The sequence below is a fragment of the Rattus norvegicus genome, chromosome 1, assembly GCF_021556685.1.
Source record: "Rattus norvegicus strain SHRSP/BbbUtx chromosome 1, alternate assembly SHRSP_T2T, whole genome shotgun sequence".
In the NCBI taxonomy this organism is placed as follows: domain Eukaryota; kingdom Metazoa; phylum Chordata; class Mammalia; order Rodentia; family Muridae; genus Rattus; species Rattus norvegicus.
The window spans coordinates 238,681,804-239,258,519 of NC_141534.1; the positions used below are offsets into that span (position 1 = coordinate 238,681,804).

Sequence of the window (576,716 nt, forward strand, 5' to 3'; positions counted from 1 at the left end):
TCCTGACCCTCTGTATGTCATCCCAGTCTACTCCCATATCTGGTTCTGCCCCCTTTTCCCCCCTCCCCATCCTCTCTTCCTCCCACCGTCTGCATCCTGTATTTTGTTCCCCCTTCTAAGAAGGACTGAAGTATCCACACTTTGGTTTTCATTCTTCTTGAGCTTCATATGGTCTGTGAGTTGTATCATGGGTATTCCCAGCTTTTTGCCTAATATCAACTTATCAGTGAGTGCATACCATGTGTGTTCCTTTGTGACTGGGTTACCTCACTCAGGATATTTTCTAGTTCCATCCATTTACATGCAAATTTCATTACTTACGTCATTGTTTTTAATAGCTGAGTAATTCCATTGTGTAATATACCACATTTTCTGTATCCATTCCTCTGTTGAAGGACATCTGGGTTCTTTCCAGCTTCTGGCTATTGTAAATAAGGCTGCTATGAACACAGTGGAGCATGGGTGCTTGTTGTATGTTGGAGCATCTTTTGGGTATATGCCCAGGAGTGGTATAGCTGGGTCCTCCTCAGGTAGTACTATGTCCAATTTTTTGAGGAACCTCCAGACTGATTTCCAAAGTGGTTGTACCAGCTTGCAATACCATCAACGGTGAAGGAGTGTTTCTCTTTTTCCACATCCTTGCTAACATCTGTTGTCAACTGAGTTTTTGATCTTAGCCATTCTGACTGGTATGAGGTGGAATCTCAGGGTTGTTTTGATTTGCATTTCCCTGATGACTGAGGATATTGAACATTTCTTTAGGTGCTTCATGGCCATTCAATATTCCTCATTGAGAATTCTTGTTTAGCTCTGTAGCCCAGTTTTTAATAGGGTTATTTGGATCTCTGGAGTCTAACTTTTTAAGGTCTTTGTGTATATTGGAAATTAACCCTCTATCAGATGTAGGATTGATAAAGAACTCTTCCCAATTTCTTGGTTGCTGTTTTGTCCTAATGACAGAGTCTTTTACCTTACAGAAGTATTTCAATTCTATGAGGTCTCAGTTTTGATTGTTGATCTTAGAGCGTAAGCCATTGGTGTTCTTGGGAAAATTTTCCCCTCACTTTCTCTTCTATTACATTCAGTGTATATCATTTTACGTGGAAGTCCTTAATCCACTTGTACTTGTGCTTTGTACAAGAAGATACGAATGGATCAATTTGCATTCTTCTACATGCTGACATCCAGTTGCACCAGCACCATTTGTTAAAAATGAAGGGCATTTAAGACAAATATGAGACACATGCTTACTTGTCTACTATCGGTAGTGGCATATTTCCTTCAAGTTGAGTTTGATGTCTACAAGATCAATTTGACTAGCTCAGCATCACAAACATAGTCATAGACATGGCTCGGACTCCACCCACAAATACTTTGTAGTAATGTATATCAATCTATAAACATGGTCATTATTAGAAACATCTTTTACAATGTAGAAATAGTTAAGCAATTCCTAATATATTTAAAAATAACAACCACTAAATTCCATATTTAATGTTTCATGGAGGGCAAGAGCACAGTCTTGGTTATGATGTGATAGTCACCTCAAAATCCCCTGAAAGGTTTTACCCAGCCCATTTTTCTCTGCCTATGCATTTCTAATGTGAAATGCCTTGAGATTTTCATGTTACTGGCTCTCTTTGGGGTCAGTGCAACAGGACAAGAGTCCTATTGCCAAACACACTACACACAGGTACTCCAAATTGATTGCATAAGTGCAAGCCACTGTATGGTTTTATTTGTCAATTCAGCTATGTGATCTGTTCACTCAGAAAACGAGTGCAGTTAGCCTTCTCTACCTTCAATCCCAGATCTGCAAATTCAGTCCACTGAGGATAGAAAATACTGGTTTCCTTTTAAATTTGTACCGAAATGCACAAACTTGTCATCATTTCCTAAATAATATAGCATGCAAACTATTCCTATAGCATTGACATTGGAAGAGATATTAAAGAAGTGCAGAGATAATAGAAAGCATGCAGGAGGATATGTGTAGGTTGTGTGCAAATCCAATATCATCTCACATGAGGGATGAGGACATCCTGGTATCTTTTTACCCTGAACCCAATCTCCCATGAACACCTAGGGATGGAAATTGTCTGACAGCCAACTCTGTACCAATTTCAATTCTTAGTGCCTTCACCCATGGCAAGAAAAGCACAATGACGTAGGTTTACTGGGGATGCACAGTGGGTAAAGAGAACACACAAGGCATTTGGAACTTTTGACCTTCTCAGAGAAGATGCAATGGAGCATTGTGTATGTGCCTGGCAAGTCTCCTTAGGGAATGAAGGGAGACAGCTGTGTGACTGGGGCAGAGACAAATATGAGCTCATCTTGGTTTGGCAAAGAGTTATGTCTGATGAGATTATTTAAATCGTAATGATACAATTATGTGAGCATTTATTATGTGCCTGATAGATGTTACCATGCAAGAGATTTCTTTTATCACTGGATTTTCCCTTGTATGATGGCTATTGAAACACTTATTCTTTCAATGGGAAATCAGTCTAAGACAGGATGTGATTCACTGTAGTCCAAGAGGCTGATAGATGGCAGTGTTGGGAATAGAATCCAATTCTGCCTTTAGAGGCTGGGCTCTCTCCAGTCTACAGCACCATCCTCACAATGGCATGAGAAACAGATTAGTTAATTAAAAATATGTCTTTACCTAAAACGTAGCCATTTAAAAATGCCTAAACAGTAGTGAGAACATACTAAGGCAGGGTGTGTGTGTATGTGTGTGGGTCTCTTCCTGGCACCCTCATGAGTTTTGTTTTCTGAAGAAAACTAAGGAGACACACCAACCGGTTACTCAACAAATGTTTGGGGAATGAATAGCTCTGTAATTAAGCAGTTGGAAGTCATGCAACTTTTTATAACACGTAAAACACAAGAAGATGTCTCAATTCCTTTCCGAGAGTCATTTCCCATTAAATTCCAATTTTCCACTTGATGAGCTGCAGACCCTCCCAATATCAACAGAGATTAGGCAGCGTTTCTGTGCCAGCCTAAGCTTCTCCTTCGCTCGCTGTTGAGCAGCAAACTATAACACATTGCAGATGAACTGACTACAGAATCCACAAATGAGCTAACTTCACTAGGTGACCTTCTGGCTTCCCTGGCTTGCCCCGTTCTCTGGAAATTTAAAACAGGGCAGAGCAGGTGACCCATATGTTTCAGGAAGTCCTTATCCCTTTCTTGGAACAACCCAATAAGGTTAGTTCCCATGGATGGCCTGATCTTCTTCATGATACATGGTCAGGCCAAGAGCCATAAGAATTAGTAGGTCTATAGGCAAGTGTTCGGGAAACCAAAATTCACTAGGATCTCCCCCAACCCCCACATCGTAGGAAAAGAAAAAATAAAAAAGATGTCTAGACTCATTGCTTCTGCAGATGTGGCTGCTCCTAACCCAATGTTTGTTTCCAGGATATGTCTGACGTAACTCAGGATTAAATGTCAAATCAGTGGAAAAGCAACAGGATACAGAGAGGGAGGGAAGGAGGGAGAGTGGGACAGAAATACAGAGTGAAACAGTAAAAGCCTTCCCAATCCAGAGGCTAACAAAGTCCCAGATCTTACTTACTTTTCTATTGCTGTGAAGATTCTGCAATAGGGTTAGAGTTCATGACCACCATGGTAGGGAATATGGCAGCAGGCAGGTAGGCACAGCACCGGAGCAGTAACTAAGAGCTTATATCTGACCTACAGGTGGCAGGCAGAGAAAACAAGAAAATGAGACTTGCTTTTGTTGCTTTTTCTTTTTAATATTTCTTTATTTATTATGTATACATCATACAGCTTTCTGTCTGCATGTATGCCTGCAGGCCAGAAGAGGGCACCAGATCTCATTACAGGTGAGCCACCAAATGGTCACTGGGAATTGAACTCAGGACCTTTGGAAGAGTAAACAGTGCTCTTAACCTCTGAGCCACCTCAGTTTGCTTTTGTAACAATCTCAACTCCACCACTGACCTATGAACTGACACACATCCTCCAACAAGGCCCACCTCCTGATCCTTCTCAAACAGTTCTACCAACTGCTAATCAAACATTCAAATATATGAGCCTTTGGAGGCCATTCTTACTCAAACCATCACATTCCATTCCCTGGCCCCCATAGTTCCATGGTCATATTCTAATGAATATAGTTCACTGGAGTGACCAAGGATCCTTATTCCCATTTCCTGCTTAACACTATAGATCCAGATTCCATCCAGTAATCTGGGTCTCCTGACCCCCGTGACTCATCCTTCCAGCCTTAAAAGCAATGGGAATTCCTGTTCTTACTAAGTCTTGGGTTGTCTCAGGATCACATCTGGCTTCTCAGCTTCTCCGCCACTTCTGAACGTGTGTAACCAATCCTCTTATGGGGTCCTTCTGTTGTCAACTCTGAGCGTGGCTTCCTTATCAGGCTTCAATGCCCATGACTTCTTTTCTTTATTGACACAGCATTACTCAGAAAATTAGTTAATTAAATACAATCTCTCTTTAAAGTCAACACTAACCCTGCCCCACCTGGCTGCCCGCTAGACTACAGACTCGTATTGATAGCGTGAGGAAACAGGCTCATATTGATAGTGTGAGGAAACAGAATTGTGCCAGAGGCAACTCAAGAAATATCTGCTGAACAAACAACTCTCTGTGCCTCTCTGGCTGTCTCTATGTCTCTGTGTCTCTCTGATTCTCTCTGTCTCTCTCTGTCTCTGTCTCTCTCTGTCTCTGTCTCTCTCTGTCTCTCTCTCTCTCTCTCTCTCTCTGTGTGTGTGTGTGTGTGTGTGTTTCAAGATAGGGCTTTTCTATATAGATCTGGTTGTCTTGGGACTCTTTGTGGAGTCAGATGTGCTACCATTCTGCAATGAAGCCACACTTGGGACTCCTTTCTGTGGACCAAGCTGCCTACAAACTCAGACATCTGCCTGTCTTTGTCTCCCAAGAGCTGGGAAACAGGCATTTCTTGCAGGGTATAATATCTAAGGCTTCTCTGTCCTTGGAGGTAAATCTTACCTCAGAGCTCTAGCCACCTCTGAGACCTGAGGTACTGACTGGTGTACTGGTAAATTACTCTACAAATAAATGTTACACTAGGACATGTGTGCTATAGGCTGGATATGTTAATAGTGCTAGAACAGAAATGATCTAACCACAGTGTCGTAGAGGTGGGACCTTCAGGAAGTGACTAGGATCAGACAATGTCATCAGGGTGGAGGCCCTATGATCAGACTCTGAGCTGCCTCCCGCCTGCTCCATGATGCTCTGTGCCACCCAAAACTCTACCAGCCAGAGCCCATAGATGCTGCCCCCCCAGAATCATGAGCTGCTCTTCGGTATTCTAATATAGTAACAAGAAACAAAACAAACCCAGCTTAAGAAAACATGTCAAAATACTATTAGAACAAATTATACAAACCCAATCAAATTAATTTAGCAACAATTAAGTGACTCCTGTGACCCAAAAGCACAGAGGTATTGTAGTGTGCACTTTGGACACAACTGCATCTGAAAACTCAAACAAGAGCTTCTTTCCCATCACTCCCTGCTCTCCTCTCTGCTGGCTTTATTCACAAACTAGTCACTGTGATCTCTAAAGGGTGGCAATAGGATGATAAAAATGTTGGTCTCGGTGGTACAGTGAGTTTCAGGGTGTGTGTTAGCACCCTTTAAGAAAAGACTTGGAAGGTGCTGTTTAGGATGTAGCCACTCCTGGACCAATCATTCTGTCCTTGGGGGTGAGGCTTTGAGAGACCATTCCAAGTAAATGACCCCACTCCTCAGCTACCTACAGGAGGGTAGCTAAGTAGCTCTTGATAGAAACAAAAGGGATTGAGGTCCTGGGAGGGTGACAGGAATTGTGGAATGCCATGAGGCCACTAGGTCCGAAGACGTAGAAGCTGGGAGCAGGATGGCCTGACACTGAGTCTTCAGTGCATTTCCAGCTCATGGTGGACCCAGGCAAAGTGGTCACCCCTCCCAGCCTTTTATTTTTCGCTCTTGAAAAGTGGGCAGAGCAGCCTTACAAAAAGCAGTTTCTTACAATAATTTTAAAGTCATTTTTAACTGTGGACCTCTCCAAGTAATGGCTTATGTAAAACAGAGTCTCACCAAAGCTGCTTCAAGAGATGCTGAAGATCCCACTTTGTGGGACTTCTTGAAACTTCCACACACCCCATCCTTGAAAACTGCCGGGGATTCTGAGAATACAGTTTTAAAAAGCTTGATAGCTGATCTCTGGGCCTTCTCCAGCTTGAACTTTGGATAATTCTGGGTAGATTGTCCAACCCTCTTTAATCTAATTTTTCTCACTTTCCTTCTATTTATTTTTTTGGCCAAACTCATGGACTTTGGCTATGTGTGAGAGGCCACTTAGGAAAAATAATAACTAATTCAAATCCCTAGGCAATTTCCTCTGGCCTATTTGGAGCTTGCTTCTCCTGACAGAAAGAGAATACATTTCCCAAATTCACTCTTCAAGCTGGGATTAGAAAAGGTGAGATGCGCACAAGTGAAGATGCGTAGGAGACGGAAGTTGCCAAAGCTGGACTGAACCGGAAGCTGTACATGCAAACAATCTCCACCTGCCTTCCAGTCCATTTCCCTACTTGGCACCCGGGGCCTAGCACTTGCTCTGAAGTGGATAGCAAGGGAGGGTACTGTGGGTACCCTCTTGGCTATGCAGCTTGTGAAAACTTGATCTTATGGAGAGATGCCTTCAGCTCCGGCATGAAAAGAGGAAGGGGTGGGTGAGAAATTGATTTAAGGAGGTCTAGGAGGCTGTGGGACCTCCATATTTATTTTTCATATGACCGTTTCCCCAGACAATATCCAAAAAGGGGCAGCAGTTGACAGGTACTCTTTGGAGAGCATGGGCATAAACGATGGTGGGCTCTGGCCTATGGAACTGTAGGATCATCAAATAGAGGAGGCGGGCAAATCAACAAACAAGACCGTGTGAAGCCTGACACCCAGCTGATATTCACAGGCTGGTGGGTGGTCGCCAGTGTCTCTTCTGATTGGTCAGCGTCTAGCCTATCCAGGTAGCTATCTATTTTAATATCACTCCGTTCCGTATGTGTGAGCAGGACATCTGGTTTTATGGTCACCCCACAGCAGTAGAGACCACCACCATAACAACAACGAGTAACTAGACGGGTAGAAAAGGATTTATGGAAGTGGAAGCCTTTGGTCTGCATCCCAAATAAACAGTAGGACATTATTGAGAAGTGGGAGAGAGGAGTGGTATTCTGTAGGAGCTAGGAGTGGGTCCTGAGGTCTAATTAAAGCCACCATTTATGGAGAGTTTAGTCTGTGCTGAGCCTTTATACTAGGTCTTCTCTCTGGAAATCCTCCAAGTGCTCCTGGCTCTACTCACTGATCAAGGCTTCAGGAAGGGGCCAAGCCATTCCACGGGGAAACCAGAAAGAACCAGAATGGACAGGGGAAAGGGACATCTAGTGAGTGTCACCTCTGCCTGGTTCCAGAAAATCTATGAGACAGGTAAACATGACAGGTAATTGTCATAGTCTGCACCCTGGCTCTGGACAGCTGTACTGTTCAAGTTGTTTAGGCCCCACATTTTGTACACTGAAACTCCTCTCACACCCCCAGAGGATCCACCAGGAAATCATGTTGGCACTCAAGGCTCAAAGGCTAACTAGAAACTAGAATCCTAACATCAGCCCTTCCACACCTTTCTTCTGGAGTCTGCTGTGGCTTAAGACAAGATATCCTGTCTCTATCCTGCCTCCCACAGGCCTCCGATGGACCATCCTCCTCCATAACGAGGCCTGGCTGGATTACCTACAGCCAGTGCTCAAAGTCCTTTACCGACCCTCCTGCCAACCATCGAAGTTCTTAATTTGCTCTAATGACCAGCTTAATCCTACCCTCCAGTTCTCCTCTCTTTACCCCTCCACTAGTGAGGGTACTTGGACCACCTCTCCTCTTGACTCCATCACCTCACCAATCACGTTCCTGCCTGGGGACCTGCATCACTCTAGTTCATCCCGAGTCTGGTACTCACATCCTTTCTCCAGGAGCTCCTTGTGTAACTCGCTTATCTTCACTTTTTTTTTCTTTTTTGCTCATGAAGGCTGCACATGCAACTTTTTACAGTTTGAAACCAGAACCCATCACACCACAAAGCACTCCCCTTTGACCTAATCAATGCTTTTTTATCACATTGCATCAATCACTTTCTGATGCAGTCCAGGTCTTCTTACTACTCCATGCGCTTATTATCTCTTATTGCTGGAGTCTGAAGTCCATGACGGAGGACATTCTTGTCTGTCTTACTAATGCTAATAGCTCAGATAAGAGCTGCTCGGAAAGTAGACAGCACATAGCGGCTGGTAGGAGATGGGCATTTAGTCGATTATGTAAATAACTGGTAAAGGCAACAGTTTGACTAAGGTTTCCCTGACGCTCACTCTTGCTTCTTGCTCCCACAGGTGAGTGGAACTGGGGACTGAAGTCTTGGTGGGTAACAGCCCTCATGGTGGGATTTTTTTTACACCAGTCATGCCAGCCCAGAACGACATGAATGGCATTGGCTGCAGTGGAGGAGCAAGTGAGCTTTTCTTGTTTGGCTTCATTGGTGTGAGTTTGTTTTTATATTGAACAACAAAAAGGTAGATACAAAGACTTTTGGCTTGTGCTTGTACATGCATGAGTGTGAGAAAGAATAAATGCCTGTGAGCACATATATTAGCAGCTGCTTGTGCATATATGTGAGGGTGTGTACCTGTGGTGTGTGTGTGTGTGTGTGTGTGCGCGCGCGCGCGCGCGGCACTGGCCTTCATCCTAAAGCATTACCTCATTCAACAGGCATTTAACAGAACAGCCTTGCTGAATGGGAACTAATTATTTGGCAACAGAGGGAGAGGCAGGAGATAGACGATGTAGAGCGCACCCGAGAGGACGACGTGCTGGTCCACATGGATGTCTTTAAGACAGAATGAAGCCTGGAGAAACGCCATTTCTTTCACTGTCATTAAACCTGGAGGGCAGGCTGATTTTACAGGAAAGAACTGAGACCAGCCTAGCTGTTTCTCTACATTCCAGGCTTCTCTGGTCCATATAGAACTTTGGCTAGTTTTGAGAGACCACCTCTGGCACAGGCACACATTTAGAAGGATGACTGAACTGGGAGGAGAGAAGGGAGAGTCCTCTACCTCAAAGGTACTCAAGACCAATGCTTAATCTCCTGCTTATTGTTAAGGTTGCGATATAAAGGGCTCATAAGTTAGTGACTTGGTTAGTTTGCCTTTGGGGAACTAATTTGAACATGAATCTACATGATCTGACTATCAGACGGTCATAATTTAATGGCATGATTGGAAGGTACTGAAATCAGAAGGCGGGGTCAAATTAGAGAAAGTAGCTCACCGTGGGCACGCCCTGGAAGCATAATGTTTCCCTTGATCCTCTTCCTTATTTTCCTTTGTTTCCCATGAGGGGAGTAGCTTTGATCCTCCACGTCCCTCTGTTGTGATGCCTGCATCAGCAGAGGCCCTGAAACAGCGGAGCCAACCTAGCCTGAAACCTTGATGTGCTGGCTAGTTTTACATCAACTCGACCGAAGCTAAAGTCATCAGAGAAGAGGGAGCTGCCATTGAGAAAATTGCTACATAAAATTGGGCCATAGGCAAGCTTATATGGCATTTTCTTAATTAGTGATTGATGTGGGAGGGCCTAGTCCATTGCAGGTGGGGTCATGCATGGGCTGGTGGTCCTGGGTTCTATAAGAAAACAGGCTGAGCAAACCAGGCAGAGCAATCCAGTAAGTATCCCTTCATGGCCTCTGCCTCGGCTCCTGCTACCAAGTTCCTGCCCTGTTTGAGTTCCTGCCCTCCCTTCCAGCAATGATGAACTGTGATGTGGAAGTATAAGCCAGATAACCCTTTCCTCCCCAAGTTACTTTGGTCATGGCATTTCATAGCAGTCACTAAGACACTCCATCCATTCCTCTGCTAGAAGGATTTCCCTCAGATATTCTGTTGCAGGGACAAAAAACGATAACAAACTCACACTGAAGGAGAAGGCTCAGATGTTATGAGGTAAGGCTGGATCTGCTAAGCATAGGGGCCCTCCTGGTGCTCTCCTCAGGAATGGACCACACCTCCTAAGTGCTGTGCTGTGTCAAATGAATGGGGCAAATACATATGCCATGCTTGGAAGACTTGATGAGGAGTTTCTTCCAAATGATGTTCAAGACACAGAATAGTGCTGTTGGATAAGTGGCCAGTGCACAAGATGGAGGAGGGTTTTGGCTAAGAACTCCACTGATCATCTCCTTCTCCTAACTTTCAAACATACTAGATTAAACACCACAAAGAAAAGAAAGAAAAATGTGATCATCAAGGAGATTGTTTATTTTAATAAATCATTTGACAATGATTTCTTCTTCCTGAGTAGAAACATCAAACCCTGGCTTGGCCCTCTTCCCTACATCCGCACCCCTACACCCCTATCTCCTCTATCCCCACACACCCCATTTGCCTCAACTGCCCCCGTCCCTTGGTGTTGGTTGAGCACAGAGATCCGTTGATTCTCCAGCTAGTTCTGGTCCCCATGTTTGTCAAAGGTCACACTGACTAGCTACAGCACTCACACATCACACGCTCTGTGTCATAAAGCATAGCCTGTACCCTATGCTTTCAGAATTCCTTCCCTACGCATGTGACAGTTCTTCAGCCTGCAATGACTTTGACATCCTTCATATCAACTATTTTCGTCACCTCAGTTGGATCACTAACCCCTTGTTGGGTAGGCTAAAGTAAGTATCACAAGGCCTCACCTCAAGTTCCAAATCCAGTTCTAGTCAGCTAAGGAAATGCTGCCTGGATCATTTATCTCAGGCCTCTCACAAAACATTTATCTCCCTTGCCACTATTAGATGTAAAAGTCAGGGTTAGGGATTTAGCTCAGTGGTGGAGCGCTTGCCTAGCAAGCACAAGGTCCTGGGGTCGGTCCTCAGCTCCGAAAAAAAAATATGCAATATGTAAAAGTCACTGCTGGGTAGGGCAGAACCTGCAACTTGAAAATTTGCCAGCAAGGTTGTCCTGGGTAAGAGAAATAGTGACTATCCTCTCCCTGGGGCCTCAAGAACTTAAAAAGTTTTTCCCCAAGTCTGAAAACAAAACAAAACAAAACAAAACAAAACAACAACAAAAAATCCCCAATGCTTTTTCTAAGTGCTATTTTAGTTCTGTGGAGTTTTTAATTATTCCGTCATGTAAACAAGCACATGTACAAAGCCATTAGACAGAACAAAGCAGAGCGGTGGCTGAGCCCAACCCCCATGCCCTGAGTCCAAACAATAACACAGGCAGAGCCTACAAAAGAAAATTTGTTTATTTTTTTTCTAAAATTAGAAAAATTTCTAAAAATAGAAAACAAAAATCTTTCTTTCTGATTCAGCATCCAAACATAAGGATTCTTCTAAAGGACTTGGGCTTCTCAGAGAGCTCAGCTGGAGGCAAAACTTAGATTGGAACTTCAAACATCTTTCCAGGAAGGTGGCTGCAGACTATTCTAGTTGGCCGAACTGTGTCCTGGGTAAGTCATCACTGACCGTGAAAACTTGCCTCCTTGCTGAAGAGCTGGGCTTGTTCGTGTTACTGAGCTAAGTAAGTCATCACTATTTATGTGTTCTGGGAATGGCAGGAGGAAGGCCTGGGGGTAAAGGTTAGGTGACAAGTAGCAAAGCTTATCAAAATGTGATGGGTTATACAGAAAGATAAGGAAGGCATAGGGGGTGCAAGAGAATTCTCCAGACTTCTGATTCCTCCCCAACCAGCATTCTCTCTCCCTCCATCCCCATCGCGCCCCTGTGTGTCCACCTGGCTTCAGTCTCTCTGCGAAGAGCAGAGATCCACAGTTGGAGGAAGACAGCCATCCATCAAAGGACTGACTCCTGCCTTCTGATTCTTTTGTGATTTAAATCATTATGTCCATCTTCACCCTGGGACAAATCCCAGGGGGAAAAGAAATCCACAGAGGAAGCAGGATGCAGAGGGAACTCAGCAGAGCACCCACTGCCACCCAAACCAGAGCAGGATGGAGCTCCCGGGAGGAGACAACCTTCTGTCAAATCCAAGGCCACTGAGGCGTCAATGAATGAATGAAGTATTCCTGCTGAAGCTTGCAACCCCTCAGGTTAATGTTTTCTTCACTTCTGCACCATTTTACATGGGTGTACAAATCAATATATTATAGTGATTTTGAACTATTGGCATCTTAGAGCACATTGATTTTGACAACTGCCTACAAGGGTTTGGTTCTATGTATATACAGGCAATTTTACCTAACAATAAAATATCAATTAACATAAAAATAAGCCTTGACAGAGAACTCATGAATGAAATTTAGGTGATGCAAGAAGGGCCATGATAGGTCCAGCTTGGGTCACACACTTCTCTTCCCTCTTCTCTACTCATCAGATAGGGGTCTACGATAATGTAATTGTGTGGCCCATGTCATGTCATGGCCATCACTGTGTAAGGAACTGAGAACTAAGGCTGCTAACCCTACCTAGATTATATAATTGGGGGTGAGTAGACACTGTGTTTTCGGGAAGAGGAGGAGGAAGATGTGAAGACACCAAGATCAGCAGTTATGGGAGTCTGGGAGAGTGTAAAGCCCCAGTGATGCAGTAACTGTGATTATTAGCTATTAATATCAAAACTCAGTTTGCACTGACTCTGTGTCCCACCTGTGTGAGGCTGCTTAGAGATGAGTGGTACCGCATGCCAACCTTGCAGAGTTCAAGTCACTGATGGATAGACAGATGTGGAAATAAATTAGGCACCATGGGATAAGTACTACTAAGGGTGAGTATCCCTCATCCCCAACACTTGGAGACAGAAATGTTTAGATTTGGGCTTTTTGAATAACTGCAGCTACGTAATGAGTTGTCTTGGGGATGAGGCCCAAGCCTAAGTATGAAATTTGCTTATTTTTCATGTATTTTATACATGTAGCCTGAAGATAATTTTACATGAGTGTTTGTTAGTGTATCTGGATTTTGATTGATTATAACCTGTCACATGAAGTCTCGTGGAATTTCCCACTTGTACCATCATATCAATGGTCAAAACACTTCTGATTTTGAAGCACTTCAGAATTTGGATTTTTTGTTTGTTTGTTTGTCTGTTTAGGAATGCTTGACTAACTCTTAGAAGACTTTGAAACATCCTGAGGGAAGACAGAGAGAAGAGGATGAGTTCCGCACCAACAAGGACTTCCTGGGTAAGGGAACTTTGATGGGGCTTGAACGAGGCATAGGGTATTCGCAGGAAGACCAGATGGATTCCAACTTCCTCACTACTGAGCTTGGAGTTCAGACATTCATACTGGATTGGAGAGTGGTAAGTGATGATCCGAACATGGGCTAGACCAGAAATGGACAGGCAACAGCAGGTAGGCTCAGTGTTTAAGCAGAACTAGAGTGGCCTCCCATATGACAATGTGGTCTGGACAGAAGTGTCATCACCTTCCCAGACAAAAGCCCATTGGAGGAATGCAGACAAAGCACCATGCCATTGTCACGGCTTATGGGAAAAAGCACCCTCTCCTCTAAGTTGCAACACAACACCTAGTCATCCCTAAGACAAGATGAGTGGTGACTACCATTAAAAACAAGGAGGACAGTTTCCAGGCATGGTGGAATGCATCTTTAATCCCAGTATGCGAGAGACAGAGGCAGATGGAACTCTGTGAGTTCCAGGTCAGCAGGTCTACATAGCAAGTTCTGGGCTAGCCAGGACTATATAATGGGACCCTCTCTCAAAAAATATTGAAAATAATAATAAAACAGAGATGAAAATAAAGAGGAAGAAACTCAAAGGAGCTGAAAAACAAAATGGAAAATGAGTTGCCACCCTGCAATGGGACCAAACTCCAAATTGCCATGGCGATGGGAAATTCACACAGAATCTGTGCATTTTACCTCATGCAAAATAATTCACCTATGCAAGGATTTTGTCAGCCTCGTAGGGAGGCATTTTAAGTAATTTGTATGCTCCATGGCATGGGTATGGTTTTGATATCTATGGGGGTTTGTTGTTGTTTATTTGATTTTGTTTTATTCTATAGACTGACTTTCCCGATTAGAACCCAGACTCTTCTGTTGCATGGTGTTGGCCAAGTTACCTTGCCTCTGGGAAACACAACTTATGTTTCCAGGAAGTGAGGGTTACAGGAGACAGCACACACAGACCACTGCACACAGCACTCAAACACAGCAGGCCCAAATGCCAGCTCTTCTGTTATTCTGTGTTGCTAAATCACAGTTTGTCCTTGAGCTGGGAACCGCTCAGAGTAGATGTGGTTCTTGAAAGAACAGAATTTTTTCATCACTGTAGGATGTGGTCACTCTTCAGTTTAAGATTGCTTTTTGTAATTATGTTGATATTGCTCAGGTCGTATGCTAGTAACATACCAACATGCAATAGGTGGTGGTCCATGTGTGCCGCATCCATGTCATGTCCAGAGGATAGCATATCACAGTGTCCTCTCCGCATCCAGCTCTTGTATTCTCTCCACTCATTTCTATGATTTCCCTGATCCCAGGGATGAGGGCCATGCTGGTGTCTCATGTATAGCAAAGTCCTCATTGTTGCTTACTCTTAGCACTTTGAAGAGTAATATGAATCTTTTTCTATGAAGTAGGGAGGGGTTCCAGAGGTCCTACCCTCAGCTGAGGAGCTATGACAATTGATGGCTCTTAGGGGAGTGGGAGTCACTTTTCTTTAGAGATATGGTCATTATAGGTAAATTCCTAATGTACCAGTGGATGGTCTCCCACCCATGCAACTAGAGACAGCACTTAAGGGTCTCAGATTAAAAAATAACAAGAAGATATCAAATTGAGAGGTAGATAGGATGGGGTCAGGGTTCCTACAGGGGGTTGACAATGAAATTTAAATGAGGGAGTCAGTTAAGACAAATTTTATACTTGTATTGAAATTAATAGTTAATAATAAGAATAAATAGATTATTGTTAAAAAGTTGATCGCCTTATAGGTTTCTGTCAAAGATGAAGGCTATTCTTTGTTGTCAACTTGACTATATCTGGAATGAACTACAATCCAGATGTTGGGGGCATATGAGAGATTTTTTTGCATAATTTGAAATAGGTGAATCCACTTTTAGTCCGAACCTTTGAGGTAAGAACACATACCTCTGCTCTGGATCTTGATGGGAAAAGACAACTCCTTTGATCTAGACCTTGAGGTGGGAAGGCACACCTTTACTCTAGGCCACATCTACTGCTGGAAGATATCAAAGTGAGAGGTAGATAGGATGCTGCTGGAAGCCTGTATAAGAACTTGGAAGAGAGAAGGCTTTGCTCTTGGGCCTACCTTGCTAGCACACCCACTCCTTCACTAGTATTAGAGCCTACTTCAGTAGAGCCAACATCTACTGAAGACCAACTGATATACCCAGCCCCTTGGGACTGAGCAGCTATGGAGTCTTAGGCTTCCCATTCATAGCTGGCTATTGTTGAATTAGTTCAACTGCAGCCTGTAAGCCATTCCAGTAAATTTCATGTGTGTGTGTGTGTGTGTGTGTGTGTGTGTGTGTCTGTGTGTGTGTGTGTATACATACATATAAATACATACATACAGAGAGAGAGAGAGAGAGAGAGAGAGAGAGAGAGAGAAGTTCTGTGGCTCTAGAGAACCTAATACAGATAGTGAGAACCCTGCGGGCTTTCTGGGGCTGGAAATGCATATTTGATTCTAGAACACACAAAGACCTTTGTTTAATACAGAAAGGCAAAAAAGACCTAATGATGCTGGTAAGTTTCAGAGGCTTCAATCTCAACTTTGTCTGTACCTAGGGCCTTAAACTTGCAGGGCCAGGGCCAGGGCCAGGGGCCAGTTTCAGTCAGCAGAGTGCTCACCTCACAACTTGAAGACCTGAACTCAGATATGTTATCCACATACACACTTAGGTGAGCCGCCCAGATTAGCTTACTTAACACAATTGCCAGCCAATGAGAGATTCTGCCTCACAAAACAAAACAAAACAAAGAAAGAAACAAAAAACTGTGGGAGGTGCCTGAGGAATGATACCTGAAGTTGTCCTCTAATACCCCCATGCACACATACAAACATGCATGCACACTCATGTGCATTCACATATACCAAGAAAGAAAATGCAGAATCTGAAAGCCAATATGATAAACAATTTAATGGGAAAGGACTGTTTCAGTATTTAAAATTACTACACTTGCAGAAAATGCTTGGGTGAAATCCTCCTTGACCTTGACTTGGCCAAAGCATAACACATAAACTGAAAAAAATCAATATCTTTTTATTCCATCAAAATTAAAAATATGTATATCTGCAAAGCACCCCTAAAAAAATAGAGAGGTCAACCACAGTGTGAAAGACAACATTCACAAGTCATCTATCAGACTTGGAAAATAACGATGGCTACAGAAAATAGTACCCACATCTCACTTGTTTAAAAATATGCAAATATCTTTTACTAATAACTGCAAATACAATGGAAAGGTGGAAGAAGATTTGAAAAGAAATTGCCTCTCAAGAAGATAAAAATTGGCTACTATGCACTTGGAAAAATGTTCAGTATCAGTCATTATGGAAATAGAAATTAATAAATACTACAACACCATATCGCCCCACAGTGTTACTTAAAGTCCTTAAAAGTGACAAATGTGTTGACAAGGATAAGGAGAAAATAGAATGTTAAAATATTGTTTGTGTTATATACAGCCACCAGACTAGATAAGATGGATGAAGCAAAGAAGTGCAGACTGACAGGAACCGAATGTAGATCCCTCCTGAGAGACACAGCCAGAATACGGCAAATACATAGGCGAATGCCAGCAGCAAACCACTGAACTGAGAATGGGATCCCCGTTGAAGGATTCAGAGAAAGGACTGGAAGAGCTTGAAGGGGCTTGAGACCCCATATGAACAACAATGCCAAGCAACCAGAGCTTCCAGGGACTAAGCCACTACCCAAAGACTATACATGGACTGACCCTGGGCTCCGACCTCATAAGTAGCAATGAATATCCTAGTGGGAGCACCAGTGGAAGGGGAAGTCCCTGGTCCTGCCAAGACTGAACCCCCAGTGAACGTGATTTGGGGGGAGGGTGGTAATGGGGGGGATGTGGAGGGGAACACCGATATAGAAGGGGAGGGGGAGGGGCTAGGGGGATGTTGGCCTGGAAACCTGGAAAGGGAATAACAATTGAAATGTAAATAAGAAATACCCAATTTAATAAAGATGGAGGAAATAATATTGTTGGTGTTAAAGGTACACATTGGAAAACTGTTCAGCTTTTCTTTAAAAGTTATAAAATATTGTTTAAACTTGAAATTTTCTCTTAGCACTATATACACAAGGCTTTATGCATTCATCGATGCTTGTCTTAGTTAGGGTTTTACTGATGTGAACAGACACCATGACCAATGCAAGTCTTATAAAGGACAACATGTAATTGGGGCTGGCTTATAGGTTCAGAGGTTCAGTTCATTATCATCAAGGCAGGAACATGGCAGCATCCAGGCAGGCCTGGTGCAGGAGGAGCTGAGAGCTCTACATCTTCATCTGGAGGCTGCTAGCAGAATATTGACTTCTAGGCAGCTAGGATGAGGGTCTTAAAGCTCACACCCACAGTAATACACTCCCTCCAAGTGGGCCACACCTACTTCAACAGGGTCATACCTTTTAGTAGTGCCACTTCCTGGACTGAGCATGTATAAACTATTACAATGCTCACAGCAAGATTGTCCACAAGATCCTAAAACAAAGAACCCAGATGCCCTTCAGCAGAGGAATGGATTCAGAAAATGTAGTACATCTACACAATGGAGTACTACTCAGCTATCAAAAACAATGACTTCATGAAATTTATAGGCAAATGTATTGAATTAGAAAATATCATCCTGAGTGAGGTAACCCAATCACAGAAAAACACACATGGTATGCACTCACTGATAAGTGGATATTAGGCCAAAAGCTCAAATTACCCAAGATGCAATCTACAGACCACATGAAGCTCAAGAAGGATGACCAAAATGCAGATGCTTCACTCCTTCTTAAAAGGGGGAACAAAAATATCCATAAAAGGGATATGGAGGCAAAGCTTAGAGCAGAGAGTGAAGGAACGGCCACACAGAGCCTGCCCCATATCTCCACACATGTGGCCCATATCTCCAACAAAACTAGATAAGATTGATGAAGCTAAGAAGTGCATGCTGATAGGAACTGGATATAGATCTCTCCTGAGAGACACAACCAGAGCTTGTCAAATACAGAGGTGAATGCTAGCAGCAAACCACTGAAATGAGAACAGGATCCCCATTGGAGGAATTAGAGAAAGGATTGAAAGGGCTGAAAGGGCTTGCAACCCCCTAAGAACAACAATGCCAACCAACCAGAGCTTCCAGGGACTAAACCACTATACAAATGCTATACACGGACTGACCCAGGGCTCCAACTGCATATATAGCAGAGCATAGCCTTGTTGGGGCACCAGTGGAAGGGGAAGTCCTTGGTCCTGCCAAGGTTGGACCCCCAGTGCAGGGGAATGTCAGGGTGGTGGTGGTAAGGGAGGTGGATCACCCTTATGGGGGAGGGAGAAGAGGAGGGGATAGGGAGTTTATGGACAAGAAACTGGGAAAGGGAATAACATTTGAAATGTAAATAAAGAAATATATCCAATAAAAAAACCCATGTTGTAACATTTGACAAATCTCAAGGATAACATGAAAAGAGAAATAAACCAGACTGTGTATGATATGAATATATCTGTTTAATTATCTACTGTGGAAAAAAAATGACAGAGATAGAAAATAGACCAGTGACATACGTGGGTTAGAGTTAGATGCAAGGATTGACGGAAACTTGCCAAGAAAGAGTTTTCTGTGTTGATGGAAATATAGAAAACCTAATATATCAGTGACTCATGTAGAGCTGTGATCAAAACACCCAAGGGAAAAAGTTCTAGGAAGAAGAATTCATTCCGCTTCACAGTGGTGGACTGTGCAGTCCACACTGCTTGTCCTCCTAAACTTGTTTGGGACATTGTCATAGTGGGAGCATGAGGCAGAAGAGTTTCCTCACCTCAGGACAGACAAGAAGTGATGAGTGGAGAGAATCTGCAACAGCCATAACCACTATATGTATACCCACTCCTCAGAATTTTACTTCCTACAGCTTGGCCCTAGCTCTTTAAGTTTCTACCATCTACTGAAATAGTCCTACCCTGTGGGGGCCAAGTAGCTATCAGATTAGTCTGCTGAGGAACATTTCATGATAAATACTAACACCTCATTTGAGGTAATGTCTATATAATTCTTTAGCTTTCTTTCCTATTTTAACTAAGTGCATTTTCAACTCTAAAGGTGGAGTTTTATACTAAACAATTAAACCTCAGTGAAGCTGTTTTTAAGATCTTTGTGGCCAAACTTCCCTCCAGATTGACTGCATTTGATTCTTTATGATAGGAGGCTTTGGGGGTAGGAGGCTATCCCCCAAAATAACCAAATGCCGTACACTAGATATGCAAGGGGCACCAAAGAAATCCACTGAAGTAGATTCGGATTGCAACGCCAAACTCACAGCTGGGCGATTTGTTATTCAATCTTTCCTAAAGTTATTTCCTTTGTTTATATGGTAAATAACATCTACCTCTTCCATTTCTGTGAAGGCTGCAATAGGCTATTACTCTAGAAGATTGTATGTAATGTCAATTGTTAGAGTCTCTGGGACTAGCACACTCTGGAGAGACATGACATCATATGCTAGCACATAAGTCTGAGATCTGGAAGCTACAAGTTTGTGGAGAGACCCCGAGTGCCAGATTTTTCTTATACCAGGGAACAGTATACATCTAACTTTATAAGATTAAGTGATTCCAGAAAATGTTATTATCTTCCAGAGGATATTACAATGAGACCAGTTTTTTTGTTTGTTTGTTTCACTAGCAGGCAGCCATCCATTTAAAAGTTTTCCTTGGATTAAGAGCCCACATGTCTGGCTGGTGCGGTGGTTCAGCAGGTAAAGATGCTTCCTACCAAGTCTGAAGTTTGAGTCCCAGAACCCACCTGGGAGAAGTTGAGACCTGAGTGTCGCAGATCTCCAAACATGTCATGTGCTCTGTCATACACAAACTTCCTCCGAATAAATAATTGCCACTAAAAATCAAAATCTTGGGCTTACACAGCCAGAAATAAGCTTATGTAATTAAGGTCTGGAAACTTCAAAACCTTTACTCAGCTTCTCTCAGATGCTGTAAGGATGCTCAAACTTTTTAAAAAATAGCATTTCTGGGGTTGGGGATTTAGCTCAGTGGTAGAGCGCTTGCCTAGTAAGAGCAAGGCCCTGGGTTTGGTCCCCAGCTCTGGAAAAAAAAAAAAGAAAAAGAAAAAAATAGCATTTCTTTGGATGCAACCAAGAATACCTAATGTTCAGTGTCTTAAATGGGGTTTTGCTCCTATTTTAAAGATAATTTGGACATGAGCATCCAGTTTGCTCTGGAAGTCAGTGCTGTTTGCTGTATCGAGACTATTGTATTCTTGAAATTTGTCATTTCATTGGACAACAGCTCTCCTCACACTCAAAAAATAGCTACCAGAGCTCCAAGCAACTGGTCCTTTATATGACAGCACCTGAACGGAACAACGGGAGCAGCTATAAGGAAGGCTTGGTTTTCTTAGGTGCTTTACTCCTACTGGAAAGGAAGGAAAACTCTTAAGGAGAAGTACCAAGAAGTCCTTTCATTCTGTATTGCCTTAGCTGAAATTAGGGATGTTGAGTCAACATTCACCTACCAACAACGAAAAGGGAAACAGGAAAGAATCTAAGTGCATATGTATGGCTTCTTACTTATCTGCATGGTGATCACTGAACATATATGTGGTAGGCACTGTTCTTCATTACTGAGGAAAGAAAATTTCCAGGTTAATTTTCCCAGAAACTGACTCTATTCATGTGATTTTGTATAATTCATTCAGAGTTGTTAGGATGTCTAAATGAGGTTAAGTTTCCAGAAAGAGTCTGAAACCATGTTTGAAATGGTCAGAGTAGGGTTGATGAGATTGTCACCAAGCCTAGCTACCTGAGTTTGATCAGAGGGACCCACGTGGAGGAAGGAGAGAACCAAGCCTCACAAGTTGTCCTCTCCCAGTGCCTGCCCCCCAGTGCCTGTCCCCGCCACTGCACACGAATGTAATTAAAACCTGTTTTTGAGATGAAAACCATAAGAATAAAGACCCAACTTCCACCTGTCACCACAGTCACATATCTAGCTAGCTTTCTCATAAGAACATTTCATCTGTTAAAGATTTACTTTAGGTGGCTAGGTGTTCTGCCTATGTGCATTTGTGCACTATGTGCCTGCAGTACCCATGGAAATAAGAAAAGGGCATCAAGTCCCCTGGAACTGGAGTTATTCATAGCTGTTAGCTTCAATGTGGTGCTGGAGACAGAATCTGGATCATCTGTAAAAGCAACAAGTGCTCTTTAATAGCTGAGAACCACCTCTCCAGGCACGTAATCCAGTCTATTACATAGAGACAGTATGCTCTCTGGGTCAAGTGCTCCGTGAATATTTCTAATTGGTGAAGGTCACATGAATTTTTTTATGGTTGCAAAGAAGTCTGGAATGGTACGTTGCTGCTATCCTTTGCCAGCTCTTCTGTGCATGCACGCTTTTGTGTGCATGCGTGCGTGAGTGCGTGCGTGCGTGCGTGTGATGTTTCTACCACAGTGTGTATATGGAAGTTAGAGAAGAACCCTAAGGTGTGGGTCCTTACCTTCCTACTTGTTTGAGATGGTTTCTTTTGTTGACTGTTGCATATGTTTCCAACTACTCTGTCCCACCATCACATCTTCCAGAGAATGGCACTGGGGTTCCAGGTGAGAGTGCTCCAGCATTCCTCTTTTTCAGCATTTATATGGGTTCTGAGGGTCCACACTCAGGTTGTCAGGCTGGAAGAGCAAACAGTTTATCCACTGGGCCATCCTCTAGCCTCTGCTTTGCTACTCCTTGTAGGAGGAAGTCTTTGTTGACAATAAAATCTCACCAAGGGGAAAACTTCCAGCAGATGTTTAGAATAACAGCGTCCCACGATATTAAGTATCTCATTTAATTCTCAGTCTGCTGCAAGCTCTCCTCATTATAGAGAGAAGGAAAACTTCAGTTCAGGGATACTTTATCCTGTCCAAAGGTCTAAACGCCACAGAAATACTCAAAGTAGTGATCAGAGACAGATGTCCGAGGAAGCTCATTGTTCCTGGCTAGCGCAACACGGCTGAAAACAATTAGGATTCCCATCATTGGGTATTTTAAAGAGAAATCCATCTATTTAAAGTGGAACACTATATAAAATTTAGATAATGAGGGAGACTTACATGTGCTGGGATAAAATGAGCTATTATTGAATGAGAAGTTAGACGTAATTTCTAAAATGACATGTATAATGTAACTTCATAACAAGAAATCATGGGTTTGTATGTATGTACTATACAGGTCCTGTGTCTATAGACACCGTTCATCCTTATCTGTTGGTCTCGTTTCCAAGTTTCCAACTAACTTTATTTCAAAAATATGTGAAGAAAAATTACAAATGTACTAAATGTGGACAGACATTTTGGTCAGTATTCCCTAAGCAATGCTGCATGGTGAGTATCCTGGTTCACACTGTATTCCGTATCAGAAGTTACCTGGTTCCTGCAAAGATGATGAAGAGCAAATGCAAACTCTGCACATTTCTCTGCAGGATTTAGCCATCTGCGAATTCTGTTTTCTGCATGGGGTTCTAGAGACTGCTCCCCACGGAGCAGAGACGACTCTCTGTGAACTGACATACACCCAGATCCCTTCACTTACCAGGGGGTTAATGGTGGGTTTCTCCTGGAGCTGGGAATAAGAATCTACTCTTCTTTTGCATAACATTTTCAAACTTTAAGTTCTTCACATCAAACATGGATGTTGTTATAAACAGCACGGCATTCAGCAAACGAAGTTCATCTGTGAATCATTCATAGTCCATCCATGTAGCTCATTCATAAGCTACCCACTAAGGCAATGGTCGGAGGAGTTGTTAGAGCGAGAGGTGGGTGTGAGTGCTTGTCATGGCCATACAGAACCATTGAGGCCTTACCTCTGGGAAAGAGAAATTTGAAATAAAAACTCTAATCAATGGGAGGGTAAAATGTTGAGAGCTCGGAAAGCCTGGGCCAGGAGCCATTAGTACCTGAGGGAGCTCCTGAGGGAGCTCCTTCATGGAAGCTTGAGGGAGTTGGTAGAATAGTAAGAGAGTTGCAGGCATATGAGAGTCAGGAGCAAATGGTCTCCAATGGGGATGGTTAGAAGACTGGAAACACTCAAGAGTGAGCGAAACCAGTGTCATGGATCAAACAAGCCAGACATGTTAAGGATCAGACAGCAAGAAGGCTGGCAAGAGAAACCTATGAGGCAAAAATAGGCCAGGTTACAGGTAGCACAAGGCTTTCTTCTCAGGTGCCAGTACCACTGCTTGCTTTGGTAGGCAACTGCAAAAAGTTTTCTTTTTGTTTTAACACTAGTACCCCAGCTTTGGAATTCCATTATTCCATGAGCACAAAAGGGTCCTATACATAGAAAGACTGAATGAAAGGCAGGGTGGCCAAGTGGTCTTGGGTTTGGTGTTTCAGATGGTACCCAGTTGACCCTGGATGATTCTAGAGGGGAGTTTCTCGCTAAAGGACCAGCTTGGTCTGAGGGAACTTCTCACTGGGAGAGCCGACTTAATCATTGATGGGATTGTTCAAACACGGATCCACTCTAACTTTTGGATAGTCAGGGGTTCAGCAGCAGGAGTTGGGGAGGGGGTGTAGAATCCATCCTGCACTATCTCTCAAGTTCCCAGGCCTTTGTTATAGAACAAAGCATGCATGCAATTCGGCAGTCTCATTTGTGCTGTAAGCCCTGCTGCTGTGTAGGAATGGAGACCGTCACATAGGTGACACAGCTCGTTATCAAGACAGAATGCCTGACTCAGACCGAACATAGGAAGACAACTGAGGAAGGAGAACTGGCTGAAGGGTTCGCCACGCAGTCATCTTCCCTTTGTTTAAGACAAGGATGCCTGAGGTTGGCAGCTCACTCCACACTCTCTTCCGCACGTCTGGTATCTGTCAATGCTGTTCGCATAATACAGGCTGAAGAGCTGAGGCTGCAGAGACAGAGTTCTGAAAAGACCGTTTGAGCCAATTAAAGAGTGCATTTCCACTGGAGTGACCCTCCGGCAGCCATGTGGATTTTCGGCTGTCCCCTTGGTCAGTCCCCAGGCTAAAGACACCACTTTGTTGTATAGCTTGCAAAACAACATCACATCTCCCACATATGTTGTTGTTGTTTTTTTCTCTCCCCTTTTGTTTAGCTTTGCTTTCTAATATCAAAGCAACTCTAAGCCACTAGACATAGCTTCTCCGAAGGCTTCAGATGAATGCGTTCCAGATGTGCTATTTGTAGTCTGTACAAAGTATCACAGTGGTAGAGCAAAGATGTCACCAATCCCTTGAGGCATTATAGCATAACACTAGATCAGAGGCCCGCAGCCTGGCACCGAATCTTCACTCCACCGCTGAGCAAGCTCTTGAATTCCTTTGCAACTCAAGTTTTCTCATCTGTGGAATAGTAGTGATCATATTACCTGTGTCAGAAGGAGGCTAGAAGGATCAAACTTATGTATCTCTTTAATACTAAAAATATGTGTCAACTCATCCCTGACATATAGGAAGTACTTTATATGTAATTATCATTTTATTCAAGAATTCTATCATTTCCTTTCAGAGGCTGAAGCTGGCTGAAGGCATCGTGACCCCTGCTACCAGGCAACAGGCTCTGCTTTGCAGATAGAGAGATTCTCCTTAATGCAAACATGGTTTACATGCCCCAAGGGATTATTCTTTACAAAGGATACACACATTAATGCAGAATTTTTTGTCCTACCATCAATGAATTCAATTATAGGGCATTTAAAAGAGACCAGAGGGCCACTAGAAAATCATGCTAGATTGTTGGTGTGTCCGTCTTTGGTATGGAAATTCACAGGGGAAATCAGGTTATCCTTCAACACTTGCTCAGCAAGAAACACGAATGAACACAGCTGTGTCCTTCCACGGTATCAGAATTTATTGAAAGCTAATTGGTGGTGGCATATGCCTTTTTATCCGAGTACTCAGGAGGCAGAGGCAGTGAGATCTCTGTGAGTTCAAGGCCAGCGTGGTTTACAGAGTGAGTTTCAGGACAGCCAAGCCTACACACAGAAATCCTCTCTCCAAAAACCAAAAGAATATTGAATAACAATACATTCACAAAGGTGGTTTCCCTGGTAGCAGTTTACCAGAAACATTCTCACTTTCCTTGATAGCTTGCCAAAGGCAAACACAAGTTCTTTTATCCCATTCTTAATTGCTAATATTCATCTTAATTACTAATATTAACTGAGATCATTCATTACACACACACACGCACAGAGTAACTTTGTGTGTGTGTGTGTGTGTGTGTGTGTGTGTGTGTGTGTGTGTGTGTGTGCGTGTTACAGAATATATAATAAAGGGTTGAAAGGCCACAATAGACTTTAGGGGACCCCAGAGCCTGAGAGACTAAGAAGCTAATGGAGAGGTGAGTTGTCTTTCTGTGAGGGGAAGGATGGGAGAGACTAACAGAGCTGGTGGTATGTGTGAGAAGCTGCCACAGCTGCAGGCTGAGGTCCTCTTCTGGCCTTCCCAAGACCTTGAACATATGTGGCAGACAATCATACACAGACAGACAATAGACATACATACAAAGACAAATAAATCTTTCTTAAGTTAGACTCCAGAGAATCAAATGATCCTTTTTAAAAAGTGGGCTACAAGGAATTCTCAACTGGGAAATATCAAATGGCAGAGAAGCACCTAAAGAAATGTTCAATATCCTCAGTCATCAGGAAAATGCAAATCAAAACAACTCTGAGATCCACCTCACACCAGTCAGAGTGGCTTAAGATAAAAAACTCAGGTGACAGCAGATGCTGGTGAGGATGTGGAGAAAGAGAAACACTCCCTCATTGTTGGTAAGATTGCAAGCTGGTACAACCACTCTGGAAATCAGTCAGGAAGTTCCTCAGAACAATAGACATAGTACTACCTGAGGACCTGGCTATACTATTCCTGGGCATATACCCAAAAGATACTCCAACATACAACAAAGACACATGCTCCACTATGTTCATAGAAGCCTTATTTATAATATCCAGAAGCTGGAAAGAACTCAGATGCCCTTCAACAGAGGAATGGATATAGAAAATGTGGTACGTTTACACAATGGAGTACTACTCAGCTAGCAAAAACAATGACTTCCTGAAATTCGTAGGCAAATGGATGGGGCTTGAAAATATTATTCTGAGTGAGGTAACACAGCCACAAAAGAACACATATGGTATGCACTCACTATTAAGTGGATATTAGCCCAAAAGCTCAGAATACCCAAGATACAATCTACAGACCACAAGAAGCTCAAGAAGAAGGAAGATCTAATTATGGATGTTCTAGACCTTCTTAGAAAGGAGAACAAAAATACTCATAGGAGAAAACACAGAGACGAAGTTTGGAGCAGAGACTGAAAGGCCATCCATAAACTGCCCCACATGGATATGAATCCCATATACAGCCACCAAACCCAGGCAACATTGCTGATGCCAAGAAGTGCATGCTGACAAGAGCTTGATATAGCTGTCTTCTGAGAAGCTCTGCCAGAGCCTGATAACTACAGAGGTGGATGTTTGCAGCCAACCATTGGACTAAGAACAGGGTCCCCAATAGAGGAGTTAGAGAAAGGACTGAAGTAGCGAAGGGGTTGGCAACCCCATAAGAACAACATCAATAATCCAGACCCCCCAGAGCTCCCAAAGACTAAACCACCATCCCAAGAGAACACAGGGATGGATCTATGGCTCCATCTGCATGTGTAGCAGGGGACGGCCTTGTTGGGCACCAATGGGAGGAGAAGCCCTTGGTTCTGTCTAGGCTGGATGCCTCAGTGTAGGGGAATGTCAGGGCGGGGATGTGGGAGGCGGTAGGTGGGTGAATGAGGGAGCACCCTCATAGAAACAGGGGGTGTGGGAGTGGGATAGCAGGTTTCTGAAGTGGAAACCGGGAGATGGGATAACATTTAACATGTAAATTAAAAAATGCAATTGAAAGTATGAAAGAGAAACTGCCCGTAAAATGGCATCTTTAGGGACAAGACACTGTCTGAAGAAAAATCACTGTTTTACACAACGTGGAATAACTCGGGAAAGCACGCAGCATTGTTCACCACACCAGAGCCTAGAAGAGACTGCCATGGATGTGGAGTTCCCAAGAAATAATGAGGCTCAACATGCTCTCTTCCTTGAGGACCCCAGAGGGTCTTCTCTCCTGAGGAAGTACTTGGTCTTCAGCATCCTCTTCCTTCCTCCCCACCCACTCCCACCCCCACAAACCCCCTTTCTCACTTGGCTGTACAACAGGTGAACTCAAGGGCCCATGAGCTTCAGCTTTCTACTATATGAAACTTGAGGCAATGCTTAGAAACAAAGCAGGTACAGACAGACTCTTCCCGCCTGCTTCTGATCCAAACTTTAAACTAGAAAGACAGAAGGGAGCCAGCCACGCCCGTGTGCTTTGTTTTGTTTCTAGGGGAGAAGAGTAGGTAAGGATCCATAGAGAGCCAGATGATAGCAACGGTAAAAGGGCTGGCCTCTCTGGTTTAGCGCCTGCCTCAGCACTCTTCCGTGCTCTGTCACAACCAGCTCCGAGAACACAGGCACCTTTAATGCCTCACTTTCTCCACAACTGGTACTCTTCTCTGGGCAGTTACAGATGACAGTTATGTATGGCTTTAATTTCTAGATCATTTCTCTGCCAACCATCCTTCTTCAGCAGAAATAAGGCCAATTCTTTTGAGTAAAATCCCTACCACCCGCTCCTCCTCTCCCTCCCCCTTCTCTTCTTCCTTCTTGTCTCTCTGCAGTAGATATTTGCCCTATCGGGCTACATAGACCCTAAACATGAATTTATTTAGAAGAAATCCCGCCACAGCCCTTGCTGCCCCCAGAGGAGTTGGGGGCTCTCGAGTCCCTGGGCAGGGGAAGGGATGACTCAGCCTCTGGCAGAGCAGACCAAGCTGCAGAGCCAGCTGTCTTTCGAGACTTTTGGGCTCTTGCAGTGCCAACACCTCAGCTTCTTGGGGGATATGGCCCCAATTTGAGCCCGTTCTCCACCCTTCCCAGTAATTTTGCAAGCTAAGCTAATAGCTTTCCCATAAGTTCTTTTAAATTAATTAATTAATAAAGTTCATTGGAATTAGTTTTCACTATTTCAGACATGACCTTGGAATGATACATGATGTCTCAACGGTCTTAAGTCCTCCTCCCTCCCTCCCTTCCTGCCTCCCTACCTTCCTCCCTGTGTTTCCCCATCTCTACCCATTTTCTCAAATACACATCCGCAACAACAAATAGATGAGCAAGTCATTGACAAGGGCGAACTTCTGAAGAGAGATGGATAAAATTCATGTGCCACACTCCTAGGCCTTTTGCAACAGTTGGGTATCAATCTTGAATTGAAGCTTCTTAGTAGTCAAAGAAAGCAATGGTCAGACATGCTTTGGTCTGTGATTTTGTACTCTAAGAAGAAACGAGTTAGTCCCCCACCCCCCCAGGAGGGCATAGCTGATGTTCATACCAAAAAAAAAAAAAATCAAAGAAAAAAAACAATAACAAACTGTCTTCCATGGCATGTTGTGAAGAGGTAGTTGCTACCTATGCAGATAAATAGAATATAGTTTCTAAATGTTCAGTGTAGCCCTTCAACAAATACCAGTCAATGTGAATGTGTCACTTGTTCATTGCTAAGCTCCACGAAACCCAGCCAATACAGGGCTATATTGAGAGAATAGACCTCCACGCAGCCCTCACATAACAAACATGGTTTTCAGTGGTCTTTGAGGGTACTGAGGTGCATTAAATAGTAGGTCTTTTCTCTCCCAATTATCTAGTGTACAGTTACTTGATGTTTTAGGTTGATTTTGTTGTTCTTTATTTCTAATTCATATGCTTCTACAGCTGACCAACTGACAGCTTATGTGAGATAATAAGAACCCAAGGAGGTGACATACTTGAAGGGGAAAATCAAGCTAGCTATCGTCAGAGCTGGATCAACAGAGTCTTGAATCTCTGGCCTATGAACTGTGCTGAATCTTTTTCTTAAGTAGCAAATGAGACTGTCCAGCCTTATATGGTCATGAAAGACCAGAAGCAAATAAAGTGTCCCTTGACCAGGCAACTAAAAATTGTGTTATATACATTGAGTGCTATGAAGGAGGAGGAGGGGAGAGGAGGACGATGATGACAAGAAGGAAGAAAGAGAAGGTGAAGAAGAAAACAGACAGTCAGAAAGAAAGAGAGAAAGAAAGAAAGAAAGAAAGAAAGAAAGAAAGAAAGAAGGAAAGAAGGAAGAAGGAAGGAAGGAAAGGAAGGGAAGGGAAGGGAAGGGAAGGGAAGGGAAGGGAAGGGAAGAGAAGGGAAGGGAAGGGAAGGGAAGGGAAGGGAAGGGAAGGGAAGGGAAGGGAAGGGAAGAGAAATTCTGGCAGTTGCTGTAACAGATATACCTTGAGGATCTTATCACCCAAAACCACCCAGTTATAAGACAAATATTGTATGGCCCCTTCCTCCATGAGGATCCTAGACTAGTCAGATTTAGCAAGATGGAGAGGTGGTTGCCAGGTCTGGGGGAGGAGAGACGAAAGAACCAATGTATTAGGGGGCTTGGAAAGTTCTGGGGATAGGTCATGATCCTTGAAAAATGCCATGGCACTGGGCACCAGGCAGACATGGTTAAAGTGGTCAGCTCCTTGGTGCATGTTTCATCACATTAAAACGTGCGAGAAGAAGGAAACTAGGAACACTTCCTCCAAATGGATGAACAGCTCTAAAGTTGAACACTCTAATGCCAGCCTAAAATAATTTTAATTAGAAACCTGTAAAAGTAAGAACTGCCAAACGCCCACCTTGGCCATAAAAAACAAAATCCCAATAAATCTCCCAGGTTTTGAATGTCTAATTTTTAGCAATAAAATTTCCTGGTGAGCCTTCCAAGATAAACTGGTTCCAAATCACACATTTGGGTAAATGAACTTACTGGCCTATTGCCTCAGGGTGTTCATGACAGCCACTGGGAACATTATCTGATTAATCACTATTAGTAAGCTTGGGTCAGGTCAGTTTTGCAGATGAGCAAACCAAGACTCAGAAAGATCAGACAGTTTTCAGGCGGTATAGTTAATACGTAGTAGATTTCCCACTGCCACCAGACTTCTGCAGTCCCAAAGGGGTCCATAGAGGTGGGCTCCATTTTTTTATTTTATATTCTATTATAAGAATCCTTAAAGCAAAGACCACCTGGCCATACCTTCACTGTGTTTTACAAGGTTTGTAGCTCTAGCATGAAATACTAGAAAGGCTTTTAATTTAGCCAAAGTTATCAAACCCTGTCCTTGGCTCATTGCCCCACAGCTGGTGCAGGTGATGAAGATGAACAGGAAGTTTGTGAGTGGGTTTCTTTCAACACTTCATTTCTTCTTATTTCCTCATTAGCAAACATTACTGAAAATCCGCCATGAGTCAGAATGTCCTGAGAACTAAGGGTGTAAAATAATTCACAGTAAAAACGTTTGGGAAAACACCAAGAAAAATCGCCCTTGAGTTTCTGATCTCCGTCCTTGAGCTTTTGAACACAGAGCCCGAGGCCAACAGGGTTCAGAGGCATCCTCAACAGGCCTCCTCCCTCAGCAGGCCTCCTCCCACAACGGCCACTCAAGCAGGCCAGCTCTGCGTTCTGCCTTTTACCCTCTGGTCCCTTCTTAATTGCTCCTAATTAAGTACTCCAACAACTGCCCCCTCTGAGGTGTGCATCAGGAAAACACACGTATTTTGTTCTTTGCAGCAGAAGCAGTGCTGGGACCTCTTCCCAGCTTCCAAAAGGGCCTTTTCCTCATTTGTGTTTTTAGTTCCTCTACTCAGGGTTTCTGTTCAGACAGCAAACTTCATCAGGAGCAGCCATTCCGGGTTGGAAGAGAAGAGCCCCCGTATCTTGGCAGCCTGAAGGAGTGCTTGCTGAGTATGTGAGAAGCCCAATTTATGCAGCTTTCTCCTTTCTCCTTCAGTGCAAGCTGTACTTTTACAAAGGCCAATTGACATTTTTCAAAGTAGAAAATAAGCACACTTTCTATATTCCTTCTATGGGTAATTTGAGCACCTCTGATTTTTTTTTTAAAAACAATCTCTTCTGCCCTATCCATGCAGACTATGTTTATCAACAAACTCCAAGTTCACCTGTTGCTGACTTTTTAAAAAGTTGATTTCTTTTGTTGGGTGGTTGGGGGAGCACTAGAGTTGATTTTCCACTGGAGCCCGACTTCTGGAGTCCAAATAGGGGTCCACGGAGATGAGAGCTCCATTATTTTCGACAGTATCATCTCTTATACGAGTACTTAAACTAAGCAAAGGCTACCTTTGTGGTAAGATGTGCCCCGCCTAAGTGAGATGTGTCCACATCTCTTTCTGGTCCTGTCTTCCTTAGAGTCTTCATGGACCTAGTGGTCTAGCCATTTCTTGTCTTGCAGAGAGGGCCTTTGCTGGATCAGATCTGGCAGAGGAAGGCCCAGATGTGCTCTGTCTGGCTTTGCAGCATATGGTATGTTAAGAACATTGGTGAAAAGATAGCAACTCAGCGCTCAAGCTGTTTCCCCCAACAGTACTCTTGAGCACCTCCCATCCCTGCTCTGTACCTCTGTGCCATCTCTAAACTGATCAGGCCTTGCCAGGTAACCTCAAGCCCTCGCGCTGTCTCAATCACGTGTTTCCGTCCTGTTACGGTGATTGGGACGATTTTGACGTATGAAATGAAGAAAGTTAGACTTAGTCTTTATTTAGCCTTGATTTTCTTTCAACAAAGAGTTGCCTGGAATCATCTACTTTGACTCAGCCAATTTCTTCCTGTGGAGAACCAACGAAGAGTCCTTTGAGCTCCACCTGGATCTGTGACTTTCCCTCCTGTGGTACACTTCCTGCCTCTGGGCCATTGCCCTTAACCCTGGAAGGACTGCTGTCCACCTTTCCCAGTGTGGAAATTCGACTTAGTACTTCTTCCAAGGTAATCTTACTCTCCTTAATGGCAAAAACTCGTCCAAGTTTCTCTGAAAGATCTTTACTATTTAGAGAGTAGATGTAAAGATAAAACTTGGAGTAAACTTATGAGCACTTGACATTACTCGATATTAATCACATGAGTCCAGAAATAGACTCTCCCTGGAAGGAACGAGGTACCTGCTATAATTGCACCACTTGCCTTGGCTTGGAGGTTGCCATTTTGGATGGCAATGCGAGTTTCCTTTCCTCCTCTCTCCTGCTTATGTGAATGAGGAAATGCCAGAGACCTTCCCACCCCCTCAGCCAGCCCAGCACTCTCTGCTCAGGTGTTCTTGCCAACTAATTAACGCCTCCTTTGCAAGTTGTAAATTGGACGGCAGATGCGTACAAATGCAGAGCCCAGCGGGGCGTCTCGTGCTCTCTCTACATTATATTTCATGAGAGGCAGGAAGTGAAACCAAGTAGGCTGATGGGAAATACAATTTTGCCAAAATGGCCACCTCCAGGTTCTTAAATAAATTTATAGACTTTTAAGGCAAAACAAACTTCTCCTGTTTTTTTTTTTTTTTTTTTATATTCTTCACATTTACCTGAACCCATTAACTATAATCTCTGAAATCTTGCAAAGATCTGGGCCTTGATGATCGAGTCTAGCTCATACAGTTTAGGTTTGTTTGCTTGCTTGCTTGCTTGCTTGCTTGCTTGTTTTGTTAGCTTGACACATGCTAAAGTCATCTTGGAAGAGGGAACCTCCATGGGGAAGGAAAAGTCTCCCTCAGATCAGCCCTTAGGCAAGTCTACAGGACAGTTTGTTGAGCAATGATTGACATGGGAGGTGGGAGGTGCCTGGGCAAGTGGTCCTGGTATAAGAAAGAAGCTGACCCTGAGCCTGAGCCTGACCAGAGAGCATGTCAGTGAACAGCGTTCTCCAGGGACTCTGCCTCAGTTCTTGCCTTCAGGTTTCTATCTTCAGTTCCTGACCTCCTTCCCCTTAATGGCAGACAGTAAGCTCTAAAATGAAATAGACTCCTTCCTCCATAAGCTTCTCGTGGTCCTCATCGCAGCACTAGGAAAGAAAGTAGAACAGTACCTCTGCTCTCAGTCTGCTTTCCTGTGGCTTCCAGTGCTTGTCCAGACAACATCGTATCACTTTAGAGGACTACAACACGAGTTTTCTTTTCTCCTTTCTCCTGCTTATGTGAATGAGAAAACACCAGAGACCTTCCCACTCCCTCAGCCAGCAGTCGTGGAACATATTTTAATGATTTTTCTGTGGGTTCATGGTCTCTCAAATTCTATCTCCTGCATTCCATTCTCTAAGACCCACCCACCTCATCCATATCACCCAGACACTTCCCCAGACAGGTGATCATCCACTATTCCAGATCTACTCCTGTCTCATTCTTATCCCGAAGCCACTACTCCCACATTCTCTAAAGAGTAAGGAAGCAGTTTTTATTGGCCTGCAGTTCATTTGAGTTCAGTTTAATTCATCAAAGCCTACTGAATACCTTTTCTGTTCCAAACTCTGGGGTGTACTCAGAACATAAAACATAAGAGAAGGGGGCTGGGGATTTAGCTCAGTGGTAGAGCGCTTACCTAGGAAGCGCAAGGCCCTGGGTTCGGTCCCCAGCTCCGAAAAAAAGAACCAAAAAAAAAAAAAAAATAAGAGAAGTTATCAAGGTTCCCTGAGGAATGCTCAAGATAGTAATAGAGGGACGATAGCAAGTAGCTATAATTCCCAAGGGTGGTGGTGGATGTCCAAAGATTGGTGGCAGAATGACTTATGTTGAGACCAGAGTGGTGGAAACAACTGTACTGATCAAAGATTTCACAAGGGAGGGGAATGTTGGAATAGGTCTGGATTGTCTGTCTTCTCTTTTTACTTTAGGTTCCCAAATCTAGATCTTTGATGTGCAGCTGTCCGCCCAAACAAAAGGAAGGCAATGCAGACATGGGTAGACCAAACCACACAGGATGGGTACAGAATGCTAAGGCTCTGTTCCAGATCTATTCCTGTCTAACTCTTATCCCAGGTATCACTCCTACTGTCTCTAAAGAGTATGGAAATCATTGTTGACCTGTAGTCAATTCAGTTCAGCTCAAATACCTTTTCTGATCCAAGCACTGGGATGTGCTCAGGACATGAACTTTCACACAGCTATTAAGTAAATGAGAATGGAAGGGTATGTGACTATTGAAATAGATAAAAAAACAACCTCCATGTTATGTCATAAACTGGTGAATTTCCCTTTTTCTTAAGAAGGCAAAATTTCTACTTTCTCTTGGTGTATGTATACATTAATATCTAGAGAGATTACTAAGATCTTCTGATGTATGTTGAAACAAAAGTAGAAGGATTTTCAAGCTATTATGGGTCTGAACTAATTCCAGAACATTTTGGACTGTGAGTAATGAATGCAGCAGATGGTAGCTAACATGAGAGAGTACACACTTGTCTCCATGTCCTCCTTATTAAGAAGCAAGTGATGGTCTTAGCTGGAGACCTGAGGAGGTAATTTTTATGTGGTTGTGGTATAAATATCTCTGTACCTCATGCAGGTCAGGCTGACCCATCTTTATCCAATGGAATTTGTCCTTGCCTTTGTTTCTAACCTGGTGTGGGAGCAAATTAGCAACTTGACCATTATACTGAATATTTCAGGAGTGCAGATTAAGAGACCCTTCCCCACACCTCATGAACAGGAAGTACATCTCTCAGAGCCATGTTTAACTGAAGAGCACATTAAAGCTTCCTAACCACTCAGACACCTTATTCAGACTTCATGCCCATTCAAAAGTCAAATCTTGACCTCTGGCTTCAAGACCACCAGAGTTTCCGATCAAATCGCTTACAGTGAGCCTCTGTGTGTGCAGAGCAGAAAGGCTAAGGGAGGTGCCCCAGATTGTAGTTAGTTGTGCTTCCTCCCCCATCACATATGTGCAGCACACACATTTTGAGAAATTAATCAGTAGAAAATGTTTTCCCCCATTAAAATTTCTTTCCCTGGCTCTTTCCCAACACAGATACACACACACACACACACACACACACACACACACACACAATTTGTTCCCAACTTTTAAATAGCAGTTATTAAATAGAGATTGAAAAGGGCATTTGTCAGAGAGGGCGACGTGTTGCCCTGGAGGGATAATGTACAAGTTAAATGACTTTCTGTGAATCCTAGTGAGGAGAAAAGCCTCTGTAGCCTTCTCTCCTGCTTCATTTTAGCTCTTAACCTACCAGTGGACAATAATTGCCAAAGTACTTTCTCCTGAGAAAAAGAAAGAAGTGGAAGAAAGGCCAGCAGCAAACTAACACATTCTCCTCTAGTCCAGTGAAGATTCTCCACCCCATGTAGAGGAGGTGACACAGATCGCACATATCCTAATGTGCTGGGAGCAAAGTTTCCAACTCTCTCAAAATATCTCCCTAGCTTCTCTTCTTAAGGCAGTTCATCACATGTTCCTTGGAAACGGAGGAGGAACAGAACAAATGCCCAGAGAAGGGGACTAGAGATGTGCTCAGGGGCTGCCTGCTGTAGGCACTCAGCACAAATGGGGGCCTTTGCTAAAATGGCTGCACTGCTGTGCCCTGTAGGAATCCTAAACTGAATGCTCACTCTACCCCAACCGATGACAGTCCTCCCACTATCTTTGGAGGAAGGAAGCCTGACTGAACTGCTGCCACCAAAATATAGAACAGAGTGTTCTAAATGGAGCAGTAGGCTATGGCATTATGCGAACAAAGCCAGGATTTCTCGAGCTCTTTGAGGAAACTACAAACTTCCTCTAAGATCTTCAAATGAAGGGCAGGAGATCTAGTTTAGTAGTAGAGCATTTATATGGCATCTGTGAGGTCTGGGTTCAACCCCAGCACTGTAAAGGAACACCAAAAAGTCTTCAGATAAAGGCTGATTTCTTAGCAATTTTACTTTGCATAATGGCATAGGCAACAGGCAGCAACTAAATCAAAGAAGGGACATTACAGCATGGCCAAGTCCACAGGACTCCAAAAATACAGGGTTGGCTCCCCAGGGAGGCTATCCTCAGGGTTCCCTGACAGAGAAGCCGCTAGCTTCGTAGTTAGGGGAAGGTGAGACATAAGTGTATCCTCTTTGTTATTTGCTGCCTTGTTTGTCTAAGGGTTGGTTTCTTAGCATCATCACAGGCTGTAGACACATCCTTAAAAAGCCCATTCCCTTGTTGACACAAACTCCAAAGTCAAAGAACCCTGTTGGAGATTATACAGAGATATGTGGCCCCGTGTGAATCTCATCTAAACCAGTCTTCTGAGACCCATGCTGCGACAATGAAGTGTCTATCCTTCCCCACCGACATATATATGCCTGAAGGAAGTTCACTTTTATGTGGCCATGTTTACATACATGATCTTTGACTTGAACTTTTCCAAACCATAGGAATCTATGTTTCATCACCGTTGTCATCATCGTCGTCATCATCATCGCCGTCGTCGTCGTCGTTATCGTCGTCCATCACCACCACCACTACCACCACCACCACCACCACCACCACCACCACCACCACCAACAACAACAACAACAACAATAACAACAACAACACACCTGATGAAAACATGTTGCAATGTGCAAGTTTGCTAATAAGCCATTGACGGTTTCAGGGAAGGAATGTAGCAGACAGGAAGCAGAAGCAAAGGCTGAAGTGTAGAGTGTGCCGCTCTACAGAGGTCTTGCAGTAGAAAAGGAGAAGGCAGAGGAAGCGATGATGTGTGTGACGAGGTGTGGATGTTGAGCATAGCCAGGGGCAAGAGGCTTCTCAGAAAGCAGAAGTAACCACACTCAGACCACCCAGGGTGTGTTACGTGGGGAGAACTGAGATGGGGGGGGCACCATGGGCAACACAACCCTACTGCATGCAGAGAGCGAGGACATCTGCTAGACAGTTGCGCCCCACTCCACTTAGTTTGGGATGACCAGGCACTTGGCAGTATAGCGGAGACTGCACAACTGAGAATTTAAACTGCAAACGGCCCAGGCAAAGCTGAGAAACTGTCCCAAACAGAACTGTCTCTACTAGGGAATATTAACAGTATACTCCAGCAAAGATCTTTCTCCTTGGTGCCATATTGAAAATACTCTCTCTCTCTTTTTTTTAACTGAATCTAAACCTTTTAAAGTATACGTATTAAGTACATATACTGACACTACCACTAATCCTCTTCTCTATCATTCGACTCACAGAGATAAAACATTCCCAGTATTTCCTTTTGTAGTATCTTAGATTCCCTGTATTCTTTTTCATCTTTAACATGTAAATTACTTAGATTTTATTTTTTCCACACCACTCTCCTTGAGTGGGATTATTATGAGAATTGTCTTTGACTTGCTTTTTTTTTTTTTTTTTTTTTGGTTCTTTTTTTCGGAGCTGGGGACCGAACCCAGGGCCTTGCGCTTGCTAGGCAAGTGCTCTACCACTGAGCTAAATCCCCAACCCCTTGACTTGCTTTTTAAAAAGTCAGTACATCCCTGAGAATTATTTCTGCCGCATTCGGCCATAGCTCACACCCTACTATTTTGTAGGGTTCCTCTGTGTGAATAGTTCATACGTGCTATAATCCACGACTTGTTTCTCATGCTTTCAGTCCTGGTGATGTTGCCCTGAATCCACTGACTTTTGGTCACATGTGAGAATTGCTCCAGAGTACAAAGTGAGGGGAGTCACTGAGTGGCTGGGTGTATGCACGTTAACTTTGTAGGTAATTTGTACCTATGTACATTCCTGCTAACAAAGTAGAAGTGTTCTGGTTGGCCTGTCTCTCACCAGCTTGATAATAGTGGCCTTTGAAATGCTTCGTCCACAGGCTGTAGTTGAAATCCTCTCAGGATGATGTACTTTTGCAATTGTTTGATTCATAATTATCCCAAAGAGCTTTCTAGAAGGCCACTGTCCATTTGAGTTTCTTCTAGGTGTCAATTAAAAATTTTGCCAGACCCTAACATGTAATTGTTTGCTTTCTTAGGTTTTATTCATTCTAAACACTATCATTTTTGTGAGCCTCAAATTCTGTGAATAATTTCTTCATATTTATAGTTTCTCTCTTTATTTTCTTCAGGAATCTGGAATATGTATATTATTAAATTGAATGAACATCTTCTATGGTTTGCAGTATCTGGTTTTGTTTCCATATAGTTCTGTGTTACAAGGTTATTCCTATAATAAAGTTTCTTGTTTCATACACAACTCCTGCTGAGATTTATAGTTTTGTTTTGTGGTATAAGAACAATTGGCTTTTTATATTACCAATAAAGAGGTCATAAAGTCCTTCCCAACCACAATAGCCTCATATATACACATAACCTAACCAAGGCAGTGAAAGGCCTTGTAAAAGAACTATAAATCTCTAGGGAAAGAGAATGAAGAAGAAGGCACTCAAACATGGAACCTTCCATGTTCATGGGTTGGTAGAATTAACACTGTGAAAATGACTATCAATATCAATTTACAGATGCAATGAAATCCCAATTAAAAAAATCCCATTTCATTCTTCATAGAAATAGAAAAACGTCCTAAAAGTCATATTGAAGCACAAAGGTTCCCAGATAACCAAAGGCATCCTTAGCTAAAAGAAGAATGCTAGGAGAGGGATACATCCAGATTTCAAGCTATATTGTAGAGCTATAATAATAAAAACAGAATAGTACTGCCACAAAAAACAGACAAAGAAGAGATGTGTAGGTTGGGGGAATAAAATAGAAGACCCAACCTGACCTCCTCCTCCTGTTCCTCCTGCCCCCCCCCCTCCTCCTGCTCCTTCCCACTTCTCCTTTCCCTTTTCTCCTTCTTTCAAGACTATATTTGCATTGTGGGAGTCAATGCAGCAACTTCCCCTCCTATATCCATCCACCTAGAAGACTTGTGGAGATTTTAAAAGACAGATTGTATTAAAGATAGAGATCAAGGTTGTGATTTCCAAGTCTTCTAACCCATGAGATGTGGCATTTGTTTTCATTTATTTAACTTTTTAGTCACTTGGAAGAAAATTATAACATTTCTCCATTCAAATCTTTCCACACTGAGTCAAATGGATTCCTGGGGTCCTCATGGTGCTTAAAAATATCAATAATCCTTTCTGAAATATTTTCGCCTATGTGCTGGCTAGTAAAATGTAACAGAGCTATTTACAGAGATTGTTATTGGGGAACTATGAAACACCTACTCATTCTAATAATTTCTAATAATTTAAATTCTAATCATTTTTTGTATTCTTTTAGGCTCTCTCTGAAGTCAGCAATATCATTTCAAAATAACAAAACTCATTCTTTTCTAAGCTAAGTTCTATACCTTAAAACAACTACCTTCATCCACTGTCAGAGAGCAGAGTAAACTATGTTCTCTTGTTTTTAGCACACTTTATTATTGACCTTCTGGTCTTTCCTTAATTGATTTATGCATTCTTGTCTACATACTCTATTTTCCTTTATCTTACGAACACCCAACGTAATGTGTCTGACATGTGCATGCATTTCCTAGGTGTATATTTTTATATTAATATAAATGGCTTACATTTACTTGTCTTCTTTATTCAGAATTTTTTAACCAGAGACTCTATTTTGCTATGTGAATGTTTTGACCTACTTCATTGAATTGTCACTGGTAGAAACTGCTGCTGTCACTGGTATCAGGCTTTTCAGTAAATTCAATTATCCTGCTGTCCCAGCTGTTTTTCCCACCACTCTGGTCAAATGCCTGATAGATACTGCTTAAGGAAGGAAGGAAGGGTTTATTTTGGCTCATGGTTTCAGATGATGTCAGTCCATGTGTTGGGGAGGGGGTGACAACGCCAGCAGATCAGTTCACATTGTGGTATCCAAAAAATAGAGAAAAGACATGGGAGGGCCAAGGCAAAGCAGATCTCCAAGGCTACCTCCTCTGTGACTCGCTTCCTCCATCTATGCCCTGTCTTCTCTCTCTCACCACCTCCCATTAGAGTGATCATCTGTGAATCCATGAAGAAATTAATCATCTGTAAGGTCATAGCTCTCCTAATCTAACCGTTAGCACAGACAACCCCACTGCTATTCATTACTAACCTGGGAATATCTTAATCTAACCCATCATATACCCACCTCTTTTTTTTTTTTTTTCGGAGCTGGGGACCGAACCCAGGGCCTTGCGCTTCCTAGGCAAGCGCTCTACCACTGAGCTAAATCCCCAACCCCATATACCCACCTCTTAAGTTACACTGCTGTTAACTCTTTAGGCAATGGTATGGTATTATGAGACTGTCACTTCCAGATGAAACTGTGGAGAAGGACAAGCACAATACTTTCTTCAGTGATGACCATTGTAAAAGAATTTGTGATAGGTTTCCATTGATTTAAGGCATCCTGAATATGCCAAGCCAATTGGCTACCATCAGGGCTCACATTTATAGATCTCCTCTGTATGATGCTAGACAAACAGTTCTATTTTTGTATGCCACATCATCTTGGGTGTGCCAGCACAAGTTCACCTATTATAATGCAACTTTGATCAATATTTCATGTTTTCTGCTCCGTCTATCTATTTTGGTTTCTGAAAGTGGAATCCTTTATTTTTTTATCAGATATTTTATTTATTTACATTTCAAATGTTATCCCATTTCCCAGTTTCCCCTCCACAAAACCCCTATCCCATTCTCCCTCCCACTCCTGCTTTTATGAGGGTACACCCCCCACCCACCCATTCACTCCTGCCTCCCCGCTCTGGTGTTCCCCTACACTGGGGCATTGAACCTTCATAGGAACCTCTCCTCCTATTGATGCCAGACAAAGCCATACTCTGCTACATAAGCAGCTGGAGCTATAGGTCCCCAAGGTATACTTTTTGTTTGGTGGTTTAGTCCCTGGGAGCTTTGGTAGAGTTTGGTTTGTTGAATTGTTGTTCTTCCTATGTGGTTGCAAACCCCTTCGACTCCTTCAGTCTTCTCTCTGCTTCCCCATTGTGGTCCCCATGCTCAGGCCAATGATTGGCTGTGAGAATCCACATCTGTATTTGTCAAGCTCTGGCACAGCCTCTCCAGAGACAGCTTTATCAGACTCCTGTCAGCAAGCATTTCTTGGCATCCTCAATAGTGTCTGGGTTTGGTGTCTGTATATGGGATGGTTCCCCAGGCGGGGCAGTCTCTGGATGGCCTTTCCTTCAGTCTCTGCTCCACACTTTGCCTCTGTATTTCCTTTAGAGAGGAGCAATTCTAGATTAAAAATTTGGAGATGAGTGTGTGGACCCATCCCCCAACAGGGGCCTTATCTAACATCTGGATATGGTCTCTCCAGGTTCTCCCTCCCCTTTGTTGGGCATTTCAGCTAATCTCATCCTCACTGGGTCTTGGGAGACTCTTGCTTTCCTGGCATTTGGGACTTCCTGGTGGCTACCTTCAGTTCCCCATACCCCATTGCTACACACCTCTGTTTAAAGTCCTGACCCTCTGTATATCATCTCAGTCTCCTCCCATACCTGATCCTGCCCCTCTTTTAGCCCCCTTTCCTCCTCTCTTCCGCCATCTTGCCAAAAGCAATCTACATCAAAATTCAAAATCAATTCTTCATAGAGTTAGAAAGAGCAATTTGCAAATTCACTTGGAATAACAAACAACCCAAAATAGCAAAAACTATTCTCAACAATAAAATAACTTCTGGAGGAATCACCATCCTCAAGTTGTATTACAGAGCAATAGTGATAAAAACTGCATGGTATTGGTATAGAGACAGGAAGGTAGATCAATGAAATAGAATTGAATACCCAGAAAAGAACCCATACCCCTGGTCACTTGAGCTTTGACAAAGGATCTAAAATCATCCAGTGGGGGAAAAAACAGCATTTTCAACAAATGGTATTGGTTCAACTGGAGGTCAGCATGTAGAAGAATGCCAATTGGTCCATTTTTATCACCTTGTACACAGCTCAAGTCCAAGTGGATCAAGGACCTTCACATAAAACCAGATACACTGAAACTAATTGAAGAGAAAGTGGGGAAGAACCTTGAATACATGGGCACAGGGGAAAATTTCCTGAAGAGTACACCAATGGCTTATACTCTAAGATCAAGAATCGACAAGTGAGACCTCATAAAATTGCAAAACTTCTGTAAAGCAAAGGACACTGTGGTTAGGACAAAACAACGACCAACAGATTGGGAAAAGATCTTTCCCAATCCAACATCAAATAGAGGACTAATATCCAATATATACAAAGAACTCAAGAAGTTAGACTCTGGAGAATCAAATAACCCTATTTAAAAATGGGGTACAGAGCTAAACAAAGAATTCTCAACTGAGGAATATGTTTTTATGTTCAGTGATTTCATTGAGTTTCATACAGTGGAAACATCTTTTAATTAATCCTTTCTGAGAGTCTCTGCCTTTGAAGTGGTGGATTTAACACATTTATACCTATTGTAATAATTGTTATTTAAGAACACATTCTGTCAGTTTTCTTAATATTTTCCAGTTATTATAACTTCCTCTATGCCTTTTTGTTTCTCTTTCTTCTTTCCCAATCTCCTTCACTGTGTGAGGCCTCTGTGTTGGTCCTCTCATCTCCAGAAGGCTGAGATCATTTTGATGTTCATCTGTGACTAAGATTATTTTTTAAAAATATACTTTTATTATTTTTAGTTGTATGTATGTGTGCGTGTCTGTTTGTTGTTACATGAACATAAGTGCACGTGTCCATGGAGGCTAGATTGGAGGTGTTAGATTCTTTGAAGCTGGAATTAAAGGTGTTTATGAGTCACTTAACATGGGTGCTGGGAACTCCCACAAGAGCAGTACATTCCCCTAACAGCTGAACCATCTCTCCAGCCCTGAGCTGGCCTTTCTGTCTAGAAACTTGAGGGGGGGAGTTGGTTGCTTTAAATTTCACCGTATTAACGTATTTTCTTCATTACCTATTTTGACAGAATATACATTTTTAATATTTAAAGTCTTCTCATTTTACTCAATCCTGAGAAAACCATCTCCATTATTTCCTTCAGGTGTTTGTCTTAATGTTCTTTTCATCTCCTTCCTAATGCTGTAACCCTTTATATGGTTCTCCATGTTCTGGTAATCCAAGTCCCCAACCGTAAAATTATTTTCATTGCTACTCATAAACTGTAATTTAGCTACTGTTATGATTTTATAATGTAAATATCTATGTTTTCCAATGATCTTAGGTGACCTCTGCAAAAAATGTTGTTTGATGCCGCCCCTCAAGGGGATCATAACCCACAATTTGAAACCATTATTTTAGATTATCTAGATTGTGCATATTGGTGTTTTTATTGTTAGAACCCAATTATTTCATATATTTTTACATTTTGAGTTCTCAATGTAATCTTCAATGTTTTAAATTTATTTATTTTATACATGAGTGCAAGAGTAACTGTCTTCAGATACAGCAGAGGAGGGCATCAGATCCCATTATTGATGGCTGTGAACCACCATGTGGTTATTGGGAATTGAACCCAGGACCTCTGGAAGAGCATTCAGTGTTCTGACTGAGTCATCTCTCCAGCCCATAATCTTCAATTTTATTAACTAATTTTTCTGACTCCGTGCATCTTTCTGTCTTTTGTCAAGTATGACATTTTCCGTAGCTACTGTGTTCACTTCATTAATTTCATTAGTTCTGGGTTACTGTTCCACGGGGCAAATTCTTTCCTCATTTCCTTATATATCTTACCAGTTTTGTGTAAAAATTTGTTTTCCATGTTCTAATATTCACTTCAAATGATGTATGTTAGCTTGTGGTATATATAGGGGTCTGGTTCTTTTTCTCCCAAGACAGTTCCTGCCCCTATTTAGGGGCCATTGACTATTCAGCAATGACCACCTGGGTCTACATCAGAAGAGAAAAAGAACAAGGGGGATTGAGTTTGCAAACAAAACCACAGCTCTTCTATTGACTTACGGTTCTTTTCCATTTCACCAAACAATCTTCTCAAGAGTTTTAACTTTAAATCTTTAGGCCAAAACAGTACCAAAATAGGTAACATCCATGCCCTGTGTTTAGCCTCCCTAGGCTGCCCTGAGGATGATTAGGTAGAAGTAGGGTATAGATATGAAAAACTATGGTCATCCAATGTTTCCCCTGAGTAGTCTGCACCAACTGTCATCCTAACAGGACTGCTCTATCCTGTATCTGTGAGCTAGCCATGGAGAATTACAATTAGCAGCTGGTTTCTGAATGACAAGATAGGCAAGCTTGGCCCTAGAGCAATGCAAAGTGACAAGCAACAGCCACCCTCATCATACGTAGGGATCCTTCTTCGGGGCCTTGGTAACCTTCCTCCCACAAAGCTCACATTCCATATGCTGCTGGTTTGACACCAACTACAAAACCCTCCAGAGTTCCTTGGGGTCTCAGATGGTTTTGCTATTTCTATAATCCACCTTTATAAAATCCTTTGATTTTAATTTTCTATTGATTTGCTTTTGATATGACGACCCAGCATAGTTGCCTATGCAGGGAGCTTTTGTTTCCTCTGCTGTGACCCCAGCCTGCCGTCTAGTATTGCCAGCACTGCATCAAACAGAAGCATTGATACTTTTCTTGTCACTGCGTTAAGGTAGAGCAGTCATTCTCAACCTTCCTGGCACCGCAACCCTTTAATACAGTTCCTCATGTTGTGGTGACCTCCACGCATAAAATTATTTTTGTTGCCATTTCATAACTGTAATTTTGCTACTGTTACAAATTGTAATGTAAATGTCTGATATGTAGAATATCTAATATGTGACCCCAAAGTGTCACAGGTTAAGAACTATTGAGTAGATAAGAATTTGTTCTGGCTTATTCTATTATAGGAATATTTTATAATGTGATTTTAATAAAGATTAAGGAGACAATGTGTCTCCGAACAGACCTAAGAACTTGTGGGAATCATCTGAGTAAAATTTTAGAATGACACCATATATTCTCAGAAATAAAGATCAGCTTAATGGAATGCCGTTGGATGCAATGAATTTGATGGATGGGAATTTAAGTGCCCATTGGAAGGGCCATGTAGAATTCCTGAGATGTTAATAAGTGGGAAAAGCAGTGGGGGCATGGATAGTTATCTAGCCGGAAATATTTATAACAAATTATAGGTAATAGAAATGGGAAAATGCAAATAATGCCATATGTGCTGCTCTCGCCCTGGACACTCGGAGCAGTATCAGCTCTGTCCTGATGCACCCCAGTGCGACAGTCCTCTGAAAATAATGCAACGGCATTGAAGCCATGCCAAATGTGAGCTGCTGCACTGTGCAGGCGGCCTTTGGGGAAATCTCACAGATAGTGACTCAGGTCTGAGTTGGCGCCTCTCCTGACAGCATAAAGTCGGCAAAATAAGGATGAGGACTCAGGAGCAAGTTTTCAATGATGGCTCAGGCAAATCGGGTTTTGATGAGTCTTACTGGCTAGGTCATTATCCCTCTATCATATGTGGTATATGGCCATCTTAGATCCATAGGGAATCATGATTCTGACTCTCTGAGTGTCCCCATTCACAAGGCCACCGTAGATACCCTTAGGATACATTCCACGCTTATAGACACCATGAATTGTTCTTTCTTACTCACTGTGGGAAACCCTGTTACTAAGTTCTGGGGGGTGGTTAGACTCTGGCTGATGACCTGGGCCAAGTCAGGTGCCTCAGAACCCTTTGTGGTTTTGAAGTCCAGATGAATGTGATGCCTACTTAAATATATGTCTTTGTCTGCATCTCCATGTATGCATCTATTTCTACAGATGTGTATCCACATATACAGAGAACAGCTGGCTGGCTGTCTCTTCTTTTATATTAGTTAAGCCTGGGGGCATAGATGGTCACATAGATCAGAGTAAAGGGGAGGTAAGTCTGTGAGGAGACAAGACTAGAAGCAGGCCAATGAAAGAAGAGATGGCGGCAAACACCAGTTGGTTTTTGTGTCTTAGGATCCAGAGCTGCTTTTAGTTTTATGTGCCGAATTTCTCTCTCATATTCTGACAGCTTTGGCTCTTCCCCTAATACTCCACTTTCTATACTGCCCAGAGGTCATGTGACTGGGAGGGTATGCCTGGCCACTGTCCCAGGTGGCTGTAGGCTCTCTTGCTTGAAGGACTGTCGTGGCTCTTATGCTTAGGAGTAGCATGTCTTCTGATCTCAGAGTTCTCCAGCTGCCTGAGAGAGCAATACAAAGGGCAAGCTGTTCAGTGGCAGGCTGCTTACGTCAATTTGGTGCGTCAGAGGACTGACTGATGGATTAACTGATTCCGGAAACAAAGTTTCTTATAGCTAGGAAAGGTGAGTAGCACATTTCCCACAAGCCCTTCAGTGGAAACAACTGGACTGAAGAGGAAAAAGGTTCAGAGGGGAAATAAATCATGGATCCTAGAGAAAATGGTACCACAAATACTTGTCTGGACAGCACGAAACTTCTACCTCGACTCCTTGCATTTTTCAATTGTGGAGGGAGAGTCCATATTAACTAAGAAGCAACCATGAGGAAAGTATAGAGCTCCCTAAGAATGTCTGTAAGAATATTTCACTGAGTAGAGTGCCTGGGTTGCTGGATGGATACATACTTTGCTTATGTGGAGAAGGATAAATTCTGAGACCATCTCACTCTGGAGCTGAAGCTTCTGTCACAAATGGCCAGATGACAATCACCTAACTAAAGGCCCATCTCTGGCGTCCCAGACCAGTGCTCTCCACGTCATACAATACTGCCCCATCCTGGTGCAGTTTCTGTGGTGTAAAGGCAGTGATCTTAGACCAGTGGGTCAGGGCCCAGCCAGGTCACCTAAGCTCTGCCAAATGGAGGAAGGAAGCAACAAGTCTTGCCTTCAGCAGAAGCTGTGAGCAAGTGTTTGCAATGATAACTCACTGGGGCCACGTTTTAATAAAGGCTAAGTTCCCAGAAGGAACAGGTCTAAAGAAAATGACCCACAAATGTGTCACATAGCCATCACTGTGAATAAGCCACTATCATTTCAGTCACACTGTGATATTCAAGGTGGTACGCAGATTGTACACTGTACAGCAACTGAGCTCTAAATTTCTCAGAAAGTCACAGGGGCTCAGAGCACAAATGCTTCTCATACACCATGGATTCTTGGTCTCACACATAAACTGTCTGGGGATGAGAATCTGGCCCTTTGAAAATGCCCATAGAAGATGCCATAAGAATTGCAAAAGAGAAATGATTTGAAGTTGATGACCGAAGGCCCAGCTGTGTGGCTGAGTCACACAAATGTGTCCCACAGAATCCCAGCTAGCTTACTGTGTCATGCCATGCCCATTTGCAATAGGGGAAGGGACATTCCAGAAAAGAACTCTGCAGTTTCATGGTTGTGCTAGATACACAGATAACAAAAAGTCTGAGCTGTGCACAAGTGGTGGTGCTCTGTACAAGAATGTGGTTTGCAGATGTTCACTGCTGACGGTAGACTACCACTAAACCAGGAAGCCCTTGAACTACAAATAACAATCCATGTTTTATCTGAAGAACTATTAGACTACTGCAAATGTTCACGGTGCACCATTGGCTGTCTGGCTACTGTCAAGGCATTTGAGCTCTGTGACAATTTTTTATTGAAGTTTAGTGGACTTTAGCATCTGTACCAAATGTCTTTTCTCCTACTACTGGTAGTTATTGACTCTAAGTCCCCAAGGCTCTATCCCAAGCTTGCTAGTATTTAGAAAACATGGGGTAAGTTTGCAGATGAAAAAAAAATAAACCAAACTATACAAACTTATTAAGTGAAATTACATTTAATATTAATAAATATATTTTACAAACACCTTGTAAAGTTAGCGTTCCATCTCTGTGAGAAACACCTGACAGAATCATGTTAAAGAGAAAATCTTGACCTATATCTTGACCTATAATTTCCATGGTTTCAGGGTTCACTGTTTAGGGGCCTTTGGTGAAGCAGAACACTGTGTGTGTGTGTGCGCGCGCGCGCTCGCGCGCGTGTGTGTGTGTGTGTGTGTGTGTGTGTGTGTAACAAAGTTGATCACTTTAAAGTGGCAGGGAGCAAAGAGAAAGGAGCTAGAACTTTGGTTTCTACTGCTGCGATTAGATACCATGACCAAAGTAACTTGGGGGTGGGGGAAGGGCTTATGTAGCTTATACATTTACACTGTGGTCAATCACTGGAGGAAATCAGGACATAAACTCAAACATCTCACTTTCTTATAGAACCCAGGACAACCAGCTCATGGGAGGCTCCATCTAGCTCCCTGCTCCCCCCATTAATCACTAATTAAGAAAATGCCTTACCAATTCCAAGGAAGTCTCCAAATAATGAGGAAGCTTCCACTACTGGCACTGGGTTACAACCATTTCAGTTGTTGGCAAAAGGGGTCTCATGGAAAGCCAGAAACAACTCAGGCATTGAAAATAGGCTGCTGACCACAACTGACAGCAAGGCCACAATGCTTAAGACCCACATCCACACAACTCATTAGTAGGGAAAGGTAGAGTTGGTGCATATAGAGAACCTTCACCACCATGTTCTTTGTACTCTGTGGGCTACCAAAAGAGAAACATGAACAATCACCCAGACACAAAACCTTTGACCTAAATTTTGCCCTAGCTGCAAAATATGCTAAGGCAATAATGGTATGAAGGGTTGTTCATCCCTGACACTGCTTGGATGAACAAAATACAGAGACTAGACTAGATAGCCCAGAGACCTAGAATAAAACCAAACACTAGATATAAAATAAAGTAACAATAAAATGACCCCTAATGATATGCTGCTATACTCATAGATTGGTGTCTGACTCAGCCAACATTAGAGAGGTTTCCTCCTTCAGCAGATGGGAAACAAATACAGAGACCCATAGTCAGACATTATGCTGAGACAGAGAAAGGGGGTGGGGAGATTGGAATACACAGTTTTAAATGATATGTCTCCATCAAAGCCCTTTCCTCAGAGCTCATGGGGACCCTGTGGAGGAGGAAGCAGAAGGAATGTGGGAGACAGAGGGGAGAGAGGTCTTCAGGAGAATAAAGTCCTCTGAATCAACTGAACAAGGCTATTGTGAACTCACGGAGACTGAAGCAGCAAGCATAAGGTCAACATGGGCCTGTACCAGATCGAGAGGGCCATCTGGTTTATTACTCTGAGTCAAAATAACCATCTACAAAGATCTATAGAGAAGAACCAATCATTAGGCTTATTTGGACACTTGAAGAAAATGTTTTACTTTAATGATCATCTGAAGAAGACAAAAAGCCTTACAGACTTGCCTACAGCCTGATCATCTGGGGACATTTTCTCAACAGAGGTTCCCTTCTCTCTAGTGACTCTAGCCCATATCAAATCAACATACAACTACCCAGCACAATGGACCCCTTGTCACCTTGACACACAAACACATCATAACCTTTCTTTTCTTGTTTATCCCCAAGATCACACAATTATAGGAGTTCACAATATAAAATACTTTATCAAGTAAAAAGTCCCATAGCCTTTAAGAGTTCAGCCTGTTCAAAATATCAAGGGTTGTTTAAAACCCAAAGACTTAAAATCTAGTGTATCTCAACTGCAGGCTCCTATAACACAAAATAACAAGTTAAATAGTTTTTTGTTTCATGAAGGAAGAAAGGACAGTCACAATCAAATTAAAGCAAAATCACTCCAACTGTATAAATACCTCAATGCCCAGTGTCTGGGATCTACTCACCGTCTGTAGACTCCCCCAAAGCTCCTGGGTCAAGTGTCTCTCTGTTAGACCCTCTATAACACACGTAGCTTGCCTTTTAAGCTCAGTACAGCTCCCTCAATGACTGCTGTGATCTTGGTGGTGCTCCCATGGTACTGGCACTTGCAAGATGCTGGGGTCTTCTGCTGCAACTGGGCTGCACTTTCACTGACAGCCTCTTCTGTCCTCCCGTCTGAACTTCAGCTTTCTCCATGACCCCATCAATCTTGGGCCATCAACTGCTACTGAGGATTCACCTTCACCAATGGCCTTTCCTGATCTCTCACAGTGCCCAGTCCCAGCTGCTCTTTGTGACCTTCAGGCTTTCAAAACCAGTCCCATGTAGGTGACTCTCACATTATCAATTTCCGCTGCCAAAGTGAGGTAGAGCCTTACCCACCACAGCTTCTGTTATTTCACCTCAGTGTCAATGATGTTAGTCTGTTTTTAATCTCCACTAATTTCTCAGTTCTCGGTGACCAGCATCTCTTGTCTTGGCAAAGCAAGTTTCACTTTAGTTTCTCTTGTCTCTTATTAACTACGAGCAATCCATCAGCTGCAGCTGACCAGACACCTGAGATTTTTCACAAAGATGCTCACATCGAGTCTCTACTTTCCTCTGAAACTTGATAAGCCAGGCCTCCATAATCCATACGCTGCCCTCAACATTCTTCTCTTCCAAGATCCCATGGAACAACTCACGAAGCGTCAAACACTCAATGGCTTTTCTGGCCCAAAATTCCAAGGCACTTCCACAATGCTCCCACAGACAACGTGATGAGGTCTGTCATACCCCACCATCCTGGTGACAATTTTTGTCCCAGTTAGGGTTTCTATTACTATGATAAAATAGCATGACCAAAGTCCTTAGGAAAGAAAGGGCTTATTTGTCTTATATCTCTACAGCATCAAGGAGGGAAGTCAGAACAGGAACTCAAACAGGGCAGGAACCTGGAGGCAAGAGAGGATGCAGTGATTGTGTGTGTGTATGTGTGTGTGTGTGTGTGTGTGTGTGTGTGTGTGTGTGTGTGTGTGTGGTACTATTTGCTGGCTTGCTCAACCCTCTGTCTTATAAAACCCAGGACCACCCCAAGGGTGGCCCCATGTACAATGGGCTTAGTCCTCCCACATTAATCACTAATTAAGACGTTGCCTTTATAAGCTTGCCTACAGCCTGATCTTATGGAGAAATTTGTATCAACTGAGGCTCCCTCCTCTCATAACATATATCATACAATTAGCCAGCCTAGGTCCCTCTTTTTTTTTTTTTTTTTTGGTTCTTTTTTTTGGAGCTGGGGACCGAACCCAGGGCCTTGCGCTTCCTAGGTAAGCGCTCTACCACTGAGCTAAATCCCCAGCCCCAGGTCCCTCTTTTTTGAGGGTACCCAACCCATGACTTAACTTTTATCTAACAGGCCCTACCTACTAAGGTTCCATTGTTTTCTAGCAGTGCCACAGTCTGGGGAGCAAGCCTTCAAGAACAGGCTCCCAACATGGAGTACCAAGTTTTCTTTTGCACAATGATGATGGCTTCCTTAAAACTCAATACTAGAACATAAAGGCATCATTGAGGATCAGAACCAGGCCTCTTGCATGTACCCATCATCCTTGTCTTCAAACAATGGGCCATGTGCAACCATGAAGACATTTTATTCACTGTGGCCAATCCACACCTATGGCATCCATCCTTGATATCATACCTAACCACTTCCTGGCAGGTCCTTGGGCCACAGAATGTGTATGCTGAGTACATTCACTCCGGAGAGGAAGGATTTGAGAATGAAGCCAGCTCTGGCCTGGGAAATAGCATAGGACCATTTGGACAGGGATTTCTCAGGACCCAGAGTGATTCCAGAAGGGAAAGGAAAATAGGTTTTCTATCCTTTTGACCATGTGAAGTCTCCCTATAAAGGGTGAAGTGGAAGATGGCCCTAGTGGAGCCCAGTGACACTCAGAAGGGACCTTTTTGCTATTCCTAAAGGTGCTGCCACACTGTTTCAATGGCACAATGGAGCTGAAGTGTGCCACAAGGTGAGGGGAGCCTTTGTGAGCTTTATAGGTGTCAGCCTTGCAGGACTGTGTGTCAGAGCACTCAGTCAGATCATTTCCCAAATACTTCTGAGCCTGGACATCAGAAGGATGTTCCTTATCAGCGTCTCCTCATAAGGGATCACTCCATTTAGGTTGTAGGATCTGTGACTTTAAGAGTTCAGCAACCCTTTAGAGAGCGTTTGATGAACTTACCTCATAGCAGGTGAGATGAACCAAGCCATCTGAAGAAGAAATGGGTTCATATCAGTGTAATATAAGAGCTACATGGGGCTGCAAAAATATAGAGGCAGCAGCCTGGCACCCAAGCTGGTACCCTTTCTAGATGCCTCCCAGATCCTGAAATCCCACGGACGGTGAGTGTGCCCACAAAGTGGGACAATAGAGAGAGGACAGGAGGAGCTGAGGTGGGAATAACCTCCAGTGTGTGCTGAGGGCTGGGGATGAGGCTCAGTGGCAAGCAGTCTACCTTTGGTTACACAGAGATCAGTTGAGTCTACGTGATGCTGCTTGAACTGTCCCTAGTTTTCCAGCTGCTCCTCAGCTCCTGCAGTACCCAGTTCTCTCCTTGCTGCCCTCCATCCTCTCAGTACCTAAAGATCCAGCACAAGCACAACAACGCTCCATTGTGTGGTCCGCCGGAACCATTCTTCCCATTGCTTCTTCAGCTTTGTGTCCTACTCTTCGGAAAGCCACGGGCCACTTACGGCAAACACTGTCCCCTATCAGGAGTGGCTACTGCTCTAGCCTGGACTCAACACCTGCCCACTCCCGAGTGGGAGATTTTCCAAAGAGCATCCCAAGAACACTGGCCAAACAAAGTGCTTTTACAATCTTACGGTCTGCTGGCATCCTGAGAAGTGCTCTGCCTATGCGACCATTGCATTTGAGTGACAAGATGCACATAACATCAATTTAGCACGTTCAGTACACAGTTCAGTAGGTACACATTCGTAACACTGTGCACCGTACATTATCCACCCACAGAACAGCTTTATTTTCTGAAATACAAATTCTGCACATATTGAGTTGTAGCTCTCCATTGCCCTCCCACCCTCATGCCTAGGAAGATCGTGCCAGGTGCCTCTCCTAACACATCTCCGCTGTGTCTGAATTCTTTCACTTAGTATAGCATCTCTGAGGTGAGATCATGGTTTAATGTGTATCCTAATATCCTTCCATTTTAAGGCTGCACGGTCTTCCATTTTATGTATATAACATGCTTCATTTATCCGTCTGTTGTTAGGTGTCTTAACTGATTTTACCTTTTGTTTCTTTTGAATAAAGCTACAATGAACATTAGTACAAATACAGTCAAGCACCACTAATGACAACGACGGGCTCTGGGAACTGAAGTTGGGGAATTCGTCCTTGTGGCAGCGTTTAACAGAGTGCATTTGCACAGACCTAGATGGTTAAGGTCAGTCACTCCACTGTCAGAGCAACAAGAGATGTATTGTCAAACTTAAAATAAGTACACAGCATCCGCTCTCAAATAATAGGAATATAGCAAATACATAAATAAACAAATCAGTCATTCATTATCAAGTATAATTTGTATTACCATAATATGTGCTTTGCTTTTATTTGATGGGTTTACTTACATTAGCATCACCACAAGCATTTGGGTTACTCTTGGTAACCCAATGGTCTCAACTGGCCCCAGCACACCAGGCAATAGGAGGCTGGGAGTGTCATTTGAACCTCCTGGGATGTCCTTTGGGCACGAGGCCCACCGTTGATCAGACAGACCATCCTATCATGACTGCATGACTGCATCGGAGTCTCTGATTTCAATCTTTTTGAATGACAAGTTGGACTCTTCAAAGGAAGCACTAGACTGTTTCCATAGTATTAACAAGCTGCTTTCTGGGTGTGTGGGTGTGTGGGTGTGTGGGGAGTTGCTTTCTTGGTTTATAAAATGTACTCTCCCTCGGAGAGTCTCAGTGCACATTTAATGTGGTGAAGGCTTTGAGTGGTCCTGAAGACAGGTCAAGGTGACCTTAACCTATCTTCTCCAAAGTAATTCCATAGTGACGCTGCTGTGTTTAGTGACTAGGAACCTGCCACCTGCTGCTGTTAGAGGGGCAGTGCCCTGAATCCTGCAGGCCTGTGTGGAAAGGGCTGTAGCTCTTGGCCAGCGGTCATGGAAGAATCACCCTGAGCAGAGAGGGAGCCATCTCCATGCCTTCGGTTAGTATGCTGGGTGACTTCACTTGCCAACTGGAGGGCTATTCACCCTTCAGGACTAGTTCCCACACCCCTACCTCTCAAAGCAATTCTGACTCCACCTCTTCCTTCTCTAGGCAGGGACTTGGGGCCCCTCTTCTGTGAGCTTTGCACGGTTTCTTAATTACCCAGCATCCACTGAGTCAAAGGCAATCAATGGTAGCTGGGTGCCCCTTCTTACTGGAATTTCCCCTCAGCTCTGCTCTATGCACTTGGTGCTTCTAAATTATGCATTTGACCTATTACTTGAAAGATTGCATTGCTATCTTTTTAGTGAATTTGCTTGTGTGGCGGAGGGCCACACTTTACCTGTGGAGGTCTGGTAGTAACCCTCCTCTTCTTTCTAGCATGTTCATCCAGGGCACTGACTGCAGCCATGAGTCATGCTGGTCCCATAAAAAAATGCATGTTAAAAAAACCCTGGTGCTCGCTTCGGCAGCATGTATACTAAAATCAGAATGATACAGAGAAGATGAGCATGGCCCCTGTGCAAGGTTGACACACAAATTTGTGAAGTGTTACATATGTTTTAAAAATTTTTTATTTAGATATATTTTTTACTTACATTTCAAATGGTATTTTCCCTTCCTGGTTTCCTATCCATAAGCCCCCATCCCTTCCCCTCTCCCTTCTCCATACAGGTATTGTCCCCATACATCCACCTACTGCCCCCCTCATATTCCTCTGCACTGGGGGTCCAACCTTGGCAGGACCAAGGGCTTCCCCTTCCACTAAGGCCCCAACAAGGCTATTCTCTGCTACCTATGCAGTTGGAGCCCTGGATCAGTCCATGTATAGTCTTTGGGTAGTGGTTTAGTCCCTGGAAGCTCTGGTTGGTTGGCATGTTGTTCAATGTCCTTCAACTCTTTTAATCCTTTCTCTAATTCCCCCCAAGGGGGTCCTGTTCTCAGTTCAGTGGTTTGCTGCTAGCATTGACCTCTGTATTAGACATGCTCTGGATGTGTCTCTCAGAAGAGATCTATATCTGGTCCCTTTCCTCATGCAATTTTTAGCTTCATCAATCTTATCTAGTTTTGGTAGCTGTATATATATGGGCCACATGTGGGGCAGGCTCTGAATGGCCATTCCTTGAGTTGCTGCTCTAAACTTTGCTTCCATATCCCCTCCTATGGATATTTTCCCCCTTTTAAGAAGGAGTGGGAGCATCTGCATTTTGGTCATCCTTCTTCTTGAGCTTCCTGTGGCCTGTGGATTGCATCTTGTGTAATTTGAGCTTTTTGGCTAATGTCCACTTATCAATGAGTGCATACCAAATGTGTTTTTCTGTGATTGAGTAACCTCACTCAGGATGATATTTTCTAGTTCATTCCATTTGCCTATGAATTTCATAAAGTCATTGTTTTTGATAGCTGAGTACTCCATTGTGTAGATGTACCACATTTTTTGAACCCATTCCTCTGATGAAGGGCATCTGGGTTCTTTCCAGCTTCTGGCTATTATAAATGAGGCTGCTATAAACATAGTGGAGCACGTGTCTTTGTTGTATGTTGGGGCATCTTTTGGGTATATGCCCAGGAGAGGTATAGCTGGGTCCTCAGGTAGTGGAATGTCCAATTATCTGAGGAACCTCCAGACTGATTTCCAGAATGGTTGTACCAGTCTGCAATCCCATCAACAATGGAGGAGTGTTCCTCTTTCTCCACATCCTTGCCAGCATCTGCTGTCACCTGAGTTTTTGATCTTAGCCATTCTGACTGGTGTGAGGTGGAATCTTAGGGTTGTTTTGATTTGCATTTCCCTGATGACTAAGGATGTTGAACATTTCTTTAGGTGCTTTTTGGTCATTCGATAATCCTCAGCTGAGGATGTTTTGTTTAGCTCTGTACCCCATTTTTAATAGGGCTATTTGGCTCTCTGGAGTCTAGCTTTGTTCCGTATTTTTAAGGATTGAAGGAGCTGAAGGGGTTTGCAACCCCATAAGAACAACAATACCAACCAACCAGAGAACCCAGGGACGAAACCACCATCCAAAGAGTATGCATGGACAGAACCATGGCTCCAGCTGCATATGTAGCAGAGGATGGCCTTGTTGGGTACCAATGGGAGGAGAAGCCCTTGGTCCTGCCAAGGCTGGACCCCCCAGCTTAGGGGAATGTCATGGCAGGGAGTCAGGAAGGGGTGGGTGGTTGGGTGGGGGAGCACCCTCATAGAAGCAGGGGGAGGGGAATGGGATGGAGGTTTATGGATGGGAAACTGGGAAAGAGGATAACATTTGAAATGTAAATTTAAAAAATATCCAATAAAGAAAAATAAAAAAAATCCTGGGTGGTACTTTCTATGGCTGAGTCTTATAATCTTTAGTTCTTTGAAGATGAGTCATGTCATTTTATTTTATATACAGTTGATATACAATAAATGTCGCATGTAAAAATGAATGAACACATTAATGACTGAGAGGAAATAACCCGTTTCCTGCATCAAAGAAGCCGACTGGCAGTTCTTTTAGGCTTTCTCTGATCACATTTCTCACTCAACAATAAAAGCTGAGCTATTTTGCCCCAAATACCCCAAATATTTTGCTCTCAACACCATATGATCCACAAACTCAAGCCCACGAAACTATCTGAAGCTAGCAGGAAGACCTGCTAATGAGGACTTAGTATTAACTAAGCAAATGACTCTGGATTTGAGAAAATCCAGTTTTGTAAAGTTCTGGTTTTGCCACAGGCTAGAGATACAAGGAGAAATGTCCACATTTGCCTGGGTAAATTTACTGCAAATTGTCAGTATGTTCTGGAATTAGGAAGCTAGGCATTATGGGAAAACAGAGGGCTTTGGGGCCAGAAGTGAGGGATAGGTGGTGGTGGTGGTGAGGAATTCATATGCGAGGTCTGTCTACCTGGAACTCCCCAGTGGTTAGTAATTCTCTGACTTTGCTACCATGGCTTTCTACTGCTGGAAGGGAGGGTCTTGTTCAGAGCATGCGCTCTACCACTGGGCTGCATCTCCCTCCCTCACAGGCACCTATTGCTCTTCCGCCTGCGGGTTTTGAGGCAGTTCCAGTTTCTCATAAGCACCGTGGCCTGAGTAAAATGAAGGAATCCATTACTTACAACATCCCAGCATCTCAGAGGGGAAAGGATGGCTATGGCTGCCAACATCCAGCAAATGTTTGGTTAGCTTGAAAAGAATGGGCACTCATTTCCCAGTTCTCACACAGTTCTGTACGCCCAGATTCTTTTATTAAAAATGTTAAATCCAGAGATCAAGTTGAAAGGCTCCCCGGCTCTCAGCGTTCATCTGTCTCCCAGGAGAGCAGAACCCGAGATCCAAACAAAGAAAAGCTCAATCAATAGAAGTCCTAGATTCCTTCTAGGAACAGGACCCTAGGTACCAGAGGACTAAGCTGCCGCATTCTTTGGATATTTATGGGACAGGCTGCAGATTCTCTCTCAGTTGAGGACACTGTGGCCCACAGGTCAAATCCTGCTACCTGCCTCCACCCCTCTCCTCCTCTCCCTCCCCTTCTGTTTCCCACTTTCACTCCCTCCCTCCCTTTTTTAGGTACAACGTGTGAATTATGAGTACTTAAAAAAAAAACCTTTGAAATGGTTGGACTCTTTTTCTTTAATGATGCCGTCTAAAAATGAGGGGGAAGTTTCAGATTTGCATCCAGCAATAAAGTTTCATAGGAAAGCAGCCACGCCTGTGCGCCTGGGCCTCGTCTCCAGTCGCTTTGAACTACGATGGTGGAGTAGGTGAGACAGACCAGGTAGCCCTCCACATATAAAATATACACCACCCAGCTCTTGGCAGAAGCAGGTTACAGACCCCAGGGGTAGGGGATGAAAGGCTTGGTGTTTGCTGATAGCTGAAGTAAAAACTGTAAAATATATATGCACAGTAAAATAATTATAAAGCCAACACCTGGGGACCCTAGCACTTGGGCAGAGAGATGAAGCACGGTCCCCAAGCAGCTCTGTGTCCCCAAAGCCCTTCCCAGAGTCACGAAATGTTTTCCTTGCTGTTCTTTGTAGCAGGCACTGCCACCTAAACTGTGTAATTGAAATAAGTTTTGTTCGCTTTAAAGCAGCTGTTCTGATAAAGTCGTCCTCAGCGGCCATTTTTGCATTTTTTTCTTCATCAAGTTTGGGAGGCTTCTGTGTGTGACTTTGATCCTGTCCCCACCTTTGTAGAGTGTCATTAAAAACATCATTCAGGCCAGGTTTATTAGTTCATTTCACTCTTCAGTGGGTAAGTTGGTCATTTCTAGTTTGGGACAATGTGAGTAATGTACTGTTATAGATATTTTGCATCCGAGACATCCTTGACTTCAGACTCTTGGCAGAGGAAGGTCATCACTGGGATACAGGACCTACGTACCCCCAACTCTCCCTCCTACTGCCAAACTGTCCTCTTGGGGGTTGGAACAAGTCCCATCCGCAGCAGCTGCTGTTTAGGGAAGCTGAGGCAACCCTTCATCCTGTCACGTGCTTGCTCTCTGACCTCAAGGGACCCAGCAAGGTACTCAGCCATTGTCTAGCTTCCTTAAAATCATCTTAAGTGGCGATTGAGTCAGCTCTGTACAAAGGCTTCTCTCGGAAAGAGCATTTCCTTTTAAGACAGCGTCTAACTATGTAGCCCAGGATGGCCCCAAACTCACAACCATGACTCTGCCTCCCAAGTGTTTGAACTGCAGGCAGGTGCTAATCCTCTCTGTTGACATGGTGACTCTAAGTTCCTGTGCTTGGCTACTAGGCTACTAGTGGGGGTCAAACCATACTGACCACCATCCCTGATGCAATGGGTATGGATCAGCGGTCCCCAACCTTCCTAAGGCTGCGAGCCTTTAACGCAGTTCCTCATGTTGTGGTGACCCCACCACCCATGACAGTACTTCATCGCTACTTCATAATGGCAATTCTGCTACCGTTATGAATCATAAGTGTCTGAGACACAGGATATTGCCCCAGAGGTTGAGGACTATGGTGTGGAGGCGGCACAGTGTAGCAAGGTCCTGGGTAGCCTCCTAAAAGCAGGGCACCAGGGCAGCAACCACTGTTCCCACAGGGCATCAGGGATTCTGCCGTGTCTTTCTCCAAAGGCTTTTATGAAAATGGACCTGAAAACCCGCCGCTCCCACCGCAACCACGCAGAAAGCCCTGCACCTGGGGTAGCAAGCGCCAGAGGCATTACTGGCGCGTGATGTGGCGCTGCACTGAGCGCGCACAAATAAGCCCCCAGTCCTCGCACACATTTATCCAGTTTGTGAAGTGGATTAATAGAATAACCAATAAAACATGTATAAAAGCTTTAATTAAATGTGATGAAATAAAACTTCATGTTTTATTTATGGGCACTCCCAACATGTAAAGGATTCGGGGAGACATTCATTTTTACTGCCATTTCGTCCTCATATCTATAATTAAATCCAGGCTTCAGTTCTGGCCCAGAGCGATGCGGCATTTTAAAGCTGGCCTTGGACACCCCCTCCCATTTGCTTTTAATTATAATCACCATCCCCAATCCAGAGGAGGCTGGTGACAGAACAGTAAGACAAACAAACAAACAACGCTGGTTACCATTGTTTTAAACCAGCGCCGAAGGAGCGCTTCAGGCGGGAGGGGCAGGCTCTAGTTCCAGTTTTATTCTTTGCCAAGTACACAATCCCTTCATTTTACTTTTGACATTAAAAAAAAAAGGACTTCATGAAACAAGACAAAATAACTTATGATTATATGAAACATAACTGTGACAAATCGTAAAACTATACATATTAATAGAAAAAAGTGTACCTAATTCCTTAAAAGATTTACGACAATAAGCACCACATGTGCCCCTACAGTCAAACCGGCCCCGTATCCAGTATGATCGATGCAGCTCGTTTCTCTACATGAGTGTATATAACAATGTACGAGGGCCTACGTGATTTATAGAAAACAGATTTCCGCTCTCCCCTCCCCCCAAAGTGCTCTATGTCAGCAACATTACAGAGGACGCTCCTCTGTCTGTACACAATAAATCTCTTCATTTTAACACGCGCCATTTTCTCCAATGAGTTTGGTTTTCTCTGTCTCTGTTACTCTATCCACGGCAATAACAACATTGATCTAAACAGTCAGATCAAATCAAACACCAAATAATAAAACTGAACATTGTCAATACTTCCAGGCAATAAAGGGGACGGGATGGGGGCACGAGTTCTGGGACAGGGAGACAGGTTAGCCCTGTTCTAAGCGTGCATGAGTACATTTAGCAGATGGTCACTTGAGGACACTGAATGTGACCAACACTCTTGTCAGGAGACTTTCTGCTGTGGTCAACCAAATACCTTGTTTTTCACTTAAGAATCACCTGGGCCATGTGGTGGAGACCCATGTAAGGGACCATATCTCACTTGGCCAGGGAACGCTTAAACAGTATTTAAGGGCTGATCATAGGGTACATTACAAGTGACACTTTGAAGCAATCCCTTTAGGGAATTATGACGATGGATGAAGTCATACTGACCCTTTTTTATGGAATAAAACAATTAACTTTGTGTTGTGTGTGTTTTCAGGAGCTCTGGTTCTTACTGTTGTGTGTGTTTTTGTTTTTAAAACAGAATGACAGTTTGCATTTGGATGTTTATGAAGATGGCTACCCCTGAGGACTAAGAGGGCGAGGAATGGCAGGGAATAATTCTGTTTTCAATGTTTTAAAACACAGACGGAACTTCATGTGAAGGCCAACGCAAGCGAAGAACGCGCTTCAAGCTGAGGGGACATTCTGGAGCCTAAGGACAGCCAGCTTGCACAATCTGAAGGACCCAGTATGTGTCATGACTCTACCCCAGAGCAGTGGCTATTCAGAAATATATTAAGAGGGTCTTTGAGGGGTTGCACAGGGCCTAGCTCCACTCACTTTCTGACAGCAAGAACATCCCTCTGGAGCTGGATCTGGGGCTGGCCTAGAGATCTGACCTAGTAAGAAGGCCCCGATGACATCAGGTTCTCTGTGGATCCCTCCTACCTAGGTGACCCAGGAAAGGCAATGTCACTTGGAAAGCTACCATGAGTCCAGAGCCTGGCTCCCAGGTCTCATGTCTCCACTGCAGGGAGAGAAGTCATGCATGGCCTGTGGCCCCATTCCTTGCTATGCCATCCATAAGCCAGAGTAGAGAGGACTGGCTGTAAGAACCATGGTGCCTCTCCCGTTCCTTCCTCATCATCTGTACGGAATGTGGTGGGAGTGCCTTGTAAAAGCTTCAGGGTTTAAGAATGGATAGACTCCTCCCTCAAGAGTGTGGTCTCTTTCCTTTCTAGAGTGTGACAAAGGTCAAATGAGGGTTGCTATCGAATAAGCCAGTGTCAGAGTACGTGTGACCAAGTGTGACAACACACAAGCTCTAGAAGGGTGGTAGTTTCTAGCAGCCTAAGAGCTCACCTGCAGAGGAAGCTCAATACAGGGGCTCCTTCCTCAAATCTCAGACTAACAAAGAGAATCTGAAGTCTTTTGACTTAGATGCTTGCCTAAGTTTCCTCAAGAACATGGCCTCTTCAGTAACTCCAGGCCAACCAATGTGCTGCAAAAAAACCAAACCAAACCAAAAAACACCAAAAAGGGAAAGAACTCCCCTCTTGGGTTCTTTATCTGCCCCATTCAATGCCACCTTGGAATGAAGCAGGGCATGAGGTGGAGCCCTTCTGATTTGGGGCCAGGCTCACAGGACTGTCTATGAGGAAACAAGCAGTTGCAAGACCCACATCTGACACCGAGCTGTTTAACTGTCTCATTGAAAGTGATAATGAGCCCAGTTTCAGGAAGAATTTTGTTTTAGTACTATTTAAAACATTTTTAAAGAGAAAAAAAAATCTAAAATGTGTGTGAACCAGAATGTTGGAACTGACCAGGTCCTTCCACCCCCCCGAGTCTGGCCTATTTGTGTATCCTTCTCCTTAGGACACAGGGCCTTTTGAAGTGTTTTTCTAAAAATGTCACTAGAAAATTATGTCTTACTTAGGCTTATCACAGTTTTATGCTCTGTGAAAAAAATGCCAGGCCTTCGAAGCAGAGTTCCAAAACACTGCCTGCCTTCTTTGAACCTTCCCAGGAGTTGGTAGCATTTGGTGGGTCGTCAGCGTGTCTGACCACAGTCAGGAAAAAGGGAGCGAGGATGTATAAATGGAGCAGAGCAGTGTAGAAGACAGGCTGATGACTGGATCACCTTAGGGAAGTGGGCAAAAGCACAAGGAATGACCAACAAAAAGAGGTGCCCTGAGTTTGGCTTTCTGAACAAGCACACATGTGACTCAGCGTGTCCTACTGTTGTCCCAGGCAGAGCAATGGAGCAAAGGCCGTGCATGATCCCTTCAAATGAAAAGGCTTCCAAGTAGAACCACTGAGCAATCATACATGAGAGGGGGTTTTTCTTCAGACAAGGTTTTACTATCTACCCCTGACTGGACTGGAACTTACTGTGTAGGCCAGGCTAGCTTCAACTCAGAGTACCTTCTACATGCTGGTATTACAGATGCATGCCCCTATACCCAGCATATGAGGATTCTTGCAATAATCCTGGAGGCAGGCGTGTGTGTGTGTGTGTGGGTGGGTGTGTGGGTGTGCGTGCGCGCGCGAACTATTCTGTTTCCCTCAGATAACCTTTACTGAACCGTAAAGCTAGGCCACCAAGAGCTGCATCTGTGGTAAAAATACATGTAGCCAGAGGTGATTAAACTGGTAATAACGTCTATCAAAAGAATAAACCTTTAAATATTTTTCCTTTAAAAGTAGATGTAAATAGCAAGTCTTTAAAGTTCAAAAACAAAGAAGGTTACAGAATATAAAACCTTATTTTGCCATTGGAGAAGCCACTGAGAAGCAACTAGTTAGCACAGGCTATGTAAGACAAATAGTAAAGCCAGAGTTTGAGAGAGTCCGAGGCACACCGGGTGTTGGACATGGATTTCCCCCTCCGTGGTTCATGGCTGTGCATCAGTCTCATGAGAAAACACGGGCAAGGCAGCACATTTTGCCTCTGGTACCTAGGCTGTCTTCTCCTCTGAGAGTCTTTAGCAAGGGGCATCCCATTCATGCATATTCATTGGTGTCTTTTGAGAGCTGGAAGTAACAGGCATCCTTAAAAGTGAGACTCTAGATTCCCTTTGAAAAGAAATTCCTGCTGGTCACCTGGCCCAGCAAACTGAGGGAAGTTGGTAGAGATGCGAGCATTTCTGAAAAGCCAGGTCTGACCGTCCAGTCCTGCCTTCCATAGTCCTAGTGACCCTACTGGCTCTATGGATTTGGTTGACGTTCTTCACACGGCTTGCGAGAGTATGAAAATAAGAGGTGACAAGTCACTTAAAGGTCCCAAATGTGCAGGAGAAGCCTGGGAGCTTTCAGCCTTCGGTATACACAGAGGAGAGCTGGCTAGGACAGCGGTCCACAGCGCTGAGCTGCAAGAACGTGGGATCTTCGGGGCCACTGCGAAGAGATTCACCAAAGAGGCTCGAGGAAGCTGAAGGCAAATCGTACACTGGAAGAGAAAGAACACAGACAGTGAGTTCCGCACTCTGCATCCTCCGCGGCTAGCCGGCAAGGTGCTGCTGGGAGCTAGAGAGGAACTGTGGCTCGGTTCTTCTAGGTGTGTCCTTAGGGAACAAAATGGGAGAAGAGGCTAGCTTGCATGGAGTGGGCTAAAGTGTGCCTTAACACAAAATAGGCCTTTCGCAGAAGAAAAAGTGTTTCAGGGAGAGAATGGGATTCACAGACAGTAAAGAATATTCCCGAAGAGGGAAACAGAGCAAAGGCAAAAAGAAAGGAAGACAGGTGAGATCAGAGAGTGAGTTTACACCAGGGTAAGGGTAAATATAGGGAAGATATGTGTAGGCAGCGTGGAGACCCTGACTAGGAAAAGTCATGTGAGCCTCGATGTCCCATCTGTGCGGTTGATGAGACTGCACACCATTAAGATATTGTAGCAAGAAAGTGGCACAATTCATCACGTGGGCTAGCAAGCAGTACCAGAAGAAGGCACACTGGGAGGCTTATGGGAGGAACTGTGGCAGCCTAAGGGAGAACTGATGCCCCCTGAGCAGACTGGGAAAAGGTGAGAGTCAGGGAGCAAGGTACAGATGGGAGGCAGGCATCTCAGGGGCAGTTCGAGTGGATTCCATATGGTCCCTGCCAGACCCAGGAAAAGCAGCCAGCCCCTCATCTTGTTGGTTATGGCACAGACACCCACCTGTGATGCCTGAGTGTGTTGAGAGGGCTCTGTGGAAAACATCAAAACCAGCTTGACCCATGGACGTGGGGACCAGACAGTCCTCAAAGGAAGGCACCATACTGCAGGAGCTGCTGGATGGCACCGATCTTTGGGAATCAGGGTAATTCGGGGGGCAGAATGTCTGCAACTGGCCATAGAATCCTGAAAATATAAACGTGGCGATGAGCTATTTAAGGGCAGAAACCATCCCTACCCAGAGAGTATGCCAAAGCTAAACAATTTGTCAAAATGTCCTTGCACTTTGGAGCACATGAGAAGTCTTCTAAGTGTGTGTTTGGACGGGCTGCATTCAAGGCTTGCCGGCTTGTGACTATTTTCAAAAGAAATGCTCGCATCTTCATCCCTCCCACTGGGATGTACACGCATCTTAACTTCCTCTTCTTGCATTTCAGTCCATCCTGGTGTTTGACACAGCCCCCTAGAATGCCCTCAGTCATGCCCGGCACAAATACAAAGCCCAGCATAGACCGATCTATCCACCTTTCCAGCACTTTAATCTCCTCGTGGTTCTAAATAGGTTCATAGCCTGCCACAGCTATATGTACTGGAACCCACTTCACTATTACTGCTGCTGCTCCTTGCAGAGAAAAGGGAAACCTTCTGGAAGGGAATAAATAATACGACACTAAATGAGGAGAGACATCCCAATGCTGAAGACCCCACCAACCCTCTGATAACCGTGCTGCATCTCCCTTCGTCTGCTCTGGGTGTCAGTGATGCTTTTCCTGCATCCCCACCTGCTCCTTGTCTATAATTCTCTACGTCCTCCCCAAGTCTGTCCCTTTCCCTTCTCTCTCTTGGCTCCACGACAGTGTGCATCAATGGATTATTTCCTGAGCGTGTAATATGCTTTTGAAAATGTAGTAATGCAATCTTCGTTCCACACTCCGCTGACGGGGAGTTGAGGTTCTGCTGATTTCCAAAGCTGTTTACCATTGTGCTTCTCAGCTGTGAAGGTGAATGTCATTGTCTGCACGGGGCTATTGCGCACACTGACTGAATCCCCAGATAAGGAAGTTCGTTGGTGATGTTTTAAAGTGCTTCAGAAATGTCAGTCATTATTGACATTATGATTCTGTTTTTAAAGAAGACAAGGGGATTGGTAGAGGAAATGCCTTACGGTTTGTTCTGGAGATACTACCTAATATAGAACATAGAACCACTTCACATGACTTTGGAAACCTGGTGTCTTCCACCATTAGAGGCATCTTTTCTTACAACTGGAAAGATTTGGTTGAGACCTTCTCAGTGGGGAAAGGTGGTGCTCCCTGGTTCTTAGCCCACTTCAAACCATGGGAACTGGGTACATGTGCCCTGGTATAGACACACTCTTCTCTGTTCATCTGGAACCTTAAGCTACCATGGTTTACCTTGGCCAACTCTATGGCTGTTGTAAAGATTACTTAAAATATGCTCAACTGTCATCCAGTAAGACACAGACCTCATCCTCTTGGAGCTTATGATATAAGACAGAGACAACACACTAAAGTACAGCCCTTTATACGTGTACATTTTATATAGAATCCATAGAAAATATTAACAAGAGGTTTGGGGGAAGGTAATTCATCACAGCTTAGACTAAGGCTGTGTCTATGGAAATTTCGCATCAAAGCACAGAGGAACATAGGTAGTGGCTGCTGTTTTTGACTCCCTGTGGCTTTTACATGTTGTTAAATGAGATAGGCAGAGACCCAAACAGATCATTCTTAAGCAACTGACAGAAGTAAAGGAAGTCAATCTTTAAGCTAACCAAGAAACGGACATTAAAACAACAGTAACATTTCACAGTCTATGCATTCTACTGGCAAAGACTTCTCCTTGGGGCTAAAGTGAGGCTGGAGAAGGAAGCACTCTGCTTAATTTTGTAGACATTAAGAAAAGAAGATTTCATTTTCCAGATCCTCAAGCAAGTGCCTGACTATCTTCAACTAGAAGGAAGTATACCCATGGATTTTTACCTCTTTGACAGAGAAGTAATCCTGAAAGACTTTGCTGAAGTACATATTTTGTCAAGATTGTCATTACAGTATGAATGATGAGAACACCAGAGGCCAAATGTCCAAGCATCAGAGAAGGGGAGAGCACAGAACACTGTATTACCCTGGTACTCACCAAGCATCCTAACGATACCGGCATCGTCTCTTTTTGAAGGCGAGACACAAAAGGAAGATCTGCTTGTGAAGTCTAAGGACAGGCTAGAGATAGCAAAACATTTTATCTTTGGTTTTCTTTTTGTTCTACTTCTGGCAAGATGTGAATGATGGTGAAAACTGCCTGGGTTCAAATCCTCACAGAAATAGATACCAAATGCATAGTCTTAATCTCTGTGTCTTAACCTGTAAAGTAAGTTAGTGGTAGTGACGTCACACTGAAGTATAAAAGTTGCAGAAGTTAACATTTATATAACATCCAATTATGTTCTCTATAGTTTAATAATATAATTTTATATGTACTTGAAAAATAGATAAAATTTCAAGTGCAATCACTTTGCCATGAAAATACAGTTCTCAAACAAGATAAATTTGGTTATAGAGTTAAATTTTGAAAAAGGCAAGGTGTCCTTCAACCAACAAATGTAAGAATGGATGTAACCACAGGCAGTAAATGCTAGTAGGGAATTAAGACTGAATTATTGTAATTTTAAAAGCATATCATGCACTGAAGAAAATGGAACATTATGGGCTCGTAGGTTCCCAGACATTTCATGAAGTAACATGTACCATGATGTCTTTGTTCCCCTCAGTGGGACCCCGAACAACAAGTCTAAGAGGTTTGAAAGAACCAGAAATTGAATCTGTCAGCCTGGGTCATCCCTTTGACAGATCTTGACTCTGGGTCCCTCTAGTCAGGCACATGAAAAAGCACCACGGGTACATCAAGAAGAAATAATTACCATGGCCTATTGGAATGTAATGTCTCCTTACTGAGCACAACAGACATTTACTATCTATAGCTCCATACTAGTTCTGTTCAAATTTGTCACCCATAAATCCCCTTGTATCACTCCTTAGTGTAACATTACCCTTCCATGAAGAGAAGGCATTTTTCACTGAACTCCCACAGCTCTCCAAACAGAAACATCAATCATTCAGGTGCATCGACAGAGACACTCACTGGCCTTTTACGAAAACTAATTCATTCTTTTTTCCTATCTTCCTTCCTGTCTCTGAGAGGGAGCAGAAATGTCATGTGCTTCAATCTGTATTCTGATATTGTGATGTGTATAAGTTTAAAAGGTTTGTGATACAGCAAAATATAGCCAGTGATAATAGCCCGTAGGATTCTGGGCTTTATCTTCCACTTGGGACCTAAGGAAGGAGCGAGCAAAGAAGACTATGATTCCTGCCTGGGGACCGTGATCGACTTGAGAACCCATCAAAACCCAGAATGTCCCTACCAGCATGTTTAACTACTTTAATAGGTGACCCAGGAAAGGAGGTGCCCCTTCATTAACCGCGGCTCACTCCCCTCAGGTAGCCAGAACAGAGACATCAAATACACTGCTGTGGGGGGCTGTGGTCAGTCAACTCAGTTCTCTTCCCGGTGCTACATCCATAAAAGTAACAAGTTAAAGAGAACAGTTCCATTAGGATCTTTGTCACGGTCCGAACCTAGAGACGGCCCAGCTCATTTTCCAACGAATGCTCCCTGTATTCCAGTTGGATGGGTTTCCAACAGCAAATTTGGAAAGCACCCGCCTTCTCAGACCCAAAGCAAAACCAGGCAAGATTTCAACACGTTGAGAGTATAAAACCTAGGAGTGATGGCAAGGTCAGCCAATCTGTCAGTCAGTCAGCCAGTCAGTAATGCTCATCAAGTGCTGGGTCAGGTACTGGAGGAGAGACCAAAGGAATAGAAGACAGCAGCTGTCCTTGAGGACCACAAACAGAGCTGGAACAGAGACACACAAACCAACCTAAGCTGGTAAGGGACACTAGCTGTCACAGGTACAAACGCCACCTCTCCCTTTCACAAGTCACTTCACTTCCATGAATGGGAGGGGCAGATGTAGAATTCGTCTCCTTTTACCTAAATTGAAGCTCCTAAAAGGTCAAGGAGGCTCATTCCTCACCTTAGTCTCAATTTTGGCAAGTTTATTTTTCTTTTTAATTGTAGTAAGATTTGGGGCTAATTCTAACAGTGTAGGCTGGCATAAACAATGAATAAAAGAAATTACCTTTATTTACATAGTTGACAAGTGGCCAGATATATGCCTTTATAACTGTGATTACACGCACACACACACACACACACACACACACACACACACACACGAGTGAGTTAGAGGTATGGGGGCATATATATACACACACACACACATGTATATGTATATATGTATATTTATATATATGTGATATATGTGTGTGTGTATATACATGTATATGTATATATGTATATTTATATATGTGTATATATACACATACATACATATCATAATGAAATAAATTAATTTGCAAGATGGCTAAAATTAATTACATTTTTTATATATTATGACTTATTTTATTGCCTGTGAATTTCTTCATGCATCACTACAATCCATGCTAAAAGCCTTCTTCTGTACTTTGTCATGGAGGGTCCCACGGAGGAAGGGATTTCTAGGGCAGTGCTGCCTACCAGGACTTTCCTTTGGGGATGGCACTGTTTGTCTGCACTGCCTAACACCGTAGTTACATGCGGTTATCAAGCTCTGTACTGAATTTTAATGAACTCACACTTAAACAGTCACACATGGTTCACAGTACTACACAAGGCAGAGTAACTCTAGAACAATCCAGATTCCCAGGCTTAACCAGCAATGTTCCCAATTAAATTCTTGAAAAGAAAGAAAGAAAAAACTAAAGCCAGAGTCATCTAAGGGTTGAAATAAAAACCAGATAAATTATATTAGTCTCTTGGCCTTCAAGACAGTAAGTATATTAGACTGTTACACCTAGCTGTTTCTTACACATTTCTCACTTCAGGCTTGTGGGAAGGAACCAAAGCACAAACACACGAGTAAGTAAGAGATAGTCACTCCACTCCCTCTCCTCAGGAAGCAAAGTACTGCTATAGGCTAAACGACCAGGGTGCTCACCCTTTCTGTGGAGACCCTTTCCATTCTGTACAGCAAGAGCAGCAGAGGGCAGCTTGTGTGCAGTATACTCTGGACTCACCCGCCATGCACACAGGAGTGGCAACACCACAGGTAGGTATCAAGTCTTTGAACCACGTGATGATGAAGCAGCTATAGAAAAGGCCCCACCTTGCTATGCACACGTGTGGACTGTGCACTCTTTATCCACACGTGTGCATAGCAAGGTGGGGCCTTCTCTATAGCTACCTCACCATCACGTGGTTCAAAGACTTGATACCTACTTGTGGTGCTGCCACTCCTGTGTGCATGGGGGTTGAGTCCAGAGTATACTACTCATAGACTATAATTTTGTGGATTACTTTAGGTAGTGCCGAATTTTTGCCCTTAGTTATATGAAGGGATATGGATGAAGCCAAGTGATAGGCTGTGGGAGGAGTCCTATCAGCATACACAGAGGAAATAGATTTTCCTTCGCACCTGCGATTTATTTTTCTCCAGTACTCCAAGGGCTCTTTGTAGACTGCCCTGGAGATCTTTGACCTTCTGCCCTTGAGAAGTATTCAAATATCTCCCTACCAGCCAAGTCCCAGGAGAGGAAAGGGATTAACCTAAGCACAAAACTTTGCTGTCAATCTAAAACTGCCTTGAGAAACAGTTTCAAAAAATGATACATGCATGCATTTCTATTATCATCTCTACTTCACACACTTTCCTCCAAACAAAACAAAACCATGTTCCATGAAGACAGGGACCTCATCCAACTTGTCACTGTTCACAGAACAATTCTAAAACAACCACCGTATAGTGGTCTCTCAATGAACTTTTGTGTGGCAGGACATCTGTGTTACTTTAACCATGGAGTGATGGACAGAGTTCTACCATCCATTTCTCCTAAAATCACTTAGTAGACACTTGGCGGCCCTCCCCTCTGCATGTGAGGAAGCCTCATCTCTGTGGATGCCTTAACTACTGTGCGGTCTTCAGTTTCACTCAGCATTGGGCTACAAGAGTGAGATAGAACAGAGGAGGGGTTGCTGTACCCAGAGATGTCGAGCATGGGAAAGACAAAAAAAGGCCACCGAAAGTGAAGGAGTCCCGCTGAAACAGCCCTCTCTGCACTCTGGAGATGAGGGCCAACCTTCAGTCAAGCGGGTCCTACTCAAGTTAAAGCTCATGGTCACTAATAGCAGACTGGGAGTCTGCACATGCGTCCACGGTAAAAACACATTCTAGCTACTTTTCTGTTTGTGTGGTAAACAAAAACAACATGGAGAAGGAAGGGAGTATTTCTTCTTCCTCTCCCAGGTACTTCATCACTGAGGAAATCAGGGCTGGACATCAAGGTAGGGACTGAAGTAGAGACCACATAGGACCTCTGCTTGCTTGCCTGCTCTCTCTGGCTTGCTTGTCTACCTTCCTTTATATATACCCCAGGGCCAGTGACCCAGGGATAGCACTGCCCACAGTGGACTATCCATTAGCAATCAATGAAGAAAATTCGCCACTGGTCATTCTGATGCAGGGAATTCCTCAATTGAGTTTCCTCTTCCCAGGTGTCTCAAGTTTTTGTCAGGTTGACAATAACTAGCTCAGAAAATACTCTCTCTGAAAATAGACATTTTAATGGAAAACAAGAGAAAGGGTGGGAGAACAAGACAGACAGACAGAGGGTCCACATCACAGCTCTAATTCTCTTAGAAGTGAGACCTTCCTCCTTTGAATCCCCTTACATTACAGAGGCCAATGCAAAGAGAGGATTAATAGGCAAGCAGCCCGTAAACCACCATCGGTTTATAGACTGGAGGCAAAGCGTTATCATACTGATTCTACACACTCCAGACAGCTTTGCTCAGACAGCTGCCTGGGGGACTACACATTTGCTCTTTGCCAGATACCTTAATGTCAAGACACTCTAAAGAGCCCTAGCTAAAACAAATGGCAGGGCAGCAGAAGACAGCTTAAGACTTTCTAACTGGTATTCTGTTCACTTGATACCAGGGGAATGAAAGAGGAAACTCATCCAACTATACTAGTATGTCTAAAGAGCCAGACATTTGGAATTATTTACTAGTCTAGCCTTACCTTAATGCAAATCAGCGACTGAACTAAAACAGGCATTACACAACTGTCTACTAAGTCCAGGGCTCTTGTGGCAGTTCCTACACACAGAAATTTCCAGAGAATAGTTTGCTTAGTGCTATACCATCCACTTGATTCAGAGCCAAGCACCGACCTAGGGGTTTTACACAGGCAATCTTCATACTGACCACAGTGTTTCAAATAAGTCGTATTGTCCCTAGCTTACTAAGAAAGAAACAGCCACGTTAGAATAATTTATGCCGACCTTCAGCATCACCAAGTTTCAGAACCAAGAGTCTAATCTTGGTCTATTTGCTGATGTAGTTCATGAAAAATGCTGGCACCAGAGCACAGACCATGTCTGCCCATGGTTGTCAGTCTCTTTCTCCTAAGGCCCATAAACACTGCTGACTTAGTGGTACCCAGACCTTCAGCAGTACAAGAGAAGGAAGAATGAAGGTTTAATTAATTTTTGTTTCTCTCTTTGCACAAAGGCCATTCTAGCTCTCTATAGCACTTGGGCCATGCTGCATGCATGGAGCCTCTCAGGACAGAAAGCAAGAAAGAAGATGGAAACTGTCAGGCACAGACGAACCCTTCTGCCTTGGCTGGGAGGCATAGTAAGGGAACCCCTGAAGAATGAGGCCGGAGCGTCTCAGAGTGGATGCTATAAGTACTAAGCTCCACCTAGGCATAATTCACATGTTCCTGGGTGCTGAGAAGACCCAGCAAAGCAGGGCTGCTAGGTAAAGACCTGGAAACCAGCACTTAGGCATCTCACACATTTAGAAAGCTCTAAGACCACCACGAAATGAGTTTTCAAAACATTTGAGATCACAGTAGTCTCAAGGGCCCGGATTCCACTTGAAATGGGAAAAGGGAATTCTTCAGCGGGGCATCGTCTCTCCTTGAGCCAGACCATGTTTTCTGTTGGACCTGGGGTCAGAGAGTGACCTTGAATTACATCACCAGCAGGCATCAGTCAGAGGATTTGCCTGGCTCCTTCCTCCAGTGCCTTCTGCGAGTTAGTTTTGGACACAGTGAAAGTATGGGATCTTATTAGAATGAGGCAGAGTCTTCTTCCGACTGCTGTCTCCAGAATAATCCTGTGACTTAGATTCCTATCCTCGCGCCGCAAACACAGCCCTGAATTACACCTGCTATACTAACAAGATGACTTATTTCTCTGAATCCCAATCTGTGGTTACAAAATCTCCAGCACTCCAATCTAAGAGTAAATGGAATCTTGGCTCAGGGTAAAGAGCACAGAAAACTGTCTCTGTGTGTCTTGGGTGAGCGAGCAACAGTCCTTCTGAAACCTCACTAATGTCCCTGGATCCCAGGATCCTTCTCATCTTCTTCTACTGGCCACCAGAGAATTTGACTCTGTGTACTCTCAAAACCCATGGACACCGACTGCCAGTGTGCATGACCCAACTTGACATCTACCATCCCTGATCCACCTTTTGTTCTGAGTCAACATCTTCCCACTGCCACTTTGGGGAGTCATCTCTGATGACAGCATTCAGTTGACAGAGACCTTCCTCTCTTACTTACTCCCATCCAACTGCACATCAAACTTTTTATACGTAAGCTTGCAATATGCATCTTGAAATGTATAATGCCCTACAAGGAACAAAAAGACTATATCATTCTGTGGGAAGAAAATTTTCTCTATTGAACTCAAAGTCTGTCTAAATTGTCAAGGGACACACTTATTAACACACTTACATTATTAATATAATGTATACAGTATGATATAATATATAACATACCCCTTAGATAAATATAAACTCAAAAGCCATGGACTTTTGTGCTTTTTCCTCCCTTCCCATTAAAAGGGGTTTAGGGCCTGCTACATAGCAGGAAATGACTGTGTGAACACAATGAGTGAACGAGACCACAGTGGTAGCCTTTTGGGAAAATACTGACGGTAAGACAGAACTGAGATCAAGGATTAGGGATCAGGATCCTTGCTCCTGATGGTATGTAAGTTTGAGGAAATATAATGACTTCCCTTGCTAGTAGGGACTTCCCCTTAAATGGGGAAAGTTCAACTAATGTGATGAAAAATACTATGGGCTTTGGTCTAGTTTGAGTCCTGTTGGGATCAAACGCTCTGACCAAATCAACTTGGGGAGGCAAGAGTTTATTTGGTTATGCTTCCTGGCCACAGTTTAGGGGAGTCAAAGAAAGAACCTAAGTGGGTTCCCACACTACTCCAGTCCTGGGGAACAAACTCATGGTCAAGGAAGAACAGCAGAGACCATGGGGATTGGTTCTCCTTGGCACACTTGCAGGCTTACATGTAGCTAGCTTTCAGACATAGCCCAAGATCACCCGCCTAGGAGTTGTGCTACCCTACATGTAGGAGAGTGTGGCTCTCCTACATTAATCAACAATTGAGACAGACATCCCACAGACATGCCCACAGGAAAATCTCATATGGACAATCCTTTAGCTGAGACTCCCTTCTTGGGTGACTGTCAGCTGTGTCAGGCTGATAGTTAAAGCTAACTAGGATGGGCTCTACCCAGAAATCCTGGATTGTTTTACTGTTCTGAATCACTATTTGTCACTGGATGCCAGGTAGACTATTAAACCAGAAGACAGAAAGAAGAGTGAGTAGAACTGAGGGTTAATATGTGATTTCAATGAAGAATGCTGTCTATGTGATTGACGGCAATCTGACAATGATGTCTATAAGAGTAAGATTTAAGCATATACGTTAATATAAATGTCTGTATTCCTGCACTCTCTTGCACAGAAATTGCTGCATCAGACATGATCTATAGCTGCAAAAGGCCATGGGTAATTAGGGGACTGATTCTGAACTCCAGAGCCATGTTGCCATGATGAGACACCTGAAAACTTGCTTGGGGATGTGTGCTATGAGGTTGGGTTCGATGAAGAAATGCAGAAAGGAAGGAGCTGGTGGTTACACTCAAATGAGCTAGAAGACATGTCTCAATGTTTCCACGTCACCAAAATTGTGACTTCTGAGGTATAGTTCTTGAAGGCCTTGCAAAAGAATGGAATAGAGGGTTTAGTCAGAACAATTTGGTTAGATTAGAGAAGAATTCCTGCAACCCCAAAGAGCTACCAATTGTAAGAAAACCAACGAGAAATTGTACAGCAACTGGGATGGTTTTGAAACACAGTGCAGAGCAGACACAAGCCAAATTGGGGGTGGCGGTGGTGAACATGCCACTTACAGGGCTAAAGTGCTCGATCTATTTCATCAACACAGTGACCTCACTACCAGTAACTCGGATTCCTGATGTGTGTTTTCTCATCTGTCAACTTTAAGGGCTCTCTAGCCATAGCGTCTCACATGTTTACTCTAAACTATGAATTGTTTGTCCCACAGACAAAAAGAAAATTCCAGCTAAAATTCAAGTCTCCCAGCCTGCCATTAGCACGCCCATCCTCGTGGGAGCTCAGCAGTGCCCTTAGAATGGAGTTGTGAGGAAAAATATTTCTTCTCCTTTTCCTCTTCAAAATTCAATTCACGAGAGACCAGATTTCGTGAGTTTCAAGTATAAGAAAGGATATTTCCTTCTGAAAACCTGTTATTACTTCCTTCAAATAATGAAAAACAACTTTATCTAGAACATTTACCACAGGCACTTTGAAATTTTGTGATGGGTACGTCACAATAGCCAATGAAACGGAAAAAAATTCGAGGCATTTCCTTCTCTTCAATAAACTTCTGAGATTCTTGAAACTCAATTTCCAATAAGACACACACACACACACACACACACACACACACACACACACACACACACACAACCAAAGTGCTTCGCTGCAAATGATACAGCGTGACAGTTGGGTAACTGGGCAGGCAGGCAGCTGATCAGGCACAGGAGCCCAAGTCACCTTTTCTGTTATCAATTCCCCATTATTAAAACTTCCCTTAGTGATCAGCAGTGACGTGAAAAGATGTGCAGTCATGCTGCTAAGTAAAGGAAGAATTAAAGCAACTTGCCTAGCTTTGCCATTCAGTCAGACAACCATTAAAATAACATCTCTTGGTGAGCAACGGGACTGTGACATCTGTTGGTTGGGATGCAAACTTGGGAGAGCCTTAGGAAGCCATCCATGCCAACACCCATCTACCTCCAGCACATTTACACAGTAGTCCAGAAAGTTCTCTCCAGAAACATTTCCTGAGAAAGTCTGTAAGGAGACAGTGTACTGTTCAAGCCTGTATGTACATACATTAAGGGAACATGCCAGAGAAGCAGGTCTAAAAGGAATATTAATAGGAGAATAAGTTCAAAAGATGGCACATAGACTGTGTTTGACTATCATAAGGTTGAATGTTGAAGTACAAGTTTGCCAAGGCTATCTCCTCCAATCCCCTCCTCCTCTTCCTCTCTTACTATTCATTTGTATTTATTAAATAACATTTGTTAAGCACTTACTCTACAAAATGAACCATGGGAAGATAAACTTTCTGCCTTGTATAAACTTGATCGAATTTAGTGATGTAGTTACTTATTGGCCAAATACAGTATGTTAATCTGGTAGGTTTAATCTATGTGGTCAGGTGTGTGCTCATACACACTCTGTGTGCCAGTGCTTCAAGTATTCATGTCACAGACGAAGGCTGTTTTATAATCCATCAGTCAGGCAGCAATTCTGACTCAAGATGACCACCTTATATACTCCCCTACCCACCCTGAAATCTGTGATGTTGTAACACTGACTAAAGCCACACATACATACATACCTAAATTTAACTTTTGTTTTTGTAGAATTAGCACGCTATGAGAATTTATCAAGTGCCACTTATGTAAAACTGTGCTTGGAGTAACTGTATAGTAATTAAGTATAGAAGAGTAGTTAAGGATTTCTGTGACTCTAATTATCCATCCTTAGTACTCTACAGGCCTTCAGAGTACCAGAGCTGATGCTGAAGGACTCCTGATTATGGCTGCTGGTAACCTCAGAATAGCATTAAGGAGACTCACAAGGTCATTTCTTTTGTGGATATGTCACAGGTTTCTCAGTGAAGTTGATGACATTTGATTTCTAATCATTTACATGTGTCTTCCTAGGATGTCGGAGTTGTGACATGCTCATACTCAACTTAGGCAATACGTTTCTAGACTTTATTCTTTTGCAACCTCACAAATGCAGTTGTGACTTTCCCATGGTGGTGGTGGGGGGGAGTATGTTTACTTGTCTTTTAAAAAATGTCTTGAAAGTTAACCTTAAATGCCCAGCAATGAGATCAGTCATGGCACTAAAGCAAGGAACCCTTCGTGTGGGAGGCACCACTGTGCAGTCAGTTATCAGCCAAGAAAGAGAGGTGCATTGAACTCCTACCTGCATTGTCATTTACATAGAGAACCAGGATTTCTAGAGCTGCAAAGATATTGGTTAGAACAATCCATTCACAATGTGTTTTGTTCTTTGAGGCCTGTCGGTAGCTGGACACCCTTTGTTCCCCATGCACTCAATCTGAACCGGGGTTGACAGGCTTATAGCTTCATACTGAGATAGGAAAATGCCACCGTTGTCTGGACACTGTCTGGCTTGCTTCTTTGGGGGCCCATAGACAGGGCATATTTTAATTTATGAAAAAGATAGCTCCTAAACCCCAGGGGCTGTGACCAAAAGCGAAGGCCCCTACTTCCCACTGCTACGGTGCTGGCATCAAATAGCCTCATGGTGTTTTTCTAATGAAACCAAATAACTGGACCATGGATGATGGGATGCTGGCAACTGGAAACTCAAAGGAGCGAAAGATAAGAGGGAGCAGAGGAGGCCTGAGAGGCATCCAAGAGATTGGAGGAGATGGGCAAGAATCATCTGGGGAGAGCCCTTAAAATAGGGACTGCTTTCCAAGAGCCGGAATAAATTTATCTGTGTGCCAGCTAGGCAGAACTGCCCATTTTACAGATTAGAAAAGCATCGGAGAGGATGTGTGGCAGATTCTGAGAGAGAGAGAGAGAGAGAGAGAGAGAGAGAGAGAGAGAGAGAGAGAGAGAGGGAGGGAGGGAGAGGGAGAGAGGGAGAGGGAGAGGGAGAGGGAGAGGGAGAGGGAGAGAATGAGAATGAATGAGAATTAATGACTATGACAAACTCAGCTTGGCCTATATTTATTTTCTGTCTTCTTCTCTTCCTGAAGCTAGCACAAGATGTGTAGAACATGGGCATTCTTGAGGAGATCAGTATGATGGGGGAGGCCCCTTTCAAGGTGACAAAGCAGAAGATGGTACAAGAAGACCCTTTTGGCTCAACTAAGCTGTCCTGTCCCTTTCCCCAGCATGTTATGCAGAGGCCATATTGTCACATAAGAATGGTGAACCTGTGCCCAGCTGTTGCTACTATACCACTATTAATAAACTCTGGAAGCTCCTACTCTGTACAAAGTCTTATGTGAAACAGCTGGTCTTCAGGGAACCAGTTCTGACCACCATAATGCAAATCTAGGAACCAGTGGTAACACGCCATAAAAGAGGAAGTTGTGTGGCCGGTTTGGTGTGACTGTAGGCTTCTGAGTGGTTATCAAAATCCACAAAACACAGGCAGAGTATATAGCTCATTTGGTAAAATATTTGCAATAAAAGTATGAGTATCGAAATGCAGATTCCTGGTATCCACATTAAATAAAAATACAGGTGCTGCTGTGCGCATCTGTAACCAGATGTGTTGTGGGTTATAAAAGCAGTTGGATCCCCAGAAATGATCAGTTGGCTGGCCTAGACAATTGTGAGCGCTGGGTCTTGTGAGATGCCCTGTCATAAAAGGTAGTGTGAAAAGTAGTCCTCTAGCTTCTGTGTATGCATGTACCCACAAACACATGTGCACATACCCATAGGAACATAGCCACGTAAATACATGCACACGCAGGCACAGGCATGTGCCCCCCCCCACACAAACACACAAAGGAGTATGACACAGCCTGCAGGAACTCTGTGTCTGATGTATGAGAGGGAGAGCCAGAAGCTGAGGCCCATGCAAGGCTAGGTGTGCACTTTTCTTGAGGTGGGAACTCCTGGGGTTGTGCTCATCTCTAATTTTATTAAAAGAGCACAGAGGGCTCCAGCGTGCTGCAGCACCTACTCTTGTGTGTCCTTCCATTTCTTCTTTGTGATTCCATCCTTCTCTTCAGAACCATTATAAACCCCAACAATTCAACATGAATTCTGTCATTCCTCTAATTTCCCAATTGTATCGGAGAGATAAGAAGTCCCTTCCAGTCACTTGTTTGAGTGACCCAAACAGTGCCATCTAGTCCTGATAGTGAGGAGCTTAAGTTTTCTGCCTATCTTTGGCTATCCTCTGCACAAGGTGACAGCGCTGGACACACTTTTCTTTTCTGAGCTCACCTTGTTCTCCTGAACCCTCTTCTCTATTTTGGACTTAACCTGTGCAGCCAGCAGGATGCCACCTCCCAGTGTTTCTCTTCTCTGCATGCTCCACCCTGACATTTATGTCCTTTCTTGTGCCCTCCTCAGGAGGGAATGGCATTCCCCCCAAACCTGCCCTGTGAACTCCTCGCCTTCAAACGCCTTTTCAGGTACAATCTCTACATATCCTTTGATGAACATCTTTCCTATAATGCATGACGCTCCTTTTCTCCCTTTCAGCCACTGCAGTATGACAGCCATTAAAAGGCATTCTCGTTGCCTAGTACTCAGAGAGTGACCAACAAACACCCAATGAACTGGACTTGGCCTCTTGGTGATGCATCCAGAAGCAGGAAGACTGTGAAATTGCTCTTCTAGGAATTCCCATGGCATTTGAACAAGGAGCAGTGAATAGGGCATTTAAAAAGAAATTATCCATTAGCACCATAACAAAATGTACAAATATCAACTCTCAGGCAACTAATCCAGGCAAAATTCTGAAGCTTGCCTGGGCAAGAGAATTCATCTAACAAGAGAAAAGAACAGGCATACATGATTGGAAAGAGTGTCCTTATGTTGACATCTAAAAGAAAAGCTCGAATGTCCTGAGAAGTTGCCTTAGAGATATCTCCCAAACAGAGACTGGAAAATTCTATCAACATTCAAACATTAAGAAGAAAGGACACCTTATCCTCTTTATGAATAAAGGCAATCTGAATGGATAGAGTGGATGCTCAATCAATAAAACCCTGGTGAAGAAAGATGAAAGGCTGTTGGCATTAATCCTTACAAGGTGTATACTTTACCTCTAACAAAAGACCAAGTTCAGCACGTAATGTCTAAGTTCAGTACCAATTAGTGGATGATTGACAAAGCTCAGAGGACCTTCTTTTGCTGCTTTATCAGCAAGACCAAAGCTCTCCTGATTTCTGACCTTCCAAGTTTCACGTAAGACAATTACACTAAGGAGTTCAACTGCATCCCTCAAGGAGAGCTGTAAACTCCTGCTCCTTTTGGTGTACCTTTGACCCGGAATCACACTGTGTATGAATTCAGTTTGGAGACGTGGACCTCTCGAGAAGCCCACGTAGCTTGCCAAGACAGCGATGCCCAGACATTTCATACTCTTTCATGTCTCAGTTCCCATCTGTATAGATGCAGGAATAACACCTCCCCCTGACCGCTACACTTACTGCAGGTCCGACAGAGGAGGTGGGCTAATGATTCTCTTTAAAGCCATGAACGAAGGCCATAAAGTTGTGGCCACTGGGTTAGAAACTCTAAAAGTTTGTGGCTTTTAAAAAATGGTGTTTATTATAGAGGATGGAGTTTGTGTCAGTGAGATATCATGCAACTCCATCCAGTAAATTTGAAACACAAACAGGGATAGCTTTGTCTCATAAATACACCCAGGTAAGAAGGTTTGGTCTCCTTTTAACAACAGCAGATACATTTTGGCCTTCTCTAAGGACTGGTTGGTCAGAAATTCTTGGACTGAAAAGTTTCTAAGATTCTTTTCTCTCTGAGAAACCTGCTCAGAGAATGAATAGGCTTCATGGTGTCCCTACCCCTCCATGGGTGGCTGAAACATGGACAGTTTCTTTAAAGTCTCATCACAGTAGGTACTTAGCCATCTTCCTGGAGCACCTCATGAATTCTCGTGTTCTAGCTTATGGCTCTCGTGAACCTAATTTATGGTTGATAATAGCTGTTCCTCACTGGCTATAGAAGTTTTTAACAATTAAGAAAGTAGAAGTTGGGGCTGGGGATTTAGCTCAGTGGTAGAGCACTTACCTAGGAAGCGCAAGGCCCTGTGTTCGGTCCCCAGCTCCGAAAAAAAAGAACCAAAAAAAAGAAAGAAAGTAGAAGTTTTCTGTTTTAAAGCCCAACGTTTTCAAGCTGAAAATATACTCCTTATTTCCCTTTCAAAGGAGAAATGTAGAGAAAGGGTATTTTGACAAAGTAGCATGGAGGATATCCTCTGACTTCTCTTGCTGTATTATTTATTTGCTGAATGAGAAGGTGCCAATTACTTACCCAGTGAATACCTATTTGATGCCTCCTTTGCATCAAACACTATGCTTAGCCTGGAGTTACAAACACGATCCCTGTTCTCACAGCCTAACAACGAAAGGGAGAGGAGAAGGCAGCAAGGGAAGAAGGCTCACATGCCTGCCTGTGCCTGTTGTCTTATCACACTTGTCACAGTGATGAAAGGCCAGAGATGTCCACAGCAGAGACTGTGATCCCAGGCGTAAAACCCTGCACATGTACATACAGCTAGGAGTCCACAGGACTCCCACACCAACTGGCCTCCTTCATAACCCTCTTGTAAAATTATGTTTACAAAGTAAGGTTCATGGAGGCAAGTCTTAGCCCAATTAAAAACAATCAGCATTTTAACTAAATTTCTTTCTGGTTAGTTTTCACACATACGTTAAGTTGTAATGTTCTAAAGATTTTTAAAAATTTTTCATAGTTATAAGTAAAACAGGATATACTACATTTGAGTGGACCTATGCTAGGGCTCACTGTGAATTGCCCCATTAGTCTATATGGCACCGGAAGGAAAGATCGGTGCCACTACAGGATGTCACTGACTGAGAAATACGCCCAGGTTTCAGCCACATTAAAATTTGGGCATTAAAACCACATTTCATGAAGGTGACCTACTCTGACTACCCTGACTTTTACAGGGCCATGGCCAGGCTGCCAAACCTCCCTTCCAGAGGGGTGCTAGTAGCTTTCCAGAACACAGTCTTGGGTCTCCCTTCATCAGAGAAGCTTCGTGACTGACCAGGAAGAGAACTCCTTTTTCTGGTTTTATAGACCCCACCCTATGCACTTGTAGCGGGCACTTAAAAAAACATTTCCTGATATAATAGGTGTGTGAGAAGATGCTTATAAGAGGAAAGTAAAAAATCCCACTGAACTGAAGATGTCTAAGCTTTGCTGGGAAGCAGTAGACAACAAGCAGGAAAGGGGGAGACGGAAGGAGTTTTTGCCAGCGCTAGTGACCCTGGATTTCCAATGTCCACCATGGCTACAGATGAGCACTATCATTTTCCTGCCCCCTTCCTGCTGCTCAGGACTCTGCTTCCAACCTCTTGATCAAGTTCAGTACAATACTATTGGGGTCTACTATCTAGGGCCCTTGTTTACACTCACAGTAAACACTGTCTTGGGACACTGTTCATTAATTCCAAGTGATAACCCATATAAATATATGGTATTAATGAGAGGAGGGAGATGACTCACTTCTAGAATCATCTGGACTCTCAATGTACAGTATCATGTCTGCTTACATAGGATTCTGACATCAGGAAGCAAAACATTTGGCAGTTGGAGTCTGTATGACTTGGCGTTTGAGTTTTCTATGGAGGTCCACTAGGATATGTGCTTGAACTGGCAAAAGGAGTTTGATTAAAGAAAAGAAACTGAAGCAGACTCAGTCCTCAAAGCATGACCCTTTCTGAACATAAGGCTGACACAGAATGTAAGCCACTGTGATTTCTCTTTTCCTTATGTTCTCTCTTCCTGTATGAATATGCAGTCATTACAGGGCATGAAGAAATGAGCTGGGTTCCCTAAGAGATACGATGGCGAGTCAGACAACTCTGGTCTCAGAAGCTAGCTTATACGTTAATAAAGATGATAAGTTTCATTCAGATGAGGTACAAGATGGAGAGAATGAAAGTTCTACCCAAGACGCACAGATAGAATGCATGAAGTTTGGGGCTGGGGAGATGTCACACAGGGGAACCATGGAAGACTTGGACCTGGCTTATGGGAAGGAGTCAGCAGCCATGAACGGTGGTACTCCAGGGGCTTTCTTTTGCGTAGTCTCCTGATCATTCAACCTATTCTTGAGGTTTCACAACACGGGAACACCAATGATTGCCTTGGTTTGGTAACTATGGGTGTCATAAATCAGGTCAGCTGAGAAAAAGACTACAGATTTCATGCCAGAAAAGGGTGCTGTTTACATCTTAGGTCTGATGTAAAACAGAACATCTGGAACCCACATCTGGTCCCTAGGACACCTGACCGAAGGCAAGGGCAAAACACTGCCTTCAAAACTCCAAGGGCTGCCAGCTCCTGCTTACCGTGGACATGGATACCATTTGACTGAAAAGAAGAGTTGGTTTCTGGCTGGTAGGGCTTCAGGAGTGAGCCTGGTGGCTGCTGGGTGTGGGGAGCTTGTGCTCTCTGTAGCAGTGACTGAGGAGCTGGAACTCTTCCCGGGCTGATGTGGTGAGGAGATGGAGTCGGAGGTGCAAACCTGGGAAAAACGATTACAACAGGCAGCATGACCAACTCTTCAAAGCCTTCTGAGTCCCCGTTCTGGCCCTAAACAAGTATGACAATGTGCTCTTTCTAAAACCCTTTAGGACCCTCCTCTCTCTCGTCCAACCACTGACTGCTTCTCTGACACATAGAGGGAAGAAAAGACACCAACAAAGGAAACCTTAGTCACAGTTTGGGTTTGTCAGGCTTCTTAAACTGTATTTCAAACCCTCTGGGTTTTGTGAAATTCAAAGCACATCTTGTGCCAGGCCCTTTTCCTGCTAATTTTAAAACCCGTTCACATTTTAGGGGAAATTCGATTCATATGTTTCTGAGTCATTTACACTTAGCTCATAAACATTTTGTTTTGTAAGGCATATCTGAGGTCCAAGAAGTGTTATGGGTCCTTATTATGACCCCCTCTAACCAGAGTCTCCTTAAACAATACATTTTCTCTTGCCAAGAGTAAAATAACTTTAAACCTCAAAGGTCAAATATGCTTGAAACACAGAACCTGAGAGGTCGGCCTGGGTTCTGTGCTGGGTAAAGAGCATTCCTGCTGGTGTAGAAGGAATGTACTGTGGCATTTTTGTAGTAACGTGTAACAATCACAAGGTTGTTGGGTCTTTTGGTTTTGTTGAATGCAATTCCTTGCATATGCCAGGCAAGCACTCCACCATCGAGTGCTATCCCCAGCCTCAGCCTCAGAGTACGGCTTTCTGAAAGGAGATATACTGGTAATTTAAACAAGGAGAAATTACCAAGGAACCTTGGACAACTGTCTATTTATCTTCTCGTTCTGAGGGGAGACTGGCAGGTTCTGAGTCATGAGATTTAGAATAGCATTTACTGTCTAACGGCGAAGGACAGGAGACTTGAGAGAACAGACTTGCAGTTGGAAATGGTCACAGAGAAATTAAGAGGACGCTTACTTTGTTGGTTCAGCATGGGACAGTGATACTCATGGCAGAGAAGGAGGTAAGGGTCTTTCAATGTCGTGAGAATAAGCAGCAACGTAAGTCTTGATAAAAATATACTAGCAATGAAGCAAGTAACCTCCCCATAGTTCATCAACAGGAAAGCCTTTAGTTAGTTCCTGTTTAGACTATGTGGAAGAAAGGCTTCATTTTGAACTAGCAAATGCAGGTCATCATTGGTGACATCACTTATTTTATAGAAACAACTGAGTCCACAAGGCTGGGCTCTTGTGTAAGGACATAGCTGAGAAAAGGGGAAGGTGCATTAGACACATTTCCGAAGTTCATCCTAAAGGTCCTGAAGCAAAGTAATCTCGTAAATGGCAGCTTCAACATTTATGTGAAGGGAGTGAGAGCCTGGGAGACAATGCTGTGTTCACTTTGCGTTTCACTTGGGAAGTATGCTGATGCTATCTAAGAAGGCTGCAAAGGAACTAAGAGGAAGATGAGGGACTTAAGGCAAAGAGGTCAGAGTATATCAGCAAACCAGTTGTGATCAGATGCCTATCATCTGGTCACTTAGGTTTTTATTCTATGGGAGGAGAAGAGCAGCTGTGTGTCCTGTGCCGGTACATCTGCACTTCTCAAAACACTGCCTCTTAATTGGGCTTAACCCGAAAGGCAATGCTGAGTGGCCCCAGGAGAAAACAAATCCTGGCACTACCCTGAGAACATCTAGTAAAACACACAAGCCAGGATTCCCCATATGGAGGCTATTTTCTGGAGAACACGTCCTTATTGTGTCTCCAAAGTAGCTCTGAGCTTGTAGGAGAGGAATGAGAAGTTATGAAATCAGAGAGTCTGAAGAGATAGAGTCTGCACTGGCATCCAATCCTAAATGGGGCCTGTTCTTCTGCTCCTCTGGGCCGAAGGGAGAAAGGATTTGAGTAGCAAGGTCACCTATGTCATTATCACACAATCATACTGATGTTTCAACTTTGGGAGACAACGTCATTAAGACCCAATGGCTCTCTTGTTTCACTTCTTTATTTGAGAGTAAAAGACACAAGGAGCTAGAGGGCCTTCTGGTCTACCCTTCTGGTATATCTGCTATCTTCTGTCAGTCTATGACCAAAGAACAAAGTGATGAGGGGACAGACAAGTTGGGACTATCTGGGGAACCCAGTACAATCTGAGGACATAACCTACCCCAAACAACAAGATACATCTGACTCACATAAGATGAACTAGTAAGGAGTAGAGATGATGATGGACAAAGAATACGGAATCTAAGGCTCTCTCCTCAGAGTGAGGCCCTAATGCTTTTATCATTTGCACCAGTATGGTCAAAGTTAATTATGATCACTAACAAGGAAATGGAGACTACAAGGATACAAGAGTATAACTTATTAAAATAGTTTGCCATCTACAGCATAGATTGTATTACTCTAGATATAGATTCTGTATGTGCATGCTATTATAGAATTATGAGCTCATTCCAAATTATTCTTATTTAAGTTCTGGGCTATTACATATTATTCAATACACCAAAAGGGGTAAATAAAGGGAAAACCGTGGCAGGCACATACAAAGGTTTTGGCATTATTTCACGGCCCAGGACACTAAAGTAGTATGCCTTCCACTCAACTTACACTTGCTTTTTGCTAAGTCAGAGGTGTCCTCTGTATTCTTAACACAGATGAGATTACAGAGCATGGAGGTAACACATTTGAAGACAGAGATCTCGTCTCACATAAAATATTAATAAGAATTTAAATACAAGTTCTAAGTGGACTACACCTCCATAAAGTAGTCTTTTGTTTAAAAGGAAGTACCATGAAGTTCTGACTTTTGCATCTACAGAGAATGTACTTTTGATGAGAAGTGACCATATTTGTCAGATAACTACCAGGAATAAGGAAACAAGAATCCATAGCTTAAAATTTTAGCACAAGAAATCTCTTCATAACTAGGAATGGTTTTAAAGCACGGATTCAATTTATACAAATTTACAAGAATCAGTTAAAAATTTTTTTTATTTTTATTCATCAATTTTTAGAATTAGTTTTACTTCTGACTAAAAATGCCAAGTAGTATTTAACAAAAAAAGCCACGGCCTCTCTGTGAATTTGTATATATTCAGTTTGTTTTTAACCTGTTCATGGTGGAGAACAGCTAATTAAGATTAGAGGTTACTGGGGCTGGGGATTTAGCTCAGTGGTAGAGCGCTTACCTAGGAAGCACAAGGCCCTGGGTTCGGTCCCCAGCTCCAAAAAAAAGAACCAGAAAAAAAAAAAAAGATCAGAGGTTACAGCAGAAGATGAGTATGAAGGTGAAGACAGAGCCTACAGTTAGAGGTGAGGGCCCAGACACAGTTGAACACAAATTTAACTCAAGAATCATGGAACCCAAGAGACCCAGCAGTTTAAGACCACTTCATGCAAGAGAAAACAGCAGAGGGGCGGAGAGAATGCCAAAGTCTGTGAGCTGCACCACCTTTCTGGCTGCAGGGAAGGGAGGCCTTCCTAACTTCTCTTCTAAATGTCTGCAGCTATTTTCCAACCCTGCATCTCGGCTTGTATCAAAATGAGTGTGTTCTGAGTGTTTTGCCCAGAATAGCCTGAGGGATGTATTTATGTAATGATTGGTGATGATGGTGATGGTGATGGTGATGATGATGGTGATGATGATGATATAGAAAGTTTCTAGGTGCTAAAATAAAAAGTCCAATGCCAATGACAGGTTATAGTCATTTTTCATTCTACAGAGTATTTCATCCCTCAAATATGTTAGGTCAAGGCAGCATCATTGCTAATTCTGTGTTACACTGTATCCAAGAGGCATAAGAAAGATCTTCTGTATAGCAAACAAGGATTAACAATGGTCATTTCAGAGACTTTCTTCCAGTTAGGCTGCTAGTGTCTGCTTCTGCTTTTCACAGGACCTCAAAAGAGATGACGGATGTATAAATAGGCCCACAACAGACTAGGGGGAGGGGGGAGGATCCCTGCTTACCAGAAACAGAACACACAAAAGTAAGCCCAAACTGAGTCAACCATTTCCACTCCCTTGGTGGGGAGTTGGTGTGACCTTTTAATGAGCAATGGTTTGCTAAGAAGGAGGCAAGGGGAGGCTTTGAACCCATGTAAATGATCCTTTTTGCAGAAGGAGGACTTCAAAGGTTCTTGTAAACACTCATTCATGCACACCTCAGTTAACAGCTGATTGCTTGACCATGCTCCTTCCATTCAGCACCTCCCTTTCCTGCCTTCTCTGCCCTACTTCCACTAACATCAGGCTCCCCATGTGGCAGCGGGCAGGCCAGCACAAAGAGCTCACCCTCCTTCCTCAAGATGTAGCACGGAATCCCAGACTATCACAAGACAGTAGGTCCCAAGTGGGTCAAGCTCAGTTAAAGTTCACAAACAGGAACCTGGGAAGGGGTACAGAAAGAGGGGATGCAGGAAGTCAGACGGGTCAGAAGCACAGAGGCTTGGACTCTGGTGCTCTCTCTTACTGGATAAGTAAGTCTGAATAAATCCTCTGCTCCCCCAGCTTCTACAGCAAAGATAAGATAGTCCAATTTCCCTCGGAATTGCAAAGTGTGAGATAATTCTGATTTTTTTCATTCAAAAGATATAAACTAGGCACTGGCCAACTGCGTGTGCAGCTGGTATAAGCACAGAAGGCGGGGCAATTGAAGACCCATTTCTCTGTATTCCCGGGGCTTAATGAAAACAAGCAAGCAAGTATATCTAAGAGTAAGTGAAAAAAAGGGTACTGCACTAGCAAGAGAGTGTAACAGAAAAAAAAAAAACCAACAGTAGTTATGGCACATTGTGCAGAAGTTTACATCTGGAAATCAGGGGTATCAAAGAACTTATGACGGAATGTCTGACAACTTTCAGGTGATCAGTGTCTGCTTAGGGAATGGAGGACTAATCTAAATAGAGTGGCCATGGAAGGTAGCAATTCTCAACCTGTGGGTCGTGATCCCCTCTGGGGTCATCTAAGACCATTGGAAAAGCCAGATATTTATAGTATGACATATACCAGATACAGAATATAATGTAACATAACAGCAGCAAAATTACAGTTATAAAATAGCAATGAAATAGTTTTATGGTTGAGGCCATCACGTCATGAAGAACTGTATTAAGTAAGGGATCATAGCCTTAGGAAGGTTGAGAATGCCAATGTTGGGCATCCCCCGCATGTGTTTTTGGGGAGTCAGAGCCTAAACACTGCCCAAGATTATGGTCCTGGTGTTACGTTAGAATGCTTAGGGAAGGCTCAGAACATAAAGAAATCCGAGCAAACCCTTTGTGTCTTGACAACTCCGGTACGGAAGCTGACACTGACTCCCCTGGTTCATTTTCTGGGACCAGTGAGTCTTGGGGGTCTCCAAGGGTCTAACTTCTTGGTACTGACATAATATATCAATACTATCATGGGCCATTCCAGGTGGAGGGGAGCTGGCACGTTTTCTGGATGAGAGCAGAGGAGGTCAGAAATGGTGAAGATACCTCCCTACCATGGCAATCTACTTCACACAGTAGACTTTCTTATAGAAAGTCATGACAGTGGTCTCCTGGGATTCAAACAAGCCAGTGGGGTTTGGTTTGTCCTCTTTGTCTTACGCTGGAGCAATAAACCTACCAAGGAAAGGAGAATGCATGTGAACAGCTCGTTTCATTGTCCTCACACAAAAATATTATTGATTTGCTGCCTGGGCGCAGAATTAATGGATACAAACTGCCATGATGGAACTGTACGAGGGACTTTTGCTTTTTCCTTAAAGGAGCTGTTGAATATCATCGGTGGGGATTTTAAAATTCATCTGTGAAAACTAATCAATGAAAAAACGGCTTGCTGTTGTCCACTGCAGGGGTTGGGGGGTGGGGGGAGAGGTCCTTTTAAAACCTAAAAAGAAAAGCATAGTTTTAAGGATTTCACATCTGATTTAACATCTTTTTTTAAACAGCCCAATAATAATACCACACTTTGTATAGCCAGACAGCTCTCCATTTTAGTAGACTTTAGTGGTCTTTATAATGGTTTATGAATCACTTCATGAATTCCTGGCTGATTCATCTGGGTGACTATAGTATCTACTTATACTTCCCTTCTGTCTCACAAAAGAGACACTTGGACTCAGTTCAATCCAGATTTGTCCCCAAATGAATCACTGCACGTTACTGGGGGAACTGCAGATTGAATTTGGCTTCTGGGACAATTGGGGGCAGCTTTCAGTAATGAAGAAATGGCTGCTGAGAGGTCTGGGTAATTGCAAAACTGTCCATCTGGGCAGGACCAAGGCTGGCCAAGAGCTGTGTGTCCATCCAAGGAGTTGGTCTTCAGTCAAAGAGCCAAATCGGTGCCCTGGAAAGGAGTGGGGCTTCTGTCTCCCCATAAACAGCTGGGTCAATAATTACTACAAACAATTCACCTAACCAAAGGAGTTCACGACCTAAAAATGATCCCCATGCCTCGGGGTAACATGATTTGAGGACTGTGGGTGACACAATCATAGAGCCTTAAATGGTGATCAAATTATATATTAAATAATGGGCATTTGTGTAAATTGGATAGCCAATGTGACCTGCAGGACAGTTATACCACTTGGGTACAGGGAACAGGCTGTAAAGTCAAGGAACTACTCAGTGCCAAAGGCTCAGATTTATACATAAATATATATTTTTTTCTGGTAAACTCTGAAGTGATGCCAAGGATATAGCTGCTTTCCTTTGTGGAAAAGAAAATGGAGGAGAAATGATCTATGGCATACAAGTGTAGTGAATCCTGAAAAAACAGGAGCTGGGATTTCTGAGATATTTGGACTCCAGGGCTGGCTGTGACTCAGTCACTCTTTCTCTTTCAGAATCTCTTGTGAATGGAAGGAAAAGAAAAGTCCGACTCTGCCAAGTTCTCCTTTCACAGGAGTACTAATCAAAAGAAAATTCTGCCTAGGGTAGCCTTGGACCTGTGATTTAAAAATATGTTCTGAAAAGGGCATTTCTGCAGTGATGTGACTCTTCTTAGGTCATTGTGAATGCACTCAACGAAGTGGGTTAACTCACTGTCCTACAGCAAGGGAAGTGTCCCTCGCTCATCAGCATGGCAGCCCTGTTCAATGTGCTTTCTGACAGAATACATTATGCAAGAGTAGCGTCCAGAAGAGGCTGTAATGAGAATACTAGACAAGAAAAACATGGTTTTCCTAAACGTGAGAAAGGGAGGCACAAGAGCATTGTTACCCAGACTATCCTAAGCCTTTCTTCACGGCTTCAAAATGCAGTTTCTTTCAAGTCTATGGAACTTTGAGGATCAAATTTAAATGTGACTTCTACAAGATATGGCTAGATGCATTTGCAAGCCAGTGCTAATTGAGACAACACAGTCAGTCTGTGAATCTTCAGAAACTATCAGAGAGGTGGTTTGTTCAGTAATTGACATGTGCTGTTTGGAATGTAGTTTCTTTCCATCTTTGAAATATCACACAACTATGGAGGAGTATTTACTACCTTCTTATGAAAGTGAGGCTCTCCTGAGAGACACAGCCAGAATCCAGCAAATACAGAGGCGAATGCCAGCAGCAAACCACTGAACTGAGAACGGGACCCCCGTTGAAGGAATCAGAGAAAGAACTGGAAGAGCTTGAAGGGGCTCGAGTCCCCATATGAACAACAATGCCAAGCAACCAGAGCTTCCAGGGACTAAGCCACTACCTAAAGACTATACATGGACTGACCCTGGACTCTGACCTCATAGGTAGCAATGAATATCCTAGTAAGAGCACCAGTGGAAGGGGAAGCCCTGGGTCCTGCTAAGACTGAACCCCCAGTGAACGTGATTGTTGGGGGGAGGGCAGCAATGGGGGGAGGGTAGGGAGAGGAACACCCATAAAGAAGGGGAGGGGGAGGGATTAGGGGGATGTTTGCCTGGAAACCGGAAAAGGAATAACATTCGAAATGTAAATAAGAAATACTCAAGTTAATAAAAAGAAAAAAGAAAATGAGGTAAGAGGAAGAAAGTAGGGAGGAAGGGAATGGAAGGAAATGGTAAGAAGAAATAAAAGAAAGAAAGAAAAAAAATGAAAGTGAGGCTCAATACTGATTACAAAAGTGAATGCTTCAAAGGCCACAATCAACCAGAAAAGGGTAGACAGAGAGTAACTCCTCAGCCACTTATTTTCAATTTGCATCGGGAGCACCCTCACCTGACAGTATACAAGGACAAGTACTTAGCAAATGCTGGTCATTGTTACCAAAGGACTACTTAGTAGAACTTCCCATTGCTTCCAGAGCTGCCCACTTGGTGTCAATTCCTGGCCTCAGGTAGATGAGTCATCTGCTCAACTGAAACACATCTCTTTGGATATTGCATTTGTTTCTGAGTCTGAAGGAAACATATATTTTAGAAGAGAATATCTATCTAATGTCTCTAACCATTTGCTATAAAATGTGGATTTTTTTCTTCTTGTGTCTAACTAATAGAAAAGTGATCAAAGGTATATTTTCCCTATAAAAATAAAAGCCAAAAAGGACTCATCTAAAAAACATTGTGTCTTAAGTGTTTATTCACTTTGATAGTCTCCTTCCTGACCAACAAACAGATAGACTACCTCTCACTTGCAAAAAGATAGGTGTCTCTGAGCAGCCTGCCCTCACTTAGAGAGAGAAATGACTTCATGCATCTAGATCACATTGCCAGGTCAGGAAATGGAAGCGCTCTCCAGAGTGAGCTGTTCCCGTCAGAGGAGGAACTTAGTACTCTGTGAGCACAACTCAGGCTAGAAGACTGCTGAGTCTCACCCTGGAGACTCAGGCTCCGTACAATCTGCTAAAGAGAGCACACTGACAAGTTCGAACAATACCACAGCCTAGCAACAGTACCACAGTTCTGTTGCTTTGTGTGTTAAAGAAGGGGGTGGCAAAAAGGATTTCTATCTTACTTCAAGTCGTCTTTCTTATAGTTATGACTCTCTTTCCTGACAGGAAATCCCAGGGGACTAAGAAAACATCATTTTGGCCTTCACAGGAGGTGGATTTGTTTGGAATATGGGAACAAAATAAAGATGTCTGACTTGGCTTCTAGAGTCCAAGTGACTTCCTTGACATTAAAAAAAAAATAGTAACTTTTGTGGACATCTTAATACTTGATTTTGATTTGTGGTTATGCTTAAGCTAAAATGATAAAATAGTGTTTCAGAAATTAAAAAAAAAAACATGGAAAATAACCTAATGTGTCCAAGTATTGGGACTAGAAGGAAGCTGTTTGCTTGGTAAGTGCATGTGGAGTCCCACAGCAAGGTCTTTAGCAGGGACTGAAGTGACTCGAAGAAGGAGGTGGCAGAAGGACAGACAGCAAAAGCATGTGCTCAGGTTATTGTTAAATTGTCCAGAAGTAGGAAAGCCATCACACACACAGAGTGGCTATAAATCTATGATGAAATCAGGCCATGTGCTGGTGAAAGGAAACAGCATAGACAAGCAACACAGTGAAGCTAGACAGGGAAAGCTTCTCTTAAGCCAACATCCAGGCTCATACCTGTCATCCCAGCACACAGGGAACAGAGGCAGGAGAATCACTGTGAGTCTGGGGCCTAATTTACCTATCAAGTTCTAGACAATCCAGGGGTAAAAGAGAGTTCATCACAAACCAACCAACCCACCCACCCACCCACGCTCTCAAATAAACTAACAAAGGCTCACCAAAGAAATGAGTCTAAAATGACAGTTTGAGCAGACACTGGATAAAAAGGCGTCTTGATGCCAAACATCATCATGATGATCTAGTGTCTCAGGATCAGTATATGAAAAGGCCTGAAGGCAAGGTAAGGCAGTCCTTTCTAGGAAGGCTGCTAAGGCTTCAGCCTATTAAACAAGGGTAGCCATGAAAGGACACTAGGCTAGAGTCTGACCACAGAGGACCATCACATCTTGGTATGATTTGGGAGGGTGTAGAGAGGAACAAATGATTTTAAAGGACAAGTCTTGAGGTACAGAGAAAAGGCTGATGAGATGGGGAAGGAGGACTGCTGTGGACAGCAAAGCCACAGACAGAGCAACTGCTGTATTTAAGATGGCAGGTCAGGTGGGGACCCAGGATGGACTGGAAGAATGGTGCTGACTAAGAAGTCCACTGACAGATTCATGAGTTGATCAGCTGTGAAAGAGAAAGGGAAAAGATCAGAGGTGAATCCTAGGCTTTTTAGGTCTTTAATGTAAGTTAAAGATAGAGGTAGAGTTAATCTTAATTACATTATAACGAAACATACTAAAGCCTGAGAATTTGATGGAAATCTGAATCAGAGATAGGTCAGGGAAGACTACAAAGCCAGTCTAGCCATGGGTTTTACTCAACCCACCCATTCATATTTTTATGATTGCTCAGTAATTCTTGAAGTGTGTGTGGTGTGTGTGTGTGTGTGTGTGTGTGTGTGTTTGTGTGTGTGTGTGTGTGCGCACATGCACACATATGGGCACATTGGGAGAGGAGGGTGGTTATAGACTCTTCCTCTCTTAATCTCAGATGCCCAGGGATGTCATCTTTCTAGAAAGCATCAGACACCCTCAGTGGATACTGAGTGAAAATAACGTCTTGACTCCTACTGTAACTCTGATGTTGGCATCCCCACCATCCAGTTGTAGAGTCCGCTGCTCTGGTGCTCATTCTGTGCCACATGATCATGAGAATCAAGATTGATGGACGTTGGTTATTGTCTGTGTTTATTGGTTGCCCTCTGGGTTAGAAATGTGTCTGCATTCATGACCAAGTATCTGACAGACACATCAGGGATCGCACAGTGATGAACACTGAGCAAATTGTAGTTTTGTGAGGATGCACACAGTCGTGTGGAGAACTCGTGGCAGGAAGTCAACTCTCCTCTAATATAATAAACAAGCAAGGCCAGCAAGAGCTTCTGCATCCCAGACCTTTGCTACTCTCTCTAACATAGAAATAATTTTCAATTTTTTTGACATTTGGGGACTCTTCAAAGACCTGAAAAGCCATAACTATGCTCGGAATGGTGAAGAACAAGATGATTCTTTCAAGTTGTACTGGAAGGTAAAACAGTATCACCTCCAGTCTAAGTGTTCCAAAGGACAGCCTTTGTCTGACTGAGGGCCAAATGAAACACTCTCCCATACCTTGTCATTTCTTCTGGAAGATACTCTGTGTTCTCTGTAGGTGAAGATCAGGCACATTTAGGATGAATGCTATAATCACCATGGTTTCCTACTGGCCAAATAAACTCTTGTTCACAAGCTCAAACTACTTAGTGTGGCTAACACTGGGTAACTCTGGGTTACGTGCTCTGCCATAGTCATGCTTGTTACTGTCCCTCTTGACGTTTGCACACACCCTTGCTACAACAGACCATTGACTTTGAGGGGTGATATTGCTTCCTTTATTGCTTCCACCCCCATTTTGAGAACAGACGTTCTTGCTCTGTGCCTCCAAAGCTACCACCCTTTCTTCAGTCTTGTAATTCATCACAGCCTATTGGCTTGGCTGTCCCCCATGGTGTATTCAATGTCTACCACATCTCATGCTTCATAATTACCACCCCAGCGATGGACTCAATGGACCAAACAGCCCCGAGGCCTAGAGTAGATCCTGATAAGCTTTAACATCTTGTTACATTTTTATGAGTACTGAACACACACTAGGACATTCAGAAGACAGAGGCTATGAAGAGGCTTGTAGACGAAGATACTAAGATACACGTTTGCTCAAGAGCAGGGCTAGGAAAGCAACAGGCATAGTCGAGAGGTATTCTGAAGGTACATATGCAGGCCACAGGAAAGCGCCACACTCAACAGTGTGTGTGTGCCTAAATGTGTGGACTGGTACCTAGGAACTGCATCAAAGTATGTGGGGGGTATAAGAAGCATTTAAAATCCAGACCGATGTCCTTCTGATCAAAAGAGAAAACAAAAGAACAAACAAACAGAGAATGGGTACCCTCCACAGGGCGGTGGGTTCTTGTTCTCAAAGCTTTTTATCTCTTGTTAAAGCTTCCTCTGTTCATGGCATAGAACTCAGAGCATAGCTCTGAAGCTTATGAGGAAACCAGGCTTCTGTCCTCCCAAATCGAACTCCACTCTAGCTGGAAGATCTATGAAACAGATCTTAAGAACCAATGAGTTCCCCCAGGGTATGTGCTTCTGACCCAAAAGAGGGGTTGGTTTCCGGGTCGAGGACCAAGCTGAGCACTGAAGGCTGCATAGAACAGTCAGAAAGGCTGAGTCAAGGCACAGCAACAAGTGAGTTACGTTGAGAAGAGTGAACAGCTCAGCTTGTCTGGAACAGAGAGCTTCACTGACTGAGAAAACAGTGAGGAGAAATGGTGACTCTCTGACCTTCAGCATCCAGGCGGATGGTACCAAGTTTCCAGGGGTGAGTTAGAACTTGGCCCCGCTGAGCATTAGCTTTGCTTGGTCAGAGACAGACAAGCCCTAGGTTTCAGTAGGGACTTGAGAAACTAGCAGTCTATATTCAATAAAGGCGGTTTGACTACTTTTCCCAAAATGAGGATTCCTAACATTTTTCTGGTCTTAATTCTTGTGCCAGACTATACATTTGGTAAAGTGACACAATCCTCCCTTTTCCTTTAATCCTCCGTGTCTTAGAAGCCTCAGAAATGGGGCTCAGGAAAGCCTCCATTCCGGAAAGCCCACCTCCTGTCACTGATACTACAGACTGCGCCATGCTATGGCCTTCAGAAGGAAGAGGCGCAGCTTACGTTCTCTTGCAAAAATGAGTGGCATAGACTGAGGTGACTTATCACTGGGGCAACTAAGAATTCTCCAGTTCAAAATGGCCACCCGTAAGTATTTTTTGTATTTGTTAGTGTATCGGTCACACTATAAAGCCCAGTGATTTAACATTTCCAGAGACACTGAGTTCCCCTCAAGGAAAGCCACTGTATAGACATCAAGTCCTGGTGGCTCACCCAACATGACATAGTAAAACAGTACTTCCCATAAGAAGTGCACATCAACATCAGAGGATGGGCTGTGGCACTGCCCAAATCCCTGAAATTACGTGTCATTCAGTTAGTACTTAGAAATAAAAATAGACTCTCATCAAGTTGAGAAAACTTACATTTCTTTTATGGTGGCGGTTAGGATGAAAGGACCTGATGTTAGATGGGCAGCTGTGGTGGGCCCTTTCTAACTTCTGACAGTGACTCAGCCCACTTTATTAATGAGCTAAAGCTAAGTAAACGATGAATCAATGCCGGCAAAGCAGGAAAAGACGCCAGCGTCCCACTAAAATCGCAAAGTGTGATCAACCTGTTTCCATTAAGAAAACTGCTGGAGTTTTTACTGGGGGATTTCCCAGGCAAACAGCAAAGATGTAGAAACCCGGAGCGGAAGGTAAACCCATTTCCTGTCCATGTTTTCATCCTGGTCCCTAGTGCAAACACAGTGAATAATTCAGGGTTTCTTCACGGCATCCTCTTCTCTACCCTGACTGGAAGAGATAACCCATAGTTCACATTTGCCAGGTCTCAGTCAGGTGTGGGCTCAGGATACACACCCTGCGGCAAGGGCATTCAGCGTCATAAATCCATGAAAATACAAGCATGTCTTCACTCATTCCCACGGAGCTACTGTGTCTTCCCATCCTCCTCCTCCTGTCTCCTACCATGGTAACTTTCATTACTGATCACTGTGCACTCCGTAGATTCCAACTGTTACCTGTCAGGCACATGAAGGTGCCACGTGGTCTCAGAAGCCATGTGTGGCCTACTGTATGCTATGGCAAGCACTGTTTTTAGTCCACCTGCAAACTGTACAAAAGCTAAAAGGGATTAGCTCCTCTCAGAAGGACAGTCCCCATGTCGCCAGCAAGTATAGACGTAATAAGTGATCACTAAGATGGTGCTACGTTTCACCAGGCACTGCTAAAATAATTCGTATCTTCTGATTCACATTTCTAATGTTCCCATACAACCATATGGATCTTTTATCACCTCAAAACAGTGAACTCGGAAACTCATTTTCATATTCCTTCTATCCACCCTTCTCCCCAAAGTTTATTAAAAGGCATAGTTTCTAGAGAGAAACTGGGTATTGGTTTGGCTCCTTTTCTCTGTTCTTCAGCAAGTTTGCCTCCTAATGAAGGTCTTGAGTGAATTCTCTCTTCTCTACTTCCAGGCACCATGGTGTTCACAAGGAACCTAAGACAGCTTCATTCTCTAACCTCTCCCAGCTCCCACTCCCACCGCAAATGCCTTTCCAATGCAGACTCCTCCCTCTCTAATGCTAATCTGATTGTGTGTTTCTCCTAACAACGGTTATCTGCTTCCAGGAAGAGAGGACCAACTCCTCAGGTTTTTGTTTTGTTTTGTTTTTTTGTTCTTTTTTTTTTGGAGCTGGGGACCGAACCCAGGGCCTTGCGCTTCCTAGGCAAGCGCTCTACCACTGAGCTAAATCCCCAACCCCCGCAACTCCTCAGTTTAAAAACACAAGGTGCCACTGAAGCCAGTCCACTATCACCCAACCATCATCCACGTGTTTGCCCATGCTGCTACCCCGAAGGACCAAGACCTATGTGCTTGCTGTGTGACCTCATCTCCTCCGTATCTGGCAGGGGTCCTTACTGCCCTAGGTGCTGTTCGCCTATACCTGTGTGGAGAAAAATTCCTTTTCTCTCAATGCCTCCACCGCCATTCCTTTTGATTGCTGCGAAACTGTGGGTTTGTGGTTGACAGAAACAGATGCATTCTCGGAGCAGAGGCACGAGAACCCACCCTTAGACCCTAACCTCGAAAGCCACTGGAGAATTCAGAAGTAAAAATAACATGGAACACAGAGTTCTTTAGGGATTCTTTTCCCACAGAAATTCCTTATGAGGGTGATACCAACAAAAGGCACCGAGTGAACAGTCGCTTTCTGATTGGCCATATGGCATCTTCTGTCACCTTCTAGTCTTTTCCCATGGTGCTGCAGGGTGATGGACAACTGCCTGTGGCCTGAGTGCTGAGGCATTGCCCTGGCACTGCCCTGTCATGCTCCTCAGAAAGGAGCTGGAGCTCTGAGGAAGTGAGGCCTAGTGGAAGGGTGTTAGGTTGCGGGGCCATTGAGAATGTTGCCCTTTACTGTCTCTTCAGGAGGCACCAGGAGGTGAAGAGACCCCCCCTCTGCTACATATTTCCACCCTGATGGGCCCAGCGCAGGACCCGGTGACCATGGGCTGAGTTCTCCGAAACCATGAGCCAAGACCAACTTACCTGCTCCTCTCTTTCTTGGTTCCCAGTCATTAACAGAAACCTGCCTAGCACACAAACTTGCATCGCTATCTATGCGACTATGGTACCATTCGTATCCAGAGAGCTCCTCAACTCACTGGAAACTGAGTCCCAAAACAAGATGTGGAGAGGCGGTGAGGTTAGGCGGATCCTTGTGTTACATCTTCCAGCTCCTGACACCTGAGCTGTCCAACGCCAGTTATCATTTTGTTTGTTATACATATAAAAGAAAGTAGCAGATAATGAGATATTTGGTCCGCATACTTGGTGTATGTTACTTTTAAAATGTCACCCCTGGGTAACTCAACCCACCAACAGATTATTAATAAAATTCAGCAACTGTCAGAGCTCTTCTCGGTAGAGGGAGGTTTGGCGGCGACACCTATTATGAGAGAGAGACAGATGGCCTTACCTCTCAGTGCCTGCGTCCACAGCTGTGAGTGGAGGTAAATGGGAGGAGGGGTTGTGGGGGCTCCCCTGTACATTATGTCCCGGAGAAGGGTGACTGACAGGATGTGGGGGTGGCACGGCCCCAGCAGCTGTTCCACTTCGGGTTGAATGATTGCTGGCGAAAATGGGAGCTGAAATCAAGAGAGAAGCAGCGTGAGACAGTGCCCTGAAGGAGGCCCACATTTTAAACACCGAAGCTGACAGCAAGCATATTTCAGGGCCTTGTTTGTTTTTCTCTGAGTGCCTTTTAGGGAGCAGTTCTCCCCTTCCTGGATACACACAGCTTCTGTTTCTATGGCAGAACAGGTTCCCTGCCTCTTGTGCCATCACCAGCATCTCAGGAACTCTGCCTGAACTTGCTCCAGGCTCACCTTGGCTTCTGAAGTGCTGGGGTGCCCTGCCAGTGCCATATCTGGCTATTACAATCAATCTTGTGCTGTTTGCTTCCATTCAGAGGGTTCTGGGTCTGTGCTTTTCAATCACAGAGGATGACTGGTGCATAAGGACATGCTCAGTCAGCTGACTGCAAGCTCAGCATGGGCCTTCTACCTCTTCTCACTGTGCAGCAAGATGCTGTGAGCCAGGCCTCTGCTCTCTCTGCCATTGCCACACTTCAGCACTAAGACAACAGAGCGCACCTGACTGCAGTTCCAACATAGGGTCCTACCCTCTGAGCTAAGAGCCTGACAGACTGCTGACATTTCCACGATAGCATGATGAATCCTCTTGTTCTCATTCCAAAGAGGCCCTTATCAAGATGAGAAAGTAAGTAAATGTAGTCCCCCACATACACAGCTCTGGGGCTGTCCCCATCACCGCCAATCACACACTGAGGGTGAGTCAGAGCCTCCTTCTTGGGTCAGCCTCACCTTTGAGAACCGTAAAGGACCTCAAACTTGCCTATGTGGCCATTTATATCAGCTAATTGGTAAGATGCTGCCTGATAACCAGGGCTTGTCACTTTCAAAGCCTATCAGAGAGGAAGGACTTTAGTGTGTGGGACCTACTCGGCAGACATCTCATTAGGCTGTAATCAGGCGACATCATTACCAACTCTCCTTCACTTCCTTCTCGGTGTATAGCTCCCTTCCATGCCCATTTCTGCCCCTTTTTGAACTTTACTAATATCAAAGAACAAATGGATTTTTTTAATTAAAAAATCAAGTTCAGGATTAAGAAAGTCATATCATCAAAAAGATTTGAAGGTTTAAAAGTTCAAGGAGTTGTTATTTTTAGACCAATATCACTTTCATACAACCTCACCAGGATAGAATTAAGACCCCGGATGACCCAGCCCCCAAAAGACTAATCCAATGGCATAGGAGTTCAAGGACTCACAGGAGCATGTGAAGAGGCAGAATTACCATCTTCCCGCTCAAAAAGCTTCTGACATGGGTGTGATCTGATTTGAAGGGTTTATTTCTGGTAAATCAGCATTCTGTCAGATGCACTCCTATCCTCAGAAACCTTCACCCTTGCACAGTCCTCTAAGTCCTGAGGTGGCGGCGAGGCCAGGAAGTGCTTACCAGTTCAAAAAGTCAAGCCCGGCTTCGCTTGTGCCTGTCAGCTCCCATGAAAGTTATACGTCTGCAAACTCACTGGAGTCACCTTATGAATCACTGCCCTCATTTGTGCCCTGCTGGCTCAGGGGAGCACAGTCCTGCCTCTGTCCCCAAGGGAGAGGGCTGCTAGGATTGACCGTGGCAATAGTTTCAACAGTGGTGTTTCTCAGCATGAACCTTGGGTTTTATACACTGCTCTAAAAAACAAACGGAATAATAGGTCACAGAAACACTGTGCAACACACTACCTTTAAAAAAAAATACACTGCTTTAGGCATAGAGACAACAGCTCTTTTTCATTTCGTAATTGTTGATAAATGTACCAAATCGCTTATTCACGCCCAGAGATATTTTTGTTTGTATATATTTATGTTTATTACAAGGGAAGTGCTGCCCTCACTGTTGTCAACCTTGTGGGCAACAGGGAAACTTGGTTGCACATGCTAAGCTCTACAATATGGTTCAGTGGAAAATAGGGTGCTCCCCAAAGGTCTACAGCAACTGCTCTAGTTGGATTTGACATCAGATACAATTAAATAGCTAGACAAGTTGGTGTCATTTGTAGCTTGTCACTGAAAGCGAGGACTTGCTGAAGGACTCTGCGTTCTCCCAGCCAAGTCACAACCAACACCTATCACTCATTCGTCCATCATCTATACATCCATCCAACATTATTTTAAATGGTATGGCTAGTATTAATGGTATTTGGCTAGTCTACCGTTTGTGTGTTTCTGTCCTTGGCAGGGGTTTCAGCTTGAAGATAAAGGAGCACATGCATGCATTAATTTTACCAAAATACCAAGATTTACCAATGCGGACCTCTTAACAGTGTTCCAACACTTTAACGCACTTTGTGGCTCTACCCAAGCCAGATGAGCAATCACATCTGGAATTTATTCCACACTACCTTTAAAAAAAATACACTGCTTTAGGCATAGAGACAACAGCTCTTTTTCATTTCGTAATTGTTGATAAATGTACCAAATCGCTTATTCATGCCCAGAGGTATTTTTGTTTGTATATGTTTATGTTTATTACAAGGGAAGTGCTGCCCTCACTGTTGGTACCTCTACTTTGGTACTTTTGCCATGACTTCTACCTTTTGACATACATAGATTGGCATTTTCGCCTTCTTCTCCTCTGCTGAGGACCGAACCCAGAACACGATTCACATTAAGAAAGTGAGCTGTTCTTCAGTTACAGTTATAGTGACTTCTTATACTTCTCTAAGGAGCTGATCATCCCACAAATATTTGTGGGATAGCTACCATATGGCAGACACAAAACTAGGTACTGGAATAAACTATAAAACAAGGCATATCTGTTATTACCAACTGCATTAATTCATGTTTGCTTTTTGAATGAATAAAGACAAATAGTCTAAATGCCAATAAAATCTATCTCGGGACTCTAATATTGAAGTAGAAACCAGAGAACAATTTCTATTCCCTTCTGATCAAAGACTGCCCTAGGGTAGTATTAATTCTCTCAGATTTGTAAGCAGACACATGTCTTAACCTCAGGGCATCCAAGAATCTGGATCAGAAAGCCATGGGTATGTATGTGGTGCAGTTGAGGAAAGGTCTTTCCAAGCTTCATGGAAGTACACTACAAAGGCCAGGAGGAGGTGGTGGAGAAGACGTGTGGGGTAAGCTCTCTGAGGTAACTGGCATGGAGCTGAAGGCTGAGGGTAGGGTCTTCAAGAGCTATTGGATCACACACATGTCCACAGCCCTTTCCTTCATAACTATAGCTGATCCCTCCTCTACAAGGGACCCCTTGAGAAGATGAAAGGGAGGGCTTCAGGCTTCAGTTTAAAGTCTGAATTTGAAGGTATCTCAACAGCTTCTTATATAGGGCACAGTCGATCACCTTTTCTGTAATGGAAAGCAAACCACTTGTTTCTATGTGGTGGGAAGTGGGAGGTATTAAGAAGTATAGAGAGATTATGACTGAGTTGAAAGAAGCTTATTAATCATTGTCTATAGAGAACAGTCTGCCTGCAGCATCCAGGGTATAATCACTAGTTGTATCCATTACCTCTGACCAAAATAATGAAATGAAATTGAGGAGTAATGAAGACCAGCCTGTCTCTCTAATCTCCATCTAAAGGACAGCTCTCTGGAGTCAGCTAGCTATGGCTCAGGTAGGACTATCCTTGCATTTTATCGAAGAAACTGTTATCACAGCTCAAGAAAATGTCTTTGCAATCTACACAGAAACACCTAACCTCATCCAGACATACGTCTAGAATATACTTTTAAGTAGCATAGTCTCCAAGCATTATCTCTTCATTCATTTGGACACAACATTCCACTGTTTTCTTTGCACAAGGCAGGTACTGATCTTTAACTAATGTTTTCAGTCTGAGTACCTTCCGGCTTCTCACAGACCTGACTGCTCCCACATCTACTTACTGACAGGCGTTACCTAGGTACTTCCAATCTTAGGAAGAGAGTGTCCATGTTGGAGTGGAACTGTGAGGTTAGTCACAAAAGGAAAAAAAAATTCTTTCTGTACTTACTCAAAAATTATTTCCACAGTTCAACTAGTGGAGTGTACAATGTGGCCCACCGATCAAAGCCTAAAGAAAACAGATCCCTCCAGAACTCAGACAATATTAACAAAACGGTGGTGACCACATCAACCGGACACAGACTGCCCCTGGGGGCAGCTTTCATTGTCCTGTTACCTTGGGGGTCAGTGCTGTCTCCAAAGCTTGAAGGGGGCTTTTCTGTGAACTTCCAGACATGGCTGGTGATTGACAGCTGGAACAACTGATTAGGCACAGCAAAGAACAAACTAGAAAACGCTTATTGCTTTTGTGATTAAGTGGTGGCGAACTCCCCAAGGAAATAAAGCCTAGTGAAGCAATGAATGCATGAACTCTGCCTGCTGCCCAGAGCCAGAAGCCCTCTTCCCTACTGCTGCGGACTTTTTCATGGGGTCTGGCTTATGGCTGACCTCAACCTTGTCTCCTCTAGTAACAGGCAGAGGTGGCTCTGTGATCCATGTGACTCTCAGGCCCTCAGGGCTGGTGAAGTCTAAGCTTCCACCTTAAACTATTTCAGTTAATCAGGGTCAATCAGCACCTTTATGTCCAAATAATGACTATTAATCTATTATTCCTAATAGACAGGACACCTCTGGGGATATTTCACCTGTGAGGTATTTACCACACAAACAGAGGATGCAAAGAGTACTTTAGGAAACCCAAATAAAGACTACTTGCCCTGGGCCATTCTGAGGTTACTACCCACATCACTTCCTGACGATGTTCATCATTCAGAGGGTGGGCACAAAGACTTTCCTGTCAGTCTGAGGCATACAGAATTAGCAAGCATAGACAGGCCTCGTGCAGTATAAGCCTGTAATCCTAGCTGATAGGGAGAATGAAGTAAGAGATCTCAAGTTCAAGGCTTGCCTGGGCAGTTTAGGGAGACTATCTGAAACAAAAATCAAAAGAGGAGGTCGTGGATATAGCTCGGTGGGCAAGTCTTTGCCTGGCAACACAGAAACAGGTAAAACTCACAGTGCAGCAAAGAACAGCCAGCATGTTTCCTTGTTCAAAATGATGGGAAGCTACCCTTGTTCTCTGAATATCTGATAACCCAAGAGTTAAGGAAGTAGACATACTGATTCACTAGATCTTGGGCTGAGGCATGTTGAGATTCTAAATGTCTAGGACTCTCAAAGTGGACCAGGTGTATCCATGATGTAGCAGGGCTACACTAGGTCTCAGGACCATTCTGTCTGCCTCCTTCTCCATATTGGGGGACTCGCAGTTATGACTGATTGGATAGTTATCATGTGCCAAGGACTCACAAACATTTGCCCTTCACTGATTAGGCTCGGGCCCTAATCTGGTTCCTGGTTCGGTGACTTGGCTACGGTCCCCTGGAAAGTAAATAGTGAAGGTGATATTCAAACCAGGAAGTAAGATTTCAGGTCACAAGTCCCTAACCACCATCTTGCATTGCCTCTCAAGTACCAGGCGGATCAGAAACAAGGTGCAACCAAGTCTAGCATTGTGCTTGAAAGGCCTCTTAGAGTAGAAACACTCCGGTGGCTACCACACGCTCAGTGAGAATGTCAAAAATAACACTCTATGTGTCTGTCCATTCTCAGCCCTTGATGAGGGAAATTTTCCAGCTCTGAAATTTAATTCAGTAAAGAAATTAACTGAATTGTTTAGTTTGGAATACAAATAGCTGGTAAGAAATGTGCTTTTTTTTCCCAAGTAAAGATTTCAGATCCATGTCAGAGGCATATTGATCCACAGGTACGGAAAGGAGAGAGGCTTGCAGGGTGATTGGTGAGCAATCAGCCGTACGTGCCCTTTACTGCGGCAAGCAGGTTCTCCTGGCCGTGGATAACGTGCCACCAGAAGATTTACTGTGTCTGTAGAGACTTCTGACTCCCTTGTAAGCCTGTGCTTGGGGGGCATACATGACCTCTGAAAAGCCCCTAGCACGGCTCTGGCCTGTCCTCACCAGAAGGGCATCAACCTTATCCCAAGATGGTGATGCTCACTTGTAATGAATGTCAGAGCCATGTTGGGCTCCTGAGAAATGGCATTAATTGCTTGGTGACTAGCACAAGGGGAGGGAGTCTGGGCTGACCATTCATCTCTTGGGCAGAATTTCAAGGGTCAAGGCACAGAGGAACAGACTAATCGATGAGACCAAGGCAAATTGGTTCTCAAAGAGACATTAACAAGAATTAGAGGGTCTATATGAAAGGTGAGCTTAATCTTGTCTATTTCTCACTCCCAAGAGGACAAATTTAGAGCTGGGGGGAGTTCGATAAGCCATTTAACTGCAATGGAAATTTTGGCTCTTTTGGCCTCATCAGAAAGCAAGCACTCAAGACAGATGGTGTCAGCATGGTGCAGGAGACCGTGCACACAATGGGAGTCACATGGACCTGGATTTGAAGTTTAGCCTTAGAGATTGCCAGGTGTTTCTTTATCTCAAAAAGAATAATACTCCACAGGACTACATGGAGAAATTTAAAAGGCCGAGTACTGGCTGGAGAGATGGCTCAGCAGATAGCATAACATTCTGGCGCTCTTGAAGAAGGCCCAGGTTTAGTTCCTAGAACCCACACCGGAACCAGGAAATGTCTGCAACTCCAGTTCTAGGGGATCAACATTCTCTTCCTGCTTCTGGGAACAACGCACATCGGCACACAGTCATACAAACATACATGCAGTTGGAACACTGATGTATAGAAAATAAAATGAGATTAAAAGCACATAGCACGAAGGCTGAATTATGGGTATATGCTTACAGAACGTTCTTCATCATTTGACTATATTACTGCCATTAATCCAATCTTAACAGCATTGTGGAATCACAAAGACATGCACTGCTCCAAACAGTAACTATCTAATAAAGCTTTCCTTTCTAAACCCAGGTGGAGAGAACTGCACATAAACGGTATACTGGAGTCCTTCACAATGGAGGAGTTTATGCAGCCTCTTTAATCAGCTTTTTACTGTTCAATATTTTTATGTATGCACTATAAAATGTTTGGGTCCCAGAACAAGTCCTGATAGGGTTAAAATGTGCTTTACTTTGAAGGGGTAACATACACCTTTGCAATAAAACCCATAATACATTTCAGCTTAGAAGATAACAAGTCATTTTCATGCATGACTGCACTTCGTTAAGGAGCGAAAATGGGCTGTTACTAAAATGTCAACACAATTGTCCCTCTTGAAGCTTAGTTTATCTGGAAGTATTTTACATTTCCAGTGCTTCTTTTTGTTTGTTTTTCCTCTCCAGGAGCATAAAGATCCAGCCTTAGTTAATTTTCAGAATTCAAAGGAAGACTTCCCTTTAGACATGCTGGGGAAAACAGCCAATATTAAGAGTGTTCAGATATCTGGTCCCCAAGAGTGAAAATTTAAGTCCAATACCATCTGCCGTTCTTCACTACACCTCAAAGCAATTTAATTGCAGCGTCATCCGATGGAAACCGCCCTCCTGACCTAAATTCACACACCAGAAAGAGTTTTCTAGCAGGGAAAATGCCTGCCAGGGTAATTTGCTGGGAAGGCTGTGTTTGATTCTAAAGTTAATTGGAGAACGGGAGAGACCTCAGTTTATGCTAATCCTTGTTGCAGATGAGAAGGGGCGTTTCCTTTTTTCCTTTTCCCCTAATGTCAGGGCACTGTCCCCTCTGCCTCTCTCATCAAGAAGGGCGTCATCCTGCAGCCACATTCCACCTGTGTCAGGAGAAAGCCGCTTCTTAAGACTTTGCACATTCATCCCTCTAATCTTCCCCTTCTCCCTGCAGCATGAATAATTTTAATATTGCCAATCACTAAAAAAAAATCTATTCTTCCTGCCTGTCTCTCTCCCCGCTCTACTTTGCAGTGTGGAGTGTCATTATCCAGCAGCCCTGATAAGAGCACAATGAAACAATCCCTTCTCAACCGAGTTGGGTGACTGTCACACTTAAGTGACACCACCCGTACTTCCCTGACATACTACCCTCAGCTAATTGATGGCAAACAATGACAACTGTCTCCAGTGCTCTAAGACAAAGGAAACCCACACGTGTCACCTGACGGGCGGGCGAGCTACCAGGTAATGGATAAACAGATGTGTTAGGGGGCTGCTGGATTTAGGTAAGCGGTGGCAGAGCTCTGAAGAATGTACCTATTAGCTTTGTGCTTAAGAGCACTGCTGTTCGCTGGGGAACAGGAATAAATAAGGTGAAATGAGAATTTATTGATGTCTGGACACTTACATGAATATTCAGCTTCCCTTACAAACAGGTATTCTCCCAAGAGCTCCAAACTTCAGTGTAGGCAGCCCAATTACCTTTCTAGCTGGTGCAGCTAGATTTACCACCAGGAAAGAAGTTATTAGTGTTTGGTAGAGTATACATGCTTACAAGTCTTTCTGGAGTATACCATGATATGGCTGACGTCATTCACACGAATGCCAATGATTACCATTAGGCCTTCTGAAATACAGGTGTAATTAGCTTCTGTTCATGAAAGCTCCCGAAAACATCTGCACTTCAGAACAAAAACATTCTTTTCGACTCGAATGGCACTCCGCTGGAGCCAACATTTCAGGCAGCCTTCTCAGATCTCTCCAGACAATGCATGACACGTCAAACCTCAAATTACAGACTATGTTTCTACCAAGTATCACCCCTCTCCTACTTAGTCACCCCACATTACTCAGAAAAGTCAGTAGCACAGTGTGAACATGCAAACCATGCAGCCTTCCCTTCCGGCATCTGCATTTCCTCTCTGCCTGTGTGCTAGATTTTCACCCCCTTTCAGGTCAGAGTGGAAAAGCAGAAAGCAGGAAGGTGAAGCCGGCATGGCTAACTGTTCCTTTTGGTAATTAAAAAGTCCCCATCTCTGTATATGTAGTAAAGCTGGACTTATTCATAACTAATAATAACCACTTTAGGAAAACCTATCTGATCTCCTCACCCATCGCTATGCAATACCAAAGGTGGGGTCATGGAGACCAATTTGATTTTGATTGTTTCTTCTACCCAAATAAACTGCTAATCTATGGACTCTTTGAGGAAGCCCCTCTTTCCTGGATGCATAGAAATTAGTAACAACAGTCCTCTACAGATGCTGCTGCTCTCTCTCTTCAATTATTACTAGCCTAAGGCAAAACTACACAATGGAGTCGGTTTTGTTTGTGGCTGTTTCTTCCTTTTCCATGCCTTGTTCTCAAAGACTTTCTTTACCTTCTAGTTTACTTGACTCCCAAGCAGACATTAATTTTTTTTAATCATGAATTTACATTCACAACAAGATTTTGGGAAGAATTTTGGTTTAGTAATTTTTCTTATCTGGGACCAGACACTTACACCGACTGTCTATTGTGAGTCCTAATATATTCTGAGGAAGCAGGTATCTTTGCTGTTGGAATAGGACCAAGTGGGTCCCTCAAGTGTGTTGTTTCAATTTCTTGCTTTATTCCTGGGAATAAAGATGTGGACATCTAAGAGGGGCTTTAATTTTAAGAAACAGTCTGAGGTACTCTAGGGTCTAAAACACCTCCCCTTCCAGGAAGAACAAACGTTGACAGAGTAAAACTAAGCTGACTCCCAGATCTCACTGCCTAGAACCCAGACCTTCTCACATGTCGGCCACAGCATCCCTGCCAGCACACCCCTCAGATATTCTTCTACCTGATGACTTCAGGGATTACTCTGTCTGAGGGCCTCTACTCTCAGATTTCCAGAGACCATCCCACAAAAGATAAAGAATAAACTTGGTTTGCATCCCTTCAAGGCAGATGGCTTTGCTACCTACCATCTACCTCCATTGTTGAGCCTCATAAAGCTCTCTGCAAAGCCATGGGCTGGGAGACATCTGACGTAGCCACTAAATCTAAAAGATCATAGGGCCAGCCAAATTTCCACGCGTTCTGTGTTCTTACATCTAAATCCTCTTACAATGCATCTCCTCTGTAATTAATTTATTTCAGTAAATGCGTTTTATGGCTTCCCTCATTTCATTTGGTCATTGACAAATGTTCCAGATGTAAGTCTGAAGGTGAGGTCAATAAACCTGTTTTGCAAAGGACCAGAGAGTAAATGTGTTAGTTCTACAGACTAAGTGCGATGCCCTCAATTCTGTCTGCAGCTGTTCTCATCCAAAAATGTACTTTTGTTTGCATTTACCTTTAAAATTCTTAAAATCGCCTTTAGTTCTCTGGCTATGCAGGAACGAGAGGCAGGCCAGATGTGGCCTGTGGGCTGTTGGCTGATCTCCGGTGTAAAGAATTACCCATTGTATAGCAACTACAGAGAAAACACCCTTCACAGTATGATTAGAAAAAATAAGAATTATAAAAACTAAATTTGAGGTAAGAAAATAGCCAGAAATAATTTTATAGATGCTGCGGACTAAGTTTTGAGGTAAGTGACAGAGCCTGGAAGAGGGGATTTACAAAAGGCATCAGGAGAGACCAAGGCATCAATGGCAAAGCAATGGCTTGTGAAACTGCATTGGTCCAGCCATCAGTACGATTGTCTCTTTTCTGTACCTGCTTCCCCTTGCAGGTTCAGTGTTCATTAAGTCCACTCTTTTTCAAGCATGCATGGTGTTGGAACTCTGGACAGTCAGTCTAACCAGACTTAAACTCTGAGGCAATGGGACACCGTCTAATGCATAGATTTGAAAGTGGGACTTAGGATGATCTTCAAACTCCGTGGTCAAATCTTGTCTAGGCTTCTTGGAAGAAACTCTGTCTCTAAACTTTAGTGCTACCCAGAATACAAAGAGAGGCTAGAAGGGATGCTGGTGTCTGTCACAGAGGCCAACATGGCCTATCAACCTTTCTTTTAGCTTTTTAGCAAAGAGGGAGGGAGGGAGGGAGGGAGGGAGGGCGGGCGGGCAGGCAGGCCACTGAGAGCTTACAAGTTGCCAGCAAGCACTCTTTTATGCCTTTCATTCTCACAGAAGGCCTATGGAGTCAGGATTCTTAGTGCCACCTACCTACAAAAGGAAAGTCAACTGCTCTAAACACAATACCCAGCGGAGAGCCAGGAAGGGGCTTTAGCTTCAGTCCTACAGTCTTTCTGCATGACACGTGGTCTTCAAAGCAAAAGCAACCAAAGCACCGTTTTTTTTGTGCTCAAACCCTAGTAGCTGTCAAAACAAAATTTTGACGTTGTGTGTTTGGGGTTACCACCACCTAAGCGGTGATGAGTTTCTGGCTCCAATCTGTTTACCTTTAGAGCACCACAGTGCAGGCCCTCTGGGCAAAGGACTGAAATAGAACATTTAAGAATTCTGTTTTACTTTTCTCTTATTGTACTAAATGATACTGATTAAAATTTTAATTTCTCGAGGCTTTCTCCCCCCCACCCCATTTCTAAAAACAATGATGGCAAGTCATTTTTGTGCACCTGCTCCCTGTGCTTTTGTTCAGAACTGTAATACACACTTCCTAGTATTTGAGTACAGCCACAATTAGCACTAACTGATGGCGAGCACTTGCTGCCTCCTGAGAACTCCTAATGTCTTTAAGTTTAATCTCTGTAAGGGGAAAGTCTCTGTTGGAGGCAAGGAAGTGTTTCCACTTGTAAATGTTGTGCTTGAGCAGATTAGCTTCATGGACAGTAAGAGAGGTGTGTGTAAAACATGGTCAGTAATGGCATACGTTTGACTTTAAGAAGGAGACAGGGAATATTACCCACCCTTCGTGTTTGTAAAGGTATACCTCAAAGATGCCTGAAAATCCAAGCACAGAGAACCTGAGGACACTTCTCTCCCACTGACACTGGCCAACAGGTTAAAAAAGTTCTCATTCCTTAGATATGCTTGACATAAAGTCAGGCATTATGGTATGTATCTAGAATTATCTAAACTGGTGAGGCAGAGGAAGGAGGATTGCTGTAAGTTCAATGCTAGCCTGGTCTATATAATGAGTTTTAAGCTGGCCACAGTTACACAGCAAGACACTATTTTTTAAGGGGAGGGGAGTGTGGCACAAGATAAAAAAGTTAAAAAGTTTGGTATGAACCAACTTGGGTAAGAAATTCCTATGCAAGCTGATGATACCTTGTCCCCTTTAATAGTGACCAGCCACTTTCTATAGCTGTTCATTCCTAAAAGGTAGAAGAGATCACTCTGTTAACACTTTCAGAGGAAAGGATCCAGTGACACAAAACCTGTCACGTCATAGGATATGATAGCGCATTCACAGAAACACCAGGGTTAGACTCAACTCTGTAGTTCAAAGCTGACAGAGTGATAAATGATACGTAGGTAGATAGAAGACAGGCAGATGATAGGTAGATGATGGAAAGACAGATGGACAGACAGACACAGAGAAGGCAGACCTGAGCCATGAGCAGCCAAGTTCACCAAGGAACTGGGCTAGTGTACGAGGAGAGGGACAGGGTCTAGCTAGAAACAGTCCTGAAAGTGAGGCAAGTACAGCCTCAACTCAGCAGAAAGACCAAGACTCCAGAGAGGTACGCCTAACGTCCATTAGTGTGGTTGGAAGGGTAGCCGTGGTTTAAGGCATGGTTGGGGCAATGACCATAGCAAGGGAGACACTGTAAGGGCCAACCCCAGAGACAGAGCCTTGGGTTAACATGGAATGGATACACATCACCATACGTAATCTTGCTTCGACACTGTAATTACTGAAAAGTATCTCAAGCTGCAGGTGAGTTAATTCAATAATGTCCTTCAGTTTAGAGGCCCATGCTATCCTTAACCTTTCCTTACAGTGTCCATGCAACAGTAAAAAGGGGTTCTCACTGTGTCTACAAACACCAAAACTATGTAGTTCTTAAGAAAAGAAAACCCTTGGGGCTGGGGATTTAGCTCAGTGGTAGAGCGCTTACCTAGGAAGCGCAAGGCCCTGGGTTCGGTCCCCAGCTCCGAAAAAAAGAACCAAAAAAAAAAAAAGAAAAGAAAAGAAAACCCTTTATGCTTCAGACAGAAGAGACTCGCTTACTCTTTCTTTCTTTCTTTCCTTAGAGGCTAAATCGAATTGAACTAGTGAGTCAGAACTTTGGACCCCTTTTTGGCTCACAGTCACAGCCACAAAAGGTGTAAAGTCTTTCCCATTTTTAATTCTGGCCTGGATTTCATCTTGCCATCCATCTGTTCTTTCAGACCTCCTTGATACTGACTGCAAAGCAGAAATAAATAAATGGCCCTTATCACATTCGACCTGATGACAAAATAATATTAAACCAGTAGTGGCATCAGGGGGATAAATGATAACACAAAGACAAGCAAGACCGTCCCCGGTGGGGACAAGGCCACAAGTGGTGAGCCTTACTTCTCTGTCTCCTCTTCCAGAAGGTGTGGTATGCTTATATAAAAACGAGGCATATACTTTTAAAGTCTGCCCTTCATCCTCAGTCATGGCCACACTGTCTACCATGAGCTGAGTAGACTTCTCTTTCACCTGTGCCACTGCCACTGTCATGATCTGCTCCAATCCAAGGACTTAAGTGGTTATGGACCAAATGTTCTGAAACAGTGGGCTGGAATAAGTCCCTCGTCCTTTGACTGTCCTCTCATAGGTATCCTGATGACAGCGATGTAAAAGTAACCAACACCGCACTTTCTTATTGAAGGAAATCAGGAGCATTTTTCTAACTTCTAGCTCTTAGGAATTAAACTGCTTGTTCATGTGCAAAAACATGTTTTTACAGCAAAGACCTGTGCATGTTGGATAACTTGAGTGATTCAGTTTAATCTTGCATGAAAAACCAGCAAGAACACAAGGGAATATGTGACAAAAAAAAAAAAAAAAAAAAAAAAAAACTAACCCCGAAGCACCCAATTTAGCAGTTTGCAAACATATAAGGGTAGTAACAGCTGTAACAGTTCCATACATGTCAGAGTGACCTATGCTGCCTGGAAACCAACATTTTAATTTTCTTTAATGGAGTGTGTATAATAAAAGCTCACACTTTTTTTTATTAAATTGAGTATTTCTTATTTACATTTTGAATATTATTCCCTTTCCTGGTTTCTGGGCCAACATCCCCCTAGCCCCTCCCCCTCCCCTAATAAATGGGTGTTCCCCTCCCCATCCTCCCCCCATTACCGCCCTCCCCCCAACAATCACGTTCACTGGGGGTTCAGTCTTAGCAGGACCAAGGGCTTCCCCTTCTACTGGTGCTCTTACTAGGATATTCATTGCTACCTATGAGGTCAGAGTCCAGGGTCAGTCCCTGTATAGTCTTTAGGTAGTGGCTTAGTCCCTGGAAGCTCTGGTTGCTTGGCATTGTTGTACATATGGGGTCTTGAGCCCCTTCAAGCTCTTCCAGTTCTTTCTCTGATTCCTTCAACGGGGTCCTGTTCTCAGTTCAGTGGTTTGCTGCTGGTATTCGCCTCTGTATTTGCTGTATTCTGGCTGTGTCTCTCAGGAGAGATCTACATCCGGCTCCTGTCGGTCTGCACTTCTTTCCTTCATCCATCTTGTCTAATTGGGTGGCTGTATATGTATGGGCCACATGTGGGGCAGGCTCTGAATGGGTGTTCCTTCTGTGTCTGTTTTAATCTTTGCCTCTCTCTTCCCTGCCAAGGGTATTCTTGTTCCCCTTTTAAAGAAGGAGTGAAGCATTCACATTTTGATCATCTGTCTTGAGTTTCATTTGCTCTAGGCATCTAGGGTATTTCAAGCATTTGGGCTAATAGCCACTTATCAATGAGTGCATACCATGTGTGTTTTTCTGTGATTGGGTTACCTCACTCAGGATGATATTTTCCAGATCCAACCATTTGCCTACATGAATTTCATAAAGGCATTGTTTTTGATAGCTGAGTAATAGTCCACTGTGTAGATGTACCACATTTTCTGTATCCATTCCTCTGTTGAAGGGCATCTGGGTTCTTTCCAGCTTCTGGCTATTATAAATAAGGCTGCTATGAACATAGTGGAGCATGTGTCTTTGTTATATGTTGGGGCATCTTTTGGGTATATGCCCAAGAGAGGTATACTGGGTCCTCAGGCAGTTCAATGTCCAATTTTCTGAGGAACCTCCAGACTGATTTCCAGAATGGTTGTACCAGTCTGCAATACCACCAATAATGGAGGAGTGTTCCTCTTTCTCCACATCCTCGACAGCATCTGCTGTCACCTGAGTTCTTGATCTTAGCCATTCTCACTGGTGTGAGGTGAAATCTCAGGGTTGTTTTGATTTTCATTTCCCTTATGACTAAAGATGTTGAACATTTCTTTAGGTGTTTCTCAGCCATTCGGCATTCCTCAGCTGTGAATTCTTTGTTTAGCTCTGAACCCCATTTTTAATAGGGTTATTTGTCTCCCTGCAGTCTAACTTCTTGAGTTCTTTGTATATTTTGGATATAAGCCCTCTATCTGTTGTAGGATTGGTAAAGATCTTTTCCCAATCTGTTGGTTGCTGTTTTGTCCTAACCAGTGTCCTTTGCCTTACAGAAGCTTTGCAGTTTAATGAGATCCCATTTGTTGATTCTTGATCTTAGAGCATAAGCCATTGGTGTTTTATTCAGGAAATTTTCTCCAGTGCCCATGTGTTCACGATGCTTCCCCACTTTTTCTTCTATTAGTTTGAGTGTATCTGGTTTGATGTGGAGGTCCTTGATCCACTTGGACTTAAGCTTTGTACAGGGTGATAAGCATGGATCGATCTGCATTCTTCTACATGTTGCCCTCCAGTTGAACCAGCACCATTTGCTGAAAATGCTATCTTTTTTCCATTGGATGGTTTTGGCTCCTTTGTCGAAAATCAAGTGACCATAGGTGTGTGGGTTCATTTCTGGGTCTTCAATTCTATTCCATTGGTCTATCTGTCTGTCTCTGTACCAATACCATGCAGTTTTTATCACTATTGTAAAAGCTCATTCTTAACAACAACAGCAACAAACCAAAAAGCAAAGAATCAAATGAGCCTTTTAAAGGATTCCACAGTGAGCAACCCACGTGCCCTACAAACTCATACTCTAATTGCCCTCTACAAATTCAAATTGGGTTGTTGAAAGAACTCATACATTGTGAGTCAAGACAATGGATTTCAAAGTGAGCAACTGGACAGAACCCCACATAGCCTTGGAACTTGTTAGAATAATCTAGCAGAGACTGAAAAACGTTGGGTTTGTTCCGAACTATGGAATTGGAAATTCCAGGGATGTATTCAGAAAACTGCATTTTCACAAGGCCTTCTGCTGTCCTTATACACACTAGTGGACCACCTCAGGTTTAAGGAGGATGGAACTCTACATCAGGGGCATTAAAACCCATCGAGGACATGAGGTTTGCTCCTATGGTCACAATCACAGATAGCAGATGTTCTATATCAGAGGTTCTCAACCTTCGTAATGCTGTGATCCTTTAATACAGTTCTTCATACTGTGGTGACCCCCTCCCAACCATAAAGTTATTCTCATGGCTACTTCATAAGTATAATTTTGGTATTGTTATGAATCATAATGCAAATATCCAACATGCAGGGTGGTATGTGGTATGTGACCCCTATGAAAAGTTCCTTCAATCTCCAGAGGTGTCAGGACCCTCAGGTTGATAAGGTGTTATGGATTCAGATGACAACCTGAGAAGCCATCAGGAGAGGCATCATGAAAGCACTGTCAGATATTTCCTTCATATTCCTTTTGTCTCCATTCCCTTCTGTCCACCCCATTCCAAAGTTTCTTCCCTTTGTAAATTACAAGCATAACAGTGCTTCCAAAGATAATGCAAGATACAGTTGTGTGTTTTACAATGCTCTGTGTCTTTCTGAAGACTTTAATGGAGGTTACATTCATCTTTCCCAGCTCTTTCCTATAAAGTTTAACCTACTGGGAAATTTGTGTGTCAGTTTAGAACCCTCTAATGAACACCCTTGTAAATTAACAACCATTTTTTTTTCTGAAAAGAGACCATGGGAGGCTCTTTTACAGAAAATTATGCCTAACATTTACAACTTTCTAAGAAGCTATCCAAAGACAGCCAATATACTCAATCTAAGAATGTAGAAAGTATATTAAAACATGTAACACGAGATTATACTAAAATGAAACACTATTCATAAAGCATGTTAACACAGTGCTATTTATTACAGAAACTGATATCATTGCAGAGGAAAAGCTTCCTTCTCCTAGCAATATAAAACTTTATAAATTAACTTCCTATGTTTCCTTCTTTATGCTTATATATTATTGGTATCAGAACAAAGGGGGAGCTTTTGTCCCCCTGAAAAGCTTAAAGTAACACTAAAATATGAATATTCAATAGGGCTTATTAGCTCTAAACATAAGGATTACTTTATAACCCAACGGAGTCAGTACCATTCTTGAATCTCTTCGGTTTCTGCCACAATAGCTTTCCATTTCACAGTAGTTTCTGTGGGATGTGACTCTCTCAACCATCTCGTCAAAGGCCTGTAGTGTCAGGAGCATGTCCTGCATGGCCATCTCTCCATATAACAAGCAGGCCTCATCTCCTCTGTGTCCCCTGACTGCATTCATTTGTAACTTTAGCCCCACTGATCAGTAGCTCTGAGCCAGTCCCAAGGATTTGGGTTTCTGGTGGATGATTCTAATGTCTAACACCAAGGCTATGACTAAAGTCATAGGTTCACCAAAATCAGCTCATACTGAGGCCAGATAGTTACAGCTGGGCTTTAGAGGGAGCCAGTACTTTTGTGGCCACATGGGTCAGATCATTTACCTGTGGCATTCTTTGTTTGTACAAACCCAAACCCTCGGCTAAATCAGCACAGGACTCTTGGTCCATGCTGCTGTAAACCCATGACATTTAGACTTTCCTCCTTCGTTAGTGCATTTATAGGAGCTGGGCTTTATATGGGTCCTAACGCGATGAACAGGGCATCACACTTGGACCAGCTAGGAAACCTCCTAACAGATTCTCAAAAAAATTTTCGAGATTGACCTAGGCCATAGTCTCTGAAAAACAAAATAGAAATGATCCACTCTTCAGGGCTTTCTCACCACTGCCCCTGCCCCCGGGGCCAGCTCAGCAATAGGCCTGGGGAGCCCAGGAATTTTCCAAGAGTGAGAAAGTAAACGGCACAATTTTAAATCATCCTCACAGCATGCGCTCAAGTCTATTTCATCCTTTTAAACAAAACACTGTTTTCTCTGACAAAGATAAGTTTTCTTAGGCAATCCATTCTGATCAGCCAGTCTTGTCAATCTGAGAAGTCTGCTTCAATAAAGGAAGTAGATACTTCAGGATATACTGGATTTCTGTGTATCAGAACTGCCATTTTCCCTGTACATCTTAATCCCATACACATGAATCCTGTGACATCTGAGGGATGACGGAGCTCAAAGCGGTAGTTAAGTTAAGGGCTTCCTCTCCTACACCCGCACACACTCAACAGGTTTCCATAAACATACTTTATGCTAAATCACTTCTCTAGCAACTAAAGGCATACATAACCATTAAGCAAGTACTTTCTTGACTTGCTGCAGCTCCCTGATTTTTATTAACAGAATCTGAAGAGACCATCCAAGTACTTTGTGAAGAGCTGGTGATAAAAACCCAAGGTCTTACACATGCTAGACAAGCTCTCCACCATTGAACCATACCCTGGCCATCTCAAAGTATTTCTACCACGAAGCCAAGTGTTGAGTCCATCAAGTAGACCTAACAATTCTGGTTTCACGTCTAACTAATTGAGGAACAGTGCCCCGCATGCCTTTGGCACATGCCATGGGTTGGTATGCGTCTGCAGAGCTTTAACCCATGTGCAGCTGGCATACACATGCACTCTTCACTGTGCATGTCTAGAGCTTAACAAAGAAGGCATGGGAGGTTGCTTTTATAGTTTTTCTCCCTGTCTGGTTTTGCCTCTCGGTTTGTCGCCTATTCAGCAACTCGAAAGACATAATCAATTATTTAAAAATAATTCAGAAGCCAAGAAAGTACACTAGCACCTACAGAAAGTACGGAGAATAAACTTTGACACGTATGAGCTACCTGGGGAGGTAAACTCGCAGGGAAATGCCGGAAGGGTGGTGCCTACCTACTTCAAGTGTTCTCAGGGGCAGAAAATTTGCCAACTGCAGAACGCAGCACTGATGGCCACGGCAACACACACCTCCTGGTCTGGTGTTACCTCTCTTCACTACGGCTGGAGGCTCAAAAGCAAGAGCTCACCATCTTCATGAGAACCAAAGATAGAAAAGTATCCCGGATGACAAAGCCATTTCAAACTAAAACTAAACCTGAAAAAGTTGAAGATTCTAAAACTTTAAAAATAGTACCAGGCATGTAAAAACATACATCCAGTCCAACATGAGAGCTGAAAATGAACTGTATGCTAGATGCATACAACATAGACGTTTTCCATAGTGGCAGGTGTCATAGCAGCCAAAATATGGGACAAGACTGACCAATCGCCACGAAGTGTTGCTATTATATGTGGGTTCTCAGTCCCTTCTGATTTACCTTTGACCTTAACTTCTGAGTTCCAGATCTTTAGCAAGGAATCGTCATTGGCTGAAAAAGGACAGGGATGGTGATGGTTTGTTTTAACTATATTACTGATTCGTTTAATGGGTTAGAATAAATGTTCATGTGCCAGCAATATGTGAATCAAAAGCCCCTATGTAAACAAAAGCTAGTCATATCTTTTCACTTATGTCTTATACAAAGGTTTTCAGTATGTATTGGTGGTGTCCTGCAGCAGACACATATATTTGATGAGGTATCTTTGCATCTTTTAAGTCCTTCACATAAGGTTTAATCAATTTCTCTGGATCTGAAAAAGATGAGGCGATGTTGTTTCAAAGAAAAAGTCCCTAAGCAACTGTTGAAGGTACCTTGATGCTAGCCCACTACGATTAATGACCATCTTGATGACTGATGCTCTTGAGTGACTGCCTACCGCCCTTTTCTTCTGCACTGGATCGTCTTGAGAACTGTCAAGCTTTACAAACCTACACAGGTATGTCTTTCTCCTATTCCACTGTATTGCACCAGGAAATTCTTCATTCTCTGTGGCTTATTAGTACTTCTCAAAAGGAAAAGAAGACAGCCAGCATGCTGCCAACCTGGCTATGGATTGAGATACAGATGGGAAGAAATAAGATTTGTGAGTCACTGAAAATGGAGAGTCTCATTGTCTACAGTGTGTTGCAAAAGCTACTCGATTTCTGATGGCTTGCAGCAAGAGTTTTCTGCATGTAAAGTAATAAGACTAATTATGTTTGCTCAAGTACCCCACCAGCAGGGTCTAGAAAATGCACTCAAACTGCAAGCTAAGGCAATCAAAGAAAAACAGTGCGTTTTGTTACTGCATTAAAATAATCTTTCCCTTTTTGTTGCAAGCTGCAATTGTTTTTTCTTTTTTCTCTTTTTCGGAGCTGGGGACCGAACCCAGGGCCCTGCACTTGTTAGGCAAGTGCTCTACCGCTGAGCTAAATCCCCAACCCGGCAACCTGCAATTTTATGAATATAGGGTCACCTACAATTCAAACCTAGGCAGAAGAGCAGAGATCGAAAGTGTCTTCCCTTCCTCTCCCATTGGTTGGGAGACTTTTACAAGTAGATTGGTTTGCTAATGTCCAAGTTTTTATATCAACTTGGGAATTCCATTCAAAATGGAGAAGTAATGAATACAGTTCCATTTAGAATCCGCGGTACCATTTAGGACGCAGTCTGCTGCTTGCTTCAAGACCAACCATTTCTTCTGAGTCTAAATAAGTAGGGCTTAAACTTCCTGGGAGGGGTGGGTGCTCCTACCTTCCGGCAGAAGTCCAGAACTAGATGAACTAATGTGTTATTCAACCTTGTTCTTTATGAAGGAAAAGAAGAGCTACTTTGCCAATCTGGCACAAGTCAGTAACTACAGGCCACGGACACAACCGAGTGCCGATGACTCTCAGGTGAACGGGACTCACTGTTGCATTCTTACCTGAATAGAGTTCAGGCCCAGGCCCTGGGGAGTGTCCCACGGTGCGATCAGCAGCATCTCTGGGGGAAGTGGCTGGCTGCAGAGGCTGCACAGCGAGGCAGTCTGTGAGGAGATCTGGATGGAGCTCAGTGCTGGACCGTAGCTGAAAGGAGAAAAGAGAGAGAAATAGAGAAAGCTGATCCTTAGAACACCTGTCTGTAAATGCTGTATCCTCTAAGCATTTGTGCAATTCGAGCCACAAATATGCATCAAGCATCCATGGAGAGACAGGCAGGAGTGAGTGGAACACAAAGTCAACAGAAGGGTCAGTTCTGCAGCCCTAGAACACCTGACAGGTGCTTTAGGAAACAGACCTTGATAGGTGCACTTCTGGGAGCCCGGCTTCCTGTTCTATTCTCATTTATGTTTGCTTAGTATCCACTCAAAAGTTATAATGATGCCAAAAACAAGCTCAAACAGGCTCTGCCCACACTACAAAGTACTTTTAAGGACAGAGATGCTGGCTCAAAAATATCCAGAAATCTCTACTGGATTTGACCCTTTAAATTTTACACAAGAGAAAAACACCCCAGCTAAAATTGAAATATACAGAAAGAATAAACAAAACCATTAATATCATCATCATCATCAACAACAGCAACAAACCCTGATACTTAGTGACATGAAAAAAAGAGGACTTTACATTTTCATTTAGTCACCTACAACAAAATCAATTTTATACAAGATTCACATGTAAAAATTAAACCAAAATGGAGTTATAATGTAGTATAGGTAAAAATTTACTTGATTCATTTTATAATGTGTGGGTGCTCATTTGTACAAGTGCTTATGCTTGTATGTCTGTGAGTGTGTGTGTGTGTGTATGTGTGAGTATGCATCTATGTGCCTGTGTGCATGTATCTATATGTGGAGTGATTTTGTGTGTTTACGTGTGAATGTGTACTTGTGTGTTAATGTGTACGTGTGTGTGCATCTGTGTGTACATGCACCTGTGTGTGTGTGTGTGTGTGTGTGTCTGTTTGCATGTGAATGTTTTTATACATGTGTGTAGACTGAAAAGAAGTCCTGGAATCCTCAGGTTACTGCCTACTTCTCTAACAGGGCTCAGAGGCTTGCAGTTCACCAGTCAGACCGCACTGACAACCAGTGACGTGCAGGGATTCTCCTGGAACCAACATTCCTGGGCTGGGATGACAAGCATGTACCATCACACCTGATTTTTTACATGGGTTCTAGGGGGTGAATTCAAGTCCTGCACACTGGTATAGCAATCAGTTTAAGAACTGAGACATCCACATCCCCAGTATCTTTACAAACACAAATTTTGTAAATAAAGCTTCGATGAAAAATTCAATGGAACATTTGGTGACATAAAAACACTAACCTAATTGTGTTAAAACATAGTGTTTAACAATCTAAAAACTGTGTTTGTTTAGAAATATCACAAGTGGTTATCTTCAGTATTCAAAAACTATATACAAACTGATTTCATAAAGGTAACACAAAGCCTTTAGACATAGGGTTGGAGTCTTCTTATTTCTCTGACAAATGCCTCTCTCGACTGTGGGAGCATTCACTGTCTTTATAAACTTTGATTCTTTCTGGGAAGACAAGGAACAACGAGAACAATTATAAAAAGGAGACGGCGCTAAATGCCAGAGAAAGTGACTTAGAGAAGAGCGGTCTTGAGGACATATGTGGGGGCTACTTGGGACTAATGCAGGGAACACATCCTCAGTTTAAAATTGGTAACACATTTGAGAAGAAGTGAAGCAAGGTGCCCCAGAGACTGGGTGTTGGCGGCTGGGGGAGCCTGCTTGCTTTGACATGTTCTAAACGATCCGTGGAGTGGTGAGGCGGGCACTGAGCAAGTCCGGGGAACAGAGAAAGACTATGTTAAGGGGAATGGGACAAAGGAGTGTACAAAGGGAAACTGTTACACACTGGGGCTTCTTCCTCTATAAATAGGTTGAAAAGAAGAACTCAAAGGGGTGATGTATATGCCACAATAATTACAGAAGTGGAGGTTGTGAATTCCAGGGGGCTGTGAAGAAGAAAGACATGGGAGAAGTTCGTGGTGGACATGATACAAGTATAGTATACATGTATGAACTTCTCATGTCTAAAAATGACAACACACATAAAATGAGTGCTTGGCATTATAACGGTACAGTGGTGTTAACCAACAGCTCTCTAGTTGGACTTAAGGCCCTCTCAAGAGGGATACCATGGGTAATACAGGAAACTCAAGTGCCAGTGAAGTCACAGATGTCGGAGAAGAACCTATGACCATCAGTTTACTAACCCGGCATAATCCCTACAACAGTGTAAGCATATGTCTTTGTACCCTCGTGTCTCATCAAAGAAACTTCTCTGCGCAATAGACAGACAATCAGAGAAAACCACAACCAATCAAAACAGAGAATAGTGGAGCCCAGTCCCATTGGCTGCCCTGCTAAAACAGTTTCACATCTAAGGCTCAGGAAACATTGCAGAAGAGGGGGCTGAGAGATTGCGAGGATCAGAGAGTTTGCTGTGAGACTGTTTCCTAATAAAATTGGTTGTTATAGCCATCAAGTCTCACCAATATGCCTGCCTAAAGATGAGCTGAACAATGACATCACCAATAAACACGCTCAGTGGATGGGGTAATCCCCTGAGGTCTCAACTCTCACACAGAACTACAGGCAACTAAGGACAGTGGAGAGGGGGAGAAACCGTCTTCTCCAGGGAAGGCGCACTAATTAGGTATCCAATAACGAATGATCGGCCCTGAAAACATACATGTAACATTATACTAAGCATGGTACATTTAGAAATATAAATGTATGTTATACATGCTATAGCAATTAATGAAAACGAGAGACCATACATTAGAAAAAGAGCAAGGAAGTACATGGGAAGGTTTGGAGGGATGAAAAAGAAGAAGAAATGATGCAATTATAACTTCAAAAATAGATTTTGGAAATGTCTTCATAAAAGCAATTCAGCTTTTGTTATGTATTTTATTTTTCCATTAACACATGTATAGTATTTTTAAAAATTCACTACACTTGCCAAGAAAGACCTTAATAGTGATTTATCAGGTGCAGATGTATGGCTCTCTGGCTAACAGCACTTGTTACTCCAACAGAGGACTTGGTTTTAGTTCCCAGCACCACACATGGTGGTTCCCAAGTATCTGTAACTCCAATCCCAAGGGATCTGACACCCTCTTCTGACCTCTGTGAGCACCAAGCACATACACAGTACACATACACACATACAGACAAAACATTCATACACATTCTCTGTCTCTGTCTCTCTCTGTCTCTCTGTCTCTCTCTCTCTGTCTCTCTCTGTCTCTCTCTCTCTCTCTCACACACACACACACACACTAGTAGATGAGTATGTTGGCACAAAATTTCTAGAGGGCATTAGTGAATATATTTTAAAACCCATAATCAAAATAATTTGGTTCTTCAACCTGTCCTAAGGAAATATCCAGAAATATGAAGGACAATGTTCACCCAAAGAAATATGTATACATTCTCCTAATGATATATAGTATGATTTAAAGCAATACCCAAAACTGGAAAATGTTTTTTTTTTTTTTTTTTTTTTTTTTATTAACTTGAGTATTTCTTATATACATTTCGAGTGTTATTCCCTTTCCCGGTTTCCGGGCAAACATCCCCCTCCCCCCTCCCCTTCCTTATGGGTGTTCCCCTCCCAACCCTCCCACCATTGCCGCCCTCCCCCCATAGACTAGTTCACTGGGGGTTCAGTCTTAGCAGGACCCAGGGCTTCCCCTTCCACTGGTGCTCTTACTAGGATATTCATTGCTACCTATGGGGTCAGAGTCCAAGGTCAGTCCATGTATAGTCTTTAGGTAGTGGCTTAGTCCCTGGAAGCTCTGGTTGCTTGGCATTGTTGTACTTGGAAAATGTTTTTTAATGTCCACAATCAGGACAACTAAAAAACAAAAATCACTCATTAAGTCACTGAACTACTACTTTGTTCATAAATCAAGATTTTGTATGCAAAATGGTAATAATAACATCCAACCCAAACAGAATCAGAAATGTAATTATTGAGCTCAGATTTACTTATAGCCATAACATTATGAATTTATTTATTCTACTTCTGACAATCTTCTCCTGTCTTCTAATTCTCCACATTGCAATGGTGGACTAGAGTCATTGTGCCAATTCAAGAGTGTCTGTGTGTGCGTCTTTCCCACAGCCTGATGATGTCAAACACATAGCTTGAAACTGGTCATGGTGAAAATATTTGCAATACAGAAGTTGGCAACTGCTCCACACTATGGCTTTCTCGTTAGTAGTGCTAACTGATCAATATCACCAGAACACTAATAAAGACTTTGACCTGAACTCTGAACACACATGAGCACAGACTGCTACCGGTGGATTCCTTTTCGTCTGAGTTCAGAGCTAGCTAGGTTCCTGGTGTGAAATGGAGGGAAGCTGGAGGGAGCATTCAGAGGTAGAGCTTAGCGGGAGTTCATTAGGCCTGGGATGGTGTTGTTCTCATAGATTGAGGTAGATCCTGTGGGACCCCAATTTATTTCTCAAGAAAGTAAGAGAAAGCCGAACCCTGAGTCGGTCTATGTTTTGTTTATCCTTTGAACATATGCTCCCCACTCTGAAACCACTTCCCATGTGACAGCCCAAGGGGCCCTCAGTTGGCCACCATGGCATCTGACTATTAAGGTCTCAAAAATGGTGAGCTACATGGACCTCTTTTACTAGAATTTTTTTTTATATCAATGAAAAGTAAGGTCAGACAGAGAAGACATGCATACACACACACATAAAATGGTACTTCTTAGATCTCAGTTGAGAGCAAATCTCTACCCAGACCATTGAGTATTAATACACGAGTATTAAGGCAACCCGAGGGGCAAGGTCATAAAGAAGGAGCATTTAGCTCACACAGCAATGAGATCAACACAACATCCTTAGCGTTGGCTATGGAACTTTTTGATCAGGACTGCCTATGTTAATGCCTAACCCTCTTAGGACCTTTAGAAGATATGTTTGTTATTTTCTTATGAACCTAACACATGCTGGGAAAAAAAACTGGAAAAAAATCAAGGCTTAGAATGAGTTCTGGTCATCACTTTTAATTTATCTTCCATCATTAAAATGTGATCTGGGGTGCACATGTTCTACTAAGGGCAGAAATGAATGCTTTCTGCTTTCGATTACCCACTACTCACTCCAGGGTTTTCCAGTTATCAGTACCAGTGAGATCTTTCCAAGGAATTTCATAGCCATGGGAATCCTGGCATGGAACACAGGCAATCTTCCTTAGCTTCAACAGCACTCGTGTTTTCTGGCAGCGTGATTCCACACGACTTCGTGGTGAGAGTTAAGTTAGTTTTCTCTAGGATTAGGCATGGTTCTAAAAAGTGCTTCTTAAATTAAACAGGCCTCAGAACATCAGGCAGGATTTCCAAAGGAAAGGTGCATGTGAATAGTGAGTCGTGAGAAGAAGTTGTATATCCAGTCCAGTTCCCAGTCTAGGAAAGGATCTTCCAGGTTGAAATGAAAGAGAAGGAAGACAGAGTCGAATCTCCTGAAGGGGTGTCCTCCAACCTAACGCAGTTTTATGTGGAAAGGAAAATTTCAAGTACTCATAAAAAATAATGTCCTAGTGTTCGCATCAACAACCTCTAAGCTTCTAGGGTTATATGGAAAAGAAACAGGGCACAGCTTAATTACGTCAGGATCATCGGTGAATATACGTCTCTGGATGGGCACAGGTCAGAGATTCCCTCGGGGCATTCCCGAGTTCCTACGTGGGAATGGTGCTGCGGCCCAAGGATGAGCCTTTAAAATTGCTCAAGAATCCTAATGAGCAGAGCTAGAAGTTTATTTGCTATAGAAAGAGGAAATGCTTTGTGGAGATGGGCTGATAAAAATGTAATATTCCTTTCATGTAGACGTTAAAAAATCACCATATCTTCTGTGTTTAGCTATGATGTTAAAGCATTTTTTTTCCATTGAAGCACAAGCTTCAGACCTCTAATTAGCAGGTTTCAGGAAAGGTCAAGGGAGGAGAAGATACAGACAAAGATGGGGAATGTTTTCCAGTCACTGGATAGACAGATGCTGCAAAAATAATTCAGTCAACATGGGGAGACCGTCGTGCCTTGTATCTTATGAAACACCTTGACAGATTCATGAGAATTCTTCTTGAGACCTTTGGACACTAGAAGTTTGGTGTTATCCACAGGGGAAAGCAATCATTAATCCCAGCATCATAAGTACTAATTATCATAAAAGATTCTTAAGTTCCCTATGTACTCATCTGTCTCTGTGAAACTCACAAAGATAAATGGCTGCGTGACGTTCAATTCTTGAAAACAATTTAGATTCCTATTCTTTTACGTGAATGAAAAAGAAATTTAAAATTTCCTACAAAGCTTCTTGTTGTTCTTAGGAAACAGCAAAGAGCTGACCAACCCCTGCCCCCACCCCGACTTCAGGGTCTTTACTGCTGCTTTGGATAGAGGAGAGATTTGAAGCTACTGATCATTAATTCTCCCCTTCAAAAGACCATGTGAGTGGTCCCCTGGAACCACTGCTTCAGCTGCCCTCACAAGACAACATGGCTCTACAATCCCACCTTTCCGTACCCTTCTCCTTCACTATGCAGTCCTTTCTTGGGCTTCCACAGGATTCAAGTGCCAGGTTAGGTTCTGGAGCCACAACAACCATCAGAACGAAGACACTCGCCTAAGGGTTTGCACTCTAGATTAGGAAGTTAAATAAATAGTAAACTCAAAATAAATTGTAGAGAAGGTAGTAAGTACTCTGGAAGGAAACGGAGAAAGGATGCCAGTGCGGATGGGCTGGGTACTTGGGAGAAACGGGAAGGTCTGAGGATGTTCTGGGACTTGCTTAGCCATAAAGGGCCTCGCAAACCTCTCCAAGGAGTGACGTTTCCATCACAGTACAATAAAGTGTCTTGCAGGGTTTCTGCCATCTTGTCCCAAGGAACTTAGCTCAACGTCTGTTTTTTGCTTGTTTGTTTTTGCCTTTTATTTTTAAAAGTCTAGAGTCTCCAAAGCTTTTCTTTGGGAGCTCACAGGTCCTCTGAAGCAGGGGTCCACAACAGCCAGTGCTGCATGCCAACTTGATTTGGCTATAGCCCTAGTTTTTCCATCAGACATGGGTCTAGATGATCCTGTGAAGGAACTGTGCATGGACTGTGGTCCATGTCCACTGATGGATGACCTTCAAGAGAGGGATTATCTTCTGCAAGTTGAGTAGGCCATGTCCAGTCAATGAAAGAGCAAAAGTAACCAGGTTTTACTAAAGAAGAGGAAGAGGAGAAGAAGGGGGAGGAGGAAGTAGAGGATGAGGAGGACTCATAATCTAAAGAGTCGGCACTCTGTCACAGGACTGTAGCATCCACTTCTGTCTGTGAACAACCGTCCTGCCAGCCTTCCTTCCTAACTCCTCACCTGCCAGAATGCACACTCAATTGAACCAGGTCTTAGTGTCTTCTTCTCTACAAACTGTAGACATACACCTCTCCCTACCTCTTGTGATTCTCTTCTAGTTTATCCAGGAGGTCATTAGCAGATTGTGATGCAAGGTATTCTAACAATGTCCTGGACACATTTTCTCACAGCTGTATATTTCTGACATCTGCCCCATAGGGAAAAGGATGTTCCTTTGGACTGGAGAAAGAGGTAATAAATGGAATGGACCACTTCTGCTCAGGTGTCCTGGTCTCGTTCCCTGCTTTGGCTGTGGTCTAATAACATGAGTGTGGTGAAGCCTGGCATTCACCATCCTAAGTACATGCACAGTGGTCCTTCCAAAGGCACCAAGTCTGCTCCTCCTGGATGAGAACCCCTGGTTCTTGGCACAGGTTCGCAATTACCTTGACATTCTGATCTTGAGATAAGATGACTTTGACCCAGGGGTGTCCTTAGAATGTCTCCTTTCTGTGTCCTCTGTTGCTCTCCTGCTCTTCTTCCTCCTTCCATAGCTTTCCTTCAGCTCCGGGGAACCTCCCCAAGTTAATAGGGATAACGTGTTTGTGTTTTTCTATGGCATTTTCTAGTGAGGAGGCCAAGGAAGCCTTCTGAAAGGCAGGGTTATGATGAACAGAGTCCTGAATGAAGTAAGAGAGCCAGATGTACACCTGAATATTCATGAAGAGGGAAGAAGTTGACAGGCCTGAAAACAGCTCTGAGAGGAGTGAGTAAAAAAACAAGAGGAGGATGTGGCACATACCCAGAGAAATGGCCAGGATTCAAGTGGACATGGGCCTTCAGAAACATAAAAAATTAGCGTTTGATTTGTGTGACTGCAAGACTATGGGAGAGGGCAAGCAGGAAGGCTAGATGTACTGTGAATACTGTGAAAACTGTATGGAAAACACACAGAACTGCTAAGGGAGTAGCTTTTACACGCTCCTGCTAAGGGGGTACCTGTTACACCATCTAAATGAGTTTTTGCTGCAGTAGGAGGTGTGGAAAGTGGTCAGCTTCTATCTGGAAGGTGAAGCTGAATGTAATACAGTGTAAGAGGGAAATCCAGGCTAGGTCATGTGATGGTTAAGCGTGACTCTTAACCTGATTAGGCGAGAAATCAACTAAGAGACATGCTTTTGGGCAGGCCTGTGAGGACATTTCCTAGAAGAATTAACTGAAGAGCTAAGACCTTCCCTCAGAGTGGATGGCACCTCCTACCAAAGCACAGAGTAATAAAAGGTCTGAGGAGAAAGCAGTGCCTTGACAAGTGTTGCTTAGGAAGCATCTCTGTTGCCATCAAACTGCAGCTTGATTGATTCCAATGTGGAATGAAGACCAATGGCTCTTCAAGAACCTTTTAGATCTTCAGGTTGGAACTTCTGAGGCATCCAACTCCATTAAATAAGCAATTATGTGGTTCTGAGCTTCTACTGTACACAAATGAATACTGTTAAGATGACTCTTTCCTTAAGCACCCAGGGGACAGGGAGGGCTGTGGCATCTGTCCATAATCCTGTGACTGGGTTGTATATTGGGTTTTTCTGTCTTGTTGTGAACAGAGTTTGCAACTGAGTCTCCAGATGGTCTGCCTCAAAGCTTTCTAAACCCACAGCACAGGACAATATGTCATTAGCATTGTGAAAATCAGCCACTGACTGTCAACTGGATCTGTGAGCATGAGCCTCAGTACTGTATCTAAAGGAAGTGACTACCTCTACTGGTTTGTGATGTAAATATACAATGAGATCATCTCTTATTTTACCCTCCAAATAGAAAGTTTCCAAAGATTTGCATGAAACTAAACATTTTGGGGAGATTTCTGACAATCTCCTCAAATCCCCTGGGCGTGGCAATGTGCTGCTTCCCACCCCTGCTGTGATGTAATCATCTCCCAGCTTCCATACTTTGTACCAACAGCCAGCAACTAGCACAGGTCTGCACCTCTTCACCTTGACATGGCACAAAACCTGAGATGTAATTTATAGTCCATATCTCCTTAAGGTTGAGGAGGCCTTCTCCATCAGGACCCTCCCTCTAGCTTCCTCCCTTTCTCTCTCCTGAACTGTAGGAGGCACTTGAGTTCTTGGCTCATAGCAGATTTCTGGGAATCATGTTAGGAAACATTGAGAACTCAGTGTTGTCTCACTCAGGACTTCCCAGAAACACTCAGACGTACCTAAAAGAATGTGTGGATTCATTTCTCTTCTGTACCTGTTCTTCCCATACACCAAGAATATGTGTGTTAATTGTCCGTTACCTTAAGGATTGGTAAGAAATCAAGGCAAATGTTCTAAGAAGGGAGAGCCCATTCTATTGTTTAAGGCCCCTAGAGAGGGCAGCACAGATAGCCAGGAGTACACAGGGAACAAATGGCTTACCTATTTCTCTAGGAAGCAGAGAAGCATGCAGATCCAGGAACCCGCCCACCCCTTTCCCTTCAGTCCTAAGGGTCTCCCTAGGCTGCCTGCTCACTGTTTCCCTGCCTTCCAAATGGCAACTTTAACATGGATGAGCCTTTGGGACCTTTCAAGCCCTAATCTATTATCTCAAGAACTGGGAAAGTTGCCTGCATTCTGCTACTTGTAAACTTGGTGTCATGCTCAGGGACATATAGGACAGCTGAGTCTATCAGGCCTATCTGTGAGTCGGTGTTTTTAAAAGATAGTGTGAGTATCATTTAGGGTTTACTTTTTTATTTATCCTGTACAAGAAAACACAATGTCTCTTTAGCTTCTGTACAGCTTCACATTATGAGGTCCTTGTTTCAAATGATTGTTTTTCAGTTTTAATAATGAAGTCACCTGTCACAGCTTGACATGCTTCCTGTGTGTGGGAACTTGAGCTGTTTCCCTTATAACAGAGTAACTCTTCCTAGTACAGAAAAACAAGGCGCTGTCAGAGGTGACTTGAATTTGTTGGTATGTTCGAGACTATTCTGCTGATGTTCATAACTCTTCAAATGGGACAGAAACTCTACCCCCGTCATTTCTTTTGTTTGTTTCAGACGTGATTGAATAATCACCCAAGATTAAGTGAATCAAGTGGAAATAATCAGGACAGGGAAAAGGCCAGATTCTGCCATTTGCAGTTCCATTACGTTTTATCCCAAGAGCAAAGGCATTCTGGGAGTCTGAGGCAGATATACTTCCAAAGAAAACCAGGCACAATCAAAGGCTTTTGTGTTCTCTTTTTCCGGTGAGCAGAGTCCACTTGAGCTAGGCATATTTATGCATCACCTTGTCAGGATTCCTTTGTTCTCCAGAAATCAAATGCCACCAAAATATGTTTCTGAAGAAACCCAGCCAGAAGGAAAGACAAATAGTTTTGCTTTTTTCTAGAGGCTTAAGGTTTATTACCAGAACACTCTTATCAAGTGTTCTCTGTGACACTCTGAGCAATGTGGATCTCAGGGAATTAGCTCATTGCCAAAAGGCTTAAAAAATAATTACAATGAATTAACCTATTATATTAATTACAATTAATTTTCAGTTGAATGTAAGAATTCCATCTCTAGGGGATTCCTCAGCACTGACATTTATGAAGTGGCTCTGCATATCATAGGTAATTAATTTCCAACAATCTGCTATCAAATTTGTTTCCTTTGGGGATGACCAATTTGCAAGGAGAAAAAGAAGTATAAGTGAATGAAGTTTAGGAAATGGCTCTGGAAGAAACAGAAGTGCCCAGTCAGGAAGCCTAAGCTCCGGTTGGCAATGACTACTGAGGCCCAAAATTATACCTATCAATGATAGACAGCATACAATAGGAATATGCCTTAATAGTGCCATGAAAAAACATTTCCAATATGCACACAAATACAGTTTAAATATTGGTTGACTGGAACCATACACAGAAACACAGAATTTCAGAGTACATCTCTGTAGGGTCTCATAATCCTGCCTGTTAGCTCGGTACTGGTGAGTAGACTGCCTCACTGGCATCTACTGTCCCAATGTGAGCAGTACAACCGAGAAACTGATCCTTTGATAATTGAAACTAAATATCACTTATAGTACTAATTTGCAAAGTTCTACTGCCTCCCAAGGCATCAGTCACTTTAGCCTCTACCTAAATCCTTCTAATGGAAGGGAACTCCCTTACTGCTCAACATCCTCTACTGATCAGTGGGCATAGTCATTAGAAGTTAGTTAGTGTGTGTGTGTGTGTGTGTGTGTGTGTGTGTGTGTGTGTGTGTGTGTGTTAGAAAGGGGATCATGAGAAAGGATGAACCGACCCTTAAGGGAGGGAAAAAAGACAGAAATGAAATGTATCTAAAATAAAAGCAGAAGTGAGAGCCATTCATGAGAAGGGGATGAGAAGGGGGGGAGACACAAACTAGGGGGGAGACACTGGGAAAGGGAAAGGGGGAGGAGGATAATTAGAGCAGAGGATGGTACATGGAAATATCTCAACAAAACACATGCACTTTGTAAACTACATTAAAATTACAGGGAGGGAAGGAGGGAGAGAATGAGAATAAGTGAATGGATGAATTTTACTTGACGTTGAGCTATTATTTATCCACTGGGGCTTATTCCTTCCCCTGGCCCCCGGACCACACAGAATGACTGCCCACAGTCATCTTTTACACTTCTAGTATTTGAGACGCTTCAAAAAATGCTATAGGATGGCAGGGTTCTAGTCCTGACATATGTGCTCACGCTTCAACGTCAGCCTGTACCACGGTACTTCTTCTATAGGCTGAGCATGACTTGTTTTTAAATATTGATGAAAGGAGGCTTAGGTAGGCACTGGTATAGCAACATACACCATGCAGGCATATTCACTGAATGCCGATGCCCCTGGCTGCCATGCTTGCTTTAAGAATTGAGCTAGACACAAAAAGTGCTTAATACCATGTGTGGCGTGCAAACGTTGGTACAGGTTCCTTACCTGTACCTGTACCTGTTCCTTACCTGTAGTTTATTTATCCCATTCACCACCCTAAATCCCCAACCCCCACCCTAACTCTTCTTAAAACTGGGTCTCTCTGTTCAAACAATACCAACAGGTAACAATGAACTGGCCATCAGCCTAGCAGAGGCTCAAGAGAGTCAGTGGAACCCTTGTTCTTGACTTTCTACGGTTCCTAGTTCCTCTATTAAAACCACCTGAACAGCCAACACCTTTTAACATGTTTTGCTATGCATCTGTCCCTTCATTCCTCAGCTTTTCAGTTGGTCCTTCACTTGTACCTAAGGCTATGCTGGGGCTAAGAGTTAAGATGCACATAACCTCAGCCAGTTCCCTGCCCTTGCTGAACTTCTGATGTAGTGTAAGCAAAATGTCCAGTGAACCCCTCCGACCTTTTCTGGTATGCGGTGGTCTCTGTTTTTGAGCATTACTTATATTAGCAAGTAAACCTGCTAATGCTCCATTGCTGTCTGCTGACGTGGAGTATCAGTTGTGTTCCATTTAACTCAACAGCCTACCAGCCGGCCCCTCTCCTTCCACTGCTGTTTGTAGAATACATTTATTTTCTTGGTCTCTGACCAAGACCTGAATCATCTACAAAAAACAAATAGACCAAAAACAAGGACAAAACTCCCTATGCCCAGTGAACAATATGTTACCATCAATAACTATTCAAATAAACATAATTCCATTCTATCAACTATAAATGAGAATGTGGGGTCTGGACTCAGATTTGGACCCAGATCGAACTTTTATCTTCTTTCTTAGGAAATGTCGGACAATTGTGAAAAGATTTTTGAGTATCTCTTAAGGCTAGTTTCCTCTATATGATGTGGACAGTCAGGAAACATGATAGTTATGTGTTATGAGTCATGTGCCACAGGACGCCTGTGGAGGTCAGAGGACAATGCTATGAAGCAGGTTCTCTATGTCCAGCATGGGAGCTCGGAGATGAAACTCAGTTATCCTGATTTGGGAGTGCGCACCTGGACCTTGACCTGCCCCACAAGCCCAAGACTGAGCCTATAAACTTGTTGCAAGGGGCAAAACCAATTCACAAGATATAATCACGTGGCAACTGCTATTTCAATTAAGCCTTAGGTTTACATTAACATTTCCTGTGAGACACTGTTAAGATCCTAACACATGCTCTCATTTTTTTCTCCCTCGTTTAGTTTTTGAATCTCTTCCTCTGTCTGTTTATCAATTTTTTCTTTTCTGACAATGTAGTGCCACGATAAAGAAAAATAACAGAAACTTTAGGAGAAACAAATCCAAGTTAAAATCTTACCTCTGCCCACCTTTGGCTAGATACTTGACCTGTCAGTTCAGGACTTTCCTCTGAACATGGGGGCGGTGACACTGATTCTGAAGGATTATTACAGTGTGGCTGAAGAAACCTTCATATAACTGCCAGAGTTGTTTATAGCTACAGTTTTTGCTTAGAAAGAAGCAGCGACAGCAGCAGCTGTTAGGACGGTTAAGGGTAATACTTGTGTTTCTAAACAGTGGGGTCTCAGCCTCAGACCCTGCCCAAGGTCAAAGACTGTCCAATCAAGCTGTGAGTGCTGTTTCTGAGGATCAATGTCACTCCGGATGATTCTGTCTAAGGGAATGTGGCTAGTCTTCACTCTCTTAGAAGATATTAAGAAATATATGAAAAACTAGATTTGGTTAACACATCTATTCCAGAACATTCGAGGGATGTTAACATCTTTGACTTGCACCCTATTTTATAAAAATGTATGCACTATCTACTTCTATTCTGCATTGAGGTTCAGAAAGATGTTTCAAACACAAAAGCATGGATCTGTGGACTTTTCCCTGCATTGCTACATCTGTAAATACATTTCCTCTTGAGCTACTCACAAATGGGTACAGTCCAAAGTATGTCTCATAATCTGAGTCAAACTTCACCATGAGACATATCTCAAATACAGGACACAGAGCTGAAAGTTGCTAGATTCTTTATTATATAAACAGGGAAGTATTAATACAGAATTTGTTAATGCAACATCCTCCTACAGCCCTTGGGCCTGGGCATGGAGTTGCGAAGACTCTAAGGAAGAGTAGGGATTGCTTCCGCCACAGCTTTATACATCCTTCCCACATTGGCTTACCACACTAATGTGGCCACACACATTCTCCCTTCTCTGCTCAAGTGTAGTGTTTTCTTTCCCTTCAAGTATTCTTGGAGCTTAATTAAAGCAGCCAGGACCTAGTAATTACTTCCCCTGTCCATCTTTCCAGCTCCGTATTGTTTTCCCTTGAATTGATTTCTGACTACAGCCCTGTCTGAGCTAGTTTAGGAAGTGTGGGGAGGGAATAGCTACAAAGATCCTAGGATCTTGGGTATTTTTCCCCTCCTCCTTTCATGTAATAAAAATGGAATGGCTGCAAAGGATCTGAGGCTGATTTATACTGCACATGAGTGTCTGGGCAATTTTCAAATGCCTACTTCTTAAAATTGAAGGCTGTCATTTCAGTGGAAAGGGCATACTTTTCAGCCTTCCATCTCTCCCACACTCAAGTCAGCTTAAATCTCCCCAGCACCGATAACTCCCTTAGTGGATTTTTCTGCCAAACATTAGCTACCACCCAAACTCATGGGCTCCGGTGAGCAGCTCTCCCTACTGATGCGGCCTCCTGTCTCGTGATCCGGGTCAAACAGAATGAAGACACTCTTCTCTATGATCCTGCTCACTCTGATTTGGGGATCATTACTTCCAGTCACACACACTTCCCTAGTGTATAGCCCCCTTTTTGTGTGTGCTGCTTTGCATATTCCCAAGTTAGATAAGAGCCTCTTCAGTTCACTTAGAGATGCCATGCCTCGGCTCTCTTTTAGTCTTTCTGGATCTTTCCATTCTACAATCATCTTTTTTTTCCACTTATGCATCACAGAAGGAAAGAGAAGCTACTGTAAGCTGAGTCTCTTGGTGCTTTACGATTTTACTTTATCTTTTTCTAGAAGAACCTAGAAGAAATATGTAAATAACGAGTGTACAGCACATCAGTAAATAGCTGTTAAGAGTTCATTAATCTCTGCTGGTTCTTTAGGGCCAGCCTTAAAGGCAGACTAAACCATGTGTTTGTATAGCCCAAATGGAAGAACAGGGCAAGGCAGTGCTAAGATCCTTCAATAATCAATTGAGAATAAATCAGGCAATAACTAAATGAAATCCTAACAGAGATTTTTAAAAATCCAAATATTTGGGGAGTTGATTCTCGTTATTAGTTTTCATTCGTGCTAGATTTCACTAAGTCACGTTCTATCTGTGAAATCATCTAAATTCCCTAGATGATTTGACTACTCCAATCTATATGTTGCCTCTCAGATTGTGCAAATGAGCAATCCTTCCATCGGGAAATGCTAAATCATTCCATTCACACGTGTATTTCATATCTCATTCATCTGGAGGGGCTGAAAGCAAATCCAATTTTCTACCTTGCCATTAAAGATTCAGTGTCTAGCAAGCATTTGAGAAGCAGAACACAGGAATTTCAAGGCAAGGGAGCACCAAACTCTAAATCTGAGCCCCCTTTCTGACAATCGACTCAGATGAGCATCTGCCTCTGAATAAGGTGACTGGGCCATAACCCTGGCAGTTAGACTCCACAGTTAGCCTTTAAAATGTGCCACTTATTTCACTGCCACTCTGGAGGTCATGCTGCCAAGGTCACGCCAAGGGAAGTGCACCAATGATGTTATTTCTGAGAATGGATAGACAAATTCTGCTAAAAATACCCATGTATGCTCACCAAGCACTGTAGAGCTCACAACACACTGAGCTCACAACATTTGGGTGCTGTGTCAAACGAAGCTCTTTTTCTGGACCATCTGAAAGGAGGCCTGACACAGAGAGTGATGTCTGCTCGAACCCAGGCAGGTTCTTCTCTAGAGACTTCCTCTGGTCTAGGAGGTCCCTGCCAAGCCATCTTCATGTTGAGAATCTTATTTTTCTTTGGGAGAAGGTGATAGCTTTTTGCCTTTCATTTTTTATCATTCACCCACCACTTGCAATTAGCTTGATCTCTTCTTGGAGAAAATCAATGCACCCCAAAGATGCTAATTAAATAAGCAAGAGTTCTAGGGCAGGATGGGAAGGAGGATGAGGACTGCACATGGCTATGTGGAGGGTGAGGACAGCATCCCAGAAGCAATGTCTTAGGCAACAATGGCCTCACTTACTGAGCAACACAGCTAGAAAGAAGTCCCAATGAAGAAAGGGAGGCAGAAACAACTGTCAGCAACCCCTCCCAGGTTTACTACTCTGGAGAATGAGATTCAGTTTCCTTCCATACCACATGCCCTGGGCCAGGCAGGTTTTACCACGTGTGCTTTAGTTCTCAAGGGCTACAAGGAACTCTAAACTCAGAGGTCTGTGTGTCTAACTCCACTCTCCAGTGCTCCTGGCTTCATGTTGCTTGTCTGTCATAATTACCAGCACCCCTTGGGAAGATGCTATTATTGGAAGTAATTTCACATTCTGACACCACAGGAAGCTAGCTCAAGTTATAGCTACTTCAGATCTCTGCAAAGAGCCCTGTGTGATGGAAACTTTCAGTTTGCAAGAAATATATGTATCAAGGAAAAAAGAAATATATATACATATGTATATGTGTATGTGTATATATATATATTTATATATATATATATTTGAAAATATTCACTTTGTACTTTCCCAGTAATCCCACAATGTAGAAGGGAGGAAGAATGAGGAGTCAAAAAACCAACATTTCAAGTCAGTGTGAAAGCCATAGTTTTGAATTTGGCTTTAAAAAGTAAAAAGAAAGAAAATAAAAATTTTTTGTTTGTTTTTTTCAAATCAGAAAAAAAGAAGTACATGTCTTTTAGATTGTTTAGAAGACAACATTAAAATCAGGGACAGAGACAATTGGGCAGGGAAGATGACTCATTAGTGTTGGAGCTTGCTGCTAAGCCTGATTATCAACAGTTCAATCCCGGGACCCACACATGGCAAGATTCAATTCTGAATTCTGAATTCCATATGTGTGTCATGTTGTGGTATGTATGTGCATACACACACATCCAAACACATCTAAACACACATGCAAATACACACTTTTTTAAAAAGTAGAGACAGCTAAGAACTAATACACTATCCGTGTGAGGACCCTGTTTTCTTTCCAAGGAAACACAAGCGTGAGCTTTTCAGTGGAACTCCAAGTCTGCAGACAATGAAAGGTCTAGGCCTTTGCAAAAAACATACCAAGGAAGCATCAAGGAACAGTAGCATGTGAACACAAGCAACTTAATTTTTTCCCTCAGATCATGAAGATCAAAAGAATCTTTCTATTCTATATTCTATTGGGGAGACTCCCCAGCCTTCTCCCTCCCTTCTGCAGGAAAGAAGCAAATTCCTCAGTCTCTCATGTCATTACCACCGCTGAAATGGGGTGTCCCTCTGTGCCAACTCTCTAATCAGTTTCAAAGTCTGTTTTGTTGGTTCTCATTGACGCCACTCAAAGGAACCGGTCACTCGTGGTCTCAAAAGTTTTACAACAAATTGTATGATTAAACTCCTTAAACATGTCTGTCCATTACTAATCCTCTTCTGCCAACATCCCTTTCACAGAGAAATTGCAGTGCTGCATGGTGCCTGATTTATATTTCATTTTGAGAACAGGAAGTAAAGGGATTAAAGTTAAGGATTAAAACACTTACTCTCCACTGCTCCCCCACCCCCTTGTCCCAAATGACTTCTTGGTTGTCATGGTTACTGTTCACTGGTCCTTAGCCCTGAATTCACGCCTCTTTGCATTAATAAAATATTTTAAATGAGTCCTCATGAAAAACAATAAGGTATTGCTAAGTTCAATAGCCCTTAAAAGAATTTTCTTTTTTTAAAAAAAAATCTATTTTTTTCATTTGTCCTTTTATTGGTACGTTTAAGAGGGAAACTCAAATTAAAAGACAGTGGAGGGACAATCTAAAGAGGAACAATGCAAACTCAAAATTAGTCATCAGGGGCACAGAGAAATACTCTGCAATAATAAGTTGGTTCTTTACTTATAAACCAGTGTTTGAAGGAAGATTAAGTGTCTCTGGGAATTTCTCAACTGTTGCAACACCATGTAAACAGCAAAGCTGCACGTAAATGCAGTGTTGCCATTCCAAATTGCAAATACCAGGCAGGAAATGAAGGGCTGAGGTTTTCATTGCCACAGTTAATTTAATCAAACCAACATAAATATCCAAGTCCTGATACTTCGGTGTCAGCAGCTCACAGGAGTGAAGCCAAAAGGTAGTACCAATGAGAGCACGCTGTCAGGTAGGAGATGCCTTCCTGAGCAGGGTATGTGGCATAAGCCTAGGAAGGAATCCAGAAGAAAGCATGGCACTGCCAAGCGGGAGAACATAAGCTATCTGAGCTGTTCTTTCACAAACACTCCACTGACATTCCGTTTAGAATGTGATGCCTGCATTCCTTTAAAAGGCCAAAGAAAACTGAGGACTTGAAACATGATACGAGTCCTATTAATGTCTATTTGCTTTTCTTTTAATGCGTATGAGTGCTTGCCTGCATGCATGTGTGTCTGATGACAATGGAGGCCAGCAGGTGGCACTAAATCCTGAAGAACTGGAGTTACAGATGTTTGTGAGCTCTCAGGTGGGTGCTGGGAACTAAACCCAGCTCTTCTCCAAAAGAAGGTGCTGTTCCTAGTAGGTGAAACATCTTTCTGGCCCTGGCTAGGGAAGAATCAGTGTGTGTCTGTCCCTGTATATTTGAAAGAGGGACCCACTGAAAAGAGGCAATTCTTCAGGGGTATCTTAAGTCTTTTTATGTTCTTGGGAGCAGACAGCTGTGGAAAACCAGGAAACTGTCTCTGTCTTAATCAAAAGGAACAAGTGGAGAGATAGGGGTAAATCACTTGGTAAAATGGAAGGACCTGAATGAGACCCCCAGAGACTATATTTCTTTGTTTTTGTTTTTTTAAGGCCAAGTATAATGGCACAGCTGTAATCTCAATCTTGGGAAGTGGGAGATAAGATTCTGGCCTACCTGAAAAATGACACAATGGTGGCACACCATGTCTAAAAACCCAAGGTGGATGGCACCTGCGGAACAACACCCATGGTTGTCCACCATACACGCTTTTGGAAGTAGAGCCTGCTTATGGAGTCCCAGGCTATTCCATAATGTGTATCATAGATCACAGTGGCAATTACACAGTTCTGGGGAAGGTGTTTCCAAAACATAGGGTTACTGCACTATTTATAAAAAACAAGCTATGTCAGAATATGTGGGAGTTATCATTGTGTCAAGAAATTGTTGGTAAGTGACAAACTGTCTGTGTTGAGGGAGCAAAGTAGCCACAGACAGAATGGCAAAAAAATCAAAGGAACACTATGTATGTGAGTGGGGTCAGAAGAGCTCGGCTGGAGGCTGCCCCCTGGGCTCAGCATCTACCTGATGAAGCCATACACCTTCTCTGAAGCTCAGGTCTCCCGTCTGCACAACAGAACGTAAAGGGACCAAGGAGGCCCATCTGGATGCCACTACTGGTCCGACTCCTAGGAAAGTACACAGGGCTCTACTGCCTTCTCCAAGGCCACGCTAACATCGCATTAATCCTGCAAAACTGCTGTGCTGCTTTAAGAAGTCAGCAGGCATGACAATGCCAAGGTAGACACAGTGCTTGGTGGTAATTATTCTTCTTCACTTCTGAAGCAGTACACCATACGGGAAGTGGGAAAATGGATTCTTGTGGCACTGCTGACGGCTTCATCCGGAGCTCCCCCTTGCTTCCACTAATGGTTCCAAGTTTGTGTTCATTATGTTGAGCCCTCTGATCAACTTCAAGTTTTATGGTCTGGGTGGAAGAAGATGGTACCTGGGGTAAAGGTGAGACATGGGACAGTCCTAGGGGTAATTAGGCCCCTCGCCTATTTATGCCAGGATATATTTGCAATTTAAAGTCGCGTTTTGCAAAGCAAATGGAGTAGATGTCTCCGATGACTCTGAGAAAAACCAAACCTGATTTTCTGCTTTCACTTCTGCACAGATGAGGGGATATGAAAGGAGTTTTTTACACTACCATCTCAAAATCCACCGTATATGAGGGCAGACAGCAAGACTTGTGTACCGGGATGGACCAGACACTGAGGGACAGCTCTTGACTGTCACTCCTCATCAGCTCTCTAATCAGTCAGAGCCTAGTAAAGACCTTACCATTGTAGACAGAAATGACTACTCATGGTGGCAATCTGTATTTTTTAATCATCAAAAATTAGTGGTCCAAGGGAGAAGCCCTGAGGGTTTATGTAGCATGTCCCAAAATTCTGAAAAGAAATTGGTGCCGGTGTACTATACAGAGTGAAGTGCACGCCACTCTTTCGAGATGAATGTGGAGGTCAATCCTAACTTGCAATGAGCGCATCAATTGAGGAGAGCCAATGTTTTATTTAGAGCCATTAAAATAAGGGAGTCTTTGTATTCAACAAAGGTGCCAAGGGGGAAGGAGGAAACACTCCCATACTCCAGAGTTCAAGATGGTTACTAAGTCCATGCAGGTGCATGATCTCCTTTGATCACACAATAGCTCAGGGCTGGGGAGATAGGTTCTTTAAGGTGAGCGTGAAGATCAGCAGACAGAAAGGATTTCCCTAGGGTCAGAGATGGGATTCAGACTCAGTTCCAAGGCCTTTCTTGTGCTTTCGTGAGAACTGAGTCAAGGTGATGACAGGCAGAGGGGAAGGCTTAATGAAAGCAGTTAGAGTTTAATCAACAAGGGGGACAGGCAAGTGGCCTCTGTAAGCTCGATGTCAAATCTGAAACCTTACAAAGAGGCAAAATGTGAAACCACCACTCTATAAAATGATGCATCTGTAGGAAAATATCTATGAGTAAAGTCCACATGGCAAATCGAGTTTAGAAAATGGCAAGCCACTAAAAACATCTGTAATACATGCAATGATGTAGTTAATAGCCATTAGTTACTTGAAATCAATATAAAACTCTCCATAGAAAGTTGGAAAAGCTCAGTGACAATTCATGAAAAGGAAACACAAATGGCTAGTGACATGGAAAAAAGGTTGAATTTCAGAAACCCGGGGTGTATCACTTGCATAATAACAGCCAGTAGTACCCATCAAATTCTGTCTCCTTCCTCATATTTGTGAACTATAAGAAAAATTGGTTACATATAGTGCTAACAGGAGTACGTTATTACATATTTCTGTATAGTCGTGTCAATAATATGTTGTTACGAATTTTTATTCAACATACACTAAGATCTCTACATCATCAGATGTAGTGTATAACTGTTCATAATAGTAAAACATTAAAACAACCTAAATGTCTCAACAGGGAAGACTGTTTAAGACGAAAGTGCAGCAAGTAAGGGCCTCACGACCAGGGTGGAAGACGTGGCTCACAGCAGGCCTACGAGCACTCGTCGCTCTGCCAAGACTGGAGTTCAGTTCCCAGAACCTGCATGGTGACTCTCAAGCCTAACTTCAGCTGAAGAAGACCTGATGCCCTCTTCTGACTTCTGCAGGCACCAGATGTGCCTGTGTTATACAAAACAGGTAAAACAAGCACACATGTAAATAAAAATAAATAAATCTTTACGAAGACACTGATATGGTACTATAATTCTTATGTATTAATTCATTATATATATATATATATATATATATATATATATATGCTTGTTTTGTTTTTGTTTTTGAAATAGGGTCTCTCTATGTAGCCCTGGCTATCTTGGAACTGCCTATGTAGAACAGGCTAGCCTCAAAATGATATGTCGCCTTTGCCTTGTCGTTGCTAGAATTAAAGATCTGCACCACAATATCCAGCAAATAGATGGACAGATACAGATGGTAGGTAGGTAGGTAGGTAGGTAGGTAGGCAGACAGACAGACAGACAAGACAGACAGAAAGCATACATGGAGAGATACACACCAGTACTAAGTTACACGATTCATTTATTCCAGTACATATTTTAACATCCCTGAAACCAAGGAATGTTATTTCCAGTGGCATCTTCCTTTCGATGAAAGCGTACATATTTACAAATCTGTGTGAGTTACAGAATTTTAAACTGAGGATGTATTGGACACCAAGCATGATAAATTATATTTCTCTCCTTCCCTTTTCCCAGTGCTGAGGATTGAACGCAGGGCCTTAGACACACTCTGTACTGGGCATGATAAAGCATGTAGGAACTCTGTTACTATGTGTCAGGTTAAGTCTTCATAGAGGTGCGTGTTAAAGAAGCAAAACTCCCAAGGGAAGAGTAGTAAACGAGCAGAAAGACCAGGAGAAGAAAGCGAAAGCTCTGGCTAGGACCTAAACTACAGACTCGTCTATGAAAAGTGCGTGCAAACGTGAGGGTGAAAGTGTATGCTTTGAAAAAGCACACAGAGCTAGGAAATGGAGAGAGAGAGGTAGCCATACCCATATGTCAGTAAAACAAAAAAGACCAAACTAGGAAATGTAACAGACAACCAGAAAGTTGAAGCTTCATACTTGGAAAGACTCTAAAAACCCACAGGCTGGTGAGCCACAAGGAAGGAAATAATCAGAACCTGGGATACAGTCACAGAAAACACCTGGAGAATTACTCTCTACTTACATGATGGTGAGGGAAAACTACGTTTACAATGAGCCAGTCTCAGTAAGACACTTAGCACTGTCTCATGACAGCATTTGGAAGATGGAGAAAGCTAGAATTGAGGGTAGCACAGCTGGATGTAGGCACGGTTGGAGGAACCACAGCACCAGAAGAAGGTTGATTAATGAAAACTTGTCAAGCTATCTAACTGCCTGTCTCTTTCCACCCCGAATCACTAACTCATTCCCACCTTCACACCATGACTATCTCCCTGAATCGTAGACCTGACCACAGTCTATTCTTACCATCTTAGATGGGCAGAACAAGACCCTTCAACGTAAGTTCCCTTGCAAACCTTCGCCCCTCAATGCTCGCCTCAGTAACTTTCATGTGCCTATTGACGAAACTCTTTCCTCCAGTGCCAGGAAAATGGAGACAAAAGACTTCCATGTGATCACTTTGCCAAATAACTTAGAATGGATGTGGTCACAAAAAGAGTTGGAACCGGGAATATTAAAGCTGCATTTCTATGTGTACCAGCAAGGTCATGCTCAGAACCAAAAAAAGCTCCCGTGGAAACAGAACTAAAAATGGAATGGGTATGTAGGCTTATAGCTCTCTAGTATAAGGAATGTGTGGTCAGGCTAAACCTGACAGTAGTCCAACAAAGATATCCCCTGGAAGTCAGAAAACTTCAGATTACTTGGATTTCTGAATATTTGTTATGAGGAGTGGGGGAGGGAGGGCATGTGTGCACACATATGTGTGCCTCCTCTGTCACATGTCTGCCTGTGTGTCCATGTATGTATGTGTAGAGATCAGAGATCAACTCTGGGTATCCTCTTTGTCTCCTCCACCTTAGTTTGTGAGACAGGACCTCTCACTGGTCCCAGAACTCACGATTTGAGCTTGAGAGCTCCACCTATCTCTGTGTTCCCAACACTGACTCACAGGCCTAACTACAATGCTTGGATTTTATATGCGTGTTTGCTGGTCTGAGTTCAGGTCCTCGGGCTCGCACAGTGAACACTTCACTCACTGACATCTTCCCAGCCCATTCTGGAGTTTTCTGAATGTGATTCCCTGCATAGGGTGCAGGGTAGAGGTGATACTTAAGGCTGTAATGTTACCGAACATTCCACCATCGGCTGCCCTGCCACCGTGGGCGGTCTGTGCAGTTCGGATGCAGAAAGTTCCCATCCTCAAAAGCCACTTAGACAAAAGAGCTTTCTATTCTGGTTAAAAGAATAAATAGCTTCAGAGAGGCAGCTACTATCTGTAATCCTTCAACAGCTAACTCGAGCTACTCAACCAGCAGAGGAAACAGTGAGCATTTCAAACATCGCATGACACCTCGCCAGCATTTGTAAAGCAAACTCTGGATTGCCAAGTGGGAGAAAATTCTTTCGCCAAAACATTTAGAGAAATGCCAAGCTTGCAAACAGCATGTCAAGACTTAATGGATGGCTTTGCATTAGGCAGCATTAACTAACTCTGGCACAAATTCTGTAGGCCTCTTGGCTCAAAGGAAAACGGCATACCATCTCTGCCATCACACTTGGCTCCCTTCCTCCTCCTAAGCCGTTAGCGTCTCAGAAACACACTAGAGATTAGACATGGTAATAAAAAATTCATCTTGAGTCTAAAGGCCAAAGACACGAAATAAGGTAATATATACATTCACGATGGCTCGGAAAGGTGGAAGCGTCAGAGGCAGGAACCCGAGCCCTTTCTTAATATCACTATTTCCATGATTGCAGTTGAAGTCTCCCGAATCACAGGGGCTGGGTTTCACCTCATCTTTAAATGGCAGCTGTGGAGGGGCCTCAAGATCAGCTACGTGACTTCTTAAGCAAATTAAAACTCAATAGGTCAAGAAAAATGTTCTTTTCCCCTTAGAAAATACTTGCTTTCTCTTACTTTTACCTTTTGATGGCTTTAAAAACTCTTACGTGTGTAGATGCTCCACCTACACGGATACATGTGCACCATAAGTCTTCAGTGCCCACAGTGGCCAAAAGAGGACTTTGGACAACCTAAAGCTGGAGTTAAAGATGGCTGCGAGTCATCATGTGGGTGCCAGGAATCGGGCAAAGCAACCAGTGCTCACATGCTGATCTATCTCTCTAGCTCCTCACTCTGGCCTCTTCTTCCGTTTATCAAAGCCAGTTTCCTCAACAGAAATGGAACAAGTGAAGCACTGTACATTGACATGCCCCACACTGACCCATGCTGTCACCACCCTCAGAAGACCTTGACCCCTCTCAGTAAAGGACAGCAACAATCGCCATGCGTGGACTTTCTCACTGCTCACTCTGACAGTCTGAGGAAACAGTTCATACAAGCCTGAGTTTACAGATGTGCAGCTCACGTCCTGAGACACTGAGCAACTGATCAAAGGTTCCACCATTAAAGTTGGTGATGGGAAGATCTGAATCCAGGCCCTTACTCAGTCCTTATCAAAAAGATAATCCAATTTGGAAATAGAATGGGTAATAAATATAAAAGTAAGCAAACTGCTAAGTTTGTGAATTTAGGTAAGGTCAACTCAGCATATAGTTAGCCTCTACAAAGGCCAGAAGGTAAATCCCTTCAATATGCAAACAAGAACCAAGCACCGTCCCTCTACACAGCAGTAGTTATGGATGGTCTGGAGTTAGGCGGCCATTCTCAAGCTAAAGACAAAATAGGCAGGTCACACTTGTCTGGCAGAGATTTCCAAAACTCTTCTTTTTAAAAAAAAAGTCATGAGATTGTGTGTGTGTGTGGGGGGGGGGCGCGCGGTAGAGTAGATAGATTATCAATTTTTAATCACATAATCTCTTTTCATTAATTATTTTTAAGCAGCTAAGATCACTTTAAGGGGAAAATTAATTAATGAAAGTACCTGAAGCAGATTGTTCTTAGCTTGCTGAAGTTTCAAGGATCTCTTGGCATTCTCTCTGAATCCTGTGTATTGGGTAGCACATCACCCTTGGAGAATACCTAGCTTGGATGGGGATATTCACTATGTCACATACCATGCTCCGGGTTTTATTGCCATCATCTCAATATGACATGGACACTGCATTAACAACATTATAAAGTTGACAAAAACCACTGCTTTGTAAGTTTAACATCATAATAATGTTGTGCAACTGCATAAATTCCAGCATCAAATGTGATATATAAGTTAAAAACTCAGCATTGACCGGCTTTCTTAAAGAAGAATAGTCTGTTCTCTCAGCACTATGTTTCTAAATTAACTAACCTGAACATATTTACTCTGAACAGTCAATGCTATAATGAAAGACAGTAGGACCAGACACATCTGATAATTAATTCTTTCCTCTGTTCTTAATGAATAATCAATTAGCACCAGTGTAAGGGACATTTAGAAGTTCATGATGCCTCAGTCTGACACAGCTAGTCTTATCTTTAAATAAAGAAACCACAGTGAAAATTCATCATAAAGGACTTAGTGATGGTCAGTTTTATGTCTCATCTTGGCTAGCTTACAATCCACCCCAGTCAATAAAACATTCACAATTTAAATATTGCTGTGAAGACATTATGTGAATGTGACTAGAATCTGCAGTCAGTTGACTCCATTATCTGATAATTGCTGTGGGTCTGATGTAATCAATCTTAAAGATTTAAGAACTCAAGCTTCCCGGAGGAGGCTTTAGCCCATGGAGTATGGTTCCTACCCCTGGCTAATCAACCCAAAAGAGCAGAACTCTGCTGTTTTCTTAAGTTGTCCCTTTCCATTACCACTCATATTCAGTCCATCCTACTTCCTATGCTCTCATTTCAATCCAGATTGTTTCCTTCCAATCCTCTAGAAGTACATTAAATCCTGACTCTGGTCATTGCTTACAGTCTAATTCCATTCTCCAATTAACGAGAAAAATAACTAGTCCTTATTTTGTTAAAATCTAGCTTGAGTATCTACACTGTCTATGTCAACTTAACACAAGTTAGACTCATTTTGGAAGAGGGAGTGTCAATTAAAAAAAAATTCCCCTTCTGATTGGTCTACGACTATGCCGGTGGTGCACTGTCTAGATTTATGATTGATATGGGAGGGTCCAGCTCACTGTTGGCAGTGTCATCTCTGGGTAGGTGCTCTCGGATTATATTGGAAGGCAAGCTGATCAAGCCAAGAAGAGCAAGGCAGTAAGCAGCACATGGCCTCTATTTCAGCTCCTGCCTCTAGGTTCCTGCCTTGTGTTCAGGTCTTTTAACGGTGACCTGAAAGTTGCAAGCAGGAATAAGCATTTTCTTCTACACATTGCTTTTGGTCATGGAGTTCTATCACAGACTAGAAGCCATAACTAAGACTGCCTCTCTGTCTCCCAGGAGAGGATCTTACCATGTCATATACCCAAACACGTAACAAAATCTCAGGCACACAAAAATGTGGTGAAAATACTTGTAGAATAACTTGAGTATTTTAAAATTCTATGTTGGGGTGTCAATATTCAAGAGAAAATAAGGCAAAATATTCTTAACAGGACAATGTCTTAGGGGACGGTAGTTAAAACCAAAGTCATATAAGTAAGGCAGTCATTCACTAGGTGTATTGCTTTTGCCTTAGAATCTTAATTTCTTAATGTCAATGAAGTTCATGGAACCTTTCTAAAGAAAAACAATTTGTGTTGCATGTCTTTGGGGAAATGTCGTTGGGCTTCCTCAAACTACGCATCTCCATCCATCCCACGGAAGTTCAGGTACTAACCCTTGGACGCAATCAAGCATCATGGGTTTAAACTTTAATTCCCTCCGGTTTGGGTCCATTTCCTTCCCGTTTTATGAGCCATCTTTGCAGCAGCCATATGTTCCTGAAAGACAGGCTGCAGCAATCGCTGAGAGATGGCTCCTCCAAGAATACTCAGTTCTCAAGGAGTAAAGTTTCCAAGGACATTGTTCATCTGCTGTCAGTCACAATGGGCTGCCAGGGAATGCTGGTACGTGACACAACAATGCTTTCCTCCTGAAACAGCTTCTCTTTCACCTCTGGGGCCCAATGTTTGCCTTTCAAACTAGCTGCAAAGACGGGAAAGTGGAAAAACTGGGGGAATGTAACTTGTTAAGTCACGATGCAACCCTAGGCACGGTGTAAAAGAAGCCAGTACCTCCTGGTGTCCAATCTAAACGTGGCAGGGACAAGGCCACCTGCCCAGGATCTGCCATGAAAAGGTTTTGCATCAGACATATCCAAGCCCTTGTGTGAAATCACCCTGAAAATAAATCCTCCCAGCTCAGAGGGCCAAGGTACGAACAATGTGAAAGTATTTCCCAGGGAGAGAGAAGACAGAGTTCAGCTGAAGCAGGTGAGAGAAGACAGGCACCAACAAGCAGAGGGAACAGAAACCATGAAAAGAGGCTCGGGCGCTTTGGAAGCGGAGACAAAGAGGGAGGACACCTGGGAAGGGCAGTGTGGCCCTGCCTCTTGGTAGCTTCGGCACAGTATTGAGACTACAAAGACTCTGTGGTAAATGCTTTCTTTTCCAAATCGTTTTCATCATAATCATGAGAAAGAATGAGAAATGCAGGAGCTTCTGTCTCTCAATCAATTAGAAAAGCAATTGTTGCTATAAGGTAATGGTGCCTGGGCACCGGACTGCCCCAAACTGCCCATTAAAGCACCTCAGAGGATCCGCATTCTTCATGTGGTTTGCCAGACTGACAGGAGACACCCAGCACTTTTGTTTTTATATCCTGGGGTTTGGTTTTATATCCTCAGTAGAAATAAAAATGAAATGACCTTACTGCATATGACAAAGTTTTGTGACGAATCAACAACAGTGGCTTCAAGGACTACAAGACTTCACTCCTTAACAGCCTTTGACATTTGTAAAGACACTCCGTGTACCATGTCACATGTATAGGCAGGACACATCACACTCATCACTTCTGCCCTGAAAGCACAAGTCTCCATTAGATCGGGCATCTTAGTGCAGAGACAGCCTCGCTTCGCTCAAATTTTCAGGACCAGCCAAGGCCTCACCTGCAAATCAGGCTTAAAGACTCCCACATGATGACCTCCTGAGCCATGCTTTGTGGCTGGATGTAGAAGTTATGAGTCTTGATGACCAGAACCTGTCACTTTCATGCCACCCCAACTAAGAAGGGCAGCCCAAAGAAAGAGGTGATTAATCTAAGGCTAAAGTGGTGGCATGCCTATGCTCCCCGAACTGAGGGTGCTAAAGCAGTAGGATCGCAAGCTCAAGGCTACCCTGAGCTACACAGTGGTACCCTGTCTCAAAAACAAAGAACTAAACATACAAATAAATCCCCTAGATGATCCAGACATTCAAAACGTGTTATCAATTCTGGATTCTTTGAAAGTCAGCTCAAACAGGATACTATGATATTTGGGCTGAAATCAATGGTTTTCATAGAATACTACAACCAGTGTACTTTCCCCCTCATTTCTAAAGGGATAGTGTCTGAGCCCTTCTGCTCAGCTCCTGGACCATCTCACCTCACACTCCTCCTGTTACCAGCCTTTCCTTGTCTCCCTCATTTGCACTGTGTGCTCACCTTAGCAGAATGCCAGTCTAAGAGAGCAGGAAACACATCTCCTCCATGTGTTTGTTCCCGTGGTTCTAACACGTGCCCAGCACACAGAAGGTAACTAATAACTACCTACAAAATGTAACAAATGAAACCTTGGGGACACTTGTAAAATATCTACTTGAAAAGTTGCTTCATGAGGTGCTGTGAATGAAATGGTCCTTCTGAATGCCAACTTCCCTAAGGGACATTAGTGCATTTGTTGCTCCTGCAGAGGACGTGGGTTCAGTTCTCGTTCCCCACATGGTGGCTCACAAAGAACCTTAAACTCCAGTCCAGTGAGCCCAGTGTCCTTTTCTGACCTCCAAAGCAGGAAAGAAGATGCCGTCATACACGCAGCCCAAAGCACTCATGCGGCAAAAGCACTCATGCGCACAAACCAAAATAAATAAATAAAAAAAACAAAACAAAACAAGAACACTACCACCTATCAAATAATAAAAGCTATCCAATAACATGCCCAAGAAACGTGTTTCAGGAGCAGAGCATGGGCACCAGCTTTCATCACTGTGAAGGCCCTGGGCCATCATCCCAGGGATGACAGCACCTATTTTCCTGTGAAGCTGAATGCTGCTCTTCTGACGGCATGAAGAACACATACTCATTCCAGTCACTGGTCTTTCCGACCAAAGACAGCCTCCTTCAAGTCCCCGCCCCCCGTCAACTCCCAGAAGTATGGACTGTTCCAGCAGCCCCAATCACCATGCAGGAGCAGCATGCTTCAGAAATAAAAGCTGTATTATGGTGGGCCAGGTTATCATCGAAGCTGCCAGGCAACTTGTGCCAAGGAGCAATCATGGTCGATAGATGTTAGAATTCGTGATGATGTGTAAGGTTGTTCTCCATTAAAACACAAGCACATATTCTCATCACTATTTTCACCAAACATTTTTCTTGCAAGAGCATCTCCCAGAATCTTTCTTGAAATTGAGCTCCTCTCAGCTGAGGGGGATGGGGCTCCAGATGTGTCTCACCACCCATCATTCTGAGGTGTGAAGTTAGTCGTTTATCACCAGTGGGATAATGCACAGATGTTTGTGAGCTGTTAAAGAAGGCAGCTTTCCACTGCTTGAATATCATCCCGATAACAGAATCGTCCTCACACGCATCCACTACAGACACATTACCAAAGCATGGCAGAGGGAATGGACTCGTTTTCCTAAGGCCAAACTGTGGTAAGGCTAACTCCTAACACTGTATTAGTGATTTTAACTGATTCCTGTTGAGGAACACAGGAGATAATGAAAAGGAACTATGAAATCTGGGAAGGTCTTGGACATACACCACGCCTACCAAGACCCCAACCCACAGACTAAAGCAACCAATGAGTAAAGCAAGCTTCATTCGTCATTTTGCTGCAAACACCAATTTACAAGAAAGTATTATTTCCATCTATCTGTTCATGGTTCCAAGAACTACACAGTGCAAGGTGAGCCATGGGCTCCCCCATGAAGTTTATAGTTTTGGGGAGATTCAGGGGAAAGGTGTTGGCTTTACAGTCTAAAGAATCATGTTTCACTTGAAGAAAACTGCATTAAGTAAGCTGCCCTTGCATAGCCAGAATACAGATCTAACTCTAAGTCTGAAATGCAAACATATGTAATTGCAAAAGCTTATTTTGAGGTCGAGGAAGTGAACATCATTGACGTTCAGCCAATCTAAGGTCAATGTCTAACAAACATTAACAACTTACATGAAGTTCAGAATCTTTATTGGATGAAGATTCGTGTCACCTCTAACTTTGGGCCAGGCATTGCTTGTATTCATTTTTCTTTAAGTCCATTTTGACAATGGCTAGAGTTGAAAGAAACCATGTTCATGGTACTTCCAAGGTGAAAATGAAAAATTCTGATAAACTCACAGCCTTGAGAAGAATTTCAAGTGGCTCATTTGCCTTAGTCCTCTCTTATTTCACTCACGCGTCGGGAAGAATTGAAGGACAGATTCTGTGCCTTTTGCTCTGGAGGCTAAATTCTATTCTCGATGGAGACCTTTTCTGGTGGATTGAATGCTTGGCTACTCATTGTATCGCTGTGCCCCGTTTCAATGGACTCAGGAACTGCAACGCACATCAGGTGTGCAAGTCTGGGTGCATGTTGGCTGAGCAGTGTGTGTGTGCTTTTTGCAAAGAGAGAAACTGCTCTCTGGATGTGATAAGCAGGTCTCTGCTCCCCTGTTCTTTTCCTTCTTCTTCTTTCTTTAAACATCTTGAATAATGTTTAGCTAAGATTCCAGGTCCATCTTATTTTCGGATGGAATGTGTCCTGTGTCCGGAGGGACCGGATGGCTACAGTCAGGGCACCACTCAGGAGCAACCTGTGTCTCCGTATATACATTATTTTATGGGTGTTTGTTACTGAGCCCGATTTCAGAACTGGGCCTCATAAAACTGGCTAGGTTAACACCAAAATAATGTCATTTAGCATCTGGGGGGAGGTTAAAGAGAGGATTAGAGGGAGGAGGGCAGGCAGGGTATATTAAGCAGGCCCATGACTAACAGGGTGTGACAGCAAAGAGTTTTATTCTTTTCAGCAAAACAATTCCCTACGGCTGGGACCATTACTCCACAGTGCCTTTATCACCTTGGAATTTTTATGGTTATTTTTGATGAATTCACATTTTTGTAAAGCCCTTTTTGAAATCATGCCAGTTTTCCAATTTTTAATTAAAGTCGTAAATAATCTTAATTCTGCCTTAAAAGGTTTATTGTTTCTTTTTTTTTCAAAACTATTGAGGCCAGGAAATATTTCAAATACCAAGTCCTGATGTGAGTGAGCAATTAGAAGCCCTCAAAGGTCTAGTGACAACACTGGACCGTGTAAATGTAACACACTGGGATATTGGCATGCGATTTAAATAGCACGGAAGGGCTGATTTGGGGGTTTATCAGCAGCTGCCTCTCTTGGGAGTGACACAGGGTCTCTCTTTGTTAGATGAAGCAACTTTCATTATTTTGATGTCATGAATTAGCCATCACAGATGTAGAGAGGATTTTTGAAAAGCAAACACTGGACATTTGTCACTGAGGATGGAGCCAAAATGTAAAGAGAAAGTCAAGCAAGTCTGATCCAACCATTTGCACAAAATGCAAACATTTTCTGCAAAGCAAAGCCATGAGAGAGGGAATACATTACTGCCCTAAAGTCAGAGCTAAGGAAGGGCTGCAGTGTATGATAGGAGAGCATCAGACTGCTCAAAGGCCCACTGTTCTTACCTAGACTGCCTGCTGAAGGCTGCAGGAGAACTATAAATACAATCGTACCTTACAGTCTCAAGGTCTGCTTACTCTCCCTTTATAGGAGGCTAAAACACACTGTTGTTACAGCGAATGTATTTAACAATCTCGAAACACCCCGTGTGTTCTACACGTGTGAGCCTCAAAAGTGTGGTCTCTATGGGTGACAAATACTCTCCCATGCCTCCTAGTAGGCTCTGTGAAGGAGCGTTCATTTTACCAATAAGCTTGATGTTATTAATAAAACCCACCTATTAGGGACACATTAGAGGTAGGAATTGGTCAGATTTAGAAATGAAAACCCTCTTCTGCTAAATAAATAATTTATCCCTTCGAATTTTATAAGCTACAGACAATGACAAAGCCAATAGACAACGTCTCTACACAAGGATCCAACTGGGAAAATCCCTTACTTTAAGACAAGACGTTGTTGTTCAATTTTATTTGCATTAAATAAAAGCTCTTTGTCTTTCTAACCTCATGCCAAATGATTCTGGATAACGATTTATTTTACAAAGAGATTTAAATCTAATTCTAGAGAAAAAATATTTTAGCATTTGATTTATTAGATTGGTTTAAAAGTTGGTATCTGTGTTTTTCTTTCTCAAAAGGAAGACTTGGTTTAAGAACTTTCTGTATATAAGCCCTCAACTGGTACTCAAACTAGTACTTTCAGACAGAAAAACTTAAATGTGTAAAAAAAAAAAAAAAAACTATAGAAGATTTCCCAACACCAAATGTCAAGTGCCCATCCCCCAAACAACAGTCAATGAAAAAAGTGCACAATTAAGAAGCCACAGTGACCCAAATACCCTTGAACCAAAAAACCGCAAGTTAACCGCTTCTTCCATGCACAGGACATCCTACTAAATGTTCAAACATTTAAAAGCTTGGGTGCTGGATAGAGCCCAGTGAGTGAGGTGTTTGTTGTTTAAGCATGAGGACCAGAGATCAGTCTGAGTAATAAGGCATCTATGGTGGCACATGCTTGTTCATTCACTGCCTGAGAGGTGGATGTGAAAGCAAGTGGACAGCTCCTGAGGAACGACAGCTCTCTCCATAGGTGTGTACACGTGTGTGTCCACTCACACAAACACATGCATATGCACCCACACCCTCAAATCCCAACAAAGCCCATAGAAACTCAGTCATGAAATTACTTAAAAGATAGTAAATTCCCTGTCTCAAAAGTTCTAGAAGGCCAGTCTGGCCAGCCAATTGAGGTACAGTGTGAAATGGTTGGATGACCTTAGACATTTATTCCAAACCTGTAACAAGGTAATATTTGCAGATTTTCGAAGCTGCAAACCTGTCACTGATGTCAAAGCCAATTTAAGTTCAGTACTTTGTCCCTCCACCCCTGGTTTCATACATATTACCTCTCAACGAGCTTCCCTCAAAGCCAACCATGGGAAACAGTCTCTTTCGATCCAAGATGCTCACCCAAGTTCTTCATGAGAGTGGAAATTATTTGAGCTAGCTGGTACTTTTATGAAAAAGTCTTTCTCTCCAGAAAGAGCTTCCAGAACTTTCCATAAAAGCTTTTTGTTATTAACATTTCCTGGGGTTGGTGGCTGGCATTAATTTTCCCCAATTCTCATATACAAGCTTCCACAGAAATTTTTTACATGACTGTATTAGCCAACTACATACAGCCTTGCTGAAACCTCAGAGAAGACCTCTCTCCTCAGTATCCAGCATAGGACATCTTCAAACTCAAAGGATTCCAACGCCACACAGAAGCTCTGCATACTGCAAGAATAATTCAAACATGCTTTTCCTGGCCGGAAAGCTCTCTTTGAAGTTTACCTTTTTCCTTGCTTGTTGCTCTTTGGAAGAATGTGCCTTCACGTGCTTTCTTAGGGAGCTTGGATCTGTGTAGCGTTTTGTGCATCCTGGAATTTGACAGGCATAAGGTTTCTGAACGAGAAAAAGAAGAAGAAAGAGCGAGCTGGGGTTAAACTGCAAAGGTAACAGGTCAGGCTTTCTTCACACTGCTCAGAGCAAGAACTGTTACGAAATGACAGGTATCAAGTGCTGGGTAATATTCATGCATTTTAATTGAACACCCAGGAAATTTGAGAAATAAAGATGAGAAGAGAAAACTTTAAAAATGCCCCATAGAGAAGCCCTAGCCTTGATTTTTAAAGAGATTACCTTGCATTGCGGTGGAAACATAAAAATCTCTCGTAGAATGTTTTAATGTGGAAGTTAATATTTACATACTTACAATTGTGTCTCCCTGAGAAAATCTTTGGTACTGTCAGAAATAGTAAACAGATTCTTTAAGGGCTCAGGTAAAGAAGCTGTAGAAAAGTCCAGAAAAGACTGGGTACGATTCAGAGGGTAGGTACCTGATTCAGAAAGAGAGGGAAAGAATTAAGAAGGAAAAAAATTAGTGTAAAATGAGCAAGAAATAGTAAGTCTCAAACAACAGACAAATTCACACTTGGGCAGAGGAACAGTCATCTTAGTAGTCACAGAGAAGTGAAGCCTTAGGGATGTGAATGAGCCCTTGGCTGGAGGACAAGGGTGAAAATTTGCCCTTCCCAGTTCCCTGTGGCAGCAGAATAGCGTATGAAAATGTGAGGTGAGACTGAGGGCACAGGGTGAGACCAACTCAAGTCCATCCTGACACCAACATTGGCACATAGTACTGATAACGTCCTTGTCAAAGCTTTGGAGACAAATGTCTTGGGGTGCAAACTAACCCCAAATCTCCCGGCTATTGCAAGAAATTAAAAAACAGAACCAAAACAGGATTGATTGTATATATGAGGTGAATTACCATTTACCATGAGAACCGAGACCTGGTCCTGTATGGTATGAGAAAGATCTGAATTCTTCTCTGGATGGTAGGATTCTTGCTCTGGAAGCCTGCTGTACCACAGACAAAAGTGGGCCACGCCTACCCTTACTCTGTGAGGCTCGTTTTCATGTGGTTATCGTCTTCTGAGAAGACACATGCATGTTCCTATTTGCTTACTGGAAGCAATATTTAGAATCCACTAGCATTTGGCATTTTCCCCCACTTCAAGAACAAGACAGAATCATGGTATATCCTTTAATTTAAAACCCCCGATTTGAACATTGGATGTGATTACTCACGGATTGCTCTCAACTGATTGTGATTGATTGATTGATGATTGATTGATTACCTAAGGATAGGTAATCAATAAGCCCACGGAAGTGGGAAGCTTCATAAAGCAAAATTGTCTTAAGAAATTGTTCCAGCTAACCAGTTCCCTGTAGTCTCAGAACTTACAGAATGTTCTGCCCCCTGTATTAAATTCTAAGAGACTTAACAATAAATGTTGGAAGAAGAGGAACGATGCCCTTCACCTTTTTAAAAAGTGAGCAGTTATTGGTGAAAGCCACCTACTAAGAGGTTTCCATGGGGGAACAAAGACTTTGTTTTAACTTGGGAATCTTTTCTGGGCTCACCTGGCTTTCTTGAACAACCCTTCCCTACTCTGCTTTGACCTCAAAGCAGCAAGCAGCCAACATCCATCCTCATTAGGAGCTTCAACATGAGCACACACACTCATGTCTCTGACCAGGATAGCTTGCTTCAGGGAAGAAGAGTTATGAACATTGGTGTGCTCTAGAAATCTATGGTGCTCCAAATAGGGCTGTGGTTCTATTTTACATTTGATTTGAGGTACTTTTGGGGAAAGCTTGAATATAACCAGCCCTCACAACTGGCCTTGAGTCCTCCCCCTTGTGCCTGTTATCTGGGACCAGGAGGCCCAAACAGCTCTCAGGCTCGGGTGTGAATAGCAGTGGTATTCCTTCCCATAATTTTATCTCTGATTATCCAAGCTTAAAATGGCATGCTGTATGCCATCGGAAAAGGTATTTCATTCTTTTCCTGCTGTCCTGAGTAATTACTCCCCTTATTTAGATTTAAGATGCTAATAGAGAAATTGTATTAAGAAAAATTTCAGGGTTATTATAATGAACCCAATAATCTTTGTGGGAAAATCATTTTCCTGAATAAAGAATCTGTTTAGTTGAAAAGATATTTTAATCCAAAAATCCTGACAGCTTTTGTCTAAGGAATGAACCTGAATTTAAGTTATAAATTCTTCAACCAGCTACAGTTTGCTTTGGAAAACAAGCGATTGACTTCAAAATGCTCTTTAAAGTTTAACAATTTACTAAAGGGAATAAACATTTAAATAGGAGATACCTTGGATCTTAGAGAAAAATTATAGCTTGAACAAGTGTCATAGAGAAAATCTTTTCAAAAAGATAAAAAAGACTTGGGTTCTGATGTACTGAATTCAAGTCAAAATCATTATCGTAGGCAGCTTTATCTAGAAGGTTTTTTAAGGACTATATATTTTTAATGTTTTAATTACTATTTAAAATGCTTTGTGCGATTAACTAAGATTAGCACCAAAGAAGGGTATTGTAGAACACTGGGTTTCCTCAAGGGCAGCTCTGAGACTACAGGGAACGGGTTAGCTGGGACAATTTCTTTAGACAATTTTGCTTTATGAAGCTTCCCACTTCCATGACATGATCCAATGGCAAACTGGAAAATATGCTGGATTAGACCGGGACCATTTTTGATGAAACAAAATCAGACACTATATCATAATTTTTCTTATGTTTATATGTCGAAATTTTTAAAAAATTTTCATGTACTTATTTAATATTGTATCTAATAGTCCGGAACAGATCAATAAATTCAACTTGGCTCAAGCAGAAAGGGTCTATCTTCTTTTCTGGTATTTTGCTAACTGTGTTTCAGGTATTTACCAGACGAACCATCACATTCATACATATATATTAGGAGATAATTCTGTTTAGAAAGGTTATATGACACACAAAGCTAAAATGACTTCAACAAATATGACTAATAGAGACTAATATAAGAAAGGTAATAAATATGTCAACTATAACATCAGAGGAATCTTAAATATGTATGAGAAGGTGTGTGGAAATAATAGTATCTTTTCAAAATTCAAACTCTGGTGTAGTTTAATAATAGACATCAGAACGTTAACACAGAGGAAGTACTGTCATGAATACATTATGTGCGGGAACGTGGGATAAGAGATCGGCGATGTGTATAATACATTTATCCCAACGGCTTTGTTAAGTGAACTGGAATTACACAGCATCTACCTGGCCTCCTGTAAAGAAAATGGCTTCAAAGCTCGGGGAGGCAGAGGAGTGCGATCAACATAATGGGAGGAAATAAAAAGACAAAAGTTACATAGACAGCATTCGCAAGGAGCGAAACGTAGTGGCATTAAGGGAGTTAAGGGTGTGAAAATAAAAACTCAATTGTTCTCATAAGGTTGGTATAAAAGGATGTGTGACTATTAGCACAGAAAAAGGCATGTATGAAATGAACTCGGGGAAAGATCTGGTCTGTCTCTTTAGATGAATTGCAGGTGAAAATAACAGATGGTTTCTAAAGCAAAAGACTGGATTCATGCTCAACACCATGCTGGCTGAAAAGCTAGGTCCAGAGGAAAAGAACAGGGTCAATGCATAAACATTGTACTTCATATTCTTCCCAACTGCATACATTGTCTATTTTGGTACAGCCTGATATATAGATAACCGCTTTAATTATCTCTGGTAGCCATTCTGTGTGCCAACATCTACTGCACGATAGTCCCTGAACTTTCTACAGAGCAGGGACTAAATAACCCCTTGGTCCTAGAAAGTTCTGATATGTAGCATAATTCACAACGACAAAGTAAAAAAAAAAAAAAACTAAAATTAAAGCAGCCATACAGGGCAGGCCTGGCGAACACTTCACTGTGTTTTGCTGCTGTGCTTGGCACTGCCCACCGTGACTTGAAGAGTAGCAAGCAAACACCTGCACCATCCTACCATCAGAGGGGCCCGTTGGCACACACAGCTGAGGCTGGAAGGTGGCCAGTCCCTGCCATCCTTACAGTGTCAAGATGTGTCCTCTGGTGCTTGGCACGGTCACTGGAGTTGCTGAAAGCCTTCTGGCAGCCTGGGTGCTGGCACAGGTACGGCTTCTCACCCGTGTGGCTCCGCAAGTGAATCTTGAGGTTCTCGAGCCTGGAAAAGGCCTTCTTGCAACCTTCAAACTGCAAAAAGAAAACAAGTTTTAGTTATTGAGCAGGACCCAAATGCTTGAGGCGAGGGAAGAAAAACAACCATTAGCTTGTACTTAGCTAACAGTAAGACGAAATTAAATCCAAACAGTAACAAATATTGCTTCTAAAAATACCCCTGTGTTTATGTGAATTGCATCTTTCTCATAGCACATACATGCCACATTCCATACCAGATTTTGGTCCCAAACTGATTTCTGTGATTACTTATGTCAGAGAATATTCACTGTGAGCCATCTGGCTCAAGCAATAGAAATATAGTAGTAAGTATCTTGAAGGTTTATTAAAAAGTTAACACACTTTTTCTATTTCAAAACTGGTCTACACTGAAGAAAGCAGGAAGGAAGAAAGTTTACAACAACAACAACAACAACAACAACAACAACAGAAACCGAACTTAAAATTAAAGTGATCTATGACAAAAAAAGAAGGCAGGAAAGGTCTAAGACTATAGGATAGGGAAGGCAGGTGCCCACTAGGCTCTGGTCAATCAGACAGGCCCTTGAATGTTTTCTAGGTTTCTCAACTTCCAAATGGGTGGCCATTGCCAACAAGTAGGTTGATGCCAAGCAGTGTTCAAAATGCTTTTTTAAAGACAACTAGGAGACAGAGAAGTCACTTAGCGCTACTTCATTTCAAATAAAGAAACTTCTATTTACTATTCTTGCTGTCATTAAATGTATTATTGTTGTTTATTTTAAACATTTACATTACCTAGATATGAATAAGAGAAAGATAAAAGGTTAATTTAAAAAAATGTGTTTGTAGTTTGCTAATAAACACCATTAATTTAATGAATTCTTCAGGGAAATTATCAGCTTTTATTATAAGATCAAAGTTATGTTAACATTTAAAGAAACCATAGGAAAATGGATCAGGAAAGCCTATAAGTGACAATTTTTTTTGAGGGACATAGCGGGAATGGGGCAGGCAGACATGGATCCAAGTAGGACTGTGTGAGGATGGCTGTTTCCATTCAAAATCAATCGTCATTATGGACGTGCTGCAAGGACCTCGTAAAAAGCCTTGCGTCCCTCACTGACGAGGGCTATGGTCCGGAAGGTTTTAGTAGCTGAAAATTTCATCCTGAAGTAAAGGATGAACTAATAAGTAGAGCGAATGTCACAGAACTCCATCTATTTAAGTTGATCACATTCTGCATGCTGAAGTATTTTAAGAAATTTATGAAAGTTGCACTTATTTTTGATTGAGAGTTATACATGTCTCACGGACATATGTTGGTTTATTTCAATTTCGATATTTTGCTTAAAATAATTTTCGGTGTTTTCCTGATTTCTATTTCACATAAAAAAATAAATTTAGCCTGAAAGAAGGAAGAATGCTGACAAAGCTGACGACTTTATCACAGCCAAGTGTATAATAATGCCGCATTGCTGGTGGGGGGGGGGGTTTCTGGAATTTATGGGGCCTTGTTTCTGCAAATTTTCAAATAGATCTCAAGTTTAAGGATCAAAGAGTTCTAAATTAACTCCTAATTCATAGCTAAGAGGTCTCTGCCAAGCACACGTCTGCTTTTAAGGTTCACTCTGAATGAAGAATCAGAGCAAAGACTTGGAGCCCAGTTTATTTTGCTTGGAATCACCTGGCAGAGTGCACTTAGGTCTGAAATGAGCTTGTGGTTTTGGCCATGCTGAGCCTGTAGCCTCATTCCTAGCAAGGCTCTTTTGTAGGGCAGATGTCTTTCTGGGGCTAGTTCCAGTGAGATATACCCAGAATTAGTTGGGCCCCTATCTCTCATCCCTTTTACAGTCACCTCAACCCTTACGGAGAAAGCAACATTGTTTGGGCATCAACGTGAGAGTAGAGACCAGTGACAGCTTAATTAACAGGCTTTCTATGGGTGCCAGATATGTATGACACTTCCCCCGTGTCATGAGAAACCCAGCTATGTGCTGGTGCGATTTAAACTGTCCATGTGCTCACATGTAAGGTACTCGAATCTACCAATTCTTGTTCCTTTCTATTAAATGTCCATTTAAATGTCTGCTTAGAATTGAACTGACCGCCAGCACCACCAATGATGATGACGATGATGAAGAAGATGAAGAAGGAGGAAGAGGAGGAGAAGAGGAAAAGGAAGAGGAAGACAAAGAGGAAGAGGAGGAGGCGGAGGCGGCGGCGGAGGCGGCGGCGGAGGCGGCGGCGGAGGCGGCGGCGGAGGCGGCGGCGGCAGCAATGGCGACAGGTCTGGCATTCCAAGGTACCAAGTGAGAATCGGCCAGAACACCCTAACTACATGAAGAGACAAAGCTGAAAGACAGCAAAGGCATCCACACAGAATGTGTCAGCAAAAAAGACAATCTGAAAAATAATGAAAATCCAGGTGATGTCAGAGGTTCCCTCTGTAACACGGTGGGCCAGAAGGGAGGATAGCAATATCTTCAGAAGAAACGACTAAAGACAGGGTGTGAGGCCATCCTCAGAAGGCAATTTCATGGATGCAGGAGCTCCTAGTAGAAAAAAAACCACACACACACACACACACACACACACACACACACTCTCTTTGCAAAAGCATCTTTGAAGAATCTCTAGACCCACGTCTTCAAGGACTGGCAGATGGCTGGGTAGAGGCCCTAAAACCCAATGGGTCAGAGTCACCTCAATGAACTTTTGAGAGGATTCTCTAAAGAGGAAGGAGCTGCCGTGCCATTTGCTTCTCTAATAGCATCTGGATGGAACTTGAAAATGAACAATTTTATAATGAAATGTTATCATCCATTATGGGAATGGCCCTGCAATTCAATACAAGAATTCCCTCTCCCTCGGGCAGTTTCACCCCTACATTTACAAGTTCAGTTAAAGGCAAATGCTTTAAAAATAAGCCAACATTCAGGCAGGATAACAAGAAATAATTTCCCAAATAGCTAAAAGTGGATTCCTTAAGAGTTCGGAGAAATAGTTTCCTCTTCACCTTGTTATCTTTCGTGACCTTGACATAGCTATCAGAGGTGCTGAACCTTGCAGATGAACACCTGAATACAGGGAAGTCAGAAGCATGAGGACTATTTCCTGGGTTTGAGTCACAGGCTTTCTCTGTGTGGTTCCCACAGTTCAAGCTATACCCGGAGAGCTAAGATACACACTGCCAGTGAGCTGCTCTATCCCTGCTGTGGTTCGACGCCTGCAAAACTTCAATGCTCTGGCTCAGGTCTTCTCCCTCCTGAATCAGCGCTTAAGTCTTGGAGCCAAAGACTAGTAACTCATAACTGAATCACATGTCCTGGATGCCCTTAAATCAAAAGCAGATAGAATACAGGAAGATGAAGAAAACCAAACCATAGTCACACTCTTTTCTTTTCTTTTTTTTTTTTTTTTTTTCCGGAGCTGGGGACCGAACCCAGGGCCTTGTGCTTGCTAGGCAAGCGCTCTACCACTGAGCTAAATCCCCAGCCCCGCAGTCACACTTAAAGAGTTCAAAATGGAAGGAGGAATGAACTTAAGACTTAAAAAAACACACAAACTTTTCTTTAAAAGAAAACACAAACAAGCAGTGGCAGGGCTGGGAGAGTGGACATGGGATCTGGTATCCACTAAATACTTGGTCCATGCTAAACATTTTCTCTTTGTTATGAATTTGATCGAGATAGCATCTGCCCCCTGAACAAACCCTATGATCGCGGTCCACAGAAGTTAGGAGGCAAACAGGAATACAACCCAGTGTTTACTTATGCGAAGACGATGGGAGCTGAAGAGGGTATGTATGTCTGGGCAGGTTATACATGAGAAGGTTACACACCGGGACAGCTACTGTCTGAGCAAAGGCCCTCAAAGCCATGATGCCCAGACTAGAATCAGCATCCTCAGGATAACTGCTGGAAAAATGGATTTTCTGACCCTACCCCAGAACCTAAACTCTAGGGCCCATCTTCATGAGTGGGAACCAGTGCTCTAGATATGATATCATTCTCCACTGCCTTATGCAAATCACATGACAGGAAGTGTTTTCAGAATTCACTGTTTCTACTTCAGGCCCAGTCATCTGAACTTGTAGAACAGCATCTACCCTAGGACTCAAAAGGGACATCCTCTGCAAGGCAGGCTAGGGTAGCATCATTCACAAGCATATGAAACCAAACTCCCAGAATGCCACACTCTCATTAGAGATTCTTTAAACCTACAGCTTCCATATCTGCCGCCAGGTAGATGTCTGGTTCTAAAACAGGGACGCCCACCAGCTCTTACCATGGCTCCTGACCAGTGAAACACCTCACACTGTGACTGCCCATGACAGTCTCCTGCTGAGGAAAAGCACTGGGAGGGAGCCACATCTTACATCTTCGAGAATTGGTGAAATTGTAGCTGTGTAGGAGAATAGAGCTTGAAACTCTCCAAGACAGAACTTTAAAATCTCATGGGCCTTGAAAATACTTCATGGTATTGAAGCCTCATTCTAAGAAAAATCTCCTTGATGCTGGTTTTAAGTAACAACTTTAATTAGACATTTTCAAGTTCCCTCAGACCTAAGGAACCTTAGCTTGCATCGTTTTGCTAATTTAGAAAATTATTTCATATTTAAAGAATCAGACCGGACTGCAATCATCATTACTATATTACTGGCTTGATTACAGATTGTTGACATTCAGTAACATTCAGATGACCTTTGAAATATTACTTTCTCTTTCTATTAGAAGCTTTTGTGTAAGGTTCTAGAAATGAAAGGCTCATTAGACACGATTAAAATGGGATTTATTCCATATGTGTAACCAATAATCAAGTCGGATATTATCCCCTCCCATAATCAGCTACTTGGAGTGCCAAGAAGTACAAGTTTGTATTCAAAGCAGTAATAACAGCGAACCTTCTTTATCAGGTTTCTATACCATTGCTAATATCAACAAAACCCAAACAGAAAGAAGTCTACGATGCTGGAGAACTTTTTAAAAATATACATTTGATTTTAATTAAGGCTTGGTGTTTATGACCCTTGGCGGTACATACTTTTACAATTCCACCAGTCAAGACCAATTAATCCCATTAGTGTTGGTTGCCACTGTGAGATTGGAGTAGAATTGGCTGATGGATTAGGTGCTAGCTTATGTCTCAGCGCACTACTCCAAGACAACAGAGATGACAGGCTTCCATGGAGAAGTCAGTAAACATTTCTGATGCCCTGGCTACAGTCATGGTGACTCCCATAGTAAGTCTAGGAGGTCAAGTTCCCTTGCATTAATTGCTTCCTTCAAAGGGTGTAAGGTTTCTTCTGTGACTCTGAAAGGGTCCAAGGGTGTGAAGCAGTCCAACAATTGAGAATTCTGATGAATGCACTCAGGTAACAGTTGACTTCCAGAGATCCTTCTCAACTTTATGTGCACGTGAGTTCATGCAGGTCTTAAGATGAAGTCCTAGGTCTTCCAGCGGAGAGTGGGCACCTGGGTAATGCCAGCAGATGCCCAACACTCAGAGTTTACACTTGGAGATGCAGGATCCTGGGGACGCTTCATGATCCTCATCATTAAAGTGTAGAGGGTGGTGGAGTTTAGAAAAAGGGAAAGAAACATTAGAACTAAAGAAAAGAATAAAGACAAAGCCTTTGTTTAAATGAACCAAAAAGAATCATCTATCTTTTCGAACAGTGCAATCTGATTGTAATTAATGTAGAAGGGAGAAGAAGGAAAGTCAGTTTAAAAAACAAAAGGATGAAATGCAAACAGGAAAGACTTGAGAAGCACACTGCAATCACTAGGGTTGAATTCCCTTCAGTCACTCTCCATCTGGGAACATTCTAACTTTGTGTCATTCAACTCAGTTTCTGTTTCCAGGCTGTTCTAAACAGCGCCGAATGCTCCTCCAGCAAGCCTTGATACTTAACACATCAATCTACAGGAAGTGCCACATAAGCCCATGTCTGGTTCACCAGGTGACACAGAGTTCCTGTCTGCTCCCTGTTCCGTTCAGCTTGGTAAGTGTGCATGGATGACAAAGAATGGGTCTCTGCATATTCTCACTCCTGTTCCCAGCCCAGTCGCCCTCACGTTCCCAGCACCGTGCTCACGGAGGTCTGCCTGACCTTCCAAGTGATAAGAGGGAAGATCTGATTTTGTACTTTGAAGTTTTGTACAGAGTAACAATGGCCTCGTTAGAAGAAGACAAAAGGTCACAACGAACACTGTTTTTGCCTCAAAGAAACTCAAACTGAGCCCCTGAAGGGTCATGGTATCCAAAGAGAGCTGCGCTTGCCTTGTTTATGACAACCTTTAAGGTCCGGCTAAGGGCATCAGGGGAGAAAAAAAGAGCTCTACGGCATGGTTCCAGTAAGTGGCAGATTCAGTTTGTGCCTCTCATCTGCATCCCTAAGTGGTCCACTGTTCATATTTATCCAGATTATCTGGAACTATTAAGACGTTGCAGAATGACTATAAAACCCATTCAGCAATGTTTTCCTAAACAGCACTAGGTTCCAGTCATTGTTCCTTCCCTGTTATTCTGGTGTGCAAAATGAATCCACTACCCAGCTCATAAAGCCTTTCCTGGCTTGTTGGACTTCTTGTTTCTTGATTAGTAAGCAACGTGTATAAATAAAGCAAAGGTCACCCGATTGGGGTCCATATATGATCTTTATTGGTTTAAGGTGATTCATTGCTTTTGACCACTCTGGGCTGTGGGACACAGCTGCACTCTAAATGAGGCAGTAAAAGACGTAAAACGAAGCTGGGAAATGATTCTGCAGGGGCTTCGTGACAATGTGGGGGAAAGCACGCTACTTCTGTGCCAGCAACTGAACCATACTGGATTTTTATGGAAATTATCAAGTGTCTGGATCTTAACAATGGAACGGAACCAGGGTTAAATGGGACGTCATTGTCGGCATTATATTCACAGCTACAAAAGGAGTCTGTTGAAGTAGACCCGATCTATGTAAAATGGATGAAGAAGTCCTTTTCAGACACCCACCAAATATTAGTATTTTGATATACATATAAGATAAATGTGTATATTGCCATGTTGTATCAATACATGTAGTAAACTTAGAACCTCGAGAAAATTACTATTCCTTTGACCAAGTAAAACAATGAAACACTGGTTGTGTGAAGATTTTATTCACTACCACCGACCTCACGCAATCTGTGACTGCCCACAGGATCTTATAGTCTTCAGGGGCTGACAAGATCACAAAGAATGCATATTGGCTATATGCCAGTAGAACAAATAGGAGTGTGAAACTAGTTGAGTATAAAATTATTTAAAAGCAACTAAATTCTTTAATTTTCTTTGTAGGCATCACTGAGTAACACTTAGCTAGGCATAATTTTGACCCTTAATGTATACATACTGTATATATTATATGAATTCAAACTAAGAAACAGCAAAAAATATGTTTATAAAACCTCCAGGCACCCAATTTTTTATTATTTCCATGCAATCACAGACATCATGGCTTTCATGAAATTCGTCTCCTAACATTGTATTGATGCATGCATATGTGATACTTTATATGTGTTCAAGGTTCCATTTTGCCTGCTCCCTACACATGGTATTAGGCGCAATGCTTCTGTGAAATATATAACAGTAAACAAATAAAAGCAACAGTCAAATGGTTTGCATCTCTATGGTAAAGGTGCTTTCCAACCTTAACCTAAAAGTCAATAGTGACCAACTACTGTGGACATACAATCAAAAGTGACCAGCGCCTGCTCCCTAAATGGGCCTGGCCTTACTGGGCTTCTGAACATCCAGCATGTCCCTAGGCTCTGTGGATGGCACAGGGGGAAACATTAGGCTCAATCTTGCCTTACCAATGCTTCTAGGATACTCCATGAGATTGGCACAAGCCAAGTCAGCTTTAACACTTTCTTATGATTTTCTGTGTGCCAAAGATCAGAGCTGAAGGATGGGGATACTTTAGGCAATAAATATTACATTTTCTCTGCAAGTGTGCCTCAGAAATATGTTTTGAACATTTATTTAAAGGACATATAAGGATGAATGAATAAGAAAGAACTAATAAAAATTAAAAGAAACGAGGGGGAGGGAGAGCGAGTGAGAGAGAGAGAGAGAGAGAGAGAGAGAGAGAGAGGCAGAGAGAGAAGGAAGGAGGGAGAAAGGGAGAGAGAAGGGGAAGGAGAGACAGAGAGACAAAGAGACAGAGAGAGAAGAAAAGAGAGAGAATGAGAGAGAGAGAGAGAGAGAGAGAGAGAGAGAGAGAGAGAGAGAGATTGATTTTGACTCTGCAGGTCAAAGAAAGGAAGGGGCAAGGGATGCAGTGAAGCTTAAACCTTTACATTTGGTCCCAGGGCCCTTCTCTCTTTCCTAAACCCACACCCCTGCCTGGTTCTAGTGTGACCCAGATACCCAACCCTTTTTGAGATCTAAGTTCTTTTGCTTCCTGCTTTGTTCCTGTGCAGTGCCCTCTGCTGGTAGACCCACAGAGCCAGTTCCTTTGGGAGGCTCTCCTTTTGGCTTTACCAGGACACTTTGGATCTCTCCCACACATGCCCGCCACTCTGCTTATTTCCAGGAGCACACAGAGGCATACTGATTGGATGGTTTGTTTCTCTCATTGGGCTATGAGCTTTATGAGGACAAGGAACTGAGTCTTGCTAATCTTTTTTATTGCCAACACTAGGTACGGTTCTTGGCATATACTCAAAGTGATCATACATTATTTGCTAAATAAATGTTAAAATGAAATGGAGAGCTGAACCCTTGTAAGAGAGCATATTGATTTCCTAGACTTCCTTGTGTAGTGAACTCATTAGGGCCTTTTAATTAGGGAGTAAGCCAGTTACTACTTGCAATGACATCAAAAGCTAACCTCTTAGAAACTATAAAATACATTTATAGGGTCTCAGTATTGGATTTTAATGTTCTATAGAACTACTGCAAAAATGTGTATTTAATTAAATTAATAACTATACAAGAGGAGTAAATATTAATTACAACACATGGCTCTATTTGACTGCATATGTGTGTGCTGGATTAACTCCTTTATTCATGTTCTCAGGACTTGTCAGCAATACTATTGAAGTGAACGGACTGTTTTCGTACCACACCCTTCCCCAAAGTTGAACTAAGCATACACTAACACATAGGAAACATGTTATTACCAATAATTCAAGGCATATAAATATCTGCCTTCCTCATGCATAAAGGAAAAGAAACTGTTTTAAATTGCCCTTTTAAAACCGAGCTAATATGTTCTAAAATATGCCAGGAAACAGCCACTCATCAGTTTCTCATGAGGAAAAATGCTTCAGAACTTTGCTCTGAATTGCCCTGACTCAAGAATCCCCAACGAGCAGGTCCAACAATTTCCCATGGTGCCATGCCTCTGCCAACCAACCAACAACTATCCTGTGTAGAGGGGAGACAGCAGTTCAGACCCTGGGCTGCAGGTCCTAACCACATGATAGCTAGAGACTGGGTTTGGGTACAGTGTTTGTCACAAGGCCTTCATGCCAGCTTTCTCACTGGCAGTGGACCTGGGTACCCAGTAATTAATAGTCCTTGATTGTCATGACGAGAGATGTCACAGCTTGGCTTCAGCTTCATTAAAAATTGGCACGCTTGGTTTAACAATGCTAAGCAATATATTTATTTAGTACGGTGTTTCCCAAAATGTCTGCTGAGTTCTGTCAACTCCTGACTGAGAAACTGTCTGCGGGTTCAAACAGAATGTACGCTAACATACAATCCGTAACACGAGCCTCCGAGACAAACTGTTTAAGTCAATTTGCTCACCATATAGGCCCATAGATGCAAATATGCACATATGTACTTGTGGATGCAGTCATGTCACACACTGAAACACTTGCACACATATTCTATGCAGACCCTACAGAGCGTGTGTGTGTGTGTGTGTGTGTGTGTGTGTGTGTGTGTGTGTGTGTGCGCGCGCGCACGCGCCCACTCGCAGGGGTGTAGAAGCAAGCAGAAAATTGCCAAGAGAGAAGAGGAAATTCACACACAGAGAAGAGAATAATTTACCATAAATTGGCCCACACTAAGCGTATTCCAAAAATCTGAGTGCAATATGCCAAATTTTTAATGGTTCTTGCTATTCCAGATCTGCTCCTGACAAGCTTTGGAAGAAATGCAAGTGGGCAGGAAAGATGGGATTAAAAATTATGTCTTAAGCCTTTTCACTTTCAAATGCAAACTCTCCACCACTGGGATAGGAGGATTGAGGACCAGAGAGGCAGGGAAGTTTGCCTGACACTGATTTTCTCCAAGTCACTGATTTCCGTTATGTATTGCTTAAAAAGAAATACCCTATCTCTTATAAAAGCCACCTGGTTAGTCACTTAAGTGGCAACAGACACAGAAAAGATGGTCTCAGAATCCTGCCTTGGTCCTGGTGGCATGACAAAGGGAAAACCTCAGAGCGATGTGCATGTGTGCAGGTGTGCATGTTTATGTGTATCTCCATCCGGTGGCCCCACAGCCCTGGAACTGGGACCCTCGTGACAATCCAGACTGGTTCATGATAACCTTTCACTCAGTTGCCTCCCACTGTGTATCCCCTTTGTTTCATTCAAGGCTGAGCTGTCCTATGCACACCTGACTGGCACATGACAAACAAAAAGCTTTTCAAGTCTCCTACCTGAGGTGCCTCCTCTTTCTGATTTTAAATGACTCTAGGACTGTACTCAGTATCTGAAGCTTTCCTTTCTTGGTCAAAGAGGGAGTTGCTGTCACATCCTGTCCCTTCTCTCATTATGTCTTGTTTTTTTATGTTTTTTTTTCATGTATTAAAAAACCCAACCAGCAGGGAATAGGAAGGCGAAGTTTAGAACAGAGGCAGAAGGAACACCCATTCAGAGCCTGCCCCACATGTGGCCCATACATATACAGCCACCAAACTAGATAAGATGGATGAAGCAAAGAAGTGCAGGCTGACAGGAACCAGATGTAGATCTCTCCTGAGAGACACACGCAGAATTCAGCAAATAAATAGGCGAATGCCATCATTAAACCACTGAACTGAGAACAGGACCCCCGTTGAAGGAATCAGAGAAAGGACTGAAAGAGCTTGAAGGGGCTCGAGACCCCATGTGAACAACAATGCCAAGCAACCAGAGCTTCCAGGGACTAAGCCACTACCCAAAGACTATACATGGACTGACCCTGGACTCTGACCTCATACGTAGCAATGAATAGCCTAGTAAGAGCACCAGTGGAAGGGGAAGCCTTTGGTCCTGCCAAGACTGAACCCCCAGTGAACGGGACTGTTGGGAGGAGGGTGGTAATGGGGGGAGGATGGGGAGGGGAAGCCCATATAGAAGGGGAGGGATAGGGGTTGGGGGATGTTGGCCCAGAAACTGGGAAGGGGAATAATAATCGAAATGTAAATAAGAAATACTCAAGTTAATAAAGAAAATAAAAAAACCCAACCAACTAACCAACCAACCAACCAATCAAACAAACAAAATATCTCTGGATCTATTAAATCCTTTCAGTGTTGACCTCTGAGGTACTGAGACTGTGCTGTACTCAGTCACTGCTATGCAGGCAACAAAGTTTGATCCCTACAACTCTGAGGTAGAAATGAGGACCTCACCCTTCTAGACCACGGCAATTAAGGCATCTTCCAGTTCCTCCCCATGGAACTGAAGCCACTTATCGGAACAGTTAGGTAAAACCTGGCCCCTGGCTGTCACGTTTGAGATGTCTGTGACCATCCCATCACTTAGGACACTTTGAATTTGATAGAATATGCAGCTGACCACTTAGGACAGCCAACTGCTGCATTCATCCTTGTTTCTCATGTTTCCAAAAAGTAAAAGGAACACAGTGAGTTATTTTCAAGATGTTTTCTCTTCTGTTATTTTACCTCATTGCCAGACTTGACTGTGACCTTGTCACCAAGAACCTAGCATAAAAGTACTTAGCACATAAACTCATGATATGACATCTTCACCATCCATTGTGGGCCAAATTATCTGGCATGTGTTGTCCTTGTTTAAGTGAGGGCATGTATCAGTTACTTTCTTGTTGCTCTAATAAGACACCATAAGATGATAGAACTTCTTTTGGCTAAAGGTTCTAAAGAGGTTGTCCACAATGGCCAGGGAGAGACACAGCGGCAAATGGCTGGAGGAGGAAACTGGATGACCACACTCACATCTAAAACAGGAGGAGATGAGAGTGGACTGGAAGTGAGACAAAGCTATAAACTCTCCAGCCTGCCCCCAAGGAACCTCCTCCAGCAAATCTATACCTCTTAGAAGTTCTGCTATCTCCTCCTAACAGTGAGACCACCAGGAGACCAAGGATTCAAATACATAAGCCTACAGGGACAATCTAGAGGTGTAGTTAGTTATGTGCCAAGACTAGTTATGTGCTGTCCGGCTAAAAGACAGCAAGCACCACTCCAAGTAGAACCATGATCTCAGACTACTGCTTCCAAAGAAGAATGCAAATTTCCCAGTGGAAAATGATACCGTTTAAAAAGTGTACTTGGGAACTCCAATAACCAACTCCACTTTTTCATTTTTTTCTTTACATAATACAAAATATTAGGGATTTAAATTCACAAGGACTAGCGCTCCTAAATTATACCAAGCTCTCTTACCAATGTCTAAGCACAGAGTTAAGCCATCAACAACGACTAGAAAGTACCGGGAGCCGTATGTTCCTGGCATAATCCTGGCATAATCTTTCTTTTAACTAACTATAGTTCTCGAATTTGGGGAAAATATGTGGTATGCATCTGTGAGCCACTCGGAATCATAGGCTGCTAAGAAACAAGTGCAATGTGAGAAGAATCAATAGGATGATTCTAGAAGGGCTTCAGGTTGTACCTTCAGCCGGACAAAGAAGAGCTTTTAGCATGGAGACTAAAGAAATTAAGCAAGTAAGCAAGCACACATGCACGCATGCACACAAATACATACACCTTGAAATTGCTTCTGATTCATCCATAGACTTTGCTTCTCCAACACAAACTACAAAGTAACTGTAAATATCTTAAACAGAGAAAAGAAAGGTATTTCTGTCACTCCCACAGTCTAGTGAGAGCCAGGGACCTACTAAGGTGCTCTACACACTGTTTTAATCAAATACTTAGGTATTTGTTGTAGCACTTCTAACTCAACTTAAGACAAAGCTTCTTGCACTGTTTCCCACTGCTGCACAAAGAAGCACATGTGTATGACATCCTAATCCTCATGGCTACCTACAATTCACAGTGGTGTAGACCCTCACCTCCACCCCCATGAGCTCCAGGCCGACCATTTATTTAATGTTTCTTTTCCAATAGCACCTAAGAGGACAAACTATGAACCTCAGCAAGGGCTTGCCCTCACCCTGAGTTCTCACTCCTACAAGAGCCCCCTGCCAGCTCCTTCTCCAACCCACCCATATTTCATTTCAAATCCTCAAGACTCTCACACACATGAACACCCCTCTGTCTTCATCTGGACTTCTGAGGTTGGCCACCCTCCAGCATTCCTTTATGTTTCTCTTGTCTTCCTGATGCACTCACTCTATTATCTAGTAACCATGCTTCTAGTGAAGCAGTTTCAGGAAAAGAAACAAAATAAAGCCCAATGGGGCTCTCTTCTATGCCAAATTCCCCCAAAGGATTCTTGAAGCTAGAACCCTTAAACCTTACCATGGATCCCAAGGCCCTACCCGATGCTCTTTGCTTTTCTCCAGGAGGACCTACATCATCCCTCCTCTCTGAACTCTGCAGCTCTAGCTTCTCAAAAGGCACTATGGCTCTTTCAAGCCTCCAGGCAATGCATAAGCTGACTGTCTCCTTTCATTACTGGGAAAATGGCTTCTCCTTCTTCTTCTTTGGTTGCTTAAACTCCATGCATTTTTTTAGATACTAGCTAAAATGCTTCTTTTATAGGAAAGCATTCTTTGTCCCCACAGTGAAGTTCAGTCACCCACATGCGTAAGGCTCTAACATCATCATGGGGCTATCCTATAGAACCATCAAGCCTGAATAAGAGGCCCACGCTTGTATTTTTCATGATGCAGCAGTATGTATTGTATGTATAACACAATAAGAAAACGTCACGTTACCTCACCCCACCCCCCTACTTCCCTCCCTCCTTCCTTCCCCATGTCCAGGACTTAAAATCTACTCAGAGTAACTACACATTCTGCCAAACAGTGATTGTTCTAATAATATAGGGAATTATCAAAGACGGAACAACTCAAAGATCACACCCTAAGGTCTAGAAACAAACGCTGTTTGTGGAGCCCTCTATAATTTCTAAGTGTTATATGAAATGCGTAGTTTCCTAAATTCCCAGCTCACACACAGAAATATCTCAACTAGCTTTGACAAAGTTGTCCACCAGGGAGATGAATAAATGGCCTCAATAAATAGTATGCCGCAATTACATCAAGCAGTAAGTGACATAGGTCTTGCTTTATAGTGATCTAAAAATTCAAAGCCCAATTATTTCAGCGGCTCAGTAAATAACACTGAAAGGATGTGGCAGTAAAGCAATATAGGAACACACGGTATTAGCGAATGCTAATGATCCCTTTAAGATCCACAGAGCCACAGAGCCACTTCTGTTTCTTCTGCAGGAAAAAAGACTTTTTTTTTTCTTAACAAATTAAGGGGAAAAAATGAAGAAAGCCGTCCATGAGCTACAGCCAAGAACAAAATGAAAGCAGGGAGAACTCCTTTTGATCTTTCAAGAGCGGTATTTAGTTAAAGAATGTACGCTGGACTACAGACAAACAGGATCAGAAACATGAGTCTTTGCGAGCCAAGAAAATACTCACCAGTAGCTCGTCTTCCAAAGATACATTTGTAAGAAGAGAGGAGACAGAAAAAGACAAGTAATAGGTAGATGATAGATACATGATAGATAACAGATAAATAGATAGACAGGTAGATGATTGATAGATGATAGATAGATGTCAGATGGATACATAGATACATTGATAGATATGTAGATATGAAACGTAGGTAAGTAGGTAGATAGACAGATAGAAGGAAATGTGAGACAGGCAGAAAGAAAAAGATGGAGGAGATAGAGACACAAATAACAGGTTGATGACAGATGATAGATAGATAGATAGATAGATAGATAGATAGATAGATAGATGCATCATGCATGCATGCATGCATACATACATACATACATACATACATTCTACTACAAATATATGATAAGTAGGTAGGTAGACAGAACGATACATGGAAATCAGAGACAAGAAGGCAGGCAGGCAGGGAGAAAGAGACAGAGAGACAGAGACAGAGACAGAGACAGAGACAGAGATGAGAATGAGACTTAGGATAAGAAAGGAAAAGCAGTTCTCTACAGCTCCACACAGGAGAGACTGACACTAACTTTAAGGAGAAGGGTCAGTTTTGTGACTTCGTTTTAGAAAACAGAAGCACCGTAAGTAATTGGTATAATTAGCAGTTTAGATATGCAAATCTAAGTCAAACTGGAAATGTCTAAGAAAGGTAATCACAACTGGAAAGGGGGATGGAAGGATAGAGAAGAGCCACCAAAAACAAACAAACAAACAAAAAACAAAACAAAACAAACAAAAAACCAAGCTAAGAGAATGGAAATCCACCTGTCCTTTCTGAATAAGAATTTTCCTGAAGGCCTAGGGAGATGAACAATCTGACAGCTTTGAAGACAGGGAAACCTGATAGCTGTCTAGTCACAGGTCCACCCAGATCAAGGGAACCTAGAGAGCAAGAGCTCACAAGGTAGACCTAGAGATGCTCCCTAGAATCATGCTGTTGTTTCTCTAACGATGAGCAAATCCTTTGGGCTCTCTCTCTGGTCCCCAAACGAAATCACATGTGAGCAATAAATTAGTTCATCCAGGAGGTAAACCTTGGGTTGTTTGGGTTACTTCCTACTGGGAGACAGCAGAGAAGCTCACGGCTCTTATACATACCTGCTGCCATCTGAATCAAGAGCCCTGTCAAGAACAACTTGGGTCTGGGGGACACATACTGACACACTGATCCTCTAGACAAGGCTCAACCCGCTGACCATACTTTCTCTGCTGAGAGTTTTCTGTCCTAAAAATCAGCTGAATGTCTCGCCTCTGAGTTCTGAATCTGTCGTGTTTATTCCTGGTGGACACAGTTTTCCAGAATCTGCCAGGTGTTCAACACATAACATCTGCGATATCTGTTATTAATAAGGAGCAATGGGTCAGACTGTCTAAATCCTAAGACTATTCTCTGTTCATCATTTATTCTATGATCACTAGTGAAGTGCTGAAAAGTTTATATAGCATTTGTTGTGTGGTGATGGCACAGAGAACTGAGGGATCCTGGGGCACTGACTGGGTTTCTATCTCCATAAAGCTCCGGCACTGATTCAGTAGGTTGGGTGATGCCCAGAGTCTGCATCTCTTAAAGCTTTCCCCAAGCAAAGTAATTCCACCTGTTCTAGAGCCACAGTCTGTCACAGTGAGGTTCCAGAAGATCTACCTGAACAAAACTCAGATGGTTCCCATTAAAACAATTACAGAGTGATTGCTCCCTAAGTGAATTCTGGCTCAGCTATCCTTAGCTGGGGATAAAGGTTCGCCATTCCTTGGTGGTCTTGGGACCCAGTGATCTCAACTAAATAATTCTCTGATGAACTGGACTTCTCATTACAAGGTTTAGCTATGTCTCTATTACTCCACAGAAAGATGCAGTTGCTCCAAGAGACCTTGACCAATAAAACTACATAAAACTGGTAGATTGAACTAGATTGAAACTGGTGGGATCAAAAGATAAAGCTTTTTGAGAACCTGGAACAACTGACTATGCTTCCGTTGACAACCAGTGCCTGTGTGGCACTTGGGGCTTTGTAATATGTGATGGTCGTTCCTTATCAGGACTTCTCTTTCTTTCCACAGATCCTTTGTTTTCAACGACTTCGAAGCTTCCACTGTGGAGAGTCTAAAATAGGATGATCAATACTGCTGCTTTTGGAATTTTTATGTTGGTTTCCACACCTCTTAATAATTCAGTAATGCCTCTGTAAAGAGACATGTTCTGTTGCTTTCTAAAACAATGGCACAATTACACAGATGATGTCTGCAGACAATATCTAATATCTTGTCACATAAGGGATCTCGCCTCATATTGCAGAGCAAAGAGTGGATACATGTTTAATGGTGTTTTCATGGATTTAAAAAGTGCCTCAAAGTATCTTTTGGATAACAATTCTTTCTTTAGTTCTCTTTGTTGGCTCTCCTGGAGGAATAATGCCAATGGTAATTACATTTGCTTATTATATATGTCCATCTTCTACTCCACACAGACACATACACACTTGCTGAGAAATGTCAACATGTTGCTTTATGTCTACAGTACACTAATCAACATATCAAAATCCAAATTTAGAAGCCTAATTCACAATACCGCTCCCCCCCACAACTTGGAGTAAATGAAATTCAGCCTTTGTTGGAAGGAAATGTAAAATGTGTTTCACACATATATTTAACACTAATCTGTTCTCTTTACCTTAATTATGCTTTGCATGTCTGTGGAATCTTATATTCCAGGGACTGAATTTACTTTTATAAATATTCATTGATTCTTTTGCATCTCCAGTTAAACTACTGCTAAACACTGCCTCTCATTTTGCATTTAGAGAAACTGAGGCACCAGGGGGAGCAACCTACGGGTTGCCACTTATCACACCTGCAGAGACAGAAAAGGTGGCTTGGCTTGGCAACCCCTGGGATGAGGAAGCAAGGCTCTCAGAAATAAGGGTACGATCCAAGCGACGCCAGGAGCAGCCTGCACAAGCTGTAGGTGCAATTACATTCCTTACTCTGTCCTTTCCTCAGCAGAGCAAACACCAACAGAATAGCTGCCCTGTGGCCAAGGAGAAATGATTACAGAAAAGAACAGCTGGAGAAAACAGGGCAGAGTACTTGGACTTTAGTCGGTGGGAGGCCATCACAGAAACTAATGGGCTGACAATGTTTCTTTTTCTTTCCACCAAGTAATCCATATGCAAATTTCCTGCGCATTCAATATGCACCTCCGAGCTCAGTAAATGTTTTATATTCTTTTCTGCTTAGCTCTCTCAGCTTTTTCCAATTAGTCCCTGTTTATTTAGAAAAGAAGAAAAGAAAAATGTCTAAAGCAAGGATTAAGCTGTGTATCTTACGGAGAAAGGACGAATATTAGACATTCTTTCAGGACCTAGAGGATGCATTCTTCCCCATCCTCCCTGCCGGGATGGGTAATGAGAAGAAAGTCGAAAGGAGCTGAAGCTATTCTGTTCTTTTGGATTGTTCAGTTCAAACCATGCCTTTGACAATCTGGAATTGAGTCCAAAATTCATGACAGTTCAGACAATGGTGCACAGGGAATATGCCAGTGAGACAAAGGAATAAATAAAAGGGACAGAATGCTCTAAAGGACCCACCTGGCACACGCAAGCTCTGCAGCAGCAAGAGAAGCCAGGAATCAGGGGGAACAGCTAGTGGGGACAGAGAAAGCACTTGGGCTGAGGTGAGCAGCTTTGTCCTGGGAAGGTAACCCAGATGCTATTGGGAAATGCCCCACAAGTGGAGAGGATGTGGGGTGAGAGCCAGGTACTGCCACCATCAATCACAGGAAAAGGGAAGAGAATCCCACCAAGTCCCATTAGATTCCTTATTCACTCAGAGAAAAACACAGAACCTTGAACCCAAATTCCCTGGAGGACAGACGGTGGTGCCCTGGTACCCAAGAAAGAAATCTCTGGTGCCAAGAATGGCCTGCCTCAGAGGCCGCTAGGAAACCCAAAGAAATAATCCATGATATTTACCAATAGGATAGGATCATACCCATGAAAACGGGTTGAAAAGAGTGATTAGGGCTGGCACCGGGTCAAAGAGCAAGAAATATCCAAGATGTTTCCAGGACTGCAGAACAAATCCTTACCTAAATAAGGCTGTGAGAAGTCAAGCAAAAATACCAAAATGACAGACGAGTATTCCTCTCCCAGAATTTAGGAATCCGAAAGCCACAGGGAAAAAATTAGCATATTATAATTTCAAAACAGACCTGGGGATTCAGTAACTTATTAAGCTCTGCAGAAATCTTCATGTGGGCTCTTGCCAGGGAAGAGTCACAGCTGGCAGAGGGAAACCTAGAAGAAAGCTGAGGGATGCCACACTCAGCACAGAGAAGTTTCCCTTCGTGCTGCTGAGAAAGAGGGGGTGATGTTTACTGATGTACATACACTCGAGCAATTGATGAGGACCGTACCACATTTAACAATCCGCCCCTGAATATTTCTCACCACAAAGGACATTATATTTAAAGAAAGGAAGAAAGGAGAGGTGTTCAAAGAGGAGAGGAGAGAGAGGAGAGGAGAGGAGAGGAGAGGAGAGGAGAGGAGAGGAGAGGAGAGGAGAGGAGAAGGAAGGGGAGGGGAAGAAGAGGAGGAAGAGGAAGGGGAAGAGGAAGAGGACGGAAGGGAAGGGAAGGGAAGGGAAGGGAAGAGAAGAGAAGAGAAGAGAAGAGAAGAGAAGAGAAGAGAAGAGAAGAGAAGAGAAGAGAAGGGAGGAGAAGGGAGGAGAAGAGAGGAGAAGGGAAGGGAAAAAAATAACAAAGAGTAAGGGAAGACAGGACTTCTTAACTTCAAACCACCTGCTTACATCATATGTGAAAACAAGTGCTCATAGTTCCATTGCCCAGTGGTCATTTATAAATGCTAAATTCCATTCTTCAGTGCACCAGTTGAGAAGAAGAAAAAAAAAACCCATATCTCTGGTAGCATTTCTGATTCTAAGTTCCAAGACACAGTAATGCTCTCAAATTTCAATTCCTTGAGCTTCAAGCTTACAGGAAAATCAACTAAACAAAAGCCTGCCAAAAATCCGGGCTGGCTATTAAAATGTTACAGGCAAAAGCCGTGGATTTGAGACTATAGATGGTATCCAGATCAACAGAAATGTCCTGGCTGGAAGCCTGCAGATCACCAGGAGTGCGCTTGGAGGCCCTTTGTCTAATTCAGTGAAGAACCAACCCTCAAGCAGAATATTTTTGGCCTGACAAATAAAAGCCATTCCCAGAGAGCCTACAATCTTTGGAGACATCACTTGGAATCTCAGCCCATTCTTTAGCACACTACACATGATCAGACTTCTAGCTTTAGGATGACCCTGAAGACACTGAATGAATGGTGGTTTCCACCTCGCTCCCAAGGACCACTTAGACTCCTTCCTCTTTTCATTACCCAAGTACCTTCTACCTTGAGCCAACTCTGCAAAAGTCCTAAACAGTAACTCTATTACAGAACAGCCCTGGCCACTAGACAAGGGCCTAAGCTGGGACTCCGGCGATTCAGACTTTATTTGGCTCCTCCTTCTGCAACTTCACTGAAACTTCTGAGCTCCCTGCAAAGAGGAAGTTTGAGTCTCAAGGTACACGAATACCAGCAGCATTGAGAAGCAGGCAGGATCTGATTAAACGCCACACCTTTCCCTGGCTAACCTGGCAGGACTCTATCACCCAGACCTTGCATGCAACTCAGAGCATGGCAGAGGGGTGGAAGCTGAGTCCTGAAGATCTTTAACTGGCTGTCTAAGCTCTCTGCTTCTCACAGCACCAGGGAAGAAAGAAGGAAGTCTCAAAGCAGCCACCCATCTGTGTCATTCCGTCTTTGAAGGTGTGGCCTAGGCATCTCAGAAGGAAAAACTGCATGAAATGATCATCAGGCTAACGGTATGCCTGGAACCCTTTCTCAGAGAGTTTTACTCAGCCTATGGCCTATACATTAAACCACCCCTTGTTTACGCAGTACTCAATGTATGTGGATGGAATAACACTTCCCCCACTTGCCTGTGTAACCAATGAATGCCTTTGTTTTCACCTTTAAAATTAGTGCATTGAAAAGATTTTAAAAAGTTGCTTTGGAGTTACTGAGGCTAAGGCAGGCATAGAGGGGGTGTGTGCAGGAGAACAAAGACTCACACTACAGGGAATTGCAAGAAGAACCAGGAGATGGAATTTACATATTGCAGACAAGTCAACCAAGGGACTTTATCAAACAGCCCCAAGGACATACCGCCAGGACAGTATTGACATTGAAAATTAGACCCTGACTCCTGCAGCAACACTGTACCGGGGGATTTAACTAAAAGACCTATTTACATCATTACTAGTCCACATATCATCTGCATATCATGAATCTGAAAAACAAAAAATAAAAATCTCAGTACCAACAGGCCGACATTTTGGTGAGGTTTCTTTAATTTTCATTCCAGATTCAGATGAGAAGCAAAGGGGGAAGAAATTCTGATTTTTTTCCTTTTGTCATAAAAATTAAGGGTTTAAATTATTTGTCCGAGTCCATATAAAACTCACACCATAGATGTTGCAAGACTGAAGATTGTTCTGCATGCAATACCCTTGGTGCAAATCAGGCAGCCTCTTGGGAATGATCCCAAACAAAGGGATTATGGTAGTTAATGAGTCAGACCTTCAGTATTGGAAATTCTGTGGAGCGAATCGTTGGAATCTCCCTGTAAATCTTTGAACGCACCCTGGTAACAGAAAGCCACGATTCCTCTCAGCAGCACGACTGCCCATCTTCTACCATAATGTCACGATACTGCCATGTGTCCTCTCAGCTCCCTGGAAACATATTTCTGAGGTAAATACCACACAACTGCCCAGCTCTGAAATGAACAACTGTTCACTTGAGACTCTTCATGAATGGTTATGTGCCCAACCCATGTGTAAATAAGGAGGCATTCTGAAGAAAAGGGAAAGAGAAAGGGTCATTTTATTAAATCTCTAGTATGTGCCAGATCATAGAATATGATATATTCATAAGAGTTTCCTAAGCTATTTTTTTTTCAGTTATGAATGACTAAGGCCCCCTGTATCAGGGAGGGCATGCAGACGGAAGTGATTTCTAGAAGCAGTGATAGCTGGGACTTGAGGAAGACTGATGGGTCCCAAAGTCTCTCATTCCTCCTTCTCTACCGTTAAGTCACTGAAGTTCCTAATAGGTTTCTCTTTTAAGTTCAAGATCTTGTCTGATGCTCATTTAGTCAATCGTTTAACAAACATGAGTTGGGCTTGATGGTGAGTGGGTTCAGCTAATGAAGGCTAATGAATGGGATAGATAACATGTAAGGGGTAACTCTGGAGGTGAGTGTCAGAATATGAATAGAAACTCTTGTGTACCTGGGAGATGCTAAGAGAAAACTAGTAAAAACAAAAAACACAACAAAACAAAAATAACGCCTAAGAATCGCCAAGGTCTAAAGGCTAGAAAAATGGGAGCAAGCTGCAAGAAAGTCCAGTAGTCTATGGTGAAGAGCTACAAGATCAGAGGTCTGCACTGGGCTGCAGGAGGCGGTATCTGCGCCTTGGATCCTATTCTGCATTGATGAACCTCTGTGTTGTCAGCCAGCAAAGGGAAGTTGGTAAGGTCTGTACTGTGCGCTGATGAGATGTGGCATTCTCATATTCTTATGTTGAGTGGTAGAGTTATCAGGGACCTTCAGAAATTTATGGAATCAGGAGAGTTTTACTCTTATGATTGGACGTAGTGACCTCATAACAGGGGTCCTAGAGAACTACCTGGCCTTTGCTCCATGAGGACACAGGAAGAAGGCAATGATAAACAACCTTCCTCTCCAGATAATAAATCTCCTGCTGGCTCGGTCTTGATACTCCCAATCTCTAGAATGAGAAATGTACAGGCTTCCATTGTTTAGGAGCCAGTCAGTCTAGTATGTTTTGTTACTGCAGCTAGCAAGTAGAAAAACAGCTTCAAAATTAAAGTCATACCACATAGGCCCTCTGAATAAAATGCATCCCCAGGCTTCCAGTAATACAATGAGCAACTCCATTCCCAAATGCACATTTATCTACGGCTTTGCTTCTGTGTTTTCAGGTTCTGTGATGTGAAATATTTTAACTTATTGCACACACAGTTAATAAATTTCAGAGTACATATCAGTCTGAATACATGGGAGAAATCCCTCATCCCTGTGTGGCCCTCTTAGGACATCAGTTGTTAACCAGTCATCTACACTGTATATTCTACCTTCTCTAGTAATTTACTAGTTCTCTTAAGTTGACCATTGAGACATTTAGTGATGACTCTAACAGGCAAGAACACTGGGATTTGCCAAACAGACACCATGGAGTAGCTGCTTTCTCTAAATAAAAATAGGAAAGTGTCTGACTTCAGAGGGAAAAAGCGTGAATGTAAGATCACATGCTGCATAGAACCCACTGCCGATGCTCAGATTAAAAACCAACTTTTCTGCACAGTTCGCCAACAAGACTGACATGACTAGTCTCTCTTCCTCACACAGTCCTTGTGGGACATGATGTTTAGAACTTCTAGAACAGTGGTTCTCAACCAGTGGGTTCTCACCCCTTTGTATCAGGTAGTCTGCATATCAGATATTTATACTATGATTCATAAAAGTAGCAAGATTCCAGTTATGAAGTAGCAATGAAATAATTTTATGGCTGGGGGGGTCATCACAACATGAGGAACTATGTTAAAGGGTCACAGCATTAGGAAAGGGAGAACCACTACCTAGAGACCCTCATGGAGGGAAGATGATGCAGAAATAAGGAACACCGTGGATATCTGATATGAAGACATCTATCCACAAGATTAAGAAGATAGCAGAAGACAGACCCTTTCCCTCAGCTGTCCTCAGAGGAATCCTGCCCCGCTGACACCTACAAACTAGAAGTAGCCTTTGTGCTGGCAGGCATTAGCTCACTGCGTTGTGACTTGCAGTGATGCTAACACTCACCCACAGTACGGTAATGAGAGCACTGTGTTTTGATGGGTTAGCGGCTGATAATCATTTATTTACCACGCACTCTAATGAGGTGTACTTGGTTGTAGGATTTACCACCCTGGGGACCCGATGGAAAACATGCCCTTGGTACGCCAATGAAATCTGCCAATAGTGGGCTGAGCGCTGTCCACTGGAGCCTCTCAGAACTTGTCGTTTTGTTCTTCGTCCAAGTTCTTCATAGGAACATAGTTTGAAAGATCCAGTTGTTTCTTTCAATGTCCCGATGTCCCGCCAAAGCAAATTCAATTGACTGAAATATAGCCTGCTGATGCTTTTGTAGGGCCGAAGAAGCGCATGGCAACCTTCCACCCCTTTGCTGAATGGTGTAATTGGCCTGCCATAGAGAATTGGGAAATTTTAACACATTCCCCATTTGGCTGAGCTTACCAATTATTCCCCAGTTGCTATCAGAGCTGCAGACTTTTCTTTTTGGGGGTCATTAAGCTTGTCAAAACTAATTTGTCACCACCACCGCTGACCCTCATTGCCCTGACAGCAGTACAAGGATCACCCTAAATAGACTCCTGCATTTCAAGAAAGCAAATGGCTTGTCAGGACCTGCTCTGCTCTTGCTATAACGGCTAATAGTGGCCTTCTGCCCTCGGAAGACGTGGAAACAGTATCCCTTAAGTGACAAGGGTCACAAAGCCCATGTACTAATCATTTTGCTGTTGCAAAAGAAATAAACATGTAAAGCGAATAAGCCTGGAATCCGGACTGAACCTGATATGTGACAAAAACATGCTGTTCTCCAACTATGACAAAATCTGAATATATTACACCATCTCTCCATGCAACCACCCAATGGAAGTCAGGTGGAATTAAACACGCCATAAATCATGGGTCCTTAATAAGCCAGTCAGAAGAACATTCTTTGAAAGTTTCTTGATTGTAAATGCAAAAATATTCCAAAGTCAAGGTTGCCAACATTCAAAAGGAAGGAGGAAAGTTGCTCTGAGGAAACAGCATCCCACTCTGAAACCGTACTTTGTGCGCTCACTCATGCTGAGAACACATACCAACCATTTGCTCCAGTTGGCAGTTTTAGGCAGCCTGCACACAAGGCTCTGCATAGGCAGACAAAGCAGGGATTGGGATTATCATTTTCACATCTACAAGGAGCTCTTTCGTGACTGCCATTCCGATATGACAAAAAGCTGCATTAAGTCCTTCAAGGTCCAGGTGTCCATTTAATACACGAACTAATGAAAATTACTCCAATTAAAAAAGATGAACTATGATCCCAAGGCATCTTCATATAAACATGGACGAAGAAAACACTCAAAGCATGTTCAGTTTTTTTTATCCCAAAATATATTAGAAACCAAAGCAGAAGTAATGGGCCCCGAACCTCTTCTCTTAGCGGCACTACAGATTCAATACGACAATCACTTTCGTAAAGAAGGAAGCCTGTTCTCATGCCTCACTAGATTCTCCCCAAGTAACCTTAATTTCTTTCCTATTAAGAGGGTTACCAGGTCTCTAATGGAAATTAACACTGTTGGTGGGTAAGTGGCCACAGGGTATGGATGGCTTTAGAAAGACCCAGGCTTTAGCTGTTTACTTCCATTTGTACAAACAAATCTGTAAGCTGAGAGCTGGCCACTGATATCCTGCCTCTGAGCAGTTGTGTGCTCACTTCTCATCTGAGAGGAGATCGCAGGACAGCTGGGGAGCAGCACAGAGGGGAAGACTACCAGAGTGGGGGAGGGGAAAGCCGGCATGCCTTTGGAGTCACAGATGCAGCTGAATTCTAATGATGTCACTTGGTTTTCTCTCTGGCAATGGTGATCCCACTGCCCCCCCCACACACACACCCAAGCCCTGCACTTTCGGTGGGGAGTAAGCTAAAATCTTGGCAAGGCACAGAGTAACAACGTCCTGAACTGGCAGCCAAGATCTGGATGTGAATTTTAAGTTGTTTTCTCCCCCAAATGTCCAACAAGATCTGTTATAATTTCATAAGGGGGAAAATAGATTTATTGATGGCTAAAAAGCCACATTTCAGAGTTGCCAGTGCTAATCAATAACTGGAATTTGACAAAAGACCATGTTCCACTCAATACTGAAAAGGACACCCATATAAAGGCAAGTATAATTACATGGTATAAATAAGGGAGAAGGTGCCAGAGACTGCGCGCTGCCAAGTGCCTCAAATATGCATGTTCTTTGAAAGACTTATTTTTGTGTCTATGGAGGATGAATAAACCTCACAAGGAAAAAAAAAGGCTCTTCCCAAACCTTTGCTCATTTCTGGAATTGAACTCTTTCTGCAGGTTCTGAAATGGCTGGCTTGGTTTTCCATTAATTTGACATGTTCATACATCTGTACTTAGAGAGCTAAGGGGAAAAATCTTACAGTGAAAGAATAACAGGGTGTGGCAAAAGGACTGTTACCCCCAGGACATCTCTGTTACTTGTTCCTACATGGGCTCAAACGCTATAGCCCTGTTGATCTGAGTGACCAGAGAAAACTGTTCGGGTACTCAGCCAAGAGAAACCCTCATCTTCAAGGCTGCTCTCTGCATCATGGCCCCCTCCTCTCACATTGAGATCCTCAAACCCTAGTTTAACACCTACAGGCAGAGGGCACTTAAGAGCTGGCATGTGTTGGGTAGTTCAACTCCAAGAAGAGAAGGGAGACCATGTTGGATGTCTTCACTAAAACAGGTGATCTTACTGTGAAGCCAGAGCAGGGTCAGGACTTCCCAGGACACCACAGACAATGGTGTCCAACACATCAAGTACAAAAAAGGGTAATTCTTGTTGTCAACAGTGAAAGGAAAGACCTTCTATATCCCTTAAGCCAGCTTGCAGTTTTACTTCTGAACTGGATTTGTCACGAAGCTGCTATGAAAACGACATTACATACCACCAGTAAATTGGAAGCTTTCTTCAGTCTGGGAAGGTGCATGGGTTGCTTCAGACTGTCCGGCACATTTTAAATCAACAACTACATCAGTACATTGAAGGGTAGAAGCTCCTGACAGATCTATCTACTTTCCAAGTAGACACACACAGAGAGTGTTGGGAGGCAAAGTATCAGGGCTAGCCCGGCATTATCTCTGTGGAGAGGATGTATTATATCTCCCATAGATTGATGGTACTAATTTAGAAAACCATCAGTAGATGCTATATATCTTCTCAGTCTCTCACATAGCCTTTTGTAGACAGAAAGATAAATCTGAAGCTAAGAGTGAGCTCATTTAATTTTCACCTGACAACCAGTAATAACAGAAGCATCTTACAAAGGTTACGTTTCAATGAAAAAGTCCATTACTGGGCATACAAACCATGTTGGCATTAATTACATTTCTTTGCACTGCATTTGACAAAAGGTCAAGAACTGGACCCCACCCCCATATACACATACAGACTACCATCACCAAAAGGGGGTAACATGTGAACAGAATTCTGCTTGTTACTTCCAAATTTCTCTTTCTAACATGGCCAGAAGTCAATCAAACACTGCACTTTAGTTACTACATGTAATTAAGTGGGATGTTTTGAAATGAATTGCCAAAAATTATCATCAGGCATCTAACAAGGGTCAAGTGTTCTCTACCAGATGACTTTTCTATATTTTAAATATTTCCTGATCTGGAACAAACCTCACTCTTCCTGCTGGAAAAGTTAGAAGAACAAGAGATGAGAAGAGACCCATTTCAAGGGCTGTCATAACAACAGTTACCAGCTGAAATGACTAAGAACAATGTCCAAACCACAGTATGTTCAGTGTCCAGGAGGCCATGATGTGAGCTGCATATGTAGCAGAGGATGGCCTTGTTGGGTACCAATGGGAGGAGAAGCCCTTGGTCCTGCCAAGGTGTGATGCCCCAATGTAGGGGAAAGTCAGACAAGAAGGCGGAAAGGGGGGTGGATGGATGGGGGAACACCCTCACAGAAGCAGGGAAAGGAGGAATGGGATAAGGGGTTTAGGGAGGGGAAACCAGGAAAGGGGATAACATTTGAAATGTAAATTTAAAAAAAGTATCCAATAAAAGAATTTTTAAAAAAAGGATACTGTAGTGCTTTGCCTTTAAAGGTGCCTTAAAAAAATCCTACTTTATTAAGAAACACCATGCAAGTCACAGAGTTAAGAGTCTTGCTGCCTCTCTGAAATCAAATATAAAGAATTCTTAATGCAGCTCCGCTAATGAACAATTGGGCCATCAACAAAACAAAATCCTCTCGTGGCCACAAGTTTCATACTTGCCAATAAAAACAATAAATCTGTATCGAGGTTTCTATTGTGTTTGCAGGAGGCATGAAAAATTTTAAAAAAAAAAAAAAAAAAGGAAAGCTGACTGCCTTAGCCCTGCCTCTTTACTGATTATATTAGAATCCATCAAGTTCTCTGAGTCACACCCTATGTCTTAATCTTCAGAACACAGGAGATGTGTTAAGATTTGCAGGAAAAGTTACACTCTCTATTGTTGAAGCAAACGTGTGGATGGAGAAGAGGGGCAGTGGAAGGAGCGGCCTGGGAATTTGGTTTCCTCTAAAACCTGCCATGTTCTCAGTCTTAGCCTGAGAAGCAAGCCTGTCTCTCTCATCCAGTGAAGACAAACTCCTGATGTACAAGGTGACGGTCAGGAGCTCCTGGTATAACATGAGTGCTGCTTCTTCACCCGTACCAGTCTTTTCAATCCCAGGAAATGGAGGGAGCTAGAAAATACAAAATGTCTGAATAAAAAACACCCTCATTTAACCATGGCCACTGTAGATGTGCACGCTGCCAAAAATCCATCAGATCATAATGGAGTCCAACGCCTCGATGGGAGGAGCATCAGCCTCACCAGGGCCCAGGGCTCCTGAACACACACTTGCATTTTAACAGAAACTCCCACTGTTACACTTCACTTTCTCCTTCCAGGATAAAACAGTCACAAGGCAAGCTTGGAGGAAAATATGTCTTGCCTCCTATGGATCATGCATCCTACAGGTCAGTTCGTCATGAAGGGAACCAGGGCAGGGGTTCAAGTTGAAATCTGGAGCAAGGATCTGAAGCAGAGGTTGTGGAGGAAAGTTGTTGCCTGGCTTGCTTCTAGGCTCAAGGTCAGACACCTTTCTTTTACCAAACCAGACAACCCAGCAGGATACAGTAAGGTCCAGATCCTCTTTTATCAATTAGCAATGAAGAAAAGGCCCCACAAACATCTCCACAAGCCAATTTTGCTGAACACGATTTATCGACAGAAGTTCACTCTCCTCAGGTGTGCCAGTTGACTACTCATGCTAAGTGCAGTGCCGATGAAATAGCGGTTCCATCTCCTTCCTGACACTTTAAGGTAAAACCCAGCTCTAAGAGGACAGGATGCTTCCCCTCCCCTGGATGCTAATCTGTCTGTGGTGAACACAGCACAACCTGGAACAGACCGAGGACTTCCTTCGTCAATGAACAACTGAACAGGGTTGAGAAAATCCATCACTTTTGCTATGAAGAAATGGCTTCCTTGGATGCTCTCTGAGAAATGACTGTTGTAATTGGCAGAAGCCAAGAAAGGCTTATAAAATTAAAAGCAGAAAATATTTATTGAGCAAATTCCAAGAATTCTAAGACTGTAATAAATCAAACAGGTGTTGGTGGGCTGAAATTGACTCCACTGAAGCAAAGCTTTTTCGCAGATGATGCTAATTGATGATATAAAAAAAAATGTCACACTAACGGCTTCAAAATTTTACCAGTCTAGGCAACTTTGGTATGGTGTGATTTATATACTGTAAAAATCCATCTGATTTAAAAGTGAAATTCATATTTTTTAGTATGCTTACTGAGGTGTTCAACTCTTATCATAATTCAGTTTAGAACATTACTATCATCCCGATGGGAGTCCTTGTGCTCACTTACAGTGCGGTCTCTGCTTCTGCCTTCAACTACAAATGTCCTCTGGTCTATCTTTTCAGGGGGAACCCTCAAAACAAATATAGGACCACTAGATCAAATATATGACCAAAATAGCTCCTCAGTAAATTTTTGATGTTTACTAATGGTCAGTAAGGACACATGTGAGTGACTGTAGCTAGATCATTTGTAATATATACATACATATATGTGTGTGTGTATGTATGTATTTGCAAATGTTCCTTTAAAGCTAATTCTCTACAACATGTCTCTACCCCACTGAAATGTCCCTGTCAGTATTTACGAAAGCTACAGTGCATATTTATTGCTTCATTTGTTAAAAAGCAGAAATAGAAGCCAAGACTCAGTCTTTGGTATTGAAGGTTGGGACACAATTATTAAAGTCAATGTTGTAGAAGAAGCTTAACCTTGCATGCCATTGCTTTTAGAACGTGTGTGTCTACACACTTTTAAGTATATATGCATAGTGATATATATTAACTGATCATAAGCTATTATATATCCCTGTGTTGCTTTCAAACATCCTTGGCCTACAAGAGCCACAGACTAACAAACCTCCCAGTGCCAGGCACTGGAAGACTTCTTTTTAGTTGTTGGTCAAGGAATCCAAGAGATTCCCAAAACTATATAGGCTGTTACTCTTGGCTGCCTTTCAGAACTTGAAGGTGGGATCCTATTGCTGAGGTCACAATAGACATCAGACACAAGACCGGAAGAAACTGAGCTGGATCTGGCTGGAAGTCTTCTCCCTAAGGTCTAGCTCTCACCATATTAAATGCTGCTAGCCAAGCTTCCTAGGGAGAAAGGCAACAAAGAGTTTCCAAAGCCATGAACCAGAAGAATGGGCAGCTCAGCAAGATGTCTGGAAGGGTGTAATGGTGGCACTTATATCTTGGGGCTAACCAAGAGCTTTCTAATTGTAATTAATGCCTGCTAAAAAGGAGAGAATTCATACATGGTAATATAAACTTAGCTACCAGTGGCTGCTCCTCACTGCATTCCAAATATTTATGTGTATACCTACAGATTAACTATAGCTCTCAGCCTTCATCAAAGAAGCTTTTTGTAGCAGAAACAATTTCAGAGAGTGATCAACATACAGAAAACAAGTGGCTGGGAGATGCCCAACCACAAATGATGGAGCTACAATGAACCCAGATGCCTAAGGCTCAGGGAACATGGAGGAAGAAGAAGTAGAAATATTGAAAGAGAATTGGGAAGTCTGTTGAAAGACAGTGCCATCTACCCCCCTCTCTCTCGAACATACACAGAGAGAAACACACACTAACACACACATCGTGTGTGTGTGTGTGTGTGTGTGTGTGTGTGAGACAGAGTAGCACTCATGAAATCTCAATAATAATTGCTTAAACAAGACCTACACAATGAAAACAACAGTGGACAGTCCAACATGAAGGTGGGTGATTTCACAAGGCTCCACACCTAAAGGAAGAGCTCTAAGTAATCAATAGTTGCTAAGAGAGAGGTGATTCGTCTTCTCTGGAGATGAGCCCCACAGTAAGTTATCCAATTCCCAGGCTTTGAACACATATGCACAGGAGCAAGACTAAATGGACTTAATGTGTCATAGTATATAAGTATGAATATATGTATATATGTATGGAGCTTATACACACAAATATAGTCATATATGTCATAAATTTAAGGGATGTTTGGTGTGGAAACAAAAAACAGGAGGAGTTGGAAATGGGAAAAGGAGGGTAGAAAGATATAAGTACAGTATTCTTTTATGAAATTTTCTATAATATTTAAAGCTACAAATAAATGTGTTGGAGCTACATGACCTGACCCAGAAAAGGTGTCCGTTTTATGCTACCAAGGAGAAAAGCACTGTCCTGGGAAATATGAGTCGTCTGATCAGGACAAAGTCCTGTCTGTGTGCACACTTACATGTGTCTACAACCAGAAAGACTGCAGATAACACACTGATGTCTTCACACTTGCAGTCTTAAATGAGAGTTGGACAGGGGCAAGAGGTGAGGAGAACACTTTGTAGAGTAGGGTATGCAAATCCTCCTTGGTTTTATTTTTTTACTATAAATTATATCTTTTAAGACTGTAGTTCTATTTTCCATTTTCCTTTGACTCAGATTATCTTCCTTACCCCTGCCTCCTCACCATAAATCTCAATCTGGGTGTCCTAAAGCAGGAAGTGGATTCTTGCGCTGTCTGGGTAGCAATAACGATCTTGAAATTGGCTTTCAAATCCACCTTTACTGGCAAGGTGAGGAGGACCTGGACATCATGGCTCTTATAAGGCTCAGGATGAAGTCTGGCTTTTATTGGCTTCCAGCTTATTTCCTGAGTGCGGCCGTGAGATACGGCACCGGGTTTGATTCACATGCTGGTACAGTAGGTCCAGCAGTGTTGTCTCAAGACCCAGTGTAATTCACATAAGACAAAAACTATCAGCACAACAACAAAGGATATTTTTAAAGGAGTTTCCATGATTGATAGCACCAAATAATTATCGAATGTACGAAAAACCACGCTATTTGTTAGCCAAGGCCACCTTTAACCATCATCGACAAAAGATGTAGACTGCAAAGATTTTGATTAAAATATGCAAACGGCACCTGGAATCTCAACAAGACTGTGTGATTCTACTTTTCGTCATTAAGTTGTTTTTTTTTTCCCCTGCTTTACAAAGTTTTGTCAATTATTTTCCATTTCAACATTATTCTTTTGAAAGTAAATCTTTTCCCATTAGTATTAAAATCTAGGAAATCAGACAAATGATGGGAGGTGGGGCAATTCAGTTAATTATTGCAAATTGGACACAGTGTGGTAACCAGGACAGATCAAGAAATTGAAATGTTTCATCATTAGTCCCGAGCTAATCCAACCTTTAGTTACAGGGGAGAGCATCTGAATTAGCAATTATGTTTGGTGCATTTAGACAGTCGCTCCATCCATAGGGGTTCAGACCAGGGTGTCTGGATGAAATTTAAATGTGATCGAGGGAACAGGCTTAAACCTGACTCCACAGAGTCTAGAGGCAAACCAACCCTTGGAAAGAGTGTTCAGCTCCATCCAGAGGCCTAGCAGCCTCTCCACGGTGCCACAGGCTGCAAGTCAGGACCCATGACTTCTGCATGCTTGAGTCACAGTAAGGAAACCAAACTCTTGAGTCATCTCGAGGTTCACTTTCACCCCTAGATTTCCTTTGTCATAAAGATGTCATGCAACGAAAGTCATACGATCTGGAAAACCTGACAATGAGCCTCGCTGTTCAGAGAGGTTAAAACGGGTGATTAATTTGTCAGTGCAAAGTGAAGACTCGGGTTGAAATACTGATCTCGCTCTCACCCTTGTTCTCACCCTGAACAAGAGGGTGCATACAATTCCCATTCGGTTAGCACTGCAACTCAAAGGTGAGCTGACTTGGCACTGTTCTTCCTTACCCTGGCAGCATCATCTCCAGAGAAAAAGAGGTCTGGGGACAAGGTCTGAAACTGATCAAAGTCTCTACCCATGGGAGATCATCTCGTCTTGCACTACCCAGGTGCTCCACCCTTTATAGGCTTCACCAAAATTGATGGACAATAGTCAGGACCAGTTCCTGGGAAGCAGAAGTCTCAGGACCATTAATAACATTGTCCCTGATAGTCAATTATTGTTACACTGCCATCTCCAAAAGCCTTGACAACTATTAGATCCTTCTAGAAAGTTGCCCTTCCCAAGAAAGAGGACTGAAACACTGTTTCCTATGTATTAATTAACCAAAAATAACATGGCTGGGTGTAGTGGTGTATGCCTTTAATCCCAGCACTTGGGAGGCACAGTCAGATGGAATTCTGTGAGTTCAAAACCCAGCATATGGTTTTACATAGTGAGTCCCAAGCCAGCCAGGGTTACATAATGAAACCTTGTCTCAAAAATCCAGAGTGTAAAAATAAAAAGAACCCCAGTCTCTTGTTTCTGAATCTGAGGCCAGTCTCCTTAGGAGCCCCACAAATGGTCACACTCTGAATGACCTCAGGACTGAAAATGTAGGTAATTCAGCCCCACTGATTAGAAATTGAATAAAACTTAAAACTTAAAAAAAAAAAAAGCATGTGGGCGGGGCAAGAGCACACACATTTTCCCAGTGAGCTCTCAGTTGAGAAAGCTGGGCAATGAACTTCACATAGATTCAGGGATAATTTGGAGTCTTTACAGTAGACACTAGCGAGCAGATAGAATACCTCATTTGCAAATGCACAGCTGTTTTGTATTGCAAATGAATAATATGCCCAGCACCCACACAGAACCAGGAAGTTGGAATTTTGTTTCAGTTTTCATCCCCACCTAAATGCAAAAGGGCGGCACGGAGGTCATGGGAAAACAATTATTACAGGTGGTTCACAGGGCTGCATAATCAAACAGTGACTGCTACTGAGCACAGACCTTCTGGTTAACTCAAACATCTCCACAGAGGAAGGAAGAAGACCCCTGCTATTTTACCAAAATGGGTGAGACTTAGGATTAACTACTAACACGGAGAATCCTCTAACTAGAAAGAAAAACCCCAAGGTAATTGAATCGTAAAGGCTTCCTATTGTGAGAAGGGTAATTTTGTCCGGTTGGTTGGGTTTTATTTATAATAAACTCTCACACATTGGGACAAAATCCAAAATATAAATTTTTTTTGTTCAATTTCATTTAGGCAAGCAAATCTATGATTTGGGGAAAACTTATTTTCACCCTAAGAACTCAACGTAGTTGTCTCCCTTGTAATATTCCGAGAGGAAATAGGATCAGTTTGCCATATTTTAACACTAACTCCAAACCAAGGTGACTGTGCCTCTCCCCAACCCAAAGAGACTTCATCGGTATCTGACAGTTTAGACTGTCACCAGTGAGCATGACTGTGTACTGGAGTTAAGACTACTGCCATTGAGCAAACTGCTAAACAGTCTTTGTACACAGGACAGTCCCCACCCACCAATCTGTGCTGAGGGACAGAAGCCTGCTCCCAACAATGAACCGTGAGGGTATTTGTGGGAGCAGAAACAGAGGACCCCTCAACAGTACAAAATCCCCAGTCCAGACTGTACACTTCTGTTTGCTATGAGCTTCTATTTGTCAAGTGAGTGTCTTATGACAGCCTAGCCACTGGGATGGTGGGAAGGGATGAGGGGAACACAAACATTCCTCCAAATTAACTTTGAGTTTCAAAGTAGGTTCCAAGGTAGAAACAGCCTTACTTCCCCTTGCTATCTGATCTTGGCCTTCTAAGTAGAATAGACAGGGTTTGAAAGGGAGAAGTAGGGAAGAAAGGAGCTTATGGTCGCAACCACCATCAGAATGTGGCACCGTGGAATGCACCTGATGCTCTCATTCTCAAAACGAAGAAATTTGGAGGCTCAATCCAGACTCTCCTTTCTCTAGGAAAACACTGACCACTTTTTGACTGATGTGACACATTAGAAGCTCAAATGTTCTTTCAAAGACTGGGAGTTATAGAGGGTGAATTTGAAAACTATACATCATTTCAGGACACATAAATAAGATATTAAGATGTGAAATTTTTATTACATTACTTTTGTAAAAAAAAATACTTACCCATGTTACTGAAAGTTAAACACGGTTTTCACTGTAGCCAATTGTATGCCTCACAGACCTGTATGAAATTTCTGAAGAGGAAATTCTCACACGATCAACAATTTATGAGCTCAAATTGCTTGATTCCTCTAAGTGCGAAAAAATAAGTGGACATATGGTACAAATTCTCACTCATTTCTACTTTATTTTGCAAGCGAGATGTGTAAAGCTCTCTGAGACCTTCCCGCCACACATGAGAACAGAGTAAAAGTTCTGGATTTACACCTCCTTCCCCCTTTCCCAACATACAATTTTTATGAATTACATACATTGGCAGGTCAAGAATTGGATGTCAATAACATAGTCAATGGATTCTACTGGAAATGACAAATTCAATGAAAGTGGACAGAGTATGACTTCCCATGGTATTTCTTCACCTTTCTTAATTAAGCTCTGGGTACAGAACCAGAGTTTTGTACGTCTGAGGCCCGAGGATGTCCTTCTTCAAATAGTAGCTGCTAGAGTCCCTCATCCAACTCATAAAGCAATAGGGTCCACAAAGTCCTATGTAAAATCTCAATTTCTTAAGTAATGCAGCTTAGCCTGAGTGAAAGGTAAACTATATACTATACATATGTACAGGTGGCTATTCTGGTTTCTGAGTCCATCAATACCCTTACAGAGAAAAGCAACAGCCACGCAAAAATGCAGGGGCAGAGGGAGATTCCAGTGAAGTAAGTGTGTGAGTGTGTGTGTCTGTGTCTGTGTCTGTGTGTGTGAGAGAGTATGTGTGTGTGCGCGCGGGCGCCTAGAAAATGCTAAAGACTCGGGATTGTAGTGTGTCTGTGAAGCTGAAAAAGAAATGAACTGAAATATAAAAGCTTGTCCTTAACTCAGGCAATTTCATTTTTTATTGTCCTTTAATGTCCTCAGCTAGAGAAAAGGGAATAAACAGTCAGGCTCAAAGGGCTCCAGAAATGCTGACATTAAAACAAAGACAGAACGTGGAAAGAGAGAAGTGATAAAACTGGAAAATGTGCTAGCACCATGGAGGATGTGCAGAATGTGGGAGAGAAGTTTCCAGAACCAGAAATTCTCAGTGCGATTTGGGAGATTAGGTAGTCCCGGAGCTACAGAGTATTTTGAAAGGGGGCATTAAATATTATAGTCTTATGTTCTGAATACAGAGAAACAGCTCTTTTTTGTGATAGAAACCTTGGTGACTCCAGCTCTAGGAAACCTTCTGGGCTGATAAAGCCAAACCCTACTCTGAAGGAACAGCCAAGGAGACTCTCCTGGGGAAACATGGAACAGTACACAGTACATAAGAGCCCCAGAGGACGCAGACACAGACACGAGGACTGAGGATTTGCTCATCCAAAAAGGGCATTAGAGTGCTAAAGATTGAAAAACTTGTGTTCAAATCATCTGAAAACCAGTTCTTATACAGAAGTCAGGACCTAATTCTAGGAAAGCCATTATTGCTCTATGAGGAATCGTGGGGAGGGGCGGTGGCAATTGAATTTCAGAACACCTCTTTCTAAAGCCATGCCAACATCTGTGCAGGGCATTCCATTTTGGCCTTGCACGTATGCTATCTGTCTCTTTCCATGTCTCTGTGTATCATTTGTGCTGCAGACTCTGAGAGGCTCAAAGGATTTCATGAGTGACTTCCTCCTCCTTCTTTTCTGTCTGTTATTTTGTTGTTGTTATTGTTTTTGGCTTTTTTGGGTTTTGTTTGTTTGTTTTGAGATAAGGTTTCTCTGTGCCCTGAATGTCCTGGAAATGGATTTGTAAACCAGGCTGACCTCGAACTCACAGAGATCTGCCTGCCTCTGTCTCCTGAGTGCTGGGATTAAAAGTATGTGTCACCGTGCCAGGACAAATGACTATTTCTTAAACTCTCCAATGAGATGCTTAAAATAAACTAGAACCCACGATGCTTAAAGTTTCACCTGGACTCATGTAAGTCAACATATTTAACTCTTTTTTTAATGTCACTGGTCATTGTCTGTCTTGAATATTCTCATGGATTCACTTGTGGAAAAGATGAAGCTATCATCATATAAAGGCCTCACCAAAGACCAGATTTAAAACCACTGCCACAGCCCTCATTAAAAAATTGCACCTGCCAGCAACGCATAGCTATATTCGGTGACTGTAAGTGAAAACCGCTAAGGTAAATTAGTTACTTAGACATGGATATTAAACACCACGTAGGTGAAACACCACACTGCTGCTGTCTCATCAGTTCAAGAGCCAATCAGGTCTTGACAGGCCATATGTGTATTTATAAATATATCTGCTAATGTAAAGGTCGTGCTGCTCACTGCTCAGGGAAAACTGGGCACATTTGGAACCGTCCCTAGAAGATTTGGGTTCCTTAAAAAAATATTTTGACACTTTGTGACGAATGCAATCCTGCCCCCATATGCTTCGTACTATTTAAAGGGAAATGACACTTGGTCGCCGTCCCAGCAACACTTGAATTTTTTTTTCACTTTTAATAATGAAGGTAGGAGATGGCAGGTGGGGGAGGTTACCTACCCCACGTATTTGAATTCTGGAAATATCTTCCCAAACTTTGTATGAACCTAGAGGTCTGGGTCTCAAAAGTTACGCTATTCCGCATGATACCAAAAGTCACAGAATAAGCTTTACTTCCAGACAGGAAGAGAAAGGAAATGAAGGAGCGTGAGGGAAACTGAAGTGAGCAGAAGCTTCTTGCACAGTGCTGTTCTCGGCCTATGATCTGTTCTTGTTCTCTCCAGTGGGGACTCCTTGGGAAACGTGGAAAAGAAAGGGCTCTGCTGGACTATTCCCTTCTAGGAGAATCCACTGTAAGTCTCTGTAGAAATCTCTCACGGACTCAAGTGAGATTGACTCCAAGAGGAATGAGAATGACGTGACAAAACAGAAAGATCCAGAAGACCAGAACAAACTCTAAATACCACACACCCCTTTAATTACATTTCACTCCATTCTCTTCTACCAAACACACAAGAAAGTTTTTCTCTATGACAAGGAGGACAAAAACTTTCCAGAAAAATAAAAACAAATCAACAAAACACAAAAGCATACTCTGAAAAAAAAAATAAAGACCCAAACAACCAACTCTCTTGTGACGAGAAGGGAAGGTATGAAAATATTTTGAGAGAACTTGTTTAATTGCCCGGCAATGCCTTCCATTCAATTTAGTCCTCAGATCGGAATAACCATGACAGATGGCTCCAGCTAGTTAGGGAGAAAATTAGCTAAATTTTCAGATAATGCAGCCTTCTGTTATGTTCTCCTACTCTGAGCCCGAGAGCTCGTTTAGTAGGCTCTAAACTGCAGGCTGCTAGCTGGTGACCAGCTCTCACTTACTAGCTGCAGAACTCACACCCCGTGACACCGTATGCTCAGCAGTTCAAGTGGTGAGAGATTGTCAGTTCAAATCACAAAAGCCCTGGCTAGATCGCTTGTTCCCACCCATGTCAGGCCCCCTGCTTTACACGCGAAGCCGTGTTTCAAACGTAGGGATGGAGAGAAGAGCCTTAGGCTCTCTAGCAGGCCGCCATCTCGTTGTAGCAGAATAAACTCATATCTGATGCTATAATTACAACCCTAATGGACACAGTTAATTTATTTTGGAGAAGTAAGTTGATATCCACTTGTGCTATTATTAAGAAGACTAATGAGACCTGCTCAGGAAGAAGAGAAAGGATTTATTGAATTCCTTTTGGCACCCAGCACAGCTTGGTAATTTTGAGAGCCCATCAAAACAGCAGATATATACCCTGCTCAGATGTGCTGCACGGGATGTGAGCTGGGTTTCAGATTTTCAATAACAAATCTGTCACTCCGATTTTAATTAGACGGCTTAAAGCAGCTACATCAATAACGGCAGAATGACGGCTCAGTTCAAAGATCATAGAGATGTTACTCTACTTTAATAGTTCTTTTATACAAGTACGGATTTCAGAAGTTTGCAAGGCATTCATCTTGACTACCCCTTTCACCAAAGAAGAGAGGAAAAAATATCCCTAATTGAATTGAACCAAGAACACAGGCAGTCATCACTGTTGCTACAGCAGGCTGTTGTACCCAGCTGGGTAGGAGGTCTGATTTCACACTACGCAGCAATGAAATGCTGCTAACTTTTGTTTGTGAGTGTAAAACAGTAATATTTCATGACACCAAAAGGCCAGTCGACGCCACAGGGTGCACCCTCCTTGGATCTAAACTTCAGACACAAACTGGAGGTCTCAGCTGAGCCCTGACAAACAGAGCTTTCTCATGAAAAGCTCACAGAGCAGAGAGGCTTCAAGCAGGGAGAAAGGTTCAAGCCCTCCCTGAGGAAGTTCACAAGCAACCGTGAGTGTCTCCGTCTGGGAGTTCCAGAAAGTATGAGGCAACCTTGGTGAAAGGAGGTGCTGTGGCTGAAGGTCTCACCGTTGCAGGGTCAGGCATGGGAACGGTGACTGTGTTTTCACTGATTCTTTTAACATGAATAGAAACTTACCGGTTTATTATCCATATCATGTATAAAGGAATATCCATTTCAGTAAACACTCTTCAATAGACATAGGTCTGTACATTGATGAACACGTAAGTCCATGAGTGTGCATAGCTGTGTGTCATATGACGTTCAGTCCATGCTGTATCATACATACGTAATGGTGGTTCCATGGTCAGGGCAACAGTATGTTCAACGCACCATGCACATGTTTGGAACTACTGATGTGAAGAAACCAAGGGTGGTACTAGCGGTAAAAGCACAGAGGATCGGCTACGAACAGTGCCTTACATTTGATCATAGTGATAAAGGACTATTGGGGTCTGGGCATGCAGCTCAGGGGTGGGGCACTTGCATGGCCCGAGCAGACTCGGCTTCTCTTACCTAGCATGACAATGTAAATTAGAAAGAGAGTATACAGGATACTCCAGCAGCATCTGAAACTCAGGTCATGTAACTGACCTATACTATCTGAGTCTTTACAAACATGCTCACCACTGTCAGACAAAGATAAAATTGGCCCTCAGTATGCATTTGTCAGGGCTGCAGTGTACGACAACCTCAAACACTGTAGGACTATATACTTTCTTTAAAAGTTTTACTTATTCTATATATATTATAAGGTATTTGCTTAACTGTAGGAAGCAGCAGAGGTTTGGAGTGTATAACATCATGAGTTTATGTGTATTGTTTGATAAGGGCACAGCCATGTCAAGGAACCCAATGCTTCAGCCCTGTGGGGAAAAACAAAGCCATCCCTCCTGGCCAATGTGAATACTGAGATTGAGTGCAAATGTGCCTCTTATCTTCCCCCCTCTGGATGTTTATTTCCTGACAGCTATTCCCTACCAAGTCAAGCCTGCCTCCTCGTACACCTGTTCATGATGGACACGCTGAGCTTCCTGGCTGCTGCCACATCTCCATCAGAGAGCCCAGTCCACCCAATCCCAGCTTTTCTGTGTGTCCATGTGTCTGCCTTTCGTCACTTTCTTGTCGACCCAGACAGGTCAGTCCCTGGAGCTGTGCGAGGAATCTGCATTTGATAATCTGTGGTTACTATACTTTCATATAAATAAACATTTCAAAGCCATTATAACAAGTAATATTTCATTGTATGGATAATTAATAAATTATATAATCATTCAACACCAGATGGATATTTACTTTCAAATTATTTTGTAATATGTTTACATGTAAATAAGTTAGTATTATATATGTATATGTATATATATATACGCACATATATATACATATATCTAATCTTATTATAATAAACCATCTTAGGCTATATTCTGAATTGGAACTCCTGAATCTAAAGTCACTGTCTAAGGAGAAAAGTTTCTGTTTATGTCAATCCAGTGTTTAAATGCCTAAGCATGGAGTGAGATTTTAGAAGCATCTTGCCCTCCGAGTGATGCTGACAGAACGCCTGGACCAGCACTTTCACAGAACTTTGCAGCTTCATCTCCCCTTCCCGTGATATGCCACTCAGCACCTTGAAGAATGCTGTGGACACTCTCTGGACCCAACCTGCCCATTACCCTGTTCTCAAAGGGAGGCTGAGGCCAGAAGCTTTCCTTTGGGGCAGTAACTTACCCTCTATGCCCCCGTGCTCCAGAAATTCTCTTAGCACCTCTCGGACTTTGTCTCCCCATAACAGTCCTTGCTTTCCTAGCACAAAATCTACTTAGCACACAGTGTGAAGGGTTGGTTGGTTACCTCCTCTGCCCCACAACGAGCTTCCAGAATAGGACCCACGTCCATCAGCTAGTCATTAACAAAGATATCACCAAGCACACACTTCATTTTTACTTAGCATGCTAATTGTACAAAGTAAAAAGTTTTTAATGATGCACATATTTTGACCCTTCTATCCCCCATGTCATCCTTTTCTCTCCTCGCCCCATTCTTCCCTTTCCTCTTCTACATCCCTAATTGACTTCCTATGTCCTCTTCCGTGTAAGAGAGAAAAACAGGAGAAACTTGTCCTTGTGAACACAATCATCTCTGGTTTCATCCATTTTCCCCGAAAACCATGTAATTTCCGTCTTCCTTACACTGACCACCTACACTGAAAAGTCCCAGATGATCTTGTAGACAACACATGGGATACAGCAAAGCACAGCACAGATTGTTTCTTACTCTCATGTGGTGTGCATTCCCATGTGGAATGGCAGTCCAATAGCTAGACACGTCCACATATAGCAATAGTACTGGCTATGAAGTCAGAGCTAGAGAGGCTGGGCAAGGGAAGTCTCGGGAGGTCTCTCTGACATGGGAAGACTTTGGTTGGCACCTAGAGTGAGCTCAGGCTAGTCTCAATTCAAATGGCTGGGTCCCTCCTATTAATTTCACACACTCCCTAAATAATACTTAAATAAAGGGGTCTACTGTTTTAAACAATGAGATTTTGGAAATATAACCCTCATGGATCTCACTTTGTGCTGAGCACAAAATAGTGTTCCGTTTCCACCCCTACTGGTGCTTGTCACTGAAGCCTGCGGTTGTCTTGCTTATGAAGCAGTAAGGTGACTTTTAAATCAGTCTGATTCCCCAAGCAGTAAAAGCTTCTAGTAGAAATGAAGTCCTCAAGTGTCAGGAGCACTGGTGTGCCAGTCAGACCACATGCACAGCACAGGTACATGGCCACACTAGAATTATATTCCTTGCTTCAACCTCTAGGCTCCACATCTCTGGGTCGCCATGAGAGTCAAGATCACCAGCAGACACTAACCAGTTAGGATTCCAGTTTGACAGAGCTGCCCAGTCTTAGTGTGGCTGGCATGTCCTTCCCACGCAATTAGTGATTCTGCCAGCCCCGGCCATGCTGTACATAAAGTCAAGGTGAAGCTCCCTGGTGTTTCTATATCTGCACGAAGGGACAACTCTTTAAAATTCAAAGACACGTTAATGGAGATTTCTTCTCAGAAAAGACAGTTAACTATACTTGATGTAGAAGGTCAGTATTTCTTAAAGATGTGGCAAGAAAATTCACAGGTCTTCATCTGTGCACAGCTGAGCTAGACGCTCTCCTCCTTCCCACCACTACCTCTGCTTCTGCCACTGCCTCCTTCCCCTCCTCTTTCCTGCCTCCCTCCCAATCTCTCCCCTCTCCACCTTGCTTCTATCCTTCCAGCTGCCAGCAAGTCAGATAATTAAATGCCAAACTGGTGGCACTTGGCATTTCAATGAACGCTCTGTATTATGGTGGCCCCTCTCGGCTGCCCTCTTGCTCGGCACACATGCAGCCTGATGCTTTGCTGAACTGAAGCCGTTCTTTGTTGCAAAGCTGGACTAACCAGAGAAAAGATGAGCAAAGGCTGGCACAGGCCTAGCTGAAAGGAGAGTCAGCAGATTCTCTCATTGCTTTCCTTGCCAACTCTCAGAGTTTATGTCCTCAACTGAATGAAACAAGCACTTGAGCAAACCTCAGGCCTCTTGTGGGACCCTTTGAAAATGATTTGCATGAATGGGAACCATAACCCATCTCCTCACTTTAACCAGGTACTATGAAAATACTGCACTCTGCATGATGGAGAAGCTATTCCAGCTTTTCAGTTCAGTAAGTCTTACATAACAGTTATTAGCCAGAACAGAAACACATAAATGTCTATCTTCCAAGACAGAAGTTAGGCCATTACAAGCAGGATATCCCATAAATTGTGCCCCTTCACTAAGTGTCTGGTGTTCGGGCTATGGATTAGACAGTACCTCCTGCTGGAAGTTCTCCACCAGTTGGAGTCAATGGTAAATGCTTCCTGTTGAGTTCTGAGTTAGCTGGTGTTTTGCACAACCTTAAGGACCTCTGCGACCCTCACTGCCACTGTCCCACTGCCCAGCATGGTGCTCAAAGCACAGGGTTTCAAAAGAAACTCCAATCGAATTGCGTTACATGTGAGATGGCAACATATTTTCATACCCTTTCATGCAGTATTGCAGTAAATATGCTACTAATGATCAATGTGACTGCTTTGGTCATTCATTTTAGCAACCCATTTGTTCAATACTTACTACTTTCTAGGCATTGCCCAACAGACTGAGAGTCAAATGATCTCTGACTTCCTTCTGTATGAGCCTCTACTGTTTCCTCTCAAGAAGACAATTCTTGGCTCTGGGGTGATGGCTCTGGGGTTAGGAGTAGAGTATTTGTTGCCCTTTGCTCTTACAGAGCGGTCCTGGGTTCAATTCCCAGTACCCATATGGCATCTCACAACCACCGATATCCCGTTTGGGGGGATCCAACAGAGATGCACATAGTACATGTATATACATATATGTTGGCAGAATCTTCATAAAGTAAAATAAATCTTAAAAAATCATGAATCACATCCAAGATCTTGGAGGAATTTCTAATCAATGATCACATCATGGTCAGTCAAAGGCAGGACCCATGTCCCTGCTATTTATTTCACAAACCTCACAACATATAAGGAGTTTAATCGATACTCAGTGATCATGAAGGAATATGCAGCTCTAAACATGTTGGACACCACATTTCTAAAATGAAAGGGCATCAAGCTATGTGGTATAATTCACTTAATACATTTTGGGGAGTGGTAAGACAGAAATTGACAGCTAATAAGAAACTTACAGTAAGAAGCTGAGTCTTACAGAACTATCACAGTTCACCCTGTTACCTCCTACACAAGGAATATATTTCTTCTTCTTTGTGTCAACATGGAATAATGCTCTGCTCTCAACCACACACCACAACACAGGAAGACAGTGTTTGTCAGAAATACTGGGCCTCAGGAATGAGAGAACAGAGATCTCTAAAGAACACTGGAAATAAAGTGAGGTCTACTTCAGACCCTCTGCATGCATCGAAGAAGTCTTAAGTCATCAAAAAAGGAGGAAGAAGCCAGGAAGAACACAGCAGATGCCAAAGTTAGAGAAACAAAGCAAGGGCTTACACATTAAGGCAGCTAGAAAACAGCAAGCCGAGGAAAAGCCCAGAGGGAAAGACTTGCAGATCTCCCCTTATAGTTTTCACCAGGGACCTAATTACTACATACATAGTATGTAAACTAACACATAAACTTAATATCTTGTTAGCACCTTCTTACTGTTGGGTGAATGCCTAAAAATATTCTAGTATTTGCTCTGGGGTGTAGGTAAATTAAGACACTTTGATCCTTGTGGTTCTTGGCTTTAATAATCATCAACATGTACAAATAAACAAGAGGTGTCTCTTGGTAGGTGAATGGATAAAGCAAAATCCATTAATGTCATGGACAATTACTCTGTGCTAGAAGAAATAAACTCACGTACAGGAAGACATGGAGGAACCTGAGGTGGTCATTGCTAAGTGCAAGGAGCCAATGTGAAAGCTACGAGCCCCAACATCCTTCTATGTGGCATGCTGAAGAAGGTGACAATAAAGTGCAGTGTCCGACAGAGCCATGGCATGAGGAAGGAAAAAGTTGGAGTGTGAAAGTCCTTGGCAAGAGCCATGAAGATGGATGGATGCTACTAGACATTTAGCCACCATCAGGACCAAAACATCATATAACCTATAGGCTTGGGGAAATTTTTAATGTCAATATAGGTATATTAATTTAAAATTAATGCAGCATGATGATCTTGGGGAAGCTAGGAGACTAGAAGTAGTCCATATATAGCCCTACAGTCCGTGTGTGTGTGTGTGTGTGTGTGTGTGTGTGTGTGTGTGTGTGTGTGTGTGTGTGTATGTGTAAATTTTTTGGTAAAGCTCAAAGTTTTCCCCATATATTCACAAAGTAAAGGTCTAGATGACAATTCAAAGAAAAACCAAACTTCTAGACAGTAAAATACCCACCTTTAAGTAGGAAAACTATACAGCAGTAAGATATTAAGAGTAGGGCTGTCAGGGAGGAAGCGAAGTTTAGCAATGATGATAAATAAGTGAGACAGCATCTGCCCAAAGCCTCATGGAGGGCAGAGTTTTCAGAGATGGGCAGAACCAGTGAGCCAAGCCAGGTGCACGTGGCTTCAGAGTCTCGATATTTTCTGCCCTGTCATGATATCCTAGATACACAGGGTCAGTAACTCCTGACTGGCCGAGAGGGCTACTCAGGATAGCAGTTACTGTAGAGCTCCAAGGCAGGAAGCTTGTGGTAATATGGGATTGATGGATGTATTCATGCCCTTCTCTGTGTATATATGAGATCTACACTGACCTACAAAAAATGAGTGGGTGGTGTTTCCTGAGGTCTTGGCTTCATGCACATGGCTGTGGCTGAAAACATGGAGAAACAGGGAGAGCTATGAAGGGAAAGAGCACAGTTTTACACAATAATCCTTGTAAAATCCCAGTAAGTTCCAAAATTACTCTGTGCATACAACTGTATCCCAGGCCATCTGAAAACCCAGCATCTAATTAAATATACAATAAACTTTTACTATGTTAACAGTCCCTCACAAAATTCTTTTCCCATGAAAACAGTCTACATTAATACACAAATTAGCTCAAAGACGTCCCTTCTCTCTTTCTCTGTCTGTCCATCTGTCTATCTGTCTGTCTCTCTCCCTCCATCCCTCCTTTCCTTTCCTTTTTTCTTAAAAGAAAACATGCTTTGCTCCCTGTCTCCTCTTCAAGACAATGTGGCAGTCCTGTGACCCAGGGTGTGGGCAGAGAAGCAGTCCAGTTGCTGGCACCAGACACTTGGCACAGACTCCATCATCATCAACTCATTCACTTGTTGTTAAACTGAGGGATGACCTTGAATACCCACATCATGAACCCCATGGCCAGGAGGGACAGCAGCAGATTATCAGTCTCCCATGGTCATTCCCCCTTCCTTATTCACCCCAACTCCTTAGAGAATGGGGTCTCTACAGTTTGAATGCAGGGTAAACCCAGGAGCTGGCCATGCTCAGGAGAGATCCAGGTAGTCAATGATACTCATATATTGCATTTTGAATATTTCGATTGTGAAAGAACTAGAAGACTGTTCATCACATGCAAAGTCTGCTGAACCCAAATCACTTCCTCACTAACTCTGAACTACAGCTTGGTCTGTTTCCATCCCAAGCATGATACTCAAGTGTCCCATCAATCTTATGAGGTCCTGACACCCATAGTGGTTACTTTACCTTTGCAGCAGTGTTAGTAACAGTCCTCCTACGGGCACAAAGGAAAAGAGCTAATGCATACAATGGGCTAGAAACAGTACCTACAACACAACAAATTCGTAATGCTAACAACCGTAAATAGTGATAACAGCACTATTATTCTGGCCACTATTAGTTGTTAATTTCACACCCCTCAAGAGGGAGATTAGACACACAGCACAAAATTATCTAGGATCACGCACTACATTACATGTTAAGGCTATAATTTATCCATACCATGTAAGACAACTTACGTTGGAAATGGTTGACTTATAAAGAGAGTCATTCCTCCATGCCACTGTTGAGATTACAAGATTCTGCAGACACTTCACCCCTAAAGAAGCATGCAGAGCTCTGTGGATATATGTGTGCACAAGTACCTCTGGACTTGGTGCAACACCAGAAAGAGTGCTTCACTGAACACCCAAGGCTCTTCATCAAAGATGAAGGCCATTGTCCAAAGGGCTTCTGGAAAAAGAGCAGAGTACCTTTAGCCCTTCAGAAATTCCAGGATAGAATCTGTAACAGCAATTACTCTTAGGCTAGGTGCTGCTCAGAGGAAACTTGGAACTTTCTCACCATTCAAGAACCTTTGAGATCCTGAAACCAACATGGGCCAGTGGCTCAACTAAGGGCTTCTTGGTGGAGATACGATGTCAATTGTGGTTGTGGGTTGAAACATCAGCTATGAAGGGGAGGAGACCATGATGATTTTCGTCTTCACCCTACCATAAGTGGCCACTTCAGGAGTCTCTTGTGAGAGGCGGCATTTCTAATGTTGCAATTCCTCCTGTATTAAGGTCCTTCGGGCATCCAAGGGTAGCATTACAGTATAGATAAAGGGAGAAGCAGGGCATAATGAAATTATGGGCCAGCTATCAACACAGAGTTGGAAGTAGATCTCATTTGGGATTTAAAATGCTCTTACTTTTGCACATAAAATCACAGAAATCTCATGATAGAGGACCAGGGCTCTGCAGCTCTCAAACCCTGCTCAACTCTTCCTACTTCAGGCTCTTTATCTGCCAAGTAAGACATTCAGGAAGGGTACTTACAGTTCCTTCAGCCCTACCGTTCTGAAAATTAGTAGGAAAAAACCGACAATTTTCTATATAAAAGGCTGAACATTTTTCTCAATGTCAGTCACACTTGCCAGGCCTAAACTATCACAAAATCAAAACTAATGAGTTTGTACAGCATGAAAACTCTTCAGCAGAGGCCCCTCCTCTGCCCACAGCCCTAACAGTTGAACAGAATGCTAGCCCTCGCCAACTGACACCAAAGTGCAAGTTTCAAAAAATGACAGGGAGGTGAAAATGAGGATCATGTGATACATCCTAAATGATCACTAAATGTGTGTGTGTGTGTGTGTGTGTGTGTGTGAGAGAGAGAGAGAGAGAGAGAGAGAGAGAGAGAGAGAGAGAGAGGATGAAATCAAAGGTTCACATAAATAAAACTGAGCTAGCTCATTGTATAAATAATGCCTACGAATGAATCTTAGAGTAATTCAATGAGTCCCATTCCCTTTCCATATTAAAAATGCGAATAATGTCACCATCACTACATATTTAAAAAAAAAAAAACCACCAAGGAGATGGAGAATGGGAGAACATGAGAGACAAATCTGGGGACCCGACTACATCTTCTGAGGCTGCATTGTTTCTTTACACACTCTTCCTTGGAGTTAGCTTTGGTGTCTGCACTACTCCATACCCCACCTATCAGTGACTTCAGTCATGTATCAAGTCCCAATGTTTGCTCCAAGACCTTCCCAAATCTGCCACCTTGGAAACACCTAGAAAACAGCCCTTACCAGCTAATTGGCCTTGCTATTGTCCTCTAGTTAGAACTCTTAAAAAGTCTGACAGGGCTCCCACATACAGCAAGGGGTTCATTCAAAACGAACACGTGACAAGTGACGGTTCAAATTTCATGTAAAAGGGCTCCCTGGACTTTATCAATCATTATCAAACGTGAAGTTCCTACTGCTGCTGAGATTCCTTCAATGGCTAAGGCCTTAAGCCATTACTGAAAGCTAAAAATATGATCTTTGCCTTTAAGAAGCTCATAGTCCAATGAAGGTCAACGAGATGGAAATTCGCTGGCTGCAGCACCTGAAAGGGACAGATAGGTTAAAGGAGGATTCTCCAGAGATGTGTAATATCTGGAACAGGAGTATGGGGGGAAGTAGGGAGTTAGACCTTGTTAGTCAGTTTCGTTGACTAACAAGGTACAGAAGAAGAGAGAATTGGGGAGTTGGCACTTTCCTGGTTCCTTGTTTCAGGGTTAAGAACAGAATGTTGGCATCATCGGTAATGGAATAAAGTAGAAGAGAGAAGTGTAAGGAGACGCAGATGCTGGCACCTTCTCCTTTGTATGGGGAAAACGGAGATGATTTCTACCAGGCAGTGTGTGGAGGGAAGGAGAGGATGATGGACAGAGAGTCTGTCATGAAACTTGCATGTTAAAACTTTTGGGTGAGGGGCTGGAGAGATGGCTCAGCGGTTAAGAGCACCCGACTGCTCTTCCAGAGGTCATGAGTTCAATTCCCAGCAACCACATGGTGGCTCACAACCATCTGTAAAGAGATCTGATGCCCTCTTCTGGTGTATCTGAAGACAGCTACAGTGTACTTATATATAATAAATAAATCTTTATAAAAAAAAAAAACTTTTGGGTGAACCCCCTGGCCTCTTAGACAAATTTCTCTCATTTGCACAATGGAAACCTTTCTAGGACACTAGTGAATTGTTTGTGGTAAGGATTCGGATAACAAATCAAGCAGAGTGCGTATGTTTAACAGAATGTAGCTCTACATACATGATCAACCTTCAGTCAGCTTGCCCACTGCCCACCATGGAGTTTAAGAGAAGACTCTAGGTTCCAGGTTCTGGGGGCTCAACTCATGAGTCACAGTTGATTACATGGATGCAATAGTTCTCAGTGTCTGGCTTGCCACTATCAGTGTGCCATGTCTCTCTCCAGAATTTTCTTCCCACACTCCCATACCTAACCCATGTGGCTCTTCATTCTTTCCTCTCCATCTTTCTTCACTGTCACGTGAGGTATCACAGCTTTGCCACTATAACAAAATGCCTAAGACGATCAACTTATGAGGGAAAAAAGGTTTATTTTCTCCCACCTCTTTAAAGAAGGTTGCAGACAATGGTCAAGCAGATTCATTACTTTTAGGTATTTGTTCAATCATATTACTTGTAGGTACCTTTTGGGGTGAGGAGAGGAGCACGTGGTAGAGCAAACCCACTTACCTTACTCAGGAAGCAAAAGTTCCATTCAAGTGAATTACCACAAGAATGTAAAACCTTCCAACTAGGCTCCATATCTTACCGGTTCCATCACCCCCCTTAAGTTCTAAGGAACCAAGTCCTTAACACGAGAAAGCAAGAGCCTTTGATTGATATTCAAGATCCAAACTATAGCACAAGGCCTTGGGTTTTCAGATCTTGCCCTTCCCTACCACTGGCTTCATATCTCATACTACCCTTGATTTCTGTACTTGCCAACAAAATTCTCTGAAAAACAAGATTGTGTCCGTCTATGTTCACAAGCATACCACAGCTTCACTAATTTCAAGAGAATATCATGAGGGCAGCAAAGGAAGGTGTAAAATATCTTCTCATCTCTTGGTGCCTCAACCTTTCTGTGGGCTCCTCTGTTTGCTGGTTCCTGTGCATGCTGGACTGCTATGCCAGCTCATAGACTTCTACAAAGACTGCTCTAGGCATGATCCAGATTCTCAGAAATTAGCTTCAATGCCACCTCCAAGTGAAGGTACCTCCCCTGGCTTGCAGCATAACCAAAGCCTACTGCCTCCAGTCCTCATAAAGGTTCTGATTTAGAGCCCGAGTTCATTACCACCTATGCCAGATCCAGGTTTCAGCTACTCATCAAAGAAGGACTTAAGAAAGTCTTGTTCCCCTTAACCTTAGATCTCCAAATGCCTGGAGCTTAGCTGCATGAAAATAGTTTCCTCTTTGTATAGAGAAAACTGGGACTGGGCTTATGAATGAGCTATCAGTGATTTTCAGGAAAGGGCAACATATCATTTCTTGCCTTGAGCTTGCCTATGTGTGTAATCATGCACAAAATCAAATTGCCTTGATTGCCAATGAGAGCTAATCAACTCTGTTGGAGCCTTGGTTGGTTTGTCCTCAGCTCCAACTTAGCTGCATAAAAGGCTGACTTCTTACAGATCTCTGTTCTCCACATTCTTCAGGTTAGTATTCTCTGGGGTTTCATATGTAAGTAGTGTTATTCTGAAGTATATGTCTCAACCCTTTCAGGTTTGTATTTCTGTACCATGAATCGCCAAAATAGCTTTAAGTCTCACTGAATTCTTAAAAACTGGACCCCATAGACCCACCATTAAACACAAAATATTTTAACAATCTATACTTGGGAGTAGTATTGAGGTACTAAAAACATCCCATCTGATCATCACCATTCCTAAACTATGAGTGAAATCATAGAATTAAGACTCTTCATCCATTATCACCATCTATTTCCATAGCCAAGAAGTTTCCACATGACACCAGTTGGCCAGAGAAGTACCTCTGGACTCAAGGGAGGCAATTCTGCTTTGTGTCTTGGCTCACTCAGAATGCTTGTGCTAACACTGCCACAGGCATATTAACTACCAGAATCCCCTGCTGGACTGAAAAAGATGCCACAGAATGGTGTGGCTTCAGTGTGGTCATAGCCTTCCATTGGTGTGAGATGCTTCTGGGAAGCAGGCTGTGTTAAAGATGATGCTTGACAAGCTGACATAAAAGAGGCTATAAATATGCCTTTGGTTCCTGGTGCTGGAAAATTCTTCCTGACATGAGAATGGTGTTGCTCAGTGCTGTTGAACAAAGGCATTTCAGGACCTCTGAGGGAGTAGCTTAGGAGTAGCTCCCCCCCCCCCATTTACATGTTCTAGTCTCCTGAAGGGGCTTGAATGTTCTGTGAGGCAGGGACCCTGTCTGTGCTGTTCAAGTTTTCCTCTCAGGTTGCCAACAGAGTTCCTGGTATGGGATGAAGCATTCTGCAACAATGCCCTGGTTTCCTTCTCAAAAGCTTCCTGCATTTTCTCTATCATCTCCTCTCTCTTCACTTCATGGATGCAAAGCAAAAGGCACCAGGGCATCTACTTCTGCTCTCAGGACTGAGAAATGCAACCAGAATTCTGAGCTGTGTGGACAGTCTTAACATAAAAGAAGCAGAGTTCCATTTTCATAGGACAGTCGAGAGAGTGTGGGGCATGCCGGCCATATTCATAGCATTTGTAGTTTAATAGAAAAATGCATCTGAAAAGCTTTAATAATTACTTGACAAAGCAGAAATGGGGGCCTTCTCAAGAAGATGGAAATGTAAGAGATATGCAAATCACTACTCTAGGTATATCTTATTAAACACTGCTTGCTTTAAAGTCGTTTTGCATTATTTTACATTTTGATGCTTTAAACAAATCAAAAATGATTATGATCAGTAGATGGGTAAGGTACAATTCCACTATTAATGTTAAATCTCTTGGCGTTCCGTGTGATGTACACAAGTTTCAATACTTCTTAAAACCAACTCTCCTCATTTCCTTCAAGGCCATGCATTTGTTTGAATCTTTCTCATCCCCCCAACACCCTTGTTGGAACTAAGCCCTACTGCGAAATGAGGGTCTCGAAATACACTCCAGCCCATGCCATATACCTTCTTGTCCTCGTGAATGAGGTATGGGTAGGACTTGGAGATGTAGACCCATTCTCCTCTATTCTGTTATCACTCAAGTACAGAGCATTGCTACCTTCTGGAGACATTCAGTGTACAATCTTGCATGGAGAGATCAAGCCCACAGTGGACACGGAACCTGACAGCACCTTTATCTTTGATTTCCTAGCTTTGAGAACAGTGAGGAATGAGTTTTTGCTTTTTATGGCATAATCCTCAGACTTTATATCCTAACAGTTTTTTTTAAAGGACTAGGATGGAGAGATGAGGCCAAGTCTACAGCTTTGATCGCCTTCTTCATCTACACAGAGGCCCTTTTGGAGCTGTGAGGCAGTTTACTTCACAGCTACATAGTCAATAATCTAATTTATATACAACTAGTTTCTGTGACCTAAACAGCTATGCTCCAACAGTGGGGGATCTCATAGAAGGTTAACCACAAATAGTAAGCACAATGTGAGTATTCCATAGGTATGCCTTTTGCTCATTTTACAAAATGTTTTAAATGGCAAATATATTACTGTTCAGTACCCATGGGGGATAGACCCAGATTCTCTTTCAGGTGTCTAAATCCATAGATATTCAAGTCCTTTACATAAAGTGACACCATGTTAGCATATAAACCACACATCTTCTACTTTAAACTGACTCTAAATTACTTTAATACCGTGCACAATGTGAGCGATACAAAAATAGTAGTAATGGTTGACTATTCATAGAATAACAACAAGAAGTTCAGAACAGATGCAGTTTTTCCCAAATATTTTATATATAAGGTTGGTTGAGATCACAGAAGTAGAAGCTATGCATGGGATATTAATCACTCAACTCCTGCAGTTTTGTTAACTTTTTAAATTTAAATTTTTAAAAAGGACTGTAAAGACATCATTCCTATTTTCAGACAACTTAACAAGTTACTGGGAAGATGAGATTAAGAGCACTGTGGTGGATCAATCACTCAAACGGTGAGAGAAGTGAGGCTGGGAGAGGACGTTAAAGCTGTGGAAAGGAGAGAGAGGAGATGGACTAGTAGCCTAGCAATGTCACAAAGCAGGAGGAGGGATGGGATAGCTTTCCATAACGGGGAATAAAAAATGAAGGTCCTCTCCATTGGGAAGGAGACCCTGAAGCAGATGAGGATCTGTAGGTGTGTGGAACATAGAAGCAGTGAGAAAGGGAGGTTGTCTTCTCTATGTAGAAGAAAAGACAGAGATGGGTGGGTATCAGGAGTAGAGTCACCATCTACATTCTACATAAAAGACTCTGCAGTCCTCAGCAGCAGCAGCAACAACAACCAACATTCAACTATGGAATTATTTTGGCAAGGAAGGCTCTCTTCCTGTCTCTTAGGTCTTGACTTTCATCAACACAGGAACCCATGCACATGAAATGCCTAAGAATGAATCAAGAAGAGTCAGTGGTTTAAGGAAGTGGGGGACAAATTAAACTGATAATGAACAAGGAGAAGGGGGAGGAATTCAAACCCAGAGGAATCCTCAGAGCAGTGGGGCAATATATAGACAGGTTCAACTTTGAAGACCTCATATCACTCAAGTTTGCTCCCTATGGTCAGGATAAAGCTGAGTGGAACCAGAGGCCTTCTGTCAGGCATCTCTGAGTGGCATCGTTTCCCAACATGACTAACAGGGCTGCTGTCAACTTTCCGACTAGTTAAGACACTTATTTTGCCACTTTATCAATCTATCTTCCATTCTAGAAGTCAGGAAGTTCTGAGAAACTCACTTTTGTTCTGCTGAAAATGGGTCTTAGTAGTAATGAATAGTTAGGTAGAACATTTTTAGGGTAAATTGATCTATTTCTTAGAGAATTAACCAGACTTGAAACGGAAAGGATGAAAACAATGAAAACTCACAAGCTGTAGTAATGCTCTTGTGACTGAATGGAGTGGTACACTGTGAATAAATGTACAGTTCGAATCCCACTGGGTGGATGGAAGGATGCTGGGTGATGGAAGGATGCTGGGTGATGGATGCTTGATGAAAGGACACTCTGTAGGAGATGGGTGAGGATGGGTAAAGTCACCACATCCATCTCTTTTTTTGTTATTATTTTCCCTTTTCTTGAAGACTTTCTAAAAAAGAGATTCCATAAAAGAATGCTGCAATCGGAGTTTACAGAAAGCAGAAATGCAACCTAAAAACGTTTCTGGATTTTGGTCACGGGGTGATATCCACTTTTCTGTGACAGTGAACTACAGACTTCGTGTATTATAAAATATTACCATGCAGATCCAGATATCTAGGGTCTCCTAAGGAAATGCCTAGATTTTTTTCCTTTGATGGAAGGATGTCCATCCACTCAGGATGTGATCAAAGGTTTCTAAGTATTTTTCAAAGGCTCTAAAGCATCATACCTGGCTCTAGAAAGAGAAAGTCACACAACTCTAATCTTACCCTACCTTCAAAGTAAATGCTTACACTTTTTAATTTCCTGTATTGCCCTCACCAATTTTATTACACCTTTCCAGAATTCCACATTTTAGTTTATTTGTTATTCCCTTGAAGTGCTTGTCCTAATGTGGTGGTTTCAATATGTTTGGTCCAGGGAGTGACACTGTTAGTTAGGAGTTGTGGCCTTGTTGGAGGAAGTGTGTCACTGTGAGGGTGGGCTTTGAGAGAACTTCCCTCCTAGCTGCCTAGAAGCCAGTCTTCTGTTTGCCTTCGAAATGAGATGTAGACCTCTCAGATCCTCCAGGGCTAGACCTGCCTGGATACTGCCATGCTTCCTGTCATGATGATAGTGAACTGAACCTCCGAACCTGTAAGCTGGCTGCAATTAAATGTTGTTCTTTTAAGAGTTGCCTTGGTCATGGTGTCCCTTCACAGCAATGGAAACCCTAAAGGATACACCTGGTTAGAATTTCTATGGCAATGACAAAGCACAATGATAAAATGCCACTTGGGGAGAAAAGGGTTTATTTCATCTTACCATTTCCTGTCCAACAGGTAATGAAGTCAGACCAGAAACTCAAGGCAGGATCCTGGAGGCAAAAGTAAATGGAGAGGCCATGGAGGAGTGCTCCTGAGTGCTTTGTTCTTCGTGACTTGCTTGACCTGCTTCCTTATAGCACAAAGACCACCAACTCAGGGGTGGCATCACCCCCAGTGAGCTGGGACCTCTCACATCAATCATCAATCAAGAAGACATGCCACAGGATTTCCCTCAGGCAAACCTTGCGGAGGCATTTTCTCAATCGAGCTTACCTCTTCCTAAATGACTCTGGTTTGTGTCACGTTGACATAAAACCAACCAGCACAGTACTCAAGTGTTTAGTTGCTGATGAAGAGACAGAAAAGAACATGAGAGGACAGAATATTCTTCTCCATAATTTGCCTTCTTCAAGAAGCATAAAGTATCTTTTCTCCAGAGAAAGAGACAGACAGACAGACAGTTTTGACAGACTGATTTACACAGCTGCATAATAAAAACAAAAGCCACCTAAGTATTGCCTCTTTCAAAAAAATTTCTTGTCTCTTTTTTTAAATATCACCTTATGAAGAGCAGCTCCTATTTAGAGCATCCTGGTATGGAGACTCCATCTCTCGTGTATGTACTCTGGTCCAGCGTCTGACATAAGTCTCTGGACAGCAAGCTACAAATGTAGTCCTTCCCACTTTTCAAACTTAGCTCCTTTGTTGCATGCGTACTACAGTGTTCCTCTCTCACCCCTAAGGCATCAGAGTGACACGATGAGTTACCATATTCTACCCTAACAAGTGGAGCATGGCATAAAAACAAAAGATTCCGTGTTCATGCTGCTAATAAAAGCCGAGACCCTTATAAAAATGTAGACATGAGGCTCTTAAGTTTAAAAGAGAGATACATGAAAAATTAATTTTAAAAAACCAAACATTCTTTCTACATCAGCTGTTTAGAAGAATCAAGACAAGTAAGGAAATATAGATAAACTGAACTGTTTTTAGGCAATTGGTACTTTCCACCAAAAATGTCTTCAGAAACAGAAAATTAGCATTTCAATTTCTCGTATGTTTCCTTACTCCCACTATACAATAAAAAAGATTTCTAGCAGTTAGGCTAAAGGAAGGAAGGAGAATAAAGTCCTCAGTCACCAGTGGGTCACTGTATCTTGAAGAGAAAGAAAACTTATGTAGACTCCAAAGGTCACTAAATGAGAAGATACTGGAGTTATAGTCACGGTAAAGTCCAACAACCACACTGATTTCCACGCTCACTATACAGAGAAATTCTTTCATGAGGAAACTCTTTCTCTCATCATTAAAATTTAGATATCAGTGTTAATACAAGGGAAAACCCACACCTTTGGGGATTTCTACTCTTAAAGCATTGATTCTTGATACAAGAAATTAGGGTCAAAAGGCAAACATGTTCCTTTTAAAAATATCCTCTTCTCCAAAAGGCTGTGTGGTCATCAACAACTACTACTAGATCGATTATTATTCTTAAGAAAAAAAGTCATTGAGTAATCACAAAGAGCTCTCAAAGAGTAGATAAATTTAGCAAAGACAGTAAGTTTGGTTGCATGAGAGAAACACAAGGTTACTCAAGAAAGTGAAAGGTCTGATGACCTGCCAGCACTCAGGGGAAGCAGGCTTGACTACGGAAGGGGCAATATCCTCATGGCCAAGTGACTTACAGTTGTAATAATCTAATTCTGTAAAAAATTATTTCTTCATGTTTCCCTCTAGTTTCTGTCCTTCCCAATTTCAATTAAAACTTCATATTATTGCTAAAGTATAAACTGTGTAGTTTGTTCTGCCCACATTATACATTCATTTGTGGGGAAAAAAAGAAGAGAATTCAATCAGTCATGGTAATTTAAAAAATTAAGCAAGGAACTGTCAAGAATGACTTCCCTGAAGGAAAAGGAAGTCTTCTTTAGTTAAATTACAGAATAATTTGTAGAAAATTAAAAGTAGCAAATGGATTCTCAATACCTTGGGGCCACATGGCCTAGAGAACGATGGATGCACTGTGTATTTCTTCACTGGAAGTGTCTCTCTCCTCTGAAATGATACACTCTGCCTTCAGCTAACACCACAAGTGATCTGAGCAGAGGTCCAGATGCTGGCTCAGCACTTCACAAGTTCCCTCATGGCTGGGACTTGGTGATGCTGCAAATTATTTTACTCTGGGCCAAATGTTAAATATGAACAGAATTCCACTCCGTATTCACCTCTGCCAGGCTCACCGTTCGAGCAGAGCTACATACACTCCATGTAAGTACTACCACACATAGCCTTCCCCTTCTCTCCTCCTAGTTCCACATATATCTGTGAATGTTCAAGCAATACAAGACTGGACAAGTAAATACTAAGTATCTTGAGATCATACCCAATAGTTAATAAAAACACTGTCCATTGCAGGAATGAAGCATTCACAGACCAAGAAAGAACACCAGGTTGGGAGTTAATTTGTTTGCATGAGGTGACCCAAGTGAAAAGAATGAGCACTTCACACCAGATGCTCTGAGCAGTGCCGAGGGCCTCACAGACGACAGAGAAGGTTAAGCTGTGAGCAAGCAGGATGTGCTGATTAGACTTTACTCACAGTCTGACCCAATCAACAACCACTTAGGACAATGGAACGTCAACTGAAGGCTTGCCTCGGCCAGCTTCTCCAGGGGTCATGTCTGCATCAACTATATCTACTGAGGACTGATGTCGGCAAGCACAGATCACCTGGGCATTACCTCCTCTGGACAGGTGGCCTGGTTTGTATAAGGAAGCTATGTGAGCATAAGCCAGAGAACAGTCAGTAAGCAGTGTTCCTTCATGACTTCTGCTTCAGTTCCTATTTGATTTGTTGGCCTGATTTCCCTCAATGACGGATTGTAATAAGGAAGTATGAACTAAAGTAAACCCTTTCCTCCCCAAGTTGCTTTAGAACGGTGTTAGCAGCAGAATGGCCTCAGAACACAAGACCAGATGGAATGGCAATACTAAGATGCACAATGGAGAGGGGTTAGCAGGGACATAAACCAACATGGATGAGGTCTTTTAAGCTGAACGCCACTTACTCAAACCAAATGCAACAGATAAATTGGAGCTTCTGCCTGGCTAAAGAGGATGGAATGAGGCTCAGACACAGTACATAATTGAGAACAACAGAGAGTAGGGCTATACCTTTAACTTTGTCTACTCAGACTAGGCAAACAGAATCATGGAGAGGGCCCAGATTCATCAGGTGACTCAGTCTTGGGATCCTCTTTGTCTCCAAGAGCCTGATATTTTTCTCCTGCTAGGGTACACTAAGAAAAGAACCCTATGACAGGAGTCCTCTACTGAGAACCCTTCAGGGACCAACTCCTAGAATTCCCTTCTCATTTCAAATAGCACCAGCAGGGGAACCTCTAGACATTACATATACCAAACCATATGAGAAGTTCCACAAGGTCTCTTAACAGCTACATTGCCACTGCCAATGAAACATGCAAAGACTCACGCACTAAACCTCAACAGGGAACTCCCCCCAAAGGGAGGGTTGAAATAAAAATCAGCATTGCAGATACAACAGACAAAACTTCAAGATAAAACTGAAATTCACTCATTAACCATAAACCAAGAAAACCACCAACATGTGTGTGTGTTCATACATACAAAACCACCTAATGCCATTATCAAAATAAATGTAATAACTTAGATGACAGAAGTATCTAAAAAGACTTTTAAAGGCATCTGTCATAAAAATGCTTCAGTGATCAATGACAAGTTCTCCCGAAAAAAAAAAAAAACAAAGACTCAAATAGAAAAATGAAAGCTATAAACAAACAAACAAACAAACAAACAAACCTAAAATGATGCTATAAACTAGAAAATGATAGAAACTTTCAAATTTCTCTAATGTGCTCAATGGGGAGATGACCAAGGGGGGAAAAATCAGTGGAGTTGAGTGTAGAGTTGACCAATCTCAACCAAACAGTAAATGTATGAAGACAAATACTTAACCGACTGTAGATCAAAAATGAAAGATCCACTATTTTTTATTATCAGATTTCAGGGAAAGGAATGGAAGTAAATTAATGTTTCAGCAATTACGGTTAAAACATCCCTATGAAGTATACAAACCTATAATTTAAAAATATTCAACCAATCCAAACAGAAAGATTTAATCTCCCTTACGACACAATGTGATAGGGCAAGATGGGGCAGAGGTTCCTTGATCTTGTATTCTTACTACGGCCATTTTAAGTTTAACTAGAGTTTGATCTCCTTGGTGGGAAGCCCCACACAATATTACCCAACTCTATTCTAGGAACCCAAGGTCAAGGTTCCCCCAGATGAATTAGCCTCTGTTAAATAGTTTGCCTGCTTCAAACCTCCCCTGCCACTTCCAAGAAAGATACCAGGATTTAAAAAAAAAAAAAACTATTGTAAACACTCAGCAGTGCCCTTGTGTCCCAAATACCTGAGCATGGCCCTAGCCAGCTGGAATAAACACTTTCAATTGGCTACAAACTGTGTCTGGGTGGTCATCCTCGGTGGAACTCTTCATAACAACTTCACAATTAAAATTTCCAGACGAAAGACAAAGAAACATGCCTTGGTGGGATACAGAGAAAAGACTATGTTGTTTATGGGAATACAAAGCCAAATCAGTGAGATTTCACCCCAACTTTACTGAGCTGTAGCTAAAGATGCTGTTTCTAGTATACAATTCAATGGGCTAATACTTGGATTCATCAGAACTAACTGATTGTAGTTACAATTACTGTTACTGATGATGATGATGATGATGATGATGATGATGGTGGTGGTGGTGGTGGTGGTGGTGGTGGTGGTGGTGGTGGTGGTGGTGGTTGGTGGGGGGGAGGAGGAAGATGGAAGAAGGAAGGAAGAAAAAGAAGAGGAGGAAGAGGAGGAGGAGGAAGAAGAGGAAGAGGAGGAGGTAGAGGAAGAAGAGGAGGAAGAGGGGGAGGAGGAGGAGGAGGAGGAGGAGGAGGAGGAGACCATGTCAGGAATGGAGTATTCTGAATAGCTGAAACAGAAAGTCCTATTGATAGCAACTGTTAGATGTAGAGAAATTATTCTGCTAGAATAAAAGGAAGTTTTCTTTGTTCTTTTGTATGTTCATAAAAAAACATACCAAAGAATTTAGTTTTAGGGTACTTACCTTTAAAGCTTGTTAGTGAAGGTCTTGAAACAGAAATAAAACATTATAAGAAATAATTCTATATCAGCAGAAAGGAAAAAGATAAACCAAAAAAGCAGATACTTCACTACATGCAATAGATCATAATTTTCCTCATGAGTTGATGATTAAATTTAAAACACCATCTGATATTCAAGATGATATTTAAAAGTGGCAAAGGTAAACACACTTAAATAGAAATTTTCTCTCCTTTACAGAAATGTAGTTGGAAAGACACGGGCCCTAGAACAGTTAAAATAGTCACAAAAAAAGAATAAAAGTGAGAGAATCTTAGTACTTAATATTACGGTATTAGTCACTAATTGCTATTAGTCACTAATTAGTTCCAGTAATTAGAGCAATGTAATGTTAATGAAGACACAGAACAGCTGAACAAAACAGAGAGCTGCAAAGTAGGTCCTGATAGATACCCAGGACTGGCATGTGAGAGTGCTCAGACCAGTTCTATGAAGGAAGGCTCGCCTTTAAAACAAATGAGACTAGACACCGAGCAAAAATAATCAGCCAACAAAGTAAAAATATTAACTTTTCTCAGAATGTGGACCTCCCAGACTTAACTGAAAGTGGACCATGGGCTTCACTGCAGGGCAGAAAGCTATGCACTTGTAGAAAAACTAAAAATAAATTTTTGTGACCCCAAATTAAGAGTTGTTTCATGGGGTATTAAGTTATGATTCACAAAATACTGATGTTTGTCCTCATCCAAAATAAAACTTTCTTGACCAAATTTCACAGGAAGAGGATGAAAGGCAGAGAGACTAGGTAAAGGAGTTTACAAATCACTGATCCACCTGGGACAAGGATATAGACAATAAAGAATAATCAAGCCAACTATCTGATCAGAAAATGTAAAGGCACAAACAGCAATTTTACTCAAAATTATGGATGGAAAATGGAAAGATCTTCGGCATAATTGATTGAACGTTAACGTGAAGAGGACGCAAGTCAAAATGACGGAAAGAGAGCTTTTTGTACCCATGGGAATGGCTAAAACATGAAGTGATAAGGATGTGAATTTGCTGGACTACTCATAAACTGATGTCAGGGACATAAAAAATAAAAATAAAAAATAGAGCCAGCCTCAAAAAAAAGTTTTCTTAAAAAATAAACATGAAATTACAACATGACCTAGAAATCACATATTAAGGGTTCACCCACGGAAATGGAAATTTATGACCACACATAAAAACCTGTATACAAAGGCTCATAGCAGTTTCTGTGTGTAACAGGCCAAACTGGAATCAGCCCAGGCGTCCTTCACCAGCATAGTGGCCAAACTAGCAAACTGTGGAAAACATACACTGCATACCATCTCGCAGGCATCAAAACTAAAGTGTATATACAGAGAACAGATTGGATGGATTTCCGGCAAATTGTATTGAGTGCAAAGCCAGTCATAAGAGGTTATACACCTCTTATGGTTCTGTCCATGCTGTATTTTTGGAATGAAAGCATTTTAACGAGGACAGATTTATTGGCCTAGAGAAAATGAAGGTCAGTGTGGCAGGAGAACAGGTGGCTGGGGTTATAACAGGGAAAGGAAGGACACTGGTGGTCTGAGAAATACTCAGCATCTTCTACCCACTACAAAACCTCCATGGTGACACTGTACACATATGCACACACGCACACACGCACACACACACACACACACACACACACACACACACGCCCATGCCCACACCCATGCAGACACATACTCCAAGGGCAAAATGCAGGTATTTTTATTTTTCAAAATAATGAGGGAATAATCAAATTATACTAATGTTCTTTGTTTCTTTCAAATGGATATGAATCTACAATGATCTCAATAAAAATCTAAAGTCACTGAATTATGAATCTAGATGACACTTCTTCCATGAAGTTTAAGTATGGCATGTGTAAGAGACAGAGAGAAGGGATGGCTCATTCATTCATTCATTCATTCACTTACTCACTCACTTATTCATTCATTCATTCATTCATTCACAGCATCAGAATCTCCAAAGAGAAGGCATATTGGAAACATCACACCAATCCATTAGTAAATACCAATAACCCGCAGGTCTTAACTTCCAGAGGAATACATCCACCAAGGGCTGGTCTGCATTTGGCACAATACTGACTTATGGTGGGATTTGAACTGAGTGACTTGATGTGTGAGGAGCAAAATTTGCCCCTAATAACTAAGCTGTCTTGCTGACTGTGAGTTTACAATACTTGTGTAAGCATACGTCTCTTCATTCGGAACAGTCTTCTTCAACTGCACAGAAGTCTGGAATAGAACCGGACTGCCAAAGAGCCAACGATATCACTGATCTGAAGCCCTGAGGTTGACTTTCATTATCAAGTAGCCACGCATGTCCATGCTTATGGCAGAAAGGCATACTGCCTCTCACAAAATTTAGCTTCATAGAAATTGAATGACAGAGCTAAGCTTCCCACACCCACTGACAAAAACCAGGTTCATTCCTGCCAAGAAAAGCTGTTCTCAAATTTGAAGAACAGGCCTAATCAACAGGGGTTCTTTGTTTCAAAGTGGGACAGTTTTGCTTAGCAAGAAAGCAGATTGATATTTTGGGTACAAAATTCAGGGCTGAAGACCGTGACACGAATCTTTTGACGATGGTTCCTCAAGCAAAAATCACTTCCCAGTATGTCAGGGAAAATGCTCAGCTGTGGCAACATTTGAGTTATGTGTTAACGGCAAAGAGGGAGCAGTGAAGCAGCAGACATCTTGAACGAGAAGCTCTCAAAGGTCCATCCCCAAGACATTCTAGAGACGACATGCGAACCGGCGAGCCAGGAGGCATCCTTCCGGTCAGTGTTCTTCCTGGCTTTTAGTTTTTTTCCTTCCCCCTCCAAGGCTCGTTGATGAAGATACCAAGAGGAGAATTATTGGATGTCACTAGGCACTTTCTCAAGAGTGTTTAGAGAGAGCTCCGATAGTAGAAATAAAACAAGGTGAATAAAGTAATAAAAAAAATTAAAGTCAACCTGGATGCAACAGACGAAACTGGGACATAATTTCAAAGTTTATTACACTAGGGTATGGTAATGTTTATGAAATTATAAAAGGATCTCATCTCTGTGGCTGTATCTTCATTTCTGGTGTTTTACATGGTGCTCAACTGAATTCCTGACACTTTCATTCTTGTTTTAATTATATTTTGAGGTCTTAACTGTTGCTTAGCTTGGGCACTGCCAATATTTTCCACAATTATTTTAAGTGGGCTGAAATTTTAAGTGAGACTTCATATAACATCTTAATGCCAATTACTTTGAGAGAAACTACAATCAGAGTTTAGAATATATAGCCAATGGAAAAACAGGACTCTTCTTTCACTTAAGGCAGATTTGTCTGCATGCATCCCCAAAGTAATTTTAGGGATAGGAAGTAAATTTTTATCTTAACAATTTAAAATGTAGAAGTTAAAATGAAAGGGAATGAATTAGTGAAAAATAAGTGGTCTAATTATTCTGATGATTATAGTTTTTGGGGGGAGAAGTGACAACAAAGAAATTAGTTTCCTTCTTCAAGGTGTGGCTGGAAAAAGTTCAAAGAAAGAAAATTGCCTTTGGTTTTCCTAAACCAAATACCTGACAAGAAGAGATTCTGGAAAACCGCAGTTGGTAAGGGTATTAGCCTATGGGCTCATCAGAAATAAAAAAACTTGTTCCTACTACTAAGCGATCAATCGGTGTAACTCTTGTAGTTTTTATCTTTGTGAATTCCTTAAATAAAGTTTTTTTTTAATAAAAAAAAACCTATTAACAGTGCATCCACTGCCTCAGTAAAGCACTGTGCTCTAGTGTATACGCTTTCATTTATACAGTGAGCACCAAGGGTAAACATCGCTCCCTCCAGCAGTCTTGGCGTTGACCAATTCTGATAAGGTCAAGTATTTTGATCCCATAGGAGGAGGCCCGAGAAAAATCTCTCTTGTTTAGTACAATGTGTGTGAACATTTTTCTACTTGGGAAAAAAAAAATCCTTTGCTAAACTCTTGCAGTGTTTTCCCCGTGTGACACTCAGCCAGCAGCTCCATCCCTCAGCAAGGACAGCTGCCAGGGTAAACCATATCTTTCCTGGCTTCACACGTGAGGCAGATGTTGGGGATTTTCTGGCCCACAAGATCGTGGAGGAAAGGGCTTTTGCATTTCCTGTGTTCTCACGCCATCTCTCAAACTTTGAAGATTTATAACTAGTCAACAGTACCATAAACCTGCCTGAAATTATCCCCTGAGAAGGACCCACTGACCATGTGGCTGGGTACCATTTGCCAGATCAGGATGTCTCTGTGCAACTTCCTTCCTCCCTCCGCCCCCTGGCCACTCTGAGGAAAGTCGGCCTGGCAGGTGTGACCATTCATCTTCTGAAACCTGCGGCACAAGCACGGCTTCGCTTCTACTTCAAACGCAGTTTATTTTCAATTGACAGATATGAAATCAGCTTGTTCCTCATAGCTGTCTGAGAGAAACATAGAAGACTGAATGTATACTCACTTAATATATGTATATGTACCCATAAAAGCCTGTAAAACTCCACTCTCATTAAGAACCAGCACAGTTTTCACATATTTCCAGAGTAAAGAATTTGAGTGTCTATAAATGTCACTATAAGCACGTGTGCTTGTACATACACTTAGGCCTTCTAAATATCACTTTTTTGATAATTAAGTATTCTTAAATAGTTTTTCTTGCTATAGAATTATATAAAAATGTTTGGATCATAATTAATTTTACAACTTGCCTAACAGTAAACACTTAAGTAATCTCTGAATTTTGTTTAGCTTTTGTGTTGGGGATTAAGCAATGCACGGTCTCACCATAGACTTCAGATTGACCTAGAGCTCTTTACATAGCCAACGCTGGCCTTAAACTTGAAATCCCCACCTTGCTAAGTGCTGGGATCACGTATGCAAGCCATGAACCAACTAGGATCACATCAATAGCCTCAAGGTTGCCGGACAGACACCAAACCACTGAGCCACACTGCAGCCCAATTTTCTTCCTACTACAAATAATACTGTTTTCTACGGAACACCTTACAAATAGTTTGACAAACTAAATACTGAGTTATCTTTTATCTACTCTTGCCTGCAGTTTCCAAACTCAAACATACAAGCCAAATTAACCAGCAAGCCAAACACAGGGATTTCTAGACCCTACCCCTGGATTCCCTTCATTGAAAAGGTCAGGACATGAGAATTTGACTTTCAAGCGGGTTCATGGAGTCAAGCACACTTTGTGAACCTTGGAGACATCAGCTTTGGGTTTGTGAAACTGACACCTTGAAGGCTTCCCCACTGTGGATTACGGAGACTGAAGCTGTGAAGGCTTCCCCACTGCGGCTTAAGAGACTGACCACAGTGGAGTGTTTCCCTTTTGTCTTCTCTTTGAGAAATGAAAAGCTGCTTCAGTTCACAGCATTCAGCACCACTGTGGCCCAAATGATGCTCAGGGACCTGGGATGCCAAAAACGTTTAGCACTTTCACGAAAGTTTATGATTGTGATGCTTAACTCTTGACTTAGAATTCATACTTCTTATTTATAGGGCAGCAGGAATATAAAGCCATACCATAAAATTATGAGTTTATGCAACATATCTCCATTTTGTGTGAATAAATTACAAAAATTAATTGTGACCTCAACATTTTATGAAACTGTATAGCAAGCAAGACTATTCGATTTTTATCATATTTAACGTCTCCTTCAAGATGGTCTATAATCTATTCACTATACACTAACATTATCTTACTGAAGTTCAAAACCCATTCCTACTTATCTCCCCTACAATATAGTGGATGGAATATTCAGGAACATCCTTGCTGATACAGAACATCTAAGGCTGGCTGACATGTTTTCCAAAGGAATGTAATCTGGTAAAAGAGTGAGAGAACAGTGTAAGAGCCACAGAGAAATTCCCTATCAAAGCGAGTAAACAAGAACCTGTGAGACAGCCTCACTGTTCTTGCTAGAGTTTGACTTCCGGGATACCGGAGTGGAGGAACACACTATGGCTCAGTCCGGATTTGCGTCCTGAGAGACTTAAAAGCTTGAAGCAAAAATTTTCGAACAATAAAGGCAAATGCAGTAGAAAACAAAACAACTGGGCCTACTCTGAGGAGTCTGTCTCACCCCTGCCCCTGCCTCAGGAAAAGCTGTCTTGGCAATCTGTGAAAGGTTGAGGGGAAAGAACCCTTGAGAGTCTTTGAAAGACCCCTTCAAATTTTCTAAAAATTGCTAAAACTTCTAAAACATGAGTTTGTGTTCTGAACTCAAGTCCCTTTGGAGGTTTAGAGCAGGACTGCAAAGAAGCTTTAAAGTGATCCAACTCCCCAAGCTTCTGTAGGTGTCCGGGAATGAGAACATGCAAATGGAGGCCTCGAAGAATCCCCCTGACACAACTGTAAAGAACAAGAGTTTACAGGAGGGGTTGGGGATTTAGCTCAGTGGTAGAGCGCTTGCCTAGAAACCGCAAGGCTCTGGGTTCGGTCCCCAGCTCCGGAAAAAAAAAGGAAAAAAAAGGGTTTACAGGAAATCTCACTACTCTGTGTGACAGTCAACAGAAACTATACTGCACAATGCTGCTGAAGCATCCACGTGCAATTCTTACAGAGAACTGAGTAAAAACAACACTAGCCAAAGGGGAGACGTGATTAACGTTACTTTTTCATAAGTTAAAGCTACCTATTAGTATGTAAACACTTTCGAGATTCATCGAAGGCAGATTTTAAGGGGAAATAGATAGTGACATGATGTTTGTGTCAATAAATGATGAATTATTAAGGATTAAGGAAAAACGCCTTTGTATCTTTAAACAGTAAGAGGAAAAATAAGAAAAAGAAAATAAACTTTAAAAGCATATACACAGAGTTGAAGTCCCAAACTAGTTGTTTTATTATAATACTAAATTTGGTTAGCTTCTGACAATGACAAGCAAAGAAAAGAATGGGAAGACTCAATATTTATATGAGTGCATTATAAACTGAGAAGAAAAGGATGGACACCTAGAGAAAGAGAAGTAACCATGAGAAATAAACAAAGAACACCCTGCCCCGAGAAACTGTAAAACGAGACACAAAGCATTAGAAAAATGTTCTGAAATTTAGTCAACCATTTTGCTTACTTCCTGGATTATCCTCCTATAATTCTTTTTTTTTTTTTTTTTTTTTTTTTTTTTTTTATTAACTTGAGTATTTCTTATATACATTTCGAGTGTTATTCCCTTTCCCGGTTTCCGGGCAAACATCCCCCTCCCCCCTCCCCTTCCTTATGGGTGTTCCCCTCCCAACCCTCCCCCCATTGCCGCCCTCCCCCCATAGACTAGTTCACTGTGGGTTCAGTCTTAGCAGGACCCAGGGCTTCCCCTTCCACTGGTGCTCTTACTAGGATATTCATTGCTACCTATGGGGTCAGAGTCCAGGGTCAGTCCATGTATAGTCTTTAGGTAGTGGCTTAGTCCCTGGAAGCTCTGGTTGCTTGGCATTGTTGTACTTTTGGGGTCTCGAGCCCCTTCAAGCTCTTCCAGTTCTTTCTCTGATTCCTTCAATAGGGGACCTATACTCAGTTCAGTGGTTTGCTGCTGGCATTCGCCTCTATATTTGCTGTATTCTGGCTGTGTCTCTCAGGAGCGATCTACATCCGGCTCCTGTCGGTCTGCACTTCTTTGCTTCATCCATCTTGTCTAATTGGGTGGCTGTATATGTCCTCCTATAATTCTTATTGCCAATAATTCTTAAGCCAATAAGCAAGCGCGCGTACACTCACAGACATAGACACACACACACACACACACACACACACACACACACACATTTTTCTTACTTTCTAAAGCAAACAGTTGCATGCTGTATACACACACAATGCATATGTAACAATTATCTTGGCTATCAAATCAGACCTGTTTATAGAACTATCCTTCATGCTTCTCCATGTCAGAGTACTAAACTGCTTTGCTATGCCACAGTCACTGAACCCATCTCCAGAACTGCAGTTCCGGTTTCCAGTATTTTACTACTGCAACAAATACCACGAGACACAATTGGTCCTGATAAAGTGTTTCGGACATGCGGAAGCGTAAATTGCTTCCTCTATGTACAAGCATTTTACTGAGCTGAAACTTCAGGAGCGGGATAGTTTCTCTGAAGGACAAATAAACATGTAAGCTTATGGGTAGAGCTCCTCCATGGATGCTGCCCTCGTTCAGTATTTTCTTTAGCAATGAACCAGAAAGTTGTTTTTCTAGAGTCTCTAGGAGTGCTTTTCCTAGCAAAGTTTAAATTCTATGCATGAGAAATCATGAGTTTGCAATGTAAATTTTTGAAAGCTGTCATTTATAACACAAATACAGAAACATACAATATGCCTAAGTGGGAAGACAAGAGCGAAAGACATGAGAGGTCCAGTTAGAAGCCTAAGAGGGCTCACTGGCAGATCGTAGGAAGAGGAGAACAAGATGAGAAAGGAGGAAAACTTATGGAAGAAAGGATTCCCACTGCGAGCATCCTGATGATTTTATACTAGAGATCAAATTTCAATTAAAGGCTAATCAAAGGCCCAACGGGTTTTTCAAGAATGTTGATTACCTTATCCCGTAATGTAAAGGAAGAACTGACAGCCAAGAACAGCCAAGAACAACTCAGAATTTTTTAATAAATGACAGAATGTGTTTCTACATCATGTGATGGTCAAGACTGAAGACTGGAGAAGAGCAACAATAAAGGACAGGGAATCCAAGAGGGGAACACTCAGGAGGAACAGGGTGGGCAGCAGTGTCCAGGCTGTCAGAGGAAGTGTAGGGACCTTTAAAATACTTCGAAGAAAACTGATCATTCAGAAAAAAATAATAAAAACAGATTCTAATGCCTCAGCATTCATTTAAAAAACTGAGAAAAAATGAAAAAATGTTAATACAGATGAGGCTAGCACATTTGTATTTTTTTTAAAAAAATGCAAACAAGCATAAAATGAACAACATTAGAATTTTCTGAAGACTCTAAGGTAGAAAAGGCAAGTTAGAGCCAAAAAAAGGCATAAATCACATTAAGAAAAAAATTAAGACTGTTCATCCAAGACATTAAAGCAATGAACTAGATGATAACCTCTTAAAGATACTACCCCGAGGCTACTCAAAAAGAAACGCACAGTTCCATGTAAAATGGTAATACATAAAGATTCGAGGGACTTACCTAATGGAATTTCTAAAGGAAAGACCTGTATTTCAAAGCAAAATACAGATGGATGGCCAATGAACATAGGAAAAGAGGCTCATGCTGTACTCATGAGACTATAGGAAAAACTCAAATTAAAAGACCTAGTGTGGGTCAAGTATAGTAGTTATACATCCTTAATCCCAGTACTTGGGAGGCAGAGGCAGGCAGATTTCTGGAAGCTTAAGAGTTCCCAGCTTGCTTGAGGGTTCCCAGACAGCCAAGGGGACAAAGTCTACAGTGATATTTTGTTTCCAGCATAGGTGCCAATATTAAAATGCCTGACAATATCAAGAAGCAAGCAACGGGGTGGGGACACACACACACACACACACACACACACACACACACACACACACTACTCTACCGAATTGTGGGCATGTAAACTAATGCATGCTTCTAAGAAAAAGATATAAAACTTGAACAAGCAGACATCTCATGTTCTAGTACTTTTTCTCTTAAAGCTCCTGGGTATCTTGATGCCTTCCATAAACAATATAAAAAAGTGTTTAATGTAGTCAACAAGTACAAAAAAATATCAGTATGTTCCTAATCAGAACAGGAAAACTTCAAATAATCCCAGCACATGATAGTACTCCAAATGATTGATAAAAATCACCTAATACATGTTTCATGAGTGTGAAATTTAATCACCCACATATCAACCAGGAAATAATTCTGAAAACAAAAATCACCAAAGAATGCATCTGGTTTCATTCTTTTATAAACAGTTGAAGAACAAGCAATGTCTCTTTAGGAACATATACCTGTGCTCAAAAAAAAAAAAAAAAGGTCTGAGGAGAAAAAGAAATTTAAGAGAGTTTTATCGACACAAAATAAAAATTACAGTAGCAACTTCTCCAGATGGAATCTATGCAGAAAGAAAGGGGGTTGCTCTGAGTCTAACATCCATCTGTTTCCTATACTATATGTATGGTCAAGTGTTACTTATTTACAAAAGATGTACATGAACATGCATTTGTACACCGTATCTCTGGTAGATCTAATGAATTTCACAATTCTCCCAGGTTTAGTAAGAAGACAGGGGGTGTTGTTCTTAGTTCTTTATGTTACAATGTCTACTAGCTTCCTCTTGTCTACAAGATAAAATTGAAACTCCAGACAAGGAAAAGTAGATGTTTCTTTCCCCATAGAGCCCTTAGCCACCTGTGACCATTTCTCTCCCATCACCACCTGCCACTCTGGTGACACGTGTCACAAACCCAAGTCATCACGGCTTCACCACTCACTCCACGTGGCAATCGCTCCAACTCTCTCAACCTGTCCAGTTCCTTTATTTCTAACCTCAGTAGATGCCAGAGAAATCTTCTCTGACAGTTCTGATGTTTCCTCCTTCCTCTGTACTTGCACAAAATTTTCTGAAGTCCCTTCTATCTTGATATACGAAGCAATGATTTTAGGGCAGTTCAGACAACACCTTCTGTATGGTCATGTCATGTCACTGTGCCAAGTGCTTCCTAGACTCAGAAATCCTGCAATTTGGCTGTCTTTGTCTCCATTTTCTTTATGTGGCATGCTGGTCACATAGGAGATTCATTCCTAAGTTATGTCTGATGAATCAATGGATGAACGAATGAATAAATACTGTGCCTTTATTACTAAAATAAATAACAACCCTCAAACAAAATAAACTCAAAAATGTGTCACATGAAATATACTTTTAATCCATGACTTTTGAAGATTAAATGCACATACTGGTCAAAGACTCAAGCATACCAGGAGAGAGGCTATGAGGAGTGCGGAGTATGGTCGTATGTTTAAATTATCTTCACAGAATTTCCAGGAAAGATTTTATTTAGTCAATTAACAAAAATCCAATGCATTCTCTATCAGGATACCAGACAATCAGAGAAAGTTGGGTTCACGGGAAATGCTAATGAAACTCTTCCTTTCTGAGCTCTCCTGTGTAAAACTGTTTAAAAACATGTGCACAGGGGCTCATTTTCATCAAAAAGAAATTTCAAAGAAAGCCTTCAAATTAGTCTCCTTTTAATTTTTTAAAACTTCTAGATAACTTGAAACATTCAAATAAGAGCCAGTCCTCGTATCTGCCATTTTTGATTATTGCATGCCAAGTGACACTTTTTACAGATATCATCTTTCAACAAACCAAGCCTAAGAATTCAGTGTGGGGTCACTTACACAACAAGGTTATGCCTTCTGAGTCCGATTTCATTCTTCTCCAATTGGGGTCTACTCAATAGTGGGACAAACGTCCTACTTGCTCCTGTGATCATCTTACTCTGGCCTTTTGCGGTAGTTCTCCTTAGTTTCTACTGGGACAGGCATGGCAAGACCCAGGTCCTATCCCCCAGAACTGTGAATAAATCATCACGGTACATGCTGAAAGAGACTTGGCACCAATGGTTACACTCTGACCGATTTGAGGCTAAGACCTTAAACTTAGCCTAATGAACTAGGCCATTCAGGTTTATCACAGGAGCGCTCCAAGAAGAAGTAGAGAAGACCTGTCTGTCGTAGTAGAGCTATAATGAAAGCAGGGTTCTGGATTGGTATGAAAAGATAGGCACAACCATAGGAAGGCAGGAGCACTGTGGAAACTCAGGAAAGCAAGAGGATACTCTCCAGAGGAGCTGGGCTTAAGTCCAGGAAGACTCTTTCTCTTTTGATCTTTCCCATGTGAGACCGGAAGCACACATGCTTCACGTGAGCATCCTGACTTCCAGATGGGTAAGATAATAAATCTCTGCTATGTGAAATTACAAAGTTTATCTTAATTCGCTACAGCCACAATGGAAAACCAAGGCCTCCAGTGTTTTAGGAAAGCGAATGGGAGGGACTATCAACTAGCCATGTAGTTTCAGAAAACACTGAAAATAGAGACTAGCATTCATGGACAAGATGCTGTATGACTCTTGGATGTACTAGGTCAGGCACCACTTCTATCCACCCCGTCAGGAAGCTATTTGTAATGTCATCTTAATAACTGTAGAACAAGCGTTTTAAATATTTTTAATGTCTGGATCTATCATGTGTCACTTCTATGATGGCATGAATTTAAAATGTGATTTGATGAAGACATAAGGTTAGGTGTCCACCACACAGAAGCAAAGGGAAAGAAGAATCAAAGCCGAACTCTCCGGAGTCACCAGCAATGGGTCAGCCCCATGATCATGCTGGTCCCAGTGCTGATTCCTCCAAGCTATTCTGAGCTGTCCGCAAAAACACTCAGGCTGCAGCTCCTACCTTCACACATTCTGTCATTTCTATATTCTCTATAGCAGCTAATGCTGAAAATATGTCTCAAAATAACTGCTGTAAAAGAGCAGTAATTCTATTATGGGGATGGTTTGACAAAACTCATCAAAATTTCAAACACACAACCTTTACCTAACCCACTGGCAAGAATCTAAACTATTGCTATACAGAAAGAATGTCCTGGGCTGGAGAGAGACGGCTCCACGGTTAAAATCACTAGTCGATCTTGTGAAAGACTGGGGTTTGGTTTGCATCACACATGTGGCAGCTCACGAGCCCCCTGTAACTCTAGTCTCACAGACAGAATGCCCTACATATGCACCAGGCACACACATGGAGCACACATATATGTGCAGTCAAAATAGTCATAGGCATGAAAATAAGGAAATAAGTAACAGAGGAATAGCCTGCCACTCACGTATTTACCCATGTACACATATGTATATATAGATATATACAAGGTGCTTATGTTCACAAACATCCATATTTGTCATATACATATACATATACACATACATATACACAGAGACACAAACACAGACACACGCACACACACAGACACACACACACAAACCCCAACCCCAAAAGGCTAATAGGAGACAGAATAGCTCAGAATCTAAAAGCTCAGGAACTAAGTTCTGAAGGCCCATTCCCATGTCTATGCCCTACTTGACCTGAGGTTGCTTGAGTATCTGTGTTTCAGGTTTTCACCAGCAAAGTAGAGTTAGCAATATTACCAACTTCACTGAACTGTTGAAAGGGTGGAAACCAATACAGCTGGAAAGGTCCTAGGCCAGGAAGCATCAAGGACTACACACTGATGAGCTGTGTCACTGTGAGTCCCAATCACTGAATCAGCAAAGGGTTCTAGAAACAGTAGAATCTGAAGGTAACATATCCACCAAAAGGCAGTATAAACTGTAAAGGTATCGTCGTATAAAAGAAAATGCTATTATCGTCAGAGACTTTACTGTGTCCATATCGGTTGACTGTCCGACAGAGAAAAGGCATGTGTACACTAGGCATCTACTCTGGGATACATGGGGTTTTTTTCTTCCTTTTTTTGCTATGGACTTGGTGAGTTCATCTAGCACTATTATAATCTTCAGTCCTTCAAGAAGGGCAGCTATAGGAGACAACACGAAGATCATTTAACATTGGTCATGTGTCTCAGGAAAGACAACACAACTGTGCCGCCTTTCTGGATCCTATGTAGCCGTCCGAACACAATTTCTGAAAATAAAAACAAAGTGTGTCAGGAAGCCAAGGAGAACACAATTTAGCTGGAAGCCAGGTGGTAAAGATGAGTGACTACTTAATTCCTCTCATGCTTCAAGCATATCACCAAGGTGAGGAACATCCGAGGACGTGAGCTGGCCAGAGGGTAATAGAAAGGACTGGACAGCCGTGGTCCTTGATCACTGTCGTAATCAGAATTCTTTCTGCTAACAAAAACTCAACCTCATCAAAAGCAACTTAGGGAAGAGAGGGTTTGTTTCAGCACAGAACTCTGAGGTTGTACTCCATCACAGAAGCAAGGCAGGGTAGGAACTCAGTGTAAGAACTGAAACAGAGAACATGGCGGACCATTACCTGCTTGCTCCCCACTGCTTGCTCCCCACCGATTGCTCAACCTGTTTTCTCATGCAGCCCAGGACACCCGCCCAAGCACTGCACCCACCCACAGTGGGCTGGGCCCTCTCGAGTCAATCATTAATCAAAACAATGCTGCACAGAATAACCCACAGGCCAGTCTTATGGAGGTGTCTTTACACTCATGGTTTCCTCCTCCGAGAGAGGCTTGTGTCAAGTTGACAGAGACTAACCAGTACAACTACCAAATGCCTAGCCCTTTATGTACATTAAGTATTTAAACCAGCAACTATTGTCATCTCTATGTTGTGGATAAATGTGCTAAAGTACGTGGTTCTTAAAAGACTCGCCCAAGTTTTATTTAGTAGCCAATTCTTTGTCAACATGATACAAACTGAAAATACAGAAAAAGAGGAAAACTTCAATTGAGAAACTGCCTTCATCGCACTGGACAGCAGGTATGCCTTTAGGGTCTGTGTGTGGAGGGTTGATTTATTGATTAATGTCGCAGGGCCCAGCCAAGTGTAGGCAGTACCACTCCTAGGCACCGAGTCCTGGCTCCTGTAGGAACGGTTGCTGAGCAACCTTTTCAGCACTGTCTGTGATGAGTTCCTGCCTCCTGCTTGATTTTATGCTCTGTCTGCTTCCCTTTGATGATGGACTGTGATGTAGAAGTGTAAGTCAAATAAACCCATTCTACCCTAAGTTGCTTTTATTCAAAATGTTTTATCAGAAGGGAAAAAACAAACTAGACCAGTAGTTCGATAGTGCTGGTATGTCATACTTCACCCCACTGATTCTAGAGTGACCATGTTCTTTCCCTAAAACACCGTATTTCTAGGGAAGTGTTGACGAGTTAGTAAGGAATGATGATGTAAGCAAAAAGTAAAGGGGGGCAGACAGGCCTATCGAACAACCCCAGAGTACTGTGACAAGGTGATAAAGGTTTCATGAAGTTCATCTAGACCGAGATGTCCAGGAAACAGCAGTCATAATTAAAGCCCGATATTTCCCAGGCAAATACTCTTTTTGTTGAAAAACTTAAGGCAGAGGTGAGTGTTTGTGAGAGAAATCCTGAAGAGCATGAGTTCGACCCATCTTCTAGAAGAAGAGTTAAGCAAGAGAAAAGCCCCCAAATTCAAGTGTAGATGCGAATCCACTGCAAGTCACGGCACTTGTTCCAGCTCTCTCTGGACTCCTGGGTGCTGCCCTGTGTCAGGGGCTCCTAAAACAGATGGGCACCCAGAACTAGAATGAGCAAAACACCTTCGCTTCTGTTTTTATGATTCAACCATAATAAAGTCCAAACTACCCCCAGTAAGCTTTTGATAGTGGGAGCCCAGCTCTCTCAGTCCCTGCACCAGCCTATTGATAAGGGACATCCGGGATTCTCCGTGTCCTGGATCTCTTCCTGAGTCAAGGTCCTATTCCTTCTCTCAGTACAACTTTCTCTCTGGACACCGTCTTCCTAATTCTTTGTCACAGTAAGAACTGACTCTGTTAGGAGGGCAATTACATAAGTGTGCTATATATACTCCACAAAATAGTCAAAAGTCTCCTAAGAGATCATCAGGAATTTAAGCAAAAACCTAAAGAAGCTAAAGGAATGCACATATGGAGGAAGAATATTCTTCATACTATAAAAAAATCATTAATGACCACACAACTCCTTTTCTGACAACAAGAACACACATGCACATAGAAGAACTATATAAAGGACAGCACACCTCTATAAGTACAAAGGAAAGTATACGGAAAGACATAAATCAGGAAGTAAGTATGGAATCTCTTGCTTTGGAGGTAATAAGGCTTTAACAGTGGTGATAGTTTTAAATGTCAACTTTCCATGTTCAAATCACCTGTCAAGAGAGAGCAAATGAAGAATTACCTGGCTCAGGCAGACCTGTGAGTGTGTCTGTGAGGGGACTCTCTTGATTGTTTACTGAGTTTGAAAGAGCCAGCCTGAGCGTGGGTTCTACTATTTCATAGACAGGCCCTAAATGCTGTAAAACTGAAGAAATCTAGCTGAGCAGAAGCAAGCAGGCCACGTAGGTACACTCCTTGCTTATTGCTGCTCTTGCCTGTCTGATGTGACCTCTCAAGTTCTTGTCTTGATTCCCTGGCTCTAATGGACTATAACTTGAAATGGTTAGTCAAAAGAACTCTTTCCTGCCCTAAGTTGCTTTTGCTAAGTGTGTTTTATCACAGCCACAGAACCAGACTAGGGCAGAGCAAGCACAGATGTTCCTAAGGTTACTGGCTTTCCTTTCCATGCCCTTGGAGGGCCAATCCAGCCTTCCACAAAACAAGAGCCCCCAAAACTGAAGGTTGATTTTCTGTTCTTGGGTATCAGTGACTATCAGGCTGCTTATCCACCTTCTCCTTTAAACTCACTCTCCAAAGAAAGCCTGCATTCTGCAGCTCTTAAGTTCTCTATATCAAAACATAACTTCCAGTCCTTGGAAAGCTTTTTGACTATAAAATATTAAAAAAAAAAAAAGACAAGGGTAGCTGAGAGAGGGTTTGGCCTACTTGATGATATGACTCAAAAGGGAGGGTATGAGAAGTCTGAGGAGCATTTCCATACGCTCTGCATGAAGCATAGAACATAATGATTGCAAGATTCTAAGTCCCAGGATGAACACTGAGCCTAGTACAGTGGCTGGTCCCTGCCCTGCCCTCACCCAGTAGAGAGAGCACAAAGATGTCGGGTCAAAATGCTCCCGGTGTACATTTAAAAGTCCCAAGACTTCTAAGTAAGAGATGCAGAGCTAGGGGAATTCTGTGTGAGCTCAATACCTTTAAGTATGCCTTTGCCCGCAGCTTGACATCTTGTAACAACAAGTGCAAGGGCAAGGCCAGTAGATGACTCTCAGAGGACTCTGTGCTTTTCTTCTCCCTACTCAGTCTGCGAGAAACTCCAACATGACATGCTCGATTGTCTGCTGACAGAGATTGTGAGACACGAAAAGGTCTTCTGAGAATCTGGAGACTTCTAGTGCCAGTGTTAACACTGCAGTCTAAATCCAGAGTCACTTCAAGCTGAAATAACCTTCCAGGGTGACAATACACTGCAGTGACTACTGGTGCAGACATGACCAGACCTTAAGTCCGATAGGAGGTAGGCCTCTCGACACACCTGTGAATAATTATGTTGGTTAGATTAACTGATGTGGTAGGGCTGTCATCTGGGAGTTCACTGACTATCAAAAAAAAAATAGAGAGAATGAGCTGAGCCCACATTCAGTTTCCAGTTCCTAAATGTGGGTATGGTGTGACAATCTCTTTCAAATTCCTGCCATTTTGACTTGCCCTGCTGTGATGGACTGTACCCTTCAACTGTGAGTGAGAATAGAGCCTTTCTCCCTTAAGTTGCATTTGTCTTGATACTTTATCACCACACTAGGAAGAGTAACTAAGACACCTCAGACACAAGGAGAAGCGAAACGACTTAGTTAACCATTGTATTGGGGCTTGTGTGTGAAGCATCTATGGTTATGAGACCTTCAGGAATGTGAAGTCTTGTTGAAGGAAGTGGGTCACTCTGGGCCAGCCTCACTTCCTGTCTGTTCTCTATGTTGGGAATGGGGACACGATATAATCACAAACTCTGCCACCACTGTGCTTTTCTGACATGATGAACTGTATCCCGTCTTGAACTGTACACCAAGGCAAACACTTCCCTTGTGAATCTGCTTTGGTCATGTCAGTGAGTTGAGTAACTAACACACATGCTCAGGTCTTCAGAGCTAGAATGCAAGTAAGTCTCTACCTCGGAGCCCAGAGCTCTGTCCACTGCAGCATGTGTTTTCCATGAGGAAGTAACATGCATTCCTGTACCCCAGCCACAAAACCCACTCACCCATTAACCCTCTGATATTTATTTTCCTTTTTATACACAAGAAAATGGACAAATCTAAAGATGAATCTCATAGCATCTAAGTCAAAACAGTGAGTCAGTTTCTCTTTTCCTTTCCTTCCAGAGCTGTTCCAGAGCACCATGTGCGAGAGAAAACAACAGAATGGAAATTGCTCATACGGTGCATGAGGAGGCTGCCCACCTCCCTCGCACAGCCCGTGTGCAAAGACAGCCCCTCAGCTGTGCCGCAGACACAAGGTGGTTCGTGTTCATTGTTTACCATGGCAGCTGAGAAGCCAGCTGGCACTGATCACTCCTCTCTTCCAACACAAACGCCACTAGGACATGTGTGACAGGCACCAGCTGCCACTCAGTATGATGGGTGGTATCCCTGCTGGCCAGAAAGGTGCAGCCCATGGCCCATTCCTTGAGACTGAAGCCTCTGACGAGACTTTTGGCAGAGAAGAAATGGTACCAGTCTCATGCTGAAGTTGGTGGGCAAGGGGCAGCACTCATGTTGGCCAGGGTGTTGGCCATAGGTCTGTGTTAACATCTGGCAGAGAAATAGTCGTTCCAGACAGAGCAAGAAGAAGAAACAAGAGGCAAAGTGTTGCGTCTGGAAAATATGCCAGGAGCCACCAGAGATGTTGGGTTGAACATTTAGGGATCTGGCAATCTCAGGCTCAAGAGGAGCTGCCATTTCTCCACCCTAGCCAGATCCACCTCCATTCACTACAAATGCAGATTCAGCCCCTGGTGAGGACAAGGATGATTGGGACCACGATTGCGGAGGTCATAGGAAACACTGAAGGTCTTTAGATATTGTCCAAAGGGGACAAGCCACCTCTACTTCCATATCTCCCTCTGCCACCCCTCTGTTCAAACTTTAAACTCCACTTCCGAAGTGCTGGGATCTTGCGTCAGATATACCTTGGAAGCTTTCTCTGGGTTATGTGTTTGGTATCACTCCAGTTATCCACCATTAGGCTCTGGTAGTACACCCTCTCCTCATCTTAGATGAACCAGACATGCCTCTGTAGGTGACGAAATGGAATCATTCTAAATTAGGAACACTGGTGTAGCAGTCAAGGATACGGGCTTTGATCTCCACACTGCCCAGACTTATAATCCCATCACTGCCACTTTTATGTACAAGTCAACATGTATTTGGTCAACATATTTGCTCTTTGTGACTTAATGTGTTTGAGTATAAAATGGGAGAACATAACCCATCTAATACAGCTGCTGTTGCCAATGTCACTGAACTCTTATTGCCAACATGTCAATAGTCTTAGTTATTACTCTGTTGTGACGAAACACTATGACCACGGCAATTTTTAAAAGGAAGCTCTTCACTGGGGCTTCCATACAGTTTCCAAGGGGGAGGAGGAGGGGGAGGAGGAGAAGGGGGAGGAGGAGAAGGGGGAGGAGGAGGAGGAGGAAAAAGAGGAGGAGGAGTTCTTCTTCATCATCATCGTGTGTGTGTGTGTGTGTGTGTGTGTGTGTGTGTGTGTAAGAGAGAGGGGGAGGGTGATGGAGACAGACTACAGAGACAAACACATATACACACAAGACACACACACACACACACACACACACACACACACACACCCAGGCATATATGTCTCTACCTGACAGGTTTTTGAAACCCCAAAGCACACACACAGTAACAACTCCCTCAACAAGGCTACACATGCTCCAACAAGGCCACACTTAGTGTGGATTCTAATCCCAAATAGTTCCACTAACTGGGAACCAGATGCTGAAACACGAAGTCTGTAAGAGCCATTCTCATTCAAACATCCACATCCTCCAAGCAGTGTCTGGCCATCATAAGCATTTCTCTTCCACAAAGAAACTCCACTGTTCAGATCTCTTGCTAGCAAGGATCCAAGCTAATATAACACCAAGAGGAATCTAGGCATCACCTGGAAAATAGAGAAGGACAAGCAACGACTTCCTGCACTACCAGCTATCAGGTCCTGGGAAAATGTAGTTATGGATTTGTTAAAATTCCAAACTCTCCTTGGCAAGTCGTCTGCTTCTGTGATCTAAATGGTTGCAACCACAGATCCTTATGCCATTTGCTTTCCACAGCATCTTCAGAAAGACGCGATTTTCTCTTATCCTTCCTCCAAATGCTTCTATAAAATGTAATATTATCAAATGCTTTCATGTTTCAAATTTCCGCAGTGGTTCCTATGTTCCAGATCAAATTCAGACCTAAGAGCACATTAGATTGATGAGACTACTAAGATACTAGTTTGTATATACAAGGCAGAGTATATGATTCCAAAGAAAACCCACAGTTGTAAAGCAGGCACATATTCTCCAGAGCGTGAGTGTGGAAGGAAAAGGAGTGCCTAATCTAGTTCACTCTTGCTTGCACTTTCCCTACACCCAGAGAAGTTTGAACCTTTGAAAAGATTCATTGCAAATCTTACATTATAAGACAAGATTCTCTCTCTCTCTCTCTCTCTCTCTTTCTCTCTCTCTCTGTGTCTGTGTGTGTGTGTGTGTGTGTGTGTGTGTGTGTGTGAAGACATATAAAGTGCTATACAAACAAGTGTAAACAAACTGTCTCTAGACCACAAAGAAGGAAGAAGGTCACTGCTGATGATTGCTGCTACAGGATCTGGTTATTTAAGAGTACTCAACCAAGGCCCAAGAAAATAAAGAAGTTAATAAGGACCAAGTCTCTGACACACCCAGGTGGTCACAGATAAATGACAAATGAAAACCAAAACAACAATCCAGAAAGCAAAACCAAGGGTGTAGTTATATCTTGGTGGGAAAATAATGGCATCCAGTGTGTATCTAGTGTCTGTTGTCTCACCACCAAGGCCTTTGGAAATAGATGCTGTGCCATGTAGTGCACAGTTAGGGAACTGGTTCATGAACAGACAACCAGACCTCTCACCAAATTTTAGAAACAAAATTGCACAACAATGGAGAGACCCCCGAGCCCCAGCCTCCTGGCTGCCTAGTGAGTCTGTGGCATGTCTAGGTCCACTGATCTTACAGACTAAGGAGAAAGTGTTCCCAGATGATGCCTATTTCCTAATTGATGGCTTTTCCCTAGTCAGCCATGTTCTCATGCCTCATTTTCATTGGCTATGACTTTTATGAAGCTCTGGATATTTGTGGGAATGGGCTTATCTGATTCTAACTTTCCTTTGTTTTGACACACCCGCCAAGAGATTGAACTATTCGGCACAGCTTTCTTTCTTTTCTTTTTTTCTTTTCTTTTTTTCGGAGCTGGGGACCGAACCACTGAGCTAAATCCCCAACCCCCCCCCCCCCCGGCACAGCTTTCTAATGTCAATTTTTTTTATGGCTGAGGATTCTCATTAAAAATAATTACTTTTGGCAGCAGAAGTCAGGAAGGTGACAAGAGAGAGGGAAGAATTGGAGGCATTTATATTTTTTTTTTGTTTTTTGTTTTTAATTTCATCCATTTGTGAGAAAGCTTCCTGTAAAACAAACACCATGCAGGGAGTGAAAGAAGTGTAAAAGTGTGAGAGAAAGCCCTCCCAGCCTCTATAGGTGCCATGCAAAGCAACTCCGTAAGTGTAAGAGCAAAGCCACTTCCCCCTTCTGACTTTAGACATTGCTCACTCTGCTACAAACACCAGGATCCAGGAAGCATTTTTTACAGGGATGTAGCTACCCCAGATACCACAAGCCTAATATACAGAGTTCACAAGAAAACATCACTGCACATAAAGGATGCGGTGAGTAGTAATGAGAATGTAAGCACTCACAGTGCATGTTAGAACCCCAAGGTAGAGCTGAGAAATCTGGGAAAAATAAATTTTTACGACTTTGCTTTTATGCTTTTACATGCCAGTGGCACAAAATGACATGGAAGGAAGGGAGGTGTTGATGACCATTCTTAACTGGCACTTGACAATTCTCTAATGAAACATGTGTATATAAACCCTTGATGCTTTTACTTCAATATGAATGCAATCACTTAAAGGCTGTGGAATGTATACTTTTGTTCAGCTCAAAAAGAACAGTAGACCAACTTCCTTAGGTGTTCATAAGATTTACTGCCAGAATGCAGAAGCAGTCAGAATGGTAGGGCCTCGCACACTATGGTCGCCATCTTTCCTGGGCTTTTTCACCCACCAGTTGTGGCCACATGGTAACTCTCCATACATCTCTGGTTCTAGCATAGGAATGCAGTAAAGGAGGAAGATGTGCTGTGGGACACTTCATCCAGTAACAGGTTGGTACTGTATTTATGAACTATATTTATGAGCTGTATTATGAACACAGAATTTATGAGCTGACTGGATCATCTGGTGGTCCAAGATCTCCACCTCTCTATCCCTTCTTTTACCATTTCCTTTAAAAGAGGGAAGGTAACTCTAGTTCACACCAATTATATCTAGAATAGACTATGAGTTTTAACTCCCATAACCACCTCCACTTCTCCCTTGTATATTTTCTCTTTGAAGATTTTTTTGACATTATATATCCAATATAACATAAAGTGATAAGGAGAATCAGTGTACCCATTCTTGTGATTTAATCAAATTTCTGCCCTTGGAGAAAAAAAAATGTTTCTTTCTACCCAACTACAATGTTTAAATATGTTAATGTAACTAATCTGTGTACATGTGCACACATTTTCAACTTGTATTCAGGGTCTGGTTTATAACGGGACTTCAGCAAATGTTCCTTTGGCTTCCGTGCAGAAGAGTTCAGAGAAATGATATCCTGAAGACCTACGCTTCTAATTTTCTTTCTGGGCCTAAAGTTTTAGGCCATTTTCCTAGCATATGATTAAACTCTTTTGGTGCAAATAAAAGCCTCAAGTTAAACTTTAAAAATAAAAAGTCTGAGATCCATAAATACTCTAAGACAGTAGTCCTGATTGGGTTGCATATGAGATGCCGTGCATATCAGATATTTACATCATGACTCATAACAATAGCAAAACCCAAGTTCTGAAGTAACAGTAAGGAAAATTTTATGTTTGGGGGTAATGTCAACACAAGGAACTGCATTAAAGGGTCACAACATTAGGAAGGTTGAGAACCACTGCTATAAGAATTAAGCTAGACAGAGGGCAATCTGGGTAGAGAGATAAGTCCTGATGACTCAGTAGAAGGGGACCTAGTAGGTGACAGATGTCCAAGCAGCACTCCTCAGGAGTTTGGAGAGGCCAGTGGCTTACTTAGGTGGACAGACTTCTCACTCAATACTCAGTACATGGCCAGAGATAACATGAAGGAAGCTGAATTTCCAACATGATTAATTTTCTATGAGAGACAAAGAGATGAGAGAGGAGAGAGAGAGAGAGAGAGAGAAAGAGAGAGAGAGAGAGAGAGAGAGAGAGAGAGAGAGAGAGAGAGAGAGAGATATTTTGACTTACTTATGGACTCTTCAGAATCTTTAGAAGACAAGGACAATGGAAAGGATATGAAGTCGAGGAAATACTGCACTGTAGTCCAGGACTTGCATTTGGACCCTGCACATCCTCCCAGGCAGCAAGCTTTGATACATGCCCTATTGGCAGCTGGGTACAAACTCCCTCATCTCCTGTCAATGGAACCTCCAGAGTTTCTAAACTCTACATGTGAAGAATGCGGATATAAATCTCAAAGGTGAGAATGACATCAGGTAATGTCAGAGAACTGAGTTGCGTTGCATTAAACAGGACTCACAAATCCATGTCTGCCTGAGACCTCAGACTCAGATATTACTTGGAAAATGAATCTCATCTTCTACAAACATGACTTCACCTGCTAAGATGATGCCATACTGGATTGGGACTGTCTCTAGGTATAAAATTACTGCTCTCAATACACAAAAGGAGACGACCATGCAAAACAAGCTAATTGGACATCTGTCACTATGTGCTAGGAACTGATACAACCTTCAGGAAGAGGCATAGAAGGATGAGCTACCACAGGGAGCATAGGCCTTTGGATGGTGTTAAGCCATTACGTTTGTGGCCCTTGACTTATGGAAGCTTTGCTATACAGACTTAGAAATCATCTAGCCTACTTGCCTTCCAAATACAGATATGCACTCTGGGACCAAGATGGTTGGTGGAAGCTCAGCATACTATGCTGGACCCTAAAGGATCTGGGCAATGCAACCATTCGCTCGTTTGCGCATCTTTTCCTTCCCCAAACATCCACAGAGAATGAACTTCCACTTCAGAGAACTGCTAGGATGCTCGAGGTGGGAGATAATGAAGCAATACTTACATAATCGGTTATTTACTAACCAGAAGGGTGAAAGCCACAGAGAGAAGCATGGTGTTTAATTAACATATGGAGCAGGATTTGAATGTGACATGGGGATCTGATTAAGTGTCTCTGAGGAACTGTCATTTTAAAGGAAATCTAAAAGCTAATTTAGCTGCCTGACAACAGAAGCTGTGTACAGACCTGTGGTGAAGTGGAGTCTTTGAGGGAGAATCTTAAAAATACACCTGATAAAGAGTCTGACTTTCTCTTCAACCTTCTATCACACTGTATTTCTTAAAAACTCGTATCCAATCAGATCATTGTCACTGTCCTTTCGAGTTATATTAATGAAACATTGACCATAAAATGTTAATAATATTTTAAAATTGAAATAGAATATTCACAGAACTATCCATGTCTACCATTAAAATATTATGAACATCTATCTGCAATATTTTACCTATTATGAATCCGAGAAGAGACTTGCTCTAATTTAACTTCCAGTTCTGTCTTTCCTGTCTGTGAAGTTGCTCGAAGACCGCCACAGTCTTTATCCACCATGAACTGCATAAATAGCCCAACCCTGATAAGCTAAAATCATAAGAGTAATACTGCACTGCTGACACACCCTGTCCCAAGAGCGCATGCCTGCCAAATTCACAGGCGTTACTAGGAGAGCACGGCTAAATTACAGCCTGGTTTCACATAGTATCTTCTCCGGTTAAGGCGCTCAATGCTAATTCAAAGACAGGACGTATTTTCCACTTCAAGCTCATTGCATGCAAAGTACACTGAGTGGAACAAATGGCCATCTAACACACACTCAGAAAGTCAGGAGTCAGAGAGCACTGTCATCAGATAGAACGCCTGCATGACTGAAGCGACTTCCTAAGCCAAGCACGAACTCGGGAAGAGCCCAAAACGACCGACCGAAATTCCTATTATGTCTGAGAACAAGGTTCCGGCCAAGTTGACATGTTTCCTTTACGTAGCGGGGCCGTTGTTCTGTGAGTCTTCTGCTTTCCATTTTCACTTCACAATGAGTAAACAATAAACATATACTCAAGAGCGGAGCAAAGGGCTGCAGTGGCCAGTAGAGTACATCAGGATGGAAATGTCGATGGGAGATCTTAGAGGGCTGAGAATCAAGAATCAGAGAGGTTCCCCAATACTAGAGTCATGCAGTCTCTCTGCCCAGGATTTCTGAGTCCGTCTGCAGTAACTGACTTTGCCCAGCCACCCCATCTCGTCCAGGGGTGAAGTCTTGCCACACTGGATCTGCTCTGACACTGACATGAAGAATTCTTCTATGTGACTATGTGATGCCCGTACTCATCCAACATTGACTGAGACACCTTAGGATTCAGAGACTTATCTCTGTCATGTTTTCTCAGGCCTTTGTGCTCCACGGTTCTGCAAAGCCACTACGATCCCATCACCAGTTGGCATTTGCTCCCACGACTAAGGTGAACACACATTCAAAAAGCACAAGCAACTACTGATGTCTCAGAGATTTTCTGATACCCGATCCCCACGCGGAACAATCACCCTGCAGAAAGCTCTCAATATTGAGGACAGCCATTCAGTATGCTCTCATGTGCTTGTCATCTGGTCTTGTGTGCGTCTCAAAAGATGCCACTTGGCCTTTATTCTTCTCTGAAAACCTTTTCTCTTTCAGAAACCACGAAGCTAGATGCTTGTCAGGATCAGGTGTTATTAGGGACACATGGGTACATGTTCCTGTACAATGGCTAGGCATTTCCTCAGACAGAAAAAGGAAGATTCTGGTTTAGTTCTAGAGCAGACACTACAAGCAGCTGCAACAACTGTTTAACTATTCCTTGAGACACCATAACTGCAGCAGCAAAGACAAGGCACCAGGCTCCTCTCCAACAAATAAGCGTAAGAAGTATCAAAAGAGACAGAAAGTAAAATTTCCCTATGTTCAAGAAGACAGTGATTGACTTGTAAGGTTATGTACAAATACACACTTACACATGTGCACACACAACAATGCACTTGTAATACAAGGCTGTATATAAGGGGGCATATGAAGGGTAGGAACAGGGTGAGGACAGTCATCTGGAGAAGCAGGTATTCCTTTCCACACAGGGATCTCTCAGTGTGTTTCCAGGGTGGAGATGATTAGAGCATCTGTGACAGGTGGCTGGGCCTGAGATTTACAGATTGAAGGCTCTGGAACTCCCAGGAGGCAAGGTGTCACAGCAAAGACAAAATACTCAGGGTGAAGAATATGGTGTCAGAAAGAGGCATGGGAGAAGACAGAGTGCAGAGAAAGAAGCCCCCTTCAGAAAACAAGCTCCCTGTGACGACATTACAGCAACAGTTAAAGCCGGGTAATGAGACTGCTGGAAGGGATCCAGCAGAAGGCAATGATGGTCAAGGGTGATCCCCTCCCTATGCAATGAGAACCATGTTACATGATGTCTATCTCTTTCTAATTTGCCCCTCCCTCACCAACCAATGGGGCATGTCTGTTTCTGCCAGCTGAGCTCCAGATGTCAGGAACCAGCTGCTAACACAACTACCATGAGAATCTTCATAAACATGTACTAGAATCAAAAGCTTAGACTTAAAGAGACATAAGACTCTTCCTCTAGAGGAAAAGGCTTCTTCTCACATCTAGAAAGGAAGAGTCTGTATATATGATAACAGCTAAGTGGCTAAGAGATAAATTCTAATGCTCTACATCACTTCGTAGGTGACACAGAGCTAGCTCTGGCTGCCCTGGGGAAATCCACAGATCTGACCCCAGACCCCACAGCTGAACTTAAGAGTCACCAAGGAAGAAAGTGAGTTGAATCTCTACTCCTAACAAACGTTCTTCTGTAAACCAGAGGAATACTTGAGACGCACGTATATAATCAATACAGCTGCCTTCCGGTTCTCAGACGTATTTGAGACCTTGATTGGGGTTAGTGGACTCAGAGAGAGGGAGAGCTGAGGGGGGAGACTTGAAGACTAATGTTCCAATGTGAAGTGCAGTAGCTCTCAAATTCCCTTCGACCTAAACTCTAAGATCTAAGGGTCCCTTGCTAGCAGCTTGGCAATGTGGCCTGCCCCATGGGAAGCAAGTACACAAACGTGCAAAAGAACTGCCCCAGAGGTTGTGATACATGGCTCTGGGCATTCACTGTGCTAAGAACAGATACAAGTACAGACATTAAAGACACCGGTTTTCTCTGAGTAGAGAGAAAGATACTGTATTCCCAGTTACACAAAGAAGCATAGACAGTTTTTTAACAAGAGACACTGCAGTTTACATGCCAGTTCTTGGAGGTCCAGGTTCCGAAATGAAGTGACAGTAGTTACCTCATGAAGGGGAGGGGAAGAGTCAGGAGGTGAACTAAGCAAAGCCCCAGGCAGCGTCATTTACCAGGAACATGGGGAAGCATTAAGTTTAAGCATTAGGTGAAAATAAAAATTTTTGGACAATTAAAAGAATAGGAGTTTGTATAGGGCAGGGTTACTAAGCCCACACTGTACTTCTGTGTTGGTGACTTATTTTTCCCTCACCATCTTTCCCACTGAGACTGTCAGAAGACAAAAGTGACCTCACAGCTACCCAAAGGATATGGAAGAAAGGGCAGACCTCAGGGGCATCACTCTTTGATTACATCATATACATTTATTATCTGACTGCTCTGCCACTCAGTAGGGATGTTCTTTCCAATGCTTACCACATCCAGTGAATTCACCAAGTATAAAGTACCTACTATGTACTGCTTGAGTCCATCAGCAAACAGTACCACAAAGGCTTCTCCCTGAAGAGGAATGGGGAGAAACAGCAGAGAACTCTGATCGTAACAGAAAATGAGACCGAGAAGCACACCAGGGCCAGGGATGGGATGACAGAAACGAGACTAAAAGTAAGAGGGATTGGTAATGTGGGAGCCAGGGAAGGTCTTGGTTGTAGTTTAATGAGGCAGTAGAATAATGCCGTGCAGATCACATCTGAGCCAAATATTGAAAGAGGCGAGAGAGCTGTCCATAGACAATGTTGGTCAAGATATACAGAAGAGCCTGTGTGAGGATGGGGGTTAGAAGTGTGCCCGGTGGGCAGGTGGAAGTGCCAAGACACCTGAGGCCAATGTGCCAAAGGCAGGGCACAAAGGACACTGTGAGTCACACTACAGTTCCATCCATGCAAGAATCAGGGTTGTCAAGGTCCTTCTCAAATAGAGTATGCCATTCTGCTTATTCTAGTACCCTAACAGAACAGCTGGTCACCCTGAGAAAGGTTCACAGATCCTTTTGTTCAGTATTAGAAAAAGATGTTTTTTAGAAAACCCATGGAAATTTTATTTCCCATCTTTGAAAACAATCAGGCTGCCTTTATGCATAGTCCAAGAGCCCAAACCAACCACTTAGCAATTTGGATTCTGCCACCCCTTTCCACACTGGCTTCAGACTTGAGAATGACTTTTGCAATGAAACACCTTTTAGACTTTTCCCTAGTTATTTAAATAGTGACAGATTATAAATGTCTGATATTATATGAATTAGTGCCGAGCTGTGAGAACAAAGCAAATGATTAGCAGCCACACACATGGTGGGTTCTATTTCAGATTTTCTCTCACTGTCTGCCTGATCTAAGCAAATGATACTGGTCGTGCAACCCTTGGTCACAGCCACAGTGACACCAAAAATCAAATCCCACCTGCTTAAAGTTCCAAAAATACAGCAGCACTGTGATTTTTCTTGTAGAAAGTAGAAGGTTCTGATACTGAATGGAGCACTGAAGGCGGAGTTTACTTGAGAGCAATGGGAAACTAACATTGACTCCCAGACGAGACCCCAGAATAGTCTGAATGTCTCCCGAGATTGTCACCTAACCCTTTACCGTATACACATCGCATCACACAATGCTATCCTATACGACTTAAAAATGAACCAGCGGGGTGGTTTTGACGAGTAAACCCAACGTGCTCATTTACACCAGCTTTAAATGATTTGACGTGCGGTTTTGGTCCAACAGAATAAAAGTTTCTCACTGTCCTTGGTAAAACTTATCCTACTCAAACTTATCTGACAAAATCCCACCATAGTGAGCTAATGTCACTCTCTAGGAAAGGACAGCAGCATCCTATGCACACCCACTGGAGTCACGAAGACTTTCAGATTTGGGTTTATGTCCCATTCTCTCTCTCCTCTCTCCCTCTCTCCCTCTCTCCCTCTCTCTCTCTCTCTCTCTCTCTCTCTCTCTCTCTCTCTCTCTCTCTCTCTCTCTCTCTGTGTGGTGCGTGCGTGCGTGCGTGCGTGAGTGAGAGAGAGAGAGAGAGAGAGAGAGAGAGAGAGAAAGAGAGAGATTTACAAATGCAAGCATCTATTATTATCCCCTAGTTGAATTTCCTGTTTAACACCAGTAGGATCTTTTTTCAATTACAAGAATACATATAATTGGGCACTGCATTTAGCAAAAGGAGGCATTACCATACTTTCAATAGTCCTAACAACAGTCCTCAGGGCCTGTATGGTGTCCTTGAAAGAGCCTGAAGAATCTGGGTTTTGTTTTTACTGATTTCCCCCCTAAACTAAGCATGCATCAACTGAACTTCAACTGGGCAATTCACAAAACAATTCAGAGTTTTTGGTTTATCTGAAACATTGTGCATCGACAATTGAAACCTCTCAAAGGATATATCTTGGTACACTCTATTGCCAAAGTGTAGGAATGTATGTATACAATCACAAAGAAAAGTTAATGGCTGACAAGTCAGGTCACTCTTTCTCTGAGGCACCTTCCCCACATCTCAGACCGTTTCATTAAAATTCCTCACCAGGACCACCAGGGTCAAAGCAAGCTGGGTATGGGTGCTGACGAGAAGGCTGTGAAAGCTAAGTTCAATCCCTGGAACCCGCATGGTGGAAAGAGAGAACCAACTCACGTAAGCTTCCCTCTGAAATTCACCCATAGTATAAAGGCTGTGTGCAAAGATGTGTGCAAAGATGTGTGCAAAGATGTGTGCATGTCACGCACGCACGCACAAACCTATGCCTTTCCATAAGCACAACTGGTGTTCATTCCTGAAGAAAACTTTCCAATGTACATGTACTAGTGTCTAATATTAACAAAACTGCCCCATTCGAATCCCTTGAAATGTGAAATATACACCTTCTGTGTGACCTCATTGCCTCCCTCCTTGGAACTGCCCAGGAGAGAATACATATAACTATGTATGCTGAGACATATAAATTTTCATAATAGTCAAATGCCTGAACTGGTGTCTCAGAATAGAGGAGAAACAAACTCGACAGGATGCAGTACCACTCAGGCACACCAACGCTTGACTTTTGACACACAAGACCAGCACAGGAGTCTCAAGGTAAGGAAGGATATCACACATACCCCAGTCTATATGGTATGATGTCATTTACCTGAAATTCTAAAATGTGCAAAGTAATTGACTGTGATGATGGATCCCTGGCACCGGGGTCTGAGAGAAGAATGAACCACAAAGAGGTCAGGAAACTTGTAGAAGCAATGAATATGTTTTCTGTTACTGCTTGTGGCAATGACCTCATGAGTGGACACAGCTGTGAAATATATGAATTTGCTCTTTAAAAACTATAACCCATTATATACAGATGATATATTAGTGAATTAAAAACTACTTTTGTGGGCTTATGAAAAGATTTGAATATTGAACTCTCCCTAGCAAATCTTTACTTTTTTAAAAAATACTTCAAATACTTTTGAAAATGGGCAATCTTTTGTACTGTTACACAGAGTTTGGGCTACCGCACTATTTATTTCTGATTCTAAGTTTCTAGTAGTTAGAAACAAAGGCTTTCTCAAGCCCTATTAGGACCCAAGAGGGTGTAACAACAGTGTAAGTATTCAGAAATTTTTCTCTCAATAGTTCTGTTTTCTTTGTATTTCAAACAAATTCTGGGTTGAGAACTGGCAGCCACCTGATAGTGACCCAATGGATCCTTAAGTGTCAGCAATGAACTGCTCATTGTTTTTTAACCCTAACATACAAATTGTGGGATTTGGGTTAATAAAAAATACATGTATGTCTTAGACTTCTCTAAATCCTTTTTAAGAAAATGTTAGGTCCCATGGGTCCCTGAAAGGTGACTACTTCTTCTGAAAGCTAAAGGCAAACCTGGGCTTGAAATTTCCTATTTCTCTATCATAGTCACCAGAATAAAGAAGACAACAATACTGTCGTCCCCGCAAAAGGGGGTCAGAGGTTGGGTCATCAGCTCCAGGGGAGATAGGACCATTAGTACTGAAACTATCAGAAAAGGTTCCAGAAGCTGCCTTTGATGGAACCTCCCTAGAAAAAGTCCAAAACACAGGATGAATAGAAGTTTCTGCTAAACAGAGGTCAGAGTCACACTTTGACACCCCTGCTACTGAGAGACTCAAGCCCAGAACCAGGGGCAAGCCAGAGTCAGTGTTGTCAAACACAGACCACATGTTCAGTCCTGTAGAGTGGGTTCATGTTTCATTCACAGTGGATTAAAATACTGAGAGAAAAATCACTCGGTCTCTTCTGCAGATGGTTTGAGAAGCATCACTACACAGTACTGCTTACTCTGTGAAAGTAAATTTTCCCCAAAGCGATGATGGTGGGTGCTATTCTCTAGGATCCAGTCAAATCCCCCAGCCTGTGAAAACCCCAGTCTGTCTCCAGGTGTTCAGACTGAGACCGTAAAGTGAACTAAATAAACCTTCTCTAAAAGGGAAATTTATCAAAAGTGCTGTTTCCATTCTAATTAGCATCACGGCTGTACAAGCTGCAAATATGGCTGTCATCACATCAAGAGTCAAAATGAAAGTCATGGTAATAACTGTGAGGATCGAATTAATTAATTTTCTTTTCTTTCCCCCACCCCCTTTGCATGCCTATAGGAATGCACTTACTCTTGACTCAGCTGCAACACCTTCCTGCCCAGCAATGGTAGAAGACATGGATGGGGCGGTTGCATGTGGCCACTGCTTAAATCCAATGAAGGAGAAGCAAATGTGGCCCCAGAAACTGCTGTGTCTTGTTTCTGCTAACATTCCACAAAGCTGAGCTGGTGGGGAACTCAAGGGTGTGGGATGGCCAGGATGCTCCCGATTATGGGAGCATGTGGGAGGAAGTCTACCACCCTGATTACAACCAGACCTCTACATAGTCAACCCTGCAAAAACGGGGGCCAGGACTTGATTGTGTGAGCTGGATTTGCTGAATGTTTATTCTCTCTGCAGACTGGCTCAATGGATGAAGTCTTCCCCGATTAGGTTATTCCCCCCCGCACCTGGTTAACCACAAAAACTCTACATTCGTTTTGTTGTTTCTTAGCAATTACCAATGTCTTCTACCTACCACCAGCCCAAGTAGCTTCATCACACAGCTGCATCCACACCCTTCATCACTGGAGCCCAGAACTGGAGCAGAATGAGCAGCAGCCTGGGCTACATAAGCATTTGCTCCAACAACACGGGAGTGAATGGACAGGTGGCCAATCAAAGTCTATAGATATCAGAATGGGCTTAGGGTCCATATATTTAGCTGAATAGACATAATCATGAGTCTTTAATAATTGTAAAAAAATTTTAAAATGAAGAAAAATGTCTATTAACATTTTTGGTTTGTTTGCCTGTTTCTGTATTTGTTTACAGTGCTGGAAATCAAACCCAGGCCCTCAACACTAAAGCATTGTAACACTGAACTATATCGCAAGCCACTCACAGAGACCCCAAAGAAAATAAAAGTATTAAAACAACTATGTGACTTAAATTTCTCTAGTGTCTTCCATTTGCCCCAAAAAAATAAAATGAAAATGTACCAAAAGGAGGAATGGATATATCATATATATCATATATAAATATGTATACACAAGTGAGAGAAATGTAAAAAAAAAACACATTTAACTACATAAGATGTTTCAAGTAAAATAACAAGTTTTTTTTGTAGCGAATAATACACTTTAAAGACTAGAAACCTCCAACTAGGAGTTATTTTAATGGTTATTTCTAATGCTATTAAACGCTATTGTTATTTCATTCTGTATGTATAAATATGCATTCACTATCCGTATAATGGGGCTATATGGCAGTGTTCAGATGCCCCTGCATGACTGTAAAGACCTGAATTTAATTTCAGGAGTCATCTCCCATGGCTCTCCGCCTTATCTCAGAGGCAGTGTCTCATAATAGGTGCTGCCTCCTCGCTTGCCCTCAGGATGCAGCCTCAGCCTATGAGGCTGGCAGGCATTATAGGTAATCTGTCACTCTCACCCAGCATTCATGTGGGATCTGAGGAGTCTGAGCTCCAATTCTCGTTGCTACAGGAAACATCTTAACCACTGAGCCATCCATCTCCCTAGGCCAAGGCTATTTATAAAGGCCAAATTGTTACACAATCTAAAGAGAAATCAGAGCACACATTACTTCAAAGTTTGTGTTAAAGCACCTTTATCAGTCTGGGTCTTTTTTCCTCCTGTTCAAGTTACCAGAGGAAAACAAGGTGAATGACAGAAATAACATCTGTTGACCACGCACTATGAATATCATCTCAATTTAATCCTCCCACACTCTCTTCAAGATAAGCCTTATAACTCTTCCATAAAAAAGAGAGTTGTTATACAGCTGGGAAGAACGAGGCCTAGATTCAAGCATGGGTCTATCTGACTCTGAGCTCTGTGAGTTCTCAAGATTGGAGGACAGAATCAATCAAAATCAATCTCTCTCTCTCTCTCTCTCTCTCTCTCTCAGGTGGGGGTGCTCAGTATCCTTGAAATTTCAAGCCTGTCCCATGTCCAAACAGTAAAGATGAGCCAAACCTTTGGACAGACACTGCTAGCTCCACCCCACCTCCAATCAGAATAGTCGTTTCAGAATACATTTTACTAACTGGCTGAAGGCCATGTCTACTTAATGGAATAACCCTTAGTTATTTCTAAATCCGAAAAATACTATTCCATATTTCTGAAAGATCTGTCCAAACAAGTGTTTAAGTCACACACACACGCACACACGCACGCACGCACGCACAGGCTTACAGTAATTAATGTAACCCAACAGCAGTGTAATTCCACAGTGGTTCCTTCACGGCAGTTCTACCAAGATCCTTCACAATCGAATCCACTAGAACACCCTTCACAGGTCTCCTTGGTAAAGGACAATCGGTTCCCTTGGGGATTGATACATTTTTCAAAATGCACCGTAAAATTAGACATATTCATTCTTTTATCCAGGCTTGAGAATCTTCTTGTCCCTTGAATCCATTGTTCAGTTAATCTGTGCACACACACACCAGAATATTCTAATTTACATCTGAGCCTGGGACATGCTATATTTTGTTCCAAGCTGCAGGGGTGTCAATGCCATAAATAGCATGCAGTGTGCTTGTGCTCCACTCCTCAGCAGTCTGATAAGCTCATACTGAAATCATTTCAGCAATCACATTTGACAGCTCACTAGAATCCTGTTCCACCCAGCCTCCAAACCAGACCATTATTCCTGCCAGTTTTAAGCCGGGGAGGCATTCAGACACTCCGCTCTAAATGAGAACAGCCTTGTGGAACCTCGCAGGACAGCCACAGTCAGGCTAACAGGCCGTCAATCTGTCAGGAGCTCTTATGATCCCCTGTCCTTGTCCAACCGAAGACCAGCTCACAGCATCTAGGAAGAGGAAGCCCAGCCCTTCGGATGAGGGTCCTGTCACCTCTGCTTCAACGGCCACATCTACAAAGACATGCCAGGCAAAAACAGCACAACCTAGAGCTGCCAGAGCAGCAGCAAGGCTCACTGCCTCCTCTAATTAACTCATGCACCATTTAACAAATAGTCATTGAATGTCAGCTGGGTGAAGAAAGCACCCAGTCAGTACCACAGAGCGCTCTGAGTGGCCGGGGCGGGGGGGGGGGCATTTTCTGACTCCATTACACCTGGAGCTATGAACCTTGACTATTTCCAGTTTGTTAGCCTCAGTTTCTCTGTTTACAAGATAGCGATAACACATCATTACACAGGACTGCTGTGGAGACTGAATGCATTTATGCAAACTTCCTTAAAAGATGTTCAACTAGTATCAGTCCCCTGTTTGCCTTCTCCAGGTATCAAGATCAAAGCTTCCCCCATCTTCTGATAGCAGGAAGGTTTTACAGTAAGATGAGACCATATAAGGTACTGAGAATGAAGCACGACGCTCTCTTTCCCTTTTTCGTTCGGATATTTACTGAAGAATGGCGTTATCTCTAAAACATAGTATAAACTGTGAGCACAAACTTCACAGAGAGTCTCTTCAAAGCAGCACAAGTATTTGACTTGGGGAAGGAAAGAGTGAATGCAACTCTCCATGCCCAGGTCCCGCCACCGTCTCTCTGCAACGTCAACACCAACACCTGCTTTTGAATCAGAGATGATATTAACATTTTAATAACATGTACCGAAGACGAGTGGAAGGAAGCTCAGGCTAATGACAGGGATGAGCTACTCAAAGGGACAGTCGATTATCCGGCCACAAACACACTCTCAGCACCGGTGTCAGGCACAGCCAAGGCTGCTTGCTTCTCGAGTCCAGGTCCTTCGCTTCATTGTGTGCCTCTAGTAAGCCAAGGATTCGTAGGAAATGGTCACTTGCAGCTCAGGCTACTCCCTGTCAGTTCCCACGAAGTATGCTTCTCTGACAGGAGCAGGCTGCACTTCAGCTGCACCCACGTTCCTTCTTCCTCGGCTTCCTTCTATTCTGATCATTTTCCTTCACCTATTTCAGGAAGCGACTCAGCTCTTAGCATGCTTAATATGCTCAACACACAGAGTAATTCTCTTGGCAAGAATCTTACCTTTCACTTGCTTGTTTATAACAATTCTAACAGCACGCGGAGTGACACTCTAGACTCTTCCAGCTTTGCCATGGCAACATTCATGGGGCATTCCTTTCTGAACAGCACCCATTCCCTTGGTATCTACAGTATCACTCTTCCTCTACAACTGCACGCATGTGACTACCAGAAAGACTCCATGTTCTCTAAAAGCTCTAGAGAACATGCACCAGGTGTCTCCCCTCCCTCGCTCTGTTTGTGCTTGTCTTTTGGCAAATTACTGGAAGATGGCAGCCTTAGCAAAAAGCTCTCTCCTCCTTTTCCCCATTATGCAAATACTACAGAGCAAAGGCAGCAGGACTTGCTCTGTGTCAAGGTCTTGTGGCATCTGACCTAAAGAGGAACACCATTGTAATATATAAGACAAGGTATGTTTTGTAAAAACATAAACAGATTTAATAATTTCCACTGCATAAATCTAAAATACAGTGGCTACTTTCCTGCCAAAGGAAGTCTTTAACCTTCTTGATACTTCTCCATCTTTGAATTGTCTTTGAAATTCTTGGGATACGTGAAAAACGTCAAGCCACAGAAGCTCTGCACAAGTTAACTGCCTTCTGGATTACAAATCCCACCCAATGCGGGGCCAGCGAGATGCTTCAGCAAGTAAAAATGCATGTCCCAAGATTCCTGAGACACACAAAGAAAAAGGAAAGAAATGAACCCTACACAGTGACCTCTGAGTGCCACATGCATACACTATTACCTGCACACAAGTGTGCGTGTGCACCCGTTCTCCCTCACCCCCTCTCTCTCCAAAAGACCTTGTCACCCCATCAGTCCATTCTGTTGTGGATTTTCAAGTATCCCAGTACAGAACCTATATAGTCATGTGACGACGTCATGTAATATCACCACCCCAACAGTGCTCATAGCGATGCCCACGTCATTAGTCATTAGAAAGTGTAATCCCACAGAGAACTGGCATGAGTGTGAAGAAACTATATCACATGTGTTGCCGATAGGCAACAGGAACACAGTATGCAGTCGTCACCATAGGAAATCCCTGGCAGTACCTCAGAAAGTGAAAGCAGCATGACAGCATGACCCAGCAATTTCACTCCCAGAAATGTGGCTCATAAGTATTTGTACTCCGTGTGTGTGTGGTGTGTGTGTGTGTGTGTGTGTGTGTGTGTGTGTGTGTGGGTACACATATACGTATACGTGTATGTATATATGACCACAGAGGTACTATCTACACCAGGTAATACTGGAACAAACCAAAGAATGAGTAATCAAAATGTGTTACACTACTGCACTCACATGACTTCTCATCTTAAAGCACTGGGTCACCTAGAAAAGACATTGGCTCACAGTCAAAGGGATGAAATGGACAGAATAGTGCAGCAAATAGTGAGGTCTAGAGTGACTGATGTGGGGCTACTGACAGTCCTTGGAGGAGAAGAAACACCATGCCCTTGCCTGAGACTCTAGTCTTCATGGCCGTGCATTATGCTACATTTCCTAAGAGGTAAATCATGAGTGAAGGTGGGCCTTTTCCAGTCCGGCTGCCCCTGAGTTACCCACATTTTTTAAGTACCCCAAATATGATGATTTATTTGCTAACTGGGCTAATGAGGTCTGTTGGAACCTCATGCATTAATTAAACATGTCATTTATGTACCTCTGGAATGTTGTTGACAGACCACCCAACAGGATATTATTCATCCATTAGCAAATCATTAAAATATCAATATAGACTCTACCTTGGCTGAACCTCAGGAACTATGCCAAGTGAGAAAGCCACGCCCTCAGAAGTCATTTGCTTTTGACTTTATTTTTATCAAACTTTCAAAACAAATAAATTCATAGGCACAAAGTGAGTAATAGTTGTCAGGGACTGAGTGGTGGAAGGAGGCAGAGGTTCGATGTGGGTTTCTTTAGAGGTGACCAACAAGTTTTCAAACCTCCCCCAGGAAATGACTGCCCCATTCTTTCGTGAATATACTGGACACTGCAGATCTTTAGATTAGATGATTTCATGTCAGGAGTTCCGCGTTCAGTATGAAAATGTTCCAGAAATGAACAGGAATAATTGCAGAAAAACAAAATAAACAATCAATGAGACACCACTCATAGTTATCAAAGAAATCCTGTAGCCGAGGATCTATTGTGACCGTCCGTGACAACAGAGGACTCATCTGTATCCTAGCCGGGGAAAGGCAAGGGACCCAGAAGCCCCGAAGTGGTGAATCCTGCCCACATATCTATGTTAAAATGAGCCACAAAGCTGGGGAAAAAAACTGGAACATATAAACACCCTCCCCCCAAAATAACTTTATTAATTCTGTCAGGGCACCATACCACCAGAAAACAGCTTAGAATCAGAAAAAAATTGGCACTATAATTAAGAACAGGATTCCACAAACTAATTAATATAATTTCAATTAAAAGAGTTATCATCAGTATATTTTTCCACTGTTTCCAGAATTAGCACAGACCTATGAGCTGTCCAGAGAACAGCCATGTTAATTAGAGAGAGAATTTCCCAACAAAAACCCCCAGAACATAGCAGATGATAATTAGGGGTGTTGTAATAACTCACTGACCCTTCAGGGTTCCTACCTTCCCTGGTGTCTGTCCTCAGGGATTCCCAGAGCCACATCAGGGTTTCTCCCAGTTATCAATTTACTGCTGCCTTTGCAAACTGTCACATTTCCAAGTCATCAGGAATCAGTTCGGGAAGCTGCATGACACTAGACTGGCCTGCCCAGTAAGTAACTTTCTATTTGGTTTTGCTTAAGGGTCCTTTAACCATAGTCTGGCTACTTATTAGCCGAGCCCTTGAACCATGGACTCTCTTGCACCATAGGCTATGGAATCTGTGCTTCAGAACATACAGACTGTCCTCCCTTGATGGAGAGGAGAGGAACAGTGGCCATACATGACTGTGGGAAGGCTTCTTTCACGAACTCTAGTACAGCTGCTGTGGGTAGAGTATTCAGGCAAGGCAAGTTCTGAGCATATTCTGAGAGACCCACAGACTGCAGAGGAGACAATGAAACAAATGAAAGCACCAGGAGTAGAAATGGCCTCAGAGAATGTGGCTCATAGCCACCTGCAACTCCAGCTCCAGGGGTCAGGAGTCCCTCTTATGACCTGTGCAGGCATCCTCACACATGTGTGTACGTACCTGTACACACACACACACACACACACACACACACACACACACACACCAATAAAAATGAAATAAAAAATGACCTCTGAAGTTGCTTACCGTAAACTGTCCCTGAGCTCAGCACTTACTATCAGGCATGTACTTCTGTACTCTTCCCAACTCTCATTAGAATATCACACAAGAAAACATGAACTCCAATGCCTATGAGAAGACAAGCCATGCTAACATTAACGTTCTTCACTGGTGTGTTATACTTTAGCAAAGCTACAAGACCCCAATGGTTCCATCCCTGCATACTTGACACCTTTACTCTAGCCCAGAGCTCTTGTTTATCTCCTTTGTCACCTCTTACTTGTCCCTTAGGTACTTCCGGATCTGGCTAGGTGACTGGGTGGTTTGAATTTCAGGATGCAGAGTCCCCTTTGCTCTCCTTTTTATTCTGCTGGCTCTGGCCAGTTTTCTTGTTAGTACAACAGTGTCCTGCCCTAACTGGTCTCTTCCATGGAGCTCCTTGCCTCAGTCCCATATCCTTTACTTGGTATCAGAATAAGTTTCCTTCAACGTGGGCCAGAGAATAGGCCTTCCGCAGACACCACAGTCTCCCAAACGCCATTTTCACACTCCCCCTTGTCTTGCATTCTCCTACATGTGTCCCAAAATACTGCACGTCTGCCTCACCCCCAGTACAAGCCCACACTCTAACCATCTATTCTCTGGCACCGAAGGCTCATCTCTCGGTTCCCTAGTCAGGGTCTACCCTTTCTAGACACCCACTAGCACCTTCCTGCTGGATCTGCCTTCTTTCGGCCTGCCCAGGTGTCTCTGTCAGAATGAATGCTATTTCCCCCAACTCTCCTGCGAAGGCTTGTCCTTGAGCTACATTTATTGTGTTCTATAAGTATTAATTTTCCCGATTCCCTACTGGGTAGAAAGACCCAAGGTCATCTTTACAATCATAATACCTATACGCTTTTCACAAGAATTACCATCTGAAAGGAGACCCACGTGAGAATTTTCTTTTAGTGTGGGAAGCCTTGTTTCTTCTTCCTCATCAACAAAAATCCAGACCTGACAACAGCTCACATTTGCTTCTGTGGTTTTTGTTTTGCTCCCTAGATAAAAAACTAAAAATCAAGTCTCTTTTCTCCTCTCGGGTCCTGAACTCTTCTAATTTCTTTTTTTTCCGATCTTTATTTTCTACTTTTACTTGATTTTTTTTTTTTACTATTTTACGTTTCCTTTAATTTACCTCGACTTCTGTGCGACAAGATGGGCTATAAATAAACAGATGTATAAATAAAGAGTAGGTTTTGAGAAATGATTGACAACTTGAATCGAAAGCAAGATTCCTACTGGGAAAGAAGTGGAGAACATCGACCAATTTGGTTCCAGTTTCTATCAATAGCTAAAGATGATCTGAGACTCAAACAAGCAAGCAGTTTGCTCCCTGAAATGCGCTGCATGCCGGAGACGAGGTGGGGGAGTCCAACTTGATAGATCGACCACCTTACGCTCAGGGCAGACAGGTGCCTGATTGGTGAGGCCATCTTCAGAGCATCTTTTTTTCTTGATGGGTTCATCACTACCAGAGTTTTTGGTAGTTGTTCTTGGGGGCAGGAGGTGAAGAAAAACAGTGAAAAGCTCAGAAAAGAAGAATGAAAGCTCATGTCTTAAGGTCCATCCCTGAGGGCAGATCCCTCCGGACCCCTTACACCCTGCACACTTCACAACCTTCAATGAAATGAAACCCAGGAGGAGGGCTGAGAATGAGAGGGGAGGCAAGCGCTATATTCTTACTGAGATTCAGCTCCCTACCACCACCCTGCAGCTGTGGCAAACAGGAAGCCAGAGAGAAGACTGAGAGTGTCCTAGTCACTATGGATTGCCCAGTGACTTAATAATGTGACCTGATAAAAAATAATAATAATGTGACTTGATTTTGAGTGTGTGTGGATGGTGCACTCTGCCAAACCTGCTTGCTCCCTTCTAAACTGGCAACTAAATGGGAATGGCTAAACCCTCCTCATCGGGTGTTTGGTAACCAAATAAACTGACAGGAACTTGCGTTACAAACTTATCGTAAATGACCTCATAACTTCCAATTCCACAAGACTGTATCAAGAAAAGAGGCTACCGAAGTATAGAGCACAGATTCCGAAACCACACAGCCCAGGGCTTGAATTTGGATTCTCTCATTACTAACTTTGCAGTCACAAAAGTGGTAGAAGGTATGTGCCTCAAAAAACCCTCAATCTACCAAGGGTATGAAGATAAAATGGCAGTTGTTTGAGCTGGAGGATTCTCTTGGCATAAAATGTCACTTGTTTCTCAGATACATTACTTAGGACTATCCCAGAAACCGAGTACGAAGTCACATGGCTCTGTTGCTCCTGGGCTGCCTGACTCCTACCTGAACTGCCCTGTCTGAAAAGAGAGGCTACGGCATTTCCAAATTCTACAGTGAACTCTTCAGGACTGGGTAAATTGGTTACGTCACCATACACTGAAATTCTCCATGTCAAACTTCAGATAGATCTTGTGGTCACTTAATTAACTGGCAGTATCTCTCTCAACATTTTTCTTAATTTGCCTATGCTCACCAAATGTTCAAACGGTTGGCTTTGTCAACACACCATTCATTTAATATGACGCTATTATTATGATAGCTGTGGAAAAACTCTACTTGGGTGTCTTCCTGAAGAATGTACTGCTGCCCATGTTCAAGGGAGACTCAAAATCTAGCAAAATCTAGCAAGGTGAAAAAAAAACTTTTTAAATCACTAGGCAAAACATATAATGACCTCAGTCGGTTTTGTGAGCTCATAAGTTTGGGGGAGGGGGAACTTGTTTGTTTTAAGGAGAGTATTAATGAAGATGGAGAGGTGGCCCTTCCCCATCCTGTTCACCTTGCTTGGAGGAGGCCACCTGCTAAAGCTTCAATGAGGCCCAAGAAAGTGTTGTCACTTATGCATGCATTCATTGTAATTAATCAAGCAGTTTCTTTTCAGACGATTAGCGGCCAGCCATATTCAAGTTTTGAAATTCTAAAAATATTACCCACTGATTGACTACTTCTTTTGAAAAGCAGCAGAGAAGTTGTCCAACTTGTTACCAAGCTCCAAAAAGCCTCTATTGACACAGAAGGAAGCCTTTAATTACATGAGTCACTGTAGTTTTACGACTGAATAAATTGTTAATTAAATTGGAAAAACTGTCATCCAGATGATAAAGGCCATTCTGGAACTACAAGCCAAGGCACTCCCAACTTGTAGCTCTTTAGATAACAGTTCTAAGAACTGACTTCTGGGGATTTAAGTGTGAAACCCAACATGTTTTCCCTGGACTCTACAGGTTGGGTTAGTCTGATTACAAGGGAAAAATAATTCTAGGGCATGTCCTTTTAACGTTTTGTTTTACTTTTACAGGTCAGCATGAAATTCCATTCTGTAATATCTAATATTAATCTCATGCAGGATGAAGGAGACTTGGTTATAACATAGTCAGATAGAACACTTAACTCTCCTAGAAGCTTTTGTTCATTACATTTCAAAGTTCGCATTTCCACAACTTCTTTACTCCTGATTTCTTAATGTACAGATTTAGCCTTTAAGTACATTAAACACCGGGCATACAGATGTCCCTGCCCAGAGACAGATCGAGGCAGTAACACTCAAGGCTCCCTCACGATGGATCAATTGCTTTGCACTGTCTCTGATCACAATGCTGGCATAACTCTCACAGCGGAAGAACTGTGTGGGAATCCATCCCATGTCCTCTCTCACTGTCAGACACTGGGTGTGGCTGCCATCCTACCACACCAGCAATCATCCATCCTTTTGAAACCTCGGGGAGAAATACAAAATGGAACAATGAAAAGGTGCGGAAACCAGACGTGGCTTTATCCTCTCTGCGTGTAAGATGAGACACTATTCTACAGCTAGGACAGTTACACGCTACTGATTTCATATGGAACCTAGCAGGCCACCGGCTGTCCTCCTGAGGTTCACGTATGTGGATTTCTGCATGTATTCAAATGCTTTCTGAAGAGCAACTTCAAAGGGCCTTACTGAAGAAAGAATTCACGTGTGTCCCCTACCTGCCTAGTGCTGCCTCTCACCACTGAAGGACAACTAGGAAAAGCCAACGGAAGTTCTCTACTGGCATCTAAGACTAGTCTTTCTTTCACAGGCCTTCAATCCCTACCCCCAGGGTTCACAACTACATACTACAGGCACAGGAGAGCAGGCCTGGAAGAAACCAAGACTTGTTCATCTCCCCACCTCTGCAAAGATTAGGTAGGTAGGTGATACAGCGTATCCAATATCATAGACTCTGCTGAGGATGCGAAAATTTTCTAAGAGTTTCTGGGTGTTTTTCAAGGACTGTCACAGTTACAGAGTGACAAGACAGGTTAGCCAGGATGCTCAGGTTAGGAATCAATGGAATCTAAGTGTCACTTTGGGTTCATCACAGTGCGAAGTGGAAGCCCAGTGAATGGTAGGGTACATGCCAAGTCCGAGGTCAGTTTTTCTCCAACATAGACTCAAACTGGATTGTCTGAATGTGAAAAGGACTAAGAGATCTTCCTCGACTGATTCTAATAAGAGAGAACTGAGACCATTTGTCAAAACAAACCCTTTGGGTGTCCTGCAGAAGACTGCCCTTTAGTCTTGGAACTTAAGTAATTGGTTGGCTTATTAATCATTCCTTTATTGCTTGGATGGTGATTTTAAATAGGGACACTCGTCAAAGTCTTGGTCTTTAAGGAGCCTGCAGATTTCAGTCCTGACAACTGTCTTCCAGTAACTTTAAAAATATGAATCACTATACCTCTCATAAAACTCAAAGGAGCAAAAATACTGTTAAATCAACCTACAATTCAAGATTTTCTGTCTGAATTAATTCATTATTTAAAAACAACAAAACTGTGGTTGAGATTGCCAAGTTACTTCTCAAAGCCCATTTCAGTAAGAAGGCCTTATGAATGTGATCCTGACATGAGAACTGGATAGCCCCTGGTGTTATGTAACCAAATAAGGACATTAAATAAACCAAATAAAATCTTTTCCTAAAATCTTTAATGTAAGCGAAGGGAGAAAACCAAATTTGGCAGACAGTTGTGAAAAATGTGAAAGCTATAGACAGAGATTCTGTACGTTTCTGAGCACTTTCAAGGCAGATGACAATCAAGAGTGCCATCAACAGAACTAAGTTAGAAAACATGGAGGGGGAAAAAAATACTTTGAGAAGACGGAAGGTATGAAGCGCTGTAGTTTCAGAGTGGATACAATGTGCGTGTACGCATGCGTGCGTGCGTGTGCCTGTGTGCGTGTACGTGTGTGTGTGGGGGTGTGTGGTTTATGTCTGAAATAATTGCATCCCTGTCCTCTGGCAAGAGTTATGCTGTTCATCTCCGGGCTTGTCAAGCCTGCTTCCTGGTCTCACAGCATCAGCAGCAACTGAGAACTTGCTTAGAGACACAAAGCATGGAGACTCATCCCAGACTCAGAGCCCAGAAAGCTCTTTGGATGCCCAGTCCTTTATCCTAGTTTTAATTATGTGTCTGTGGAGAAAGTATACAGGCATACAACTATGGGTGCCCACAGAGGCCATATGTGTTGGATTCCCAAGAGGCTGGAGTTACCAGCATTTGTGAGCCACTGGATATGGATGCTGAAAACTGAACTTAGGTCCTCTACATGAGAGGCACACACTTTTAACCTCTGAGCCATCTCTCCAGAATCCTGATTTTTTTTTTTAATTGAGGTGATAGGCTTATCCAGCTCATCAGGATTTAACTCTTCCCGGGTGATTATTTTCATGTGTAATGATTAGAAATTTTTTATGAATTTCAAATATACTCTTCAATCAACTAAAAAGATCAGTATTCCAGAGCCTTTTAGTGGTTTCTTGAAAAAGTCTTGTATTTAATCTGACGTCTCACTGGGACACTCAAATCAGTTAATAATCTGCTGCTATATTTAGGAGGAAGAGTTCGTAACCAGGGGCCATTCCTTTAAGGGGATTTTGGCAGCACCTGAGCACATTAGTTGTTCAGAAGGTGAGCATGGAAAAGATTCATTAAGAACCTCGGTGGGTAGGGGCCTGGGAATGGCTGAACTTCCTCAAGGGCACAGAGCAAGCCCTAGATCAAGAGCTCGTGGTGAGTTACTGAATCTGCTCTGCAATATCTGTCAGTCCACATCTTGGATGTGGTGGAAAAGGGCAGGCCTGCTGCACAGGCCACAGCAGTGCACCTGAGGTAGCCCCTTCTGCATGGCTCCCGGTGGGGTGGCCAGAACTGTGCTCAGCTAGTAACAAAAACGTGCTTCATTTCCTTCTCAAATATGGTTTCTACCCCCAGAAGGAAGAATGGGTAAACAAAAGGTTTGGGTAGCCTAAATCTCACTGTGACAGAGTAGTTCCTATCGTCCCTTGTCTTTTCAAGTACTTGCGCTTTTAAAATGATCAAGTCCAAACACACCAAACAAATGGGGATTAAAAGTAAAAGTCAACCAAACAGACATAAATCAAACCTACCTTCATTCAAACGGTCTGGGACACCTAGGGGTTAACCTGTACATACATAGGACACCCTTCTGCTGCTAAGAAAGATTATATCTTGGGAGCAAGGCAGTTTCTTGTCTGTTTTAACTCTGCTTCGAAAATAGGGAGGAATTTAAAGAAGAAGAAAAAAAATACTTTCCTGTACAGTTTCACCTCAAGTTCTTCCCTTCCACTGTTCTGAAGATTTCCACAGGGATTCTAAGCAGTTTCAGTCGGCCCAGGTGTTCCCAAGTCCCAGGTTGCAACATTTGGTTAATTAACATCGTGCAGCAAACACTCAAAATCACTTCAGCTGCTGCTGGAACAAAACAAAACTCCCCCAAACAAAAACTGTGGGGAAATATAAGCAAACGGCAGTGTTCAGTGGAAAACAATGTATGATTTGGGGGACAATAAGAGCAGCCAGGACTTCCTTGAATTAAGGCTGTGCTCCTTTAAAACATTATTTTCTAAAAGGAATTACACTGAGTTGGAGCAAAGGCTTGAATGTACACGTATTTATACAGAAGGCAGCTATGTGCCCGGATGCCAAATGATTAGCTTGAAAGAAGAAAAGTACAGGGGCAAAAGCACTGGGAACCCCAAGAGCGGCAATTTGGGGAATATTAAAAGAATCGGCCATTCTTCTATTGAGAATACCAAATGGCTTTTCTCCCCTAGCGCAGAGCCACACTGCTATCAGCCACCACTCTACACTCTCAGACTTTCCAGCCCCCACCCCTTCCCACAAACTCACTCAAGGTCTCAATTTAACTCTGCATTTTAATCCTTTTAAACACCCATTTGTTCCTTTCTTTCCAATCACTTTCAGTAAAACTTCATGTCTTTGGAAAGGGGCCAGAGGCAGCTCTGTCAAAATTAATGTTTTAAAAGGTATGAACTGTAGAATGTTGGGAAAGAAACCTGGTTTTACTTCTGCAGTGGGAGAACAGGTTAGACACACAGGGCTCTTGGTGTACTTTCTTTTGCAAGTACTAAGTGGGGATTGGTGGGGTGGGGGTAGGGTAAGGAGCAGCTTTGCTTTGAGGCTTGGTTTCCTGGACGGGACTCAGATATGGCTAGTCTGAAGTAACCATAGACCCAATGCTCCACACAGTGAGGAGTCTTTTATACACCATTCTAAGAGAAGGACAAACCCACACGTCTGCACACATACAATGCCTCGGTCAGAGGTGGGTGGGGATGAAGGTGTGTTTTTGAGGACTGTAGTTTGTCTATATGACTCATCTTTTTCCCAAGAAGGCTTTCCAAAATTCCCAGCATTTTTGAACTTGTGAATAGAGCCTGAAAAAAACATAACCATGAGACCTGGTTTTCAGTCATCTCTGACCTACTGGGAACCGACACAGGCATTCTTTAGGATAATGGAATCAAGTCACATGAATGGGAGAACAGAGTCTCATTTTGGGACAAGAAGGAGATGAAATTCACTTGTAGTTCTGGAAATCACAGGGAGAGCTCCCAGGTCCAGCAATGGCTACCAGGCCCTCAGGGATCTTCCATCTCTGTCTCCCTAGTCTAAGATAAGCTTCTGATAACACCACCAAAGGGCCAGTACCTTCCTAGGCAGGAAAAGGTCTACACACTGCAAGTGAACGAGCAGAGTCACCTACATGGGGCAGGAGTGGTCCTTGAACTGCCTCTGTTAAGTGCAAAGGCCAGATGACCCCAAACTACCTGGGGGGGAGGGCTGCTCTAAGTCCTCATGATTCTTGACTCAGTTCTGTGGCTATAAGGTGATTTTCTTGATGGGTTTTATGTTTACTTGTTTTGATTTGGGGGGTATTACTTGTGGGGGGGCTCCTTATTTCCATTTATATTCTTAAAAGAAAGCCTACTGTTTAAGGAACCTCTCCAACATCCACAGACGGGGCTCTACGCCGCTCGCACTGGAACTTGTACTACAAAAAAAAAATTATTTCTTTTCTTTCACACATACAGTGTGAAAACTTAGGGGAGAAATTAGGTCTGGCCCCAACACCCAAGGCCTAGAAAGAATCAGACAATAGACTTAAGGTGAAATTAAATACAGCCTCAGAATCACAACCAGAGACATCGTAAGCCCCTGCTACAGCAAACACTAACGCTCCAGCCGTGTCAGGCGGCTCTGGAGAAGTCATGGAAAAGTGAAGATGTGCCAAAAGACGGGGGGCTGGCAAATGTCATTCAACTGTTCACGTGGAGGAGCTGGTTCTAAAAGCTAGAGAGAGGTCACCTTGGAGGAAATCATAAGTGGTTTATTAGGCTGTTCCTGAGCAGCCAGGAAAGGAAAATGTAATCCCCAGGAGGCAGCAAATTATACTCAGAATTGGTCAGGTCAGTTTAAGCACATGTCTCCCTTAGGTCATAGCATTGCAGCAAAAGATGGACATCAACAGACACCTTCCTGGGTCTCTTACAGTGCTCTTACCCATGATGACGGAGGGTCGAAAACTTGTTAAAATCCATATTCTTGTATCCAGATAAGCAATTACATAAGGCTAGAGATACAGCGGTAGCAGAGGAAAGTTATCTTTTTCCTCAGCAGAAAAGCGAACTCAGGTCTGGACAGGCTGGTGAGATTAAGCTGCCTTTCATAGACATGTGGCTTTAGAGTGATGAGCCCGTTCTGCTCTAGGACCATGCCTTTGCTGCACCATACAGAGTTCAGCTAGCAGGTCAGTACGACATACAGGGAGCAGATGAGGGGGCTGTGTCCTTTTACTGGCAGACAGACTAAGGGATGGGAAACTACTTCTTCAAATAAATAGAAGGTGATCACATGCAAAAAAAAAAAAAAGCAACATTTCATCTAGGTATCTCCATGAAACAAAATTAGAGATGAAAGCTACACAGGATATTTTAGCTCACTGTGAAAAGAGAACAGGTCTTGGCAGATGTCCAAAGTCCCAACTAGCACTAATGGGAAAATTACAGGAGAGCGTAGGCTTTAAGACAAGACATCGGGTTGGGTATTCCTTTGAGGTCCTTCTAAATCTTAAGAGTCTGTGCTTTTTCTATTACGGTGATTTTATATTCCAGTCCTGACTCCGTCATTTCAGTTGTCTCAAAGCCCTGTCATTGCCTCCAATTAAGAACGAATTTTAAACCTACACCTTTCATCTACCATTTTAAAGAGCCCTGCAGTTTGCTTATTTGCTTATCATTTTATTTCCCAAATATTTGTGGAGTATACCTGTGACACCATGCTGTGACCTGGGAACACAGAAGTGACTTATCCACAGACATTGCTACCAACAATATAATTAGATCTAGGAGGGAAATTTCAATAGAGTCATGAGGCCATAGGAAGAGACAGTGGACCCAGTGTGCCACGTGACGTGACTCTCACAGAAAGCTTGAAGGCATGCTTGAACCCATGTGTCCCAATGAACCAGGCCCAGCATTCCGGACCTTTCTATGTGACCTTGTTGTCTGGAGGAGTCGTTCCAGAGAGCATAGACGAGGCCAGTGAACTTCTGCAAGGTGAACCCTAAGGAGAGGAAAGGTTCTTCTCCTCTTCACCATCTCCTTTGTCCGGAAGAGACTTCCAAGCCTGCCGAAGGAGACAGCTGGGCAGTATATGTTTTCTGGTCTTTCTGCCATTCCCCAGAGGAAGGCAGAGCCAGATACTAAGTACACTGCCAGCCCTAGACCCCAGTAATATTACATCCCTGTCCTGCCCCAGTAAGTGTCTACCTGGTCGACACTATAGAGATCTTGATCTCCAGTTCCAATTTCTCCAAGGATCTCTGGGCGATGTGTGGACATAACTCGAAACCACAGTTAAGGAATGGGCCTCAAGGTGCCCCCAATGCAAACCATGACCAACGAGACCCAAATTAAAGCGCTGCTCTACCCACTCACTCCAATTTTGAATGTGTGTGCCCTTAGCAAGAAGAGGGATATTATCAGACCCAACGGTGAGCCTTCAGCAAGCCTTATGATGGGAGAGCTAGAGTTAAACATAATTCACACTGAAATCAACCGTGGAGAGCACACAGAGGTTTTTCAGTTCACAGAGATGCTTATGAGGATCAAGAGACGAAAACACATTTAGTGGGATACGCACAGCTATGCACCTGGCTGTGAGCCGGTGCAGGCTCTGAACACTTCCCACCCTGCTGATCTATTTGAACAACCCACCTTACATGCTGATATTATATGAGGCCACTACACAGTCATGTCATGGCTCGGTATGTATATAATATAAGTTATGCTCTAAATAGACAGAAAGTTAGCATGCACAGTCAGAAACAACTTGTTTCTCCACATTATGGTAGTTAACTGTGTGCTTATTTTTAAATTGCACTAAATTGCTCTGGAGGCAATGACCTGATGAGGAGAAAACACAGAAGTATCTTAAGCATCCTTTAAGACCACAGTCCGAGTCCCTTCAGAGACTGCAAATTCTTCAGTAATGTTTATTCCTCCAAATTGCTGTCTTCCTAGCCACCCACTGGGAAGCCAGGCCCTTGCTTGCTGTGCACCCTTAAAATTCTCTGCACATCTCACTACCCACCCTCCTGCTACTTCTGACAACTTACCCTTTGCTGAAGGTAGGAAATGCAGTTCCTAGCAACCATCTCTGGATGGTGGAATCACTTTCACTTTGAAACGGCCTCCAAAATGGAGTAAGACAGCACTCAATATACTTTTGAGTTCTAAATTAGTTGGTAGGCTAAAATGTGCACGGGCCATTCACTCCGGCATTCTGCTCATAGGACAAAGTTTAGCAAGATAAGGGTTCCCACGAGCACTGCGGAGGTCTCAGCAAGCCATTCATTTCAAAGCAAACCATTTCAGAAATAAACACTCTTCTAACTCTAACCACTGCCACCAACTGCCAGAAGCTGACGTGAACATTAAACTGGGTTCTTTCTTGACAGGAAGTACCCAGAAGCCTAAGATGCAGAGATTTTCCTGAAATGTGGCTGCTTGCTGAAATATCCACATAGTGAACAACCCCTGTCCAGTCCTTAAGATCCCACCCACTTTCCTAAATACTTAGGTATCGTCTCCTCTCTCCCTACAGTATAACTGCTAAATGGCAAAAGACAGGTACACAAGTGGCCACCTCAGTGATGGTTTGTATACACTTGGCCCAGGGAGTGGCACTTTTTGGAGGTGTGGTCCAGTTGGAGTAGGTGTGTCACTGTGGAAGTGGGCTTTAAGACTTGCCTGGATGCTGCCATGTTCCTGCCTTGATGATAATTGGACTGAACCTCTAAACCTCTAACCCAACCCCAATTAAATGTCGTCCTTATAAGAGTTGCCTCAGTCATGGTGTCTGTTCACAGCAGGAAAACCCTAACTAAGACATCATCTAGGACCTTCCTCCATCACTCTGGGTCCATTCTGACTCCAGTCCCTGTGTTCACCATGCCAGCTCTTAAAGGCTATGATGTCACCAGCCCAAGGATCCTGACACAGTGCCCCATGCTCTGCTTGCCCATACAGTGCTTCTTTCCTTCCCTCTTTCTCTTATCAGACCTAGCCCTACCTCCAGCATGCTTATGTACATACATGAATGTGCTTCCCCTAAGGATTGCCTCTTCTTGGGAATTAATCTGTCTCTCCACAAAAGAAGCGGTGCTGTTGGGGGTCTGCCCTTTATCGCATACTTGTCTTGTGGGCTCTGAAGAGTCGGCATTCCCTCCACTCCATCTTCAAATGCCAGAGGCCACTCTACTACTGCTCTCAGAGCTTGGACTGGTGCAAGAATACATTAAAACGTGTAAGCTTTCACACTTGTAGGAGACATGCAAAACCTGCAGCCAGGGCCCGTGTACTAGAAAGGAATGGAAAGTTTCACAATAAACTGTTGAGACGTAATCCTTCCAGGTGAAGAACTATATACGTCTGGTAAGGAAAGGAGCTCAGGCACGTTAATTCATATCACTTGTCACATGAGGTACACATGTCAGGCAATCTCAAAAGCATCCACTGATCATCTCCTGTGACGACAAAGGGTCTCCTTCTCCTCCAGAAGTTCACCATCCTGATGCTGTGACCCTTTAATACAGTCCCTCCTGTGGTAGTGACCCCAAACAAAGAATTATTTTGTGGCTACTTTATAACTGTAATTTTGCTACTATTATGAATCATAATATAAATATCTGATATGCAAAATATTTGACCACCAAAGAGTTGTGAACCACAGGTTGAGAACCAATCTTGTCCCTAAAGACACTGGATCCAAATAAAGGTTGGTGATGGGATCCAAACAGAAAGTACTGGCTTCTCTTGTCTCGTTTAGGTACTTTTGTTATGAAATTTAAACATCCCATAAGGAATGCACTGTAATCTTCATTTCTAACGTAACTGAAGATTAAGAGAAAAGAGAAAGGAGAGGGCTTACTGCTTACAAGTTGTGGACCATTCTGGACCATTGGAAATTGTCAGTCTCAGAATTTTCTTCTAAATATTTGAAAACATAGCCCTCCCAAAACAGGCTTAAACATGCTTCTCCTTCCGAGGACTGTACAGTTCAGAAGAGTTGAAAGCAGCAGCAAGGAGACTGAGCTAACACTGCCTTACATCACCTGGAGAGATAAAACCCAAGACACCAAGAGCATATCTCTTCAGAGCTATTCCCTTTAAGACTACAATGATCATTCTTACCAGTGGTTTAAAAACTTTCCCTATGTCCCTGATAATGTGTCTGGCCTGCACAATGTTACCTGTTTCTCCCATCCTAAGAGAACCACTTGAAAGTCATCTAAGAAGTGCCACCTGACTGCAAGAGGTAAGACTCTAATTTTTGGTCAAAAGTAGTCATTTTCACTTGGATTTATTGTGCGAATAAATTTACATATATATATATATATATGTATATGTATATATGTATACATATACGTGTGGGGGGGGGACCTGTGTGCAACATCCTAGGACCACAAAAAAGAAATAAATTAATAGCAGGTGAGGTCAGGACTAAAACCAGATCCTATTTCTGGCCACTGTCCTTCTCCTGCCTCTGGGCTGCACTCATCCACAATCACACTCAGCAAGTCTTTCAACTCTCCTGTTCCCCTCCAACCACCCTCATTACTGCTGAGGTCCATGGCTGATGATCTCAACAAAGCTGATCACCCTCCCACACCCGCTCCCACCCTGCTGCCTCCTCCTTCCACCGGGACACCAGACAGAGGCAATAAACTCCCAAATGAGAATTCTGCTTGTCTCTAGAAGGTTGAATTATCACACACACACAAAAAGAGGCCAGATCTGTCGAAAGGCTCAAGTGTACGTGTATAAAATGCATCCCATTTATTTATAACTAATTGAACTGAGTACCCCTTTCAGATGATGGAAATCTAAGTAAGTGACAAATAACGTACCTTGTCATGGACCCCGAGATAAAGGATCAAATTAGACCTCATAAAACTATGAACTCATGGATCCTGAAATAAACAACCAAATCAAACCTCATAAAACTATGGACAATGTTTCTCACCATGGAATGATATCAATCATTATCATAGTTATTTTATTGCTATTTAAGACATCTGTACTAAGGCAATTTATAGAAGAAAGAGTTTTTTGGGAGTTTACACTCTCATATAGTTACACTCCATGACCATCATGGGAAGGTGGGCAGGCGGGCGGGCGGGCGGGCATCATCGAGGCAGTGGCTGAGAGCTTACATCTTGAGACACCACAGGGAAGCAGAGAATATTAATTAGGCTTTTGAAACCTCAAACCTGACACTGGTGACACAACAAGATCACACTTCCCAATCTTTCCAAACATTTCCACCAACTAGAGACCAAGTGTTCAAAAACAATGAGCCTGGGGGTGGGGTGGGATAGAGTGGGGGACATTCTCATTAAAATCACCACAAATGCGTACTTGGGCTTAAATTTTGTGTGCAGTAAAATAAATAAAGCATTTGCCACCTTAATGAGAGAGATACGTTTTAATTAAAAAACGAAATGTATTCACGATCTTTATAACCACCTCTACTCTCTGCTTCTCTCATGTTTTTATGACCTAAAAGGAACTCTGAGAGCCACAGTCTAGACCCTTTCCCCACTCAACCTCTTGACAGCTGCTGATATGTTTTCTGTCTACGTGGGTTTGCATATTCTGAAAACACCACCAAGTGGTATGTCCTTTTGTATCTAACTTCTTTTCTGAGAGTGACTTGGCAGTTCGTCTACATGGCAGCCTGCATTGGAGAGCATCTCACCAGTTCATAGCTGAGTAATAGTTCATGGTGTAGATGTACCACTCTGTTTAACCATTCACCTATCGGAAGACATCTAAATCATTTCCAATTTTTGGACTCGTGCACAGTGCCACTTTATGCATTCATTTTCCACTTTCCATCTGAACATTAGATTTTAATTCTTTTATGCATGTAACTGAGGGGGAGGGTTGAATGGGTTGCACTGTATTTTATATTTAGTGAGGAACTGAGAAAGTGTCCTCTACAGCTGCGGCCACGTCTTACAGCCACGTCTGTGCTGTTACCGTTGTTTGTTTTGCTTTGCTTCATTTTGTTGAGATAAAGTCTCATGTAGCCAAGGCTAGCCATGTGTAGCCAAGGCTGACTCTGACCTCCGGACCTTTGTGTCTCCTCCTCCCATGTGCTGGGATTACCGCTAGGCACCCCTGGCCTCGTGTTAAACTACTAACTAGCATTAAACAGCCTGAGGGCCAGTGCGGGAACAGGCAATGGCTGCTCTGAGTCTTCGCTCAGAGCTCTTTCTCAGAAGCTTTGGCCACCCACACCAGCCCTGCTGACCTGTAGCACTCTACTGCCCTCACTGTGACTGACTCTTTTCACAACACTTTAGGGTCTCTAAAATTATTTCTGTGCACCAAGGAAATGGCATCATGGGGAAAGCGTTTGCTATGCAAGGCTGATATCCCCAAAACCACACAAAGGTGGACAGAAGAACAAACTGCAAGAAGTTAGCCTACAACCTCCACACACAAACACCCATGCATGCAATAATACTACAGGTTTTAAAGTTAATTCCTACTAGTTTAGCTGTTAACCATCGATTTGATTTCCCTTCCCTCCCCTAGAACAGAAGTCCGCTGTTTATGTCTAGGAGCACCTGCAAATCTTTCTTTACTGGATAAATCCCTTAAGCAGGCAAAAAAGAGTAGGCCAGAAGAGTTCACTCCTGATTCCTTTTCTAATCTCATAAAGGAAAACAATATGGATGGTAACCAACTCTAAAGACCCAAGAGGGAAAAGGAATATGGAATATGGCCCCATGTCCACGGAATGAATTAATGATCTCCTTGACCAACTGCTTAGATTTCAATGTGCATTTCAATCTCTGTCTGTCCTTGGCCATACAGACCATCAAACACAGGCTGGCTCGTGTTGTTCCTGCGGTAAAGATAAAGGAGGGTTACTAAAGGTCTTTAGGTAAGTTGGCTGCAGACTTTGATGCTATTTTCTTCTGTTTTGTTCATCAAATAAAAGCCTCCAAGTACTTTCTCGAAGGTCAATGCAAAAGTCAAGCTCCTCCAGAAGATCCTTCAAGAGCACACTTTACCCTCCAGTCTAAGAATAATCAGACTCTTACTATTTGCATGAGCCAAAGGAACAAAGAGAAAACACAGTTGAAGTTCATGCGTCAGAAGGTCTGCTGCCTCTAAAGGAGAGGCTCTGGATGAGGAGGATGCAGAGAGCTCGCTCAGTCACAGGGTTCCCTGGCAGCCCATCCGGAAGCACCACCTGCTTGTACACTAGCTCGACAAGAGCAAAGACCCTGTCCTCCAAGATCACTGCTGATTGACAGTAGGTCAGAGGAAAGCCTGCAAACAATGCATATTCCACACATTTCTGTGACCTCAGTGGATCCCCCCGGAGCTAAGTTTTCAAAGACACAGAGCAAATAAATATACCCCAGGTGATAAGGAAATAAGCTGAGGTGTGGACAGTAAATCTCTTGGTGAGTCAGGGATGTACGTGCACTGCAGTAAACTCAGGGCACACGATCTCTGCGTCTAGAGATGGAGCTTGCTCTGCCTGTGGAGAGAGGAGGCGAAGATGGACTTCACAAGCCCAGTCACAGAGCACTACTGGCCTCAAGATTATTCTTACCAAACTGATTTTTTTCCTCAATCAAAAGAAAGAAAAAAAAGAAGGAAAAAAAGGGGAGGGAGAGAGATGAGGAGGGAGGAAAGCAAGGTTATTATAGAAACACAAACTAAGACGTTATAAAAAAGAATTTTTTCATATTTTTTGTTGTTCTAGGTTTGTGTGTATGATTGATATATCTAGGGGGGAAAAAAGAGAAAGTTTTCTACATCTTGCTAATTGTACCATGATAAGCTTTCAATATTTACAAGATTCAACTCTGTAAAATCAAAATACTGGTGGAAAAAATATTTTTCCCCATAGGAGCCACAAACGATTTCTGGGACTTCTCAAAGATCTGCCAATTGTTGTTATCTAAGGCTGACTTAATGTTTCTATTGCTGTGAAGTGACACAAGGACCACAGTAACTCTTATAAAGGAAAGTATTTAATTGGGCTGGCTTAAAATTTAAGGTTTAGGCCATTATCATCATAGCTGGAAGCGTGGCGATGTGCAGGCAGGCATGGTGCTTGAGAAGTTGCTTAGAGTTCTACATCAGTGTAGTCAGGCAGGAGGGAGGGAGAGAGGGAGGGAGGGAGGGAGGGACAGAGATATACACACTAGGTTTGGCTTGAGCATTTGAAACCTTAAGGTCCACCCCCAATGACACACTTCCTACAACATGGCCACACTTCCTAATTGTGCCTCTCCCTATGAGTCTACGGAGGGGCAGTTTTATTCAAACCACTGCAAGGGCTTTAAACAATACTCATTACAATAATTATTTTTTTATTCTCCATTCTTCACCTCCTATTCTGGAACTAGAGACGGCAATGCGGGGATGTTCCTCTCTCCCTTCCACTGCTGTGCAGCCTAGAGCAAGAATAGAAAGGGCAGCTGGAACTCCCTGCTTTCAGTGTATGGAATCATAATCCTTGGCATCAACAGGCTTGCCAAGAGTCTCTGTTTTCTCCTTCCTGGGCTATTCTGAGATACGAATGTGGCTACAGATGTTACGTGTGACTAAGCAGAGGCTGGACTCAGATTCTGTCTACAGTCTGGACACAATTAACTCAAGGTTGCCTCTGCGTGTCCTCCTTCCCAGGGCTGTTCAGATAGCTCCCCAGCATTAGCAAGGTCTTTCACTCAATACCCTCCACGTGACAAGTTCAGGGGCCGACAAGGAACTCCCAAAGGTGATGAAGACAGAGGAGCTGCCTCTCAAGTATTTTCCCTCCTGGGACACATGGAAGCTGAAACAGCAACATTACAGTATAGAGGATGTAGGCTGGTGAACCTGTTAAGAAATCTCATGGGACCTTCCTGCTTCAATGTTGAAACGGGAGTGGTATCACGGGGTATGCCTGCCGGCCTTCAGCAGAGGACAGACATGTAATATTGGCACTGGCACAGTCCCATAGCAATATCAGAGTCACAAATGGCCACCCTGCATCCTTGGGAGTGTAAGGAACCTCACATAGTCCAGTTTTCACCGTGTGGTTTTTTTCTCCTTCCTTTTAACATTTAACAGGTAAAATTCCATTAAAAGAAACATTTGGGAGTGCCATTAATAAAAGAGCAAAGTTTTGTTTTGTTTTGCGGTCTGAACAGCCAATCGAGACAATGAAACCTTTATTCTTCCCTTGGTTATGTGTCAGGTGAGGGTTTGACAGGGTGGTGTGTAGTTAATGTATCCTGTTGAGATGCACGTGCCAACAACATCCACTCCTACCACTGTCCATGTCCAGCACCAGGTTGGCTCTGATTCTACTGACGTTCCTCAAGGCTCTGTAGAACTGGAGAACCACAATGGCATCTCACATGTGCAGAGCAGAAGGTCCAACAGCATGAGTCCTGTGAGGGGGAACTATTACCACACGCCTAAGACCTCTTCTCCAGCTCAGAAAAGCTGAGTCTGAGGGCTAATCAGGAAGGTTGGGGAATCCATCTGTCCCACTGGGGATGTTATTCTTCCCTTACTGTCATGGGCTAGAATGTGCCATGTGTGCTCCTTCAGAAACAGCACTGACTCTTAGGTACTAGCGTTAAGGATGACTGAGACGGCACCAGCTGCTGACAGGTTGCCTTTTCAGTCACTAAAACACCTCCCTTTGCCATCTGTAATTGAAGGTTTCAAACAAAACACTCCAGGGGAAAAGAGACAAAAATGAAAGGGAATTCCACTGAGACTCAAATGTCAGCTTCCTCAGGGGACCATCTATGAAGGTGAGTATTTGGAAGCAGAAGAGAAGAGAAGTGAAGGCAGAAGAGGGAAGAGAAAACACAAAGGCAAGAAACCAGAAAGGAAAAGGAGAAACAGGAAAGGCATACACAGGAACGTGGGCACATGCATCCTCCCCTCCCACCCCTCCCCCTCTCCCTCTCCCTCTCCCTCTCCCTCTCCCTCTCCCTCTACCTGTCCCTCTCCCTCTCCCTCTCCCTCTCCCTCCCTCTCTCTCACACACACACATACACACACCCCAAAGCCTGTAAAATACTTAAACTAAAGAGAATGGAATAAGGACTAGAAAGAGAATTTGTAAACTCACTGTTACCTAAGATCAATTTTGTGTTATTAACAAAAACCAATATCCCCAAAGACGATACTGCCAGCTGACAGGGCAAAAGGCCACAATAAGCATGTAAGTCTGCAATGGCCAAGAACATGGTGTGCTATCCCTAGAATGGTGCAGTATGTAACTCTTATGGCCTGCCATGCATCACACACAGCAACAGGTACCCCTAAAGGTTATTACGCTGAAATACCTACTAGTTCCGTGACAATTCAAGAATACCACAACAGACCAGAGGCGTGGACAATCCTAACTCCAGAGCTGTAGGACCCCTTACAGTCACAGGGGCCTGTCCCAGAGAAGGGCTCCACACTTGATTTAATACTCCATTGCCTTATTAAAATTCATAATGGTTTCTGAGCCAGTGGCTCTGCAGATACTCTTTGCCCTTGCCTCAAATTCTGAAGCAGGTCCTGACTAATTTGAAAGTGCATTTATCTCTGGTTGGGCCCATTTCTAAGCAATCCATGCACTAAAGATATCATAGCGCTTAAAAGAGCTGAACAGGAAGGCACAGAGGCAGAGGTAACAATGAGCAGTTTAAGAATGGATAATCACGCACACAAAAGCCACACTGCCCCCCTCCCGGAAAAGGCTGGAGTTCAGCAGGCATTTGGGGCCCGTTTCAGACTCATTATTTGTCCTTGACTGAAAGGCATGATGTAAAGTCACATTTTGTGTGAACCAGATCACTCCTCTTCAAATGAAAGAAAATTGAAAAATAAATAAAAAAGTAAGAAAGGTCAAATCGACTTCCTAGGGAACAATAGAATGCAGCCTAGAGAAAAAAAATAGTTTACTCAACTTTTCAATGATACCAAAAGGACCTTTTGACACTTCTTGGCAAAGACATGACAGTACTTTTAATGCTAGAAGGAAAAAAAGTGGTCTTCTCTGAGAAAACTTGAGAAGGGAGACCTTGACGATGAGCTTATGCAAAAATCACATGTCCCTTGCTATGAACCTTGATCTTCCTTCCATGTAAAAGGGGAAAAGAAATAAAACCCTAACGGTAAAGAAAATACAATACTCTAAAAATACCCATAGGTGTGTATCTCTATTCTGGGCTTGGCGCTCAGACATTCCTTCTGGTGCGCCTGCCCTTTTGAATGAGTGATCTCTCCAAACAAAGGCAGGGACTGAAGACAAAGAGAGCAGCATCACTTGAGGCACACATACATTGTACAAAAAAATGTCACCAGCGCCTCAACTTCCTAGCCAGAGAAAAGAAAGTGACTTGGGATCAGAAAGGCCTCTGATATTTCCTCCCCCGGAGATGTCCACAGGCCTCTCTTTTCTTTTCACTCATCTGCTTTATTTAAGCTCATTTTTGTTATTTTGCAATTAACGGCTGGGAGCCCACGACACAGTGAGAACCAGGAAAGTATGGGAGAGTACTGGAGGCTGGATGGACTACAGAAACCAGCTTCCTAATCAATGGTGTCTTCCTTTGTTCCCTGATACCTTTGACTTCCTGAGGGTCCCAGAACATACTTCTCAGGCCCTACCTTAAAACAAAAACAAAAACAAAAACAAACAAACAAACAGAAATAGTCACACCTCTCCACTGGAATTCCGCATTCCTTTTCACATTACTCTCCAGTTTTTATCACTGAATCCTTAATTATCTTCAGCAAATGCCTTTAAAACCTAGGCAGTACTTTGACACCAAAGTCATCTGTGTCTTGTTCTACAGAGCACTTCCCTTGGTTAACAGTCATATCTGCTTATGTCTTCTTGCTCTATGTGCCTTACTTTTCATGAGATATATCAATTAAGGTTTGGTAGAGGCTGAGTTAACAGTATCTGTCCACAGAAAGCACTTGTCCCCTCTGCTAGACCACTCACTGAAGAGTGGGCACTGGGTTATCAGTGATTTGAGCTGGACCTGGCATTCCCGAAGCTTCCGTCATTGACCATTTATCTTTAGCGGTTGGGTTTGATGGTACATGGCTATAATCACAGCACTTTTAAGACAGAGGCAGGAGGATCAGGTACTCAAGGCAATCGTCATCTACAAAGAAGTTTGAGGCAGCCTTTCATTTAAAAAGAGAACGAGCAAAAGGAATTGAAAGAAGAACCACCGGCCTCAGAATTTTGAGGATGACATCAGAACCCTCGATTTTCTGAATCAAAGGATCCAGGCACTGGGAACATTCCAGAGCTTTCTCCGTTTACAATTATATCACTTTTCTAAATGGAAAGATGCCTCATGTTTCTAAAGCCTGAAATCTTGCCTCAGAGTCACTAAGAACTTTTTACTATTCATGATGGCCCCTACCTGTCCACACCTCTAGAAACCACTGTGCCCAGACCTTGAACATTAAGTAGCAACACCAGGTCAGATATCCTGCGGCTCTGCTCTGTCACCACAGTCTGCATGACATTGTCTTGCTCTTGAGAAAAGCCAAGTGTTCCTTATTGGGGGATTCTATCAGCTTCTCTGCCGACCTCAGTCTTCTGCCCCCCACCATGCACCTGGGGAAGGCCAAGGAAATGACATGGAGAGGTGTGTCCTTGATAGAGAGCCTCAGGTAGATAAAAGCAGTCAAGCCAGGAACCAGTCAGTTCAGTGAGACTTAATGATCCTGTCCGATTCCTCCCCTCACACCACTCCACCACCAAGAACCAAAGCAGCCCTGGGGCTGTCTTTCATTAAGGCTCACACATTCCTGGAGTTGCACTTATTTATGGCACAAGCTTTGTGGCTGATTCAAAGGCATTATCGTTGTTCTTGATGGTGTCGGTGGTGCGACTATCTTCATCTGAATGTCAACTTTCTACATCTGAATCCCTTCACTCCTCAGGAAGATTCCTGGGCAACATGACCAGCTCACAGGATGGAATCTGTCAGCTTCTCTGCATAAAGCAGGAATCTCAATGAGAGATGCTATACTAAACACCAGGGTACCCAGGATGGAAATATAGGCTTCCCCTAAACAACTCACACACTGGAAGCTTCATACCACACTTTCTTGTTCTCTTGGTTATCCAGGAGTAATTCCCTTTAATTAGTCTCCAGTTCCTGTGCTCACTTCACCTCTTTGATCCAACCAGCTTAGATTGTCCTCCCCCAAGCCAATGCTTCCTCACCACCGTGGATGTCAGACCCTTCCTAGGGGATCTATGTCTTGTACTCTTCCACTCTCTTCTTTCATTGATGGGTCATATTCAGAAAACACTTCCCCTTTGTCTCTTTGGACAGTCTCTTCCAAGATCAGAGGTTCACTCCTAATCACAGGTGCCACTCTTAAGGTGTGGCTACCCCCACCCATTCCCCACCTACGGATCTTCTAGTCTCTGAGCTGCCTTCTGCCTTCTAAGTCTTTCTTTCTGTCCTGTTCCATAGAGATTTCAAACAAAGTTGCTCCTCTCTCCCAATCCCGTGTGTGTGTGTGTGTGTGTGTGTGTGTGTGTGTGTGTGTAGTGTTGTTGTTGTTGTTGTTGTTGTTGTCTGAATGTATGTGCAGATATGCACTGTAAAGATATCAAGTATCCCCCTGTACCACCCTTCTACCATATTTTTTGGCCCATGCTGCCCTGCTCAGTTCTGTATTTGCACTGAAGGTCTGACCTCAGGCACTCATGCTTGGACAGCAAACATTGTTCCTACTGAAACATCTCCCTAAACTTAACATTTTTTTCTACATTCTTCTGATTCCTTTTTATCTATATGTCTCCCAGCTTTACTGTGGATGCTGCTTAATTAACACTGCAACAGAACCACAGGCAACATAAGGAAAAAGGAAAAGAAAGGATTTCTATTCAGGCTCAAGAATATCATGCAAACAGTCACAAAATGGTTTAATTGGACATTTGCAATGACTGAACTACACCGGGCATATACTAAGCAAAGTTTGGTGTGAGAAAAATGAGATATTGATTCTTCTTTAAGGATTCTTTTTTTAAGAAATGAAATGTCAGTTCTTTTTAAAGTCTCAAAAAATGCACGACTGTCCAAACAAATATTTGAATTAGCGAAGGCATCACGAAGGCCAACATCATGACAGTCTGAAATGTGTCTTTAAAAAAAACCCTCAACAGGCTGATTTTACCCAGGCTCCTGCTGCACATGTCCTAAAGGATTTTTCCTCAGTGCCACAGAGAGATGTAGGAACTGTCACTGTACATTTCATGTTGCTTTTCTTGCTTGGTCCCAAGAAAATCTCTTCTAAACAGCATAGCTTCTTTCTATCAGGTGTCATGATGAGGCACTGTGCAGAGAGGCATGACAGAGGTCCTCACTTCCTCTGTCCTCCTCACTTCTCTGTACTCAAAGGTCCGGGTTTCCCACCATCACAGCCTGTACCCAACACATTATGATTCACAAGCTTTGGAGACTGACTACCTCATTCCACACTCACACTAAGAAAGTTCATTCAGGGAGAGCAAACTGGGTTCCATTTTTCTATGAAGGAAAGACTGGTTTCTCAGTTAATACCATCTCAGGCTCACCTAGAAATGTGATGTATTTCACAGTATTCTAGGGAGTAAAAGGTGCACAGCATGCCCCCTTCTCTTTACTCATTAATTATACATTGTTTTTTGTTCCTCACTTTGTGAAATTCAATCTTGTAAAGAACATGTAATATTAGTATCTCAGCATGGAAGAGGCATTGAAAGCATAAAACAAATTATACTAAAGAAGGAGCAACATGCATAGCTTGCTGGCATCCTAGAAACTGAAAGCCAAGTTCTACTAAGTTCTACTACCCAAGAACAGCCTAGCCAGGGAGTGAATGAGTATCAAACGTCTAAATCTTTTCATATATTCCAGTACATTAACAGAAGAAAAAGCATGGGTATAGACAGAGGCTTTAAAAGCTCCTCAAGTATGTCTGTTGGACATATATGAATATGTGTGTGAACATGTATGTGTGTTTGCTCATGTGTGTCATGTGTTTACATGTACATGCACGCACGCGCACACACACACACACACACACACACACACACACACACACACACACTGAACATATATAACAGCCAGCCTACAAATCAAACTTGACCATACAAATGACTGAATAGAGCAAATACACTATATATACACATGGAATATTCTTGAACAATAAGGAAATATGAGATACACATCGTTAATGACAACTTGAAAGGGACTAGGAAGAAATAATTAAATGAAGTAAGCAGGACCCAGGAAGGCAAACATCACATGATTTCACTCCTGTGGAGTCCAAAATAGCTAATCTCTGAAAAATAGAGAACAAAGAAATGGCCAGCAGAGGCTGGGAAGGAATAGAGAAAGGAGCAAACTGCTTGACAAGTACAAAGTCACAACTAGTTTGGGGGGATTCAGGGGATCCATTCTTGTGTTCTGTTGCAGAGAAGGGAATTATACTTAACACTATATAGTACTTGCTATGTTTCAAAAGGACTTAGAAGACAGCATTCCAAGTGTTCTCATCACAAAGAATGAGAAATGCACAAGATAAAGGATAAATCAGAAATCCCAGTTTAATCACTGCAGTTTATAGCTACACCAAAAACCACTATGCCCTATAAATATGTATCACTAATATAAGTACACTACATATTTAAAAATAGTTTTCCCTACACAGAAAACCCATTAAAAGTATCAGCTCTAATTCCCTATTTTAACTAAAAAATCCTAAGCGTGGAATATTTAAAAGCATATCCACTGTAATCAGAACCAAGAGAGAGATGTTTGGCATTACTTCACCATCAGAGCACAGCAATGGGCTGAAGGTCCTACTATCTGGTAAGAAAGCCATCAAACAAGAAATAAAAACAGCATAAATGACCTAGCACAGTGGTTTTCAACCTTCTTAATGCTGTGACCCTTTAATTCAATTCTCCATATGGTGACCCTGCCAACCATAAAATCACATATTCTAATTTTGCTACAGCTATGAATCATAATGTAAGTATCTGACATGCAGGATACCTGATATGTGAAGCCTGTGAAAGGACCATCCAACTCTCTAGGTTGAGAACTTTTGAGCAAGCAAATCAAGGTTGCAGGGATACGACGCCAGCATAGCCAAAAACTTTTCAGTAAAATAATTAAAGTGAAGATAAAATGAAAGCTTAGCCCAGAGAGAAAGAGAGAGAGCAAGAGAGAGGGCACGTGTGCACAAAAGAGAGAGAGAGAGAGAGAGAGAGAGAGAGAGAGAGAGAGAGAAGAGAGATCGCATGCACAAAATAGTGAGAGCTCAGTATTCCCTAACAAGCAGTGAAATAAATAAGATCATAAAATAACAACTTTTATGAGACAGGGTATGTCCTGAACTAAGCATCAGACATATAAGCTAAAAGACATGTTTTGTTTTTCCAAAACTGAAATGCAGAGACTCACTGACAATGAAATCGCCAACACCACAAAAAAAAATGAAAAATGTATGTCAAAAATTAGAAAATAGTGTATGATGACATATTATGCGTGTTATCTCGGTAAGAAAAGGGTAGGTGCTATTTAATGGTGCTAAGAAAACCAACATTTAGTGAAGGAAAGAAAACCTAGATTCATACCTTGCATTATACATGAAAATAAATTCTACAGGGGAAAAGGCAAATGTCAAGGGAAAATTATAAAAAAATGTTAAGAAAACACTGGAGGATATATCTTTTGGTATTAAAATAAAGAAAACATTCTTAAATAAGATAAAAGTCCACAAGTAATAAAAGTGATTGATGAATATGACTACCAAAAAATTAAAGCTTTTACACATCAGAAATAAGATTCTACCTCATAAGACTGGCACGTTGGTTCAAGATTGCCCTGCTCAGAAAGGTGTGCAAAACGAACCAATGTCATCAGTGCCCTGTCCCTTTTCATCTAGGACGTGGGCTTCAGACTGCAAAATGGAGAGCTGATTCGGAAGGGGAAAGGATGCTGCACAGGTAGGTCCCATAGTCCTGGCACAGATGAATACTGGGTCCCCAGTGACATTAGAGCAATGGTTCTCAGACTTCCTAAGGCTGCGACCCTTTAATACAGTTCCTCATGTTGGGGTGACCATAAATTATTTTCATTGCCACTTCCTAACTCTTCACTTTGCGACTGTTACGAGTTGTAATATAAAGAGTTTTGGAGACAGATGCTTTCCAAAGAGGTTGCGACCCACGGGTTGAGAACTACTGCTCTAGCTTGTTGTAGATATTAACAAAAGACAACCGGCCATTACCCGGGACATACTAGAAAGGCCAGGACATTAAACCTGAACTCCCCCTCAGGATTCAGAAAGGGAAGAAGAAATTGCATTTTTGAATAGTACATAAGGCCAACATATCTCACCCCATTCCTGCTCAAAATGGGGGAGCTTGGCTAGTTTTTTCTGGGTATTTACTTTGTTCACAGACTTCACAAACTAGCCCTTCATGGATACATAGCTCTGGACCCTTTTCTGGTACTCCCTGACTCACCCCTGCCTAGGTCCTTGTGGTGCCACCAACCAAGTCCAAGCAGAAATATGAATAGCAGTGACCTCAAACAAAGGATGATTCAAGGACAAACGGAATGGGTTATGTTTTTAAAAAAAAAATACTACGGTATTTATTTTATTTTCACACATTGTGTAAGTCATTCAGTTTTTATTTTTCCTCTTTTGAGTCTTTTTATACCAACATTAAAGCAGGCAAAGTGAGAAATTTTCTGTCGTTTTTCAAGATTTAATATCAAGCTTGTTTGTTTTATACAAATTCCCGTCTTCTGTCTTAATATACTAAATAGCATGCATGCCATGCTCTACCAATTAATAAACAGGCTTGCTAAATAGAGAGCTCTGATCGAGCCACGTTTAGTTCCTTCAGGACAGAAATAAAAGTAGAAAATCCAAATGCTTCTAAAACGACAAACCAGTGTGATATTAATTAACTCAACTGACAAGCACAGAAGACGGTTGTGGAAAGGTCTGTTGAAGATGCCTGGGTCTGCGTGCACTATATGCATACATAGCATCTTTTAAAAATTCTACATGCAGTGTATCTAGCCAGAGTTGGTGTCGGAGAGCTCTCATTTCAATTAGAAAGGGCAAGAGAAACAAAGACTTAAAACGGTAGACTTCTAAAAATAAGATTAAAAAACTTGTCAAGAAACATTTATGCCACACTGAAACCTACAATACTCCCTGGGGGGCAAAAACAGTTGTCTAAACATACCTGTAATTCTGTCTTCTCATTAAAATGAGCAAATCTTAGAAGCAATCCCCAACCCCCTGCCCCTCAAGGAAGTTAGAAAGAGAAATTTCACACACTGTTGTAAACTAGAATTCCTAGAAAGAAGATGTGTCTGCAAAAAACTGATTTGCTGATTCAAACACCACTGTGGAATCACTGAAACCTGCAAGTCCAGAAGATCACTACAGTATCTTGACTAACTTTAACTCCTTGAATAGCCATTCCTAACCCACCTCTGTCTGAGAACTAACATCTTGTGACTAACATATTAAAAACCCTTTGAAAACAACTGACTCAGCAAACTGCTTGACCAACTCCAAAACCAAGAATGCTACCAGATAGCATCTGCGACCTAGAGAAAATCTTCCCCATTTTGCTGTAACTACCTCTAACCAGGTACCCACCAATATATTTTAGATGTACCTCAGTGTATGGCTTTGTTCTGTACAAAACATCATTTAATTGCTTCTACATTGGTGCATGGAACTCAGTTGAGGATAATCTAAATCTGTATTCCTAACCCACAGATACTCTAAATGGCTCCAGAATGAACAACCGCTTATTTCCTTTAAGGTGAGAGCTGGTTTTGTTATTGTTGTTGTTGTTGGAGGTTGTGGTGGTAGTGGGTTTTTTTCTTCACCCTATGAATGTTAAGTCATTTCTGTTTAATAACATATGGACCATAACTTTACGTTTCAAAATTCCTTTGTCCATCCTGCTCTTACGATACTAGAGTTTGTCTCTACAAATGTGACTTCAGCAGCACCTGTAGAGATAGCAAGTCTGGGGCTGGAGAGGTGACTCAGTGGTCTAGATCATTGACTGCTCTTTCACAGGTCCTGAGTTCAATGCCCAGCAACCACAGGGTGGCTCACAACCATCTATAAGTGATTCAATGTCCTCTTCTGCAATATCTGAAGACAGCTACAGTATACTCACACACATACAATAAATGAAATAATAAAAAATTTAGAAATACCAAGTCTTCCCTCCAAAGGATCAGGGGAGGCATTTAAAAGAGATGGAAACATTTGTTTCTTCCACTTTTTTTGCTGTAGTGCCATGAGAAACACTCCCAGAGGCCTTGCTTTCCAGTGCGCATCTCCAGCCTACAGGCACCTGGACAGAGAGAGCTTCCTGTTCCACAACTCTGAACCCCCAGCCTCCAGTGAGCTTTGCCATTGCTCAGTGGGATGCAGTCAGACATCTCCACGCCAGATGGACATTTTCTGTCCAAAGCCATGTCGGACAACCCAAAGAGAAATTACTCGACACAGTAAAAGGTAGCAAGTGGTCAAACTTAAAATGCAATAAAGCCAAGGGTAGAGGACAGAATTGGAGGACAATGAAAATACCTTGTCACGGAAAACAACGGAAGCATGGAGATGCAAATAAAGAGTGAGGATCAAAGAGCAAGAGATGGCTGATCCCAGAGAACTCCACAGCATGAATACGGGGGTAACTGCTGCAGGTTTTAAAGGACAAAGATTATTAAACAATTTCTCAATATTCAAGAGTCATCATTCTTCATAAAAGATAACAGAAAGCATTGGAAAAATAAGCCATCAGAGACAACTGTGCTGCTTATGTTTCCGTAAAGTTATTCTAATTTCCTTAGGTATGCATTGAGCATATGCATGTATGTATATGAGTATGTATGTATTAGGTATATATGTATATGTAATGTTTATGTATGTATTGTATATGTAGGTATGTACTGTGTATATATGTATTATTGTGTGTGTACTGTGTATGTACTATGTATATGTATGTATTGTATATATGCATATATGTATTATATATGTATTGTGCATTTCTTATATTTATTATGTATGTATGTATGTGTATGTACTATATGTTATGTATTGTGTATATATGTCTATATATGTGAGTGTGTATGTATTATGTATACATGTATTGTGTACATATCTACATATGTATTGTGTATGTATGTGTGTGTATGTATGTATGTATGTGCCGTGTATTACTGTGTACGTATGCATTGTGTATGTATATATGTATATATAATGTGTATACATTCTATAATTAGAGTCCTCTTGAACCCATTATCCTCTCTTAGTCTCTTCTCTTTCTCCCAAGTCCCCCTACTACAACCAGGTCTTTCTGTGTGCTTCACTGGGGTTTTTTGCATGAGCATGGGTGGGTGGGTGTCACTACCTGAGTGGGAGCAACATGGCAGTGGCTATGCCACTAAGGATTTAAAAGAGGTAGCCAGCCTGTCTCTTTTCAGCATAACATACCAGCATGTCCACAGCCACCAACCATCACATCACTCCTGAAAAATGTGCTCAAAAAAACATGCCAACTAGAAGAGAAAGTATTCAAAATGAAGAATAAAAATAAAATGTTATTGTAAAAGGACAAACTGTAAGCACAGATTCAGAAATAGAGAAGTTCTGACTAAAATTTAATGCCATTAATAAGGCTTTAAAATCCTAAGCAAAAATTTTAAAATTGTTTTTAATTAAAAATGTAAAATATAGTGGAAATAGTAACTTTTATATTGTAATAAAAACCTATTCATAATATTCTGTTGAAAGGGTGTTATATAGATTCCTAAGATTCTACTTGTGGCCTTTACAATTAGAGAAAAACAAGCTGTACAATTATTTAATTGAAAAGCTAATCATAACCCCAAATCAGATTTAGCATCTCCCAAGTTACAAAGGAGGAAATAGGCAAAGAAACACTGCACGTGGGCAAACAAAGAGTTAACGTAGTAAGGAAGCGTTTGAACAGTGAGCTTCACAAACTTATTTTCTGTGTATTGTTCTGCCTTTTCTAAGTTGTATAAAATGACCAGGTATAATCTGTAAAACCGGAAACAAAGTCAAGGACGTCTGAGAAAACCTTAAGGCTCTAAGACCAAGAGTAGCCGGGGGCAGTCCCCGAAGCCTCTCTGTTAGTCATTCACTGCGGGCTGCATTCAGAGCAGAGAAACTCAAGCGACCCGGAGAGAGACATTTCTCTGGGTGGAGCGACCCGGAGAGAGACATTTCTCTGGGTGGTACAAACTTGGTTTTCACTTCTACCGTGTGTGCCACACATGTATACCATGTCTACTCCACTTCTCCCCACAATGCAGACTCGAAGAATAAATCCATGCCAAACATGTATGAAATAGCAACAGTGGGGGTGGGAGGCTGAAAGCCACATATCATGTAACGGCCTTGTCTTACACGTGAAGAACTAGGGCCTAGAAAAGCAACGGGATCATTCATGGCCAGCCAATAGAGTTAGTTTAATAAATGTACATGATTAGCAGAAATGCTATAAAACACAGGGTTTTATGAAGCCTTGGGGGCTTTGAATATGGCTCAGTTAAAAAAAGAGAGAGAAAGAAAAAAAAAAAGAAACAGCTAGTTGCATATGTAAGGAGCTTGCAGAGCAGGGTAGATTTCTCAGACACTGGCTTGTTCTAATGCTGCCCTAAACATCACAGTTGGAGGAATTAATTGGCTACTTTGTCTTCCAGATTTTGAGACTTACAGATGCTCCTTAGGGTCCTGTTAAGCCTCAAGGCCTCAAACGAGGGTCGCCTTGTGATGCCAGAGCTCTTAGATCAGCTCCTCAGACAACAAAGAACCAGAGGCTCAGAAAAGATCAAGAGGGAAGAGGAAGCAAGCATCTACATGTAGAAATCACGCTAGGCTGAGGAGCACATGACCCCGTGTATATTACAGAGACCCTGTTTCAGGGTTTGGAAAAATCTAAGGACACTTTCGTAGCCACTTGCTTTCTTGAAAATGTCAAGGTATCAGTCGAATGCTAGGCCTATAATTTAATTTTTTTCTTTATAGAGCTTCAAAAAGGGTTGTTTGGTATTCTTTCTCACTATATGCATCCTCCAATTTGAGTCAAAAATTACCTTACAAAGGAAAGTATATATGTGGAGGGGTAGTGCTCCCTCCCTCCTCCTCCTCTTCCTCCTTCCCTTCCTCCTCCTCTTCCTTTTCCTCCTGTCTGTAACTGCATGCTTATATGAATATTAAGCCAACACATTTTGCCAAAAGCTCTTTTACAACTTTTTGCTATTTTGCCAAAGTTCTTTTCCCAAAGATTTGGAAATCATTCGAAAATATTGCTGTAGATTTTTAAAGGGAGAAAAAATTAACTCCAAGGACCCGAGTTATGCTTGATGTCCAACTCTGGAAATTTCAGTCTCAAGTGGAAGTTTGTGCATGTCAGCCTTCATCACCATCAGCATCCAGGAAAGACCAAAAACACAGGGCACCAAACCTATTTTACTGTACTCAACTTGTCCCAGTATACATCTCCATAATTAAGGCACTAACGTAATTCCAAAAGTCTGGATCTCTAGAGACCCCCGTCCTAATTGTTTCCTCAGAAACTCTAAAGATAAACCTTCTAAACATTGAACATTGTTGTTATTAATAGTATGAGTATGTGTGCAAATGTGTGCGAGGGCAGGGGGTTGTTGTGAGAAAACAGCCTTTGAGAGTCCATTCTCTCCTACTGTGGTTTTAGGTATAAGCCAGGTCCATCAGGCTTTGGTGACAAGGGCTTCTACCTGCTTAGTCATCACACCAGCCTCTAAAGATAATGAGATCTAATGGTTAATATAGTATCTTCTTTTTTTTTTTAAAGACTTACAGATTCTTCAAATGGCCAACCTCTTTATAGATGGGTTCCTAAATGATCTGTTCTGCACTGACTCTTCTTGTAGGCCTAATGATTTAGTGGCTAATGATTCAGGAGCTCTGTACAAGGGAAGACTAATGAGCAAAATAAGAAATATTCACTAAAAGATTTTGTTTGTTAAATACAAGTATCTATATCCCCAGGCACAGTACCGGCTTTCTACACACTAGAACTAAAAGACCCCCAAGGGTCGTGGGAAGGATGTAGCGTGTGGAAAGGAAGCATATTGTACACACTATTGAGGTGAAAGACTACTGGTGGAGTTTTTAATTTTCCCTAGATATTCACAGTTATACTCCAGAGACAGTAAACAACACCTAGATATTTAAATAAATAAATAATAAATAAGCTATCAATTAAGTCACTCACTGCAACTAAGTCTCCAATTGTTTACAGAAGAGTCTGTCAAAGACAGAAAGGGGCTTGCCAACACAATAGTAAGGTTGAGCCATTCTGTGTTATGTGTGCTGTGTTAGCATTCAGAAGCATGCACATGGACGAGCACAGGAAAACACAGCCTTGATCATTACTCTTCTCTTTTACACCTGGGATCTTTTTTCTTTCTTTAAAATTCACTTATGGTTTTTATGCTTTGCCCAATGTTATGCAAAGAGATCTGCAAGGGCTTTCCATTTCAAAGCATGCTAATACACCAAGAGCTCCCACATGGAATGAGTAATTGTTACAGAGTGTCTGTTGAATTTCAAAGGGAAGACAATGCATCATTTGGGAGACAAGGACTTCAAGTCCTACAGCTATGCTTCTCAGGGAACAGACATGAACAGTATCTGCTAGGGAACCACCAGGCCAGGTCCGTATGTACAGGGAAATCAGTCACGGTAGAATACTAAGAGTTTCCAGGTTCAGGGATTCTCCTACCTGTCTGTCCTTCACACGAACACGTATTCACCCACAAGCATACATGCATGCACACAAGCAGACTCAAGCCCCACATTTTCCAAAATAAATAGGAATGTACTGAAGTTATCATATATGATCCTGTGAGAACACCAAGGATCGTGATGCAATGAATGGAATACCAAGGCACATTCCAAAAGCCAACCAGCCACCTGCTCTTTAATGAGGTACAACCTAACTGGAACTGAATAATGCCTGGATAAGAGCTGTCATTAAAATCACCACAATATTCACCATACTATCCTGGGTCTAGATACTGACTTCTAAAAGGTTAAGAAACTGGAACACTATGCAGTAACAGAAGCCACCAACCCTGCCTCTGTGGAGCTCTTACAACACATATCTACTCCTAGAATTAAGGACATCAGAGAGGAAAGTTTTCCATTTTTTCATTCTCTTTGGCACCCACGATTCCTAATTTGCCATTTTTACTCTTCTTGGGGCAAAATTACAAAAAGTAATCTCTCCTTTCAAAAGTATCTTTTGAAAAGTCAACCTTGAACCCTCATAAAAGCCACAAGACCTCATCCATAACAAACCAAAACGCAAGCAATATGGTAGCTAGAAATACTCTTATCAGAAGCCTTAGAAACATCCTGTGCCACACTGGGGCAACACTTAGCATTCAGCCACCTGGCAGATCCCACCACTGCTCAGCACTAAGAAAAGCAGGGCAAAAAAGGCAACCCTCCTCTGTGGACTTTCCTCCCCTCAAGTTCCCACTTTGTCTAAGGGTTTTTTCCTCTTGTGATGTAGGAGTCTTCCACCAGGTTCCATATTATCTCAGAGCTCATCTACAACTGACCATTTTCTCTGCATGAGCTCATTCACAAATATTCTAAAGAGAGTCACTCCGTGTTATTTACAGACATGGGAAGACTTGAACATGTGTTCAGAAGACCAGGCTATGAAGTGAAACCGATAGGCACCCCTTGTTTTAGTGTGGTAGATTGATCCATTCTCTAATGATAAATGAGTCTCCTTGTCTTCAGGCCACTGGTAATGAGGAATAATGAGTTGATCTGTGGAAGGTGAGTAAGGTTTCCTGTAAAAAGTTCCAAGGCAACTTAAGAGCCATAATTGAGCCATCAGCATTTGGCTCTCATGTATGAAATGCAGTCGTTGTAAATAACACATGACATTGTTCCCTCTTTAAAATTTGCTGCTAAGTCTAGCCAAGCATGAACTCCTGTTTTATGACATCCTGCTTATCACAGAGATTTCTATGCACGACAGAGGGTTGGCTTTCCAGAGCACTGTTTTTTTTCCCTCTGTTCTGTCATTGTGCCTTGGTGGTGATGGTTCGGTTTCTTTTTTCTACATAAGTAGGATGAATTAAAAAGCAGAACTTGTGATCCATGTTCATCATTTTATAGTTCGCTCACAGCCCCAAAGAGAACTGAAAGCTCAAATTAGCAGTAAAACAGCTCTTATATAAAACCATGTGTTACAGCCATAGAGACTGATGTGTGCATTTATAATGCTTTTTTTGCTAGTGTTTATTATTTTTTTTAAGAATACTGGCCCCGTAAGTATGAATGTATTTCCCCTTTGGGGTACAAAAGTAGCTGCCAATCACAAATTGGAAACCAGCCTGGTAATTTGCAATTGCCGCACACCTGTTCCTTAAGTACCCACCAACCGATTCCCATCCCACAGCCGAGATGGAGATCCATTCATCTGCCATGATAAAGTATGATCACTACAGCTGGGCTAGGAACATTCATCTTAACCCGAGATGGATGCATGAGGCTTTGGAAACTACTCCACAAACCCCCACTGCAAATCCAAATTACCTGGGGACTTGTTTATGTTTTCTAACCGCCCAGCTTTTCAGATTGGCTCTGGACTCAGATAATCTTAAAGCATGGGTTTTTGAACGGTTATTCAGAGGTCATTCTAAAGGACTCATTGGCTACCATACTTCAGTCCTCAAAATGCCTGGGAAAGTCACAATGCACAGCCACAAACAGAAACCTCTACTTTGGGGGGGGGGGGGCGAGATGCTATTACCACACATCACACTGGCCCCTATCAAAGCTCTCTGCTCTAGCCCTGGCCAGGTCACGCCAAGTGCCAGGGCAGGTCATACATGATGGGAATTCATACTGTGCATTCTGGAGTCAGGCAAGCTGCAATCGAACATCAGCTCTACCAAAGAGAAATCTTACCTCTCTTTGCCTCTTTGTCCTAATTTCTAGTGTGCGAGTTAAAGATTTCTTATTGGTAAATACTGGGATTGTTTAAGTCATCTGATAAGGTATGAAAAGTAGTATCTGGTATACCTTCCTGTGTGTGACTGATGCAAGCACACTCTCGTGCGAACACACACACACCTGCTTACAATACAGAACACAAACAGGGTAACTAATGGATCTGTAGAATTCCATTCCACACTGAGTGCCGACGGGTAGGTTTGACATTTCTATTCCTTCAGTGCACATTCCCTAGCATTTCCAGTTCTCAATCTCCTGCCCAGCTTGTAGCCTCTTGACACTCATTAACTCATGGGACTTAGCTTTCTCATTAAGCTCCAAACCCAGTGACCTCAATATCATAAACCAAGAAACCAGGCAGTGGTAGCACATGCCTTTAATCCCAGCACTTGGAAGGCAGAGGCAGGGGGATCTCTGCGTTTGAGGCCAGACTGGTCTACAGAGGTAGTTTCAGGACAACCAGGGATACACAGAAAAACCCCAAACAACAATAGCAACAAAAGTAGCATAAACCAAGGTCAGTTCCTAAGCCAGGACATTTCAGTGTGTTTCCCCAATGGGCTCAGGCTACCCAAGTCATGACATCATGCCTAAGCATCACCACAGCTCTTCTTTTCTTTCCTGAACATTTGTTGTCCAAGCCTTCTTTACTGAGACAACTAAGTCCGGGCCCTCACAGGCTACCTCCTTTATTAGACATGAGACTTAACATATACCTTGATTACAGTGTCTGGTTTTCTCTATTCTGTGACTCAGTAATTCAGAAATTCCATTTTGAAGCCCTACCTTGGGCCTTGCCTCTCTATTTAGGGCAGAAACAAAGGACTCAGTCAATTACACCTCAGATTCCTGAGTGGCCTCTGTCTTCTCCAATGCTATTGTGAGCTTGGTAAATGAGAAGGGTACTTTTCCTTGATTAATGAGCATGGTCACCAAACCACAGCATTTCAGAGCTGAGGCCAACCTAAGACCATCTTTATCACTCTTCTAGATTCTTCGCACACAGGAACTCAAGTTCCCATTGAGGAGATGAGCTTGGTGCCATAGAGTTAGAGACAGTACACAGTGTCCAAACTGCTCCAGTAATCTTTCTGCCAATGCAAACTCTATGATCAAGAGACAAAAGATTTAGAATTTCTCATCAAACAAGTGACTCATTCAATATATTGAATTAATATGTTCAATGATAGAACCAAGCATTTAAAAGACTTAGTTGAGATTGGGGTAGAGACATGGTTCAATGTTCTACGTCATGTGTTGCTCATGCAAGAGTAGCAGAGTTCGGTTCTACGGACCCACATGGTGTCTCATCATCACCTCAAACTCCAATTCCAGGGTGCCTGAGGCCTTCTTCTGACTCACTCCTGCAGGCATTAGACACATACATCCATACATGTAGGCAAAACACTCATATGCATAAAAGCAAATATGAAGAAAATTTTAAAATTCAGAATAAATCACACGTAACACATACACACACACACACACACACACACACACACACACACACACAAAGAAATTGGTGGTTATTTATACTTAGTATCCTGACTGAACTGCTGTTCTCTTGGATGTATACACACATCCAGATTCATCAAAGTGTATGCATATACATATGCATATACATATACATATATGAAAACAGAAGAAATTCAATAGGGATTTCTATCTACCTAAGAAATGTTCCTAATAGCTGATAACTGGAAATGTGCTTAAAGAAGCCTTGCCATCAATAAAAAGGATGAAGCTACTTAAAACACGTTCTTTTTCTGAGAAAAAAAAGCTGGGAACAGAAGTTACACATTGAATTATCTTATTTATATAAAACTCTAAAAAGGGTAAAGGTAACCTAAAATAATAAATAACAGAGGACTAGTTGTCAAGGTCCAGAAACAGCAGGGGACTGACTGTAAAGAACACAAGGATGTTTTCAGAGGTGGTAGGGATGATTTGTGCTAATGAGGATAGAAGTTCCACAACTGGTCAAATTGTGCCTTAAAAATGGCTATTTTTCTACCAGATGTTATAAACTAACAACTAGATTAAATAATTTTAAGTCAGAAAAGGTTGGGGCAAAAATTTGAGTATCAGGAACTATGAGAACCATTGTGGTTACCATAGGGAAAAATATAATGAATTTTAAATGACTATAAATTTAGTATGGAATGATACAATTGCAACAGAAAAAGAATATAAAACAATGCCACTTAGGTAATTTTCCTAGAACTGTGGCTTTGTACTGAGAATTAATTATATCATGTACCAGTGAAACTATACTTATAGCTACAGTATTAGTCTTCTGTCACCACACCCATGCTTCCATAGGCAATTTGTTCTGAGAACCAAATTATTTTTTCTTTGCTAGAAGAGTTTTGCAGTTAAGAAAACTGTAAGCTATTTGGAAAGTACAAGAAAAAAATTAAATCAACCCATACTATCTCCACTTGAAAATAGTCATCAAGTATTAGACACTTGGTAAATACTGTCCTTGTTTATAAATGTGGACATGCACTATGAGGCTCAAAGATGCTGTAGATGCCATTTTATAACCTGTCTTAAATTAAGAGCAGAGCAAAATTTTCCTCTTGCATTGGTACATCGTCTTCTTCATCTTCACTTATAGTACCTGCTGACGACTTATTATACATTCAAAACCACGAGCCTATACTTGAACATTCCCATGTTTTAGGAAACTATCAGAAACTCTGAAATCAATAATCTTGTGGCTCAATGTCTACGCAAACCATGAAAAATTCATAACGATAAATTCCTAAAAGTCTAATTGCTAAGACAGAAAGTATGCATAGCCTTAATGCTTCCAGGGAGACTGACAAACTGAGAACCGTATATAGAAGAGATTCTGACAGGCTGGCAGGCATCCAACAGATGACAACCAAGCAGTCCACATGTGTCCTTGTGTCAGGTTGAAGGGGCTGACTATACCCAGCCTGAAGCAAGGAAAACTTGGGAAAGAAAGCTGAGTTACCATCCCAGGAAGGGAAGGAATTTTGTACTTTGACTTCTCACCTCTCATTTAAAACAGATTCGACAACAGAATAGAACACCTTGGGGAAAGGCTAGTTCCTGTGTTGGGTGTGATGACAGAAACTGCCAAACAATTCCCCTTCCCCAGTAGGCTATCAGGGTCTACTGTCTCCTCGGCTACATGCAAAGTGAAGGACGGGAGGGGGTGTTGGAGGAAAACTTGAGGAATCCTCTAACCCCTCTGAGGGCTTTGCTCGCACCAGTTTCATCCCAATAAGGATTCTTCTCGTTGGCAACATGGGTTTTCACTCTGTCATTTCTCCAACACTCAAAAACTCAAGCTCTTCAGGCATGGATCCCGGTATACACCTTGCTTCCTGCACTGATTACGATTCCTTCTGTCTCAAGAGGTCATAGCTGCTTCCTGGAGTGCCTCTCTCTTCACTCTTTCCCAAAGGTTCCTTAGTATCTTCATAGTTAAAATGACTATTGAACACTGTCTTCCCGAATCCTCACTGGCAGCCCCTTACTGGTAGAGTTGGAGAACCTGAGAGAGAACCATCACTGGCCTAAGACACTGTAGAGGAAATCTGCGGACTGAAGGGAGGTTGAGCCATGTGAGTGGTCTTAGCTATGCATTGCCCAACCTAGCATGTGAAGGTGAAAAGCAGCAGGCCTTTGGATCATCCCAGCCAGCCCTGTTCGGTCCTATCACCGGTCCCTCTACAACATCTTGCTCTGTTCCCCTTTCCCTGCCCCATATACTCTGTGGACCTTGAGGGACATCGAGCACATGCAAGGTCCCTTCAAATCTGCGTATTTCAACTTCTTGTGGCATAGCAATCTATGTGTAAACTCAATCACTTCAGGTAAATCAGAAGGCACCTGTCCCAAAGGATCACATGTCCCACCTATCCTAAGATCTGGTCACCACATGAGGACAGGCAGGAGGAGACCCCATTATCATTTTAGTAGTATCATTCAGGCCAGCCGTTCCTCTTCTTTCAAAGGCTTCTATCTTGCCGAATAAAGGCTATGGTAGCTTAAAGTTTGGCAAAGATATTTTGACTGCAGCCTGTACTTAGTTTCACAAAGCTACTAAGAACAGGGAAGGGACTATGGAAAAGCAGAAGGAAGTTGTACTTTGACGTGAGCCCCACCCACCCCTTTTTCCTAGAAAAACTACCAAGCTCTTTAAAAGAAAAAAAATTAGGAGAAAAAGAAAAAGAAAGCCTTGGACTTGGAAAGTCTGCTTAGCAGTTAAGAGCGCGTGCTGTTCCTTTCCTCACAGATCCCAGCATTCACATCAGGCAGCTCACAACTACCGGTACCTCCAGCTCTAGGAGAGCCGAAGCCCCTTTTCTAATTGAGGACATCTGCACACCTGTGGCATCCCTTCACACAGGTGCACCCAGCGTGACTAAAAAGAGAAATCCTTAAAGCTATCTCTTTCCTTTTATGAAACTTACAACTTTCTTTCTTCAAGAGGCCAGGATTCTGTGAGGACTGAACTCTGTGACGTGAAACCGCTTCATGAAGATGACATTTCCCACTGAATTTGGTTCACTGGCACCCCTGTTCTGCAGTGGCTTGCTTTGAGCTTGCCCCCCCCCACTTCCATGGTCCTCTGAAATAGGGCCATGGTGCACTTGAGGCAGAGTCCGGATATTAAATCTATGCAGATGATATAAATTGCAAATACATTTCTCTTTGTACCATCTCAACAGCTGCCAACAAAAGGTGGTGCACAGGAAGTTTAATAGAATTATTCTCTCTTCAGAGAGGAAAAGTAGAATTTGACTTGCTTAATAACCCTGATCAAAGCCAAATCAGGAGAAAAGGCTGCCTGAGACGTGTCAATTGCACATGCTGTGGGAGAGAGGCTGTCTCCTCAAACTTCTACAGCATCTTCAGAGGCATAGCAAAGAAAGCAAAGGGGACCACACATCAGGGAACATCTGTGGATGGGTGGGATTTTCTCGCCAGCCTGTTTACTGAAGTGCCTCACCTCAGTGGTGCTCAGGGCAGTGTCAAACTCCTCCCACTCTGTCCCTCTGCCTTTGGAACTCTGTTAAATGCCCAAACCGGCAAAGACTGTTATCCTCAAGCACACTCTTGGATCCCACGCTGTGTAATCCCACACTGTGTAAAGAGACGACTATAAATTAAAATGTTAGCTTCAGGCTGCAGAAATCGCACACTTGCTGCCCTTCCAGAAGACCTGAGCTCTGTTCCTAGCATCCATGTCAGACAGTTCATAACAGGCTCTCACTCCAGTTCCAGGGAATCACATGCCCTCTTCTGGCCTCCACGGGCACCTGTACACATATGTCATCACTCACCAAGACGCATGCACATACACACATAAACACAAAGTCTTTATGCAAATTCAAAAATCAGGAAGAATCTTATTTTTTCTTTTGAAAGAAAAAATTAAGAAAAAAAACACTTCAACACACTTTTTAACTACTCGAAGCACTCAATCGCACCAGAGAAATTCAATGAAACATGGCTGGTGATAGGCAAATATAAACAAAAAGAAAATGAAGACATGGAACTAAGAAGGAAAACAGAAAGGATGGTACTGAGAGCCGTTATACAAAGAGAAGAGACTGAGTACTCTCCTGAAAGACACATGACACGCATAAGCATTTAGGAAGTTTCCAGACTGTCCATTTGGACAATACCATCAAAGAACTGTCTCAGGACTCTGCCTGCTTGTGAAACCCGGTGAGCTTGCCCATACATGCTCTTGGAAGACATGGCCTTGGGAATGCAGTAGAGCCTTCCTGGTACAGTTTTAAATCATTCCTGCATCCTGGATGCCCCCTCTGTTATCACACCCCTCTACTTGTCTCCTTGTCTCCAAGGTTTGCATTCTTGAGTATTCCCTGAGTACCAGAGTTCTGCAGCAGGCAATCTTCTGAGCTCTGAAACACGGGCAGAAAGCAGGGTATAGTATTGAAAGTGGTCACTGTTGGCAATAAAATATATAAGAACAAAGTGTCATTCCAAATGAAAGCCAGCTCATGGGGACAGCCACACAGCCACTGAGCGATGAGCACGATCTACTAGAAATGTTGAGATTTTGATTTTCATGGGTTTTCGATACATATTGATGACTTTAAAAGTTCCATTAAAATACTATTTACCTTAATGGCTGAACCTTTAGCACCCTGTTCCTGGGCCTGACCAGTAGGTGCCTAAAGTCTGTCAGAGTTGCCAGATAGAAGATGTCTAAAAACATTAAAGATATGTAACAGGTATCAAGACTGAGAATACAATAGGTGAAGGGAAAAGCCTTTTCAACAGCAAAAGAGCTGCTGAAGTTGTTTCTAATGATCCATTAATGCAAGCTCCACCATCTATCCACCCCTGGAGAAAATACCATCCAAAATGGCTCCGGCTAGCCACCATCTTCTACGGAGTAGTCAGTTTTCTGAGGCACATGTTTTCTACACTGCCTGGCTGGCCATGAGTCGTGGAAGTAAATAACAGACTGCTCCACAATTCTAATGACCACAAATTGCTTGCTTAGCTCTTCATGGGTTAAACATTGAGCATCATATTTAATGCAGGACCCAACTGCTAAGATCCCAACTTATCGTGGAGCAATATAGTAAGAAACAGGACACCAGGGGCAGAACAGAACTGGTACAAAGATGATGCACTTACATATATTTCCTCTCTCCCTGTCCCACTCAACCCTGGCTGCTCTGTTGAACAGACAACTAACAGCAGATTAAGGTATGGGTGGGCATGGTCAGCCAGATGTGTAGTCATCAGACTACATTTCCCATCTGCCTTTGCATCTATCTTTGACTGTATGCCTGAGTTCTGGGTAAAGGGCTGGGGTTGGGGAAAGTGCTTATCTGTGGGAAAACCCAAGAAACAAACTAGGATTGCAGTGTGATTGTGTCAAGTCATTGCAGAAGAAGCAGACGTTTGGTCCTGTGGGAGCCAACAAACCTGTTGTGACAAAGACACTTCCAGAGGTAGACCATCCACTCCGCCTGTCCCCGTTGGGTCTCTAAATCAACAGCAAGCTAAGTTCAGCAGCTGTGCAGCACAAGGCTTTCCAAAATCCCCGCCATGATTTCCCACTTGGGGCTCTTATGTATGAGTGTCTCTACTGCAACCACCAACAAAATAAGTGGTAATGAATAGCTCTTCTCTTAAACTCTCGACTTGAAAATGAAGGCACACTGTTCCTCGGAACTACCGTTAATTATGATCAGTAAATAGAATGATTCATGCGTCTTCAGAGCTACTTCATGTGCATAATCAGTAATAATCTAAACATCAACAAGAACCCAAAGACAGAGGATGCCTCGGAATGGGAAACCCAGATGCAGGCTTGAGTTTTCCTCTGGAAAAATTTCTCATGCATGCTGGTGTCTGAGGATGTGTTTGTGCTCAGTGCACATCACAGTTGACATCTTGTCAAAACCAAGGGGAAATAATTGCATCCCTGAGTAAGAGGATCATGCAGGCAGCAGTTTCAACTGGGTACTGCTTATCTGTACCAATTTACTAACATCTTACTGTACAGAACCATGTATGCTACGAGAAAAACTTGTAGGCTCCCACCAAGATCGGGCATAAAAACAAAATCTGTTACATTCCCAGTTCCAAAGACAGGAGAACAAAGGGAAAAGCCTAAAACTCGAAGGCGTGCTTCTTCCCTGTAGAAAGAAATGTTTAAAGAAATCAAAATCCTAAACGTTACATCTTTTTTTTTTTTTTTTTAGGTGGGGTGGGCAAGAGCCAGTTTGCTCAAGTCTTGAGGGAGAAGGAAAGCAACCTGTCTTATGAGGTTATTAAGCTAACACTTCAGCAAGCCCAAGGCATGCTACGCATTTATTAGACAAAACTGAGATCTCTGACAGTCCGTAATTATGTGCTGCGAACTCTAATGAAGAACTCCGCATTGGAAGGACTCACGAACTTTGATCAGTGTCCCGAGAGGCCGTGGGTCAAGATGAACCTTGAAATCTGATTAGCATCACCCATCCCTGCCCAGCATTCCAAAAGGACTATTTTTTGCAGCTCCCGGCTTTTCACTTGGCTATTTCAAAGCATAATTCAGTCAGACATCTGAGAGCAATTAAAACAATATTAGTATTCACTTTCGAAACAGACTTAAGATGCAATAGGCATGATTTCCTATGTGTTTCGCAACACCTTATTTGGCTCCTAAGCCCATGGTCATATAAAAAAAAAGTCCAATTTTAGAACTAGTGCTGTATCTGACAAGTTATGGACTATAATTTGTAACTCATCCTCTACAAATGCCAATGCTTCCTGTAGCACACCAAGGTCTCAAGTAATATGGTATGTAACAGCTATCTGTATAGCTTTTCCTCAATTGCCCCTGATTTTAGGACATAGGAATCAGAACGCAAACTGATTTAACTTAGAATGAATCATTTGGAAAGGAGAAGAACCATGATAGAACAGGTGCTTTTGATTCAAGGTGCTGTGCACACACACGTGTGTGTGTGTGCCTGCCTGTGCTGTATGTGCAAAACACACGTTATGTTCATAGTTCTAAATGTCATTAATGTCATTGAGCAGCAATGGCAAAAACACAATACTCAAAACGTGCTGGTCCTCGCTGCACTCGAAGGAGACATCACTAAGTGAAACTCTATCTATTCTTGCCGCTGAGCCTAATATCTACGATCCTGTCATATGCCTTCAGTTGCTACTGGAACCCTATTTCCAGCCCTGAGTTTGACTTAGTTTTAATGAATGTTTGAAACAGATAAGGGATTAGGGTTCATGTTGTCCTAAGTAAGGAACTTGAGAAATGACAACATCAACATGATTTTTAGAGGCCCCCCAGACAAATTTCAGGCTTTCTTTCAACTCTGCATTATTTTTTTCTTGGTCTGATTTACGTCACTGAAGATACACCAAGGTATAAGGGGAAAGTCGCTCAGGGAAGTAGCTGGTGTGTGCTCAACAAACCAGTTCACCCCCAAACAAATGCTGAACGGAGAAGAGGCAGAAAACTCTACCTGCAGGTTTGTGTGAGATCACTATGAAGGTCACAGGAGCTCACCACACGTACCACTTCGTTTTATCAACAACCTCTGATTTCACTTGCTGCTTCACGCAGTAACAACAGCACACATAGAAAACCTTTCTAGGGAATGACCCTGCCTATATTTGATCACTCTAGATGTATTTCTGCTGCAGGTGACCTCGCAACTCTCAGAGGCTTGTACAGGATCATTCTGGTCAAGTTACTATGTACACGTATGAAATACAACGATCCCTTTAGGTTGAATTTAATAAAACTTGAGTGCTTTTAGCCATTAGCATTAAGAAAGGCAGTGAGACAGACTGGGGACATATTCCAGTAGTAAAGCACTTGCCTTGTAGGTGGAAAACCTTAAACTCAGTCCCCAGCAACACAAGGACAAAAAAAGAAAAAGAAAATCCCAAGTCCTTTAAGGAGAAAAAAAATCAACTACAAAGTCTTCAAAACCCAGTAACTCATGTCTGTCTGTCTGTCTGTCTGTCTGTCTCTCTCTCTCTCTCTCTCTCACATCTCTCTCTGTCTCACATCTCTGTCTCACATCACACACACACACACGGGCGGGGAGGATGAGAGGGAAGGGGAGGGAGAGGGACAGACAGACAGACAGACAGATAGAGACAAAGACAGAGACAGAGAGGGGTGGAGGGAGGGAGGGAGAGAGGGAGGGAGATGTGGGTGCTTGGGGGACAGAACCTTTCTTCACTTCCCTAAAATTTCAAGGTCTCCTAGATATTTTTTTTTCTAACTTGAAGAACCCTTGATAGAACTGTGTGTTGGGGAAGAGGGGGGAGACACGATGGAAAGGTGGGAACCAACTGCCAGTGTTCTGACAGAGAAGCCTTCAGCAGGTTCTCAGTGGTAGAGGGAAGAGACACCGGGAAAGGACTTCACACAAGGAGCCGAAGAGGAGCAGCTGGGGAGGAGGTGGAAGTGGGTGACAGAGATAGGGAGCCAGAAACAGAGCTGTGAGGAAGAAGGGGGGAAAAAGGCTGAGCAGCGAAGGGTGGCAGTTAAAATAACTCGTGGTAACAGAGCGCTCTTTGTTAGCACACACTGCACTTTGTTATCACACATTACAGAACGTTATAAACAACAGAAGCCGTACACTGAAGCTGCACGGCAGGCTCTGGGCGCTGGTGACCTAGCAAGCTCTCTGGCTTCTTCTTCTTTTTCTTCCTGCACGGCAAGGCTGCGTCTAGAACACCGAGTTAGGACTGTGGCTGCTAATCTGTATGTCGAAATCCACTCAGAGGAACTCTCTATGATGCCTAGCACCATGTCCTCCATAGACGCCTTCTCCTTTCAAACCCATGTGGACATGGGAAGATGCAGGCGGGGCTGGGCCCATCTGTGGTGAGAAGCTTCCCGTTCTATAAGCAAAGAGAATCAAACCTTTACAGAACATAGTTCTGAGGGAGTCCAGAGAAAATGATATGGTGTGGATGTATGCACTAAGTTAAGTAGTCAACAGAAATGACAGCACAGCTTGCTAGGGGAGGGGGGGCGGGGAGGGGGAAGAGGTGCCAGACCAAGTTCAGTGGCAGAATATCCCTGAAGGTGGCTCCACTGAGCTCTCACAGCTGCGTACTTCGACTTGGTGGTTCATGCTTCAGACAATCAACATCTTCCCCTCTCGCAGGGCACACACTACCCCAGGGATAAATTCATTATGCAAACTCACTTACTTTCTTTCCAGGATCTTGTCTCACAGCCTAGAGTGAGAGTCAATGCCTCACAGCTTTCCTCAGGGCTCTCCACTCTGACCTTAACTTCTTACCAGAGTCCTTTCTCCTTAGATGTCAACGCTGACTTTCTCTCCTTCTCAAGCCTAACTGTAAGCACGCTACCATGGTGGTAAAGCAGTGTCGGACAGGGAGGCACGGTCTTTGTTCAGTTCCGGTCACACTCAGGCTCATTTGACTCCTGTCTTTCCAGGCACTCTGAATTCCCTTTGTCTTATGGCGGCCTTGTAATCCGACCGCAGTTTTACTGCTGACCTCTGTCGTGGTCTCTTGCCGTTTTGTAGGCTGGGAATACTCTGAGCCCCAGACATCTTGCTCTTTCAGCAGTAGAGCGTTCATCTAAACTCAGCTGTATCTATCTGCTCAGCAGGTCGACAGGACCTATGGGAGAGCATGTCTACACTTTCAGAGTCTACCCATGGCCTTCGTATGCTCACTCACACTTGCCTGCTTCCCAATCCTACCATGACCCTCTCATTGTACCCTGCCCAGCTGACAAAGAGCTGCTGCCCAAGGCAGCTTCTCTACCCCAGCCTTCACATGACCGTAAGAAGTTTCCTTCCATGAGACAACTGCCCTGTGTGTCCCTACTATGTGTACAGTATATAATCTACTTCCCTCCACCTTTTTTTTATGATATCCAAACTTCACAGAATCATAAGATTAATGTGCCTAAATGTGTAATATCTAGACACTTATCCATTGCTGAATGGATCCTGTGCAAACATGTATTTTCAACTATTTGAGTACAGAGCTCTTTGGGCCCAGAGGTCACTCTGCCTCTATCCTTTGTCCTGATAGAGCTTCACAGAGGCCCAAGCCCCAGCTATACTCTCTGTGCTATGCCTCCACTTGCATAGAGGACAGCAATCCACCCCTCCCCTCCTGAGTAACCAAAGCAAAATCCCCCTGTTTGAGTGAACATATAATATCCTACTTCATATTATCCTGAGAGTTCTCCAGGGTCAAGATTCCACTGTTGGCATGAATCACCAGAAGCTAACATAGAACAAATGCTGGGCACCTCTTACGCTGAATTAACTTATAATCATTGAAACTGCAAGAAGATCATCTAGAAGTAAATCCTTAACAATCAGCTAGATGGGAGTTTTGACAAGTGGGTGACTCCAGAGAAGGGTGATAGACAAGTGTCTTATTTTCAATCTTTTAGTTGGGTTGGAGATCTCTCCCCCCCCCATGTGTTCTGTTGAGTAAAAAAAGGAGGAGACTGACAGTATGTGCCAGGATTTGAGGGACCATGGACTCTGCACCGCCCCTATGTAAAACAATCTCCTTTTGCTCCCAATTCCCACAGAATCTTCCAGTTCTTCATATACTAACCAACCGTGGATTATCTGTGGGAAGCCTCACATTGAATCATGCCTCCCGACATCAGGAATCCCAGCTCATCCCCCCCGCCTCCACAAACTGACAGCCGCCTCCTGTCAGTCAATGGTCTGACTTTTCCTAAGGAATGCCAGAGTTTAAAATGAGGAAAATCAACAATTAATATTTATTTGAAGCCAATAAACCAGACTGATGAAGAAATCTAAAATACTAATAGATAAAAAGGATAAATAGCTTTGCTGTGGCTCCACTGAATGCTGAGGTAGGCTTTTTCTCCCTCGTTTAGGATATGGATGAGGGGTTGGGGATTTAGTTCAGTGATAGAGCACTTGCCTAGCAAGGCCCTGGGTTCAGTCCTCAGCTCCGATAAAGAAAAAAAGGATATGGATGAACATGCTTTTTTTTTTTTAACTTTCCAACATACATTAGGAAAACATAGTTTGAGTGAAAATTCTGAATATATGTGCACCTGAAATGCATGTTGGACCACTACTTCACAACAAAAATGTTCTGAGGTGAAATACAAAATGGAAAACTAATTCTGAAAGGCCCGCCTTTGTGGGAAAATAATCAGCAGAATTAAAGTACAGTTTCTGCTAGACCTTTGAGTAGCAGGAAGCCATCTGAAAGGCCTTGCTTCAGAGAAGAGCAAACAGGCCAAGACACAGGTTTAAAATCTCTTTGTATAAGCAGGGACATATTAGCAGGACACGGGGGCATTACAGATCACACAGTCATCACAGCACACAGGAGGCTGAGGCAGCAGGATTGCTGTTGAGTTCAAGGCCAGCTTGGGGTTACAGGTGAGTTCCAGAGCAGCCTGAGCTGCATACAGAGACCCTATAAGAAAAGAGAAGAAAAAGAAAAAGAAAAAAAGTGACTAGATATGACAAGACATGGGGGTGGGGAAGAAGAGAAAGATAGAAGGGGAAATGGGGAGAAAAAGATGAGAGTAAAAACAAAAATACAAAAACATCCATCATCACTGAGCAGGAAGACGGAATACTCCGCATCCACACTCCAGGAGCTGACAAGCCCTGAGGAGCCCAGCTCCCTCCTCCATGTTCCAAGTCTGTCCCACTTCCTCCTCAAAGCTCCACTTTTCTCCAACCATCCCAGGCCCTTTTCCCTATACTCACCACAAACAGAACTGTTGAACATACTCAGAGACTCATTCTTGCCTCGACTAATTCATTACAACTGTGTGTGCACATGAATGGCACTCACTGACCTTCAGACTACCTCAGACAGAGTCCACCTCCCATTCTGTAACAAGCCCACCATCCAAAATAGCTGACAGGTTTGACATTGTTCAGCGTTAGACCGCAAGCACATTAATTCTGGATCAGTCCTAAAACTTGCAAACACCACTTCCTAACAGCACAGAGGGTAAGAGACAAACGGAGATAGCTGGGAAGAAGGATTAGCTTCTTGTACACAAACCTTCCCTGTTGGGACATAATCTACAGACTTGACCATCTCCGTATGAGTCTAGTGTAACCCTACAAAATGTTCTTAACCTAACAACTGACCGTTTAGTAAATAGAATACTTAAGAGAGTATTCGACCAGGTTAGTGTCCCTGCAGTGAGAAGCTCACTCCCTTTTTACAAATCCTGAGTGGCCTACCAGCATGGCCTCCCTTAAGGTAAATTTGACAGGGAACTGCAGATTGCAAGGAAGAGTTCACAGGACAGTTTTCTTACTGTTTAAAGCAAGCTATCCAATATTGTCCTAATGATTTCCTGAGCACCAGATACACAGCTTCAGTACCAGGCCCATGTGAGTACACTAATACTCTGTTTCAAGTACTTCGCAGCCAAAGCCCAAAGGTTCTTCCTTCGCCCCACAAGAAGACAGCAGAAAACAGTTCTCACGATGGAGTTAACAAGGACAAAGTTTTGACAAAAACTTTTAAATCCATCGTCTGTGTTAAAGCTATTGGAAATGCTGTCTACTGCCATGTGCTTCAAAGGGTGTGTTAGCTTTGCTTTTGTCTCATGAATTGAACTGTTATTCTGATCTAGGCTACAGTTTCATGGCTCTTTGTCACCCAAGCATTTGTGTCCATCACAACTGTGGTGAGGTCCCCGAAACTCAGGTTTCTAAAGATATACATGGTTCTAGTACACCAGGGACGGAGGAAGAACTTAGGAATATTCAATGAAATACCTGGTTTTTACTACAGATCTAGCTTAAGAATGAAATAAATATCAAAAACATCTAATCTTGAATAGTGGGTAAAAGTTAATAAGGAACTATATATTTATATGCATGGATTATGGCATGCAAATATTTGAATATAATGAAAACTTATATAATAATATCAAAATTATTAGGGAAAATACCTCTAAGGTCTCCATCTGCAGGCTGTCAGAAACGCCAGGGCTTCTGTTGGCATGGACCAAACAGAAGGTTTGCTTTTGTCCCCCATTCTTGGCAGAACGAGTGCGATATCAACAAATTCTGCTCCTTTGCTGCCCCTTCTGTCTCATCTCAGTGAACGAGATTTCTAGGCTTACAGAGAGCAGAGGTATTTTCTACCCCATACCCCACCTACAGTAAAGTGATTGTCCCAGAAATCTATCTAAAATCCCAAACCATATATCTAAAGAGAGCTACGGCTGGCCTTCTATGCCCTGTTCTTTCACAGGTTTCCAATGTCCACACCCTCCAGAAAGCATGTATATGCCTTCCTCTCGGGGCTGCCTTCTGGTTGGTGCCTCCCAACAGACTCACCCTCTGTGAAAAAGCTCACCACAAACCAAGGTGCCTGTAGTTCCAACGCTGACCCAGCACTGTGACTGACTGGCACACCAACAGCATCTCCACAAGTCAGCTAGGAGTCTTGTTCCTGGAGATGTGAAATGCTTCTTGCTTGAATTTTAGCCCATTAACCTCAAAGACTCATCACTTAGTCATGTCAGGTCAAGATCACTGGAAAGCCTTGTCAATATTTCAATATGCCTCAGTCTTTATTATAAAGTCCCAGTCCCCAACCTGTAAAATTCTAGGCCATGTTAACTCAAGAATTTGCCATTGACTGAACTATCCTGCATGATACTCCTTCTTGTTATTCATTATCTCTGCCAGCATCTGGGCTCTTGGTTAGATATAAGTGTTCCAATAAACAACTCTATATGACCCAAAATCACAACCTAAAATCACAATCTACAACATCAGATGATGAACAGGAAACCCTGGAGAGTGTGGCAGGAAGAAAGGTGTGCTGAGAAACAGGCAAGATGTGATGGTTTGGATCTTAAATATCCTTCAAGGCCCATATGCAGAAGGCTAGCTCTCAGTCTGCAGCACTGTAGAAGGGGAGAATTTTGACAGGTGGGGCCCAGTGCAAGCAGGTTTGACACCTGGAAACGTGTCCCTGCAAGGGATACTGACATGCTGGTCTTTTTCTGTTTTACTTTTAATCCAAAATGTAGTAAATCTCTCTCACACATTCCAAACCAGGATGTGTGTGTGTGTGTGTATGTGTGTGTGTGTGTGTGTGTGTGTGTGTGTGTGTGTGTGTGTGTGTGTACATGTGCGCTATGCTGGTGGGGTGCAGGAGGAACTGATATTCTAATTGAACATGCAGTTCATGTGGCAAAGAGAAAACTGCCAATGTTCATACAGTTTTAAATCAACATGTGCATGGAATAAATAAGACATCCTCTACTCCTGAGCATCAACTTTGCAACTGGGTGCCATGTCACGCTACACAGAGAGACACGCAAATTCTGAGCAGTCCCACATTTCAGGAAGATATAAATGAAAAGTTCTCATGACAAAAACGGAACCTGAAAGTTGCATGTTCTCCAACTCTGTCTTAATGAATACAGTGCTGGGAATATTTACCCACATATACAGATCCTTTGGAGGCATGGCAGTCAGTCAAGAGAGATCAAGAGTGGCCACTAGGTTTTATGGGATTTAAGAGTGACAATTGCTGGATCATGGGTCATACAATAGCGTAAAGAGAAAGTTTAGACTTTGAGAAACAGACTTAATGGAACCTAATCTTTCTCTACCAACAGCCCTGCTCTCTTGAAGACATCCAGTCACTCCACTGATTTTCCTCATCCTCGATGGTCAGAGAGCCATCAAAAGCTCCCCTTAGCACTTAACTATCCATCTACGCTACAGTTAACCCAAGCTAACCCTCACAAGGCCCACAGAAAAGGAAAGAGGCTCTGGTAGGCCACTGAGCTCCCATTCATTGTTCAGCGACAGAACGCTTCATTAGCTCCCCTAACCCCACAACAACTCCACCGGTCAGCTAGGGTCGTCTCCTCTCCTGAGTCTAAGAACCCACCCAGGCTTCGGGAGTGAAGGAACTTTCCTGGTATGAACTAAATCGATCCTAACCAGGTCCAAATCGGCCTCCTCTGCTCCATTTATTTCATAGCCGGAAACCTAGGCTTGAAAAGTCATTCTCCATCTTCTTAGGACCTCTGTCTAACAATGATTTATCTATCTGAATGCAAAACAGCAGAATGTTTTAAAGAAAAGCATGGAAGAAAGTCTGTCGATTAAAGGTCTAGATCGTTTCTTAATACTTTCTCTGAATCATCAAAAGTAACTTAAAATCTGTGTTTTTACACAAAACTAAAATAATCAGATGATTTGCTGTTAATTAACTCTGTTTCGATGGAGGTAAATATACGTGTTTGGTTCCTCTCCCTTACCAGCTGGTAGAGACATAGATGGACTCACTCCCACACCTAGTCCAAAAATAGTTTCAACTGCAAGGCCATTTGTATTGTTAACTCATACCACACACAAAAGTTAACACATTCATTCTATGAAAAACTCCGAGACTCAAGTTCTCAATGGCCCTTTCTTTAATTCAGTAACCATTTTTGAACAGTGGGCCTTGGCTCAGTAAACTGACTCTTATTTGAAGTTGCTGGATGAGGGTAAACTGAAAATCATCTTTTCTCTGCAGTTATTTATGGGGAGGGGCTGTTCCCTCTCCGAGTTTAGAAAAGTTGTGTGTGATAGGATCTAGTCTTCCCAGAATAAGCTGTGGGGATGAGGGGGGCAAGAGAGCTCACGAAGTAACCTAGACAATGGAATGAAGAGTGGAGTAAGGTAGAGAGAAGACACTCCCCACCCCACTGAAAGTCTTCTTAAAATTGTCACCACAAATGCTCTGGGTTTGGAAAGTGCACCTCTCCAAATTGTTAGAAGTAGGGACATCTGCTCAACTTCCTGCCACTGTTGCTGCTCAGATAGAAGAAAAAAGTTCTTCCAGAACTGAGGGTTGGGTGGGCTGCTTGAGTGAAGACAGCCATGCTGATAGAACATCTCTCCTGGAAGCAGGAATAGGGGAAACATAGATCTCCAAGAAACCCTGGGCCCAAACAGGAGTAAAGGGAGTGGGCTAACCTGGTGTTCTGGTTCTCTACTGAGGTCACGTCTTCATACTCCATAGAGGGCAGATAGAGAAAGAGGCATATTTAATGGCCACCTACACTAGCTTCCTCTTTATGCTGGAACTTTCTGATTGGAGCATTTGCCAGAGATGTGTACTATGCTGCTGTTGGTGAATGTGAAGCACCCATGATCAATGCCATCAATATAATCTTCTCTTTGTGTCGTGACTGTCCCAAGAACCCAATGGAGGCTGGTTACAGCACACACTAAGTCACAGCAGTCAGGGTTACTACTCAGTGAAGGGAGACACACACATACACACACACCACTTCCAAGCTGTAAAACATGTATATGCCATTCTTGGGCTCCTTCCCTTCCAGTGGTACCTTAGGTGTTTGCTGTATCATCCTTACTGGTTTGTCTATGTCGTAAATAGTTCCTAACTCTTAAAAAGCTAGGTGTCAGCACCACACTTGAAAGGCCCATGGATTCTGCCACCCAAGAGGGCTCTGAATAATTGAAGAGCAGCTTCTGCAGGTCAGAAGCATGACAAAAACAAATGTCATTCACTCATCCCTGTTTCTTACTGATGCTAAGGAGGACCCCCGACTCAAAACACAACACTGCATCTTTACTACGACGCTAACGCCTTTATGCAAGTCTGGGTAACGATCACCTCGAAAACTCTGCGGCAACACGGAGCCGCACCATTTCACTGACCTTGGGATATTTCTAATGACCTGTCCCTCTGTGACAAGAATGACTAACAAAGACGAGGAGGGTGCACTGGCGATAATGAATGGAGGGATGGAAGGTGAAAAACAGAGAAGGAACATCACTGACACTCTCCATGAGCAAGATCAATACGCTGTATGACAGACATGGAGAACATCACCGCATCAACCAACCCTCACCCCTGAACGAAGCAACCCACACACAGCCCAACTGGCTGCAGAACCCAGTAAACGAATTCCCCTGAGAGAGGAACTGCACGAGAACTGAGGCCTCTGTAGGGCTTCCTTCCTTACAATGGTACGTTGTACGACACGGCTGTAGAACTTCCACGTGGCTCTAATTCCAATCTATTCTCTCGATTTATTTAAATATGGCCTCCCACCAGCTGGTGAAGCATCTACCTTCATCCTTTTATTTTCTTTGTATAGTTAAGAGTTACAACCAAAGTTGGAATACACAATTCCAGGGATTTATAACTTTAATACAGACAACCTTGTGAATTCATTTCGTTGTAAGCTCATCCACTCACATGCCCCAGGATTAGCACTCATGTATTGCCAAAAGCACAGGAAAACTCCCCTAGACAACTCACCTCAGCAGGTCTGGGGCAGAAGGTGCACAAGTTTGCAGGAGTTGACTTTCCAGACCACACACTTTAAGACATCCTGAACCTCTCAAGGTCAGCAGGTCAGAACTTGTCCCCAGTAGACATGTAGTTCACCCCACTCTGGCCCACAGTCTGAGGAACGATGTATAGATGAGACTAGCCTGACATCTGAGGCCCAAAGGGACAGGGCTCCTAAATCCAAGGTTATTCTATGGATATGTTGGGCCAGCAGGGGGCCCAGGTTTCGTTTTCACTGTGGTTGCCAGATCCATGTAGTGCACAATAATCCACCATTTACCTACGTTTGCTCACTTCCTTCTCCTCTGAGAACACCTCAGTGGCTTCTGCTGCCTCTGAGACGAAGGCCAGAACCCTGCAATGCTGCTTCTGCGGTTACAAGGATGAAAGTGAAAGTGGAGACAGCACCTGAATGGGCTCGGGAGAGGTCAGGAGGCTGGGGTAGAGGAAGCAGAACCAGTAGTCTCCCCAGTCCACGGTTGCATGTCCCACAGCTTCCGAATTTGCAGTCAACTGAGGTGAGCATGGCACAGCGATGCTTCTTCCAATTCACTGAGCCCGAGAGCACGATGCTTACACCATCCTCCTCCTCCTCATCAGACAGGCACTCAACAGACAGATCTCACACTGTCACAACAAAACAGGCAAACAGTTTGATAGCTCTCTTTTTGACATGGGTCTCTTTCTGAGAGAGAGAGCATTCGTTAAGACTTTTACTGCATTATATCCTTTTAAATTGTCCTCTTTTAGTGTGTCTTCATTATCCCTTACTATACTTAATGCATGAAATGAAATCTGCCCTCTGCACATGTATATAGGGGAAAGCACAGGGTGTACAGAAGTAGATACTGTACCCAACGCTTCAGGCACCCACTAGACAGTCTTGGAATGTATTCCGCAGAGGTGGGGGGACCTACTGCATTGTTTTCCTACTGACATTGTGCAAAGCTTCACACACGGAATGAGCTTAAAATAAGAAAATTTACTGCATTGCAGTTCTGAAGAGTCAAAGTGCAAATTAAAGGCGTGGCTGTGTAAGCTGTGAGGGGAAGACTTGTTCTGTGCCTCTGGCTTCCAACAGTATCTGTCTGTCCTGCTGTCGGTCAAGCACCATGACCAGTGTTTCTGGCCATCTTTGATTGACGGACATTTCTGTGCCTTCACCCTAACTTGGTCAGGCCACCTCTATTTATCCATGCCATTGTCCCAGGGCACATCTACCTCTGCCTCCCACAGCTGCTACATTAGTGAACTCATTTGGATCCAATTATATCTGGAAAAAAAACTATTCTAAAATGTGTCATGAGGTAATGAACGTGAGGGCCTCAAACGTATCTTTTTGAGGACACACAATTCACCTTAAAAACCGAATCCCAACTAATGATGGAGTCTGACTTTCTAAGTCCTTGTTTTAAACATAATTGGTTCTGGCTTCTATATTGTAGGACATAAAATACTCCCTATAAATACACACAATATATGTAAAATGAGGTCAGCATTATATAGCTGTACTAAGCTTACTTCACAGGGAATTTAAACTCCTTAAATTTCGTTTATACCTTTAAATTCCTCATTTTTTGAGTGAAATGGTAACACTATTTATAGCATGGTTTCAAATACTCATGCAATTCCATAACTTAAGCAGTTTCCTCACGTACATTTGCTGAGCCTCAGTTTATCAGTTTGTAAAGTTGAAACAACTAGATTGCTCACTCTCTCTGCCTTCTCTATTGGACTTTGCAAGAATTAAATTATGTATGTCAGAAGGATGTTTTGAAGAAATATGGCTGGTGAAAAGGGTACAGTTGGTATTGTTTTAGGTAACTTTCCTCCTGGTCTGTATTGGCGACAGAGTTTCTTAGACAGGGGCCAGAGGAGCTGGGGAGGTGGGGCTGTATGAGAAGACAAGGCTCACACCAGCAGCTTATACCTGTCCAGTTTTAACCAGCCTTGTTCCCTGGTGGGCTGAAATGCTACACTGCACACACTCTCCTAATCACTAACCTTCTCACATAAATTCTGAGGGCACAAAACTGATCACCTGCGGCAAGAAGGCAGTTACCCTCTGGAACATGAGACAGTATGGCAGAGAATTCTGTCTTGGTTCCGTATTCAGTGGAAGTGTGCAACAACAAAAGTATTGTTAAAAAAAATACCTGCATACTTAGAGGATATTAAAAACTCACTTCTAATACTATTTGGCAATACAATTCAGAGATGTATAAGGTTCTCCTTGGGTATGAATGAATTTTCTACAAGAACCCGACTCAGAAGAGGACATTAGTCCTGCAGGCCCCATTGCTCTAAAGAAGATGACTGTCGAATGCTGAGGTCTTCTTCCCTTAACCAGAGGAAACCTTTCTTCTGCCTTTAGCAGAGCTGAGCAGCTATTTCTATAAGCGGCAGTAAAAAGTTATATAGTGTTTGAGGTGGGGTCAGGTCTTGTGAGTTTCCGGCACAAAGAGACATTTTACTCAGCCCTGGCAAAGAAACCCCAGGATGGAGCTGCATGAGTCCTGGGAACTGTGTCCCTTTCGGGGCCCTTTAGTTCACACCACCAGTGGGAATGCAAAATAAATGCTTCCCTTAAATCCATGCAATATAGTAGGCCTGGGGTGGGGGAAGGTCTCGAATGGGGATGCTGGAAACATCTGCGTATAGAATGCGGTGAAAATGCCTCACTGTAACTTTATGGAAGGTTGTCTGGAAAAGACACTGGTTGAAAAAAATACAACCCTGGGTCCTGGTTCATGGTCCAATACTTTCTAGCTAGTAACCTTGAGGGAAAAAATCTCTCAAGAATCGCTCCCGAATTTTAAAATTAAAACAAACGTTCCCACCAGGGCCATTGTGAGAAGGCAGAAATTGTGTGCCTGGGACCGGGCTGTAAACCTAAGACATGTTGGATGGTACTATCTCGGGTCGAACAGAGCTTCCCCACAGTCTGTCTCAGACCACGGACACTGCTTTACTCTTCTGTCCAAAGCAAAGGTCCTAATACAGCTGCTGTCACTTAATTCTCTTCTGTCATGGGCAGAACAGGATGTTTATTGTTCAGTGTAAGCCGTATAAAGCTGCTGCTCTTATGTGTCAACTGTCGCAAAACCCAGTCTTACCTGGACTCTAGTGTGTGGAGCAAGTTAGCTACACAATCATTGAAGTTAAGAATTATTATTACAAATGTTACTAACAATATTTATGCTACTATGTTTCTGATTATTATGGGGGAAGCTGTTTATTAAATTGCTTACACTTAGCTTGATTGTTTTAAGTGTTTAATTTTGCAAGTACTATTGGACTCAACACAGTGGTAGATTGAAAGCCCTGTTTAGCTTTTCGGAGTAGAGTTGGATCAGAGTAGAAGGAACCCTTCCCAACTAATGAACCATTCGTTGTACACAGGATGGCCATGGGCACCAAAAGTGGAACCTTTCCCTGAGTTGCTCCAGAAGGAAGTATTGAACTGGTTTCTAGAACCAAGAGACAGGGCAATCACAGACACACACAGTAAACTTGCAAATTCAGGTCCCTAAGTTCTATACATTTTCAGTAAATAATGGTGTCCCCATGAATGTTCAAACGCTGATTATAATTGTGGTCATCTAAAGGATACAATGCAGGCTTTCAAATATTGTACTACTTATGCCTTGTGAGCACCCCTAGAGACAAATTCTAGGTCTGAGGATGAACCTCAGTGGCAAAGCACCTGCGTAACACAAATAACGTCATGAGTTCAACCCCCACACTACAAAAGAGAGAAAGAGAAAACAAAGAAAGAACCGCTAATTCTAGATGTGGCCATTGTTCTGGGACAAGGACCCGAGCCTCCACTGACCTCGGCACTTCCTATGAAACAGCACTGTCAACAGGTGCTTAAAACAGTGTTCAGTGTCTTCCCTACGCAACCCTAGAAGGATAAACCATTATTTCCTGCAGCTGTAGAGGTCATGGTTAAGGTCCTTAAGGAGGCGAGGAAGTGGGGACCGTTATCATTTCACAGTTAAGGGGGATTTTTTTTCAGCCAAATGTTCTGCATTTCAGGCACTGGGTGGGATCTCCAAGTTAACAGTTCCATCCCTCCATGAATACATCTGTCTGATTCCGTCTTCCCTGATTTAATGCTTTCAACTGGAGCCAATACAACTCACCAGCAGATAGAAACACCTATACACATGCTAATGTGACTTCTGTTGTAGAGAGGTGTCTAGTGGACAGGAAGTAGTTAAACAGTCTCTCATACCCGAGAGGGTCCATTCCCAACCAAAACTGGCCAATCTAAATGCCCAAATCAATAGTCCTATGCTTACAATGCCCTGATCCACCCAGCTGGATCATCTACCCTTAAAAAAATGTATAAACCAGTCCCCATGTACACCTGAACTCCCTACAATGTAAACTGAAAACTGCACTCCACCATCCCGAAGCATCTAATAAGCTTTCGTTCACAGCCCCCAGTGGGAAACAGCGCTCTTAAGTACTTCTACAACCTCTGTTTTTCTCTGTGCTTGCCTCTCAAGAGCTTTGCACAGAGAGAAAAGACAAAGGGATGAGTTGGTGCTGGGAAGGTGGAGGGAGATGGGGAGGCAGCACAAGGGGAAAATGAATATAAAAAGAAACGCGGGAGCTTTAGCCTTTCTCTGGATGCAGACATGACATAACAATCAAACAAAAGAGGCATCCAGCTGGAGCCAGCCCCATTTATTGCCGTACACAAGCACATCATAAACTTCTGAGAAGCAGGAATGTAAGGTCTTGTTCCCTCGCTGTCATATTGCACAGTAAACAAATCCAACACATGGTACACAAAAGGGTTTTCATTAAGCTGTGTCCATAGCGAGAAGAAACAAAATTAGATGATCTTAAAACTAATATAATTTCCACAGGGCTTCTCTGTGAAAAGCAACACGAAAGCCCTTCTTAAATACTTAAGACTGTGACCCTGATAATAGTGTGTCGGACAGCCCCACAGCATGCCCCTTGGAAGACTAGCCAGCAAGGTAACTGAGAACACCCATTCTAGAACATGACAGCATAAAATTCACCAAAATTAATTTATTAAAACACATCATCCTGGGATTTAACTCCCAGGAAGATTTAAAAAAAAAAAACCAACCTGTTTAAAATGCCCTCAACATGGATTCCTTAACATTCTGATGACAGCATGGGGTATTACTACTTTTCAGTAGGCTTACACAGTAGGTATTATTAGAACTAAGCTACAGGCCCTCCAATTCCAAGAGCTGATGAACAATGATGAATTTCTTTTCTTAGCACGTATACCCCTTGCTTTGTCTGTGGGCCTCCTGGTCTAGCACAAAGGCAGGTATTTGCATGGGAGACTGAGATAGCCGCTTTGTTCCAAAGTCTTTTCCCCTCATCCACCCTTCAAAACTCTCCTAGATGCATTTAGAGACAAGGTGGGGTTAGGGAACACAACAGTCCTGGGCAAAGTAGCTGCAAGGTTTGCAGTAACAAGAATTCCCTCTCCTGACTCCTTTCTCTTTCAGAGCCTGCTACAGAAAGAACAGAGACCAGTCCATCGTCACTCTGCTTCATAATTCCTAGTTCAGTCAGTCTCCTAACTTTAAATACTAACTACACAGACGACTCAAACATCATGGCAGCAGCCAAGACTTCACTGGTGTCCAGCCTCACCATCTAAATGTCTAAACAACTTCCTTATCATGTCCAAACCCAAATTGTATCCTTCACAACTCTACCAGAACCACATCAACACCAGTTAAAGGGAATGCCGAGGCTTCCAGACATAGAAGCTAAAGCTGGGACTCACCTCTGATATTTCCCGCTTACCCAGCCCCATGGTCAACCTTTGGAAATAAATCCTGTCATATCTAGCCATATGTTCAGATTTCTCCCAGTCTCTACTGTTAGACATAAGTAAGACAGTCGGACAGAAGGCTACTGCTATAACTCCAACTCTTAAAGCTGTGAACCCTCACTTTGACTCCTTTGTCCTCAATCTACTCACTACACAGCACTCAAGGATTCCAGGACAAATCAAATCCTAACCTTCTTCCACTCAAAACCATCCTTACCCGGTTCTACAAGGCCCTCAACAGTCCGGGCCTCAAGAGTTCCCCTAACTCCGTCTTCTCTTTTCTTGGTTCAATCTTTTCAGGCCACTCCTTACGTAGGCCAAAATCCCTCCCCTCAAAGTGGAATTGTGTTCTCTTTATATCTGCACTGCTCACTGCCTTCCTCTTTAGAGCGGTAAGTTCAAGGGAGACCGAGAACGTTGGGGTTGGCTCCATTCTGTCTATTCTATCCCCACTGCTCAGTGAGTGACTGGCTGAACGTTTGCTCCACGCATGAGGGAAGCAGACAGTGAATAGAGTCTTTATTCTGTTTTGCATCTGAGGGTCACCTCCTGAGACCACAGAGGGCATGCATACCTATAATTAGATGAACGACTCATCATTACATAAACCAGATATTTAAATATTTAAGATACTTAAGTGAAGCAATTATATGAGAGCCCCCCACACACACACATCATCGCAGTTTTCTTTGTGTTTCCTTTCTGCTTTTGAATTGTGGATCACACTCGCTCTTGTAAAAAGTAAAGGAGGAAACAAAACAACGTGATTTAGTGATGGTCAGTAGAATGCTTTGTTCTGTGTGCAGTAGAAATGCATGAATTCTGCATTTAAGAGTTTGAAGCTGGACCCCATTGCAGACACCTTCAATTAAGCCTATTCTAATCTCAGTTAAGAGAGAATTCAACTTCAGAATTTTGCTCCCAGGCACAGGTAAGTGGAGAAGGAGCCCATCAAGACACTTGGCAGTACCATTCCTTTGGGATACAATGGATTTTTTTCTCTTGGCAATCCCTATTGCCCACTGATGGTAATTAGCAAAGCAATCTTTGGAGGAAATATACAATCAGGCAACTAAAAATGCCTTTTGTGGAACTCTTTGAAAATCAATCATTGACAGTACAAATGGTCAATATGTACTCTTAATTCAGAACTAAATTGCGCATTGATTCACCAAGATCTATGTTCTTGACCCTATGGTCTAGAAATTCATTTTTGTTCTTAAGTTCTGAATTCAAGGAAAGTGCGTGTGGCACAGTTGTTGATTTTGATTTAACACCTCAATTGAGTAAGCAATTAGAGTGATTTCTCCATTATTTGCTCGGATTGTACAGTGCCTTCCTTGACTGGTTCCGTCATAAAGACCCCATTCTGTGGACACAGCATAAAATCAGGGTCACAATCTAAATGCAACCTTACAGGAACACACAATGGAACAGGATCAGGCTGACCCAGACAGGCAGAGAGGCTGGAGTCCTCACCAGCAGTGGGTCAGCATACTAGGCTGCTATGGGAAATGGTTGCTATCAGGAAGAAACAGTTTCAATACACTCAGACTTTGCCCTGAGAACACTGGTGCTTCCCACCTCTGTTCAAGATGCAGCTGGAGGCTTTCAAAAACAGAGCTTGCCTTGCCACTGTGCTTTTACAACAACCGTATCCAGCACACCTCCCACTAACACCTTAGACAAGTTTCAACAAGTACAGCTGAATCACTTGAGATGGGCCAAAAGGTCAGGGCCCTGAAACTTCGTCAGCGTGATTATCTAAAGCCACTGGAAAGCACTCCATGCATCTGAGAGAGCAGGTCGACTTTCCATCACACAAAAGCGGCTTTGTTTCTGCATATGTGACGCCTCTTAATTAGAATCGATGATTTTTTTTTATTGCCGATAAGCCTGTTTGCCTTGTTCCATTTTCCTAAAACACTTTTAAACATTTCTAAGAAGGGTGAGTGTCAGCGGAACACTGAGATAGGCCTTGAACCGGGGCTGTGGTTTTGTGTGATGTTTACGATTTGTCATCTGTAGGGATAATTTTGCAAGTTTAAACACACTAAAGGGCACATTATAAAGAGTCGGGCAATTTCGTTTTGTTTGAATATATTGATGGAAATGAACCAAAAGTGCCCACAGAGGTACACTGCCATTCTTTCCTTGAGTATGTGCCAGCTCATGACTAAAAGCAAGCGTTCAGAGAACATAAGAATGTTTATAACCCCACTGTGTGTATCAGATAGGGTGCTTTATGAACAGAAGGTAAATGCTGTGTTTCAGGGCCTTGGCAAAGTAACACCCAAATTTCTATGCTCGTAGGTGAGTGTCTCGGTGATTCATCTGTGACCTTGCCCTCAGTAATGACTAGATATTCCTAAAAGCTAGATGCCCGCAGGACAGGAAAACACCACACAGCCCCAGGGTTTAGAAGATGACAATCAACCACAAATCATGCACCCAGAACATGCAATTTGGGTAAGGTGGGGAAACTGAGTAATCCATTTGTGATAAGGAGAGTTTCCCAGCAGGGGTGACTGTGGGACAGTGCAATCTTTGGAAAGTGAAAATGGGGGAAAAAAGACGGTTGGGCTGGGAAAGACTTAGCAAATGGAAAAGCAAAATTCCAGGGCTAGCACTGATAAAAATTCCCTTTAAACCAACCAAACAGAGTGATGTGATGTGGTCAACACCCTCACAGGAAGCTCAGAGACTGAGTAAAATGACGGAAGGGCCTCTTCTCTTCAAGAGGTCAGAACAGGCCTGCACAGGGGATGGAAACGAGGAGTACTTTGGCTCCATGAACTGATACCTTCATCAATACCCCATGTTTTCTCCTGAGTCCACAGGAAGACCTCACTCCCAACCTCCCTTGCAGCTGTGCACCATGTGCCTGAGTCCTGTCCAATCATGGGAAGGAGGAGACGCATCACTTTGACCGGCAGTTGCTGATAATCATCATTAAAATCTCCTTCATAGTAGGCTCAGAATGCTGTACTCATACTGAAGGGCCTGAGTTACTGTACAACTGCAAAAAACTATATTATAACCTGGAAAGTAAGTAAGATTTTACTACACCAAGACACAGATCTGAAACTGACTGTGGCAGCATGCTATCATCTTAATATATTTTACAATGCTCCTCCCTCTTACCTTTGCAAATCACTGCCTAAGGGTGATAGGAATCTCTCCCTCCCTCCTTCTCTCCCTTCCCCTTCCCTGTCCACCATTACCTATCCCAAGCTGGCCTCAAACTCCCCAGCCTCCTGCAGCAGCCTCAGAAGTACTAGGATTGCAGATATGAACATCACCACACCCAGCCCTCATCTCATTCTTAAACGAGGTGATTTCAGAAACTGTCAAAAAAACACTGGGAAACTGGCCAATTCTCTTTCATAGCTTACCCAGAAAAAAAGCAAGGTGCTGCTACCCTGTGGAAGGTGAAGAGAACAAACTCTTCATTCCAAAAGTTAGGTCAAAATATTTTACTTATTTTTAATACTTTATTGTGGAAAATGTCAAGTATCCATATAAGCAGAAATAGCAGACTAATGAACCTCAATGTATTTAGCAGCTAAGTTCCATGTGCTGTGTTTGCTCGTTCTCTCTCTCTCTCTCTCTCTCTCTCTCTCTCTGTGTGTGTGTGTGTGTGTGTGTGTGTGTATATGTTGTGGCTTCTTACATATTAATTACTGAGCTATGGTAGGATCTAGGGACATGGTAAATGGGTGCATAGTAGAAGGAACAGATTCAGAGTCAGTCTCAGGACCCACCAGTAACTTTTAAGAAGTGCTGTGAGAATTAAATTAAGCTAACAGCTCATAGCACAACCATTTTCTTTCCCCTCCATTACCCTGGAGGAATTTTAGGTTCAAGGGAGAGGTTTACTGTGTCCTTCCTTCCTTGTCAAGCTCAGTTCCCTCTGGGAAGGCCCACACTCTGAAACTTTTCTCAGACACTTGCTGTTCTATGTATGAATTTATCTTTCAATTATTCCCTGAAGTGAGCCTCAACTATGAGCAGAGTACAAGTCAGGGACCTGGTAAGGAGCCTCCCTCAGACAGAGCCACCCTGCATGAAAATGGGAACACATTTCTACTTTAGGTTCATTTATACAACAGAGTCCTCCCTCCATTTCCCCTTCTCTACTAATTCTCTCAAACCCCAGTCCAGTTAGTGCCATCTAACCTTTTGCTGACAAACTGCACGCTGACTGGGAATGGACCGAGAGGGCCGTGCATGGCCGAGGAGAATTCAGCATAGCCAAATTTCTTCTGGAAGTCACACTCAGCAGTGTGGGTCCCCAGTGGAATGCTATCAAAGAAACATTCTAAAGCACAGCCATTGTTCTGTACGATAATCCTGAGAAGCCGCCCTTACTTTTAAGAGCAAAGATCCAAGACCACTCACATGACCCCACAGGGAGCACTACTAACGCCTGCAACCCTGCCGTAGGCAAATGATGGGGCCTCGAGTGACCCAACCAAGGACAGTGCAGCCAGTGCAGCTCCAGGAAGAAATCTACAGAGGGCCATGGTTGACCGTGGTCTGGGGCCTGAAAGGATCCCTAGGAAAAGAGAGTCCTTTTATACTAACTGGGCTTATGATTTACTTTTTTCTCTTCCCACTTAACATCTTAAGCGTTTAGCTCTGTTCCCTATTAATTAGTGTGAGCTGGAGGGAGAAAAAAAACATCCAAAATGAACGTCAGCAGTGTCTGAGAAGGCTAAGAGGCTGATGAGCCTGCATAACGAGCACCAGGCCGCAGCTCTGTTTAACAGTGCCCCAGTCTCCTTACAGATTATTAAAGGAAATATTTAACTACAGGAAAGTTACTCGTGCGCAGGATAATGGACACGGCCTCTGTCCACATGTTAATCATTTTACATAATTGATCAAACAGCCCTGGTCTCCTTCTCCAGGCCTGCCCGGATTTTTTAAATTGTTTATCTTTAAAGTCCACAACAGAAAAGCGTTTGCTTGTCCTCACGCATGCGTCTCCCTAGCTGCTCACATGGCAAGGGAGAAAGCAGATGCACTGTGTGTGCACGTGCACATGAAGGTGGTGTACAGTGCGCATCCGTGCATGTGTAGGCCAGAGTCAGACGCATGTCTTCCTCGATTCTCCCTTATTTTTAAGACAGACTGGATCTGGAGATCAATGAGCTACAGGAATCCCTCTGAGTTTTGTCCCCTGGATGCCAGATCAGGGAAATACATCCCCACACCCAGGAGCTTGTGTGAGTCCTCGGGATCTCCACCTAGCCCTACCTCACATTTGGGTAGAAAGTGCTTTGCCAACTAAGCCATTTACCCAGCCTGTAGGCTCATTGTAGTAAAGAATTAAACCGTAAACCTAAGAAACGGTGATTAAATGGCTGGAGTCAATGGCTCATTTCACATGCAGCAAAACAGTGCTGCTTCCTCAGTGAAGATGGTACCTATGGGCTTTGCTTTATTAACTCGATTTCCATTTATACTAACTGGGCTTATGATTGTCTGAACTGTAATAATGTCCCAATTGGACACTAGATGTTCTTTGGGGGTCCTTACGGCCTTCCACTCCACACTTACCTAGTATCTAGATCTGTCCAACTTTTCAGAAGCCATTTCTTCTACTGAGATATTGTGGCACCTCCACTCAGATGGCCTCCTTCCTTTCTCTACAGGATATCGACTCTCCTTTCAGATGTCAGCCTCCCTTAAAAGGGCAGTTGGGTCTCTACATGCAGAGCTGGGAGCCTCTCCCGACTTTTTTCGCAGCCCCTGCTTTGTGTTGAACATATGCTTGTGGGTCATCCCTGGACTGTGAATTCCAGAAGAGAGTAGCTCATGTACTTATCTGGCTTCCAGGGTACGGTCTACTTCAGAATACGCATTCAATGATGACATAAGCAAAGGAATCCTCATGGAGGCCACATGTCAGTACAGATGCCATACATACCCTGGCTCACAATAATATCCCAATGACATAGGACCAAGTCCCATTACTCAGCACACTGCCCAGTCTTCTTATTTCCCATCTTCTAAATCATTTTTCAATTTAATTGTCTTTAAAGTGTCCTTAAAATTCCCCTAAAGAATTAGCTGTCCTCCCTACTGAAATGCATGACTATGACCCAAGAAAATAAAATATAAACACTGTGCTATCAGGTAAGGGCAGGCTTCACCCCACTTCCTCACCCAAGTGTATGTGACTAATGAGAGCTATTTAGGTTCCATAGTATTTGTACAGGAAAAGGCCACCTGACTGCCCACAGTTAGTTAAGTGTGAAATCAGGCATGTCTGGCCCTGGTTCTGGGTTTGCCAGACACACATCCACTGTCCAGGGTTAACACAACCATTGTCTTATGACCATCTAAAAGCGTTGACTCAATGATTACTACAGGAACTAATAACTGCATAGAAAAAAAACTTGTTTAAGGGCAGGTGTGTTCTTTTATTCTACAGGATCAAATTCTGTCTGGACTTGAAGATGTCAACATGACCACTCAAAAAAAAAAAAAAAGAGGTAATTAAAAACTATTCCAAAGGTCACTAAAGACCTTCCTAATAAATTGCCAAATGAGTTTTCCACCGTTGCAGTTTAAAAGAGCGAAGAAAAATACATTTGTGAAACTATACATGAACAAAACTCAAAACGTTTGACATATACTCCAGTAATTAATCATTTGTGGAAAGATTTGCATAATTCTAATTTTAAAAAATGTTATTTCAGGGCATAAAATTAGAGATGAACCAGAAAATAAACGTGAACTAAAAGGAACATTAACTATCGAGTAGTTATTGATCTTGTTTAATGAAAGTGAGTTCTCAGACATTAACCTCTTAGAGGCACTCTCATTATCTATTATTTGTTATTATCTCAGAATCACAGAGAAATAAATTTAAACCAGGATTCTCTTCAAAACATTTGCCGCGATCTGTTATGAATTTATTTTCAGAGCAAAGTTCAAGAAAGGCTAGTTCCCCAGGTAAAGTGGATTAAACGCTTTCTATAGAGAAATCAAATTAAACCACTACCAAATGGCAGGTTTCCAGTCTTGGGATGTGAAATCTGATTTGACGGACGCCATCTAGACGTGGTCAATTCCCCATCTGATGGTAACTTCTGTGGTTTCACTGTTCCCTCTTCTTACGGACTCGAAGACTATGGTAACATCTATGTTGACACACACACACACACACACACACACACACACACACACACACACACAGTTGAGTATGTTTGTACTTCCCTCATATAAAAATCCACTAGGAAAAAAACTCAAGACTTAACTGTACTGTTTGAAATCACCGAGTCTGTGCCTGATCTTTGACAGACCAGTGCCTTGTGGGAAATGACTTGGAAGTTAGAGTCTCTGATCTTTACCAGATGTTTAACTGGTGGTATTTCAGCCTCAAGAGACAAAGAGGATATTAATGTTAATTTTATTTATTTAATCGTATCAGGCAGATTTTACAGAAAAGGAAAAATCCAGTATTTTTTTTAAACACAGCAACTGTTTTGAACATAGGTTTTGGGGTTTTTCTGTTTTGTTTTGGAGCAGAGAGTTTGGAAAGGATCTACTCTCCCCTTTGTAAACGGGAAATACATGACCAATTTCTCCGTGCGGCTGTCAGGAAGGTGACAGTGATAAGCCTGAATCTCAGCTTACTCTCACCTCAACCCTGAACTACAGGCAGAGAGCAATCCCCCTGTGAACGTATGAAGGTCAGTCACTCGCAAAGCTACTACCCGAGCCCTGGGTCACTCTGATCCTTCAACTCTCCCCTCTATGTGCTCTATTGTGAGAAAAGTGAGTCCACCCTGGTCACTATCAGACAATAATATGAATGAGAAGATGCTCAGTCCTAAACACAGCCTCTCCACACTTGAAACAGTGACGCGTTAGGTTCCAACCTCTCGAGCTCAAGGTCAGAACTTAGAAGCTTTGAGAGCCCTGGTTCTCAGGCACAGCTACCCATTAGAACCTCCTACAGGAACTTCTACCCAAACCTATCGTACCCTAGACCCTGGAGTGGAGGCCAGGCACTGGGGCTCTAAAAAGCACTCTGGGTGAGTCCACGTCAGGAAAGTTAGGTTGCCAAAGAGACCCTAAGTGAGGAACAGCTAAACAATAACCTTGGAAAAAAATCAATTTTCTTCAGCTTTGTTCTCATCTGAAAAACGGTATGTGTGGAAAAACACTGGCGTGTGTGCTAATCAATTTCCTACTGTATTAGGATAAAAATACGGAGCTGTAGAACGTTTCAAGTAGTAGTAAGAGGATATATAAGCTGGCCCTGCAACACCTGTATCATCACCAGATACAGCCAGAAATTAAGGGTAACCTATACTTCAGTCCCTCTCTAAGAAGGACAAGAAGCAAATCCGTACATCCTATTTCTGTACATTTCTTTCCCCTCTGGAAATATCCACTACCCTAAGATTACTGGTTCTCCTGCCCATAGGATTTGCTTGACCACATAATTGTTTATCTGAAAATCCTTTCTAATTTTTTTGTGGGTTTCAATGTACATAAATTGGATTATACCACATTTTGCACATAGCATTTTATTCAATTTTATCTTGTGAAATTCACCATGTGGAGTGTATTTCACTAATCTTAGACTCTTTCATAGTGTTACATAAGAATAAACCATAGCAAATCGGTTTACCTTGTCTGTGGAAGTAGAGTTAATTACACTTTTATATAAATAAAACCACATATGCGACATGTGTCTCATCCTAGGTTTCTATTCTGACACGTAAAGGATTCTGTAAGAGAGACACATAAACATGGTTCTGTTAAATATACACATTTTCAAACTTACTATGAATGTCCAAATTGCTCTCCAAGATGGTTACACCAACTTATTTTTCCGTGCACGCGCACTCGCGCACACACACACACACACACACACACACACACACACACACACACCATTCTCCATACTCATCAATACTTGGTACTATGCAAATTTACCCATTGCTGCCTATATAAAGGTTTTGATGTGTTAAATAATAATTATAGTCAAATATTTTCCAAAGGTCCTCTCTGGTCATGTAATTGTGGTAATCAAATCAATGCCAAATCTTATCAAAAATAACAAAATAAAGGTTGTAGACGGGGAGAAAACTTTACAACAGATTTACTTTCTCTCAAAAAATATCTTTTATGGCCAAAGTTGGCCCATGACCATACATCAGGCCATAAAAGAGAGCTGGGGACATGGCCCCAGCTCTGTATTTATTTTCTTGTGCTCATAATCCAGTGTTACTTAAAAAGCAAACTGCCCCATATCCAAGCCAAAGCAAATACGCTGAATTTTGCCAGAAAAAATGCCTGTGGAGAAATGAGTCAATTCATACAAAATTTAAAACTGTCTTTGGTCAGTGACATTTTCATGAAAATTTGTGGGTGGGTAAAAGTTTTGCAAAATTCATTTTGCTATTGGATTAAATTCATCCAGGAAAAATAAGCAAAATGTAAGTGGCAACCCACATCGCCTCTAATTCCTCCTTAACACTCCCAAGGCTTTCAATTGTGCAGGAAAAGAGGCCCCGCAGTTCTGGACCTGAACAGAACCTGGGCCCCTGCTCACGGAACAGGCTGCTTCCCAGCATAAGCGCTCACGGACCAAGCTTCTCGTGTCATTCAGAATACACTTCAATGCCCCCGGGAAAACACTACTGGGCACTGAGCACCCCTGAGCTCAACAGCCAAGAGGCCTCCCTAGAGTGAAAGCCTTTGACACATTCTTTTGGAACCACCACTATGGGATCCTTTAGGAATGATTTGATGCTCTTTGTTATCCTCTTAGGGGCACAGAAGTGGTTTGGAGCTTGTGGGGGGGAGAGGAGGGACAAGTTCTAACTCTTAAGACTTGTTCTAAATTGAAAATCAGGCACCTCCTCATCTCAGAAAGACTTAACAAAACTTGACTTAGTGACACTTGGGAATGGCCTACAGTCAACAACCTAAGATTTACCAAGGAGAGAGCTGCTGAGAAAGCAAGAAGGTAGAGAACATTGGTGGGCACCTAGAAACCATTTAACTTAACAAACATGACTGAATGTACTTTAAAATACAACCTTGCTACATTTGGGGTTCTGATTCATTTGAGATCTGCCTCTCCACCTATTGAGGCCTTTGCGTTGCAACACTTTGCCACTGTCTGGAACTGTCCACTTCATGCAACCAGGACTTTAAGGGCAGGAGCCAGTTTGTCTTTCCATGGGAGCAGTCAGTGACAGGTGGGGCTGTCTGGATGAGAACGAGACCCATCCTTTTCTTCCAATAACAGAACCAAATCATGAATTCGGAATCTTCCCCTGGCTCTGCTTTGTTCCCAGGTTCCGGGTTAGTCTGCAGCCTCCCAAGGTTAGCAATGATTGATAAAATGCGTTCTCCCATGGAGAATAAGTAACTTGACAACAGGGGGGATTCCACAGTAGTCTCTTACTGTAAAGCAGGCATTGGCCCTGACACACCCTCCTTTTACCATAATTTCCAGAAGCTCTTAGTGTTACTTGTAGTCATGGTCACCAAACACGTATCGGTCACCATTCCATTTCTTGGTTAAATAACCCGGTAGATGAAAATGATGACTAAGTCTGAATGTCATCCACACAGGAGAAATAGAAATTAGATATACTTGAAACAAAACAAAACAAAACAAAACCAGACTGTCCCCTAAAATTCAAACTACTTCTAGGTTTTGTAGCCCCCCCCAAAAAAAAAACCGAAGACCACTTCTCCTAAAGAACGTGGTCACCTTACCTGACATGGCTCTGGTTTGGGGTAAGCTACCTTCAGATTTCAATGCAATGAAACACTTCCCTGTTGGAAGTTCTGTGTGCCTGGATCCCGTGAGCTTGGGAAAATTCCCTCTGCAAAGGGCAGGAGGATGCACACTTCAGATGTCCATCCCCCCTTAAGCACAACATCTTCCTGTCTGCAGACTACAATCTGAGATGTCCACCAAGCCTTGCCACTGCAAGACTGCTTACTGCCAGCACTCTACAGGGTCACATAGGAAGCACATGACATGTAGCAACATTAACAGTCTTCAGAAGATAGAAGGTTCACGGTATGTACGTTGACATAAAAATGGGTCTCTTCCTGTTAAAACCGTACACTCCCCATGGTGGGAGATCATAGCATCAGTAACCCCTATGTACCTCTGCTTTATCTAAATTTGCACACAGCACGTGAGTGGTTTACGATTCTAGTCCTGCTGCTGGATTAGTAAGTTGTGCACGTGTCCCGCCTATGAATGAGGAGAGGGCAGATTAGGAGAGCACAGTTGCCTCATCCGCCCGTCCTGAATGACACAGTGAATGGCCACACAGGCTCACCGCTCAGCTGTTCTTCCCCTCGACTATTTCTAATTTTAATGTTCACTGTGCACTTTAGCAAAAGTCAACTCTGCAAAGTTTAATGTCTTTGAAAGCTCTGGGACCCGAGGAGAAAATGGGGAAACCCTTTTGCACAGAAATTAATTTTGAAATGCAAAAAAGTTTTTTTTTAATATAACTCTAACTTTAATGTTTGTTTCAGTAAAGCCAAATCCAATGAACTATTTTCAGCCGGGAGTTAGTCAGAACTAAAAGGTTGGACTGTTTTCCTTCAGAGACTGGGTGTTTCTCCTGCTTGCCACAGGCCCCTGTGTTCCAAACAGAGTAAGCAGGATTGCCCTCAACTGCTTGTCTCTTGTTGTGGCATTCTCGACACAGAACCTACTGACAGCATAGAGTTCGGCCTCCTGGAATGAAATTACTCTTTTCACTCAGAACCTAACACTCTCACAATGCGTCCGCTTCAGGTTTTCCATGAGGGAAAAAAAAAATCACAACATGGGCATAATATAACGACGAAAAGCACAACTCCATTCCACCGGAAAGCCTTACAGCTCTTTCGAAAACACCCACAGTACGCGGTGAAATGGCTTCTGACTCGTGCATCCCGGAGCTCACCTTCGTGGCACGCTTTTGCATCGATCAGAGCTCGGCCAACCTACAGTCAATTGTCAACACAGTCCACACGCTTTGTATCACAACCTGCTCTAGAGATGATGCTGGCAGGGAGGATCACAGTCAAACCCGTTCCTCTCTGATCTGGTTTATATCCATCCCTTATCACTGATCTCCAGAACTCTCCATATTAAGGGAACACATAGGAATCTGGGTTCTAACTCTGAAGAACTATTCCTGGACATCTAGACTAATAGAAAAACGTATGTTCCTCCCTCCCTTCCTCCTTCCCTCCCTCCCTCCCTTCCTCCCTCCCTTCCTCCCTCCCTTCCTCCCTCCCTCCCCCCACCCCCTCTGCAAGAGTTCAGTGAGCCCTCTCAGACTGTGCAAAGCTATCTCTTGTGATCCTGAGGGTGAAGTTCTGCTTGTAAGCCCCCGAGGGCTTCTTCGAGGTGTGAAAGTGTGGTGAAAGCATTTAACAATCAAATTATTCAAAAACAGTCAGGTTTGCCAAGAAACAGAATCAGGGTTGCAGGATCAGTGTTGGGAAGGAGGAAGGCAGGAGAGACAACAGACCCATGTGCTTCAACACCAAAGGCACAAAATCGTCTCGACCCAGGCTTTATGCTTTTCCACAAAAGTTATCTTTCCTCAAAATTAAGCGAGATCCTACGAGGCCCTGTTCCCGTGGTGTCTCCTTGGTGTTTCCTTGCTGACTGCAAATCATTAATGAGTCTCGCAACCCTAGAAGATACGACGTGCTAGCATGAGGGTGTACGCTGCTACCTCGATAGTCAAGTTCCTAAGTGGAGAATTCCTATCTTAAATGTCAGCCATGCCCCCAGATCCCAAGCCTCGCCTAAATTTTCAGAGGTTTAAAAAACAAACTGATTATTTACTTTGGAAAAGAGGAAAAAAAAAAAAAAGCTTGCTTGTGGCTCAGTGAATGGTGCCCTACATTTCAACAGCCATGTAGTCAAGGGAATACGGAGTCTGTGTCCTTTCCACAATCCCAGACTAGAGCAGACTAACCTCCACAACAATAGTGGCATGGGGCTTGAGATAGAATGGGAGAAAAACCAGCACCATCAAAGGAAACTTTCCCTTACACCAGCTAGAGGACGAGGCAAGAAACCTAATAAAGTACCTTAACCACCACACATTCAAATCCCACAGAAATAGAAACTCTTACCTGCCTTCTCGGTCCTGTTGGATAAAATGCATGCGTGAAAAGTAAGCTGGACCTTCAAGACAGGTGGCCCAGGACCTCGGAAACTCCAACTCACCGTACACTTGTTGGGCTTCTCCCCAGAGTGGACCCTCATGTGGATCAGCAGTTTATATCGTGCGTTGAAAGGCTTGTATCTTCTAGGGCAGCCAGTCCAGAAGCACGTGAAGTCTTCCCCCTTGCGCTGGTCTATGTGGACCTTCTCGATGTGCCTCACCAGTTCCTCCTGCTGGTCATAAAGGGCGCTGCAGTCTATCCAACGACAGCAGTGCTTACCCCCTGAATCTTCCAGCTCCCCATCCTCTTCCAGGCCAGCCTGGGCCAGGGGCAGCGATTGAGTGTGAGGCAGGAGCTCTGGGTGATGAAGATGTGGATGGGCATGGTATGGGGGTGGGGGGCCCTGAGGCGGGGGAAGAGGGAGAGGCGGTGCAGAGGGCAGGTCCAAGGCACTGGCCGGGAACTCCTCCAGGCGCTCAGTTTTGAGCATGTTGGCTGTCTGGCCATCCTGGCCCGGTAGGCCGGGCTGCAACACCATGCTGTTTCCAGATCCAGGCTGCAGGCCACCGTGCTCCAGCTGCTGCATGCGTTCGTACTCCAGTGTGCCATCCTCTCCGTAGCCCGGCAGCGTATGCCCTCCACTGGTAACCAGCACGCCTTTCTGCCCGCTGGACACTGCGCAAGACTGGGGGATGCAGCTGCCACGGACACCCAGGAAATGCCCATAGACCTCCGACTGCGGAGACATGTTGGCTGGGGAGGCTCTTGATCCATTGATGTAGGCCACCAAGGATGTGGGTGAAGTACGGATGATAGTATTGAAGTCAATCCCGATGCCGTCGGACAGCGGGGACAAGGACAGCGCTCTCTTTTTGGAGCGGGTGGAGTGGGGCCTGGTTGCTGAGTGCCGAGGACTGGGGTAAGGAGAGTGGCTGTTTTCCATGCCGAAAAGGTAGGGTGGCAAGGAGTTAGAGACGCTGTTGCCAGACACTGGCGTGCCCGGAGGCAAGCTAAGAAGGTCCCCTAGGTCCATGCCATTCTGGGAGCTGTGGTTGGATGAAAGTGAAGGAAAACCCCTGTAGCTCTGAGACCACTCTTGCTTCACACTCAAGGCCGACTGACTCTCTGTCAGGCTCAAAGTCGTGGACACCAGAGACTCTTGCAAAATAACGGACCTGGGGCAGCAGCCAGAGAGAAGGAAGGAAAAAAAATTTTTTTTTCAGTGAGATGTGGATTGCTTAAGAGCTGGGAGAACACTGTACCAACAATCCCTTAAGTATTTCCCCTAATTACATTTGCCAATAAACACAGATTCTTGGACTATGATAGAATCCCAGGCTTTTTAGTTCCAGGTAAACAGCATTTTACCAAGCAAACAAGAGAAGCCAGTGCTTACTAGGATAATAAAAGCTATCGTTATAACTAGTGCTAGTACTTTAATGAGAATAAATAGTCCCCACCTTATTTCAAAGTAATTTTTTATACAAAAGGGGGAAATTGAAGACTAGGAAGAAATTATAGATGCTTGTTGCAGCACACCAAATTAGTATTTGTTAAGCACCTACTGTGTACACCATGTTGTCATAGGTTTTGCAGGTCATACACTTCTCAACAGCACTAGTGTTCAGTTTAAATCTACTTGGAAAAGTGACATAACCTCATTGCTTTGTTTGTTTTTTTAAAGGAAATCTTACAAAACAAATGTTGTGCTAGGAACTTACTAAAACTTTTACAATTCCATTTCATGGATATTGTCAAATCAGACACTTTTAAAGGGCAATTGACAATGTGAGTACGCATCCATTTCTATCAAACATTTGTGGAAATGTAAAAATACAGGGGCACAAAGTATACCTCAAAGATAAAGTGCATACTTAGCTTGTGAGAAGCACAGAGTTCAGTCTTTATCTCACAGAGAGAGAGAGAGAGAGAGAGAGAGAGAGAGAGAGAGAGAGAGAGAGAGACACCTTAATAGAACAAAGCTACGATACATAAAGAGAAATGGACTGGAGAGCTGCATTTGGAATCACTCATCAGGCCTTGTGGGGGCTAACCACACTTGTTAGATGGGTTTCCCATGAGCTCTTGTCCTTGTATCCGAGAACAGGTCACTCACTCGCAGTGATTCATTTTTACAATTCCTTCCTTGTCCTTACCCTTTTATTTATATATATATATATATATATATATATATATATATACATATATATATATAAGCTAAATATGTCACAATCATTGTTTGCATATCAAAGTGGTTCATTATGGTAACTCTAGCCCCTTGAAAATTCATACTGCTTTCCAAGGACATTATTGCCTTAAAATAATTTTTAGTTAAAAACAGTAAAATTAAAGCTATGTCCCTGGAACAGAACATTCATGCCCCAAAAAGGATCAACCTGTAGACACATAGAAAAGGAACCAGATCCCAATCCAGAAGCCTCAGATAGCTTATTCACATGCGTCTGCAGCTGGCTTTCCAGAATGCTTTATTTAAACAGACTAATCACCAAAAGTTCTTATATAAACTGTGTGACTTCTCTAGATGGACTCATTTACTGTCTCCAGGCATTAAATGTCAAGCTGTTGTAAAGGAAGGAGGAAGCTTCATTTCACCTGTCCCCTTCTTGGCTTCACAAAATGGAAACCAGGAACACTGTTTGTGCCAAGCCTGGGGTATGTGAAGAAAGCGTCTAGGCTCAGAAAGTCACAGAAAGGTGGTAGCAGACACTGTAATGGACCCGAAGGCCGGTGGGTATGGGGATGTTTACCAATGGTGGACACAGCAGGAACCTGTGTCCAACCACCCTTGAAGTAGATTTGTCTTTGGCTTTTCTCACGTCCTTACATTTGGGCTAAAGTCCATCTGCAAGTGGCTTCTGCACAGGTTGGATTTTAATTCCCCTTGGACACATCTCAATTATTTTTTGAGCACACTTAACAGCATGGGGCTCTTCCTGCAGAGCTCAGCAGAAAACTCTGGCGGCTGGATGTCAAGAGCCTTTTGACCCTACCCCCCAGTGAGAGGCAGAAATTACATTTGGACACAAGCTACATCGGTGGAGATGCCATATATGAAGCAGAGACAAATGACTCTGCTTTTCACCAAGGTCGAGGAACTACGGAGCTTCAGAAGACTGACAGGGCTCACGGTGGTGGCCATTTTAGAACATTTCAGACTTCTAAGCAGCCAAAGTAGCTTGTTCAACTAGAAGTACTTCGCTGGTGAAATCACACTTTTTGGCTCAAGGGCAGCCTAAAGAAACAAGTTCATTTTTCCAATCATAGAACGCGAATCTCATTTCTCTTAAACTACACTGAACTTTGCTTAATTTATAGCACGACATAACTTCCCATGGACATGTTACTTCTTCCGCATCTCAGTTTTCTAAACAGTCGTCAACTCATTTTCAGAAAGCAAACTGGATGAATGGTGTGAACACAGAACTAGCTCGGGCCCCTCCCTGCCTCTGACACCTCAGATACCGAAGAGGAAGAAGACCTATGTCTCTCAACAAAGGGCTGTGGAAGACCTAATCGTTCAAAGTCCTACCCCTGAGAACTATCTTTAGTAAGCGTCTGCTTTGCAAAGCAGCTCCACCAGCTGCACCACACTCTAAGCAACTGTGAGGTGCTTCCTCAGAAAATGTCAAGCCCTTTCGATGAAAAGGATGACTTTTTACCTTCCCGGTACCCGACAGAGTGTGAAGTAGAAAGTGAGTACTCCAAAACTTTCTGATGACCAAGTACACAAGGAAGACCCAGGCCTGAGGATTCAGGGCTGTGATCCCATCCTAGGATTCCAAAGATTAAAGCTAGAAGATCACGACTTCAAGGCCAGCCTAGACAATATAGGAAGATGTTATCTCAAGGAACAGAATCAGTAAATAAAAAAGAAAAACAATGATCTTGGTAACTGACAAACCACGATTTACAAAGCTCACAGAGCATTTGTACATATTAGCTGACTGAATACACAGTACAAGATAAATTAACTAGACTCTTAAAATATGTTTATAAAAGGGAGGTGACTAAAAATCTACGAGTTTCCTTCTGTGACAGTAAAGGAGTGATGTAAGGTCCTTAGCAAAAGTACAAATGGTAGAAAGTGACTGGCAGAGACCTGCCCAGCTTGTATCTCCATACCAAGTATCTTGTACGTGGTCCACAATGCTCGGCTTGATTGAAAGACTTGGTAAAATGGGCTTAAAAGCACACAAGCTAGGACTGCATCACAAATTGTCTTGTTTTTCTGCAACAGTATGCAGAACAAGCATGAAGGTTGCCAAGGACTCTAGCCTGTAACCCATGCTGCTATACACACCAGGCCTGTGGAAGAGAAAGTGACAAAGAACTCAGTATAAAGCTGTGTCACCACACTGAGAGCATTCTCCAATTCCATATGTTCATCTGATCCTAACGACATTATCTCTGGTGACTGGTTTATTTGGAACTGTACGTGAAAGGCAAGATGACAAATCTCAAACCAAATATAAGAAAAGTGAGAAATTCAAAAACCATCAGGGGAAAAACAAGCTCTGAGGAGAGCAGAGCAATGATGACCGAGTAAAGCCATTTTGTTCTAAAGACTTAAAAGGTTCTAACTAATAACACGGATTTCCTTGAAGTGATGCTCATAAGGGAACACACAGGTACATATTCGAAGTGTGCATACAACTAAATCTGTACAATCTATAATATGTGACATACATGTGTCATAAACCCACAGGTCTGAGAAAGAAGATCAGACCTAACCTTTCGGGAAACATCACCTAGGTACCCCAGCAAATCTTCCAAAAGAATTAGTACAGCCTATGAACACAGAAAAGCTTTATAAGATATCAGAGTCCATTCTCGGTCCTCTTCTCGGCCTTCTCTGAGCTCTGTGGTCATACTACAAAGGACAGAAATGGCAACTATCAATAGCAATGTCCAATTCGGACTATGAAAAGACAAACATGGAGTATTTGAATCCACGCTGACACCGCTACGTTAGGTGATGGCTGACCTTTGGAAAGACAAGCTATAAAATTGACACTGGGGAAATCAACTAGGTTTTCCAAGCCTTGGGTCCACCAGACCTGCCACAGGAATGAGTATCCAGTTATAAGTTCAATCACGATGCACATGGACACACTGGCTAGCTACCTATCTACAAAGCCCACAGGGGCAGCATCCCATTGTCTTTACTGATTAGGTCTGCTAGGCGGACATATTTAACAACCATATGAAGCTGTTTGTCATTTCTGCATACCAGCCTTGTCATTTAGGGGACAGTTATGCAATGGGCTTCACAGCAGGGAGTGAGTGATACCTAAATTGACAGTGGCTCCTAACTCTTCAGCAGAATACAGTATTTGTTTAGCACTGTGGTAGGCTAATGAGAAATGGCTGGGAAGTTAATCATAGCAAATGCACAGCACCAAAGCAGGATTCTCACCATTGATTAAACAGAACACAAATTAAGGAGGGAGTATGTTCTGAAAAGAGCATCCCACAGGAAAATACATTCAAATCAAGTAAGAGTGTGTGTGTGTGTGTGTGTGTGTGTGTGTGTGTATGCATGTATGTGTGTGTGTGTGTGTCAAATCTCAGAAAACTTTTTCAACGTTATCAATGATAAAGATTTATCAGTTAAGATAATTACCCAATTACTAGCTCAACTGCATAAAATGCACAGAAAAGACTAAATATATACTATATATGCTACTGTCTGAAACCAGTTAAGCTCACACATGGGTTGGCCTTCTCTGCACTGCAACGTGAAAAGCCCTACATCAAAGCTACTGTTAATAGATGTATGTTTAAATAAGCAAATATTAACTCCTAATCACTAGATATGAAATAAAAGATTCTGCAGGTTAATCCAATGAAATATTATTTGCAATACTAAAACAAGAGGCAGAGTGAAAGCTATCAAGGGAGGAAAATTACGCAACAGTCCTACCAATCACCACAGGTAGTGATGCCCGTGAACTGCAACAACGATTGGCATTCAAGATTGCCCTGATGGTACATTAGTGGCACTTACATCTTGGTAGTAACAAGCAGCTATCTAATTGGACTGAAGTCCTATTCAACAAGAGGGAAATGATATCCAGTACTGTAAACGTAGCCAAGAATGCAAGCCTAGTGAGGTCATAGATCCAACTGAAGAGAGCCAACTGAAGCCACTTTTCCTAAACCAGTGCAACTCCTAACTAACTACATTCTACACACGTCTCCTAACACCCACAGGTGGGTGCTATGTTACTCCTCAAAGAGGCTTCATCTCATAGCAGGTAGAGACCATTAGAGACTGCCACTAGTCACAACGCAGAGAACACCTCCTGTGGAGTGTCCAAATGCCGTTGATGCTTCCATAAAACCACCACCATGCCTTCAAGGAAGAAGGGGTGGAAGGCTTTAATAGCAGAAGACCAGGAAGATCCTGTCTTCTAGATATGGCAGAGAAGCCACACTCACGAAATCTCAACAATGTAACTGCTTAAGCAAGACGTGAACAATGACAGCACCAGTAGACATGCCAACATGGATGGAGGAAATGTCACAGGGCCACTGCCTAGATGAAGAGCTATAGACAATATAGAATGTTATGAGAGGGAGAATTAGTCTTTCCCAAGGATGAAACCCCTGCATGGATACTGAATGCCACATGGTCAGAATATTCATAAAAGCAACACTAAAGGTTACTCAGCAGGCTGCACTTAACATTTATTTGCTTATATATATTCAACAATAATATTGATATGTGCACCCAACCAATGAACAGAAGATGCTGACCCTCTGGTTGAATTAGGGAAAAGCTGGAGGGAGCTAAGGAGGAGGGCGACCCTGCAGGAGGACGAGTAGTTTCAATTAACCTGGACCCCTGAGATCTCTCAGATACTGGATCACCAACCACACAGCATACACCAGCTGAGATGAGGCCTCCAACACATGTACAGCAGAGGACTCCCGGGTCTGGGTTAAGTCAGAGAAAATGCACCTAACCCTCAAGAGACTGGAGGCCCCAGAAGTTTAGAGGCCTGGTGGGGTGGGTGGGGTGTGGACATCCTTGTGGAGACGGGAAGGGGAGGGGGTTCGGGTGGGAGGGGCATGTGGATGTGGAATTCTGGGGTGGGGGTGGGGACCATGAAGGGAATAAAATCAGGAGTGTAGAAATAAATAAATAAATTTAAAAAAAGAAAAGAAATAACAAGCCATGAATTTGAAAGAGACAGGTTGGAGGGAGAATAGGGAAGAGAGAAGTGATGCAGTTTTCACTTTTAAACCTCACAAAAAAAGAAAGAACTAAATACCTAGTAGTAAAAAACTGGTAAAATTTTATTTTATTTCTGTACTTTCTTTGTAAAATGGCATTTGAGGTGGGAAGAAACCATGATATGAAGCTGAAGAAGATGTCTATAAAAAGAACTAAAGCTATATTATTAGGGAAAAGTTAAAATAAAAAGAACTGTGCATCATAAAGTCAATGTGATGGCCAGGAAAGCCACTGCCTGTATGGCATGTGCTCCCATGTCCTTGAGGGGTGTTTATCAGGTTGCCACTCATGATAACCTCAGCGTGATGGGGCTCAGGATGGCCATGTTTACTGCCTGATGCTTTTCTATAGTGTCCCTATAGTTTTTCTACCATGCATAGCAATTACACAGCCCTGGGGGGAATCAGCTTTAAACTTTGGAAGGCAAGCACTTCTCAGACTGAATGGTTCATGGCCTCTCTGGCCCCAGCTACCTGCAGAAGACAGTGATGCAGGAAATGCTCAGTTGGTGAGCTCACCACCTTCTGCAGTGCTAGATTGTTGCACTGTTGGTCCTAAGCTTCCCTTCACCTGATAGAGCACACAACAAATGTAATAATCACATAAAATATGCAGCATTTCCCAACTGCTCCAAGTGGGTTCCGCCCTTCACTTCACCCAGTCATTTCTTGACTCCTGTTCTTTGCCCATCCTGGGGGGAAAATATTTCCCAGGGAGGGGCTCACAGAACAGTCAAACCGCTTGTCAGTGCATCGTCAAGATGTTGTCTTTTAATGACAGAATATTATGTTAAGGAATCAGATGTGCCGGGAAACAGCAAGATAATGACCCCTCTGGCCGCACCATGAAAGGGACTGAGTAAGGCACCTGGCCGGAGCGGCCTGAAGCGTCAGTTTCTCCACTAATTATGACTGCCTTCCAGGCATGGGCTGGACTTGCCACAGACAGGAAGCTGAAGGTTTCCAGTGACACCCACCCATGCACACAGGTAATTTTACATGCAGCACTCGGCAAGGCTGAGGAGCCCCTTGAGGCGCAATGATCAGTGGGAAAGTGACAGCATTTGCCGTCACTAAAGTCTCAGGCAGAAAACAAGCCTCTACCCCATTAAAAAAAAAAAAATACGGCATAAATAAATGATCTGGGAGCCATGATTTCAGAGTCTCTCGGCTCTGGAGGCTGGAAGGAGGCCCAGCTATTGGAGCAGAAAAGGGAGGAGAAAATGAAAAAAAATGGGGTCTGGAGACCTCAAGACACCTCAGCCTGAAAAGAAGGGTTTGAGGAGTCAATTCCTATGCAAGATCCATCACCTCAGACTGGTACTCATGGGTGAAAATCCTGCATCTCATTTTCCCAAGGAACTCCCAAGAGATCAAACAATAAACTTCAAAGAGGACCTTAAACGCTATACTGTAGTTCACAGTCATTCACTCCCCCACCACACACACCAACCCTGAAAAAGATAAAATCCTGCCTGGAGAGGAGGGGTTTATTTAACTCTGCCGGATGAAAACGACACAGGGTATCACTGCGCTGCTACCTAATCAAATATTTAACTAAAGGCTTGTGTAAGCATGGAAACATGTCTACCCAAACACATTAGAATTCATGATTTCTATCATTATCCTCTACTATTTCCCTAAACTGTTTCTTTATGCACACAGTAGGTACGTAATGCATGTCTGAGCTGGTGGGTGGACAGGTGGGTTGACAGACTGACAGCTTGTAAGCCAGCCCCGAGACTGTGATGCGCACCCTGAAAACCTGGAAGATGAGGGAACACAGACCATCCCAGCTGGTCACGACATGATGCTTTGCAAGTTAGTGACAAATTTACCAACTAGGCTTAGGTCCCTGAGCCCCCTCCCCCGAAGCATGACTAGGTAGCAAAGATCGAACCATTCCTCCCGACGGACAGGTCAGGAATAACAAACACTCGCTCTTTAGATACATTTTCCTACCAAGCTAAAACTGGAAAAGGCGCTTCAGCATGAGTGAGTGGGTGTTTCAGGAAGACAGGGCACAACACTCGTGGGGTATGATTTATACCATAAGGAAAAGGGGGAAAAAAACGTAAGTTGAGACCTGGTGTCTGAAGGAGGTCTATTCAGGTTGACTGCGTTCACTGCCCTCGGTAAGCTAGGACTGATCTGCTTGCATGCTGTGGAGACCTGGCTTGCAGGAGGTGAAATGGGTCCCAGCCGCTGAACCATCATGGGACTGCTGGTGACCACTAGATTGTTGCAGCTGCCTTTTCCAATGGACTTGCACTGAGGCCCAAAGCCAAGAGCCCCTAAAAACAAATGAATCAGGTTAGCTTTTATGTCCCTTACATCAGCAATCAGTACATACATACATTTATATCAGGGCTCATGTTTAGAGACAGTCCTTGGACCTTCTCCTTTTTAAACATTTACTTTTTGACACGGGGTTTCATGGAGCCTAGGCTGACCTCCAACTTCTTATAGAGCCAAAGCTGGCCCTAAGCCCGTTCTCCCTGCGTCCATCTCCCAAGTGCTGGTGGTTCCAGATAGCTCTTTAATATTGATTACACCAAAAAGCAAATGATTCCAATGCAAAAAGCTGTAACATCACAGTGAAAAGCTCTCCGTGATCACCACTGACACCAAATGGGGTTAAGTTTCACTGTGCAGAACCGAGAATCATTTGTTGAAAATAACACTGAAAGTCAGACTTCATAAGAGCCTCAACTGAAGGACAAAGGTGACCAGTAGTTGGGAATTACCTTTATCAAATCAGGTTTTCCCTAAAGTAGCTAATATTTTGAATTTAATGATTTGACAGCAAATAAAGTCAATACTTCCGCAGGGTAGGCATTTAACTGGTCGATCTGACTGCAAAACTATACATCTCAAAATCCTCTTTAAATGGGAATTATAGTCAGGCTACATCCCTTCTCCCTCAAGGTTTCCTCTTCAACCCAGCACATTGCCTTTGCATACAGATCTTTAAATATATATATATATATATATATATATATATATATATATATATATATATATATATATTCAAGGTGGGTAATCTCTAAAATGCTCACTTGGAAAGGTAATTAAGTTTAACATATTTTTATTTTCATTACTTAGAATATTCCAATGTTGAAAATTGGTACATACTTCTAGGAGAAAGAGAAGAGGCATATTTAATGACACACGAGTCTGTGTCATTAAAGTTAAAAGCAGAGAAGAACTGGCTGGTGCTGCCGTGACTCATTTATTGAAAACAGTACTGAGAGCTTAGTCATTCTGGACATTCCTTTCTCATGAATGTATTTTTTTTCTAACATGTCTGTCAATTACCTGTTCAAGTATCGGTGGCTTATACTGTTACCAAGTCTAACAAAAAACTGAAGATCTCACTAGATTATCTGACTTCATAATGGCTCTACTTGGGAACCAAAGTAAATAGAATTTGTCACTGTAACTTTCTTAAGCTCTAGAAAGCAAAATTTCCCACTTTGTTTTTTTTTTTCCCCAAACAGCCAAGGGTTCTGTTATTTGACATCAATTTTGGTTACATTTTCTTCTAAGAGTTCGAGAGACAAAGCAGACCTCGGAGCTATGAGAGAATCGTCATAAATGAAGCCATGCCTCAACTATGCTGATGGGGTCACAGCCTACTAGGTGGCAGGAGCCCTGCTTCACTCCAACCCCGTGGAGTAAAATCCAACTGCACATGGCTTGCCTAGGGCAACACAGGGAATTAACATCTTCTAAGACTCAGACTTCTCGCGGTGTTCCCACAGTATCCCCATGGTTTGGTTTGAGATTTTAGGTGAGCTCCTGGATGTTTTCCAAGATCACTGGCTCCTACAGAGATTTCTCAAGTGTGTTTTCATATGTACAAGTTCGCTTCTCTCTTCCTCGTGTAGCACATTTCTATTCTACTCCATTGTGTCTTCCAGAACCAGTTGGAGATACTCCATCTTGATGATTGGGCATTGGGCATTGGGCATCAAGGCTTCGTCTTCACACCAAGAGTGGCAAGTATGACGTTTAGGTAAAGACCACAAACCAAGTATCTCTGAAAATTCTTAACCATGTACCACTGCACGGACTCACTTCTTCTCTTGGAAAGGGCAATGTAGTGGTGCATTGCCTAACCCAGGATACACTGACCTCAGTTAGTCCTCAGCTTCCTTACATAGATGTCCCCATTAAAAGCAAGATCAGATCCCAAGAACTCAGTCCAATAAAATGCCATAAACTCATAGAATAAATTGTCACTTTACTATTAACATTTAAATTCCTCTAAAACAAAGACGCTAGTCACTCTCTCAGTATACATCAACTAAAACTTAGTAACAAAACATATTAATACCTACTTTGTCAAATCTAAAATCCTGTGTGTGTGTGTTACAAACATAAACAATGAGATAAATTTGTGTATCGTGTCATTACTTCAGAGATATGGTGAAAATACGTATACCTTAGAATTAGCGACTGACAGATATTTTTGCTTTAACGCTTGCCCACAATCCTATCTGTGTAGTGAGCACCTCTGCGGTTTCAAGGTTCCAACCCAAAGATCCTTACCGACCTTCCACCCCCATTACATTCCCACTGTGCTTTCATTTTTGTTCTTTTACTCCTATTAGAAATGAAGTCATTGTTTAATATATCTCTACTTCCTAGAGCCCAACTGTTATAAAGCTGTGAAGGCACGAAAATTAAAAGTGGTTACAATGAAAATGAAATATTATCCAACTATTTTCATAGACACTTCTTGTCTTTCATGAAACACAGAACCGTCAAACTGAGTCAATTTTCTGATGCTGACCAGTGTCACGGACCAAACTGAATGGAAGATGAAGATGGTGAGAACAGTTATATATATATATTCTTCTGGCCCAGTAGGTTGTGCTGACCAAGTCTTCCCCTGGAACTCCCCGCCCAGACTCTTACATCCACTCTGTTCTGTAGTTCTGTAATAAAGACATACCGATCTTCCTTTGCCCAGTTGTCTCCTTGGTGTGCATTATCCCTTTCCTCTACTCCAAACTCATGGACCAACTTAAACATCTTCTAGTCACAGGAAAGCAACAGCTTGTGGTGCTGAACAGTGAATTTCTCGGAAGCTTGCAATATGTGTGCGCAGCTCTGAGAATGTTCTAGAAAACGACACCAACTATCTCACAAATAGAAGCAAGCAGTAGGTGCACCAAGAGTTGCTATTAACAAAAGCACTCAAGTCTGGATCTTTTTGAGAATACCAAATTTAACAGTGAGGGGAGAGCTACTCCAGAACAGGAGTGTGAACTCGGGGGGGGGGGGGGGGGCACCCTGCCTGGGATGAAGGCTCTTTGTGTGACCCAGGAAAATTACTGGATATGTGTAGTCAGTATTCCTATCTGACCATTTACCAAACCGAAAACCATTACTGCGGGCCTGTAAGGTGGCTTTGCATCTAGAATGTACGTACAAAGGACTCAGCAGCATAGCAGGCACTATGGGTGCCAGCAGCCATCGTCACGGATGGCGCTGGGTCATGCTTGCCCTTGCTTTTCGGTCCCACTTTATTAAAGACAAAAACGTCTTCATAGCTCCTTGCACAAAGCAAGAGAGTAAACGATGTTTAATTCTCTGCCTATTTCCAATGTTCTTTCTGTTTTGAGCCTAGAGACAATTTTTTTTTTTAAACCAGGTGTCATCACAGATAGAAGTTTGCAACTGGCCAAGTTTGAATGTTCCCTGGCTTGCTGTTCAGTAAAAACAAACCATACAGCTTTACTGACTCCCAGATGTGCCAACTACTTGGGCACTGGCATTCTTTTTGAAATATCGCTTATTTTTAGAGACAACATGGTGTGTGTTTAAAAATGTGTTTACGGCTCAAATAAAGATCTGAGAAGACGGCACTCTGAGTATCATATAGGTTCCAGCCAAGATCAATGCGTGCCAGTGGAAAGCCCCAAACATTCTGCGTCCTTGCGTTTCTGAACTGGGTGGTCATTTGGGAAGAGCATGGTTTTCGTGGGTGCCTTCCTTAGTTGAGAGTCTTCATCTCCGAAAGCCAAGGTTAAGTAGGTCATCCTTAGGGACCACTGATAGGCTGCATCTTTCCTAACTGCTGATGCCCACGCACTGGTTCTCTTAAAGCTCGCACTGATACAGAGGATAACACAAATGTGTTACAGATGAGAGAGCAGATCTAACTTGATCAAAGCTTTGCTGTTCTTAATCGATAATCAACTGGCACTTACAGACCGCTAACCACGAGCCAGGCATTGATGCAGACAGTAGCGAAGAGATGGGCAAAGTTCCTCACTGACGCCACTGCCTGGCTGTTTTTATTAAAAGGTAATTCCTGCCTCTAGGATTGTGTAATAGCTTTTATCGGGTTAAGAAATAAATAACTATGAAAGATCAGCTTCTAAATGGTTCATCCCAACGCACAGACGGGGTATTTTGAAGGCAAAAGAATATTAATATCGGGTAAGTTCATATCCTGCCCCCTTCCCTTACTGGCTATGTGGTACTAGTCAGAGAGCTTAGGATGTCTCTACCCTAGGAACTTCTTCTCAAATAGAAACAGTCATGTTACCTCAAGCGTGGGATTGCCCTAAAGACAACTGATTATTACCACACTTACAGTAACACACAAATAATACACGCCACACCTAAGCATCTGGGTTCTCTATAACATCTTACTCTGAAACATTAAAGACCTAAATATAAGATCATAGATACACAAAAACAATCCCCAATTTTCTCATTTCTTCCTCTTTCAATTTTCTATGAGAAGAGTTTGTTGATGCCAATTTTGGGACATTAAGAATGAGTCTTAGATCTCATATTTTTAAACCCTAAATGTATAGTCATATAAACTCAAGACAAGGGTACAATACTAGTGGAGAAAATGCTATGCTCACATATTACCAATAATCCACACAGAGCTTTCTAACCCAGGATCATGTCATGGAAAGAAAGGTTTTGAGCCACACTCCAGGGGATTCCCCAGAGCAGTTTAGTAAATCGTTGGGTAGTAAATCACCCAAGCACTGAAGGTTGATAGAAAAGTTGACAGGCGAAAGGAAGAAAAGAAAGGAGAGACAGAGTGAGCACACATTTGCATCCTAGCCCCTCCACCCACTAGCTTTATAATCTCCCCACATTACTTAAGCATTCTGTGTCTTGGTTTCCTGATTCTAAAATGAGTTTGATGCCAGCAGAACTGTACAGCTGTTAAGAGGGCTGAAAGAGCTAATACGTGTGATATATTTAGTGTGTGGCACTTACTAAATGCTTTGAGAAAGTTAACTGAATTAGGAGAGGGAAGAGAGCTCAGTGGTAAAGGGCCTGATGCGCAAACAAGAGGCCCTGAGTTCCATCAGTAGAACCCATGTGGAAATGCCAGGCCCCATTGTATTTCCAGAATTGAGCATGTGAAGGCAAGCAGATCCCCAGGGCTGAATGGGCAGTCATGTTAACATACTTAGAATCTTCCAGACCAGACACAGAACCTTTCTCAAAAGAAGAACATTGTGGAGTAAGACACCAAACAACACCTCAAGCTGTCTTCTGGTCTCCACACTCTCTCATGTCCATACAACATAAACACATCCACAGATTAGCTAAGTGTTATTTAAGAAGCCCCCTTCCTTTTAGGCTCCCACCCCTAGCCAAGAAGCTATCTGCACTTGGTGCCCACCTGAAAAGGGAATATTGATTTTTCTCCAGTGGACTCTCACAGGGTAAAGAAACCACACTTCGGGGCGGGCCCCATGCCCAGTAGTAGTTGAATGACACAAAACAGCTTCAATATGATTTTTTTACCATTTTTGGTTTCTGGGTTTTGTGGAGGTTTACTCTGGAGAGGAGGCTTGTGTGTGTTTGTTTGTATTGTGTTTTAGAGAGAGAGGGGCTGTGAAGCACGAGTGAGGGGTGGAGGGGAAATGGGGACAGAGAAAAGCATGACCAGGATGCTGTATAAAAATGTTCTTCAATAAAAAATAAGAAAGAAAAATAAAGGACAGGAGGGAGGGGGAGAGGACAGACGGACAGACATATCTCCAGTACCATTTTACATGGTTTCTAGATTTTCTTTTCGCTTGAGCACTCAGAAACTAATGCTCACATACCACACTGCATGGAAGACACATACAGAAGACAGACAGACAGACAGTCTCTCTCTCTCTCTCTCTCTCTCTCTCTCTCTCTCTCACACACACACACACACACACACACACACACACACACACACACGCAGTGGACCAGTCCCTCCCAGAATGGCCTCCAGTTTTACACCACTCTTTACTCACCTCTCCCATCCCTCCTCTATGCCACTGCCTAGGAAAAGATCTGACTATCTCAGACTAGGGTGCTAATGACAAGTGAACTACCTCAAGGGCATTTTACAACAAAACAGTACTATAGAAACATCAAAGGAACATTTAAGAATACCCCAGATGATTAAAAAAAAAAACAAAAAAAACACATTTTTTTTCAAAAGTCAGGAAGAAAAAAATCAGAAGTGTTACCTTCAAAGTTTGTTTATTTGTTTATTCATTCATTTGTTGTATGTGCATGTGTGCAGCTGTATGCATGTGTGCAGCTGTATGCATTGTGCAGCTGTATGCATTGTGCAGCTGTATGCATGTGTGTAGGTGTGCATGCCATGTGTCCATGCAGAAATCAGACGACAATTTGTGAGAGTTCGTTTTCTCCTTCCTTCTGGGGACTCTAACTCAGGCATGACATCAAGAGACAGAAACCAGCTGCTGAATCATCTCACTGGCCCCAGAAATAGTATTTTCCTAAACTTCTCAATAGACCTTTCACTGTACAAACAAAGTTTTTACAAGTCTAGTCCTTCCTTTGTTCCTGGTGATCACAAAATTGAGGCAGAGCTCAGAGCCAATGTAGGTCATTCAAAAGTAAACGTTTTGCAACTTTGAAGCTCAAAACTTTACCAGTTTCTACCAAGCACTTAAATACCCCTGCATGGCATGGTTTCCTTAAACCAATCCAGAAAAAAACCCTAATATAAAAAAGAACTCCTTTTTAAAACTCTCTGGGTTTTGTTTTTAAATAACAGATGCTTTGTCTGCATGTTCGTGAGTCCCTCCAATGCTTGCAGTGCCCACAGAGGCCAGAAGGGGGCTCGAATCCCCTGAAACTGAATCAGGGTTGTTAGCCACCATGTACATGCGTGCTCAGAATCAGAACCCAGGTCCTCTAGAAGAGCAGCCAGTGCTCTTAACCACTGAACTATCTCATCAGCCCCTAAATCAAAGACCACTTTCAAAAGCAAGCAAATCTCAGATGCCTTGTGTCAAGGTTTGAATATATGTGGCCTGGGGATTGGCACTATTTGGAGGTGTGGCCTTGTTGGAATAGGTGACTCACTGTGCACATGGGCTTTAAGACCCTCACCCTTGCTGCCTGGAAGTCAATATTCTGTATCAGTCTTCAGATGAAGATGCAGAACTCTCAGTTCCTCCTGCACCATGCCTGTCTGGGTGCTGCCATGTTCCTGCCTTGATGATAATGGACTAAACTTGTAAGCCAGCCCCAATTAAATGTCCTTGTAAGAGTTGCCTTGGTCATGGTGTCTGTTCACCGCGGCAAAACCCTAACTAAGACACTATGGAAAATGCTTTGCATTCACATGGGAGGGGTGCTGTCCTCTCCTGCCCTCCTAGGGATGAAACACTTAGCAGGTCAGTGTTGTCATCTGGATTCTTCTACAAGGTAGTTCCAAGCATTGCTGACAGCCACCATACAGAGCTCCTGCCCAGTCAAGGGTTACTGCTGTGGCCGTCCTCCCTGTGCCACAGAACAATCTTTAATAAAAACTCAACATAATGGCAGAAGTGATTATTTATGTACCCCCAAAATGTGCCAGAACCTCTTGCTAATTCTTCATTTTCTAAGAAAGGAGCTGCCCAGTCTTCCTCTAAGGTAGAACCAAGACTAAATAGGAAAGACTGGCTCAAGAAACTGTTCTTGCTTTCCTCTAGGTGCACAACTAGAAAGATAGAGGTGTCCACAGAAGACAAGGCTGACCAGGTAGCCATAAGTTCATCCCAAACAGAGTTGGCAACAGGACAGCCTGATTTTGGGGCCCAGACATGAAGAGCACTGGGATATTACTCAAAACTCTGCCCTCACAACCTATTCTCCATCAATACGAAAGGATATTGTGACAAGGAAGAAATATTCTATATACTGTGACAACGCTCCACAGGTTGCAAACAATGTTTAGGATTATAACATATGCATTCTTAGACCTTGGATTTATTAACTTAGCATATATCAAAGCACCACCCACATTTTACTAGGGACATCGTGTTGGGAATTACGTTTATTTACATTTCAAGTTTAAAACAATAAGCATTACAGCGAATCATGTAGAAGCACATAAAAGCCATGGTCTTTCATGTCTGCCCAGTTGCAGCAGTCCTCTTTTAAGACATACAACTTGAACGGCCAAATGTATATCCTTCCACATGTCTAAGTTCTACAAACATGAATATGCATGTTCTAATTCCAAAAGCAATATGATTTATCATACATTGCCCCCATCTGTTCTTAAGAGAAACCATCAGAGTATAGCTATTTTAATAAAGTCTCAAAGCAAATGCTGAAAGAAATCCACCTTTATCCCACAAATTCCTGTCTTACACTGAAACATCCATAAGGGAGTACATAGCTTGGGGCAAGGCACTGTATCGTGTCGGCTCCTTTCTTTTCTCTCTAATGGGGTAAGCATGAGGTACCTGAGAGAATTCTGGAAAGTACATGTATTCCACCTGGGATGGATAAACAGGCGTCTTTCTCTGCAGGGACCCAAGAAAAACCAGAGTGGCCACAGGATAAAGGTCAGCAGCCCCACTGTGCATTCACTCACCGCCTTCGAAGAACTGGAAACAAGGAACGCCTGCATAGCAGACATCCTAGGCTTCTTGTGGAATATTTCAACAAATCTGCAATGCCTCCTTGCTGAAATACAGCACTGGCCGTGAAGTGACTGTGCATGAGTGTACACAGTATGTCACTAGGGATACAGAGAGGTTGGATGAATGGCCAGAAATGCCCAAGAATGGGACTCAGAATGAAACCATTAGCAAGTGCTCAGAACTGCACACAACCTAAGGGAGATAAGACACGCTGGGCATCGCAGCCTGTCATTGTGGAGCTGACGATCTGCAGACATCAAACAGACTCACCTAGGAGCCATCAGATAAGGTTAATGCACTGTGCAGGACTGAATATGAAGCTAAATTATAGACAGGAGTTCAAAGAAAAAGTTACTATGTTATAGATAATTCCCTGAAGGAGATTAACCTAGAGATATTAACCTGGAGATATTTCTCAAAGTTCTTCAGGAACTCCGAAGGTGCATCCCTTAAAAGTGGTAAGTGGGGAAAAGCTTCTGGAGATGCCCATGGTCAAACAACTTCAAAATACCTCAATAAAGAAAAGGTTACATCCTTTTTATTACAAGGGTTCTCGTAGCTCTTACAAAGTGAATAATGAATCTCTCAGAGAAAGTATGGCATGGAAAATACATTTGTTGGGAGGAAGACTGAATTTTGAGGGGCTCCTCCTCCTTGGGGAGCCACTCAAGAATAACATACTAATCCTATGGAAAATAAGCTAAAACAATAAAGGAAGAAAAGGCACATGGATGCAAAGGAAGTAATAGGGTGCGGTCATGGAAGTCAGTAAAGGGGAGCAGGGTGCCTGAAGTTGGTGTCTCCAGCACAAAGCAAGGGAAGAAGCAGAGCTCAGGGGATCAATCAGCTCAGTTAGTCCAAAAGACCTCAGCCATTGTTGAGACCTGGGATGTTCTCCAATAGCCAGAAACTATTGGGAGCTTAGAGAAACCTTAAGAAATGGGGTTAACAGCAGGCTATAGCATGGGGGGGTGTGCTCTTGAAGGGTATTGTGGGCCCTGGTCTTCTCTTTCCCTCTTTTCCCTTCCAAAGGGTTTTGCTCCTGTGTTAAGACCACATGTTAAGGTCACATGTACCTTATCACACACCCAAGAGCAATGGAGCCATTGTGTACCAGTGGTTGCAAACCACAAGCCGAAAAAACCCACTCTCTTTGTAAGTGAGTTACCGTACTCTTATTTTGTTAGAGGAACAGGGAGCAGGCACAGTCTGATGTTAAAGCTGGACATTTCACATCATCACAATTCCATGCCAGACTAGCATCATGAGGGTCACGTCAATAAACTGTGCTCTGAGCCCACTAAGCAGATAATGCTGGCATACTTGGCTGTCTGCCATGGGTACGCCATGTTGTAAGTTATGGTACATGCCACTGGAGGTTCGACCCAGAGTAAACTCTTTCCCCAAGAGACGAGTAAGACTAAAAGCAATGGGAGAAAGAGAAAGTAGAGAACCAATAAGGGCCAGTGTGGATAAAAAAAACTCACAAAACAATGGTTAGAGAAGCTGGTTTAGAGTAAATTCAGGGGTTTTAAATTAAAGTATAACAACTTAGAAAACCAAATAGAAGGTGGGGTACATCTATAAAATCTATTCTGCAGCTCCTTCTCAAAGTGATGAAATAAATAGGTCAAGTCCTAACCCCAGGAGGGATCCAGGAAATCTACAACCCCCCCACTAGTTTGCCCTTGGGGGTTCAGCTTGATTCACCCGAGTTTACTTCCCAGGGGTATACTTTTTACACCAACATGCTTCCAGCTTTAGTCAGCATTGTAGGAATGTTGCCCACAAAGAATGGAATCATCAGCCCTACTCGTTTTATTTTATGCCCATGTTAAATGGAGTCACATTTATACCTGATAAACTGAAAACTGTCCCATGCTTGTCTGAACGCCTAAGAACCTCACTTTGTGGGCATCAGCCCTCACCTTGCTTCCTACAGAGCTGAGCTCTTCTGGTAAGATGTTATAAAGACGACAGCTCCTAGACACCTCATAAAGATGGAAGGTAGATTCAACGTTGTTCCTGGGGTTTATATTCTAAAGTCCCATCTCTCAGCCATTATACATCAATTATCAACCAATTAGTACAAAAAGCTGCTGCTGACCCTCCTGTTATCCCTTGTGATGATTTGCCAAGTTAACTGAAAGCTTCCCTATCCCGCAGAGACTCTTAGTATATAGCAAGTGTTAAATAAAGTTCACCCACAATTAGCCTCGAAATCCAAAGAGGAAATGTAAGCACATTTTACTGCTTCTCCCTTGACAAAGTTTCCAACAATCCCACGGGAAGAGAGCAGATGTATTTGTTAAATAAATGAATTGTTACTCTCAAAACCTGAAATGTGAGCCCAGGCTCCATGGTGATTTACTGCTGGTGAGTCAGTTATCAGTTTGCTGTGACCCTTTTCTGCTGTTCTAGATACTTGAAGGGAGCTTTCCTTTCACTGACGAGTCAGATTGTTCCTGCCTACATTCTAAATGGGATTACACCAAGGCCTGTCTGCTGGATCAGACCATGGGAATGGATGATGCTGGATGACACAAGAAAGAAATGAAGGGAAATAGGGAGGAAGCATACTTTAGGTGGAGAAAACCGACTTAGTCTCCCAAAGACCATAAGCAAGTCACATTGACCTACTGTGGACTTGGCATTTGCCATGAAATGAAATATTGAGCCATTGCTCTTCTGAAAAATCTTCTAGCTGATTGGAGGGAGTTTAAACTAACCGAGAAGAACAACATCCAATCTTGAATTATGTTGCCTTTGATGCTGAGTACCAAAGGAACACAAACGAGAAACAAATCTGTCAAAGTTTGGAGGGAAAGGCAAGCCTCTCTGTGCTAGAAGCATAGGGGACAGTGTATGACCAATGAGATGCCTGACTGAGGAGAGAGCAGCAAGCAGGGAAAGCACAGTGGAAGAGGCACAGAAGCAATGTTAAGTGATGGAGACCGGGCCAGAGAGGACTCAAACACTGCGTGACTCTGGCCATGGGCAAGTTCCTTAAATACTCTGTGCCTTTGTTACTCATCTGGAAAACAGTGTGGTAACCAATTCCAACTTCATACAGGGTTTAAGGAATTGAATAAAATATATAAAGTATTTCCATGCCTGCCCAGCACAGTGAGTACCCCATAAACCTTAGGCATCCCCAGTCTTACTAAAGAACTGTGCATCTCATCTGGGCTGACAGGTTAACTATGAAGAGGACCGTTCAACTACTTTCAGAAAACATGGAGACAGAGCAAAGGCTGAAGGCAAAACCAAGCTAGGAAGACACTGTCATGATCTCAGGACTGTGTCTAGGAAGAGCCAATCAGAGCTGACAGGACAAAGCCAATATTCTTATTATGAGGGAGCAGGAGGGCAGAGGAGAATGTGGAAGGGACACAGCAAGCATGAATGGACCAGATCTTTCTTTCATATGTACAGGTCATACATTGTCTAAGTGAGCCAATACAAACCAAGGGTTAAAAGGGGAAAAAAATTACAAAGTCACCTGCTAGTGACATGCTTCACCAGATGAACCAATGGGTAGAACCCATCAATCAGGAAGCTGTGGCTCATTGAGTATTTGCTACATAAAAGATAATGATTTGTAGAGAACTAATAAGGCAGATGTAGTCCAAAGCTACAAATACAGTTAGGAAATATCTTCTTGAATGGGTGTGAGTCGTGATACTCAAGAACAATGAGGTCCCTGGGTGGTAGACACAACTGATGCTATGTCCAGCGTCTCTATTACAACATCAGGAAATATCGGTTTGCCCCTCTGCCCATGCTCACTATGGCTCTAAATATGTTACCAGGCAAAGTTTCTAATTTTCTGTCTTCTTTTGAAAGACAGTGCCCCACTGTGATCCACATAGTAGGCTAGGAAATCCCAAGGAGGGAGACAACACTATCAAGGAGTAAATCAAACTGTTGTTTTGTAATCCTTTCCTCCAAAATTGAAACATTTCATCCTGCTTACGGGGCTCCTTAAGTAGGAAAGTAAACAACTAAGAATAGCTTCAGGAAATCCCTGAAACTGACCAGATTCACAAGGCCTCTCTCCAGCTGGGTAAACAAGAAAAGGTGAGAGTTCCTCTCAAATAACCCAAGTGGCAAAGACCTACTAAGCCACCTAGAAGGGGTTTAGACCAACCTAGGCACCTGGAAAGGACACTTTCTCCAACCCATTGAGCTGTCTGCAGGTTATTCAATGTTCACCTATGCTGGTGCAGGCTCTGGTGATGCCTTTGAGTAATGATTTGAGTAATGACTTTGGGAATGGTCTTTGAGTCATTTCTGCTCCTATAAATGACCCATATTCCTGTAAGCCAATAAGGCTCACTGACTCACAAAGTTGAACTTTGGTGGTGTCCACACTTTAGTCTGTTAAGGGTTCCCTCCCCATGTGGGGTGCGTAGATACATGTTACATCTCACCAGACAATGTTCTGTCATGCAATACCCTTCTCACCCAAATCAAGGTGGCCTGGGTCATTTAGGGTTTTTATACATGACGTCCTTGAAAGCCCACAGAGTTGGGAGAGGATATTAAAACTTCAATGCGGATAGGATAATGAAGCTGGGGTCCTTTGATGTTTCAGAGCCTTTGTAGCCCTTATACATGGCAACTGTGAAAGCTGCTGGTGCCTTCGTCTCTGATACAGGAAGACGAACCCACCAGTAATGTCAAGAATGCCTAACCTGAAAGGAGCATTGTGACCATCCAGTGACACGGCTATTGTTTCCTCGTTTTCTCATACATAATCCCTGCCTACCCAGGATACAGCTCTAGTTTTCCTTGGCTGCCTCAGGAAACCTTGCCTGCTGATCTCATTCCTACTTTAGGGACATGGAACTTTGAAGAGAATGAGTGGAATTCCCTTTTCTCACACTATCCCTCCTACAGTGATAATACAATCACAACTGCTAAGTTCAAGATGGCAGTCTGCTTCTACAACAGCTAATCTTCTTGACTCTAAGATCCACAGAAATCTCATCCTACATCATCCAGTGAAGAGTATGATGGCTCGGAATCTGCTCTGGAGAAGCTTGTCTCCACTTGCAAACAGTTCCCACGAACACTGGATTATTTTAGGTAGCATGTTTTGTTATGTTTTGTTTTGTTTTCTATCTCCCTCCCTGCCTCCCTTCCTTTCCCTCGGTCTCTCTCTTCCTCTTCCTTCCTCCCTCTCTCAAGATTAAGAGAAAGCAGTCTAACCCACTCAACATAAGCCACTGGAATATTTTTGGTGTCTAATACCTGGTTGGGAGACCAGGCCCCCACCAATCTTGCAGCTTAGATACAGCTCCTTAGCAGCTAAGTGTACTTAAGGAATTACCAACAGTAATTCCTCAAAGGCGATGACACCTATTCTATCTGTACAGTTGGTTCTTGTACCTTTTACTTGGTCTCCTGGTCGAACGGTCCAAAGTGTCAATCCACAAGTGCTTACAAACTTTATGTTCATTTTGTCAAAATTAAGTCACTTACACTTTTAGGAAACAGAAAGAAGCCTGCTTTACTCCTAGCAGTCCCTCAAGGGGTTCCTTTATCTCCTCAGACAAACATCCTTTGACTCCTCCCACCTGCCCACCAGTCTAAGGCTCTAAAGTCCTCTCAGTAGCTCAAGTTCATGGCCAGAGCTACCCTTGTTTCAGGTACCTGTATCAAGAACTGAAAGTGGACACCACTTGAGTTTGTCCACTCTTATAGTTCTGAATGAAGCCTAAATCCACTGGAATACTCAAGTGCTCAGAAAGTATGAACCATCCCCCAAAATGAGATAATTTCCCAAGAAAGAGAGAGAAGGAAGGTAGAGGGAGATGAGAACCAGCCAAAGCCTAGGAACAGCAGTTCAATGGTCCCTAAGAAGAGAGGCGGCTCCCAAAGGAAGGCAGTAGGGATGGGGGAGTGGTTGCCTGGCAAGCTGCAAAGGCCAGTCCATGGATTCTGGGGCTCCGAGGCTCTTGCAAAGCATCCTGTGTGCAAGAGAACACAAGGGCTGGGTCCATCCACATGTCAGGAGAACCCTGACAAAGAAACCAAGATGCTATGAGTTTTCTGCTCTGTTCAAGGACCCTGGGATATCGGTTGAGCTTCAAAAAATATCAAGATACCCCAGCAACAATGACTGAGACTAAATACTAAACAACCCATCAATCTTAGACATGGGAGCAGGTATGATGCTTTTATTTAAAGAACCACCTCCCATTCTCTCTCTCTCTCTCTCTCTCTCTCTCTCTCTCTCTCTCTCTCTCTCTCTCTCTCCCTCTCTCTCTCTCTCTCTCTCTGTGTGTGTGTGTGTGTGTGTGTGTGTGTGTGTGTGTGTGTGTGTGTGTGTGTGTGTGAATGGTTAAAATGATGACACAATAAACTACAAATTCATTTAAAATAAGAACAGTATAAAGCCTGGAGCAACCTCCTTTTGGTTAAAAAACACATCGCTGTATGAAATGATATAATGTTAACCAAACTACCAAAACATAAAAACAAGAGTCAAACAGCACAAACCTCAACTCACAGGCAATCTGGCTGGAGCCTATACGCTAAGCCACTTCCTTTTTCTTTTCTTTAATGCTGTCTGTGAACTTAGAAGAGAAATGAAGGAACCAAAGCATGTTCCCAACTCAAGGTGAGGTAGCATTGGTGACTGTGACTGTATTACCCTGTGCACGCCTGCTGAGTCAGCCATGTTGCCTGCCATAACTTCCAACCAATAATGGCCTGGGGTCGGAGGGAAGAGCACTGTATCATCAGAAACTCCTTCTAACCAAACACAAAAGCGGGGGTTGGAGAGATGGCTCCACCGGGAAAGTACTTGTCTTGCAAGCACTGAGAAGTGAATTGATCCTCAGCTGTCTCAGAAAAGCTGCACAGCAGTGCATGCTGGCCCGAGGAGCAGGGGTACCTGGGTTTGCTGTCCAGTTAGTCTAGTAAAATCTGTACATTCCAGGTTCAATGAAAGACTCAAAACATAAGGCATACAGCAATTAAGGATGGACATTGACCTCTGACCTTCACAGGCACATGTGCACACACAATCATGAACACACACACACACACACACACACACACACACACACACACACACACACCATAAAAGCTCACCAATTAGAGAGATGACTCAGCAGTTAAAAGCTAATTAATCTCCCAGCAGACCCTATTTCAATTCCCGGCACCCACATGACAGCTCACAATTGTATATAACTGTGTAACTCCAGTCCAGGGTATCCAGCGCTGTCCCCTGGCCTCCATGGGCACTGCAGGCAAGTACTACACATCATTCATGTGGGGACACATACGCACATGCACGCACGCACATGGTACACATAAGATAATTTTAGTTCTAGGGGGGAAAAACAATACTAAAGCAATGTTGTGGCTATAGCTGAGTTAAAACATTTTGATGCCATTAGTTTAAAAGGGGTGTTAGTTACTTATCTGGATTGAATGCTCAAACTGGAAACCACCATGAATAAGAGTAGGATGCTAAGTGGCCTTCTTATGTCATTAATAATGTATGACTTTTTAGAAAAGGATAAATAACACAGTTGAAGACATTTTAAGACCTTATGTCCTTCAGAGGAAATAACAAGGAAATAAGACGCTTCCCATCTCTCTGAGGATAATGCACATAGAGTTCTGAATTTGATACATGGAGTACCTCTTTGTCTTTCTGCTACAGGTGAGACCTTCGATAAGGAGGACGTTTCCTTCTCTTCTTAAATGTTCCGGAATAAGACGAAATTAACTACAGGAAAAAACTCACTTTGATTTTTTGTGTGTGTGACAAGAAAGGATAGAGATAATTGAAAGAAATTCACACATTGCAATAAATTACTACCTTATGGTCTCCGAGTTAGAATAGCTCCCACTGGTGGACAGCAAGATGGGAGGCTATTGCCAGAATATTTCAACATGCAGCATTTAACTATTCAACTATTCCTCAGCCATTAGACGTTAACCTCGGCAGGACCTTGCCAACAGTAAATTCTCAGGCTGGAGTTTCTTTGCTTCCCAACTATGTCACCTAAGTGTATGAAATTTTACCATTTACAGATATGAATGGTTCAGAAAAAAATCTAAGAAATCAAATTATATTTTAAGGCTAAAGGGCTAATGAGGAAATATGTTGCTTTGGACAAATTTCACAAGGATCTGCCCTCACTTCTTCACTGGTATGACAGCTCCCAGACTTGCTTTTTGAAGTACTCTTTTGTAAAATATCAGTGACAAAAATAATAAAAGGAAAGCCTTTCTTTCCTGATATCTACCCTCAATAGAGTATAACTGATGAATTTAAGGTACAGAATGCAAACTGCTGGGCATGGTAGCTTGTGCAGCAATCCAGTGCCTGAGAAAAGGAAGGGCAAGAACACCACTAGTTTGAGGCTAGCCTCTACATAGCTAGTTCCTGGGCAGTCTGGGCTCCACAGAAATCCTATCTTCAAAGCACACACGAACACCAAGTTGAGCATTAGAATATGTAAGTCTTATGGTACATAAATTTAAAGTGCAACCTGTAGAAGTCAATTACAGAGGGTGTGTGTGTCTGTGTGTGTCTGTGTCTGTGTCTGTGTCCAGTAAAATAATTATCACCAAGTAGTTTACATATTCCCCATACCACATGGTTACCTATGTCTGCGTGCTAAAAATTTGATCTACCCTCGTGATAAATGTCAAGTGTACAATGTATCACCATACTACCCATAGTGAATGTTGCATCTAAATTCGTTCGCCTTGCAATAAATGAAACTTTCTAGTATTTTGTATTTCTTTGACCCGCCCCTTCCCCAACTTCCAACCCCCATCCCTTCTTCTCTGAGTCCCACGACTATACATTGCACACATCAGAAGGTCCCCTGGTAATTGTCCTTCAGTGGGAACTTGTCATGCCTTCCCTCTGCTATCAAGCACACGCACACCGAACGATCTATTGGCGAAACTGTCAAAAATATCTAAGAGGTTTTGCTCTGTGTTCAGAAGTCTAGTATCTTGTAATGAGAAAGCAAAAGGAATGGCCAACCATCTTCCCTTTCCATTTAAACAGAGAGATCACTTTTGTTTCATAAAATTTTCTGGTCACCATCTTATTTTAAAAAAAAAATGTGTCAGAGGAGTTAAGGGAGTGTGGGAAGGACAAGCGGGATAGTTCCTACAGAGCCTCAGGAGTAAAGGGAAGGGGAAGACTGGGAAGTCTGCCCTGAGTGGTGTTCTGTCACCTGACACCAGCAGCGAGGGGAATGCTAGCAACACCCATCCAGAGGAGAGAATAGAGTTTGAAAGAAGTAGGAAAAGACTTATAATTCGGCTTGACGGACTTGTTCTTTGACACGTAGCCTTGAAAAGAACAATTTTTTACCTCAGAAACTTGGCAAATGTGAACTGATTTTTCTGATAAGTTGAAACATGCATGCTCCCGGACACATGAAGAGAGAGAGGGAGGCAGAGAGAGGCCAGGTATCCACAACAGGGGGGCTGTCAGGTTTCTCCTCTCTGTGTCATTTCTGTTTAGCTGGTCAGATGAAAACTCAAAACCATATAATTAGGTGGTTGTTTATACATGATTAAGCATGAGCTCACTGCTCTCCGCATGCCAAAAAGTCAGAGAGTGGTTAAGGGCAAGAAGGAACTATTAATAAAAGGAAATAAAGCTGTAATACATTTTTCACTTATGAATAAAAATAATTCAAAGGTCTCTAGGTTAAAAAAAAAAAAAAAAAGAAAGAACGGGAAATTATCAGCCATGGCTGGGAGCAAGAAACTAGATGATTTTAAAGTGACTAGAATCTGAGAATTTGAGAGACCTAAAAGCTTAAGCCACTGATAAGCAAAGCTTTTCCCCCAGCTTTTAATCTCGCTTCTCATAAATATAAATCACAATGAGAACATTAAAAAAACTTACCTGTATTACATTTCTTTAGGATTATGGGAAACACTCGAGCAAGAACACTGTGTTCATTTACAAGCATTATTTGTTCTTTATAACTGTTTCTACCAGGAATCCTCTCTGGAGAAAACAAGAGCTGGCGGTAAGTGTGGAAAAGGCACGGGTTTTATTTTATTTTATTTTTCCCATTTCCACAGTGGCAGAGGTTGCTGTCCTCAGATCAAGTGAGCCCATCAAAAGCAAAGTTTATCTGAGTAAAACTAAAACCTCCACGTAGCTGAGGCAGAATTTCCCAGGCCTCCTTGAGAGTCTGTGATCAGAAATAGGCCATCAACTACTTGTTGACCACACCTCCAGATACAGAGAAGGGCAGTGGCCAAGCCTTTCAGATGACAGAAAGGCCTCATCCATCCGAGCCAGCTTGCTACTCTCGCTTAGAGCCACTGCTGATGCTTTCCCAAACGGGAAAACTCACCGACCAGGGAAGGCAATCTGAGGAGGCTATCCTGGCAAATGGCAACATAATCTCAGAGGTGATTTAATTCTTCTGCCTGCCAGTGCTGTGATTAAGTATTTGTGCACACTGCTAGGGCAGATCACAGAAACTACAGACAGCCATGAAACAATCTAAAGTGAAAAAGAAATAAAACCCAGGGGAGCTCCTGTATCTCGGCTCTTTATGAATTGGGCTTAAGTCAACCTAGTAGCATCCAAAATGCCAAATGCCTAAGTAGCATCAGCAATGGCTTTCACAACCTGATTCCCAGAACCAAGCTCTCAAGTCACATCAGTTTCCAGCCTGCCAGACACCTCCAAATTCTCTCTCTCTCTCTCTCTCTCTCTCTCTCTCTCTCTCTCTAACCTTTCCTCCTCCCACCCCTCTCCTCTCTCTCCCTTTTATCTCTCCTCTCTCTCCAGAGCATTAGCCAGTCCCGCTCTGATTCTAGAGTGATCTTGGATGACCTACTGTACTCATTAGAATTTGAACACAACTCATCTGAACCTATGAGACCCCCTATGAAACACAGAACCGTTAAATGGGAGCCACTCTGAGACAGAGATGACCAGAGCACCCGTGTGCAAGTAAACAAATGTGTTCTCAACTAATGTACCTCAACAATGCTACCTCCCAAGCTCACATATTACCAGGGTCTTGCATGACATGGCTACTTTTTTCTTCAAGCTGTTGCCTAGATTGTTGCCATACTTTGTCTAATTCAGCTCCTAGCTGTTACTTAGTCTTAGACACCACCCAAAGCCCGTGGGGTTCATTAGGCCAGCAATTCAAGCATTTCTGTCTTTAGCATTAAAAGGGGGAAGAAAAAATCTTACTAAATGAATAAATATGGATTACTTGAAAGAGTTTAATATCTACTCTAGAGTTCCAGATAAGAAGGGTGATAATTCATTCCTAAACAATGTGTGGCATGTAACCCAGAACCGTTTTCATCAATAATTAATATTAATAATTAACAAGTATAAACAACAAAAAGACCTTTTGGAAAGGTTTCGGCTGGGTCCTTTCCTCATTCCAGTGGCTGCCCATTGCCACTCTCTCGCCTTTATGTGGGGTTAATAACTAAACCTCCCTCATCTCTGACATGCAACACTACCCAGCAGCAATCCTCCCAAGAATGCCTTCAGAGATGGAGAAGAATGAAGGCTTCTCAAGTCACCTGGACCTGGCAGATTGATTTCTGCTTTCGCAGCTGTGGACACAGTGCCTGACAGTGACTTCTCTTTTTCTCCAGCGCTCGAAAGAGCTCGCCTCAAACACTTCTTTATCAGATGGATTCCCTCCGTCCTTAAAGTGCTTCATTAAAAGACTAAACAGTTCTCTAGATAATCAGCAACGGAAAAGATAATTCAATAACTCCTCGCAACAGGCCAAAAGGAATGTGACAGGGTGTTTCTTCACTGACACACAGTAACAACCTAATTTATGAGGAACACTGTGATGCTTTGATACAGATACCAAGGATTTGACTTTGTGTTCATTCCAAACAATGTTCCCTTTGACTTTTAAAAGCTGCTCCACCATTCTTTCTCCATTTGACTGTGTGTGACAGCATCTTCCAAGTCAAGTACTTCTGTCTCACAACCAAATTAAAGGTCACGTTACCAGCCATCCCATAGTTTCCTGCCCCCTATCTTGATGCCTGTTATTTAAAGCTTGAAGCCCACTGCAAGTGGTCGATCTCCTGTGGCCATTCATTCTTTCATTACAATGTAGGTTACATAAGTACTATCTTTATACGTTTTTGAGAATCCAGCCTCCTGCATATTTCATATTTACAACAAACATAACTGCATCCCCAGCTCCCTTCCTCCACCTACCTTCATCCCATGCATTACCACCACTCTTTAAAACAATGGTCAGAGTCATCAGCAAAGACATCTCCTGCTTAAATTATTCACATTCCTTAGTATTCAAAGTCCTTGCACAGTAGGCCTCCTCAGTTGGTGTCTGCTTGGGTACACGTGTGGGTGTAGAGGTGTTTACATCTTGCCATTGGCTGGGGGACTTAGAAGGCTGCAAGGCCTCCTTTGCATACATTCCCAGGGCCACTTGCTTGGAGGTTTTATAAAGTACAGGCAGCAGGCACAATCAGGACTGCTAAGAGGCTGGCAGCAAAGAGCTTCTGACAAATGCAGCCTAAGAAACAATGTCTCCCTTCAAGTGGAACTGCTAGTGAAGTCAGCCAGTACAGACCGGCGGGAACAATGCTAGGCAGGTCATTAACTTGCCTGGGTCAGAGCAGACTGTGGTGAGCTCACCCACCTTTCTGCAAGCCTCATTTTAGCTGCTGAGTTTATACAAATAAAACCCATAATTTTCTAATGGCTGAACTGGGAATGTGTTCTAAAATAGCTAAGTCTCTCAAACCCTGCAGAAGACACATGGGGAAGTCACAAAGATGCCTCTACAGTCTGCTGTTCAAATGTGCACACAGCTCTGTGAGGGCTACAAACCTATTAAGTGGAAAACAAGGAACCACACAAACACACGAGAGAAGGGAGGGCTGAGGGGATTCTTGTTGTTTCTGTTTTGTTTTGTTTTGTTTTGTTTAGGCGAGGCGGTTACTGTGGCATTAAGCTTTTCTCTCTTTCCTTTCTCTTTTGCAGAAAAGACTGAGTTAGTTGTTAACTGCACAAAGAAGTTAACATTTAACCTAGGGGCTGGGAATGCCTGAGCTCCCGATCCTCCCTCCCCCTTCTCATTGTAGAGAAAATGGCTTCAGGAAAAAAAAAAATCTTCCTCTTTATGGCCGATCTGGGGTGAGATGTGGCTGCCATCCATTTCCTTCTTCACTCACAGCCATATCCCACATCTCACCACAGGGTCCTCTATACACACCCCCCAGCACTGGCTTCTCCTGAACCTGTTACCAGCCCATCCCCAAACCCCCAATATTCCCAGCAACAAAGAAAACCTGAAGTGTTACCCCTTCCTGGAAATCAATTTTCCAGGTTTCTACCTTCCAGTCCAAGTTCAAAGTGTACCACCCCTCTCCTGCCTCCTAGGCAATGCTGTGCTTATGCACCTTTTATTAAGTTATTGTTTAGGTCTACTGCGTATAGCTTTATGTTACCTTTCCCATTACCTATCAGCTAGAGGAGGACAGGCACTGTGCCTTATCCTACCTCCATCCCCACTGCCCACCCCTGAGTCCGGGCAACAGCTTCCTATAGAGGACCGGCGGTCACTAATGTCCATGTTCAGGTGATGACCACCCCATGTCTGAAGGATGTTTCAGTACAATCAGATGAGCAAAGGGCAAAAGAAGAATAGGCTTTTATTATTTAAAGTAGGATGGAAAATAAAACTGAAATGTTTCTTGAGAAGCTCAGAGGGGTGGCATGGCTGGGCAGCCTCCTCTTGTTGCCCCAGCCATTTCTAACCTCACTGGGGCCCTCACTCCACACCTCAGGAACCCACAGCTCCCCACTGCTGAGGCAATTTCCAAAGTACGTGACTCATCACCTTTCTGTAAAGCTCTTTGGGAAAACAAGCAGGATGCATACCTCCCTGCCCTGTCTCTCTTCTTAGATGTCACAAGACCAGCAAGACAACATACGAACACGTTCCCTTCCAGACCCTCTCACTGTTGCTACTAATGTACCTTCAATACTGATGATTCATTTATGTGTGAAAAAGAAGAACTGATGTTAACGAAAGGCTTGCTGGGTGGCCCTCTATTTCAACTAATTTTACAATCTGAATATTATCGTCCTATTTCACAGGGGAGAAAAACAACAAAGAGAGAGAGAGAGAGAGCATAGGGCTTCCCAAGAGTGAGAATTTGAGGGTATCTTAGGGTTACTATTGCTGTGATGAAACACCATGATCAAAAGTAAAAAAGGGTTTATTTGGCTTAATTTTCCAAATCAGCCTTCATCACTGAACTGGGAACACAACTAACTCAAACAGAGCAGGAACCTAGAGGGCCATGGGGGGCGGGGGGGGGGGGGTTGCTTACTGGTTTGTTCCTTGTAGCTTATTCAGCCTGCTTATAGAACCCAGACCACAAACCCAAAGGGGGGGTCTCCCACAATGGATTAGGTCCTTGGCTAAGAAAATGCCCTACATGCCTGCCTACAGCCTAATCTGGAGGCATTTTCCCAATTGAGGTTCCCTCCTCTCAGGTTACCTTAGCTTGTGTCAAGCTGGCACTGAAGTAGCCAGTGCAGAACCCAAGTAGCCCAAATGGAAAAAACACACAGATGTGTGTGTCCGTAAGCTCTGAAACCAGTGAACAAGCACTTCTACATGTGGAAAGGACAGAAGTAGGACTTCTATATGTAGGTCAGAAACCCAGACTTCTCTGAGATAGACCAAATGCCCCCCCCAACCCCCCCCCCCAGCCTTCAACATCTCAGCTTCTACCAACAGACAGGAACAGCTTCTAACCCTACCCTGGGCAGAGAGCATCAAGAATCCTCGAACAGCCTCTAACCCTACCCTGGGCAGAGAGCATCAAGAATCCTCGAACAGCCTCTAACCCTACCCTGGGCAGAGAGCATCAAGAATCCTCGAACAGCCTCTAACCCTACCCTGGGCAGAGAGCATCAAGAATCCTCGAACAGCCTCTAACCCTACCCTGGGCAGAGAGCATCAAGAATCCTCGAACAGCCTCTAACTCTACCCTGGGCAGAGAGCATCAAGAATCCTCGAACAGCCTCTAACTCTACCCTGGGCAGAGAGCATCAAGAATCCTCGAACAGCCTTTCTAACTCTACCCTGGGCAGAGAGCATCAAGAATCCTCGCGTACAGAGAGTAAAATCTCGACAGAACATGGTGATGGGTATCCCATGTCAATCTTTCTTACTCCCAGGGATTTCTGTTGCATAAGGCACGCATGTTTGTTCATTCATTCTCTCATTTATCCTGGAGCTAACTACCTGGTGTTGGTGGCAAACTAAGTCAGGAAAACTACAGCATAAATTGATGATTTGTTAAAAAAAAGTTCTTGAGATACTAAAGGCTAGATGGTGGTAGGAATGATCACGGTGTCATTGAAAACAACACATGAAAATGCACATCTGTCAGAGTCTTTCTATAGAAAAGACGTACTGATTTGTTGTTTGTTCACTACCCTTGAGTGTACACAACTCACTGGTGTTCAGCAGTGAACAGAAATCTATGCTATGCACACAGCCCTGCAGGAACACAGTCAGTGCACCACGCATAGTAAGAAGTAGTAGATAGAAGCTATCATTACTGAACAAATTCCTATGCACACTTGACCTTTTATGAGACCAGTTTCTACCAGACAAAAAACCTTGAAAGCACTACATATATAGTTGCCCTAAAGATCTTGTAAAAACCTCTTCCTCAGTAGTCTATGCTGCTATCTTGCTGAACTTCAACTACATAACAGTACCTGTAGAGTCTGACCAGCCAGTAACGGCCCCAGGCAAACAGCAACTGCTCTCTGCTTTCACTATCCAATAAGAACATTACCCAAGAAAGACAGAAAATTGGGTGCTTGGTGAGACTGGCTTCGCAGAGGACACCAGAACACCTTGCCACAGCCAAGTCATAGAATCCAATTTGATCTATGAATATGGGCTAAATAGATGTGGCCAAAGAACTTCAGCCAGCTTGGTGGCATAGAATGAACTGGCTAGCTCCTAGCCCTGTGAAAACCCAAGGTTCAACAAATGCTAATTTCCCTTCATCAGTGCAGTTCACATCTGAAAAACCTTAAACTCCTATAACCTAACTACCTTGAAACTAGAATTAGTGATAAAAAAAAAAAAAAAAACAATTACAAGGCCTCTCCTATGAGAAACAGATGTATCCCTGCCCCCATGAAACTCCGAATTCCAAATATAATGAACCAGGAAAAAAGATTGGATACAATGTATACAACTTCTTTGTTTTATAGACATTAAAACTGATATCCATGGAGGTAAACTGACTGCCTGGTCAAATAATTAATATCAGAGACAGTCCATGCACAAAAAGGTTTCTGGCACCCTGGTGAACCTGCTTTCTTCTGCATCCTGCTACCTTTACTGGCTATAAATTAAGAATGGAGCTTAGTAGAGTAAACACTTTGGAGGCACATAAGAACATCTTTCACCATCCGAACAGTGAAGAGAGCATGGTAGAACCTATCTAGTGACCAGGGGTTTAGAAGTGTTCCTAGAAGGTGGAGAGCTGGAGGAAGGAGGGGGTGAACAGAGGAGACAGGACGAGAGAAATAATGAAATAGTAGAGATGCTACATTGTAACTGTGCTTACAGATCAATCTATTTAAGAGTGCAAGTAAGATCTAAAACCTGTCCCAGAGAGATTCCTCTCTGTCCTTTGTCTTCAAACCCAAAGAATTCAAAACCCTTTATTCCCACAGATCAGACAAGTCTAACCTCTGCAGAAGCAAAGAGGCCGGGACTGCTGAGCCTCACATTTTATATGAAGAGATTCGGGGTGAATTTCCTCCTATGTTCCTAAACCTGAAGTTGGAGAGGAACTGTGATTAATGACAGGTTTCAGTAGAACAGGGCAGGGAGACATGTCTGCCAAACGTAAATGTGCCATGCAGTCAACATGGAGGTTACTCCAGAACAGCAAGCCCCTTGCTAAGAAGAGGAGAAAAGGTTTCATTTGAGCATATCAAGCTTGACAGAATAGTTTTTTAAAGATTTCCATCTCAAGGGAAGTTTACAAGTAGCGGATGAGGCTAGCGGGCTCTTATTTCCTGGCACCATAAGAACGGCAGAACAATCATCCAATTAGCAGTTATGGATTGAGGGAATTCCTTTGCATTGTGGCCTGACTTTCTTTGTCTTTTGCTCTGCCCTTCAGGAGTCTGAAATAATGGAAGGGCTCCTCACTCTGTCAATGAGTTTGGATAGAGCCTCTGGCACAGAGACCTCGCCTGGTAATGAAGCATCAGAAGCACACTGTCCCCAGTTAACCCGTTCTTACTCTCTCTCCAGCAGGAGCAGCCCTGGGGGAGACAGAAAATGGCCATTTGGAGAGAAGACACTCAGTCCTTCTAAAGCCAAATGCTTGCTCATAGGCCTAGAAAAAATAAAAATATCACATAACCAACATTCCATTCCATTCAACAACTACTGAAGAGAGGCCCAGTTCACACGGCTCTTTCAAAACTTCCCAAAATCTTTATCTCACCCAGACAACTCACAAGTAACTCATTTCTCCACAGCCATCAGAACACTTAGAAAGCCGGTGAAAACCGTTCCTCCCGTAGCCCTCAACCATGAAGGACACAGTAGCCCTGAGAAAGCAGAAATGCAGCTCAACCACAGAAAGAACTTTCTAGAAATCTGAAAGGATGGAGGACCCTTTGTGAAGCACAGAGCTGTTGCCTTTGGAAGAAGTAGGGCCGGGTGCTGAGGATACAGCAGAGGATGAAGGACGGAGGAGAGTGAGATATCTAGTCTGCTATGCTCTCTTACTTAATGTGAAATGGGGGTGGTATGAACTTAACTTCTCTAAATTGTGAAGACAAAGAAGTAAATGAGTTTCCAAATCCCTTCCAGGCTAAATGTATCTAAATAAACGTCATATTTACTCTTCTCATCAAATTAAATTTCAAAAGTACTATCCACCCAAACTGTCCAAATTTTTATAGTAAAAAATTACGGGGTTGGGGGTTTGGCTCAGTGGCAGAGCGCTTGCCTAGGAAGCGCAAGGCCCTGGGTTCGGTCCCCAGCTCCGAAAAAAAAAAAGAACCAAAAAAAAAAAAATTACTATGAAAGAAAATTAAATTTAATATGGTGACAAGACACAACATACGTGACATTCACAATAAGTTCCTTATATACTTATCTATTATAAATTTCAAAAATATAAATCAAAAAGTTTCAAGTTCCCCACAACAATATACAATATAAAGAATGCTTCGGTATTTCCATCCAGATATAGACATAGACACATACATGTTTCCTAGGAAAGAAAAATAAATATAGCAAAGAATGTTGATACTTATTCTAAACTATTTTACAGTTTAATGTAGTCTCCGTTTCCGCATTACTAATATTTCATTGGAGGGAGGTACACTGGGTGTCAGAGGAGGTTGAGAAGGACTCATTAAAATTAACACAGAGCAGATTCATGAGATCACGACATCAGATATATAATAATTAGCGCACGGGTAGATTATAAACTATTAAGGGAAGGGATCAATAAAAAGTGAAAGGGCCGCCTGTGGCACAGCTGAAGAGGAAAATGAAAGCTGATTTACATTTACATTGTAAATGCTCTGATGATCCTCTGCTGAGGGAGAAAGCCATTTCATAACTTAGTACTCTTAAAGCAATACCACTACTTTGTACGGCTCTTGGGATCGGATGGTCTGTGTGGAGTTCTCTGATGTGCAGTACACCTGATCTGCAGTCAGCTGTACTTGAGGGCTGGATAGATATCTAACGCCACTCACTTCCATGCTGCCTAGGATGCTGGCCGTCAGCTCAGTGGAGCCACAGTGGGAGCCACAGTGGGAGCACATGGCCATGGCACGCAACTTGGGCATCTCAGGGAATGGTGGCAGTTCCAAGAACAGAGCCTTTCAAATCAGTTAAGGACCATACCTTTGGGGCTTGAGAGATAGCAGGGGAGAGGTTAGTGAGCAGCGGTGGGTAGGTGTAAAACACTTGATGTACCAACATTGAAATCTGACCTCAGAGCCCCAGATCCCATCGAAAAACTTGATGATTCCATGAGAAATCCTATTTCAACAGGTAAAATGGAGAGAGATACAGAGGAAGATACCTAATGATGACCTTTGTCTTCCTTACAGGCAAGTATGGTCAAGTGTGCCCACATAAATATATGAAGCCCTACACACACACACACACACACACACACACACAGAGCGAGAGCGAGAGCGAGAGCGAGAGCGAGAGAGAGAGAGAGAGAGAGAGAGAGAGAGAGAGAGAAAACGATAAGTATGTGTGTATATTTGGAACAGTTCACCTTTGCTTTGTTGCTGGCCACACAAGTCTCAAGACCCACCAAGATTCAGAAGGTGAGAGAAGCAGCCTTTTCCTGGCTGGAAAATAACAGCCACACTAAGGAAGAGCACGGGGAACGAGAGCTATGGCTCCAGGCACCACTGGCGAACACAATCCCAGGAAAATAAAAGGCTAAATATCAAAAGCAAAATACAAAGCGACTAACACAGAGATGCATTTGAATTTTTATTTCCTTTGGGATGCACAGACAAAATAAACACCATTATTATAAAAAAAAAAGGTATGTTGGCTTAATCAGGATAACAAACAATAAAAAAGCAAACAAGACTGGGAAATCAGGTAGAATTCTACATAAACGCAATTAAAGATGTTATATAAAGAGACTTTTATAAATCAAAACTAGTGACAAGAAGTTGAGGCTTAAACAGTTCCTAAAAGAAGGACCCAAGAGAAGAGACAAAAATAGACAACATCATGCCTGCAGGTTGAGCTGACAGTGTAACGTGTGATATAAACCTATCAGGAAGGAAATTCGTAACATGATAAAGGCTATTTAAAATAGTCATTTGACTCTGTAATCTTGAAGAAATAAATGAAGATTTACACCATCACTTAAGTGCTTCTTGCAATTTTAATTTTTAAGAGTCCTTGATTAAATAAACTGTAATTTCAATACAATACACGTGATGGAAATTCTTCTGAACTTCTACTTTTAAGTTTAAAAAGAACACTGACGTACACAGGAAAATTTATAACACATTATGAGGAAATGGAATATGAAACTGTATTGAGAGTAAAATATAGGCCCATATATCTGTAGACTAAAATATTAACATCTACGGTATGCTAGCAGGTCATTTTATTTTATTCTATATTCAATATTATAAAAGCTTTCCTAGTAAACAGGCAGACATCGATTTTTTTAAAGGGAAAATGCTACTTAAAGAAAAAAACAATGTAATGTAAGGTAAAAGACTAACAAGGTCACATGGTAATGGGTCACTGCCAAAAGATGAAAAGCAAGAGAAGCAGCCCAGTCCTGCAGTGGTGACCTGGGAGTCACTGACCCATTCCTCAGCCTGTTCAGCAGCAGCCAAGTTGCTTTCCCAGGCTCCCATCCCAGCCGTGGCATAGATTCCTGTGCAGTTGTGCAGTGTGGTAAATCTGCCAGCTTTCTTCTCCCCAGATCAATAATTCACCCATCTGTTTTCAGTACTGAGTCTTTTTCTTTTGCTTCATTGTTGTTGATGATTTGTTTCTGAGGCAGAGTCTTGCTACGCAGCCCCATGTGACCTGGAATTCACTAGGAAGCCCAGGCCGGCCTGGATCTCTCAATCCCCATACCTCAATCCTAGTGCCAGGATTATACTCACTTTCTACCATGCCATGTTTGCCTAGACTTTTCAAATACAGTATGTATTGGGCTAGGGGGGAAAATCAAACAAGACATTAGCCACTGGGAATCTGTTAAAACTTCCTGGGCTTCAGGCTCCTGATGAGCTATAATAGCTGCTGTTCCTTCAGAAGCTTCCCCATTCCTTGTCTCTCAAAGCATGCTGGACAACTTGTAAAAACATCAACTCAGGCTGCTGGGAGTCAAAGTTCCTGACCCATGGCTGGGGTGCAAGCTAAGCATTTGTGCCCTCAGGTTCCCAAACTATATGGACAAGCCTTTTGGAACCACTATTTCCTTATTACACACATTAGAAATGTATTATTCTGGTTCTATTATTTTTATCATGTATATTTTTCCCACATATGGAAGTCAGAAGATAATTTGCTGGGGTCAACTCTGTTCCTTCTGCCATAGGGATTCCAGAGATGAAATTCAGGTCATAAGGCTGGCCAACAAATGCCTTCACCCTTTGAGCCATCTCGGCAGACTGAGATCTATTAACAATAACAATGGATTCCCAGTTTTTATTATAACTATTATAACAATAATAATGTGTAGCCCAAATAAACCTCAGAATCTTTCAGCTTTAGATGGAGAAGTACATTCAAAAAGCAAGTCCAACTAGCGTAGGCATGGTGGTATAGACCAGTAATCTTAACAATAAAGAAGCTGAGGCAGGAGGATGGCATGTCACAGACCAGCCAGTTTAGTAGACCCTGTTTCAAATGTATAAATAAAGACATAAGCCTAGCTAGAATGAGTGCTTATGCTGTAACTGTCAGCCAGTATTCTCAATTGTCAACCCTGACAGCCTTTAGCTACCATGAACCCTCGCTTCACTCCTCTCCGCCCCACGTGAGGAAATACATTCTTCCCAACATTCCCAGGGAGAGAATCCGCCTTTCCTCGTCTCAGTCTTTAATGGAGTCTCAGTCCTTCTCAATGAAATGTCTCCTTCCTGCTCCTATTCCTCTTTCTTTCTCTCAACGTATGAAGTAGAATATTAGGCCCACCTTGAAAACAGTGAAGGTGAACCTGATAACATGAGGCGCCCTGGGTAATCATGAGATTTCTTTCTTTTCTAGTAGCATTGTTCCTTACAAATAAGGAGAAAGAGATGTTGCTGGGCTTGGTGGTGCACTCCTTGAATCCAAGCACCGGTGAAGCAGGGGGATCTCTGTCAGTTCAAGGCCAGTCTGGTCTACAAATCAAATCTAGGACAGCCAGGATTCTATTACACAGAGAAACGCTGGCTTGAAAAAAACTTTTAAAAAAAAATAGAAAAAGAAACTAGGAAAGAGATAAAATATCAGACAAGCTTTATCATTTCACAGGCTACTCATCCACCGATCCAGATACCTCCCTCCACCATTCAATATACAAGGAGCATGTGTCTGCTGTGTAAGAGGCCCAGATTAGGTACAGAGAAATGTGAAGTGAATATGGCTTCAGCTGGGAGGTGACTGGAACACAGTGGCTTCAGGACCAAGCAGGTAATGTGGCTGAAAAGTAAGTTCCAACCTGAACTTTATGCCTCTAAGACCTTTAACCCCCAGGAAATGCACCGAAATGCCTTCCTCTGAGCTTTATGTAATACTGTGTTAAGAACAGCCCTACACACTGTGGCTGGGAGCCTACTTCCCTCAGCATGACTCTTGCCATCTTGAAAGAAATCTGCCTGCCTATCCCAGCCATGAAACTGCCTGAGACCATGCGTGTTAATAAGGAAGCCGAGGCTGATGAAGTCACAAACCTTCTCCTCAAGACCCTCACGAGGGCCTGAAGGGACTCAAGCCACCCTATGCATGACAAACATGGCTCTGTCAGGCCTTGCCCTTCCCCGCTGTTTCCTAGGCCTTGCCCTTCCCCCTCTTTCCTAGGCCTTGCCAAAAATCATTATTACTTTCCTAAAGCTAGCTCCCAACATCTATTCTCTTATTTGGCCACTCCCCCTCCCAAGCTGACTGCTTGAACTCAATCCTCTCCCCTCAATGTCCAGCTATTAAAGTACTAAGGTGCAGCCATCAAAAGCCCCCTCTGGCTCATCCAGATTAACATGCTCAAATAAAATTAAACACCTCATCTTAACATGGCGTTTCCTCTTTGACCTTTATCAACCGCCATTTACCTGTGGGCCATGTCTGTTTCCTCTCTATCCAGAGGCAGTACTTTGCTCCACATCCAGGACAAAAATTCCTTCCCTGTCTCCCTTGTGACCTTCCCCCTTCTCCTTCATCCTCTATCTCTTGTCTTTGTCTCTTATTCCCTGCCCTTTGTCCCTCTGGGACAAATAAATTTCCTTTGTGCTGAGAACTCGGTCTTGGGGTGTCTTGTGCAAATCCTGTCTCTTCAGGTCCTCTCCTCCCCAACATTATGCAAATGGAAACAGTTCACAGGAATTAGAACTACTGAAGAACCCTCAGTTGGTATAAAGCTTTGTCAGCCACCATGCTGTGGATGGGATCCTTCAGCAGTTTAGTCTTCTGCACAGTGACAAACTTCCTAATGGCCTCACCTATGAGTCACCCGTGATCACGAATACCTCAATAAACTGTTTACTTCATCAAAATGGAGTTGTCTAGTGTGGTGGTTTGAATATGCTTGGTCCAGGGAATGGCACCATTAGGGTGTGTGGCCTTTGTTGGAGTGGATGTGGACTTATTGGAGGAAGTGTGTCACTGTGGGGTTAGGCAATGAAACCCTTTTCCTAGCCACATGGAAGCCAGTCCTTTATCTGCCTTTGGATCAAGATAGAGAACTTTTGGCTTCTCCAGCCTTATATCTTATAGATGTTGCTGTGCTCCCACCTTGATGTTAATGGACTAAACCTCTGAACCTGTAAGCCAGACCTAATTAAATGCTGTCCTTGTAAGAGTTGCCTCGGCCATGTGGTAATATCCTAAAATGCCCTTATCTATGAAAAAGACCCTGGATGTTCTTGAGGAAGAACAGAAGCACTCTTGAGGAAAGAAAAATAGTGGGATGGACGTCTACCAAGTGCCTGAGACAAACAAGGGGCTGAGGCATGGCTTACTGGTTAAGAGTACTTGCTGCTCTTGTAGAGGACTTGGTTCTTAATTCCTAGCACCCACATGGGGTAGCACATCACCACACCTGTAACTCCACTTCAGAGGGCATCAGATGCCACCTTCTGGCCTCTGCAGTCATCTGCATCCCTCAGCACATACCCACATAAAAACGAATGAATATTTTCATGTGAGACAAACGCTATATATCCCTCCGATGTGGAGGTGACTTCTCCACGGAAGAAAAATCTGCCCCCTGCTTTGGCTTGTACACTCTTCCACAGCCGTTCCCAGAGGTCAGTGTCAGAGCCAATCGCACCAGCTTCGGCAAGCATCTTATTAGACAGGCAAATCCTCAGGCCCTACCCCAAACCTCCTAAATCAGAGCCTCTGGAGATAGAGACATCTTGTCGGTGTTTTCAGGCCACTGGGGTCAACTGATGCACAACCAAGCTTGCAAAGTTTTGCTCAAACATCTACTAGCACAGGCTACATGCCTTCATGCCTTGTCAAATCTCTTCATTTTAAATGAGTAATTTTCTTAAGTACCTGCAGGACTATAAACCTCTTGCAGAAAGGTAGATGTGCAGCACCCATGACTGAGACACCGGCTGAGCAGGGAGACCCGGACTTAGGTGGTAACTGTCAATGTCAATGGCTCTCTTCACTTAAGTCACCTGCCTCACAAACTAGCGTGGCTTGCCCTCAAAGCAGGACTAGGTGTTACATGCCTCCTACATTCTCAGAGTCCTTTGCAGGGCATGCTTTCGTATCCACATCAGAATCCCTGCTGTACAATAAAATATTCACATGGTATTTTTTAGCATCCTTCATCTCTCTTTGGGGGTACGGGGGAGTGGGAAGATGAGTATTTTTTAGAACCAAGAAATGGCATAAAAACTTAGATCGATTGTGTGAAAAGAATACGTTCTTTTTACTCCTCTTAACTCTACTGAATTATAACGTATAAGCCCCACAGAGCTTGACGTACAGATCCTATGCACACTTCTGGAATGACTGTTTCTTCCAGTTGTGCACACATTACAGGAGGCTTTACCGTCGCTTCACAAAACCGTCTATAAGGAGCGAGCACGTCATCAAAGATGTCAGTGTAACCAGGCACGATTGATAAGCACACAGCCCACATCACATATGTATTCTGGGAGCCTTTATCTGCACTAAATTAGTTTAACTATTGCTTTCATGGTTCATTTAGACACCTCATGCTTCATTAAGTATCAATAAATGTTATCCTTTAAAAAAAAACTTTTCGGTAGATATGTGAGTGTCTCTTCCAGTGATAATCTCATTAATGGGTGTGTATATTGCAAGTGTGTCTCTCAGGACTGACAACCCCCAGCCACCATGGCAGCAGTACCCAGAAGTAATATGCAAAGCATATTCTAGAGTTTAAGATGCATGCCTCAGCCACACATATTTTCTTACAGTAGAACAGGAAAAAACCCTTCTTTTTTCTCCAGAAAAGATGCATCTTTCAGGTTTCTATTTTTGCTTTGTCAAGAATGCGACTTATGTTCCATAAGCTTTTCTCCACGGCATCAACTCCTTCTTATTGGGAAGACAAACTTTAAGCAATGTCCCATGGCACAAAAGACAGTTTTAAATCACTGAGTGTTCTTTGCGGTTTCATTTTGTCCAAATAAGGCAGCTGTCAGTTACTGCAATCTGACCATCTACCCATCTACCCTACCAGAGAGTTATTTAGCCTGATCACTGAATTCCAGGAACAGGCCGGTCTAGACAAGGAGGTTAGGGGCAATGAGAAAGACCATTACCACAGGAGTAGGGCTGACTGCTGACTTCTCCTGACTCCCGGGACATTCATTTCTCCATTCTATGAAGATGCCTTTACCCTGCTTACCTGCCAAAGCTGTCACTCAGCTCCTTGTCCTATAACTCACACTTTCCCTACAGAAGGTTAATCACTTATTCATTCATTCATCCATCCATCCATCCATTCATTCATTCACTTAAGAATGTATTATTGCTAAGGATAAAAATCCCTCCCCGGAAATTTCCACACAGTACAGTATAGAAGATGTGCTCAATAAAACACGGAATGGACACATGAGAAAGGTCATTTCAAGCAAGGGTAATGTCACACATAAGGAACGTCACACGGAAGTTGAATGATGGATGTAGACTGGTGACAGGTATGATTCGTGGTTCATAAGCTGGGCTGAGAATAGCGAGAAAAAAAGAACAGCTGTGAGAGAACTAGAGGGAGGAGGGAAGAGTCTCAAAAATGAAAACCAGCTAAGAATAAAGACTATACAGTTGAAGTGAACTAACAGACGGTGAGCGGGAACATCTTTACTGGATAAAACTGCCTAGCTGTACAAAGCAGTCTCCCAGAAAGGAGGGCTTGCGACTCACTTGGTTCCTATCTACTGCATATAGTGCCACACCTAGTGCATAGTCAACAATATGGGTTCAGTGAAAGAGCTCAGGGGACCAACGCCCAGTGCCACGAATGATAGATGCACTGGAGAAGTTTTCATCGTTTTGTATAATTTGTCTTTTCTCGGTCCCCTATTTTAATATCACACTTTATTCATTCTATACAGAGATAACTCGATAGAGCCCCTTACATACTAGAGAAGGCATTTACATCTGATTTTACATCAAGAGTTAACAGGCTGTGTGGTGAGCGTGTCTACGTGGTCTCACTGACGTGTGGGTGTCCAATGGTGAAATGTGTGTAGGGGTCAAGTAGGAGCTCAGAGCATAAGCAGAAAGGGTCTCAAAAGGAAGCTCAGGCTTGCTTATGCTGGCCTTAGTGCTTATGTAAAATGTCCTTCCACTCAGCCAATAGTGGATAACCAAGAATGAGCACTAATATTCATAATCAAGCTTCCACTGTCATCGTCACCATCGTCAACTCTACACGCAGGGTAATATAAATGAACAGTGAACTCTATTATCATGACGGATGAGGAGAAAGAGGAAAAGGAGACAGCCTGTTAGGAATACTTTCATTTCCATACTAAAACACATCTCAGTCCTTCCACATTTGGCCTATCTGTTTTGCCTGTGGTAAATAAGAGGCGAAGTTTGAATAATGGATGAATGATGCCTGGTTTCATTTCCTCTAAATAACTTTTGATGATGAAGAAGATCTCACCAGGTTTGCTCTGACAGGTCTCAACACCACCTCACCAGGTTAGCTCTGGCAGGCTTTGAGTCCATTATAAATGCACACAGCCAGAGTGACTACATTGGATATGTGTGGGAAACGCAAGCTCGCTGGGTTTATGCGCACCAGTAAAAATTCCGAAGGGGTCCGATGCCAGGAAAATGCCTTATTTTGTCAGAAAGTACATCTCCCACACAGCAGCAGGTCTGGCATAGCTTGAGCCACATGTTAAAAACAAAGCAAAGTGACATGCGATACGGGCCTCACTGCCTGATGACAGAATTCACGAGCTGTCTTCGCTCTGAGCTTTTCTGGAACACACTGAGTCCGTGTAGCCCAAGACTGCTTGACGGTTGGGCCTTATTATCCACCATTTTTGCTTTCTGCAAAGCCCTTACCTCTTAGGCGGCTGAGACTCGTTTCTCATTAGGATTGCAAGATTAACAAATAAAAGTCTTAAATTATAAAGAACGTGGTACCTTCCCGTCTACTATACAGCTAAGCTAACACTCATCTATAGGTTTTCTTTTTATTTCTGAAGTCGGGCAGATGGCCATCACAAGCATACTTAATTAACTGATGAGTAAGACACTGGGTCTATTTCCTCACAGTCATGTGTTGGCATCTGGGAGTCCGTTATCTCCACTGGAGACCGTCAGTACTCACAGTACACTGATTTTATGAAAGTAGACCACTGAAAGATTATAAGCATCTTTCATCCAATTCTGTCTCATTGACTTCTGACACTTGTTCTGAGCACACACCAAGTGAAAAGAGCTTTTACATATCACAGAACAAGGAACCGAGAGGACATGGGGTACCCTTCGTTCTTTTCCTGTGTTTTACTGATACTTGTCTTTGTTCCTGACGTCCAACCCAACTAAAGCGAGGTACCTTTCCTGCTGCACTGGTGTTCAGAGGCTTTCTTAATAATATCAGCACAAAGCAGGGAACTCTAAGCAACAGAATGTCACTCCCTCTCCCTCGGAGTTCCAGAGGGACTTCCCTGTGTTTGCTGGTCATTTCCACCCACCTCCCCTCCGGAAGGCAGAAAGAGGGGCTCCGGCTTGTCTCGTCCTAGCATCTGGAGACAGCTGGCTTGCTCGCTCCTTCCATCACAACAATTCTCCGGTCTCTCCCTCTGTCATCACATCGTCTCCCTCCCTGTGTCTTCTTTGTAGCCACATGCCTTTTTTATAAATGTTTCTGGATCCAAACACCCCTCTTTTTTTATAATAACAACAATCACTAGTTTAAGTCATATCCCAATCCAGTACAACGACACCTTTTCATCTAACAGTAAAACACAGACTATTTGAAAAGACAATCACATTCTGAAATTTTAGGTAAGCATGAATCGGGGTGGTGGGACTCTGTATGGTCAACTTAATATGACCACATCTTTTCTTTTTTTATTATTGGATATTATTTATTTATTTATTTACATTTCAAAGGTTATCCCCTCTCCCGGTTTCCTGTCCACAAATCCCCTATCCCGTACGCCCTCCCCCTTTTTCAGTGAAGGTGTTCCCCCACCCAACCACACACCCTGTCCCACCTCCCCATCCTGACATTCCTCTACACTGGGGGATAAGCCTTGGCAAGACCAAGGGCTTGAACTCCCATTATTGCCCAACAAGGTCATCCTCTGCTACATACACAGCGGGACCCATGGGTCTGTCCATGGACTACAACTTTTCATTGCCACCATTTCAAAGGACTCTGAAAAGCATCTTCAAGTGAAATACCCAAGAAAGAACACTGAGGAAAAGTATATAATTCCATGAAGTAAACTAACGGGGCACCTATGAGACAGGAGCCCTAATCATTGAGTACTGAGGTATTCTTAACAGTTATGCTAGTTGCCCAAAGACTTTGCCAGGCAAACCTATCTACACACTGACATCAAAAATAGTTTCCCTGGACCAATCTCTTCTCTGGATCCAGATTTATAGGTAGAAGGCCTCTACCCAATGTTCACCATCCAGATTGGGTTGGATATGAGCAACATCTGTGTAACATGTTACAGACTCTCTACACATGCCATTACCTCCATGAGAAAAAGAGTGACATCTTCAGATGTAAAGCAGTTCTTTCCAAATGATACAGGGGGCTAACATGTGAATGCAGATATGCTTAGATCTTGGATCTGAAATGTTTGTCTCATTTATAGAGTGTACACACACACACACACACACACACACACACACACACACACCCCTACCTCAAAAGTAATTTACCCACTTTCTCACTCAGTTGTATCTTAGGACTGGGAAATACCTTAGCTATCCAAAAGAAAAGCTTCTTTAATAAATGAAAATGCCAGAAATGACGAGTGATCAGCTCTAAGAAGTCATTCCCAAGATGACAGGAATAGATGGATAGACAGGCTGGAGATAAAGCCACCAACTCTTGAGTTTCTAGTTCAACTTGGTAACATCTAACCTCTCTACCTTCTATCTCCACAGTTTAGACCGTAGCCAGAGCCAGGGTGGGAAGATGGTCCAAACTGAGGATGCTGAAAACCAACTGCAGAGATTCAAATCTAGGTCTATCACTAACACGTGTGGGCTGGACATTTGAGAGCTTAGTTAAGCCTCCATGCTCTACACAGGAACAAAGTACAGTTAGCAAACTCCTCAATCACACCAACACACAGTATCTCAGCTTCTACAAAACTGTTGAGAAAATTAAATACACCCAGAACAGAAACTCTCAGTAAGTGAGCATGTAGTGATTTTAAGATGATTAATCACCGTCGTCGTCATCGTCACCACCACCACCACCACCACCACCACCACCACCACCACCACCACCACCACCATCATCATCATCATCATCATCATCATCATCAAAATATAAAGGCAACAAATGAGTGACTGGTGGTTTTGATCTCCATCCATACACGGTAGCCTTATTAGGTGCAAATCCTCAATCAGGTCCATCACATTATGGCAATTTCCTGGCCCTTCATAATAATTAAATTTAAACTTATTCCATAATCTTCTTTGCATTCATCTAATCCTCATGTCTTCCTCTAGACACAAACACACAAAGCTCTACTTTCTGGTTTTAATTTCCTTGAGTGTATGAGTTCACATTTAACTGCCTTCCTCCAGCGATGGTGGGCCATTTAGTGTCCTTAAAAGTCAGTGATGTTAGCAATCTAGCCCTGACAAATCCTCGTTCTCGTCTCCTGTGACTTATCACTGTGAACCTCAGGAAAGCAAACCCTGGGAAAATTATACAAACAGCCCCAAATATTTGAAATCAGCATTGTGCTCGCATGCTTACGCCTCTCTGAAAGCTTAGAGCATTTCTCTTTCAGTTTTATTCTTTCATTAGCCCAGGGCTTGCTAATTAATTGGAATTTTCCAGAGCTTTTGTTGCTGTGACAAAGGCAAACAAGGCAGAAGCTCATTTCTTCATGTTGGAGAGGGCCCATGCACCCTCCAAGAGTGCAGTAGACAGGGGATAAGAGGGAGGATTAAGTCGACTTTGAAAGGGTCAGACTTTGTGAGTTCCTGGCCCCCTCTCCCCACCACAGCTGTCTTCATCATCTCCAATACTGATTAATGAGAAGTGACGTCTGGACCATGGTGTTTATTCCTCCAAGAGAGAGGCTGATTCTCGGGCATTATGCGTGATCTAAAATTAGACGGCGAAGAACATCCTATGAGTTAGGAACAAATAATATTGGGAAGCAAAAGATGCTGTACAAAGCGAAAGGCTTATTTGAAAATGAAAAAAAAAAAAGAAAGAAAGAAAGAAACCGTAATTTATGGATCAGAGAGGGGAGTAAAAGCCCAGATGAACACTTCCAAGCAAAGCAAAGCCCAGGCTTAAAAGAAACAAAACGATGCTTAATCTTGACAAAAATAGCACTGTTTAAACCAAAGATAACCGAGCAGCTGGAAACTACGGGGAGTGGAGGGGAGTGAAGAGAGACGTAGTCCAAATTCTGCTCTTGGTTTCCTTTTCAACCAGAGCTGGAACTTAGCAAAACTGCCGTGTTTTGTTTCACTCACACTGTAAGAACGTGTTCCTCACCATTGTCTTTGCGGATAAAGAATGCAGGCTGGAGGGGCTCGCTAACATGGCGCCTTGGCTCCTGCTTACATGAGCTCTTCTGAGTTCTTATTGACGAAGACGCCTCCTAGAATGCCCAAAGGGGAGGAAATGCCATCTGTCCTTGTAAAAATCACGTTATTTCCCACCGGGAAAAACTGCATCTTACTTATTTGCTTTCAGGTAAATGTTATCAAAAATGCCTCCCACACTCAGCTCTATACTTCTCGCACAGAGCTGGTGTTTTTCACAGAGGAACCACAAAGGGCACTAAATTACCCATACCTCCAGTTGGTCACCGAAGGGATCATCTTGGCTTGAAGAAGTGAACTGTGACCACCTACATGGACATCTGAACAGCACCACAGACACAGACAGACAGATGGAAAAGAAAGCCAGGGAGAGGACCTGAAACTAGGCTCTGGGGATATCAGTAAGTACAGAGTCTTCAGTGCAACTGAGACTGCTAGGGGATCCAGGCTCAGAGACTAAGGGCAGGATTGGAATTCAGAGTCACCAGTGTTTGAGGCTGCAAAGAGAGAGGGAATCCCACAACAGACCCAGAGGGAGTGCATGCCGAGGGAGGGGTACAGGAGTCTGGAAGAAGCAAGGAGGAAGGAGTACACATTATCTAAAGACAGACTGCAATGAGACCATGTATTTCCAACCCTTGGAATCACTGTTTACTGGACCCGGATGTCCTCACAAAGACAGAACTGTGTAAATCTCAAAACTTCCCTCTGGAATATGAGGAAAACAACAACTATTCTAAAGGAAAGTGCCTGACACTAACTGTAGTTTAAATCTTAAATATCCATCCAAAGGCCAGTTTGTTAAAGTCATGGTTCCCAGTCTGTTGCACTGCTGAAGACAGAGGTGTCTTTAAGAGAGATGGGGTTGCGTGGAGGTAAGTTAGGTCATTAGGGGAATACTCTTAAAAGTTCTAATCACTTCCCCTGTCCCTCACTCACTCTGGATAGGAGGTAAAGTCTCCCTCTGTCTCCTGCTCCTGTCATGGTCTTTACCTAACCATAGACCCAAAAGTAATGGAGCCAACTGGCATAAACTGAAATATCCAAGAGTGACAATCATAAACATTACTTTCTTTCTTTCTTTTTTAATGTTATCACCTAAGGTGTTTTATTACTGTAATGGAGAGCTACCGAATATAATATCTTCACTAAACTGCTTGAAATGATTTTTGTGCTTGGAAAGAAACAATAAAGTTACAAGGAGTATGGAGAGTGAAGAGTGACCAGAGCATCTCAGATTTTCCTAGAACTTCTATGACACATTAAAGAAAAGAAAATAAAGTTTTCAATAAAGGAGATACTGGAGACGACCCTAAAAAGTTAAGAGAGACTTCCTGATGAGGAGAACAAAGGTCTTAGGATGATCTTTACCATAAGAAGAGGTATTTGGTAACCTAAGAGGTTTAACTGAACTTGAAGAGGAGACCATGAAATCGCTAGGTTCCTATAAGCGTGGTGGAGAATGGAGTCTGGGCTGGGATTTGATTGCATCCTCCAGCCTGACTGCTAGCCTATGGCACAAGATGACAGTGATCCCTTCTCCTTCTACGACTTAAGTTTTGGAGATTCCCAAAGGACCACTAATGTCCTTTCCAGTAATAACCACTTACTGGTTTTTACAACTTTATCATTAGACTTAAGGACTGTGGCTACAAATTAAAGCAGTAATTTGATAACAATACTAGGAGACAATGTCCTCAATCTCATGCACTCTCAGAATAGAATAGAGGACTCCATCTCCTGCAGTTTCATTAAGAAAATACACTGTACAGTCAGCTATAACTTCCCTCCACACCTCTTCCCCTCTTCCATTTGCCCTGAAGTAAAAGACAATAGGAAGAAGAAACAAGAGGCAGATAGAAGACAGAAACAGGAGAAACATGCAGCTAAAACTGATCTAAGAAGGGAAACCAGTGGGGCAATCACAGGTCAGGAAGATGATCAGACAGTCAAACCGACAATCCTGAGTCTGGCTTCCTAGCACCCTTATCAAAGGCGGGCCCAGTATTGTCTGTAATGGTTGCAATCAGGAAGCAAATGCCAGGGACTGGCTTCTAGTCCAAATGTTGAGTTCCAGATTCATTGAGAGACCTTGTCTCAAAAAGCAAGTTGAGGAGCAGTGGAAGAGGAGACCCAATGTCACTCTCTAACCTACACATACACACATACAGGTGAGCCCATCTAACTATTGCCTACCTACACAACAGGCACAAGTTCATACACACACACACACACACACACACACACACACACACACACACACACACACACGACATCAGCTAATACAACATAGGATCAGTAGAGTCAGAAGAGATAGAGCTCACCCAATGAACTTCTTGTGCCACTGAGCAAAATGACTCCCACAGAGGTCAAGTGAACTGTTCAAGAGCAGATAGTTAATGGCAACGCTGGAGTGGGAGCTTGTGTGTGGTAACTCAACCCAGTGCAGATTCTTCAGAACTGTCACAGTCTAGATTATGACAAGTCCTGATAGGAGATTCTGCTGGTGGTAGGTAATTATTAAGGACTAATATCACTACACTTTTTAGGATTGTCTGGATTCCCCATTTTCCCTGAAGACTAAGAAGTCAAACAAGAAACAGAAATAAATGCGCAGACTGCTACTATGTGGCAGAGACTCTGCAAAATGACCACATATGTTCTCACATGTTCTTAGAACTGTCGGAGTCTAGCCAAGTCGAGACTACCTGAGGAGAGCTCTAGTACCTGGTAGAGTACTCCTGCAGTTAAGGTGCCCAAAATATGCCTGCTGAATGAACTTCAGATGCCCCGAGTACATAAAGACCAGAGAAACAATATAATTCGTTCAAGGAGGCTGTGTCACTGGGAAGTGTCAGCCTCGGGGTTTGAACCTGGGACCGTGATATCACTGATCCTTGTCTTCCACTGCCTGGGATTGTCCTTTATCTCCAGCACCAATAAAACTGTTCGGTTGCTTGCTTGCTGGCAAATGTCTGGTTCTTTTGTGTTTTCCCCTTCAATCTCACCTGTGTCTATTCAATCTTTTCATGTTTCCTTGGATGTTTCCCCCGTTGAATCACTTTCTTTAGCATGATGTTTTTGGTCTAGCCAAACATCACCAGAATGTCAGTTCAGGTGAGGACATACTAAAGGGTCACAGCCAAGAACTGCACACTGTAGAAACACACTGCCTCTACGCAGAGATAGCATAACTGGTATGGTTAGATAAGTTTCCTTCACATGCCTTAACAGCAAAGGTTCTCAGTAAAACCCTCCACAATGAACTCGACTGTGTTCTCTCTCCTCTCTCCTTCCAAAAAATAGGCACAATTTGCTAATACTTCATATTAAATCTCTATTGTAAATGACTGTCTAAAGCAGATCCAAAAATAAGGCACTTTTGAATGATACATATATGGTGAGTTATGTCTTTCAGATATTGTTGACTTGAGGCTGTTAACTGGACTCTATTTGTTCCATCCAAGAAAGCCCAAACAGATGAATAATGATCCAAAACAGACTACACTTGAGCGGTTCTGCATATTACATGCAAAGAAATGTTCCCACAACAAAGTCACTAAATGAATGTCACTATGCCTGAATAGAGGAATAAAATTGAATTGTGATAAAAGCAAGTTGTTTAAAGGATCTTTAGTTCGTGTCTACCAAATTATCCTGAACATTATGTGCTGAACAAAGGCTCTGATACTCATATTATTAAGTAATAGAAACATTTTGAGAAATAAGCCAACATTTTCCTGTAGAAAAGATTTATGCATCGTTTTCTGGTTTTATGAGTGCTGTAATTGTCCTCCGAACCTTTGAACAATGCCAAATTCTTTTTCAAGTTGAACGTTCTGTAGTGTTGTGTTCTCTTTAATGCCAAAAGACACATTGGGATGGCTATAATAAGTTAAACGGTGAACTGCATGAAACCGGGTGGAGGCCTAGATACCTGGTTAAACCTAAACATTGAAACATCACATTAGCCAATCTGAAGTCTCGGTTAGAGAGCCTGAAAGTTCAGCTGCAAGTCATGCTGCCAGTGTGCGATAATGCACGTGACACAAAGCACCATGTCAAAGACCATCACCGCCATCTTCAATAGAAGAGATGAGACAGATGACTCCATCACTCCATTTGAGGACTCTCCAATGTCCTCTCACTGACATACATTTTCTGCTTATATCCAACACCATCCAACTGGGGGTTCTTTTAATTTTAATGTCATAAGTGAGACTTGTATTGCATGGAGGACATAAGGAAAACATTATGGATGCTATCACAAGTTGTATGTTGTGTTTATTGAACTTCAAAAGACTACCATCACTACCAGTCCCAGATTCTAGAAATTACTAAACAGATCTGAAAGCCTCAGAAACTGCCGTGGGATGTACTGTCAGGATCTCAAGATCTCAATTTAGCCTTAATGAGGGACAAAGAGAGTCAGAGAGTGAGTTTGAGATCAGGGTGGTGGTGACACAGCCACCATGTGTATGTTGTACTGTAATAAACTACATGGGGAACCATCAGTAAGACCACTGACGTCTGCGTGCTACAAATGCTGTGCACTGGTGCTGGTCCCCGGTTTAGCATTTGTGTTGTATTTACAAAAGAGAACATTCTCCTTTTGGGGAGCCACTAAACTACACTCAGGTAAAAGAGTATGGTGCCTGCCACTGACTCCCGATGGCCCAGAAAGAAAGAATGAAGGGGGAAAATACATTGGGATGGCCTAGGTAAAGAATGTAAGAGTACTTGTGGACCAGTCATGTGAATTTTCTACCAGGACTGAAATTATATGGAAGCAAGATAAAATAAATCACAAGCATCTAACTTGGCAGTCGCTAAATTAAGTATGATGACTGGGGGAGCGGGGGTGGATGAGCATGAATAAAAGTGAAACAGAAAATTTTTCTATGCCTTATGGGCCTAAGAAGGCCATGGCACACAAACTCACAACAATCTTGGCTGCCTATACAGGGCATGCACAAGACTGAGCCCTTAGTCATAGATGAGAGGCTCCTCTTCTGAACAATTCCTGCTCCGGCGAGCTATTGGTGGTTGAAAGCTACTGAGGAAGAGGAAGGCTTTGTTTTCAGTGACTAACTAACCAGATGTAGCCACTGGTCAGCTAGCTGCTCATACTCCAGAAGACAGCTCCAGACTCACAGACACAGAAGGAGCCCTGGTTAAACCCAGTGTGTGACCAATCAACAAAACCCAAAAACAAAACGGAAAGACATGAAAACAGATGGGGCCTTAGTAACAGGAGGAGAAGATGGAGAGGGAGAAGAGAGGAGGAGGTGAGGGGATGAGTGTGACCAGAATGTCACATACATGTATGAAATTGTGAATGAATAAATTTAAATAAATAAGAAAGAAAAAAGAAAACAATGAAAGAAAGGAAGGAAGGAAAAGGAAGGAAGGAAGGAAGGAAGGAAGGAAGGAAGGAAGGAAGGAAGATAGATAGATAGATAGATAGATAGATAGATAGATAGATAGATAGATAGATAGATAAATAATCAAAACCTGGCTCTTGTTCTGTGACTCAGGTAGGCAGTGGTTAGGCTAGGGCACTGGGAACACAGCAGTAGCAGAACTCCACAGGAGTACGGCCTCCGAGAAAGTTCCAGGGCTGTGAGACAAGACTAGACCAGGATCCATTTGAGTAAAAGCTGATTCAGAAAACTTTTCTAGAAAACAAGAGTTTCTAGTGAGTTCTGAAAGACAATGAAAATAAATTTATAGACAAACAACTCTACTGGGCTAAAATGTAGATGTAGGTCTAAGAGTCTCTGTTACCTATAGAAAACCAATTAAGTCTTAGTCTGTTGAGCTAGTCAACAGTTGTGATCAATTCTGTAAAACCACATGAGGCTACAACAAAGGCCTGGGATCCTTTGGGAAGCATACAATTCAGTAGCCCATGTATGGACCTAAAATGGGGCCATACTTCAATCTTGGTTTCTAAATATACACGACTGTACTTCCAGTCCAGTCCTTGGCTTCACCTCCCACTGCTACTGGATAAGCCTTACTCTTAACTAAAATGTACAACCGGAAGGCTCCTCCCCATACCGCAAAGGCTTCAGAAGGCTTCCTCTAGCCTATCTACCCTTTCCTATGTGTTCACACTATGCGTTTTGTTAATAACTACCAAAGTCCGGAGCAGCAAAAGGATTTCCATCACAGACACAAAGTGGAGTTCATTCCTGATTTTTTTCTTCTTTTTTTCAGAGCTGGGGACCGAACCCAGGGCCTTGAGCTAAATCCCCAACCCCTCATTCCTGATTTTATCATAACCAAGGGGGACAATACAATAGAGAAAGATAATGAATTGATCAAATACCAGTTAATGAATTAAGTCGTCACACACAAACTGTGCTTGTGTTCCTCAGCACATACAGATCACACAGGGTCTCATAGAAAGTGACCAAGTGTTTGTGGAAGAGTGAGACTTGTCACCACCTAAGAATGTGGTAAAAGCAGTCTTCCTGATACTACCTCAAAGGTTATGTTTCAAGGTGATGATACCACTGCTATCATTGAAAGACTGTGTGCTTCAACTCAGTTCTGTTTGGTGGATATGACATTATGTACTTGTATATACAAACACATACATATGTAATACTGAGCATGACAGAAAGATAAAATCATTTTATTAATAAAACTGTGATCAATCACTTAAATTGAGTCCTTAAACATGACGTGTATTAAGCTCCAGCCTAGGACTGACAACTCCAGAGAGGCTACTTAAGAGGTTAAATTAAAATTTAACCTATTACATTGTCTCCAACTTCGATGTTAAATTCTGTCTTTGAACTTCCATTTTTTTAGTGCTTAAAAAAAGGAAAGAAACACAGATGGAATAAACTTCATTCACTTAATTTGAAAATCAGATGCAGACTTCAAAAATTGGAAAAAAAATGAAAGAATCTTGCTGTTTGGTTTGTTTTTTGAAAAATAGCTATCTAAAGGAAGAACTATTTACATCACTCAACAGAGCCCTTGATGGACTCATAACGAATCTAGGGATCTAAAATTTTTGACGAAGGCAGTCATACAAATGGAATATGACCAGGATGGTGGGAATGCTTTTTTCTTTTAACGATAATTAAGCTTAAAGCTGCTCTGTGGCGGTTAGACATCACAGGTTTTGAATGAAGATAATTTAACACTGCCATACCACACAGAACAAAAGCTCAAATGTCAACTGGGTGGGCGATTAACTGACCGGAGAGAACTGCTTTCCAAGGCTGAATATTTTCACATTTTTTTTGGACACATTTAGCTGCATCTAAGCTCCTGCATTTATCCCAACTACCTCTTTTCACAATGTGCCCTGGTGACACGAACTCCCAGACTTTAGAGGTGCCCACGGGGCTCCTCCTCTTGAGGCTCTCTTGCTGATCCAGAATTGCAGCCTCTCTGCTTTGGAAGGTTCCTACTCACATGTCCACCGTCCAGTCATGGTGTCTATGGACCTATTTTTTGAAATGTCTTTTCTCCCTCATCTACAAAGACCACTTCACTGTATCTCTCCAACCTGCCCTGGTAGACATGGGCTTTGACACCACTACATTCCACACATGTTGGTGGCCATCCCATACACAGTAAATCCATTGAAGAATAGATTCTTAAAAGTCATCCAAAGAGAAGCCAACAAGTAAATGTTATGAACCGCTCAAATCTTTGTATCTTATCAGCATTTTAAGTAAAAATGACCTGAATAATCTGTCACCGTTTCTCATTTTTAACTCAAAACAAGTAACAAATGTGTAGAGTATTTGTGTGTAATGCCTCTTTTTATAACAAATATCTTTTAATGGTATATCAAAATTAAAACAACTCTGCTACCAAAGGCTAGGATCTGGGGAGAGGAGTGGAAGGATGCCCCTAAATAAACCACATTCGGTCTAATATTAAATACACATGAACATGTATTTTCTCACTGGCTAAGGAAGTCTCTTGTTTGCACTGTCTCTCTTACTGAGATGTCTTTTCCAGACCAGAGTCATAGCTCTTGCCCTCGGTTCAGTGAACCCTTTGGCTATTCCGTTTCTTAGGATAGGTTGAGCACGGCCAACCAAGGCATTATGTCCCAAAGTGAATGGCTGACACCCCGGAAGCTACCTATCCTCATGGTACACTTTATAACACTGAAACCAACAAGTGATTAGCACCGATATCAATGTATAGTGTACTCACAGGGGGAAAGTATCCAGCTTCCTAAAATAGCACCCATCAGCAGAACTAGCTGAACCTGGATGCGGAAAAAAAAACAGGATACCAGAATTCAGGGATGAATCACAACTGTATGGGTGGTTAAACAGGTGTTAAAGGGCTCAGCACCTGTAGCAAACCATGAGACACACAGCTCTCTGAGTACTTACTTCTCCTGGAAGGAGAAAGGGAAGACTCACAAAATGAAGAAACAGAAGAAAAGCACTAAGTGACAAGTTTCATAGACAAAACTTAGGATGATGGGAACAGCAATGGCTGTCCAACTCTCAGGCTGTACAAATGCCCTGAGGCCAGGCAATAAATACAGTTCAAATACCATCTAAGTCACTTGGAAATACCATGTGATCACGTGGGAAAGGAAGCCACATACCTAGTTACTTTTTCAGTTCTGTAGAATGCACGTCTCAGGTTTTCCGTTAAATCCTTCCATATCTAAGAAATAGCTCTGTATTATTTAAGCCTTTACAGATCTAAGGAAACAGCTGGGGGCCACATTCCCTACATAAACTATCCCCCGGAAGCCTCACAACTCAATCTTTGCATATATCAATAACTCATTGTGTGTTATAATCTTGTCTTCAAGTTGGCCAGAAGCAAGATGGGAAGGTGTCACACCAACATCACTGAAAGAATTAGCAAGACAGGCACTCAAGTGGGGAAAACAAGCCTGGTTTTTACACATCCACATTACAGTAAAGGCTTGATAAAGACTAAATCCTTAATGCCCTAACATTCTCAAAGTGCATCAAGTAAATAGTTTCCTATTTTATCATCCTTATCCTCACCCTCTAATTTGCCTCTGCTTCTTTCTGTTTATTAATCGTGGCATATATGTCTCTTTTCCTTTTTGTAAAGAGCTTTTTAAACACTTCTGAAAAAAGAGGCAGGGAATAGTAAATTTGAACAAATAAGTCTTTCACACGTTCCTGATATTCTAATTACAGGCAAGTGTGTTACTATATTTAGGAACTATACATTTTAACACAAGAAGTGATCCCCCAGGGGTGAGCTCCTTCTAAAGGAATCAACGTTATTGACAAGCTCTCCATCCACATCACTTGTCACAGGGAATGCCGGAGGAATCTTCTCACAAATGATTCGTGTTCTTGGGCCTTTATCATAAGACATTAGTGTAAATGTGAGTCTCCTCTCCCTCTCCCCCTCTCTCTCCCTTCCTTCTCCCTCTTCCCCTCCCTCTCCCCTCCCTCTCTTGCTACCTCCTCCTCTCCTTGTCCCTCTCACTCTCCCCCCACTCCCTTCCCGCTTTCTCTCCCTCCCTCTTCCCCTCTCTCTCCCTCTCTCTCCCTCTCTTTCTCTCTTTCTCTCACAGACAGCAAAATATTATGAAGCACTTAGGTTTCCACACTATTATCTCAAAATTTAACTCTCTCTCCTTCAGTATACTTAGGCCTCTCTAAGAAACATTACATGTGTCTGCCACAACTTTTATAGTAGGAACAATATTTAGGAAATAGTAATTAAATAATAGCACGCTCACACAGAATAATGATCACTCTGACTAAGAAAAGAATTGATCAGTAACGTGTATTTCTTTGCGCTACAATAAGGGCGTTTAAATTCTAGTCAACAGGCCTTGAGTATTATGCACTTGGAAAAACAATATAACCTCAGCTCGAAAATATTATTTAGACATGCCAAGGGAAACACAGACATTTTCAACTCAGTGATTTAAAAAGGAAATAAGCTCCTGAAATTCCAGTGACATAACATCATAGGAAAGGTATGTTAATTCTTCCAACTTAGAACATTTAAATCATAAGACCCAGCATGCAAATACCACCAACTGCTCTAAATCGGTACGTTAGTGAAGATCACAAGAGAACAAGGAAAACTAAATTATGCAAGGGTGATTGCTGCTTGTATGTGATAAAGGTATACATAATCAATTACCTAACTATCGTTTTTTATAAATCAACCACTAGCTTTTTATTGCCTATGCTCAAAAAGCAGATGCTGAGTCTATAAACTGTGAATTAACCTTCCAGTTTAATTAATTGTTCCTTTGGAAATACTGACTTTTAAATCCCATGCTGCAGCTAAGTCGTCCTAGAGGTAAGTGCCAATCTTTCATCCAGGTTCCCAGGCTATGATCCAAAGAAGATGGTGTGCAGTGACTCCATTTTTAATAATTAATGACTCACCTGCATTTTATTTATACGTTGGCAACTGACTAGACTTAATTTTAGATTGCTCCAACATAAGCCACCAAGCCTGAAGAAAACCTCTACAGCTCCTTGTCTTCCTGTAAATATACCTGGAGACATGTAGATTGGTGGCATGATTCAGAAACAGGTCAAAGGGACAAAGACGGCCTCAGAGAGTGATGGACTCACAGTGGCCAGTCCTCTATGAGGACACCATCTTCTGGGCTCAGCACTGTCTGTTTAAGAAAGTAAACAGTTTAAGTAGGAGGTAAGTCGCTTCAGAAACAGCCTCAAGGTCCTTTTGTATGAAAATTCTCCCTTACTAACTGGACCTGTGATTCTATCCACTGGAGCATCATCCTCTTACTTCCAAAGAGCCTTGTTAAAAGCAAATGTTCTATGGTTTGGATCTTAACTACCACGTAAGGGGTTATGGTAAAGGCTTCGTTCCAAGCTCACCACTATTGGCAACTGGCAGAAACCTTAGCCCGTGCTGCTGTGGGAATCCTCATACCATGGGAAATTCACCTATGAAGGGGATTGTGGAGTGGCAGCCATTTACTTCCCTTTTGTTCCCTGCCCATGAAGTGAAAGATTTTTCTCTACATCCTGATGTGTTCTTCAACACAGATTCCAAACCAGCAGGGCCTCCACAGTCATGAACTGGACAGATTCCCCCCCCCCTTGTAAACTGATGATCTCAAATTTGTTCTCTGTTATCATTGTTGTTTGTTTAAAAATGAGACAGTGTCGTACTATGTGGCTTGGACTGGCCTAAAACACAATCCTCCTGCCTGTGCCTGCCTGGCTCAGACAGTTATTTTAGAACATTAACTTAACAAAGTCTGTTGACAGGGTTAGGTGTATTGTTTAGTGAGAGCGTGCTTGCCTAGCACGCTAAGGGCCCTGGGTTAGATCCCCAACTTCACCACACAAAAACCTGCTTGTGCTATTCTTTCAAACTGAAATACATGAAAGCTATTTCCTCAGAGATCACAGAAGAAGAGAAACTGGGAGCAGGAGGGAATGGACACTAAGTGAATGAAAACAGAGTACAAATGTCTTCTCCATGGTTCCGGAACCTTCCCTGCCAAAGCCCTAAGACCTAGCCACCAAGAGACAATGAAACTCTGGACCACCAGCTACTGAAGGCAAATGTCCATAAGTTTTACATGTCCTCTGAGAAGCATCCATAAATACATACAAATTTTGTAACCACTATGGTTTATAGTTCTTAGAAATCGGGAATCACCATTTGTTGTTGGGAGTTTCTGGAAAGATACATTCATCTAGGATAAATCTGCTTCTGAAGATCTTAACTACTCAAGCCCTCAGTGCCTTGAACAAGGAATGAGTTTTCAATAACCCAGTCCTTCCTTCCATAAGCAGCTCCCATAACACGTACAGGGACCCAAAGGAAGTAAAGCGTTGATGGACCGTTTCTTTACGACTCATGCTCTGGGATATATGTATCGTTTCTTATCACCCTAAAGAAAGGATCGTATCTTCCCTTGAAAGATGAAAAGCTGGGGCTCAGAGATCCTGGTCAGGATCCCACAGACAACAGCTGTTAGAGAAGACCCTCCAAGAAGCCCAGGCTTCAGTCTTTTCCGAGATAAAGGACAAGCCTGAATGGTGGCCTGCTAACTGGGCGACAGCTCTGAACATAGACCTCAGACAGTGCCAAATGATACAAGGAAATCCTTTCTGCTTGGGAAACTAAGCTATGCAATGGAAGTCAGGCTGCAGCCTTTCCTCGTTCCTGGATTATATCAGAAAGTAACCTGGACCAAGATCCTAGTTGTGTGCTCAGGGAAACTGTCAGGAAGACAAAAACTCATTTCAGCCTTTCTTCTAAACGTAACACACACATTCAATGCAAGTCTTTTGAGAGCCGTTTGTGAAACCTTGGGAAAGAAACAGCAATGACTTTCAATGCCATTGTCTGGAGAGAGTGACAACATCCTGGGTTAGTTTCCTTGTAGTCTGTTCTCTGAACCCACTTACACGTTTGAAGCAAGTTTGCATAAAACACTACTCATTTAAGCTTGCATTTATGTTACTTTACCACCTTAAAATACTTGTAAACTTAATTGTAATACTTGACTATACAAAAATTAACAGTTTGCTTAATTATTCCTTCACTGTTAAGAATTTAATATAAAGATGTTTTCCAACCCCTTTAAAAAGTCGCTGCAGATAATACTTCTTTTGTCTGTTTTGAATTAATTTCTAGAAGCATGATTAGTGAATTTCAGATGGGGGTGATATCTGTAGATTTCACCCCAGAAGGTATAGATAGCTTCAAATTTTACATTATCACTATCGATAAACGGGAACCTTACCTCAAGGAGTACTACAATCCCACTGAGTTATTGTTGTCTGTCGACATGACAACCCAAACAACAAAATGGTTCACTAAGTTTGACTTGGATTATTGTTTTTTTCTCCCCTTAAGGTGAAGCAATGTAACAAGACAGGAAGTCCAGAGGATCAGGCCGCATATTCTACACCTTGACCTTGCCATTCACTGAGTGAATTCCTAAGATGGGTTACCACATGGATCAAAGACTTGGCTTGAAATGGTCAAAAGAACATCTGCAGAGAGCAACACACAGACACACACACACACACACACACACACACACACACACACAAAGTCAGACACATACATGCATACACACACATACACACACACACATACACACATACACACACACACACACCACACACACACATACACACATACACACACACACACCCTTCCTTCATGCTCCAACCCCAGACTGTCATTTTCCCAGGGTGCAAAGGGAAATCTTGAAACCACACTAAGATTGAGCAAATCTGCAAATCCAGCATCCATGACCCAAGAAACAGAATTCTCTGTGATGTCTCCTAGGGCGTCTGAGGTATTTCCCTCTCTGAAACTGCACTCAGTACAGATGAAGAAAACCGTACCAATGGGCTAAATGACCAAAAGGCAGCACATTCCCAAAGCCGGCTGGTCCCCGTGATGCCAAGCCTCTCTTCAGAATTCACAACTCCCATCACAGCTTGTGTCCTGGAACCCTTGAATCAATGTGAAATATTTCTTCCCTGATCCTTCTCGCTGAAGGCGAGAGTCGGGGCACATTGATTATCACCACCTTCAGGGAATTACAGTGATTTATGGAGCAAAGCTAGCAATTATTTTGTCCTTTCTCAAAGCCCAGCACTTCCTTGCAGCTTTTCATGTGACCGCTCTCAATCTTAAAGACGTTTTCCTATTTCACAGCAGACAAGGATGGCTCCATTCAGTGTGTGATGCCGGAGGGGCAGGTAGGCTACATACTGCCCCAGGGATCCGTGGCTGCATGGTCGTGTGAGTGAATTCAGCTTTGGCTCTCACACAGTGCCTGGGCTACCTTCTCCCTCTCCTAAGTCATACTTCAGCCTAAGAAGGAAGTGGACTAGATGGAAGCTGGGTGAACAAATACCTCCCACAAGCATCCCTTAGATTAAGCAGACATTTGACTCTTAAGGAGCCAAATCAGGAGAAAGAAGAGCTTAGGCCTAGCAGGGGACTCACAGAAAAACTATACCTAGAAGCACTCAGAACCCATTCACGCTGCCAAGCATAAATTAAGAGCTGTGATGTGCTGAATTTTGCTTTTACTTCATGGTTTTGCCTAAAATATGACCTATCTGTACCTTCAACAGTCCAAACACATAAGTGCTAATATAAGCCATGTCAAAAGTTTATGATAAAAAACAAAAAAGTACATATTCAAATCTCTGAAAGAAGTTCAGGTTGACTATCATTTTTTGAGAGGAAAGAATTATTTCTGATGAATGCAGGTCAATCAGAAGTTTTCACTAATATTTTTTTCAGTGACTACACCTTCAACTCATTATCAATCAGTAATATTTTACAAATGTTTCAAAAAAGAAGCAAGGGTTGCTAAGTGGTGGTGGCTCACGCCTTTAATCCCAGCACTCAGAAAGCAGAGGCAGGCAGATCTCTGAGTTTAAGGCCAGTCTGGTCTACAAGGTGAGTTCCAGGACTCACAGTTCAGGGCTACACAGAGAAATCTCTGTCTTGAAACAAACAAGCAAGTAAGCAAGTAATCAAACAAGCAGACAAACAAACAAAAAGAAACAAGTGTCAAACACACAAACAAACAAAAAGAAACAAATGTCTGAGAACATCCAACACAAACATTGGTTATTTAAGCAAATTTAAGTATTAAAAGAGGTTTTCTATTTGGGTTTATATTTTACAGTTTCTAAGAGTTTAAAAATAGATGTCTAGAGATAATGTGAATTATTTAGAGCTTCAATCACCAGAGGTTTTGTGATACAACTTGGCAAACAGCCATTCTGCAATCACAGAAAATCACACTTCGGTCTGAGCCACGATGGGTGCAAGAATTCACACTTTGGACTTTTTTTGTTAACCTTGGTATCTTACGGCTTCGTTAAAGATGTTTGTACTTGAATAGTTTACAATGTCCAGAATAAAAGACAGACTCCAAAGTGGGCCATCCAGGCAGGAGAACCAACATGGTAATTCGACAATCTAGAACCAGCAAAACAAAATTTACTCTTCTGGCCCTGTTTCAAAAACTGGCTCTGAAAACACATATACTTTTCTTTCCTTCTTCCCTTCTTTCCCCCCCTCCTATTCCTCTTCTTCCTTAAGGAGTTATTGTCGAGTTATAGAGTATGCAAACGATCCAAGCTTTCAAAGCCATTGAGTTCTAAAATCACCTCTCTACTCCTGCCCTGTATGTTACTGTTCACGTGGGATTTGGGGAGGCATTATTAACAGCAGTCCCTTCCATTCTCAAAAGTGTTCTCAGTTTGGGTAAGATTAACAGCCATATTTATTAAATCTCTCTTGTCTTTCACCCAGCCCCACCTAAAAGAGAAATATAATATAATATAATATAATATAATATAATATAATATAATATGATATAATACAATACAATACAATACAATAGAATATATATCCTTTGTAAGAGTTACGATAGTCATGATATCTCTTTACATCAATAGAAACCCCAACTAAGATACTATCCGATACTGCACACAGTTTGCACTCAACTAATGTCAGGTCTTTAGAAACAACTTCTGGCAACTTCCTTTTTCCAGTCATTTAATCAAAGCACTCTGCCTGCTCCAAAAAGGACAGATCCATCCAGGTAACTTCTTCCTATCTGCCCATCCTTAAGGCGGTTACAGTAGAGGGATTTTCTTTTACTTTAGGGCAGTCTGTAAAATCCTCCTACCTTATATACAAATCGCTCCCTGTTTTCAGCAGGGCTGGTAGATACTGACGTCATTTTCCTTATGTAAGGGCTATAAACTGGACAGTCGTAAAGTTGAGGTTCACAAGCATCCCAACCAGAGAAGTGATACAGAAGAGGAGACAATAGCTACTGAATGGCTTTGTTCAGGTCCATGCAGGTATGAGTGCTGGTCCCAAGTAAGTCCCTAACTCCTAACTAGCTAATTGCCACTAACTGCTAGGGCATCCAAATGCCACTGTCTAATTTGGAGATCAGGGGTAAGTTGTATTTCCAACGCCCTTCAGGACTGAAGTTGAGTGTCTGCCCAAGGTAGGTGACATGAACTGAGTGGACATTCACCCTTTCTTCCTGCATGACCATTAGATTACTCTCCTTCCTACTGAAGAAGACTTCCTACCACCCACAGCCTCTTCTACGGAAGCTACACAGGCTGTGTAGCTTCACACGCATTATCTAATCCACGTGGTCCTTCCTCCCACTGAAATAGAATCTGTGTGGTACCTGAAGTCTCCATGCCAGGGTACCTAGAATCTCAGAAAGTATACGATATCATCCCGCTACAGAGAGTGCCAGCATCTGCCCATACAGAAGTCGGGACCAGTCTCTTTGAGACTAAGGAACTCAAGAAAGAGACTTTGACCCAGTAACCCAAGCTAGAAGCCCAGAAACTCAAAGTCATCCTAGGCCATCCTTCCCCTGCTGATACAGCCCAGACTATCAGAAGTATCAGAAGCAACCCACTCATCTATGGAATTGTGAAAAACATGATGTATTACTGTTAAACCATTGGGTTATGCAGCAACAGGTAACTGATAATGCAAAAATCATCATTATAGACGAAAAGTATGCATTTTTAGGTATATATATACAACATGTTATTATATGCCAACTGGAAGATAAGCAGAAACTTTTAAAATTTCAGTAAGTATCATTTTGTCCTCTGGAAGTTGTTAGTGTCCTTGCGTATTTTGATCAATGTGATCGAATTAGTTCTGTCTGGCTGAAATCAGTGGACAAAGACTTTGACAATCTGCTCCTGATTTTCAATGTCTTCAGACAGGACCTGCCATTCTGCCAGTCTCCAGCATTCTCTGGCAGAATTCTTCCCTAGGTGATGCCTGTGGTCAGCACATGTCACATAAGACCGCAAGCCTGTAAGTTTAGGGCTTTTTATCAGAGTCCTGGCTCCTTTCCCCCAAGATGTGTGGTCTTACAAAGTCCCCTTACTAGTCAAGTGAATCAAGGATACTGATAAGCTTTATTTTAAAGGTCTCTTTTTCAAAAGACCCAAAGACCCAACTTCTCATATTTAATCATATCTGAGCCATCAGATGGCTCAGAGGGTAAAAGTGCAGGTGAAAGTCTGATGGCCTCAGTTTTATGAACCAACTCCTGAAAGCTGTCATCAGATACCTGCACTTGCAGACAAACACACACACGAATGCACACACACACAAATATAAACATGCACACACATATGTAAACATACACACAAACATACACATATACAAAGACACACAAATATATTCACATACACACAAACACACACATATACAAACACACACAAATATATACACATACACACAAACACACACATATACAAACACACACAAATATATACACGTACACACAAACACACACATATACAAACACAGACAAATATATACACATACATACAAACACACACATATACAAACACACACAAATATATACACATACACACAAACACACACACATATACACACACAATATAATGAATTTAAAAGTAATTACTCCTTGGGAAAGTCTAAAAAATCAATGCTTCCTAAATTACATTCTACTTCGTTAGTTTTAGATTCGTCAAACTGGATATTTACTTCTATTTCTTCTCCCTTATCAGAATCCTGAAGGTTAGTTAACTTCAATCTTTTCTGGGTTAATGGTTTCTATGTCAGACCTTCCACTAGCCATTAAGATCCTGGAGGGTAGGCACTTTGGGACTCGGCGCACGTGTCTTCCTTCTCTCCATCGTCCTGGCCACCAACATCAGACAGTGGGCCTAGCCGCTGTGCCTACAGGAGGTGGACGAGCCACTCCAGCACGCTCGGAGGGTCGACTACCCTCAGAGTGACGATGGACAAGCTGGGCAAAGTGCTGACGCCCACCCAGGTCATGAACAGGCCGAGCAGTATTTCATGGGATGGCCTTAATCCAGGGAAGCTCTACACCCTGGTCCTCACAGACCCCCTCGATGCTCCCAGCAGGAAGGGCCCTAAATTCAGGGAGTGGCACCAATTCCTGGTGGTCAACATTAAGGGCAACGACACTAGCAATGGCACTGTCCTCTCGGACTACGTGGGCTCCGGGCCTCCCAATGGCACAGGTCTGCACCGCTACGTCTGGCTGGTGTACGAGCAGGAGCAGCCTCTGAGCTGTGACAGAGCCCATCCTCAGCCGCAGGTCTGGAGACAACCGCGGCAAGTTCAAGGTGGAGAACCTTCCGCAAGAAGTACCACCAGGGAGCCCCCGTGGCCGGTGCGTGCTACCAGGCAGAGTGGGATGACTGTGCCCAAGCTGTACGAGCAGCTGGCTGGGAAGTAAGGGCGCTGCTGAGCCCACAGTCCCGGGGACCCCACAGTATGGTAAAGCATGTGCTGTGGCCACCCCCACACCCACCCCCCACCCGCGTCCTTCCTTCCAACCCACTCATAGGGAGTTCTCGGTTGTGCTAGGCTACAGCTCTACGGTGTCTTCCACTTTGTCCAGAACCAGGGCCCAGTGGCATCTTCTGAGGTGGGCTTTTCAAGCCTCCCACCTCAGCTGAGCCCTGACGGTCTAGGTCAGATGGCTGCATAGTTATCAATGTTCCTGCCGTGCTGCTCAGAGCAGTGCTGCTGTGTGGAGGCCGGGCTGTGGAAAGAGACCCTTTTAGCCCTGTACCTACACGTAGGTCTCAGTGGGGTAAGCAAAAGTCACGGAGTTGCTGGGTGTGCTAATCCTCATCAAATACAAATAAAAGGCATTGCATTCAGAAAATAAAAAAAAAAAGACCTTGGAGGGTGGAGAGCCACGTGTGATCCTTAAATACACTGCTGTTGCATAGTAGGCATTTTAATTACAGTGAACAACTCCCCTGAGCTTTAGGTAACAAGGTTTAATGCCTCTTATCCTCATTTATCATTGGAAATCATTGGGGCACATGAAAAACTGGCCTTCCATTTATGAAAGAAACAAATCCTGAGGAAAATTAATTTGAATCCTTTAAAAGAAAAGAGCTTGGGTTATTTATACAAAAAAGGTCATCTAAGAGGAAATAATCTTTATATGCAATTAATACACCATCCAAAACAAGAATATAAGCTTTATGGCCGACTCCTGTTTACTCTTGGCGGTGTGGAGAACCAGGATTAAAACAATTTGTTCGTGAACCCTAAGTCTAATCTAACTTCAGCAACAGGGAGCCCATATAGCCTTACACACGGATATGAAGCTGCACAAAAGCATTGTTCAGGAGAAAACGATAAACGCTTATTTTATCCCTGAGACGAAAGCCCACAGAGCAATCAAACAGAAGTAATGTGATATTGTCTTACTTTTTTTTCATAGCAGTTGTATTAAAATACACACTCACCAGAGAGAGGCTTGGTTATGTTGGGGAATGTTTGGATAAACCCACAAGATGTGCATATGAAATGAAAGAGGCACCAGAACTTAGGGCTGGTGGGTGGAGATTTAACTACTATGCATTAATCGTGATCAATATGTCTGTTTGCAAGAAAGCAAAGACTAGCTCAATTGGCAGTGAGTATCAAATGGGAAGCAGTCTGAGGACAGGAGCCTCTGGCTGAAGGGACTTCAGGCAGCATTGTTTCTTGTTGTAGACACTAACCCTCTCCCTCACAAACTTAGACAAAAATCTGCAGTTACTTTTCATGCTTTCAAGTGAGTAGATTTATCCCCATGAATTTACCAATACTGAGTAGCAGGAAACAAAATTAGATACAAAAGCATATAAAACTTCCATTACAGTTAGAGCCATATTTATTCACATCAGAAGATACCCATTGCTCATGGTTACCCACCATACGAAACGCAAGACACTATCATTGGTAAAGGCATCAGAACTCTGCCAAGTTGGAGCTCCTCCTTGCTGTCAGGCTTTCACACAGAGCCAGAAGGCGCTATGCTGGTTGCTGTAGGAGACAAGACATCAGAGATCTCACCAGCCACTGAATCCTGCATGCTACAATACTGACCTGCCAGGCAGGATTGTGCCCACTGGGGTGATAGTGACATGCCTGATGTAGGTTAACCAAATGCTTTCTGACTGGATCTGCAGCCTGCTCCACAAAAGAGAATTCATGTCTGGTACTCTAAACATGGTCAAAACCTAAGGCTTGGGCGGTTGTACTCCCTAGGTGAGGTGTGCTATTGATCCTACCAAGTACCCCATGTTGTCAAACTGCCACTTAAACATTTATGCTTATACTCACAGATTTGTGCTGCTCTCAAACTTGGGACAAGGAAGCTTCATTTTGCATTTGAAGCAACCAATGCAAAGACTTCTCACTGGTCAAAGGGCCAAGAATAAGTGAGCGTGAGTGTTCAGTCCTGAACAGGATGGAAATGCGTGCACTCATGCGCGTACACACACACACACACACACACACACACACACACACACACACACACACACCAAGAAACATCTCAAGAGGAGGCAGAAAGAACGTAAAGAGTTGCAGGATGGGGAAGAAACTGTCAAATGCCATCTCCTAGACATGATGGGGCGGTTACCTCCATCAACTCACAGCAACTGTGGTTACCTGCACAAGACCAGCACAGTGTCTAGCTACCCACAGTCCAGCAAACGCGTATGTGGAGCTCATGCGGTTTCACCCTAACTGAAGAGATACTGACAGCTGATAACTACTGGGAGAAAGAGAATCACCCTGCTTCGGGGTGTGTTCAATGGTTGGACTGTCCACTCTCCCCCACCAAATCACATCTCGGCAGCACTAATTGGGATGAATTAAGGAGGGGGAAGACATATGACGTTGAGAGGAGAATGCATTGGGGGAGCCAGGGTAGTTAAAAGGCATGTGCTGAGTTAACATGATCTTATTTCATTGGGTACATGAAATTCTCAGCAAATAAATTTTGAAAGAGAAAATTTTCAGATTGTCTATGATGTACTTCTTCATTGAAATACAATGTATTTCTAAATTGAAATACAGTTTACCTTCTAAGCATCGAACTCGATTGTTTTTTAAGTAATTTTAACAAACTGTGCTATAACTATCATAGTTTCTCTCTGGTACTTTGTGGGTTTTTTTTTTCTTTTCTTTTTTTCGGAGCTGGGGACCGAACCCAGGGCCTTGCGCTTGCTAGGCAAGCACTCTACCACTGAGCTAAATCCCCAACCCCACTTTGTGGGTTTTTTCCCACCCTTTGCCCCTCCCCCATATCACCCCCTATCACTAGAGAGAAAGGATAAGGAGGAGAGAACATGCCTACTGGGGCTCTAGCTTTTCTCTTGGGGCTATGATGGATGAAGCTACTGAGACCATGTGCACAGATGAGTTCGCATTGTGTTTTTCCATGGAGAAAAGGGCTGTAGGATACTAATTCTTCGCACAGCACATTTCAATCTCTTGGAAAACAGGACACACCTTACAACTGTGATCAGAGTCTCAGAGTTCCAGAGGGAAGGAAAGACAACCCTCACTGGCATTCTCATTGACATTCATAAGTTAGAAATTTACCAAGGGACAGACAAAAAAAGAAAGGTCAGGCTGAGTAAGAGAAATGCAGCCGTAGAGATAAGAAACTGCCTGTCTATCTTAGAGCACAGTCAGTACAAGGTGTCCTTCAGACAAGGTACAGGACAAAATCCCAGTTCCTGCTCTTTTCAGTCCCTCCTGTAGAGGTCCCTTATTGGCCAGATCTGACTGTGGAAGCCAGAAGACCAGTACATATGTGCTTCCCAGGATGACAGGGACAGTTGAGGACAGGGAGCGGAAGAACAACCAGGTACAGAGCTCGGAAGCCAAACCCATCATTTCTTCTTATTAATGAGACACTAAAGTGATGTTGCATACCTATTTAGGCACTTTACATTTGATGAGGGGACATGCAATCCTGGTTGAGAGAGGGGTGGGGGAGCGAGCGCTCTTGAGCGCTCGGGCGAGAAAGCGTGTACGTGCACAAACATGCATAGCATGCAAATGCACGTATCTGGTATGTGACAGTAAGTTCTGGGGGGTTACCATCTATTCCAGTTTTTACAGAACTACAGCGATGGTTCAGCCACTAAGAACACTTGCTTCACTTGTAGGGGAACCAGTGCTCAGCTCCCAGCTCCCACATTGTGACTGACCTCCATAAACACAAGACCTCTGTGGGCACAATGCACAATCCACACACAGTACACATACATACACAGAGAGAGAACACTCAGACACACAAAATAAACAAGTATATGTTTGATTTTTTTTCTCCGTGAGAGTTTTTATATTCGCATACACCACTATACCAACAAAGGCTTGGATACTCATGGCTTCTGAACACCAAAGTCCTTTTCAAAATTCCTTTTTATCTAACCAACTCCTTCCCAGTTCTCCTTCCAAACCTTCTTCCTGTCACCAAGGCCAGTTTTCTTCATTACATTTAAGGCACCCTTTAATCAATACATGTGGAATGGAGGACCGACTTAACAGTCAATTAACAACCAAAAAATAAATTGAGCTGAGTGACAGCTCACATCTCTGGTGTCTGCCTACTCTCTTAGACACTGTACAAGGAAATTAAAGACCACCAGAAAAATATGGATGACGCAAGAGACAATTATGGAAGGGGAAACAGTGAGTCTAGAACAAAAGAAAAAAATCAAGACAAAGTGCAATTTTGCAGAAGGAAGCTAAAAGTAAATGGTAAATTTTTTTTGCCTCTATAATGTATCTGTAATAGTTCATGAGTCCAAAAGAAGCTCTCATGATAAATATTTAGAAAGTCAAGACATTTCTAGTATAGCAAAAATAAAAGAACAGAACTATTATCTTTAAAATACCGAGTCTCTGTGCTCAGCACTAAACAGGACATCTATACTAATCCCACCACCAATGAGGATCAGAGAGCACCGAGACCAAGCTAGTCAAAACCCCACCCTTACTCAGGAGCTAGGGCAGATGCTAACTGCTGGGGAGGGTAAATCATTCTTTGCTGAGAGTGTGGACACTGGTGAGCCTCTCATGAGCCTGTACTCAGGTACAACAGGCTGCAACTGGACTCAGGGGGTAAGAAGATACACACCTGAAGCTAGAAAAGGCATGTGTTGGGGAAGAGGGGGTACACAGAGAGTTAGAGGGAGAAATGGGGGTGCACAGAATGTCACATTTCATATTGTACATGTATAAAATTCCTATAAGTAAAAGATGTTTGTAGTACTCATTTCTCATAAAAATATTCTATAGATAAATACATGTAAGCATATATACGTACATCCACATAGAAAGACAGAAGGACAGATATTGAGTTTGGAATAGGGCTTTACTCTGTGCCTCTGAAGCCCAGACTAGCCTAGAATTCACAGAAGACTCCCCATGCTGACATTGAATTCACAATCATCCTCCTGCCTCAGTCTCCTAAGCAATGAAAATATAGGTATGATCACCCCAAAAAATGTATTTTAATAAATTTAAACAGTTGAGATATTAAATGTTATTTTCTAATTTTATTTCCACAGAATGCGTCATATAATCTTTTTATGGACTGAGCAGTTAAGCCTAAATTTCTAACATCATTTGCATTAGAAACCATTCAAAGTTCTAAACAACTAACTTATAAGCAAACTTTTGGAACCGGCAGTTTGGAACCAAGCCATCCCCATGTTAAGAATTGGTTTTGACCTGGGAATCCAGCAACCCTCTGATCAGGCTTATTAACAAAACAGCCAAGCTGACTCCTTCTGACCATACCATGCCATTTACCCATGTGTCCATTCACTCAGACATGCATGCATACATGCATTCAGAGAATATTTACAAAATGCCCACTTTAGCCAGGGTACTGAATAAAAGCGAGATGCCAGGAACACATTGGAGTAGGCATGGTTTCCCAGCAGGAACTATTCCAGCAGAGCAAATAAAACCATAATCTAATAAATACACACACACACACACACACACACACACACACACACACACACACACACACACACACACACGTATAAGGAGGTTTGAAGAAAACAGAAACTCAGAGAAAAGTGGGTAGAAAATTGCAAGGAAGTCACCCTTACGGAGAACAACAGGAAAGCTCTGAACTGACAGACCATGAAGCCAGAGTAGTGACCAAGAAAAACAAATTAAAATGGGCCATCTTTAGGAAGAGGGACCCTATTCCTTCAGGTCCCTGTGGACAAACTTTAGGTAGGTATAAGAATTCATGTGAAACATTCATGATATTTTGGCGAGCTCACTCTTGTAACCAGGAAGAACATGCGTCAGCAGACTGCAGCCTGAGGAACTTTTATTTGATGTGACAAATGGTCGTTCCATTTTTTAAAACAGGTTTTTAAATAATTAATAAAAGTGCTATGCTTTAAACAAGAAAGCGGGTTCACAGGGGGGAATTGAGATGAAAGAAAGCTTTCTTAGGAGATAATATCATAGCCATGGAAGCCATGATGGGTCTTGAATGGAGGCAGACCCTGAGTTCCAGAATATTAAAAGAGTAGCATTGCATATGGATGGTAAAATGGGATCTCAACGGGAGCAACAGGACTTTTAGATGTGTGGGGAAAAGGGAGTTTCTCACTCACAGGTCTTTGGGGGAAGATGCATTCAACACTATGTAGCTAGTCTGTGTGCATGGATAGAAGTTATCATTCAAAGTCACCTTGGGTCTGGGTGGTTGGGAGGGGAGAGGGCTTACAGCTCCAGGAAGGAGAGAAGTGGGGTCAGTGAGAGGCTCAGGACCACAGCAGGTCTGCTCACCTCCTTTCCTTCTGAATCATGAGGGAGAGACCGACCATTGAGCAGACTGAATTCCTCAGAGAGAAAACAGCACCTGGAAGGTTCATATTTTGGGACACATAAAAATTATACACGATTAAACTTGTCCGCGAATGAAGTTTTCAAAAGCGTTTCAATTGTCATTTCCCTTTAATTGTATCTGTCTTAGGATTACCAGGATGGTATTTCCACACCGGTACACTATGTGCAGTCAAGCTTTACTGGAATACAGACAGAGATCATGCCAATGGCTTCAGGGACCAAGACACAGATGAGCTGTTACAGTGGAGATCCAGGAAAAGTCCACCATATTTCCTACCTGGTAAAGTACAGAAAACAACTGCTGATCCCTGTGTAGGAGATGGAAAAAGGAAGGAGTCAAGGAAGGTAGCTGCTTCAACTCCATCTACTAACTAGAAAGTGACATGGGAGGGTGAGGAGGGTAGGGAGGGCCCTGAACACTGGGCACTGAACGGAAAGCTGTGCAGATGGGTTCACAGGTCGCATCAGAGATGATCTTGAGTTGCTGTGTTGAATAGGCAGGGAGCACGGTGGCTTCTCTGCCTGCCCTGGAGAATGCAGAAGACATGCCAGGCCCAGTGAGGTTTTTTGTAATCATTTCTGTGGAGGCATCACTGATTCAACTGCAGAGACATGGGCTGGAACGTGGTGGGTCCACATTCACCCAGCTCTGCACATGGTGCCTCAGTCTGGGTTACTTTGAAGGTGGCAAATTGCCTGCTCTCTTCCTTCGCTGACTCCAAATAAGCAGCCAGATGTTCAGTCGTAGCAGAGGCAACGTCTTCACCCATCTGTCTAATTGCACTGTATTTCCACTTTACTATTTAACAACAGCAACGAAAGAGAAGTGGAGAGAAAGAAGGTTAACAGCACTAAAGCAGACAGGAATGTCATCTTCAGAGTCAGGCACCGCCCATGTGTTAGATGTGTTAGATGGCCACTAAATTTAAGCGAATGAAAGCCCTGTCTACAATGAAAGGAAGTACCAAATTTAAGAAACAGGTACACAATTTAAAAAATGATGAGGCAACTACAATATTTTCACCAACATATCATAAGGTCTTCTGGAATGTGTTAGTTTTGGACAATGAACTACTCGACATATTTTCAGGAACTCCTGTCTCTAGACACTATAAAGATACAAAAAGAAGAAAAGAACCAATTAACAGTCAGGGTAGTATGAAGGCCTATGTGTCCTGGAGATGGCTCACAAGCAAAGCGGAACTGAGGTGTGCAGAAACCAGCAAGATTAGAGGAATCAAGACAGAAGAGAGCTGAGAACAAAGAACTGAGTTTCAAGAAGAAAATTACAGATGATAACCCATCTCAAAGATTCCAGCATCCTGATGGGCTTCTCTCTCCACTCTCAATAATTTGCTCTGCATATGCAAACTAATTCCACATCTCTCAAGATGAACCATGGATTCAGCCAATACGCACACTGCAAGACTCATGGCGAGGCCAACAAACTGGTTCATGAGGAACTTCTCCAGTCCGCCGATCATATAGATACATAGTGGCAACAAGTACAGAGCCTTTCTTCCCTCTTCCTTCCCTGGTGTGAAGGTGTATTACCCAGAACTGTGTAAGAACTCACTTCTGAATCAGGGGAAGGCCCAAAGCAGAGAGCCGAAAGGTGAGTGGATATCACTGAGGAGCTTCAGGGTGTTGCAAGGATCCATGAGCCCAGAGAAAGCTCAGCTCTCTGATGAGTTATTCTGAGCAGTGGGTCTAGCCTCATCTCTGACCAGCATCCAATCCAGGAACCTCATGATTGAAGAATGAGTTTTTAGCCCATAAAGTTGCTTGAGCAACAGAAGCCAAGGAATTCCATGTGATCTAGGGGTCAATAATGATCTTCAATAACTGGAAGGATGCACAAAGTAAAATGGATGAGCTCCCTTGTAAGAAAGATGGCGGGGGCGGGGGGGTTGGCAGAATGCAAGGAAGAAATGCTGAGCAATCACTTCCTCGTTGCCATTACCTGATCTCCTGATCTACTTGTCCTGCAGCTGCTCATTGTTTATTTCAAGACACAAGAAACCTCAGTCTAATTTGAAACCTGCCAGAAGGGTTTAGAATGGAGAAAAGCAGAAGGGTAAGGCTGAACAAGCAACTGTACGAGATCCTCTCGTGGGTGGAGGCAGAAAGTCTCTATTTTCCAGTCCCTGGACCTGAGGAAATCTGTGACAGAGCTGTCTGGAAGGGGGATCTGAAAGGCAATCAAAGAGATTCACAGATGAGTTTCATCTTCTGTAGTTTTACTGAAGTCATTAAAAAGAGAAAAGATCAAAGCGTTCAGCTCTGGAAGGAAGAAAGCTCGGGATGCGTTAGCAAGGGTCTTCCAAAGCGCACTAAAGCTTCTTACACAGGACCTCTCTCACCAGTTTTCATAATGTAACAAGACCAGCTGGCAACTCCTAATATTGAAAGAGATGGGTTTTCTACAAATAAAATTACTCTCTCCAACAGCAAGGCATATGACTGTGAAATTCCGAATTCCCACTGGTAGGTGGTGCAGACCCAGCCTGATGAACTGCTCAGGAAAAGCCCCGCATACGTGCGGCTGGCTTTTAGGCACCCACCATGCTGCCTGACCTCTGAGAGGTCAAGGAAAAGAGAGATGTTTTATGATCTTTCCCACAGTGTATCATGGGCTGGAGGAACCATGGGCTTCACACCATATATTCCCGGGTCTAATGAGGAGCTTGAACCATAAATGCAATGATCTCTCTGTGAAAAAATGCAGAATTGTGATAAGTGCCTGTATGAAGATCTGTCATAGATATGAACCCTGGGTCAATTTACACCAGAGCTGAACTGTTGAGCTGTCTATTGAAATCTGACCTGTCGGATCTGGGTACAATTGGGAGATTAACATAGTTCTCACATTTTAATGTAGATACTTGGCATGCTGTCCTGTGGGGAGGAGAAGGAGTGACCCGTGATACCGATAAACAGGAACTGCTTAACGCCTCTACTTGGACAAGTCCACTGAAACCAACATGTGTGTGTGTGTGTGTGTGTGTGTGTGTGTGTGTGTGTGTGTGTGTGTGTGTGTGTGTGTGTAGAGGGCCTGAAAGCTGACAAAGACAATTTGTCCTCTTAAAAATTAGAAAATCCTTAGACCCAAGCAAAGTCAACACATTCACCTCTAGGTCACACCTGCTCACTCGCAATGCAAGTGGAGGACAATGCTATTTCTGAGACCCAGGTTCCATGCTATATCCTGACATCCCCCCCTTCCCAGTCGCTTCCTCACACAGCAGCATACCGCGCTTTGGAAAGGGAAGGAGGCTCCGTCTAAACATGCAGCACCAGTGTGGCTAAAGGAACACGCTCCATCAAGGGCTTACGTCCTGCCCAAAGCAAAGAACCATGGGATTGGAACTTGTATTCCTCAACTGACTGTTGAAGAGACACTGATACAATTAGAGTGTGCAGAGTTTTCATTAAGCCTTTAAACCTCCAAATGTCAACTATCGAGTACTTTACAGACAGGCTCTGGATCTGGAAACGTTCATGCGTACTTTTGTTTAAAGTTGAGAACAGTACTGGTCTCCATCACTCGGTGCCTAACACACGCTGACATCTTTCTAAATACATTTAAACTAGAGAGCACCGCTAGGACCCAAGCACGGTTTTTTCTATCACGCCTGCACTGCAGTGGAGGAAACACCAGCAGACAGGAGGCAGTTCCTCCAACATTCCCAGCCAAGGAGAAGCAGGGGAATCCAGTGCAGGCAGGCCAAGCGCATGCCCTCAGCCACACTGCCAGCCTACCGCTGAAAGGAAAGTATAAGATCGAGAAAGAACTGGAATGCTTTCTGAAGATCTTTTAGGTCACTAGTTCTGTGATTTGAACTTGGCTTCATCTGGTTGAATGCTTGCTCAACAGCCAAAGAAACACCACACATCCCTTGAACAAAACTGGGGGGCAATGGCTGGGTGCTTAAAACAGCACAACTAGTTGTGTGGGGCTCAACAACCATTCTGCACACCAACAAATGGTTACTTCTGTTCCGCTAGCATCACACAAAGTTTCTTGCCTGCCAAAAACAGGCCCTAGCCAGGCCTGCAGTTTTCTTTCTCGCTCTGTCCCCCGGGGAGAAAGCTTTTATTTGTCAAGGCAAGTCTTGCCACACGTAAGTAATCTATGAGCCTCGCTGAATCCTGAAATACAGGGGCTTTGCAGGACCACAGGAACACGGTCCCCCTACGCTAAACAACAGAATGAGAACCCAATCGAGGGGCTTGAATATGGGGAAAGACAGAGTTTTGAGTCTAAATCTTAAGGCGGGTGAGAGTTTCACCCTTCAGTGGGCCTATCTCTGTGTAGTTTGGTCTGACGTCAGTGGAGAGGGACTGAGGAGGGATCATGGCCCTGGAAAGCTTCCAGAGAGGGGTCTTAAGAATATAAAGTCATACTAGGCTGCTCAAGGAGGGGCCTGAGTGTTTGAAAACAAGCCTGTGATTCCGTTCATACTGGTGCAGGCAAGGCTGAAGGACGCAGTTCCTTCTCGGGGTCCTTTTGTGACAGGCGATTATGCAATTCAACCGTGTCCCCATGCTCTTTGTAAAGTGCGAATCAAATTCTCTGTCAGGGAATAGTATTTTTCTACACTCGTGGAGAGAATAATTCGAAAAGCCCTGGTGGTTTGCCAGTTCTTAAAAATTCTGACTCTGTGTGACAAGGGAATGTGTCAATTTTTGCCCAGAGCTCTGTGCCACTCTCCAAGTGCCAGGAGATGGAACTCAGTGGGTGGCTGCTTCTCGGTCACACTGATGTCCATCACCCCGGGTGACCTTCAGCAGAGGTGAATCCATGGCTAGGAAGCTCTCAGCCTCTGTGAAACTCCTTTCAGAGTTTAAGGATAGAAAGGGACCTGAATCCGTGACCTACCAGAGGAACTGCTCAGTAAAATGCTACTGAGCACAGTTCTAAGCAATGCACATTTGTTTTAACATAAACTGCACGCTTGTGCCACAGCCAGGCTGTGTAAATATACAAAATGTCACTTCCAAAGATGACAGGAAGAAAGTAAGTAAAACGGTAGGCTGTTCTTCCTACACGGCACTCTGATCTAACCACAGTGTCCTCATGTCATAAATACGGCTCTAATGCATAGGAGTGACCCCGTTCGTCCAGAACTCACCCACCCCGACTTCTAGACAAGTTCCGTCCTAGAGTCTCTCAGCAAGGGGCTGTGTTACCTCTCTCTGCAGCATTTGGCAGAACATGATGTCCCATGGTTTGTCATTATGCTGGAGGGGACAGGTTACTGGCATTAATGAATGCGTGTCAGGGATGCTAACCATCCCACAAGCCAAACAACAATGCCACACACAGAACTCTCCCACCCCACGACACCAGAGAGGCCCTGCCTGGAAACACTCTCAAGATGAGCCTTCTTTTCCCCGTGGAGACTCCATCGACAATGCTGTTTTCATTGTAGCTGCCATCTTTAGACCCTTAGAACGTGGATTCATTTCATCCCGCTCTTTCCTCCGATATTAATAACAATATTAGGTTTTCTTTAATAGGGTGGGCTCACTGCGGTAGAACCTTTATAGGATTCTCTAATTCAGATCATCTCTCCCCAGGTCTCAGTCTCCCCACTGACATTTCAACTGGATCACTTTCTGTTATTAATGCCACTGATATACATTTCAACGAACCAAACCTCTCCCCACCATAATCCATTAGCATGCCTAGACTATGTTGATGAAATGTCTCCAGACACTGGCAAACTCCTAGCCGGTTTAAAAACTCTGCTGAAGCCTATGGTGGCAAAGATCCTAGGGCACAGAGACAGAGACGGAAAGACAGACCATCGCCCCATCCCATCATGGTTTCTGTCAGCATCAGCCTGTGGCTTTATATCAACTGTGAGTACACGGTTTCTCAAATCTAAGGTTGATGTTGCCTTCAGTATGGTTCCTCCATTGCAAGCCTCATGCCTGACATGTAGCACGTGTCCTCTTAAGTATTTGCTGACAGAAAGACAGCCGCAGAACACTGCACAGCTCAGCTGACTAAAGCTGTAAGAAATGAGCCTAATTCCAGTAACAGAAGCCCCGAGAGCTTCTTGAGAAAACATCGGAAAGTACCTATTACGGTAGCTGTGCACTATAGAAAGGATTTGTGGTGTGGCTAATCAACCCATCTTTGAACAACCCAACCAGAAAGTAACCATCAGATTATCGGGCCTCTTCTTATCAGTGAAGTTTGGCATCCAGTTGCCTTTCTTATTTCCCCGCTGGCCTTGGTTTATCTCAACCTCCTTCTGTATTACCTGGGAAAACATTTGAATCGCCGATCTAAAAGCAGAGCCGTGCAGCATGCTTTGAATTAGAATAGAATTTCAAATTCGACCTGCTTAAATTCACATCCAGCAAGCTACACCAGCTAAGCAGGGAACTGTTTTTTTTTTTTTTTTTAAAGAGCACACTTTAGTGATTACATGAGTTTCTATAATTCAGAAACCTTAGGTCTTCGGCCTAAAGCAAGCAACGTCTTCTAGGAAACAAGACAGCTTCAAAGCATAGGGAAAAAAAAAATCAAGAATGTTGCTCATCCTAGGAGAAAGGGTCTGCATGGGGGCCAGCAACTCCCTGTCCTACAGTTTCACCTGTCCATGCAACTTTTCATGGTGTCACCAGCAGCCAGACTCCTGTTTCTGACTCCTCTATGACATCCTCCTTAAATGTCTCTGAGTTGGTACTACCTGTGTAAGTTTTCAAACTCTGCCATACTCTTCTCCACTTAAAGAGGCGCTGTCTTGCAGGGTCAGTGTAATTTCCTACAGAACAAATTGGTATCTGGGCCTTGCACTATCAGCTTAATCCTGTCATGCCCCACCCAAAACTGTGCATCTTTCAATACATTCCATGTACTTTCTATCAATTCAAGAACCACTTGAGCACAAAATGGAAGCCTTGGAGTCAGTGTTATCGACAGACTCAGTGAGGACTGCCACGCTCTCCCACCTAACCTGCACACATCTGTTCTGACAAGGAACCACTGTTACTGACTGCTCTGTGGGGGGGATAAAGGAGAACACAACCTTGGTTAGAGCTAGCTGTCAGCCGAGCACTTATGCTGAGGAGACACTAGAAATGATGAGTGCAAGGCCAGCTTGTGTTACATAGAAAGACTATGTCGCGCATTAGGAAAGAAGAGAAGGCTAGCTCTGAAGAATAAAGGTCATTCTCATGCGCTGGTGATGGAACTGTAAAAGGCTTTAGCAACTTTAGAAAACAACTGGAAGTTTCTTGAAGAGGTCAACACAGATGTACCCAGAAACTCTACTCTTAAATACCTACTGAGGAGAAACGCAAGAACTCATCCAGGAGAGAATTTGTATGTGAATGCTGACAACAGAAAACAAGCCAAGGCTGGGGATTTAGCTCAGTGGTAGAGCGCTTACCTAGGAAGTGCAAGGTCCTGGGTTCGGTCCCCAGCTCCGGAAAAAAAAAAAAAAAAAAAAGAACCAAAAAAAAAAAAAAAAAAACAAAAAACCAAAAACAGAAAACAAGCCAAATGTCTTCAATGGGTAGTAATATGTGGTGTATTGTTACAATGGGCCATTATGTCAATATAAATAATGAAATTCTGGTATATGCTACAACACGAATGAGCCCAAAGAAAACAACGGACAGCAAAAGAAACCAGATGAAACAGATCATCCATTGCTTGATTCCAGGACTCTGGGTAAGAGATACCCAGGAAAGGTCAATTTAAAACACAGAATAACTAGTGGATAAGAGTGGAAAAGTACATTACTGGTTAAGTGCAAATAAGGAGTCTTACTGGGGTAATAAATGAATCCTTAAAACTCATTTGTAGTAATGGTCACATAATGTGGAGAAACAACCAAGTCACTGGATTGCTGCTTTGAGTGAGTGACTGGTCTATGGAAGTTATATTTCAGTTCTTATCAGAACTTTGATAAGAAAACAAGTAGTAAGAGCATGCCTTCTTTGTGTGCTGACTTGTCTCTCCTATCTCCTGGCTGAATTTAAGGGGCTTCCTCGGATGGGCCAGTAATATGTATAGCTTCATCCCAGAAACATGCTGGAGATTGATCACATGCTGGAAATGTGAATGGAATATCAATCCCACTCATTAATGCATAAGAAAAATATGCCACAGACTCTTCTATGTGTCAAAAACTGTGCTGGGTATTTGGGGCAAACAGGAAATGAGATGCATGTTTTTCTGAGGTATTGGGGCAGGGGGTTACTCTATAGCATCATGTGACTTTTCCTGAGGAGGCAAAGAAATATGTTTGTTTTTGCTTCAGCTAGGCAGGATGGGAATGGTCAGCTGTACAGTGAAGAGTTTCACCCACAGAATGGACAACTTGTACAAAGCTCCACTACTGTGAGCTCTCTGGCCAAGAACCTTCTGGGTTTGGTAAGTCTGTTGAGCTACTCTGCTCCAACCAAGTACAAGGCAGTGCTAATGGTAAGAATCTGGTGAGGGTCTCCTGGTGGCCATCAGTGCTTCTGATTCAAGATGAACTTGAGCTCATCATAAACAACTTGGGAGGAAGCAGCTGTAGTGTAAGCCATAAGGAGTTGCAGTTGCAGAGGTTAGGAAGAAAAGCATTGGAGGACATTTGGCTTTAGGCTAAGGTATGGGAGGGGATGGCATTTACCCAGCAACTGAACAAATAACCTATCAGATCAGGGTTTCCTGGAGATGGGGGAAGAGATCCAAAACTATAGGCAGAACCATCGCTTCCATGAACAAAGAAACAAACAAAACTAGGTAAGAAGTAGTTTGCTATGAATCTAAGCACACTAAAACAACTCTTAGGCCTCCTGTTGATGGCCAAATGAAAGATCCTAACCCAGCCCTTTCTCCAGTTATTATCTTTAAACCATGTTCCTCTGTGTCCCCAGCTGGTCCAAACCTTATGCATCCTTTATGCCTCAGGTTACAGGTCCCCTAGGGAAGCCACAACTGGAAACCAATAGTCACTGCTCCTGGATGTTCCCTTTGAAGCATACTTTCTCTATTGTTCATTTATATATACATGTGTACACACACACACACTTGAGATTTATTCTATGTGTACGAGTGTTTATCTGTAGAACATGTACATGAACTACCAGAGTAGGCCTAAGGAGGGCATCAGATCCCTGGGACATAAGTTACAGACGGTTGTACACTATCATGTGGGTGCTAGGAATTGAAATCGAGTCCTCCAGAAGAGCAACCACTGCCTTTACACACTCAGCCATCTCTCTGGCCACCACACTTGTTCTTTTAAAAGCAGATGTTCTATCCATCTGCAAGGAAAGTACCCATGTATTAGTCTGTTTTAAAATTCCATCCAAGAGAACATTCTACAAAGATGTCCAATAGGACCTATACTGGCTACGTGCAAGCACTTCAAGTATGGTTGGCATGGCTAAGTTCATTTTCATCAACTTGCCTTTAAATTCCCATAGCCACGTGTGGCTGATGGCTGTATAAATTAGATAACGCATGTGATTACTAGACTGGATACCACAGCACCAGACACTGTTATTTTATAAACCCAGGTATGATCTCTTACTCACTGCCAAAGCCCTGGTACATAGAGAAGCATGAAGTAGATAACAGGAACCCAACATGGCTCCTGAGACTGAACACCTAACCTGCACACTCTGGGTGCCAATGCTTTTATTTTATATTCAACAAGTATTCATCCTGTACCCAACATGCTCAGTGCCAGTCTAGACAGCAGTGTTCTGGACCAGTGCCTGCCCTGCTTTTGCTAGGTTTACATTTTATTGTAAGGACAGAAAATAGATATGGGGGTGGGATAGAGAGAGCTCTCAAAATAACAATAATGCAATGCAAGGGCCAGGTAAGAGGAGAGTGGTGGAGAGAGTGTGTGAGCTCAGTGAGGCCTATGTTTGCCAGCAGGGCTCGCTTGCTGTGGCTTCTGTTGCCCAGCCTAGGCTGTATCCCCCCACATACCAAACAGAATTCACGGGGAGAGTTAATGGAACAAGCTTTAAGAGAAAGTGGGATAATTGCTCAGGAAATAAATTCTGCTCTCTGATGATCCTGCCACCAAAGCTTTCAAGTACACATTTTTGTGGAAAGGATGCCGCAGCAAAATTGACCCATATTCTGTTTCAAAGCTATTAATGTGTCAAATGGTTAACCCCAGTAGGCAGAGGATTCACGCAAGCTCGGGAAAAGATCGTCTTCTGAATTACTTTAAGTGTCACAACATGTGTCAGAAACCAGCAGCCAATCAAAATCTTCACTTGTACCGTGACTCTTTGGTTGTGCAATTAAATTCACCCCACATTTGCTGAGCATCCCCTGTGAGCTGGTATTGGGCACCCCTGCAAGAAAAAAAATGCTGTCTTTCTGCTCTCCATGAGTCCCTCATGCTCCGGAAGGAACTAGAGAAGCCTCATGTAAAATATCAACCAGCGGTGGCACAGGCAAGACACACACGCCTTCTCTTTCTTTTGACTTCTGCATAGCTTCTGCATAGCTTCATCAATGTCCTTTTACCCTGGTCATGAAATCTCCAAGGCTGCTGCATTCTTCTCTAAGACCAAGGTTATTTAATAATTTTGCATCCTGAATAAAATGCAATCTTCCCTAGTTACCATGGCTCCGAACACCATTGAGATTACAAATTGTGCAGGTGGGAAATAAGTTAGAATATCAAGTTCATTTTGTAAACTAGAAAAAAAAAAACAACCTTAACTTTGTAAAACTATTCAATGGCGTGTAAATTTCTACTAACCATTTATCTAAGGGGATGTTAGATGACAGCTTCCCCTGAACTTTGAAATCATTTACCCTCCTTACTTGGCTATGTCAGTAAGGGAAAATGAGACAGTACCCCGTGCTTGCAAAAAGTGTATGGTCATCAGACTAAAAGTGATGGCTCTCCATATTCAGATTCGCCAAGAACAGAGAAGAGGGTGAAAACACTTTTTCAAGCAGAGGACAAAACTCCTTGAAAAATCACCACTGACTCCTTCTGGGGAAGAAAGATGTCTGAGCAAGTAAAGTAATCGACAGGAAACTCCTACCCCACCTCTGAGTCTGCAGTGTTAACAGACGCTTCCCTACACAGTCATTCCATGTAGCTTACCTCTGAGAGAGAAAGAGGTCTTTACACACAGAGAGACTTTCAGTTGGAGAGGGAACTCTCTTCCTTGGTTAACAGACTGCATATTTCGTGGAGGTGAGATATGGCCGATCATTTAAGGTAGAGAAAGAAGTCCACTTGGCCTTACTAAAACCCCATTAAGAAAAGATTCCTGGATTTTTCTGAGGCTCTGTTTTCATTTTCAAAGCATCCAAAACCCCGGAGCTTCATTTTAATGCCATCTCCTGGGCCCGTGCCACAAAACCATCTTTCTATGATTTGTTTCTATGCAGTGAATGTCCCCATCAGCAGTCTCCAATCCCAATCCCCACTGAAAGCTACGGACTCTGAAAACATGTCTGTCTGATGTAACCACTTCAAAGTTTCCTCCTAACTTCATGTTACTACAAAGTCATGTTCCAGCTCGGTGTCTCTCTCCTTCAGTACGATGACAATACTGGGTTGGCATTTGCCTTTTCTTTAAAAGAAAGACAAACTCAATTTTTTTTTTCTAAATGCTTTTCAGAAATGGCTCAGCAATATAAGGCCAGACACACAAGGATTCAAAAATCAAATGGTTCTAATGAAACTCTTAATTCAAATCTAACCATTCTGATGCTGGGCTCCATGTTCCTTGGTGCAACATCCCATTGTGGTCTTGCTAATGTTTGAGAAAATCATATTCGCATAAATTTATTACATATGCTCAGAAATTTTTAGGCTCTGAGTTTCATTTCTTAAATAGACATGCCAGGGCACTTTTTCCTCCTTAGTTCTAAATCACTACCATGCAAGAGGACAATATGGGTTGAATTGGCCAATTCATTGGACTTTCAGACCCAGGGCCCCAGTTCTAAAAACAGGCTGGAGAGAGCCAAGGTTCAGCAGTAAGAAACTGAGATACATAGCTGGTAGATCCTGGTTTTCAGCCTTAAGACTTTGCAGTTCAATTCACTCAAACTTTAAAGTGGTCCAGGATTCAACTTTCAAAGCTGCCTATACTTGCAGGTTAAGTTTTTCTTACCATAGCTATGGTTCTGGAAATAGTCATTCTCTGGCAAATAGGGATTTGGGGGAGGGGGCTGTCACCACAGAAAGAAATGAAGCAGAGTTAGAATGTCACATACATTAGATTAAAAGTCAAAATCCCTTCTCTCTTGAACAGTAAATTGGAATATATCTGATTCGCACAATAGCATGGGAGAACGAAGACCTCAACTCATTAACAAGTGAGAATTCAAAGAGAACGGGAACCAGGAGCTGTGGGTGTGCAGAGTGCATGAGAGAGCGAACAAAGGGCGGGGGTCACACTGCCAACATCAAGGCTAGTGTGCTTTCATCAGCCCCTTGTATGTTCTCTCCCCCTCATACAGAATAATTCAACAGGGTCTACAAGCATGAAGTGGGGAACCAGCAGGACCAGTTTATGGATATAACACTGGTGAACCCCAAACCCTAGTAGCCAAAGCAGACTTTCATGCTTTAAAAGGCATGTATGCCAAAGAGCCCGGTTTAGTGTGAGTTCATTTGCTGGGTTCAGACCTCCTGCCAATCCACAGGTCACCAGTCACAAAGCACTGAGACTTTTAGAAAAAGAGTGTGCAGAACTAGGAAGAAGTTTCAGTCGGTATACTGCTTGCTAAGCAAGCATGAGGACCCGAGTTGGTTTCCCCAGGACCCAAATCAAAAAGCCGGGCACGGTAAACTGTGATTGTAATCCCAGCGTTGGGGAGCCAGAGACTTGAACTTGCTGGTTAGAGAGTCTGTCTACATCAGTGAACTCCAACTTCCACTCACGTGCACACAGAAAATGTGGGGGGGGGGGGGGGGGGAGAGAAAGACAGACAACACAAAGACAGAGAAAGAATAGCTTTCTTTGCATTACTATTTCCAGGACTTGATCTCTCACTGGAACTATACACAGGCAAGCTATTCCTAAGGAGAAGGGACAGAACTGGAAGAGAGATTTCTAAGACTGAAAACCTCCATGTGTCTGCACTAACATGCAGTGTGTGGTACATGCACATATCTGAAAGTATCGTGTTTATATAAACAGACTAAGATGTGATTTGGATCAAAAGGAAACTCCTTTGAAAAGCGAGCCTTCTGTGTGTTTCAGAGTGTTAAGCTCCAAAAAGGTAAGATAGGAGGAGTCCATGTACTAGTCACAGGCCCCAGGCCAGGGCCCTATATCTGGTCCCTTAGGAACTAACACTAGTACAAAGGGGACACCTCATTTTCTAGTCACTTTCAGTTGACATCCAAAAACCATAATTCAAAAGAAAATTTAAATAAACAAAGGTTTCAACGTGAGATTCAATTCTGCAGCAGCATAAAGTAGTATTTAATAAAACAACCAGCAGACAATGATGGCCTCTGTAAAACTAACACAAGATGAGACTTAACAAGCATGAGGCTCTTATGATGGATCTGCTGTGGGATTAAAAAGCTCATCAAACTAGGCTTTCCTTTCTCCTGTCTACCTTCTTTAAGATTAAATTTGACTCCGATCTGACAGAGGTGGCATAATATGACTAGCACGAACTCCTGACCTCTATGTCTAACATGCTCTCTGAAGTTCTCACCATCTCCCCAGTGACTCCAGTCAAAAAGCCAAATGTCACCACATAGATGAATAATTCCTCCCTTCTACCTCATTCTGTCAATTAGCAGGCTATGAAGGTATCTCCTGAATCCATCACAAAACCACCTACCTCTCCTCATCCTCAATATGCTCATGAGTTAAGTAAGACAGAGCTGACCAATGTAACTCCACACTCACAGAAGGGTTCATCGTAGGAACAATCCAATAAAGTCCAGAAACATTTCAAGTTCTCTCTAGAATCATGTGGTTGGGACCAAGTAGGGATTCCAAATTTTTGTGGAGTAAGGTGAAACTTGTTAACTTGAGTAAGTGCAGAGACAGCGAAGACTAGAGAGGAGCACGTGGGACAGAGTTCAACAGTCCTGTGTTTAACTGTCCCTAATTTGGGACAGCAAGACCCCTGTAAGCTGCTTCCTTGGTCCTTCTAAAGTGTTCTTGTTCTCTGTTGGAAGATGGCCTGCTTTCTGATATGGTCAGCTATTCAAGGTTCATTTGCTTTGGTCCCGTTTTATCCACAGAGACCCAGATCTTTGCACATGAAGTAGTTTTTATAAAACAAGTGATAGACATATTCATTGTTACAGAGGCGCTCTTAGGAGGGAGACCCAGCAAATAACTTAAACCCATTTACCTTGCATATCATACACATGCATACCTGGGTATCTCTCATACCTGTATCTATCTACGCACAGACTCTAAAATACAGGAATTGCATGAGGTCCTCCAGATCTTTGTCAACCCCACCGAGTTTTATTCTCATTTTACATCTTTCCTCACTAGCTTCTTTCCCTGACAGTAGGAACCCTGCTTCTATTCTGATTTGGTTTGCTCAGTTTCTTTGTTCCCTTGCTATGTGAGCTCTCTCCCGGGCTCTAACCTCTCCAAGACAGCAGGTGTAGTGAGCAAGTCCCCACCCTTGCTTTACTCGCCGCTGGTCAACTGCACATGTCACAGGCAAGCTCTCCACCTCCCTCAGCTGACTAGCACTCCTTGTCTTCCTTCTAAAAATCCATTCTTGTGTTGTGCTGCAAAATGCTTAAAGTAGAGAATGCCTACTAATGTCACACCAGTAGCTACTGTTGTTTTGTTCCACTTGCTTTCAGCACGCGTGAAAAAAAGGGACTGCCTTGCAAATACTCAAGTAACAGTGGAAGGCTCCTGAGTTCGCTCTCCTTTGCTATGGAGTAGGCTCAATAGGTTGGTAGAGCTTTTCAACTAACAAAATAAACATTGCTCGCAATGCACCATCACAGTGTGCTAAAAAAGAAAAAGAAACCTAAAAAGTTAAAATCCGTAAGCAAATAGTATCATTTTTTATTTTGGAATAAAATTAATAAACTTAGAAGAAATGACAGAACTGGAAAATACTGAGTGCAAAACAAGACAGGGCCAAAGTCTGATGATAGCTGGAATAGCAATAATCTCTTCATCCCCATTTTATTAATCTCTTATAAGTTAGTAGGCACAAAACATTTATTAAGTCTGCAGTGGAGAAATATGGCCCCAGCTTTCTTAACCAATGGATGGAGGTGACCGTCACCAGCACAGGACAGATCATCGCTTCTTGGTCTGGAGCATTAACAGCCGTCTTGTCTGGAGTACATCTACCCACAGCATGCAGCCTGGGCCTCCACAGGGAAGACACGGACACAGTGAGCGGACCTGCACGCTGCTGAGTGCTCTCCACACTGCTGTGCCACCAAAGGCTAATAAGGAGAAAAGCACTGAGCCGCCATCCCTGATTAAAGGAGACTAAGGAAATGTGGGCCTGAGCTGGATCCCAGAGCACAAAGGAAAGTGGGAAAGGATTTCTTTCTTCTCCAACAAGGAATGTACACTGAAGTATTTCCAAGTATTGAAACAACATGTCTGCCACTTATCCTCAAATGACTGCGTGGAAGTCGTATACATGTAGGTCAAGCCACTTGACATTTCTCTTGAACAAAGAGATAGAACAATAAGGCAAAAATCGAGCAAATAAAATGCTAAAATTCAGAAAATCTGGGTTATGACCATATAGAAAAATCTTTTAAGATTTTGGGTTTCTTACATATTTTGAGACCGTGTAGCCCACGCTTGCCTCAAACTCAGTATGTTATTTTGTATCTTTTCTATAAAATGTTTTACAAGGTAAGAAGGGTGTGTGAGGGGTGTCCTGTGGAAAGAAAAAGAAATATTTTTATTTGGCATTTTCTTAGCCTCTCAAGCATGTGGGAAGCACATGTATAGTACAAGACCCGTGAAAAGGATAGAAATTATGTTTTCCCATTCTCTTTAGACGAGTAGGAATATAAAGATGAATTAGAGATAAAGTGCTTTGAAATTTGTCTATATCTAATTCAGGTATCTACATTTTTTTCCCAACCTTCTTTTACCATCAAAGAAATGTCTGAAGAGAGAACCACCAGCCCAGGGGATGAAAAACCAATACTTGCCTGTATGTAGCTCAGATGTAAGAGACGAGGGTAAGAACAGAATAGAAACTTCAGGGGCAGGAATAGTTCAGAATAGCAATTTAAGTGCTAGCAAAGGGGGAAAAGACCAAGCAGATGAACCAGGAATCAAGACATCAGTTCTTACACAGAAAGAGTCCCAATAGCGGATACCACCTCTGTGTTCTCTAGAAAGGAACTCCCAAATTCATAGACAAACCTCCCCACACAGACAGAGCTGAAACGGGGGCCAGCTCACAGCTTGCCTCCATGTCAGAGAAGAACCCAGGACCACAATACCTCAATTTCCCATGCAACAATTCTTTGGGGATATAGGTTACTCATTTGTATGACAAATGCAAGAATATCTTATGCTACCCACTGGCAAGTTCAAGCTCGATTCCATGAGCACAGCTTTGAAGTGCAGGCCAGGCTCATCTAAGCTGCTTGTAGACAGAACCAGAGCAGGAAAGAGGGAAAGCTCAGCTCATGTCCCCAAGGAGCCTCATTAATGTTGCCAGAGTCACCTGCAGGCACCTCTGTCTCAATACCTTTGCTCAGCCTAAGGTCAGTGCCCTGGTACATGTGACATCTGAATGCACTTTGAAAGGGTACTTATGTACCTATGTAGCTCTTAATGCTACAAAAACATCAGTCATCATGGGCCACAGCTCTTCTCCTGCAGAAAGAAGAAAATCTTCCTCTTTTTTTCTTTTTATTGCATCTCTCTGACTTGTAATCCCCCAACAAACACCAAGTTCCTTCCCACTACCACCTCTTCTGTGTGTCCAACTCATGACTCAATCCTTCCAGAAAGTCCTGCACTGACTCATCGGAGGCCCTGGAAAATGGACAGGCACACATGTTCTCCCTGTGTTTACCTGCTAGTTTCTTTCATGGATCATTTAACACTCTTCACCTACAACACAGACCCAGCCGTGACTCTGCCTCACCCTTATGCCAGAGCTTGACAGAGATGCGCAATCTTTCAGATGCTCCCTACTGTCAAGCACCTGCACAAAGCACCATTCACTAGGAAAGATTTTGGATATGAAGGTCAAAGAACGGTGCTGGCTTACAAGAAGGAAAGAGCAGAAGCATCACCAGAACAGGTCTAAGAAACACCAAGTACACAGGTATCTGTTATATTTTAACTACAGAAGGCAACTTGAGTTTTTTCAAGCATGCTATATGCTTGATATCTGAACAAGCTATCTTAGAAAGTGCATGCGTTTGAGAGAAAAGACACCAAGTGCTGACAAGAAGATTAGAAAGAGGCGTGTTCCACACTGGGCATCTTGTTCCCTTCATGTGGCGTTTGCCGAGCAAGAGTTGAGCAAAGAAGACCTCTGCTAAGAGCATCAATGGGCAGCCCCAGGTTGACACCGTTGAGTGTCATTCCCTAGAGAAGTGGAGGGAAGTCCTCCTCCTTCCTAGGTGAGCTGGGATCTTTCCAGGAAAGATAAAGGTCACTTCGTGTGTATCTGTAGCTCTGATCCGTCCACCTCACAAGTGCCAACCTTTTATACTTATGAAGTTGCCATGAGATTGATCTGAATGATGCAAATCATGAAGATACTGGGAAAGGAATTCATACCTGTACTGCCCACTGGGCCTCTCCATGGCCAGAAGGCCCCAGCTCACTAACTCGACGTTGGGGTGCCAAGACTCAAGACTCGTACCCAGTTTTAACAAGTAATTTAACTGAAATAGATGCATGTCTTCCGACTCTTACTGCATCTAATACGATCCACTGCCCCACGTTAAAAGTCCCTCGAGCACACAAGATGCTATCACAGATGGATGACAAGGGGCTCATCCTCCAACCTCTCTCCAGAGAAGCAAGCTCCTCTGGATCTTGGCCACCTGTTTATTCTAAGCTGCTGGTGAACAAACTGTTTTAGTCAGTCTTGAACATAGCACAGGAACCTTGTGAGCAACTGTTACACCAGAAGTCACTTTCTATGAGCGTGCGCGAGTGTGCAATATAAGAAAGCCACAAAAATTCCCACAGGCTTCTTTGCTAATGCTTAGAAATTCCATCTTGTCTAAAACGAAAGGCTCTGTGTTATTTAAATTTGATTAAAAATATTGATGCTTTTCTACGTCTTCTCATTCTGGGCGCTAGGGATACTTAATGAGAGGAGCAGAGCAGGCAGTCTAATTGTGAATGCTGGAAGTCTTATGTGTGAAGATCTGCTCTCTACAAATTTCTGAGCCAATGCTGTAGGCTTTTCAGTAGCTTCCACAGTGAAAACGAAACAAACAAACAGCAAATACCATGGAGAGGGCGGCATCACGTTCAATAGCTTTCTACACTTCCACAGACAAAAAAACACAGCACAGTCAACACTAAACTCACAATTAGAAACGTGCTGCAAGTGCCAAGCGGTGGTTATATTGGGACCAGGCTCCGTGCTCCACAGAACTGGCTCAGAGCAAGCTGCTTCCCCTTGGATCCACGCGCTCAGCAAATAGCCCCAGACTTCTGTTCAGTACCCCTAAGGTGCCCTGATGTAGGACACAGTAGTGACGGGGGTTCTCGTTTCTAACCTAATGGTACGCATACATTCAGCCATAATTGAAATAAAGGGGAAAATGCAAACTCAAAAACAGGGAGTTTTAAAAAAATTATTTTTATAATTTTTCTTCTGGCAATCCCACTAGTAAAAGCCTCAAAAACACTGTCTGCCTTCTCCCACTGGGATCCTGGTAAGGTACTGCCCTCCATGTGTTCTTTATGAGAACGCCTCTTTATGAGAACGCCTGAGAAAATAACTGTCTCACTGCAGCTTTGCTCCACTAGCTAACTTCATGGGGACCGTGAGTCACATGGCCGACGCTCTCCCGCCTCACGGTTGCAGATCCAGCAAGGCTTGGAGCCAAAGCTCTGACTCAGCTCTAGCACAAGAAACGGGGTCAGAGGAAGACGCACCAAGTCCTACCCTCACCCCTTATTTCACCCCGCTTTCTCTCAGCCCATGTTCTCATTACCTGCTTGATTTTTCATCTTTTTCTATTATTCCTTTTTCTGAAACTACTGTTTAACCCTTTTATAAACAAAAACAGGATTCCAAGTTGCTTTCCTCTACTGACGTTAACGTCAAGCAGCAAAATCCGTTCCTTTAACAACTTGCACTTTCGACTCTGTCACTGTAACTAACACACAAAAGCGTCTAGTACCCATTTAATGTTCCCACATACACAACTGTAGCCAAAATTCAGATCAAAATTGTCATTTTGAGCATCATTGTTACTACAGTGTCTTTAAACCCTAGCAGTCACACAAATCTGCATGGTGCCCCTCTAGCTTTCGGATTTGTGATCACAGTTGATTTTCTCGGCAGTCGTAAGAGATAACTACAGCAGGCATTACCATGACTACCTTCTGCTCGCCCAGAGGAGAAAAACAAGGTTCAGATAGTTTAAAAGGACCTTGTCCACAAGGCTAAGTTATTAAGTTATTCAGACAAAATGGGGGGTGCGGGGAGAGTCCTTCAAAACTACCATGTCTCCCATGACTACCAAAGGTGGTCTTGCATAGCATAGTCTTTGAATTTTTGGCCTAGAACCAGTGACTCAAATGTTTCATTCACTTGACTTTCTAAATAGTATGAGCCAGCTAGTCAAAAGTGTAACAATTACTGCTTGGTAATGGAACCCCTAACAGATGAGAACTAGACAGCCAAGACACTGGAAAATTTTTTAATCATTAGAACATGCATGAGTAATTTATTTCCTCCATTGGAATCCAGTGATGGAGTTAAGAAAACTCGCTCCTGCACAAACAAGGAGCACAGGCACTTTAATGTGGTCCTCTAGAGTGGTCACACAGAGCAAACCTGCCTCTTGAGTCACTGGCTCTGGTGAGATCATTTAGTAGTAGAGAATGAAATTCACAAGGCAGGCTCAAGAGAAGATTTAACTCCTTATTCATGATGAACTCATAGCACTTCAACCACATCTAAGGGGAGGAAATATGAAACTCAAATCACATTAATTTTCAAATCATTGACATTGCTAATAAATGAAAGGGCAAAATGTTCACAATTTGAACTCTTGAGACCTTGAGTAAACCGGTCTGTCTATTCATACTACGAGTCAGAAATTGGGGAGTTGGAGGAGAGACTGCATATGCCTTTTCTCTGAGTTTTAATCTCTTTGGGAAAAAATGAGGAAGAGGGTCTGAGAAAGCCACAAATTCATTACCTCAACATTCTACAGCTGCGAGAGTATGTGCTAGTGCTACCTACCCTGGCTCACCCTTTCAGTGTTGCCTAGCATCTAAAACCATGCACTATGTGGATATTAGGTTTCAGCATATTTAAATCATTATTCAAGAATCTGAGCATTTCCCTTTAATCAATTTCAAACCTCTACTGGTTTGAATTACTAATTCCCTACCCATGAAACAATATATTCATGTTAAGTGTCTTTGTTCAAAATAGTCTCCAATAGATACTCAAGTTAATCCTGTTTACCAGTCTCTTGACAATAATGAACAGAAGTAAATGCAACTCTGGCTTAGTTAATTTTTTCATATTCACATTGAGCGTTCAGTCTATATGATTCCAGGGTGATAGGTCCATGTGTGCCTTTTTAACAACTGTATACCCCATGTTCAGCACAGAATCATCACAGTGAACGTGCTGGCTAAAAGATGGAAACAGCCAGCGAAGCAGCACTCGAAGAGAAACATCAGCGCCTTTCCCCAGAGAAGACTGAAGGGTGCTTTGCCAGGCTGGACCTCTGTCACTCAGAACCAACCCTCAATATGGACAGGGAGAAGCAGCTCCTAAATGCTAAGCAGGGGTCCAGATAAAGAAACTGTATGTTTGTGTGCTCCCTTCTGAAGTAGAGTTTTAGAGTATTTCAAAGTTTGGAGACAGCAGAGTATGAAGGCGAGAACCCGTCCTTCTTAATCTGCCCATGTCCCACCTGCGGGACCTGTGCAAACTCCTTAACATCCCTACGTCTTGGTTTCCTCTACTGTAAAAAGGGGTAGGAGTTACGAGATTTACCTTGAGTTATGGAAGACCACCAAGCCAATGAGTAGTAGTCAACCACACCCATGCGGTACCCCTCACAAAGTGTAACCACCACTATGGAGCAGTGTGAAATCTATTTCTAGAAAAATTAACCTCTCTGGTTTTATCAGTCCGCACGGAAGATCAGAATGACTCATCTTTAAGAGCTGTGCAGCTTCTCAGACACATGTACAGATGAGAGCCTCCCAGACACATGTACAGATGAGAGCCTCCCAGACACATGTACAGATGAGAGCTTCCCAGACACATGTACAGATGAGAGCCTCCCAGACACATGTACAGATGAGAGCCTCCCAGACACATGTTTTTTTTTTTTTGTTTTGTTTTTGTTTTTGTTTTTTTTTTTCCGGAGCTGGGGATCGAACCCAGGGCCTTGCGCCTGCTAGGCAAGCGCTCTACCGCTGAGCTAAATCCCCAACCCTTAAATCTTTTTTTTTTTCCTTTTTTTTTCTTTTTTTCGGAGCTGGGGACCGAACCCAGGGCATTGCGTTTGCTAGGCAAGCGCTCTACCACTGAGCTAAATCCCCAACCTCCCAGACACATGTACAGATGAGAGCTTCCCAGACACATGTACAGATGAGAGCCTCCCAGACACATGTACAGATGAGAGCTTCCCAGACACATGTACAGATGAGAGCTTCCCAGACACATGTACAGATGAGAGCTGGAGCTTGAAAGAGGCAGAGCCTAGTGCATGTTGCAGCAGCGGCAGCAAGTGGACTGATGAGACAGGAGCGGCTGTCACAGCAGATGGTCCCTCTGCTCGCTCACAGGGTGTGGTGCAGAAGGAGCCATGCAGTCTCCCTTCCTGGTCTCCAGCAGCCGGCAGCCAGACACCCTTTTCCCCTTCCACCTTCTATCAGTTAATTAGGTAATCCTTGCTGCGATGGGTGGGTGGTGGGTTTCCTTCCTCAGTCCCAGAAATACACGGCTGAATCAACTGGACTCGCCAAGATGGTTGGTTCTAGGTCATGTTGTGCTACAAAGTTTTGAAAAGTTAAATCTAAATCTAAAATGATAATCTTGAAGTAAAAATTAGAAGAACTACTCAGTCAGTCGAGACTGTATTAACTGTGTTTCTGCTGCTGTGATAAAATACCCAGAGCAAGACAATTTACAGGAGGAAAAGGTTGTTTGGGCTTGGTGCCAGAGGGATGAGCGGTTCACTGTGAGAGGCACAGAAGAAGTAAGCGGGCATGACAGACAGAACAATAAACTAAATGATCACTCTCTCAACCACAAGCAGAAGGGATCAGAGCTACAGTGAGGTCATGAAACTCTTAAAGCCCGACCACAGAGAGGCTCTTCCTTCAGCAAGGTCGCACCTCCCAACCCTCCACACAGTGAAACACTTGAGCCTATGAGGGCTATTTCTCATTCAAACCACCCCAAGTACCAAAACTCCAGGACTCCATGGCCTGTATTAAGTGCAGCTGCAATGCTGTCATAGGACAATGTAAAACGTGAGACAAGGCCAGATGTGTTACCCGATGCTGGTAATCCCAGGCCCCTTGGGATGCTGAAGCAGGAGAGGCGTCGTGAGTTCAAAGCTAGCTTTGACTACATGTTGACTTCAAAGCTTTTGAACCAGAGCGGCTTTAGAGCTTGGAGCATAAAGGATATCCCTAACTCTGGAACAGAGGAGACTGCTCAGTGGGTAAAGGGCTGCACACGCCCAACAGCCTGAGTTCAGATCCTAAAACCCCGTGGGAACGCAGGCTGCCGTGGTGTGAATATCTGAAATCCCAGAGCCATCACACAGACGTCACTGGAGGTCTGCAGACCGCCTACGCTTGGCTAAGAAGCAGTGAACCACCTGAGAGACTGCGTCTCAAACAAGGTGAAAGCTGAGGATGAACACTGAAGGCTGTCCTCTGACTCTACCCAGGCGTGCCCAGGCACATGGCACGCACACACTCGGATACTCACAATTCAGTACATGGCTGTGGTGTTTGGTTCTGTTCATGAGATTCTGACCACTGACTAAATAATTAGCTCGATGCTCGAAGGAGTCCCTGAATCTAAGAACCAGGCTCTTGGAGCACAAAGGAAGAATCAGAGGTTTTAGCACACTGAGGCACAGCAGAACTGCTTGGGACTCCTGGAGGATCAAAAGTTCCTGTGTAGACAGAAACCCACAGGTAAAATTGTGAGACCAACTCAAGGCAGGACACCGGGTGCAATCCGAGGAGGTATGGAGAGCCTTCAGGAGGGAAAGAGTGAGGGAAGCTATGCTGATCCAGTTCATACCAAAAGCAGCACAGCTCTGCTATTTCCAACATCGGCATGGTCCCGATGGGTACAGAGGCGTGTCACGTCACATGCTTGCCTCTGAATCTATCTGGCACCCCATCGTTCGGAAGGATGTGTGCGTGTGCACGTGTGTGGTGTGTGTGTGTGTGTGTGTGTGTGTGTGTGTGTGTGTGTGTGTGTGTGTGACACACTCAGGAAAGCTTGTTGACAACACAGTATAGGCTTGATTTTTTTTTCTTTTTAATTCTGAAGCTGGAGAATTATTCTTCCCGTACTTAAAAAGAACAAGAAGGGGAACAGCCAGGACAATCACCTACTTATGCAGTAATCAAAGCCTTGTATTGCCAGGCACAGAAATGAAGGCAAATTCTGAAAGGCAAATTAGAAATTGGTGGAGGGAATTTTCAGGTGGCAATGAAAAGAAAAGGGAAGGAATTGCTCTCTGGGGCTAATGATTCGATTTGAAGAGCTGTGTTTTAAATGTTCACGGAGGTCCAGGCCCACACAACGGGGAGCACGAGGGAAAGGGTTCGAACAGAGACCGAGAAGAAAAACAGTGAGTGCCAGTTAGGTTAAGTCCTGAGAATACACAAAGCCCCACGCAGTGGCCAATCCACCGATGCGTCACAAGGCGAAATTACGAAAACCATTCTTAAGAGATATGCGGGGAAAGATACATTTCACGTACATACTGGCTGTGCGGATCATCAAAGAGTATGTCTGTGCTAACTAAATGTCTTATCTCACTAAGCGACTGCTACAAACACAGGCTGGGGTGAGAAGAGGGAAGCAGCTTCGAGTCACAGGTATCTTCTTCCCACAAAGTGTTTCTTAATCGGCTCTGGATGTAAGCATGCAGGTGCCAGCCTCCAGGCTTTCTGCTAAGCACATCTTTGCTCTTAATAATCTGTGAATAAAACGATAGGAAATGAAAAGTGATCATGATTTCTATCTCCACACAGCCCCAATACAGAAATGGCTGGTGCCACCTATTGTTGAAAACACAGAACTGAAGGGCTGACTACCACCCTGAAACTGCAGTTACCTCCTCACCAGGAAGGCTCAAACCCTGCCTGCTGGGAAGCCTAATGAGCAGTCCACTCTGCTTGAGCATAACGCAAGCATGTCATGAAGCCTCTCCACTCCTGCTCAGTGATTTGTTCATAACTATAATCTAGCAAAAATTAATTGCTTTACTTTAGTAAAAAAAAATACTGAGGAAGCTTTGCATCAACTTGTAGCAAATGAGTTACAAAATAAACTGCTGAGTGTGAAACGGGTGTGTGTGCTGGTGCAGTGCTGACTATGAACAAAGGAAAAATAAAGATACACATATATTTCTAGAAGTTCTCAGGGAAAACATGCCCAGGACTTGGAAGCTGAGACAGGAGGATTATGGGGTCAACATGAGCCTGGGCTACTTGGTAGGATACTGCTTCAGAGGGAGAACAAGAGGCAGAGGGAGAGGCAGAAAACAAGCTTGGGAGAGAGCCCAATCAAAGGTAAAGTTGATTTACACACACACACACACACACACACACACTCAGACACAGACACATACACACACACATACACTCACACACAGACACATACACATACATACACACATACAAACACACATACACACCACACACACACACACACACACACACACACACACACAAGAGGACATAGTTTTTTTTTCTACAGAACCCAGATAAAAAGGCTCAGAGAGTGGTCTGTGTTTGTAGCCCCAATTCAGGAGAGATGGAGACAGGAGGACCCCTGGGACTCAATGCTGGATCAATCTGGCTTAACTGGTGACTTCCAAGCCAATGAGGGAATACTGTTGGAAAGGATGTACTCACTGGAAGTTGTTCTTAACTTAAACTCACTTAAACACATATAAATGCACACACACACACACACACACACACACACACACACACGCATGCAAGAAATCACTCAAAAAAATATCAGCTATGGCCATCACCAATAACAAAGGCTCAACAAACAGAAAACTGCAAGACTCAATTCACTCAACTCCATTTCTCTCCATATAGAAATGTCACCACACATCCATATTTCTAGAATACTCTAAAAGTAATTTAAAATTAGTACTATCTTACTCTAACAGCTGCACTGAAGGTATAAAGCAAGAATGTCAACAGCTCAAACACTGGCTGATGATCAAGAACAAGAAACAAAGGGTTGGGGAAGGAATACAGCTCATCTGGAAGGACAGGCAGTAAGGAAGTGTGGGTCATCACCTGACTTGAAAGGAAGCCTGGAAGCTTCCAGAGCGCACTGCTACCCTTAGCCTAATGTGTGCTCAAGGTACATATCAAAGTGCCCTGAAGCACAGATATTCTCTTCAGATTTATTAAGATATGAAAAAGATAGAAACCCTTTCCTTATTAACATTTGCTTTTCTAAAAGCTTTCCTAGAAGGTTTTCACTGCAATATTATTTCTGATTTTAAAAGAATAAGGAAGAAGGAACAGCTCTAACCACCCATGAAGCTTTTCAGCTATTTCATAACAACATACATGAGCGCCGAGAAGAAGTTTATACTTGAGTACACATCATATCAAATGTCACATCTCTTGAATATTGGTTCATGAGAATAGATTCTGTAAACTTACTTCTTAATATCGATCTCCTTAACTTAAGATAATACTGACATTTACACTGAAGGTGGAGCTCTGAAATTTATTCTGAATACTGCCCAATCAAGGTGGCAGCAGGAAGAAAATGAATCCCTTAGTTTCTGAGGCAGTTCTGCAAGAGAAAGAAGAAAGGAAGGCGTAACAGTACCACAGCATCTCAGAGTTCCTGAGGAAGAGAGGAGGTGGGGTGGGCAGGCCAAGTAAGCCAAACTCAAGGGACAGCTGCTCTGGTCTGATCCAGTAGTTTACATCTAAATGTTTAATTTTACAAACAAAACCAGTCAGGTTTTGTCTGTCTCCAGACAAGACAAACCCTAATTAATTAAAGAAGAAAGAGGAAGAGGGAGTAAGAAGGACATGGGCAGGAGGAAGGGAGGGGGGAGGGAAAGAGGGAGGGGGGAGGGGGAGGGGGAAGAGAACACAAATGGGGCTAAGGAGACAGAGACACACCAGAAGCAATAGATGTACTGGGACTTCCAAGAGAGACAAAAATCCACCCTGCACCATGATACCCTGCACCACCCTGCACAATACTCAACGGCAAGCACTAACGCCCAGCAGTCAGAGGAAGATGGAGGAAATGATGGAGGTTGGGAGCTCCAGGGATCAGTAGCCCCGACCCTAGAAATTCAACCATGTTGCCAGCTTGCCCTGAGAATACACCACAGCCCTCTCCAATCATCGGCCCAGAGCAGAGAAATAAATGTTAAACTCCATTACAATACTTAATTATCTGCTGGGTCTAGGGAGGCCGGCGAAAGCAACTGTAAAACCAGAAAAGCATGAGTCAGTGAAGAAAAACAAAAGAACAAAACAAAACAAGCAAAAATGCCTCGCATTCGAAAGGAGCCCACAAACTAGACTGACAAAACACAGAAGAATCTACTTCTAAAAAAGCCAAGTCAACCCCTCAAGTTATGGATTCAGCCCAGGTGAAATTAACTTTTTAGAATAATCAGACAAGACTCTAAATATACTTACAGGGACCAATGAGTTAAATGGAGCGTCCACTTTAAGCATGGATTTATGAAAACAAGAAAGGCAGAATACGATTAGGTAACAACTAAAATCTTAGCACACGAACGTCAGGAGTTGTACTGTAAAGACATAATGAGTTAGATTTAACAAACCTGAGACAGGCACCAGGAATAGTGAATTCAAAAGCATTACTTCAGAGACAGTAAGTATCTCTTCATCTCGAAAGATGCAAAAGGCAAAAACAGTCTTCTCTGAAATTAAAGTTCAACTAAGAAATGTGAAAAATGAACTAAAAGGCTCTGATACACACGCAATTATTCTATCAAAAAGTACAGTGAAATACATAAAGCAAGTGTTTGACAAGATTGCCTAGAACTGGAGAAACGTGTTCTTAGGTCGAAAATGAAAGAAACAAACAAACAAAACAAAACAAGCTCATACCTAGATCCACTGAGATTTAACAGAAAAACACCAGGCTCAGGAAAAAACATATATGGACTGCAGTTAGATGGATTTCTTTTAAAAGCAAGAAGCAAAGCGAGCACTACACAATGGGAGAAGTCTGAGAGGAAGACGCTGTCAATGAATAGTTTTAGGCCCAACTGAAGTAGCACAGAATCATTAAAGCAAAATGAATATATTTGTATAGTTTCTAATTCAAATTTTTCAACTGGATTTTGTTTGCTTGTTTGCTTTGATCTAATACTTTTTTTGGGTTGGTTGGTTGGTTGGTTGGCATTATTTTGTTTTACTGTTTTGTTTGAGACAAGGCCTTACAATGTATCCCAGGATAAAGTAGAACTCACTAGATAGTTCATGATGAGCTGGAACTTACAGAAATTCTTCAGCCCCAGCCTTCCGAGCGCTGTGATTACTCATATAATCTACCGCATCTGCTCCAAAGATGAAGATTTATTGTTTACAGTAAATACTTTTAAGAATTGTTTATTTTATGTATATAAGTATATTGTTGGATCTCTTCAGACGACACCAGGACACCGGATCCCACTACAGATGGTTGTGAGCCACCATGTGGTTACTAGGAATTAAACGCAGGACCTCTGGAAAGTGGTCAGTGCTCTTACTCCAGCCATCTCTCCAGCCCTTAAGATTAAGATTTTTATAACTCACCAACCTTCATAGAAATCCCAGTAAAACGTGTACTTCATGTGGCTTGTTTGAAGTTCTGAGATAACACTTAGTTCCACAGTAAGCAATTTGTATAATCATGCATGCCTCAACTAAGTTGCCACCAGAAATCAAGAGTATTAATTTATTCAAACCCTGACTGTTACATAAGATTTCAATAAACTTATTAACTCACCGCTTTACAACTCCCAACATTTTTTTCTCTTTTTATTTTTGCAAGTTCATAGATGTGCACAATAGACTATGGTCATATTAACCCCTATACTGCTGTAGCTTACTCCTTCCCACTGCTGTAATCCCCCTTTTTTCCCAACTAGTTTATATTCCTGCTCTCGGGTCTTTTGGGTACATGTATGCACTGATTGACATTATTACTGCTTTCTATGAGCCTGGGTGAGGGGCTAGCTACTGTGGTTACACCACTGAAGACAACAGCAAGCCCATCCCTCAACCGCTAACATTACCCCTCAGGGAGGGGTGGGGTCTCGTGAGCCTCCTCCCCTATTGCCAGGTGGGTGAAATGGGTTTCACGATTTCAGCACCACTCCTCCAAGTGTTAGTCCTCAATGTGCTGTCCACATGCTGTGTGACTTTGAGGAAATGCCATGTATTTCAATGTTTTGTTTTTAAACGTAGGCAACTCTAACAGTAATTTGAGGGGCACCATATAAGAAATTTTCTAAATACCACATGAGTTCCATCAGTAGACAGCTTACCACAGAACAGTGCTGCTATCATCAGAAAGTACTTGTATTAAAGATGAAGGTGTTGGAGAAATACAAGAGGCATTTAAAATTAGAAAACTGGGGCTGGAGAGATGGCTCAGGGATTAAGAGCACCTGTTCCTCTTGCAGAGGTCCTGAGTTTGATTCCCAGCACCCTGGCTCGCAATAGTTTTGTAATTCCAGTCCCAAGGGATTTAACACTTTCTTCTGACCTTCATGAATACCAGGCAAACAGATCTCAGATGACGTGTGTGTACACACGTGAAAAACACTCATAGACATAAAATAAATAAATCTAAAAAATTAATTCCTACTCTTTTATCTCCTCTTCTAATACTGTCATTTAGCAAATCATATTTAACCCTCAACTCTAAGATATAAGTAAGCCAATGATAAAAATAGCCAGGAAACTTTGGCCATCCCACAAATCGGGGCAAAATAATTTTTATTTTTCCTTGGTCTTTTTTTTTTCCTGCCTACTGCAGAATGTTGGTTGTAGGCGACCATACTCCCAGGGTCACCACCACAGCTACAAGACAGTATTGCTTCTATCAACGAAGATGGTGAGCTCCAACAACGGGTCGCATGAACTTGGATGCAGTGACATAAACACATAAGTGACACTGTTTTTCAAAGAGAAAGACTCCTACAGTCTTCAATCTTCAAACACCTCTGACTTGATTCCCTGATGACCTCGACCATTGTGTGAGAGAAACCACAGTTAACCAAAAGTTACCTCTCGCTCTTACACTTCTCTTAGGTGTGATATTCTACCACCTACCATCACCACAGACATCCCCACTTTGGGAATTCATCAAGCATTCGCTCTTGAAAGAAGGCTCTGTACCAGAGTCAATCCCTCATGGAACTACTCAAGTACCACCCAACGTTTGTCAGTTCTATCTAAGTGTCTAGAACTTCCTTCCATCTCTTCTGCAATTCCAGGACGATGAGATCAGCAAAGTAGATGGAATGTTCCAAGGGTCATTTCCACAGACTCCTGCACCAAGATGTAGTGGCTCTGTTGTGGTTCAGCTACACAAATCCTTGTACCCTAGACTTCAGGTTGAAAAGCCCTTAACGAAAGAACGTAACGCTATGTCACCCTTTCCACAGTTCCTGTGTTGGCAGCAGTGTCACTATGCCTACTCTCCTGGGACAGGGGCTCTTGTATGATTTGCTTCACTTGGGTTTCCTCTCTACTCTCACTTTATCTAATCCACTGTGATCGAAGAACAGTCAGGAGGTTGGTTCTCATAGGTCTAAGGACACACATGCCTCTGTTCTCCAATCAACTGATGTAAGAAACAAAAGTTGATGTAGAATTTTCTTCCAAGTTCATCTATTCCTCTAGAAGCAGAGATCCTGGTATACAGGAATCATGCATATGATCCTCCCTGACTCAGTGAGGTTGGAGAAGGTCTGTCACCTTGCAGTGAGGGTTGTGTGACAGCAAGCTCAGCCAGGTATTGTGCTATTATAATCCCAATCCATTATTTGCATATCAATTGGTAACACTGAGCTCAAGGTCACCCTCTGAACATTTCTTCAAGGGAGAGACCACTCAGTCATCAGCCGGGCTTGAACCTGAATACTGAAGACGCTTATCTGACTTTGGAACTCACAGCCCAAGCTCTTTGTTATCTCCCCACATACCTAGAGCCAAAAGTATTCACCAAGGTGTCTCTTGATGCAGTCAGTGGTATCAACTCGAGTGCTTCAAACATGGAAACTGCAACCATGGGGCTTACTGAAAATGGCCTAAGGGGCTGAGGAGATGCTCGGTGGGTAAAGTGTCTCCTGCACAAGCATGAGGACCCGAATTTGGATGCCGAGATCCCGCATGGAACCTGGGCATAGCCAGATCATGAATACGTGCTGACCGCACAGAACAGCCAAGACCAAGAGTTCCAGTTTCAGTGAAAAGCATATACAAGTAAGATGGGGGGCGTCACTGGGTTGGTAAAGCTGGAAGGATGGCCTCCTGAGAGATGGGAGTGTTCACGTATGAGCCCCTGCTCCGAACCTTCAAATCTCTTAACAACTTAGCATCATTCATCCATGCCACAAATCATGCTCAACCCCCATTATGGCAATTCAGTCCTTTTGGCAACAGAGAAGAAGACACCTTGCAAACAAAGGAGAAGGATCCATTCACTCCTAACTCAGTCCACTGGCTCTAGACTAGGATCCTCCCCTGTGGCCAAGTCTTCTTTCCTGTGCAAGTCCTGTATGGCCACATAAATGGCAATGATGGGTGTGCGAAAAAATACACTCCCCATCAAGGACGCTGGAGAATGCCCAAATCTAGAAAAATAAAAATCTTTCTTCTTGACCTCAGACCTACATCCTTGTCATGCAACCAGCTCGCTGTTCTTAAGCACCAATAATAACAGGGCGCATGCACACGAGTGAAGAGCAATGGGAGAAGACTGGGAGCATGAAACTCAGGGCTGATGGAAGCTCCCTCTGCAGAGCGCATCCCTGCATACTGATGAATGTGTTTTTCAGATGCTGCCAGTGGGCAGGAACAACAGTCACCCGAAAGAGCGAAATAACTATGTGGAAGGGATTGTGGGTATGGCTCAAGCTGCTTACTGATTAACACCACTGCACACAAGGCTCTGCACAAACCTGAGTAGTCATTGTTCCTAGTAAAACAAGCCTTTGTTGACAACCGAACGCAAATGATCCTTGCTGACCAAGTTCACTGTTCTCACACAGCTTAACAGTTGGAGCACTGCTCCCTGACCAAAGCCAGGAAAACTTGACGTGGTTGTCAAGGGGCGGTGGGGAGTTAAAGCGTGCACTCACACACACGCACACACGCACACACACACACACACGCGCGCACACACACACACACACACACACACACACAGAGAGCTGGAGAGGAGGGGAAAGCCTTTGTTTTGAAGGTGAGAATGAGGGGGGTGATCTCATACACTAAACATGTTTGTGGTTTCCACCACCATGTCTCCTTCATTTACCAAAGCTGTGAGCTCTTAAATAGCCCCTGCTCCAAACAGCTTACAACATTAAGAATTACCACTTTTTAAAAGTATTTCCCCTTTCCACATGGACCGGGATGTGACAGACCGAATATTGGTTTTTCTGTTGGAACAGTTTTTTGTTACAGTATTTGCAAACATTGGCTGTTAAGAGTGAACTGTAGACGAAAACCCCATTCTAAGAAAACATGGGCGAGAAGAGTCTGAAGCTGTCAAACGCTGCAGTCTAATTTCCAGCGCAGACTCAAAAGCATTCACTCCAAGGTGACTGTCAACAACTTTTCCATGGCGTTTAATTGCTCACAAATGGTGTGGAGCCCCAACTATGTGGAAGGCATCTTGACAAGAATCAATTTATGCAAATTCCTTTTTCTTCCTAAGTTTTTAGGCCCCTAACATAATACAGAAGGCACGAGGAACCTGAGGAAAAAAACCCTGCAATGAAAGCTAACTAAGTCTTCCAATGATGGGGGGAGGGGTTGTTTTGTTTTGTTTTCTCCCATAGCGATTCATGAAAAATATTTTAAGCTCAGGATTCCCTCAGAGGTGACTCAGCCTCACCTCAGATTTGAGAACTCCCTCCAACCTGTACAGCACAGCGCAGCACAGCACAGCGCAGCACTGCACAGCACAGCAGCTGCAGGCCACGTGGCCACAGCACCCATTCTTCAGTTCCCATGTGGACGTCACAGAAGCAATGTGACACTAAGGACAGAGCCTCTCACCTGTCTATCTCATTCACTCATCCTGCTTCAAAAGCATAGTAAAGAAATCATCCAAACTAAGAGGGACAACCAGTTGCTACTCAAAGATGCTCTTCATTTCTCCCTTCCTGTTTTCCGAAACACTAGAAAGCATCGTCTCTTCCCTGGCCCTCTGTCATTCAGCATTTTGCCCTTTTTGATAGTCTTGATTAACTTCCCTATCCTTGGTTAATTCACCATCCTAGCAGTGTTGTGTGGGTAGGAGCGTTCCCTTCATTCTACCTTTTCAGGACTTCCACCTAAGAATCTTCTAGGAAAAAAAAGTTTCTCAGGAATTCTGCTACCCTGTTGTGTTTCTTTCCTTATCACTGGGCACAGAGTCAGGAGCCTCTGGGACCACTCCCATGGGAAGGACTAGAGTTTGACTGCCTCCTTCTCTGGGGTTTACTCTTCCAGAGCACACCTAAGGAGGGGACTGAAGAAGCAGGCTACAGACAGTAGAGGCAGAGACAGGGGTTCCTACGTGGAATCCTCCCCTGCCCAGAACAGAGGCAAGGATGTGGACGATTACTTTTATAGGAAGAGGCAAGTGCATGTTAACATAACTCTTTTAGGGTTGAAAATGAGAAGTCTTGCCCACATGAGAGAATTTATAGAATTTACCAATCACCACTAACATTTTACCTCCCTTCCCGAAATCCACATAAAACTACCAGTACACAAAAGGAAAATTAAATAAAATCAGCTAAGAGCCATTACACTAATGCTCTGCTCTCTCCACGGTTCCTTTAACCAGGTCTACCAGAGTCTGTGGACGTGAAGCTGTATTGCCTGCCTCTTCAGGGAATCCTCTGCATCCTTGTGAACATAACCCTTCCTGGAAAAGTGAGTTCAAGATTTCTTGGGTCATTTTTCCATTTTGTTTCTTTTCCTTTATTAGATTATATCTAGGATAGCCAAAAAAAAGTTTCCATTTGAATACATATACAGCTAACTTAAGATGTATTTTCAGGGACTGGAGAGATAGTTCAGTGGTTAGAACAGCAGCTGCTTTTTTTCCACATGACCCAGATGTGACTCCCATGATCCATATGGCAGCTAATCTCTAACTCCAGTTCCAAGGGGTCTGACATCTTCTTTTGGCCTCCATGGGCCCTAGACATGCAGTTGTATAAGAGTCTCCTTTGTGATAAAAACATCCTGCATGGGAGCTCCTTAAACAAAGGTAAGAACAACAACAAAGGAGCTTCAAGAACTCCCTGAAACTGAGCAGATTCACTAGGCCCCTCCCTGCCACAGTAAGCTGTGAGAAGACAAGAACTGCCTAGAAGAAGCTAATTTGGGCCACTGAGGCACCTGGAAAAGACACTCTCCAACGTGATGAGCTTCCTGAAGGCTGTGGGCTGTCACCCTCAGTGAGGTGGGCTTGGTGATACAGCTGTCTTTGAGCCCTTTCTGCTCCTGTAAGTAACCCCTCACCCACTGTCTTATAAGCAACCCCAATAAAACCTGCTAGTTCATCAAGTTGGATATTGTTGGTATCCTTGCTTCAGTCTATTGTGGGTTCAACAGACAAGTGTGCTTTCTGTCTCTGGGAAAGGTCTTATCACACAACACATGCATACAAGCAAGCCAAACTTCCACACACATAAACTAGTAAAGTACGTTGCATCTAAGTAAGCACTGTGGCAGGTGTGAAGTGTTAACTGCCCTGGGTTCTGCATGCCAGGGGTGTTAGCAAGAACCCGTGTGTTCCTAACTCTCAGCCATTAGACCTTTACAACCTCTGTCTCACACATCTACATTGTCCTGTACTTTTTTTTTTCTTTTTTCTTTTTTTTCGGAGCTGGGGACTGAACCACTGAGCCAAATCCCCAACCCCTGTCCTGTACTTCTTAACTCATTTTTCTACTTCAGGGATTTTTTTTCACCTTGAATTATTTCAGAAGCCATTTAATCCTACATTTTTAACAACTTCATCTGAATAATAATAATCAAAAGTTCTAGTTTATAAATTCCTGTGGGCTATTACCATGAATTTACCTTCTAACAGAAACTTCAATCCTCTTTTTTCCTAAATTTCATCTCTGAAAATCCCACAGTAATCATCAGTGAGACTGTGAGATACCAGGATTGTAATAGGTAGCTTTATTCTCATCTTATAGTAAATCTTCATCGACCTTAAAATTAGATGAAAGCAAGAAAAGCTAGAAAAAAATTAAAACCGTTTACCATTCTAACATTAGTGTGCCAAGTGTCTAAGCGGCCGTGTACTGTTCATCCTGTTCCAGTTGCAAACGAAGGTCCAGGCAGAAACTAATGGCACAGGAGGGGAAGGAACCTTGGCTAGTCTGAAGAGATGTGTACGCACCCACATCTGTGCACATGTTTTCTGTAAACTAAATTCCTACTGAAACTGCTCTTTGCACATATTTGTTTTCCCTTTCTCCCAAAACATTGATTTCAAAGGCATTGTTCCTCCCTGGATAATGCACCCTTGTAATTAGGACCCTGCTGGCACTGCCTTGCCTGACTGGGTGTAGGCTCTGAAAACTGACGTCGCATTAAACTCGAGGAAACCTCACTCTCAACTCAAGCTCCAGCCCAAGGCTCATGTGCACTGCGCTTTCGAGGCCTGTGGTTTCCAGTCACGGCCGCCAAAAGCTGCATTCATTTTTACAGGAATAATCCCATTGTTTCCTTCTCACATCTCGGAATAGGGCTGCACTGTGTCTATTCTGTGCCTTTGGGTCCGTCAAACAGAACAGGAGTTTATACGGATGGTCCTGAAGCTTGAACATCCAGGGAGAGTAGGTTTGTTCTTGCGTGCACTCCCTGACCTGTTTCCGTCCTTGTCTAAGGACTTCCAACGCGCTCGGTTTTGGAACACACTGTCTTTTGCAGTTCCCTAGGCAGTAGTGGGCTTTCTTTTTGTTTTTCACCTTCTAACTCCAGGGCATCTCCAGGAAGTGAGGAAAACATGTGCCAAGCAAGCTATAGAAAACCTGCTTGGGCTTGGCCATCGTCCAAGAAATCCTATACTTGTTGCACAACAAGGCTCTTTCTGAGGAACAATCATCTTTATTCAAGCTCCATAGGAATCCATCTGCTCCCTCTGAGGTGAAATCAAACACACAGCGACATACCAAAGATCCCCCCTCCCCGGGGCACTGATGCCAGCTAGCTGTTGGGCATAGCCAACGCATAGCACACAAGAGCTCTGACAGATGGAGGCTCCGGTACCAAGTGGGGTCGGAGACGCAAGGAGCGGTGTTTCCTGTCATCACCACTGGACACCCGACCCAGGACTTACCCAGCAGGGCAGCTACTAACCCTGTAGAGCCAATGGGGCACTTGCAATGTGGCTTTCCTCCATGTAACATGCTTCACAAACAATACACTATGCTAAGAAGACTTAGCACATGAAAGTTTCTCTCTCGCTACTGACATTTCACCTTAGATTACATACAGAAATACGGTGTTAGATAGATTATGTTGAAATTAACTTCTTTGAAATTAACTTCACTTGTACTTTTTAATGTGGCCACTAAAATTGCTCTGATTACTTATGGAGTTTCTAGGTGTGACTTCCACTGTTTCTACTAAATAGTTTTACTCTACATGAGTCAACACTACAGAACAGACAGCCTTATCATGCACACTGAGACTATAGTGAACTCTACACAAATTATCATGACTTACCCTATAACTACTTGGCTCTGCATTAAAAATTCTAGGACTTGAGCAATTATGACCTTCTCTATTAAGGTACTTATTATTAAATACCTTAATAAGTTTTTAGTAATAAATTCACTTACTATTTAGGGGGCACCTAGAAAGCTCTCAGCAAAGTCACATCCAACCAGGAAGAAAGAAGTGACCAAGGGGATGCTTCAAAAGTGGCTGAGGCTACCAAAAACTCAACCTTGTCCAAGTCAGAGACTTGGAAACACTTCTGCTTCCAAGTTATATCTGCGCCTGCCTGTAGCAGCTCATCAGCACATCAAGTGTCTCCATCCTCTGCCTATGGAATGTCTACAGATGTGCTTATTACTGCATCACGCTACACTCACATGTACACACATGTACACACATACGTGCACACACAGGATTGACATGGGTACGGATATTTAACCAATTTAATAGTAGCAACTTTACAGTTACTTTTAAAATTATAAGTGGGAAATGGCTCCATAATTTTCAATTTCTCTTTTACTACTTAATAGATTTATAATAAAGAATGCATTTGGAAACATATTGCTCTGCAGTAATTCAGCCCATGGACTGGAAGCAGGGCTGACTCATGTTCACCTCTGAGCGTTAGTACAGAAGGTTGGGGAATCCAAGCAAATCTCCGAGGCGATCTGACCGTCTTCTTGCAATAGGGTTCACCTGTATCTGCCCAGGATAGATATGGCTCCTCACCAATGATGAAAGATTAAGTTTCTACGTCCCTAACTACCAGAAAGACTTTGCATTAAAAAGTATTAAACTCTTCGCTTAGCCCACCTGGTGTGGGGACGTTCGTATGATGATGCAGAGCAGAGGGGAGAACTTTGGACAGAGGGTCTACCAGACTCTCCCACATCATCATGGCATGAGGAGATGATGCTCTTCCCCTTGCTGACAACATATGGCCATCCCTGCCCCCCCCCACGCACACACACCTCATGTCCTCTGGACATCTATAGTGGGATAAGCCTTCCATTGTTTCAAATACAACTGAGTCTCTCTTAGCTGAATCACCAGTGTAATAGCTGCCTGCTGTTCCCTGTGTTACAGACACTCATGTTTGCCCACGGCACTTAACCACTCACAGCTAGGACAGTGCTCTACAATACGTCAGTGTGATTGAGCTCCCACCAGTGGCGATGGCTCTTTACCAAGAGTCACTGCTTCTTCCCAAACCTGTTTATGACAAGCATGCTCATGACAGTTGTGAGCTATTGGTATTTGCATAATTTAACTAGATATTACATAAAGGGAATAGAAAAAGAAGGCAACTTTGTTTCCTATGAAAACTGCCTTGAAAATGTTTTGTTTTGTTTTGTTTTGTTTTGTTTTGTTTTGTTTTGTTTTGTTTTCAGATGAGCTACCTTTAAAACACCATGGTGGTAGGTATTTGTGCAAGATCCTAGGAGATGTTTAAACCCCAAATGATTCTACACTCAAGATTACTTCACAAATATTTTAAAGTTCCCACTCCACATTAAAGAAATCAGTATTTTACAAGAGTTATGCAGTACAGGTGATTGAAGTCAACTCCAAGAAGACTCTCAATCAAAGAAGAGACATTGGCCCTACATCCAAAGACTGGTAAATAAATATGCATTTAGATGTTTTAAGTTCCTGTGACATGTTTAATGTCCATTGTGCAGCTTTGTAATTCCATCAACTCGATTATTTACTTTAATAATCTGAGGGATGCTGATTATTAAAAAATAAAAAAAAAGGTTTCTCCTAAGCCAAAGGAGACATTACCATGATCCCTCAGTTCTGAGAATCAAGTGTTTTTCCCACAGACATGTTTGTCTGGGAAATCAGAAAATCCACTTAGTGGTGCTAACTCACTGCTTGCCAAGCGTTAACCTTAAGAAGTTTTCACACTCAATGCAAGCATCATAGGAACTAACACACCAGCCCTCCTCTCTTCATGAAATGTTCACAGGAAACATGAGTGGCTCTAACACTACTGCATCTTGGGCCATGAAAACATGAGCTATACCTATGTAAGTATGTGATGGTGGGTGCTAAATGCAGTTTTTCCCCGAGTGAATAAATACCAAGATGAATACATACAGAGAGAGAGAGAGATAAACCAGAGACCCCAGACCTCCACAGGCACCAAAATGATTTATTTTGAGAACTGATAAACACTAAATATGACCCATAAGCACAAAATACTGTTTTTCTGCAAAATGCAATATGGTTGCTAGCTGCCAATCGTGTTTCTTCCTCAACACCCTTCGACAGTTTACTCTGTCACACAGTAAAATGCCATTTGAAGAATCCAATGTATGGCTTAACCTCTGCTTCATAACCTTGTCTCTGGTCAAATCTGACCCTGAATCACTGACACTTTCAAACCCACAGGCTTGAATGGACACCCTCTGGCTATGAATGGACTCCTGCCAGAAGCACCCCCACCTTCTCTACCCTGCTTCCTCCAAGCCCCATCATACTTAAAGTCTGTGTGGTGTTATCAGCACCTACACTGCTTGCAAAAAGCCTTCTCATTTCTAAGAGGCTCCGAGTTACATCATGGCATGCAGATGCATGGCAAGCCTGAATGTGGTAAGTCTACTCTCAAGATGCTTGGTAGTCATGTGCACAGGTTTGATTCCCCAGATATCCAGCATTTATTTTTCCCCTTCAACTTGAACTTAGTAAACTACCAGAAAGAACAATGAAGAGAAAAGTAATCATTGGCCAGGTTTCCACTTTCCCTTACCACTACAAAAGGAAACACCCCTTTGCCAGTAGAACCATTTCATACATGAGCCAACGTAAGAAGCCATAAACCCTTCTTCAGATGAGTAATGAGGCTTCGCTGCTCAGAATTAAGGACTTCTGCATACAAGAAAGCATTCACGAAGTCAGTCTAACTACATAAAGTAACAAGCTATGGTCCCCCAAGAATGCTATACCACTAGCCACACAGGGACTGAAAGGGAAATATTTTCACCATTACATTGGCAGTCTTAATAGCTACAATTTATATATCATTTTTCAAAGTATTACTTTTGGTTGCTTCAGAATTTCCAATATTTGCAATCAAAGCTGAGGCCATAAGCAAATCACTCCTAAAGCACATCCCGCCACTACTCCTTTGCCCAAAAGGAGAGATTCCCCCGCCATACCCACTGAAGGCATCTACACCCACGACTTCTGATAAGGTTAAAGGTTAAAAGGTTAAAAGCCAAAGCTAGCTTCATCTTTACCTCCTATGATTTCCCGAGACAATGTTGCATGCAGCCTAGTGTAGAAGCTCTGGAGTTCTGGAGGCTACAAATTGTTCCTGGGTTTACTGAACGCTGTCCAGTAACACAGACATTTCCTCCATGGTTCTTCAGATCGTGGATCCAAACACTGGCACCAAACGATGAAAAACCAGCCTCATCCTTAACCAAACAGGCTTGCATGCAGAACTGATTTACCTTACATAAGACATTCGTGAGAGCAGTTGAACTCTAGTCAATCAACTCTATCGATCAGCAGAACAGCAGTTCTTAAACATTCTTGCCTGGTCTGTGTGAGCTCTGTGTGCCTCTGAACCCATGAGAGTAGCTTCCCACTGCCATTCTGAAGAGCCTCCAACCTCCCCCAAGGTTTAAACCTCAGGGCTCCCTGTTTCCCCTGATTCACTGTTTCCCTCTGCTGGCTTAACAGTCAATCCCAAACCAGCTGTTAAGGGGGTCTATCTTCGGAGATCTAAGGACACTTCTTTGTTTGCAAAGATCTTTGCAAACAAAGACAAAGAAAGGGAAAGATAAGTTCAATGGTTGTCATCTCAAGGTAAAGAGTAGAGAAGAAGCAGATATTTATTTATAATATTAAAATTATGAACTTATAATTAAGATATTGATGTCTGTGATAAAAGGGAAACAGAATAATTTTAGGAGTATGATATAACATGCAAGAATGTATGCTTACACCCATGTTTTTACATACCAACCTTCTCCTACCTATCTTATCAAATCAAATGTGCTTGTATGTGGGTTTAAGAGACTCTCCCTGAAAGCCACCCACAGACCCCAAGGGGCATTAAAGAACTCCTATACCAATAACTAACTTCTTTTTTTTTCTTTTTTTCTTTTTTTTTTTTTATTAACTTCAGTGTTTCTTATTTACATTTCGAGTGTTATTCCCTTTCCCGGTTTCCGGTCAAACATCCCCCTAATCCCTCCCCCTCCCCTTCTTTATGGGTGTTCCCCTCCCCATCCTCCCCCCATTACTACCCTCCCCCCCCCAACAATCACGTTCACTGGGGGTTCAGTCTTAGCAGGACCAAGGGCTTCCCCTTCCACTGGTGCTCTTACTAGGATATTCATTGCTACCTATGAGGTCAGAGTCCAGGGTCAGTCCATGTATAGTCTTTGGGTAGTGGCTTAGTCCCTGGAAGCTCTGGTTGCTTGGCATTGTTGTTCATATGGGGTCTCAAGCTCCTTCAAGCTCTTCAAGTTCTTTCTCTGATTCCTTCAACAGGGGTCCTGTTCTCAGTTCAGTGGTTTGCTGCTGGCATTCGCCTCTGTATTTGCTGTATTCTGGCTGTGTCTCTCAAAAGCGATCTACATCCGGCTCCTGTCAGCCTGCACTTCTTTGCTTCATCCATCTTGTCTAATTGGATGGCTGTATATGTATGGGCCACATGTGGGGCAGGCTCTGAATGGGTGTTCCTTCTGTGTCTGTTTTAATCTTTGCCTCTCTATTCCCTGCCAAGGGTATTCTTGTTCCCCTTTTAAAGAGGGAGTGAAGCATTCACATTTTGATCATCTGTCTTGAGTTTCATTTGTTCTAGGCATCTAGGGTAATTCAAGCATTTGGGCTAATAGCCACTTATCAATGAGTGCATACCATGTGTGTTTTTCTGTGATTGGGTTACCTCACTCAGGATGATATTTTCCAGTTCCAACCATTTGCCTACGAATTTCATAAAGTCATTGTTTTTGATAGCTGAGTAATATTCCATTGTGTAGATGTACCACATTTTCTGTATCCATTCCTCTGTTGAAGGGCATCTGGGTTCTTTCCAGCTTCTGGCTATTATAAATAAGGCTGCGATGAACATAGTGGAGCACGTGTCTTTTTTATATGTTGGGGCATCTTTTGGGTATATGCCCAAAAGAGGTATAGCTGGATCCTCAGGCAGTTCAATGTCCAATTTTCTGAGGAACCTCCAGACTGATTTCCAGAATGGTTGTACCAGTCTGCAATCCCACCAACAATGGAGGAGTGTTCCTCTTTCTCCACATCCTCGCCAGCATCTGCTGTCACCTGAGTTTTTGATCTTAGCCATTCTCACTGGTGTGAGGTGAAATCTCAGGGTTGTTTTGATTTGCATTTCCCTTATGACTAAAGATGTTGAACATTTCTTTAGGTGTTTCTTAGCCATTCGGCATTCCTCAGCTGTGAATTGTTTGTTTAGCTCTGAACCCCATTTTTTAATAGGGTTATTTGTCTCCCTGCGGTCTAACTTCTTGAGTTCTTTGTATATTTTGGATATAAGGCCTCTATCTGTTGTAGGATTGGTAAAGATCTTTTCCCAATCTGTTGGTTGCCGTTTTGTCCTAACCACAGTGTCCTTTGCCTTACAGAAGCTTTGCAGTTTTATGAGATCCCATTTGTCGATTCTTGATCTTAGAGCATAAGCCATTGGTGTTTTAATAACTAACTTCTTAAAGTGAGGGGCAAAACCCTCATTTAATTTATAATTAAATTTATAATTATAAATTATAATTAGCATTGTTTGGGAGCTGAAGAAAACTAAGAATAAAACAAAGGTTTTACATACTAAAGAATAAATAATAGCCCTACCATTCCTCATACAGTACGAACCTACAAAGAGGAAGTCCAGACCATAAACTAAGAAACTAAATGAAGAAAACACAATAATGACCAGCCTGCATTCTACTATGTTTATTGTGTGATTAATAAAGCTGATGATCTGAAGCTATTTGAGAACAAAGTCCAGGGCCACCCCAGGATGACATTACTTTCATTCTTTTCCTTTCTTTTTGACCCAAGTAACACTCCACATTCCACATTCCTAATGCATGGGAGTCATTTAACCTCTGAACTGTTCCAATCCTGTTTCCAAATCGTCTTTCAGATTTACTACAGCAAAGAAACCTCAGGAGTTAACCAGGAGCACCAGTGGACCCTGTGGGGTTTGCCAACCAGACTCTTCAGGAGCTCTCTCAACCCACATTCCAGGCACTTCCTGGAATTGACGAAGACCCCACCACTTAGATCTGTTTGTGAAGAGGGGACAGAAGAATGATGTCCCGAGTCATCTGCAAAGCTCAGAACTGACTACAAAGAACTTCAAATGTCACTGAGATGTAAGGGTTTTTAACACTAGCCTTTGTGAAGAGTTCTCTGCAGAATCAGTGGTCTGCAGTACCCTGCCGATGGAGCCCGTTCCCTGCCACTGTCTCCTTCACTTACAGAGAACTGAAAGCAGGTAGTCTTCATAGAAAGCACTAAAAGAGTTTCTCAAAGGAGAAAAGCAATCAAGTCAGTAGTCAGAAGACCAAGATAGGAGAGGAATTAAGGTTGCCCAAATCTCATTTCTCTCTCCCCAAATGTGGACAACTCCCTACCCTCTACAACCCTTACCCCTTCATTCTCAAGGGAGACTCGGACCAAAGTCAAATGGGGGTTTTTCACTTCATGTGTTTAGTGCTGTTATGCAAGAGTAAACCCAAGACCAGAAGATGACACTTCACTAAGGCAAAGGAAATAGGTGTGCTCATACTCACTTCCACACACAGACAGGAGTGGGGTGGAAGCCAGGGCAGGGGCAGACAGTGACTCCTATCACTGAGACATGCAAACTTGGAAAACAGATTTGATTGCCTGGATATTGAGCCTCCTTGGGAAGAGTTATTATTCTGTAATGTCAAGAATGAAGTCGACTTTTTTCTCTGCCATATAAACTAGGTTATAAAAAGAGAATAGGTCTACACAATTCGAAGGACTTATTTTAACTATTAGCTGCCGAAATCCTCTCACCAGACATGCTAGGCATAATCTGAGTAAATCCTAGCCCTCCAAGAAGAGGGGAGATTTAAGAATGAGAGGTGAAAAAACTGCAGGAGAAATGGGAGTCAGGGGTCTGCATGGAAGAACAGCAACTTCAAGGCTTCTACTCTGTAGGCAAGCCCCACACCCCTCAGCCCTTTGACCAGTCACCACAAGGCTGGCACTGAACTTTTGTAGTGACTTCCCTTCCCACTCTTCTCTCCAAGCACCTGCACTTCTCACCTGCACCATTTACTCATCATTCCGGGAACACGATGCTCAAGGAACGGTTTTCAATGCATTACTTCATGCAGGACCTCTTTCTCTACAGGCTATAACTCGAAGCTGCATTGTCTAGCACTGTAGCACCACAGTCCATGTGGCCACTGAGCAACAGTGGTGTCTAACCTCAACACGTCTACTAAAAAAGTAAATTATACCTATCGCTCCTGTTTACGGCCCTCACACTTCCACAGGGCGGTGCTGCTACAGAGAGCCTATAGGCACTCCCTTGGAACATGGCTATCGTTGACAATACTCACCGACTGAATGAGTCCTATTTAATTCACCCATGATAAACTGGATGCACACAGACCACCTGAATCCTATTTAAGAACTCAACCCAAAAGTATCATAAAGGTCTGATGTGCCACTCGGGTCTCAGGGGGTCAATGCTTCCAACTTCCTGTGACCCCTTTGCCTTTGGACAAAGTAGGATGTCGAACTTGAGGATTCCGCCGTGATGGAAGCAGCAATCGGAGATGTGGAGATAAAGGGCGTGAGGGAGGGAAAGGAAAAGGAGTAATGAGAACGAGAAATCAGAGGGGAAGTTGACAGATGGAGACAGGTGTGGAGCTAGAAGGGAAGAGAGAGGTGGAAAGCAGTGTTTATGGTGCGGTGGGCAAAAGAGCCAACCAGATTTGCACCACTCAGACCAAGACTCAAGGCAAAACTGAGAAAGTCAAGTCTGAGATTCAGTTCAATCTCTCTGAGAAACACAGCAACTCAGAGCAAACCAGACCCTTCCGGCCTGCAGCACACCTCTGTGCATTCAAATGAAGACCCACTGTGTGGCTCGCTCACTTTCCTGACTTTTGTTTTTGTCAGTAGCCAGAGCCTCCAGTTTAAGTGTAATTCCAAGTTCAGAGAATCTTAAACATATTACTTCCCACGCCCCTTCCCAAACCAAGGAAAATGGGTCCATCTCACTCTTTTGCATATCGAAAAGTCATATTCTGTTTTGTTACAGATACAGACATATTTTCATTTTTAAAGGCCAAATACACTACATAACGACTGGCAGGTCCCAGACTAGCATCTCCAAAGATCTTGTTCTCAAAGCTCCCCTGTGAGTGAGTTATCCATCACTCAGGACACACTCTCACAGGGATAAAGCCCACGATGAATGAACTAGGGACATGAAATACTATGTATGGCCTGCCTCCCTTTCCTTGTATCTGAACTGTACAGTAGAGTCCTATCCTGGGGGCTGTGGTGTGGTGCTGCTGGGAGAGAAATGGGAAAGGCAGTCAGACAGCCCTCTAACTCCTAGGGGAGGACATAGGTAAAAGTAAGGAGGTAAGCCGTTCATTCATGAGTAGAGCTGCTGGGAAGTACAGGTTACATCAGAAGAAAACTCACTGGAGAGAAACTGCATTACCCATAATTCACCCAGTCAATGAAGACTTGAGTGACAAGCAGCTGAGAGATCCAGGCACTAAATAGCTCAGGCTCCACCCTTTTCTTCTTAGAGGCCTACAGTGTTACATCAGAGGTTTGCCAATTTCTCAGTAAATTTTCTCTAAGTAACTATTTATGTCCCAACAATTTGGTAGTCACATGGGGAACAAAAAGTATAAAGACTGTAAAGTTTTATTTCATTTTAAATAAGCACAATTTTTATAGGACATGACAGATACTCCTAGGTATTGTACAGCTTCTCAGAGGAAGACTTTAGGTTTGCTTCTGGCACCCTATTTTCTGTTCTACATGCTGTAAAAAAAAATAAAAAATAAACATGGTGCTGGGTTTCTTAGTTCAGCAAATCCCCAAAGCTCAGCTTTGGAAAGATGTGACATCACTGAAGGGCATGTGGTATGATATCATGCTGGAACTATGCATTACCTTAACCAGCAGTTACACGGTGGCTGACAGATCCCAGGTATCTGTGTATTTGCTCCAAAGAAGAAAATTACAATGGCTCAGTCACCTTGTGAATTCACAGGGACACCCCAGGGCACCCCAAGCAACCGTGTGGGAACTGCAGGACTAGAGTCTTCTCAACACCACAGTAAGACTATTCTTGCTAACTTACAACTTAAAACATGCAGCTAAAGGGCCCTGGGCTAGGTCCTGAAGTGAGCAGCTCCGGCCTACTGAAAGTGGCACTTTTTAGGATTCAGAGAAGCCGGTGGGAAGAGACACATTATGGGATGGCTAACTGATACTCCGCAGCTCCAAGACAGGAAAGAGAAGGATGCGGTACCACTTCCTGTGCTCATCCGCCCCGTGCTGTGCTGTAGAACACTTTTCTTTTTCAGACAGTATACTTTGGACACACTTTCTCTTCCCCCAACTCCTTCCAGATCCTCCTTGCTTCCTTACCAAGCCAATTCAGGATGTTTGCTCCCTCAAAACAAGCAAAACCTTAAAAAATTTTAACAAAGACAAAAATAATAACAGTAAAATTAAAAGGCCCATGGAAAGAACACGAAGTCCGTTTTGTGTTAGCCACCTACTCCTGGGCATGAGGCCCACCTTGTATTGTGGTTGATAGACTCAGTGACACTCCACTGGAGAAAACTGATTTTCCTTACCCCAGCCAGAACCAATTTCGATTAGCCTCTGGGTGGGGTGGGACTCTGCATCCATGTCCTTTTCTTGGTGCTGGGATTTTTGTCTGGTTTGACCCTGTGCAGATCTTGTCCATGCTGAGATGATCTCTGTGAGTCTCACTGTGTCTAAAAGATGTTACCTCCCTGGAGGCCTCCATCACTTCTGGCTTTTACAATCTTGGGGTCTCCTCTGCCAAGTGGCCCTAAGCCTTGAGAGGATTGATGAAGGTACCTAACAATCAAAACACTAAATATTCAGAACAAAAAGGATATTAAACACTGTAAAGAAAAAATAAAAAACAAGGCACCTGGGGTTGGGGATTTGGCTCAGTGGTAGAGCGCTTGCCTAGCAAGCACAAGGCCCTGGGTTCGGTCCCCAGCTCCGAAAAAAAGAATAGAAACAAAAAAACAAAAAAACAAAAAAACAAGGCACCTAGAAAGGCATGTCCTTGAGAACAGCACCCAAGTTTTTAGTGCAGACTCCAGAGGTGCCTAGACAGATGTTCTACAAGCTTTGAAAAACCCCAATGCCAGCCCAGACAACTGTACCTGGCAAAATTGCCCATCACAAATGACAGAGAAAGAAAAACATTCCACAATAAGAACCAATGTAAGCAGAACCAATGTAATAAGAACCAATGCAGGTCTACAGAAGGCACTAAGGAAGGAAGATTCCAGTCTAAAGAGAGGGTTAAGTGCAGCCCAGAGGAACCAGAAACCAGACACAACACTGCTATAAGTGGTGATGCTTTATTCAGGGGGCACTAGCTGCCAGCTGAGATTATTCTGAATCATCACAGATCACTAACAGAGAGAGGTAAGTCGTGTGCGCACTTCCTTCATAGCCACTTGACTTTCCTCCCTGCTAAGACTAAAAAACACACCATAAAACAAAGATTTCACTGACACAAAACGAAAGGTTTTGTCAGTTCACCCCATTCACCCATTTATTCCTCCATTCATTCAGTCATCCACTCATCGGCCTGTGCAGGCATTAATTCATCCAGTCCCTCTACAGACTCTAAAAGTTTATTATGTTTGAAACTCTCAAAGTCATAGAAATGAAGTGTACTAGCCAGATACAGCGTGCCATTTGCCCTCGCTTCCAGGACAGCAAAAACCTCCCTTTGGCCCAATCCAATATGGAATTTCCATCTAATCCAACCTCATGCCACCACGTGATCTAGCCAATCACGCCTCCCTTCTTGAATGGCTTTGTTGGCATGGCTCCGATGATTCCCTCTACCCTGGCTCTCCTCCTACCTCACTGGTTACAGCTGCTCGAGTTCCTCTTGCCAGCATCATATGTTGATTTCCCCCAAGGCTCGGGTCTTGGCCAGCTTCTCCTTCCTCATCATCCTTGGCCAGGGTTGAGGAGCCCCATGATACCTAACATTCTCTCTGCTGCTAACAACTCACATCTTTGATCCCTGGCTCATGGTCTACTCTGGACCGCCAGTCTTTCATATCCAACTATATATGCAGCAGTCCCACGTGATAACCTGAGAGGTTCCCCAAATATGTACAAGACAGGAAGTTATCTCCTACCCACTGTTACTGAACAAGGAACCCTCAGCCACCCCTACTGAACACACTAACACCAATCTGAGTGTCTTACCATTTCCACATTACCATCCATTTCAGCAGGGCGATCTCACTAGCCTAACCTGTCTCGCTGCAGCCATTCTTCTCTCCAACCAGAGAGTTCTCAGCATAGGAAGCACAAAGTGTAAATTATGCCATCTGAATCCACTATTTAAAACCTTTTAAAATCTCTGACCTTCCCACCTGAATCTCTAAGGACGTAAGGAATCTCAGGTTACCTGAAACAATACCCATGTGCCTGCTTTTCTCTATTAATGAGGACTTCAGAAGGTCTCACTGCTCACTTGACTAAGAGAAGCCCAACCCCTTCTAAAACATTCAAAATGGCGTTAGATCTTCCCATGATACTCACGGATCCATGAGTACATCTCAGGGACTCCCTACTCATTGCTACCCATAAGCATCATTACTTTGCCTTAGACATGGAAGCCCACAGTTCACAGGCTCCCAGACCCTTGCTGGAGCAACTGCAACCAGAAAGGGAGATGCGGCTTCTACCAAATGACCTCTGACTTGGTGAGTCCATTAGATAAATGGGGATGAGAGAGAGATGCTAAAGGAACAGAAGATGCCCCTCAAGTATGACCTTTTGTAGAAAAAGAGGAAAATCTGCAAACCAGCATGCTGATGGGGCATCCACCGTGGTTCCTTACAAGAAGCTAGAATAATTAGGAAACACTCAGGAATCAAATGGCTGTAATTAGGGAAGACTTTTAAATACTCAGTCAAGGACCTTGTCACAGCCGAGCTAGTGAGGCTGTGGGACATGGGAACAGATGGGATCAGTCAGAAAACTGAGTGACATACTTCCCATCCTTCCTAAGGCAAAGGCTTCTTAACCCGAGACATAATGAGGGAACTCAGCCCTGACCGGCTGACTTCTCAAAGCTGTTAGAATCACTTGGCTTTCTCCATCTGAGATTCCCATAAATGTTCTGGAATGGAAAGCAATAGAAAAGGGGCAAGGGCTACTGAGCTAGGAATAACCAAAGCTGTATTTGAACCCCATTTCACCCAGCCAGGTAGAACTGTGTTCTCAGGGGAGATTAAGAAAAGGCTAATCCATCAGGGATCTCAAGACTGTAATGGACCTTTAGTGGCTTTGCTGGGTCCATTAGTGGGGGCAGATCTTTGAAATGTAGGAAAGCTTTGGCAGATCTCAGTGACTTAGCCCAGCATGTAAAGAGTTCATAAAATGAGGGAGCAAAGTAGAGGAGACGGTGAAAATGTAAAGCCGGGAAGACGTCTTTCTGGACTACTTAAGACAAACATGGCCAGATTCATGTAGAGCTGGAGTTCTTAAGGAAGTAACTGAGAGAGAGCCAAACTGTGTGCTAAGGAGCTTTGGGCAGGGAGCTTTAAAGCTGGAAGAGCAGTTCCCAGAACACATCTGTGATAGAACAATACAGGGAAAGACAATCAAGCTATCCCAGGGGTGGGCAATTATCCCCTAGTCTAAGGGAAGTACACATCCCTACAGCAAAGGTCATGCTAGGGGTAAAGATGGCTTACCCATTCAGGAACTCACCCAACAACTAAGTATGGTGGATGGAGAGACAACACCAATAGGTATCCCACAGTGCTAATCCAAGCCAACCCTGACCCAGGGAGCCAGCAGGTGCAGCTGAGGGAAAGCAGGACCTTGTTGCCCTTGGCCCTAAGTAGATGTGAGCAAGTTGAGTTGGGTCCACTGTCTTGGTTAGGGTTACTATTGTTATGATGAAACACCAGAACCAAAAGCAACTTGGAGAGAGAGGGGTTTATTTTACTCACAGATCCATGTAACTGTTCATCATCAAAAGCAATGAGGGCAAGAACTCACTCATGCAAGCCAGAGCTGATGCAGAAGAGTGCTGCTTACTGGCTAACTTCCCGGGGCTAGCTCAGGCGGCCTTCTTATAGAACCCAAGAGCAGCCCAGGAGTGGCACTACTCACAATGGGCTAAGCCCTCCTACATGAGTCATTTGTTGAGAAAATGCCCTCACAGGCTTGCCTACAGCCTGACCATATGTAGACATATTCTCAATTAAGGCTCCTTCCTCCCTGGTGACTCTAACTTGTGTCAAGGTGACATAAAGCCAGCCAAGACACCCACTAAGTTTCCCAGGTGTGGATATATGTAAGGAGGCTCTGTCAAGGAGCTCCAGAATATGGAAAAGACCCAGAGAGAATGACTAAGGATTGCAGGGAGCTAATTAAGTTAGCACCTCCTGGCCATGATTTGTACTGTACCTTCATCTATGGAAGGAGCAATTGATATGAATGGATAGAAGCTTTCTATGAAATATTAGACCCATTGCTTGTATCCCAAATTTAATAGCCTCTTAGTTGCAAAGCTCTAGGATCAACTGACCCTTGCTCAGAACAGATGGCAATGTACCCTGATGGTTCCTCTCCGAGGTGATCTTTGTCACCTCACTATTTCCTGTGGGACAGTGGTTTGGGATGATGTTTGCCCTGCCTATGCTCTAGAAAGGTTTAGTAGACTTGGAAAGAGACAACCAAGTACAATGGCACTTCTGCCTACCTCACCACTCTACCAAGGCTAGGTTAACTGAAAGGAAAAAAAATAAATTTCCTACAAGTATCCTTTGTAAGGTAATAAGGACACCCAGTGTCAAGACTAGACTACCCTTCTGTGAATTGTTAGTCAGAGATGTTCCTGAGGCCCCACAAATCATAAAGGCTATGGCTTCTACTGTTAGTTATATGCCAGGACTAGACAGTGACACTCTGTTGCTGAAGCCACCACATATGCATGCTTTGGCTATGGGACATGGGGATATTAAGCTGGCAAAGAACTGTCACTAACATTTCTGCTTGGCTGTGGACCCGACCCTGTATACTAAAACACTAACATGTCAGGCATGATGAGCCTGTCTGTGCAATAGTGGCTCAGATGCCATGGGTAAGAATAACAGCCTTCTAATTGGACTTTAGGCCCACTACACAAAAGGGACCGCAAGCCTGGTACCATAAACCAGAACAAAAACCTGTAGCTGGGGAGGTCATAAGTCACAGTATGGAAACAACTTGTACGATTTTCTAGACAGGTATGACGAGCCTGTCAAAGTCCCCTTAAACGTTCCGTGTATGTCCACAGGGCATAGCTATTGCTAGTCTCAACTCATAACCTCTGGTGAAGCTCCTGAACAGGTAGGTGACAACAGTTGTGGCATGGTGCCCTATTTCTTAGCCATGGTGGACGTCTATAGTCACCCTCTCCAAGAATCAGATGTCATTATGGAAGAGGTAAAGAAGGAAGTGAGAGGTAGGAAGAAAGGGAGTATTGTGTAACAGCCTCCTCTGAGATTAAATACTCCATCCTGAAGGGGAACTCCGTAAGCAGGAACATAAACAACAACAACAAATAGGCTTCAAGAGCTCCCTGAAACTGACCAGATCCACTAGGACCCTCCTCGCTTCCCCAAGTAAGCAGAGCCCAGCTTCAAAGAAGGCTCTCTAAGAAGAAGAGCTTCCTAGAAGCAATTTATAACAACGGGATGCCTGGAAAGGACTCTCCAACTTGATGAGCTGCCAGCAGGCTATGTAGTGTCCTCCAGATTTCCCAACTTCTGTAAGCTGTCACCAGTGTTGGTGAGATGGCCACAGTGAGCAAGCTGGTTTTAAGTGATGTCTGCTCCCCTGAATATCCCTGCACCCCAATAAAATTCATTAGGGAGGTATCCCCTAGACCAATTCAAAGACATGTCATTGGTGTTATCCTTGGTGGACCTTGATGGTACCCAGGCTTTGGTCTGTCATGGGTTCCCTACCTGGGGTATCTTCTCCCCAGGAAAAGGTTTGTCACAGAACATATGCACAAAATGCAAAATGTGCATATGTGAGCATGCACAAACACACACACATATGATATTGCTTAATGGCTAAGGTATGTACTCTAGAGTCAAGTGATGGGCTTGGGTCCTGGTCCTTCCGCTTCCTAGCTACATGTGAGTGAATGAATGGTACCAGATCTTAGTTTCCTCATTTATTTTTTTAAAGATTTATTTATTTATTCCATGTATGTGAGTACACTGTCACTGTCTTTTGACAGACCAGAAGAGGGCATCGGATCCCATTACAGATGGTTGTGAGCCACCATGCTGGGAATTGAACTCAGGACCTTAGGAAGAGCAATCAGTGCTCTTAACCACTGAGCCATCTCTCCAGCTCTAGTTTCCTCATTTATAAAGCATGAAGAACAACAACAGCAACATGCCCAATGGTCCTCACATCACTGAGTTTTGAAGCAGCTTAAATGTAATAGCATAAACTATCTAGAATTTATAGCAATATGTGTCATATTATGTTATGTATTAACTATCATTATCCTTAAAAATCTGATTAAAAACTACAAAGAAAGCATGAAAAGGAAGTTGCGGTCTTGTTTTGCTTTATTTCTTTGGGCTTGTTCCAAACACTTCAAACGTTTCTGAGAGGAACCCCATAACATGGTTCAACGATTTCACCTCGGCCTAACACTATCACACCACTCAGCTTAAGAACCAGAACAAAAACTGAGACCAAGTCCCACAGAACCCTGACTGATTCCTTTTCTGAGTGCAGTTACTGATTAACAATTACATGGAATATCCCAGGACCAGCAGTGATGCCCAAAGATAATAGGTGCCCATAATTACTATTTTGGTTCTAGAAAAGTAATAGGCAATTCATTCCGGTTCTCAGCAGTACCATGACCATCTGGATGAGTGGCTTGAAAACTCTAGATTCTGGTACCCGGTACCCTCTTCCCTTCCAGCCTCCAGCCCTACGGTGGGTGGCAGTGCGTCCCACCATTACAATACACATACTGATCTAAGAGCTAGCCCGAGCTTTTCCAGACATACATTAACTGTTTCAGAAACTTCTAGGGTTACACTGTCTCTATGAAAATAACTACAGTGAGGTTCTCCTTTGAGTCCTGAAAACATCCTGGCATTTATTCCAAGTTTTCCCACACTACACAAAATCAGCCACTTCTAAAATTGACAGAGAAGGTAATTCAGAACACCTGTAATGTGTTCAAATAAAATGTACAGGGCATACCTTCCTTTTTTTAGAAAAAAAGTTTTAATATTTCATTTATTTAATGTATGCGTGCTCTGCTGCATATGCTTCTGCCTGCCTGAAGAGGGCATCAGATTCCCCTAGAGATGGTTGTGAGGCACCACATGGTTGCTGGGAATTGAACTCATGACCTCCAGAAGAGCAGCCAGTGCTCTTGACCACTGAGCCATCGCTCCAGCCCCAGGGACACCTTCCTCATGTCTGCTTTCTTTCTTCCACCTAAGACATGAGTGGCCTCTTAGCAGGCTGCCCGTGCACTGCTGCCCACACATACAATGTGCTGTCTACAATTAGCGTACAACAAAGCCTCCCCACTTCAAGTCTACTCTGTATTTGGATCCTTACTCCATTTTTCTCATAACCCATATTTATGCTAGATTATCTCCAAAGTTATAATGGCAATCAAGGGAAGACTCATCACTGCTTTCACAGAAATATGCCACCATTTCATAATCCATGTTGTTGAAAGCAACCAAGATATCTGAACGAACAATAAACCTATGTGGATCAGCCAGAATTTCAGATAATTCTACTTTTAGGTAAAACCTTGTCTGATGCTTCTTTCAATGTTTAAGAGTAGTTACGCTGAAGCACTTTCATATCATAGCAGTATTGTTTATCAAAGTTGTATTGCTTTTGTAGTTCCCTTACATTTTAGTTAAGAGACTGTATTCTTTTAGTTATGAATACTAAGTATATAATGCGATTGATTTTCTTTCAGAACCATGGAAAATCTTGAGGGTGTGAAACAGATCCTGAGATGCAAGACAAGGACATGCTGACAGCACACTACAGGGCCAGGCAACAAGCACACCGGAGGCTCTTGACGAGTGTTTTAAAAATCAGCTCTCTTTAATTCTCTACATTGTGTTTTGATCACACCACCTCCCTCCCCCAATTCTTTCCAGATCCACTCCCGATACCCTCCAGCCCTGATACCCATCCACCCAACATTTCTATTGCCCAAATGTCCTTGAATATGTGACCTTCTGGTGGAGCATGGTCTATTTAAATTCCCCCCCAAGGCAAAAGTACCCCATCAGTGGTTCCCAAGGCTCACGGTAGGTACCTAACTATATTGGAGGAACAAGTATTCCTGGGGTAAGACAGACTTGCAGGAAACATCAGCTCTGACTCCTATCACCCTTGTGAATGAACTCAGGTGAGAAGTCTGACCTTCCTCAGCGGTGCATTCTGTACTTCTAAACGGAAGTTAAACAAGAGACCTGACACGTGGGCTCGCCCAGTCTCAAAGACTATCAATGTCTGGCCCATTCCAGGTCCTCCACCGACACTAAGAACTGAATTATTTCTAAAGCTTGTCTAATCCTCTGTGTGGAGGGGAACACCCATGTAATTCGGATAGCGACCAGCCTTTATAAGTGCCGAGGGCGACCGTTCCCCTCCTGTTTCAGTTTGCCATCCTACAGCACTGCACTGGAAGAAAGTTGTTCACAGCATACACTGTATTCTTTTAAACACGGAAGGTTGCAAGCCTGACAAAGCACTTTTATGAACTGGACCGAGCCGTACCTGCAATTCAGCAACACTTGGAAACTCCTCATCAATTTGATTTACACCCAGCATCAATAAATCACACAAAGTAGGCCCTGTGCAGCCCAGGGAGTAAACAAAAGTAAACATTGTGCTTCACCTGCCTGGCTGGCCAGACGAAATGCAAACTCCAGCCACCTCAACTGGAATAATGCCTTTGCTCTCTGGTCGATTTGGTTATTTTTGGAGCCTTTTATGGAATATTAACTTTATTTGCTCTAATTCTACAGGAAGCCACATTGGAAGTGCAAGGAAATATAAATGATTAAAAAGCAGAAGTGAAAAAAAATGGGGGGAGCCAAGTGTTTTGCTTTTTTTTTTTTAACTGTATTTTTTCCAAGTAAGAGGGGTCCCCATATTGCTACTTCTAGACTGTTTCCAGTCCTGGGGGTGGTGGGGGGTGGTAACAGTTTGTTTTGTTGTCTCTTGTTTTTCAAAATAAAGTGGAGGCATACTACTACGGAGAAGTAACATTTTAAATCAGGGGCAATCTTGGAAACTTTATGATGGAGCAGGAGGAAAACAAGAAGCTGACCCAGCCAGGAATCAACCCCTAACCTCAACTCCACGCTCCGACCTATGAAATGAACCAACGCGCGCTTAAAAAGTAAAAATACAAACAGACTTTGTTGCGTTATTTAACGTACGGTAAGTGTTGGCCCTCTAGGTCCACATAATACATTATCTTTCTTGAATTAGGTCTTCACAGAGACACCAGCCTTAAGTGACACAAAGGAGTTTTAAAATCCCAATTAGTTTGCTGTCCTCTGTTGATATTATTCTGTTTTTCTCTAACCAACAATAATGAATAACCCACAAATGCTAATGAATAACTAACTCCTTTTGTCTCCAAGGACAGCCGAGCCCAACAAGAAATGTCAGAGGGCCTGAGGTAAAATAAAAACCTTTATAATGAAAATCTTCCCAATTATACAGTCCTCTGGGTACTACACATGCAGAACTGTCTTAAATATTTAAATGGTCGTGTCAAATGTGCTTAAAGTGGGGATCATAAAATTGATTTCCCTGATGCTTTGAAAAATGAGTTTCTACAAGTCTAATTACAATGAGCTCTGCTGGACCAGGAAGCAAGGATATGCTATCGCTAGTGCAAAATGGGTCCCCACAAGTCATAAACCCAAGCCAGGCTAGCAAATTGTCCTGCACACAGTGCCTCTCTCATAGGCTGCCCCCTGAGGCTCAGCGGGGGAAATGCTCATCTCCACACATTAAAAAATGACCCTGTGTAAGCAACAAACTTCAAAACCCATTTCCACCACTTCAGAAGCGTTACGCTAAAAGTAGACCCCTCCCCGATTTTAAGTCAGAAAGGCAAAATGGGCCCTGACTCGGGCTCCCTCTGACCTACAATGAGGAGGAACACAGTGGCGTGTTTTCACCGCAGCTCTTCTTCCAATACATTCCCTGACTCTATCCATGGGCAGAGCTTGGAAGTGCTGGCATCTCGGAGGTAGGAAGGATGGCCTTTCCGACAGCTCTCCAAACATCCCCACTAAAAGGGACTTGAGATTTGGGTGAAAGTGGGCGATTTCAGGTCTAAGGCAGGGAAGTACCAGTGAGAGGCAAAAAACATCTTGTCACATCTGAAAACAGGAAGTGTTTAATGGGAACATGGTTAAAGGACACAGGAACTGACCTCAAGAGGGTTCCTTTGGCCATATTTGGGTTAATTCGAGCTCAGAAAGAATTATGACAGGAATGAGTCACAGAGAACCATTTTTTTGAAGAGGCCCTGAGTGAGTCTCCTGTGATTCGAAAGAGACAATGGAGCCTCCTCTTCCCAGCAGCTACGGTCTGGATCCAAAATTCCCCACAAGATGCACATTTGCCCGGCTAGAGGGTTTCTCTGGGGAGGTAATAGAATCCAAGACATACTGTCAGGCTGGCAGACACAGGTCACAAAGGGTGTGCTGGGAAGGCTCTAAACTCTGAACAGAACGTGTCTCCTGCTCTGGCGACAGTACAAGGAACCGCGCCCTCCTACATATATGTCCAACCTGCTCCACCATCATGAGAGTCTTGGGGAACTGTGACCTGAAACAAGTCCTTCCCCTCTGACATCTAAGATCTATCAAGTGTCTTGTCACTGTAAAACACCAGATGATAACCACACAAGGCCTGAGAACATAGGAGACCACCATCATATTCAACCAGGAAAACCTGACATAGAACAGAGGGGAAGCCATGAGAAGCTAACAAACGTGACCTCTCTGACTAACTTTTACAGGATACATGTCCACAGTGCAGTGGTCTGCTGTCAAGCCCAGGTTCACTCACAGATTACCTATTCCATATTCTTCTTTTTAATGTGTGTGTGTGTGGTTTCCTATGCGAAGGCGTGCACTCATGCATGTGGTATACAGTCCAAAAGTTAACATCGGATGGCATCCTCTATCCTTCTCCACCCTATTTTTGAGACAGGGCCCCTCTTTCTGATCCTCAGGCTCACCATTTTGGAGCTCAGGGGATCCTCCAGTGTCTGCCCTAGCACACTAGGAGTACAGAAGCACTCCATCACACTTGGCTTTTACAAGAGTACTGGGAGTTTAGACTCAAGTACTCATGCTTGAACGGCAAGCACTTCGTTCAGTGAGCCATCCCTCCAGCCCCAGTTTAGCCCCATATTCTAACCTGAATTAGATCATGAAGAAAGTCAGGCCAAGCATCCTGAGCAATGGACAGCTCACCCGAACCTACACACACACACACACACACACACACACACACACACACACACACACACACAGGCACACACAGGCACACACAGGCACACACAACCACAAACCACATACAGGGCAGGGGGAAGGGGAGGTCTAGATAAAGAGCCTGAAATATTGCAATAGCTGTATGTAATAAGCTTGGACTTAATTAGAGCTGTCAAAATTAAAAACCAGCAAGAAAGGTCACTTGGATTTTAAGTGGAGAGAGGAAATAATTTATGGATAAAATATAAAACAATAATGAAAAATTAATTTCATCATGGACTGCATATTAAGATATAATTGTACATAAGTGATATTGTTGTGTCTGAGTTAACTTCCCAGTTATGCCGAACAGGTATTTGGGTCTATAAATGAAGAAGGCCAACTTGAAGATTAAATGTCACTTTTTTTCTGGAGTGGTTCAATGCACTTGATTATATATATGTGTGTGTGTGTGTGTGTGTGTGTGTGTGTGTGTGTGTGTGTGTGTGTGTGCCAAAATGCTAAAAAGTCAAATCTATTAATCTATGTGTAGTGGCACATGTCTGTAAGCTCAGCACTGTGGGGAGCCTGAGGCAGGAGGATCACTGAGTTCAAGGGCTGTCTACTGAGTTCCAAGCCATCCAGGGCTACACAGGGAAACCTTGTCTCAGAAAAAAATTAGTCAGCTAATTATTTAATTATAATAGAATGCAGAACAAAATGTAAATCAAAAAAAAGAAAGAAAACAAACAACAACAAAAAAGAATGAAACACTGAGACCAAATAATGAATTTTGATCATTAAGAAGTAGCTTATTAAAAGACTGGTTAGTTTAAGTAGGGATGGGGCTCCCAAGAAACTGTTTTAAAGGGGGAAAACAATCATTTTTTTCTGCCTTTCATCCTTCCTTCCCCCTCTTCTCAGAAGGCAAACTCTAGTCAGAGCTGGACTGAGGCAGCCACTGTGCAGCCAAGAGGAACACCCCACAGTCCCAGGCTTGACAGTGCAGGGCTGTACAGCACAGCCAACACTGACCCAGCCATAAGAAAAATGGCCTCATGACAGGCCCTGGGCACTCAAAGATGTGGCCAGCTGAGCGTCTCTTGTGTTTTTATGGTGGCCTCGGGCCCACAGAAACACCTAACGGCCACGTTTATTAAGGAGTTAGGTGTAAACACTTAACAGCATTTATGTACTCAAAACTTATTAGCTGCTTTAAAGTGTAATATTCATAAATTAGAAGAAAAAGAGGCATACCTGTTTGATTCTTGACTAGGCACCATTTCAGGAGGCTATGCTCCCTGTGGTGTACTCTGCCACTCCTCATGCCTTAGGATAAGGCAAATGCCTCCAACCTCACTGCCTGCTCACATCTACTTGTCCCCTAAGGCTGTAGCAAAATAGCCTAGGGCCATGACTCCAGCCTGTAGTCCTGGCATTCAGAAGGCAGAGACAGGGGTAACTTCCCCAAGTTCAAGGCCAACTTAATCTATAAAGTGAATGCCAGGTCAGTCTCTTGAGACTCTCTCAAAGAAAACCCCAAATGTTAAATAATTAGTTTTTAAAATGAAAAAAAATAGCCACCAAACACCAAAACTTTCTCACCTCAAACCAGATCTCTGTACCCACTGAGTACTAGCCTCTTGCTCCTGCTTTACGATTCCAAGAGCCTATATGAGAGGACGCCTATGCTTTTGAAGCTGATGGAGTTGATTTAGCACAGTTTACTCAACGTTTACGGGTCGGCGTATATGCCAGAATTCTCAAGCTGCATCTCCACGCATCTTCACCATACATCTACGCATCTCGTGACAGACACTTGGGTATCCGCCTTCTGGCTACAGTGAACAATGCTTTCAGGAATGGGAATGAGAAGAACTTGCTGGGGTTGTAGCTCTTCGAAGATCACCAAAAGGATTATTAAAAAAAAAAATTACCACGGAAAGTGTCCATCTCTGCTAGCAAGATGTTTCCCCGGTAAGCAAGGAATGCTCTATAACTCTGATTCCTCCAAAATATTAAAGTTCTGTAGGACTCTTTAAGTTCACTGTGGCGCACCAGTGACCTCGTGGTATCGTTTGGAACTCGTGTCACAGGATGCTGAAGCCACTGTTAGCTGTGTTTCTAGGTTAGCGGAATGTAATGTTTAACCAATAGACTTAACATTCAAATCTACACTCCCCACAAGTCTTCCCTGGTAACAATTCTCAATCCTTAACCTCTCAGGATACAGCTCCAAGAGTCAGGACAAGAGCTCTCAGGACTCAGGAAAGGCTCTTTCTTACTGCTGTGTAAACTGTGCCGTGCCACGAGGCAATTAATCTTGTGCGAATCTTTCTGGACTAGAAGGTGCGTCAATGTTTGGTAAAACATTATTCTCCGTTCATATTGGGGAGTTTCTGGGTGATGCACATCAACAGGCTGAGGGCGGGGAGTGCTCTCCTTGGTAAGGAAAGACTTCCAGTTCTTCTGACGCTCTGAGAAAACAGCTGATTCTTTCCCACATGAGGGGCAGCCCTTTCCTTGCCTATTGCCTTTGAACTAACTGGAACACTTGTTTCTTTTTCTTGCCTTTGGACTCACATTGAAATAATGGCTCTTCCTGAGCCTGGAGACTGCCCGCCTTTGGACAAGGACTGGTCAGTCCCTCAGCTCTTCTGGTACTCAGTTCCTCAGCGCAGAATGGAGTTAAAGCACCCACTCTCCCATTGGCAATTCCTTATAATAAGTCTTCTTATTTGTATACATGCACTCATGCATGTGTGCACACACACTCAAACATTACCAAGCTCTTTTTTCTGGGAGCCTCAACTACTACTCCCAGAGTTACACACTGCCCCAGGGTCAACACAGACCCACAAATCTACACTTCTTAGTGTATCACTCAAGACTCTTGATCTGTTGCGTTCTGTTGGCTCCCCTCCAGTGTCAGCTCTGATACAACGCTACACCTCCAAGCCATGTGGAGTCAGGTAGAAATCTGCACCCCTCCAGGCCTGGCTTGTGCTCATTCTCCCTACCCAAAACAAATGCTAGGAAGCTCCCTCACGTGCACACATGCATGCCCTGCCTGCTCGTGCATGAACACACTCATACTCTCTCGTGCATACATTTGAGGACACTGCAAGGCTACCACCTCACGTTCCAAATGTGCGTGCTTAGAAATCCTACTCACCACTAGATCCACCTATCACCGGGACAGGGAGCCCTCTCTGTGCTCAGATATCCTCCTTTTCCCTTAGCTCCACCTCTCAGGAGAGTACGGAGCCCTCTCAACATTGACAGACCGGGTTAGAGAGGTGGCTCGGTTTGTAAAGTGATTGTTGTGCAAGTGTGGGGACTTGAGTTAGGATTCCCCAACACCCACGTATGTGCCAGGAGCAGTGAGCCATGTCTCTAACCACAGAGCTGAGGAAGCGAAGATGAGAAGCGCCCTGGAAAATGCCGTTCACCCTTCTAGCCAGAGAGCTCCAGCTTCAGCGAGAAACTCTGTCTTTTAAAAACAAAAGGAAGAAAGAAAGAAAAAGTGAAGTTGGGAAGAGGATGAGGAAGAGACCAACACTGACCTCTACTCTGCACATGTATGCACATCTGCCTGCACATGCACACACGCACTCTCACACACAAAGGCTACCACACTATTGTGAGTGTGTCCCTCTTAAGAGTGCCCACTGGGCTCTCTTTTTAATGGCCCATGCGTTTCCTTGACTCTTCAAACAACATGAGGGGAGGACATCTCAATGGCAAGTCTTTCAGCACAATAGATCCCCAACAATATAGGTTCAATAATTATTTGCTGAGTAACGATCAGCTGGAGCTGAAGCAATCCCAGACCTCTGGTTATTGGCTTGACTTATGAATTCTGTCAAGATCTGCAGAAACAAATCCAATCACTTCTGGCCTCACCAAGACGATGGTATCCAAGATGCAGAACTGAGAGGAATAACTTCAGATTGTCCTCTTATCTGTGAGAACTCAGTTGCGCTCCAAGCATGTTGACGGGAAGCCAGGCACTGTCTGCTAGCGAAGAGCCAGCAAGCCTCAGGGGAAGAACTGGGAAGCCGCACTTGCTCTACATGCCTTACAAGATACACTGGCCCCAATGACTCATTCAGTTAGGCTCATTTAACCCAAGTTCCTGAAGCACACTTTAAACTAGGGTCATAATTATGACTTCTTCTATCAAAGTAATATCGAAAGACTGACCTCTTTCTTAGTGTCCCCCAAAGTGCTTGTTCTCTTCGGACAAATCAACCAGAGCACACACCCTGGACTGTGGCGAGCAATCTCTGAGTCTGTGCTGGAAAGCATCCACACATGCTGACTGACACACACATGATATGAGAAAGGCAGTGTATTAATTAATATTACCACATCACCATTGTCAGTCACGTGGACATCCATGCCTATAAAAGGAAACTACTGCTGCCTAGTCAAGATGGGACTGAGAGGTGTCACTGGCTCAGTGCCTCTAAAACCAAACACTGGAGTTCGGTGGGAAGAAACTCAACGTTCTACCCCATGGGCCCAATAGCCTAACAGTAGCAGACTATTCAAGAAAAGGCCCCCAGGCAAACTTTATCTGAACTTAAATACTAGCACCTCTAGGAAAGCAAACAACTCCAAACGGGACTTAGACTAAATATAAGTAATTAAGAAAAAAAAGGAAAATAAGAGCATAAACAAGGAATATAAAGGCTACATGTATGTTTACTGCTGAGGGTTTTTCTTTCTCATCTCTTCATTTATGGCTAAACACTCCATACACCGAAATACACAGACACTAAGACAGGTAAGTCTTTGGCTACATGTCCGCCGTGATTCACCATCCACCTTAATTACCAGGGTGAATGGCTATCCGGAAGCACGCTGCCAACGCTACTGCGCTATAAACTCATTTAACATGAGTCGGTAAAGTACTTTAAGACTGCGGAGTGCCGCTTTACATTAAGAGCTGCAGTTATGTAGGATCCAGGCTCTCTTTCTTCCTAGCCTAAGCACACACACCATGTGTGATGTAAACCCATTAAGGCCGCACGAGTTAGTTGCTAGAGAGAGGATGGCGTTCAAATAGTTTGTTAGTCCTCAACGACTGCTCTTTAATTTGAAATATAGGGTAATCCAATCACTACTGAATTAAAAACACATGCTGAACTTCAAATTAACCACATTTTCTAGTCTCTCACCCATTTTAAATATACGTTTAAATCCATGTCTGGGGCAGGGCTCCTTGGAGTAGCAGCTGCCGGGCATGCCACTGTGAGCCATGGTCTTCGTCCCCAGTGTAAGGGGGAAAGTTATGCAGTATTCCAGCTTGATCTCCCTCTTTTGATTTCCCTCAGCTCTTCTTATATGTACTGACTCCTCCTTTGCCTGGGTACTAAAATGATTCCTTTTTGATCCTCTCCTCCTGGTCTCAGCTTTTCTTCTAGTGTTTCTAAAACCAGCTTTGATTCTGGTTAGGCCCTGTCCCCTCCACTGCCTGTAGACTCCACTCCTCCAGCCCCATAAGCCAGGGCAGAGCCACATGGATGCAGAAGGCAGGCTTTGTACCCAGCTCCTGCCCAGTCATCACCTTCCTCCCTATTTCCCTTCTAAGCTAATCTGCTTTACCTTCCACTCTGCCTCAATTCTGAGACACGGCTCATTTGTACCTATTGTTTACACACTTGTTCAAAAGTGGGCGCCCAACCCTTTGCCCCAAACATGAGACCATGAACCTTGACTCTAATACTGAATTGTGTATATTTTCTATAAAACTTGCTGGCAGTCAGCAGATATGGGGCAGATGAAACGTTCCCAGTTTTAAGAGATTCCAAAGTGACAATCCTACCTTTCTCTGGATTTGGAGAGAAGGGGTCTCCAAATTCTTGCTGTTTGGGCTTTAAAGTATGCGATGCTGCCATAACCCCGGCCTGGGTTACCTGGAACTGAGGCTTCCCGTTGGCTAGTAACTGTCTCCTGGGGCTCAGGGCAGGCAGATGGATGGGGCTCGCAGCCATGTTGCTCTGAGGAGCCATCCCTGCTCCCGAGGACATCTTGAGATGAAGACTGTTAGCAAGACTTCCAAGAGTGGGGCTCGGTGTGCTGGCACAGGAAGAGGAGCAGGGAGTGCCTGAGTGAGCTCTGGCGGGAAGGACATGCTGGCCACTGAGTAGCCCGGGCCTCTGTGGGGTTCTTGATGTCCGGTGGAGATTCATGCCACATGACCTTTCATTCATTCTGAAAGCCCGGAGGCCACGCAGATCAATACCCAATGGCACTATTGATTCTTTCACGGCAAGGCAAGGAACTTATCCATGGGATAGGTGATAAGTCTGTTTAAAACAAAAACAAATGCAGGCATTGGAGATGGTAAAACTGAAAATAAGATACAGTCATCTTTCAACTGGTACAGCATTTATACCGGGGCAAACTGGCCTATTCTGTAGCACAAGATCATAAAACACACAGCTCCTCGGCAAGGACTCTTCGCTTCTGCATTCATGGGAGGCTTAGAATATGGATCACTGCATTGATCTGGGCCTTTCTCAATACGGTGCTCTTGGCAGCAACCAACAGTCCACTGATGACTGCTTGCAAATTGAAACCTGCTCTCTTCCCGGAGGGATCTGTCCACACACTTCATTTTTGCTACAGTGTGTGTTTGGAACTTGGATCGCCACCCTCTGAGAGCTGGGAGGCTGAACTTTTGAGGTTCCCAGTGAACAATTGCAAAGTGAACACAATGTTCCTTCTGAGAGGAACACTTCCATAGTGCCCAGATTTGCAAAGATCTAGGCACGGGAATAATAGTTTTCATATAATAACCTCATATTTAAATAATTACAGAAGCACCAGGGCCTTGGATTCATATTGATCCTAAGATATGGGGACAGAAAACAGATCAATGCCACAGTCCTCTGCCTTCTTTCTAGGTGAGGGTGTGGGGAAGGAGAATGCTATAAACAATACCTCCTGGAAAGCACAAGAGAGGGGTAGGGGGAGGGTGCACAGTATGTTCACAAGAAGCCCTACTGTGTTGCCGTATATACCATACTGTTGGGGGATCTTCCAATGGGAGCAGATATGTCTACAGAATGCCATTCTCTACTACTTCTGTGTGGTGTACTTCAATGCTCCCTGGTTCTACATCACTAAGGAAGGCTCTTCCCTCCCTAACAGGTCATTCTGCGGTGTAGCCGCAAAGAGGTAGCCAGGTGTCAAGGTGCCACCTCTACGATGTCTGAAACATCCACAATCTGTCTTCTACAGAGACAAGATAGTCACGGGAAGCAACTACAGCTGAACAAACACAGAAAATGAAGACTGAGACTATGGCAGTAACATCCACATGTCCTCCATTGTATGAGTCTTGGGATTTCTTCCTACTGTATGATCCACTTGGGGTCCTGAACAAATATCTCAACTCAACTCAACTCCTAAATAAATGACCTCCCGGATCATCATGGGAAGGCTACCAAGGACATAAAATGATTTCAAGGGAATTGTTTCTTTCATCAAGTTAGAGAATAAAAATGTCCACTATGCTGTCCATAAAGTTTGCCACGTGTGCCTATGCTGAGACTCTTTGTGTGTAATCTAAATACAAAATTTGGAATGCACTCTCTATTTCTCTACTTGGCTGAAAACTCTCTCCAGCATATAGCACTCTACCATCACTGAAGGTCCCAGACAGACAAGGAGGTATCCTACCCTGCATGCGTGAAGTTCATTTACGATACTGTAAGAACGGAGCCTGTCATCAAACCGGCTCCAAGTCTGCTCTTCTCTGAGAACGGGAAACTCCCGCACTTTGTCGGCTGTGTGCATGGGACTACAGCTTGTTACTGGTCACTCTCTCCCTCTATTGTTGGAGCGGGAGCAACAGTAAAGACCGTTAGCCATTCTCCGCTCATTCGTGAAATAGTGGTTTCTGAGCACTCTGAATTTTTGTAGGAAGCATTTATTCACTACCCGTCAAAAGGGGGGGAGTAAATAATTAGGCCATGCTGACAAATTTTTGAAATTGAAGAGTAGTCCAAAATGGCTAGAATCACTTAAGCCACATCCAAGTGGCAAGTGTCAGCAGATTTGTTGACTGTGGTCATTTCTGTTTTATTTTGTTAGAAAAGAGTCACTTCTGCACCAGTGTCACATACAAGAACTGTCATCAAAATCTGGATCGAAAAAGCATTACTCTGTATTCCAGCATCAGGCTCAGTCATTAAGAAGTGTCAACCAGAAGGAAATTCAAAAAGCTAAGGACAGAATTAGGCATGAGGCACTCACACCTGTATGGATTACACAACATTTATTTTGCTTTATTTTTTTATAAACCGTATTCCTATTTGAAACAGCCTTGAGTATAAAGAAGGGGAAAAGTGTACTTAAAAGACAAAGAGGCAGCCAGACGTGAACAGCATTTCTTCTTTACACAAAACCATGCCTGAAATGGAAGAAGCACATGGAAAATATTCCTGCATTTACAGTTTTCACATGAATTATGTCAACAGATTTTCAAGCATTAGCTACTAGTACATAGAAGTCAATTTTGTTTACTCACAGTGTAATATTTTATATACTTCTGCACTAAGACATTGATCGAAATATGTCAAGCCCACAGGGTAACAGAAGAGCAGTAAAACCACTCAGCTTAGGTGAGACTCAGGCCTAAGCATCAGTGAGGAACACTGGAGGAGTCAAGATGCTGGGGCCTACCACGGTAAGTCACAAGCTCCCTGAACCAACTACTCTCCATCCATCAAACCCTGACCATAATCTCTATGGTCCTTGATATTCTGGATTTCTCTAATACTACAGATAAGAAGGATTACTTTAAAACACTCAATTACTAGAATAACAAACTGATATGAAGAATCCATTTTTTAGCAGTTAAATCTAGAGGAATTTCTCAGCCAAAACAGGGCACACTCTTACCAATACAATTCAAGCAACAAGGCGTGTATGGGAGGAGACAATGGTAGGCAAGAGTGCCCTCCTCTAACATCACACACAAAGACAGCACTAACCAGGTAAAAAAGGAATACAGCATTAAATGAATATTCTGAGATGATAAAAATCACAGTTGTAGTATCCTAAACTTAACCAGAAAAATCCCGCTGAATGGACCTCTTTTCAACAAAGATGTATTTACTTGTATTTTATATTTTCATGTTGTATTTACACCATGTACCTGACTGGTGACCACAGCACCCAGGAGACAGTCAGATCCCCTGAAACTAGAGTTGCAGACTGTAGTGAGCCATGTGGGTGCTGGGACCTGAACCTGGGTCCTCTCAGAGCAGCCAGCACTCTGAACCACTGAGAGATGTCTCCAGTCCCTCTTTTTATTTAAAAACTTTCACAAGCTTTCCATCCTGTCTTATGGCCAAATACTCAAGACTACCAACAAAAAGGGAAACATGATGTTTAAAGGAAAAGGCAAACAGCACTCAGAAATATAAATTTCAGGTGTTTCATATCTGATGCTTTGCCGCATTTAGATTTTTATACCCACTGGTTCTCACAATGAAAATGTTCACTCCGCAAGGCCCTGGGTTCGGTCCCCAGCTCCGAAAAAAAAAAGAACCAAAAAAAAAAAAAAGAAAATGTTCACTCTGCTAATGAGTTACTAAATCTTTCCTTTTGACCACTTCCAAACTCTTAAAACACACTCCTGCAATTCAGGTCGGAGAGGAAATGACCTAACCTCCAAGGAAACTAAGGTACAAAACCATTTCATAATGCCACCCGTTTTCTGGGAAAGCATTAACTTTGATCAAAATATTAAATCCCAATTCCACCTTCTCTCCAGGGCTCCGGGAACTGCTCCTTATGCACTGAGACAGATTAACAAATGAAAGCAATGTTCACTCATCCATTTAAGAAAATTCCAGAAATAAGTTCCACGGTACCTATTTACAGCCCTTTAAAGGCCCTTTCTTGGTAAACGTCATTAATAGACTCATCTAGAGTCATAATTCATCTGATGAGCCAGTTAATTATTAATTTTCATACATCATTTCATTTCCTTAGGCTAGGTTTATTTAGCCTTTGTTATATTTTCCATTCCTTATGCTGAAAGCATTTTTTTTTACCCTAGACAAAAAAAAAAAAAAAAAAAGAATCCTGTTAGTGAAGCACAAAATACCAATCGGGGAGCAAACGGACCCTGATTATGATCATACTTACACATATGCATATATGTGTGTGCACATTTATGGTATTTGCTCCACCAAGGACTTGTGTGTGCATGTGTACACTCTCGGTTGTGTGTGTATGTGTGTATGTGTATGCATGTGCATGCACATGTGTGTCTGTATGTGTCTAAGCCATCTATGACATGTTACTCTTTTCATTTTCCCCTTTTGGGTCAATGATTGCATAATTTCATTAAGTGCTGTCGTTTCAACTTCATTGCCTTTATCGTTTAATAGGCCCATGCTATTCTCTTGGGTTTCTCCTGTTACAGCTTTTGTAGCCAGAAGAATATAGAAATGAAAAACCTATTGATGGATATTTCAAGTATTCTCATGCACGGCTGCAGTGGGAAGCACATTTCGCAATTTAATCAAGGACAGATAGAGCTGAATGTTCTTATATCCCAAGAGTTCATTTCAATAAGCAGAATGTACCTTGTTCTAACACAGGTGACTGACTCCTCAGTAAAGACTGTATAAACAAAAACCAATCATGTAAGTCATTTTATTGGCAACAATATAAACACAGCTATATTAGATGTCACCAATAAATCAGAGCGATTCTTGTCTGCAATTTCAACAAGAGGAAAGTGCAAACATGAGTCCATGAAGCTGGAGGATATTATGGAGGAAATGTGTCAGATGTGGACAGTACCATTTCTCTAGACAAAACTGGAAGATCACAGACTATGCTGAATAGATTCACAGCAACGTATAGTTTATTCCTTGTGTGGGTTCATAGCTGTCCTCGGGGAAGCCTACAGAACCACAGAAGTGACACCAAAAGAAAGCTGACTCATGTTTGAGCTGTAGAACAGAAACGCAAAGAAGTGTAGATCTTTTCACTTAAGTATCCTCAAGGCCTAATGGAGATATTAGGCTGTGAGAATATTACCATATTTATTCTGAACATTAGTATGTTACTCAAACAATACAATCACTGGTAGCATGAAATCAGATGAATCTCTCTTTGACACTAAGTCATAAGACAGTGAGTCCTTTCACCAGACCCCTTAGAAAAGACACTATAACCTACATCAGGGACTCTCGTAAAACCAAACTCTTGCCTTTGATGTAAGTGTGGATCCAAACTCCGAACTAATCCATGACCAATATACTTTACCTATTCTAACTTTTGTATTTATAAGCTGTCTCTAGAGTGAAGACAATTTTTCTTAAGCATGTGGAATAAAATAACTGGCAGTGCATTTTTTAAATTTAAGTCTGTAGTTATGAAGTTCACCATATGGGTAGGAAGTATGGTCAAACTAGAGGAAAGGACGAAAGGAGGCAGGGGAATAGCCATCTAGTTCAGGAATCCATTCTAGTTAGTCTGAAGGTCAAATGCAAGATCCCCACAGTGGTTGGGATGATGAGGACAGTGACTCCAGAACAGACGGCTGGTAGAAAAATCGGACATTTCAGAGAGACACTGCAGGAAACAGTAGTGAGACTACATAACTCAGCCCATCCCCCAGAATGCATTACCCACACCTCCAGTGTCTATAGGACTTTCACAGCCTCAAACTCTACCAAATGCCATTGGGTTTAGCAGTAATTACTGAAAAGTGTCTTCTTACTTTGCCTCATCTATGAGTATAGAAAAGTCTAGAGAGCTGTGGCCTTACAAAGAATGGTCAATCCACAAAGTAGTCACCATGATTAAAAACAAAAATTAGAATGAGCTTGAAACCAAGAAAACCTTTTTTTCCCAGCACAGAAAAAAAAAAAAAAAAGTTCAGAGAGGTACTCGTGGACTGGCTCAGCCTAGCCTAGGTTGGAATATGCTGACTTTCTAGGCCTCCGGTTACCAAAGTACTCATTTTAAAACAGTGTTCTACAAACTGGGCTGCAATCCACTGATGGCCTGTGGGGTCACTTCCTTAGTAGGGAAAGCATTTTTAAAGAATAAGATAAATAGAATAGGCCTTATATGTTTGAAGCTATCGGAGTACATCAGGAGTGATGGTCAAGAGCAGGCATCCACGTCTGTATGCAGATAGTGAGTTTCGGATAAGACATGCACTGTGTTTTATGGTGGGCCGTGCAGCTAAAATGAAATGAAACCTAGTGTCAGAAAACCATTTGGACTTCTTGCTGACCCAAATACCTACACACAGCAACTGTGGGCATACCCAGAACTACAAAAATACCAGAAATACCAAAATAGCGTAAAATAAAGAAAAGATATGAAAGTTTGACAGTTTGGCTTTGGTTTGTTTCTGTGTTTTGAGACAGGGTTCCTTTGTGCATCCCTGGCTGGTCCTGAAACTCACTCTAAATCAAGCTGGCCTTGAACTCAGAGATCTCCCTGCCTCTGCCTCTGCCTCTGCCTCAGCTTTAGTAGTTGTTGTTGTTGTTGTTGTTGTTGTTGTTGTTGTTTTGGGGGTTTTTGTTGTTGTTATTGTTGCTTTGGTTGTTGGTTTGTTTCGAGACAGGGTTTTTTTCCTCTGAGTACCCTTGGCTATCCTGGAATTTACTCTCTAGACCAGATTGGCCTTAAGCTCACAGAAATCCTCCGGGCCCCTGCCCCTCCCCCACAGCACTCGCCCAGCCCCCATGGCCAGCAGCTCACAGAGATCTTCCTGCCCCTCCCCCACTCCCCCACCCCCGCCCTCACCTCCACCTCCCCCACCCCAGTGCTGGGATTAAAGGCAGGCACCATCACCAGCCAGCCTAGCTTTTTTTTTTTTTTTTTAAGATGAAATAATACAAAGCTAATTCCTATCACTGCTGTCTATCACAACAGCAATCAATCATGTGTGCTGAGAGGCAGCCCCCAAGCAATTGACAGAAACAGTTTCAAAACAACTCACAAAGGGATCTAAAGAAACAGTGAAGAGATGAAGAGTACCTGACCGGAATTCTTTAAAGGACCTGGTTCAGTTCCTAGCGGCTCACCGGGCACCTCATAGCCGTCTAACTCAGATCCAAGGGATCAAAACCAAAACAAAACAAATAAACATAATCTTGCCTTCCAGACCTCAGGGATGCATGTGGTGAACAGACATAGATGTCTGTCCTCAAAGTGAAGCCATACCCCTGATAGTATAACCAGAATATGGAATTGGCTGTTAAGTTAGCATGGCTCGATTTTTGAGGACTACGTCTTTTGAAATGTGTTCCTAATATGAGTGAACCATCAGATCCTGAGATGAAGAATCTGAAACAGGGAAAAAATGAATTCATCCCCCATGACGTCACCCTGAATTAATTACACCTGCACTACTGAGGAACTAAGTCCCCACATGGCCATCATTTGCGACACAAAGGCTTCTTTAAAAACAAAAAAACAAAAAACGGGGAACCTGGCTGGAGAGTGTTCTTTGCAAAGAAAATATGAAAATCCATCCTCACACAAAGAAGTCCGCAGAAAGTGAACTATGCCTAAATGAAAAGAGGGCTCTTTGTCCTTTGGCTGGTGGAACCTACCACTCGGTCCACAGGAATGGCTATTGGTAAAGCTAAAAACCACAATTTTGTCCAAAGGGTAAGAAACAGCTACCTGCAGAAGACTCTAGAAGCACAATTGGCCATTCAGTGCGGAAGAGTCGAGCTTGTTAAAGAATGTCTGTCACACGTAGTGAGTGATTTCTCTCCTTCGCTGTAGTTACCGCTTAAAAGTAACCAGGGTAAGTATTTTTAGTCACTGGTAGACAGACATTTTATACAAGTTAAATCTGTTCACTGACATCAGGGAAGAAGTATGAATGTCCACAACAATGACTAGGCCTTTACCCAACATGACAACATATTTATTAAAAATTTTGTCTAAACCTTCATGGATGACTCAGCCGAGTTACAGACAGGAGTGGAGCTTATTGGTCATGCTAAAAAGGCTGGGAAAACATTAATCTACTTCTTCACACACAAAAACAGCAAGAGTCGACCTCAGTCTTCGCCTCCGGTTGGTTTCTGTGTACAGTGTTCATCAGGCCTAGAAATGAAACCTGGAGGCCCTGGCTCAGGAGCGTAAAAACCACGGACGTTCAGAAATACTGGTCACTTTATCAAGGAGCCCGGGACAAGGTCAGATCTTGTGCTCATGCCTATCTGCCCATCTCTGGTTCCGTAAGGCTTACTCTGCCCCTGCAGGAGGGTGCAAGGCTTTCATGTTCTTGGCCTAGAGATCACAGCAGACAAGAATGGCCCCGTGACTTTCTTCATCTCAACTATGCGCTCAGCTGTGTGGCGTCTGAGACTCAAGCCCTTGCAGACAAAGCGACTAATTTTTGTTCTCAAGACAGAATATAATTGGGTTGCTGCTCTGACACACTGCCTTGAAATCTGCCTCCAGAGTTTCCCAGAACCCTTTCCTTTTCTACAGTGTACATATGGACGGACGGACGTGTGCAGACTGAGTGGAAGGGTGGATTTGCATACGCATGCGGAAACCAGAGGGCAACCCTAAGTGTCAAACCCAGGAATGCAGTCCACCTCCTTTAAAACAAAGTCTCTCCTGACCTAGAGCCTGCCAGTTAAGCCACACCAGCTGGCCAGTGAATTCCCCCTGGGTCCCCTTGCCCCTGCTTCCCCAGCACTGGCTTTGCAGGGGTGCAGCATGCGAAACATTTTACCTAGGCTCTAGGAGCCGGATTCTGTTCGTGCTGAAAGAGTTGGGAAAACATTCATCTATTTCTGCACATGGTCCTCACGCTTGCAAGGCAGGCGTTTTACCAAGTGAACCCCCACCCCAAAGCTACTCTTTCATGCCCTTCACCATCCTACGTTGGTCTCTCTGTCTCTTATCTGTCAAGTGGGGCTACTCATGCCAAGATATAACTGCTCACAACACTACAGAGTGATACGTAAGAAGACGCATGTCATCTTAAGCACAGTGCCAAGAACATACAAGAACTTGTTAACTTCTTTACTCCGTGCAGGCTGTGTTTCACATCCCTACCATTCTACAGCGCATGGGGATACCTGCCTGTTTCATTTCCCCATCTAATTTCTCACTGAGTTTGGTGGTTAGGTCTAATTTACCTTTGAACTCACCCAAGCTCTTGTATTTACAGATTGTCCTGCACTGTCCTTTACACCATATATATATATATATATATATATATATATATATATATATATGAATGAATGATACGTATATATATGATACGTATATATGATACGTATATATATATATGCATGCTGTGGGGTGTCGGCCCCTCCTACCGGGGCTACCAATATATACTCTGTAGCATTTTTCCTGCTCACCTGGAGTCACACCAAGCATCTTAGTCATGTTGGTACCAGACTGTCACCAGGTATAGATAGGACCCATTCTACATCAAATTAAATAATGCTTGTCTCCAAGCCAAACTGTTTCCATCTCCTTTTTTAAACAAAAAAATTAATTTGTCTGATCTGTTCTGTGCAGATCAAACAAAGCTAGAACTATTTCCAATAGCAGGAGATACGCATTCAATACAGGAACATGGGACATTCTCCACCTTCCCGACACTATGACCTTTTAATATAGTTCATGTTGTGGTGACCTCAACCATAAAACTACTTAATTGCTACTTCATCACTGTAATTTTGTTACTGTTATGAATAATACAAATATCTGATATGTAACATCCCAAGGGGTCGCAACCCACAGGTTGAGAACCACTGCCTTATACGGCAGCCACTGGCGGTGTCTGTGACAGATGTTCCTGGGAGGCTGGTAGGTTGGTCGTGTCCTGTTTATGAAGCTAGCAGGTATGTTCTTCCATTTCGATATTTTTTCTATCTCAACAAAAATATCAGCCTGTGTGTCAACTACACCTAAAGTAGGTAACTAGGAAAACTTGAAACTGTGGCATCTTTTAATTCAGTTTATCTTAATTCCATGTTCAATGATGCATTTTGTCTCCTCCTTGAATTAAAAATTGTATTAAGACTACTTATGTGCCCTTTTTTTCCTTTTACTTCAGTCCTGATTGAGTTTATGAGGAAACATAAAAGAGTTAAGCCTGTATGTATTGATACTTTATTTATAATATAACTTCCTCTATAGGAAAATAATTGCAGAAACTCAGGAAATGACTTCTCAACAAAAGCTAAGCGTGAGCTCTGGTGCCTCTTCCTGGATCAGCTCCTTAAAAGTAACTCTTGCCATCTTGGAGAATTACAAAGTAACAGTCCAACTATAGTGATCAATAACTAGGACTCAAGAAGTCAATGTAGACAGTATGACCTCAGGCCTACTTTACTGGCAGTAAAGAAGGGGGCTAGTGAGTAAGAGAACAGTGGCCTATCCTCTAAGATTGGACAACCCTGTCTGCCACTTACATATAGGCAGAGCTTTTATAAAACATCACTTCCATTTATTCAACTCTCCCCGTTTGTTTTTGGTCAGGCAAAAATTCAACCCACAAGGTAGACTCCAGAGTCCATCCAAAAAAAGTCGCTTCTCTTTTGGAATGAGGACCAACCAACCCCATGTGTCCAACCTATGCTAACCTGAAGAACACTGGTAGAATCACCAATGAAATTGGCCAATACAGTGGAAGAATCGATGACTTGAAGGAAGGCCACTCGTCCTGAATTGACCCCAAGGGAAGCAAGGGGAGAGGCAATCAACCCAGCGAACACAGAAGTAATTACTCAAGAAGGCTAGAGTCAGGGTTGGGGATTTAGCTCAGTGGTAGAGCGCTTGCCTAGGAAGCGCAAGGCCCTGGGTTCGGTCCCCAGCTCCGGAAAAAAAAGAACAAAAAAAAAAAAAAAAAAGGCCAGAGTCCTCCTGACAGAAAAGAGATGGACGAAGTACCAATAAGAATGGGAATAAAGCCTCCTTCAGTTCAAGGGGGAGGGGGCTGGAGTTGGTCTCAGAGAAAACTGTGGCAGATTCTAGTAAAGGCATTAATGTCAGCAGTTCTCACTAGAGAGGAAAAAGGGAGGAAATGCCCTCTCACACAGTTCTCTCTCTAGATAGTTTCCAGGCACTGTTATTCTGCAAACTTTTGCAGGTTGCACCTGTGTTGTGTAGCCTCACTGGAAACAAAAGAGAAAAAAAAAAGAGTAAGATTTAAACTAACACAAATTCATTTTTACAATGAATCAAAGTTCCTAATTTAGTCTAAAAGTTGAAGTCCAATGGGCAAGGAGACATTTAGGGAACCGGGCCTGGCTACTTCCCAATGAAGAAATCGTGACTCATCAAAGCTTCAGAACAGACACAAGAGAGTTTGCATTTGTCTTGAGTTCGTTCACCTTTGGGCCAAGAAATGCTCTCAACTCTGAGCTTCAGTGTTTTTCCTGGATGCTTACGTTTGGCAGGGGTTCTTGGGCAAAACCCCTTGAGTCTCTAGGTCTTGCTTTCCCCAGGTCCTGTCTGACTTTTAACAGTTCCTGATTGAGGTCCCAAAACCCTAAGAGAATTGGTCCACTGGGGGGAGCTGTATGAACTTTTTCCTCACCAACTCTAGGGCCACTTGAGACCACTACCCCCAATTGAAGAGATGTTGAACTCCTAAAGCTCTAAGGAATTGGGAAGGTGTCCACTCCTGGAGAGAGACCGTTGGCAATCGCTGGAGTGCTGTCCCTGCAGGCACTGCTCCTGAGAATTCCGGAAGTGACCCCCTACCCTGTATCCCATGAGATCTAGCGGATGTCAAGAAAGACAAGCCAGGAAGGGAGGTACATGGAGCAGAGGATCCAGGAGTAGCAGAGGGGCTGCGAAGCCAAGATGTGCGTGCAGTCCGAGCCAGTGGATGAACAACACTCCTAGGGTCCTCAACACCCTCCCCCAAACCCCACACCCACACCTTTGCCCCGCGGGGGTCTTGGGTCCTAGCCCTCGGGCTCTCCGGAGGTGCGCGAGGGGCGGGTCCGGAGGTGAAGGCTCCAGGGCCCTTCGTGGTGCTCCCTGCTACCAGGCCGCCCCCGCTCTGCCCCCGCCCCCCACCCGCGGCGTGTCAGCCAGCCAGCAAGTGAGCGAACGCAACAAAACAAAACAAACTCGTGCCGGCTTCCTGTTGTGCAACCTCTTACTGAGTAAGTGAGGGGCTGAAAGGCCGCCGCCAGCCGCCAGTTAGGAAGCTGGGCTGCGGGGGACCCTGTTGGTGGGAGCCTTCGGGTACATACAACTCTGCACTATGTCCGTCCCAACTACGGGACGACTGCCCTCCCCACCCCCAGGAGTCTCGTTTTGCTGTCGCCTCCCAAACACACTAACAGGTCTAAGGACGCGACCTCGCCGAACCCTTTTGCCAAAAGGAAGAAAAAAAAAAGGAAGGGGGAGAGAGAGAGAGAGAGAGAGAGAGAGAGAGAGAGAGAGAGAGAGAGAGAGAGAGAGAGAGAGAAGAAACCTCCAAGAAAATAAAAGAAACCTCCAAAAGTTCCTCCAGGTACCTACTTGAATCATCCATACAATGACAAATCCTACCCGGTCAAGGTTTTCAGACACTTGGGTGAATTCCTCGTCCCCTGGGCGACTTGTCAGCTCTAGTGAGTAACTTGGAACTGTTGCTTGGGGCAAGGTGTGTGTCTAGAAGAGCTAACAGCTCACTCACGCTTTCCAGAAATGGTCCCGACCAACTTCAAAATAGACACAGGGTCATTTGTAGGGACCAGAGCCTTGAAGCCGGACTCGAGACTGAGACATTTCCCAAACAGTGCTGACATTTTGTCCCCGGCCCATAAAAATGTAAACGCTAGGTGACAAACCCGGCGGGGAGGGCTGGTGTCTGAATGTGTCTGCGAGTTCGTGGCGTGGGAGGTTACAGTTGAAAGCTTGGCGGCTACGGGTCAGTGCCCCGCTCCTAGCTAGTAGCTGTGCCCCCAAACCCGAGGACCTCCCAGAACAATGGGGACAGCAACTTGGATGAGATGCAAAAGTGGAAAAATAGCTTTCGTGGCGCTCCACAAACACGTGGAAGCCGGAAAGACAACTACAACCCCAACTGTGAGCTAAAGACCTCAGGCCACCCCACCATTCCCCACTTTGCCAAAGTTTCCCAAGGTAGGACCCCAGTACGCGCCCTGTATCTGGCCCAGGTTGTGTAGTCTTCTGGAACCTGTATTTTCTATTAAAAGTCACGGAGACGCTTCCCTCATAAGCGAAACTTCCTCACCTTGTTGGTTTCCTTTCTCTCTACACTCGCGCGCTCTTAGGCAACTGACAACCAGTTTGATGGCTAAATGAATATTTCCATCAGCCTCGGTAAGGTGTGCCTAGGTTCCTAGAAGCCCTGTCAGTCTGGAGGAGTTGGGGTGCTCGTGTCCTCAAACCCGCGCGAATGCCACCTAGCCCCTAGCCGGCGTCTAGAAACTATTTCTAATCCCGAGTTTGCGTCTCAGAGCTTGACCGCCCCCACACTCTCTAGCGCCTTCTCTCTCCGTCCCTCGCCTGCGGAACAAAGTTCCTATGGCATCCACTTACCAGGTAACCGGATTTCCACAACAAAGCTAGGCGAGCGGGTCCCTTCTCCCGGCCAGCCCGCGCGTGACGGCACTAGCGACGCGTGGGTGGAGGCTGAGCCCCTCAGCGCTCCACGCGAGCTCTGCCTCCTTCGGAAAGGAAAACTCGCATCCAAGCCCGCGGCCGGAGCGCGGAAACGCGGCCCGAGGGCCGTGTATGTGCACGCGCGAGGCTGCGACGGCGGCGGCGGCCCTGGGAGGAGGAGGCTGGGCAGCGGGCCGACTCTCCGCATCAGCTCCCTGTCCGCGCTACACTCAGATACACTCCAGTCATGTCTTTACAAAGTTGAGAGGCGACTTCGTGCCTGGCCCGGGGTGTTCATCCTCGCTCTGGGCCGAGGGCGATGCCTGGATGGGACCGGGCTCGGGATGCTGGCTGCCTGAGCTGGGTCGCGGCTAGAGAGCGCCGGTGCGAGCCTGGACCCGGGCCCGCCGCGGCCCCGAGGTGCGCGGCCCCTGGCGCCGGTGCCCTTGCGCGCCGCGCTCTGGGCTGCCCCGGCGGCGCAGTAGGGACGCGGCTGCAGGGAGAGGGGAAGGGGGAAGAGGGCGGGAGGGAGGCTGCCCGGCGAGGAGTGTGGATGTGTGTGCGGCCGCGAGGGCCGGCCGGCAGCCAGCTGCTTCCTGAGTGTGAGCGCCGGAGGGGGCGGGGAGGGATGGGGGCGGGCTCCTGGTCGCCAGGCCAGCCAGTGTCTCCCTCTTGACGTTCGAGCACACACGCTCCTTCCCATAAAACTCCAGAGCGGGTAACCGCGGGGAGACTCTTCACCTTTCTGGACCTATTTGTTTGGCTTTCTTTTTAACCTAAAAAAAGTGTCAGCCCTTCAACAGGACCCGTTGTCAAATCTTATGGAACAAGAAATTCTTGCAGTAAAAAAGTGGGTGATGGGGGCGCAACCCGAAAAGTGAAAGAGGGGTGCGGGGGTCTAATATGTGGGATTAGGTGCTGGTGGCAATTCCAAACCGGCTGTGGAATGCAGAGAGGATGCCAGTGACATCTTCCAGAGGGTAGAAGGAAGGAGAGAAGGTGAGGGAAGCACCAGGGTTTCACTTGAAGACGCACAGGCGGGAGGAATGGCCACACCCACCTCACAGATTTTGTGTATGTACAGAGGTACTTTCTCCTTAGAGTTCAACATCCGCGGCTCTGTATTCCACACACACACACACACACACACACACACACACACACACACACACACACCCGCTAAATTGCAGCCCTTCCTTCAGGTTTCATCAGTGCCCCCAGAAGCCTGTCACAAAAGACCTACCTGCCGTTAGTGGACCCACTGTGGATTGCCACAGAAGCAAAGAGTTCCCAGCTTGGAATCCAATGTGTGTATTACACTCGACGTCCTCCAGTCAGGCCTTTGCACAGTGGGTTTTATTCTATTCCTCTTTATGGATGAAATGAACTAGGTGCCACAGAGGCTTAGAGTACCACTAGTCTGGGACTGGAGAGATAGAAAGCTCAGTCAGTGAAATGTTTGCCTTAGGAGTGTGGCACTCGTGTTCAAACCCCCAGAACCTATGTAAAAAGTCAGGCATGGTAGTATACACTTGAAATTCCTGCACTGATTGGGAGTTGGGGAGGGGGTAGGCAGATATCCCTGGGGCTTTACTGGCCAGCCAGAATAGCAAAATCAGTGAGCTTCCAGTCCAGTGAAACATCCTGCCCAAAAATAATAAAAATAAATAAAATAAAAGGAGAAAGACACCTACACAGACCTCTGGCCTCCATGTGCATGCACAGATTTGTGCACACACACAAACACATACAATATACACAGAAAGAATTCCTCTGGTCCTTAGAGTTCATTTAAGCCCCCAAGGACACAAATTACTTAGGCCAGAAAACCAAACCCAAAAGATTGTTGGCAGTTTTTGTGTGTCTTATTTCAGCAGAAGTGTTACTAGGTCTTAATCTACGGTAATAACTAATGTCAGCAGTAGAAACCTAGTTTTCACAATGCTGTTCTCTTAGTCCTTATTATGGTCCTCGTCTCTTTTGGAGGAAGACACAAACTCTGTAAAACACCACAGTGTCTGTCAGCAGAACCAAAAGGCAAGGGAAATAAAACGGTAAGCACTGTGTTTTGTCACTCTGTCAATTTCCCGTTTCTCTCTCTCTCTGGTCTTCATCTCCTTTTAAATACAAACGCCCAAGCCCAGGATGGCAATAGATGTGTTCAGCCACATGCAAGAAAAGAAAATACAGCACACAGCAAACATCAGGAAAACGAAGAAACCAAGCGGTGGAAATCGCCATGATGATTCCATTGTGGCTAGCTATTGCAACATGCCTGACATTCACATAAAAACCCATCCTCATGAACGGCAGCCTTCAGGAGCAGAGCTGGCTGCCGAAGTCCCAAGCATCATGGGAAACTCTGCTTCTTCCCTTTTGCGGGGGCTGAAGTAAAGGCCAGGACGAAGGAGGAAAAACAGACAGGAAAAATTAAAACTTTGCCAGCATTTCAGGTAATGATGAAATGCCGTGGTTTCGATGTGTGAAGTGAAAAGACAATGTCTCGGGGCCTGAAAAGAAACTCCTGAAATGTCTCACACAATGGGAATATCAAAGCTATAAGAGAAAACGTCTAGTACCAGACCTAACTTTAATACATTACTCTTGGGAATGAGATAATAAGGAAGTTATAAGTCATTAAAGTCATTAACGTAGAGGTCCCCATATTTCCCAAGAGTGGGCATGGTGTTTTATTTAGGTGGCATTTTTACCTAATGAGTCTCTAATATTCCTAATATGTTTACCACTAAATAGGCACAGTGTTTGGGGTGGGGGCAAGAATATAGATCTGCAATGTGTTTCTATCCCAAGAGTTGTAGTAACCCTGGCGTGCCACCAGAACAAGTCTGGAGTGACTTAGAATGAAGTCTGTGCTGGTTCCGAATTGAACGGGTCAGAGGAGAGGGAGGAGAGATGGTGGGAAAAGAAACTGATGGTGGTCAGAAATGTCACGCTTCCCTCCCCAGGAGTCTCCCCATCCTTTGTCCTTAGGAATCATGCCCAGAGATCTTTCAGCCAGAGAGGTGGGAACTGTAGCCCAGCCAGCATCTTCCCTCTCCAGAGACCCACATTGTATTAATCCCAACCACTGAGTCAAGACAACTGACTCAGCAGACAGCGCCCTGCTGCCAGCTCAAGTGTACCTAATCTGTCCAAGCACAGAGACTCAAAGTTACACTTGGCGGGCTCTGCACATAGGGAGATGTTACTTAAGGCCTTCCTTCACCCTGTGCCTGGGATAGAGCAAAACCTCAAGGCCCTTGAGTATATCACTTCATCACTCCTCAAAGCCATGGAATGGCCATTAGCAATCGGAGTCTAGAAGAAAGAAAAGTGAGGTTCAGGGACGCAGAGAGCCTTGCAGGGACAGCTAAGTTTGCTGGCCCGGAATCCCTAGGTTCTTTCAACACTACTGAAACAATATAACAGGATTCTCTCTCTCTGACCATATGAAAAGCAGACAGAGGTCCCATTAGTTACTTCTTTTCATTACTCTGATACAATACCCAATAAAAGCAAGGGAGAGGTTTGTTTTGGTGCTGTCCACCAAAGAGAATTCAGAGAAATAAATGCGATTGTCTACTTGCTTTGCTATGTGTATGGGTTGAGGACCCCAGCCTCTGGGATGGTGCAGCCCACCTTCATGGTGCACTGACCTTGTAAAACATTTGTGGAAATGTCCTAAAAAACATACCCAGAGGTTTGCCTCCTAGGCGATTCTAAATTGAATCAACAGGGAAGCTTAGCCATCACACGCGTGTGTAAAGTTCACAGTCTCTAATAATCAATGTTATTGGACACAACTAAGTACACAGGGAGTGTAGAGGACACAGCAATAATTCCTCCAGGGAAGCATGGAGCAGCCTGGCTGATTGAGCTGCCTTCAAAGAATGGTCGAGAAACAATCAGCAAAAGTCCCCAGAGAGTCACAGAAGGCGCAGATCCTGCACAGCTGCAGACTCAAGGCTAAAGTCAAAACAGAGGCATTCATAACCACGTGGCTACAGCCATTGAACGCTCCTGAGGAGAAGTTAACAGTGAGCTTCAGAACTGTTATATGTGTGAATCTGTGCGGTCTAGCTGCAGTCTGTTTACAGACTTGCAAAGGGCGGGTATCAGGGCCCTGAACCTATAGAGTACCCATAGCCAGAATCAAATCTGAACTCTAGCAGGCAGATAAGATGAGCTAATAGCACCAAACACAGTACGCCTAGCTATTAAAACACAAGCCCGTGCACACACTCACACACCTGCTGACAAGAGTCCACTCAGGTAGAAATGCAGTGGAAAAAGTCAGGGTTTGCCAAACTACAGAAAAGAACTAAGTGTGTAAGGTGGAAAATTCCCATTCACCTTCCTGAAGGAGCAGGACGAATAGTGAAATACAGCAAATCTCACATTTCGGTGCTACCCATGTTTGAGCGGCCAATAAAATTTAAGTTATTCTCACCACAGGTATAGTTGGCATGGTTGGTCTAGACTCTTCTTACCCATCAGTCACTGATACAGTTTTGTGTTTTTTAAGTCCTCATTTATACGTATATGCATATCAGAATACTCTTTCTCTTCCAAGGCCAAAACTTTACATTGGAGCCTAAAATGTATCAACTTCAAACATAACTGAACAAAATAAGTAGTTTTCTTGATACAGTGCCTCTCAGTCTCTTATGAAGAGTGCTTTTTTTTTCTTCCCGGTTTATATATGCTTGAGATGCACCTAAAATTCTGCAGAGACCAATGGGCTATCTCCTGACATATTCCTGAGTGGTGTTTGCAATGGATTAACCCAAATAGAAATGAACCGTAGATGCATACGGTATTACACAATGATTCCTCTACCACTGAGCACCAGTACTGGCTGCTTTCAGAGCTGGGGAGTTCATTACCTCATTGAGATGCTGTCTTGTCTATAAGAGCCTCTGTAAGTGTCTTCCAATGGCAGTAACTTACTTTTCTCCATAGGCTCTCCATGGACTAACAGAAGCGCTGTGAACTGTTGGTAAGTAATGAATGCTAATCGAATGAATGGCTTTACTAATGAGGAACTGAAAGAATGGCTTCCCACTTTGCAGAAATGGTGGCCAACACTAACCGCTTGCTTTTGTCTCTGCAATCATTTCAATCCTGTGAACATCTGCCCACTCATTCAGTGTGCACAGGGCTCTTCAGCCTTCCATTTCCTTGATGAAGAAAATTCAGAAATCTCCACGCCAGGCTTTGCATTTGGAGGTGATCCTGGCCTGAAGCCTTCCCAGCTGACAACCATACTGCTCACTCACAACAGACCTTGAATTCTGTACAGAAAAGAAACTGCATCCTACAAGAGCCTGAGAGGAGAGTCAAGAGGGGGGTGGGGTGGGCAGCGAATAGGAATGGGGAGTGCAAGGAGGCAGGGTTACTTTTACAGAGATGAATGAAGAGGGTAACGCTGGGGTCCCAAACTGGGTACAAATTAGGGTCCCAGGACTGAAAGCCATGTGTTGGCTTCTTTAAATGCTTCGTGATCTTGCTTGCAGGTAAGTTTGTATAAACCTGGAAGTGTCCTGATGTCTAAAATTGCTGTGACTCTGGCACTCAGGAATGCCTCAATACCCTGCAAACACTTCTGTTCTCTTGTAGTTACCCAGCAGGATACAAGGTGTGGCTTTGTTGTTGTTTATTCAAATGACCAACTGCCTCAAATGTACTTATCTGTACTGAGAGTGTCAGCTCCTTCCGGCCAAGGGTGTTCCTTAACTTATACAGTCCTACTCAGTTCTCATACCCAGCCCAGTGAAGTCAAATCGAGTACAATTTTCATTTCACAGATTGAGGAAACAGGTAGAGATGGAAAATACCTTCCCAGTGTCTCAGCTCCTGTGGGAGTGGCCCACTTCAAACACAAGTCTTCCCTACAATTCACGGCCCATACTCCTTCAGGGCAACTGAACCAGCTTCTGTCTAATGTTTATTTGTTCATTCCCTCAGGCGGGGTGTTGGAAGGAAGGTGGACTTTGGAATCAGAAAACCTGAAAACCTCAACTCCACCACTTATTAGCAGACTAGCGGTTGTACCCTGGCCCATTGAGGACTTCAGTTCGGCTACCTGAAGCTTTGTAAAGAGTAGCTAGGAACCGTGCCTCTGGCAGATAAACTTGTGTAAGCTGGGGTTTCCCTACTGGGCTCAGCATAATAGCTTCAGGACAAATCGACCCCTCTCCCCTCCCCAAAGTTTAGAAGTGGCTTGAGGATTCTAAGAGAACGTCTACTTAACCCCGTCAAATCGGATAGCTAGTTAAATCTAGCCTCAAGCCAATCAGTACTGGACATTCCCCTATATTCCTGGGCCGTGAGGTTGGTTCAAGAGCAGGTTTATGACTCAATTTGGACCAATCATAGGTAGGAAAGAATGTTTTGGATAGATTCCACTGTGCTGTGGAGACAGAAGTGAAGCTGTCTTTCTCCCTGGAAGCTGTGGAGGAAGCTGCTGCTTGTCCAGAGCTGGGTGGCAGAAAACACACACCTGGCCCTGGATGAGTCCCTTTCCGTCTCTGCCTCCCCACCTAACTTTCTCATATGCGAGAACTAGTAAATTCCTTTTACCGTCTTGTATACAAGTACCAACAACCTTTAAAAGTACCTAATGTAGCTAAGGGACCATAGAAGGTGTAAAGATAAGCAAGCCACACTTGCTACCTAGCAAACACTGCTATCATTTTTATACCATAAGAATAGTCTGGATTAGGGCTGGAGAGATGGCTCAGCGGTTAAGAGCACTGACTGCTCTTCCAGAGGTCCTGAGTTCAATTCCCAGCAACCACATGGTGGCTCACAACCATCTGTAAGGAGATCCGATGCCCTCTTCTGGTGTATCTGAAGACAGCTACAGTGTACTTATATATAATACATGAATAAATAAATCTTAAAAAAAAAAAGAATAGTCTGGATTAAAAATAAAGTTATGGCCCAGGCTGTCTTTGGCACCCACCAGTCATTTGGAGAATACAGTATTAAAGAAGGACATTGGGGTTGGGGATTTAGCTCAGTGGTAGAGCGCTTGCCTAGCAAGCACAAGGCCCTGGGTTCAGTCCCCAGCTCCGCAAAAAAAGAAAAAGGAAAAAAAAAGAAGGACATTAATCTCCCCCATAATTACACAATGGCTCTTTCAGATCCACCGGCCAACCTTTGGGGGTCAGATGGAGTGACATATCCATTCTCCTGTCAGACAACTACTTTGAAAAGTTGGACCATTACTGTTGCTCCCAGTTACTGGTTAACAAATGCCCAGAACCCATCTCCTGAAAGGAACTTTATGCATTCCAAACTACCTAAGGTAAAGCAGAGCCCCCAAGATTGCCACAGAACGACACAGAACCAGCAAAGAAATCCTTTAGAGCAGCCTAGCCGTGCGTCTCAGAATCCCCCTCCGTTTTTTGCGGTAACTGTTGGTGGTCCAATTTTCCAAAGTTTGAGTTCATCCACCACGGCCCTCCCCGTCGCCAGTGCTTTTCAGTCCTGTGTTTTGTAACTGAATGACATTTAAAAATCTAACTCTAGAGATCACTTGGGGCTGTTGGCATGAGCATTGGGGCCAGAGAGTCCTTAGATTCTAGATTGAATTTAGAAGCCCGCAGTTTGTCCATTTGAACTTGATAATAATGATGTTATCTCAGTGGGTTGCACAGATCAGAAATGTTCTGCTCGTCACTGCTTTCTCTTTCTTCCAGTAAGAAGTGGACGTGGAAGAAAGAGAGAGGGCATCAGGTTACCAGCGGTCAGTACCAAATGCACCTTAGTTATGACAGTGATAACGGCTCACGTTTATCAGGGGCGCATTCTACGAGGGACTGAGCAGAGAATTCTTGAGACCAATGATCTTATTCAATTATGACAGACACATAGCTAAAAAGTGACAGAGAAGAGATTCGAACCCAGCCCCTCCAGCTGCAGTTCGCTTAGTTTTTGTAGGAACATTATATTCCACTGAGCACAATGTAGCAGAAGACACCGATATAACATGTGACAGCATAGATGATGTGTATTTAAGAACGTGTATATACTGCTGGTGATTTACCCTGCCTGTTACAGGACACCTTTTGGTCACACCAACTAGTGCCTCCTTCAAATCTCCAGTGAGGGTTTGAACATTTTGTCCTCTCTGAAACTCAAGTTAAAATTTAATGGTCATGTTTTACAGCAATACAGGATGGGAGCCTTTGCGAAGTAGTACCAAGTTGGGGTTGTAAGCGGAAGGTTCATGGTCACACTTAGGACTTTCTAAAACCAGGGGAGATGAGCTTAGCAGCTTCCTTCTCCTCACCAGGAGATCAATCAATCCTCAGCATTATGTGTCCCCCAACCTCAGACTTTCAGATCCCTGAGCTCAGTAAACTTTTATTACTAATGTCTCAGTTTGTAGCAAGAGAAAGTGAGCTAAGGAGGCTTTTTGGCACTCTCTCTCCCACACCTCTAATTCTTTGGACCTTCGTTCTAACTACATCCACATAGCACGCTCTTTAATATCTACTTCCTTCTGCTCTCAGAAGCTCCTGCTTCCCAGTCCATATCCCATTCCTAGAACCTAGGAAGATGTTAGCTTACAGAGTAAAGGGCACTGAAAGTCAGTAGTCTGTGGACCTTAAAGAAACTACCCTAAATTACCAAATGGAAGCCCAGGGTCATCACCAGAGTTCTTAAATGGGCACAAGAGAAACAGAAAGCAGAAAATGGTTCAAGGCATGGAAGCAAGGCCACAGGATGCTGCCTGGCTCTGACGATTTAGAACGGGGCCACTAACCCAAGAAATGTGAGCAGCCTCTCCTCCCAAAACTGCAAAAGAAAATCAAACAAACTCTGAGAGACTTCAGACATGCCTGTAGACACCTTGATCGTGGCCCAAGAGAGTCCAGTGTCATACTCCTGTCCTACGGAACCTTAAGACCCAAGGTCGGGCTAAGTGTGACCCCGTGTTTCTAGTGTTTTGTCACAGCAGCCTAAAATGCAATCACCATCTGAATTCCTTCCTGTCCCCTTGTCCTCTGAGTCAAGCAGCATGGGTTCTGAGTCCTCTGAGAGGATTTATCGCAATTGTTGTAATTGTACTATTTAAGAACTCTCTGAGCACGTGTGCATGCATGCGGTATGTGTGTGTAGAGCGCTGTGGTTCGCTGCATTCCCTTGACCACTGCTAACCGTCTGCAGGTAGGAAGATCTTGGCTAAGGACGTCCTGGACCATGAAGTTGTGGGTTAGAAGGAAAGGGCAGAGCAGGAGAAAGATGAAAGAAAAGAAGGAAGAGGGGAGGTACTGACAGGAGAGGATCAAAAGGAAGGAAGTGAAGGAATGGGGAAAACAGACAGAGAGTAGAAAGAGGGTGGGTTTGAGGCAGAGCCACAAAGTAGACAAGAAGAGAGAGCTTGGACCTGTCCCATGCCCACTCCTCCCCACTGGGCTGGGCCCTACCTTTGAGTAGCCAATCCTCTACAGGGATTCTTCTCAGAGCTAGCTGTGGTTTGGGGTTTGGCTTGGTTTGGTTTGGTTTGGTCTAGTCTTTGGACACTCAGGGAGGCTTTGTTGTGAGACTGGCAGGGTTCCAGGAAGCTTGTGATTTGATCAGTGAATGTGGAGCCTGGATATCAGAATTCTTAGAAGTTTTTCAGGTAACTCTAATGGGCAGCGATGGTACAAAACCACTGTCAAGAGCTCTTTTAACCTTTTCATATCCTCCAGGCCACTGCTCTGTGTCACGGACTTGGTGAATGGACAAACTGAATTGAGTAAAGAAGCCAAGGGCTCCCCAGCACTTGTCCCCAGCACCCACATGGCAGATCACAACCGCCATAACTCTTCCAGGGCTCTGATGCTCTCTTTCTGGCATCTGTAGGCACCACATACTCTCAGGCGTGCACATGTAAACACACACAAACACACACACACACATACACAAACACACACATACACAAACACACACATACACACACAAACACACACATACACAAACACACACACAAACACACACATACACAAACACACACACATACACACACAAACACATACACAAACACACATACACATACACAAACACACACATACACACAAACACACACATACACACACAAACACACACACATACACACACAAACACACACACATACACACACAAACACACACACACATACACACACAAATACATAAAATAAATAAATCTTTAAAAGAAAATGACTACCACCATCACTATCTAGAGGCTGGGGAGATGGATCAGTGAGCAGCTCTACAAGCACTGGGCCCTGCGTTCAGAGCCACAGAACCCACAAAAAGCTTGGTATGATAACATGGCCTGTAACTCCTGTGTTGGGGGACAAGACACAGGCTAAACCTAGAGTCTTACTAAGTAGCCAACCCAGCCGTGATGCCAAACTCTCCAGGTTCATTCAGTAAGAGACCTAAAGCTGACCACTATCCTCCACGAGTGGTCACCTTCATGTACAAGGTGGTACACACACACACACCCCAAAATAAAAATGGAGACCCAGGAACCACAATTGGGGTTCAGTCCAGACTCCATTTTCAATAACTGGGTGACTAAAAGGAAAACCCTCCTCTTTCAGTGCTGGTCTTTACAGCCATAAATGGAGAATGAGTGGGGTAGCCATCTTCATACTAGAGTACATTTTTGAAGACGAAGTTAGTTAATATTTGCTGATTGCTTAGAGATGCCTCTTTCACACAAAACCCACACTAAAACATTCATCGAACCTAATAAAAATCAGTGCAAGTATTTCCTAATTCCCACCCAACCTGGTGCCATTTCAACTAGTACACACTGTTGTCACTCTTCACCAAAGACACAGGTCTCTGTGTCTGGGACACTCTCTGGAGCTGAGGAGGACAAAGCACAACCCAGAATTCCTCCATCCACCGATATAAAATGTCTGCTTGATAAAGTCAAGAGTTGTCTCTGTGAGGCTAGTTTTTCCTCAAAGCTGGTCATTTAAGTAATCCTCGCTATAAGCAAGGCCCCCAGCCAAAGGACACAAAACACATGGGTTTTGAGGAATCAGTGGGCAGTGAGACAGGAGTCCTGGAGTAGGTCCTGGACAAAAAACAGTCTTACAGTGGTTACAGAGAGTAAGGAAGTGAGCTGAACATGAGGGCCAGAGGAAGGCTATTGATTTGTTTGACTTAATTTTACAGCCAGCCACTTTGCTGAAGATGTCTACCAGGTTTGGGAATTCTCTGGTGGATTTTTGGGGTCACGTAAGTATACTACATATCATCTGCAAATAGTGATATTTTGACTTCTTCCTTTCCAATTTGTATCCCTTTGACCTCTTTTTGTTTTCTAATTGTCTGGCTAGGACTTCAAGGACTATATTAAAAAGGGTAGGGAGAGAGTGGGCAGCCTTATTTAGCCCCTGATTTTAGTGGGATTGGTCAAGTTTCTCTCCATTTAGTTTGATGTTGGCTACTGGTTTGCTGTGTAGGCCATGGTAAGCAAAGCTGGCCGTGGGCCTAACTCTGGCCCAGGCCACATCTCTGTTTAGAAGGCTGATTTGCATATACACTCATATACATTGCAACTCCTAAAGTAGAGATTCCATATGTTTTTTCTTTACTGTCGTTTATTTTTTATCTTTACCGCTTGGCCTATTTTCTTCTTCTTCGAATTACATCAGGAGGCCATTGTAACAGGCACCTCAGCTTAGAGATGCTGAGACAATTCTGAAGAGACACGAGACAAGATGTAAAATTTTGTATTAGAGTACAATAAAATGTACAATGCACAAATTTGGCAGACAAATGCTTTCTCTCGTAGGTATGAAAAAATGTCTGTGCTTTATTTTCAAAGGAACCAAATAAGACATGGTCCCTGAATCACTGTCTGAATGCAAACAGCATTTGGCTTTGATCTGAGTTGTTGAAAACTATGACCAATTTATCCCTAGGATGCCAAGACATCGGAGAATGTTTTTAAGTCTGGATTTCCATATCAGGATTTTGCTACACACGTCTTCTCTTCGTTTCACACTATGTAGGGCCAACCCAAAATAGTACTTCCAACAATAGACAGAGTTAGTATGATAATTTCACATCTCCTTATAGACAATGGGGCAGGACACACTTATGGACAGACAATGTGGCCTGAAAACATATAAACTCATAATTGAACAGTTACTGGGATTAGTTGATACAAACTCTTCTGTAATGCACTAGTAGATTTCTTATGGACAGGCACTCGATTTCCTATTTGGTGGGCACTAAAGAGGTCTTGGGAAGTTATTTATGTAGCACACACACCCCGACTTGCCTCTTGGATCTGCAGAGCCTGCCTTCCTCCAGCCTTGTCTGATTTTTTGGATTTCATTTGAAAATTTAAACCCAAACAGCCTCAACTCTGGACCTCATTTGCCCTGTTTCTCCTTACCCAGGTAGCCGACAGGAATTGTGTGTGTGTGTGTGTGTGTGTGTGTGACATACCTCCAGCCCCTGAGAAGCACACCAGCCATCTGCTAAGCACAGGAAACATACCAGGTATTTCCTGCAGTGAGTCAGCTACCTAGGATCACACACAGTGAGTAGCAAATGAGGACTTGATCAGCCCATAATATCCTTCAGAAATAAGAAAGCCAGCATCCAAAATACCTGAGCTAGACAACTGGGCCTGCTCACGTTCTCTGTTCACTTTGGGGTCTCTATCCAGACAGGGTAGAGAGGAATCAGGGACCAAGAGGCTCGGGTCATAAGGATGAAGGACTCATAGGCATCCAGTCGTCAAGCCAGGAATATCTTTATGGGAATGCTTGTTCCCATGTGGGAAGTGCATAATCCTGTGGACTTTACTGTTAGGAATTAAAACCACAGTGAAGCGGGCCGTAAACATCACCAGATTCCTAAACGGACCCAACACAAAAGAAAAATGTATTCCCGTTCCCAAAATTATCCACCCTGTTAAATTTCAGAACTGATTATGCCCACTATTCCTTCTTTCCCAACCAGATTCACTGTTAACTTGTGTACAGAGAGCATCACCCCCACTTCTCCCTCTGCTTCTCAACACAGAAACCTCCTGCATCAGCCTTATCAACCACCTTTCTTCAAGACCCCCTACACACACACTCCTTCTGTATTAGTCAGGATTCTCTAGAGTCAGAGAACTTATGTATAGTCTCTATACATTAAGGGAAATTATTATGAGTACTTACAGTCTGTAGTCCAACTCCCCAATAATGACCAACTGTGTGCTGGAATGTAAGTCCAAGTCCAGTGCTTGCTCAGTCCCACAGGGCAAGCAGGCTGAGGAATCACGAATCTTCCTTCTTCCGATGTCCTTATGTAGGTCTCCAGCAGAAGGAGTGGCCCACATTAAAGGTGTGTACCACCATGCCTGTGGACCTGGGACTTGTTTTGTCACAGGCTGACCTTGAATTTAGAGATCTCTTTGCTTCATATCCTGGGATTAAAGCATGTTCTACTTTGCCTGAGCCTAAGCTTTTCATGGTCACTATGCCTCAAGATCTCCATGTCAAGATCAAGGTCAGAAATGTGTAGGGGTTGGGGATTTGGCTCAGTGGTAGAGCACTTGCCTAGAAAGCGCAAGGTCTTGGGTTCGGTCCCTAGCTCCAAAAAAAAGAAGAAAAGAAAAAAAAAGAAAAAAAAGAAATGTGTATCTCCCAGCCTCAAAATCAGGATCGCAGGTGAACCTTCTAATTCCAGATATAGTCAAGTTGACAACCAGGAATAGCCATTATATCTTCTGTGGTACTCTTGTGCCCTGCGGGCTTGTTTCTAAGGTCTCATAGCAGCAAGGGGAAATGGTGAGGTGACAAGAAATTAGTTCTGTGTAATTTTTGAGTACAATGATTTTTATTTAAACAGGAAAGAGTTTCAGTTTCCTGTCTTAGTTTGCTTTCTGTTGCTCCAATGAAGACTGTGAGCAAAAGGAAGAAATGGTTTGTTAGGGCTGCACATGCCTACGTACACATAACACACACAGACCATCCTCAGCAGTCACAGTCCATGACTGAAGAGAGTCAGGGCAAGAACTCGAGTCAGGAACATGGAGGGATAAGCTGAAGTAGAGACCATGAAGGAGTGCTGCTCACTGGCTTGCTGGCATTGGCACGCCCATCTTGTTTTGGTTTGTTTTTTACATAACCCAGGACTACAGTAGTCTTGGCCCTCCCACGTCAATCATCAATCAAAAAAATGGCCCTCAGACTTGCCTACAGGCCAATCTGATGGAGATATTTTCTCAACTGAGGTTCCCCTGATAACCCTGACTTGTGTCAAGCTGACAAAAACCTCGCCAGCACACAGCCTTTATTCTTCTGATTCTCCCTCCCTTAACTGCTACTCCTTGGCTTTTCTATCATTCCTTTTTCCTAGTCACATCCTCTCTTCAGTATGAAACATGCAAGGAAAGGTGGCCTTACGGTCAGCTGGTGGGAATGTGAACCAAGCTATATATCCTCAGACACATGTCTGTCTCTGTCTCAGGCCTACTACCCAGTAGGGCTGGCTAACTTGTCCTGCGTGCTTGCTCAGGACACACACGTTTGCTCAGTCGCTCCTCACAACGAAGCAACATTACAAAGAATGATGTCCTCAGCTCTCCCACCAGACCATTTCTCTGGCCAGTTCACTAGTCTTCCTGCCTCCAGTCTCACAGCAGAAGTTGAGTCCCTTGCTCCTTCTTGTCTGTGGTCTTGAACCTTGAACTTTGATCTTTCCCTTTGGCTATATCCCCTTCGCTATTTTCCTAAGTCAAAGGGTCAGGTTACTAGAGTCCCCAAACACCTTAACTCCAGTTCTCCCTGGACTACCCTTTAAGAACTGGCCTCCTATCTCACATTATTAGCCCCAAAGCCATTTCCTCCTTCGGCTTTCCTTGGGAATCTCACCATGCCATTGTGTTGGGTATCAGGAGCCTGTGACCGGTGCGGTTACACGGAGGCTTGGAGCTCAATACTTGTTAAAAGCATGAATCTATAAATGGATATGATTAGATCCTGGAACAGTAAACCAACACAATTAGTAAACAGTCATAGAAGAGATTTCGTAATGGTTCATTTGCTTATCAGACCATCTGAATTTAAGCCAACTCTCCTCTTTGTTAGCTCACGTGACCTGGGACACTGGCTCAAACTTTGGATGCTGGGCACGTGTCAGCACTCAGAAGTTAGCTAATTTTTGTACTTGTTAATGGCAGAATCAGAATTCAAGTCATAACTTTGGATTGCCAGTCCAATACCATTTGCACTCCATGATTTAAAAGAAGAGGAAATCAAAGGAAAGAAGAGAGGTGGAAAGGAGGAACCCCTGTCAATTTCACCCAGGATATAAGACAAAAAGGAAGCTGTGGGCGCACTGCAAATTCTCCAGTTCCATGGTAATTACACTACCAGTTCTGCAGTCACCATTGGAGTCCACCAGGCACACTGGGACAATAGCGCTGTCTTGAGCTGGGCATGCTAGGGTTCAGATATCAGCTTTCGTTGGCTCTGGAGTCCTGGCGTGTTCATGGGAATACGCTGCTCCAACTTTGAAGAGCTCTGGGTAGACTCATCAGAGCAGTCTGTGGAAGACATTTTCCCTATGCCCAGCACCCAGGCAGCAGCTGTTAGCAGGATTTTTTAGGGTTAAGCTACCTTCGCTTCCTCTCACTTCACATAGGCAATCCTAAAGGGATTCTCAGTGCAGGATTATGTCTGATAGGAATGTGTTTGTCAGGATTCAGAGGGCTGGAATTTCCCAGGGATTAAGAACTGCTGAAGGTGAAAAATAGCCCCTCAAGGCAAGTTTAGCAAGAAGCCACTGCAAGAAACTTTTCTTCTCCCTCCACATCTTTCCACTCCTCCATTCTCAAGAGCATAGGTGTGCATCTTTTATGTACAGCTCAACCTAGAGGGAAAGGAGGGGGGATGGAAGAGGGAGAGAAGGGGAAGGGGAGGGAGAGAGATTCCACACCTCAGCTGATTTATGAAGTAACCCGTCTCATACCTAAAATTGTCCTGGTGTCACAAACAAAACCCATCTAATGCAAATTTTGAATGCATTTGGGGACAAATGACTGGTGACTGTCACCTATTACTGGGCTCAGATGTTGGGACAATTTGCCAGGAGGTTCTAGGGTCCTTGTCCTTACTTTTTAGTGTCCCAATGACTCCCCTTCATGCCACCTCAGTCAGTGTTCCAAAACTCCAACAGATGTGCATGCTACTACCGTGTGTGTGTGTGTGTGTGTGTGTGTGTGTGTGTGTGTGTGTGTGTGTGTGTATGAGAGAGAGAGAGAGAGAGAGAGAGAGAGAGAGAGAGAGAGAGAGAGAGAGACTCTCCTTCATAAAGTGTTAGAAAATAAATTTTGGTTTGTATTAATTAGATTGGACCTCTGTTTTTTTTTAAAGAACTTTTCAATAGATTTAAACTCTTTAAAAATAGAATTCATGTCTATGTTTCACTTCTGCCCTTGCCACCTCTTAACAACATAAGTATCTTGGAAATTCTCCTGAGGGAGCCACGATTTCATCATTCCATCAAATATTAGTTCGACTGTTTGTTTTCTCAAGGGAAAAAGTTTTTCCCAAGAGAAAACATTCTAGAAGAGGAACACTACTCCATGTTACTGAGTCCTCATCAATTTTCCAGTGAAACACAGCAACTGCAAACATTGTCTCTGGTTTACAGACACAGCCTTTATTAGTCACTCCTAGCCTAACCAAAGAAGTTTCTGGTAGAAAGCATTTGGCCTTGACTGGCCAGCAGGGGACACTCTTTTGCCAGCATTAGCCTTGACCCAGCCTTAGGCAACTGGACATAGATAACTTCAGGTATAAGGTGAGGCGGTTGTCCTAGAACATGAAGTTGTTTGTAGAGCCTTGCCGCACTAAATTTGGATAGAACTCGAACAGGCATTAGCCTTGGGATCTTAGAAGAAAACACATCCTCATCTACGGTGAGGACAGTGGGAAGTTTTCTTCTAAGGATTCAAGCCACCCCCTTCTGAGGCATACAACAAAGCAACCACCACTTCTTGAACTGTGTCCTTCCCACCTAAGTAGACTCCCCTACACTTGTCTGGCTGTACAAGAGAAGATGGATTTCTCACATCTAGTTTCTAAACAAATGAATTAAAATTCGGGGTTGGGGATTTAGCTCAGTGGTAGAGTGCTTGCCTAGCAAGCACAAGGCCCTGGGTTCGGTCCCCAGCTCCGAAAAAAAAGAAAATAAAATTCATCTAGCTATCTTTGACAATTTAACCCTGTTTGGTATTGGACCCTGGGATAGGGACTGAAGTGCATATTCTACACACCAAAGCAGACCTGGTCTTCATATTCTCCCAGAATCCCTTAGTCCCTATCTGGCATACCCTTCCCCCCCAACCCTGAACTTTCCAGCCTAGAAGCTGGGCTGCCCTTCACACAGTCTCTTCCCTATATAATCCAGACATCATTTTGTTTTCTCTCTCTGTCTCTCTCTCTCTCTCTCTCTCTCTCTCTCTCTCTCTCTCTCTCTCTCTCTCTCTCTAATCTAGTTTGAATTGCCTCATTTGGCTGGCCAAGAAATAACCTATCAAACCCCTTCACATATTTTCCTTTAAGGTTCTGCAACTTGTCTCTTTTTCTTTAAATTTAAATTCTTTTTATTTATTTAATTGTATTTTTATACAACCCAACAGCCCAGGCTGGCCTCAGATTTTCTGTGCATCATGTGATTATCTTAAACTTTTGGCCATCTAGCCTCCATCTGCATTCTGGGATTTTACGGAAATATATCAACACACCTGGTTTATGTGGTACAGAAAATCAAATGGAGAGGCGCACGCTAAGCAGTCTACCAACCTCAGCTACAGCCTCAGCCCTCAGGGCTACATTTGATTTCATACTGGACCTTAGCTTGCTAACTCAATGACATTTTCACTCATTTTTTTACCCCCATTAAGCAGGTTATTTTTTCCCCGATCTTTCTTTTCCTTTGATTGAAATAGACTTTTTCCTCACATAAATATCCTGATTACACTTTTCCCTCTCTCTGTTCCTCCTTGCTCCTCTTCTCACTCCCCCCAATCCGATTCTACCCCATTTCTGTCTCTCATTGGAAAAGAGAGGCTTCTAAGGGATAATAGTAAAATGAAATATAATAAGACAAATAAAAAAACCATATCAGAACTGGTCAAAAGAAACAAGCACAAGAAACAGAGGCTCACTCCTTTACACACACAGGAATCCCAAAGAAAGACTGAATTGGAACTCTGAATATATACACAAAAACCTGGAGGGAAGATGAGAGGAGAAGAAACATATGTGTACATATAAATTAAATAAAAATAAGATAAAATCTTAAATGAAAGAAAGGAAGAAAAGGAAAGGAAAGGAGAGAGAGAGAGAGAGAGAGAGAGAGAGAGAGAGAGAGAGAGAGAGAGAGAGAGATAAAGAAGAGAAAGAGAAAGGAAGGCCCTGACAGAGCTCTGTGAGATAAGGAATCCCAAAGATGCCGTTGAGTTAACTTTCTGCTGCCATCCACTGCTGGACATGAACCCTGAGAGTGGTTTGTTTCCTCAGTGAGACTCCCTTGGAGGAAGCTAAATTGTCATTTGCAAGTGGAGTTAACTTCTGAGTTAGGGATGGGGGCTTGTGTCCATTTCTCCTTTCAGTGGGAGGACCCCATCCGGTGTAGACCTGTACAGGCCTGTGCATGCTGCCTCAGTCTCTGGGCCTTCGTGTGTGCATCAGTCATGTTGATTTAGAAGGCCTTGCTTCCTGGTGTCCTCCGTCCCCTCTGGCTCTTATACTCCTCCTGCCTTCTCATCTGCAGGATTCCCCCTGAGCCAGCGGAGGGATTTTACAGAGACTTGCCTTTGAGGGCTGAGTATTCCAAGTCTCTTATTCGGACATCATAGTACATAATGTCTGGCTGTCAGTTTCTGTATTTGTTTCCATAGACTGCAGGAGGAAGCCTCTCTGATGATGACTGAACAGGACTCTGATCTATGAGTATAGCAGAATGTCATTAGGAGTCAATTTACTGCTATAATTTTTTTTTGAAGTGTAGTGTTTGGTTTTACCCTAGGTCCCTGTGCTATCTAGTCTCTGGTTCTTGGTCACGCAAGCAGTGCCACATCTGGATTCCATCTTGTGGAATGGGCCTTAAGACCAATCAATTATCAGTTAGTTATTCGGGCTTTGTGCCACCGTTGCTCCAGCATACCGTGTGGAGGAAACCAGTGTAGATAGAGTTTGTAGCTAGGTTGGTATTTCTATTTCTCTTTGGTGTGTGTGAAGCATCTTCCTATATCAAAGATACAAGCACATGGGGGTGAAGGCTCTACGTAGGTACCAACTTGATTTCTCCATGTCCAACCAGTTTGTATAGGTGTTAGCTTCAGCAGTGGGGCCTTGCTGTCAGCTGGTGGAGAGTAACCTATAGTCTTGGTAACAACCTGGGTTATTTGGGGACTCCTAGGGGACTCCTTTGGCCAACAACTCAATTAGACGTGACCAGGTCCCGGTACTAAAAGCTTCATTTGGTGACAAAAGATGGCCAGTTGGAGCACTGTCCTGCACATTATTTGATGTCTTTGTTTAAACTCCCTTTACATGTCTATATATTTTAGGAAGCTTCTACTGGATTAGGTTTCCATACCTCCCTTACGAATCCCTTTAATTTTAGTTGTCTTTTCCATATTCTATCCATCAACATTCTCTCCCTTCCTCCTTTCCACTCAATCTTCCCATTCCAGCCCCCCACCTCTGTCCATCCATAATTACCTATTCTATTTTTTTTTCTTATGGAGATCTATTTGTTTCCCACTACTTACTACTCCATACATAACCTCTGTGGTTCATTGTTTCATTGATACACTGTATTAGTTTTGTTGTTATTGTTTTTATTTTATTGGTTTCAGCTGGAGTTTGATTATTTCTTGCCATCTACTCCTTTTGTGTGTGATATTTTCCTTTTGTTCTAAGCTTTCAGATGTGTTACTAGTGTAAGAATGCTCCTTTTTTTATGTAGGTATTTAGTGCTATGAACTTGCCTCTTATCACTGCCTTCATTGTGTCCCATAATTTTGAGTCTGTTATGTATTCATTTTCATTCAGTTGTAGAAAGTATTTAATTTCTGTCTTGACTAATTTTGAATGTAATGAGTTTTTCAGTTTCCATACGTCTGTGATCTTTGTGTTGTTTCTCTTGTTGTTGATATCCAGTTTTAATCCATGGTGGTCAGGTAGAATACAGGATCTTATTTCAAGTTCCTTATAACTGTTGAGACTTCTTTTGTGTCTGACTACGAGGTCAATTGTGGAGAGTGTTCTGTGACCTACTGAGAAAGAAGTATATTCTTTTGTGTTTGGGTAAAATGTTCTGTAAATATCTGTTAGGTCCATTTGGTTTATTATGTCAACTCCAGCATTTCTCTGGTTAGGTTTTGTCTGGATGGCCTATTGGTGAGAGTGGTGTGTTGAAGTCTTCCACTGGCAGGGTGTGAAGGTCAATATGTGATTTAAGCTGTAGTAGTGTTTCATTTATGAACTTGGGTACCTTTGTGTTTGGTGCATAAATATTAAGAATTGCAATGTCCTCTAGGTGGATTTTTCCTAGATTAATACGCAGGGTCTTTTCCTATCTCTACTGATTGGTTTTGATTAGAAGTTATTTTGTCACATATTAAAATGACTGCACCAGCTTGGATCTTAGGTCCATTTCCTTGTAATATTTTCTGTCCTTTTACTTTGAAGTGCCATTATCCTTCATGTTAAGGTGTGTTTCTTGGATGGATCCATTCTGTTAATCTGTGTCTTTTTATTGGAGAACGGAAACCATTGATAGTGAGAGTTACCCGTAAGCAGTGTTCGGTTATTCCTGTTGTATTGTTGTTGTTTGGGGTGTGTGTGTGTGTGTGTGTGTGTGTGTGTGTGTGTGTGTGTGTGTGTCCGTGTTTCCCTCTTTTAATTTGCTGGCCTGAGATTATTTATTCCTTGTGGTTTTTGGGGGGCGTAAACTCATTTGGTTGCTCTTTTCCTTTTGCTACTTTTTCTAGGGATGGATTGGTAGATAGATATGGCTTAAATTTGGTTTTTATCATAAGGTGTCTTGCTCTCTCCATCGACTGTGATTGAACATTCTCTGGTACAGTAGTCTGGACTGGCATCTGTGCTCTCTTAGGGTTTGTAGATTATCTGTCCAGGTCCTTCTGGCTTATTAGAGTCTCCAGTGAGATGCCGAGGTGGGCAGGTTTGCAGCTGCTGGGAAAAGGAAGCACAGTCCCTTTGGGGAAACAGAAGAGTAAGTTGAGCCAGGAAGTTAGGGCCTGGGAGATGGAAAGATGTCAGGGATGGTACAGGAGGACAAGGGTAAAGGTTAAAATGATCCAGAAAACAAAGATTAAAGATGAGGGGCAGAAGGATCTCCTAAGGAACAGTTCACGTCGAGAACAGTGGGGAGGACATTTGAAAGGAGTTGGGGTCACAGGTGGAAGGGGAAAATGCCGAATCCAGACTTTGGACTGGACCAGGATCTCTCTGCGTAGCTGCAGCAGCAACAAGATCCATGACCTGAGAGCAGTGCCACAGTGTAGGAGAGAAGGCTCTGAGTTAGGACCTTCCTGAGTTGAGGCTCTGCCCTCTCTGGTTTGCCACCTGTAGTCCTGGCTGTTCAAACTTTATAATGTTCCCATCTGTGCAGCGGGTTTGAGCATTGTACCCATTTGAGAAGACTGTCTTAAAATGTAAATGTGACAGCAGCAGCGGAACCCATGGATGGTCCCTAAAGAGAGACGTCAGCCTTTCCATCCAAGAATTTCCAAGTTCATCCTAAAATGTTAACAGCAAAGCATGCTTCTTAGCGGTTTCCTGATTCCCTTCTTGGACCCTTCCCATCTTGGAGTCTTGTTCTGTAGGTCTAGAATGGGGAAAAAAATTGAACCTGACCTCCATTCTAGACCCATGGTGATGTGACTCTGATGTTTCCGTTATGGAAGTGGAGGGGCTTTTCTGAAAACCGGCTTCCAAAGTCACCTGAGGTTACGGTCAAAAGGCCTGAACCAGTCTGACCTCTCACGTGCTTTTATGTGTTTGCATGTATGTGAAAGCACAAGTGTGTGCAGATGAGTAAGTGTGTGTGTGTGTGTGTGTGTGTGTGTGTGTGTGTGTGCGCACGCGCGCGCGTGTGCACTCGAGTGCCTGTGTAGGAAGGACAGTCTCAGGTATTATCCTCAGAAACACTGGCCAACCTCTTTTGAGACAGGATTTCTCATTAGCCTTCTGTCACCAATTAGCCCAGAGTGGCTGGCCAGTGAGTCCCAGAAATCTAACTGTTCTGACTCAGCCCCAACCTACCAGGGCTGGGATTACTAGTGTGCAGCACCATGTCCAAGCATTGTCTTATGGGTTCTGGGATGAATCTCAGATCATCATTCTAGAGAATCCTTATTTACCACTCAAGATCTCACATTTGTAATAAGAACACTGGCTAGTTCTATTGTAAATAGAATTTTAAAGACCCCACTGTAGGCATAGTTTAAGACTCGAGTTTGTGTGTGTGTGTGTGTGTGTGTGTGTGTGTGTGTGTGAGCGCGTGCGCGCATGTGAGTGTGTGTGTGTGTGTGTGTGTGTGAGCGCGTGCGCGCATGTGAGTGTATGTGTGTGTGTGTTCGCTGGAGCACCCACCTTAATTTTATTATAATGTAATTTTGGACATATTCAAGTACAAAAATCATATATAACCAGAAGATGGAAAGAATGTAATGGTCTGTGACTTTACATTGACTTTAAAAAATAAAGCATGTAGTCTATGCTGCTCAGCAGCTAGGAGTTCAAAACTTATCTTTGCATCCTTAAGCACCATCTTTAAGTTGGTGGTCTCTAATGAGGAGCAGATCAGGTTCTCTGTGTTTAGACTGTGAGTAAGGTACCCTCCCCAGGCTGCAGGTCTTCGCTCATCCAGCTGTGGCTGCTTAGTAGGGTAACCTTAAAGCTTAGATGTGTATTCTACAGAGTGTGATGTCGGCGCTGTTGGATTTGGCCCTGCTCCCATCCCCTCAAGAGATCCCACATGCAGGCACCTTTAAGAATGGCTCCCCCAAGACATTTGCCATTCAGAATGCTTTCTGGGAGGCAGTTGTCTTTTTAAAATATTGACCTAAAGGACACACAGAACTTGTATGAATACAAATAGCAAAATATGCTGAAATTAGTATCCTATTTTAGATTACCTGCTTCTCGGTATCACTCACACTTTTCTGTGCTACCTGCCTCCGCCCACCTCAGATGTGTCTGAAAAAGTAGCGGTTGGAGCCCCTACTACGTGAAACATCCACGCAGCCCTAAGCATATCTATGTGGAGCCTAAAAATCTCCAACCGTTAGAAGTGATTGAAGTACTTTGTGAACTCTAAGCTGCCAAACAGATGGAAGTTATTATCAAGTTCCCTGTCTGCCTCATTCAAGGCAAGGGACTTGTTCCCCTTGCTGCGGCTGATAAATAATACTGAGATGGCACTTCACGCAGTAAGAGCTCTGCAGCGTCATGCTTAGGACAACCTGAGTGCATCCGAACATGAGAAACTCAGATAGACACATTTTAGAAACTAAGGTACAACACAATAAATCATCTCAGTAATTAGGAAGTGGGGGAGAAACAGGGGGAAGCCAGGAGCTTTATTTAACATCCATGCTGTCCAAGAGAGGATGGCTTACCATCCTAGGTTGCAGTGTGTGTACTGTGAGAGAAAGGGCGCTTACTCTCTTTACTGTGACCAAACACCTGCCAAGCATCAGCTCAAAGTAAAAGGGTTCCTCTTGGCTCACAGTTATAGAGTTCAAATCCATCATGGTGGAGAAAGGGTGCCAGCAGGAATGTGAGGAGGCTGGTCACCTTGCATCCACAGTCAGGAAGCAGAGAGAGATGAATGTTGTTGCTAAACTTATTTCTCCCTTTGATTCAGTCCAGGACCCCAGTCCCTGGGACATTGCCACCCACACACATGTGGTGTTTCCCTCCTAAGTTGAACCTTTCTGGAAACACTCTTCTAGACATACTCAGAGGTATGCTTCTCTGTTGACTCTAAGTCGCTTCAAGTTGGGAAGATGAACCGTCCCAGGGGATTGTATAATGGGATGAGAGAAGATGGGGAAGAGTGCCCTGGTGCTTGATAGGACTTTCAAGAACCACTTTGACCTTACATGCTTATTCTCTGAAACCAACTAGTGTAAGCAACCCTCGAGAGCCATGATGGTTTGTCTAGATTGAATGTCTACTTGACAGGACATGGGATTGCCTTAGAGGCAAAATCTCTAGTAGGTCTGTGAGGAGGTTTTCTAGGTTAAATTAATTGAGGTGACAGGCCCATCCTAAATGTGGGCAAGACTGTTCTACAGGCTTCAGTCATGGAATGCATCAAAAGGAGAGAGGAGGAGCTCACTGCGTGTGAACATTCACAGCTCTTTGTTTCCTGCCTGTGGGTACCACGTGACATGAGGACCAGCAGCTTCCAACATGGGTGGCCGTGCTTTCTTTGTTATCCCAGACTTTTACCTCAAACCGTGAGCTAAAAGAAACCCTCCTTTCCTTAAGTTGCTTGTCAGGTATTTTGTTGTATTGACAAAGGAAGCAAGTAATAAGGCAGCTATGAGCACACTGGCACCCAGAGTTTAGTTTCTAAATGAAGTCAAAGAAACATTGCTAGCTAGAAGGGGTATATAGACCCACAATTATGCACCCTCCATGGTAATAATGGTTCAGGTGGTGGGAAGTGTTAGCCTCAAAATTCACAGTTATAACCTACAAAACATTAGCAGACACACAGATGCAAACCAAGAAAGAAGTCTTTGCTGGATGCTAGAATTATTGGTTAAATATGTGTTTGTGAGCAGGTGAGCACCTCAAACTATTTTCCAACAGATTAATGGCTGATGGTGAAGGAGAAACTTCCTGTAGGATGGGGAATCTGGCAGACAAACCCACTGATTAAAGTGGTATCTGTGCCACCTGGGGTGAGGCGGCACTGCCACACACTGTATCATCCCCACATCCTCATTCTGATCACGCAAAAAATAGTCAAGCAAATTCAAGTTGAAGGGATCGTGTCAGATTCCTGGCTTGCAGTCTTCAGAAGTGGTGTCCTACTTTTAGTAGTTACAGGAGTAACTACTCCAAGTGAAAGGAAACTAAATACACGTCAATGCTCAGGTCACTGGGTGATCCTGACTGATTCTGGATCAGGAAAAAAAAATCAGAATGAAAATTCACTGTGTGTTAGATAACAGTATTGTATTGATTTTGGATTGGATCATTTCATTATGATTAGATAAGAGAATGTCATTGTCCTTAGAGAATGAACACTGAGATATTAGTAATGAAGAGATGTTTGTAATGGTGGGGCAAAACCCTGCCACAGATGAATGATGAATCTGAGTGAAGGGAGTGTGTGTGCAAGTTCAATATTCTGTTCTTGCACTTTTCCTGAAGATTTTTACATTTTTACATTTTTCTTTTAGATGATGTTTCAAAAAATTGATTATATGCTTTAGGAAAAATCTTAATGCTTGGACCTGTGAAAAATGCTGCAGGTCATTGATTTTAATTCTGTTTTATTGTCACAAAACTTTTATGACAATGCTTTTTAAATATTTTGGAAGTCAACACAATGCTGTTGCCAGATATATAATTAAATTTTGACTTGTGACTTTTATTCTCTTCCAGAGATTCAGTCTTTCAAAAAAGCGAAAAAGCAGTATTTTGCTAAGTAAGAAAATCATTAAGTACTGATTTAGAGGCGAAATTCTGATCTGACTACCCTGGGCTAAAGATTGGTTCTATTTGTCCACAGGATTTACTTCATGGTTGTATGTTCGTGTGTGTGTGTGTGTGTGTGTGTGTGTGTGTGTGTGTGTGTGTGTGTGTGTTGAGTTAATTGCTAAAACTCACAAGAAACACTAAGATGTAGCAGTGTTTGGCCCTCCCATCACATGGGCTTATGTAAAGCACAGCCATTCACTTTTGAAGTATTCTATTCTCTGAAGGTCACCATTTTGAATGTTGCCCTGACCCAGCCTGCTAGACTCACCCTGGTTACCTGTCTTGCTCCAGAAAGAATTTGAGTCTGTGAAGTGTCTTTTAGGCATTAAAGAATGAAAGAGAATTTAGGGAATGATTTCTAGAGAAAAGATAAAAAAAAATGAAAATGGGACCGGAGCATGCAGCTCAAACACAGCACAGTGTAAACTGAACCATTCCCTTCACCATTCACTCCTACTTTATTGGCAAAGCAGAACAATAATTTATCATTCACAGGTGCCTCTCTGTCAACACATGTATCAAAGACGTATCTAAGTTGCATAGATTTTATTTTCTAAATATCTTCAAGTGTGACCTTTTATATCTGTTTCTAACACTAAAATCCATTGTTATCACTGGTGCCACCTGAGCCCATAGCAATCATTGCTACTTCCCTCATCACAATCCCCCTCATCACTACCACCATTGCCTCATCACTACCACCATCACCATAACCACCACTGCCTCTGTCATCACCATCACCAACACCATAACTACAGACACCCTCAGTACCATCATCATCACCAATGACACCAACACCATAACCATTGACACCATCAGTACCATCAGTGTCACTGCCACCATCACCATAATCACCACTGCCTCCATCATCACCATCCTCACCTAGTATCATCTATTCCACTACTACTACTACCATTGCTTCCTCCCCAGGATTCTAAGCTGTTGCCATCTTTTGTCTAAGGAAGCCTTCCAAGGCATCCATCCACCTTTCTTTTGGCCTCTCCAGAGCCTATCATTGTGTTTAAAGCAGAATGACTCTATTTTTTTCTTTCAAAAATGCAAACTTTGAAGCTGTTTCTTACTTAAGAGCTTTTCTTTATCCTGAGATAAAAAGGAAATAGCTTGGAAAGGACTGTGGGTTTCTCCATGCAGACTCCGGCCACAGCGGCAGCCTCATTGCCTGTCTCTTCCATCTCTGCTGTTCTAGATCAACTCTCTTAATAGTTCTTAAGTGTTCATTACTCAGAATAGCACTTCCTGTTAAAAACTCCCAACTACACAGAATGTTCTTAATCATAATTCCTGGTATATGTAGGCCAATGTTTAGCCTTCTTTAGGTATGTATTTAAAATAATCCAGTGATGTTTCCAGAACTCCCCATGCAGCCATCACCTTGAACATCACCAGTAATTTACAATTTGCTCAGTGCATCTTCCATCCTATCCCCAGTCTTCCATGGAAGACATCTACATGTCTGCATTTTGTCTTTATTTTGTGTTGCCTTTGTGTTACCTACACTATGTGTTTCTCTTTGCTTTCAAACTTCATAGAAACGGAAGCATACAACATATAATCCATCATTATGGTGCCAGGGTTTATCACGACAGTTCAGGCAACAGGGGACTATTCCTCGTAAGGCTGTGTATTGCTTCATTACATGAATGTGCCTCTGCTTGCAAAGCTCTTTGTTTCTCTTAGATCAGTTAACCCTTCCTTGCCTTCAGATCTCAGCCCAGGTGATGCTTTCTCAAGAGTTGTCCCTTCCTAAGCAACCCAGGGTCTTATTTTATTGTAGGATTTCAGAATACTGTGTGTGTCTGCTTTGGCGCATCACCACACAGCTGAGTCACCACGTTTGCAAGATTGTTTAGGGTTTGGCTTCTTGCTTAACTACAGGCTCCTTCAGGGCAGGCATCATGTTTGTGCTCTGTTGCTATTAAATCCTCTTAGCTCCTTGGATACCATGAGAGAGCAACAGAACTTATTGCTTGGATGAAGAAATGAAGGATGAATTATATAAAGAAATGCTTCTCTGTCACACAATATACCTCACTAAAAACAGTATACCTTATTATTTTCTTAAAAATAAATGACTGTCAAAGTAGTCTTGCTGCTTTTCATATATACTAATATATGTTAATATTTTTAGACAGGGTATTATCATTTAGCCCTGCTTGACCTAGAACTGGCTATGTGGACCAGGCTGGTCTTAAACTCATGGAGACCCTCCTGCCTCTGTACTTTGATTGCTGGGGTTAAAGGTGTTAAAGGTATGCTCCACTGTGTTTCTCATAGTTTCAACGTCAGCATTTTTTTCTTTTAGTCACCTGTGCTCAAAAATTCAGGCCTTACTTAGGTCAAATGCTGATTGTCTGCCTACTTCTGTTTCTACTGAGAAAAGTGCTTATTTCCTTGCAGACCAGGTCGTCTGACTCCCATGTGCATGGTACAGGTTGACAAAGACAGTACTGATGCAACTTTCTGTTCCTGGTGCTGCCTGGTGCTGTACCTACAACTCCCCACTCTGCCTTTGCTTATTCTGCATGTGTTTGCACACACATGAGTGTGTGTCTGTGTGTGTGTGTATGTACACACACATATACACACTTTCCATAGAATGCTCCCATTAACTCTTCAATTTCATCCAAACCTTATGCCAAATACCACATTCCCCAAAAGGCCCATTGAGATTTCCCAGGTAGAAGGACCTGATAGTGACTGACACAGGACTCATTTGCAAACCATCAAAAACCCATTTTGGTTGGAAACATGCAGGCTTTGCTCTCAGACCTGAGTCCCTCTACATGGTCATCCACTGTGTGAACCTGGCATCTTCTTGTTCTATGGGAATAACACCCACCTTGGGGAATTGGTGCTCAGTTTCAATAGGAATGAAAATATGAGAGGGGAATTCCTTTACACTAACCCTATGTTCCTAAGGTCTGATACTTTTGACCTCAAGCTCATCTCTTAGCTTTTCTTTTAAGGAGAGCTGATTTCAAAGATTAGTCAGGGACAGGATTAAAGGAGAAGAAACAAAAATAATTTTTCTATTTTTAAAGATTTATTTTTATTTTATGTGTATAGGTGTTTTCCATATATATATATATATACATATATATATATGTATATATATATATATATATATATACTGCGTGCACGTAATACCTGTGGAAAGAAGTACAGGATATAAAATTTCTTAGAACTCTGGTTAGAGACTATAGTTAGCCACTTAAAGTTGCTGGGATTTGAACCTGTGTCCTCTGGAAACACAGCTAATGTTCTTTTTTTTTTTCCCCTTACAGCTAATGTTCTTAATCATTGTGTCATCTCTCAGCCCATTTTTTACTATGTTTATTTATTGTTTTTGTGAATTCATGCAGGAATTTTTTCCTCTTCTTCCACCATGTAGATCCTAAGTAATGAACTCAAGCCAGGTAGTCAGGCATGGAGGCAAGGACCTTTACCTGCTGAACCATCTGACTGAAATGGTTTTATGTTTTTGTTTGTTTGCTTGTTTTAAGATAGAATCTTGCGGTGTAAGCCCAGGCTTAATGATTGTCCTGTGTCAGCCTCCTAAGTGTTCCACTAGATATGAACATCCCACCCCCAACTTTGTAGCAATTTCCTCTAAATTGAACACTAACTACATCCTGGAGGAAATCCCCTTTAGATATTGAAAGTAAACAACTCACAAGTCTCAAGAAGTTCCTGAAATTTACAGAATCACCTCCTCAAAGTTATATAAGTAGTAAGGACTTCTGAGGGAAATCGCAAGAATAAAACTTACATGAGTGGACTTTTCAGGGATGCAGCAGCCTTTGAGTCATCTATTCTCAAGTAAGTAACTCCTCGACCAAACCTCAATAGCATTACTGAGTAACTAAGCTGGGGAAGAGCTTTTTCTTTGTTTATTAGTGTTCTAGCACAAGCCAGTAGATGTCTGTTGACATCTCCCCAGGAAGTCACAGGACACTCTCCTCTTATCTTTATTTTTTTCTTGCAGTCCTCTACCCTCTTCATTCCTAATCCTCCTTCACCTACCAATCTTAGGACCAAGCCCTAGTCTCTGCCCTGTGGGATGCAGGGTGTGGTGGTGAGTGCTGTGGTAACTGGGCAGCTCCCTGAGTTGGATTTGGCAGGTGGTTATCTTTAGGACACAGACATTAGGTTTTCCTGAGTTCTCATCCGTAATAAAGGTCATACTTCCATCTCCATCTGTCCCCTTTCCAAATCTCATTTCTCAACTCTTGCTGAACTTGGGTGGGAAAGAAAGGAAACTGCTTAGTGACTTCCCCAAACCACAAATGATGGTGATAAGATCCTCATGTATACAGGAACAGTAGAACTCCCCCGCCCCAAGTATGGGATGACCTTCAAAGCAGTCCCCTGAGGGAGTTACTCGCAGCTTTTCTCATTCTCCACTGCTTTTCTGGCTTCAAACCTTTCGAATGTATCATTGCAAGCTCTGATTTTACTTGTATTTCTTCAACTGATCTCAAGCCTCATCAGAATAATGCAGATTTGAGTTTTGAGAAGGTTATTTGGGACTTCTGTCAGTGATGAACTGGGACAATTGGGGGACTCAAAAGAAGTTCAACGTGCTTGTGCAAGGGAGATGTGTGTGCGAGAGAGAAAGAGAGAGAGGGAGATAGAGACACAGAAGGACAGAGAGACAGACAGAGAGAAAAAGGGGGAGAGAAAGTGATAAAAAAGCATCTTGGGAAAGATAAAAAGCATCTTGGGAGTTGATGTGTAATAGTCACACTTTCAGAATAGCACATAGTACTCAGAAGTGACCACAGAGACAAACAACACTCATTGGCTACCTAGGCTGCTGATGTTTTAAAACACTTCCCTGAGGTGCTGGGATGTGGAGTCAGAGCTGTACTTCTTGTTTCCTGTGTCCCTCAGATGCGCTGAGGTTCTATCAACCTCAGTGTTTCAATCATCAAAATGGGATTAATGATTCTACCTGCCCTGCACACCTCCCGGGACTACAGCCTGAGAACCTTGTAAAGGGAGATGCTCTCACACAGTTGAGCAATGGCAGGCTATGTGGATGCTAGTTATATGGTAGCTATTCATCTGATTGATGTTCCTCCTGAAGTATGCTATCACACACACACACACACACACACACACACACACACACACACACACACACGTTTGGCAGCAGATCTCAGTTCTGGAATATCTTCTCATAAAGAAACTGAGGTCAATATGAACACATATTCCAGGATTCACATAAATCACTAAGGAGAATGCAGGGAAGCAGGATGCCTGCCAATGAGTCAGTAAGCACCATTTTCTGTAAATCACTTGATCTGTTTTGTGCCATTTTCTGTAAGTCACTTGATTTGTTTTGGCTGTGGGGGATCTGTTTCAAGTAAAAAGGGAAAAACACTTAACATGAGTTAGCATTTTTTTCCTACCTTGCCTTAAATGCTTAAAGATGTGCCCCCTGTAGCCATATGCACCCGGTAGCAGCTAGGCTTTTATTGAGAACTTACTGTGTATGGGTAACATGTCACATGCTTTATTCGTTGGCAGTAGCCTGATGTGGTGGGCGTTACTTTTGTCTCCATTTTATATATGGAAACGAATTAGGAACTTTGAAGTAAGTTGTGGAGGCTGCACAGCTGGTAGATCCTCCAGCCAGCAGCTGGATGCTACTGGCATTCCTACAGCACGGCAGCCTCAGCATCCGCCTGCCTCTGAACGCGTAACTCTGGGTTCTCCAAAGGCAAATCTAATCGTACTTATCTTCTCGGCGTTTTGCTCTGGTGGCTATCACAGGACCTATTCTGGAGCTGTTTGTATGTTCCTGGTGACTGACAAGCTCCCATTCCTACTCTCCACCATCCCCACCCCCTAGTCCCCAACACTGAAACCACTTAAAAGGAGAGAGGATCACCAAGTGGTGACAATAAGACTGAGGGACATGCCGGGGAGCATTTGGACAAACGCACAACAAAGGCTCGGTGAACAGCACACATCACGGAAGATCTTTCAGTTAGCCATCTGCTAGACATTCAGAGGTGCTTGGGGTTTTTACCAAGCCAGCCTACCTCAGAGCATTTACTTGATTGTCTCTTTGGAAGGATGAACATGTGAGGAGGTGGGCACACCCTTGTAAACACGTGTGGAGACCAGAGGAGGGCGTCAGACCTAATTCCCTTGACAGGGTCTCTCACTGGACCTAGAGCTAGTCATCAAGTTCTAGTGATATCTCTGGTCTCCACCCTCCATCACGCTGGAGGTGTGCATAGCCACAGCCAGCTCTTTATATGGGTGATGGGGGTTCAAACTCAGGTTTTTATGCTTGCATAGCAGACACAACAGGGAGAGGGTCCGTCCACAGCAGCCTTGGGCACCTGTGGGTTGATTCCTACTTTATTTTAATTTACCCTCTGACAGGGTAAACACAGCACACATTTACCTGCTCCCTTAACTGTGACTACACCCACCCTCTCACCTGTCCAGTGCTGCCTGCCATCGTCTAGACCAGCTTCTGCAGAAAACCATGCCTAGTACCCACACCCTCACCACAGATATATGCCCTCTGTAATCTGTGATTATGTTACCTGAAATGGCAAAAGAGGTGTGTGTGTGTGTGTGTGTGTGTGTGTGTGTGTGTCTGAGTGTGTGTTTCTGAATGTGTGTGTTTCTGAATGTGAGTGTGTGTGTCTGAGTGTGTGTGTGTCTGAGTGTGTGTTTGTGTCTGTGTGTGTGTCTGAGTGTGTGTGTGTCTGAGTATGTGTGTGTGTGTGTGTGTGTGTATTTAACTAAAGATACTATGATACAGGAACAATGGATGATTCCAGGGGCCTGATGTAAGCCGAAAGCAGAAAAAGAGAAACACTAAGGAAGATATTTTCTCCTCAGAACCTGCAGAAGGAACCGTTCATGCCAATCTCTTAGCTGTAACTTCATGGAACTGGTAGACTCTGGGCCTCTAGAATCACTGAGGGATGCATTGTTATAACATGAAGATGCTCATCTGCAGGACTAGATGATGGGTACATCTTCTCAGGTGCACACCAAGCATGCTCTGTTCTGAATTTTGATTAAGTAACCTTTAAAATATAGCCTGTCAATGTGCAGAACCTGATTCCCCCTGGGAGTGTAAACCCTGGGGGACCTGGACTTGCCCAACTTCTCAGGAGGGAGGATGCTAGAGATGAGGCCAACTGGGTGAGTTTGTAGATGCTTGCTGGAACTTTAAGAGCCCAATATACCAAGCAGAAAAGATGCCCTTTGACCTCCCAGTGACAGCATGTCAGTGAAATCGAGGTTAACAGACATTTGTCCACTACTGTGTACTGCTGTCACAATAGTAAAAAGGTATAAGCATCCCCCAGTGGATGATGGATACATAAAATGTGGTATATCCATACAGGGGAATATTATTCAGTCCTAAAAAGGGAAATTGTGACTCCTGGATGAACCTTCAAGACAAGGTTAAGTGAAATAAGATTCACTATAAGTTAAGTGTTTTATGATTCTACTGGGATCATATATCTCAGGTAATAAAATTTGGAGAAACAAAGTCAGAATGCTGGTCACTGGAGGAAAGTGGAGGAGACAGTTATTAATGAGGAGCTACAGGGTTTTAGTCCAAAACCATGGAGAGTTTTATAGCAAGGCTGCAGTGGTGGCTATACCACAGCATGAGTGCACATATTGGTGCAATGGTACTGAGCACTTCCAAAAGGTTAAATGGAGTTTGGGGAATTGCACGGTGGTTAAGAGCAAGGGCTGTTTTTGTACAGTTCAGTTCCCAGCACCCCTGTCACATGACATGCAACTCCAACCTGAATCAGAAGCTCTTCTGGCCTCTGTGGGTACTGCATATAACTGTCATAAACTCTTACACACACACACACACACACACATGTGCATGCACGCAGACACACACACACACACATACACATACACACACATACACACACACATTTAAGGTAAAATGGTAAACTTAATAATATGCATGTATTTAGCACAGTTAATAAGTGGACTCTAACTGTAGTGAGGACAGAGACTTGGGAGGGGACTGAAGCAAGAGGCCTACGAGAAGGAGGGTCTCGGGTCCCATCTGGCCAGGGCAGGTATGTAGGACTGGGGAATCTGTCTGTGAGCCTGCCAGTCTTCTCCTAACACAAAGGTTTTCCTTTCTCCTCACCAAAGAGAAATAAAAGGTGTTTGTTGAGTTCTGTGAAATGACACCGGGCCTGCAGTATTCAGTAATAACAAAGCTTAAAAAACGCACGGGAGGAGATAATAAATAGTCAAATTGAGGGTCAGTGGGGCTGGGGGCCGGATGAGGACACCGTATGTGAAGTAGAAATGAGGGTGGGTGAGAACTGGGGAGGGAAGGAGGGTGGGAGTGAGTTCTGAGGCAGAAGGAACAGCAGGATTTAAGAAGCTGAGCAGAGGGGCTGGGGATTTAGCTCAGTGGTAGAGCGCTTACCTAGGAAGCGCAAGGCCCTGGGTTCGGTCCCCAGCTCCGAAAAAAAGAACCAAAAAAAAAAAAAAAAAAAAAGAAGCTGAGCAGAAAGGCCAAAGCTTGGAGACTGATGACAGGGACTCGGATGGTGCTGAGAAGGGTGGGGGGCAGATGCTAGAGCCCGCAGCCATGTTTGAACCTGTGGCTTTCCCGAGTGAGCAAGGAGGAATGGATTGGATGAAGTTCCTATGTGGGAGGGAAGATGGATATTGGAAGGAGGAGGCTGGGATGTTGTCACGAAGTTTGGGTTTTGGAAAGGGAATATAAAAAGTGTGAGCTACAGCAGTTAGGAGTCCACTGCAGCATGGCCAGGCCTAGGTGACAGTGCAAAGAGGCCTCGGGAATGCTGGAAGGGATAAAGATGTTGGGCACATGAAGCATGATTTCAGGCAGAAGAAGGCAAGGTAAACCGAATACAGTGTGTGAGAGAGGAAGGGGGCTCACAAGGTAAACAGAATACAGTGTGTGAGAGAGGAAGGGGGCTCACAAGGTAAACCGAATACAGTGTGTGAGAGAGGAAGGGGCCTCACAAGGTAAACAGAATACAGTGTGTGAGAGAGGAAGGGGCCTCACAAGGTAAACCGAATACAGTGTGTGAGAGAGGAAGGGGGCTCACACGCAGCTCCAAGCTTCTTGCTCGTGGCACTGGATGGTCTTTTAGACACACTCAATAAAAGGCCCCCTCATTGTCACCACACGAATGCAGGAGACAATGCCCACTTTGCAGTTAGAAGAAATGGGTTCAGCACTGCACACATCTTGGCCCTATGGACAAGCAACAGTCTGGGTGGGGGTTGTGCCAGCAGTGTTCTCCAAGATTAAATCATTCCATCTTGCAGGAGAGCTCCTTAAGCAGGGAGCTAAACAATGACAATAAAAATAGCTTCAAGAACTCCCTGAAACTGACTGGGTTCATGAGGAGCCCAGCAGCAAAGAAAACTCCCAGACTACACCAGATGCCTAAGAGAAGCAGAAAGCAGCCTAGCTTCCTGCAAGAGGTTTAAACCAACCGAGGCACCTGTAAAGGACGCTCTCCAACCTGTTGGGCTGCCTGCAGGCTGTGCACTGTGCTCCAGGTTTCCATGTTTGTGAGATGTCACCCATGCTGAGGTGGGCTTTGGTGATACAGCTGTCTTTGAGTCATCTCTGTTCCTGTCAGTAACCCTTCACCCATACTCCTCAAAGACTCATGGTTCATACTTGGATCTATCATGAGCTCCCTGTCTGGGGTGAGAGGCCATGTGTGTTGTGTCTCCTCAGGAAAAGTTTCATTCCAACACAGGAGCCCAAGCCATGGTCCTACTAGCTCAGGCTAGAAGTGTCCTTGTCTCAGGCCTACCTCATTCAAGGTGTACTGGAGCTGATCAGCAACCAGTATGTCTGAACCCAATGGAATCAAGCACTACATGCTGAGTCCTTCAAGTTGAGCTCTACTGAAGTCACATCCCCAGCCTAGGACTTCAGGAGGGTCTGAACGCAGGGAAGAGGGAAGGGAGGGCCTCCAGGTGCAGGTGACTCTGCTGTCAGAAGCCTTTTGCTTGCTGTGTACACGTTCCCAACTCATCACTAGTAACACTCACGTGAGCCAGCACATATGGTCTTCCAATCATCTGACCCACTGCCGGGAAAACCTTAGATGCTGTACTGCCCATTAGCATGGCAAGGTTCATTAGAGTCTGTCCAGAGGCCTGAGACTGACTAATACAAAGGACTCTCCAGGCCTTCCTCCAGGGTAACCCACTCTGCATCACAGCTCCTGTGGAATGACTTGGTCACATTGTGCCCAGAGTTAACACTTAAAAGTCAGAACCCATTTTTCCTGTAGCAGTTTCTAGAGCTGTTCAAGCCTCAAAGAGACGGGCAAAATGGGGCATTGCAGAGAGCAATGATAGTTCACTAAGAAGCTGGATCACAGAGAAACCTATTTATAGAGTAGGAGCCTGGCTGATTGCAGTCTTGCCCCACAGCAATTGTTGCTGCTCATCCAACCTGGGGAGAGGCCGAGTTACAAGTTCTAGCTTGTAACTTTTAGAGTCTTCCTGATCCTTGTAGGTTTTATTTACTTCCTGAGCCTTGTGTGTTTCTTTTACTTCATGAGCACTTTGATTTTTCCCTCCCTCTGGGGAATGTTTCAATTAATAGGAAATAGCCTCATGGCATCTGTGCCCATTTCATTATTTTAGCTATCTCCTTTGATCTTATGTGAGATGTATCATTATTATTATAATTTCATGACTTTAAGTAAAACTTTAAGGGGTTGGGGATTTAGCTCAGCGGTAGAGCACTTGCCTAGCGAGCGCAAGGCCCTGGGTTCGGTCCCCAGCTCCGAAAAAAAAAAAGAAAAAAGAAAAAAAAACTTTAAAATGTTGGTGGGATTGAAGACTGGTACAACCACTCTGGAAATCAGTCTGGGGGTTCCTCAGAAAATTGGACATTGAACTACCTGAGGACCCAGCTATACCTCTCTTGGGCATATACCCAAAAGATGCCCCAACATATAACAAAGACACGTGCTCCACTATGTTCATAGCAGCCTTATTTATTTATTTATTTATTTATTTATTTATTTATTTATTTATTTATTTTGGTTCTTTTTTTTGGAGCTGGGGACCGAACCCAGGGCCTTGCGCTTCCTAGGTAAGTGCTCTACCACTGAGCTAAATCCCCAGCCCCAGCAGCCTTATTTATAATAGCCAGAAGCTGGAAAGAACCCAGATACCCTTCAACAGAGGAATGGATACAGAAAATGTGGTACATCTACACAATGGAATATTACTCAGCTATCAAAAACAACGACTTTATGAAATTCGTAGGCAAATGGTTGGAACTGGAAAATATCATCCTAAGTGAGGTAACCCAATCACAGAAAAACACACATGGTATGCACTCATTGATAAGTGGATATTAGCCCAAATGCTTGAATTACCCTAGATGCACAGAACACATGAAACTCAAGACGGATGATCAAAATGTGAATGCTTCACTCCTTCTTTAGAAGGGGAACAAGAATACCCTTGGCAGGGAATAGGGAGGCAAAGATTAAAACAGAGGCAGAAGGAACACCCATTCAGAGCCTGCCCCACATGTGGCCCATACATATACAGCCACCCAATTAGACAAGATGGATGAAGCAAAGAAATGCAGGCTGACAGGAATCGGATGTAGATCGCTCCTGAGAGACACACGCAGAATACAGCAAATACAGAGGCGAATGCCAGCAGCAAACCACTGAACTGAGAACAGGACCCCCGTTGAGAGAATCAGAGAAAGGACTGGAAGACCTTGAAGGGGCTCGAGACCCCATATGAACAACAATGCCAACCAACCAGAGCTTCCAGGGACTAAGCCACTACCCAAAGACTATACATGGACTGACCCTGGACTCTGACCTCATAGGTAGCAATGAATAGCCTAGTAAGAGCACCAGTGGAAGGGGAAGACCTTGGTCCTGCCAAGACTGAACCCCCAGTGAATGTGATTGTTGGGGGGAGGGCGGTAATGGGGGGAGGATGGGGAGGGGAACACCAATATAGAAGGGGAGGAGGAGGGGTTAGGTGATGTTGACCTGGAAATCGGGAAAGGGATTAACAATTGAAATGTAAATAAGAAATACCTAATTTAATAGAGATGGAGGAAAAAAATGTTTTATCTTAAGGTATGGATAGTAGTGAAAGCCTATGAAGCACTTGGTAGGTAGAAGTAGGAGGTTCAGGGGTTCAAGGTCAGTCTCAGCTTCATAGCCAGCCAGTTCAAGGCCAGCCTGGGCTACATGAAACCCTGTCACAAAACAAGAAGCAAAGGAGATGGCTCCATATATAAAGTGCTTGCCATGCAAGCATGAGGACTTGAGTTCAACTCCCAACACCCATGTGAAAAAACCAAGCCTAGTGACAAATCCTCATAATCCGGCACCAGGGAAGCGAGACAGGTGGATCTGCAGAGCGTTCACTGGTAGATCCCTGAAGCCCAGATGGGTGGGTCCCTGAAGCTTACTTGCCAGTCAGCCCAGTCACATCAGGGAACCCTGCCTCGGAGCACAAAGGTGAAAACTCCTGAGGAGTAACTTTAGAGGTTGACCTTCAGCCTCCAGGTGCATGCTCACACATGCATAGGCATATCCATGGACACACATGCACCCTACATACACACGCACAAAATGATTTGTGGAAGAACCACCACCCAATGCTTTGTTTTGAAAGATAGAATGAAATGTCTAGGCTTCTGATCTTACCCAGGGGCTTTTCTACATGGCTGAGGATTGGTTCCCAATTTCACCCACAGAGCAAAGGTTCAGGAGAGGTCTGTTCAGCATGACTTAAGCCAGTGTGTCCAGACATGCTGGCCCAGAGACTATTTCTTTAGGTTATGCTGTTAAGTCTCCTGAGAACCTTGAGAAAGGATAGTGTCAACACAGATGTGTGCTGATGGGGACATTCCCATTTCATCCTAAGTGTCACATCTGAGTGATAAAAATCCTTCCAACATGAGTGATAGTGATATAAAAACTTTTGAACACTGCTTTGTAGAAGTGGCATTCCAAGGCCGGAGAGATGGCTCAGCGGTTAGGAGCACTGACTGCTCTTCCAGAGGTCCTGAGTTCAGTTCCCAGCAACCACATGGTGGCTCACAGCCATCTGTAATGGGATCTGATGCCCTCTTCTGGTGTGTCTGAAGACAGCTACAGTGCACTTATATATAATAAATAAGTAAATCCTTTTAAAAAAGAAAAAAAAAGTGGCATTTCAGGCCCCACCAGGGAAAACCATTTTGCGCCAAGAATCTCTTGGGTTCCTTAAATACCACCTGGGATCCTGCCACCAGGCCTGATGAAAAAGGGAGAGGGAGTGATGAAGGCTCTTAAGTACTCAGAGATAAGCATGAGTCTTTCACAAGGCAGACAATATGCTTGTCTGGGAATTTCAAGGAGGGGCTGAATCTGAATCAGCGACTCTCAGAGCCACATGACTGGGCAGTGTGATTCGTGCCAGTTGGCTGGACTTTAAGAAATGACAAATGAACAAATGATTCTCTTACAGGGGAAGAAACTGAGTCAAAGAGAGAGTGAAAGATCCCCCGCATCATTTAAACCCTGAGCAGCAACAAAATCTGCTTCTCGAGAAGCCGTGTGGACATACTATTCGTGCCGTAATGGAAAAAGAAAGCAGAGAGCTCAGCGGAGGCTGATAGGTGGGTGGGCAGACAAGGTGGTGTTGTCAAGGAGCTAGGTGCTAGAGAGGGTGGGAAGCAGCTGAATGGCCTCTGCTCCCTCCAGCCTTCTGGAAACGGCTGGAGTGCTAATGTGTGCTCATTAAGCGGCAGGCCCACTCCAGGGTGGACTTTGCTGGCCCCGTTTGCAATGCCAGGGGCCTTGCTCTGATGTTGTCATGGGGAAGTCATTGTCCTCCTGGCAACAGGTTACCTAGGTGAATGCCAAACAGCCAGTAGCTCCGGCCCAATGAGCAAGAGGCCTCTCCAGCGCCTGTCTCCCTCCTGCTTCACCCACCCTTTCCTTTCCCCCTCTCACTGTTCCATCCAGGGCACCACCTTAACAAGAGGCAGCAGTCTTTCTTCCACACAGAGATACTACAGAAGGCTCCCGTGGGAGGGAGGGCGTGACCGTGGCTCTTTCCTACTTCACACTTTTGAAAGCGTGACTGGCCTTGAGGCCACTCCCATTTCATTCAACATAATTAAAACGAGAACAGTTCTGGGAAGAGAAGCCCTTTCCACCCACTCTTACTTCGTATGTCACTGCAAGTTTCTCAGTGAAAGAAATTTGAAGCATAAGAAATACCGCCAGCGATGGTCAAAGTCTACAGCACAAAGGGAAATGAAGCCCTAGGGCAACCGGCCCGGGTCATTGATTGACCAGTTCTGTACAGTGACACCAAACAGTTCGACTAAAGCAAATCCTCGGTTGTTCGGAATTGACAGAGTCAACAAAGTATCTGGCAATTCTATTCAACCAAGGGATTTCTGTGCCAGTCCTGTCAAATGTTGCCCCATGCTCTGTGTAGACAAAGCCTGGAGGGGTAGAAATGAGACAGGTGGTACAGCTCTGGTGTCCAGTCTTGACCTTCTGACCAATCTAGCATCTCACCGGCAATGCCCTCGGGGCTTGGCATCCAAAGGGGCTACTTTTGGTATCGCTCAGGAAAGTGGATCTCAATCTGTGGGTCACAACCCCTTTGGAGATCAAAAGAGCCTTTTACAGGGGTCACATATCAGATATCCTGCACACCAGATATTTACATAATGACTCATAACTACCAAAATTACAGTTATGAAGCAGCAACAAAATAAATTTATGGTTGGGGGCGGGGTCACCACAATCTGAGGAATTGTATTAAAGGATCACAGCGGGGTTGGGGATTTAGCTCAGTGGTAGAGCGCTTGCCTAGGAAGTGCAAGGCCCTGGGTTCGGTCCCCAGCTCCGAAAAAAAGAACCAAAAAAAAAAAAAAAAAAAAGAGGATATGGTAATCTTTCTCCTCATTGCAGCCATAATGTGTATGGCCAGCTCCAAGAAACTCAAGCTCTTAGAACGCATCTCTGACAACGGATGGTAGATTTTGCTGACTTGGAGACATTTGCTGAGTGACAGACAGTGGGGAAGAAAGAGCAGTGGTGGCTTAGCACATCCAGACTGGGAGACGAGGGACTGTGGGACCATGAGTAAGTCCCTTCTTCATCTTCCCTAGGGTCTGTTACTCATAACTGCCACAGACGATGTGGGTCTCGAAAGAGCACCTCTTCTCATGTGAGTGCAGAATCAGTCTCCACTGCCGCTTTACAGTCTCTAGAATGATACATATTTTCTGGTTATTTTCCGTTATAGCCAGAAAAGGATAGTTAATGAAAAGCTCCTCCAGGTATTTTTCTGATAAGCTGAGGTAGGTTCATTTAGACTGAACTAAAGGAACATGATGGGCCAGGAGAGGTTTCGGTTCTCTCTCATAATGTCACTAAGTCGGACAATGCTGACTTCTTGGACGGTAATAGTAGCGACAGCCGTCGTGACTGGCGTTGAGTGTTTACGAAGCGTCTTCCTCCTGTGCCTCTCCTCTCTTATGAGCTCTGCCACTAAGTCTTCATCGCCATAATGAAAGATCACTTGAAAGATATGAAAACCCAAGCTGAGAGATGAAAAGACTTGCCCCAAACCACAAATCCAGTTGAATGTGTGCTTCAGTGGGAGCTGGAACCCAAGTATGACTTTCCTGGGAACTTTACTGTTTTCCCAATATCCAGCTAGTAAGAGGACAAGGGACATTGCATTAGTCACCTTTCTTGTTGCTATGGCAACATACCTGGCAGAAATAAGGAAGAATTGGGGGGGGGGTATTTGCCAAGTTGACATTTGACACTCTCTCTCTCTCTCTCTCTCTCTCTCTCTCTCTCTCTCTCTCTCTCTCTCGTTTTAATTATTTTTTGAAACAACAACAACCAAAAAATGGTTACCCTCAGTGCTACTTCTTTTCATGGGTTATAACACCTGATTTTTTATTGATTATTTTATTTATTTTCATTTCAAATGTTGTCCCCCTTCCCGGTTTCCCCTCCACAAACCCCCTAATCCTATCCTGCCTCTCCTCTGTCTCTCTCTGTGAGGGTGCTCCCCGCCCACCCACTAACCCCTGATTCTAATCTCTCTCTTCTCCTCTCCTACCTGACTGACCTGAAATAAGTGATATCTGCCAGGAGGCCGTTACTGATTCCTGTGGGGGGTAATGGACTCATCTGTGTCCCCAGACTCAGCTCAATACTACACAGCTTCCCGGAGCTCCCTCCTTGGGCCTGTTTTCTTTTCTTGTGGTGCTGGGGATAGAGGCCAGGGTCTTAAAGGCTCTAGGTGTGGTGGTTTGACTGAGAATGGCTCCCTATAGGGTCATATAATTGAAAGCTTGGTTCCCAGTCAGTGGAAGTGCTTGTAAAGGATTAGAAGGTGAGACCTTGGAAGAGGTATGCATCACTAGAGATGGACTTTGACATTTAAGTGGCCCAAGGCATCCACACTTAGCTTTCTCTCTGCCTAGTGCTTGTGGATAGGAAGCAAGCTCTCGGCTCCCTGTCCAGCACCAGGCCTGCCTCTCTGATGCCATGTTCCTCTCCATGACAGACATGGGCTTGCCCTCTGGAACCATGAGCCCCTAAAGTAAATGCTTTCTTTTTTGCTTTGGTCACGGGTTTCCTCGCAGTAATAGATGTAACTAAGACACATGGGGTTAATCTTCCCACCAGTAACTGTGCAGTTTATGAGGTAACTTCCATATTGCTTTGTTCATGAAATCTCCATGCTTGTGGTCCAAATGTGGCCACCAATGCATTTCAGGCAAAGTCCTTAAATGAAGCCAGTAAGTTACTGGGGTTGGCCCGTTAGGAATTAGTCAGCGTGATGGTTGGAGCAGACATCAGGGAGGAAGAACCAGGGAAAGACAGTGTGAGAATTGGCCTTTATTCTCTGTGTTCAGCCTCAGAGCCTTGAGGAGAGTGGGGAGGGGTGGAACTGTGAGTAGAGAGAAAAAGAGCTACCCGTTGTATAAAAACCTTCCTTTAAGCCGGGAGCTATGCAGTTTCATACTGTACACCTTTGATCCTAGAATTTGGGAGGTAGAGGCAGGTGAAGCTCTGTGAGTTGAAGGGCAGCCTGGTCTACACAGTGAGTTCCAGGACAGCAAGGGCTACATAGAGGGGCCTTGTTTTAAAACAAAACAAAGCACCTTATTTTGTACCACTGAAGGTGCTTTAAACAACAACAGCGAAGGCTCAGAACCCAGTATCCAGGTGTCTACCTCTGCAGATCCTTACTTAATTGGTCTGGGCTGTACCTGAGCCTGGGGATTTCCCAACGCGCCCTTTGCGATTCCAACTTGATGCTAACACTGAGATCTCAGACTGGCCACAAAGCCCTCAGGACAAGAAGACTCTATGTGTTATAGATATCCCCTTAAGACTGTTGAAAATTGAGATTTCAAGGACCCTCCTGGTGAGTTCACAAAGAGATTCGAGTTTAAAACAGTGGAGGGTCTCGATACAAAACTTCCTAAATATGTTTTGGGGATAAACCCAACACGTCAGTCATGGCTAAGTTGCTTGGCTTGATGGCTTAGAAATCATTCTATCTCCAGGTGTATGAGTCACACGAAGCCCCTTCTAACTGACTGGATTTTTCTTCTTCACTGAAGTGAGTGGATTGATCGGTTGTTTTGTCACGGCGCAGCTCAAGCCGGTGGGAGGGTGCCAGTTATCATTTGGAGAAAAGGTATCAATTTGAAGTACCAGAGACAGCGGGTGAATTGTGCTCGTGAAATAGATGTTTCGCTCTACTTTTTAATTTGCTCCTGTTTGAGTTAGCTGAGATTTCTTCTTTATTTTTAAAGAATGACATTTATACAGCCGCTTAAACTGCCAATCTGTTACATAAACAGCCTTGTTTTCCTGAAGGCTAGCGCCCCCTAGAGGCCAAATGTGTGTAGCGTTTTGGACTTCGGTCAGGAAAGGACCCTGATGTTTCCAGTAGCCTTATAATTTGCCACGCAGGTGAAGTAAATCGGACTATTTATTATAGCAAAGTTTCCCAAGAGAAGACAAAGGTGTCATAGTGGAGTCCCAACGCCAGACAACAATGCCACAAGGGGATAAGAAAAGCCCATTACAAAAAATGCTTTTCCCTGACATCAAATACAGGCTTCAGAACCGGATAGAAAGGTTGAGCCGAAGTCACGAGCTTTATACTCCCATACTGATGGAGGCCCTTCAACCTCTGCAGCTAAAGTGGGGTGAAATCTGAAGGTCTTCCAAACTTCCGCCACAAAGCTTGACGCATCAAACCGGTAAAGCCATGTGCTTTTGTTTCGTTTCTGATCGCTTTGTCCCCCACCTAACTCTCAGTAGTGTGAGTACTCATTTAAAATGCTATTCCCCCGCTGCCCACTCCACAGTGGGCAATTGGTGTCTGGCACAGGAAGATGAATTTTAATAGGACATCACAAGTAGTCAGTCGTATTGTTTCCCACAAACCAAGGGGAGTGCGGTCAAAAGCACTTGGGTGGTTTTTCTAATTAATGAGAGTTTGGGGCTCTTTGGAGGTAGAACATAGCTTTCAGTGCAGGAAGAGGCCATGCATGTGTGGTGGACCTCAGGGTTTTCCTCATACATATATGCCACACAACCTGAGACTGGCCTCGTACTGAATGCCTCTCTTGTATGTTACGATGCTTTCCCCAGCAGCTAAACTGAAATTGCCTGGGCTAACCCCTTGACTCCGAGTGTCAAAAAGCTAATGGGATCCATTAATTCTTTCTAATTGATTAGTGCTAATAAGCAAGGCTGAGTCCCCTGGTTTTCAACTCAGTGAGGATCAGAATGCCCTCCAGGGCTTGTTAAGACACAGACCGCTGGTTTCCACCTCCAAGGACTCAGCTCCTGCAGTAGAGCCTAGGAATCTGCATTTCCGCAAGTTTCCAGAAGACAGTGCTGATGCTATAGACCTGGGCAACAGCATTTCCCACACTTTATATGTTATTGGAGACCTTTAAGAAATGATTTGAGGGGGTTGGGGATTTAGTTCAGTGGTAGAGCGCTTGCCTAGGAAGCGCAAGGCCCTGGGTTCGGTCCCCAGCTCCGAAAAAAAGAACCAAAAAAAAAAAAAAAGAAGAAGAAAAGAAATGATTTGAGGACCACACAACATTCCGGCTCTGTCACCCAGGGGCCAGATGGTCAGCTCTTTAAAAATGGTGCCAGTGAGTCCAGTGAGCAAGCAAATTTGGGGATTATTAATCTAGAACTGCAATTCTCAAAATTGATGGCACCTGATCAATCCCCAGAGGGCTTTTCTAGGGTGTACATTCCTGGTCCTTGATGAAATGAGATCTTGATTCATAATGTTGTTGGTGGGAGTTGGGCACTGAGGGGTTTGATGAACACTTTAAATGCTAGTACCCACCCGAGTGCCCAACCTTTAGAAGTACATGTCCCAGGTTGAGCTCTTTCCCGAGATCAGAACCTACCCATCCAGAATTTCTGAATCTGTTGATCCAAGCTGTGGTGCTGGCATTTTGTGGGCTGCCCAGTTATTCAGTATTTTCAAATGCATTCAAGGCTGAGGTCCATCCGTTTGTACATCTGGATCATACATGGGAGTACACTCCATATCTCATGTGTAGTGAGTTGGAAGGCCTGGAACTGAAACCGAGGTGAGTATGCTTATCAAGCCTCAAAGGGTGTCCTGATCCTGATACATAGTCATTTTAAAACTGTTCATCTAAGTCATCTCTTCCATTTAAACCACACACTTTTGAGAACAATCTTTGAAAACTACTAGTTTAGACCATTGGTATTGTCATCATTTCTGTTTAAAAAAAAAGGAACTTTTTTTTGGCAAACTGGTAGCAAATAGTTGTTGATTTAAATCTATACTCTGTTCTCCTTATTGTAACTTAACAGTTTGCATTTGGGGAGACGTCTAGAGCTATGATCTGAATGTTCCTATGTTGAGATTTCAACCAAAAAGTGGAGTCACTTGGAACTTGGGGGAAACTATTAAGTCATGAGAGATGCTTGCCCTCATAAAAGGCAGGTCCCAAGCCGCTTCCACCAGATGAGAACAGAGCAGGCAGGCACTTCCTGTATACCAGACAGTCTGTACCTGACGTCCGGTGTGCTGGGACCTACACCTTGACCTCCTATCCTATCCTGAGACAGACTGTTCCGAAGTGTCTCTACTGAGGGTTACTCCTATAGCTGCTCAAACACGCTAAGGAGCCTGGAGTAATAACACAACAGTCAGAGCCAGATACCACCCAAGCCCAGTGCCCTCCAGCATCTATAGTAAGTACTATTAACTCACAGCAAATCGGAGTACAAAACTGGAAGGCTCCCCAACTCATAAATCTCTAAAATTCCATAGAAAATTTCACTTGGAATCAAGAAGTGCCAGTCAGGCGGAGGTGGCACACGCCTTTAAGCCCAGCACTCAGGAGGCAGAGGCAGGAGGATCTCGGAGTTTGAAGACAGCCTGGGCTATAGATTGAGTCCCAGGACAGCCTGGGCTACACGGAGGAGCCCTTTCTCCATCACATCCCTGTCCCTGCAAAAAAGTCATGAATAAACAAATAAGTACCAGGCGTGGTAGCCCATGCTTTAGTCTCAGCACTGGGAAGGCAGAGGCAGGCAGAACTTTATAAACCTGAGACCGGCCTCGTCAACCTAGTGACAGGGCACTAACTAACCCAAAATACAAAGCAAACAAGGGCAAAGCACACAGGGGAGCTTGTCCTGGTGCTCATGGTCTAGAGGGGGCTTAAGAACAGGCGTTTCTGTATCACTGATGTCAACCCACAGAGATTCAAAGCCAGCACTGACTGCCAGCCTCACAGGTGCCCTGCTTCTTGCTCATTAGTGACTTCCAAAGATCCTCATGATTTAGAGTAGCAGGAGGTGGGTGTTTCCCTAAAATGTCTGAATTTATTCATATATATATATATACATACATATATATATATATATATATATATATATATATATATATATATATATATATCCCAGCTTGTAGATAACACCAGGGGACAGAAGTAATGTGTACCTTCTAAGCCTCTGAAAATCCAAAATGTCTGTTCTTGGGTAGAAGTTTATAAATTACAAATCAATTGAGAACAACAACAACAAAAAAAAGTGTCTCTTCTCTTCCCATGTCTGATATTATCTGACTCTTTTTACTTTGATTTTGTGTGTGTGCATGCATGTATGTGAGTGCCTATGTGTATGCTTGCATGCATATGTACATGTATGTATGTGAGTGTGAATGTGCATGTGTACATATGTTGTATGAGTGTGTGGCATGTGTGTGTATGTGTATGTGCACATGTGTGTATATATGTATATGTTTGCATGCATGTGCGTGTGCGCGCGCGCGTGTGTGTGTGTGTGTGTGTGTGTGTTTGTGTGTGTGCGAGTGCAACATGGACATGTGGAAGTTGAAGGCAAGCTCTCAGAAGTTGGTTCTTAGCTTTCACTACATAGGATCTGGGGGCTGAACTCAGGCCTTCCAATTTAGGCTCAAGAACCTTTACCCCCTGAGCTATCTAGCTGGCCCTCATCTGACTTCCGAGTTAAGTAGAAGTGAGGGAGGAGGCTAGGGGGAGGCTTCTGCTTACCAGTCAAAGGATAGCTGGTCTAATTAGAGCGTTAGGCATTTTTTTTTAACTCCAGCTCTTTGGTATAATTCCCCATCTTTCAAGATATACCCTCTTTTCCTCGCCGAGTTGTCTCCTGGGTCTATTGTTTGTGATGGCAGGACAGCAGGAGTCAGAAGAGTGGTCTCTGAGCTGATTTCCATGGCTCTGCTGTTGATCCCTTTGGGGGAGTTGGTCTAATCTTCTCCCTTAGACACCAGAACCCGGTGACATAGAAACCAGAGCTCTGGAGTTTTGGATCTGTGCTAGTCGCCTCAGCTGGAGTTGGTAATCCAGGGATAGCTTCTGCCTGAGCCTCTTCTATTCACTCTTTTATTATCCTGTGTTCCTTTGGGGACAGGTGGTAGTTGCATTCTCTACCCCGCATTGCCCCGTGCAACGAAAGCACTCTGAGATAAGATTGCTCTGTCTAACCACCATCATCCATTTGAGGCATTTCCAACATCACTTTGGCAACACAGGCGCTTAAGAGTTTCTCCAACCTGCACCTGAGGAGGCCCAGGACTAAGCCCAATACTCTTAGATCGTGAGCTCGTCCTCAGATGGTTATACTTGAGTTTCATTCGGTCCAACTCTCTTCACCCAGTTTGTCATATTCACAGAGCGATGGGACTGAACGAAGATGTGACTGAATATCAGACACAGACCACGGGACTTTGACATTACCCTCAAAGCTCAGTGACCCCAAGCAGGTCTTCAAGTTTCCAGAGATCCTGCTGACCACTATGACTTATTTCACACCGATCTTTGCTTTGAACCAATAGCAATTCTTCATTTAGTCTTGATTTCATCCGGTTCATCTAAACTATCAGATCTAAGACCATCCAGCTTGGTAAGTGTAATTAAACTGACCGTGAGCGCCCACAGGATGTTTATAGTGCTCCCGCACAGCCGTGACATCCAAGTCTATGAAAGCTACTGTCCCTCTCATTGCTGTGAATAGGTACTCCATTCTCTGAGGAGCACATTTGCACCTCGGTACCATAGCTTACTGAGGCCTCACTCTCTCCAGCACTCAAGCCTTTTAAATTTAGCACCCTGAAATGCTACCTTGGATCAATATCTTTTCCCACTCCATATAACACCTCATTTTTGCTTCATTTTTAGAGCAAATCTCCTAATAAGCTTTGGTTACAGTCCCCATGTCACCTCCCTCCATAGCACCATGCCTTTCTCCCACACATCACCAAGGCCACCAGTGACGGCCATCTGGCTAAATGACTTGAAAATTCTCAGTCCCCATGCTATTTGGTGTCAGCAGGCTTGGCATGCATTTTCTCTTCGATATACTTTACTTGGGTCCCTGAAATCCTGGTTTTCCTCTGCCTTCTTTACCTGTCCTTCTTTGACTCTCTGGTCTGTAAGTGTGTCAAGCTCTGTCCTTAGGCCTCTGTGTCTCATCTCTTACACTGATTCAGTACACTGGCGTTCTTGTCTAGTCTCCTGGATTTAAATACCATTATGTTAATAACTCAAGTTCTTGGAGTCTTAATGCCTGTGAACTCTAGTTTAGGGCATCTGTCTAGTTCACAGATGGATTTGTGCAACCTACGGGCATCTCAAACCTGGCATTTTCATAACTGGCTCTTTCCCACCATAAGGAGTAGCGTTTCTGTCCTTCCTAAGACAAACAGTTCTTCTCTGCTCTTTTCCTCTGTGATTGGCAAGGCCTGTCCATCAGCAAATCTTGTTAACTCTACTTTCACGGCTTCTCCAGAGTCCACATTCTCACAGCCTTTGCCTCTACACAGTGGTCCAAATCCTACTTGTGCCTTTCTTGGGTTCAAAACTGGGCGCCAACCTCCAGCCTTCAGCCTTGTCTCCCTTCAGTCTGTTCTCCATAAATAGTCTTTAAACCAGCGTCAAATTCGACACTCCTTTATTCAAGCTTCCATCTAAGAGGAAAGGCCAGTGTATGTAAGGCCCTTTGTCATAGGATGCTCACCCCCCTCCCCACCATGGGCCTTGTCCTTCTCTGAGCTCTCTGGTCTTGTTTCCTGTCATTGTCCCTTTATAATTCTGTTTTTCTTATGGGGTTACCAATGACTTTGGGCATTTGTCCAGTTCTTTCTTTGGTATTGGGGTGGCTCTATAATGATGTCAGCTACAATCGCTGCCATCTGAAGCTCCCCCTTCCTAGTACCCCCTTGCTCTTTTTCTCCTTGCTGTGTAACAGTTTCTTACCATTTGACACCCATAGCCCCGCTCTCCAACTAGAATGGGGACATTCGAGTCTTTTCACTGGAATGATATGTACTCCATCACATTGTACCTAATAGTCACGATCTCGTGACTGGGGTTTTGGCCTAGAGAGGAGGAAATAGGATCCATGGATTTTGAATTTTCCCCTGCCCCTTGTTAACAATAAAGATGGTAAGTGGGGTATAGATATTTATTTCCAAAGTCATTTTTAAAAGGACATAATAAAGAATAACATTTGAACTTTAAAAGCCAAAGTCACATGCAGTTTTAAAATATGGAGGGAGCCATGAGAACACGGGGCAAAAAGAGATTAAAGAGTTGACTCCAGGGAATGGGAACTTGAGGAAACGGAGACACAGGAGAGGGACTGTGTAGTTGGTATTTGGGGGTTGTTTTGTTTTGTTTCATTTTTTTTCTTGTTGTTTTAAGCATCAGTGAACAATTTAACTACAAAAGGATTCTGCTTTGATAGAAACGAAATTTAAATTCAAAAAGAATATTCAATATCCTAAAAGGGTGGATGAAATACAAGGGTGTCTTGGATATTTCTTTCAAAGCAGTGAGATCTAGAAGGCAGAAAATAGCTACAGACACGGAGGGGCTGGGTGCTCTAGTCAGCGTCCTCGTCCTGACACTTAGAGAACTTGACATCCAGAGGAAGAAAGTCAGCACGGATGCAGCGCGCCCTTGGCTGCACAGAAAGCCTCAAGAAAACACGAAGAGTGGAGCTCGTGTGGGCTCCGTTTTCTAATAAGAACCCAATAAGATTAGAAATAGATGATGTATCAAGAGAGCTTTGGAAATTTAGAAAATTCTTTTTCTCCCTTGATGTAGCCTGGCTTTCAACAGCTCTTTCCCCCTGGGGACACACTACATAAAAGCTTCATTTGACAGTCAAAGCTGAGCGATGACTTTGGCATCCTAGCCAGTGACTGTCCTGCCCCCGAAGCATTGAAATTCATTGATTAAAAGGATAGGGAGCCATATGGCATCTTGATTTAAAGAAAATAAAAAATACATTAAATAATTCCTAACGTATCATATACATTATTCATAAGCATGGCCATAACTTTACATCCACCGTCACAAGCCCGTCAATCAACTGATGAAAAGATGTGGAATTGCCTGTCTCTGCTACACGTCTATGACCATCCTTGGCCAGCTTCTCTGTGCTTCTAGTGAGCACAAAGGCAACAAGATTTACTAATGGAAGGGGTTTTCTGGCATGGTCGAAAAGGTCTTTAAAGTAGATAGATCACTTCTCAAGGTGATGTGCCTGGTACAGTCATTTTCCTGAGCCCAACTTCAGACCAGCTGCATCAGAGGACCTAGAGGATGTAGGCAGATTGTGCATGCAAATTGCACATAAGTGAAACGTAAGAGTCTACACTTCCTGATGGGCTGTCAGTAGACGTTTGTGTGTGCCAAAGTGTGAATTTACACCATCCATCAACACTAGTCACCTCAGATAATACTGACTGCATGAAAATCACGTACGGGAGTCAACTCTGGTAGCGACTGAATGGACGTTAGTGGTGGATTCGCAGCTTAATCCTAATGAAAGTCTTGAGAGTAACTACCTGGCAAGCTTGAAACACAGCTATTTGTGGGTTTTGCTTTTAATTAAATTTCATCATGGCTCATTAGCCGGAAGAGCAGAGTGGGGTGTTAGACACATTTAGGAGGTGTAGTCTCACCTCAGGTGCTCACTGCTCTGAAGAATCTTCACAGAGGATGCATTCCCAAACAAAGGAAACTGCTTTAAAAATAATGCAAAACGTTCACAAATCTTTTAGCATTTTACCTTAAGAAATTTGAGAGTCCTGGAACGATAATAAACAAACAAAGCTAGGCAGAGAGGCACACTGTTAATCCCAGTACTGAGGAGGCAGAGGCAGGCAGATCTCTGAGTTTGGGAGCCAACCTGGTCTACAGAGCAAGTTCTAGGACAGCCAGGGCTACACAGAGAAACCCTGTCTCAAAACAACAACAAGGAAAGAAATTCTAGAGTTCTTAAGTTTTCCAGACAAATGAACAGGAATGCTTGAACAACTGTGTTAAGTGCAGGACAGCAAAAACTAAGATCAGTCTGGGTATCTGTATCAACATTTGATTCATCTGAAGATATGAAAAAGTAATGTTGAATGCACACTTTCAGGTAAAGAGCAGAAATAAATTTGGAAGCTCTGTTGTATAACCTGGAAACTTGGTTAAAACAATATATTACAGTCCACCACCCCCCCCAAAAAAAGCCTAAGAGAACATATTTTAAATGGCCTTCCTACCAGGACTATAACTCTGGGAAGTAATGACTGTTAACAAAGTAGTTATTTCACATATGAGAAATTCTAAACATTTAAACATATGAATTTTAAACATTTAAATAAGATTAAGCAGTGTCTGTCAGTTTAAAACACTTCTTAATCTTAGAAACAAATACACAGAGTTTCAGGGGGCTGGAGCAATGTCTCAGAGGGCCATTAAGAGAGCGCTCTCTGGGGGTTGGGGATTTAGCTTAGCGGTAGAGCGCTTGCCTAGCGAGCGAGGCCCTGGGTTCAGTCCCCAGCTCTGAAAAAAAAAAAGAAAGAAAAAGAAGAAGAAAAGGGAAAAAAAAAGAAAGAGAGCGCTCTCTGCTCATCCAGAGGACCTGGCTTTGATTCTCAGCGCCCAGCACCAACACAGTAGCTCACAACCATCTGATCCAGGAGAAGTCAGGTCCTCACTGAGCCTCTGTGGGTACTGCCTGCGTGTGGTACTCAGACATACAGAGGCAAAACACCTACCCATTACACGTAAAATGAAAATAAATCTTATAAACTAAATCCAGATAAGCTTAGACTAGTACTACAGTTTGTTTCTGGTGTGTACCCGAATGTGCATTAGACTCTTGGGCTCCAGCCTGTGGCAATACTGTGAGTTGGAACTTCTAGGAGTTGTGGGGCAAAGGGAAGGAAGTTGAGGCTTTAGGGGCATGCACTTGAAAGGGCTATTGAAACCTAGTCCCTTCCTCTATCTCTCTGCTTCCTGGATGCCAAGAGATGAGTAGTTTCTTCAGGCACGTGCTCTCTCATGGTGTTCTAGACTACAGGCCTAAGAGCAGCGAGGTAGTGAAGCATGAGCTCAGCCTTCTGAAACCATGAGCTCAAAGAAAGCTTTCCCTCTGACGGGTACTCGGCTACAGTGACAGAAAACTAAATGACATGGACATCGACTTCTTTCTCACCCAAACAGAGGTCAGAAGTAGGCTGCATGCTAGGACTAATATGCTGCCTTCGAAGTGTCATCAAGGACCAAGGTTCTTACCTTCATGAACGTCTCTCACATCCTCATTCCACAGCTACACACGGAAGGACAAGAGGGAAGCTTCCCAAGAGTCAGTACCTCAGCCCCAGTAAAAGCGTAAGTAGCTGGAAAGGAGGGTTTTAACTTACGTTACTAGCAGAATTCAGATCCCAGAGCTTCAAGGCAAAAATGGAGAACAAAGGTCATTTTAAACACTCAGAAATGCTGAGGAAAATAAGGGGAGATGTATTTCAAACTGTGTTTGAAAAGAAAAATGGAGAAGCCACCATGAAGTGGCAGAAGTGAGGAAATAAACACCCATTCTGCAAGAGAATGTGGGCTCACAGAACCCCCCAGTGTATCCTGAATGGGTCACTAGCCTTACATTTATGTGGAAGACAGAGGTGCTGGGGTTCATAGGCTTTCTATTGGGGCTGTATTGGCAAGAATGAGGTATTCTATCCCAGAAGCTACATGGACAGCCCTGGTGTGCTAGGGAATGAACGGGAGACTAATGTGGAGCACTGGGTCAACAACTGAGAGTCAGGTAGCAAACCATGCCACCTCGGCATGCACAGTTCACTGCAGCATAGTGACAAATGTCTACTGTAGTCCTAAGTGGACCAGGCAACCACAGATTTCCATTACAGTAGAAGCCTGTGAGGACTAGAGCCCCTCGTAGAGCCCTGTGAAGGTGGAGACTTCCTGCCTCCATCAATCACAACATGACCATGGTGTCTCCTCCCTCCCAGCACTCACATCCCACCTGGGAGAACACAGTGGACATGGGAACTGTGAAGACCTGGGCACAGTTAAATCGAAAGGGGGAAATTAAACTTGAGACAACTATTGACATGAGGCTGAGTTTACTAGATTTGATTTATAAAGTTTTGGCTTTTTTCATTCTACTTGTCTATGAATAGGAACTACTGATGGAATCAGATCCATTGATAAAAATTTCTCGAGTAGGGAGTTGTTCAGCTTCCATGGTTATGTGAGCTTTCTGTTGTTTTTTTGTTGTTTCTGGTTTCAATAGCCCTTTCAGGTGCATGCCCCTAATGCCTCAACTTCCTTCCCTTTGCCCCACAACTCCTAGAAGTTCCAACTGCCTCACAGACTGTGGCAACTTGATAGGATGCATGGGATTATTTCGATCTTCTAGAAAAAAATGTCGGACATCACTGGGAGGGGAGGGAGGCTCGATGCTGCAGGGTAGGGAGATGCTAGGGCAGTGAGACAGAAGTGAGTGAAGGGTTGGAGGAGCATCCTCATCGAGTCAGAGGGGAAGGGGAGAGGAGGGATGGGATGGGGATTTATGGATGGGTAACAGGGAAGGGGGATATCATTTGAAATGTAAACAAATAAAATGATTAATAGAAAGAAAGAGAAAGTAAATGTTTTTATTTTGAGTTAGCTATAGGCAGAAATTTCCTATACAGAACTCCAGTGGTTCATACTCTAAGATCAAGAATTGATAAATGGGACCTCATGAACCTGGAAAGCTTCTATAAGGAAAAGGACATAGTCAATGAGACAAATTGGCATTCTACAGATTGGGGAAAAAATCTCCACTAACCCCACATCTGAGAGAGGGTTAATATCCAAAATATATAAAGAACTCAATAAGCTCACCACAAAAACCCCAAACAACCCAATCAAAAAACGGGGTATAGAACTAAACAGAGGATTCACAATAGGGGAATCTTGAATGGCTGAGAAGCATCTAAAGAAATGTTCAAATCCTTAGTGATCAGAGAAATGCAAATCAAAATCACCCTGAGATTCCACCTCACACCAGTCAGAATGGCTCAGATCAAACCTCTGGTGACAGCACACGTTGGTGAGGATGTGGAGAAAGAGGAGCACTCCTTTTGCTGGTGGGATTGCAAACTGGTACAACCACTCTGGAAATCAATCTGGAGGTTCCTCAGAAAATTGGAAATAGACCTACCTAAAGATCCAGAAATTCCACTCGGGAATATACCCCAGAGATGCCCCACCATGCCACAGGGGCACATGCTCCACTATGTTCAAAGCGGCCTTATCTGTGATAGCGAGAGCTGGAAACAACCCAGATGTCCCACAACAGAAGAATGGATACAGAAAATGTGGTTCATTTACACAATGGAATATTACTTAGCTATTAAGAGCAAGGACAGCTTGGGGTTTGCAGGCAAATGGATGAAACTAGAAAATATCATCCTGAGTGAGGTAACTCAGACTCAAAAGGATACACATGGTATGTTCTCACTAATAAGTGGATATAAGCCAAAGGGCAGGGGGAAGTGCAGAATACCCAAGATGCAGTCCACAGAACTGAAAAAGGTCAACAACTGAAGGGCCCAAGAGAGGACACCTCAGCACCACTGGGAAGGGAGAAGAAAGCAACCACAGGAGAGAGGAAGGGGCAAGGGAGGGAAAGGGGATGGGAGTAGGGTGGGGGGGAGAGGGGAACATGATCTGGTATTGGGTGGGGGAAAAGGACTGAAGACCTGAGGGCCAGCAGAAAGAATGGAAATAGGCGACCTCGGGAGGAAGGAGGTTGGGAAGACACTCTAGAGTGTACCAGAGACCTGGGAGGTGAGAGACTCTCAGGATTCAAAGGGGTGGGGGGCGGGAGAACTTAGATGAAATGCCCTACAGTGGGAGAGGGAACTTATTGAATCCACCTCCAGCAGAAAGACTGAATTAAGTGAGGGTGGGGTTGCTATCCCACAACCAAAGCTCTGACCATAATTCTTCCTGTCTGAAAGAACTGCAGGGATAGAAATGGAGAAGAGCCTGAGGAAAAGAAGGGCCAATGACAGAACCAAAGTGGGTTCCAGCTAAAGAGGAGATCCCAAGACCTGACACCATTACTGACACCATTGGGCATTCACAAAAAGGGACCTGCTATGACTGCTCTCCAAAATACCCAACAAGCAGCTCAAAGAGTCAGATGCAGATGTGTGCACCCAACCAATGCTGCTGACCCCTCTGGTTGAATTAGGGAAAAGCTGGAGGAAGCTGAGGAGGAGGGTGACCCTGAAGGAGGACCAACAGTCTCAATTAACCTGGACCCCTGAGATCTTTCAGACACTGGATCACCAACCAGGCAGCAAACACCAGCTGAGATGAGGCCTCCAACACATACTTATATAGCCAAGGACTCCTGGGTCTGGGTTCAATCAGAGAAAATGCACCTAACCCTCAAGGGCCTGGAGGCCCCAGGAAGTTTAAAGGTCTGGTGGGGTGGCTGGGGTGGGGACATCCTGTGGAGATGGGGTTGCAGGGGACAGGGAGGAGGTATGGAATGTGGAAACCTTGGTGGGGGGGTGGGCCAGGAAGAGAATAAAATCTGGAGTGTAAAAACAAACAAACAGACAAACAAACAAATAAGAGTTTGCCAGATTCTTTTATGTATCTCTTTTTTTTTTTTTTTTTTTGGTTCTTTTTTTCGGAGCTGGGGACCGAACCCAGGGCCTTGGGCTTCCTAGGCAAGCGCTCTACCACTGAGCTAAATTCCCAACCCCTATGTATCTCTTTTTATAGTGGAGAGGAGACCAAATTCTTCTTCAAGAACACAAATTGTTCCATGAAACTAAAGAATACCATTTTTTTGTGTACTCAATTCACACAGACTACTCTTTCTCTTTGTGCTAGGAAAGCAGGAACCCCTGAGTCTCGCTAAGGGTCTTTCCTGCTTCTATGTCCCTCCTACTCACAATGCTATGGTATCAACCCAATTCCAGTTTTTCTTCTATTTCCTCTTCCTGTCTCCTCTAGACTTATTTCATGGTCACAATATGCTCAGAGGGACCTGAGCATTTTCTTATAATTAAAAGACAAAGCAAAACAACTAAAAAATCAGTTTTCGCTTGATAATAAAAGGTTAATCAATATCTTTTAAAATGTTTCAAGACTAGACTCTTTCTAAAAGTACTGCTAATGTGAGGTGGTAAGGCAGGCCTCTGGGACAAGGCATAGCATATCTGAGAGTATTTCTGAGATAATATCTCTGTTTCAAAAAAAAAAAAAGATACAAATTAACCCAGGAGCGATCACACAGCATTTATAGTGGGACTTGAAAAGGGACCAGGAGAATTGAATGCAAGAAATTAAAGTAAACTCAATGAAATACTGAAAGAGGGCAGTACACAGTCAGCGAGCCCAGAGGAACAAGGAAATCAATACAAGAGGGAGAGGGAGGGAGGGAGGGAGGGAGGGAGAGAGAGAGAGAGAGAAAGAGGAGAGAGAGAGAGAGGAGAGAAGAAATAGGATGGGGCCGTGTATTAACAGTTGGAAGTAAGTCCACAGTAGAGAGAATGTATGAGAGTTTCTCAGAACAAAACAGGGCCAAAAAAGAAAAGAGAAGAAAAAAAAAACTACCTAAGATTTTTTTTAAATCCATAAAAAATTCACACTGAGTCGTGATCAAGATAAAAACAGTTCTCATCACAAATACATTTTAAAGAAAAGAGATTGAGAGTTGCTCATAAAAGCACACAGAGAAAGAAAGCATGATGGATCCAAAGGAGAAGCCGCGTGTTTAGACGGCTGGCCAGACTTCTCCTGGGAAGTAAGTGCCAGGCAAAGACAGAAGCTGTTTTCCAAGTGTTTGTGAAGATGGACAGGACAGAACTTTAACTCCAGATAAGCAACTGCTCAAGAATAAAGATAACACATTTCAATATGTCTAAAGCCCCACAGAGCTAACTGAGTCTAACCCAAGGATTCTCCAAAGAGAAGAGTCTGTGGGAAAGAATAAAAAGTCAAAATGAAAAGCAGAATTCAGGAACAACAACCTTTGCCCACAAAGGTAAGATATGGAATTAACCTAAGTGTCTATCTGCATGTTAGCGGGTGAACTGAGGAATACACAAAGACACAGAGAGAGAGAGGGGGGGGGGGAGACTGAGAGAGGTGGGGGAGGGAGAAGGAGAGGGAGGGAGAAGGAGAGGGAGGGAGAAGGAGAGGGAGGGATATTGTTTAGTTAAAAAGAATGAGCTATCATTTGCAGCAAAATGGAAGTAATGAGAGGACACCATACTGAACAATACAAGTGCAGAAAGACAAGTCTTGCCCATATGTAGAAACTACATGGGGTAGACCAGAGTTTAGACTAATGGCTGCTGGAAGCTGAGAAGGGGGATGCTGGGAGAGGAGTCTGGATTTGATAACGGCATACTGTGTACACATGCTCGAATATCAGGCAGTATCACAAAAAGAGTCCTTGTGACAATAGGTGCAAAACTACATGGGATATGTTGTTCCCGTGACCATCTAAAACACACACAACATATAGTGTCTTTTCATATGTAATGATACATGACCATAGCATTCACAAGTGTCTTACATTCTTGGTCCTAGCTGTCTCTAGCCAAGATGGCAGAGTGGGAAATAAAGAGGATTTCGTTTGAATCTGTACTGTTTTATCTCTTTAAAAATAAAATTTAGTCATATAGGGATAGTCTACTTCTCATGTTTGACACTCTTTGTCTCGATTTCTAAAAGTACATGATAAGCTAGGACTTTGAAGAGCAAAGGAAAGACTTTTGCATAGTTTATAAAAATTATCAAAAAGTGTTAGAATGTATATGAAGAACACAATGCAAATGCTGCTCAGAATTTATCCTGATTTAAACTTGCATTTTCATTTCTCAGAATTGGTGAAATGTTTGTGTGATCTGCATGGCCAAACAATGGACCTGGAAGTTTAAGGAAGATTTTTCTTCAGAACGCATTATGGTCCCTTGAACTAGGGAACAAGAAATGGTACCCAAAGAACATGGTTGCGTATAGACAGATGGTCAATAGATTTTATGTTCGTTTCTAAGTAAGAATTCATTGTTATCTTTACAGTAGACAACTGGAGCATGAGCAAGTGTTTTTCAGGGGAAGTGGACATACAACTTCTTTGGAGGGAGACACTCGGAATGTGAAGTCTAGAAGGAAATATAGGTCTCCCAAGTGCGTCTGTGAGAGTTGTTTTGGATGTAAAGATTGTTTGAAACTCGATGGTTAATAGTTTTCCTTGGCTGAAAATCCAAGTAAGTAGAATAGCTTCCTGTTGTTTCCTCCCTTTGGTGAAGTCAGTGTAATGGAAAACCAGCACTGACGTTCATGAGGTTAGAGTCTCAACTGGGACAAAGGCAGAGGCCTATAGCTTGTCTTGGTCCACCCTGTCTCTCTTTGTCCACCTATGAAAGGCTCAGGCCTGGTCATAAACTGTGCTTGCAACAGCTGACCAGTCGTGTGCTTGTGGATCTTCTCGAGGTTATGTGGACTTAGTGTTTAGGAATATAAAAATGGGGAGCCTTAAGTTGGTCCATGACTATTAGAACTATTCTGGGGTTTTGTGTGTGGGACCCCTCTAGCTTCCATCTCTAGATTTAAAACTGCTCACCCTTTCACCCTTTGCTTTGGGTCTCTGGGTGTCTGAAGAATTTGGGGACATCACTAAAGCCTCCTCCCAACTCCCTGTATTCAAGGGACAAATGGATAACCAAAAGGCCAAGTCTCTTGTAATGGCAACTACAGTGAACACTCCTGGTTCAGGCACGTCTGTATAGAGCAGGGGTTCCCAACCTGTGGGTCACAACCCCTTTGGTGGTTGTCTAAGACCATTGGAAGGCACAGTTACCATTTACAACTGTAGCAAAATTCTAGTTATGAAGCAGCAACAGAAATGGTTTTATGACCAGGGGTCACCACACCATGAGGAACTGTATTAAGGTGTCGCAGCATTAGGAAGGTTGAGAACCCCTGCTACAGTTTCCTTCCTACAAATCCCTGCAGGCTTTTTCAAACAATGACGTCATGACAAGGAGATGATTACAACTAAGTAGGCCAGAGGGGCAAGACAGGGCATTAGGAAGTTCTGCTGACTCTGTACCTTGGTGCCATGGACTCCAGGAAGCAATACTTTGGTAAAGAGATCAAAATATGGAGTTGGTCCTAAATGAATATTTTCAGAGGTTATCATGGCAAAAATTAATATTCTTAGCTTGGAAAACCAAAACTTAGCATAGAAAGATTTGAAAACAAAAATTAGGAAATTTACTGTCATAGTTGGGATCAAACCCATATCCTTGGACCTGAATGTAATCCTAACTCTCTTCCTCTACAGCTACATAGCTAGCTCAGGTCCTATTGAGTGTAAATACTCACTCTGGAGGCTGAGATACAGAGCCCTCTTGCCCTATCAGAAATCTAGCTCATAGTGGTTCCTTGGGTCAATGATTTGATTAGGAAACATTTTGAGCTTCAAGTATGGCAGCTACCTCCCAAGACTCAGCTTTGTCTTCTGATCCCCGAGTGAACAAACACATCATAACCCAACATTTCTGCCTCTCTCGGGTTCTGAGAAATGCCGTGTGTCACTCCTATGCCATTAAAGGCTAAAACTGTTGAGGTGAAGAGGACCAGATGAGGCCAGGCAAAACCACAAGCTGGGAGCAGATGTCAGTTCCCAACAAGCCCTCATAGCCTCCATTGGCTGGTTGCCTGTGAACTTGCTTGCTGTATGATCTTCTCTGGTAAAGTCTCCTTCTTCTGACCTCAGGCACCTTGCTTTAAAATATGAGAGGGTGGTCTAGGAGTTTACCAGCAGCAAAGCCAATCAAGTCTATGGAGCCTCAGGATTTCTGAGTGTGAAGGCTAGGTTTGTCTCTGGACTCAGCCCAGTTCAGAAATGACTAAGGCATTTCCAGAACTGCTGCTGAGCATTGGCCAAGGTCATTCTGTGTTAGGTGTGTTGCCAACAGAACTAAGGACTGCACTCTGGTTCCTTGCCCAGAAGTGTCTCTCAGCTGGTCCAAACTAAAGACGAATTGGGCCTTAAGTCAGAGCCAGCCTGTCCAGTAAAGCGCACAATGAGATAGTTCTCAACCCTTCCTCCTAGGCCTTCACATTACTTGCAGAGAGCAATGTGTTCAGAATCATATGTGTGCTGCCTAAGTTGATTTCTCTCATTCTATTCAATTGCTTTCATTTCTTATAATCTCCTAGTTGTATTACTCCAGGGACATCCTTACTAACCAAGAAGACAATTTTTAATCCCAACACTTGGGAGGCAAAGGCAGGAAGATCTTTTGTGAGTTCCAGGCCAACCTGATCTACAGAGGGAGTTCCAGGACAGCCAGGGCTACATAGAAAGCTAGTCTTGAAAAGCAAGCAAGCAGGCAATCAAGCAAACAAACAAGATTATAGCAAGCTCTTAAGTCAGAAGACAGGCAGGTCAGAAGTATGTCAAACAACTGAGGGAAACTCCAAGTGCCATCTCAGGCTACACAGCCTAAGCAAAGGCAATTAATTCACACTCTTATAATAGAACAACCCTCCTGGAGCTGTGGGAGAGAGGACTCAACACCTCATTTGCAGGCAAAGGACCCAATAGTAATTGTTAATGAGTGATTGAGGACCCCTTTCCCTTCTCCATTATTGGTCCGTGCTGCTGCCCTGGTCTCAATTTGTGATTGCCTATAATTGCTTTGCCACCATGCTCTACCTGGTCCATCTCATGGAAGCCACAGCTTGTCCTAGACCCAAGCAGGCGCATGTGCGCCCATCTGCAATCGTGTGCTAGTCCCAGGGCTTCAGACTTCTCACTACAGTACTAATAATATCTCACAGACCAGACAGAAAGATCTCAGAAACAGATGCACACGAGGAACTTAAAGCAAATTTGTAACCTTTGCAGTCTCCAGTGAGATGACTCAGAGTAAAGTCGCTTGCTGCCAACTCCGGCAACCTGAGTTCAAAATCCTCAGAACTCAGTGGCAGAAGGAAAGAACTGACTCCTGCAAGTTGTCCTCTGACTGCCACACTCACAAAGTGGCATGCGTGCACACAGCCCCCAGTAAGAAAACAGTTTTCTTTGTGTAGCTTTGGCTGTCCTGGAACTCCCTCTGTAGATCAAGCTGGCCTTAAAGGCATGTGTGCACTGCCACTGCAAAGTACTTTTTTAATCATTTAGTCCCCTCATTCATGTCCTTTAATAACTACAGACATTGGCTCTGAGAAACTACTCGTCTGGTGTCTGGTACCAGTTACTTGGTTTTTCTCGTGGCCTCCTCACCAATAATGGTGTGTGTATACCTTGGGGAAAGGTCAGTGATGACCAAGATACTAACCAGGGATCAAAGAGCCACTTTGTAGGGAGAAGAGATCATGTGAGAATGTCCTGTATCCTGACCGGTCCTGGTGGATATAGTTACATAGAGACATGCATTTATTAAAACCCATTAACGAGCCACTGCAGCTCTCTGCTCCTGTGCAAATTAAACTTTGGTAAAATTAGATACTAGGCAAATGCTTCCGTGTCAGAGCTATGAGCTTTCACAAACTGGCATCAATCCAAGTCAACTGTGTTGTCTACATGGAAAAGGGTTATGAGTATACAGAACTCAGCAAGACGATTGAATAAGCATGGTCTGCTTTTTTTTCATTTCAGCTTCTCTGTTATGCCCACTGAGTTCAGCAGCTCAGAGCGACTGGTGCACAATTTAAGAGGAGTAGAGATTGACTTCGTGGTATGTATGTGGGAGATGCAGGGTCTTCATGTTGTGCCACACACTTTCCAGCTGCAGTTTGAAGAACACAATTGGTTTTCCACAGGGATCCAGACAGGCAACATGATTGAGCCACTGAAGGAGGATGATCTGGTCCCGGAGAAGTTGTATCTGGCACAAGAGATAACAGCTCTCACATGGAGAGTGGGAAAATGTTTCCCGGACAATGAGAATGACTGACAGATATTAGAAGGGAGGAAATTGAAGGCCTTGCCAAGTTTCGTGATAAAATGCTATTTCTCACGGTAAGGTCAAGCTGTCTCCAGTGCAGCTACTGCTTTTCGAGTGCAAAGGAAACAGCAGATTGGACAGAGTGTGGTAGAGTTTTGCAAAGAGTTTGCGATCAAAGGCCACTTGTTTCATTTGTAAATGAAATTGGATGAGCATGAGAGGCATAAAGCTCATCAAGGACGTGTTTGGAATCTGCCGATGAGTTAAAAGTTAAGAGCCATGAGTAAGAATGTCCCTAAAGACTTGATCCCAAAGACTTTGGATACAAAATGACCGTCAATGTTTGCAAGATTACACATGCCAAGGGAAGGTTGAATCTGACTTTTCAAAGGCAGCATTGTGCCAACAGCTTGGGAATGACACTATTGTGAAATATTGATGAGTGCTTTGAAGGGTAGAATATAAAGTCTTGTAGTTTCCAAAGATCAAGAGCCTAAAACGGAAGCATAGCATGCTCGTGTTTCTGAGAAGCAGAGTCCTCGTTTATGCATCAGGAGAGAGATAATTGTTCTGTTTAACAGGTGCTGAGCCAGATGTAGGGAGGAGCTGAATCTCTTCTCCTTTAAAGGCTTTGAAGAATAGCTCTGCAGTGGTTTCATGTCAACCTGACAAGGTGTCTTGGCTAAGCGTTATTCTGAGTGTGTCTGAGAGGATGTTTCTGAATGAACAATGGAATCAGGAGCCTACAGCAGTGTGCCCTCTGCAGTGTGGGTGGGCCCGGTCCAGTCCGTGGAAACCATGAGACAATACATTGAGTGAGGAGAAGTCCCACTGACTTGGGTCTGGAAGGTTGATTTGCTCTTGTGTTTGGATTTGAAGTCAGACTAGACTTTTCGCATCCAACTTGTTCTCCGACAAGATCTGTGTCATAGGTTCTCCCCTGGGTTTTCAGCTTGCTGACTAAGGGTATGGAATTACTTAGCCTCTGTAATCATGTGAACCAATTCCTCTGTGTGTGTGTGTGTGTGTGTGTGTGTGTGTGTGTGTGTGTATTTGAGTATGTCTGTGAGAGAGAGTTTGTGTGTATGTGGTGTGTGTGAGTGTGTGTATGTGAGTGTGTGGTGTGTGAATGTATGTGTGTGAGAATGTGTGTGAGTATGTGAGTGTGTGCGTGTGAGAAGGTGTGAGTGTGAGTATGTGTGCATGTGTGAGTATGGGTGTATGTGTTTCAGTGTATCTGTGAGTGTGAGTGTATGTGTATGTATATTTGTGAGTGTGTGTGTATGAGTGTGTGTGTATGTGTGTGAGTGAGTGTGTGTTTCTTTTATTGGTTCTGTTTCTTTAAATAACCACAGTTGATCCACATCAACACCTTCAGCCTTGGAGAGGTTCGATCTGAGGCTGTGCAGTGAGCACAGCCTTTGGTCCAGTGATTGGTCATCTGGGGATTTATCCTGCAGAAACATTTGGACGTGGGACAGTGTACTAGGAATGAAGGCCACCGTGATGCACATCACTGGGAGATACCATTCACCCCCGGCCTGTTCATCACACCTTCGAAGCACAGCAAAGGTGTTCAGAATTAAATTTTTAGAAATGGCAAACATAGCAAATGGTCGCGATTGGAAGAGGCTGAGAGAAGCCGTGTGACGTTTATGTGATTACATTGTGCCTTTGTTTGGAAAACTGAGACTGATTTGGATAATCTGACAGGGATATGTGTACAAGTGGAGAAAAGCCAAGGTTGAGTAGAACAGTTGTACAGTGCGTTCACACTTGCGTGGATGTGTGTGTGTGCTTGTGTACAGATGGATGTGCATATTACTATATATGTGCACACACTGAGAACATTCCTGGAAGGATACATAAACTGCAGAGACTAGTTGATGCTGGAAAGAGAGCCTTGTGGTCAGAGCAACTAGAAAGTCTACTGTATTTTGCTGTAAATACCTTTAAATGTTTTTTTTTTCTTTTTGTTATGGCTAAGTATTAGTTCCATCGTTAAAATCAAAGAACAAAAAAACAAAGAAACAAACAAAAACAACAACAACCCACAACTGATCTAAAACTCATCCATTCTGTCAATAATTACATGTACCATGGATGTACTGACCCAAAACCTTCCCAAAGGGCCATGTGTGCACACAGTGATACACATATGTGGCAGCCCACACACCTCTGGCATCACTGCCCTGTCCAGGCTCTGTAGCTACACTGGAAAAGCTCACGTTCCCTTCACTGCCTTCCTTTCTGCTCTGACCTGAAGAGTCACCCAAACTGCTTCTGGACCTGCTGGCTAATGGACCTGCTGGCTAATGGCTGGCGGAAACGGTGGCTTGCACTCCTCCTTGGGAGTTGGTTTACCGACTCCTGGCTGTTATTTCTTCTCTCATGACGCAACATTAGAATCTTTCTGGATAACTCCTTCAGCAGCTACTGCTCACCTTTTTTTTTTTCTTTTTTTCGGAGCTGGGGACTGAACCCAGGGCCCTGCGCTTCCTAGGCAAGTGCTCTACCACTGAGCTAAATCCCCAACCCCTACTGCTCACCTTTAACCTCCTTATAGTGCTCTGTGGAGAAATAGCTTCTGACGCGTGACAAGGGCAAAGGACCCGATAAATGTATCACTCCATTGAAGACTGCAGAAAGAACTTGGGAGTACATGGTACCTATGAAATCCAACACTTGGATTTTCATTTCAAGACTAAAATGTTATTTAAAGTGGTAGAATGCCTGATTTTGCTCTTGGGAGTACAATAAGCAGATATTGATTTCTGCTGAAGTTAACATCAGGAATTATTGAACTGAAAGGTTCACACTGCTCTGGTCTCCACATGAGTAAATATTTAGCTTGGAAAAATAATTATTGTTGATGTTAAGTTAAAAATTATACATATATACATATATGTGTATATATGTACATAATTTTACATATATATATATCTGTGTGTGTGTTCTTTGTTCCATGGTAAGGTGAATGTTGACTATACATGCATACACATGCAAATTTACATATGAGTATATTGTTACTTTTATATTGTTCTCTATATATTTGTATAGTATATACTTAAAACATCTCTAAAGAATATTAGGTTTTGTAAAAGAAGCAAGTTATAAAACTAGCAGCCCACCTGTGTCTTCACATCTCCTGATGAAGCCACCCCTGCCCTCTGTTGTTCGTCTTTCATCAAGGCCCTCACTGTGTGCACATCATTCCGTTTGCTCATGAAACAGAAGTCAGTGGAGAAAGACAGAAAGGTGGAGTGACCAAATCATCGGCCCCACCTCTGGTTTTAGATCACTTACCATTGGACAACTCCATCTCAGGTATGCCTGAAGAAAAGCTGTGACAGAGGAGGGTGCTATCAGAATCCATCTCACCAACATCCCCCTGCATCGGAGCAATGTAAGTGTACCAGGTTAGGAAGACATGGCTGGCGGTTAATACAGTGTTATTTATAATATTACATTGATGCCATTTTCATGGGAGCTGCTAGAATGCACCGAGCCTTCTGCATTTATCATACCAGGTTATTTCTTGCCATAAACCCATGAGGCCAATGCTGTCAGCCACATTTTATAAACAAAACGGTTGAAGCTAAGAAATGCTAAGTCCTTTACGCACGGTCCTGCAGATATTAACAGCTGGGGTTTGAATCGATATCTGTTTGAGTTCAGAGTCTATATTCTTAGCATTGTTTTATGTTACCTTTTGCTGATCAGCACAGCTGTGTTCAAGTGCATATGTCTTAAAGGTCCTGCAAACGCAGTTTATTCATAGTAAGTGAGACTGGGGAAGAGTGCTCCTGAGACAGAAGGACTGGCTCGGTGAGGCCAAGACACGGAGATAAAGGAGTACCCTGTAGTCAGCCACTAATTGCCTCAGCCTTATGCTGTCCAGAGGTCTGTTTCTTAGTCTTCAAGTTTTCTTTCGACTAGGACCTATTTTTGCAGTCAGTCACGAGTGCACACAGCATTTAGCACAGTAGTTACTGAGTGGAATAATACTTCTGTTCCCGTCATGAAGTCACGTGTGGAGGGAATGCTGTAGGCAGCGCCTGACTAGCCTACCTGGGAGAGAGCATATCTTGCCTCGCTGTGGGCGGCTTTCAAGTGATGGCCAGTAGGTATGGGCAAGCATCAAGATGCGATTCATCAATTCGAGCAGTCCCTCCTCGAGTTGAGGATCTCCATTTTCAGAGTTCCCCAGGGTCCCTCTGAACCCTTTCTTCAACTCTTTCACAGCTGGGCTTCTCCTGACTGAAGAAGCTGCTCCTTAGCCCTGCCCTCCCATCCCCCACTGTTGTTCTTTTTGCCTCAGGAACGCAACACCCGCATTTCTTGTAAATAAGTTGATTTGAGGACTGCCCCCTTTCCCTCCTATTCTCCAGGGTCAGCAGAAGAGGTTCAGATCCACAAGGCTGAAGCTGAACTCAGTCCTGGGATAGAACCTGAAGCGGCCAAGCTCCCAGCCCCCCACATTCCTTTCCCTATCCATTCCACAAACACGCCTGGCTTGACCTTGCTCTGACCTTGCGAGCAGCTTCAGAAGAGCTGGCTCTGAAAGTTAGCAACGATGACCAACCGTACTCCTTCAACACAGCATGATGATTTCATTACATCTTAAAACGTTGAGCTTGGTTGAACAGCAGTGTGAATTGTCCAGCCTGAGTTGACGTTCCTTCCCCAATGGTGAAGGGAAAGATCTTGTAATGTTTGAAAAAAATTATTTTATTTTATTTTGTTGTTTTTGCAAGTTTGGAATGTTATCTCTCCTCTCCCTGTCCAAAGGAAATAAAATGTGCTAGTGGTTTAATGAGAAAAATCTAAATGGAATTCCAATGATCAACTGATACACTTTTCCAAGCTTACGAAGCAAGCCAGTGATAAATGGCCGGTGATGGGCTCCACAATCGCTTATATGCAATCAAATCACTAAAGGGGCCTATCAGGCCCTGTAGTCACCACAGATGCCGTGAGAGGCGACTGTTAGGACAGGCAAGCCACTGGACCTGAAACCAGCCTCATTTTTCTGAAGCCAGTGGGTGGAGCAGACTCTTCCCAACACGGTTTTGCTATGAATTTTTCCACTCTTTTTCCCCCCTATAATTTTTCCCCTTTTCATTTTTTCTTTCTTTTTCAAGAACATTCCCCCATCTAGGGAAGAAAGGAAACACTCATCTTTCTGCTGACTGGCTTGTGCACAACTGGAAATTATCAAAGACATCGCTGTATCGTTGATGTAGTCAGAAAACAGGAAGCCGATTTCCATCTGAGAATGAGCCCTCTCAGCTGAAGCTCCCTTTGGGGTCGATGACCACGCTCTTTCCATCTTGGGGCAAGGCCAACTTTATTAAACTTCTACAGCACCAGCTTATTTTTCAACCCTTCCCAAACAGAGCTTTTCCGATGGAGTTCTCTCAGTCACGTGCACGGTCACGTGTTTGCTGCCAGCAAAGAGCTCCACAGGACCAGGACCTTACCTTCTATGGGCACGGCCTGGATGGTATTCTCTCGTGATCAAAAACATTAGGAGGGCTGTGGAAGGAGATGACTCGGGCGGTGAAATGCCTGCCTTGCAAGCCTGAGGCCCCGATTTGAAACTCCAGCACCCATGCTAAGGCACCAGGACGTGAGACCGCCAACACCAGTGCCACAGATAGCAGGATAGAGCAGAGGCAGGTAGAGCTCACCCGGCAGTCAGCACAGCCCAACTGAAGGTGTCCAAGTTTGGTGAGAGAACTTGTCTCAAACAACGAGAGATCCAAGAAGGCACCAAATGTTGACATCAGGCTTGTACAACATACCTAAGCACCTACACACATATATGCGCGCGCGCGCGCGCACACACACACACACACACACACACACACACACACACACACACACAAACACACACACACACACACACCTGTGAATATGTCTGTATACTGCCCCCATACAACCACTTGGGGGCCCTTTAGTAATTCTCACTCAAAGATGAGGGTGGGCAGAAAAGGCACACGGGGATTGAGAGCCCAGATGTTCATCGTGTGAGTGGGGGAAAAAACATAAACTCTGCAGACCTAGAGAAGGATCTGGAAAGTCCACTTGGAGACGATGGCAAAGCATCAACTGTGCCTAAGTTGAAGGAGAAAGAAGTGGAATTAGAAGAGTTGGAGGAAGAAGAGAGGTTAAGGGGAAAGAGCAAGAAAGAAATAAAGTCGTCTCTTGAGGTCTGGGTGAGGTCCATTCCTCAAAAAAAGTCAAACAAACACAAAAGAAAGAGAAAAGAAAGGAGACGTGAAAAACTACTCTGCTGTTTATTCGGCAAATTAGAAATCAGTTTTATTAACTCCAAGAGGCAGACTTGACCTAGAAAACCACCAAAAAAGAAGAGGAGAAGGAAGGGAAAGAAAATAGTGATCAAGAATCAGTAATTCTTAAAATAACCAAAGATGGTTTTAAATGATTTGCTTTAATATAAAAACCAGAAATTTAGGGCATAAAAATAAAAATTAATTTACTTTAAGAATGAGTATTAACGTTCCTCAAACACATTTAAGATGTGTGTAAACGAAACACAAGATTTGGAGCAGAATTCTACACAGAGCAGCAGTTAAGAGCCCTAAGGTTTGTTTCCTACCGTGGGAGTGGTTAGTATTGAGAAAAACTTTAATTTCTCAGAGTATCTCAGAATTGGAGTCGCCAACCTCTGTTACAGCCTCAACAAATGGGCCCTGAGCAACATTTATCACAGACTGGTTTTCCCTCCATGTTGGTAAAGTCTACCTCTAACAATTCTTCTGCTCGGAAAACATGTGTGTAAATCCTTAATCTGTGCTTAGCACCACCTATGGCAAATGGCTATGAAGGTTAATACATCGAGTTATAAAGATTCACCACTATTCTTGTTAGTTATGAGGAAGCATGGCAGGACTCCTAGTCCAGTTCTACAGAAGAGCCTTCTGGAGTCTTCAAGCCTGGCTTCAACTCCTCTTCAGAAGCCTTCCTTTGTTAGCAGGCTGCATATAATCCCTACCAAGAACGACCTATTAAATATGGAGAGCACATACCACTGAGGATGAATGAATGGCCATGTTATAAAACCTGCTGTTTGGGTTAGACCTGAATAAAAGACAAATGGTGTTTAAGGCTTTCATTTAAAACACTTGGTCGTTCTTGTTCGATCTTATGATACCTCTCAGACCAGAACTCTCATTCAATGGGGTAACCAATCACTCTGAAATTCTGTGTAGCTTCTGGTCCTGTCTCTGAAGTTAATCTTGAAAGAGCGGTCAAAGTGCACACTTTTGAATTTCTTCTTCAAGGTATGGAGTACCTTTGACCAAGATTAGGTTCAAATATGATAGTTGGCCATTCTCAAGTCTGAACGTTTCTCATTATACCAGTTAAATTTCTTAAATAAATGACAGTGCTTCCAGTCAGAGACACTGTGAGCTACCAATAAAAATCATGCTGTATTTGAAATTTATGGTATGTAAATAAGTGAAAAAAGTCAGATTACACAATAATAACTATGATGTATATGGCATTTCTATGTGATAAGTGTATATGCATGCAAGAGAAAATATTTTAAATGTTATGTCCCAACATGGTAAAAAAATTAATGGTGGGGCTGGGGATTTAGCTCAGTGGTAGAGCGCTTACCTAGGAAGCGCAAAGCCCTGGGTTCGGTCCCCAGCTCAAAAAAAAAAATTAATGGTGATTATTGCATAAATCTGGGGTCAGACATGTTACTTCGCTTTTGTCTCCGTTTCCTTGTTACACTCCATTTATATTTTATGCCTTTATGCTGGCGTTACTGCTTTTAAATTAAGATTAAATTAAATGAAGGGTAAAATAAGAGTAAAATGATTCTATTTTAGAGTGAAAAGGAATGGGATATTTTTAACTTACAAACATACTCCATGCCTTTTGAAAACGATATGTCTACTAGACAAGTCATCCTATTAGATCAGTGGTTCTCAATCTGTGGGTCGCTTTCCTTTGGTCGAATGACCCTTCCATAGAGTCTGGAAGAGCATGGGAAAGCACAGATATTTACACTGTGATCTGTAACAGTAGCCACAAAATAATGTTATTGTTGATGGTCACCACAACGTGAGGAACTGTGTTAAAGGGTCGCAGCCTTGGGGAGGTTGAGAATGGATGCCTTAGAGGATCCTGTGCTTCCTGTCTTATCCTGCCATCTCTCCTAGCAGTTTTGGTCCCTACAGACATGCTACTAACTGGTGTATGGGAATGAGGGGATGAGAGTTTGTGGGGTAGAGGCAATTTTTTTATTAATTATTTTACGTATTTACATTTCAACTGTTGTCCCCCTCCATGATCTCCCCTCCGCAAACCCTTCTCCCCATCCCTCCTCCCCTTTTCGTCTATGAGGGCGCTCCCTCATCTGCCCACCCACTCCCACCTCACCCCTCCAACATCCCCCTTTGCTGGGGCAACAAGCCTCCACAGGGCCAAGCATCTCCCCTCCCATTGGTGTCCTATAAGGCCATCCTCTGCTATATACATAGTGGCCATGGATCCACCCTTGCATACTCTTCAGTTGGTGGTTTAGTCCCTGGGTGCTCTTGGGGTGGGGGATCTGGTTAGTTGATATTGTTGTTCTTCCTATGGGGTTGCAAGTCCTTCCAGCTCTTTCAGTCTTTCCCCTAACTCTTCCATTGGGGTTCCCAGGCTCAGTTCAATGGTTGGCTGTGAATATCTGCATCTGCCTTGCCAGGTGGGGTGTCTCTAGATGACCTTTCAGTCTCTGTTCCCTCCTTTTTTGTTCCTGTGTTTCCTTTAGACAGGAACAATTCTGGGTTAAAAATTTTGAGATGGGTTGGCGGCCCCCTCCCTCCACTGAGGGTCATGTCTATCTACTGGAGGTGGTCTCTTCAGGCCCTATTTCTCTGCTGTTGGGTATTTCAGCTGATGTCATCCTCACTGGGTCCTGAGAGCCTCTCACATTCCTGGTGTCTGGGACTTTCTAGTGGTTCCCCATTCCCCATTCCCCAATGCTACTTATTCCTATTCATTCTCCTGGCCCTCTAGACTTCTCTCTTGTCTCTTCTCATACCTGGTCCTGCCCCCCTTTTTCAATCTCCACACACTTTCCCACCCAGATCCCTCCCTCCCTCTGCCTCCTGTGATTATTTTGTTCCCTCTTCAAGGTGGAATTGAAGCATCCACAATTTGGCCTTCCTTCTTGTGGTCTATGAATGAGTTGTATTGTGGGGATTCTGAGCATTGGGGCTAATATACATATCATGTAGGTACTTTTTATCTTGGATACCTCACTCAGGATATTTTTTAGTACCATCCATTTGCCCACAAAATTCGTAAAGTCATCATTTTTAATAGCTGAGTAGTATTCCATGTATAAATGTACCACATTTTCTGTATCCATTCTTCCATTGAGAGACATCTGGGTTGTTTCCTGCTTCTAGCTATTATAAATAAAGTGGTTATGAACATAATGGAGCAACTTAACAGCACAGCTGAAAGTTCTAGATCAAAAAGAATCAAACACTCAGGAGGAGTAGATGGCAGGAAATAATCAAACTCAGAGATGAAAATAAACCAATTAGAAGCAAAGAGAACTATACAAAGAATCAACAAAACCAGGAGCTGGTTCTTTGAGAAAATCAACACGATAGATAAACCCCTAGTCAAACTAACTAAAGGACACAGAGACAGTAGCCAAACTGACAATATCAGAAATGAAAAGAGAGACATAACAACAGAAACTGAAGAAATTAAAAAAAAAAAACAACAAAACATCAGATCCTACTACAAAAGCCTATACCCAACAAAACTGGAAAATTTGGATGAAATGGATGATTTTCCAGACAGATACCAGGTACCAAAGTCAAATCAGGATCAGATAAACTATCTAAACAACCCCATAACTCCTAGAAACAGTCATTAAAAGTCTGCCAACCAAAAACAAACAAACAAACAAACAAACAAAACAACAACAACAAAAAAACAAAAACAAAAACCCAGGGCCTGATGTTTTAGTGCAGAATTCCCTCAGACTTTCAAAGAAGACCTAATACCAATAATTCTCAAACTATTCCACAAAATAGAAACAGAAGGAACACTACCTAATTTGTTCTATGAAGTCACAGTTATGCTGATACTTAAACTACAGAAAGACCCAACAGAAAAAAGAGACCTTCAGGCCAATTTTTATTATGGATATTAATGTAAAACTACTCAATAAAATTCTTACAAACCGAATCCAAGAACACATCAAAACCATCATTGACCATGATCAAGTAGGCTTCATCCCAGGGATGCAGAGATGGTTCGATATATGGAAATCCATCAATGTAATCCACTATATAAGCAAACTCAAAGGGAAAAAAACACATGATCATCTCATTAGATGCTGAAAAGCCTTTGACAAAATATAACACCCCTTCATGTCAAAAGTCTTGGAAAGATAGGAATTCAAGGCCCATACCTAAACATAATAAAAGCAATTTACTGCAAACCAAGAGCCAACATCAAAGTAAATGGAGAGAAACTTGAAGCAATCCCACTATAATCTGGAACAAGTCCCAAGGCTGCACACTCTCTCCCTACTTATTCAATATAGTCCTCGAAGTCCTAGCCAGAGCAATCAGACCACAAAAGGAGGTCAAAGGGATACAAATTGGAAAGGAAGAAGTCTTGGTATCACTATTTGTAGAGGTAATTTAAATATGAGAAGGGTCCTGAGCAAAAGGATCCAGGTCAAGTCAAGCACACTAAAACTCCTCATGCTGCGTCTTACCACCACATCTTACTCAAGTCAGAAACTTTCTCCAACTTTCTGGGCTCCGCTACCTTACCAAACACCCCCCACCACCTGAGGTGGGGGGTCCCTTTATACTTCCTTTTAAAAATAAAATGGCTTAACCTGAACTACCAAAAGTTGTCTAAAACAAACAAAGTGTCCCTTGCTTCTATACAAAAGCGGCAAAGAGCTAGAGAACGTAGCATAGTAGGAGTACCCACACTTACACGTTAAGAGTCCAGAAAACCCATATATTTAAATGTCTTTGTTTCTGACTCGAGATTCTGGGGTATCTTTCAAGAGTGTTGGGAAGGAGAGGTTGGTGGACTGTGTCCCTAGGTCTAACCTTAGCACAAAGGCACTGGTTGTTCAGAAGGCAGGAAGAAAAGGGACCAGGAAGCCAGAGAGAGCTAAATCAGACAAGGAGCTTGAAAAACGCCACATTTTTTTCTAGCCGTGGAACATACGCTCACTTTTGTATTTAGGACTCACCAAGGCCTAATAATTGTTTCAGAGTAATTTGGAAGAGAAAAGAGAAATGCTAAATTTCCCGAGCTAGTTGCCTGAGGCTGGGTGGATCCAAAGCATTGAGTTCAAAAGCTAAAAATAAATAATTAATTAGTTTTGAAAAAAGACGCAAAAACCTCAACCTTTCTTTTTTTCTTTTTTGAGACGGTGTTGGGGTGGGGGTGGAATTTACACCATTTCCAATAAACGGTTTGACTGGATTTTTTTTTTCCAGAGATGACCCGAAGCTTGGGTGTCATGAGGACACAGCCTCTCTGTTTCTTCCTCAGACTTGGAGAAAGAACGTTCCATTCCACGCAATTCATGAATTTTAAAAACCATGAACCTTCCTTCACATTCTGGAAGCACACAAACGTTCTCCTGTAAGGGAGCCCTTCAAAGGATGAATGCTCCCGCCATCGCCATGCTAACAGCAAGAAGCCTTTTCAGGCTGCCTTTGTTCTTAGCTGGCTAGAGGCTTCAGGCCCAGGACTGTCAGTAGTGTCTGGACATATGGTTGAGCAGAGAGTGCAGGGGCTGAAGTTACCGGCCACCAACTGCCATAATGGCCCTCTCCCTGGAAAATGGCCAAATTGTTGAGTCAAATGCCAATGCCACCATGTTGTCATCCGTGTCACCACGGAAGGCCACTGGCGCCCTCTAGTGGTAGAGCACCAGGAGTGGCTAATCTCTTGCCTCTGCCCCCAGTCCGGGAACAAAAGATACTCCTCCTTTTTTGGTAGTAATCTCTATGCACGCTTTGTCAGTGAGCTAATAGTCACAGACCCTGAATTTCAGCAACAAAACAGCAAACTCAAATTCAGAAAGCTCTCTAGTGATTTCTCCACTGCTCTTAAAATTAACCCCCCAAATCATCCCCAAGGTTTCTGAGCCCCTGATGGAATCTACTTCTGAGTTCCAAAGCCTGTAGCCTCTGTCACTATCACTTCACGATTCCTGGATGGTCTCTCTGCAGTCTTTGTGCAATTGATCGCTGCCCCACTTTAAAATGATCGTCATTTTTTCTTCTTCACCAAGGTCAGTTACACATCCTTTAAGACAACTTCATCATCAATGCCTTCCTTGATCTCCAAAACTACCATATATAAAAAGAAAGACCTGGACGTGGGGAAAAGTGGCCTTTATTCTATGCAAATATAGGCTGTATTCTTATGTAAATATGGATTAGGCTGGGTACTATTATTCTTTTTTTTTATTCAAAACAATGAAGGAAACTACTATTACCTTCAATTTATAGTCAGAAAAGCAAAGTCCACAGAATTTAGAAATCACAATTTCGAAAGCCCGCAAGCTTTTATGGCATGACTGCTCCTCTTGTTAGTCTGACTTTACCACCATCTGCTCCTACTTTCTGGAGTCATCAGAAGCGTCACATGGCTGCTCTCAAAGAGAATCATCTAAAAAATCAGTTATATCAGGTTTTAACTGGCAGTTTTCTTTTTATATCCTAAAAGGGGATTTTTTTAATAAAAAAAAAGTTCTTAATGTCTCCAAATAAAACAAACCATCCTGAGTAGTCCTTATGAGTGGATTCTCTGAGCCAAAAGGCAACAGAACATCACAAGGTGGAGAACAGAAAGCTTTGGGGAAGGAGTCCATGACCACCCTGTTCTTAAGCCAAGCAAGAGCACTGGCCCAAGCCACATAATGATTTTCAGCAAGCTGCTTTGGTCTCGGGACCTTGGTTCTTCATCTTCACAAAGAAGGAAGGGCTGGCATGGTAAAGCATCCCTGTCATCCCAGAAGCTGGGGAAACTGAAACAGGAGGATCATAAGTTCAGGGCCTGGCTAGTCAACGCAGCCAGACTCTACATCAAAAATAGAAAGAGTTAGCCTAGGCTAGAATGGATTCTAAAGAGACACACCCTAGGTCTCCACTTTGATTACTCCATTTGAAGTAGAGCTGGTCCCCTTAAATTTGCTGGCCAATACTTGAAGCAAGGCAGTAATTTTGTTTCAAGTTAATAGACTTTTTCAAACACCTTTTAGAGTAGTCAGCATCTTGGTGAGGCAGCCCAAACTTTAGCTAACCAGAACAAACCATGTTCCAAAGGATGGATGCACTGAAAATTCTGTCAACCTCTCAAGGTTTAAATACAGAGAATGGGACTTCAAGGTCCAGTCAGGATCCCACGGAAGGTTCTCATGCCTTCTCATAGCACACACCCTTAATGGAGATCAACTTAATCCTTGGAGTTTCATGCATGGCTCTGCAGCTTGTATCTAGCGTTCTTGCTCATTAGAACTTAGAGCCCTCCTCTTTTAATAATCCTTGTTCACACACCATCTAAAGTCATCTAAAACTGTAGCCTCTAAGCATTTTAAGAATATCAAGAGAGAAAGAGAGAGAGAGAGAGAGAGAGAGAGAGAGAGAGATCTTCCTCACCTAATTATTCCCTATAACAACTTATATGTAGCACTTGCTTAGCTCTTTTACTTGAAACAAAAATCTTTGTCCTTCCAAAGAGTCTCATCTGAAAATGCAAAGAATAGTATCAACTCTGGTATGTGGGTTCTAATATATCTACCCATACATTCAAAGTTATCCCCAGCAGATATTCAGCCACAGAAGGAACATTTGCATGAGGGCCAGAAGACCCAGCTTGGTACATCCTAGCTGGAATGGGTTGGGCAAGCAGTTACCCTTCTAAATCCTCCATTTCTTACCTGTTCATGGATTTGTAATATAACAACATGCCGACCAAATACACACATGGCAGGGAGAGTTGGCTTAGAGTCCCAGTGATCACATCGGGATTCCCAAGGATCTGGATGAGTTATAACCACGAACCACATCTGAATGAGCTTCATCTGACACACACAGAGTCCCATGTTCATATCGAAAGAGCAAATAATTAAAAAGCAATGCATGATAAAAATATCCCTAATAATGAAAGTATGAACCCCTTGTGAAGCTCTACAGCTTAGAACGCCTATTCTAATTATATAGCAATTCACTTGTATGTATAGTCTTTAGGGCTGGCTAATTTTGATGTATAATGCATTTTTCATTTCCAAGTTTTTAAATAGTAAATTTTATAAAACTAATATTATATGAAGAAAAAAAAAAAAAGCAATGCCCGAGTGGAGAGACAGTGAAAAGATTCAGAGACCCGGTCAGCAGCACACTCTATTCCCTAAAGCTCCCACTTTCGGGGGCTTTGACATCTGCTCGGAGCTGCTTTCCACGTGGCCATCTGCACTGAGTGAAGAGCATCCTTGGGGCAGACTTTCCGCTGCATCACCGTCTTCCACCCCCTCCTCCGCCAGTCTCAGCACTGCCCCCCAGAGGCCTCATGACTGTCTTCGTGCTTCTTGTTAGATTTTCAGCTATCCAGAAGGACTTTATCTCTCGGTTGACTCTCGCTAGACTCTGTTCCTTGAGATGTTGATGAACCTCAAACTCTGTGGCTGGTGTGGAAAGACAGAAGAAACAGGAGCTGGACAGGGCCAGGTGTTCAAGATAGAAAACATATCATACTTAATGTTTAGAATATGGATGTTTGATTGTTTCTTATAATAAATGCAGCATATCATTTTGTATTTAATTATTTAAATCGAATCAAATTATTATCACAAATTTTGTTCAATCATCTTATCCTCTGCCACGTGTACTTCTGCTTTCTCTCTCTCTTTTTTCCTTTTTGTTTTTTTTGTTTTGGGTTTTTGAGGCAGGGCTTCTCTTTATAGCAGCCCTGGCTGTCCTGGAACTTGCTTTACAGACCAGGCTGGCCTCCAACTCACAGATCTGCCTGCCTCTGACTCCTGAGTGTTGAGATTAAGGGCGAGAGCCACGGCACCCTGCCCACGTACACTTCTTGAAGCGCCCAAGCACCGAACACTTGGCTCTTGATGAAGACTTCGAGAGAATTCTAGGGCACTAGAGAATGCGAAAGGGGACATCTCTGGGGTTCTGCTTCCGGGTGAATTACGAAAGTGAAATGCTGACTGTATATACCACTAAACGATGACAGTGACACAAAGTTGTGCTTGCTTAGATTTTGCCATCTTACCGATTTGTAAGATACAGTCTTTTATAATAAGAAAAGTTTAGTATCTTGATTATCTTTTTCAAGTCTTTGTATAAAGGCCTTGGTTCAACCTTTTAGTCTGGAGGCTTCTCAGGCTTGGCTTAGAGGAACACTACCTTCTCACGTGTTCATTCCATACAGGCTTGGGGCAAATCCTGGCTGGGGAGGACAGAGGCTGCAGGCAGCTGTGGAGCAATGTCTGGAGGAAGCACTGTTGAGTCCCTCCGGCCTGTGGGCTGTCCCCAGCCCAACTCTACATTTTCCTTTGGATACTACATAAGTACTGTCCCTTGTCATATGTGCTAAGGTGAGAGAGAGTATTGGCTCCACATGTTATGTGCACACTCACTACCTCAGGTTGGTGTTCTCCCCACAAATCCATCCCAGTGTGAACAGTTGGGAAGCTTTTCCATGCCAGACCTGCCATGGGGACGCCCCTCCATCCACAGGTTGTGTCCTTTTTGCTGATCTCCCATCAGGGTCAACTACACTCTAAACTACTGTTATAGCTTTCTAAGTTGTCTCTGTCTTATGTCTTGTTTCTCCCACTGTTCAGCATAACACTTTGGCTAAAAGCATCATTAAAAAACAAAAGAACTTGCCTTTTTGAAATTTCCCATATTCTAAAAAAATGAATTTTAATTCTTATCCTGAAGTACCAATGAGGTCCGGTCCTTTGCTTCAAAGGTTCAGGCTGCACCTCAGTCCTGTATAGAATGGAACAAATGCTTGCTGAACTGGCTCCCACCGTCACATTGCTCTGCCTACTCAGCCTTGCATGTCTACTGCCCTCCACTGTCCCGATCTGCACCTGGGTGGGCTTGAGTCTTCTTCTGGCCCCAGGGGAGGCCTGATCCTGGGAGATCCCTGTAACTTTAAAGATGCAACTTTGTAGCACGTATTCAACCAATTCCCCTTCTACTCTGTGTGACTGAGCCAAGAGGAGTTAAATTTGGAAAGAGTTCATGTTGGCACTCACCTGTGATCTCAGCTCTAGGGAGACTGAGGCAGGAGAATTCTGAGTCAGAAGCTACGTTGAGCTACATAGTGAGTTTGAGGCCAGCCTGAGCTACTTAGTGAGACCCTGGCTCAACAACAAACGAAAAAAATGGACTTTGCAAAGGCAAAGACCCTGCCAGCTTCAGGGACCCGGGGCCCTGCGCTCAACAGTTCTGGGTCTCACACTGCTGCCATCTTGATGTGTTGAATAAGTTTAGTTTCTGAACCTCTGTTGTATGTATTGTATTAACCATTTGTTTCAATTTTCTATGTTATGATGTTTTTATATCTTGAGGACACTGTGGGCCAAAGGAGGAAGCTGCCCACGCCAGCCATGATTAGCTAAGCAAGAGATCTGTGAGTGTGGCTTTGTTCTGCAGACCGGCTAGTCTGCAGAAATACTCCGATGCACATCCTCAGGTTGGCTTTTACTGAGAGGCAATATCCCCCTGCACTCATGTCCCCAGGGCCAGCGAGGGCCCCAGAGACAACTAGGGACCCCTCCTATAGCTCAGAGCTCATCAGAATTCTTACCACCAGAGGGATACTTAGCTGCTGTTCTTTCTTCTGTCCTCCTGCTCATACAAAGCCCAGCTAAGGTTCTGGCCCGATGTATTCCCCTCATTCCTTCTACCTCCTGACTGACGGCAGTTAATTATGGTCTTGAGAAATGGAGAGGGGGCGGGATGCTATGCTCCTCTTGGCCACAAAACCAAAAATTATGTGAGGTAAGGCATTTGTTAATCAGCTAGATTTAATCATTCCACAGTGAACAATGCACTTCAAAACATCAGTTTTATATAATGAACCACACAGTGCTATGTCAAAATATTTTAAATTTAAAACCGAAAGAATGAAGTTGGCCTTGACACTATAAAGATGAATGCTGACATTCGGGATAAAAAAAAATGAAATTTTCATCACCCAGCGAGCTAGCAAAATGTAAACACTATAACAAGTTAAGAGGGGAAAAGACTGTCGGAGAAAGAAAACACTTAATATTTATGTTTAAGTATTTCCAATAGTGATATTTTTTTCCCTGCCCTTTGAAGAAAGGTCCTCTATTTCTGCTTCCTGCCTGAGCACCCAAGTGCAATAGCCAAGGTAAGTGTTGTGGGAGTTTCATTAAGCTCCTGCTAAGAGGTGTGTCTTGGTTGGCATGATTAGGAGCAGGATCTGGTAAGAAAAGACAGGACAAGTCCACCAAAGGCTTTAGCACGAGAATGGTGCCCTGGAGGGCTGAGCAGACACATGCTGTTAAGACAGCTGCCCCCTAGTTAGTGGAGACTAGCCAAGAGCTATGAGCAAAGCCATTCGTGCATATAAAAAGCCAGCAAAAAAAAAAAAAAAAATCACAGTGTTTGCACTTAAATTCTAATTCTAACTACTATGCATTAAAAAAAAAAAAACTTTGCCTCTCAAATTTAGAACTTTTCAGATTCAACTAATTTAGGGGACTGTCTGGTGACCAAAAGGGGAAAGTCTTGCTGCCAGCAATATTTCTTAGGGTTTCAGATCTGCTGACTACTTTCCTAGATACCTCTAAAAATAGTTGGGAAGTGAGATATAGTTCTGAAAGTCTATCTAGCCTCAACAACTTCTTACCCATCCCATCGGGTTTCTGTCTCCTCCCATCAAAGTAGTAGCAATGTTACCATCCTCCCCAGCCTCTAAGACAGTGAAGCCTTTGGGATAGTGACCTAGGTGTCTCACACAGAGACCAGGTAAGTCGCCCCGCAATATTTGCAGAAGGCACAAAACTGTACCACAAAGATAAACAGTCTGATTATCCAATACCACATCTCGGAATGCTCTATCAGCCCCCAGGAAGGGTGGCTTCCATGTTCCCTAAGTTCCAAGCAAGTGAATGCATACTTATGTATGTGAAACTGGACTTGCCTGGCAGCACAATGGGGCCTGAGGATGAGAATGTTCTCGGATCTCACCTACCAATGATGAATATGAAGCTCTCATCGTTGGGAAGATGGTGGTGCCTTTAAAAGGAAGCCCCTAACCGGAGAACTTCGTGTCATTTGGGATGTGCTCTCCTAAGAGGTTACTGTAGTACCCTGGCATCTTTGTTCTCTCATTTGCGTCCTGGCTCGGCTGTGAACACGTGCTCGGCTGCCTGGCTACAACCGAGCAACTGAGCCTGGGCCGGAAGCGCTGTAAACGTGAGCCGAAATAAGCCTTTATCTTTATGAGGTGATGGTCTCAGGCAATGCTAAGCTAAATAACCCGGGGCTAAAGAATTTCTAGTACAGTGTTAGGATGTCAATATGCCATGCTGGATGGCGCACACTGTCACGTGTGCCCTTTACAGGTACTTCCCACCTCACCAAACAGATGCAGCAAGAGGCGATGCTTTCACACGGAAGCCTCTGCCCGCGAGCATGTCTATTTGATCTTGCTACAAGGATGCAGAGGAGATCCTGACGATCAAGGCCACCTTCCAACCGGAAGTCACCGTTGCCGGGCATTTCTGCTCTAAGGGAAATCACAAAGGGTGTTAGAACAATTTCCCTTTTCTCTCCCTGTCCCAGGCCCCACTCGGCGTTCCCCTCTGAAGCGAAAAGATGGGAAAGAGCTGGTGGTCAGCTCTATATTCTGTATTCCTTGCTGTCATCTTCTACTTTACGGTACATTTTAAAAGAACCAATACTGGGGTAACACACACACACACACACACACACACACACACACACACACACTTGAATAACACTACTTTGTGACATTTTTAGTGCATTCTTCTGCATTTTTCCTAGTGAGCGTCTACAGCAGCAGACCTCTGGCTTGGCCTTTTCATCCTATGCCCTACCCAATGGTGTTAGAAATGCTTCCAGATTTCTACTATTACAAATGATGCTTCATTTCTTGCTTGATCTTAAGTCCAAATCTTGTCTTCTGATATAACATACTGCTCCTAGTCATTCTTTATGTAACAAATATTAACTTCAGATCATTTTAGATTGCTGACCCCTCCTCCCATATGCCCTGGAGTCAGTCCCTTCTGAAAGGGAAGGTCTGCCAACAGGCTTGAAGGGTAAAGGGGTTTCAGTAAAGCGCCACTAACTCTCAGCCTTCAAATTACAAGTTTCTCCCTTAGTAGAAATGAAGGCAATCCTAAAGCTTTTGTAAACAAAACAGAATCCTGATGTTCAAAATATAGATCGAGTTATAGGATATGCAAGTTTCCATTATGGTTCCGATGGGGAATGAGAGAAGTGCTTACATACTGTAGAATGTATAAAGACAAGGTTCCTCTGTGGGATATTTAACAGGAGATGTATCTGTATGTATGTAGAGGGTCTCTGCTGACTGATGCTCTCTCTAGGCTGTGCAATGGTACCATCTTGTGGCTGACACAAAAGATAACCAGCCAATATCCAGCTTTCAATCCTGAGAGGCCCTAAGAGTGTGCACGTGTGGATTTCCCACCTTTTAAAACTGTGAATGCTTACAGCATTTCCTGTCCTTGGCCAGTAACCATCAGGCAGGTGTGAGAAAGTTCCAGAATCTTCTAGAACACTAATATTTGACAGGAAAAAAAAACCTGGGTACGTATTTAGCTCCTCTGTTGGACACTATTTCTTCCACAAGAAATTCTGGAGAGGTGAAGAAAAAAATCACCGGAACTTCTGTTAGAAGTGCTGACTTCAGTTTCAGGGACAGTGATGTTAGTTTCTCAGTTTGATTCATACAGGGGGGAGAGAGTATATGAAGCCACAGTCGTCATCTGTGAGAAATGGGATGAAATTTGCTAAAGCACTGGACTTAGGATAAGGCCTTATTGTTGTTCCGAAATTTTGAAATTTTGGGTTAGTAACTGGTTTTCTTAAGAGAGGAAAGGAAAGAAAAGCCTTCGTGTGGGGCTAAAACGATGGTTCAATGGGAGAGATCATCTGTTGTATTGTTGTACAAGTACCAAGATTCGAGTTTCAATCCCTGGTGCCCACAGGCAGGGAGGGTTGGTGACCGAGGAACACTGAGACTTGCTAGCTGCCAGCCCATCTCCAAATTCAGTGACATTCTCTGTCCCAGGTAGAGTAAAGAGGAGAGTGATAGGACATTCTGTGCTCTCTGGCCATAGAGTGAGCATGTGGGCATGTGCATTCCCATTTGATATGTGCAGGCCCACACACACACACACACATACACACACACACACATACACACATATATACATACATACACACACATACACATACACACATACACACAACATATACACATACATACACATAAACATAAACATACACATAAACACACACATACACAGAGAGATACACACATATACACACACATGCATACACACATACACACACAGAGAGATACACACACACATACACACATACACATACAGAGAGAGAGAGAGAGAGAGAGGCATACAAAGTGGTGTATTCTTCTTTAGTGTTCTTGGATATGATGCTAGTGAAGCAACTGTTGTTCCTGAAGATGAGGTAAGAGGCTTCCTCTCAGAGGAATGGGGTTAGGAAGGGAAAAGTTTGGGCAGGGCACATAGGTCAAAAGAACAGTAGCTCTGTGTATTCAAGGTTCTGGGTTCTATCCCTGGCACCAGAAAGTCAAAAGGTAGGGGGTAAGGGGAATGGTTGACAGAGAAAAGTGGAATGGCCCACAGAGAAAAAAATTAACTATTGCTTCAGATGTCAAGCATTTTAGGCTTGGAGGAACCAAGGAGAGAGGCCTGAGGCTGCTGTCCTGAGACTCTTTTTTCTGGGTAGTCTTTGGAAAGCCAAAGCCGACAGTACTGAGCTTAGAACAGGACCAGTGTTTCTCTTTCTAAACGCAGGAGCAAGGGATGGAATCACAAAGGCACACTCAGATACATTTCTCGGTATTTATATCTAATGGCATATGATAGTGCAGTGGTTCCCAACCTCTGAGGGTTGAATGACCCTTTTACAAGGGTCACCTAAGACCATCGGAAAACAGAAATATTTGCATTATTTGTAACTAGCAAAATTACAGTTGTAAAGTAGCGATGATGTAATTTTATGGTTGGGGTCGCCACAATGTGAGGAACTGTATCAAAGGGTCACAGCATTAGGAAGGGTGAGAACCAGTGCTGTAGAAGTTTAAACACTATGCCAAAGAGCAAACAATATTTGAAAGCCCCTTTCCATGAATGAAAATGTATTTATTCAATCCCCATATGTCAAAGGGCACATACGTAAATATTGTCCATATCAAAGAAGAGATACAATTTTAACTATATGACAGAAAAAGTCCAAGCTATAACAATCAAATAAATGAAACTTAAAAAAAAAACTATTAGATACTTTTTGCCTGTCAGGTTTGAGGGACAAAATGTCCCAGTGAGACTCCTCATACCAGAGTGGCTGCCGTTGTGGTTTGCCCTGGAGTTATCTGTATTTTGATGCTAATTCCACTGTCCCAAGGACAGTTGCCTAGTCACATACTCAGGACTCAGGTGACTTCACCAGAACCTTCTCCCCATTGAATTTGTAAAGTACAGGTGAGGTCAGGTACAGGATAGAAGGAGGCCTGTCATTGGAGGAGAAGGAAGGATGGGCAGGAGAGAACTTTGAGGGAAGAGGAGGAGACTGGAATGGAAAGGAGAGAGGAGAGAGGGGGGAGAGAAAAGCCATGGCAGGACAATATGGCAGTTGATGTTAAGATCCCACGCTGTACCTTTACGGGTTGTTACAAATGTTCTTAAGGGATGGATGGTACTGGGCTTTGTATGTTTAGGTGGGCAATTATATCTTATCAGTTGGGTCAAAGATTATTCTGTTGTGTGTTCTTTTATGTGATGGTTTGAGTGTAACAAAGTGTGCAGCGGCAGGAGACACTGGGCTGCCGAGGAGTTGGGATGTGTTTCCGCCAAGATATCTAGCAGATATCTTGGGGGCACTGCGGTGCCACAACTAACAAGATAAAAGACAACCAATACTTTTTTAAGTTTTTTATATTTTTACAATAACAGGCTGCCTGCGTGTTCATGGCTGGAGCTTACATGGGAGCACAGCATCAAGACACTTCCAAAGCCTGTGTTCTTAGAGTGGGTGGGTCACTGCTGAAGACTGAAGAGGACACTGGTGAGTGAAGGCTCTGATCCAGAGCCTGGAAATAAGCCTCCCAGTTCATTACATACTAGCCAAATAGACAGGAAAATGATCCCTACTATCATTTCCTTCATTTCCATTATCCCATCAGTTCCTTCATTTGTAAAATGGGTTAATACTATATCCATTTCACAAGCACAGATTTGTAAATATGAACCACCAAGAATAAGTCTGGCTCACCATAGATGATATTAGCATTGTTACTAGATTATATAGCAATAATCTGAATGTTTAATTTCCTCATAAAATATTTACTGCACAGTCCTTTAGTCAGACAACAGAAAACAAAGCAGCCGTGGTCTCTGTGGGGAGCTCATGATGCAATTGCAAAAGAAGTATCCTCAGCCAGGCACGGTGGTACACATCTGTACTCCCAGCACACAGGAGGCTAAGGCAGGGGGAATATTGTAAAATATAGACCTGTTTGGCCTACACAGTGAGTATCAGACCAGCCAGGATTACACAGCAAGACGTTGTCTCACGATAAACTAACAACGAATCCACAGAAACACTGATATTCCTTTACTAATATTAATAGTGGTGGGCAGCATACACTATGCATGTATCAGGCCTCCTGGCTAGGGCACAGTGCATTTGTCTCATATGCTGGATGCCCAGAAGTACTGTCAAGCATGCTCAGATTACTTTGCTGTTAGCGAAACATGGCTACAAGGTTTAATTTCTCAACTGGTAAGGGGATTCAACTCAGTCACTATGAGGTTCGCACGGTTATGAATGCAGGGAGGCTTTGGGGGCAGTAGAAATCACACACAAATGACATTTGTGACTGTTCATTAGGGGCTACAGAAACTCAATTACAAAAATAATTTTAATGAACATTTACTGCCTGTCAGAAACTGTGTGTGTGTACATATACATATACATATATATACACATATACATATATATACAAATATGTACACACATATATACAAATATATACACACATATATACATATATACACATACACATATATATACACATATATATACATACATATATATCATCTCATTTAATCACCACTCTGGGTTAGCACGTCTAGAAAATAAAATTACATTTTCTCATTAAATTTGATTTCAAATAAAGAATGGTTAATGTTCGTGTGCAATGATCAGAGTTTATTTGAAATACTTAAGGCTGAGTATTTGATACTAAGGGTATATTTAATGTTTATCTAATATTAGAATTTCCCTGGGTACTCTGTACTGTTGGCAGTCATACATCAGTATAATAATAATTGCGTATATAGTGAGGCGAAAGAGGACCAATTTGTCTGTCTTCCTGTCGCCACTAAGTAGCCCTTGCCTGTTCTACATGGAGAGGCAGACAGAAAACCGGGCTACTGTTTCAGGTTTCTATGATCAGAATATTCAAATGTTTATAATTTTTAAAATAAAAATTTATAAAAAATTCATGAATATGAATAAGTAGAAAATATTCAAATATTTTATATAATATAAATATAATTTAATGTAATTAAAATATGCTATAATTGATAGGATATAAGTATAATATGAATATAAATTAAATATTTTACATATTATAACTAATTTTATAATATAAATATGTTTCTCAGAATATCTTAATGCAAATTCCAAATACTAGATGTAAAAATGTGCTGTGTCATTGTCAAGACGACTTAGCAGGTAAAGGACCTGCCATTAAGTACCACCGAGGCTTATGTTCCATACCCAGAACCTGCTTGATGAAAGAAAAGTACCTTCTCCTGCTAGTTGGGGTACACGCGCGCATGTGCGCGCGCGCACACACACACATACACACACACACACACACACACACACCTGTCCCACTTCCACACACAAAATAAGTAAATAAAAAATAATACATTTTTTAAAAATTATGCTTCAAAGCCAAATCTAAATGATTTGGAATTTTGAGTCATTTTGGAAAATGGATTTTATCTGTCTCCTCTTCCATTGCAGGTTACAGATGGGAGCGAGAGCCTGTAAATGTGATTGGCTGTCTTGAGCTGAGGAGCCGCAGGTCCAGGTCGGTAAACCCAGAACAGCCTCGTTTCCATTGGTCGACGGTAACTAACTTGCTTTTTGCTGGTTCTCTGGACCTTGAAATGATCAAGGCTGCTGGTCTTTTTACGGCCTCCCAATTTGCAATCAGCAGCACTGGGGGGTGGGGTGGGGTGGTGGTGAGATGTGATCATTCACTGGTAATGCAAGCTGTTTCCGAGAAGCTTTTCACTTCCTGGAGAAAGGATGCCTTGTTATTTTTGCAAACATTGGGTACAAAGGAGGAGCTTATATTCAATTGTGCCGTGTTATAATATATTGCAAAGAGTAGAAGTGTGTGTGTGTCTGTGTGTCTGTGTGTCTGTGTGCATGTATGTGTGCGCATGTGCATGTATGTATGTTAGCAAAGATAGCAACTCTGAACTGGCAGTGGACCCAGGGAAGCTGGATTCCATTGACAGTTAACTCTCCATGTGATTTTCCACAAGCGCCCCATTCACCATTTGTATCACATCAATATCTGCTCTACTCCCCAGACCTATCTATGTTGACACAGAGCATGAAATCTAGAAGGTATTTTCCTATATGATTCAGGAGAAAGAAAGCTTATACAGCGGGTTTGTTATGAGCTCTCCCTAAGAATTCCTTCCTAAGAATATAATGGAGTATATTTTTGTCTTCTTGATACATGCTAATTAGACAATTATTTAGTGCTGTGTCTTTTTAAAAATGGCTTTCTATTCTCTAGCATAGATAATAAAAACCTCTGTCACATACCAAAAAAAAAAAAAAAAAAAAGGTAATTGTTTCAAAGAGAAATGATTTCAGAATTAAGGGGGCAAACTTCAAATTATCACTGCCCATCTAAAATGTCTGGTTACAAGAGAGTCTGCTGTAAAAGGTAAAAATATTTTCAAAAACACGAAAGGAAGAAAGAATAAAAGTGTCAGAGCTGAAAACAAAGGCCGTTTCAGTACACGTCACCCTTTTGTGTCATCAGGAACACCTGCTGTACTTATAGAGCGTGTGATTTTTTTTTTCTGGGCCCCTTACCGAAGAGTCTGAATCAGTAGAGTGAACTTTGAAAACACACACACACACACACACACACACACACACACACACACACATCCTCACCAATGATAACAAAACCCTTCACACTTTAAAAGCTGAGAATCAGATGCGGGAAGTCTACTGAAGACATCGGAGCAGTGTCAGTCACCATCACCCACAAATAAGCATGGAGTCACGTTTTTAAATACATCGTAGTGAAAGAAAGATGGTTGGTTAGATGGATTGTGTGTGTGTGTGTGTGTGTGTGTGTGTGTGTGTGTGTGTGATGGATTGGACTGGAAGGATGAAATAATGTCTGATATGTTGATGGGTACTTGCATTGATACATTGGCTGCATGGATTGAATTGACGGGTTGGAGTGAATGAAAATGGGTAGATGAATGGGATTGAACGGATAGATATGTTGATTGGGTAGGCTGTTTGGATGAGTTGGATGGATGGATGGATGAACTCAGTTAATATTGACAAAGGAGAACTGTTTCACAGTTCATGGTATGCTCGTGGCATTCCTTTCTACCCATCATGTCTGAAATAGTAAGTGCCTGACACAGGACTGCAGCCTTCTACGCATTAATGCCTTCTGGTGACCGTGCACGAGCCTCCAAATGGGACATGCTCCCTTGCCTTCCAGAAGGAGATGTATCTTGCCTAACTCTACTTGATAGACCAGTCACCTACCTGTTTCCCTCAGTTCTGGGACCACATTCTGTCTGTTTTGTATTGTTGGGGTCGGGCATCCACAGCTTCATTTCCAAATCTCCAAATGCTTGCATTTGGCTTTTTGCTAAGTGCTAGCAGAAGGGAGAGATATTGTTTATTCCTCATACTCCTGTATTGCTGCTGGTATTTGTGGAAGCAGATTTGGCCTTTCAGCGATCCAGCCTTCTGCTCTAACTGCCTGTCTTCACTGTTGCCAACACTAGCTAGGGTGACCGTGCTCTGCATTTCTGTTATTTGCTGGCCCAGGAACAGAATCACATTTTTTTTTTGGTTCTTTTTTTCGGAGCTGGGGACAGAACCCAGGGCCTTGCGCTTCCTAGGCAAGCGCTCTACCACTGAGCTAAATCCCCAACCCCAGAATCACATATTTTGATGACAGTTTTTCTTCCCTTGTAGTCTCCTAGTCCCTGAGGCTGGCCAGTACACCATGCAGATACTAATCTCTGGGTGTCACATTGCCATCCCCTCTCCTTGATTCGCAAGTTCCCTTTACTTATTTGCTTTTCCTTCCAGGACTCCTAAGTCCAAGATCTACATTGAGTCTATAATTCTGAACATGGTAGAGCCATTTCTGTTCTTCTGCCGAGAGCCTAGCTGATAGATTTGGTGAAAGAGAGAGAGATTTGATTATACAAGGTATCAAAGGCTCAGGTTTGGGAACGTTTCATTTGTTCTAGAAACTGAATGGTTCTAGAATAGAAATTAAATTGGATAATTGTATCATTGTCAAGTAGCATGTCACTACATTTTGGATCATAACTTTCTCCAAAAGCCCATGTATTGGAGCCTCACTGGCCACCCCATGGCACTACTAGGATGTTTAGACCTTTAGTATATGAGGGCTAGGGGAAGGAGGATAGTTTGCTGGGGCACATGCTCTTCGAGGGTGCTATTTTTTCCATGCTTTGCTTCCAAGACATCGTGAGATTGACAGGTCTTTTGCACCATGTGTTTGTCAAACTGCCACAGGCTCAAAGCAACGTGGCTACGTAACCATGGACCTCTGAGATTGCAAGTCAAAAATATATGCTTTCTCCTTGTGAACTGCTTATCTTAGGAGTTTCTTCCAGTAGTGGACATCTGAATGCTGCCCACGGGGTGGGGGTGATTAGCATGTTCCAGACAACCTGGAATAGCTCCCTTGTTTCTGTCGTCTTAGTGTTGTTGTTTCCGTAATCTTCTGTGTTTTTTGAGTCAGGGTCTTGCTATGTCGTCAAGGCTGGCTCCAAACTCATTATAAGGCTAAATTGCCTCCTAGATGCTGGGATTGCAGGGCTGAGTGGCCACACTCAATGCCCTGAGTTGCTGGCTTTAATAGTGTGACGAGGCAGCCAGAGAGTCCGTGGGAGAGACTCTCAAGAAAAGTGAAACTTTGACCGCATCGTGTTGTTTTAATTCTGCTTTTCCACACAGACCTGCAAGGATCTCTCTCTCTCTCTCTCTCTCTCTCTCTCTCTCTCTCTCTCTCTCTCTCTCTCGTAGAGTATTCTCTGAGTTCCAAATGACCTTTGGTTCCATGGTTTGCTTGGTATTTTACCAGGTATAGTGTCCATCAAAGCCTTGCCTGGGTCGATCTGAGTGTTTGTCGGGATTCCCAGAGAAGCCTAGGTATCAGGACTCCATACCTCCTGATCTCCGTAGTAAAACTGCTGAAGTCAGGGAGTTAGTATTAATGTTATTTTTTTTCTGTTGCGTAGATGAGTAAACCTCTTAAGATCAAGGCCCTGGTGTTTCTGATTAACTGTCATAGCTTAAGCAGAAAACTCAAGTCCATTCTTTTCCCCATGTTCTGTGTGAGGGGAGATTCCCACGACGACCAGGTGGTGTCACTACCACCTAACTAATATTTCCAGCTCCTTGGACCTCATGTCCCACAACTGAGGTGGACTTCTCTTGGACTCTGATTCTGTGCTTGCACTTCCTGTTTGCCTCACTTTCTCAAGTGCACAAACATTGCTGAGAAAACAGGGGACTCTACACAGCTTGGGTCCTCTAACAGCAAGCACTGGTGTGTGTTCTGGTGGCCAGGCCTCCCTGGAGAAACAAGACTAGAATCATAGCAGAGGTCATTGCACTAGCTTCCTGGTGTTTGGTGTTTGGATCCGAGTGACCAGAGAAAAATCCACCTAACAGACGACTGAGAGAAGCTGGGGTTTGACCTCTTGGTCTTCTTAATTCACCCTTTACGATCTTGCCAGTTTTCAGTAACATTTGAGTTGAAGAAAGCTGAATTTTCTTCTTTATGTCTACACTGTTATATCAATGTTATTCATGGATAAACAAACATCTAAGTTTACTATGAAGTTCTTATTTTATTTATTGGCTTAAATTTTTATGTATTTTTTAATCATATGCTTTCTCCCTCTCCCAATTCCTCCCAGATCCTCCATAGCCACCCAACTTCATGTTCATCCTTTAAAAAGAAATCAGAACAAACAAAAACAAAAAAAAAAAACCAAAACCACACACACACACACACACACACACACACACACACTCCATTTTGTGTTGGCCATCAACTCCTCAGAATGTCATGAAGTGTAGCTGACATATCTACTGTCAGTCCACTAGAACAAACTTCTTTTCCTGTGCCCAGCGGGTATTACAAAGAGCTTCTCAGTTAGAGGTGGGATTTTATGTCCCCTTCTCCTTCCCTTTGTCAGGATTTCGTCTGGCTTCAATGTGTACCAGTCCTAATGCATGCTGCCACAGTCTATCTGAGTTCGTGTGTGCATCAGTCCTCCTGCTGTGTCTGGAAGTCATCCACCATCTCTGGCTCTTGGATCCCTGAGCCTTGAAGGGAGGAGTTTTGAGAAAGACATTCTCTTTAGGGATGGACTGGCCAAAGTTCGTGGCTCTCTGCACATTCTTCACCTGTGGGTCTCAGATTTAATTCCCATCTACTACAAGAGGCTTCTCGGATGAGGGTTGAGCGATATACTGACATATGTGTATAGCAGTACGTTATTAGGAGTTCTTTTTTGTTTTTTGTTTTTGTTTGTTTTTCGCTGTCCCTCTTTATAAGAACAATAGTAGTAGATTTTTTCCTGGAGTCCACGGCCTACCTAGTCTCATGTCATAAGCTATTACGACACATCTCAGTGGCAGAGGACCTGTGCGTCTGGCAGGAGTTATTGAATTATTACTTCCAGTTGTTCACAGCTTTAGAATGCTGTCCTCCAATAGAATTGCTCCTATACATGCCCAGACCTGGAAATAGTATTTTACCTTTTGGGAATTCCAATTCTCTGGTTGCATCAAAAATCCATAGAAATGGTTGAAAGGAAATAGAATCTAGATTTACCTAGATTTATGAGCTTGAAAGAGACCTTTAAAAGCCCCCATAGCGGGGCTGGAGAGATGGCTCAGAGGTTGAGGGCACTGACTGCTCTTCCAGAGGTCCTGAGTTCAATCCCCAGCAACCACATGGTGGCTCACAACCATCCATAATGAGATCTGGTGCCCTCTTCTGGCCTGTGGGTGTAAAGCATTCAGGTAGAACACTGTATGTATAATAAATCTTTTAAATAAATAAATAAATAAATAAATAAATAAATAAATAAATAAATAAATAAAAAAGCCCCCATAGCTCTTCTCCTGTAACTGCCTGCTTAATCTCTGTTTGAGCCTGGTCTCCAGCAAGGCTGGTTTCCAGGGGAATCACCCCTTCTTTGTGCTAACTACAGGATCATTCTGTGTCTACAGTGCAAATTGCAGCAACAGAAGGTATTGGATAGAAGTGGACTCTCTCCTTGCCCAAAACAAAGGCCTTTCTTATTTCTGTTGTCCTGGGGAGAAGCTGGGTATCCCATAACACCTAGGCTATTCACAACTAGGTTATGCTTCTTCTACACTTACAACCCTAAAAGTCCATCTGACTCAGTAGGCAGCCAGGCTGTCCTTATGTTCACAGGAGGGCTGGAGGAGTTCTTGACGGCTAATCATCATTTCATTACAGGACGTTAAGATAGTTCCTTCTATTCCCCGCTTGGTACTAAAGAAGATGTGACCACTGGAGGATGCTGGACTTTAATGAGCTGGAGTTTCATCAGAGCATTCCTGATGCTGGAACCCTTTAATACAATTCCTCATGCTGTGGTGACCCCCAACCATAAGACTTTTTTGTTGCTACTTCATAACTGTAATTTTGCTACTGTTATGAGATGTAATGTTAGGCAACCCCTGGTCAAAGGTCATTTGTGACATACAGGTTGAGAACTGCTGTATTAAAACAATATCCATGGCTGCTGGAGAAGGCTGTGGTAGTTTGAAAAAGACTGGCTCCCACAGACTTGTGGTTTTATACTTGGTCCCCAATGGGTGGGAATGTGTGGGAAGGGCTAGGAGATGTGGCCTTATTAGAGGTGCTGTGTCACCATGGGTGGGCTTTGAAGTCTCAAAAGATTTGTGTCATGCTCAGTCCTTCTTTCTCCCCCTCCCTCTCTCCCTTCCCTTCTCCCTCTTCCTCATGGTTGTGGATCAAGATGTAAGCCATCAGCTGTTTCCTTACTCTGCCTTCATGGACTCAAAACCTCTGAAAATGTAAGCCAAAGTCAATTCTTTTTTTTTTTTAATAAGTTGCCTTGGTCATGGTGTTTGATTGCAGCAATAAAAAAGTAACTAACTGATTACTGGCTAGTAAGATGGGCTTGGAAAATATTTCTGACTTTTAGAAATCTTTGGTAACAGAGCAGAAGAATAAGGGAAATTTTACTGGAAGAATCTGACAGCAGCTGGGGGAGATTTCTATCACCAGACAGATAGATAGATAGATAGATAGAGATAGATAGATAGATAGATAGATAGATAGATAGATATAAATAGATAGATAGATAGATATAGATAAACAGACAGACACACATATAAACCTCAGTAAAAATAAAAATAAATCTTAAATTTTTAAAAAGAATTTTAAATAAAGAATAGCCTGGAGTGCTGTATCAAAATAACTTTGAAGTTATGAGTTGGTCCTAAGCTGGAAGATTTGTCATAAACTACACATTTGGGGAAAAAATTTAAACTTCTGTGAGTCCTCAAGGAGGGAGAAGATGGATTAAAGGGAAACCATCAGTTATATCTTAACAGATTTGTATGAATGAAATTAAAGTAAGAGCACTTAAAGTGAGCAAGGTGTGAAAGCCTTAGAGAGCCTGAACTTCCACAAGATAATCTAGCAACAGTAGTGTCTACTCTGGCTGCCTGTGTATATGCTTTAATGCACCCTCCGTGTGTGTGTGTGTGTGTGTGTGTGTGTGTGTGTGTGTGTGTGTGTGCCCCAACAAAGGTACTCTTTATTATCCTCCATTTTCCAGATGATATCATTTAGGCTTGGAGGGATTTATTTGTCCATGGAACATCTGATAAGAGATGGAGTTGAAATCCAATGCCAGGATGATCTCACAATCCAGGCGCCTGCCATCTATGCAGTGCCCTGCTGCCATCCAGGTAGCCATTCACTGACTCCTCCCATGCAAAGATGCTCTGCTTTCTAGTTTTCCCTCAGGCAGGGAAGGGTGGGTGTGAGGAAGAGAACTGCCCTGACTTTGAGATTCCACACTGGGCAAAGGACCACCTAGGACTTCCAAAGGCTGAGACACAAACGTCTCTGCTGTTGTTAAACACAGTGCACTAAGAGTTTGCATTTCCAAAGGGTCTTTAGACCTTGAAACAAACTAAAAACTCAGGGTTCGAGGAAAGAATCTGGACCAAAGAATAAAGCCAGGGGTCGTGGAATAGATCTATAATCCTCAATGTCACACGGCAGAA

At 43.1% G+C, this 576,716-nt stretch overlaps 1 protein-coding gene, 2 long non-coding RNA genes, 1 other non-coding gene and 1 pseudogene across 6 annotated transcripts in view; 3 read left to right on the forward strand and 2 right to left on the reverse strand.

The window, feature by feature from the left end:
• The window catches only part of LOC148007887 (uncharacterized), a 26,057-nt gene extending 21,654 nt beyond the window's left edge, over positions 1 to 4,403 (reverse strand). Inside the window, exons 1-2 of the long non-coding RNA XR_015648148.1 lie at positions 4,294 to 4,403; positions 3,590 to 3,708 (exon numbers count right to left, since the gene is read on the reverse strand). This is a non-coding gene — a long non-coding RNA (uncharacterized LOC148007887). The remainder of the gene's footprint in view (positions 1 to 3,589; positions 3,709 to 4,293) is intronic.
• Positions 4,404 to 8,406: 4,003 nt separating this feature from the next.
• Positions 8,407 to 17,275, forward strand: LOC148007888 (uncharacterized). Of its 2 annotated transcripts, XR_015648150.1 has the most exons (6): positions 8,407 to 10,058; positions 10,663 to 10,777; positions 11,422 to 11,559; positions 11,854 to 12,159; positions 13,161 to 13,251; positions 16,749 to 17,275. It is a non-coding gene; the product is annotated as an uncharacterized LOC148007888 (long non-coding RNA). The 2 variants fall into 2 exon arrangements; XR_015648149.1 differs by having other exon boundaries at positions 8,408 to 10,777.
• Positions 17,276 to 54,597: 37,322 nt separating this feature from the next.
• Positions 54,598 to 54,704, forward strand: Rnu6-613 (RNA, U6 small nuclear 613). Its single transcript, XR_015656833.1, has one exon. It is a non-coding gene; the product is annotated as a U6 spliceosomal RNA (small nuclear RNA).
• A 4,729-nt stretch (positions 54,705 to 59,433) lies between these two features.
• On the reverse strand, positions 59,434 to 482,615 carry Glis3 (GLIS family zinc finger 3). 2 transcript variants are annotated; one of them, NM_001432482.1, is given in 11 exon segments: positions 59,434 to 63,649; positions 64,358 to 64,540; positions 83,026 to 83,201; positions 98,802 to 98,970; positions 119,788 to 119,929; positions 154,386 to 154,496; positions 158,498 to 158,659; positions 331,435 to 332,548; positions 340,720 to 340,927; positions 468,280 to 468,763; positions 481,992 to 482,615. In NM_001432482.1, coding segments are annotated over 10 exon segments (2,790 nt in total). In that variant the 5' UTR covers positions 468,668 to 468,763; positions 481,992 to 482,615; the 3' UTR covers positions 59,434 to 63,512.
• LOC148007889 (phosphatidylethanolamine-binding protein 1 pseudogene) lies at positions 393,203 to 398,836 on the forward strand (annotated as a pseudogene).
• Positions 482,616 to 576,716: the final 94,101 nt, after the last annotated feature.